Consider the following 569,098-nt stretch of genomic DNA (forward strand, 5'->3'; position numbering starts at 1 on the left):
AGGGGCTGGAGATGGGTGGTATAGGCCTGGCCTTACCTGGGTCACACAGGACAGCCGTGGGCCATCTTCCCGAGTCTCAATTCTCAAAGCTAAGTCATTTGGCTGGTGAAAATTTCAAAGCAGTTCCTCTTAAACAGTATTTGATAAAATAGAAAGCAAAACCCATAGAAAATTTCCAGTCTCCCACCCAGAGAGTTACTATTTTGCTATGTTGGCGGCTCCAAGCTTGACCCCAGGGCCCTGGAAATCCAAGGGTGCCTGTCTGTTAGGACTGGCCCCTCCCCCTGCGCGCGGTCGGGACGTGGCAGATGCAAAGATACAGAGGGGCTGGGCGTCACAACTGCGGCCGGGCTGCGGGAGCACAAGGAGAAATGAGAACCCATATGTGGCAGGGAGGGAGCACACTAGATGCAGATCTTCTGATGACAAGGACAGGACCAATTAACAGACAGAAGCTGGAATGAGCCTGTTCTCTGGGAGGAAGCCACCGCCCCTCGCCACTCAACATCTCTCCAGCAGTCCCTGTGCTGTCTGGAATGCAGTCCCTCTGTCACTCACTGCCGGCATCCCACACTGAGGTCCCCACCTGGCAGCCACCAAGGACATTTCAGGCAGATTACAGACATTTTTTTTTTTTTGAGACTCAAATTAAGTAGACTGTGGGAGCTCCCCAAAAGCTTCTTTTTAAATTCTTTTTTAAAATTTTTAGCACACTACCTGGAACACACTGCCAGGTAGGCATGACAAAAATTATTTTTAAGTTGATTTTTTCTTTGAGACAGAGAGTGGGAGTGTGAGCAGGGGAGGGCTGGCGGGGGGTGGGGGAGAGAGAGAATCCCAAGTGGGGCTTGATCTCACGAACCTGTGGGCATCAAGAGTCGGACACTTAACTGAGCCGTGCAGGCGCCGCCCCCCCCCCCCAATTTTTTTTAAATAGGCAATTTATTTTAGTGTTTCAGAAGACATGATTATTCTTGGAAAGGGTTTATTCTTCTATAACTCTGGATAACAAAGATTATACCCTAATTTTGATAAGCCACCTCAGGCAGACAGTGGAACACCTCAGGTTAACGCTGAAGTGCTTGGGAAGGGCAGTAAAAAAAAAAAAACTCAACAAATTCAAGAGTTGTCATCATTTCAGGGAAGACGGTGGCTTCTGTAGCCTAAGGTGGCTTCAGAGAATGCAGGAGACCTGGAAAATGTCTTCTGTGTCCCTCCCCGACCACGGACGTTGTTTCCCCTGGTTGTTTCCTGCAAGTCTTCTGACAGAAGGCAGACCCGACAACAGAAAGGGACCGTGAACTTCTCCAACTGGCCCAGGCCTCACGCAGCAGCATGGCCAAACCAGGACTAGTGGTTTAGCTACTGAGCACATCATCCTGGAAGTGCCCCCGACATCTGTCCTACCAAACGGTAACAAAGAACCAGAATCAGGCATTCAGGACTCTCATCAAAGGAGTGACCTCCATTCTCCTTCCACTTAATTACCTGGTATTCTGTGTGCAGTAGACATGGACAGAGTTTTTACAAATTAAATAACGTTCTTAAAATTCAATAAAACATCATTACATACAAGTCTCTTTGAAAAGTCTTTCCCATTCAATTCTCAAAATTAACTTACAAAAGTTTGTGCAAAAACACTGACCTCAAATAAATAGGTGGGGGGGGGGCAAAGTGGGAAGAGCTAAACTTTTTTTTTTTTTTAAATTAAAAGTTAAAAACACCAGCTGCACTTCAAAGTATTTGCAGGATGAAATGGATCAAGAAGGCTAGGAAAAACAGCCTTCAGAGTCAGAGCTGCATTTTCAAGTGAGGTTTCTCTGTGTTCAGAATTCACAATGGATGCCTCCACTGAGGTCCTTCACCACGCCCTCTTTGACCAGCTTTAGGAGGAACCTGGTCTCTGTTGTCACATTATGCATGGTCTGAAAGTTCATGGCAGCCATGCAGAGATTGTCAAAGTAGTGCAAAGGTGTTTTGGGTTGATTGAGGTCATATCCGAAGCCTGCCAAACTGACTTCATCACACAGATGTGTGGCTAAGACAACAGCAATTACACCCATGGTGGGGACGTTCTGAAAAAAAAGGAAAAGACAAAACAAGGCTTAGGAGCACAATTCATTGATTTCCAAGGGGTATCCATGCTCTGCAGAGTAACACAGGCTGCTCTGGGGGCCACAAGTTTAGACATGACATGGTTTTACAGATCCCAGAATCCTGAAGTCGGACTTCCTGCCCAAGTCAGGGATTTACACTCTAAAACATGGTCTGTGATGTGGACACTTTTCACACACCACCAAGAGGTGGCTTGGCAGTTACTGTACCAAGCTAAACAGTGTTCCTTCTAAGCCTTCTTCCTACTGGTCCTACATGTACTGACCGGAACTGCAAAAACAAGTTCATTTCTTTTCTTACACGACACGCATCTAGAAGGTCTAGGTATCTAGAAGGTCTGTCCGTTCTGGAATCAGTGGTCACAGGACCTTCCACAGTCTTTCTTGGGACCTGTTTCTGGAGTTGGGCCCTTCCCTGCGGGCTCCTGTGGACAGTCTCTGCCAGAGAACACAGCAGCCTCAGTTCTTGCCAGTGAAGACTGAGTTCACGGCTTATCTGAAGCTACCTCCCACCCAAGGCCAACACTCCTGGCAAATAAAACACTTCCAGGTCATTTTTCACATGTATAGCTGCTAAGCCAGGTTCTGCCCACCCTCGATTTGGGCAATTTTTAGGCCCCAGTTAAGGGTCTCCACATTTGTTCCTCCCAAAACATTATCCTATGGACTTTGGCCTAGTGCGCCAAATGTCTGAACCATTCTGGATTCTGACTGAATCGCCAGTCTGCCACCCTCCTGTCCACCATCTTTCCACTTGCAAATCGGGAATCGTGCTTTCTGTATCTCTGTCCCAGTTTTGGGTGAAGACAGTACACAGGGCAGAGAGAAATACAGAAAGCCTTAAGCTGTCTAAGCACCAGCCGAAGGCCACTGCTGACCTGCAAATGACATTCTGTTGTATGGTTTTTCATGTAAATAAATATACCTACTTTGTTCATCCTACTTGGGTCTGTGGCTTCCAGAAACAACTCTCCTTTTCCGTAAACTGGAACAACAGCGAACCCTTCAAAGTTCATAGTTTAATCAGGATTAAGGAGCTTCTACTAAGCTCATCATTTGTCAAAAGCCACCTCTTGCTCCTTGGTGTGTTGCATCTACGTCACTCATTAAAAAGAAACTCAACAGTCACTGAATTCAAGAGAAATTAACCCAAAGGAAGACTTTCTGCTGTTTAGCCATAAGACCCTACGGTAGTGTCCTGTCTTACCCTGTGGCCAGCGTGGCACCTAGCAGGTCGGGAAAACTCAATCAGGGTTTACAGAAGGAGTGTATGAAGTCAACTGCTCATAGGGGCAAGTATATGGAGAGAAACTCAGAAACTATCAAAAACCACTCAGAGGGGTAGAGCGTTTGACTGCAAAAACCACTCAGAGCATGTTACCTACAGAACATATCCCCTAAGATCATACCTCTTAATCCAGCAGACTTCCCTGTCTGCTGGAAGGGCCTATGCGTGAGGAAGTTCCTGACAATGCAGTTTGTTGTCCATTTTCAAGCTTTTCCCTATGTATCTCTGTACACACATTGTTATTTTTATTTTTTAAAGTTTTTATTTATTTATTTTGAGAGTGAGAGTGCATGCATGATCGAGCAGAGGGACAGAGAGAGAGAGGGAGAGAGAGAATCCTAAGCAAGCTCCATGCTGCCAGTGCAGAACCCCATGCAGGGCTCAATCCCACAAACCATGAGATCATGACCTGAGCCAAAATCAAGAGTCAGATGCTCAACTGACAGAGCCAGCCACGTAACCCTCTAATTTTCTTATAATAAAATTTTTTAGAGTAAAATTGCTGGGTCAAGACTATTCACATTTAAAGCTGATATCTACTGCCAAAATACCATCCAGAAAAAGTACCAACTTATAATTCTATCTGTATTCCTGCCAAACAAGGACATTATCAAGCTTTTAAATCTTTGCTAAGAAAATAGGAAAAAAAATGTCATTGTGGCTCTAATGTACTTTTATTTGATTACTGGTGAAATTGAACATTTTATCATGTACTCCTTGGCAGTATAAATTTCTTCCTTTGTGAAATGTCTGTTCATATCTTTCCCTCATTTTTTAAATTGGCCCATCTTTTCTTTTTGCTGTAATAAGATCATTCTGTACTTTGAGAGTATTTACTATCATACATATGATAAAATTTCCCCCACTTATTCTATGTTCTAACTTTGTTTCTGATACCATTTGCTGTTCAGTAATTTCATATTTTATTGGAAGTAAATCTGCTCATTTTTGAAAGGTTACTTCTTCAATAAAAATCTACACAAACCACAAATGAGCATTTGCCTATGTCTAAAAAATATGATGGAATTTAATAAAGAAACAGGGCAGTTGAGAAGATAGAGAAATCGAAAGGTATTGAAAGATACTTGAATATATTTATAGTAAAACCTCTTCATAACTTAAGAATCTCGCCAAAGTCTATGTAAGTCTTTTTTTTTTTTTTAACTGCTTTGTTAAAATTGATGCTAACAGGGGCACCTGGGTGGCTCAGTCGGTTGAGCATCCGACTTCAGCTCAGGTCATGATCTCTCGGTCTGTGAGTTTGAGCCCCACGTCAGGCTCTGTGCTGACAGCTCAGAGCCTGGAGCCTGCTTCGGATTCTGTGTCTCCCTCTCTCTCTCTGCCCCTCCCCCACTCATGTTCTGTCTCTGTCAAAAAATAAATAAACGTTAAAAAAATTAAAAAAAAATTGATGCTAACAGGCTAAAAGTTTTAAGTCCACGTTCTGGGGGAACGAATGTGCTCCCAGGTGGGCAAGAGCAGCTAAAGCAACCTATTCTATAGTGAACCGGATCATGGACCCTGATAGCTGCTGCCAGGGGGCAGGGCCACTATCCTCTGCGAGGGAAAAAGGAACCATTTTCTGACCAGAAAGACTGGTCCTGGCCATGCTCCTGCAGTGGGCAGAAACTACGTGGCCCTCCCCAGGGATGGGAGAGCAGGAAAGCACCCGAGAGGGCAGACGCCTGAGAAAAATGGCAGCCTGCCAAGGGAAGAGCTTCAGCTGTGTTCATGGCTCAAGCCTGGGGCTGGAGCCAGAGTTGGGGTTAGCGGTTACCGATCACAGTAAAGAACTGGGTTTTTGTTTGAAGGAGCCTATTTAGGTATTTGTTTTTCCTATGAAACACAGAATTCTTCCTTTAGAGTTTACATAGGTGTTTTAAAGAACATTTTTAATTAGAATTTGATTCATAGGGCAAACAGAAGAGTCTGCTCATCTGTCTATTGGTTGACCACATCTAAGAGCCTAGCTCAATGTTTGCAAACTGTGACCCTGACCAGCCCCAGGTATCTCCTGGGCAATATCTCAGGCTCTCAGTGTGAGCAGCAGCACTGGCCCCCATTTCCAAATTCCTTGCTTTCCTTCATACGGGGAGATTTTGCTTGGAAGTTTGTTTAAGGAAGGGGTGCCTGGGTGGCTCAGTCGGATGAGTGTCTGACTCTTGATTTTTGGCTCCAGTCATGGTCCCAGGGTCGTGGGATCAAGCCCTGATTCAGGCTCTGTGCTGAATGTGGAGCCTGCTTGAGATTCTCTCTCTCTCTCTCTCTCTCTCTCTCTCTCTGCCCCTCTCCCCTACTTGCACTCTTTCTCACTCTCAAAAAAACAATTTTAATTTTTTAAAATTAAAAAAAAAATTTTTTTTTTAATTAAAACGATTTTTAAAGCTGTGATTTCCAGCTTTTAAAAAAGTGTTTTAAAGACACAGGCTTAGCTATTCGGATCATAAAGAAATAGGTGATAAAGCCATTGCCACCTCCCTGGTGGCAGCACAGGCTAAATGCGGGTAAAGAATCCCTACTGCAGTGAACAGCCAATATAGTGCAAAGGTTCTCAAATTGGGCTGCAAAATAATATCACCCAGGGGGCTTTGACAGTCCCAATGTACAGACCACCACACAGAATAATTAAGCAGAAAGTGTGGGATGAGACCCACGCATCAACTGAAAAGCACTGCTCTGGGGGGCGAACTTTATTTACCATCACCTGTAAAGTGAAGATAAATGTCAATTTTCGCTTAAGCAGCGCACAGAGTTAAAAATGTAAAGAACTTTTCAGACCACCAAAGTGTCTTTCAGTGTCCTCCAGCAGTTAGTTATATGGAGTCACCGACTAGGAATACCTTAAATAACATCTCAGGGACCTAAGTGTTAACGTGTTGACTGTACTGAAGACAGGAGTCACCAGGGGAAAGGCCAGGTAAACAATGAGGAGCCCTGAAGTCAAGATGCAGAATAGCAAACACACACGGAGCATCTATCTGCTCAGTGACTACATTTCTACACTGGATGACTCTTCTGGGTATACAGCTGAGCCCAAGTGAAAGTTGTACAGCTGTCTCCCTTCCAACACAGAGAAGAACAGTTAACTTTCAGTTGCAACAATACCTTATCTCGGCCCCAGAACCTTGACTGGGGCTCTGAGTACTGAAGGATGTCAAAGGCAGTCTCTTTGATAATAACTGGATTCAAAATCCTGAAATGTTTTGGCTGTAGTGGGATTTTTTCCGCCACCTGCTTCCAAAAGAAGAGTCGCACCCAAAATGGCTAAGGAAAGAAGGCAGGCAATCATTAGGGGTATTTAATAAGGTTATCCCACCAGCAGCAGGTGAGAACACACCCCTGCTAATCAGCCCAGAGTTATGGCGTGACCCCATGTGGGCTTGTCTGCTGCATTTGACAGCAAAGTCACCGAGATCTATGCAAATCCAAGAACTCAACTCAAAGTAGCCACCCCGAAGGACCCGATTTACGAACGTGGTGTTGGACAAGAGGACGAAGGGCAGCGTCGGCTCTGGTTTCCATGGGGAGGAAATTCCCCAGGGAATGACCTGAGATGGTAAGCCTTTTTAGGATTGAAAGGCATCGTTTGTCCCTGGGGAGACCAGGTGAACAGATCCTATTTAAGGGTATTAAGTGTACGAGTGACCCACTCCGACCAGGCCCTCACCCTGCGTCCTCTCCATGGCTTTGCTCTATCTGTCTAGTCCTGTGAAGTCTTCTGGAAACTGAAAGTTATTTCATAGGTGCTTCATCTTCCAACGACTTCTACACAACAGAAAGTCCACATCATAACCTATGCAAAATCAGGCTTTGCAGATACAAATTCTCCATCACATGGAGCTTATGTGAAAAGTGTAATATATCCTATTAATTTTGCAGACGGCTAGTTTGTGTGTATATAGATAGTTGGCTCCTGGAATCTATTTCAGCATCATGGGTAGGACCATAAAGTAATGTGATCAATTATTACAACAAACAAAAGGGCATATGACCAAGTGAGGGCCATTTCCTCAACATCTGCCCCTTTGGAATTCTGTGAATTTCCTCCAACAAGGGGACCACCTATCAGAGCATTTTTAGAGAATCTCTTTGGGAATATTCCTCAAACGTTTTGTATATATTCTTTTGAAAATCCTCCACAGTGGTTTATACTCATCCAAGTAAGTCTAATTTCTCGATTAGCCAAAAGGCATGTAAACTCAAGTCTGGTGAGTAAGGTAGGTGATCACTAGTAACAATTTTGGTTCAAAACTTGATTTTCCCATTTAAGTAATGATCACAGTTTCGACATGTGACGTAACCTTAAATTCTGAAAGTAATTCTTAACAAGTAATTCTCAACAAGAAGCTGCGCTTCTACAAAGGGAGTAGTTATTTTAGAGACACCACAAAAGTACAGTTGATCCTTGAATGATGTGGGGGTTAGGGCACCACCACCCTATCCCCGCATAGTTGAAATCCACATATAACTTTTTTTTTTAAGTAGGCTCCATGCCCAGCATGGAGCCCAATGGGGGCCTTGAACTCACAACCCTGAGATCAAGACCTGAGCTGAGATCAAGAGTCGGACGCTTAACCGACTGAGCCACCCAGGTGCCCCCACAGATAACTTTGGACTCTCCGAAAGCTTAACTGAGAGCTTACTGTTGACCAGAAGCTTTACTGATAATATAAACAGTCGATTAACACATCTTTTGTATGTTATATGTGTTATATATTATATTATATTATTACAGTAAAGTAAGCTAGAGAAAAGGAAATGTTATTAAGAAAATCTTAAGGAAGACAAAGTATATTTACAATACTATACTGTATTTACTGAAAACAATCTGTGCATAAGTGCACCCACGCGGTTCGAACCCACACTGTTCAGGGGTCAACTGTATGTATGCCACTGTGTTTGCTTAAAAAATAAAAGTCTGTAATTACACTTAGAGACCCCTCCACTTCTTATGAAAGAATACTAGATGGCTGAGTTTCTAGTGCTTACCAGGGTTTCATTTTTCACCATTGCTTGAAGCCAGTTGAAGTCAACACTCTTAAATAAAACAGCAACAAACAAGTCATGGGAATAATAGTCAAGGTCAGACAGTGGCGCACCCTCTGGGTAAGTCATCCTTATGGTAGTTTTATTACCAACATGCTCTGAATATCCCTCAACTGGTGCACTGTTTAACCTATTTAAATAAAAAGGAAAAGATAAATTGACAAAGCAAGCCATCAACCCTCTTATCATATCATACAAAGTCCCTGCACTGCGTCCCCAGCATTTTTAGGACTGGGAGTGGCTGTGGGTCCGGAGGAAGGCATCCCTCCCAGCAGCCTTGCGTCCCTGAGGGACACCCATACCTCAACTCTGAATGTCAAGCAATCCCATGTAGTCCTGCCATTTCAAGCTAATCCAACATATTATATTTTAGGCTTTCTCTGGGCACCAGTGATGTTGCCTTGAAGGCTTCCCACTGTGTTCAGATATGAGGGGTTCTTGCCAGGAATTCAAAAAGATAAGCAGAAAGGAAACCTAGAAACCAGGGCAAGGCAGACACAAACCACACTTAGACCGACAGGGTCAGGACCAAGGAGGGCAATAGGCCCAGGTGCATCCTTAAAGCAAGGATTTGCGATACTTACAACTGTCAGATCAACAAAGGCTCTTACCAGGCTCGTTGTTTGGGGGCAAATTGTAAGAATTCTTCTGAAAGCAAACTGACCCAGTTAAAGAGTTTCGTAATCTCAAAAAATGTCTGTCTGGTTCTTCCCCTGTATTATCACACCTGTATCCCAACTTCCTTCTCTATTCCGCTGCCACTTCTTCTAGATCTGATACCTACCTCTGGATTATCATATTATTAGACACGATGACTAAATGCAAGGCATGCCCCTGAGGTGGTTATTTTTTCCCATTTCTTATTTTAAAATAAAGGACATTATCAGTGTGGCTGGTGAAATCTGATAAGGATGTAGACAGCGTCTAAATTTTATCGATGTTAATTTCCTGATTCTCAACATTGTTCCGTGGTTCTGCAGTTCTATAATAGAATGAATGCCCTTGTTCTTGGGAAATGCACACTGACTTGTTTAGGGGTAAAGGGGCTTGATATTTGCAACTATCAAAGGGTTCGGAAGAGTAACGGGAGAGAGAGAGAGAGAGAGAGAATTATAAAGCAATGTGATAAAGCATTACAGGTTGGAGAATCTGGGGGGAAGGGTGAATGCGAGTTCTCTGTACTATTTCTGCAACTTTTCTGTTAAATTTGAAATTGTTTCAAACCGAAAAGTTAACCTGCAAAGGCTTCTTCACTGATATTCTCCCTCATCATCAGGCTAAGCAACCCTTTCTCTATCCCCAGCACTCAGTGGCCTCCCAATGCCCACACATGAAGTCCCTGTTCCCCAGTCTGGTGATGTGTGGGCCACCACTGGGCATTGGGCCACCTTCCAGCCCCTTTCCCACTCTCCCAGCCTCTCCCTCCTCCTGCCAGGGTGGGGGGCTCCACACCTAAGATCTCCCCACCTACCTCCTCCCTGAAGAGCCAAATCCCACTGCTCTGCAAGGCCAGCCCAGGGCCACCCTTCACTCCCGCCACACTTCTCCTCTGGCCCAGAGTGTGCACTGCCTGCAACTCCTGGCTTCTCTCTTTTTCTCTTCCTGTATCCCAGTCACGGACCAGTAGATGGGCATGGGGTCCCGTCTGCCTCCCCAGTGCTGCCTGTGCACGCATCTTTCAGCTGATCACACAGGACCAGGGATTAGGTTCTGGAAGCCTCATACCCTGCATGTGGACTGTTTGTGTCCGGCCCGGACCCTGGGCCCTGCAGTGCCTCAAGGTGCTCATCTATGATGCCCACAGTGATGGCTCCACTGAGGAACAAGAACATCTAAAGCAGACAAGGTAGTGTCTGGCACACAGAAACATTCAATGAAAGGCAGGGGCTATATCCTTCTTCACCCCAACATTTATAACCCTGGAGGCCCCACTCCTACCCCCCCACCTCGCATCATTCCTGCTCTCTGGCCGCTGGGGCCCATGGCACCTCTTCTGCCTTAAAACTATGTTCTTGAGGGGCGCCTGGGTGGCCCAGTTGGTTAAGCGTCCGACTTCAGCTTAGGTCATGATCTCGCGGTTCATGAGTTCAAGCCCCGCGACAGGCATCTGTGCTGATGGCTCAGAGCCTGGAGCCTGTTTCAGATTCTGTGTCTCCCTCTCTCTCTGACCCTCCCCGGTTCATACTCTGTCTCTCTCTGTCTCAAAAATAAATAAACCTTAAAAAAAAAACAAAAACAAACTATGTTCTTGGGGCTCCTGGGTGGCTCAGTCGGTTAAGCGTCCAACTTCAGCTCAGGTCATAATCTCACGGCTCATGAGTTCAAGTCCGTGTCCAGCTCTGTGCTGACAGCTCAGAGCCTGGAGCCTGCTTCGGATTCTGTGTCTTCCTCTCTCTATGCCCCTCCCCTGCTTATGCTCAGTCTCTCAAAAATAAATAAAACATTAAGAAAAAAAAAATCTAGATTCTTAACTATTTCTTCTATCTTGGCTCTTACAAAAGTCTGATTCATTCCCACAAACACTTTACACCCCCTGTCCTCTCCTCCAGAGCCCCCGTCTATCCTACAAATTCTCCAAACAGAGCTGGTAACATCCATTGAGCCTTTACCCCAAGCCCGACACTAAATGCTTTACCCTAAGTTCTAAGTGCTTTACATCTGTGAACTCATTTTGTCTTTATGTAAGCCTATGAGGTACATACTATTATTTCCTCCATCTATAGATGAGGAAACAGAGGCACAGGACAGTTAGGAAACTTGCCTGAGATCACAGCTACTGGGGACAAAGGCATTATGTGAACATATCACTTTTAGACTCAGAATATTTGAAATGGATCTTGTTATACTCCCTCACTAACCAGAGATTTTTTCCTCCAACTACTCCGCTTCTGACAGCAGTTCTGCTAACACCTGAGACCCCAGACTAGAAATCCTGGCATCCCTTACCATTAACTGTCAAGCTGTCAGGAAGTCCCCCAATTTACTTTCTCAATATATCTCCCGGATTTGACCCTTCAGTCTCCATTTCCACTTTTTCTGCCTCACACCAGGCCCGCACACTGCGTGCACGGACTACAAACTCGACACCCAGTCCCCAGCCCTCGCCTGCCCTGCCTTTGGTCAAATCCACACGCTCCTGCTGAGCAAATCTGATGAAGGCCCAGCATGCCTTCATCATGCTCCTGGTTCTACACATCCTTCAGATGGGGAGAATTTATCAAAATGTATCAAGAGCCTTAAAAATATTCGAGTATCTTTAAGCCAACAATTCTGAGAATTCTTGGAAAGGAAATAATCAGAGATAAAGACTTAAGTATGAGAATGTGCAAGGCATTTTCACAATAACAAAGAAACTGAAAAATTCTACATGTCCACAACAGAACAGCTAAATAACTTCTGATACTCTCATTTAGAGGAACGGTAAGTACTTGGAAGAGTTAATTTTCTAAGAAATATTTAATGACCTCAGAAACTGTTCATAATATTAGATTAAAAAAGCAAAATACTTTATAAGAATATAAATGCACTCATTAGTATGTGTATAGAACAAAAGTGGAAAAAACACAGCAAATTAATAGTGGTTGGTTATTTGTGCTATGAGTGGTTATTTTCTTTCTTACATTTTCCTGTATTTTTTTTTTTAATCTTCAAGAATGAGCACATTTTACTTTTACGATCAGGAAAACAATTTTCAGCTGGCTAAACCAGAGAGAATCTAGGATGAACGGAGTTCAGACTGTGTGCTCCCCACGATCCCTCCAGCACTGCTCGTGGGGTGCACCTACACCGAGCCCTGCTCCCCGAAGCCAGGCATCTCACTAGCTCACCCCCCAACACCACATCCACTTCCTGGCTCTGCCTCACCCAGGCTTCCTCCTGAATCTACCCAGTCTTCCAAACCTCACCTCCTCTGTAAAGGTTCTGCCATATTAGGGTCGATACGGCGCAGTTTGGGGGCATCCAATCATTTCACGTTTGTGTCTCAACTCCTCAAGCAGTAAATCCCCTGCAGGCAGGGGCCTGCAGCACTTCCTGCACCCCTCACTGTCGCTGGCACTACACCAACAGCAGTGAACTGAACTTTAGAGGTGAACCCATGTACCTTATCACAACATCAAACTGGTTCAGGGCATGGCCCAGTGCTAGTCCGTGCAGTATCCCGCCGCTTCCGATAACCACACAACGCCTACAGCTCTTTGCTTTTAAGTGTTCAGGCATGTCGTGCTCAGGCAATATCTCCAAGAGGCTCTGGACTTGGCTGGAGAACCTCCGGAATCCAAAAGGAGGATCGTACTTGTACTCGGCTTCATTCACTTTGGGGGCCTCCTTCACGAAAGGCGGTAAGTCCATGCTGTACCTGTGCTCAAACAACTGCGCCATGGACTTCTTCGCAAACTTTGGTCGGCATTCCTTTTGCAAGACTTGCTGAGCATATTTCTGAGCTCTCTGGAATGAAATCACACCAGGCTGAGTTTAAAAAAATAACCTCTCAGGCATCAGAAATACCCTCTTACAGATGACACTGTGTCCTGGGATGTCTGATAAAGCTCCCTGTAGATTACTGTCTTTCAGCACAAAACATCTCCCTTTTAGAGTTAATTTGTGGTCAGAAACTTAAAGAAAAAAACCTGAGAGAATCACATAACAAGGAGATAAACTCAACAATATCTACTTCATTATACAAGGAAAGCATGTCCTCATACCCCCACCTCCTATCTCTAGCCTGCCCTTGTTCCTAAAATAAATGTGGGGTGAAATACATACTCTGATGTATTTCATGTTTTATAAAAGCCCGACACAGGCTACAACATGGATGAACCTTGAGAACATTATACAAAGTGAAATAAGCCAGTCACAAAAGGACAAATACTGTTTGATTCCACTTCCATAAGATCTCTATAGTACTAAAATTCATAGAAACAGGAAGTAGAATGCTGGTTATTGGAGGCTGAGAGAGGGGCAGGTGGGAAGCTATTGTTTAATGGGTACAGAGTTTAGGTTTTGCAAGATGTAAAAGTTCTAGAAATCTGTTTCATAGCAGTGTGAATATAACATATCACACTTAACAGCACCATATTGCACATTTAAAAATGGCTGAGATGGTAAATTTTATGTGATTTTTACCACATTTTAAAAAAATCTCATGTATTTTAGGTTCCTGTCTAGCGGGATGAGACACAGGCTTATTTACCTACCAGTTGGGGCAATGAGCTTCATACAGTCTGAAATGCAAGTTATTCTACATGTAACCAGGGAATAATGTCACGTCAACATAGAAGTAGCTGGCCTTGGTTTTGTATACAATTTTCCTTGCACATTAATGCTTTGCCTCAATAAGGAACGACTGTTGGGGCACCTGGGTGGCTCAGTTGGTTGAGCGTCCGACTTCGGCTCAGGTCATGATCTCGCGGTTTGTGAGTTAGAGCCTGGCGTCGGGCTCTGTGCTGACAGGTCAGAGCCTGGAGCCTGCTTCGGATTCTGTGTCCCCCTCTCTGTCTGCCCCTCCCTTACTCATGCTCTGTCTCTGTCTCAGAAATAAACATTAAAAAATTTTTTTAAAATAATGAACGACTGTTGAATGCCAAATACTCTAGCCCAGATGAATGCAGCAACCCACGGAAGGACATGGGACAAAGGGCCATTCGTCCCAGTCTTTCCTCTTGGCTCAGTCTGGCCAAATTCTGCCTCCAAACTGTTTGGCAGGAAGTTCTCCCTCATCGCTGTACTTTTTGTCCTTATCTCCACATTCAGCAGCCTTGGCTCTGCCTTACCCCTCCTCCCACCAAGCTATCTTCTCACTCACACGCACATACAAACGCCTATGTGCATGAATGTATGGTGTCCTAGATTTGCTGGGATATTTATTTTTAGGACTGAACATGTCTTTTGAACTGCGTCCATACTATTATGAGGATCATTGTTGTATATAATTTTATTTTTTAAACTTTTTAATGTTTATTTATTTTTGAGAGAGCGAGCGAGCAAGAGAGAGCATGAGAGGAGGAGGGGCAGAATCTGAATCAGGCTCCAGGCTCTGAGCTGTCAGCACAGAGCCCAACATGGGGCTCGAACTCAGAGAGTACAAGATCATGACCTGAGCCGAAGTCAGAGACCCAGCTGACTGAGCCACCCAGGCGCCCCTGTTGTATATAACTTTAAATGTTTGCCTCAACTATGTTCTTCCTCAGAGGCTTGTTATTTTTATTGTCTAATTTTTGTATAATAATTTTTTGTAGGAAAACTTCTATCTTACTACAGCAAAAGCCCCCACCCTCCCTTTTTAAATTACAGCTTCAAAAAGTTATTAGCATCTGGGAAGAGTACACTGTCTACATCTTGAGGATGCGGCCCTGTTTCTGAAAAGGTGAACTGACACTCTCTGAGCACAGATGCTGCTGCATACATTATGCCAGCCACTGCCTCGGCCTGTCGCTAGATCTCCAACACCTCACAAAATGGCCGTCAGTACCTTCACTGTGTGGGCTCAAGGAGGCATGGCCGGTAAGAGGGCTGGGCTGGTGTGCTAACCTGGTCCGATTACTTCCCAAATTCCTAAAACCACAGCCTCTGTCCACACAGAGCAGCACACAAACACCACCACTGAGAACAAGAGTTTAAAGACAAATTGGCACCTTCGTGAGGAATCGGCAGGAAAGCCAGGCAAGGACCAGTCGTGACCCCCAGTAGCACCGGAAGGAAGGCCTGCCAAGCCCATGTCACTGTGCACCCAGCATGGACTTAACACCCCACCAGCAGGGGCAGGGCAAACAGAGAAGCCACACAGACCACACACATCTGACTCTAGACCCCAGGCCTGAGGGTTGTGAACAGCAAGTTTTAGAGGACAAAAGGCCAAAATGACATGTCAAGCATCTGGTTTTGCAGATCTCCTAGGATAGAAATGAACCTCTGAGAAGTGCCCAAAGAAACCCCGAGCAGACGAGTGATGGGCTCATGACTGGAAAGAGAAGTAGGTGATCAAGCCAGAAACCTGGGCTCGGCTCTCCTGAGCTGCCAAATTTTCTCTTTAAAAGTTTCATTTGGAAGGAGTGAAACTTCGTTCCATTTCCATTCTGGCAAAGAGCTCCACTTGAGGCTTCAGACTTAATTGTCTAGACTGGGGGCAGAGGACAAGGCCTAGTCATCACCTTGTGACGGGGACTGCGCCTGCCCTCACTCACCGCGGGTGCGATTACATCCGTCCCGGGTGAGCACATGCTCTGAACGCCACCAGAAATGTCTACAGCGACAGCAGTTCCTCTGCTCCTTTCATTTCACCTCATTTAGAGGTGTGGACAGGCCCCGAGAAAGCCCCTGGGACCATTTCTTCTAACCAGAAGTTGTTCCAGCCTCTCCCCCACCTCCTCCACAGCTCGAATGAGAAAAGCCCGGGGAGGAGAACCTCACCTCCCAGAGCCGTGATGAAAGAAGGGGCTGTGACCCTCCCCTGCCCTGCTGCAGAAAGCTCCAGAGCTGGAAGCCAGAGCAGGCAAGGACAGACGGACACAGAGGGGTCTGGCTGGCATTCATCCACTGGGAAGGATCACTGGGAGGATCACTGGGAAGCAGAGAACTGGCGACTGTTGAAAATATACAGAAACTCCCGCTTCTCTCAAATCAAGGCGTGGAAATGAGGGCTTCGGTGTTTTAACCGTCTTCCAGGCTGAGCTTGCCGGCTGCCCACAGCTAAGAATAAACAGACATCTGGTAGTTCCGACTGTCAGGGAGGTGGCGACTTGCCATGGAAAACCACAATGTGAAAATTCACTGAAGGGTATTTAAAAAATCAAAGTGATTTTCCTCGGCAGTCTCTGCTTTCATTTCTACTGCAGAATTTTTAGGATAATGGTCCTCCAAATAGAAGTAAATGGCATAATTCTTAGTAAAAGGCAATGTTCTCTTTTAGTCCTTTACGTCGAGGACAGGGCACGGCACTGAGGTTGGAGGAGGGTTTCGGGGCTAGAGCTCACCAAACCTGGGTAGGAGCCCAATGCAGCCACAGACCACGTGAGCTGAGGGCATGGGCTACCTTATGACGCTTTCAATGCCAGATGTGTACCAGGCTGGTGCTGGCCTCTTCCTCCCAGGGGCTGCTCTGACGCCCACAGCATTACGCACTCTGCCTGAAACATGTGAGAACAGCCGTAGGAGAACCGTGAGCAAAGCTACTGCCACATGTAACTCACACTGAAGTCAACCATCTGTAACTCCTACCCAGCTAAAAAAGTAGGGCAAAATCTGAATAACTGAGTCACAGAAAGAGTACCACAGTAAAAACTCAGACAGTCAGTGGCAGCCTGGGACTGGTGGCTGAGGGTGGGGACAGACTACAACAGGTGAGGTAACTTACCCGTTGGGTGATGGAAGGAATGTTCTAAAATTGGACTGGTGTGATGGTGGTGTAACTGTGTAAGTGCACGGACACTACAAAATTGCATGCTTGAAAGGAGTAAATTTTATGGTGTGTGTATTTTGGCACAGTAAACCATTAAGAAAAACCAATCAGAAGATCTGGATGCTGGACCTGGTTCTAGATCTGTCAACCAGCAGTGTAACCTTGACTAAAGATCTAACCCTCGGTCAAGGCTTCAGTTTCCTCATCTCTGATATCTGAGGATGATCTGGGGCAAGGAGGCAGCGCTAAGAGGGGAAAAGAATCGGTCTAGAGGTGCAGACACCTGGACTAATACCTCGGCCCAGGTTATACTGCTTACCTTAGCTATGTGAGCGCAGGTCTGCAGAGTCAGAGAGAAGCACATTTGGCCATAATGAACTACACAGCACAAAATGCAGTCCTCAGGGTGATATGTGGTTTTTAGCTGAGAAGAGAGAGGGCCAAGTTCAAACTGCTGCTACCACGCAGCCCAAACCTGATTGTGACCTGACATGAATGTGCCCTTGTCTCTCCTTAAACATTTTTAAGTGCAATTTCACATCTGAAATGCACTTTCAAAGTGTCCGGGTCCCACAGAGACCACTGTGAATCTTTTTAAAGAAACTGTACGTTAAGGGGCATCCTTAAATAGAAAGGACAAAAGCCACAGGCACACTTCTGCAGCTGTGTTAACACAGGCCAGGCCCAGCACAACTAGGCAATGCTCAGAGTCCAACAGGGTCAGCAGGGTCCCACTAACGTTGCTAGCTGCTGAATATCATCAACAGAGCTAACAGGGCCTCATGGCTTTGAGACCACCTTCTGCTAACATACATCTACAACAATTCAAATTTGCCCCAGTGCTCTTGGTGGTAAGGACCAATGTCCAGCAACAGTCTGGAGACAGGGTTCTCTTTGCAGAGAGCTCATACTGCACACCGCCTCACAGCCATTGAGAACACCAGGACCACACCGGCCAGCTTCCCTGGCCATTTCCTGCATTCCGGGGACTTGAGAAAGGATTTCTGGTTTTGCCTTAATGAAACGTGACCAGCTATCAAATTGGGGACCTGCTCAGTGTGGCATTCAAGGGCTTTCCCTCTTTGGTCCCGGCTCATTTTCAGTCTTCTCTCCTGCTATTCCCCACCCAAATCCTCACTGATCTCCAACTCTTGCTGTCTAATGTGGCAAGCTCTCAGAGGCACATGCAGAGGACAAGCTGTCAGGACCACTGTGAAAAGTGGGGCATTCTGACAGCGTCGACAATGTTAAAAAGCTATTAAAAAGTCTCAAGTAATGAAATAAAAAATATCCCTAATTCCACCATGGTTGTAGCAAGCTTTCACTTTCTACTTTATTAATTTCTGAATTGACCGAGATTTTCACAAACAAGTTTGACTTATAAAACCATCAGCTGATTCCCCCCTCTTTCACCACAAACTGCAAGGGACTTTCTACTTTATTCATTTCTGTATTATTTGAATTTTTGGTGTTATTTTTATCATTGGAAAAAATAATGATCTTTTAGAATCTTTTAGAACTGGTTCGATGTGGTGGTCACTGTGGACTGCTACTGGGTCTCCATTTCCTGTTCCTTCTTCTTAGGGAGACGTAATTCTGTTCAGGCAGTTATCACCCCTTCTCTAGGCAGGCAGTGGGGCTTGGGAAGCTGACCTCGCCCATTAGATACTCCCATCCCCTTTGCCAGGGATTGGTCAGGAATCCTCATTGGAGCCAATCAGGGCAGGGCACTGGCAGCCCTGAGAGGCTGTTATTGGTCCTGCAGTGAACTTAGATTTTAAAACTTGGCCCCATCAGCCTAAATGGAGAACTCATATTCCATGGTTTAGAGGGAAGGGGATGGCAAGATGGTTTTTGTTTGTTTGTTTGTTTGTTTTCTGTCTACTGTCTACTGGTGGATATGAGGAGGTATCTCACCTATTCCTTAAAGGGACATTAAACTTAATGGATGTTACTGAAAAATACTTGAAGAGTTGCCTGTTACTTAACTGTGGATGTTCTATACAATCTGGAGTTTAGAGATGAGACACCACACCATGGTTCGGTAATATCTCCCCTCTCCCTGGACTTTAATATACCTAAGGATATATTCATTAATAGAAAATGTTAGCACACAATCCCCATTTCCCAAGGGCTTGCTTAAAGGACAAGTGGAAAGACAGTTAAAATACTACAGTGTAAATGTTAGGATTAAGGTATGAAGAGGCTTCTAGAAGACAGAGAGAAGGATGATCAGAGAAGGCATCTGAGAAAACCTAACCCCTGAGCTGAGATTTGATGTAAAAGATGAGTAGCAGAGGGGCAAAGGGAGGGAGGGGCTCCAGCCAGAGAAGTTAGAAAGATTGTAGCAAACATAGGGAAAAATCGTTTCAACAAATGGTGCCGGGAAAACTGGATATCCGCATGCAAAAGAAAAAGGTTGGCCCCCAGCCTCACATCATATACAAAAACTAACTCAAAACAGATTAAAGATCTACATTTAAGAGCTAAAACTATAAAACTCTTAGAAGAAAACACAGGATTAGGCAGTGATTTCAGAGGTCTGGCATCAAAAGCACAAAGAACAAAAGAAAAAATAGATTAACTGGACTTAATCAAAATTAGAAACTTTTCGTGCTGAAAATGACACCATGAAGAAAGTGGAAAGACAATCCACAAGATGGGAGAAAATACTTGTAAACCATGTATCTGATAAGGGACTGGTCTCCAGAATATATAGAAAACTCTTACAACTCAATAATAGACAAATAGAAAGACAAATAACCCAATGAAAAATTGGGCAAAGAATTTGAACAGATATTTCTCCTTAGAAGATATATAAATGGCCAATGAACATGCAAGGAGATGTTCGTCATTAGTTACCAGGGAAGTGCACAACAAAACCAAAATGAGGAAGAAAGAAAGCAGCTCAGCCAAGGAGTAGTGAAAACATTTAAGATTTAGGCCCCGGTTCAGGCAGTGCTGGAACATGGGGTGGCTAAAGGAGGCTGAAGGGATTGGCAGGAACCAAGCCACCAAGAGCCCTACAGGCCAGACTAAGGAGTCTGGACATTCTAAAGGTAATGGGAACAAATCACAGTTTGCAACAGGGAAACAATATATCAGATTCAATTTTCAGAAATACTACTCCAGCCACAGTGGGGCATGCCTGGCTATAGAAAGGCAGGTAAGGAGGGGCACCTGGGTGGCCCTGGCTGTGCTTAAAGAGTTTTAGAGATTTGCCACAAAGGCACCCATTTATCCCAACTGTAGATGCCTCCGACCATCAAACGCTTCTCCTCTCAGCCTGGCTGCCATCCCCTGATCTGCACCTCTGCCATTAAGGCCACCTGGGCAGAGCGGACCCTTCCATAGGCCAGGCCTCTGGCTTGCTGACAGTAGCTGCCACATGCCCTCCACCAGTCCTTCTCTCCTTCGGGCCACACAAATGTTCCCATTGCTTCAAAGGTTCCTCAGGGACATGGTCTCGAGTCTCTTCTCTGGTCATCCTCCGGAGTCACTAGGACTCCTTGGGGAACTTTACAGAGTAATAGCCATAATGATCAGAGCACTTGTCTGAGCTCTGCAGGGACAAGCAGAGCATCCCTGGTCTATTAATGTAGCTAAGGACAAGCTGTACGCAGCCACGGCACAGGCCAACACCGATGGTGCTGGCCAGGCACGAAAACTGCCAAGTTAATTTTACCCCAGGTATACTAAAGCACATCTTCCCCACCTTGTACTTGTGAAATGGTGTGCTGGACCCTTGTATGCGAGAGCTCCCATCTCTCCTCAATTAAACGAGACTCGAGAGTGATTATCTTTGCAGTTGGTCAGACGGTTAACGGCATGATTGACGAAATGGACAGGAGAAAGAGAATGTGGATAAGCATGGCAGAGAAGCAAAGGGAAGAGCGCACAGATACCGGGGCGACCGCAAGGCCAGCCAGACGGGGAGGCGGAAAGCCTGAGCAGAGGCGCTAGACACATCCTGCTCCACCACGGCAGACGTGCTGATGCTGGAAAAATCAGCAGAGTCAGCGAACCTCTGGGGACAGATACAGCACAAAAAGGCAGGCTCTGTGAGACACAATGGTTCTGCATCGGCCAAGCTGTGCCGTTTATTTTTTTATTTATTTTAGAATATTTCATAAAAATAATATTTTATAATAAAGTGTAATTATTAAGTATTAATTTTCATTTCCTTGTTTATACCCACCTGTCCCACATAGTGTGTGAGGCACTTCGAAGGACATACAGATTGAGGTAAAAACACGTGAACAAATACCCTGACTAGAAAAGGAGTTCTGCGTATATTATCTTATTCAACCTTGAGGACTACCCTATTATACAGATATTGTTGTCTACACTTCACAGCTGAGAAAACTGGGACTCAAAACAATTAAGTAACTTGCCCAAGGTCTCATTTTTGACTAAGTGGCATTTAGACTTGAATCTAGGTCAGAAATGTAAGCTCCCTCCTACTCTCTGCATCACCCTCCCTATAACTTCTGGCTCCTTTCTGGGGACATCCCCTACCCAGGTAGACAGCAGTCACGTGGAGCTAGGACCACACAGCCGAGTCCAAGCCCCAACTCCACCACTTACTAGTGAAGGTAACCTTAAACTGGTTACTTACTCTCTGCGCCCCTCCTCTCAGCTGTGAGATGGAGGTAATGACAGTTCCTACTATGAAGGTAAAATGAGTTTATATTGCTGAAGCACTTTGAGAATAGTTACACAGTATACACTAAACCAGATTAACTAAACTGGTTAACTAAACTACATGTAAACTTGGGCAAGCAGCTTAACCTCCCAGCCATCGTCTTTAAGAGGGAGAGAACACTGGAGTAGCTCCCAGCCGTGATGGTAATTAAATAATGTATGTAAAGCACCTATACATGTTGGTTATCATTACTGCCATGCTACCTTACTTAAAATCATCTCTTCTTTCGTCCAGGACAGAACATTACTGGATCATTTAACTACTCAACTAAGCAGTGAAATTAGCATTTAATAGGTCAATTGATTTAGAAAAATGAATATAAACTGAAGGGAAAAAATCTTGAAATACAGTGTGAAATCATTAAAATGAAAAATAAAACACAGCAATGACAGGTGATACCCAAAGAACTTCCCCCTGTTCTAAGAACATGTATACTGGCAACATCACAGCAAAGTAACTCCACGACAGGTGCCCTGGGGTGTGTCAAATGCAACCCACCTCCTGCCACGACTTCGGTAAACGAAGGAACAATACTGTGGGGTAGGTGTGGGGGTAGGTGGGGGAGTAGGTGGGTGGGTTGGGTTTTTTTTTTTTTTTTTTTTTTTTTGGTGGTGGGGGAGAGGGTCATCCCTGATTTTGGAGTGCTAAGATGAAGTATTTTCCCTCCGTTTATAACTTTCATGACCACTTATTTATAACCCTTTAGAGATGACATTTCTGTTTAAGTATAAGCCTGGAACTTTTTTAATTTAAATCACACCAATGGAATATCTAACCTTTACACGGTCCGGGTCTACGTAATGCCTTCTTTTCATGTCACATTCTTCGGTAGTATAATTTAACTTGAGGATATAAAGGATCCACACGCCAAACACAAGCAATATACACCTGGAAAAAAAATCAATTAGGCATCATGACATGGTTATGTGATAATCAAGAGAAATCATGAGAAATAAGTGAAAACCTACCCCACATTGAGTCTGTCTGCCATGCAGCATGAAAGTAGTCTTTAAGGTGACCTTAGTGGTCAACTTAGGGCACCATTTCTTATTTTCCTGACAAGATAGTCATTTATGACTCTCTGTTATAAGTGAAAGTAGAGAAAACTTGTTTCTGCAAAGATGTCATAATAAAATATGAATCACGATGCAGACCACTGGTCTTAAAAAAACAAGTAACATCTTCTGAGCTATAGAATCTCAGCTTCAATATTTAGCCATTTTAAAATACTGTCAGTCTTCCAAATGCTGTATGATTCCACTTATATAAAGTACACAGAGTAGTCAAAAATCACAGAGAATGAAAGAGTGGTGGCGGCCGGGTCGGGGGAAGGGAGGAAGGGGGGGGCGGTTAGTGTTTAATGGGTAGAGAGTGTCAGTTTTACAAGATGCAAAGGGTTCTGCAGTGGATGGTGTGATGGCTGCACAACAGTGTGAAGGTATTTACCATCACTGAACTGTATACTTAGAAATGGTTAAGACAGTAAGTTCTATGTTATGTGTATTTTACCACAATAAAAAATGGGCGGAAAATATTGGGAGCCCTTAAAAGAATACGAAAGCAAAATGAACAATCTCCTCATTATTGCTTCGAAGATTCTACCCCCAGAGATAAGCTGACTGAGGGGAGACAGAACCACCAGCTACCCTTAAGACCATCTACAAAAAACTGCTTTTAAAGATCTGATAAACTTACATTATTGTATAGTTTAAAATACACACATGCACATACATACACACACAGGACTAGGATAAAAGATTTAAGGCTAGTCCTGGTTCTAGAGACCTCTTTTTTTTTTTTTTAAGTTTATTTTCTGAGAGAGAGAGAGAGAGAGAGAGAGAAGGGCTGAGGGGAGGAGGGGCTGAGACAGAGTAGGGGTGCGAGAGAAGGAGAGAGAGAGAATGAATCCCAAGCAGGCTCTGCACTAACAGTGGGGCTGGATCTCACAAACTGTGAGATCATGACCTGAGCTGAAATCAAGAGTCAGACGCTTAACTGACTAAGCCACACAGGCACCCCCAAAACCTCATTTTTAATAAGCTCCCCAAGTGATACTGATAAACTAACAGTAAAAAAAAAAAAGTTTAAACCAAAGTTTAAGAACCACTGTTTTACATAATTTGTGTTACTGAAAAAACAAAGTTAAAGAATAACCTTAAGGGGAAAATGATCTCTTGTCTAAAGAAAGGGGCAGTTTTAAAAAATACAGCATCTAGCACAGTATACTATATACACCAGATGCTAAATATTTCTTAATATTTGACGAGGATAATGCAGGACAGTATTGCTAGGAAGTGTGTTCAAGACTTCTTGATTCTTATTTCAACAGGATCCCCCAAGAAAACCTGGACAAGCATCCTAATTTCTCCCTGGAATCGAGGACAATGTTACATGAATAGGATGTTACCATCTGTGTAAAAATGGGGGGTGGGTCACACACACATACACACACACACACAATATTTCTTATATATACAAAATAATATTGGTTATCTTTAAGTGGGGAGCAGGAATGAGAAGATATTTTACTGAGCACTTTTAATACCTTTTGAATTTTAAATCTTGTGAATGCAGTATTACCTACCTATTCCTCTCCCCAGCCCTCCAAAAAGGAATTACATTCAATGCATGTAGTAATCCCTTTTCTTGATTACCAAAAAAAAAAAAAAAAAAAAAAAAAAAAAAAAAAAAAAAAGGAAAAAGGGAAGGGAAAAGAATAGTGCGTTAAAAGCAGGCCCATGGGCACCTGGGTGGCTCCAGTTGGTTAAGCGTCCAACTTGGGCTCAGGTCATGATCTCACAGTTCGTGAGTTTGAGTCCTGCGCTGGACTCTGTGCTGACAGCTTGGAGCCTGGAGCCTGCTTCGGATTCTGTGTCTCCCTCTTTCTCTGCCCCTCCCCTGCTTGCACACTCTCTCAATAAATAAACAAATATTAAAAAACAAAAAAGCAGGCCCAATGCCTACAGACCTGAGGACACTGCATGGTACTTCCCCATCGTGACTCTCTCGCCCACACTGTGAACAGCCATTGGCCCAGGTGTACCTCATTCGCAGCCACAGGCCGGCACCCAACACAGTGCCAGGCATGTCAGACCTCAGTAAATATCGGTTGGTGTCAAAAGTAGCTGGAAGATATTAATGTACATTTCCCTTTCCTACCTTCCTCCTTCTACACCTCCTAAATTAGTGGTATTTTCAAAAGGGTGATTTTCAACTTGGTTTGGCTGCTTACCAAATGCAACTGCCAGGTCCCTCCTTTAACAATTATACCATATATTAGGATATAAGGGTGACCTGGCTGAAACACTGGTCATCTTTTTTAGTATTCAATATTTAAGGCTCTTCAGAAGCTTGTAGAGGACTTTAATTAGCCATATTTTTAGATTAACTTAAAATAGCTAAGAGGAAAAGCCCTGTTTGGTCATGTAATGGCAGGGAGAGCTGTGCACTTAAGAGCTGCTCTCTCGGGATGGTGCCTCCCTGGCTGGCACTGTCCTATCATTAAGTAAAGCCTGATGCATAAATCCAGACATCTGTGCACTGAATCCTTACTCAAATGTGCCTTTGTATGATCTTCTGACCAAGTACGAGAGCCATCCTTCAGGGCCTGTTGCATTTTTCTCCCAGCTCCCCACAGCTGACCTAGTCAGGGCAATCGTAAGGTCCGAGGGCTCATACTTACTTGAGGATGTCTTTTAACAACAAGTTGGGTCTTCTCATCTTGTTTTGAGCTCGGGTGTACCATTGCAGAGAGGGTCTTGAGCAATCACTTCTCAGTTTCACACAGTTATACTCACTGGGCATTGCTGTGAAGAGAGAAGCAGCCAGGAGGAGGGAAAAGAGGGAGAGTGAGGCAAACTGTGTTTACAAAGACCTTTAGGGGGTACATCTATAGCATGGAATACCCTCAGCAATAAAAAAGAATGAGTTAATGATACACCCAACAACTTGAATGAATCTAGAAGTAACTATGCTGAGCTAATACTAAAAGTTTACATATTGTATGATTCCAGGTATATAACATTCTTGAAAGGTCACAATTACAGAAATGAAGAACAGATTGGTAGTTGTCAGGAGTTATGGAAAAGGGGTTGTGGGTGTGGTTGGATCCTTGTGTTGATGTAAATATTCTGTGTCTTGACTATATCCCTATCAATATCATAGCTGTGATATTATACTATGGTTTTGCGAGAGGCTACTGGTGGGGGAAACTGGGTAAGCGGTACATGGGATCTCTCTGTATTATTATTATTTTTTTATAATTTTTTTAACGTTTATTTATTTTTGAGACAGAGAGAGACAGAGTATGAACAGGGGAGGGGCAGAGAGAGAGGGAGACACAGAATCTGAAACAGGCTCCAGGCTCTGAGCTGTCAGCACAGAGCCCGACGTGGGGCTCGAACTCACGGACCGTGAGATCATGACCTGAGCCGAAGTCAGATGCTTAACCGACCAAGCCACCCAGGCGCCCCTCTGTATTATTTTTTTACAACTGCACACGAATCTACAATTATCCCCAAATAAAAAGTCTAATTAGTTTTTAAAGAGCCTTTACCTTTTAAAGGTGCATACAGAACTGTTTACAGATGAAACAGGAAAAATGAGATCTGCTTCAAAAAAATCAGGAAGGGGATAGGCGTGGAGGTCGGGGATAGATAAGGCAACTCTAGCTTTAAACTGATTAAGTATTGGGGCGTGTGGATGGCTCAATTGGTTGACAACCGACTCTTGATTTTGGCTCAAGTCACAATTCCAGGGTCATGAGATTCAGCCCTGCTTTGGGGTTAAGCAGGTGTGGAGCCTGCTTAAGATTCTCTCTCCCTCCCTCCCTATCTCTCGCTCTCGCTCTCCCTCTCCCTCTCTCTCCCTCTCCCGCTCACTCGTCACACTCTCTTTCTCCCTCAAAAAAAAATTTTTTTAGTTAATTAATTAAACGGATTAAGTGTCAAAGCTGGGCACTAGACACATGGGGCTCATTAAACCATTCTCAATACTCTAATGCTTTTGTACATCTGAAGTTTTCTATAATAAAAGTTCAAAGAGGAAGTGTTTTATATATATATATAAATATATATATGTAAAAAGAGGAAATGTTATATTTAAATTTTTTTTTAATGTTTATTTATTTTTGGGACAGAGACAGAGCATGAACGGGGGAGGGGCAGAGAGAGAGGGAGACACAGAATCGGAAGCAGGCTCCAGGCTCTGAGCCATCAGCCCAGAGCCTGACGCGGGGCTCGAACTCACGGACCGTGAGATCGTGACCTGAGCTGAAGTCAGATGCTTAACCGACTGAGCCACCCAGGCGCCCCGGGAATGTTATATTTAAAACAACAAAAGCGTTACACTAACAAAAAAAAGAAAATATGGCTATTTTAAAAGACACTTTTCTTAAAAAGTTATATGTTCTTGGGTATGCTTGCCTACTTATTCTTTTGAATTAATTTTATTCTCAAATTTTCAATTTCTAAATAATATTCCAAGGGGTACTATAGTAGAAATCAATACATTCTCCTCCCTCCCCCTCCCATATCAGTTTTCCCCTTCCTGACAACTCGGTAGAACTCTGGATTTTTAGCTAGGGTGCATGGCCTCCCAACACGAAGACTACATTTCCCAGCCTCCCTTGGAATTAGGTATGGCCTTGTGACTAAGTTCTAGCCAATGAGATATGAGCAAAAGTGACTTGTATAACTTCCAGGGTGTATTCCTTGGCATACACCTTTATCTCTTTTCCTGCTGACTGAAATACTGACACAAGATGAGCCACTCTGGACCACACAGAGAGCACGTCACCAAGGGATGGTGAAGCAACAACAGAGAAGGGGCCTGGGTTCCTGGACAGCCCCATGGGCATTCTACCTGGGACTGCCTGCCTCTGGGCTGTTATAAGGTGGAGAACTAAACTTCTGTCTTGCTTAAGATATTGTTAATTAAAAGTGAAGTCATATCTCAACTAATATAGGCACCTATTATATTATGCTATTATGATAAATTTATATATTAATTTAAGAAATAATATCTTTATTATAGTCATTTGGCCAAGAGACAGTTATATCTCATTATACACTTCATTTCCATTCAAGTTGTGTCATTTCCTCTGAACAAAATCTTTTATCAAACTGACATTCAAGTATTTAATCTTTCTGCCACTAGAAACAATCTCTCCATCAGTTCTAATTTTAACTGTGTAGCACTACAGTGCAGGATTTTTGTAGACAAGTATCTTTCTGAAGAGTTTCAAAAAACAGTGCCAAGGACCTCACTAGTAAACCCTTCCTGAAGAACAACTGAGACCCTGGAACATTTTTAAACACCACAACTTGAGGTTACTCAAATGCATGGCCAGCCAAGTGGTGGGAACCAGCAGGCTACCTGGAACCTATATGTATATAAAACAGACATTCTAAGATGTCTCTGTTTTTACAACCAGAATGACACATGATTTGCATCAAGGTGGACCTCCAGCAAACCCAGAGACCGCAGTGTCAGAGAGAAGCGGGTCTCCACCTCTGCCTGTCACTGGTGTGCTGGACAGCACTGCCCCGCAGGCTGTAAGCCTGTGAATTTCCTTCCTCAGACTGTGGCCAGCCGGCTTCCTGCTGAGCTGTGATTGGGGGATGTCCTGGTAGAAGACTGGAAGACAAGAGGAGGAAGCAACCTTTCCGGTCCCCTGACACAGTGCAGGTTCTGACAGGGGTGGTGACAGTCACAGGCAAGGGAGGGCGACTACATGTGACTCCACAGCATCAGTGGGCATCCAGTGTCTGCGGTTTCTATTTGAGAGAAGTGATGGCATCTCCAGAAGCTTTGTGACAAGTACAAGCCTCAGCCCCGGGTGACAGAAGCTTCCTGATCTCTGGCTGACACTTCTCTCGCACTTTGCTATCTCCAGGCCTGCCGATGTCTTTGTGATCAATCCCCTGCATGAAAACCCTCCCTGCCAGAAGCATCAACATCGTTTCTGGCTTCCTGCTGGACAGTGACTAGTATATCAGATGATGCTCTCGTGCCACTTTCAGGAAAGTGGGATTGTTCAAGGAAAGGAGGGACTCTGGGGGTGACAGCAGGTCTAGTCCTGCTCGTATGCTCAAAAAAAAAAAAAAAAAAAGCTGTTTTGTTTTTTTCTAATCATACTGGAGAGGACCTCATGAGAAGGAGTATGAGAACATAATATTTACAGCCTGACACCTGGGCTCAGCTCCTCCACCTACCAGTGGGGAAACTTTGGGCAAATCACAGTAACTCCTGCAGCTCCGTTTCCTCATCTGTAAAATCGGTGTAGCAATATTACCGACTTCATAGAATTCACATGGAGAAAGTGATTGCACATCATAAGCACCATGTACTTGCTGGCTGTTGCTACTATTATCCCACAGAAAGGGAACTTACAGGCACCCAGTCTCATCTGATATGCTTCATCTGTTGGGGCTTTAAGGCTCTTGTGCCTTTTGGTCACCCTCACTTCCAGCCACAGTTTTGGCTCCAGCCCTATCATGGAGTCGATTCCATTCCCCTTCCTGGTATCTCTGGAGAAACAACATCCTCTTGAAGCCCCTCACATACTCCTCCAAACCCTTTCTCAACCTGCAGAACCTCTCAATGCTCAGTGCTCACTGGTCACTGGCCCCTCGCTGTCACTGCTCCCTGCGACGGCCAAGCTGTTTCCAGCCCGTCTACCTCCCTTCAACCAGTCTACACACCATGCCTCGGATACCTTGGAAACACACCTCCTTTAACACTTCTTAAATCTTCCCTTCAACTCCCACATGCACATCTTATGGCTCCAGGGTCCTGGTCTCCACCAACAGCACAATCTCCTCTCTGAACACCACCAGATTCCACCACCAGCCTTTAACCCATGTCCTCAAGGGAGTAACCCCTAGACCCAACTCCCTGTGCAGACCTGTCACCCAAGCTCAGACTATGTGTCCAACAACCTGCCTACGGTCTTCATCTCAGACAACAGTACAGAGCAGAACCTGGCATTGCCTCTATTCTTCACATTATTTTGAAGATGCACCATCCACTCAACCACCCAAGCTGCAAACCTTCCCCTTAGGCTTCTCTCTTTCATTCCCAGCCCCGACCGATCTCCAGGGCTTCTCGATCATAATCAACAATTGTGGATAAGTTTATTTTTCATTTTGCATTCTGTGCATTACCGTTTTAATCTCTGCAAACTTAAAGACATTTTCATGGCGGGAGGAAGGGTCCTTCCCCTAGGATGAAAAGAAATTTGAAAACCACTCAAATGAAAAATATTTTTAGGAACCCTGAAGCATCTCTTAGTGTGTTGGAGACACTATATCATAAATGAAGCACTTAAAGGCAAAAAAAAAAAAAAAGTAGTAGGAACTGTAAGTTTCTAAGTTACTATATTTTGTGGGGGGGGGTCTGCTGAGTTGGGAAAAATATATATTTATGCAGAAGCAAAATGAAGAACATTGACACTCAGCAAGTCCTGGTGGTCTGAGCTCTCCCACCACCGTGTGGAAGCCGCATGCCTGGCTCTACTTGAGCATCAAGGGTCTTCAAAAAACTGGTGAGTGAAATCAACAGATGAATGAAGGATGACTGCAGTATTCCTAGAGCTTCTGAGGGCTCGCACTCGCCAGCATCAGCTGGAGAAGCAGAGTGTCACGAACACTGCCCCACACGAAAGCCACCCCTGCTAACCTGTGCACGTGCACACACAGACTGAACTCACTTTGGTGATCGGAACCCTCCGCTCGAGTCAATTCATTTACGTAACATGAAGACTGCTTAGTCTAGAATAATGAAACTACTACAGATATGCCCTACTTACCAAAACTGCCTATGTTGATTCCTATGTGCATGCTTTATTTGGTCTTTGGAACACTTACTATCAGGAGACATGTTATTTATACATTTTTTTCCCTTTTAACATACATTTGTCTCCTGTCTCCCCCACCAGAGTACAGACTGCAAGGAAGCAGGGGTCTTCACTTTGCTCACCACTGAATTCACAGTGCCTAGAATGGTAAGAGGCACACAATAGGCACCTAATACGTACTTATTGAACAAATACTTGGTTTCTTATGAGAGTTTCAGAGGTGATGGTGGTTTCAGGCACTCGCCCAAGGACTTCTGTTGGCAGGCCACCACCAACGGATTGCCTGTCTTCTGTCCCTCCTGTTCTCCTTCCCCGCCCCCTTCGTGGGCAGCTCTTCCCCTACTGCCTCCTCCTAAGTGCTAGGGTCCAGGGCTCATAAGTCTGGCCCTCTTCCCACCCAAACTGCTGGGATAAGAGCCTCCATATCATGGCTTTGCTAAGCATCTTTATGCAGAAAAGTCTTGGCTTTCAAAATTATGTATTTCTACTCACACATAAAAACATAACATATCCTTCTCAAATGTTTACATGCCTGGTGAAGAAATAATTCTTATTAAGGCCCTGATGGATAAAGGGCCAGGCCCAGATGGATAAAGGGCCAGGCCCAGGTTTTCGGTCTATTTGTAGAAATGGCACTAACATTTTCAGAATGAAAAATTAACCATTCAAGACAAGATTAGAACAGACACCACAAAGCAGGACACGAGGAACTGCCAAATTACCAATATAGACAACTACTGGTACAAGAGTGGACAGGGCATTCATATTTATTGGGAGGTAAAGCCTACACACAATATCACCAAATCCTAAAAACACCCCCTTCATTGGACTGCGATGCATTTAACCTGCCAAAGGTCATACGTGGATAAGGGGCCAAGAATTCCAACCTACATCTATCCACCTCCAAGTCCATGCCCTTCCACCTGGGGTGCTTTAGGAAGGGAACGTATGTGAATATGTGAAGTGTTTTTCATTTTAATAATGAAGGCATGCCAAGGCACAGACTGTTATAAACAAATATGTGAATTTGAGGTGAGTAAGCCAACATGGCTGGAGTGCACTGCCTGGAAAGGAGAACAGGTACAGCTTAGATGTTAATATGGCAGCAGCTGAAAGAACATGCCTTTTAAGGTGGGAGGATTCTGGGAGCAGAGGACTTCACAGCTGCATGCTAGGTTGCCCACCGAGGGACAGCGAGGCAGGATACTGAGTGCTCACTGCTGTCCAGATGAAAGGGGAGCCTGAGGCCTGCCCTGGTGAGGAGCAGGAAGAAGGGACAGGACAGAGATCTACTGAGAAATGATAAAAGGAAGGCAATCAGCCGTGATAAGTGAGCAAGCATAAAGCTGCATCCCAGTTATGGAAAGACAGGGATGGGAGTCAATTTTTGTAGTTTTGTGATGATGTGGTGAATTTGAGATGATAAACAACTAGACAAAGATGACCTGGAGACAGGTGGAAATTTGGCTGGAGGCTCAACACAACATCCACCCTGGCAGCCAGCCCTCCCCACTGGGTCCGAGACGGTTAAACCCTCAGGCATCCACAGTATGGAATAAATTAACTTCTCTCCTTTAACAAGACTGGTATAAGGTATGTACCATCCAGGGAAAGTTGAGAAAATAGTCACTTAGATCGTGTTTGGGTTTTGTGTTTGAGATGAAGGCTTCTACTTGATAAAGGAGAACAGAAGACGAGGCAGGAAGCCTGTCCTTGGGGAAAAGACAGCTTTGGGGTGCCCAGGAGAATGCACAGCACGAGCAGGGGGCGCAGCAGAGGGGCTGGGCAGGGAGGGAAGAGGCACTCTATGGGCAGAAGGATTGGAATGAGCAAAGGGCAGAGGCCTGGTTAGTTTGGGGAACAGCAAATGACTGGCATGGGGTGGGGGTGGGGTGCAGGCAGGAGTTAAGGCAATATTGTGGTCCTGTTGGACACCCAAGGGCTGGGGCCACAGATCAGCTGTGAATGCCCGCTGCCAACAGCACGCATCTGCCCCCACTTAGCAGATGTGTCCTACAGCCCCACCCAATTGATTGAGGAGGTACAAAAGACCAGCCCTCGTGCCTCCGGGAGAACGCCTGGAATCAGCTGGGACCACAGCTGTGCTCAGCTCCTTTCCCTGTCTCTCCCCCCACCCCAACCTCACCCCTTTCTCCTGGCAGCCCCCTCAATGAACCAGGGGCCCCTGAGTCCTGTTTCAGGCTCTGCTTCTATGGAACCCAACCTAAGACACGCCATGAGGTCATATGGAAGACTGCAGAAGGTCATGGACAATCACAAGAAGCCCTTGAGGACTTTATTCAAGAAGCGTCATGAAACGTGGAGGAAAATCAATGGGGAAGCAGCAAGGATAGCAGGGGAAGGGGTGGAGAGCCTGAGACCAGAGGCTGGTGGGGAGCCAGCCCAGCATTCCCAGCCGCAGATCCTGGGTGCCTCAGCAAAGATGGCAGCAGCAATGGGGAGAAGAAGGGCTTCAGCTGCAGCACCGACAAGGCTTGGGATAGACCAGATGTGCTTAGCAGGCAGGAGGGAAGACAGCTCAAGTGATGGGGAGGATGGTGGAGCTCTCTGTAGAGAAAGGTCACAAGGATGGAAGCTATGGGGACACAAAGGTCAGTTTGGCCCTGCTGAGTCTCAGACGCCTGTGGGCCACCAGGCTGATATGTCTTGTTACAACTGAGAACCCAGGCTTGGGGCCCTGGAATATCAGTCAGGGGGTGCCCTTGGCTGCATGTAACAGAATCCTGGGTATCATGGCTTTTAGCCAAGTCAGGTTTCGTTCTCTCACAGAACCAGAAATCTAGGGGCAAGCAGGCCAGGCTGATGCAATGCCACCCCCCCCCCCCCCAAGCTTCTGTTCCTCCAGCATTCATATGTGGCCAACCTCCATTCCACAGTCCAGGCAGGAAGGAGAAGAGGGATGAGATGCAAAGGAAGGGGAAGCACCTATATCAGGCGAGGGAAACCTTCCCCGGAAACTAGAAACCGACAGGCTTCCATTTACATCTGTTTGTCTCTCATTTATATCTCTTTGGCCAGAACGGGAAGGGCATCACGTGGCTACCCCCGGCTGCGAAGTTAGCCAGGAACTTTACAAGCTGGGCCAGAGGCTTCCCCAAACAAAATTAGGGTTCTGTCAGTAAGGAAGGAAACAGGGGATCTGTAACCATCAATAGTAGGATGTGCCACAACAGATAAGATCCGGGGACATTTCGATAAAGGTAGCAGTTAAGACTGCTCTAAAGAGATAAGATCCCGGAGGGGAAGAACACAGTGCAGAGCCTTCTTAACCTTGGTAAGCCCACCTTCAAGGGGTCAGGGAGGAAGGGAAGGAACACAGGAAATACTGCTGGAAATCACAAAAGGAAATATTGAGCAAAATCAGTAACCCTGACATGACAATTCCAAGCCTGGGTTCAAAGCACTCTGAAGTCCAATTATTTAAGAAAGCAGCCTGAGAGGTCCTGAACAAAATGCACTTTATATTGCTTTATCCTAAACAAGTAATAATGGGTGCCCACACACAAAAGGGGTGATTTCTAAACGTTCATTTCATCGATTCTGTGGGCATGCAGAGACGACATGACAGATGGAGTCTGGAATGAGTCCCCACTTTCTAGAAACCCAAGGTGGAGGGAAGTGATGACAAGACTGTATCCATAGTGGTGTGGGGAGGGCCGTGGGAGCAAGGAGGCTGTTTAGAAGCACGGCACCTGCCACTCAGCACACACACAGACAGGGTCGAGTCACAGAGCTGACTCCTGGGCTGTCTCGCCAAAGCCCAAACGTGGGCACAGGGCAAAAGCGGCAGGGCTGGGGGCCCAGGGCAGCAGCAGGGACCAGTGAAGTTCTACACTAAACTCGCTCCACCCCCACCCCACAGGGAGAGGCAGCTGCAGGTAGGGGAACGGCGGTTTTGTCAGAAAAGCTCAAGAGTACTCTAGTCCAGGGCCTTATCTATGGCTTCCAGAGCGCTGCGTGACATGTTACTTTTCTCCTACTGATTCCAGAAGTCAACCTGTCCTCCTGTCCACCCAGGCAGACAATCTACGTAATTCCAAACCAGTTTTAGCTGTGGAACTTTCTGTTTGTATGAAAGCTCACTTGGAATCCTAAGACATGGGGTGCATGGGTGGCACAGTCGGTTAAGCATCTGTCTCTTGGTCTTGGCTCAGGTATGAGCTCATGGTTACTGAGTTCAAGCCCCACATCAGGCTCTGTGCTGATGTCCCAGAGCTTACTTGGCATTCTGTCTCTCCCTCTCTCTGCCCGCCCCCTCCCGCCCCACTTGTTGAGTGTTCTCTCTCTCTCTCTCTCTCTCTCTCTCACACACACACACACACACACACTAAATAAACTTAAAAAAAAAAAGTATCCTAAGACACAACACAGATAAGAGGCATGCAACTGATCTTTTGCGGGGTTTCTTCAGCTCAGCACTACTGACATTTGGGGCTGGGTGATTCTTTGTTGTGGGAGGCTGTCTTGTGTAGGATGTGTAGCAGCGTCCCTGGCCTCTGCTCCCCAGATGCCACTAGCATCTCTGGTCCTGCTCATCTCTCCCAGCTGTGACAATCAAAACTGTCTCCAGACATTGCCAAATGTCCCCTGGGGGGCAAAACTCTATCCATTGGGATAAAATCACTGTCTGTATGAACATTCCAACACTGCCATATTCCTAAAGTATTGAGGGTAACTAAACTCACCGCAAAAACGGAAAACCAAAGACTGTGGACTAAAAGTCGAAGATACTTGAGTTTCAGGATCTAATATTTTTAATATTTGGTTCGCATTGCATGGTCTCAAGAAACTGGATTCATCAAGATAAGTGATCGTGTTCTCACCTGTGCAATGTGTAAGCCAACAGACAGGCACAGGCCTGCATTCACGCAGCAGCCAGGGCAGAGCACCAGCCTGCAGGGTATGCGAGTTCCAGGTGTACATGGGGATGGAAGGGCCACACTCATTCCTGGATCCATATGATCAAAGCAAAGCACCTTTATCCCATTCCACTCCCTCCACCCAAGGGGGAAAACTCCCTCTACACCGTCCTGCCCTGTTTCTACTGGGTAGGTAGTGTCTTACTTGTCTTTTAGGAATGTGAAATTTCACCCACAATATCAAGACCACAAAGGAAGTGCTGGAAGAGCTCTGGTGCTGAGACCACACCCAATCATCTCCTGTCTTCTACGATTCATTCAACTGAAATGACCAGTGCCTTCCACCAGGTGAGGATATGGAAAGATGGTTATCTGTGAACCAGGAAAGGGCTCTCACCAGACACAGGATCTGTCAGTGTTTTGATCTTGGGTTTCCAGCCTCCAGAACTGTTAGTAATGAACATCTATTGTGTAAGTAAATAAGAAGAAGAAGAAATAAATAATCAATGCCTCCACCACTGTCTTGGCCAATGGTTCTCCAACCTGAGCATGCACAAGAACCACTGAAAAAGGCTGTAAAGTATGGAGATTCCCAGACCTCATCTCCAGAATTTCCCACCTGCTAGGAACAGGCAAGGACACCAAATGTGCATTTTAAGCAAGTTCCCCTGAGTTATGTGGGTGTGGTACTTTGAGAAACTCTGCTCTCTGGTAAGCTGTAATTAACAACAGATTTCAGCCTAAAGATTTTCAGGTCCTCCTACAAACCGTGCAGTTACGAGGACCTGTCTACTGAAATGAAAAATAAAAGTGTTGCTCCATGAATGCATCCGCACTCTACTAGTTTTGCCCACCAACCAAAATGCAAGCACTTCAGGGGTGCCTGGGTGGCTCAGTTAAGCATCCGACTTCGGCTCAGGTCATGATCTCGCAGTCTGTGAGTTTGAGCCCTGCATCGGGCTCTGTGATGACAGCTCAGAGCCTGGAGCCTGTTTCAGATTCTGTGTCTCCTTGTCTCTCTGACCCTCCCCCGTTCATGCTCTCTGTCTCAAAAATAAACGTTAAAAAAAATTTTTTTTTTAAATGCAAGCACAATGATTCCGAGGTGTGCTTTTTAATCTGCTAATCAACCAGCATTCCTCTAAGGCTGAGAATACACCATTACTTTCACTTAGTTGCTGGCTTTTTACATGTTTAAAGGTGCTAAGGCAATTAATTGAGTCCTTGGAATACATAAACATTCTCCAAAACTCGAACATGCCCAGAAACTACACATGGTGTTTCTCCAAGATTTTACTAACATGACAAAGATGTCAAGAGAGCAGCACCTCTTGCAGGGTCAAATCCAGAACCTTCTTCCCCTCCCTACCTCTCTCTTATACTCCCCTCCCTCCTCACTCCCCTTCAGCCTAGAGGTCTCTTGTTTCCACCCCCACCCCACCTCAGGGTCTTCATTTGTCTCTGCCAGGCCTCCAGATGGCTCTCTCCCTCACCATCTTTATTCTGTTCTTTATTCAAAAGTCACCTTCCTTGTAAAAGAGCATCCCCACCCCTAAGCCCTGTTATTCACCCCTGCTTTACTTTACAGTACTCTTTAGGACTCAGACATATTTGCCTGTTGTCTGCTCTCCCCACTAAAACATAAGCTTCCTAGAAAAGAGGTTCTGGTAATTGTGTTCTCTGCTATAACCTCAGAACCTAAAACAGTGCCTAGCATGTAAGAAGTACTTAACTACTTGCTGAAGGAATGAACCAACAAATGAATGAACGCACTCATCAGAGGCCCGTACCCAGATTCCTGCAGAATAGCTAACCCAGAGTTAGCATGGTCCTAACGTGCAGACGTGAGGACCAGATCCTTCCCTGTGTCCAGATGTCACAACTACTGGGCATTTGTGAACTGTCCAGAGCATGCCTACAACATGGAGAACAGGGATGGGATTTTTCAAATGAGAATCAGTGTGTGTGTGTGTGTGTGTGTGTGTGTGTGTGCATGCGCACGTGTGCGCGCACGTGCAGGTCTCTGGGGAAAGGCGACAAACAAAGTCAAATGATTGCCCCCCCCCACCACCACCATGGGAAATAGAAGAGAAGCTGGTTCTGTTTTGTTTTGTTTCTTAAGAGGAAAAGAGATAAAACAGTCTCACTGTTTGGCTGTTTGATAATGGCCAAGTCATTCTTTAGGATGTTTGCTAAGATGTAAAAAGCAGAATTGGATGAGAACATTTCCACTGCCTCTTCTTCCACTAAAATTTATGAGTCTCACCTACTTTTCAAAGTAAGAACAGGAAACATAAATCTTAGCTGATTCAATGGACACTCATACATTATGGCCATTTAGGAGAGAGAAATAGGAAGCTGGAATAAGTGGAGGGAGATGGGTTTAAAAAAATTAAAGTGGGGGGCACCTGGGTGGCTCAGTCGGTTAAGCGTCTGACTTCGGCTCAGGTCATGATCTCACGGTCTGTGAGTTCGAGCCCCGCGTCAGGCTCTGTGCCGACAGCTCAGAGCCTGGAGCCTGTTTCAGATTCTGTGTCTCCCTCTCTCTCTGCCCCTCCCCTGTTCACGCTCTGTCTCTCTCTGTCTTGAAAATAAATAAACGTTAAAAAAAAAAATAAAAAATAAAATAAAAAAATTAAAGGGGAAATAGAGGAGTGGGGGACACAGAGTGGAGAAAATGGAGTGGAGGCTGAGGGTTAGGAAATTCTGTGAAAGGAGAGCTGGAAGGGAAAGACAGGAAGGAGGTATAGAGGCTTCACTGTTCTTATCATATTCTGTTCCCTAGGGCTGAACAGTTTCAGAGGAACTCCTCTCTGCAAATTCTGATAAGCAGATCCACCCACACACCCACCTCAGGCCCTAGCGTAGAGCTCCCCTTCTGAATCCAAGAACAGCCCCTGTCACCCCACCCCACAGGAGAGGCTCCAGCCAAAACACAGAACGTTGTCCTAAACTGTATGAAATGCAGTGGGGGCTGGACAAGACCCCACCCCTGCTTATGCGGAACGCAAAAGACTCAGGATTTCTGCCAAAACATACAATCTGAGGTTCCATCAAGCAGGAGGGCGGACCATCTTTAACTGACTGATGCCAAAGCTTTAAGCAAAGCATACCCTCTGTGGGCCCTGTGCCTTACTTATTGGCAAGCGCTCAACCAAAGCATCTTGGTGAAGTGCACTGATCTCATGCATCAACACTCTCAACTGTGTTTAAATATATTTCCAAAGTTACATTCTGCCTGGGAAGCCTCTGTTACAGGACAGTGGTAGGTCTAGTCTAAACCAGGTAAATGTGTGGATCAGAGCTGGCTGACCAGGCTACCTGAAGACAGCCAGTAGGAGTCAAGTCTCTGGAAAGGGAGCAGCACACAGCGGAAGAAAGAAACCTTCCTGTCAGGTGAAGCTGCACTTTTGGTGATCTTGCACCCTGTCTTCTGCTGACGCCCGGGGGAACAGAGCCAATGCTGAAGAGAGCTCAGTGTTGTGGGTAATGACTTCATTAATGACCACGGAAAGGGGAGACCCTGAAAAGCCCCATGTGGCTTCTGATGCTAGACTGGCCACAGCACCATGACCTGCAGACTTCCGAGTTTTTAAACTCTATTAACTCTATTTTTTGACATAATCCCAAACTTACAGAAAGATTGCATGAACAGTACAAAAAAAATTCCTGGATACCTTTCACCCAGACTCCCCAACTGGCACATTCTACCACATTTGCTCTGTCTTGCTACATAATACAATATAATATGCATATTACTTTTTTACCCGTTTGAAAGTAGTTGAAAACATGATGATATTCCCCCCGTAAATATTTTAACATTTTAGTATTTCCTAAAGATAAAGATATTCCCTTACACAACCACAACATAATGATAAAAATCAAGCAGCTTTTGTTGTTTCAATACCATCTAATCTAAAGAACTTATACGAATTTCTCTAGTAGTTCCAATAATGGCCCTAGAGCAAAAAGGAGCACATGTGGCATTCAGCTGTCATATCTTTTCAACCTCCTTCAAGCTGAAACAGTTCCTTTATCTTTAATGACCTTGGCATTTTTTGACGAGCACAGGCCAGTTATTTTATAGAATGTCCCTCATTTGCGGTTTGTCAATTTCTTCATGATTATATTCAAGTTATACATTTTTGGCAGAAACATCACAGACTGATGCTGTGTTCTTCTCGATGCATTTTGTCAGGAGCCACACGATGCTGACTGTCCCACTCCTGGTGATGTTCAATTTGATCAACTGGTTAAAGTAGCGTGAGGTAGGTTTCCCTGCTGTCAAGTTACTATTTTTCCTTTGTAATTAATAAGTAACTTGATGGAAGATACTTAGGCACTAAATAAATACCCTGTTCTCATTAAATACTTATTTCAGCAGCCACTGGTGGATTCTTGCCGGAATAAGAATGAAATCCTGTATGAGGACAAACAAGGTCAAACTTCAGGGGAAAAAATAGGGCTGGTTGAAGCAGTAAGTCATGAGCAAGAATTAGCATGTGAGACTTAATTCAAATAACACTGGGTTACATTCACTCTGAGCAATCAAGGGGGAAAAATACCTCTATATTTACCTTTTTTTTAAATGTTTATTTTTGAGAGAGAGAAAGAGACAGAGAGTTAGTAGGGGAGGGGCAGAGAAAGAGGGAGACACAGAATCCAAAGCAGGCTCCAGGCTCTGAGCTGCCAGCACAGAGCCCGATGTGGGGCTCGAACTCAACAAACTGTGAGATCAGGACCTGAGCCAAAGTGGGATGCTTAACCAACTGAGCCTCCCAGGCGCCCCTAGATTTACTTTTGAGAGTATATGTGAGTATCCATGTGCATGCTAGTTCCTCTCATGGTGAGCATGCCTGCTAGAAACTCATCCCTTCAATTCGAAGGTGTCCAGTGCCAGCAAAAAGAGACACCCATGTCCAGAGAGCTGACAGCCAGAGTCATCCTCACACCTGAGGCCCGATTCTCCAGCAGCAATGCTGAGGGGCTCAGCTCCACGATTCCTGGTCTTGGTGCGGCATGTTGTTACATTTAAAAACAAAAACCCCAACTCACTACTGCCTTAGATGAGGTGGTCAGCTTTAAGAACTCTGGCTTGGCTTATTCAAAAAGTATTTTTTACAAGTCTATTATCAAAAAGTTAGAAACTTCAGAAATTATACAAGAGTGGAAAGAACATTTTGAAATCACATACTGCTCGTCATACTACGACCCAGTAATAGCCACTGTTAACATTCTGGTCTACAATTCCATCAGTCTTTACTCTTTGTATATGTATATTTTATCAGGATTGGGATCAAAGAGTCTATACCAGGCTTCTTCAAGCTGGGTTTGGCTAAAGAATTGAGCCCAAAAGGATCTGAATACCTATTTTCCCAATTCTCCCAAGGATGGTCTATAACTAGAATCATTCCGGAAGCATGGGAGAGAAATTTAGTCATAACTTACAATGGTTGCCCTAGAGTAGCAGGGCTTAATTCTCTTGTAAACCCCCAGTTGCAGAGGGCTGGTCCATATTGTTGTATAATTTGCTTTGTTCCCCCTAACAATCCTTTAAATAAACATTTTTTTCTTCCAAATTTTCATTTAAGTTCTAGTTAGTTAGCATATAGTGTAATATTGGTTTCAGTAGAATTTAGTGACCGTAACTTACATATAACACCCAATGCTCATCATAATAAGTGCCCTCCTTAACACCCATCACCCATTCAGCCCATCCCCCACCCACCTCCCTCCATCAACCCTCAGTTTGTTCTTTATCGTTAAGAGTTTCTTATAGTTTGCTTCCCTCTCTTTTTCTGCCCCCCTTCCCAAATGTTTGTTGGTTTTGTTTCCTAAACTCCACATATGAATGAAATCATATGGTACTTGTCTTTCTCTGGCTGACTTATTTTGCTTAGCATAATACACTCTAGCTCCATCCACGTCGCTGCAAATGGCAAGGTTTCATTGTTTCTGACGGCTGAGTAATATTCCATTGTATATAGATACCACATCTTCTTTATGCATTCATAGTTGATGGATATTTGGGCTCTTTCCATAGTTTGGCTATTGTTGATAATGCTGCTATAAACATCAAAGGAAACAATCAACAAAATTAAAAGGCAGCCTATGGAATGGGAGAAGATATTTGCAAATGACATATCTGATAAAGGGTTAGTATCTAAAATCTACAAAGAACTTATCAAACTCAACACCCAAAAAATAAATAATCCAGTGAAGAAATGGGAGGAAGACATGAATAGACATTTTTAAAAGGAAGACATCCAGATGGCTAACAGACACATGAAAAGATGCTCAACATCACTCATCATCATGGAAATACAAATCAAAAAAACCATGATGGGGGCACCTGGGTGGCTCAGTCAGTTAAGCGTCCGACTTTGGCTCAGGTCCTGATCTCATGGTTTGTGAGTTTGAGCCCCACATTGGGCTCTGTGCTGACAGCTTGGAGCCTGGAGCCTGCTTCGGATTCTGTGTTCCCCACCCGACCTCTGCCCCTCCCCTGTTCATGCTCTGTCTCTCTCTGTCTCAAAAATAAATAAACATTTAAAAAAAAATTTTTGGGGGCGCCTGGGTGGCTCAGTCGGTAAAGCGGCCGACTTCGGCTCAGGTCATGATCTCGCGGTCCGTGAGTTGGAGCCCCGCGTCGGGCTCTGTGCTGACAGCTCAGAGCCTGGAGCCTGTTTCAGATGCTGTGTCTCCCTCTCTCTGACCCTCCCCCGTTCATGCTCTGTCTCTCTCTGTCTCAAAAATAAATAAACGTTAAAAAAAAAATTAAAAATTTTTTTTGTAATAAAAAAATAATAAAAAAAAGCAAAACCATGATGAGATACCATCTCACACCTGTCAGAATGGCTAACATTAACAACTCAGGGAACAACAGAAGTTGGCAAGGATGCACAGAAAGGGACTCTCCTGCACTGTTGGTGGGAATGCAAACTGGTGCAGCCACTCTGGAAAACAGTACGGAGATTCCTCAAAAAGTTAAAAATAGAACAACCCTGCGACCCAGCAACTGCACTACTAGGTCTTTATCCAAAGGACACACAAATACAGATTCAAACGGGTACATGCACCCTGATGTTTACAGCAGCACTATCAACAACAACCAAACTAAGGAAAGAGCCTAAATAAACATTTAATAAGCACTTTCCATATACCAGGCGCTGGGAATATAAAGATAAAAAGACACAGCTCTGTTCTTCTTTAAATGAATAATCCAGCCAGGGAAGGCCAAAATACCTTCATACCCAAAATACCAAATAACGCCACGGTAGAGGGGAAGCAATACACCTGGAGCACCCCGAGCAAGGAACCGTCATCTCCGTCACAGGACATCAGGGAGGCTTCCCTGAGGAGATAATGTGTAAATGAGTCCCTAAAGGATGGGCAAGACTTCAGAGACAGAAGACAGGAACAGGCATCCAGATAGAAGAAATACCATGTGAAAATACCCACAGAGGCATGCTCTGGCCCGATCACAGGGGACCTGGCGAGAGCGGCAGATGTGCCTAAGACAGAACCACAACCTCCACACTGGCCTCAAAGGAGGGGGTGCCAGGCAGCCCTACTTGGCTCTGGAGCAGGCTGGCCAGCTCATGATGGGAAGTGGGCTGAAGGCAGCTAAGGAGAGGTCACGGAGGTCACTGCAACCGAGCCAGAGCAGACCCCGTGAGGAGGGGGATGATTAAGAGACGTGAAGAAAGATGCCACACGGAATGTGGTGACTGAGCTGGCAGGGGCTGTTATTCTAGCACCCTGCCAGTTGAGGTCTGGCCTGCATAACAAATCCAGGCCAGTAATAGGAAGGAAAAAGAGCACGCAAGAGGGCTCTACGCAGTGCCACCACTCCACCATTCTCTGAGGGGACTTAATGGCAGAGGTGGGGGTACCCCTCAGAGAAGGAGACCAGAGGGAATAAGACAGACACTGGAATAAATGGGGGAAAACTGCTTAGAGAACTGCCCCTCCTCTTTGGGTCCGTCTAAGCTCTAAGAAAACACCTTACATAAGAGCTCTCCAGTGGGGGGCCCCTGTGATTGCAAATTAGATGTGTAGAATATGTAAAGGAGAACAAGTCAGTGGCAATCCCATGAATACTACAAATAGCGCAAAATCTAGAAGGTACCTTTAAAAAAATTTTTTAATTTTTATTTATTTTTAAGAGAGAGAGACAGAGCATGAGCAGGGGATGGGCAGAGAGAGAGGGAAACAGAATCTGAAGCAGGCTCCAGGCTCTGAGCTGTCAGCACAGAGCTCATAGAAGGTACCTTTTTAATGGAAGATTTCCCTCTTGATCTAAAGGATATAAGTAGTAGGGATGAAGAAATAATATTTAACAGAACGGGAAAGTCAGTAGAAATAACAGTTAACAAAATCAACTCTGGGACCCAATGTAAATAGGCGCCAACATGAGGACCTTCCCTCAAGCCCTAGTGAAATGGGAAACGTAGGGGATGAGACGATGTGAAAGTGTGTGTGCAAATTCTGAAATTACCAAGATCCCACCCCCAAAAAGAAAGGGTTGGGATATGGGTTCCTAAGTCTTGAAATTATGAAGTGACATCATCAAACAAGACCTCAGCAATATTTCTCAGGGAGCAGCTGTCCAGGTGGATAGGGAAACAGAGGTCAAGGATTTGCTAGGTAGTTTATGTCATAATCCAGTATTCAGTAAGCCACGTCGTCCTAGAAGCAGCAAACTAGTCACATAAAACTCAAATCAGAAAGTGACCCCAGGGGCGCCTGTGTGACTCAGTAGGTTAAGCATCTGACGCTTGATTTCAGCTCAGGTCATGATCTCACAGTTCATAAAATCAAGCCCGGCTTCAGGGCTGTCAGTGCAGAGCCTGCTTGGGATTCTCTTTCTCCCTCTCTCTCTGCCCCTCCCTCACGAGCATGCAAGTTCTCTCTCTGTTTTTTTCTCCCCCTCTCAAAATAAATAAATAAACATATGAAAGAAAAGAAAAGAAAAGAAAAGAAAAGCCTAAAATGGCCCTAGAAAAGGAACTGGAGGGACCACAATTGGGACCTGAAGTTTGACAGGCCCCGGCTGTTTTGAGACTGAAGGAGTGGGAACAGTCTTAGAGAAGAAAAAAGGAAAGTTTTGTTTGGGGCACTTTAAGCTCACAGAAAGTTACATATGTTTGAACTCTTAAAACCAACAACAGGTATTTAGGTCTATAAGAGGCATGGCAAAAACACAGAATTTCCTTTTATAACCCAATCACATATCCCTTTTCCTCTTTGCTCCAAATATTTGGGAAATCATTATTTGGGCAAGCCCCAAAGAAGCATGCTGCCAATCATATAAGCAGCGTTTTTTTTTTTTTTTTTAATGTTTATTCATTTTTTTGAGAGAGGGAGAGAGACAGGGCATGAATGGGGAAGAGGCAGAGAGATAGGGAGACACAGAATCCAAAGCAGGCTCCAGGCTCCAAGCTGTCAGCACAGCGCCCGACGTGGGGCTCAAACCATGAGATCATGACCTGAGCCGAAGCTGGATACTTAACTGACTGAGCCACCCAGGCAATCCTCATATAAGCAGGTTTTTAGGTTTTTTTTAATGTTTTATTTATTTTTTAGAGAGAGAAAGCATGAGCGGGGGAGGAGCAGAAAGAGAAGGGGACAGAGGATCCTAAGCAGGCTCCCTGCTGACAGCAGCAGCAGGCCGATATGGGGCTCGAACTCACATTTGATCATGTGAGATCATGACTTGAGCCAAAGTCAGAGGCTCAACCGACTGAGCCACCAGGCGCCCCTCATATAAGCAGTTTTAATCAAGCATGGAGTACGCGCCTGGGGCTACAGCAATGGCCAGACGGACACGGTCTCTTTTTCAAAAGGCTCTCATGATCTTATTTTAAAAATCAGACAAGTAGATCTATCACAAATGTAATTATTTTCATAGTATTTCTTTTAAATTTATTCTACATTGGACATGAGGGCTGTGTTACAAGATGTTTTAGATTTGAAAGTGTGCGAGTGTGCGTGTGTGCGTGTGTGTGTGTGTGTGTGTGTGTGTGTGTGTCTGGGAAGGGGTTAGGAAAGGTCCTCCCAGGAAGGAATGAGTAGAACTCGGTGGGCAGGCAGGTGTCACCTGAGCAGCAACAGCAGGCACAGAGGGGAAAATTTCGCATGGAGTGCCTGAAGGTCCAGCCCAGGAGGGAATAAGGTACCAAAAGAAGCTAGAGAAAAGAAGCAGACCATGCCATGGCCTGCTGGAAATGGGAAATTTTTTATCCTGAGATAAAAGGAGCAACTGGGTGGGAAGCTAATTGGAACTGGATTTTGGAGAGACCTCTCTTGAGCCACACTGGAGATGGGGAAGTCCTCTTGTGCCCTGAGACCAGTTAGGAGCCTGCTCTGAAGACCCAGGGGAGTGACGATGGCCTGCAGGGGAACACGCCAACCTGGACAGGGAACACGGCCATCTCAGCCACCTCGGATGACCTTTCCAAGAATTTCCACAGGAGTTGTTCTCAAGCATGCGGCAGGAACACACTATGTGCTGCAAAGGGAGGGATGCATTTGCCTCCTTGCCACCTCCAGGTCAGACTGCCTGAGTCAGAATGTCCCCTAGACACTTTCCCCAGACTCTGTCCCCTACACTTTATTAGTTTCTTAACCCCCCTGAGCCTCAACATCCTCATTTGTAAAATGGGGACAATAACAATACCAAACTCACATGGCTTTTGTGAAAATTAAATGAGCTGTACATATAATGACATATACATAAAAAAATGACTATATATATATATATATATATATATATATGCATGCTATACTGACTCACTTTATTGTCACCTGCTCTAGTCCAGTCTAGTCTAGAGCAGGTGACAATAAAGTGAGTCAGTATAGCATTTATCTTTTCTTCTGACCTATCTATGTGTTGTAGCATGTGGGTTTGTTAGGAGGGGAGTGGGTTTACCAAGCTTTTCACAAAAAGCCCACTCCTCCTTTGCCAGCCACTGAACACTGCCAGATTCCTACAATCCTAGATTTCCTTGGCAGAAAACTGAACCCCACCACCACAGTTAGCCCTGACTGTCCCCTTTATCAAGACAAATCAGCTCAATGTTTAAAACAGGCTAAGATCCAGAGCTGTGCTGTCCAGTACAGTTGCCACTAGCCACATGTGGCTGTTAAGTACTTCAAATGTGGCCAAACCAAATTGAGATGTGCTCTATATAAGTAAGATACACACCAGGCTTTAAAGACCGAGTATGAACACAAAAATTTAAATTGCTCATTAACAATTTTTAGATTAATTTCAGAATATACTGGACATACTGGGTTAACTAAAATATATTATTAAAATTAATTTCACCTTTTTTTTAAAGTTTCCTTCCTTCTAATTTGTTGGATTCATTTTAATTGCTATGTTCCTAATGTCTTAATTTAGCTAATTAAATCATTAATTTTTGCTATTTTTCTTGTCAATATGAGCAATTAAGACTGTACCTAATAGTTAGTTTAAGTGTATAAGTCATCCTACAACTTTTGACATATATGTTTATTATTATCACTTATCTCTCAAGCCTAAATATTTTTAAATTCAAATTTTCACTTTTTTTCCAAAATAGCATTTAAAACTGATATAATTTAGTTGCACTGTGGCCAGAGAACTTGTTCTGTATGACACTGGTTATTTTAAACATGTTAGAACTTATTTCATCACCAGGTGTATACTCAATTTTTGTAAAAGTACAATCTTCATTTGTGGGACCATGTTTTCTATATAAACAGTTGGATCAAGCTTATTGTTTGCTGGAATAACCCTTTAGTGGTTTTCAGTCAGCTTGTTCTATCAGTTACTGAAAGATGTATGCTAAAATCTCTCTCACTTTGGTGGCAGATTTGTCAACTTTTTTTTTTTATTCTTCTGTCACTTTTTACTTTACATTGTTTGAAGCTGTGTTATTAGGTGCATAACAGTTTAGAAGTTCTTATATTCCTCAGAAATTGCAACTTTGATACAACTGTTTCTTTTCAACTTTTTAAATGTAGCTACTATAAAATTTTAAATTATGTGTGGCTTGAGTTACAGTTCCACTAGACTAGAGAAAGGATAAGCAAGAAGCCTACACCAACCACCAAGTCCTGGAAAACTAAGGACTTAACTGCAGAAAATAACAAGCGAAGGGAGGAGAGTATTGGGAGCCCTGTTAAAGGACCATACTCTCTTCCTCTCTTGCCACTAGAGTCTAAAGAGGAAATGAGACCAAGATGTTTGTCAGAAGCAGAAAGGAGGTGAAGAACAAGATAGAAGAGGATAAAAAAGCAGAAGCTGAGGGGCGCCTGGGTGGCTCAGTCAGTTTAATGTCCAACTCTTGATTTCTTCAGCTCAGGTCATGATCTCATGATTCCTGAGACTGAGCCCTGCGGCAGGCCCTGTGTTGCCACGATGAATGGAGCCTGCTTGGGACTCTCTGCCCCTCCCCAGCTCATGCTCTCTTTCTCACTCTCAAAAACAAACAAATAAATACACATAAAAAAAAAAAAAAGGCAGAAGCTGAGAAAAGCTCTCAGGCCAGGGAAGAAGGAACTCTATACATATCATAGAACAACGACTTCTGTGAACTCAATATATTTAAGCCTTTAATCATGAAAATGACACTTGGTATTAAAAATAGCCTTAATGTCCAAAAGATAGAACCACTATTCCATTAAAGCAGACCTTTTTTATTTATTTTTATCAATTTTCCCTCTTTGAATTAATCAAATCATACCGTATGATACTTAACTATTATGATTTTAGATACTTAACTTAATCCTGGATGTTTTTTCCATGCCAGAGGAAGAGAACAAAAATATCTTGTACGGCCTTAGAGGACTAACCTAGACTTGTGCTTTTCCTCAATGACATGAGAGAATTCTTAACAGAAATGCAGAAGCACAGAGAAGGTAGATCAGAGAAGTAGAAACAAGTATAGAAAGTACAAGGCACCTGGGTGGCTCAGTCAGTTAAGCATATGACCTCAGCTCAGGTCATTATCTCACGGTTGGTGGGTTCAAGCCCCGTGTCTGGCTCTGTGCTGACAGCTCAGAGCCTGAAGCTGGCTTCAGATTCTGTCTCCCTCTCTCTCTCTGCCCCTCCCATGCTCACTCTCTTTCTCTCTCTCTCTCAAAAACAAATGAACATTAAAAAAAAAAAGGAGCTAAAAAAATATAGAAAGTATAATGTTTAGAAAGCAAAAGGGAGGAGAGGTTCCCAGAAGTGCTTGCAGGGAACTAGGAGCTGAGATAAGTTAAAGCAGTTTGGCCAGAGAAACTCTTCCCTGACAACAGAACTCTTGGGTTGCCCACAGCTCGGCCTGTGCTGCTCCGTGACTTGGGAGACCGGGGCATGGAGCTGACTGCACTTGCCAAGAGAATATGGGGCATGGGGCACAGCCAGATAGAAACTGATCATGACTCCTGGTAAGACTCCTGCCTGTCTCCTTGGTGAAAACTTGGTGTTGCCCTCATCAGCTAGTAGTAAGGAGGTACTATTATAAAACTAATACTACACTAATAAAAATTAACTACTAATTACCATATAATAACCATATGATGACCACACTAATAACAACGTAGTTATTAAAAAATTGGAATAACATGGCTTTGCCTGCAGCTCCCAAAGCTGAGTATACACATGCCCATTACCCAGCAATCACACACCTACCATACCACCATCAGAAATGCATACGTACGTATACCAAAGACGGGTACGAGCACAGTCACAGCAACATTATGTGCAATAGCCAAATGCTGGAAACTGCCCAAATGTCCATCAACAGTGCACAAATATGTGATATATTAATCACCCAAAGGCCAAATCAGCACTGAGAGGAAGCACACTACAGCAAGAGGCAGCGTCACGAGTGAATCTCAGAAACCTAACTCATTAGGAAAGATGTCGGATACTGCAGGATCCATTTATACACGCATGGAACTGTCAGGTGTGGTGGGTTGCCCCCAGGGAGGTAGGGACTGGAAGGGAGCACATGGGGAGCTCCTGCTTCTTGATCTGAGTGCGTGGGTGTGTTCAGTTTGGAAAACTTGTGAACAGTACACTTACAGCGTGTCTACTTTTCTAGTATATGTGCTATACTTTAAAAAGAAAGAAGGAAAGAAAAAGCTGTCCAGGTAAGACAAGCCTGGAAGTGTCTTTGTACCCTCTAACCTCATTGTTCCCCCACTCCCTTACACTTCTTCCTTGCTCCCCCTCTGCAGGTGTGCTTAAGCTGGTTCTCTCTCCCTGAGGAGCCCCACAGTCGCTATCCACTATCCATATTTAAGGCTTCTTCTCACACCAGGCTGGTGATTTGCAACCCCTCCCCATTTTGGATGCCTTTGCTAATTTAGGCCTTTCACACTGATTCAGCCCTTGCTTCTCCTTTCTCTGCAGTTAGGAAGTTTGTACCATCACTGTATATCTTCCCAGCTGTTTTATTTCTGCCAAGGCTGCCCAGCTAGACTTAAAATCATGGAGCATGCCCTCTGGGAATGATCTCAACCCTCCACAGGCAGTTCAGATTAATTTGTTCCTCATGAACCAGAAGGGTGTGGAAGGTAAGTTTTAATCCTCCCAGGAACTCCTGGCTCCCAGACATGCCCCTTCGGCCCCCAGCACCTGGATGGACTCCCACAGAGAGCTCTAAACCTTTTTTATTATAGTCTGTTCACCTCCCAAGAGCCAACTTGCTAGATAAACTCCCCTCACTGCTGCCAAACAGCATGGGACTAACTTGGCCATCTGGGCCAAAATTATAAACATTTTCAAAATAGGTAACCATAAAATGACTTTTTAGAATATACGCCTGTTGGCCCTCTCACACTTCCATTAACTCCCTCATACCTTCCCATCTCACTCATTTCTTTTCTGGCTTAGAGGAAGAAATGGCTGCTAATCACAAATAAGGTCCATTTCATCTTACAGAAACAGCAGCACTCACATAATGGACAGACATGGAACAAGAACCATGACATCTTGGTTATAGTGCTCTGGCAGTTCACAGCACTCTCTCCTGTCTAAGCATGTGTTGGAATTTAGGTGATCCTGGCTCTAAGACTAGAAATGTAAGACATTCTTCTAAACTGTCCAGCTTTCCGGATTACACAAGTGAAACCACAACCCATCATGTTTTTGAGTCTGTGCCCCTTCACTCAACAGACATGAATTCCTCTTCCTCACAGTTTCAGGACACGCATCCCTCTATGGAAGAGGATTAGCAGTTATAAAACAAGAGGAGACTGAGGCTAAACACCAGAGGGCAGGAGATGAGTCTTCTTCCTCTTTGTAACCCCAGTACTGAGCTGGGTGCTTGGCACCACAAGCAGGCAAGTCAAGGATGAGAAACGCAGCACATAAAACTATTTTCTCTTTTAAAAGAGCGATCCATAATTAAGCAAAGGCCACCTACACGAATTAAGACATGAGAACATAAAATTCATCTTTCAAGTCAGCTGATTTGTAGGACCCCTTTAACGGGTAAACACATTATTCGGTCGGAACCACTGAACCAGAGGCCTGAAAGGGACCACAGCCATCAGCAGCAGCTCAAGCCTCCCAGTAGCGACCAGGAAACAGAGCCCCACAAGGGGATATGTATTGGCCAAGGTCACCCAGCTGGTGTGGGGTGGGGACAAGACCCCGCCTCTCCCTATTAGCCCGGCACCTCTGAGAGATGCTCTCCAAAATCCTTGAGTTATTTACACACTAAAGGCGTATAATGAATGCATGCCTATGTCAAGTCACTGCTTACAATTCAGAGGAAAGCAAACGGTCACCAAAACGTGTCTCTTTCGTAGGGCTGGCTGCAGAGGGGGGCAAGGAAGGTCACTGGCGAATTTCTACGTACAGACGCCACACATCCCGCCTTATGGAAGGATGCAAAGGGCAGTTTTGGGAGCTGCTAGTTACACTGCAGAGGGTCCCCCAATCCCGTCCCAGGGAAATGAGTTAACTCGGCTCTGCTGGCTCGGAAGCTTCCAGCAATGAATTAAACCCCGAGCCGCTGCGGAACACCGGGGGAGAAAGGGCCACTGCGGCTGGACTCGACAACCTGGCGGTTCACCCCTGAGCCTCCACACTTGCGTGGGCCGCGGCGCCCCCTGCCCGGTCGACGCGGCCCGGAGCCACGACTCCCAGCCCGCGCCCCCGCGAGACGCGTCCAGGGGCGCCGTGCCCTGGGAGCCGCCCGCGGGGCCGGGGAGGAGCCGCCAAGCCCCAGCCAGGCAGGGTTAGGGACTGATGGCCACCGCCGCCCCCAGCCCGCGGGCCCCGCTACGCCGAGAAGGGGGCTGCGCCACTTACCTCGGCCGACAGGTGCCGCCGCCGCCGCCGCCTCCGTTCGCAGCTGCAGGGGACGCCGCTCCGCGCCGCCGGCCGCCTTCGTCCGCATGCTAGGGAGGGGGCGCCGGCCGGCCTCCAGTCCAGGGCCCCGCGCCCCCGCCCGCCCCCGGCGCAGCGCTCGCGCCCATTCAGCACCAGACTGTCCGCTCCCCCGCGCGGATGCGGAGGAGGGACGCGGGCGGGGCCGAGCATCACGAGGACAAGAGAGACCAATCGGAGCTCGCGGGGGGGGGGGGGGGTCCCGCGGCGGCCCCGCCCCCGGGACGCGCAACGCCTCCACCCACTGTGGTTCGGGGAGCCGGGCGCCTTCGGCAGGACGTACCGGGGACAGTGGGCCCCCACAGCCCTCTTGAACTCTACGTGCAGTTAGGCGGTGGAGGGAACAAAAGGTGCATTTGGACTTGTTACAGGCTTTTACTGCGCAGAGGACTGGTAGATGCGGAGTCGGTGAATGAAGGGGCTTTTCGTAGTCACGTGCTTTACTTGCCTGCACAACCCCCCGCAGGGCGACCACTGTTCAGAGTTCCTTGGGTCGTGAGACCTTGAGAGCTGCAGGAGGGCAGCCTGGGCGTGGGGGAGCGGGGAGGACTTGCAGAACATCTTTATTTTTGTTACACGTGTCCGAGAAAAGGTTAGTAGTGCTGATTACCTATTGGTATCAATGGGTAATTGAGGCCCGGAAAGCATAAGTGAGGTACCTAATTCATTGGGACATCTGGTGGCAGAGCAGGGATCAGAACCTGCGCTTGGAGTCCCCCTTTCCATATCTCAGGAGTTATCTCAGGAGTCTTCCTTGAATCTGGAAAAGAAATGTCATACAGACTTTTAAAGCATAAATATTCGTGAATCCCCAAATTCAAGAATTAAAAGGAGTTTAAAGCGCTGATATGTTATTTCTTTAGAACACCCAAGGGTGTATAATGCGTCTGCAACATTTCTGTGCCTTGGGACTTGTTGACTCCTCAGTGAACTCATTGGTCTGCTTTCAGAATTTCCTTTTAGGTTACAGATACAGTGCATTGCAGTCATGTGCCTGTGATACCGGTTCTGGTTTAAAACGGAAGATCCTAGAAACTAAGCCAAATATATTTGTGAAAACTTAGAATTTTGTCGATCTTTTTTGCAACAGTTTGTACAGGGGTTGCGAAGCACCAGAGTTTGGCAGTGTCTGTGTTCTTTCCCCAGTGGGGGCAGGGGGTGCTGGAAAAAAATGTTGTATCTGGGTAACAAAGGTCAGGAGGGAAATCTTGGAAAGGAAGGGGGGGGGGGGGACTCTGTTGTCATACTTTCCAAAGGGATTTTGCCATAAAAATGTTCCCAAGTTATTCTAAGGTGAGAATACTGGAGCATTTTGAAAATATTAGAGGAAAAGCTGTCACTGGGAGATCTAAATCCAGTGGAGTGGCCAAGGCTGGCCAGGCAGAGCAGCTGATGGGGTCAGGGACAGCTGCAGGGAGAATGCTGAGCACCTCACCACTTCTCTCTTGGAGACCTGCCCAAGGCCAGCCTGCTTGGTCAGACACTTTACCTCTCTTTGCCTTAACTGCTCTTTCCCTTTCTCCCAGATACTCCTTGTCTGAAAAATGCTGTGAGAGCATTAAGGTTGGACATAAGGATCAGCCTTCCGGCTTGGAGGACTGGGTGCAAGGTGGGTGTGACAAAGAAAAGGAGCTCAAAACTGCCTCCTGTTCCAGCCTAACCGGACCACTGGTAAGCTTACCCTGCACCCGCTGCCTCATTCACCCCATTCACATTTGGTGGGAAGAGAAGCTGACTTGTGGGACAAGACAAGCCCTGACCTAAAACACCCTTTTTACTAGCTGCAGAGCCTCCGCTACTGTTCTGGATAGAGACAGAGATCCTCAAACCGTAAATTAGGATCAGCCCCTCGACCTCAAAGCCTTACCTGGAATCTCTTCAAGTCAGAGGCTGGTCTCAGAAAAGCTCAGGACCCTGACTAGCACAGTGGCCAAACTGTTGGTAAATCTGGGACAGCTACCACGATTTTACAATTCTTTAGTTCCTTATGTTCATTACTTAGGTCATTCTAATAGCAGGCATTGTGGTTACCCCAACATTCATTCCACCCTTCCCTTCTGTGATGCAACATGTGGTTTAGGTAAGATTGCCCCACTCTTAGCTCTGTGAGCGGGCTCTGATTGGTCTAGGTGAGCAGTTCTCAAACTATTAAAAAATAATTATGTTTTAAAAAGTACTAATAGCCCCCAGAGACCCTCAAACTTAGGTCTCAAACTATGGACCCCCTAGGGGTCCCTGAGGACCTTTCAGGGAATCTCTGAAGTCAAAGTTATTTCATAATTATCTAATAGTTTGCCTTTCGCATTGATGGTGCAAAGGCAAAGGTGTGCAAAACTACTGGTGCCTTCACAAATCAGGGTAGTGGCACCGAACTGTACTAATAGCCTTCATTACCGCACTAATGGTAAAAAAACAAAAACAAAAACACAAAAACTTTTAATTAAAAAAAATGCAGTGTCATTTAAGAATGGTCTTGATGGAGCAATACATATTACTAAATTTATTAAAATCTCAACCCTTGAGCACATATCTTTTTAATATTTTATATAACAAAATGGGAAAGGCACATAAAACCCTTCCACTGCAAACCAGAGCCTGGTGGTTGTCTAAGGGAGAGCACGTGTGCAGCCACAAGCTGAACTGGCTGGTTTGGGTTTTTTGGGGTTTTTTTTGTTTTTTGGTTTTTTTCATGCAACACTATTTTCACTTGAGAAAGCAACTGACAAATTATGGTTATTTCAACTTGATTATTTGGTAGACATTTCCTTGACAATCAGTTAAGTGAGCCTGTCTCTTCAAGGAAAACAATGGACTATTTGTTGGGCCAATGATGAAAAAATTCCAGCTTTCAAAAGAAATTTAGAATTTTGGAAAACTTATTATCACCCTGAAACAGGTTCACAATATTTAAGGACTTTTCTGATGTGACGAATGGTGATGTTAACAAATGTGACTTGGGGATATTGGGTCATGTATAATGTGCCAACATTTACAAGACCTGCATTTACTCAGTGAATCAGTGTTTTCCAAATCGCTAATGCATGATGTTACAAAATCACACGTGGGTAAAAAATGAATTCTAAATGCAAGGCAGACAATGGATTTTAATTTGACAGTATGAAAAGTTTATAGATAAGGTTTTCAATTTCACAATGCAACAAACCTTTAAGGAATTACCTCTTGTAGAATTTTGGTATAGTACCAAAAAAGATACCCTTTAAAAGCTATCGGGGCACCTGGGTGGCTCAGTTAAGTGTCCAACCTCAGTTAAGTGTGAAACCTCTTGGTTTCGGCTCAGGTCATGATCTCACAGTTGGTAAGACTGAGCCCTGTGTGGGGCTCTGCACTGACAGCATGGAACCTGCTTGGGATTCTCACTCTTCTTCTCTCTCTGCCCCTCCCCCATGCGTGCTCTCTCTCTCGCTCTCAAAATAAATAAAATAAACTTCAAAAAAGATCTATCAAAATACTCCTCCCTTTTCTAATTACATATTGATGTGAAGCAGATTTTCTTCATGTACTTTAACCAGAACAATTTGCAACAGATTGAATACAGAAGCAGATATGAAAATCCAGCTGTCTTCTATTAAACCAGACGTAAGGGGACTTGCAAATTAAAAATAAAGGGGGAAAAAAGCCATTTTTCTCACCATCTTTTTGTTTTGGAAAACATAGTTGTGTTGTTTTGTTTTTTTTGGGGGGGGCTATTAGTACTTTTTAAAACATAATTATTTTTTAACTTGTTAAAACATGTAATTTATTTTTATGATTTATTTTATTAATTTAAATTAAATTACATTTAATTTCTAATTTGTCAAATATCAATAGATTAAACCTCCATTAAAAAGATTCTTTAGGATCCTCAGTAATTTTTAGGAGTGTAAAGGGTCCTAAGACCAGAGTTTGAGACCTGCTGGTCCAAACCACCCAGAGAGATCCCATCCTCCTTGCCCCTAAGATTGATTCATGGGCGGCCATCAGAACAGACTGATCCAGTCAGAGAAAACCTTAGGTATTTGTTGGATGGTGGGAGAGAGATGCTCTCATCTCCTGCTAGACAGGAGTCAGGCAATAAGTAGCCTTAGTAGCCACTGATAAGGCAGCCATTTTAGGCAACAAGAAGAATTTACCTTAGAAGAGAATCATGCTGAGGGAAGCAAAGACAGAGGTTAGAAAGAAACCATTGCCTTTATGACATTTTTGAGCTACTAGATCAAACCAGCCCTGCAGCCCATCCTACCTGTATATACTCCAGTTTAATGAGCCAGTGAAGTCTCCAGTGGGTTAAACTAGCCAGCCTCAGGTGCCCCCTTGATGCATTGTATATCTGTTTATGAATATTTTTACCTAAATAGGTGCCCAGGGCCTCAAGGTAGCATACTTTCTAGGGTTTATTCATTCATGAATAAACTTTTTCATCATGTCATCAGTACAGGTTAGTGAAGGCAGAGCAGGGTCTGGGGGAAAAGGGACCTGACACAGACAAGTGGGGTCAAAAGTGCCAACAATACTTTGGAGAGCAATGAGGAACAGAGGCATCTGATCTTGAACAGCAAAGTGGTAGCAGATTTTAACTTTCTTTTGCTTTTATGCATTTCTCAAATTGGACAACACAAGCATGTATTGCTCTTCTTTGAGGAAAAAATAGAACGATATTATTTTTAATAGCCCTTGAATAGGGGCACAGGCTCAGAGAGCAGGTTGGCACCAGGATATGGCAAGAGAAGTCTTGGGCTAAAATTGGGCTAGCAGGGAAGGAAGATCAGGGAGGCAGACGGGCCCGGAAAACAAACTTCCTTTCATTTACAGTTTTGCCAACAGCCAACCTCAAAGATTCAAGGGGATGAGCAAGAATCTCCAAGGGTTAAGGAATCATTAATTATGCCTCCGTCAAAGCCGTTGGAATATATGCAGCTCAGAGAGAGAGATTGAGAGAGACCAACACTAGATTTAGGTCAATACTAGAAAAGGCTTGAGAGATATCACATTAAGTGAAAACAAAAAAGGGGACACAGATTGCATGCAAACTTCTATTATGTGGCCAAAAAAAAAAAAAAGGTGAGAAGAGCGCTTGGAAAAAGAAAACAGTTGTGGCATTAGAGTAGCAGGATCATGAGTAATCTTTTTTTCCTTTGTAAGAGATGTCCTTTCATGTTGTTATAATGTTGTTTTTTACAATAAATAAAACTGAAGGGAGTCATTGGTTCAAATTACTGAGGTCTCCGAGGCTTTTCCAGATGGCCTGTTTCTTTTCGCCTGCCAAATGGCTCTCATCTGACACCAAGACAGGAGCTGTGCCTTCCCTAGGGCCTGGCATCTTCGAAGCTGTTAGGGGTGATGCCGATGTGACTATTTTGTAGGTGGCCAGAAGGAAAGGAGAGAGGGCAGTTGTAGCAGCCAAGACTGAGGCTGTGTGTGAGGCAGGGGCCAGGGGGGTGGGGGTCAGGGATCCCTACTCCTCTACCATCGGCTGGTTTGGGGGGGTTCCCTCCCAAGTATTGTCTTTGTATTTTTCTCTTGGTGAACTTCACCTGCTGTTTGGCTCCCATCCTCATCCTTCTGAGACGTTGTCCCTCCCTCAGTCCCCAGGGGCTGGAGCGCAGCTGCGGCCAACAGAATGCAGACCGGCTGCTGCCCTAAAGCACAAAGGAAGTCAATCCCTTGAGGTTTTTCTAGGAATGTTTCCTGTGAGCAATCACGGGAAAAGCAGGAGTAAAACAAACAAGGGAAACATCAGGGGAAGGCTGTCTGTTGACAGGGTGGCTTAGGTTGAGGAAACAGTTCCACACGGACACATATTCAGGCACATGTGCAGGCTCTCATTCCATCCTTCCTTCACCCATATATTCATTGCACAAACATGTGCCAAGGGCCTATTATGTGCCAGGTATTGTGTGAAGTGCTGTACAAAAATGATTTCATTTTATCTTCATAACAGCCCTTTGAAGTAGGGTCTTCTTACCCCCATATCTTACATAAGGAAGTTGAGGCTTATAGAAACTTAGGGAAATGAAAAAGTCAAAGTTCACATGGCTAAGAAGTAGCAAAGCTGGGATTGAACCCTGGCCATCAGACGCTGGAGTTGACCTAAGAAACGGTCCTTTCTCTGAAGGTCAAATGGTCTAACTGGAGAGAAAGACACTTTAAAACAGATGAAAAAGCAAAACCAGTAACACAAGGAGATATAACAGAAGGACTATTAAGAGTCCTGAGAGCATGGCGGGCGGGGGTGAGGAGGAGGGCCACTGGCTGGACCGGCCTCAGAGCTCAAGGACACATCTTGAAGGGGTGAAAATTGAATTTGGCTTTGAAGTATAAGGTGGGTATATTAGTTTAGGGCTGTGTTCATTTTCTACTGCTGTGTAAAAACTTGCCACAAATTTAGCAGATTAAAACAACTCAAACTGTCTCACAGTTTAAGTCCAGTTACTGTGTAACTGAATTCTCTGCTCAGGGTCTCACGTGACGGAAATCAAGGTGTGGGCCAGGGCTGTGGTTCTCAAGTGGGCTCAGAGTGTTCACTCAAGCTCACCGGTTTGTGGCAGAATTTCTTCCCTTGCAGTTACCGGATTGAGGTCCTTGGGTTTTTTTACAAGCTGTTGGCCCCAAATCACCACCCTCAGCTCCTTGGGGCTGCCCATGGTTTCTTGCCATGTGGCCCCATAGAAAGTTCTTAACACAGATATTTGCTTTCTTCCAGGCCAGCCAGAGCACAGCTGTATGACTTTCTCTTCTACTACCAATAGACGAAACTTTCTGCTTTCCAAAACCTCATGTGATTAAGTCAGACCCAGATAATTTCCTTATTTTAAGATCAACTGGCTTAGGACATTAATTACATCTGAAAAATGTCTTCGCAGCAACATTAGCTTAGTGTTCAATTGAATATAGTGTTCAAGTAGCATCCATCAGAGGCTAGTGATTTGGGGAACCATCTTGGAATTCTGCCTACCATAATAAGATTTAGCAAATGGGGAAGGTGAGGAAGATCAGTCTAGAAAGAGGTAACAGGATGAGTGAGGATTCTGGGAGACTGTTGGAAAATGATAGGAAAGTGAGCGCCATGTTTGCAACAACATGGAAGGGTGGATTCTGGCAAAATCTGCCAAGTCAAAAATCCCTGAGACGCTGGGGAAACTATTAAAAGCATGTTTTACATCAAGGCTGAGATGGCAGGAATGGGAGGACATCCCTCAGAGGCAGAAGCAATGAGAGAGTGGGAATCCAGAGAAGTGAGTCAGAGCCAGACTTTACCTTGGAGTCCCCATTAATTCTGGCCAAATGGACCACAGAGATAGTAGACAAAGTTAGACTGAAGCAAAACGTCAGAGTACATTGGAAATCCTTATGAATACCCAGAACCTTCAAGTGATGGAAACTTTAGTGGATGTTGTCAGATCTTGCTCCCCAAGGGAAAGAGTGGCATATGTGCCATAGACTATTACTTGCCTGAAGATATCTGATTTTAGTTCAGGGTGAAGCCGAAAAAAAAACAAAAGTTCCCCCTGAGAATTTCTGACCAAAAACCTGTCCTTATGCCAATTTGGGGCTAGAATTCATACCACCTTTGTGACCAAAATCCTTTTAAAAGGGTCTTGGGTTGGTATTTCTCTTAGGCACCTATAAGCAGCAGATCACTTCCAGCTTAGACCTGAATCTAAGCCTAAGACAGTTCCCACAAAGTTCCAAGGAGTTTGAGTTTGTAATTTTTTTTTTTTTTTTTTTTTTTTTTTTGAGAGAGCGAGCAAGCAAGTGCCCGAGCGGGGGAGAGGGGCACAAAGAGAGAGAGAATCTTAAGCAGGCTCCATGCTCAGCACGGAGCCCAACATAAGGCTCGATCCCACAACACTGGGGTCCTCGTGACCTGAGCTGAAATCAAGAGTCAGATGCTCAACCGACTGAGCCGCTCAGGCACCCCTGAGTTTGCAATTTACATCTGCTTTCTAAGGCCTTCTTCATCTCTTTTGTTGAGTTCTTCAGCTCTAGAACTTCTGCGTAGTTCTTTTTTTTTTTTATATAATCTCAAACTATTTGGTAAAGAATTCCTTCTGTTTATTCATTGTATCTCTGAGTTCCCTGAAATACCTTTCTGAGTTTTCTTGTATTCATCGATTTTCTTCATAATAGATGTTTTGAGTTCTTTCTCAGTTTGCAATATCCCATGCCGTTGAGTTCAGTTGCTGGAGAATTATCATTTTCTTTGCATGATGCCATATTATTGTGATTTTTCAGCATTTGATGAAATGAGTTTGCAACTTAAAATACCACATATGGAAACAAGCCACTATTCATAAGTCAGCAGAAAAAAATGAAATAAGGACTCAGACCCATCACACTGGCAAAGTAGAATTTGAAGATTCAAAATACCAAATAAGTTTGTTCAGTGTTTACAGAAATAAAAGGAGGTATTGAAAGTGAAAGTACTAGGAGCTAAAAGAAGTAGATTATTGATAATAATAACTCAGAAACAGGTAACACAATAAGAGAGAAGTAAAGATATAATGAGCATCAATTAAAAGATCGATACGAAGAAATTAGTCAAAATACAGCACCAAGATAAAAAAGTTCTATCTAGAAAAACTAAATAAGATTAAGAGACTGGTGGACAGAATGGTAAATCAAAGGTCTGGCACATGCCTAGTCAGATTTCCAGAAAGAAAGAAAAAATTGGGGAGATGATATAGGGGCAATCACTGAAGAGATAATGGCTAAAAAAATGTTCAGAATTGATGAAAAACATAGTCCCACAATTCAGGAACCCCAACATACGATAAGCAGGAACATTAACAGAAATCCGAGATGCATTACAGTGAAGCTGCAGAATGCTAGAGACAAAAAGAAAATCTCCTAAGCAGTCAGAGAGAAAAGACAGATTCTTTATAGAGAGACAGCAATGACACTGAAAGTCGCCAGAAGACAGGGGAAGCATATCTGCAAAGTTCTGGGGGAAAATAACTGTTCACCTAGAAGTGTATAATCTTACAAGAACAGAGGCACAATAAAAGCATTTTCTGACAACAGAAATTGATGGATATCCCCTACATAATGGAATTCCTGAGGGATGTACATTGAAGAGAAGGCAAATGATCTTGGAAGATCTCAGATGCTGGAAGGAGAGTAGGAATCAAAGACACGAGTGAAAGAGTTAAAAGTGAAACTTGATTCTGAGAAAACAACCACCTGAATGCATAAAACCATGAGAATCATTCATGTGTACCCTACCATTGGGAGAAAAATGTGTGTAGAGGAGCAATGGGAGATTAGATTGGGACCAGAGTTTGTAAGATTTGCCAGCCAAAAGTGTTTGGACTTTATTCTTCTAGCAGAAGGAAGATATGAAGGGTTTTGTTTTGTTTTTTTTTAATTAAAAAAGGGATAAGATGGGATGCCTGGGGGCAGGACCAAGCAGGTGAGACAGATGTGTGAGGGAGGCTGGGTGTGAGACATAAGAAGTCTATGGGGACTATGCAGCTGGAAAGTCCTATCTAAAGGGGACAGTCACTGCTCCGCTCTTTCCCACTGCTGCCATGTGGGAATCGAGCAGCCTGTGTTGCTAGATCGTTAGAGTCTTCCAGAGCAGCTAGAAATCTGGGGGTTGGGTTAGTTTTGTATTTCTAAGTTTTAAAAATTTAGCTACAAATTCATTTTTTTTTTCTTCAGAAAATTGCATCACAAAATGTATGGTGACACAAAACTTCCACATGGAGGGCCTGAGGGTTTGTGACGTCTGGACTGATAAAAGTGATGATGTGGAAACACTAATACCGAAGCATGTGCAAGGTCAACTTGAGAAGTTGGTCCCAGCTCTGCTGCCTCTTCAAAAGTTATCCTGTCCTGTCAGGTTTGGTTTTGTTTCTTTACTCAGGGATGCTCTCATATTACCAATGAGGCTGTGAAGTTTTTACAGGTGGGGACCTTATCTTCTCTGAACATGCCACAAGATAGAGCACATGGCCTGGCTTTCAGAGGGTAGGATAAACAACGTGGTAAGAAATTAGCGTCCTTCTTCCCGCTCCCCCAAATCTCATTCTCAAAAGAATCGGAAGTATCATTCCTCCCTGCACGCCCTCAGGATTGCTGTACCCTAGGGATTTGGGTTTCCCTTGCCCAACCTGGAGTGGATGGCCTCCTAGAGAAGCTGAGACCTTTACCCAGTTCCCCTAAAATGCCCTAGGAGGTAAAGAACCTTCTAAAGAAATGCCTGAAGATGGCCATGTACTGACCACTAAATGCCACAGCTGGGCAGGAAACTAGAGGTCCTGTGGTCAAGCCCATGGCTGGCCTGTATGTGATGAGGGCATCTCTGTGAGCCCTGGAGTCTAGAACCAGACATAAAGGTAAATGGTAACAACAGCACCAACATGGGCAGAGGAGGAGGCCCTTGACCTATTTTCCTGTACCATATAAGGTCTAGAGTTCTTCTACTATCACCTGGAAGGAGGAGGGAAATTCCAACAGTGGCTAATGTCAACCATAGCCAATCATAGAGCAATCATGCTCTAAATGAACATACCATGTCAAAAACGGGTCAAGAAATGGAACATTGCTGACCTTCCCGAAGCCTGCCTTGTGGTTCCTTCTGGTCACTACCCTCACCTTCCTTCTGTGATGGTAGCCACTCTTCTGACCTCCACCCCTTAGATTTGTTTAGCTAGTCTTGGAACTTTACATAAAAGAAATCTACAGTACGGATTCTTTGTATCTGGTTTCCTTCACTCACGTTGGGTTTGGGAACTTCATCTATCTTGCTGCATGAGACTTAGATGTGTTCATTTTCATTGCTGCATAGTATGGAAATATCACAGTTTTTAAAATCCCCTTGATGGAGGGGTGCCTGGGTGGCTCAGTGGGTTGAGCATCTGACCCATGGTTTCAGCTCAGGTCATGATCCCAGAGTGGTGAGAATCAGAATTTCCTGGAGTTCAGTTTCACGAATGCCATCTTTGTGATTTTTGCCATATTCCTGCACCACCCGTACTACCACTTAATATTTTTCTTTCAACTGTCTAACTTTTAACATTTAAAGATCCGCTTTAGCCTTACCCTAAAAAAATGACAGCTGTGAACTCACAGCTTTGATGTGTGGCTACCTTGCTTTTGTTACGCATTAAAATATGCATATAACTCTTCAAATAAATTGGTCAGTTGGCTACCTATGTGAGATATTCTCTGTTGCCTCCTCCTGCTCCTTTCCCAGCCCTGCTCTGTGTGGGAAGCTGACCTCCACAGACTGCCTCAGCCGGCTCTCTTGCCCTCTGCCTTTGCGTGTGTCTGGCTGATAGGCACTGGAGGGTGGCTAGAGGACAGGGTATTTCTCCCTATCCCAGCTGGCAGTTGGCTCCATTCTCTATCGAAGGCTACAGGTCTGGTCAGGCAGCCCTCTCTCACAGCCAATAGTTTTATCTCCTTGCCTCTCCAGATGTTTCAAATCCCTGGCATTTTACCAATCCTTGGTTCCTTTCCTTGTGCCTATCCCTTTATAAATGATCCCTTACTAAGCCTCCTTCAACTCCCCCCCCCCCCCCCATCATGGGACAATCTGTTTCCTGCTAGGAGGGATGTGGTGTCAAATACCACCAATGGCAAGCATCCACTCCTGTTCTATACAGGTATTAGCTGAGACCCAGGAAGGGACTCACTTATCCAAGGTCCCCCCTACTGTGAGTGCCAGAGCTAGGAATGGTCTCCCTGGTTCAATGCATTTCTCACCGTGGATGCTACTCCTAGGGAAGAAACTAGTCAGGTCTAACAGTGTCCAAGTGTTCAATATTGTAAGTCCTCTTTCTAAGCCTCTCTCTCTTCCCTTCCCTGTCCTAATCCTTTTTTTTTTTTTAATGGGCCCCGGATCTAACTAGATCACAGCTGGCTTATTTCCTGACATATGCCATGCATCAGCCCTCCCAGAGCCCGCATCTTTATTCAAACACACCTGCATTTCACTTCTCTCCTTTAGTCATGAATCCTTCCCAGGAGAGGCCCAAAGGCCTGACCCACACATCTCTTCCTCTATGAGCCTGCTGTGTAAACTTTTCCCCTCTGTCCAGAAATGATCATGCTTCCCTTACTCTCCCCTAGCTCTACCTTAGCACTGGCCCAAGTGGTAACAAGTTGTGTGTGTGTTTCTTTGACCACACTGTGACCGCTTCTCTGAATGATCACGTGGAACCCCTTTGTATCATCAGCACCCACCCCTGAGCCTGACTCGGATCAGCCCCTCACAGCGCTGTGTTGAATTAAATTGCATTCACTAGGCCATCAAGAACATTAAAGCATGAAAGATGTTCCAATGGGTCACAGACGAATTCCTGTCTCACTGATTTTTAATGGTTATTTATTTTAAAATTATATGCTGGAGATGTGGTCTGAGTTGAGGGTGGGGTCAGGGGTGGCTCTTCGCAGTCTCTTATTCTTCCCCTCTGAGGCATGTTGGAAAGGGATGAAGAAGTGGCCATCCAGTTTCATTATGGGTCATGGTTCTCCAGCGAAGGTCCTTAGGTAAGAGGCATTGGGCCTATATCCTGCTGAGTGGGTATGCATACGCTGTGTGCATGAGAGAGAATGGAAGGGGGCCCTCAGAGTGCTCTTTGAATCCCCAAAGGGGCCCAGCTCCAAAGAGCACTTTGGCCTTGAATGTAAAGGAGGTCTTGCTGATGTCCACGCCCGAGGTCAGGTTAAAGCCCCTATTAATTATAAATTGTCCCTTCTCCTGGGTCTTTCCTCTCTGCGTGGATCTCCCATGGAGGCTTTAGGGAGGGTAGCTTTGGCCTCAAGAGGCAGCTTATCTGGGATCTGGGAGTTCAAATCCAGAGTTTGGCCACGTCCTTGTTTCTTTCAGACATAGTTCCTATGAGCATCTGCCCAGGGCCTGAGCTTGCAAGGCAGGTCTATTGTGGAGACAATCCAGCTCCTATACCAAGAAGGGCCTCCGTGTTTACCACTGACCATGGGCTCACCAATAAGTGAGTCAACTCCCAGCTTTGAGCACCTCAGCAACCTTGAACCATGAGCTAGGGTGGGCACATGTTGTCAGGACAGACTTCCTCAAAGGGGCCAAGCTCTTACACAGCGATCTTCCCTCTTGCAGGGAAATCTGGAGGTTGTACTTATCATAGAGCTGGTTCTCCAGGGGAGCAAAGAATCAGGACAGAGGGCTGGGTTTGGGATTGATGGGTAGTAGCCTGGTGTTTGCTGCACACTATTCTCTTCTCCTCTTTATTCTGCCTCACACGGAGCTGAGGGAAGAGGCCTTGACAATGGGTAGAAGTTAGGGAATCCTGACTGTGGCTTCAACCCTAGCCAGTGGTTGTATACCCAAAGGAGCTTCCTGGTTCTTGTTCTCTCAGGCCGTCTGGATACCCTCCCCTCTGCACATTACCCTGGCATACTGCCCACACCTGGGCTGTCACAGCCCCCACCCCACCATGCACACCCAGGAAGGGGCCCCAAACTGGACGTTGGGAGCCCTGAGTGCAACTTTCACTTCTGCCAACGACAAGCACCCATGTATTCTTGGGCAAGTCCCTTCACCTCTCTGTAAGAGAGTGATATAATAATCCTGTAAGGCCCTCAAGTGTTAACTTGGAGGATTAAGATAATGGGTAAGAAGGTCTTCAACGGATTCTGAAGTGCGATTAGCATTTATTATTATTTATTATTATTAACCTGTTCCTTCCTTGGAGCCCTGCTAAGTGAACCAAAGTATGAATGGTTAGTAATGAACTTTTAGTTTCTCTTTCCAGACAATTATTTGCACTTGTAACCAAGATGCTGCATGCCTACATTCAGAGAAAAGAGTAGGGAATAAATCCCAAGTTCGCAGGCATGCAGGAGAAGAGCACCCTCTGAGCAGGATGTCCTGCTTCCTTTACCAGATACTTTACTGGCATCACCAACTCCCCTCATGAGAGGTTGGACATTGTCATCTACGTCAGGGAAGTCTTTGTGCAGAAGGCTGAAGGGAGAAGAATTTCCAAAGACAAACACTTGCTGGGAAAACCAACTTCCCAAACTTCCTTCGTTTGTCAGTCGCTTGGTACCCAGTTGATGCGTCCATGAGACTGTTTTCAGCTGAAAACACCACAGCATTGGGAAAGGGAAAGAAATCTTTGCCAAATTCCCATGTTATGCTGGTTAAGGAGGAGAAACCTGCCAAAAAGTTTCCTAACGTTTGAAGGCCCCTGTCCTGTTGAAGGTGTTTGTTTTCATCCAGATAGGTTGGTGGCTGCTTTCTTTCTCTCTTGCTCAACTCTTCCTCCTGCGTTCCATCAGAGTTCTTGTTTCCCATCCAAAGGGCTCCACCCCTTTTCCAGCAATTTCCGTTTTCTAACCCTCCATCTCCTCCTCCTCCTGTGCATACGGACACGGGTTCATCTGAGAGTTTCCCAGTTGGTCTTGGTGCGACCTTCCATCACCTCTCACAGTGTCTGGCTCCTGAACGAATTCTTCCTTCGGTCTAACTCAGTTCTAGACGTCACTCTCCTGTTTCCAGACTCTCCTCAGACTCCTCATCATCTACCAAATTAACTTCCATCCCCTACAGCTGGCCTTGGTTAGCTCCGTCCTTCCCATTCTCCTCAGTGCCTTTCTCAAACACCTGTTGGGCCCAGACAGCCTTTATGAGCCTCCTCTATTTTTCCCTTATCTCTGCCTGCCCTACTCCCTGGCCCCGTGCCCTACTCACACCACTCTTCAAAACCTCTCCACAGCCTGTCTCTGCACATTTGTTATACCATTCCTTCCACCCAGAGTTCTTTAATTTACTCTTCACAGGCACCGCCCCTAACAGCCCATCTCAGTGGCACTTCCTCATTAGCCAAGCAAGCATGTGCTCATATGGTAGGGGTTCTGGGCAGGCTGTTTACCAAGGGGCCCTCAAGCTGCTGGCCATGTCTTTAGATTTTTCCTCTTGGGCTACTCAGACTCCCCAGAGAGGAATCTTCCAGGCTCTTGCCTGGAGGGTGGGGTCAGGCTGCTAGTGTGTTTAAGCCCCAAGTGGCAAAAGGTGCTAGGAGTCCTTAAGTTTAAAAAATGAATGGCATCTGGGCACCTGGGTGGTTCAGTCAGTTAAGCATCCACATCCACGTGGAGCCTGCTTGGGATTCTCTCCCCCCCCCCCCCCCCCCTTTCCTGCTAGTGTGCGTACTGTCTCTCAAAAATAAATAAACTTTAAAAGTTTTAAAGAAGCCTTTAAAAAATTAAAAAAAATAAAAATCAATGGCATCAGTCCTTGATCCTTCTGTTTTCCATGCTGCATCCCACACTCCACTGTTATGGAGCCCCCCCAGTCCAGAAACCCACTCTGTGACCCTCTCATGAGACTAAAGCTGCAGACTTCTGCTGGGGCAAGAGGGGCAGGCGCCCAACAGAATGGAGTCAGGGCAGACCTCAAGGGACCCAGAAAGTGCCAATGACTGCAGACACTCATAGATTGCTTACCAAGCACAAGCACTGCTTGCTGTGTGTTCAAAGTAGTTTACATATGTTTATGTATTCACATATTTACATTTACCCCTCAAACCCTGCTTCTCCTAGTTCTCTGCACTTAACCCCGGCCCCTGACTGCTGGTCCTAAGCTCCTGGGGCTCCAGCTTCCTCCCTTTGAGGAACCTGTGGTATGAAACATTCATTTTAGCTTTCTCCAAGTCAGGCTTAGGGTTGGGCTCAAATGTCTGCCTGGTCAGTTATTCCTCATCTGTTTGCCTTCCTGCTTCCAAAATGTTAATGCTATTATTTCCTCATAACATCCTTTCCTAGGAAACATCCCTGCAACTGTGTTAGTGTGCTAACAGATGTTGATGCATATGGAGATAGTTGTCCACCCACCTGGCCCGGTACAGCCACCTCCCCGTCCTGAGTCTGGGACCCTCCCAGACTTTTCCCTAGGGGCCTCTTCACTCGGCTAGTCCTGATCTGGAACCTTTGTAAGAAAACCGAAATTCTAACTATAGCACTTCTCTGAATTCTGTACATCATGCTGGTAAACATGCTAAGGGGGTAGTGGGAACTCCCAGGTCTGTAGCCAGTTGGTCAGAAGCCTAAGTCCTAGGCCCGGAGACCCCCGAACTTGGGTCTGGCATGCGAAGTGAGGACAGTCTTGTCGGAGACTGTGTCCTTAAGCTGAGGAGTCTGCGCTAACCCAGGGTAGTTAGTATCAGAACTGCGTTGCTGTATTGCAGATACAAAAGGCGCGAGGAAGCCCCACTCCCCTGGGGCTGCCGTGGTAGCAGGAGTGCTGGAGATGAAGAGATCACAGAGAGGGCAAAGTGAAGCTTTCTGGACCTCACCTGCCCTTATAACCAGGGCCTTCTTCCTCCACTGCCAACCCCAGAGTGATGAAGTCTGCAAGTTTCCCCAGGCCTCATAGGTACAAATGAGGTTGTATTCGTGACCTTACTTCTCAGTTTCTTCCCCACATCCACCCCTGCAAAGTGCCTGTGTCCATGAGAATTTCTGGGAGTTCCCCGGGTGGCTAAGGTTTGCTCATGAACAAAGATAGTCATCTCTTTCTGAGGTCGCCTGGACACTGCTGCTTCCATGGGATAATACCATTTGAGCTATATTCTGCTTGCCTGTCCAGATTCTCTCCCCACCCTCCTCGGCCACGCTCGGTGTCCTGCAGCACTGATCTTTATGAATTGTATCATCCGGCCTATTTTGTCCTGACTTCTGGTCGGGTTCAGCCAGTGGAAGGCACTGGAGGCAGGGGTGGGAGGAGAGGGAGGTCAGTATTTATTCCCTGCTCCCTCCCTGTCCTGAGTTGGCTGATTCCCCTAAGAAAGGCTACAGCTCTTACCAGGTGACCCATATTGTGACCACTCCCACAAGAGTCCCCTGAGGGGGAGGAGGGTGGGCTTCCTGCAGCTGCTAGCCCTGTGATGCTTCACCACCCCTCGTGGCCTTCCCCTGGCACTGCCCACAGCGTCGTTCTTCGAACTCTCCTCAGATGGCCACGTTGAGATGCCCCTTGAGACCCCGACCACACAGACATCACTGCTGTTTCCACTGGACGCACATCCTCAGGCCACCCTACCTCCCCCTGGACATCACCAATAATTCTACTGTGTCCTATTGAAGCGCAGCTGCCATAACGCCAGTGCTACGCGGGCGGGGACACCTCTCCCTGCTCGGTTTCACTCTGCGAGAGGGGCTCAGAGATGTATCCGCTTGTGCCCACAGTGTCTTCTGGAATTTTGAGTAAAATAGTGCCTCTGTTTTACCATGCATGAGGCTGAAGGAGGAGTCCCAAGAGTATGAGGTGTTGAGCTGGAAAGAGCCAAGGAGCCACGCTCTCGCTTTAGGGCTGGGGGCTGGAGCTGGGAGTTGGCTCTGCCACTAAAAGGCTGTGTGACCTTGGACAAGTCGCTTTCAGGGCTACTTCCCCTCCTGCGTCACCAGGGTTGGACTTGGTGATTCTCGAACTGCTCTGGGGCCCCAGCTTCACTTTGGCCAGAACAGCTCCTGTTTGATCTATTTTTAGAAATTGGGCTTTTGTGAAGACTTCCTTTAAAGTATGATTCCACCACTTTAAAAGTGTTTGCAAACAGCTGGGCTAGGCGATTCTAAGATCCCTTCCAGTCTCAACATTTTTGAACATAAATCACCCTTGTCTTCCTCAGCGTTGTGCCAGAGAGGGTCTCGTTCCAAGAATTAATGGAAAACTAATGATGAAAGACCCATCTTCTGGAGCGCCTGGGTGGCTCAGTTGGTTAAGTGTCTGACTCTTGACTTAGCTCAGGTCATGCTCTTACAGTTTGTGGGTTCCAGCCCTGTGTCAGGCTTCATGCTGACAGAGCAGAGCCTGCTTGGGATTCTCTCTTTCTCCTCCTCCCCCTGCCCCCTCCAGAATAGATAAACTTAAAAAGAAGAAAGAAAGAAAGTCCCATCTCCTGCCAGGTCTCTGCCACAGCAAATCTACCACGACTGGGTGAATGGTTTTGCTCCCCCCGCCCCCCACCCCCCCACCCCCGCCCATCCTCACTTCTCATTTACTTCTGCCACGATTCCCAGGCGAGGATAACAAAGGCACATTTTAAATCAGTTGCATCAAATGCAAACCAGCCCAGCAAACAAAAATGTGAAAAACATGGGAATTTTTAACAAACTGAATTTGGGAGCTTTTGCAAAGGCTTGGCCGGTGGCCGTGGAAACTGGCAGCCCCTGAGTAGTTTGTCCCAGACATTTGGTGCTGGAGAGGATTGTGGAGAAGCGATTGATAGTTTGGGCTCTGGGGTCAAAAGGATATGATCAAATCCCAGTGCCGTCATTAACTAACTGATCGATCTTGGCCAAGTTACTTAACCATGCTGAACCTTTTTTCATAATCTGTAAAATCAGAATAATAATAATGCCTCCTTTATAGAGTTGTTGGGAGGATTAAGTGTGAGATACTACATGTGGGATGTTTAGCACAGTTCCTGGTACATGGAAAGTATCCAGTAAATCAGCTCTTTATGGTTATTGTTATTAGAACTATTCTTCTTGGCTTTCAGGAAGCTCAGAGATCAGAGCTCAGTTAAGAGCTTAGCTGAGAAACCCTCCCAAGTAATACCCCCTCCCCCTCTGCTCCGTTTCATAGCTTCTTAACATAGTTATCACTTATCGAATTCTTAGTATGTGCCAGGACTTAGAGACACTACCCAACACCTACCACAGTGCTGGGAATATTACAGATAACTCAATATATGATGGCAGAATAATCGAATGATCTTATTCAATGCTCCGAGCAACCCTGAGAAGCAGGTATCATTGTCTCAATTATAGTAGACATATTTGTGTCATAATTGTATAGCATCTGAGCCTGCTTCCTGATCTTGAGGAGTCTGCTTTTGCAAGAGGGTCCCACTCTGGATGCTGAGAAGGTGAAAAGCTCCCCTTGACCTCTGGCAGCAGGAGCAGGGACATGTGAACTGAAGACAGCCAATCGGATCCTCACCTGAGACTTTTCAATCCAGACTGAACAATGTAGTTGGAATTCCTTCTGGTGGGGCTGACAGGGCATCCAGTGTCCTGTGGACCTGGTGGCACTGGGGCCAGCAGTGACCACGGTGCCGGCAGAGGGCCCAGTACCCAGCCGCCTACCATCCATTTTAAAAGGGGGAAAGTATTGTACATGACATTATGTGATGTTAGTTTTGCAAGGAAGTTTCTACATCTTGCCAGCCTTTCCAGAATTCTCTTTCCTTCTGGAGTCTGTGAGTTTCCTTAACACTCAATCTACTTCAGGCACCCCCAAGGGATTCCTCCCTCAGGATGCCTGCCCTCCATCTCCTCAGCAAATGTTTAGGCAGCTCTTGTTGCCTTCAAGAAGATGAAGCCACACCTCTTCAGATTTTCTACCCCCCACCCCCGCATCCCCTGTCTGCCCATTTTATGCCCAAACTATGCCAATTCAGGGCCATTGGTACTCTTTTCCTCTTGCAAATGAAAACCCCAGAATTGGTCTTTCTGTTGCACACAGATATGCTGGGGGTGAGGGCTGATTCATACATTTTTCTTAAGGAAAAAAGGCCTTTGGGCCAGCTGGCAAAGGTTGGTTTTCATTGATTTCTTTTTCATTCCCTTCTTGGACTCCTCCTTTGCTCCAGGCCTGTGGTAGATCCCATGGGGAATACTGGGGGACAAATACATGTACATAAATGTAAAAAAAGAGTACTGGACTTGGAGTAGGAGAGCTGGGATGGAACCCTGGCATGGTCACTCACTGTCTGCCAGAAGTTGGGTGGGTTCCCTAACCTCTCCAAGCTTCAGTCTCATGATCTGTAAAATGACCTCATCAGTGCAGATATTCTGTGGGTTGCTGGAAGATTAAGAATGCATTTAAGAACTCATCAAAATCGCTGGTTCATGGGAGACATCCCATAGATGTGTGTGTCTGTCAGTCGAAAGTCCCCCCGATGATGAAGCCCAAAAGGAAGATGCCCCACACCTCCAGCCACTTAAAGTCAGTGGGGGGAGGGCAGGAGCATTTGAGAGTTAGGGCACCTAGAAATGTGGTAAAACCTACTTGCAATTGTGTTAAATCCCTGAACCACCAGCATCGTCAGCAGATGAGGGAGGGTGAGTGGAGGGAGAAGGGTGCCAGAAGAGAAGGTGCTGGAAAGAAGAGCTGAAAACAAGCATGACCCTTAACTGAGTGTTGTCTAAATAGTCCTCGAGCCCAGTTTCCCCGTGGCCCTAAGGTGGGGCGGCAAACACACTGGAAGGACCATGTGGACCCAGTGGGTGCTGGTGTTGGGACCTGGGTCCCAGTCTTGTCTCAAACATTTATGTGGTGAATGAACTGGGAGGGCCACCGAAGCTCTCTGAGCCTTATTTTCATGCCTGTGATGTAGGGGGAAATACTAGTACTTGCCTCACTATTGTAGAAACAATGAACAGGCGAATGATTTTCTAAACAATCTATTAAGATATACTTCACATACCACAGAATTCACATCAACCTGGCTCCCTATTTTCTTTGGACCAGTAGTACTAGGGCATGTTCTTTTCACATCAAATGGCTGGAGCTTAGGAAGTTGAACAGAGACACCACATGATGCCTCTTGAGCCTCTTAAGTCACTCCTGCCACACTCCACTGACCAAAGCAAGTCACGTGGCCATGTCAACATCAGTGGTGAGACGTATGATGCTCAGGCTAATGGGCAAGGCTACAAAGTCACATGGCAAAGGGTGTGAGTGTAGAATTCTATGGGAAGAATCTGAAGACTGGTGAACAGTGACACATCCTAGGACAGGGGACGACAAATGTGCCTAGGAATGCAGTATGGGTGGTTTTGGTCTCCCAGGACCTCCCAAGAGCCTACCAATGCTGCTTTGCTTATAAGTGGCCAGCTTCTGCTCTAGCTTCCTGCTTCTGAGGGCCCCATGTTCCAGGTGGGGGACTGTGCTAGTCCAGCCTGTCACATAAGCTTTCTAGGCCACAATTCCTAGTTCCTGGCTTCCCAGCTATCCTGCCACTGTTTCCTCTGAGGTCCTGCCAAGAGAAGCAATCCTTCTTGCAAGGGGTTCAGATCTCCTTCATGTGCAACAGGCTGGGGTCAGACCCCTTTGCTCCTGTTCCCAGGGGCCCAGCCAAGTTCAGACCCTTTTCTCCTGTTCAGTCTCCCAAACACAGCTTTCTCACACTGCTTTCCTGTCCAATATGGCCTGATGATACTATCTAGCAGACAGCAAAGACCCATATAGCCAGGCCCTCAATTCACAGAAAGGCCTGTTTATCTTTCCTGGGGTAAGACAGAGTCTCCAACAGTGAATGTTCAGAACTCAGATTAGCTTTTCAAAGGTGACCTTTCCATAGTTTACATTCTTAATAAATTACTCTGCTTAATTATAATGGATGGAGCTTAAAGCAAATTTCTGAAAGGTTTGGTCAACATTCTGGTGTAAATAACCTTCTGGGTATTTCAGTATTGCCAGTCTGCTTAGTCTGCTTCCATTAGTAATGTGAATAAGCATTTCCTTGGGTTCAGCCCAAAGTTAGCAGCAATTATGAAAACTATGCAGAAGCTGGTTAATTCAGGAGCTGGTTAGCATGGCTTTCTTCAATGAGACCTGCCGCCTCTCTGTCACCACCTTCTCCCTATGGAGGTTGTTTTAGTGTAGTCTTTGCAGGCTGATTTCTAAACATCCTTTCAAGAAGGTGACATAGAAAACAAGCCACAAATTCCTCATAAAGTTAAACATACACCTATCTTATAACCCAGGAATTCCAGTCCTGGGTATTTTTACTCCAGACAAATGAAACTTCTACCTGCCCTACACAAAGACTTGTACATCAATATTCATAGCAGCTTTATTCTTAACAGGAAAAAACTGGGAGAACCCAAATGTCCATCAACAGATGAATGGACAAACACACTGTGGAATATACATACAATGGAAAACTCTGTTGCAATAAAAAGGCAGGACAGCCAAAATATGTGACGACAGATGAATCTCACAGATATTATGCCGCATGAAGGAAACCAGGCACAAAAGACTATCTACCGTGTGATTCCTTTATTATGATACTGTTTTAGTTCGGGCTACTATAGCAGAATACTACAGACTGGGTGACTTACAGACAACAGAAATTTCTTTCTCCCAGCTCTGGAGGCTGGGAAGTCTAAGACCAAAGCGCCAGCAGGTTTGGTGACTGGTGAGAGCCTTTATCTGATTCAGAGACGGTCATCTTCTCGCTGCATCCTTACATAGTGGAAGGAGTCTGGATTCCTCTAGGATTCATTTTATAGGGACGCTGATCCCACTCATGAAGCCTGTGCCCTCCTGACCCAATCATTTCCCAAAGGCCCCGTCTCCTAATACCCTGACATTTGGGTTAAAATTTTAACATATGAATTTTGGAGGGACACAAACATTGAGTCTTCAAAGACACTCCAGAAAAGAGAAAAATAGTCAATGATAGAAGTCAGAGCAGTTGGAATTTATTGGGAAAGGGCAAGAAGGAACTTTCTAAGTGATAGAAATGTTTTATATCTTCATCGGTGTGGTAGTTCTGTGTATATATTTGTTAAAACCCATCAAATTCTATAGGTTAGACCTGAGCATTTTGCTGTATGTAAATTATACCTCAATATAAGATATTTCTTAAAAAATCAGGCTATTTCCTCAAGTGTTCCCAGAGAAAACTTAGGAGATCCATGTCCTAAATGTTATTTTTTTATTTTTTAGTGTTTATTTATTTTTGAGAGAGAGAGAGAGAGACAGAGTGCAAACTGGGGAGGGGCAGAGAGAGAGGGAGACACAGAATCCGAAGCAGGCTCCAGGCTCTGAGCTGTCAGCACAGAGCCCAATATAGGGTTTGAACTCACAAACTGCGAGATCATGACCTGAGCCAAAGTCGGATGCTTAACCCTCTGAGCCACCCAGGTGCTCCGTGTCCTAAATGCTAATGGGGACACTGGTGACCTTAGAGCTGAAAAGGTAGTTGGTAACATGTAGTCAGCAGCCAAGTGGCAACGTTTTCATTTTGTATCATCATTTAATCATTTATGAAAAATAATTTCTGAAAATGGATTATGAGGCCCATCGAATTAAGTTCTTAAAATAATTTTGAGAATGGATCCCAGGTTCTGCTTAGTGAACTCCAAATGTCACGATGGGCAGCTTTTATGTCAATGTCCTATGATGCTCTCTTGCTGAGGAGCAGGGCTTGTTCAGACCTTGGGTCTGAAGAGCCTGTGACATAAGGGTCAGACAGAGCACCTCTCCGGCCCAAGGTGAAACATGATTTTCTGAAGATGCGTCAGAGTTGGAGGATCCTATTAGCTGGGGTGGTAGGAGCTCTGGATTGGGGGCCAGCAGGCCTGGAGTGAGACTTTGCCCTTCCAGTAACCTGCCCTGAGCAGTAAATCCATGTGGGAACCTGCTGACATTCAACCAGAGAGAGAGTGCTATGACCTTGGGCGAGGCATTTGTTGCTTCTCCTCTAATCTATCCAGGGCCTCGGGACTCCTAGAACAGGATGTTCATTATGATTCTCCCTTGACCAAAATCCTTTATAATCCCCATGCTGCCGTCCCTGCCAGGAAAGGCAAAAACCTCCCTTGTGCTGAAGCTCTTGCTTTGTTTGATGTGGCCTGGGACTGAATCAGGCCATGAGTTTCCCCCCACTTGCTCAATTAGACAAGCTTTTTAAACACAGAGCTGTAACACACACCCAAACAGAAAACAATGCAAAGGAAAGAGCCCCTTCTCTCCTATTTGTCAAATTGTCTTTGGAATGTGCTTCTCTCCCACTCTTCAGAGGCAGGGAGCCCTCCCACACAGGGGCATCCAGGATGCTGCCGGCTTCTCCGGGTGGTCCCAGCCAGTCTCCTGTTCACTCCCCCCCCCACCCCGGGAAAATCATGTACAGTGCATTTCAGGGGATTGGCTGAGGGAGGGTCGCCTTCATTCTTTTCTCCTGGTCACTGTCTTCTCGATCTCATCCAGCATGCTTGCCTCAGGGTCTTCATAACACGTGCACTCAGACAGATATGAATGTACACACAGCCACACAGCATTGAGCAGTCATTCATTCATTTCTTCTCCAACAAGGACATATGGAGCCCCATGTGCCTGACACTGTGCCAACCATCAGGATGCAGCAGGGTGCAAGATTAACACCTGGGGGAAATGTACACAGTGCTCACTGCTAACACAGTGTTCATGGGCAGACACAGATGTCAAAAGGCAATTCCAGTACAGAGGAGGAAGTGCTGAAAGAGGACAGAGTGGGGACGCTAATTCAGACTCAAAGGACTCAGGAAATGCTTTCCCAGGGGGCATGTGCTCTAAGCTGAGACTAACAATAAGTTAGTTGTTCGAGTGATGAAGGATGGGAGGAAAGTATTTTAGAAAAAGGAATAGCATGTGAAGACCCAGGGGCAAGAGAGAAATCGGTTCAAAGAGTGAAAAGGGATTTCTCATATCTGGATGCTTAGAGCAGAAGAGGGAAGGGTGAACCATGAGAGTGGCATGGATCAGGGAGGGAAGTACCTCAGCAGGCAGGGTTCCAAAAGCAGCACAGTGGGTAAGTCGAGAGCAAGGGCTGTGGGATAAGGTTGCCTGGGGTGAATCTTGGCTCCACCATTCCTAGCTATGTGACCTTGGGAAAGTCATTTAGCCTCTCTGCCTTGGTAGAATCACTGTAGTGCTCATGTCTGAAGGAGGATGGAGACAGATATTGCATGTACCCGAGAACTGGCTGCCATGTGATGTGTTCATTCACATTAGCCATTATCGAGTTCCTAAACCCCTCCAGCAAGTCAGGAGCCATCCCAGAATAGGGGGCAGGCTGTAACTACAGTGGGTCAACCAGCTGTTACCCTTAAAAGAAATGCCCAGTATCAAATAAACACTACATCCAGCATTCTAATCACCAGGATAACCGCAGTTCTCTTTCAAATAGCATTTTAAAAGTTGCAATGCATGGGGCGCCTGGCTGGCTCGGTCGGTGGAGTGTGTGACTCTTGATCTAGGGGTTGTGAGTTCATAGCCCCATGTTCGGTGTAGGGTTTGCTTAAAATTTTTTTTAATCTTTAAAAAAATAGATAGATAGATAGATAGATAGATAGATAGATAGATAGATAAATGTTTCAATGTAAATTCCATACATTTGCTTTGTTGAACTCTTAAAACTTATACTGTGGGGCACCTGGGTGGTTCAGTCGGTTAAGCGTCTGACTTTCTGTTTCAGCTTAGGTCACGATCTCATGGTTTCGTGGGTTTGAACCCTGCACTGGGCTGTGCACTGACAGTGTGGAGTCTTCTTGAGATTCTCTCTCTCTACCCCTCCTCTAATCACTCTCTCTCTCAAAATAAATAAACTTAAAAAAACAAAAACAAAAAACAAAACTTACCCTGTGAAGGAAACAGAATGCCCTCCTTTTTACAGAAAATGAAACAGGTTTTTTTGCCTGGAGAGTCTGGGGCCCGGAGTGGACCAGCTCCTCTCCGTCTCCATCCTACACAGCCTGGGAACCCCACTCCTTCCACCTGCCCCCATCCCCCTGTGGCAAGCTTAGTAGGATGGCACCTCCCCACTTCCAGAGGACAGCTTCCCGGGCATGCTCACATCACCATGCACACACACACACTGGCCCTCAGGGCTCATCAGCCACCTGGGAGGTACCCAAGTTGCTGTGTGGGGTGGATGTGTGACAGCTACAACCAATGTCTTCTCTGACTTAAGGGTGTCCCTGACACAACAGCTGCCCCTGGTGCTTTCCAGCACTCCCCCCACCTATATCTGTGGCATGTCACTCTCTGATCTCAGCAGCCTTCTCAAGGAACAATATTCTTGGCTCAGCTCTTATCATGCTGGCCTGATAAATGGGTGTGTAATTCTTTCGTATATTAGTTTTATCTCCCACCTTAGGCTCCTGGGGGTGAGGAGTTATGTCTATTTTTCTGTCAGATACAAGGGCTCCCTCATAGCCTCAGATGCATAATGGTTACTCAATAACTACCTGCTAATCACACATTTATAATAGGTAAATACACACTTACGGGTAGGGTATGTGTCCTTATAATATGATGTCAAGGGAATTTGGTTAATCATCAGAAGGTTGTTTGGGAACTGTGAAAAATTAACAAAAAGAGGTGAGTTTGAGCAAGTATTTCATAGTCTCGATCAAAGATGAGTTAGTAAAAGGAGAATTTATCCTAAGGATATAAAGCAACCTCTAGGGACACCCACCAGAGCCAGGACTCACAGGACCTGGTGGAAGAATCAGGCTTTCCCCCACTCACTTCTTTCAATCCCTTCCTCCCATATTTCTTCACCTTCGCTTCTCTTAGCTCTTCCTGCAGGCTTTTGAGATTTCCTGCTTCGAAATAACTCATTGTTTCGGGTTACCATGCTACCAAAAAGAGCTCCAATTCTCCAAGATCTTACAACTCCAGTGGCCAGCAATACCACAGTGGTTTCTGTGTCTCTTACTTTGAATGCCTGAGAGAGAATCTAATTGGCTCAGCTTGGATCAGTTCTTCCTTCTGCTCCAATCAGTTGTGTCCAAGGGGCAGGTCCTCCTCAGAAACACGGCCACTCAGGCTGCCCCTTCTTCTGGAGGGGTTCAGAGCACTTCCCAAGTAAAGGGTCTGAGTTATGCCTTCCAAAGCTGCTGAACACACTCCATTTCCAACTATACAGGGACTATCAATCCACTCTTCTTTCACAGAGACATTGACCAAGAGCCATTTATTTCAGTAAGCACTCTTGGGCTGTCCTGTACCATTTCAGAATACTTTAGGCCCTGGAAAGGGAAAGGAAAATTTGAAATACAAGGATTCTGACCTCCATGATGTGTTTCTCATGGTAGGGGCTTAACCATTGGGACCAAGGGCTAGGCAGAAATTAGAATATGGAATAGGTACAATAATTTTGTGGGTAGGAATGTGGGAACATAAGCTTCAAAGATGGGCCAACAAGAGAGGATCCATATCAGCCACTATCTTCAACTATCAGATTGACAAATATTAAAAAGAATGACAACGCCCAGACTGGACATGAGGAAACAGGCACCGTTATCGACTGCTGATGGTAGCAAAGAAATGGAACAGTACTGCTATAGAGTATCTGACGATGTCTGCCAAGATGGTAAATGTGTATCTCTTGTAACCACCAATTCTAGGCTCAGGAATTTATCTTATGTCAATAATTGGACAAGAGTTCAAGCATGTTTGCATGTGGTGTTGCTGTCAGGTGTTCTGAGGAGGAAACAAAGGGGGAAAAAACAAATTTAAATGGTACACATTGCTTAGGTAACTTATAGCATAATAGGATACCATTAAAACAATTAAAACAATGGTATATAGCTCTGTGTTAGCATGGAATGATATCCCGGATGTACTGTTGTAGGGGGAGAAAGGCACATGGTAAAAATAGCCATTCACATAGGAGCTGATTTATGTAAAATATATAAAACTCTCTGGACATTAAGCACAGTCCGAAAGGAATTACCAATGTATTAAGGGAAGGCTGAGAGTTAAGGTGATTGTTACTTTTGTCTTTTGTATATGTATCATATATCATATATCATATATATTATATATCAAGCATTGATTGAATCTACATTATCTGTTTTCATAATGAGAAATTCAATAAAGCTAGGCTTTTTGTCTTTTTTTATGACAATCTTTTAATTTTAGAATAGTTTTACAGAAACCTGAGAAGTTAGTACAGTGTTCCCATACACCCCGCACCCAGTATCCCCTATTATGGACATTTTACATTAGCATGGTACATTTGTCAGCATCCCTGAACCAATACTGACACATTACGTTACATAAAATCCATGCTTTATGCAGATTCCCTTAGTTTTTACCAATGCTCCACCTCCTTGAGGGTAAACTGTCTGCATAAATGTAGGACTCTCCTGCATGAGAGATTTGTCTCTTGTCCTCCATTTGTTTATTTATTCAATCATCTAGTTTCATCAGTATGGACTCCTAAATAGTCCTTGCATACTTTGAGTTAGAATCCCATATTACTTTAATTATTTGTTATTCAAAATAATTTGTTCCAGTTTCGACCATTGGGAGTCTTTGAGTTGGCTCCAGAGCCTCTTTGACATATTCCTATCAATGTGGGTTTGTATTATGCATGTGTGGCTTTCTTTTTAAAGCACTTGCTTACTTTCTGGCACTACAAGATGTTCCAGGTTCATCTTGTGTATCGCCTGCTCCAATCCTGCAGTCAGTCTTTCCTCCAAGGAGCCATATTGCTTTCATTGGAGAACAGTATCAGAAACCAAGATCTATGCACTAAGTGCACAGATGAAGTGTACACATGGTGAGGTGAAGTAAAGGTGAGGTCTGAGCTAAGTAAGCAGACAATGAAGCCCAGTGGCCGAATGCGGGTCCCTATGAGAAGGGTGGGCAGGGCTAGGGACTGTCCCTCCGAGAAGGGCTCACTGGGGCTCAGTCACAGGCAACTTACAGAACAAGGACAGTCAGCCTGGCCCTGCTCTGACCCCATCTCAAGGTTCCTTCTGAGTGGCCAGTGAGCTAGGGGAGGAGGAAGGATCTGTCTCCTTCCCTCTAGACTCCAGTGCCACTGTAAGTGATCATGTTCAGGCCCTGACAACCCCCATGGTCCTGCTCATTCTGATGTCCCAGGTCAGATCTTGTTTGGCAACACCTTTGGGGTGATGTCCAGGCCTGTGTACATGGTGGCTACTGGTGACCCTCTGGCTGCCAGGCAGCACTTTCAGACCTGTCCAGACTTGGGGAAATTCTGCCCCAGGAGCCTTGGAGAAGCTTCCAGCACAGACACCTGGGCGGTTTGCTTGCATGCGCATCCTGGCCAGGTGGGGATCGGGTCTGGGGGCTGTGCAGAGGAAGGGTGCAAGCTGAGGCCTGCTGAGCTCTGCCTACCTGCGTGTCGTTCACAGATCTGGCTTGGGGACTCAGTGCTGCCGCACTCAGAAATAGGATACTTAGGTGGGACATGATTGTACTTGAAAAAAATTATTCCTAGTTTATCTGAAATTAAACCTTAACTAGGTATCTTGTATTTTATCTGACAGCCTTAGGGAAGAAACCTGCCTAAGGAGTGTCTCAAGACAGAGCAAGGTTAGTGGGGGATTGTGCCCCCAAGTATCCTTTCCTAAGTCACCGATCATGTCATCTCTTAACTAGATTTTTTGCCCAAAGTCTTAAAAATAAACAACATAAACTTCTCCAGCTGACAAAAGACAGTCAGAAGTGCCAGCATTTGATTTGCTCCGAGGCAGGATTAGGGACACTGACTGTGTCATGTACCCTCAGTCCCAAGCACAGGACCGGAAGCTCACTGCCAGGGGGGACATCCAAAGGGCTATGTCCAAGTTGCTGAGGCATGCACACCAAAGAATATGGAAAAGCCAAAGAGGGAACTAGAAGAGAGAATCAGGAGCTGATCTACCACACTGACCAGAATGGTAGAACCAGGGAAGATGAGAAAATTACAAATGGTCATGGGACAATGGGGAAGTATGGGTGACTTCGATGACACGGGCCAACACTCAGCTGGATTTGTACCCTTCCTACAGTATGTGCTGCTCAGTGGTAGGATGACCCCTCTCCTAGCCCCCTATAAATGACATTATTGATAAGTTTTCCTGATTAATCCTACCTTTCTCAAATGAAAGCAAGACATTAGAGCAGACATAGCAAATGTGGCCTATGCCAGTTACCACTGGTTGATAACCGCACTCTTTCCCATTGGCTTAGGACACTGCGTCAGAATCATTGCTGACATCCTACTCTGTGCGTACTAATCCAGATAAAAACCCCTGTTCCATCTCTGCTTTATAGCTGTTTCTCCCATTCCTGTCTGCCGCCCTGATCCCTGAACAGTCTTGTGGGATTCCTCAAGTCAAACGGCCCTGTTTGTGAGGACTTTTATTATCTGGTTTTGTTTTTTTTTCTTTCTAACGAGTCAAGTGGACTGGATGCTGCCGAGCAAGTTTTCAAGTTGTGTGATGCTATTCTCTCTTCACTGCAGAGAAGACATCACAGGCTGAGACAGGTAATGGAAACCCCAGGAGTGATCCTAGGAGTATTTCTCACCTGCAGCCTGAGTCACAATGCTGGAGGGTGAATGACAGGCTTGTGTCTGCATGTCCAGCTTTTTGGAAAGTCAGAGGAAATGCTACTGTGGTCCCATTAATCACACTGTGATATGTTGATCTGACTAAAATCCAACTTTGAAATGTTACGTATTGTCATGCCTAGAAACTCAATCTAAATTGTTTCTGCTTTGGGATGCCCAGGTGGCTCAGTTGGTTAAGCGTCCGACTTCAGCTCAGGTCGTGATCTCACAGTTCATGAGTTCGAGCCCCGCCTTGGGCTCTGTGCTGACAACTCGGAGCCTGGAGCCTGCTTTGGATTCTGTGTCTCCCTCTGTCTCTGTCCCTCCCCCACTCACACTCTCTCTTTCTCAAAAATAAGTAAATGTTAAAAAAATTAAAAATAAATAGTTTCTGCTTTATATTAGATAATTTATTTGCAGCATACCCATCATTTGCTCTGAAAGCTTTATGTCAACCTTTGACCCGAAGCACTACAGTTCTGGAGAAAATGATAAAATGAATGTTACTGTCTTCATTAACACATTTAGCGCTGTGCCTGGAGCAGAAAAAGTATTCAATAGATTGTAGCAATGTTCACTCTCCTTCACTAATTTTTGACAAATAAACATTTTCAAATTTTGCAGCTAAACCAAAAGCGTTAGAAAAAAAAAATGAGTAGTGGTCATACTTGCTACACACACTCGAGACTCCTAGAGGAAGATTTTTAAAATAAATAATAATTATTGTCCAGGGATTCTCTACCTTGGCACTTTTGACATTTTAGACTGGATAATTCTGTGGCATGGGGATGGGGGTGCTGTCCTTTGCATTGTAGGATGTTTGACAGCATCCCTGGCCTCCACCCACCAGATGCCTATTAGCACCCCCTTCTCAATTATGACAACCAAAAATGTCCTCGGATATTGCCAAATGTCCCCTGGGGGGAAAGAAGGTGCAAAACTTCCTACAGCTGATACCAAGTGATCATTTTCAAATCCTCTGTATGAACTGTAACAGAGAATAAATTTAGTGGTTAACCACAACTGTCTTATAAGGGAGGAAATCTGTTATGAAATAGGCCTGTTTGTTCAGCTCTGGTCACCTGATAGGTTTGGGTATTTCGGGTCAGCCTGGAGCTGAATTTGTCAGCAGGCAGTCATCCAGAAGTGATCATTCCCAACAGAGATGCCAGAGAAGCCCTGCCAATGCAGAATACTCAGAAATGCTTGATGTAATATTTTTAAAAACATCTTTTTAAATGTAGGGTTAAAGTAGTGGAAAAGTAAGAGAAATCTTCAGAGGCCCAAGATGAAAAAAGCCCAAATACAGAGAAGCAAATGCTGAAATCAGGATTTACCATGAAGATATCTGCCAATCCCTGGGGGCCTGGAGCTGGGTTTTGATAGGTTTTGTGTACTGGGAACATGAGCCAAACTCTGGGACTAATGTCCCAGTCTGGGACTGGGAGGTAGGATTAGAGACACCTTCATCAAGCTCCAAAAAGTAACTCTGTTTTACTAAGAAAAGTAACACTCTTGGTGGGTGAACTAGAAAAAAAGCCCCAACCCTCAAAGTTCTAAGACTTGACTCTAAATGGAATGGAAAAAAAGATCTCCTTTGCTAATTCTTAATCATAAATAAGCCTGCTTACACTTATTTTAGGGGCTGAAATTTATACTTCTTATGTAACTCCAAACTCAAAGCTAAAGATTTAGTGTAAATTTTGTACCAATTTGGTAGTACCTCATAGGCACCTGGCAGAAGAAATGCAAATTCTCCTAAGAACAAAAACTAACCCCACATCTCAAAACATCCCCAAAGATAAAGCATCAAGAAATATGAGATAATAATAAGTAAATCATAGCATACTTTAGGGATATGCTCACCATCAGTTAGAGTCAGAAGAAACAACAAACTGCAGAATTAGACCCCCAAAGACAACAAATACAGAATGACTGGATGTATAACATAAAATAAATATGTTTACTATGTTTAAAGAAGTAAAAAGAGAAACTAGGAAATGTCACAAAGAAGTAAGAATCTATCAAAATTGACCAAGCAGAAAGAAAGAAAGTGCTATTATTTGTAGGTGACATATTTATGTACATAGAAAATCCAAAAGGATTTTCAATCAGAATTAAATAAATTTATCAAACATGAGTGATACAAAGGTAATATACCAAAATCAATTGTACCCAGAATAGCCAAAATAATCTTGAAAAAGAACAAAGTTGGAAGGCTCACACTTCTCAATTTAATAGCCAAAATAATCTTGAAAAAGAACAAAGTTGGAAGGCTCACACTTCTCAATTTAATAGCCAAAATAATCTTGAAAAAGAACAAAGTTGGAAGGCTCACACTTCTCAATTTAAAAACTTACTACAGGGGCACCTGGGTGGCTCAGTCGGTTGAGCGTCTGACTTTGGCTCATGCTCTCACGGTTCGTGAGTTTGAGCCCGTCAGTCTCTGTGCTGACAGCTCTGAGCCTGGAGTCTGCTTCAGATTCTGTGTCTCATCTCTCTCTGCTCCTCCCCCACTTGTGCTCTGTCTCTCTCTGTCTCTCAAAAATAAATAAATGTAAAAAAAAATTTTTTTTTGTAATAAATAAATAAAAACTCACCACAAAGCTACAGTAGTCAAGTCAGTTGTGCTATTGACACAAGGACGGACATATAGATCAATGGAATAGAATGAAGAGTCCTGAAATAAATTCTCACATTTAGTGTCAATTGATTTTCAACAAGGGTACCAAAACAATTCAATGGGGGAAACAATAATCCTTTCAGATAATTGCATTGGGACACCTGGATAAGAATGGAAAAGAATCAAGTTGGACCATATACACCATGTACAAAAGATAACTCAAAATGGAGCAAATACCTAAATATTGGAGCTAACACTAGAAGCCTCTTAGAAGAAAACATAGGTGTAAATCTTTCTGACCTTGATTTAGATATGACATTAAAAACAAGTGAAAAAGAAAAAATATACAAATTATACTTCATCAAAATTTCAATTTTTTGTGTCTCAAAGAACATAAGAAAGTAAAAAGACAATGATAGAATCAGAGAAAATTTTTGCAAATAATATGTTTGATAAAGGACTTGTATCTAGGATATGTAAAGAGTTTCTACAACTCAATAATATGATATGTGACCCAAGTTTTTTAAATGAGCAAATAATCTGAATACACATTTCTCCAGAGAAGATATACAAATGGCCAATAAGCACATAAAAGATACTCTACGCCCATCTGGGAAATGTAAATCAAAGCAGGTATGTTCACCTAACTCATGATAAAGGTGACACCTGCAATCCAGTGGGGGAAGGAAAAGATATTCTTTTCTAGGGCAATTGAATAGCCAAAGGGACAAAATAAATCTTGACCCCCACCTCACATCATTCACAAATCAATTCCATGTGGACTGTAGGTGTTAATGGAAAAGATTTTTAAAAATCTTTTAGAATTAGAACTTGGGGTAGACAAATGTTTCTTACCGTGACATCAAAATAGCTATTCACAAAGGGGAAAATTATAAGCTGGACTACATGAACATCAAAAACTTCTGTTCATAGAAAGGCACCATTAAAAGTGTGAAAGGCAAGCGCAAACTAGAAGGTATTTAAAATATAGGACTCACATGGCATATATACCATTCAGAGCCCCCTTCAAGAAAGGACCCAATGTACAGCTGTGAGAAGTGTCCCAATGCTTATAACCTCCTGCTCTTAACCCCTGTAGGGACACACCAACTTTATGTTTCTTTTAATGTTTATTTGAATTTTTTTTTTAACGTTTATTTATTTTTGAGACAGAGAGAGACAGAGCATGAACGGGGGAGGGGCAGAGAGAGAGGGAGACACAGAATCGGAAGCAGGCTCCAGGTTCTGAGCCATCAGCCCAGAGCCTGACGCGGGGCTCGAACTCACGGACCGCGAGATCGTGACCTGAGCCGAAGTCGGACGCTTAACCGACTGAGCCACCCAGGCACCACTAATGTTTATTTGAGAGACAGAGAGCATGTGCACATGAACAGGGGAGGGGCAGAGTGAAAGGGGGACAGAGGATCCCAAGCAGGCTACATGCTGACAGCAGAGAGCCCGATGTGGAGCTTGAACTCCCGAACCGTGAGATCATGACCTGAGCCAAAGGCAGACACTTAACCAACTGAGCCACCCAGGCACTGCTAGGTCCACACCAACTTTCAAGAAAAGGTCATGCTCTTCTTAGAGTGGTTCTTGATCAATAATTAAGAAAAGCAATAATGACCAAGCATGTTCTTTGCGGAGTGTTCCCCAGCCAATGATAAGCAAGGTATTGGTACAAGTGCCTAGCTATTTCCACCCCTACTCCCTGTGGGACTCCTATAATGGGTAACTTTTGTTTCAGACTCCCTGTTGGGGTGTCAGAGACCTTCAGGTCTGCACTGTAGTCTAATGTTTTCCCTACCCAGTCTTGCTTTCTTTCCTTTTCTTTCATGGGTGTTGTTCCACAATAAGCCTTTTGCGCTTCTAATTCTACCTCAGTCTCTACTTCCCAGAGAACTCAAATCAGTTCACCTTATATCTGGAAAGAACCACTATAATTAATAAACAAAATGGCAGACAACCCAGTAGAAAAACAGGCAATATACTAAAATAGGCATTTCACAAAAGAGAATATCCAAATGGCCAATAAATGAAAATGTTCTTTATTAGTTTCCTGGGGCTGCTATAACAAATTCCCACAACCCCTGTGGCTTAAAAAACACAAATTTATTTTCTTACAGTTCTGAAGGCTAGAAGTCTGAAATTAAGGTACTGGTGAGGTCACCCTCCTTCTTGAGGTTCTGGGGAAATATCTATTCCTTGCCTTTTCTGGTTTCTGGTGGCTGCTGGCATTCCTTGGCTGGTGGCTACATCATTCCAATCTCTGCTTCCATTTTCCCTTTACCTTCTCCTCTGTTGTGTCTAATCTTTCTCTGTCTCTTTCTTATAAGGACACTTGTTATGGCATTTAGGGCCCACCAGATAATACAAAATAATCCCCTTATCCCAAAATCCTTAATCACAACTGTAAAAGTTTACTATGTGAGGAAATATTCACAGCTTCCAGGAATTAGGACCTGATATCTTTGGGGGGCTCACTGAAAGACTTAGACCTAATCTTAGGACTATAGAAGGCTTCCCCTCCCCCTATTCTCATTAGCACGTCACTAAAGGCCTATTTACAACAGATCCTTTTATGCAGTACATCATATCCAGCTATCAAGAAGAAATTACAAGGCACACTAAAAGGAAAAAAAAAACAGCTTGAAGAGAAAAAGCAAGCATTAGAACCAGACATTGGATATTGGAATTATCAGACAGGGAACTTGAAATATCTGTGATTAATATGCTAAGGTCTCTAATGGATAAAAGAGACAGCAGGCAAGAACAGATGAGCAGTATAATAAGAAAGATGGAAATCCAAGAAAGAACCAAAAAGAGACACTAGAGATTAAAAACACTGTAACATAAATAAAGAATGTCTTTGATGAGCTTATTAGTAGATTAGATATATAGCTGAGGAAAGAATCTCTGAGCTTGAGGATATATCAATAGATATCACCAAAAATGAAAATCAAAGAGAATAACAACAACAGCAACAAACCAGAACAGAATATCCAAGAATTGTGGGATGCCTACAAAGAGTGTAACACATATAAGGGAATACCCAAAGGAGAATAAAGAGAGAAAGGAATAGAAGAAATATTTGAAACATTAATGACCAAGAGTTTCTCCCAAATTGATGTCAGACACCAACCACAGATCCAGGAAGTTCAGAGAACACTAAGCAAGAAAATGCCCCCCTACCCCCAAAACCACATATAGGCATTTCATTTTTCAAACTATAGAGAATCAAAGATAAAATGTTCTTAAAGAAGCCAGAAGAAAAAAAAGAACACCTTAATTATAGAGAAGTAAAGATAAGAATTACACCTGACTTCTCCTCAGAAACAATGCAAGTAAGAGAGTGGAGTGAAGTATAGTTGGCCCTTGAACAACAAAGGGGTGAGGGGCATGGACATTCTGTACAGTCAAAAATCTGAGTATCTGGGGCACTTGGGTGGGACAGTCGGTTAAGCCTCCTACTCCTGATTTTGGCTCAGGTCATGATCTCATGGTTCGTGGTTTCAAGTCCCACATCAGGCTCCATGCTGACAGTGTGGAGCCTGCTTGGGATTCTCTCCTGCCCTCTCCCTCTGTCTCTCCCCTGCTTGCTTTCTCTGTCTCTCAAAATAAACTTTAAAAAGAATCTGTGTATCAATTTTGACTACCCCAAAACTAAACTGCTAATAGCCAATTGTTGACAAGAAGACTTACCAATAACTTAAATAGTTAACATATATTTTGTATGTTATATGTATTACATACTATATTCTTACAATAAAGTAACTAGAAAAAAATGTTATTAAGAAAATTATAAGGAAGAAAAATACATTTACAGTACTGTGCTGCATTTATATATATATATATAAAAACCACGTATAAGTAGACTCACATAGTTCAAATCTGGGGTGTTCAAGGGTCAACTGTATTTAAAGTGTTGAGAGGAAAGAAAACCACCAACCTAGAATTCTGTACCCTGCAAAATTATCCTTCAAAAGTGAAGGAAAAATACTTTCTCAGGCAAATAAAATTGAGGGAATTTATAACCAGTAGATTTATCTTGCAAGAAATGTTAAAAGTATTTCTTTAGAGAGAACAAAAATAATATAAGTCAGAAACTTGGATCTACAAAAATGATATTGAAGAAAGAATAAGTGAAGGTAAAATAAAAACTTTTATTTTTTATTTTTAATTGATCTTACAGATAGCTGTTCAAAATAATAGCAACAATGCACTTGATTATATGTATATATATATATATATATATATATATATATATTTATATATATGAAATGACAGCAATGATACAGAGATGGAAAGGAAGAGCTAGTGTTATTTTATTATTATAAGGTACTTACATTGTATGTGAAGTATAGTGTTATTTTAAAGTGGGCTTGGGTTAGTTGTAAACGTATATTGCAATCTCTAAGGCAACCACTAAAAAAAGTTTAGGGGTGCCTGTGTGACTCAGTTGGTTGGATGTCCGACTTCCACTCAGGTCATGATCTCTCAGCCCATGAGTTCAAGCCCCACATCCGGCTCTGTGCCGACAGCTCAGAGCCTGGAGTCTGCTTCAGATTCTGTCTCCCCCCTCTCTCTGCCCCTACCCCACTCATGCTCTGTCTCTGTCTCTGAAAAATGAATAAACCTTAAAAAAATTTTTTAAATAAATAAAATGTATGGTTTAAAAATATATAACTGATATTTTAAGAAATGAGAGAAAATGGAGTCATATAAAATGTATAATTAAAACCACGAAAGACAGGAAAAAAATGAAAGACAAAAAAGAGCAAAGAACAAGGACAGCAAACAGAAAACAATAGCAAATATGGCAAATATTGATCTGACTATATCAATAATCACTTTGGATGTCAATGGTCTAAATGAACCAATTAAAAGAGAAAAATTCATAGGGGCATGTGCACTCCAATGTTTATAGCAGCACTTTCAACAATAGCCAAATTATGGAAAGAGCCTAAATGTCCATCAACAGATGAATGGATAAAGAAGATGTGGTTTATACATACAATGGAATACTACTTGGCAATTAGAAAGAATGAAATCATACTATTTGTAGCAACATGGATGGAACTGGAGGGTATCATGCTAAGTGAAGTCAGCCAGAGGAAGACAGATACATGTTTTCACTCATATGTGGAACTTGAGAAGCTTAACAGAAGACCATGGGGTAAGGAGGGGAAAAAACTGTTACAAACAGAGAGGGAGGGAGGCAAACCATAAGAGACTCTTAAATACAGAGAACAAACTGAGGGTTGATGGGGGGTGGGAGAGAGGGGAAAATGGGTGATGGGCACTGAGGAGGGCACTTGTTGGGATGAGCACTGGGTGTTGTATGTAAGTGATGAATCACAGGAATCTACCCCCAAAACCAAAAGCACACTGTATGCACTGTATGTTAGCCAAATTGACAACAAATTATATTAAAAACATAAATAAATAAAATGAAGTTTAAGACCCAGAAAACAAACAAACAAAAACAGGCAATTTGAAAATGTTTTTTTCTTTTACATGGTAATTCAGGCACATTTACAGTAACTGATATGATCAATGTGTTTGATCATTCGTGTTCAATTCTGTCACATTGTTTATAAACTTATGAAATGACATATTCTTACACTAAAAAAATGTGTAAATTACACATTTACAGTAACTGATATGATCAATGTGTTTGATCATTCGTGTTCAATTCTGTCACATTGTTTATAAACTTATGAAATGACATATTCTTACAAAAAAAAATTCTTACACTAAAAAAATTTTTAAAATTAAAAATTAAAAAATAAAAGAGAACATCAGACTGTATCAAAAAAGACCCAACAAATGTTATCTACAAGAAATCCACTTTAACTATAAAGATATATAAATTACAAGTGAATGCATGGAGAAAAATATACCATGCTAACACTAATCAAAAGCAAGATAGAGTAGCCATATTAATTTCAGTGCACACTTCAGAGAAAGCAAAGTTATTAGAGATATATGGCCATTACATAATGACAAAACAGTCAATTCCCCCAAAAGATATAACAATCGTTAATGGTCATACACCTAACAACAGAGTGTCAAAATATGTGAGGCAACAAATGCTAGAACTGCAAGGAGAAATAGATGAATCCACTATAGTTGGAGACTTAAACGTCCATCTATCAGAAGTGGACCAGTAGGCAGAAAATCAATAAGGACATAGTTGAATTCAACAACACTATCAATCAACTGGATAGAATTGACATCTATAGACTACTTCATTCAATAACAGCCGAATGCACATTCTTTTAAAGCCCACATGGAACATTCACTGAGATAGACCACATTCTGGGCCACAAAACACACCTTAACGAATTTAAAAGAATAGAAATTATATAAAGTCTGCTCTTGGACCATCATGGAATTAAACTAGAAATCAAGAACAAAAAGATAATTGGAGAATCCCCAAAGACATGAAGACTAAACAACACACTTCTAAATAACAATGGGTCAAAAAAGAAATCTTAAGAGAAATTAAAATTATTTTGAACTAAGCAAAAATGAAGACACAGCTTATCAAAATTTGTGGGATGCAGCAAAAGCTGAGGGAAATTTATAATGTTGAATACATACATGAGAAAAGAAGAAAGATCTAAAATCAATAATCTAATCTTCCACCTTAGGACACTGGAAGAAAAAGCAAATTGCATCCAAATAAGCAGAAGAAAAGAAATAAGCAATAGAGAAAAACAATCAATAAAATTGAAAACAGGAGATCAGTAGAGAAAAATCAATGAAACCAAAGCTGGTTTTTTGAAAAGATCAATACAATTGATAAGCCTTTAACCAGACTAACAAAGGTAAAAAGAGAAAAGATGCAAATTACTAACATTATAAATGAAAGAGTTGAGGGGTGCCTTGGTGGCTCAGTCAGTTAAACGTCCAACTTCAGCTCAGATCATGATCTCATGGTTCTTGGGTTTGAGCCCCACGTCCGGCTCTGTGCTGACAGCTTGGAGACTGGAGCCTGCTTCAGATTCTGTGTCTCCCTCTCTCTCTGCCCCTCCCCTGCTCTCTCGCTCTCTCTCTCAAAAGTACATTTAAAAATTAAAAAAAAAAGAAATGAAAAAGTTGACATTACCACAGATCATTCAGACATTAAAAGGATAATAAAGGAATACTGTGAACAACTCTATGCTTACAAATTTGGAAACCTAAATGAAATATCTTTCCTTGAAAGATACAATATGTCAATATCCATATCGGTGTTGTAGTATACTGTGGTATAAAAATAGTCTGAATAGGCCTATATACAGTAAATAAATTAAATCAATAATTAATAGAATAATTAACAGAAGGTACCAGGTTCAGATGGATTCACTGGTGAATTCTACCAAACATTTAAGGAAAAACATATCAATTCTATACAGTCTCTTTCAGATTATAGAAGCAGAGGGAATACTTCCTTAACTCATTCTGTGAGACCAGGATCACCCCAATACCAAAACCAGACAAAGACATTATAAGAAGAGAAGACTACAGGCCTATATCTCTCATGAATACAAATGTAAAAATCCTCAACAAAATATTAGCAAATTGACCTTAACAATGTGTAAAAAGAATTATAGAACACAACGAAGTGGGATTTATCTCAGGTATGAAAGAAAGGCTGGTTCAACATTTGAAAATCAATGTAATCCACCACATCAACAGACGGAAGAAGAAAAATTATGAGTATATCAATAGATGTAGAAAAAGCATCTGACAAAATCCAACATCCTCTCATGATAAAAACTCTCAGTAAACTAGGAATAGAGGCAAACTTCCTCAACCTAATTTAAAAAATATCTACAAGGAACCTACAGTAATGTCATACTTAATGGTGAGAAACTAGAAGGTTTCCCACTAGAATCAGAAGGAAGGAAGGGTGTCCCTCTCCACTACCCTTTTTCAACATTGTACAGGAAATCCTAACTAGTACAGTAAGACAAGAAAAGGAAATAAAGTTTGAGAAGGAAGAAATAAAACTGTCTTTGTCCACTGATGAGATACTTGTCTATGTAGAAAATCTAAAAGAATAATATTTAGCTGTGAACTTAAAACTCCTCTAAAGCAACTGTTATTTTCTTAAAAAAAAAAAAAAACGGCAGTTTTTTTAAAAAAATTAGAATGACAATGAGAAATTGACTTATCCACCATCATAATAGGAAATTTTAATACATTTTCTGTAATTTACAGACCAAGTAGATTAAAAACAAACAAACAAGATAAAAGTCAGTAAGGATATTGAAGACTTGATCAACACAAATAATGTTTGACTTACACAGAACTCTGCACTAATCAATTTAGGAAAACATTCTTTTCAAGAATCCATGATATGTTTTACAAAAATTGGCCACATACTGGTACATAAAGCAAGTCTAAATTAAGTTCAAAGAATTAGACATACAGATCACATACAGATTCATAGAGATCACATTCTCTAACAAACAATTAGTAACAATAAAAATATATAGATACGGAAACTAAAACATAAAATCTAAATAACTCATGTCATGGGTCAAAGGAAAACTGATGGCCTGAGGCTCCAAACTTCCATAAGGTGAAATGGCTAATTAAAAATATGATGACAGAATGCTTGAAGAACCTTTAAGAAAAGAGAGTCCAATGATGAGTTTAAAGCTGCTTTTACTTATTCATCATTCTCTGTGTTAACAGGACCTCTCTTAGCTAATGCTCATTATGTCAATCATGATTGGCCTTGCTTATTACAGGTCCATAACTGAACTAATCACTATGGGTAGAGGGATGGAATCTTCTGATTGGTCAGCCTGGGCTAGGTTCTACCTTTGTGAAGATGGAAATGAGCAGGGAGGAATGTTTTGACTCCTAGACCCTCTAAGGCCACATGGGCAAGAAAAGAGGTCCCTTCTGGGAAGGCAGCTTGACAAACAAAATCATCCTTCTTGCCATAAATACGATTCTATAAATACTCATGAGTAGAATAATACAATGACTCTATAAACAAAAACTAAAAACCAAAACCATGGCTAGTTACCACACTCAGGCCAAAGTTTAGGATTTCTGGGTGGTGCATTTTCCTCTTTCATGAAGTCCTAAAGCAGCCTCTGTGGATTTAGCACCCTATATCCAAAAGATAAGTTTAACCACCATCACCACCACCCCCAGCATACCCAAGACCCAATGGCAAAGGGACAGCAGAAATACTGCAATAAGTCTCCCATTTGGCAATGAGGAGAAGGAAAAACCATCCAAAGTGTCTCCTAGTATACTCCATGTTCTGTAGGGTAGGAACAGAGACAGCCCCAGGCAGTCTTCTGGGTCAGCCAACCCAATTGCCTTGCCTCAGGATTTCCATGGCCTGAGTAGGGTGTAGGGTAAGACTCCCATTGAGGGACTACTTTAGTGGCCACTTCCTTTCAGCATAATTGCTGGGCCTGGGACTTCCCTAGAGTTTGAGCAATCACACACTGCTGTTTGCCAAGCTTGGGAGTTTTTGGAAATATAAAATGCCTGCAATCATAGTGGGAAGCTGTTCTATTTGAGGACACAAACTCTGTTAACTAGTAACTAGCCCCAGAAGTCTATTCCTGGTTATGGTCCTTGAACTGGACTTGGCCCTTGTGGTTTCTGACTCAAAGGTAAGCACTGCCCTTTGGCCTTGTATTCATATTGAGGGCTCCCTTGTAGACCTGAAGTGGGAAACTGAGCTAATCTGATACTTACCTCCAGTCTGCATCCCAGTGCATGGTGGGAAAAGAGAATTTATTAACTCCAATTATAGGTAGATCTAGGGATGGATCCAGCTACTGGTATAACTAGAACTTGAGGCTCAAATACACTCTCAAGGCACTGTCTCTTCTTCCTTCTCCACTCTACTTGCCTCTGCATGGCCTCATGCTAAATGAGGCTGTGTTTATATAATGGGAAAGATAGCCTCTGGAAGCCTCAGATTCATACCCTTTCAACTTAGCAAATAGCTAAGAGATCATCTCTCTCCCCATATTGATCTCAGGCAATTCTCTGGCCCATTTGAGTTATGTGGCCATCTCTGTAGTCATGTAGGTGGGGCACCTCAGCCAGCTTGAGCCAGGTGGCCACATCATTGTGACGTAAAAGATGTGGCTGGGCACTATGATTGGCAGTTCTATAGGGACTATGTGGAGTGGGATGAAATGTTTCAAAGGAAGGGATACTGGGTAGACAAAGACAAGAAAGGTCCACCATAGAGGGGCAAGAGAAAATGAGGGTCAAATAGTAAAATAAAGCATGGGAAGTAACTCTGCAAGAGTTCCTGAACGTATTATAAGGGACCTCAAATCTGACTCTGAATTTCCTGATGATAAAAGCCAAGAGGGAAACATGGTCAGTGATGCAAACCAGATGCCAGCTGAGGTCTCCAGGCCCTGGGGAGGTCCAAAGCATGCCCCAAATTTCCTCCTTTTTCCCTGCAGGCTTACTTTCTCAGGGTTCTTGATCCCACAAGGGGGATCTGTCCCACACCATATGGCTTCCAGATGTGAGGCTTACCTTTTCTTTGACTTCCACAAAAGATTCCCCTTGCACAAAGTAGCTAGTGAAGGTTTTTACAGGAAAACAAAGTTGGTTGGAGAGTGGCCTTCAAAAGTCCTTTGGCTCCTGTGATGGGCTGAACTGTGCTCCCTTCAAAACTTAAAAGTTGAAGTCCTAACCCCCAGGACCTCAGAATGTGACTGTATTTGGAAACAGGGTCTTTAAAGACAAAGTTAAAATAAAGTCATTCGAGTGGGCCCTAATCCAACATGTCTGGTGTCTTTATGAGAAGAGGAGATTAGGACACAGAAGGAAGACCACATGAAGACAGAGAGAAGACAGCCATCTACAAGCCAACAAGAGAGGCTTTAGAAGAAACCAACCCCACTGACACCTTGATTTTGGACCTCTAGCCTCCAGGACCGCAAGAAAATAAATCTCTGTTGTTGAAGCCGCCCAGTCTATGGACTTAGTTGTGGTGGCCCCAGCAAACTAACATAGCCCCTGTGCCACTGGTGGTCACCTTACTCGCCACCTCACAGACACCTCTTCCCATTCCTCTCCTTCTCAGAAATCAAATTCCCCTCTTTGTTTCAATCTGGGCCTTATCTTGTGTTGCTTGGCCTTTAAAACACCCAGTTCTTGGACTTCTACCCCTATGCCTCACAGCTTATCAAACTATTTTCCCAAACAACGACCACCTCCTAAGAAGAACTCCACTACCAGCAATTAGGATCGAAATAGGTCCCCTCGGGTTGCCTGGATGGCTCAGTGGGTTAAGCATCTGACTTCGAAATAGGTCCCCTCATTTTAGCACCGTGCTTGTGATGAAGATAATCCCTGTGTTATACAAGTGTCCCTATGATCCTCATGTAAAGAAACTGAGTCACGATCAGGGCATCCGCTACAACATGCCCACAATAAACCCAACCATCTCAAATACATGGCCAAGGGCCTAGCACCCAAGGGCAGTGATAATGAAAGCAAGTGGGGTACTTTGAGGGAAAGTCAGTATTCAAAAAAAAGGAGTTCAGGAGCATAGCCTTTGTTAGTCTGGCTCAGTCAAATCTAAAGGAGGAGATATCCTGCATATTCTTCAGTTAATCCTCTATAAACATTACTTCTCAAGGGTTAAGATTAAGGTTGGCAGCAGGGGTTCTAAAAACCTCCCAAGGCCACAGCACACTGGCATTACTATTGTAGATTTTAGCAGCTCTATATAACTTTAAAATCAACCAAACTATTGATAGGGCAAAATGATATTATCATGCCCATTTTACACTGGGGGAAATTGATACTCAGCATGGTTGAGTAAGGTCAAGGTCAGAGTCAAAGTTCATACTCTGGTCTATTTGATGCTGAAGCCTCAAAACCTCTAATCTTTAGTTCTTGATCTCATTCCTACTTAGTTTGAAAAGCATATATAGTGTGGGTAAGAGCAGAGGTTGGCTTCAAATCCTGGCTTTATTATTTATTAGATTTTGTGTTAGTTACTTCACCATTCTGTGCTTTAGTTTCGTCAAATGTAAAGTAAAGATTGTAATAACATTTGTCTCATAGGGTTGCTGTGATATTAACTGAGCTTAGAACGAGGTCTGTCATGTAGTAGGTAATTGATGCACTATTCTTCTTCTCTAGTTAGAGCTTCTTACCTCTGTTTTACCTTCAGCAATAGATATGTAATAAGCACCTCCTCTGATGCGAAAACTCAGCCTCTGCCTTCAAGCTGCCCTAGTGGGGGTGGGGGGACAGCCGAGTCAACACCTGGGGTACTGTAACCCCAATGTGGGAGGTGAGTACTACAATAGAGGCTGTGGCAACAGACTTTAGAGAACAGAACAGCCAACTGCCTAGGGGAGGAGAAGATCACAGAGTAAACACGTTTTCTCCGGCTCTAGAAGAATGAGTAATGATATCCCAGGAGGGGCATCATCGTCAGGAGCTGGTGGTGGGCGGTAGAGCCATTCTGAGCAGTTTATTGAAATGAAGGGTGTTTGGGGCTGGGGTATAATGGCAGAGATCAGAGATGCTTTTCAACTGGAGGGATGGCTCAGACTGGTGTCTGAAATAGTTCCGGCCAGCATAGGTGGGAAGGTGATCAGCAGGATAAGGGAGGCTTGCTAGGCATCTGTTGTCTAGAAAGATTCCATTCAGATCCCAACAAGCTTGAGCTTGAGTTCTCTAGAAACTCAGATAGGCTGAGCGTGCCAAGCTGTGGGGAGGAGCGGGAAGGTTCCACCCTGGGCGGCAAAGGCACAAGCTCCTGGGCTTGTCCCATCTGCCTCAGTTTACCCTGTGAGAGATGTAACGCCTCAAGAGATAGCCTGGAGGCTTATGAGTCCTGAGGCTGGCATAAGTGAGAGAAGGATCAAATCATCTGGCCCTGAGCTTTGGAGCCCAACTCAAGAGAGCTGAATGAAATTTGCAGCTCTTTAGTGAAAAAAATCCACCTAAGAAATGGCTGCCATGTTGCTGATAAGACCAGCGAGTTTCCTACATGGCAGCTGGGATGTGTCCTCTCCAAGTTTCACCGGACCCTCCGGTAGAAGTTAACTAACACGAGACCAACAAGAGCCTCGATGTGCAGGTCCTCCTTTCCCTCGGCAGAAATGTTTTGTGACAACCGAGGAATACAGAAGAGCGAGAACGGTTGGGGGAGCTTTCAGACTTACAGTACACAGTAAAGTAGTAGAGTTTCCAATAAATCCTGCTGTTGGGAAATAATCTGGTAAAAAGTTGCTAAATCAAAGAAAGGAAGAGAAAGAAGGAGGGAAAGACAGAAGCTTCATCCTCAGGAGCCATAAGTGGGCAGCCAGCACCAGTGCCCATCATCCTCAGCACATCCCCAGCCTGACGCCTGGCCTTGGAGTTTCCGGGTCCACTGGGTCTGACCTCTCTGATCCTGAAGGAATCTTTGCCACCTTTTGCTGGCTAGGCTCTTCCTGACACAGCTTTCCTTCTGCTGGATCTGCCCTGCCCCAATCTGGTGTCTTCTCTCCGGCCGAGTAAACTGAGCCGACCTCCAGGGTGCCCCTTTCACTTTGGCCAGCGTCCATACCACACCAGTTAACCTTCTTGTCATTCAGCTCATCCCTCTGGACACTGGGCAGCAGTGACCAGTGAGGGGCCTCAAGGTGGGCCTAGTGGCACCTGTGCTACTTGGTGGCTTACACCTGAGGAAGTCCCTCTCTAGGGCTGGCTCTGCAAATACAGCTGCTTATCATGAGCAGCTTGTGGCAGAGGGTCCTTTCTCTTGTGTCTTTTCTTTCTTTCCAAAGCACCAAGCACAGAGCCAAGCACACAGGACTTGTCTCACCAATACCGTTTGGAATAGAAGTATTGGCCACAGAATACTACCATCTTTTTTTTTTTTTTTTGGTAGAGTCTCTGCTTTACTTGTAGGGGGAGCCCTCTGTTGGGAGTGGGGGGCATTTGGTGGTGGCCGCGCTCTGCTGTGAGGGTTGAGTCCCAGGACGTGTGGTGAGGAGCCAAGGAAGGAAAAGAAAGGTCCTTCCGCATCCTTGTTCCCTTGTTCTATTCTCTTCTATGCTCCTTTTGAGATGCTTCCCTCCTGTTACACAAACACCTCTGAGGTCTCCTGGCCAACGAATCTGTTCTCCCTCTAGACAGAGGCAGTGAACTCCTAGTGTCCATGGCAGATCACTTTGGATCCCAGATGGAAAACACCAAGGGGCTATAAGAAATGACTGCTGATTCTTGGCTTTACTTTCCTGCCTAGTAACCTGAGCCAGGTGGACCGTCCACTTCCCACCCCAGGTCACAGATCACTGCTCCGACATTCTGTAAAACCCCATGGGATGTGGAAGGGTAATAACATGCACCTACAAGTGGGCATGGCTGCTTGGGAGGCTCTGTCATTGCAAGGTTTTCTTGCTGTCATCTGAGGTTATTATTGCCTCCATTTTTAAAAGTGAGGAAAGTGGGCACCTGGGTGGCTCAGTTGGTTAAGCATCTGACTCTTGATTTCAGCTCAGGTCATGATCTCAAGAATCATAGGATCGAGCCCCACATGGGGCTCCGCACTGACAATGCAAAGCCTGCTTGGGAGTCTCTGTCTCTGTCTCTGTCTCTCTCTCTCTCTCTCTGCCCCTCCCCTGCTCATGCTCTCTCTCAAAATAAAAAAAAAATAAATTTGAAAATATAAATAAATAAATAAATAAATAAATAAATGTGAGGAGAGCAACCTGGAGAGGCCAGGGGCTTGCCCAACGCCACACAAAACAGAGAAGCCTTTGTGCTTCTGGGTCAATGCTCTTTCCACATAGACTGCACCATGTGAGTGTCAGGAGGGGTGGGACTGTCTCATGCTCTCTGAACACACAGGCCTTCCCAGTGGCGTCTCTTTCTCTCCTTCCCTCCTGGACAGAGCAACTGTCCTGGACAGTCCTGCTCCTGGACAGAGCCTGCTGTCCTGTTGGCATAAGGCTCACTGTGCTTGAGTTTGAGGTGAGGAGATTCAAGGTAGCCGTTATAAGTGTCATCCATCCTTGGTCTTGAAGAAGGCACCCAAAACCTGTGGTATTCTTGGCACAGGGCAAAGTGGAGTACAGGAGGCAGGTGTGGGGGGAGCTGTGGGGGAGCCCTATCCTTGCCTTGGGTAGTTTAATTAGCTCCTGTTCCGAAGTGTGCTGGTAAAAGTGCGCATGGAGAATAAAAGCCTATAAGTAAACAGTGGTTCCATTTGTACAGCTAAGAACTTGCAGAGGGGCAAGTTCTGGTTTTTCAACATAGTTTCAGGTCAAGTGCAATTGTAACTCTCATCACTGCCGCCAGGTAAATTCCATGGCTTCTTTAGCCCTGGAACAAAGTTCTGGCTTTCAGACTTCCAGAGGCCACCATAATTAATGTCTTCTGTCTGCATTTTTCCCCCTTCTATCTAAATTTGAGGGCTACTTCTGGTATGTCCTTCTCCTTAACTTAGATTCAACTCACATTCACTGGCACGGTGTTAGGGGTTTTCACCTACATGGTCTCATGAAATTATTCCAGCTAGCTCATAAGATTGGTTTCTTCTCTCAATTTCAGTGATGAGGCACCTGAGTTTTCAAGTGGTTAGGTCATTTGTCCCAGGTCACCAGTCAGCAAGTGGTACCCAAAGTGCTAGCCATGTGCTGACATGTATGGACAGGATGTATGGACCCATCCAGGGTCAGAAGCTTTCCAAACCCACTCAAAGCACTAATTGTCTTGTTTATGTTTTTCTTGCAACTACCCCACAGCCTCAATCACACCTTTAAAGTTACTCAATTATCCATACAGCTGGGTTTACCAGTCTGGGTCTCCTTTTTAAGGGCTGACCTTCCCCAATGTCCCTCCTGAACCTCTGGGACAAGGAGTTTCACTGCAGACTATAAAGGCCCTGTGAGGCTCTGTGAAAAGTCTATTCTCTCTGCCTCAAACATTCCTCCCTCTATACCAGCTATCCCTACTCTAGTAGATGGAAGTAGCTATAGATTTTATTTACTTAATAGGTTTTCTCATCCCCAATTTTCTGGTAGCAGTGTTTGTTCTTCCTTCCCCCCCCCCCCCCCTTTGGGGAACTTCCTGTCCCCTAGTCGTAATCCTCAACTGTCCATCTGGTTCTCCTCCATCCCCTGGCAACCGAGGAGAGATGTGTGACTGAAATTTGGCCCATCAGAGGACCCAATCCCTCTGACCACCGTGATTGGTTCAAGGATGAGTGTGTGACCTGGTCCAACGATTACAAGTTTTTCTTCTTTAAGCAATGATGCAATGAATCAATCCCAGTGTATTGGGACTGACATCTTCTTTCATTTGTCCAATTATTCCCATGGGATAAGTGCCTGGCTTGAAATTGCCACGTCATATATATGTGCATTTTCAGTGTTGGCATGTTTCATGAGGTTGCCCTCCAGAAAAGCTGTCCCAAATTTATACCATCCCAGCAACATGTGAGAGTTGGTTCTGCACATCCCAGGAACACCTGGTGTTGTCAATCTTTAAATATTTGCTGGTCTGAAAAGTAAAGACAGCTGTTGAAATCTATTCCCAGTTTTGGTTCTCTTTTTGGGTCATGCTTCCACATGCCTGTCCTAAAGTTACCTACCCCTGGCCTTGCTTCTAAACCTCTTGCCTGGTGCTTCATCCAACTTTATTGGTCTTCTTGTATCCTGTCCTCACTGTACTAGACTGGAAAAAGGGTTTTTACCTTATACATCTCCCTTTTTCCCCTAGCTTCTTGCAGCTGCTAAGAACAGTTTGGAACCCAATAATTATGTTTTGAATGAATGAATGAATGAATGAAAACCCTTCTATGACCCTCCCATTTCCTGTTCAGTTCTGAGTGGTGCCATGTAGTTGGGTGAGTGTTAACCTGAATAAAGAAATGCCCAAGAACATCAGATTTCAGGAATCCACCCACAAACGCACACACTGAGTTCCATCCCTGAACTGTAATGACTTATTTTCCTGTGAGCGCTTATGTCCAGTCAGATCCCTTCATCTCTAAGCAACATATTTGTTCAAGGAGATGTCATACTCTCCCTAGAGCATTTCTGCCATCCCAATCAATCCACCAACACTGCAGGATCAAGTTCAATTTTCCATTCCTGTGACCCTGAGTTGGGACTGCACGTGGAATCTGGAAAAATAATTAACGTTTGTTGAGTGGTCACTATTTGCCAGACTTTGTGCTAGGCATTTTAAATACTTCATTAGTCGCATTCTTCATGGTCCCTTTGATGTCACAGGCTCTTCTACAGGGAATTTCCACCCTGGCTATTCCCAAAGGAGATGTAGGGTTCAGGAACTAGTTGGCTGCTGTGCCTTATACCTCGACTTTTATTTATCAGTCAAATATTGCCTTTAAAATTTAAGTCTTCCACATTTCTTATGGGGTCTATCCTTGGCTGTTTCATCTTTCTGTGTGGAATAAATGGGATTCTTTTTCTGTGATGCTGGGAAGTTGGCTGTTGTTTGTTTACAAGAACGTGAGTTTTGTGTATTGATTTTGTATTTGGCCATTTTTCCAAACTTTCTCACATTTTTTATTTTAAAAATTTTTAACTTTCATTTTTAAAATTTTGGTTAGCTTTAAATTTTCTACGTAGACAATATCTTTAAGTAGTAAGTCTTGTAACAGACAAGATGATGATATTTTAACAATTTTTAGAGAGAAAATTCACATACTATACAACTTACCCATTTAAAGGCTACAATTCAATTTTTCTTAGCATATTCACAGAATTATGCAACCATCATCACGATTAATTTTAAAACAATAAAAGGAAATTTTAAATTTCTTTTTTTTTCTTCCTGATTGAATTGATTAGGATCACCAGTAGACTGATTAATAGTAATGGTGATGATGGACAACTTTGTCTTGTTCCTGATGTTTCTGGAATGTCTGATTTTTCACCACTGAATAAGATGTTTACTAACAGTTTTTTGATAGTTAGACTTGATCAAGGTAAGAAAGTTTCCTTCCACTTTTAGCTGCAAGAATTTTATCTTCGTATTTAGAAATAGGCACACATTTTATCCAATCCATTTATCAAGGCATTTATTGTGATGGGAATAATCTTTTCTTCCTTTAAATCTATTACTGTAGTACATTAACAGATTCTCTGCTTAAAACCATCTCTGCAGGGACACCTAAGTTGGTTGAGCATTCCAACTCTTGATTTCGGCTCAGCTCATGATCCCAGGGCTGTGAGATCGAGCCCTGCTTCAGGTTCCATGCTGAGAGGGGAACCTGCCTGAGATTCTCTCTCTCTCTCTCTCTCTCTCTCTCTCCTCTGCTCCTCTCCCCAGCTTACACAGGCTCATTCTCTCTCTCTCTCTAAAAGGAAAAAAGAAAAACAAAACAAAACAAAAAACCATCTCTGTCGTCTCTATGCATAATCCTTTAAAAACACCATTGGATTCAATTTGCTGATAGTCTATTTAGAATGTTGGGCCTTTAACTTTTTAGTGTAATTATCTCATAGTTTTCCTTCCTTCTTTTTTGGTTTCTTTCTTTTTTTTTTTTTTTTACTGTGTGGTGATGAACCAGGGTCATGCTTTTCTCAAGTTGTTTCCAAGTACTGAGGAAAGTACAAAGCCCTGCGATTTGTGCTCAATGTGGGACTCCTCTAATAGGCCGTCACTGTTCTGGAACTTCTCACTGGGCTGGCAAAGATTTGAGCAGATCTGCATCCTGGTCTGACAGCTTCCTCTGCCCAACCTGGATGCCAACCTTTGTTTCTCTTTCACAAGTGTTTTCACCCAAAAACCTGTGCGCTCCTAATTCTAGTTGGCTTCCCAGAGCCCCCATTTGACACAGGTGTTATCTTTCCAGCTCGGCCTCTAGAGCTGGGGTGCCTGGGTGGCTCAGTCGGTCAAGTGTCCAACTTCGGCTCAGGTCATGATCTTGTGGTTGGGGGTTCGAGCCCCGCGATGGGCTCTGCACTGATGGCTCAGAGCCTGGAGCCTGCTTCAGATTCTGTGTCTCCCTCTCTCTCTGCCCCTCTCCTGCTTGCGCTCTGTCTCTCTCTGTCCCTCTCTCAAAAATAAGTAACAGACGTTAAAAAAAATTAAACTTGTAGACTTAGGTTTCCTACACTCTGGAAGGATTTATGTACTATGCCCACAATCAGATCCTTGAAAGTCAGACGTAATTCACCAACAAAACCATCTGAGCCTGGTTTTGGTTTTTTGTTAAAGGGAAAGAACTTTGACAACAGTTTGAATTTCTTCCGTGTTTATTGGCCCATTCAGGTTTTCTGTCTCCTCTTAGACAAATTTTGGTAATTTGCATCTTCCTAGAAAATTCTGCATTTTAACCTAGATTAAAAAAATTTTTTTATTAACATTAATTTCTTTTTAGTAATTTTTGAATGCTTTAAAATCTCAATAGGTGTGTTTCCTGCTTCATTTTTTAAATGTTTATTTATTTATTTTGAGAAAGAGAGAGAGAGAGACTGTGAGCCTGTGTGAGCGGGGGAGGGGCAGAGAGAGAGAGAGAGAGAGAGAGAGAGAGAGAATTCCAAGCAGGCTTCACACTCAGCACTGAGCCTGACATGGGGCTTGATCTCACAACTGTGAGATCATGACCTGAGCCGAAATCGAAGAGTCTGACACTCAATCGACTGAGCCACCCAGGTACCCTTCCTTTTTCATTTCAAATGTTAATTATTCCTTAAATTTTTATTCATATATCTTATTTATATCATGTAATTAGGTTTGTCTATAGTAATGGTCCTTTCAAAGATCAAGATGGTGTTTTATTAATCAAGGTTATTTTTGTATGTGAGTATTCCACCTCATTAAATTCTGCTAACTTTTATACTCCATCCATTTAATATCTTTGGATTTATTTTGTTGATCTTTCATTCTAGCTTCTTGATTTTAATGTTTCCTTCATTTATTCTGAATTCTTCTTGTTTCTAATAAATTTCCCCTGACTCCACTTGGATCAGGTCCCAGTAGTCCCTGAAAACAAAGTCCCAGGGCGCCTGGGTGGCTCAGTCAGTTAAGTGTCTGACTTCTGCTCAGGTCATGATCTCGCGGCTCCTGAGTTCGAGCCCTGCATTGGGCTATGTGCTAACAGCTCAGAGCCTGGAGCCTACTTCAGATTCTGTGTCTCCCCGTCTCTCTCTACCCCCTTCTCTGCTCATGCTCTGTCTCTGGCTCAAAAATAAACAAACATTTTTAAAAAATTTTTTTAATTAAAAATTAAAAAAATTAAAAAAATAAAACAAAGTCTCATTTTGGCTTATTTCAACTTTATAATTTCCTTTTTAACACAGGAGTTACTTTAAAAGAGGCTTTAAATTTTCCAGTGAGAAGATTTTTATTTTGCTACTTCTTGTGTTTTGTTTTGCATCTTAATTTCTAATTTTATTGCAGAGTAACAAAATAATCAGATTTTTGTGCTTTTTGGAATTTGCTGGGATTCCCTTTGTGGTCAGATACATGACTAATTTGTAAAAGGGCCATGGGTGTCTGGAAGAAATGAGTCCTCGCTCCACTGGGGACAATGTGTTATTTATACATATTAGGTACATTTCAGAACTCTATTGTGCCTTGCACTGAAGCAAACGACTGTATATCTTTTCAGTGGACTGTAGCTTTTATCAGTATGAACTAATCCATGTTTACTGTAATGCTTTCTATTTTATTTTTTTTTTAATTTTGGTAAAATACACATAACATAAAGTTTGCCACTTTAACCATTTTTAAGTGTACAGTTCTATGGCCTTAAGTACATCACACTGTTGTGCAACCATCACTGCCTTCCGCCCACAGAACTCTTCTCTGTAAAACTGAAACTCTACACATTAAGTAACAACTCGCCATTCCTCTTTCCTCCCTGCCCGCCCCAGCAATTGCCCCTCAGCTTTCTGTCTCTGTGAACCCGATTATTCTACGATCCTCATGTAAGTGAAATCATACAATATTCATCCTTTTGTGACTGGTTTATTTCACCCACATAATGTCCTCAAGTTTCATCTGTGTTGCTGCAGGTGACAGAATTTCCTTCCTTTTCAAGGCTTAATCATGTTCCGCTGTGTGTACAGACTACCTTGTGTTGTTTATCTTATATCTGCTGATAGGCATTTGAGCTGCTTTCCTTTGAGCTATTTCCTATTGCCGTGAATAATGCTGCTATGAACGTGGGTGTACAAATATCTCCTTGAGTCCCTGCTTTCAATTCTTTGGGGTGTGTACCTAGAGGTGGAATTGCCAGATCATATGGTAATTCTGTTTTTAGTTCTTTGAGAAAGCATCATCCTATTTTCCATAGTGGCTACACCATTTTCCATTCCCACTAACAGTGCACATGAGCTCCAATTTCTCCCCATCCTTGCTGACACTTGCTGGTTTCTATTTTGTGTGTTTTGTTTATAGTTGCCATCCTAATGGGTGTGATGTTTTTTAAATTATTGTTTTGGATTTTATAGCTATTATGTAACATATGATACCTATTTAGGAGGTGTCTATTTCCCTCTACCTTTGTTTTCAAACTTTCTGCATGATTTTCTTTAGATATACTTTTTGGAAATAAGATATAACATAATTTTTTTCTTTTTATTAACTTAAACTGAAAATATAGGTCTTGTAATGGCCTAATTTAACCTATTCGTGGGTACTCTGATTACTTATAAAACCAGACTTATCCTTGTCCTGCTGTTTTTATGTTCTCTATCATACTTTCTTCTCTTTTTTGTTTCCATCTTTTCTTCAGTTGATCAGTTTTTCTGTATTCTATTGTTTTTCCTTATTTGTATTTGTATTTTTAAATAATTTTTTATTATTCATTTTGAGAGAGAGAGAGAGGAGGGGAGGAGCAGAGAGAGAAGGAGAGAGAGAGGGAATCCCGAGCAGGCTCTGCACCATCAGCATGGAGACCAAAACGGGACTCGAACCCACAAACCATGAGATCATGACCTGAGCTGAAACCACGAATAGGACGTTTCACCGACTGAGCCACCCAGGCGCCCCTCCATTGTTTTTTGTATTGTGGGTTAGAAATTATACATTTTATTTCTACTTTTTTGGTGGTTACCATTAAATTTTTAAGACATACTTAAACATAATTTTCTAAAGTATTTTGAATAAATTCAGATCAGAAGTTCACAAACTATGGCCTGTGTGCCAAATCCAACCCACCATCCACCTTTGTACCTCCTGCAGGCTAAGAATAATTTTTATGTTTTTAAGTAGCTGAAAAAAAATCAAAAGAAGAAAAATGTTTTGTGACACATGGAACTTCTATAATTCAAATTTCAGCATCCTTAAGTGAAGTTTTATTGGAACACAGCCACATTTTTTTGCTTACATATTGTCTATAGCTACAATGGCAAAGCCTAAAATATTTGCAGTTGGCCCTTTATTGAATACATTTGCTGATCTGTGGTGTAGATATATGTCTTCCCCCCAAAAAAGATAAGGATTAATACAGAGATTAGTGCTTCCTTCAAGCCTCCAAATCTTACTCCATGCCACCCCTATGTTGCATTTGGGATTTCAGTTCTAGAAACTGGAAACAACCCAAATGTCCATCAGTAGGTGAGTGGATAAGCAGATTGTGGTATACCAATACAATGGAATGCTACTCAGCAATAAAAGAAAAAAAGAATGAACTACTGAAACATACACATCTGAAAGTGTGATGCTAAGTGTAAGTAAGAAACTAAATGCAAAGGCTACATACTGTATGATAATATTTATGTGACATTCTAGAGAAGGCAAAACTATAATGATAGAAAGCAGATCTGTGCTTTCCAGGGGCCAAAAGTAGGGGAATGGTGATTGGTTCCAAAGAAGCATAAAGAACATTTTGGGGTGATAGAAATATGTTTTATCATGATTGTGGTGGTGGTTACACAACTGTATACATTTGTCAAAATTCACCCAATTATATACTTTAAATTGGTGAGTTTTATTGCCTATAAATTATACCTCAACAAAGCTAATATAAAAAGCCTGTTCTGCCCTTATTACCAGGGAAATACAAATCAAAACCACAAGAAGATACCTACCACCTCACATCTGTCAGAGTGGCTAAAATGAACAACTCCGGAAACAACAGATGTTGGCAAGGATATGGAGAAACGAGAACCCTCTTGCACTCCTGGTGGGAATGCAAACTGGTGCAGCCACTCTGGAAAATAGTGTGGAGGTTCCTAAAAAAATTAAAAATAGAATTACCCTATGACCCAGCAATAGCACTACTAGGAATGTATCCGAAGGATATAGGAATGCTGATTCATAGGGCACATGTACCCCAAAATTTATAGCAGCTCTATCAACAATAGCCAAATTATGAAAAGAGCCCAAATGTCCATCAACTGATGAATGGATAAAGAAGATGTAGTGCTCGCTTCGGCAGCACATATACTAAAAAAAGAAGATGTAGTAATGTATATATAATGGAATACTACTCAGCGATGAAAAAAGAATGAAATCTTGCTATTTGCAACAATGTGGATGGAACTGGAGGGTATTATGCTAAGTGAGATAAGTCAGTCAGAGAAAGACAGATATCATATGTTTTCGCTCATATGTGGAATTTGAGAAACTTAACAGAAGACCATGGGGGAAGAGAAGGGGAAATAAGTTACAACCAGAAAGGGAGGCAAACCATAACAGACTCTTAAATACACAGAACAAATTGAGGGTTGATGGGGGTTGAGGGTTGGGAGGGACAGGGAAAATGGGAGATAGGCATTAGGAGGGCAGTTGTTGGGATGAGCACTGGGTGTTTTGTGTAAGGGATGAATCATGCGAATCTACTCCCGAAGCCAAGACTACACTGTATACACTGTATGTTAGCTAACTTGACAATAAATTATTTTAATTAATTAATTAATTAACTTTATTTTTAAAAATTGGAAAAATAAATAAATAAAAAATAAAAAGCCTGTTCTGGGCAAAACTACCCTTTGATGGGGGAAAAAAAACAATCTATGATGAGAAGGAGCATGTGGGAACTTTTTGAGGTGAGAGTAATATTCTGTATCTTGATGGGGAGGGTTACATTACACAATTTAATGCATTTGCCAAAAATCAGTTATTGTATGCTTGAGATTTATGCATTTCATTATATGTAAATTCTACATCAAAGTAAATGTATTAAATATTGAACTGTAGTTAACAATATGCATGCTTGAACACCTAAGGGGAAGTATACAGATGTCTGTAAACTTACTTCGAAATATATAAAAAACAAGATGGATAAATGAATGGCTATATGGATAGACACATAGTAAAGTATAATAAAGTATTAATGGTAGAATATAGATGGTGAGTGTTCTTGATAAAATATATGTACCTATTCTGCCTTTTAAGACATTTGTGTTGACACAGAGTGGTTGCATGTACAAGACATCTGGACCCAGTCTTAAATTATCTCGTGTATAAAGAAATAGTTTTAAAATATTTTCATCTAGAGCACTAACTGTGCTCATCTTTCCTTCTTCAAAAGCCAGGGAAAAGACATGGTGGGACTTGTGGACCTGCCTAGTTTGAGCCAGCAGCTTACCTGGTCCCTCCTATTTTTGAGGCCCTGCCGTCCCTGTTGATATTCTGTAGGGTCCCTTCCTTTCTAAGCTTGAGAGGATTATAGGAGTCTAAGTAGTCTCCTGGGATCTGGTTTATTGCTGGAACCCTGGCAGTGTGAGAAACTTCTGGAACCTCACTGGGTGCCAAAGCCCTAATGGAAAAGTAGTAGAGTTCTGATATGTTAGCCCTGGAAGGGCCTTAGTCACCACTTCACAGTTATCTTTTCACTCATATGAGAAACTTAACAGAAGACCATGGAGGAAAGGAAGGGGAAAAAAATAGTTACAGAGAGGGAGGGAGGCAAACCATAAGAGACTCTTAAATACAGAGAACAAACTGAGGGTTGATGGGGATTTGGGGGAGAGGGTAAAATGGGTGATGGGCACTGAGGAGGGCACTTGTTGGGATGAGCACTGGGTGTTGTATGTAAGCGACGAATCACGGGAATCTACCCCCAAAACCAAGAGCACATTTTACACACTGTATGTTAGCCAATTTGACAATAAATTATATTAAAAGAAAGAAAGAAAGAAAGAAAGAAAGAAAGAAAGAAAGAGAGAAAGAAAGAGAGAGAGAAAGAAAAGAAAAGAAACAAGTGCAGAGAGGGGAAGTGACTTGCTTAAGCCCACACAGGGCTGTGGTAGCAGATGCCCCAAGCCTCCTTGCTCCCAGCCGTATTGGGGCCGCAGCCAATCTGATGGTTTCCTGAGAGGCACTGATGGGAGGAGGCCCATGATTTATGAGGTGGTAGCAGCCTTGCTGTGAGGAGGCCTGGGTTCAACCCCGGCTCTGCGAGCTGGGGCAGGTTACTTCATCTCTTAGCTCGACTTTCCTCATGGGTACCATAAGAATAATAGTATCTTCCTTCTGGAGTGTTGGAGGTTTAAATGGAACATTGTCTTTAGAGCAGTTAGCACAATGCCTGGACCCAGTAAGCGCTCATTCCACTGGAAGCAGTGTTAGTACTGTTACTAGTAAGTGCGCCGTTATGTGAGTCTGTGAAACCAGATTTTGGCTCCAGTGCTACACTTACTAGCTGTGACTGTAATCCTCACAACAATCCCCAAGGGAGTGGTCTTTTCCATATTTTACAAATAAGGAAGTTGACATGCATGTCCAACCTCAGGTCTTCGGATCTGGATCAAACACAAATATTGTGTTCTAATAATCCTCTTGGCAGATATGTTCTCAGCAAAATGACCATTCAGCCATGCATCTGTCATTTTCTCAAACTCCTTCAGCTTAAGATGTTCAGGGTGCCAGGGGGCCATGTTCAGGGTAGCATGTCCTGAACCCCATCATATGCATCATCTGGGAGCTTGTCAGAAATGATGATTTTGCCCCCACCCCTACCCAGAGCTACTGAAACAGTGTCTGGAGGTGGGGACCTAGGATCTGTTCCAGCAAGCTCTAGGAAGTAGAGAAGTGCTATTCTAAGGAACCAATAAGAGGAGGATTAGTGGAGAGAGTGAACGATCAGGTTCAGGGGGGCGCATCTACAGCATGGAATGTTCGACCTACGAAGAGTAAACCTCCTACTAGCAATTCTGCTTTGTCTTTTTTATGCTAACATTATGCTTGTCTCTTTCCTAGCCTTGAGCTGCATTGCAAAGGTCTCCATAGTTCCTCCTACTAGCAATTCTGCTTTGTCTTTTTTATGCTAACATTATGCTTGTCTCTTTCCTAGCCTTGAGCTGCATTGCAAAGGTCTCCATAGTTCCCAGGCCCCAGGAAAGGGAGCACAAAGGCAGAAGAACATTTACCTCTCCACGCTGTCACTGACTGATGTCTCATCTAGGACCTCCTCAAAGGTGCTTGCAGAGTCTCGCCCTGGGAGGTTTTCCTTTTCATTTCACTGGAGCTCATAAGGATTGAGTCATTTATGAGGATTCTGTCATACACTCAAAAGCCAGAGGGATGGTTTGTGAGGGTTTATCTCCAACCATAGCCGTGAGCCACCGTGGCTGAGACTGTGCTTGGAGGAACGAAATAAAGCTCCCTCACCCCACAGGAAACTGCAAAATCAACCACGCATTTCCTCAACAACAACCACCTCCATATGCTGTGGTCTAAAAACTCACCGTGTATTATCAAAACGTACACCGGTAGAACTCTCAAAGCCAAGTCTAGTCCAGACAATGGCTTGCTGGAGGGAGGTGGGCTTAAGGGTGGGAAAGAGGCTTGGAGAGGCTTCTGACAACACATGCTCCTGGCCAGACCCAGCTCCCCTCACTGCCCTCATCTCTGTTTTATTTACACCTTGTTATTACATCTCCTGCTTCTTATCATTCCCAGTTCAGATGGCCTCCAACCTCCACCACTGGAGGCAGAAACTACCCTCAGTCCTAAATGCAGCTGAAAAACCGCTTTTGGAGTTTGTGTATCTGGCAGTGAATATCTCACCTCTTAACCAGACTTGAGCCCTGGCAGGGAAAAGCCCTCCCAATCTGGCCCCTTGCCCAGCAGGGTCCAGTGCCAGGGTGTGGTTGGCACTAGATTAAGTTATGTAATAGATCAGCAATAGAGTTGCACTTCATAATTGCCAAGGAGTTTCTGAACACACAGGTTGCAGGAGAAAAGAAGCAAGGTAGAGTTCTGTAGCTGAGCAGAGACAGAGCATGGGCTGGATATGGGGGCTGATGTTTCTCTGAGGACCAGATGCCCAAAGTCCTAAGGGCCGGAGGAATCTTTGCTGGGGGTCAGCAACAACAGCCACCAGCACATTCATTCCACCAGTGATGACTGGCACTGTTCCAGATGCTGGGGCTATAAAGATGAGCACCAGAGATGGTGGAATACAAGGTGCAGGGAGGGGGGCAGGAAAATTATCCTTCATAAAAGATTACTTCCAAGTATTCTTATACTGGAATTCTTAGCCTTCTCATTTGCATGCTTGTTTCCTTCTTTCCTCCCCATCCCTTCCTTTGTCCCTCCCACCCACCCTTCCTTCCTTTCTTTCTTTCTTTCTCTTTCTTTCTTTCTTTCTTTCTTTCTTCTTTCTTTCTTTCTTTCTTTCTCTTTCTTTCTTCTTTCTTTCTTTCTTTCTTTCTTTCTTTCTTTCTTTCTTTCTCCTTCTTTTCTTCCTTCCTTCCTTTCCTTCCTTCCACCTTCCCTCCCTTCTTCTTCTTTCCTTCCTTCCTTCCTCTTCTTAAGCAATGGCAGCTGTCTGGGGAAGATGTCTTAGCCTGAATTGACCTCAATCAGTGCTAACTTGTATGTTTATAAAGGTCACCTGATGACACTGGTGGAAAAAATAGGCAAAGAAATTTAAACACAGAGTTAGTAAGTCTCCCTAGGGATATGACCTCACAACGAAAAGAATTGCATGTTTTTGTAAACAAGGACTTTAAAGGTCAGTTTAAAACACAAGCTCTGGAGATGACAAATATATACCTACTGGGTAAATGGAGGAGAAAGACTGGCCCAGTATTTTGTGGATGGGTAATTGTGGTTTGGGGTAAAATTTCCAAGGTCAGCATCACATGTGGGTTCAGAAAGTATTGTATCTTGAACCTCTTAGGTGAAGTGACAATGATGTGGGAAGCTAAATTAGAGGGCTTACTTCCCCTGTAGCCTCTGAAGCGAGGCTGCCTTCTTCCTAGCTCATACTCAGGCCCTGGGGAGGGTCAGGATCGCATTTGCTCTTCATTGCTGCTTCTAAACCATTCTCCCTCCTTCCCTCCTAAAACACCAGTCGGCTGGCTTACTCTCCCTTGGAATCTCCTCAAACTATCCATGGATGCCCTCCTTGTTGCACCTGTTGACCCTTGGGCACTTCCTTTTGTGCTTTTTAAGGACTTTGATTCACGCTCACACTCCCCAGCACTGTTTTATCTCCAGCTTTATCTCACGGTGATTTCAATATCCACATAGAAGATCCTCCCCAAGTCCCAGTGTCAGTCCGCTTGGATTGCTATAACAGATTACCAGAGACTGGGCAGTTTATAAACAACAGAAATTTATTTCTCACAGTTCTAGAGGCTGGGAGGTCCAAGATCAAGGCAGATTGGGTGTCTAGTAATGACCTACTTCCTGGTTCATACATTGCTTTCTTCTCACCGTGTCCTTGCATGGCAGAGAGGGCAAGAGTCTCTCTGGAGTTTCTTTCATAAGGGCACTGATCCCACTCATGGGTGCCCCACTGTCATCTAATCGCCTCCCAAAGGCCCCACTTCCAAACACCATCACATCAGGGAGTAGGATTCAACATACGGATTTGGAGGGGACACAAACATGTAGTGTGTAGCACCCAGCCTCCAATTCTACGACTTACACATGGAAACCAGTGACCTTGTCACCTCCACCTCAACCACTCACTTCCACAGACATACCCTGGAACCCATTACTACCACTGACTAGAGAGCCCTCCAGTGTCTCAGTTTCTAGTAACCCATGCTGCAGCCACTATGCCCTGTTTCTCCAGCTCACTCCTTCTCTTACACAGACTCCAATAATTCTTCTTCCAATTGAGATGTGCAATCTCTGCTCCAACCATGTTTTCACTAATAATTAGCCCCTTAAGTGCCTCATTGCCATCCTTTCCCAGCTTATATTTCACAGTTTACACTGTTATAGTTTACAGTTGCATACACCCCAACTCCCTCCATTGCATTTGCCTGAGAGAACTTCATCCATGGCTGACCTGTAAGGCCTAACCAATAACAAGATGGAGAAGCAAACAACAAATGTCTCTTCCTTTATCTCTCATCCAGCTTCTGACCCCACTCCACTTCTCTGCTGCCCCTTAAGAGCTGTCCAGCTACTGTCATAATTCCTTTCTTCCCCTTCTCACTGCAACTCCCTCCCATTGACTTTTGTGACCTCTCTCCACTGAAATAGCTTGTGTCAAGACTCCTGAGGTCCTCTCGTTGCCAAATCTAATGGGCAAGTCTCAAACCTCATCTTACTAAACTCATCAGTAGCGTCTTTGATGGAGCAGAACACTCTGTCTTCCTGACACATTCCTGGTTTGGATATGCACTCCCCTTGGATCTCCTCCTACCTCACTGGCCTCCTCTTCTCACATCCCTCTGACATTGATCATTGGGAGTTTCCCAAGGTTCAGGCTTTGCACCTTTCTTCTATCACTCTTTACTGACCTCACCCAGTCTCTAGGACTGAATGACTCCCAAAGTTAGATCTTCAGCCCAGATCTTGAACCTGAACTCCAAATTTCTATCTTTAACTTACAATATGACCTTTCTACCTGGATGTCTAATGGGCATCCTAAACTTAACTTCTATCCCTTCGTTGTGTTCCTCCTGATCGTCATCTCAGAAAAGGACAACTTCTTCAACTGTTCAGGCAAAATAACCTGGGTGTCATCTTTGATTCCTTCCTTCCTTCCTCTAATGTCCTGTATACAATCAATTGATAGATCATGTTGGCTTACATTCAAAATACATCCAGGGTGGCTCAGTCGGTTGAGCGACCAACTTCAGCTCAGGTCATGATCTCACAGTTCGTGGGTTCATGCCCCATGTCAGCCTCTGTGCTGACAGCTTGGAGCCTGGAGCCTGCCTCAGATTCTGTGTCTCCCCCTCTCTCTCTCTGCCCCTTCTCTGCTTGTGCACGTGCTCCTCTCTCCTCTCTCTCTCTCTCTTTCTCTCTCTCTCTCAAAAATAAATTAATAAAACACTTTTTAAAAAAGTAAAAACAAAAACAAAAAACCCAAAATACATCCAGAACCCTGTGTTTCTTACCACTGCTGCTAATATGGACCAAGCCACTATCATCTCTCACCTGGATTATTCCAGTAGCCCCCTAACTGGTCTCTCTGCCTCTGCCCTCATCATCCTTGACATCTGTTCTCCATAAAGCAACCTGAGCAAACTTTCTAAAATTGAAGTAAAATAGATTTCAACCAACTTGTCAACTCTAAATGATTGCTAACAGTTGCCTGAGGTGCCCTGTGGAGAACTCTTGGCTTATAGTAAAGAATGCCATGACTGTTTGGCAATGTGTGCCAAGGCCTAGGCAGAGGGAGCAGGATGTGAGGGCCACAGAGTAACATGGCCTGAGACAAGATTCCTCTCCCCAGTGGGCCTGCTTAGACTGGGTTCCCCAGAGACAAGGATCTGTGGGCAGGCACTTTATTCAAGAAGTGATCCCAGGAGTGGGGAGTGAGACAGAGAAAGGATAGAAAAGGGAAGGGAAGAAAGCCAAAGCAGAATATCTTAATAAGTAGGTCACCTCTAAGAGTACCTGAGGCTCAGGTGCGGCACCTCTGGGAGAAGGTGGAGAACACATCTCAGAGTAGTCCGACCTGAAGGGAGAATTTGTTCTCCCCTCAGCTTCCAGTACACCCAAGGATGAAGCCCTGAGGTGGAGGTCACACTGTAGGCAGATGCCCTTGGCCCTTGTGGACAGGGTGCTGACAGAGTCTGCCCCAGTGCCCCATTCTGGGATGACTAGCCCTGCTCTGACAATGGAGCTCAACCCCAACAGCTTGCTCCTCCAGAAAAACAGGCCAGACCCAAAGTTAACTAGAGAGGCAGTGTGGCCCAGTGGGACAGATATAGGATCTGGAGTCAGCCAAACGTGGGTCCAAATCCTGGCACAAGCTGTGACCTCAGATGAGTTACAGGACTTCTCAGCATTCTCATAATAACCTAGAAGTAACAGCTCCTGCCCATGGGGTGTTGTGAGGATCCCCTGAGGCTCCCCTCCCATATACTCCCCTGACACACAAGTCAGCATTTGCTACCCCCATTCCCAACTTGCCCCACAGCTGCCTCCACACACATAGAAAGCACAAACTGCCCAGAAGCTCGGCCCCTGTCTGGGCGTAAGATTAGGTTCCAGATATCAAACATCACAAGATGGCAGCCCACTGGGAGGGTAGGAAGAAGTTATTACAACTTTCTTTTATCCTCATTTTTAGTTATCCTTTTAAAAGTTCTGGTTTGGCTTTTGTTCTAGAACAGCCATAATAGAATTGTGTAAGTACATGATTTATGCGTAAATGAAGGTACAAATATTAGGGTGTGTGCTCAAAAATATCTCATGGGTATATAATCCAAATAGTTTGGAGATGACTACCATGGATCCTTCTTTCTTGTCCTGGATAACACAGGTCTGGTCTCTGTCCTGCTCAGGCCTCTTCCCACAGCCTGCCCTGCCTTTAGTCTGACTCTTTCCTCCTAGAATTACATCTTGCAGTCAAACAGCCCCTGGTCTCATAAGGTTCATAAAGGAAAGTGTCTCTTGTTACTTGTATGATCACCACAAGAGGCCCAACCTAACCCCTTTCCTAGACCTCTCACCACACCACCACCACTGTCCCTCACAGCTGTTGTTTCCCTAGTCAGGAGCAATCAGTCTTCCTGTGGGCCGCAGACCATGATCAGTTTCTGTGTCAGTTGCCCTCAACGTGCCCACTTCCTGGGCCATCTCCCAGGGTTCCTGGTCCCCCACCCGTGCTCCATGCCTTTGCAGTCCCTGGGCAGACCCTAAGTTCCCACCTCAGCTCCTTTCCTCAAGGTGTGCCTCTCCCCAGCCCCACAGATCTAAATTCCATCCAACTCCCAGGCCCAATGCAGCAGGCGTATGGCGCACTGGACCACCAGGTGACGTCTTCCAGTGCCTCCTAGAAACTGTACCTGCCTGGTCCCAGTGACACTTCTCAGGTGCTGCTTCGGGTCAGGGTCGGCTACATAATTTGTGTGCTCACTGCAAAACAAAAATACAAGGCCCCTTGTTCAAAAAAGAAGAAAACTTGGGGCCCTTGGGTGGTTCATTCAGTTAATCATCTGACTCTTGGTTTTGGCTCAGGTTATGATCTCATGGTTCGTGAATTTGAACCCCACATGAGGCCCTCAGCTCTCAGCGCAGAGCCCGCTTCAGATACTCTGTCTCTCTCTCTCTCTGCCCCTCCCCAGCTCACGCACTCTCTCTCTGTCAAAAATAAATAAAAATTTAAAAATTAAAAAAAAAGAAAAGCTGCCATTAAATGTATGAAAATATAAAGCTTTTTCCTTTCTTCCGAAATCTCTCTCTTGACCTGTCATGGTATTGTTTTTTTGTTTCTATTTAGTGTTGTGCTCCCTCAGGCAAGGGGATGCGATGGCAGACCCTCAAAGGCACCAGGCCACCCTTTGCCCTCCACAACTCAGCGCTGACACGTCATTGGCTGCTGGACTGGCATGGTGAGTCGGGCATCTCTGCCTCCTGAGGGGATTGCAAGCTGCACACTGGGATGCTCTAGGTACCTGGAGCAGGGCAGGGCAAGAGGTTTGTCTCTGCTGAATGGGCCACACTGCCAGCCCAGCACAGAGACAGCTGCCATCATGCCTTACCACGAGAGACAGCAGGGCCCACATGCCCAGACCCCTCCAGCCAGAGCAGGGAATGGCGGTGCCTGCTGGACACGGGCAGGGAGGGGAAACTGGGAGAGACTAGGACACTAGGAGTGAGGGGACTGGGCAGCTAAGGCCACATCCCAAAGAGATGGCAGAAGATAGGATAGTGCATGGACCGAGGCCCCTGGCTACCAGCACATGCTTCATTGTCTTATTGGCCTTTACTTACATAATACAGACTCGAAGATAAATTGGTTAAAAACCTCATGCACTGCCACGTTCATTACAGCATTATTTACAATAGCCAAAATATGGAAAGAAGCTAAGTATTCATCAATGGATGAAAGGATCAAGAACATGTGGTATATATATATACATACACAATAGAATATCATCCAGCTATAAAAAAGAAAGAATTCTTGCCATTTGTGACAACATGGATGGGTCTGGAGGCCATTATGCTAAGATAAATAATTCAGAGAAAGACAAATACCGTATGATCTCATTTATCTGTGGAATCGAAAAATAACAACAGGGGCACCTGGGTGACTCAGTCAGTTAAGCTCCCAACTGTTGATTTTGGTTCAGGTCATGATCTCATGTTTTGTGAATTCAAGCCCTGCCTCACGCTTCGTGCTGACAGGGCAGAGCCTGCTTGGGATTTTCTCTCTCACTCTCTCTCTGCCCCTCCCCAGCTCACACGTGCTCTCTCTTTCCAAAATAAATGAAAACATTAAAAAAAAAAAAAAAAAAAAAAACAGGGACGTCTGGGTGGTGCAGTGGGTAAAGCGTCTGACTCTTGATCTCGGCCCGGATCATGATCTCACAGTTAGTGAGTTCGAGTCCCACATGGGGCTCTGCGCTGATGGTGCAGTCTGCTTGGGATTCTGTCTCTCCCTCTCTCTGCCCCTCTCCTTCTTGTGCTCTCTCTGTGTCTCTCAAAATAGATAAATAAACTTAATTTAAAAAATTAAAAAACAAAAAACAAAACTAAATGAAAATAAACTTAAAACAAACAAACTTCAAGACAATGTACACAGAGCATGAAGCCCACAGGGCCAATGGGACTGCACTGATCTCATGCCCAAGGATACAGCCCTGCTGGTATACGAGATGCCTTGAGGTGACAGGTGGATGGGCCTTTAAAACATTTTAATAGTTTATTTTAATGTGTATTAGAAAAAAATCAGGACTATCACAATCTATAATTTCACAGCGATCCTGTCTTAGTTTGAGCTGTTATAACAAAACATTGTAAACTGGATGGCTTATTAACAACATAAATTTATCTCTCACAGTTCTGGAGGCTAGAAGTCTGAGGTCAAGGTGCCAGCATGGCCAGGCTGTGGTGAGAAACCACTTCCTGGGTGCAGACTGCCCACTTCTCATTGTACGCTCTTTTTTTTTTTTAATGTTTATGTATTTTTGAGAGGGAGAGAGAGAGAGAGAGAGAGAAAGAGAGAGAGCATTAGCAGGGGAGGGGCAGAGAAAGGGAGACACAGAATCTGAAGCAGGCTCCAGGCTCTGCACTGTCAGCACAGAGCCCGATGCAGGGCTCCAACCCACGAACCCATGAGATCATGACATGAGCCAAATTTGGACACTTAACTGACTGAGCCACCCAGGTGTCTCTCATGGTATGCTCTTGTGGTGAAAAGAGAGAAGAGAGCTCCCTGGGAATCCCTTTTACGGGATCACTAATCCCATTCATGAGAGGTCCACTCTCATGACCTGATCACCTCCCAAAGGCCCCACCTCCTCATACCATCACTTGGGGGTCAGGTTTCAACCTAGGAATTTTGGAGGGACACACGCACTCAGTCCATAATAGATACATAGACTCTCTTAGAAACAAATTTATGGAAGGAAAAAAATCAGTTGGTCTAAAGAAAAAAAAATATTTTAAAATATTTATTTTTGAGAGAGAGAGAGAGCACACGTGCACAAATGGGGGAGGGGCAGAGAGAGAGGAAGGCATAGAATCTGAAACAGGCTCCAGGCTCCGAGCTGGCAGCACAGAGCCCGATGCGGGGCTCAAATCCACGAACTGTGAGATCATGATCTGAGCCTAAACGGGACACTTAACCAACTGAGCCACCCAGGAGCCCCTAAAGAAAAATGTTAAGTGAACAATCACACAAATGGTACTCAGATATGGCAAAAAAGAAGACATTCCTCCAAATTTGAGAAATACCACACCAGACTGTGAGTTCGTTACAGTCACCTATAGCTTGTCTACGTATCCCTCTACTTGCTCCTTGGCCTCCCCTCACCCCTCCTTGAGGGGGGCAGCCAATGCTGACTGAGTGAATAAGCAAATCGACCAATGAAAACCTGGGACACCTGGAACCTGAGACTCTCTTTTGCAAATTTCATTTGCAGGACTTTTTCTGATTAATCGACTCATTCAGGATTCATTTCTACACATTTCAGAAGAAAACTGCTAAAGAGATCAATTCCTTTAAAATATACAGAGCTTATTTTGGAATAAACTGCCTGACCCTCTTTTTCAGGGCCTCTCCCTGACCACCAAGTTCAGAAACTCACCAGGTGATGCTCACAGCAGGATGCAAAGTGTCCTCCCATCCAGCGTGGCTCCCAGTTAGCCTGGAGGCTGTGTCCTGCAGGTGGTCTGAGATGACACTTTGTGACATGTATTTCCCCAATGGTTCACCTTGTAGGGAGATCATGACTCGAAGAGACTAGCTGATACTCTTGGAGGGTCCTGGACGAACAAGCGACCACAGGTTTTTCATCAAAAAGTAGCCAGCCCCTTAGAGAAATGGTTTCCAGTTTCATCTTTCCATCACATTTCACCTTATTAAACAACAGAGCGACACAATTTTGAAAAGGACAAAGAATGTAATGTTACCCATGACAAACATGTTGGAAGCAAGTTTCACTAAAATGGAGGAAAAGGAGAAACTCAGATTTGATGGTCATAGGCCAAAACCACCACCTGGAGTCTCACTGGTGTGTTTGTCAGGTGGCCTTTGTTTCTCAAATAACCATTCACATACATTTATACGGGTTGTTCACAATCAGTATATTTTTTTAAGTTTTTCATTATTTATTTTGAGAGAGATAGAAGGAGGGGCAGAGAGAGAGGGAGAGAGACAGAATCCCAAGCAAGCTCCTTACTGCCAGCGCAGAGCCCAGTGTAGGGCTCGAACCCACAAACCATGAGATCGTGACCTGAGCCAAAACCAAGATTCAGACGCCCCACCGGCTGAGCCACTCAGGTGACCCAGCTGTTGATATTTAATGAATGACAAAAAAGAAGGTTCGTGGCATGATACTTTTCTACCTACTAGAACCTATCACCAGTGTTTTCTTTCGTTATTTATGAGCCACTTTATTTTGAAGTTTTGAGGTAAGTATTTTGAATGAGCTCACACACTTCAGGACTTACCCATCACATAAATTGAGGATTTATATGAGGGTGTACATGCTCACTGAACAAACTCAAGCATTACAGATATGGGTGACTTAGAAAGTGAGAGTTCCCCTATAGTTATGCTTTCTGTATATAATCAGTGTTTCTAGTCCTTGGTGCACTCCTCCGGATTTTGTCTGTGCTTGTGTGTATACACACACCCATACCCACACCCCCCCCCCCACACACACACACAATGCAGGATGCTATTACTTTTTGTGCTGTCTAAAAGTTCCTCTTTCACTTGACTCTGCCTTAGACATCTTTTCACATCAGTTCATCAAGATCTGCCACGTGCAATCATGACTCATCAGACGTGTATTTACGGTCAGACTCAATAGAGCACCATGATTCCTAAGATCTGCTGAACTTGACTTTCTCCCCATCACCACAGGCCAGAAGGGATGACATTCACCAACTCTTGGGAAATGTCTGACTCTTTTCTGAGACCGTCTTGTGCTCACCGCTCTCAACCCACAACTTGTCTTGCACAGCAGAGCCGTTGGGGAACCCCACCATCCTGGCCAGGCCCACCCACTTGGCCCAGAAGGTGACCCTCAGGGAGAAATAGTTTATTATCAACTGAACACTCAGAGGAAAAGTCTGAGTTCTAGGGAAGAAATTCATTTACTGCAAAGCATGCAAAGAAAAACTGCATAATCAAAATGAATACATGTTTAATTAAATGCCTTCAAAGCGACCCATTATGTCAACTTCATTAATTGGTAAATTTAGTATTTATAATAATTTCATTACATTTGAAAAATGAATTGGAAGTAACATTTGCCCATTTGCAATAATTCTTGAGGAAAGCATGGAGACTGCTAAGAAATAACATGTGTTCCTCATATCCTTATTTTGAAAAGCGATATTATCAAAGGGGGGCCTGGCTGGCTCAGTCGATAGAGATGCAACTCTTGATCTTGGGGTTGTGAGTTTAAGCCCCATGCTGGGTATACAGATTACTTAAAAAAAAAAAAAAGACCTGATTAAAAGCAAAATTGTTAAAACCATCCAAAAATATTTTGTAATAAAAATATATATGCACGAATATACGTGAGTATGTATCTATGTGTTTGCATATATACATAAATATATAACAGCCACTGAGGGCTGTGCTTAACGTTTCTGATGCACTGTTAGGCCAGATTCTTTAAGAGTAAGAAGGTCCAGCACTGCACAAGACCCCAAGTAGCTGTGCCCTCAGCCAGGACCCCCTTCTGTAAGCATGAGATAGGAGTCATGCTGAGCCAAAAGGAAGTTCTTCTTGAAGAATAATTTCTAAAATTAGTCCCTAGCATGAGGGCAGGATATTAGTGGTCTGGGAACTGGGAGAATCAGAGGCAGAATTTAGAGAGCTGACAAGGGGAAACCCACCGCCTAACAGGTGTCTTCAAGGCTCCCCTGGCTTTCTAGAAAAACATAAAATTCTATCATTAGAGCCATTGCCTTTATTGGCCTAGATCCCCTACTGAAGTGCTTTTTCTCTTCCTTAAAAACAAAGAGAATAACAAAAGTGTAACATATATGATAAAGAGCACACATCTTAAGAGTATGGCCTAGGGCGCCTGGTGGCTCAGTAGATTAAGCTTCTGACTCTTGATTTCAGCTCAGGTCATGATGTTGCAGTTTGTGGGTTTGAGCCCCACATTGGTCTCCAAGCTGACAGTGCAGAGCCTGTTTGGGATTCTCTCTCTACCCCCCGCCCCTGTCTCTGCCCCTCCCTTGTGCTCTCTCTCCCTCAAAATAAATAAATATTCTTTAAAAATATATTTAAAAAAAAGAGTATGGCCTAATGATTTTTTACATATATAACCTCCAGGTTAGCACCATTCAGATCAGTGCATGGAATATTTCCATCACCCCCGAAGGCTCCCTCTGCTTCCTCCCAGGTAAAATCCTCCTCTGAGGCAACCACCATTCAGATTTTGGTCACCATACATTAGTTTTGCCTGTTTTTGAACTTCATATAAATGGAATCATACAGGATGTACTCTTTTGTGTCTAGTGTCTTTTTTAATATTGCATCTGTGAGATTTATCCCTGTTGCTAAGAGTAAAAATAGCTCTTTAGGGTGTTAGTAACGATGGATTTGCATATGGCCAAAGATGTCTATTATTGCTGGTCCCACAGTCCTTTTCTGTACCAGGCAATCACCATCTCTCACCTCTTCCCTCACAACACACAGCTGTATAAATGGACAAATAAACGTCATAATTTTTTACCAGTTGAATGTGATTCCCCCCACCCCAGGTATAAAAGTATATAAACAAGAAGGAGAAGAAAGAAGAAGAGGGGAAGGGGGAGGAGAAGGAGAAGGAGAAGGAGAAGGAGAGGAGGGGAAGGAGAAGGGGAAGGAGGAAAAAGAGAAGGAAAAGAAGGAGAAGGAGAAGGAGGAGGAAAAGGAGGAGAAGGAGAAGGAGAAGGAGGGGGAGGAGGAAGGGGAGGGGGAAAAGGGGGAGAGGAAGGGAGACAGGGAGGGGGAAGGGGAGAAGGAGAAGAAGAAGAAGAAGAAGAAGAAGAAGAAGAAGAAGAAGAAAAGGAGGAGGAGGAGGGAGAGGTGAAGGGGGAGACAGAGGGAGAAGGACAGAAGGAAGGAAGAAGGAAGGAAGGAAGGGAGGCATGGAGGAAGAAATTCTAGCTTTGAGAATGTTGCTTGACTCACCCAGACACAGCCAGTCCCTGAGCTGGTCAGTGGCCTTTGATCCGTGTAGCCTGGCTGAGAAAAATGAATTGGCTCAGACACGTTCTCCCTCTCAGTGTTGGAACTCAGAGGGAAGTTGCCTTTGGTAGAGACATTGGTCCCACTTGGACTGTGGGTGGTGCCGCCGCGACTCTCCTCTGGGACTGCAGGGCCTACTCCCCAGCTCCACCCTTCTCATCCCACCTAAGGACAACTCCGAGGCCAGCACAGCTCCAGAGCTCCGCATGAGGTCGTTTGACTGACCGCCCAGTTGAGGCTGCGCCGCCGGCCAGTTGCTCCCACTGTCCACTCCCCCTTGTCTCTTCACCGCCACACCCCATGGACATTCACCCCAGGGCACATCATAAACTTTCTGCTCACTAATCACCTCAGAGTCTGTGTCCCGGGGGACCAACCCGCCACAAGGTAGACAGAAGGGATGATGCGTGGAATCAGGCGTGTCTGGCACGGGTCCTTCTCTCCTGCCCTGGCTGGATCCTGCGTCTTCACATCCACATGGCCGGATTTCTGTCCTCCTGGAGAATTGTTCACCTGGCACTTCGTGTCTCCAAAGGAAAAAAGGTAAGTTTTGCAGAAAGGAAAGGCCAGATCTAGTATCGCCTAGCTGAGCCTTAGTTTCTTTGTCTGTAAAATGGGCCTTTGCCAGGGCCACTCCAGCCCCTGTGTCTTTCTGCCAGCCTCCATTTCCCTCCACAGCCCCCACTTCCACCACCCCTTCATGGGTCTTCTCCCCCGCCCCCAGTCCAACTTCCACACTTCACCCAGAGCATTCGCCAGTGCCCTGGGGGTGATACAGCAGGGCACGGACTTCATATAGGGTTGACGTTTTACTGAGGAAAACAGGATCAACAACAGGTTTCACAATTAACCATTTTGTGAGTGTGAGATCATCGTTGCTGTTTGGAGCACTTTAGCAGTGTGGGCTTTCTGAAGCCCCATTTTTATGTTTTAAGTTCATTTATTTTTGAAAGAGAGAGAGTGTGAGCAAGGGAGGGGCAGAGAGAAAGAGGGAGAGAGAGAATCCTAAGTGGGTCCCATGCTGTCAATACACAGAGCCTGATGCAGGGCTCGATCTTGTGAACCGTGAGATCACGACCTGAGCCGAAACCAAGAGTTGGACGCCTACCCGACTGAGCCACTACAGGTGCCCCTCTGAAGCCCCACTTTAATTAAATAGTGCTCCCTTTGCCCCAATAAAACCTCAAGAGGTCTACACCACTAGACTCTAGATCTGTAAGCCTCATCCAGGGTCTTGTCATCCGTCAGAACCTCATCTCCTATTACATGGTAACAGGCCCCCAGCCCCACGACTCCCTAGACATTCCTACCTCTGTGCCTTTGCCCGTGCTGACCCTGCCTGCTGAGGCGTGGCTCATACAGCAGCTCTTCTACAAAGCCTTCCGAGAACCCCCAGGTCAGAAGCATTTTGTTGGTACACGGATGGTAACGTTTGCCATTAGTTTACTTGTGTTAAGGGTTAACTAGGTTAACTAGCCACAACGCTCGTTAAAAAACAAAAACAAAAGAGTTGCATGTCCTCATGACTTGATAATTTATAAAGTGGCTCCCATTTTTCCAAACTTAGCACTAAAACTCACCATTCCTACAGATGAGTCAGGGAAGGGGAGAGTTCATTTATTGGCTTAGGTTTGGGAAAATGCACAAAAGGGGTATGTCCCCTGCCTGTCCCCGTGCCCTAGATGAACAAGTCCTGAAGAATGAAGGTCTAAGTGGGGACCTCATATGAGGTCCAGCCAGAAAAGCCCCAAGTCTCTACCCTTTCCTGGAGGGGAGGAGGAGGGCGAGTGGGCTTGCGAGGTCCCTGGAGACTGTCCCATAGCACAGTGATAGTGGGTATTGGCAGGGCCAGAGGGGATGGTTCCCCCACCCCCTGTGGGGGAGGCTGGGACTCAAGGACTCCCACACACTGTCTTAACTGACACTTGTAGCCAAGTCAGGGTCTGGGTGCCATGGAAACCTCTCTTGAGAGCAGAGACCGAAGCAACAGTGCAGGCCACCCACACTAAGCCCATTGTCCCCTGAGCCAGTCCCTTCATGAGAGACCCCTTATCAGCCCTTCCTAGGCCTGCAGCTCCCTGGCTCTCCACCCACCCGCTGCACCAGCTTTCCACTCTTGCTGGCCCAGCCTGGGGAACCATTGGGGGGGGTGGTGCTCACCTGCTTCAGGACCCACAACCCTCCCTGTCCGCCCCACTCCCGGGGAAATCAAAGGCAGCCCAGTAGTGAGGCCAGAGAGCTCAGTTTTCAGCCACCTTGAGTCCTGGGAACAGAGGACTCCAGGCAGAGAGAAGCCCCGGAGGCAGTCAGCTCACAGGACCACGGCCGCTTCTCTTTAGAAGTTAAAATCTGTTGTCTGGTTGGCGCGGCCTTATGCCCATGCCATCTGCCATGTCTCCTGGCCCAGAGGAGAAGGCCAGGTTCTGGGAAATGGCTCTGGAACTGGCCTTAGGGCCCTAGAATAAACCCATCTGGGCCACCCAGTCCCTGGTTTTGCTGCAGGCCCCACCCATTCTTTTCTCCTCTTCCAAGTCCTGGAAGCTTCCCCGGAAGCCAAGCCACTCTCCAGTGTCCCCCCTCCCGCAACCTCCCTCTCATGTCTCCTGGAGCCAAGGCCTCGCTGCACAAATCCTGTTGCCAAGTAACATCAGAACACGAAAGGGACCGAAGGGGTAGAGGAATCTGAGCCTGGTGCCCCTCCCCATCCCCGTCTCCATTTACAATTTCACAGAGCAGGAGCTGAGGCTGAGGCAGGGAAGGGCTGCCGGAGGTCACAGGCTCAGCCCAGAGCTGGGAGCCTGCCTCTTCACATGGGCTGCTTCACCCTGCTTTGAGCCCAGACTTGATAATCACAGGCCAGGAGTCCCACAGATCCCAGGAGCAGCAACTCACAGGGATTGGAAACCCCCAGCCCAACCCAAAGCAAAGGAGAGGTGCCAACTACTGGAAGGAAGGACTTGTGATCACAGCGCTGCCTCCCACAAGCAGTCACCTGCGTGTCCCCAGAGCACTCCGTGTAGAGACACCAGTGTGTCTAACAAGCACACCTGCCTTGAAGCAAAGCACCCGGAGCCCCTCAGGCTCCCTCAGGGAGGGACAGGTCTGGACAGGCGCCTGAGAGGAGCCTGGGCTTTGGACCCAGAGCTGTAGGGGAGGGCTCCAATCCCAGCTGGGGGATTTGGGACGAGTTATATAACCTCTTTTAGCCTCGGCTTCACCATCTGTAAAAAGCGCAATAGAAATTTCTACACACCTTACTGGGATGTTGTAAGGACTCGACAAGACAACAACTAGAAAGTATTTAGCAGAACGCTTAGAGATCACTCAATAAACAGATCATGTTGACAGATGATAGATCATGTTGCTATTTTTATGACAACCTTTTATCCCCAGAATTCTGGATACCACATGAGGTGCAGGGGGTAAAGAAGTTATAGGGGGAGAAAGGGAGAGAGCTCCTCTCTGCAGTAGGACGTGCCCCTCCCCGCCCCCCCCCCCCCCCCCACTACTAAGGGAGTCTCAGAGGCAGGAAAAGGGCAGAACTGCAGGCAGCATGTGCCCCCAGCAAGGGCCCCCACCCCTAACATTCCTGTTGGGACTTAACAGGGGGTGGCCAGTTAGTTCCTGGAATGTCCAAGAAAAACAAACTGGTTATTCTGAGTGAAATTGCAGCCTGGCTAAGGCAGGCTCGGTCTGCTTTAAATTAAACACAGCATTTCTGAGATTCTTTTCATCTCCTGGCCACTGTCGGTTAGTGGAGACATTACCTCACCTCACCTTCCTGCTCTGAGGTAGGGAAGCTAACAGGGTGTGCACCTGGGGATGGGATGAGATGGGCTCCTGGGGGTGGCCAGAGGTGAGCAGGCCCTCCTCCTCTGAAAACTCAGTCTACCTCTGGGGCTGGGGTACTGGGTATTTGGGGATACAGGGTGGAGGGTTGTTCCCATGTGCAGTCAACTCTGTCCTTGGTATTTAGCTAAGGAATTCCAGCTTTTGCAAATACATTGCTCTTCTAGGAGTTCTTGGAAAAAACACAAAACAAAACAAAACTTGGCTGTAGTTTTACAAATCCAGAGTTGGTCCCTTCCTTGACCCTGTCAAACATTTCTGTGCTGGGTGGCCATGCCTGCCAGCTCCTCAGCAGGACCCCAAAGAGCCTTAGCTAGCAAGCTGAGACAGCAAGTCGTTTCCCCACAGGGGTGACCTGGTCAAGGGTGGGGTTCTCTTCTGGTTTTGGAAATTGCTTTCAGCCAGCTTTGTCAGCTTGTGGAGTCCTAGAAAATTCTGAAGTGTTCGAGTCAGGCCAAGCCAAGAGTGAGTGAGTCCCAGCTTCCTCAGCGAAGATTATCTAATCTTACCGGGACCTTCAATATCCTCATCTTTAAAATGGGGGTGAAGGTGCCCACCTTTCAGGGTTGTTATGGGGATTAAATGAAATTCGGTGTGCTCAAGGTTCTTTTGTTTCAAATGAAGTATACCCAAAGTTCTTTGGTTGTCAAACTGAAAATTTCCTCATGCTGTCTTACGTAAAAGGGTAATGTTTTGTGTGGAATCAAGGGCCTTTCACAAAAACAGGTCACCAGGCCTTTCCAGAGAACTGGAACCAGGAACCTGAAGGGGGATTTGCAGTTTCTCTCCTGCTCTGTCTCCACTGGCCCTGGGCTTCCTGCTTCTTTCCGGACCTGGAGGCCAGCCTCCTGTCCCTGTGGACCAGCTTTCTCTTTCCCGTTTACTCAAAGCCCTGCCTTAGCTTGACATCATTTCCTCATGCTAGGTCCACAGTTGGCGCCATTTTCTAGTGTGTGGCTTTATCCTGTGTATGAAATACTTGCGTGCTGGATGTTCTGTTTGTCTGTCCAGTTCTGCTCCTCTTTCTCCTCCACCATGCCCTGTCCCTGGGGTCAAGCTGTATAAACTGTGTCAATGGAGCTTCCTCGCCTTCTCAGTTCTGGTCGACCTGAGGCCACAGTGGACGCCAGCAGGAAACGGGAGGGCAGGAGGAAAGAGTGGCAGGGTGTTTATTATTCTAGTTCCTTGCCCGTGGGGGATGGGTGGGCCGTGGTGTGGCTGGTTGTTTCCTGCAGGAAGGCCACAGCAACCCCCTCCTTCATCTATAGCCCTCGTTGGGTTCTTATAATCACTTCTTCTCTTGTGTTTTCAAGCTGCCTGAGCTGATGGCACTGCACAGTTAGGTCCTGGAGGTGCTGCACCATTCCCTTGCCTGATGCCTTCCATCCTGCCCACATCTTTATAAATAGTCCATTCATTATATTTTCTCCAGTAACAGAGCAGTAAGGTAACACTGAAATGCCATCTCTCTCCTGCTGGGACTCATGATACAGTAAGATCAAGGGGGAAAAGATAGCTTTGTCTCCTTGTCCCCACCCCCCACTCTGGCTCCTGCAGAAAACAGTTGAAGAGCTAGAAGCTCTTTGAGATAAGCATTATAAATTTGAGGCCCAGAACTGAGAAGACCGCCAGAATTCTGCTAGAAATAAAAAGGAATGCATGTGCAATGAGAAGAGATACTTCTCTTGCAAGAGACTCTCCATTTTCCTGGGAGGATGGGACCCACATAAAAGTGTTAGTTAGAAATTTGCTGCCAAATCAGTTAGGGCCTCTCTCTTTCCTAGGACACAAACGCCTAAAAGTAAGCTTCACACAGGTTGTGGACACAGCATATTTTTATATTGTCAACTTCTCTGTATTTTTCACTCCCAAATTTGTCGGATTGGTCACGAGAATCTGTCTTTTCCTTTCCTTTTCCAGTTTGGCTTATGCACATCCCACTTTGGGCTTTGACCATGAGGTCTTAGCCTAGGACAGACTTCCCAGTCTCTGGTCTCTCTAGTCTAGTCTGTTCTGCAGCTCACTATCAAATTTCCGGGAAGCTTTCCCTGAAAGAGAGTATTTTATGCAAAGACCTGAGAAATGAGCAGAAATCACTCAGGTGAAGAGCTGGGGAAAAGGAAATTACACTGGCCAAGCCTAGAGGTAAGAAAGAGGTTGGAACTACAGGCACAATGAAGTTAGTATGGCCAAAGGAGGGCACAGTGAGGACTATGATATGAATCAGGTCAGAGTGGGAGAGTCGTAGAGGTCAGATCGTGCAGAGAGCCCACTGTGGACGGCACATAATGGGCAGCAGTGGAGATACAAAGACTCAATTTTACCATGCAATAAATATTCAACAACTTTGCTGGAGAGGAAGGAGCCTCGTAGAGAGTGAACCACCTAGGATTCTTCTCATGGAACTAGGGCTGGTCAAAGTGTGGGAGTAGAGACTGGCTACTTCCCAGGGTACTTCAGAGAGCACTGGGCTCAGAGCATAGGCAGAGCCAGGGACACCCTCACCTCTCTGTGACTCCACTCCCAGGGCTCAATGGCCTTTTTGGCTGGACTAGTGGGGTCTCCAGGAAGACAGAGAGGAAATGGAAAGGCCAGTGCCCTTCAGATGGTTCTCCTGGGAAGGCTTGCCAGAGTCCTGGGAAATGATCACAGGCATTATCCAACCTTGGGAAACTCTGTGGAGGTGAGGCCAGGTTGAGTGCTGAGCCCTAGGCCCCTTGGGTCCTTTCTCTCTCAGCAGTTACTACGTGAGACAGTGTCCACGGCTGAGGAGACAGAACACCAAGTGAACCAGCGGCAGGAAGTCCTTGCTCTGTTCTCCAGGTTGCAAGCCCCAGAGTGCAGGCTCTTGGTGCCATCTCTGCTGTCCTGTGTAACCCAAACGACCCCTCCCAGGCTGGTCTCCTTCCCTCTGCCCCCTGCTCCCTCCCTCCACTGCAGGCGAACAGGGGGATACCCAGCCACAGGGCCCTAGGCCTGCTCACCTACCCTCCCTGTCCAGCAGACTGGACATGGCCTCCACTCCTCCCAACACACAGCTGGTCCCAAGCGTCCTGCCACTGATATGGGCCACGAGCTCCTTAAAGCAGGATCACATCTCACACAGGTAGGCACTGCGCTGGCTGAGAATGAGTGCCCGGTGGGGGAGGCTACAGCAGGCCCAGAGCAGGAGGGGGGCCGGGGCAGGATGTCCATCTACAGTGCTCTACAAGAGGTTCGGCCACAGGGCACATGGCCGGGTTGGCAGAGACAGACCCAATGGCTGGTCGAGGCAGTGTGGCTGAGCGCGAGAGCAGGGGAAGAAGCAGGCCCAGGCATATACATTTAGACACACACTCGTCTTCATGAGCTGCATTCCAACAGGAGCACTTGAGACGTGAGTACATTTCCCCTTTAATCATGGCACCTCTCTCCCCATCACACACACCCGCGCCTGCTCATGACTCCTGCATCACAGCACCAGTTAACATGTGTCCCATAGGAAGGCAGGCGAGGAGGCCCTCCCTTGCTACCAGGCTGAGTGACCACAGAATCAATTTGCTTCTCAAAGGCCAAAGGGTGGGGGTGCAGCACTGGGGTGAATGGGGGTGCAGGGGCAGAATGAAGTGAGAAGGGCAAAGGTCTCAGTGGCTCTGGGAGACAGTGTCAGCAAAAGTCACCTGTGATCCTGACAGACATCCGTCGAGGCATCCGTGCAGTCGCTAAGACAATTGCAGCATCTCCAGCCCAGGGTGAGGGGAGAGAAGGGCGAACACCTTAAAGATTTCCAACCACCTGCCCGTTTGGCTTTACCTCACAGCCTTTGTGAAGCTTCAGTGAAACCGTCCATTTGCAATGTGCTTTGAGACAATTACTCAATTGTTGATTCATTCATTGAAAATGTGTCAGGGGCCTGGTATGTGTCAGAGATTGTGCTGGGGCCAAGAGAGAGGCTAGCAAAGATGAGCACATAAAACAAGAGAAGAAAACATATGGTATGTAAGCCACCCCAATATCTCCTGCCAAGTCCAAGGCAGACATCATGAATCAAGCATAGTGGTTTTTTTTATCATGGAGTCCAGGAAGGGCCTCAGACTTCTTATCAACACCTTTCTCCAGGCAGCCACTCCTAGTTGGATCCTATGGACCAAATGTTTGTGTTCCCCCCCACCCACAAAATTCATATATTAAAGCCCTAACCTCCAAATGTGGTTGTATTTGAAGATGGGCCTCTAACAAAGGAACTGGTGGGACCCTGATCAAATGGGATTAGGTCCTTCCGAGTATGGACCTCAGAGAGCTGGCCCTCTGGTTCCTCAGGCACACACATCATGTAAGCACATGGCAAGGTGGCAGCCACCTACAAGCCAAGATAAGAAGTCTCAGAATGAAACCTCCCTTGCCAGCACCTTGATCTTGGACTTCTGGCCTTCAGACTGTGAGAAAGAAATTGGTATTTAAACCATCTGGTCTGTGGGATTCTGTTAGAGTAGCCGAAGCAGACTAAGACTTTGAATTAACATGAAGGATGAAGTTTGTCAGCCCTGGGGCAAAGGCACGGAGGTGTTAACAGGCATAGCTTGCATCAGAAACAGGGAGCAGCATGATATGTCCAGGGCCCTGGTATTTAGAGAGGGGAGTGGACAGAGATGGGATTAGAGAGTAAGGCAGCCACTGTATCACGTATGGATGTGTAGGCCATGTCAGGGCCTTGTGAGTTACTCTAACAGCACTGGGGAATGCCCTTCAGATCTGTGTTTAGAAAGATTGATCTGACAGCTACAGTCAGGCTTGTGTGGGGCAGGCACGGTGGTGAGGTAGGAGATCAGTGGGTGTCTTCTCCATACATCAATCCTGGGGTGGATGTGTGCCCTGTGAGGGGAATGGCCTGGTTGCAGATAAGAGGAAGAGGTGAGGTGATTTCCTGATTTCTGGCCTGGACAGTGGGATGGATGGTCCTCGCTTTGACAGGAAGGTGATCTCCTGTAGGGAGAGCAATTTCTCAGCCTGTACAGACGTTAGGTTCCAAGCCGAGCAGAAGTCCTGAAGCTCAAGTCAGCCCCATTCTATTGGTCAGAGTGAGGCACCAGCTAGGCCAGATTCCATGTGGCTGGGGACTACATGAATATAGGGAAGCATGAGTCACTGGGACCACTTTGTCATGCAAGTAATAGGCAAGAAACAAGGGGAAGAGCAAGGCCCAAAGCCAGATAGATGCACTTGCCACTTGAGCCTTTCACCTCTGATGAGTTTCTCTGCAGCCCGGGGAATTCCTCTGAGCCAGAGATAGAACTGGGTCATGTGACTCCCCTTAGCTCCAAGGAATTCTGGGAACCTGAATATTTTAACGAGCACATTGCAATCTCCTACAAAACCTGATAAGGAAGAAGGGGAGAATGGCACTTGAGGGTGGTAACAGGCAGAATGTTCTGTAGAAGCTTTGGAGGGGTAGGGAGGAAATAATGGCTGCTGAGTCCCTTTATGGCAGAGAAACCACACTTAGCACCTTTGACATGTTGCCTCAGAAGAAAATGGAGAATCTGGTTTTGTAGGTCAGGGGCGAGGCCTGAATGTGCATCTCTAACAAGTGTTCTGGGGATGCTGAGACTGCGGAAGGAAAACCACAGTTTGAGCAGCCCAGAACCGGGGTACACCGAGGAAACAAGCAACCCCCAAATCTCAGAGGGTTAAATGGCAAAGGCTTGTTTCGTACTCATGCCGCATGTTCACTGTGTTTCTGGGGGCTTTGCTGCGCTGGTGACCGGTTTGGAGGGAAAGAAGTCGTGGCAAAGCACCACCTGGCTCTTATAGGCATTCCAGTTGAATGGCCATGACCAACATCAGGCGGGGAGAAGCTGTACTGGGAGAATAATACTGAAGATTACCACAGCCTTCACCAAAGCAGTGGGATTTGACCTGATGGGGCTTTGAGGGATGAACAAGGGCTTATCCTATAGAGCAGGTGGGGAGAACATTCCAGACTGAGGGAACACCATAAATAATTACCACTGACTGAACACCTGTTATGTGCCAGCTTTCAGATTGTTTCCTAATTGGCCCTCACAAGAACCTGAGATATTTTTAGTCATTTTTATAAAAGAGGAGACTGAGGGTCCGACATCAGCTAAGTTGCTTGCTGATGGTCACAGGGCCAGAAAACAGGAGTCCAGGAAATCAAACCCAATGTCTGGGACTTTCCCTCCCATGCCACAGTGGACAAGTGGAGGCATGTGGCTGCGTAGGGTGTTTGCAGAATGGTTTGTATGCTGCTGTTTCCCTGGAAATGGTCCCAGCATCTAGAGGATGTTTTTATTTTTAATTAAATAATTTTTTTTAATGTTTATTTTTGAGAGAAAGAGAGACAGAGTGTGAGCAGGGGAGGGGCAGAGAAAGAGGGGGACAAACAGCCCAAAGCAGGCTCCAGGCTCTGAGCTGTCAGCACAAAGCCCACTGCAGGGCTTGAACTCACAAACCTCCAAGACCATGACCTGAGCTGAAGTCGGACGCTTAACCAACTGAACCACCCAGGCACCCCTAGAAGATTTTTAAAAAACTTTTTCTTTTATTTGAGAGAGAGAGAGAGAGAGAGAGAGAGAGAAGCCGGGGGGGGGGGGGTGAAGTGAGAGAGAGAATCCCAAGCAGGCTCCATACCCAGTGTAGAGCTCGATGTGGGGCTCGATCCCACGACCCTGGTATCATGAACCTGAGCTGAAATCAAGTGTCAGACACTCAACCAGCTGAACCACCCAGCCACCTCAAGGATTTTGTTTCTGTTTTTTGAGGAGGGATCAGATTGTAATTTTTATTATGGTAAAATATACATAAAACTTACCATGTTAACCATTTGTAAGTCTACAGTTCAGTAGCATTAAGTACATTCCCATTGTCGTGCAATGACCGCCACTGTCCATCTGCAGAACTTTTTAATCTTGCAAAGTTGAAATTGTGCCCATTGAGCACTAACGTCCATCCTAGCCCCTGGCAACCAACCACCATTCTACTTTGTCTCTATGAATTTGAGGACTTTAAGAACTTGTTCTTGTGTGTACAGCTTATCTCACTTAGCATAGTGCTACACTGTTCACCTTGTGGCAGTACTATTGAAACCTTATTCCTTTATATGGCTGAATAATATTCCATTTTATGTAGGTACCCCATTTTTATCCGTTCACCTGCTGATGGATGTTTGGGTTGTTTCCACCTTTTTTTTGGGTATCGTGACAAATGCTGCTATACATATGGGTGTGCAAATATCTCCAAGTCCCTGCTTTTGAATTCTTTTATGTACCCAGAAGTGGGGCAGTTGGATCCAGAGGAATTTTTAACATAAAGGACTCTATATGGGTCAGAGGTGCTGGCAGGCTTTGTTGGGGTCCAGAGAAAATGCAACACACCAGCACCGTAGAGGATGCCAAGCCTCACCAGGCAACCTCAGCCCACTCACTGCACCCCCACGGGTGGGAGAGCCCCCTACTACCACACCACCCAGGCACAGGAAGGCTGCCTTGTTATTTAACTGTCTTGCAGGCATAGAAGTGATCTTGCCCCCAAGTTGGGAGTCGGGATGTTCTGGAGGGAAAACAGCCACCAGCCCCTCTGAGACTCCCTTTCCCTCATCCATCAAACCAAGGCAGTGGTATTCTCTTGCCTACCTTGCAGATTGTCGGGAGGTTCCAAGGAACACAAGAACGTGAGAGACAGGGAGGGCCCACAGCCTGCTCTAGACCCACCACCCTTGTCCGGGCTGCCCTCCAGGCTCTGCTAGTGCTGGGTCAAACAGGGGCACTGCAGGAGTGGTGTCTGGGAAGGCAGAGGGGCCTCTGGGGCTGTTTCAATAAGGTCAGGAGAGCCCTACGGCTGAGATAGCTAAAAAGAGGACAGCAGAGGCAATACGCTCCCTGGCGACAGTTCCAGGGCAGTGGTTCTCAAACTGGGGCAGGTCGGAGAAGCCCCAGAGGGCTCATTAACACACCCCAAGATTCTGATTCAGGAAGTCTAGGGTGGAGTCCAAGAATCTGCATCTCTACAAGTTCTCGGGGATGCTGATACTGTTGGTCTGGGACTGCTCTAGAAAATGGAAGAGAAAAAGCTGCTCATTTGGAGGACCATGGACACATAAGTCCCTCCACCCTTCCCAGCCTCTTCCCTCCCTTTCTCGTTTCCTTCCTTCCTGGTCCAACATTTAATATTAGAGTGCAGAGTCTGGGTTGGGCTGACCAGATGGCTGTTGGCTGCTGAGGGCCCCAGGCTGTGGTGTGACCGGATGTGGAGGAGTCAGAGTGAGTCAGATCGCCAGCAGAGGGAAAATACCGTGTTCCAGGCGAGGGGCCAGGGCGACCTTCCAGGCTCTGTAAGAGCTCAGGGCATTGTGCAAAGCCCAGACAGCCTTCCCCTGGGGTCGGGTGGTCCCCAGGCAGCAGGACACTGGGACAGGCAGCTGCTATAGTGCTGTGCCAGGCCCACGAGCTCGACCCCAAGGCGCTTACCCAGGCTAGGCCTTCAGAGGCAGGACTGGAAAGCAGGCTGGGAAGCCCAGTGAGTAGGGGGCAGAAGTCCTGTGGGCATTGGGAGCAGCCAGCCCTCAGCCCTTAGATGGCCAAGCCGTTAAATTTGCCCCTTTGAATGCTCCAAAGTCCATGTGTCCCACCCGTGATCCCTGGTGAACCCTGCAGTCCACCTTCCCATGGGCTCATCCACCAGACTTGTGTGGACCTTTCCCTCCCCTCCCTAACCTGGGTCTCATTTCTCAGGGGCCCCATTTCTATTTTCAGGGAGGTCACTAACCTACCTGATCAATGGAATCTAAGACTTGCTACCCCGTGCCATCAGAACCTGATGAAAATGCCAGGAGGTGCACTGTGCAAAGGCACAGCTCCAAGAAGGACATCAGTCCCGGGAGCTTCATCAAGACTGGATCTGGCTCTGGGGCATCGCTTTCACGTTCTCTAGGTCTACTTCTTCAACCATGAAATGGGGCCAAAGGGACACCCACCGCAGGAAATTAGAGGAGATAACATCACAGAAGTCCTTTGTAACTGGTGCCGGCGAGGTTCCGAGAGTCCTTCTGGTAATGCATACTAGGTCGGGCCCTCACAATGTTTTCTCAAACTCTTCAAAATTTACTTCTACTTTTATTTAGGCCATAGATTGGGGTTCTTAGTTCTTGAAGGTGAGGGAGATGTCCACACCTGTAACAGGGCTGGAGATGCTATGCAGAAGCCCAGGGCTCTCTGTGCACTGCTCCCGACTTCTGGTAACTTTGTTACTGCTGTCCCTTCAGTACCGTGGAGACACGGTCATGGGTGTAAGTCTTCTTGTTAGTCCCCCTTTCAATCTATGTACCTCAGAAGATGCCCCAGCTGCCCGAACTAAAATCTAGGGGTGAGCATGGCCCAGTGTGGCCTGTAGCCAACCTGCTTAACCACAGTGTGGGTTCTGCACTAAACTCTGGGCCTACAGTATCCTGTTGATTTCATTTTGGGGAGAAAGTATTTAATGCAGATAACAAGACTATCTATATCTAGGCTTGGGGAGGAAAAGGAAGGGCATGGTCAGGATATTTATGTTGGCACATGTCTTCCAGGCCTTCATGCCTAGACTTGCTCAAGTGGAATCACCTGAGCAGCCAGCATGAGCTGAGGAGCTCAGCCCTGTTCCGTCACAGGGTTCTGGCCTTTCACCAGGCCTGGGAACAAACCAGAGCTGTATGGCATCCTGAACTGAATGGAGCTCCCCGATTACCATCATGGAGTGAGGAGGGTGCGCTGCTTAGAGCTTGGGGTACAGTTCTCACTGAAGGCCTTGACTTCTACGTGGCAACTTCTCACAGAGTTTCTTCTAGGAAATACTTGCTGGGCAATTGTCCCCTCTTCCTGCCCCTGTAGGTGCACTGTGGGCAGGAACTTCTAAGTTGAATAAGCAGCCTCCCTAATATGCTGGGCTGGGAGGGAGCTGTGGGCCTCTTGCTTTCTGCCTAGAAACATCATGCCTTTTCTGTGCTGAACCACAGGTAGAGCAGAGTGAGGCACCTTTGGCCTCCATTTTATCGTTGCAGACATCTACCATGGCTCCATGACAGCTTTATCTCTCTCTCTTTCTCTCTCTCTCTCTCTCTCTCTCACACACACACACACACACACACACACACACACACACACACACACACTCACACTCCTACTTTTTGAGGGCAGGAATTAGATCTTAAGATCTAAGTAGTGAAACCTGGTATCAGTGATTCACTCCTTGAGAAGTCATGACACAGAAAGTGAATGACTGTGACTTGCACAATATAGGGCTTATTCTAAGTCAGTTGTTCTCAACCTGCTGCAGAGGACTCTCCTGGAGATCTTTCAATATGCAGGCCACCCTCTGGGACTCATTAAACCAGAATCTCTGACAGGGTGCCCTGGAATTAGTTTTTACAAAGCTTCCCAGGTGTTCTACTCCTGATACTACACTATCTGTTGGCTAACTTGAATTTAAGTAAAATATTGGAAGAAGAAGAAGAAGAAAAAAGCTTCCCACATGGTCTGAATGTGCAGAATTGAGAACCTCTGCTCTAAATGGACCCTGGCAAAAAGGCGTACTCGATGGTGTAGAAATTAAAAATTTTTGACTACAGCTATTCTGGTGGTTGTGATTGAAGAACCCTGTGTAAACAGAGCAGGGGAGAGAAAACTGCCCCAGGGCTGGGAGACCTTGTGGAAGGCCCATCAATTCCATCACCTGAACTGTGTGACCTCAAGCACAAGCGGTGACTGCCTTACCCACCCTGTCCCACTCAGAAGTCTGGAGGACAACTTGTTACCTAACTGGCCTGAAGGACCGGTCTTTTCTATTTCAGGAGTATTTTCTAGACTCGTACAGCCCCCATTTAATCGTAAACTAAAATTTTAAGACTGGCAAGCAATGGAGAAAGACTTAAGTGTTAACCTAAGTCTGTGTAGATGCAGACCACCTAAGGGCCCCAACATCAGATCCATTGATTTAGAGAGCGCGCGCACACATACACATGCACAGGCAGGGGAGGGGCAGAGGAAGAGGGAGAGAGAGAATCCCAAGCATGCTGCATGCTGAGTGCAGAGCCCTATGCAGGGCTGGATGCCATGACTGTGAGATCATGACCTGAGCCAAAATCAAGAGTTGGACACCTAACATACTGAGGCACCCAGGCATCCTGCAACATCTGACTAAATCAGTTCACAACAACTACCATATATAACAAAAGAGGAAAGAACAAACATCAACAGGGCTGTGGAGAAGTCAGAACCCTTGTGAGCTGTTGGTGGGAATGTAGAATGGTAGAGATGCTGTGGAAAATGGGACGGCAGCTTCTTAAAACCTTAAAAACAGAACTGCCATCTGATCCGACAATTCCACTTCTGGGTCTAAACCCTCAAACTAGAAGCAGGAACTCTAGGAGACATGTACATCTATGTTCATAGCAGCATTATTTACAAGAGCCAAAAGGTAGAAGCAATCTAAGTGTCCGCTGACGGATGAACGGATAAACAAAATATACATACAGTGGAGTATTGTCATTCAGCCTTGAAAAGGAAGGAAATTCTGACACGTGCTACAACACTGATGACATTATGGTAAGTCAAATAAGCCAACCACAAAAGGGCAAATACTGTATCATGCACTTATATGAGGTAGTAGTCAAACACGACAGCAAACAGAATGGTGGCTGTGAGGGGCAAGTGGTCACCAAAGGAATAGGGAGTTCATGTTTAATGGTGACAGAGTTTCAGTTTTGCAAGAGGGAAGCCCTGTGTGGATGGAGGATGGTCCTGGTAACTTAACAATGTTAACTCCTTAATGCCATTGAATTACATGCTTAAACATGGTTAAGAGGGTGAATTTTATGTTATTTTTCCCAGATTAAAACAAAACAACACAGAGCCTTGTCTGGGAGGGGCGCACATGAAGGAGACAACCTTTCTCGGAGTGGTTTATCAGAGTTACGGGCTGGAAGAGCCCTGACAGGGACCAGTGAGGCCTGGAAGGAGCCTACCTATGTTTTGTACATATATTTTGGGACGAGGACCATGGAGAGAAAGGACAGTTAAGATCCAGGCTGGGAATGGGATTAGGTGCTTCACCCACACGTTTTCTTCCTGACTCAGACACATAATTCTCTCTCTCTCTGCCCCTTGCTCATTTGCGCCCTCTCTCCTCCAGCCCAAAAGAATATGCCATCTTAAACAGCAACGGAGCCCCCCGCAAGGAGGCTTCTAACAGAACCAGTGAGTGTGTGATGCCATAAGGGGAGCCAGAGGATTCCTGGCCCACCATGATGTGCAAACTCTGGAATGTCTGCTTACAAAGCAGGTGTATCCTGGGAAAGAAACACATGGAAAACACAGGTGTCCAGGAATTGGATGGATGGATGGGGCAGGAAGGGCAGGGGGCCATCACCTCACCTCCCAACACAAGCCAAGAGTCTAACTTCAGTGTGCATGGTCTATGCCCTGTCTATATTCTGGGCTTGCTCCTTCACTTTTGTACCTTCAGCACCTGGGTGGGGCTGAGCCACGGAACCTACCGGCTTAAGCTGAGCCGTGGGGCCATGCAACATGTGCTCATTTGTCCAACGGGTTATCTTGAGCCCTGAGGACCCTCTCCCACAATTGTAGTATGAGTGGAAATCACCAAGTAGTGAATTGACCCACAATGCCAAGAACACATGCCGTAACCTGTGGCACAGGATTCCACTGTGGCCGTTTTTCCTGTGTCCCTCAGAAGCTGTGCTTATTCCTCTGTACCCAAGCCCTAGTAAACTGCTTCTGCCATTTTCCCTAGTGTGGGCGCAGGAGGCAAAGGGTGGGCCTGTCACGTGTCTGAAGGGGCGGCATGGTCATGCTCCCCGAGCAAGGCCTCCTTTCCCACCTGCCACACAAAGGTCCTTCTCACTGGCTTCCACTCTTCTGGTTGCAGGGCCAGAAGCTGGCTCCGGAAAGGGGGACAGAGCAGGGGCTGGCTGGGGTCAGAGTGGAAGGGTGCAGGGGCTGAGCTCTCCCCCACATCCTCTGACAAGAACAGAAGGGACCAAGATGTGACTGTGCTGAGAAATCCCAGTCCTGGGCTCTCAAATCACAAATGTAGAAACCACAAACCAAGGGGAAAAAAAAAAAAAACAAGTCTTTTTAATTTTTTCCCCTCCCAATAGCTAGTTCCAGTGATGTTTATTACTCAGCCTGAGTTGGAATAACATTAGACAAAAATAGAAATAGCCTCTGGATTTACAAAGCCTTTGTACAAGTCCTCTGACTTTTCTGTTCATGCCAGGGCCCCTTGCTGTGGTGCCAGAGGTCAGGGGAGGCTGGACGGCCCAGATGAAGCAGAGCCCGCAGAGAGGGATGCAGGCCTTAACGATGGGCCGAGAGCAGAGCCAGGAAAGATAAGCCAGGCAACTTGTCCAAACAGCTTGGCTGGTGACTTGGGGCTCTACGTGTGGGGCTGAGCTGTTGGGGCCCTGCCCCGGGTACAGAAGTTGGGTGGGCAGAGGTGTGGGTTTGGCCCAGGCAAAAGGTCTTGGGTGGACACTCTACGGGAACCGTGCCCCTAGGAACCGGTGCAGCTGGGAGGGGCAGGCCATAGGGTGGCAGGCTCCCAGTTCCTGGTCCTCCAGAGCCCTCAGAAGTCCTGCCTGCAGTTAGGTGAGCTCCCAGCAACAGGACTTCACCTCCCTGCTCTGGAGATGCCACGCAGGGGAAGGCCGGGCCACCTCGGAAGGATTGAGGGGACTCGGTGAACCTTATTCATGGTGTGAGATGGGGAAGGGCAAGGACAAGGAAGGCTGCCACTTTCCAGGTGAAGCTGGTCGAGCGGAGGCCAGCTGCTTTTTGCACCCCCTACATCTCTGCTGTGCCCTACATGGTCACTTTGAACCACCTTGGACTCTGTTCTCCCAGGCCTCTCAAGTGAAGGGCAGGCCAGGCCCTCACCTGGGTCCTCTGGGCCATCCTGTAGGCCGGGCAGATGGTGCTGCAGTGGCTACTATCTCAGGGGCTGCTTGAGCTCGAATAGGCCTGTCCCGCCTCTGACAACTTTCCCAACCACGATGCAGGCTGAAGGGGACCTCAGGTCATCATGCGATCCTGGGAGACACAAGAGATCTTGTTAGGTGGTTGAGAGGGAAGCTGGGGGTGATATAAGGGGTCTGGGGGTGGGGGGCGATCAACATGGAGGCTGGGCAGATGAGCCACCTCAGAGGCCAGCAGGAAGCCGAGTTCTGGAAGCTGATGAGGTTACGTGAGGGAGCACTTCTTACAGAAAGAGAGGCAGAGCCTTCTCCCTTTCCTTCAAAAGGCAGAGGCAGCATCCCCATCTGCTGCCCACCCTCCCCAGTTGCTTCCTCAGTGAGATTCCAACATCTCACTTGTGTGGGAGGCATGTGGAAAGGTGCCCAGGGAGCAAGCCTTTTTGCCCAGAGCAGATTTAGGAGAGGGAAGACCAAGGGCACCTGCCCATGCACTGACCCATCATGGTGGCCTGCTTCAGAAACTGGAAGCTGGTTTCAAATGTCATTTGCTGCAGAGGGGAGGAGTTTGACCGGATCCCAAAGCGATTCAATGGCTTGTACACGCCCTCGAAGCACATATAGTCAGCAACCAGGGAGAGATGGCGGGGATCAACCTCAATGCCTGTCACATTGGCAGTAACATCAGGAAAGATTACACAATGACAAGAGGACAGTTGCAGCAGCATCACCTGACACGAGCCAGCACATAGGCTCAGATGTAGACCCCAGGGCTCCATTTCAAGCTCGGTCATCTACTCACTCAGCCCCCCATCCCCATCCCAGACCACAATCAGTCCAGCCCACTCTCCACGTCTGTCCAGTAGCCCAGGAAACAGACTCCAGACTTGCAGGACATGAGAACCTCACAGCACTATTTCACTTGGGACCTAAAACCCCGAAGGCAGGCAGGCTGGGGTCCATTCATCAGACAGGAGTTTCCTCAGAGGCCAGAGGAGAAACAGGTAGAGCGGCCCCAATGACAGTACTGAAACCTGTCCTCCCTGGTCACTCTCGGGGTCTCCCACAGGCCACATGCTCACTGCACCCATGTGTTGGTCTCCTACAGAGCAGGCCCGACATGCTGGGATCTTCTGAGTGTTGTCCGTGGCTCCTCTTACCATACACAGCAAACACGTCCTTGATTTCCTTCTCAATCACCCGCAGCGCGGCCTCGATGCCATACGTGTTGGCCATGGCGTGGATGTCGTTGGAATAGAGGCGGCTTAAGTCCAGAACCTAGAAAGGGGGTAGAGACTGAGTGCGGGGGCCTGGCTTTCTGCTCCCTTCTGCAGGCAAGACCCACACTGGCCGAGCTCGCTCCTTGTCTGGCAGTCAAGCAGAGCCGATGACGAAGTGATTGAAAGGTGGCCCAGGAGTAGCAAAAGGACAGAGTGTAAGCAGAGGTGCAGGTTGGCCAGAAGAAGCTATTTTCTTATTTGTTTATTTAACAGATAGACTTGCCTCCTAGGATGGAGGCTTCCCTTGGTAGGCGAGGGACGTTCTCCAGCAGTGACACTTAAACTTGTCTCCAGGGCACATGGGGCAGCGACAGGGCAGCTCCACGGGGGCCCAGCTCGTCAGGGGCCCAAGGTGGCTCTGCACTATGGCAGCTCGTCCTCACAGGAGATGGTGGAGACTTTGGCCTTGTTTAAACAACCCTCCCAGGCATGACAGAGTCTGCCCTGTTGGTGGCTGGCTCTCAGGAGGTACGAGCCCACCCTGCCCTGTCTTGGGGAGGCACCCAGTGAAAGGCTCCAGGAGGCAGGGGCCTCTCCAAGGCAGCTGCTGTAGGAGAAGTGTTCCAGGTAGGGAGAGATTTGTGAGCTGGGTGCACACTGGGGAGGGTGGTGGGCTATAGGGGTCCCGACACCTCAGTATTCTTTGGGGAAACACTTGTGCCCAGGGGTTGAGAGCACCTCAGAAGGTTCTCGGACACACAATGAAGCAGAAGAATGAAGAAACAGCCCAGAAGGATGACAGACGTGCTGGTGGAGCAGGTGGGGCACAGCACACAGGCGTGTTTGCCAGCACCAGGCACCGGCAGGCTGGTCTGAGCCACCTCTGCTCCCAGGGCCACCTTCCCCAGATAAAATGAGCAGCTCTCAGGCCAGCGACTCCACAAACTACATCTTACAAATCTACTTTGGAGACATATTAATTTCAAGGAAAAAAAAATTCTAGCCAAACTACTCCAAGAAAGTGTGGGTGAGATAAAGTTACCGGAAGTCTTAACTAGGCTAATATGCACAGTGCATCCCAAGAAGAGGCCCCGGGTAACATGGTTGGAGCCTCGCCTCCCTGTGGCCAGCCCCTGAGTCAGTGTGAGGACCTTGTCCCGGCTAGCAGACAACCTGGGGAGGGCGCACACCTCGGCATACTTGAACAGCTCTGGCAAGTTGATTCCTTCTGTGTTTAAGACCAGCTCCTTCTCGTTCTTCTTATTGGTGGTTTCATTCAGGAGGCACCTCGTGATGCCCTTTGTCGCGTAGACGACAGCGCCCTGGGCCAAGGACACTACCAGGGAGCTCATGTCAAAGTTGATCTTCATCAGAGGGAGCTTCACTGTCACCTGTAAGAGGAAGGAGGGTTGCATCAGGGAAGGGGCTGCCTCCGGCCCCGAGAAGGAGGCAGAGGGCCCCCAACTGGCTCCCTGGGTGAGGCCTTCAAAGCCTGTGTAGTAAACACCTTGGCTGGGGACAGGCGGTCCTGCTGGGGCAGGCTGGGTGGGTCTGCACAGGCGAACACTGGGTGCCTTAACCGACCACACAGAGCAGCCATCTCCAGTCACCCAGGCGAAGGTGACAGCAGTGGAGTGACACCTTCACAGATGCTGGTAAAAATCGTGTCTGCTCAACAGTGCCCTTGATAGCCTTTCGATCACCATAAAGTGTCACACTCATCACTTCGTGTGTAACCTGCTCAATGACTCTTATCTACATTGCCGTTTGGGAGCCACTGGACTGGGTCAAAGTGAAGGTCAAAAACGTCAGCCCATGTGTGGGAGTGTAGGCCTCCTGACCACCCAGCCTTGGAGGGAACGGTGCACCCTGCCGTTGCAGACCACAGGCCACGGGGGTGGGGAAGCGGCGTGCTCCTGCTTGCCTCTGCAACTGTGACATCCGTCCACTCGGTAGGACTGAAGACGGAATGGGGGGATGCTTAGAAGTGCCTCCACTCCAGGGCCTGGCCCATCAGACCCGCAGACACACACTGTTCTTGACGAGTCCGAAAGTACTGGCCCGCTAGGGGTTTGAGTCAAATGTGTGGGGCAGTGATTTGAGGCAGTGGGGCCACGGTGGTCACCAGATTCTTTAAGGGATCTGAGATCATAAGGAGATTGCAACCGACTGCCACAGGCCCCGCACGCCACCGGGCCCATGTGGGGAGGAGCTGGGCAGCGGGCACTGACCTGGCACCACAAGCTCTCCTCGGTGTCGTACTGGTAGTCCTCTATGAACGGGTGGGACTCGCGCACGGCCTGCGCACGGCGCTCCACGGCCTCGGCTCCCTGGGGCTCCCTGACGCGGGTGGATTTCCGGGGCTGTGTGAGGGGGGCGGCAGGGGCCGAGTCCTCCTCGGGGCCTGAGCCCACCTCTTCATCCTGCTCCTGGGCCTTCTTGGCACCTTCCCCGGGGCCATGCCCTTCCTCCTGCACGTCCTCGTCGTCGTTCTCCTCCCCAACCTCCTCCTCCTCGCTCTCATAATCGACCTGGCAGGGGATAGAGTGCAGTCTGTGTCACCTGGCCCCTCCCTCCCATCTGTCTGGATTGTGCCTGCAGAACAAGCACCCCTGTAGAGGCCCACCAGGCCTGCCCCGGGCTGCCTCCTCCTCTCTCCCGTTGGCCCTTCCCCTGGGAATGGCGGCCTCTCAGTCCCAACTCCCAACACTCTTCCACCCTCCTTGGGCTCTCTCTTGCCCGTCAATTTCCTCAGCCCCTCTAATCTGCCCTTTGTCCCAGCAGCAGTCATGGCAAGACTGGTTTTGGTGTATTTTCACTGTAAAAAACAAGAGGCAGCCTGACTTCGGCTCCTTGCAAAAGCCTCTGGGTCCCTGAATCTGATTCCATCCAGAGCCGAAGGACAGTCCTGGGATGGCCCCTGCCCAATCCTGCCCTGTGAACTTCATCTTCTTCATCGACAAGTGTGCTGGGCAGGCCAGACTTGTCCCAGGGTTCCTAATGGGTTCCAGCAGGATAGCAAAGGTGTGGCCATATGTGGTGAGCAATAATCCTGCAGGTGTGACACAGGACGGATGTGACCATAGCCCCTTCACCTTGGCCAGTCCCCTCACCTCCTCCTCTTGTTTCTTCTTGCGCTTGGCATCAGAGGCATCAGCATCTCCCTCCTCGGCTTCAGCATCCACAATGTGCCCTTCCTCTTCCTCATCACCCTCCTGCTCTCCCTGTGGTTTGGGGACAAGGAGGAAAAAAGACTGGCTCCAAAACCGAGTGCTTGGTGAATCCATCTATCTACCCACCCATCCTCCTTTTCAGCTCACTCACCCACCCAGCTACCCACCTGCCTATCTATGCATCCATTCATTATACCTCCACCTGGCACCCTCCCAACCACCCATCTACCTACCTACCCTTCCACCTGGCCACCCTGTCCATCCAGTCCCTGCTCTGGGACAGCCCTGCACTCACTGTCTCCTTCTCTTCAAGCTTCATTGTCACATGTACCACCTGCAAAACCTTGCATTTAAAAAAATTTCAGAAAAGGGGGGCGCCTGGGTGGCTCAGTCAGTTGAGCTTCCGACTTCAGCTCAGGTCATGATCTCACGGTTTGCGAGTTCAAGCCCCACGTCGGGCTCTGTGCTGACAGCTCAGAGCTTGGAGCCTGCTTCAGATTCTGTGTCTCCTTCTCTGCCCTTTCCCTGTATGCTCTCTCTCTCTCTCAAAAATAAATAAAAACATTAAAAAAAAAAAATTAAAAAAAAAAAAGAAAGAAAGAAAGAAAAAATTTCAGAAAAGGGACCAGGCTTTCCAAGTCATTAAAAGAAAATGGTATAAAATATTGTTCCAAATATTTTTGTTCTAGATGGAGATGAAGAGAAAGGATTATCTTGGTGGGCTATTAAGCATTTTAAAAACCAAATATTTGTATCTTTCTCTACTGACCCTGGCTCCTAGTTTCTTATAGTCTTCTTCTGGGTGACTTAAGGATAAACGGAGTAACCTTTCAAAGACCACCTATACCCATCTGTGCTTGAGTTAGCCAACTGGTAGACTTCCCGGGCCAGAGACCTAGCATTCTCTCTGGTCTACCTTAAGGCCGTACTAAGTCTTTACTGCGACCCTCTGCCGCCAGCGCCCCCACAGGCTGGCTGCATTGGCATAGCTATTGCTATATAGCCCTACAAGCTGCTGTTGGCTCAGATGACAGTAGGGGACCTGTCCCCACACTATCCCTGGGTCTCCTTGCAGATGAGGTTATCACCATTCCTGGACTATTTTGCCCCTAGTAGCTTTTCCCTGACTCCTTCCTTTTTTTATTACAGCAGCCCAACTTTTCTGCTTCAAAATGCCTCTTCTAATTCCTGCCAGTGCTCTGTGGGCCTCGGTTCATCTGGCCCAGGGAAGTCAAAGGCAGAGCAACATGAAACCAGAAAAAGAATTCCAAAGCCCAGCAGGTACCAATACTTTCAGCCTGTCCTCAGGATAAAAATCACTCACAGAGTGGTCCTTGAGAGGAGACAGATAGATGATCATGTGCCTTCACCCAGTGCCAGCCAGACTTGCTGTCTGGCAGCACCCCCGTGACCCTATCGGCACAGCAGGTAAATGGAGAGGTACAGGGAGATATGGGCCAAATCCAGGAAGAGGCTTGAGGAGTGCTGAAAACAACCCCAGAGCCTTTCCAGGGGAGAAGATTAAGCCAACAGCCACCCTATGGGCTTCTCGGCCTGGGACCCTCCCTGTGCTGGTCCTAGAGGGGCCCCTGGGGGACTCACTCACCCGGTTCCTCTCTGAGTCCCCAGTGTTGTCTAGATCCCGCTGGGTAGCTCTCCGAGTGTTTACGCTTCTGAAAGCTGAGGCTTTATTGTTCTTCTTTCTGATGGATTCCATCAGAATTTTAAAGAATCTAAAATGAGAAGAAAGCCACACAGCCCCATTCAATACGAGCATCTCTACTCTCCCCTCCTTGCAGGTGTAGGATGTTCTGCCCAAGGATCTCACAGCCATCTAAGGGGGCGTCGGGGATTTACACATGAGACAGAGGTACAGCATCTCCTATCCCCCTCTTGCGGTTTCTAAAGGGCACAGACAGAGCACTGCTCCACAGCCCACCAGGCCTGTCTGCACACATGTCCTGCCACTCCTCAGGTGCGTGACTTTAAGCATGACAGTCTCTGGAGCCTTAACTCCCTTATCTGCAAAATGTGGGTATGAATATGCATCGTGCAGTCTTGTTTTAAGGATTAGAATCAACCCCCTGTCCAATAACTGTCATGAGGCCTGGCAGAGCGGGTGTTCCGTGAGTCAAAGTTGCTAGCGCTGCTGTGGCCAGAGTCTGACAAGGACAGCAGACTCTCCGGCAGGAGGGGAGTCCAGGCCAGGACTAGGACCATCCTCTGCCTGCCCCTGCAGCATCTCCAGAAAGTGGTGCAGCGCAGGCCTGACAGCTCCTGTCTCCTTGGGGTATGAGCCCCAACAATTTGATGGAAGAACTAAGATGTGCAAGAGTAAGATGTGCAAGAGTTCATCAGTTTTAAAGGCACTGATAACTTACTTTGTGGCAATAAATCATGTTGACAAGTTGGAACCAGACCAATTTAAAAGAATCAACTTGAAGCAGAGCCTGGGGGCCTTTCTTGGCCCTTTGCCTCTTCCTCCTGAGTTTTCTATTTTTAAGCTCCCTTAAGGCCTTGCCCTGCCTCCCTGCACCCCTCCCTCCCCCAACCCTGCTCTTTTTTTCACATTATCTCCTTCTTGCCTTTCTTCTTCTTCAGGCCAGAACAGCATGCCAAAATGGACTGCTTTTAATTATATTAAGGATCAGGTCCCTCAGCCAGCCAGCCAGCATCCTGTACTGTCTCAGCACCTATAATGTGCGTATCATGTGCCCTGGGAGCAAAGCAAGGGTGAAAATACAGGAGTGTGGTCTTAACAAGCAGGCAAATATTTACTACTCTTCTTTTTTTTTTAACTTTTTTTTTTTAATCTTTATTTATTTTTGAGAGAGAGTGAGAGAGAGTGTGAGCAGGGGAGGAACAGAGAGAGGGAGACACAACCCAAAGCAGGCTCCAGGTTCCGAGCTGTCAGCACACAGCCTGATGTGGGGCTCGAACTCACAAACTGTGAGATCATGACCTGAGCTGAAGTTGGACGCTTAACCGACTGAGTCACCCAGGTGCCCCTTTACTATTTTTCTTATTAAGAGCAAAAGACTATTGTTCTCCCTCCTTTTTTTTTTTTTTTTTTTAACTTTTCAAAGTTTATGGTTTTGCTGAGGTATCTGCCCTTGGCAGAAAAAAGGCTCCTCACCCACTAATCCAGGGAAGAACCTGGTTGCCAGGTGCTGGGGATGGGGACCAGGGCCTGATGAGGGAAGGCCAGGCTTGACTTGAGAAGATATAATCTAACTGAGAAGAGGGGGCAAAAGAGAAGTTTCTGGAATGCCAGGCTCTGGTTCAAATCTGGATCCAGCCAGAGACCCAGGAGGAAGGCCTTGATCTTGTCTGCATGGTGGGACATGTCCGCTGCGACCTGAGCCCACTGCAGAGAGAAGAGGAAACGAGATGGGATGCGGGTGTGGAAAGAGCTATGACCACTGCTCGTCGCCTCCCGCTGCTTCAGGGCTGCTGCTCTGACTCCTCAGACTCTCTAGACCAGTGGCTTTGCGGCCATGTCGCCCCTCCGAGGCTCCTCCCTCCAGTCCTCCATAATTGGCCCCAACCCCAACTACCCATCTGCTCCCACCCACCCTGGTGCATCCTCTGCGCTCGCTCTGCCAGCAATTTCTCCAACCCCTTTGCTACTTGCTGGAGTTGCATCCACCCCTCAAGGCTGGGTCTAAGTGCAGATGAAAGTCCCCACGGAGACCTTCCTTAATCCCCGCTTGCTGGGCATCCCTTCTGCCTAAACTGCCTCTTCCAGTGGACAAGACTGCGGGAGAACAGGTGAGAAATCGAGAAAGCTGAATGCACCCTGACAAGTGGTAGACATGTTACCAATACGCCAGAGTTCTCCTGTGGGTGCAAACAAGTTTGCCCCTCTGTGATTTTGCCACAATCTAGGGAACTGAAGGCGCACAATGACTGTCCTGTGAAGGTTTTGCTATTTGTCAGAATGTGGCAACCAAAAGGGAACAGGATGGGTAGGCTGCAGAGACACCGCCCATCCCACATAAATAATTGCAAACAGAGAATATGACCCTTGGCTGTTTCCAGGAGTGCCTGGCAACTGCTCCGCCACCTGCTGCTTGCAAAGTCTGACTCCCAGAAGCTGTAATTGCACACTCTAGCTTGGTCGTTTCATGGCTGGGGACAGGAGGCCAGAACTTCCACCCGACTCCACGCTTGGTGCTCTTGTGACTTCACCGCCCCCGGCCGACCGCCCAGATAGCTCATACAAACATCCAAAGTGACAGGTGTCAGTAAAAATATTTACAGAACCTTCAATGCTTACACACTGCCATCTAGACAAATGCCTCTGTGTCTTTCTCTTCTCCAATCTATTGTCAAATAGTCTCACGAGCCAGTAGTTGGGAGAAGAGATGGGATGGGAGGGAGGGTAGGGGAGAAGAGAGAGAAACAGAGATGGAGGAGGTGGGGGAGGGAAGGGAGAAAGGAAGGAGAAAGGTTTCCTGCAGGGGCGGGGGTGTCACTCTTTGAGAGCACACACTCACATTGCCTCGTGGTCCGTAAGAGGTCTTATTGTGCTTGCTACGCTGCCCAAGCCTGTCAAGCACTGTCCAAACCACACCCCAGTTCACACATTGCTCCTTCTCTTATTTTTGGCCCAATGTGCTCGAGTCAGAGTAGCTCCACAAAGAGCTACTGCACATGGCTTTGTTTATCACAGCTTTTCAAGTGCACAAGCAAAATACAAACTAGGAGCTGAAAAAGTACTTGGCTACTGGTAAGAAGCCAGGGCTGGCCCTCATCAAGAAAAAAATTGTTTAAAGGTGATGAATTTTTCAATTCTCCAAGATAACAGAAGTAGAAAGAACTCTAAGCACAGCCTGGTACATGCCTCATGCTGACCTACCTGCTCAGCAGGCAAAGCCCTAGGTGAATAGAAACAGGGCACACTATCCAGCTTCGCCTGCTCTTGACAAGTCTCAAGAGGCCATGTGATCCTAATTCCCATTTCTCAGAAAAGGGCTGCCTGGCCAGCACAAACATGCGGCGCACTTGGGAGTTCTGTTCCTCCCTGTTAATTAATGAGCCGGCAGGCTGGAGACACGTCTCTTGTGACATGGCCCAGCGTCTTGAGAGCACTGGGTCTGCCTGGTAAAAGGAACCTTCTCCACCCACGTGGATGGTGACGCACGTATTCCCCAAGGCCCAGCCAGCGACAACTTCACTCAGGCTCATGTAAATTGTGACAACTTCACCCGGGCTCATGTAAATTGCAACAATTTCATCCGGGCTCATGTAAATTGGGGCAGGATTTGCCCAGTGGTGGCCCCTTTCCAAGGGGATGACTTCACATCCAAGCCCATGTACCACGATACCCACTGTCCTGAACACCACATGTTTAGAGGGCTGGCCTGAGGCCAGCTCACATCTTCAGGTCAGAGAGAAGAGGGCCAGTGGCAGAACAGCCGCTCTCTCCTGGCCACACTACATCCAGTGTGGGCGTTGCTCAGTAAAGGTTGGTGGGATGACTGAAAGCAGTGAACTCTGCCTCCACTCTGCCCCATTGATTCTCCATTTTGGGGAGGCTCCGGGAAGATCTGAGAACTGGTCTAGATTAGAGGCAGTGGTTGGTGGTCTGTGACCAAATCCTGCTGACAGATGGGATCTATTTGGGCGTCACCAAGCTTTTGAAAATGTATGAATTAGTTGCTGATATTTAAAAACTAACAGGCTTATTTATAAAAGCATCAACAAGCAACTAAACAGCCAAAGACAGAAAAAAAAACAGGGAAAGAGGCTTTCTGTTTTTTTGAATTAGGAGATCGGGCCACTGTGGCCCACATGCCTGTCCTGAGGCAGGTTCTGTACTCTCCAGCCTGCCAGAGACCTCCCGGCCTTCTTCACTGGCCCGTTTCCTGCTGGGCCCTGCAACCATTTGAGTCTGCACGGCATGATCTAGGGTTCGCTGGTGAGTCAAAAGTGCTTCGCTGGCTCTTCCTGGCCTACCCCAGCCCCAATGTGTACTCAGTGTGGTAGCCTGTGCTTTTCAAGTGTCCGGCACTAACTTGCACTTGAGAAAAAAAGAATGTTCATTCTCCCTACCAGAAGGGAACCAGAATTTCTCTGTAAGAAGCTGCAGGTAACCCCAGCTTAGAATTGGGGTTTAAAAGCAGCATGCTAAAAAAAATAAATAAATAAAAGCAGCATGCTATCAGTATACTGCTCATTATTACACAGACTAGAAATGTATTAGGAACAACATTATGCTGCCTGGAACATCATGTCAAAAACCAACACCATGTGCTAGTCTGACCTTACAGTGGTACCCTGTGATGGGGCTCCCTCCTCCTTCCGGTACCTATACTTCCACGTCTTAAAGCCTCCAAACCCAAGACGACAAGACTCATCAACCAGAGAGAAGGCAAGTTTTCACGGACTGGTGCGTGGTTAATGCAATCACACCCACAGACCAGATTAGCAGTGAGGTTTCCAAATTAGGCTACAGGGCCTGCTGTTTTCCCAAACATTGCCCTTGAAGGATCCATTTAGAGAAATGCAGCCAATCTCCAGGAGTCCTACAGCCTGGAGCACTCAAGGGCAATGACAAAGTCAAACAACAAATGCGGCCTGAGTGCTAACCTCGTTTCCATGAAGTGCAGGATGTCCTCAGGTCTTAGGCACTTCTCCTGCTGGTAATGTGCACGTGGCAGGAACTGAAACCGCAACTGATACACCTGAAACTTGTCCCGTTTTTCTCCAATACAGAAGGATTCCTGGACATCAATTTTCTCCAACACCTTGAACCAGAGGGACAGAGAGAACCCAACTTGCCTGAGTCCCAGGGGACTGTGCATGACAGTCATGGTTTTGGGAAATCCAAGGGTTTAGGGGGAGAGGGGGAGGGACCACAGGCCCAAACCCCAAAGGAACCCCACTGAGTTCTGCCAGTGTGAATCTTCGGGGGACAAGTACCAACAGCTGGTGGGTCACCTCCAGAGGATGGCCCAAGGCTGCAGGGAGCAGACTCCAGCGGGGCTAGTAAGTTACTGCAGAAAGCATTTTTATTTTTAAGGCATGCGAAAAAGCTATAAACTGATGGATTACTTCTAAAGCTTACTGGTTCATCCCTCCCTGCTCAGCACCTGGCAGAGAAAGCTTCTCCCTCATTCATGGGAGTCTGAACCCAGGATCTCAATGGTCAGCAAATCTGTTCTTCAGAGATGGAAGATGCAGGAAAATGCCTCCACCCACTCTTAGCCAGGTCCAAGAGACCATTACCTCCCCTAAGCACACTCTGGTGAGCTGCTTCTTCAGGCTTTTCACTCTCTTCAGTGCTTTCTTGGTGTTGAACACGGGCACGCTCATCATGGGCGTCTTGATGTTGGCACTGGCCACCATGAGAATCTCCCTCAACCTGTCACAGAACATGGGCACATCTAATCGTAAGAGGTACCCAGATTCCCTATTTTTGCGAGGCCTTTCTTATCAAGATATTACGGCTCTTCTGGGATCTGAGAAGCCTTGGGATATTGCAAGGAAGTATGCTGGATCAGAAAGTCCTAGCTCTGGCCCAGTGAGTGACAGCAAGTGACCCTCCTATCAATTTTCTCCATAGGAGCACGGGCTCCTCAAGGACAGGCTAGTATTATTCTTGTTTCCTATCACCTGTGCCTTACATACAGTGGGCGCTTACTAAGAGCTTATGGAACAAATGAGAGATGCAAGGATGATAAAGTTATCACCTATAGTGCTCCTACTGGATGCAGGCACCATGATGCTCCTGGCCTTGCCCCTGAGTTGTCAGCCCACATGGTCCAACTGCATGGTGGGCCCTGGCCTCCGCCCTTCTACAGGTCGAGGATCCTGAGGTTAGGGAAGTTGAGGAACCCCAGTCTCTCTGCTAAAAAGTGTCAAGGTCAGGCATTCAATGCAAGTGAGTCTCCCACTCTTTCCTCTTGTCCAGTGGCCATTACCCTATAGATGTGTACATGTACCAGAAGGGCCACTGTGGGTCACATTCTAGGTGATTGGTGCCCCCAGAGTTAGGCAGCCAAGTGCATGTGGCTTGTTAACAACCTCTGCTCCTGAGTCCCGACCCCAGGAGTGTAGCTTCACAAGTGTCCCAGGTCACGGATGCAGGAGTTGGCAGAGGGATAAAGAGAGATTCCAAGAAGCTTGGGCACTGATCCAACCATAGAAACCAGTTGGGCTCCAGAAAGTCCAACTCTAATCACCATTTTGGATAAGACGCCCCCCCCCCCCTCACCCCCCACTGAATGACTTCCTCCCCAGGAGTGGGCTTAGGAAAGATCCCACGCTATGCACCCATGTAGCCCCGTACCTCGGAATGCCCAGAGTGACATTCATCTCGCCTCTGCCAGCAAAGTGGAAAGTGTTCAGGGTCATCTGTGTGGAGGGCTCCCCAATGCTCTGGGCAGCCAGTAGGCCCACGGCCTCACCCGGATCACATAGTGAGCGCTGCCACTTGAGCTGCAGCAGGGTCCTCAGCCTGGAATGGGGTAGAGAGGGGGGCACGGCTAGGAGCACAGACACCACCTGTCTGTCTGTTAGCAGCTGTCAACACCACCCAAAGCCAGGGTGCATGGAGTATTAGCTCTCCCTCTTTCTGGGCTTGTTTTCCCTAGGCAAATGATCCTCCTAATCCTTCAAATCCTGCTAGTGACCCTGGGATGTCCTAAATTATGCAGTACAGATCTCAGCTGGGTGGCTGAAGTGCTAGACATCCATGCTCGGACCGTTCGTGTTTGCTCCGAGAACACCAAGTTCCCACTCTGCACCAGTTACCGTGAGTCCCCAAAGCAGTGAGTATTTCTGAGCTCGCTCTTCACGTTTTCCTTCCATTCTTTTCTCCCCACCCCCCTGTATGAACTAGGAAGGGGTTCACTGAACTATTATGGCTGTATGGGGTGGGGGAAGAAGGGGGGGATTGCTATCTTATTCGGTGCAAACGACTCCAGGCCACATGGGAAGTGCGCACGCTATACAGTTTTGTGATGTATTAACCATTCTTCCTTTTAGAACAGTCATAGGGACACTGTATTTCCCCAGCACATGGAACCAGGAAGGGGCTTGACACAGGAAGACTAACTGGACGTACATGTGAACGCAGAAAAAGTAGTAACACTACATTTCAAAGCAAGTTCCTTTTAAAAATGAGACTTCCCTCTAACCCGCCATGTCGTCTCTCCCAGTTACTTCAAACCAGTGAGGTCTGAGTACCTATCAGTCTTCCTGACAGAAAAGAACCTTCAAATACCTCCAGAACTTTAGAGATTCACCCAGAGCTTAATGCCTGCTAACAGGTCCCCTGTGAATGCCACTGAGGCAGAATCACCTCCCCATCTTGGTCCTACAAACCCAAATGATGCCCCCCCCCCCCCGCCCAGGGTTCATCTCTCCCCACTCCCAATACGGCACTGCCCATCCTTCTGAAGGTACAGAGCCAGTGTCCTGAGCTGCAGGGAGAAGGGTGAAGGGGACAAGGGCATCAGGGTCTCACTCTTTCAGGGAAAGCCCTGCCGGCAGCTGTGATAACCCAGCATAATTTATTCTGACCGGGCCTCTCTGAGGCCTGACTAGAGAAGTCACATTAAAGGGCAGAGAGAGAGCCCTGCTCCTCCCCTCTGGTTCCTCCACTCATGCATTTGCCTTTGCTCATTTGCCTTTACCGATTCCCAACTTCCGTCTGCAGCCACACTCCTGGACTCGGCTAGTCTCCCCAAGCAGCCGGGCCAGGGCCTACACCTTGGAGGGCTTCCAGCTTTGCCGGCCAGGCTCGGCGAGCTGAGTGCAAAGGATCCCCTGACAACCGCTCCAATACCAACCTTGCAGCAGGCCTCCCTGGGGGTGCTTCTGATGTTGTAACCTGATGTGGCTCGGTGCTGGTACCTGCCTAGCTTCCCACCTGCCTAGACCACAGGGTTGGTTTGTTTGTCTATTTATTTATTTATTGGTGAACGAGTCTAAGCTGAGGAGTGCACATGCTCCTTCTTTCTTAAGACTTCAGAATCCAAGGCTCAAAGGAGTATTAGAGTAAATCAGATCCAACCCCTCATGAAAGGCTGAGCCATAGGGTCACAGGGCAGAGAATGATTTGCCTTGGGTCAGAGTTAGAAGCCGCTGAATGGCGAGCAGATTCCCTGACTCTCAATTAGCCATGGCCACCACACCAAACTCAAGAGAGAGTCATTTCTGCAAGCTTCCACCCAGGAGAGCATTTTTCTCTGTCCTGGGCCAGGCAGGGGTGTCCATTCCTGCCTATTTGCCCTTGCCTGTCTTGGAGCCCTCTGGGCCTGCAAGGTGTCCTTTCTATTTTACTTCCCTCCCTCCTCCTGGAGGCTCGAACTCAGGAGGCTGCCCTCCCTTCCAGAGTAGGTAAGGAAGGGGCCCGAGACGTAGACTCTCCCTCTGCACGTGCCCTGTGACAAATCAATGCCATTACCTGTCAAGAGAAAGCTCTGATTTCTCATAACTCTTCTCTGCTTGAGATGCCCACTCGAGACTATAGTCATCCACCTTTTTTTCAAATGTTTCCGACACTGATGCAAAGTAGATGTCTGGGCGCCAGACGGACAGACTGGGGTCTGGACAAGGAGCCGCCTTCTTCTGGTATTTCCTTCGACTCTGCTCATCTAACTCACCCCACATTCTCAATATCTGAAAGGAAGGAAAGGCTTCAGCCACGTGGGGGGAAACGAGGAATGGGCCTGTCTTTCCTGGGACATCCAGTGGGGTAAGGAGGATCAAAGGCACTGGCTCCAAATGAGAGTAGGGGAAGGAGACAGAACCAGACGACAATGAGAAATCCACCCCAACATTTAGGACAGGGATAAAACAGAATCCATCCTGGCATGCACGAGCCCGACCATGACTCTCCGAGGTCTTCATCCCAGCCCACTGGAACACAGGCAGGGTGACCAGGAAAGTTACTGTCCAAACCGGAATGTTTTTAGAATAGAATGGGGAACTATCATTAATAACGCTAGGTTGAAAGGCAAAGCCAGGACCATCCTAGGGCAAACCAGGACACGGCTGTCCCTCTTCCAGGCTTTCACACACTTGATGCCCCAAAGCTACCCCACAGCAACTGCTTCAAAGTGTTCCCCTGCCTCCTGGCTCCCAGCTGTGTTTGCCTAACGGGAGGCTCCAGCAGCAGAGGGGAATGTGGGAGGAGAGCAATGCTGGGCATTTATCCCCCACCCTCTCTAAGGGGCCTCTGAGTAGGCCATGCCTTCCCACAGCTACCCTCTCCACTCCTGGTGGCTACTCTCCCTGTTCCTGCCCACCTGGGGTGGTGAGCACCCAAGTTACCAGCCCCAATCGGTTTCCCCAAACCCGGCCCACACCCTTGTGAAGAGTACCCTCCTTCAGTTCCTATTTGAGGGCCATTTGTTTCCTAACAGTGAAGAAAGCCATATTACACAATTATACCTTCTATTAAGAAAACAACCCATTTCTTCAATCCCTGAGGCCTATATGCTCCAGGCACCGGGGACACAGTCACCCCCCCCAAGTCACCTGGTGAGTCCCAGGGCTGCGGCCATTCTGGTTCCCACCCTCAAGGTTCAAGGCTTTCACGGCTGCCTGAATCTTCTGTGAGTAATTCAAGAAGGCGCCATTTCTCAGCATGGTGTTGGGATGCCTGCTTTGCCATTTTTTGATGGCTCTGAAGTGGCGGAGAGCTTTTTGGGGATCTGCTCTGGATAAAACTTCATGGAGATGTTTCGATTTCATTATCACCTAAACAGACAGACAAACAAACTACAGACATAAGACCAAAGAGATAAGGGCATGACACAGGGCCAGGTCATACAACTTCACAGGCCCAAGACGTGTGGAGGTTTCACAACGCCTTAATAGGTGCTGAGCACCCGCTGCTAAACAGGGCCCTCACTGTGTATCCTGGACTTGGGAGCTGGTGGTTCAGGAGCTGCAGGGATAACAGGGTACATCCCAGCATGTTCAGAGCCCCTGCAGAACCCAGGGGAGTTTCTAGGGAGAAAGGAGGAGAGAAAGTGATAGCCAAAGCTGTGGGACAGGCACCAGAAGAGAAAGGAGCTGGCACCGGAGTGCAACCTTCAACACTGCCATCTGCTGCATGACCATGTGCAGGTCCCGGTGGTTTCAGTATCGGACTGCAAAATAGGTGACGACTCAGTTAATGGTGATGGTCATTCTTGGGAGTGGCAAGGCATGGTATGAAGATCACCAGCCTGTGTGTCAGACACGCCTGGGTCCAGACACTGGCCCTGCCACACAGCAGCTATTCACTTCAGCTCCGATACTCATGGTCTCGGCTGTAAAACGGACAAGAATACCTACTTCCCCAGGTTGTGGTGAGGATAAAAGCACACGCTGCCCACAGTGCACTTTAGCTTAGGGCCCAGCACGTGGCAAATGCCCCCAGATGGTAGCTGTTGTTCCAGAGGTGCACGTGTTTCTGCTATCTCATGTGATGAAAGTCCCCTGAGGGGCTATGAAAATGTCAAATGTTTTAAGGCATCAACCGGTGCTTTATAAACCTTTTCCCACTCTGCTTTTCAACAGCCACCTCACTGCATGGCAAAGCTCAGGGTGCAAGGCCCACATGCAGCTGCGGGCCCCACCACCTCCAGGCACCAGGTCTGATCAGGCCAACTACCTCATAGTTGCTGGCGAGGAAGGGGAACTGCTTGGGCTGCAGGAACTGTGTCTTGGGGATGTCCAGGCCGTCCTCCCCATACAGGAACTGTACCACGCTGCCGTCACTGTCGCGGACTGTCAGATCATACTGGACGACCAGCCCCTCCAAGTGCTTGATGATGCACCTGCAAGGAGAGCAGGGCAGCGGACGGTGGAAAGGGCAGCTGGGCAAGGCTCCGATGGCCCAGGCTCTGTGCTACAGCAGCTCCTGACCAGGGAGCTTCCTGATAGTTTTCTGGGAGGAGGAAGTTGCAGCCGCGTGCGCGAGAGGCTAGCTGCCATTGCTTGGCCCTGGCTCCCATATCCAGCCCCAGCAGCCGGGACTGCTGCCTGCCTTTCACTCCCCTGCACTGAAGAGCTCCCCAAGGACCAGCATCAGTAGGTCCATAAGGCAGGTAAGGCAGGAGGGCTTGCTACCCACCCAGTGCTTCTCCAGTGTGGTTAGTCCAGATATTTGCCAGGGAAACTAAGGACACATTAGGAACTAAATGCTGATGTGCTAACCCTAACCTGGTGCCTTTTTTCCTCAGTGCTCCCAGTAGTCAGCTGTCTCCCTCAATCTCTCTTCCTACCACCTGGTACTGGCTCCTTAGCTTACCTCTGGCCACTCTGCCCCTGTCTCTTCCTGCCACCTTAACAGGAGGTTTTCTAGGAGCCACTGTTCCCTTAAGCTCCAAGGACAGAATTCAGTGTCAGTCACCACTGTCTTCTTGGCATCCAGCCCAGGGCCTGGTGAGGTTGGTGCTGAGCACCACTTCCCCTCTGCTGCAAATGCTGCAGGTGCTGTCTGGAGCCCTCTGCTCTGCTCTCCTTGCCCGCAGGGCCCCGCTCTCAGCACCAGCAACGGCCCCACAAGGCTGTGCGTCCAGGCCTCTTCTGACCATCAGGCCTTGTCTTTAAAGGTCCACGGGACATGGCTGCTTGAATAACCTCCTGCTGACTCCTCACGCCACACATACTTTCTTTCTCTTCTCTGTCAACTGTGTCTCTGAGCTGCCACTCAGGCCTGAAAACTCAACTAGGTTTATCTGCTGCCTCTCTGCTTCTTCCTCCTGCGTTTCAGCCAGCTGCTCTACGTCTTCACAACGGCTTCTTCCTTTCCATGGCCACTCTTGGGGTGCAGCCTTCCGACGTCCGGCTAGAACTCCACCACAGCCAGGCTGGCCTCCTCCGATCCATCCTTTCTGAAGCCCTGCACGGGACCTCCCCACCACAACCCTCCACTGGCAGATGGAGCTCGCGGAGGCTTATGTACTTTACTCCGATGGTGGCTGCTCCTCTGTTCCAACAAAGACCCTTCACATCTTCCCCCCCAGTGTTATCTAATTGGCCTCAGGGACTCCCACCCCACACAAGGATCCCCTCACCCCAGACTTATTTGATCATTTGTTTTCTAGCTTTTTCTATGTTATACACGTATTGTTGAACGATTTAAGAAATGGGAAGTGGGGCGTAACCCCTGCTCAGGGAAGGAAACGGCTGTGTGATCCATGCCCGAGAGGGGAACTCGCCCAGCGGTGCTGAATGCTGGCTCTCCACATGGTGCCGCCAGCTCGGCAGATGGCTTCCTTGCTGCCCCACCACCCAGGGTTGTCCACCCCAAACCCACCCTTCCCTTTCCTGGCCCAACCCCATGGGCTGCAGCCTTGGCAGTCAAGGGGGAGGGGACCATAGCAAGGAGTGCCGCTTTGGGGAATCTGGAACATAGCAGCAGGAGAGAGGACAAGGCTGGAGCAGAGACAGGAAAACCTCTGAGGGCAGGATAAAGGAGTTCTGCCTCCCTGTGGGGTAGTCACCCGAGTTCCCAGAGAACAGGACTTAGAGCCAGGCCTGAGGGGGTGGGGGGGAATGGTGTGCGTCCACAGAACACAGGGGCCCTCCGTATAAACCTCTGAGCTCACTCTCTACCAATCTTTTAGAAGGGGAAGCTTATCTGCATTTTCTGTCCCAGGCCACCCATGGCCATTTTTAAAAAGTTTTTTCACCCAAAGGGACTATAAGTGAACCATCACCGACAATGTGAAAGATGACAACATGGAGGTGACTAGTCCTGGGACACAGACCCCGTCTAATAGGGGCAGAGCAGGTGCTTTTTACCTTTGGAGATAGCCGGAGCGGCTGGTTTTCACGGCGGTGTCCACCAGACCCTCTCGCCCTGCCATGCAGTGAAAGAAGAACTCCTGTGGGAGATGCGGGGCCGGGCCCCAGAGGTGGCCGTGAGGAAGGGTGCTTCCTGAAGGGTGGTGCAGGCCAACAGCACCACCGGCAGCCTAGTCGGATCTCCTGTGGCTCTCAGCCCAGACAGGTCCGATGGCCCCAGTGGCTTCTGCCCTCCCCTGTGGCTTACCTTTTGCCCTACCTTGCCAGGAGCTCCACCTGCACCCATGCATTCCACCCTCAGTATTTTATCCCACACCGCACACCCCACTTTCCAAATGGAAATGGCACTTGGGCTTTATCACTCTTCCATTCGGTCCACATCCCTGAATTCTGCTTCCAACAGTGTTATCAGAGGTACACAGTCTTTTCCAAACGTTTTAACTAACTCACCACAAGAAATACACTTATGATAGTAATCAGCAAACATGGACATACAGATAGAAAACTCAAAGGAAAACTTTAGGAAACTGTCCTATCCCTTACTTGAATGTTTTCTTCACTACCCTGTTCTGTTTTATTACAAAGAAATGACAGTCACTATCTATTACAGTGATTTCATGATTCACTAAGGGGTCACAACCAGAGTTTAAAAAGTTCTGGTCCGTATCATCTCTCCTCCATCCTTTGTCAGAGGCCATGGATGGTCACTGGAGAACCCATGTGGGACTGATGAGCCCTTGGAGCAGTTGGTGGCCTTGAAACGAAAGGCCGGTCCTCTTCACGACCTGGATTTAGTTGTCTGATCTTGCAGAGATGCACTAACCAAGGAACAAAAGGTACTAACATTCAAAAAGCCATTTCTGACAAGTGTGAGGAGAAAACCTTTTCTTAGGGGAGAAGTCTGTTGCTGACCAAGAACTAGACATTTGCCACAGCTAGTCAATTTTCCCACCGTGAAGGAGGAGCCATGGGAGGTACTCTTGGTGGGGGTGGAGTGTGAAATAAATCTCTATGATGTTCCTTTTGGCAACAGAGGGCACCCTGGTGAGGGGCATCCCCTCTCTAACTGCCTTCAAAGTGGGGAAGACAGCATAGAGAGGGCATATGGCAGGAAAAGGCAGACCTAGGATCGGTCTTACCCATCTTTTCATTTTTCAGCAAACACTTAGCACTCATGATGTTCCAGGTGCTGTGAAAGCTCTGGTGTTATAATGCTGAACATGACAGGGTGGTATCCATACTGTCCCTGTGGGCCACAGGGTCTAGTGAGAAAGCAACAAATGGCTTGGCATTTATTACTCGATTGTCCTTGTTCCAAGTTGTTGGTAGAGGTCACAAGCCTCCTACCACTGAGCCTAGCAATGAGAAGAGGCAAGAGGAAAAACCAAAATACATACAGGAGGCTTGATACCAGTTAGGAATCTGCCAGTGACGAAGCCGCCAGCCCTGGGGGTGAATTCATAAGGCTCAAAGCAGGGCAGTGACTTGCCAGATGCCATCAGGGGGGGTCTCCGACCTTCCAATTCAATCTGGCCCAGCAGGCATGAGATCTGGAGGAAAGGAAACCCAAAGGAGAGATCCACACATGTGTTAATGCTGCTTCCTAGCAGAGGGAGGGAGGGCTTGCTCTCGAAAAAAAGCTGCGTGAAAACTGGATTTTGAAGGCCAAACTAGATTTTCCAACTAACCAAAGGCGCTCATGTTTCAAGAAGAGAACTACGCATTCCTATTGCTGACTGATCAAGATTTTAGTATTTGGGGTCAGTTGTAAATGGGCGATGTTTGCAAAAGAAGACATGTCTCAGAACCATTTGGTGTTATACCCAGAAGGGACCTAAGGGCCTTAATGGAGAAACTGAGGCCCACGAGAAAAAGTAACTTATTGTAATCCTTAGACTCTAAGGACAAAAGAAAATAAAACCACCTATTAATATTCTTGGTGGGGGGTGGGGAGGAGGGCAATGTGTCTGGATTTCACTCTAGTCAAGGGACTTGCTGAGGCCTTCAGCCTTTTAAACCCATTCCTACACTGCTCTACACTGTCATCAAGACTTTGAAAAGAAATGTTAACATTTGCAAACATGCTACAAAAGTACTGCAGGACCCCGAGGAGGTAACGGGCCTCAAATTAAGGGTAAAGAAACCTCTAGGACAGTGCTTACAATATACTAAAAAATGAAGAAAGCAGACCATGACAGGACCTCAGATAAGACTGATTACACACACGCACACATTTATATCTGTGTTTGTTTCTAACACTGATGTGCTAACGGTACTAATTTCTATATGCTTTTATATTTTTTAGTACTTGCCACGTTTTATATGGCAACATGGACCCTTTTAAAATCAGAAAGAAATCTGAAAATTGCCTCCTGCAATCATCCCATCCCTCTGGCAAACCAGCCAGTCCGCCTTTGCTCACACCTGCATGGTGTTTACAGTTGAACCTTTGGCTCCAGATTGCACCATCATCTGCAAGTTGTTCTCTGGGAACTGTCTGTGCAGGCCAAATGGCATGCATGCCTGCAGATTAAATAAAGACATCAAGTCAGTGACTTCACTCCCATCTGAAATCCCAAATCACAAGGTAAACCTGGGATACGGAAGCAATAAATTCAGACTATTTATCTAGAGATAAGGGCCAAATCCCACTCAAGGTAAGAAATCTCATTTGGCAACCATCCTTTTTGCTAGAACTCCTAGATACATGTCTAACGATGAGGGCCCCCACGTGCTGCACCCTCCTGACACCCTCTGCCAAGAAGCTCAAGGCTCTTGCCACTGGCAAATGGGAATAAAAAGGGAGAACTAGAGGGGCCAGCATATCCAGTTGGTGAGTCTAAAAAGGAACTGGCTAAAAAGAAAATTTGAGGTGATACCCTTGTGGATCTGCCCAGCAGAGCACAGCCTCAGTTCCTGCACACTTGGCAGTGAGGACCAATGCCCGTGACACACTCACATTTACCAACATGCTGCCCTAGTACCACGTGGGAGTCTGGCCTTGCCTCCAGGGCCAGCAGACATGAGCAAAACCCTCTAGGTGGAGCCTGAGGAGGCGCTGGGAGGGGCTCAGAGTCTATTTAAGCTTCTACTAGGATTGCAGAGACCCAGACCCACGTAGGAGAGATGGGGCGGGGGGAGTGGGGGGTGTGCAGTGGGAAGAGAGTTGCTGGTGGGACAAGAAGCGATTCTGAGGTGCTTCTGAGACCACACCCCAGCATTCTTAGTCAAGCCTGGAAGCTGGGCCTCCAGATTCTCGGAGCAGTGCTGGGAAGGCTCCTCCGAAGAAAACTTCTCAGGGACAGCACTTGTACCGAGAGGTCTGCATTCCTGGCAGGCTAAGGGATCCTGGAAGCCAGTTCAGAGGGCACCAGGCAAACACCGACTGTTGTTGAGCAATGGCCTTGCTTCTCCCTCTCCCCCTCAGGCTGGGCCTTGTGGTCCAGAAGGCAGGGTGAGGGCCAGGCTGGCTCCTTCAAGCTGCAGGACTGGAAGCCCCAGCTCTGAGGCAAGATGGTGGAGAGCCCCGGCCGCGGTCTTGGCCTGTGCAGGGACTTCCCTCTCCTTTCTCCGATGTAGAAGAACTGGCTTGGTGGAAAAGCAGACAGGGGCTCTGGAGAATTTCCAGAGTGCTCCCACCGTGTCAAGAGCATAGTGTAGATTAGCTCCTTAATCCTCTCAGCAATGCTGTGAGGTAAGTGTTCCTCATATCCCTCCTTCCAGGCTAGTAAACCGAGACACAGATTGCTTACATCACTTGCCTTTAAGTCACACACCAAGCACATGGCAGACAGGATTTGAACGCAGGCTTTCACCCCCAGCCTCCATGTTAAGTGGCAATAGTATTTTTGGTCCTTCATTCTGCTCCTCCACCACAGTGGCCCCAGAGGAATTCTTCAGTCCCCATGGATGCAGTCACCCCAAAACACAAACATTTAAAACGAAAAAGAAGTGCAAAGCATGCCCTCTCAGCATTAACCGAGTAAGAGCACAAAGCCCTTGGCTCTTCAAAATGATGAATTCTATACATCCCACCTCACATCTCACCCAGTCAGCTGTTAAAGAGCCAAAGTGCTCCACAGGGCCCTAAGTGAGAAGCAAAATGTAATTTTTTTAAAAACCAGCATTCAAAATGGTGGTGATAAGTGCACACGCTGCTGGACTAACCTTGTTAATCTCATTGTTGTAATGGTTCACTTCCTCCTTGAACTTCAGATCAATCATGTTAAAATCCCTCTGGTCTTTGCCCAGATGGGCATCCTGCCATTTCCCTCGGACCTCGTCACATGACGCAGCTTCTGGCAGGTTTAATGCAGCCCTGACAGCCTAGGATGAGAAAAGGAACACGTCACAGGCAGCAGCCAAGGGATGAAGGTGTGGCTTTTGTTCCATGGGAGACCCGACCCTCTGCAGTAGGCTGTAGCCTCCCAGGCCCTCCTCACCCGTGGCCCGCAGTGGGTGGACTCTTCAATGACTCTGTGTCTCTTAACATCCGCCTTCGGCTTAACCAGAATGTCTTCCACGCCTGTGAAGTGAGACAGACAAACTCTCGGGGGACCGGGCCTAACTTCTCACCAGGCTGTAAGCTTGGGGAGGTCAGGGCACGGCACACGGTTCCATAAACACAGGAAGCACAAGAATAACGATGACAATATTGACATAGTTATTAAGAAGAGATTGCCACCATCTCCTAAGTGCTTCCCAGAGGCTAAGCATTCGAAGCCCTATTTTACAAATAGTCAAACTAAGGCTCAAACCTGAGCTACCTGCCCAATGTTCCATAGGCAGAAAAGTAAACCCAGGGCCAAGTCAAACTTGTGCTCTTAGCCACCAGCTAGACTGCACTCCACTCAATACATACATGTTGAATGAATGAATGGGCTGGGGTGAAGACGAGGTTTTGGATGAAAACTGAGGAAGAAGACAGGGAGGGAAAGAACATCCTGGTTTTGATTCCCAGCAGGCACACATCACAGGGCCCACCCTGCATGGTTGTGTGTGTGTGCAGGCACACACCTGAGCCCGGGTGACAGGGCCCATCACTGCAGGCTGCTCCCCGGGACGGGAGCCTGGGGGACGGGAGCCTGGGTCGCTTCGGTAAACCTGTCATTCTGGCCCCAAAGGGCTGAGGAATTCCTCACCTTAGGCGGGACCTCCCCCTACTTCATCTTTTAACCACTTGCTGCCTGTTATCTGTCGAGCGCTACTGGGCTCAAAAGTCCCTCAGCCAAGGTCTGAATGGGAAGACAAACAATGGCTACACTGTTCAGAAGCTGAGCTAAAACAGCTGGAATTTCCAATGCAACATTCTGGAAGCTTGAGGGGCTCAGAAGAACACATACAAGTAAGGGAGGAAAGAAAGTCCCTCTGTGAGGAAGCCGTAACCACAAAAGCGGGTCTTTCATGGGGTCAGCTCCGGGCCACTTTGCTGTCCCTTCACTGACCTCTGGCTACGAAGGCGGGAGCGGAAGGCAATGTCTCTAGCTCGCCCTTCCCTCAGAGCTGGACCCAGCTTGGCCCTGTTCCCTTTCTGTCTCGTGGTCTCTGGGAGGCTTTTGTATCTGGGGGCTGAATTCTCTTTGTGCCATGTGCTACGCAGTGCTGCGGGCACGGCTTGTTAGGTGTGGTCCTCATCGTGAGCTGGGTGTGGCATCTTCCGCTACTTTTCATTTTTAAAGACGGGATTCCCGGCAATAAAGTGAAAACCAGGAAAAGAGCCTAAATGTCTAATTACAGGACTGGTTAAATAAACTATGGTACATCTACACAACTAGAATAATCTGTAGCCACAGACCTGAGGATGTAGGACCTGTCCAAAAGAACGTATATAAATACATTCCAAAATGGGGAGTAAAAGGTTACAAAAACTGTGTAGTGTAGGATCCCATTTTTCTCTGAATGCGTTTATATTGGAAAGTCTAGAAAGACGCACATAAAATCAATATTAGTGGTTATTGCTTATGGCTTGAATGCTGGGTGACTTTCGGTCACTATCATGTCTGTATTTATTTCTACTCTGCCACAATGAACATCTATCATATAACCACGCGAGCCCCACTGCAGGCAAGTGAATAGGCTCCAGCTGAGGTGGCCCATGGGCCCCACAATGGGATTCCCACCATGTCTGCACACAAGGAAGTCTGCAAAGCACAGAGTCTTACTTTAATCACCAACTAGACAGTGCTAACACTCACTGTGGCTCAGGCTCAACACACAGCATGTCACGTATTCCTCACAGGAACAAAGCAGAAGGGCTCAGACTCCACTCTGTGTCCTTGGGAGACGCACCACCCTGAGTAAGCCCAAGGCATAGACAATAACAGCACGCTTGCTGTCTTTATCAGAGCCAACTTCCTCAAACGGTGTGTGCTCATTTCCAGGGAGGAGACAAGGGAGTTCTTCTTCCTATCTTAGGATCACCCCAGCAGGTCTGCCCCAACATGGTGTTTCCAACAGCACCGATGCCTCAGCTGTGTTGGGAAGTGTGGGCAGTTCTGACAGTAGGGAAGAAGGTGGTCTCTGGAACATGGAGTGCCCAAGGAATTCTGGAAGGACGCTTACAGGAAAGAATGGAGGTGGGTTCGAGTGTGAAAAATCAGTGTCAGGGATAGACAACCATGAAGGCTGGGTGGAGAAAAGGACAGAATGGAAATAAGGACCAAGGAGGGTGAAGAAATGCTGGCCATCAGGGAGTGGTGGAAAGCACCGAGAAGGAACATGTCTGTGTCATGCTGCTGGCAGTCAAGTGAAGACATAGTTGTAGAAGGAGACTGGCCATTCCCTTGGAGGCTGCTAATAGAGTCAGGGAGACATCCCGATGGGCGTGCTGGTTAGGAGAGAGGGAGCCGCGGGGCCAAACGCCCAGCACTCACCCAAGGTGAAACCTCTGTAGAGCTGCAGGTAGGCGGTGAAGAGGCGGGCCAGGCAGGTGAGAACCTTGCCGCTGGTCTCCCCACCATAGATCTCGTAGCAGCAGTGGACCAGGCCATAGGCAGAGCTCCCATAGTGTGCCTTGTCCAGCACCCCACAGAGCAGCTCCCCTTCTCTGATGATCACCTGTGCAGGGGACAACACCAACGCTGGAGTGGAGGTGACACCTCCTGTGTAAGCCACCCCCTCCCTTCTCTGTGTTTTATTAACCTTATTGTGTATGTACCTCCACTGTAACCTGCCTCAAGTCCTTGATGGAAAGATGTAGGGTATAAACGGAACTAATATATTTTTTCTTTTAATTTAGTTTTTACTTTTGAGAGAGAGAGAGAGAGAGAGAGAGAAACCGACTGTGAGTGGGGAGGAGGCAGAGAGAGAGGGGAGACACAGAATCTGAAGCAGGCTCCAGGCTCTGAGCTGTCAGCACAGAGCCTGATGTGGGGCTCAAACCCACAAACTGTGAGATCATGACCTGAGCCAAAGTCAGATGTTTAACTGACTGAGCCACCCAGGTGTCCCTAACGTATTTTTTCCAAATAAAGGAGATGAGGACATATAGACCAATATTTTTAAATTACTTTTTTCCAGAGACTATACTATATACACACACACGTGCAGACATTTCAGTGTTTACATGTCCTCTTACACCACAACCCTGCCCATACTGACTTGAGGTCAAGTACCCTTGTGACTACAAATGAGAGCATCCAGAGCGTAAACTTCATAACCATGACCTTGGCCTAGGTACTCCCTCCCTTGGACCCTAGAAGTAAGAACAACATAACCTTTCTAACATCTTTTAAGACTTCTGTACTTCTATAAAGTTGGGATAAAGCATTAGAAGCTAATTAAAGGAAGGACTGCTAGGTACATAATGGAGTATGCATTAAGCATATGATCTATAAAAGGAAAGCAAAGTGGCAGCTTCACTTTGAAATGGAATGTCTGCTAGACCCTGTGACAAAGCACTTGTGAGCCGGGGACTTAAGGCTTGGAACTCTTTAGTGTGGGGCCACTATTGCTTGTTGCAGGAGCACTGTGCCCAGGTTCCACTGCCCTGGGCCTCCTCCCCAAGGCCTGGCTCCTTAGCCACGGAACTGGCAAGTGTGCAACCTCACAGCTGGTCGGTCTGTGATCTCGAGCCACTCAGGAGCCTCAAGGGAAAGCTCAGGCTCTGCAATTCCAAGTTTTGCAGAGTTGAGTCTGGAGGCCTTCTACTCCTCAAGTGGGTTGTGAGGTTTATACTGAGGGTCAAATGCTAGTGATGAACTCTGACCCTTTCTTTCTAAAACTAAAAACTGACACCAACTCGGACACAAGGCCCTCTCTTATGAACCATGACGCCCACTTCTATGGGCTTGTCCCCTTTCTCTGTCTCCATTTTAAATCAATTTGCCTAAAACTGGGACTAGATGTCTCCAACCCACACAGCTAGGCAGCCAGACCTGGGACTCGCACATTGAGTCAGGGTTAAAGCCGGGAACAGGCCTAGGAGACTCCTGCACCCAGGCTTTGCCACTGATCTTCGCCTTTCCCGATAAGCTCAGTGGGATGTGGTCCTCTGGGATTATGTTTATGAGCAGCGTTGACACAACCTGGAGAGAAAAAGAAGATAATGCTGATTGTGGGGAGAAAAGGTGAGGAGCTCCCTTTTAGGACCTCCTGTCCCTATGCACCTTGAAAAGCCAGACAACTCCATTCTGATGATCTGTAGGCGGAGCAAGAAAAACAGACACTTCCACTTCTGTAGGACAAATTGATCTCAGTTCTTTTTCACTCACATGGCTTAGGAGGGGGCTTAGGAACAGGAACAAACATACACCATTAAGAACGCCAATGGGATTATTTCCTAAAATGATTCTTGAAGTGAACAATCTTCTAGACCTGAGGATTAAGTCCCTGAATAGACCAAAGGAAGGAGAAGAAACAAATTTCTGTGGGGTCATAGCAGAGAAAGATTTGAGTATATGGTTTAAAAAAAAAAAAAAAAAAAGGTAAAAAAAATAAACACAACAACAGCAGTGGAGGTGCAGCTGCCATCTCCCAGAGGACAGGCCCAGGACTGAGGCAAAGGTCAAAGAACGCTCTTCAAAGGCATCCTTCTCTCATCTTCAGGCCACATCAAAATAGACGATTATTACGTGCAGTCATTACATATAGTCAATAACATCCTCCCACAGAACAGCTTTGACTTTCTGGCGGGTGCCAAGGAAGGAAAGGATACAGAGAAAGAATGGAGAGCTCTCCTTCCGAAGAGATTCACACAGGAGGCTGAGGCATCTGACTGAGAAGCTTTAGGGATGAGTGCTCCAGTGTCTGGTCCACCACTGACTGGTCATGTACTGTGGGGCAAAATGACTATGCTCTTAGGTTGAGCACTGGTCATTTGCAGAATGGATAAAATCCACCCATTCACACAGCAATTATATATTGAGTGGGCCAGGTGCTGGGAAAAGTCATGTATAAATCAGTCTGTCTTTGGTGGAACCTTCATTCCCAAAGGGGATTATCCCTGGAGGAAAATAAAACAGGGAAGGACCCCGGGTAGAGCGGGGGGAGGAGGGAGGGAATATTTAGGATTTTAAATAAGACGGGAAGGGAAGGCCTCACTAACGAGGTAGTGAGGAAAGGAGCCATGCAGACATCAGACCATGCATTTCAGGCAGAAGGCTTTTAGTGTGAGTGTGAAGGAAACCTACTTGGGGGTTTTGACCACAGGAGTGACATGTTCTGATTTTACTTTTAACAGGCTCACTCGTTCCAAATACATTCCTGGTCTAGACAACTGAGGCTACATAAATGCCTTAGAGAATAAGCCCCGTAAGTGGTGCTGACAAGAAGGACAAGTACTTTAGAAACGGTCATTAAAGTTGAGTGAGGCACATCACCAGACCCACTGGTTATGTGACTAGCAACCTGATGGCTCCCGCCCAATAAGCTTTTACTGGCTAACACCAGAAATAAATTCATTTGCCTGGAATTAATTACGGCTACTGAGAGGCTAGGGCACCCTTCCTTTGCCCAGTTGGGTGCATCCCAGTGGCCATCCGCTCAACAAGTGGCTGCTAACTGCAGGCTAGGAGAGGCAATTTCTCAAGCAGCTGCTCTACTGAGAACCCAAGGGAGGGCAGCAGCACCTGGGGGATAACCATGACTCCAGAGGGGCCAAAAGCACGCATTCCCAAAGATGCAGCAGGCCAGGAGCAAACAGGCCAGTGCAACAGGCATGACGGCTAAGGAGGGGCTGGAAGCCATCAGCTGGCATCAACAGCTCTCTCTACGCCTGTACCAGGCCCCACAAAGTAGTGTCTTTATATGTGCACAATGGGGCCACAGTGGTTGCCTTTTAATGCATGTGCATCAGAAGTGGGAGGACAACTGGCAAGTGTGCCTTTAAAGAAGCAGACAACACGTGATCTCAGCAGAAGACGACCAGCAGGGTCATGACACACTCTCCACAAGGCTGGCACTGCCAGGAGAGGGTGAGGAAGTTAAGGCAGGAGCGTGAGGCTTCCTTGTCATGCCAACCACTAGCTGCACTAGCTGCACTTCAATCAAATCACCGTATGGAGAGCAGGGACTGCCAGGCTGGGCACAGTCAGGAAAGCAAGTCTCTGCGCAAGGTAATAGAAGCACGCACATCCAACCAACTGAGGACAGGGAAACAGGACCTACCATCTCATCTATAAAGTCAAGAGGGCAGAACAAGCAAAGCATTTGACAAACTCCAACACCCTTTCATGCTAAAAACACTTAACAGAAAAGGAATAGAAGGGAATGGCACTGACCTAACAAAGGGGAGGCATTTGGGGCACCTGGGTGGCTGTCAGTTAAGCATCTGACTCTTGATTTCGGCTCACGTCGTGATCTCACGATTTGTGAGTTTGAGGCCCGCACTGGACTCTGAGCTGACGGTGCAGGTCCTGTTTGGGACTCTCTCTCTCTCCCTCTCTCTCTGTTCCTCCCCTCTGCTTGTGTTCTCTCTCAAAATAAATAGACTTAAAAAAAATAGTAAAAGGGGAGGCATTATGAAAAACCCACAGCTAATATACTCAATAATCCAAGACTAGACACTTCCTGCTTAAGATCGAGAATAAGAAAAGATGCCTGCTCTCACCACTTCTATTCAACAATGTACTAGAGCATTGGACCTGTCTGGTACTGGCCAGGGCAACTGGGCAAGAAAAGAAATAAAAGGCATCCAGATTGGAGAGGAAGAAGCCAAACCACCTCTGTTTGCAGATGATGTGATATATATGGAAAATGCTAAATCCACAAAAAAATTATCAGAGCTAGTAAATGACTTCAAACAAAGCTGAAGGACACAAGACCAACATAGAAAAACTGACAACTGCTGACAGTAACAATAACAATAACACAGTAACACAGTAACACTAACACTAACAATTTGAAAATGAATTTAATAAAGCAATTCTATTTATAAAGGCACCAAAAAATAAAATACTCAGGAATAAATTTAACCAAAGAAGTGTAATAAAAGTCATATGCTGAAAACTATAACATAATGTTGAAAGAAATTAAAGGAAATCTAAATAAATGGAAAGACATCATGGATCAGAAGACTGTTAACATGGCAAGAGTCCCCAAATTGATCTACAGGTTTAAGGCAATCCTTACTGAAATTCCAAGTGCCAGTTTCGCATAAATGAACAAGTTAATCCTAAAATTCACAAGGAAACGCAACAGACCCTGAATAGTCAAAACAATCTTGAAAAAAAACAAAGCTAAAAGACTCACACTTCCGGATTTTAATACAACAAAACTACAATTATTAGGACATAATAGTGGCATAAAGATAGATATGTGGATCAATGGAAGAGTCCATAAATAAACCTATACATCTACAGTTAATTAATTTTTGACAAGGGTGCTAAGAATGCTCAACAAATGGTGTCAAGACAACTGCATATCCACATGTAAAAAAAATGAAGCTGAACTCTTACCTCACACCATATACAAAAATTCAAATGAATCTAAGACCTAAACATAAGGGTTAAAGCCCTGAAATTTTTAGATGGAAAAATAGCTGTAAATCTGTGTGACCTGAGATTGGGCAACAGTTCCTTAGATGTGACACCAAAAGCACAAGCAACAGAAGAAAAAGTAGATAAATTTCTCAAAATTAAAATCTTTGTATGTCAAAGGACACATTAAGAAAGTGAAAAGACAACCCACAGAATGAAAAAAAATATTTGCAACATATATATCTAATATAGATCTAACAGCTAGGATATATAAAGAACTCTTAGAATTCAACGATAAAAAGACAAACAGGTCAATCACCAAATGGGCAAAGGGCTTGAATAAACACTTCTCCAAAGATACTACAAATGGCCAGTAAGCACATGAAAAGATGTTCAGTATCATTAGTCATTAGGTAAATACAAATCAAAACCACAGCGAGATACCACTTCATACCCACTAAGATGAAACAAAGAAAGAGGAAGTAAGTGTTGGTATGAATGTGGAGCAGTGAGAATGCTCATGCATTGCTGACAGAAATGTAAAATGGTACAGGTGTTTTGGAGAACAGTTTGGTAGTTCCTGAAAAAAGTTAAAAATAGCATTACCATATGATCCAGCAATTCCACTCTTAGCTATACAGCCAAGAGAACTAAAAATACATATTCACACAAAAACTGGCACATGAATACACCCTGTGGCTCTATTTATAACAGTCACAGAGGTGAATGAGCCAAAATATCCATTTATCAACTGACAGATAAACAAAATGAGGTATATCCATACAATGGAATATTATCCAGTCATAAAAAAGAACGGAGTACTGTTTATGCTACAATGTGAATGAATCTTGAAAATATTATATTAAGTAAAAGAAGCAAGTCACAAAAGACCCCACGTTGTATAACACCTTTTACATGAAATGTCTGACATAGGCAAATCCATAGAGACAGAAGTGATGGTTGGGAATGAAGGAGGAATTGCCAATGATGATAATAGGTACAGGGTTTCTTTTGGTGATGATGAAAATGTTCTGGAATTAGCTAGTGGTAATTGCTGTACAATACAGCAGACAAACTAAAAGTCATTGAATTAAACTGTTTTTAACAATGGTAAATTTTGTGTTAAATATGAATTATATCTCAATAAGAAAAACAAGGGAGTCAGACAAGATGATTTTAAGCTTCCTTCTGCAATAACATCCCAGCAGTGTTTCATTTACTTTCTGGTCATAAACTATGATGCTAAGGAGAAAAGACTATCCGCAACATTCTTTTAAACTGTGAGAAGTAGCAGTATCTATGAGAATAATAATGACATTTTTTTAGACTAAGACTGTTATTAAACTTTAAAACGTGTTTTAAAAGTTAAAAAGATTTCTTTAAAAAAGAAGTTTGTAATGTGTATTTACATTTGACACCCTTTGACTCAGCAATCACATCGCTGGGAACTCATCTAAAATACATACCAACGGGGGCCCCTGGGTGGCTCAGTCGGTTAAGCATCCGACCTCAGCTCAGGTCATGATCTCACGGCTTGTGAGTTCAAGCCCTGCGTCGGGCTCTGTGCTGACAGCTCAGAGCTTGGAGCCTGCTTTGGATTCTGTGTCTGCCTCTCTCTCTCTCTCTACCCCTCCCTCCCCAGTCTCTCAAAACTAAACATTAAAAAAATAAATAAAATACATACCAATGCAAGTCCACTAGTATAAACAGAAGTGGTGCTCACCACAGCACTAGATAAAATCGTAAAAAACCAGATAACAATCTATGTCTGCCAACAGAGAGCCAGTTAAATCAACTATGGTATCTGTATCGTTGGATACAACACAGAATGGGTTAAAAGGAATGAGATAGATCTACATGTACGAACACAGAATGAGACCTACAATATATCATTAAGTGAACTAAATATATCCCAAAGCAATCACAAGAAAGGTTCACATGAAAACAGTGAAATGAATTTCTTGCCACATTCAGAGTTTGTTAGGGTGGTCCAAATTAAAAATACAGACTGCTTGAAATAATGGAATTCCCTCTGGAAGCCCTGGCGGCTCAATCAAAGTAAGCCAGCTTACAAATCAGTCAAAAAAGTTCCAGGTGCCTGCCTGGTGGTCAGGAAAACTCATACCTCAGGACCAGGATGTCATGGATAAAGAAATTTAAAATATAAGCTCAAAACTGAATGCCAGATTTAATCATGATTCATGGTTCCTCTGAGCAAGTATAATATCTCATTCTTAATTATTTTTTATGAGAGTATGTGTGGACATAGAGAATGGGGTTGGGGAGGGAGGGAATTTTTCCTTTCTCCTTTCACATTACTGATTTTTGTTTAACAACAAACTTCAGTTACTTCTATAGTTAAAAAGAATTTGAAGGACAGAGATCGAATAACTGAACTCAGCAAGGTTGCTGAATACAGGAATAATATACATAAATTAATGGCATTTCTACATTGCAATCATAAACAATTAAATTTAATAAACAATAGCATCTATAATAGCAATTCCAGGAAATGGGTCTAATGATAGATATATAAGACTTACATTAATTGAAGAACATACTAGGTTCATAACTTGAAAAATTCAATACTGTAAATATGTTGATTCCCCCTTAAGTGATCCAGAGGAACAATGTAAACCCAATAAAAATCCTAGCAGGTATTTTTTTTGTAGAAATTTATAAGCTGACTTTAAAATTTATATGGAAATACACAGGACCAAGTATATTCAAGACAGTCTTGAAGAAGAACAAAGCTGAAGACTTTTACTATCAGAAGTCAGTAGGATAAAGCTACAATAACTAAGATAGTGTGGTACTGGTACAATGGACTCAAACAAATTAATGAAACTGAACAGAGTCCAGGAACAGACCCACATGTATATGACTAGTTGATTTATGACAGGAGATACTAACGAGCAGTGGGAAAATGTTGGTCTTTACAACAAATGACGTTGTATCAACTGGACAGCCATATGGGGAAAAAAGGAAACCACTACCTTATATCACACACACCCATAAATATCAACTTCATGCAGACAATTAAACCTAAGACCTAGTGTGAAGGTAAAACAATAAACACTAGACAATAACACAGGAGAATACCATTGTACCTTCAGGGCAAGCATACTTATACAGGACTAGCCATAAAAGGCAAATGCTGGTGAGTTATATTAATGAAACAGCTCCAATCATTAGAAAACAGCATTAGGTTAAAAGATAAAGGTTTGGCAACGGACTAACACAAGAATATATACAAAAAACTTTTAACTACTAATAAGAAAATGGCATAGAATATAAAACAAGCAAAAGACTTGAACAGGCACTTCACAAAAGATGATACCCTAATAGCCAATAAGCATATGAAGAGGTGCCCAAGCTCACTTGTCATTAAGAAAATGTAAATTAAAACCACAATAAGGTGCCACTACAAACCCATCTGAATGGCTAAAATTAAATAGAAATAAACAAAATGGGACAATAATACCAAGTTCTGCTGAGGCTAAGGAGCAACCAGAATTCTCATGCCCTGTGCTGTTCTTCCAGGTTGCTGTTTATTAATAAATCTATTAATGCTGAACATAGATCTTATGACTCAGCAGTTTGATTCCTTGGTATTTAGTCACCAAAATACACACACACACACACACACACACACACACACACACACACACACACACACATATATATATGTTCAACAAAAAATATATACAAGAATGTTATAGTAGCCCTTTTTATAATAGCCAAATGAAGACAAGCCACATGTCCATCAACAGTAAAATGGATAAACATATGATGGTGTAATCACATAATGGAATACCATAACAACACTGAAAATGAACTAACTATTGCTATATGTGATACCATGAGTGACTTACACAGAGATATGATCTACCAAAGGATGCTACTTACATAAAGTTCAAGAAAAGACAAAACTTACCTTTAGTGTTAGAAGTAGGTCAGTGGCTATCTTTGGGGAGGGGTAAAAACTGACAGGGGTCTGGAAGGGAGTGCTGGCTGAGAGTCTACTTTCTGATCTGGGTGACACTTTACAAAGTTATATTCACTTTGCAAACACTCACTGAGCTATATACACTTGAGATCTGCAATGACAGTCAAATCCTTTTTCTTCATATGTCCTTTCAACAAATGTTGACAGACCTCAGATTCTTAAACAGAAAGAGAAGCACTTAAGAGGCTGCATGAAATGCCCTGGAGAAAGAGCCTAAGACTTCATTTTCTGAGGCAGTACAAATAAACTGCCTAAGCTAAGCTCCTTATCTCCTGATTCTGAACATGACTTTTCTCTGCAGAATCAGACTGAGCCACTAACAAATTCTGGTGCAGGGTAGTCACTCTCCTCTTTTACACCTATTTGCAAAGAAATAACAGCCCACTGGAACCTCACAAGAAACACTGAAAAATCTCAACTGCGACACAAATAAAACCGGGGCCTACTTTCTAGTTTTCTTTAGTTAAAAGGTAATAATCTTAGCTCAGAAACATTATAAAATGAAAAAGAAATTATTCCTAACATGAACCAAATTATTCTATCATTTTGATCTTTTTATGCAACACGTTTTCTCATACACATGCTTAATACAGTTGCAAATGTGACTGCATAGAATCCTGTAGTCTACTTTTCCCAACATCGTGTCAGAAAACTACCCAGCCTGCTACACGGTCTTTTAAAACCACTCTTTTAAACAACTACATAATATCTTAACAAATGGATGTTCCACAATTTACTGAGCGCCAATGTTAAGTATCCAGGTTTTTCTAATTTTTCACCATGGCACACCATGGTGTATAATGGACTATTTTTTTCAAGTAGCTTTTTCTACATTTCAGATTATTTCCTTTGGCTGGCTTCCCAGATTGAAGGGAATCAACGTATTTATGGCTCTAGATATATATTCTTTGTGTACTATTTAGTTCTATTTTGAAACTGCTTATGTTTACACAAAATTCTAATGAATTCTGGACACTTAATGACTTAAAATATAATCCCTCACTTCCAAGATAACTTGAGATGGCTTACAAAAGAAAGACATATAAATAAAAATAATAAAAATAATATCAATGTAAATAATAAAGTAGATAAATACATATAGCAACTATACCAAGGGTCAGCAAACTATAGCCTATAGGTCTAATCTGGTCTACTACCTGTCTTTGTAAATAAAGTTAATCAGATCACAGCCATGCTCATTCATTTACGTGTTGTGTATGGCTGCTTTCAAGTTACCATGGCAGAGCTGAGCTGTTGCCCTACTTGCAACAGAGACTGTATGACCTGCAAAGCCTAAAATATTCACTATCTGGCTTTCATAGAAAAAGCATACCGCTCCTTGAACTACACTATCCATACTTATGGATTTTAATCTTAAATTGCAAAATTCCCCATCCATTCTGTTAAACCGACTTCCATTTCTGGCCAGGATAGGGCAACAGTGACCTGAGGACTCTTCCACTAAAAACAACAATAAAAGCAGACATGAATATGAAACAGTGGTTTTCAAGACAATGGACACCAGGCAATGAAGGACAGTGATCAGGAAAGCTACAGCAGACTTGAACTATGTACTAACTGAACCTAACTGACATTTTTGGAGCACACAATTCAAGAGCAGATCATAGATGATTATTTTTTTTAATGTTTATTTATTTATTTTGAGAGACAGCAGAGAAGGAGCAGAGAGAGGTGAGAGAGAGAATCCAAAACAGGCTCCATGCTGTCAGCATAGAGCCTGATACAGGGTCTGAATCCACAAACCATGAGATCATGACCTGGGTGAAACCAAGATTTGGACGCTTAACCAACTAGCTACCCAGGTGTCCCAGATTATACATTATTTTTAAGGGTACACAGAATATTTACCAAGATACACCATAGTAAACATAATCTCATACACAAATGTCAATAAATTTAAAAGGATTCCAGTCACCCAATGTATGTTTCTCTTGCCACAGTGGAATCAGATTGGAAATACATAACAGATTATCTGGAAAATCTCTAAATATGTGGACACTAAATAATGGACTTCTAATTAACTCATGAGTCAAAAAGAAGCCAAAAGGAAAATTAGAAACTATTTTGAAATGAAAGAAAATACAACATAGTAACTTATATGATGCTACTTAAGCAGAATTTAAGGGGAAAATTTATATCTAAATGCCTACACACACAAAAAAAGGAAAAAAGGCCCCCATCAAATGATTTCACCTTTAACCTCAAATGATGAGAAAAGAGCAAATCAAACCCAAAGTAAACAGAAGAAAGGGAATAATATAGATCAAAGTGAAATCAATGAAATAGCAAACAAAAATACAGAAAGTCAATGAAAACTGGTTCTTGGACAGCAAAACGAATAAACCTCTAAGCAAACTGATCAGGAAAAAAGAAAGATGACACAAATTAGGGCGCCTGGCTGGTTCAGTTTGTAGAGCATGAAACTTTTTTTTTTTTTTTTTTTTAATGTTTTTACTTATTTTTGAGAGAGAGACAGAGCATGAGTGAGGGAAGGGGCAGAGAGAGAGGGAGATACAGAATCCAAAGCAGTCTCCAGGCACTGAGCTGTCAGCATAGAGGCTGACGGGGGGCTTGAACTCATGAACTGTGAGATAATGACCTGAGCCAAAGTCGGATGCTTAACTGAGCCACCCAGGCGCCCCTGGGGTTTTTATTTTTAAATATAACTCTTGACCTCAGGATCAAGTTCAGTGAGTTTGAGTCCCACACTGGGGGTAGAGTTTATTTGAAAAAAAAAAAAAAAAAAAAAAAAGATACAAATCACCAGTATCAGAAATGAGTGAAGTGACCCACCTACTGATTCTATAAATAGAATAGTAAACAAATATTATGAATTGATTTATGCTTGTAATAAATTCAGCAACTTATGACAAATTCCTTAAATAAACACAGTACTGAAGCTCATTCAAGAACAGATAACTTGAAGAGCCCTACATGTAATAGAAATTTTAGTTAAAAAACCTTCCTACAAAGAATCAGTTCAAGATGGAGTCATTGTTAATTCTGCCAAACATTTAAGAAAAAATAATACCAGTACTACACAAACTTAGAGAAAACTGGAGAAAATATTTCTGAACTCATTCTATGAAGACTGCATTACCCTGACACCAAAAACAGGGAAAGATATTACAAGAACCCTACACATCAATACAGACACATCTTTGGGATTGTGGGTTGAATTACAGACCACCACAATGAAGCAAATATAACAATAAAGTGAGTCAAATGAGTTTCTGGTTTCCCAGTGCATACAGAAGTTACATTTACACTATCTCGTAGTTTAAAGTGTGCAATAGCATCATGTCTAAAAAGCCAATTCACATACCTTAATTAAAAAGTACTTTATTGCTTAAAATGCTGACCATCACCTGAACTTTAAGTTATAATCACTAATCACTGATCACCATAACAAATATAAATAATGGACCAGTTTGAAATATTGTGAGAATTACCAAAATGTGACACAGAGACATGGAGTATAATAAGCAAATGCTGTTGGAAAAATGACACCAATAAATGAAGTGGAAAATAGCATACAAAATTGCTTGAATATAGCGTTGCCACAAACCTCCAATTAGTAAAAAACACAGTATCTGCCAAGTATAATGAAACAACACGCAATAAAATAAGGTTATGTCTGTATCCCTCACAAACACAAATGTAAAAAACTGCTAAACAAAATTTTAGCAAACTTAATTAAAAATATATAGAGACAGGGGAATACCTCATGATAAACAAGGGTTACCCCTGAATGCAAGGTTGGTTTAACAACCAAAAACCAGCCGGGTCGTAGGTCCACAGACTTAAAAGAATTGCTGAGCTAGAAGAGACCTTAGAGATCACCAACCTGAACCCTTTGTATTATAGATGAAGAAAGGAGGCCCACAAAGCCAACATCACACAGCTGATTAGGAGTCAGGCCTCAAGGTTGAACCTGGGGACCCAGCACATAGTAGAAACACAAACTTGGCTGTACTTCATTATTTGATTAGCACATATACCATTATTTTATTACTTTGACAGTAAGCATGGTGTGATGTCTTCGGGGTTAGGAAGTGCTGGGTTTGAATTCCAACTCTGTCTCCTATAGACCTGGGCATGTAATTGAAGTTCTCTAAGCCTCAGTATCCTCATCTGATAAATGGTGATAATAACAGTCTCTGTATCACAGGTTGGTTGTAAGGATTACAACCCAGGAACCCCACCAAAGAGAAAATCATACAGATCACACAGGCATACCTTGAAGATACTGCATGTTCAGTCCCAGACCGATTTTTTTTTAATGTTCATTTATTTTTGAGAAAGAGTGAGAGAGCGTGCGCGCATGAGCGGGAGAGGGGCAGAAAGGGAGACACAGAACGCGGAGCAGGCTCCAGGCTCCACACTGTCAGCACAGAGCCCAAGGTGGGGCTCGAACTCACAAACCGTGAGATCATGACCCGAGCTGAAGTCAGGAGCTTAACCAACTGAGACGCCCAGATGCCTCAAGTCCCATACCATTTGATTTGTCATTTCTCTACTTCTGGCCTGGGCTCTACCAAGAATGAAATCTTTTATTTGAGTGGCCTGTTTCCTTTTTTTGATTTTCTCCCAATTACCTGCTTTCCCGTCCACAGTGGAAAGGGCTTCAGGATGGCAGGAGGAAAGAGCTTCACACGCCCCACTTTGTCTGTGAGTCCTCGGTACAGCAACTCCATATATTGCTCCCGAGTGAAAAAGCAACCTCGAGTGGTCATGTTTGCACCTGAAACCATGTGATCTTGAATCAACCCCGCCAAGGGCTGGCCATCCTACAAACCAAAACAGTAAGAAGACAAATAGGAAGTCACATTCTAATTCCTAATCATCTGCTTGGAAGCCATGTACTAGCAACAGCCCTCCCTTATACCCCTGTACTGTCCTGCCCCACAGCCTTCCTAGGCTGGTGCTTGGGCCTCCCATCTGGAGAGCAAACTGCCTCCCAAAGCACATGACCAGGCCTTCCCGACCGGCTTCCACCGTGACCATTTGCCGACTGTTCTAGAGCAAAACAGCTCCAAACTCGTCCAGCTCCCCACACCTTCTGTCCATAATCCCATCTGGTTCTAGTTACTCAGGCAAAGTTTTGGCATCTCTGCATAAATTTGGTCTAGCTTGCACTTTGCTGTGTTGTTGCTTTTATATTTTGGTTTTATGCTTTAGTATTTTTTCACACATTTCTGGCCTGGCTCTCCTCTAAATCAGCGATCCATTCAACAAATATTTATTGAGAGCCTACTATATGCCCAGGCAGTGGGTTAGCCCTCCAATCCACTCTAGTGGGCCAAACAGACATGATCCTTTACGGTGAGGAAGAACTACATAGTAAACGAATGATTGGATAAATACGTTACCACAAAGGGTTTTAAATAACATGGAGAAAAATAACAGATGGGTCATCATTTAGATTAGAAGTAGGGGGATGGTCAGAAACGATCTCTCAGGGGCACTATTACAGAGCCCTGAGCATTACTGACTTAAGAGTCAGCTCTCTCTAAGGGGTAGGGGTTCAAGAGAGTTGAGAGGGCCTTGATGTGCATGACTGTAAAAGAAAAGAATGTACGTTTACAAGTGTCTCTTCACAATGTAGCACATGTTCATGGTGGGCCTTTAATAAAGGCTGTTGTCTACCAGATGCCCAAACAAGGGCTATTATGTAAGCCCCAGTACATTCATCTCATTTGAAATCTTTCAGACTTTCTGATCCCTAGTCTCCTGCAACTTATCTGTAGGTCTGTGTTCATGGCAACATAAGACACACTAAAGTAAAAATAGCTGTGCCCACTGACATTTTTTAAGAGGTGGTTTTTGCAAACTTTTTAATGTTTATGGGAACTTGAGAAAAATCTGTGCCTTGGATCTAAAGATTGTTATCATTTGATTGCTTGTTAAACACTATCCAATATTATGGCAAGGTTTCATAACTAAGGCCAAAGGAACTCACGAATGCAGCCATGGAGAAGGGCCTGGAATTTAACCACATGTACTAATTCAAAGGATAAAAAGGATGCTTGTCAAATAGCCTAAATACTGTGGCAATGGGCTCTACATAAACTCAAAGACAATTATTATAGATGGCTGAATAGCTGCTGTAGATAGAAGGCAAGGTCAGATGGTGCACACGGCCCTTCTTACGAAGGCTCTGGGTTAAGAACATGAATAAAAACTTATACTCTGCATCTTGTTCCAAAGACAAGATCTTATTTTGCTTGGGGGAAAAACCCAAACCAGTATTACGCAATTTGCCTCATCCCGCAAGTCTTTGGGGAAGATATAGAGTTTTCCTTTTGTTTTCTTCCTTTAAAGAACATAATTACAAGTTATGTGATCTATTCAGTGCCTTCTCCTCTCTCCATCCAGATTTTTCCATGACTAGAAAATTGCCTTAATGGCTAAATTGCTTTCAATGCAATAATCATGAATTGTAGGGAGAAATGCTGATTAAAGCAACTTACTGAGGGCCTACTTATAATTCTAGATTTCCCAAATCCTGCTTAGGATCAGAAAGACCATCTCTAAATCAGAAACCCAGATAATTGTCAGCTATCCTATTCCATCTAATATCACAGCAAAATGACATTACAATTAATGCCTTTGGTCAGGATGCTTGGAGAATTAGGGTATTCTGTGACCTAAATTTTCTGGCTAAGTTGACAGAGTCGGGGAAACGCTCAATCCTTGTTAAAAAAACTTTCCACAAGGCACTGGCCCTCAAAAAATACAACAAGGAGAAGAAAAACAAAACTCCACAAAGAAACACATCAATCAAAAGTTCAGCTGTTTTCTTAGGAGAGAAACAGCTGAAGTTCCATTCACCTCCTATCTTAAGTAAGAAACACAACTCCATTAAATACATTCAAGCAACAATGAAATGTACTTTAATCAGGTCCTATGATTAATCAAGGAAGAGAACCTGAAACAAAGACATGGAATAATGAACAAAGGGAAATGGAAGCAAGGGAAATAAAGACACACCAAGCAAAATTAGCCCTCTCACTGCCCCCCCTTCCCCCAAAAAGGCCTTTTCTGGTTTAACAAAACTAGCTCCTGCTCTCCTAGGACTCTGCCACCAAAGTAGTTCAAGACATGCTGCATTTTTGTAACCGCTAGCAAAATAAGGATTCCATTTCTTGGCATTTACACTACAGATTAACTGAAATTTATCAAGAATCACAACCTCTGTACTCTGTTCTGCCTGTCTCCTGACCTGCAACTCGTGGGCATGCGAGCACGTGATGAGGCACATCTGGATTTAAACAGGTCAGTCCTTTGAAGGACGCAGTGTAAGCATGAAGCTTCTGTATAATCTTACTCAATGAAAATGAAGTATAGACCATTCAAGTTCGTTGGCCTGAGAACTTCAAAGCACCCCCTATTCCAACTCCTCTAATGTCCAGAGGTCACTGGACATGTACAGAGAACCGTCTGGCTGCTCCCTGGTAGTGTCCCCTGTGGTAAAATGTGACCCTGCCTCCAGAGTCAGAGAACCACTTTAGTCCTGGGATCCACTTACTGCCATAGTACCTCTTCCATCCCCAGCCTTGCCTGTAAAGGGAGGCTAATAACACATGGTGCCGAGCACCTGAGCTTGGGAGTCAACGGTGCTGGGTTCGAGTCTTGGCATCGTCACTGGCTGGCGAGCTGCTCACTTGTGTTTCCTCATCTGAAAATCACTACTTCTTAAGCTTGTTTTGAGGACTAAACAAGAGAATGTTTGCAGGTCACTCAGAGCAGTGCCTGAGGCACAGGGAGTGCTCAATAGGTGGTGGCTTTTGTTGTCACACAATGACAGTCACAACTGTTATTTAAGTGAAAAGACAAAAAGCCAAATTTCAAGTTAGTCAACTTATTATTCTAACTTCTGAGGGACCCCAGTGGGCCTTTAGCTCCTCTTTTCCACTTTTAGCCTCTTTACTAATCAACAGCTGGCTGCAGCAGGCAGAGAAGGGAAAGAGAGTGAAACTCAAACAGCTGGGTCCAGCACGGAGCCATCCCAGCGTGTCTGATGGCCAGGAGGCTGGGATGCTGGGCCCCTGGCCACTGCCAGATTCTCTGGGTGGCAGATGACTGCTGAGAAGAGATGTTCCCAGGTGGAGAAAGCACTGACCAATGCTGGACGTCTCCGAACAGCCTCCCGTGCTCCTCTGGCTGCAGACGTCTTCTCCTGCAGAAGGTTGGCAAGACCCCCAGAGGGGGAAAGAAGCAAAGCCCCGAGGACCCGGGAGCTCCCTGTAACTTCCTCCGCCTTCTCAGCGGTGTGCTGGTCCAAGCACTTCATGTAAACGTGTACACTAACAGCACCTATTCTAAGGGCTGTGCCAAGGGTGAAAGGGGAAGCCTCTGAAGTGCTTTGCACAGTGTCTACCATTGAAAAAGGGCTTGGCAAATGGTAGCCATAATTCCATGTTACTATTACTACTGATTCTTTCATACTCCACCACAATCCAACTGAACGACGTAGAATTGTGAATCACTGTGACACAAACTGCTGATAATTTAAAAGGCGTCAGGCCCCAGGATGGGTGGTGAGGGGTAAATGGAGTCTGGAACATACTCTGCTCTCTTTCCTTCAGCCTGGCTCTTTCCCCACCCTCTTGCTCTCATGAACACTCACTGACTCAGGCCCCTGCCACTTAATGGAATGGGTCAGCTGGCCGGGCAAGGAGGAAGGAAACTGAATCCTTCTCTTGTACCCCACTGGACAGCCATGACCACATGGCGCTGCTTTAAAAATGTTTTTAAATGTTCGTTTATTTATTTTGAGAGAGAGTACTAGTCGGGGAGAGGGGCCGAGAAAGAGGGAGAGAATCGCAAGCAGGCTCCATGCTCAGCGTGGAGCCCGATGCGGGGCTCGATCCCACGACTATGAGATCATGACGTGAGCCAAAATCAAGAGTTGGACGCTCAACTGACTGAGCCACCCAGGTGCCCCTACGTGGCTCTGCTTTTAAGGACCAACCTCAGTGATAGAAGTCAGGGATTCAAAGGGGAGACACCTTCATGGGCTAGAGGGATCTCATCTGGGCCCTTGGGTTAAGCTGTCTCTAAAAACTCATGCTTGTCAGAACTCAAAGGATCAAAGTCATCTGGGGATCATAAGGACCATCATAGTTAGGATGCTAATGCTTGCTGAAGGCTAATAACTTGTACAATGCAAACATAAGTCTGGAAGAAAAGACCTCTTACAGAGCTAATAGTTAATACCCTCTAAGCAACTACAGGGTTGAAAACCCCACCTGGAAGAAGCCAGGACCCTCTATTCCATAGGCCTCTGCCCTAGAGCTACCCACTGACACCAGAAGACAAAGAGCCCAGACCTGAAATGCCAAGTTGTGTCAGCGATGACCATGGAACCGCCTCAAGGTCAGACCTACCTTGGGAACAAGGTACTGCTGATCTGTACAGGCCAGGACGTAGGCCTCAGCCCGGCCCAGTTCACTCTGGGGGAAGTGGGCATTCATCTCGTCTCCATCAAAGTCGGCGTTATACGCCTTGCAGTTGGCATAATGGAGCCGCAGGACTTTCTCTTCGGGCAGGATGCGGGCGTGGTGTGCCTGGATGGAGGGTCTGTGCAGGGTGGGCTGTCGGTTCAGCAGGAGGATGTCCCCATTCTTCACATGCCGGCACACCTGGGGGCAGAGCAGAGCAAAGGGGGGAGGTCGGTGACAACTTCAGCATCATCACTACTGTTCCCAGGGCTCTCCTCAGCCTGGTCTGCATATGGGTTCCGTCCATCTCCTGTTTTATTCAACCAAATGAAAGGGGAATTGGTCCCTTTTTTTAAGAAAGAAACTTAAAAAAAAATTTTTTTTAATGTTTATTTATTCTTGAAGGAGAGAGGGAGACAGAGCATGAGTGGGGAGGAGCAGAGAGAGGGAGACACAGAACTCAAAGCAGACTCCAGGCTCTATGCTGTCAGCACAGAGCCTGACACAGGGCTCGAACTCATGAACCACGAGATCATGACCTGAGCTGAAGTCAGACGCTCAACCGACTGAGCCACCCAGGCACCCCTGAAACTCTAGAAATCTTTGAGAAATAGCTACTAGCCCAGTGTGGCCCTGATCCCCGCTCTGGGCTCAGAGATGCAAGTGACAGATGAGGTCCCAGGCCCCTGTTCAGTAACCTTTGTCTTCTTCAGAGAGGTATGGCCTTTCCAGAGTCTTGAAGTCCTCTGAAAAATGGTCTAGGGAAAGAAATGAACACATCTGATGACAGCATGTCTGCATGGAGCTGTGAAACCCCTGGCTTGAAAGGACCTAGCAGACCTCTGGGATTCCCCGCACTGCCCCCTGCCCCAGGCACATGAGAATAGGTTGTTTTAAACATCAATCCTAGGTTTTAGAACTATCTCACCCAATCTCTGGAACACAGAGTTTTGAGTCCCAGTTCAATGCCTTCTGAAAACATTCTGTTGCACTTAAAACATTAAAAAGAAATTTAAATTGCCATAGTCTTTTGGGAAAGCAATCTGACAACAGATTTAAGAACGTTTAAAACTCCTTTCCTTTTGGCATTTCAGAAGGAAAAAAGTGCCAATGTCAGGTTATATAAACACGTATGTTTAAGCAGCAGTGCTCACAGCGGACAAACATGAAATAACTTGGGCTGCTCCACAGAAGCGGCATGGGTATGTAAACCATGATATACACTATGGAATACTATGCAGTGATGAAAAAAACGGAGTTAAATACTCATCCTTAATATTCAAGTAAAAAAAAAAAAAAAAAAGGAGAAGAAAAAGAAAATCCAGGTGCCAAATAAGGTGACAGGATGAGGCGGTTTAAAACCCAACACAATTCTTTATGTATTTATACGTACAAGGGAAAGGTTTCTTGGATCCCTACCCAGCTGTCCCTATGGACTCCGCAGGTACAGGGCACATGGGAAAAGTAAGGCACAGAGTACATCTTTACCTCTACACATCTTAGTCCTGTTCCTGCAACAATGCGTGTGTATTACTCCTATTCTTTTTTTTTTTTTTTTAAGATCTCCAACTATTTTTAAGAAAAGCAACAAGTACTGCCCAAGTGATATGCTCATTGTGGGGCAGAAAACTCAGAGAACAGAATAAAGACCACAAGTAATCTTACTCCTTAAAAGATAGCCACCATCCACACTTTTTTCCCCCTTACCAATACGCCACTGGTCATGTCCTCCTGACAGAACACCACTTCCCACAAAGCTGACTCTAGTGGAGGGCTCACTGAGCTTTATACTGCCCTTTATCTTACCTTATGTTAACTACTGGGCTTCCTAAATGATGAACCCAAAAGCTATTTTAAAAGAGAAATGTATGAAGGCAGCTGCCCCAGCCATTCTGCAGGCCCCCTGAGCAGCCCAAATCAGTCTTGGTCAGACCCTTCCCACCCAAATGGACTTGGTCCCAAATGGACTTGGTCAGACCCGTCCCACCCAAGTTTCCCTCAATTATAGCAGGTAACAGCTTGGGGGTAACAAATTCCTCCAAGTCTAGTCTCTTTATGTTGCCCACATTTATGAAGCTGAACCAGAAAGGTGGCTCCAGAGAGTCTAGAAGTAGACAAAAGATCCTGTCCCCATCCACCCCACCTCACCCCAAATTTTCAGCTAAGCTGAAAGTTTCCTCCAGGTCAGGGAAGCAAGGAGCAAAACCCTGAAATTCTAAATGGCAGTCCTAAAAGCACTTAGCAAGGAGGCAGTCTTTCTGCGCTCCAAGGAGTTCAAACATTCCCCTCTCTGCCCCCACATCCATGTTTCCAAGGAGACCTGAACTCTGAGAATTCTCATGAGGGTCTGTCCAGGGCACGTCATAGAGACTGAGCTGACTTTCAAGGTCTTATTTCTTTAGCTTCTCCAGGGAGAAACTGCCCAGACCTGTGGGCAAAACCCCAGGATGGGCCTCAGATTTGAGTCTCGTAAATTTGAGACATCCTCTAGCATAAGCAAACCCCACAGCTGGGAAGGCAAGCAGGCCAGTCTGGCAGGCACCAGCCAATCCAAACAGAAGCCCTGGAGCAAAGGGAGCTCCCCTCGCCAACCCAAACCTGAGGCCCTTCCTTTCTCTTGTATCTAAATAAATACTGCAGTGAAAATTAGCATGCCCCAGTGCCCGGGTCAGAGTTTTCAGAAGCAGACCCAGAGCCAAAGAGCGGCTTCTGGCAGGCTGCTGGGCTGGGAAATGAGCCTCAGCCGTCCTGGCCACCTCCTCCCAACTTACAAGGCCCAGAGGAAGGGACAGAGATTTCACACCTCCCAAGGGAAATGGGTCCTGTCAGTCACCCTTTTCCTTCTCACCTAACCTGCGGTCCGTCCTTCCCTGGACCAGGCTCCCTGCTTCCCAGTCATGACCCCAGCTCTTTAGTCTAGTCCTGATCTACGTGCAATGCGTTAACCAAAATCTGCAAAACATTACAAATAAAGTACACGTGTACGTAATTATACAAGTTAGCATCGTTTATAATGTTATTGAGATTTTGGAAAAGAGGGATGCCTGGGTGGCTAAGTGGTTGAGTGTCTGACTTCGGCTCGGGTCGTGATCTCATGGTTCGTGGGTTTGAGCCCCGTATCGGGCTCTGTGTTGACAGCTCAGTGCCTGGAGCCTGCTTACGCTTCTGTGTCTCCCTCTCTCTCTGCCCCTCCCCTGCTGCTGTCGCTATCTCTCAAAAATAAAGATCTAAAAAAAGAGAGATTTTGGAAAATAAAAATAATCATCCTTCATCCCCACGTCCTGATGTTAAGAGCCACTTTTCCCTCATAAAGTCCCTTCCTGTCTTCGCCCCTGGTTACAGGTCCAACGTGGCCCTCCCACCTCAGTGCCTCCCTCATCTCAGCCTGGGTCCGTCTACTCCGCAGGGGTTTCCTGAGCACCTCTTGCATGCTGGGTGCTGAGAACACCCTACCCGCGTCCTCACGGAATTTAGGCATTGGAGGGAGGATGAATGTGAATGGGTGCCCGCATGGTGACAACATCACACAATGAGAACAAGGGGTGGGGTGGGGGTGATGAGTGTGTGGTGGGAACACCATGGGGCGCACCTCCTACAGTTTTGAGAGTGTCAAACTACAGAACACAAGCAGGAGCAGGACACCTGCTTTTGTAAACAGAGTCTTCCAGGCACGTGGCCAGGCCCATTCATTTATGTGCTGCCCGCGCTGGCTCTGACACTCCCAAGGCAGGGTTGATTAGCTGCACCAGAGACCATGTGGTCCCCAGAGCCTAATATATTTACAACCGGACCCTTGGCTGGAAAAGTTTGCAGACCCCTGCCCCAGAGGATGAGGGCTTTGCTGAGACCCGAAGGACTAGCAGGAATTGGCCCGGGAGCGTGGGGGAGGGCAGTGATCCAGGCGGGGACACAAATACATGAGGGCAAGGCCTGAAGGGAAGGGACTCTGCAACGGTGGGGGCCAGCTGGAACATGGAGGCAAGCTGAGAGGTGAGGCTGGAGGGGAAAACAGGGACAGTGTGCCCAGGACTGGAACTGAAGTCAGAAGACCAGCGAACGGGCCCGCCCATTCAACCTCGCCACTGCTCGGAACGCACTTCAGTCACTTCCCAGGAACTGACCGGCCTGTGGCAGCAGGCCAACCTTCCCTCTCTGAAGCTCTGGATACCGCTCACCTCCGACCCCACAGACGTAACCAAGGCCGTGTCAAGTTCTCTGTGCAACTGCCTCATCCTTGCATCCCAATCACGTCAGAAACCCTGTACCCTTCTGCTGGTCTTTCAGATGCCCTTAGCTACTGGCCCCGCTGCCTCATGAGAGCTCTGAAACCTGACTGCTCCCACTCTTTGAACTGCTCTCCTGCGTCACAAATGACCTTCATTTGGACAAATCGGATGCGCCCTCTCTGTTTCTGCACTCTTCTCAGACTTCACATGGAACTTCATGAGCATCTAACAGGTATCCCTGGGAGATATGAAGATACCCAGGGCTGCTCTTTCCCACAACCACATGTGGGAAACAGATGCAGATGCCAAATGAGGAGGCCCAGCCCCCCCCACTCCCCAACCACTCTCCCTCAGCTTCCCCGGTCCTCCCTGCCTTCCTCCGGCTTCCACATTTCAGCCCGTGAGTCCCCCATTTTCTCTCTCCACTGTACTTTGTGCTCGGAGTTCACACTCTGAAAATTAACTCTTATGGCCCTTAATTTAAGTCCCACACACCCACCTCTCACAGGAGATGGGCCTTTAGATTCCCCACCATCACCTCACTTTACAGGGGCCCGATGTACCTCCTGTCAGGGCACTGCCACTCTCCTGTGCTGGGAACCACAACTTGGTTCTCACCTCCTGTCTCTTCCACAGCCTTGACCCCCACGCTATCCAAGTCACCCCCTCCCCCCAAACATCCCTGCCATAACCTTCACTTTCCTGCAGCCTTCAGGCTGGCCCTCACCTGCCTCCTGATGACTGAATCCTCCGTGCCCTCCCACCCTCAGGAGCCCTTTTGTTGTTGTTGTTGTTGAATTTGCATCACATTATTTCTAATAAGAACTGCATCTCAGTCACCATCGAGATACAAAGATAAATACCGATAAAGCACATAAGTGCATCATGCATATTCAAGCCAAAACCAAGAGTATGTTTCCGTCCTTACTGGGCATCTTAATCTACACACCTGAAAACCAAGTATAACTTTTTTGATCAAATACACATAATTTCTTTTTTATCTTTAAAGTTCTTTGACTTCCATGTGCCTTTCTTGCTGAGCATCAAGTACTAAAGCCAGAAGTCTCTGTTGCTAGTCCCTGTTGTGTCTGCCACACCACCGAGCAGTGATGCCACACATTCCCTTGTGATGCCCCCACCACGCTGTAAACTCCAGAGTAGCGGGGCCTTGTCTACAGTGACTGGCAAAGCGCGGCACAGAGAGCAGTGGGTCCTCTGTACCGCCGACCCCCACTCCACTCTCCATTTTTCTCCCCAATTTTCCAACCATGAGACTCTTTCACGTGTTTGGCTTGAGTTAACTGGAAGACTACCTCATGTTTGTCTTGCTTCACCCACAAGTTACGTGAAGTACACCTCGAGATCTCCTGCATCCCTTACACAGCTCCTACCAAAACACCAGGCGCTTCAGAAAGGCAGAATAATCCCATGAGCCTCAACATAAACCTTACGTCATGCACTAGAAAAGAACAAAACAGGTGACTTGATCTGTGTCTGCCTGTGTCCCCTACGGCCAAAGCAGAAAATGGGTAGCATGCTACTGCTGTACCTTGGCAAAGCAGTGAGACAGGAAGTGAGAGGAGAGGCTGCAGTGAAGAACCAACAGTCACCACAACAAGGCCACAGCGCTTCCCTAATCCTTTTTGTTCCTCCTCCAAAGTTCCCTCAAGGCCAAAGGAAACTTTGTAGAGCTCCACCTCATTACTAAAGACTTGGGTCAGCCACTAGGTCTGTACATGTCAGAGAACCACGCAGACGAACACTCACTCTATCAGTCCCCTAAGTTAAACCCAAATAAAGATCCATTTCACCTCAACAACTTCTGCCACTACTGCCTGGCTAGGGGTCATCTGTTATGCTCCCCCCAGCATAAATGGCTACTATTTAGCAGGACACAAATGATGTCACTCACCAATTTCATACCCCCAGCTAATCAATTACGTACTCTTTCCAGTGGAGCCCAGGTAAGCTTTGGGATCCCTTAACACAGAACTACAAGCAGCCATCAGCAACTGCCAGGAAATGAGGCATCAGATGAAACCTGTGGGTTACCAGTTATCACGGACACAATACATTTCCTTCCTTTAGGTCAGTTCTCAAACATTAGCATGCAGAGGAACCCTCCAGAGCACTTGCTAAAACACAGATTCCTGGGCCCCATTCCCAGAGATTCTAATTCATTTTGCGGGGGTTTGGGGAGAAGAGGGTGAATGTGCATTTCTCACAAGCCCTAGGGATGCTGCTGCTGCTAACCTCAGAACCACCCTTTGAGGAGCCCTGCTTAAGGACAGCAAACTCTCCTGCTCCAGGATCACAACTGAGTTATCATTAGAGAGTACTTCTCGAGTCTTTGATGTGTGCCCAGCACCGTGCTGCATGTCATGGGACAGCCAAATGAAGCTTGAATCATGGTGTCAAGATCCTAGGAATGCCAGCTCGAGCTGGGAAGATAAAGTAAGCCCCATGAAACCCCTAAGTAACACCCACATGCAGGGGAAGCTTCATCTTGTGAAGGCAGAACAGCTCATGGATTCCTGTGTCAGCACTCATGGCTGGCAGTCACAGGGGAGCCAGACAAGAGCTGGCCGAGCCCCTGAGCAAATCTGTCCACTACTCACAATTTTTGTCCCCTGGGGCTTAGGTGCCCCCGTGGCTGGTGTCAGGAGCTGTTTGGCTACGGCTTCCCGCTGTGTCAGGTCCACAGCACTCAGGGCCGTGCGACTGCCATCCTCGTTGATGACCATGGAGGCTCCCGGGTGCACATTGGGGCCATTGATGACTGCTTGCCTCAGTTCCTGAACATTCCAGGGGGTGACTGGCTGAGGGTAGGTCAGTTTTGTGGCAAACACCTGGAAACAGGGAGTGGATATGAAAATTCGGGGTAGGCAGAAAAGACTGTATAGAGATTCAAAATCTGACTCAACAGGCTGTGAGACTTCTTCCCCATGACGTGGAGGTGCTATCTTAGCCACAAAAGCCTTCAGGGAGTACGCAACATCCTGTCTGTCTTCTCCACAAAGCCATTTATCTAGACTTGAGGCCCGAAGGGAATAGAGATTAGGCCTCCTTTCCTAGCAGTCTGTCTGGAGAGAATAATTTGAGTGTTGCAGTTTACACATTAAAATTTTTTTTCACCCATTCTAAAACTTCATCATTTCCTCACCCACCAATCAATTCACAGTCCCCAAAGGCAACACAGAATGGGACACTAACTTGAGAGAGGCGGCAAATACCCGCCCTCAAGTACCACCACAGCCCCCTCCACTCCAGTAGACATCACTAACCCAGACATGGCGTTGGAGCCTCTACCCAGCACTTTTGGCTGCCCCTGCAATCAAGGTGGCACTTGAGATGAAACCAATTCAGTCTCCTGATATATGAGAAAGTGCAGCGTTACCACTTAACGCTTAACCTGCAATATACTCGAAGAGGAGTTATGTGGTTAAGTAAGTTTCTAAGTTGCTGAATGTTATAGACACTCTGATGCTCCTACATGCACACAACTGTATCAGAGACTATGCAGAGTCCTTCATAAAGAACCTGGTTGAACTCTGTCCAGGTTCTTTGTTCAGGTCTCTGCTTAAACAACACTTTGCGAAAAGCCTTACCTGCCACCCCAGCCAGCGCTCCCTTTCCCACGGTCAATTCTGTTTTTGCCAATGCACTGACCACCACCTGACAGTGTTTATGCTCCTATATATTCCTTTATTTGTCTCCACCACTGGAATGTAAGCCTCTCAGGGGACACTCTAGTCGGTCTGGTTCACTGCTCATCTCTAGCTCATTCCCCAAACTTATTTCAGTTCCTCTGCTCCCATTAACACCTCTCCACGGTGCTTTACGGGAAGGGTGTGCCACAAGGGACCAAGAGGCAATCTCGCACAGTCAGCTCCTCACAGCCATCCTGTGAGTAACACCCCCAGGCTACCATGGCCCTGAGACCTGAACAGGCTGGAGGTAGGCAGAGGGGGAGTCCCTCCTTAGGACAAGCCATTATGAAATGAACCCACATCCTAGAAAGGGAGGCTCGGCACCTCTGAAGGTAGAAACAAGAGGCAGCACTACAGGTCTCTCCTAAAGCTGGGATGCTCTATGCATTGTGAGGCCAAAGGCTATGGAGGTAGTCCATGCCTTCTGTCCAAAGAAAGCAACAAATAGCAACGAAATGGGCCTCAGACTCAGGAAGGTCACAACTGGGCTTCATAATACCTTTCTCTGCCACCTGACCCAGCTTCCAGACATAAAGATCTATGGCTCTAGGAGGCAGTGGGCCCAGGACTAAGCTTTCTCTGACTCCTGGCCTCTCTTAGGTGTGCCTTTGCCCAGGAAGCCGAGTGTACCCCAGAGAGACGAGGCAGCGGGCATACAGGGGACCATCAGAACACTTGAGCTCTGCTCATTACCAGCGCTCCCCAGAGAGCAGCAGAGGGGGCAGTGTGTGGAAATGAGACTCTCCACAACGGGAAATAAACCACCTTCATATTACTGACCTCAAGGCCCATTAAGGAGGAAGCCAATTAAAGTGCTACTGCTAATGCGCACCACAGCCCGAATGGGTGGGGAAGTGAGAAAAGGAGGCTGGCTCCCTGAGGAAACACTAATGGGTGGATGGGGCACACTGCTCACCCCCAAGGACCTGGGAGGATGGATGACACACACACAGAGCCCTCTCTGGAGGTTTTCTCCCTTCCTGAGCCTGGCAACTAAGTGTACACATTCCTGACTCCTAATGCCTGGCAAGTGCCTGGGACGGAAACCCCCCTTTCCCTTTTCCGCGTCTCTGTCCTGCATTCAATCTGAGTAGGAAGGTTTAGAGACTAGGCTTTGAGAGGCACGAGGAAGATACACAGGCGGGGATGTGGCAGTTAGCTCCCTGCTTGCCCAGGAAGGGTCTTCCTTGTAGGTACAAGGTGTTTGGAGACCTGGTAAAGAGTGAAAGCAATACCATCACACAGCCTCACGTCCCTGCCAAATGGCTTGTTCAGGAAGAAGCAAAAGCTGTCCCCACCCAAGCCACAACCAGCGTGCTGCACACCTTCCCCCCCAGCCCTCAGCACTCCCACGTACCACACCCAACAGTAGCCAGAGAGGCCCCACCACACACACCATAGGAATTCCAATTTCGTTGGTGTTAATGTACATGTCTGGGCAGATGACAGAGCGGGCCGCATAGTCCACTCGCTTTCCCATCATGTGCTTTCGGAATAAGCCATCCTTCTTCTCCAGGATCTTTACGCAGGAAAAAAGTCCACAGAAAGCATGTTTAAAGAAAAAAAAAAAGTATACTTATTATTTTCTTGTTTCAAAACAAATACAGTTATTATTTAACCCCTTCGGTTAGCAATGGGGATCCAACTTCCTGCTCACCTGTCTAATGCCAGGGTACTTTTCCATCATTAATTTATCCATTTCACTATCAAACACGATATTGACGTGGCTCTGAAGACGAATCCAAATGTTGTAAAGTTTGTCTGTGAGGGACTGGCCAGGAAGCGTACTCAAAAAGGATCGGTCCAGAGCAATCGAAGAGTCTTTTTCCTGGCAAGACACAATCAAGAAAAGAGGCATGATGGAAAAACCTCACAAAGGCCAGGCTTTGTTTTGTTTTTCTTTCTTCCTCTAGCTCTGACAAATGATGAGCTCTGGAGTTTGCCTTTATGTCTTTTGTCTTATGCCTATGTCTTTTTTGCCGCTGATGGATCAGTGGCAAAGTCCTGATAAATCTATCTTGTCAGTTTGTATCAACATAACATCAGCCCCATCGTATACATCGATACTATCGTTTTTCTGATAGTAAAATGAACTCAAGTTTACATGCGAGCTTTCTCTCTCTCTTTTTTTTTTAAACTAACACATATTTATTATCTCACAGTTTCTGTAAGTCAGGAATCTGGGCACAGCCCAACTAGCTTCTCTGCTTCAGAGGCTCCCCTAGGCTGCAATAAAGGAGTCAGCCAGAGCCATGGTCTCATCTGAAGGTTCATCTGGGGAAGGATCCATCTCTAAGCTGACATGGCTGTTGGCAGGATGCAGTTCCCAGAGGGTGGCTGGACTGGGGGCCTCAGTTCCTAGTTGGCTATTGGCCAGAGACCACTTACAATTATGTGCCTTGTAGGCTTCTCCAACACAATAGGTTGTTTCACTGAACTGTGAAACCCAAGAAAGTAATGGAGGGGTCTGCTAGCAGCAGCTGCTGTAATCCCTTACTATCTAATTCTTCAGACCACCGTACAAATTCTTGCCCCTTCAATACTCTTCATGAAACTCTGTTATCCTGACAGATAACTGATTCTCACATGGAATTTCACCTTTGTTTATGGTTTTGGAAAAACTTGATTTGAAGCACTTATGAAAATATAAGTGGAAGAATTTCTTAAAAGTAAAAATGTTTGCTATATTATTTTCTATTTTATCAATTAAAATGTGGGTCCCCAACTGAGCTAAGTCAAGTGACTGGCTGATCTCCAAGTATCACTGGAATATGTGAACCAATCCTTTTTAATATTTCTGTCCCTGGGTCTGCCTCCTTCTCTTCTCTCCCTACCTGCCCAGGAGACAGGCCCTTAAGCTGCCTGACAGCACCACCTACTGACACTGTCTGGCCACCTACTAGCCCCAACTGGCTGGGTATGACACTGGAGACAGATGTCCCCCAGTGTGAGTGAGATGGTGAGAAGAAATCTGTTAGTGTATTGGGAGAGGTATGAGGGGAGGGGCGAAGCTCTAGTAAATAAGACTGCCAAGAAAACCATTACTGAAGTGGGTTTGTCCTCCACCCTGAGAAATAAAGGCATCTTCTTTAGATATAGGGAGGACAGATGTATTTTCTGCTCTGAGGAAGCCTCACAGGGAGAGATGGTCACCTGTATGATGACAGGGGCCATGTCAGCCTAACTTACTGCTTATGATATTACCTGATTCAGGGCTATGTGATGACTCATGCAAGGAGACCCTGTCTCACTAGCATATACTCAATGCCAGGTGTAGCCCCTGGCCCCCATCAGGCATTCATAATTCGGGAGAGGGCTGCCATAGAAAAGGAATGCAGGGAGCAAATAGGGAAAGAAATAAGAACATGTCCTGTTAATCACACAGAAAGGAGGCACTGCGACTTCAGGTAGCAAGGACCTTAAGAATCAGAAAGGATGTTTATTTCTGTAGACAGTTGGCCTTTTTGTTCCTATTTTCTTTTTTTTGACAAAGCGCTGCTCTAATTTCAAGGGACACTGAAGTAGAAGTTCTTAGCCCTGGTCTTGGCTATCTTAATGGCCTTCCCCCTAAGCTGGACTAGGGCCTGCAGATGGCATGTTCCTCTTAGACTGAAGGTTTTTGAAAGCACACCTATGCTGACGGGTCAGAAAACTTAAAACCAAAGACAGTCCAGAGGAGAGTATGGATAACCCACAGCACAAGTGTCCAGGCAGACAGTGGCGCCACCTGGTGATGGGCCTGGCTCACAGCGAACTGTTGCCGGCAGCTGGAAGCAGCCTGAGACAGCCTTCCTGCTTCCGTCCAGACAGCATCTCGGAACGGGGAAGGATCTCCATGATCTCAGCAAGCTTTCTGAGTGCCTGATTCATCTTTATACCCATGGAAGACCTGGCATACTGAAGTAGGCTCAGAAAGTCGGCTGAAATGGGAAAACTGAATCCAGCTCTACTGTTTACGGAGAACAAAGCTGAAGCCTCAAACCTGACAGTCCTATTCTGGGAAATTCCTAGAATCAACAACACTGCCCTCCTGAACCCAATGCTAGAGGTCTTCATGAGCCAAAAACAGAGCTGGATGACTCAGGCTCTGGCACCATAACCCAAAAGAAACATTCTTAGAGCCGACAGACTCTTCTTTCTTGAGCTGCCAATCACTGCTAGTGAGGCTAGGTGGCCCAGAACAGCCTCTATATAAACTCTTACCACAAACCATACACATTTTATAGTGGAAATGGGCCCAGGAAATTAAAGCAACTCAACAAAGGTTATTGGGGCAGAACCTAGATCTTTCCATGCTCATATCATGCTTTCCCCCTGACATTACCTAGGTACCCCAAATGAGAGCTCACACACAGCTGTACAGAATTCCCAACCAGCATCTCCCCGCACCCCCAGCGTTCTGCATCTGCACCGTGGGCATTAGAACTAAACATATATGCTTATGACGTCAGTTCCAAAGCAGCCCTGACCTCATCCTTGGCAGGTGCTGCCACCTCACATGGCAGCTCCTGTTCTTGGGCCATCAACGCCAGAAGTTTTCGGATCAGGACCATGTCCTTCATGACAGCCTGCAAGTTCACCGTCTGGCCATTAGTAAACATCTGGTCCCCTAGCCGATTGACAGGGCGATACCTGTAGGGGGACACATGGAACTGTTTAGTGTGAGGGAAGGGTCACGTTCTTCAGACTCTTGCCTGTCCCTGCTATGAGCAACTCACAACCCACCACACTCAGAAACCAACCAGCATTTCTATTACATTCAAGACAATACTCCCAACTACCCGCAACTTGGGTGTGGAACTGCTGATTTACTTCTCAGTGCCCTGGCCCTTCAAGCCTCTCCCAGAGGTCATTATTCAATGAATCGCTCAAGAAACCTTTTCCAGGTGAAATAAAGTCAATTAAAGGGCATTACCTTGAGGGGGGCACCACCAGGAAATCCAAAAAGAACATACTGGGATTGAATCTGGACTCCATGCCAACGTCTTCCAGTCCCAAAAAAAGGTAATTCAGAAAGAATCCTGTATTTGAAATAAACCAAAATGATCATTTAAATCTATGTGTAAGGGCAGGGATGGGTGACCACAAAATTCTACTGGGTGAAAAAAAACCGAGAATATGAGACAACATGTGGAGCTAAATCACATTTTTCTTTCTAAAAACAAGCAAAAAATAGTGCCTGCATGTTGAGAACGTGCACGCAGGTGAGATGGTAGCTTGAGGACAGGCACTGCGGGGACCCCAGTGCTCAGCCCGGGGACTGAGACGGACAAGGATGGTAAACATCTTTACCTTGTTTCTCACTACCTTCCTGGACTATCAGACTTAACCCCCCTCCCCGCCCCCACACACACACACACGGTTTTGGCTTTTATAAAAACTATATCTAAAAAACGGGGGGGAAACAAATTAAAAAAGTTAGCCTTCTCAAAAACAAAGCAAAACAAAACAATACAAAACAAATCAAAACACCATTCGTATGCTACCAAGAGGGGATCATTTTTGTGGATCAAAGCTATATTTTAAGTTTCCAGTAAACTTAAAAAAAAACTTAAAAAAAAAAAAAAAAAAAGGCTACATCAGAGTGCCTGGGTGGCCCTGTTGGTTACGTGACTTTGGCTCAGACCTTGATCTCAAAGCTTGTGTTGGGGTCCATGCTAGGCATGAAGCTTACTTTAAAAAAACAACAACAACAACAAAAAACTGTGGGGCACCCGAGTGGCTCAGTTGTTGGAGCATCTGACTTTGGCTCAGGTCATGATCTCACGGTTTGTGGGTTCAAGCCCCACATCGGGCTCTGTGCTGACAGCTCAGAGCCTAGAACCTGCTTTGGATTCTGTCTCCCTCTCTCTCTGCCCCTTCCCTGCTCATGCTCTGTCTCTCTCTCCCTCAAAAATAAATATTAAAAAAAGATAAAAAAAAAAAAAAAGCAAAATTCAGAGTGAATAAAAGTGTCAGGGCCTACCTCAGAAATGATCATAGTAACTAAAGGAGTGCTCTTTTTTCCCTGACATCACTTATCCTTTCAGCAACATTTTCGTTTTTAAGTGTTTACCATTACACAGCAGTTTGCATTCAGTGTTCCAAAACAAGAGCACTCTCAGAGGGTGGTGACACAACGGCTTGAATATACTACCTAGCTTTTGTTGTACACGCAAAAGGAAGGGAAGACTTTCCTTTTTGTAGGAAATTAAAATGTTGAAAAATCCTAAGAAAAGACATGTTAGGATTCACTTTTTGAATCACAGGAAGAATTCCCTCAGAATTCTTTTTTTGAAAAGTTATTTACAGGCTTTTAAAATAAAGTGAATTATGCTGTACCTCCCAGAAATCTGTCAAACTGTATTAAGCAAGGCCTACCCACAGCTGTTATTTAATGACCAGGTTCAGGTATGGTAATTGTCAAGTTCATGATTCTTGCTTAGTCTCTAATGCATCAACGACAATGTACCCTGAAGCCAGCTCCAAACCTATAAATTCAGGAGAGATTACAGTGACCACAACATGGAAAAAATAAAGGCTGGATAAATGAGCCCAAAGACTTATTTCTATTTCTTTAGGTTGGTACAGCACCTTCATTCTTCCAAAGGGCAATAAGATGTTCTCGGGCGCTGGTCGGTGTCAGGTACCCTCGTTTTCCCATCTGAGCATCCTCAATTCCTGGAGCCAGGAGGGGAAATCAAAGCACAATAAATCAATAACAGGCACTCCTTCTATAATGGGATTTATCAATGCTTTTTCCCCACCCTGCCAAGCCTGCAATTTGACCACAGAAATCAATCAAGCTGAGCTTACTCTCAGCTCTGGATATTTTCCCCCTTAACCTAATTTCTAAAGTAATAGAAAAAATGTAATATTGCATAAAAACAATAAAGGAAAAGAAAAATAAACCACATACCACTCCATCACATTATCACTACTATATATTTTTTCCAGTCCTTTGGTTTACATAGTGTCTAAGGTAACTATAATCTTAAGTGTGAACTTACTCTCTACCCTGCTTTGCTCAGTTACTGCCATCTTGTGAGCATTTCTGCATGTTGTCACATATTGTTTTTAATGACTGCATGATATTCCACTGAAAGGATGCTTCCGAATGACCCAACCATACTCTTACAGTTAGACATCTGAGTTGATCCCAGTTTTGTACTATTGTAAGTTATACTATGCTAAAGAACTTTATGCACATGGCTTTACCAGAAAGATTCACAGAAGTAAAATTAGAGATAAGTTAGTATCATCATTTTTATGGGTAAAAGTATATTCAATTCCTTCCTACGAATATGTAGGTACATGGAGTAGATTGATTTGGGTTTCTCAGATTACACAAGAGTAGCCTGGGATACTGTCTATCAGCTAGACTCAGAGTAAGTCAGAAAATCAAACATGAGGCAGCCATTCAGGAACTAGGGCTCTAGGCACTTAGATAATTAACAGAGAAAAGCAACGTGACCCTTTAGTTTCAAAACTATCAACCTCTTCTGGGATACAATGACCGAAATTAGGCATTATTCAATTTTCCCTCTTTATGTACTTATCAGCACAGACACTGTGTCTTGTCTGTGTTCCTAGCATCTGACACAATTATCTAGCATACAGCAGATACTAAATAGTCACTGGCTCAAATATACATATTCGAAACATCCTACAATAATCTATACTTATAAACCCCACTCTTTTGCCTTTTCTACACTTTTAAGATCCAGCTTCATTCCACCTCCAATTCCCCAATTAAGTTTATGATCTGCAGAGGATATGTCATCGCAAGTTTTTAGAGCAATATGAAACTTGGATAACAATTAGTAGACGCAGCATAATTTAACTAGTCTCTCTTAATAGGCATTTAAGCCATTTCCTATTTTAAACTATTTAATACTGTGGGTATGTCTAATTCTTAAAAGAAAGTCGTGAAAGTGGAACTGCTAGGTCGAGGAGTCCACACATTTAAAATTTTCATTCCTATAACAGCAAAACATTTCAATCAATTAATGCAACTGAAGGGAAGTGTGGGTGTGCAATGAAGAGAGCTTTTGACCTTCAGGGGTAACCACAGCATTAGAAAGCTATGTATATTCAGTGGGAAAACACAGATTCTATTAAGCTAAACAATTTGTGGGCATTTCTGAAAATGACTATCTGAACTTCCTCTCCTACTAAACAGGTTTGAAGGGCTGAGGAAGATCAGTTGAACTTGGCAGTACTCCCCAGCTCCTGTCCCAGTAGCTACCAGTACATGACACACTCCACTGCAGTTTCATTGCTGGGAAGGCTGACTAGAACTAGGGTTGCTCGTTCAGAGGATCTTAGAGTCAGAAGAAATCTGTGGGATCTTATCTCCTCACATGGGCTGGACCATCCTAACATGACACTTGTACAAAATGATTTCTGCCTGGATGGGGTTTCAGAACATCCCTACCATGGGTTTCCCTCAGCTGTAAGGGCTGCTATGTGACAAAGGGGTTGGAAGGTCAAGTAACTCGGGGAAGACTGGATCATGGTGGAATGTCTTGGCTGTAAGGATTCTCATTTTAAAATGCTAATGTGCATCGTGGGGCTTGAGGAGCATTCAGGAGCATAAGCAGAATTTTACAAGCTTATGGTGCTCCTCATGGGATCACTACTACATAGCAACCATAGAGGCACAGGTCTCACAGGATGGTTCCCTTTGGCCAGGAACCCTTGTTCGGAATGCTCACCTGCTTCCGTATCACCTGCTCCCTGGAAGTTACTGACCTGTGTCACCTGCAGCCTTCTCTGAGAGCAGAGGGTACGTGGTCTCCACCTTGGCACTGTGCTCAGCCATAGGCATGGTCTTTGGCATGAGGCTGTGTGCCCAACAAGTAAATGTTTGCTACGTACTGAAATCCCAATCCTGGAACCACTGAAAACTACAGTCAACTTGTTTCTAATGCATAGAATTTTAGGAGGCACCACCATATTCTCATAGCCGCAGTGAAAGATTACTTCAGAAGAATGCATTTGGTAACGGCAGTGGAAGGCTCCTTAACTGCTAGACATTTGCTCCCAAGAAACAGTTATCTTCTGGAATGCCGACTATTTTCATTTTTAATCTATGAACATTTTCTAACGCGTCCTAAGGGCTAGAACAGCAATTCCCAAACTTAAAAATGGTTTCAAGGGCTGTTTATAGAAAAGATAGGAAAATCCACCTTTGTGGTTAACTGTTAACCATTAAACAAAATTAAACAGGCTTTCTAAATGCAGTGTGGTACCTTGGATTTGATCCTGGAACATAAAAAGGACGTTACTGGAAAAACTGGAGACATGCAAATTAAGTCTGTAGTTCAGTTAATAGTAGTGTACCAATGTTAATTTCTTGGTTTGGACAAGTATACCCTGGTGATCTGAGATGTTACATTAGGGCACACTGAATAAAGAGTACACAGGAGGGGCACCTAGGTGGCTCAGTCGGCTGGGCAGACGACTTCGGCTCAGATCATGATCTCACAGCTCGTGAGTTCGAGCCCTATATTGGGCTCTGTGCTGATAGGTCAGAGCCTGGATCCTGCTTCAGATTCTGTGTTTCCGTCTCTCTGCCCCTCCCCCGCTCACACTCTGTCTCTCTCTCAAAAATAAATAAACATTAAAAAAAATTTTTTTTTTAAAAAAGAGTACACAGGAACTCTCTATACTATCTTTGCAACTCTTCCTTAAGCCTAAAATTAGCCTAAAATAAAAGGACACAGATAAAAACCTGTGTCCTCTCAAGTCTCATGTGTTAAAATCCTAATTGCTCCCATATGATGGTATTGGAGATGGAGCTTTTGGGAGGTGATTAGGTCATGAAACCAGAATTCTCATGATTGGGATTGGTGCCATTTTTTTTTTTTTTTAGAGAGAGAGAGGGCGTAAGTGAGGGCAGAGAGACAGTGAGAATCCCACAAGGGAGGTGGGGAGAGACAGAGAGAGAGAGAGAGAGAGAGAGAGAGAGAAGTGGGGCTCACCTGGGGCTTGTCCTCACCCAAAGCAGGGCCCGAGCTCACCCCATGTGGGACTTGAACTCATGACCTGAGTTGAAGTCAGATGCTTAACGACAGCCACCCAGGCGCCTGGGATTGGTGACCTTATGAAAAGACCCCAGAAAGCTCCCTTGGCCCTTTCTGCCATGTAAGGCTACAGAGAGAAGGCAGCTGTCAATGAGGAAACAGGCCCTCACCAGTCACCAAATTTGCCAGCACCAAAATCTTGGACTTCCTAGCCTCAAAACCCGTGAAAAATAAACGTTTATTGTTTATACGCCACCCAGTCTATGATATTTTTGTTATGGCAGCCAAATGGACAAGATAGTTATTTACTCCAAGCCTTGCCAGAGAGTCCTCAATGTAAAAGATTATGCATCTCTAAGAACAGAACTTATTCCCCTGCCTATTCCATGTTCTTGAGCTCTGGAATAAGGTTTAGTAACAATATACTATGGACTTTCGCTCATGAAATCTCAACTGTGGGCAAGAAGTTTTGTTACTGCCATGTATAGAGTTGAAAACAAAGCTCCAGGAAGTGACCTTCTCTAAGCCACTCAGCATAAATAGCAGAGTATCAGTCACAGGTTATGCTTTTTCCATCCAGGCACACTGATTGCATCACAAAAATGGCAGTTAACATCTATAAAGCACAAACTATAGGACTACAGGGGCAAGCACTGGTCTTGGTTCTTAAAATGGAAGATCTTATCTAATCTTCACCACCTCAAAAGATAAAACAAAAAACACATTTAAACAATCCTGTGGCTACAAAAAACCCCAGAAGACATACAGATACCACAGATACATAAAAGATGCTTAACATCACTCATCAGGGAAATGCAAATTGAAAGCACAAATGAGGTATCACCTCACATCTGTCAGAATGGCTAAAACAAAAAGACAAGAAATAACAAGTATTGGCAAGGATGTAGAGAAAAAAGAACCCTTGTACGCTGGTGGTGGAAATGTAAATTGTTATAATCACTGTGGTAAAGAGCATGGAGATTCCTTTAAAAATTAAAAATAAAAATATCAGGCTCTTCGGTGGTTCAGTTGGTTGACTTTTGATTTCGGCTCAGGTCACGACTGCACGGTTGTGAGATTGAGCCCCGTGTCAGGCTCTGTGCTGAGCGTGGAGCTTGCTTAAGACTCTCTCCCTCCCTCTTCCTCTGTCCCTCCCTTGCTTGCAAGCAGGCAGACTTGTGTGCACTCTCTCCCTCTCTCAAAAAATAAAAAATAAAAACAAAAATACCATGTGACTCAGTAATTCCACTATCAGGTATTTAACCAAAAAAAAGAAAAGAAAATTTGAAAAGATGTATTCACCCCCATGTTTACTACATCATTTACAATAGCCAAGATACAACAGTAACCGAAGTATCCATCTATACATGAATGGATAAGGAAGATGGGATGAAGACATATACAATGGAATATCATGCAGCCATAAAAAGGACGAGATCGAACCATTTGCAACAACATGAACAGACCGAGAGGGTATTAGGCTAAGTGAAATAAGTCAGATTGAGGAAGGTAAATACCATATGTTTCTACTTATAGGTGGCATCTAGACAAAAATGAACAGGAAGTACCAGAACTGTAAATATGGAGAACTGATGGTTGCCAAAAGGGAGGGGCGGGTTGAGCAAAATAGGTGAAGAGGATACAGGTTTCTAATTACGGAATGAGTTTAGTCACAGTAATAAAAGGGACAGCACACATAGGGAATACAGCCAATGATACTGTAACAGCGTTGTATAGGGACAGACGGTAGCTATACTTGCCATGAACATGGCATAATGTATAAATTTATCAAAGCACTAGTTAACATTTGAAAGTAATGCAACATTGCGTCAACTATGCTCAAGTAAGATTTTTCTATATAAACAACGTTAACAGTAGAAGTACTAGTCTCTCAAATGTTTTCCCAAGTACCCCAATGGCAGATCAGAGCTGAATAGGAGACACTCTACTCCAAGAATCTGAGTACACAGCCAGAAGCAGCCTGTAGGAGGCATTAATGTTCTGTGAATGCTCAGTTTTCCTGTAAAACTCACCTACATTTTTTACACTTTACTTCAAAATAAATCCACACTTCTTTGACAATAAAATGATTCTAAATATCTGCCAAGTGGATTCCTTCTTCCTCAAAAATCTTCCAGAAAAATGACTGCCCAAGGCAAGACAACCTCATTCAGCCCATGGGGCACTGGCTCATAATGTAGGTCAGCCTGTCAGTTCTGCATGAGAGGCGAGGGATGAGCACTAACCAGGGTCCCCTCCAACCATTAAGAGGCCTGGACAGCACCTCTGCTGGCCCGCCACAAACACGCAGGTGAGAAACACGTGGTAACGAGCAGGTATTCCCAAAGTTTGAGACACACCTGATGGCCACATGTGAAACGTGTCCAAGGACCTCCCAGGGCCCAGCCTGCTTACCCAGGGGCTCTGTGTCCTTCTGGTCAGCTTTCCTGTGCACCATGGCTGGATATGTGATGGTCAGTTTGCTGTTGTGCTCCTTTCGGACAACTGACCGTCCAGTCCTATGTATGAGAACGGTTGTGATTGAGGAGAGAAAAACCTCAACAAGACACTGAGTAACAGCTGTGAGTGACTGGCCAGAGGCTTCTGGGGAAAGGGAGAGACAAGAGCCCAGTACTCACTTGCAGTGGGGACATCGCTTAGCACTCATGTGTGCCTTCCAGAAGGAAGCAATGAGTTTGCTCCTGCTCTCACAAACATTTTTCACCTGTTGAGAAAGGGCAAAAAACGTTGCAGTACGATTTCATTTTACTACATTCATTCATTCATTCATTCATTTACTAGATTCATTTTACTATTTCATTTCACTACAGCACATACTCATTTTATGATTCTTACCTTTTTTTAAAAAAGGAGTAAGCTACCCTCTTAAACATTTTCCACAGAACCCTAATATAGCCAAACTCTACCAATTACTGAGTGACTTCTTTAAGGCTTAAATGTCCTCATCCATACGTGGGATTAAGACTGACTACCTTACCAAGCTGTTACTAAGAGATCATGAAGAGGGGGGGAGGAGCCGTGGAATACAGTAAGTCCTCAATAAATGACAGTTAATTTAAAACAAACCTCTCTGCATGCAGCTAGTATACCACCCCTGCTGCCTCCCTCAGATGGACATCAGGGCCCTAAGAAAGGCACATCCACAGTTAAGCTACATAAAGGGGACTGAGCCTGGCTGCAAATGAAACTTTTTCCTGGGAGCTTCTGTAACTTCGCTAGGATTCTGCCCCAGACCAATTATTCAGAATCTCAGGTGTGAAATTTGGGCATAAGGTGAGCTAGATTCTAAGATTAGTACTTCAAAGATTAGTACAGGTTGATTACCTATGCCATTCGTTCAACTGTTGAACAAATTAATACTTACCCAGGTCCTGTAGGGGCAGGGGGTGGGTGAGGAGGTAGCAACAGTTTAGTGTTTGAGAGAGAGAAAGAAGAACACAGACACCACTCTCAAAATGAGACAGTATTTCACAACCTTGCTGGACATTGTACCTAAATCACCTAATTTCATCTAATCCTCTCATTACTCCTGCAGGCAGGCATTAAACAAGAGTACACAGAGGCTCAGGGACAGCAATGTAACTTACAATGTCACAGGCCTCTAAGAGGCAGAGCTGGGATTCAAATCCAGGTCTGCTCTGAGAAGCAAAAAGTATATACAAATTACAGCGCAGAGGGAACTATGATAATTATACCAAAGACCAAGTGTTATAGGAAAAGAGAGAGATAGGTAACTCACATGTGCACCATGGGATCCCAACAGATTGTTCTGTACAATATGGGTTGTATATTGTTCTAACTCTTCTTGAATTTCGAAGGCAGTAGGATCAGCGTTTTCTTCTAGAAACTGAAAAACAAAGCAGAAAACCATACTATTGAAATAAGCAAGCGTCTGACTGCAGCATCATGGGGCCAGCCTCTCCCAGGGTGGGAGAGTTTAGCTGAAGAGAAGGGAAGGAAATTTCACACCGTGTTGTATTTACAAAACAGTAAGGCAACACTGCTGTTAAAATAAGTAAATAATAAAAAAATCAAAGAATATCCGGCTCTGAGAATGTAGGCTAGGTTATTCAGACAAACCGAAAACTGAAAAGAACCAAGATAGGACACGATACTCCAAAAAAATTTAAAGCTCTGAAAACCTGAGAGGACAGTGAGGAACCTGCCAGACTGAAGCAAAGCCAGGAATCTAACAGGTCGCACAGCACAGGGCCATGTTTGCTCTGGTGCAGGGCTGCGGCACTGCCCAGCTCCAGGGTGGCCCTCAGTGCAGTTGTGTCCCCCTGTGGAAGACAATGACACACTTCTGTGATGCTCCCTGGAGCTGTACAACACGGCAGTCCTAACCTTGGGAACATTTTCCAACTCACTCATTTTGAACTTCTTATTCTGAAGGCCTCAAAGGATGAAGAGGACAGAAATCAAAGCCTGGAGTTAGTTCAAGGACAGAATTCCACCACACAAACACAGGAAGCTGGGAACCCAAAGGGTTACACCCTTAGGAACCAGACTGGGCCTGATATAATACTGCAGCCTGGATTCCAAATGTCTGGGCAGCCTAGGGAGCCTTCAGCTTTGAGGCCTATGATGGTCCCAGGCCACTGTGCACATGGCAGAAGCAATAGGCATCCTCTCTGGAGAAAGGCAGTCCTAGCCTAGGCTTCAAATTATTCCCACCAATAATTTTCTAATTACTAAAAAAAAAAGAAAAGAAAAAAAAGACGAAGAAAAAGAAAAACCTTTCAAAAACAAGCACACAAGGACAGAGGAAAGAGATGAGGTTTCTGGGGACTTGGACAGTAACTTGACAATGAAGGTGACTATATGGGTGATGGTACTTTGTAACTATTTGTTAGACTGTGTGATTAATGCATTTCTGTGTGTATAGTTTACTAAAGAAAAAATTTTAAGATAGTAATCATCATGAATAATTTTATGCCAACAGATCTGAAATTTTCGATGAAATGGACAAATATCTAGAAAAAATAGCACTCTGAGTAAAGTTTTAGGAAAATCCTCTCTCTAGGACATATGTGACTTTGGATTAACTTTTTTGGCTTTGTTCCCTGGAAGTCATGTGTGCTTACGTGTACACATGTATGCGTTATGTACTGAATCAAATCAAACTTCCAATTCCAGTCCAATACCACAGGATTAATTCTGGGCTTTTTCTCTTTCATGTATCTGTAACTCCCTTCTCTAATAGTATGAAGTCTGGCCTACCTTATCCTTAAAATATGTACTTACTGGATCAATCTCCCTCCCTGTATGTAAACCCTCCCAACAAGGCTGCCACCCCTCCCATGTATGGCTCTCACTCGACTTGGGGTTGCACCCCGCACCCCACTCTAAGCCCCCCTCCTTGTGGAACCCTCCTCATCCTATGTAGGTGCTCACATCCCTCACTGGGCCATCCAGGATGGGTACCTTCTGACTTGACTTGCACACTTGCATACTATGCTGAGCTTTTATCCTTAAATAGACATCTTCCTCACCCTATGTGACCTCTGATATTCCATGTCGGGCGGCCCACACATGCAGGTATGTTCTCCCCTTGAATGCCTGTCTCATCAAGCTTGGGCTCTGACATAAGGCCACAGCTCTGTGTAGAAGCTCTGCCCACCTAACGTCTTTAAGACTGAATTATTCAGGAAAGGGAAGTGGAAAGGAAAGGTAAAAGGTTTCCCTTGTGACAAGAAACAAGACAAGGATGGCTGCTATCCCTTCAACACAGCAGTGTGGCTCCTAGCCACCAAAATAAAGAAAAAGAAATAGAACATGTAAGGACTAGAAAGAAACAAAACTGCCAAGATTCCCACATGATAGGCTTATGTTGAAAACCAACAAGAATTTATAGGTAAATCATTAAGAATGATACACTTCTGCCAGGTGGTTTCATAAAAAAAAAAAAAAAATCAGTAATATTTTGATCTAGAGACAGAAAATGAATTTTACATAAGATACTTATAATAGCATCAGAAAATCTGAAGGATGTTTTTCTAATGAAGAGAAAAATGTCTCTGTGATAGATTTGGTGGTCCCCCTGTTATCCAAGTAATCAAACTCAGCATTACCAATAATAAAACAACCTGACAGTATGTGCCTCCTGAAATGACACGAAGCATCCCCATATGGTATAGGTTGTATTCTCACCAAAATGTGAATCTAGTAAGGAAAAAGTCAGACAAATCCAGAGAGTAAGAAATCCTACAAGACAATGGGTCTGAAGTCTTCAAAAAAAGTCAATACCATGAAAAACAATTTTCCACATTAAAACATCCTACATTAAAACAGACCAAAGAAACATAATAATCCAAAGCAATGCATAAGCCTCCACTGGCTCCAAGGTCCAGAAATGAAACTCACTGATGGCTAAAGTGGTATTAAGATGTTGTTTTCATGAACATTTCATCAATTTCTCTCACGGCTTCATGTTTTCACGCTGAGCTGTTGGTATCTAGTGAGAAGACGTAAAGATCAAACGTTCTGGTGACTTATGATGACGAATCTCAGGGACAACACACAAACAGCTATGCTCTGAACTGCTTCGGCTTGCCTGACTGCCACCACCCCACCTACCCTGTTCAGAATTCTCTCAAGCTCGTAGACTGCTTGTAGGGCCCCGACTTCCAGAACTCGCAGCTGGCAGACTAAGAGGTGAATCACAGCCCGGGGGCAGGTCAGCATGTGACAGTTTAAACAGGAGCCCCGGAGCAGCAGGTAGAGTTTCTGAAGAGAGGGAATAAGAAGAAGCAGGATAATTAGAGACACAGTTCGTCAAGGTAATATTCAACGTACTTAAAGTTTTTGTTAGGTAGCCAGTTTACTCCTTTGAGAATTCCACTTCACCTAATGTACCTGGAAAGGCCTCTGTGGCCCTATGAACTACATAAATATTCCCCTCTATTTCTTGTTTCATGGTTTCATTTTAATTCCTTAAAAGTTGAAATTTAGTTTGGGTCTGAGTTAGAGAGCTACCTTCATATTATTTAACTAAGTACCAAATTCTAATTTCAGTATTTAAATATTTAACTTAAAATATTTAATATTTGCAGGATGCCTTGCTGGCTCAGTATGTGGAGCATGCGACTCTCAATCTTGGGGATGAGAGTTCAAGCCCCATGTTGGGTGTAGAGATTACTTAAAAATAAAATCTTTAAAAAAATAAATAAAATATTTAATAGTTTAGTTAATAGAAGTTTAGTTAAATATTTGGCATTTAACTAAATACTGCATTTAACTAAGACGATTCTCTTTCCTCAATACAACTAACAGACCAAAAAAAAAAACCACGTATACTGTCATCTGTAGAGTTTGAAACAAATCCTGGAGGCTAGGCTAACTGACATAAAAAAGCTGAAAATACACAAATAGGACTCTAGACAAGAGCTTCATTCTTAACTCACTGTCTGGTCTTCTGGGCTTTGCTCATCTTGCAACCAAGCAAGAGCTTACAAATCCATCAGAAGAGCTCAGGGAGGCCTGGAGAACTCCAAAGTTTTCCTACTGCCAGGGAGATTCTGCCTGGATTTCTGAAGGGCATGAAGCCCCTGAAACAAAGTGTAGGGGATGAATTCAAATGCTTTCTCCTCCTATGTGAACAGAGCCAGGCTATGGCTCTTTTCAACTGGAATCAAACTGAAATTCATTTAGTTAGGGCTACAAGCCAAGTTGAATTTACTGGATTTGGCACCTTAAGGTTTTAAATCTCATGGTAAAAAGCACTTTAACTCTGTGTCTGGAGCTGACCTCTTTAGGCACCTCTTGTGAGGCCAGGAGTGCCACTCACAAATCCCACCAGCAGCTCTGAGACCCACGTGTACAGGGCAGCCCAGGGCAGAACGTACATCAAAGAGGAGAGGGTTATACACTGTAAGCGGAAGCTCAATGTGGCCCAGGTGGCCAGGGCAGCTGTTGAAGTCCTGCACACAGGTGGAGCACACCTCTTTGGAATCCGCAGGGCCCAAAGCTAAATCGTACAGGCCGTTCACTGATGGGTTTCCCAGGCTGTCCAGGTAACGAGGGTTCGTAATGGACTTAACGCTTAATTTCCTAAGGAAATAAAAAAGACCAAGGGAAAATGAAGGTTACCCAACTTCTCAAATGTTTTTTTTTTTTTTTGGCACTTCACAGCTAAATGATGATTCCACATTTATTTCCTCAGACATGCTGACAGCTTCAGAGGGCAGAATCTGTGTATGCCTTGCTCACCACTGTAGCTCAGCACTTAGCACAGAGCCTGCACGCTGCATGTGCTCAATAACTACGTGCTGAATAGGTAAGAGTGGTAAAATATGTAAAAAACAGATTTAGTGCAAATCTTGCACTGAGTACAATGGGGAGTATTTACAGAAAGTAGTTAAGTGCCTACCACATGCTAAATGCTTTACAAGGAGCATTTAGTCTGACTTCACCCCTGTGAGATGAGCATCGCTATATGCATTTTTCAGAGGAGGAAACTGCAGCTCAGAACAGTTAGGTGATTTAATCCAGGTGACACAGCCAGGATGGGGGGGGGGGGGGGCACGGAGGAAAGAGGCAGGATATTGACCACAACTAACTCCAAAGCCCACATAGTTCAGTAAAGAGAAGATAACCCCATAATTCCCATATGCAGAAGGAGTAAATTGAAATTAAACACAAATATGCAGACCCTTGAGAAGTATAACCTAAGTTATACTAAAAGTTCACTTAACTCAGCCTAAAAGTTATACTAAGTTCACTAAAAGTTTCATCACCGTATTTTGTGTTTGGTTTAAAGGGGGCTCCCACAGAACTCTTAACTACTTTTACCAAAGTACATTCATGCCAAGTTTGCTTTACAAATTTTTTTTGACTTTGGAAATAAAGACAGTTATCCAAATCTCACAACCTAAAAAAACAAAAAACACTGTTATTATTTAGCATTAAATGAGTATTTTTTAGGTCAATAAAATTCTTTGGAAACATAATTCTTAAGGGCTATAAAATCTTTCATTATGTAGCAATTAATAATTCATTTAACCAAGCTCTATCGTAAGTAGGCTTACAAAACCTATCTGCATAAAGATTTACACAGGATACTTCAAACTTCTAATCATGCCCTAGGAATATAATTATTTTCTCAGTGAACTGGAATCCCTGAATCAAAGGGTACAAAATGTTTGAAACTACTGATATATTCTGCTACCTTGCATTCTAGAAAAGGTGGGTTAATCGTAGATTGCCAGTCTTAACTAGCACTGAATCTTAGCACTTAATCTTTCCAGGAGCACTTGGCTGGCTCAGTCAGCAGACCATGAACTCCTGATCGCAGGGTCCTGAATTCGAGGCCCACATTGGGCGTGGAATCTACTTAAAAAAAAAAAAAAAAAAAAACAAAAACAAAAAACTTTCCAAATTTCAGGTGAAAAAATGCTACTCCACCATACATTAAAGTTTATATATTTACTTTGAGACAGAGAGAGCACGAGCAGGGGATGGGCATAGAGGGAGAGAGAATCCCAAACAGGATCCACACTGTGGAGCCCAACTCAGGGCTTGAACCCATGAACCATGAGATCATGACCTGAGCAGAAACCAAGAGTCAGATGCTTAACCAGCCGAGCCACCCAGGTGCTCCATTTTAATTTTTTATTACAATATTTCTTTTAAACTGCTTTAGTCCTTTACTTTTAATTAAAATCTTAATGGTTTCATTATTGTCACGAGCTCCTTACACATGAGGACCTTAATCTTTTACTATAATGGTGGCAAATATTTTTCTCAGTTTATAATTTGCTTTTTGTCATTTTTCACATTAAAGCTTTTTTTTAAATTAAAAAAAAATTTTTTTTTTGAAAGAGAGAGAGAGACACAGCGTGAGCAGGGGACGGTCAGAGAGAGAGAGGGACACACAGAATTCAAAGAAGACTCCAGGCTCCCAGCTGTCAGCACAAAGCCCAACAGTGGGCCGAACTCAAGAACTGAGAGATCATGACCCAAGCCAAAATTGGAGGCTCAACCAATTGAACCACCCTGGCGCCCCTCACATTAAAGTTTGAAAAATTCTTTAACAGTTTCCTCGAGATATAGCTCACATACTACACAACTCTTAAACTGTACGCTCAGTGGTTTTTAGCTTATCTACAGAGTTGTACAATCATCACCATTAGTCTATTTAGAACATTTTCATCCGTAGTAAAACAAACCCTGTATCCATTAGAAGTCATTCTCCTTGTCACATAAATAAAAGAACCTAAAAACAATAAGGTCCTGCAAATAAAGTTTCGAGGGTGTGGCCAACAAATGCTACCGTGATCAAAATGAGGACTTAAGAGAGTCCCTTGATTCAGCAACTGGGCAGACAATATAGGGGGTCCTAGCAAAGAGAATATGTCACTTAAACTGAGTCTTGAAGGATAATCATTTTGACAAATTGCGTTCTTAACCACGTCAGGGACATTACAGCAACTGTGCAAACGCTAATTACCAAGGAAACTGATGGATGGGAACATTGCAATGTGGGAACCTTCATCCCCCCAGCGCAAACTCTAACCTAGCCCCACCGGGTTCTAAGAGGCAGTCCACGCCAATCCACGACGTTCCCGGAACTACGGGTCCCAAAAGGCCAAGCGCCACACAACCACTGACTCGGAGGATAAACTGGGCGCAAGACCTTTTGGGAACAGTAGTTCATGGCGCCAACCTCAACAAGCAGGCTCTGCATGCTTCCTCCCCACCATCCCCTTACTTGAGCTCGTCGGCCGAATACATCCCGAAGGAAATGCCCTGCAGCCTCCGCCAGGGCATGGTCTTCGAGCCCAACATCCTTCACGTAAGCTGCGAGTTCTGACACCTAGAGAGAGATTCCAATGACCACGGGCAACTTAACTCAGCCTAAAGCCCGCAGCCACCATGTGATTTACATTCCGCTTACGCGCGAGAAAAGCTCGCTGGAATGAGATTTACGTGGACGAGACCACTTTCACGGTAGGGGGGGAAGTAATTTGACGACTTTCGCTCATTTACTCACCCTCTTATTTTGAAAATAGCGAAGAAATAGGTCACTAAAATAATCGTTTTGGAAAATTTCTCCGAGGAAAGCGAGGCATTTTGATCTTTTAACTTCCGTACCAAAGTCTTTCAAACTACGAAATTTTAACCTATTTCTTGATTCATTTTGTCTTGTTCCGTCTCAGCCAATAGCCGAGCTATTCCCCGCCCCCGCCATGGGGTGATCCTGAAGGTCACGCTTTCCCAGAATGCTACGCGAAAAAAGAATCTAAAGATGGCGGCGGTAGCGTCGGGTCTCTATGTCGGTGTCCGCTGCAGGCTTTGCCTGACGCTGACGGGCCAGTGGACGGGTCTGTGTGGAAAGGCCCCCAGCAGGTAAGAGACGCTTGGGAAACCCAATAGAAAGACCCTCCCCCCTCCCCAGCCAACCTCGTCCTGTGTATCAGCTTTTCCCTAAGAGCTGTGGAGCTAGGGACGATGGAGTGGGTTGCGCATGCGCGGTTTCGCGGCCATGTGCTTAACCAGGTGCGCGTAGCTGGAGTCCTGGAAAAGGGCCCCAGAGTACTTTGGTACGATGTTACTTCTTGGTTGGTTGGCTTACCCTGTTGTCGTGGAGCTTACGTTTGAATGTGCTATAGCAACCCCTCCCAAGTTTTAAAAATAGGAAATTATGCGTCCTTCTTTATTTTCACCAAATAGGGGAACTCTGAAGATTTTTCCCAAATTAAAGCAGTTTATGAGGGCCACTGTGTGCTGGATGTTGTGGGGATGATTGGCCTAAGAAATTATCCAGGTCTTCAAAAATGCAGGGAAATCTAAAAGATTTGAGCACAGCCTTTGGGTTGCTGTGATTGTTACACCTTGGAATACGTATTTAATACTTTTCACTAAATACAAATAGTGGTGTAGTGGAAATACAGTAACTTGTAATGGAAAGTTGGGAAAAGCCCAATTTTGGATTCAATGTTTGCCATTTCTTGAGTGGGATAATAGACAAGTTTTTTGTAGAGTGGACCTCGTAATAACTGAAAAACGGTGAGAGATAAGTGAGATGTGTAACTTATAGTGTATGTTTTATATGCGATACCTTCACTCAACTCTGCTCAAAAAAGAAAAGACACCCCACCTGATACTGTGGAAGCCTTCGTACTCAATCGCAGTCCTTTTCTTCATAGTGCCACTGTTGACATTTTTCTACTCATTTCCTTTGCCTGACAGCAGCATCTCTCCCTCTGTATTCACCCACAAGACAACAGTGGTCTTAGATCCTAATTTCATGAAAAAGCAATTGCCAACTCTCTCTGAGAGTTGATCCCTTTGAAGTTGATCCCCAGCAGAGAAGTATTGTTTTCGAATGATGCCTGAGACCAGATTCCAGTAGAGGAAGTAGCTTTGTTTTTAATCACATTTTGTCAATTTTGTGAATGGTACCAATCCAATGTAGGAAGGGAATACACAATAATAGCGCCCATTACTGTGTGATATTTGACTATTTCTTACTGTGATCAGAACTTTTTCTTTTTCGTTTTTATTTTATTTTTGAGACAGGGAGAGACAGAGCATGAACGGGGGAGGGTCAGAGAGAGGGAGACACAGAATCTGAAACAGGCTCCAGGCTCTGAGCTGTCAGCACAGAGCCCGACGCGGGGCTCAAACTCACGGACCGCGAGATCACGACCTGAGCCGAAGTCGGCCGCTTAACTGACTGAGCCACCCAGGCGCCCCCAGAACATTTTAAAACTCATGGGTCATGGGTCAGTAATTCTAAATTTTGTGTAAAAAATAATAGCAGTTTCAAGTTTAATTTAGGACATACATATTTGGCAAATTCTTGATTGTTGGATGAAGTAGGATGAAAGGCTATGGTGATCTTAGTTTAATAGTTTATCATAACTGCTTCAAGTGGGATAGTCTTATTATTAGGGTGTTATTCGTATAAAATCAGGGACTCGTTAAATTGTTCCTCTTAACCTCAGTGTTTCAGATTCCCAAAGTTGAAAGTCCCTTATATTTCAGGGGCGCCTGGGTGGCTAAGTTGGTTAAGCGTTCAACCCTTGATTTTGGCTCAGGTCATGATCTCACAGTTTGTGGCATCCAGCCCCACATCAGACTCTGTGCTATTAGCACAGAGCCTCCTTGGGATTCTCTCTCTGCCTCTCCCCAGCTTGAGCATGTGCTCTCGCTCGCTCTTTCTCTCAAAATAAAATAAATGTTTTTTTAAAAAGTCCCTTATATTTCACATTTGCTGCTTCAGTTCAGGTGTTACTGAGATTTTTTTTTCCTGATTCTATTTAATAAGATTGCCTGATTTAAAACTGTTGACCATTATTGTATCCATATGTCTATTTTGTAATGGTTTTGAACATGTTCTTCAGGCCGTGTCTTCTCAGTGTGCATTGACATGAATTATCCAGTCATTTTGACCCATGACAATTGGAAAATTTGGGTTCAAAATGCACATTGGTGGAGGGAGGTGGGAACTTCATTAATGAGTACCAGTTACAGGGCTTTTATTTTTTGCAGATTTTATTCTGGAAGTGCAACCCTCCCAAAGATTGAAGGAGCTAATGTAACAGGTATACAAAAATATATTGAAATAATTTCATTTGCATGTTAAATCATTGCACTAATTTGTAGTAGTAGTAGTATTGGGAAATTGATATATTTTGTTTTATTTTTCAAATTAAGGGATCGAAGAAGTGGTCATTCCAAAAAAGAAAACTTGGTGAGTATTCAGTCAGTGTTCATTCAGCAAGGAGTTGAGTGCAAAACATTTGAAGGTAAGGAGCCAATGACAAAGAGTAGAGAGAGCATTTTGGGGGACAGAACAGCTGATGGGAGGAAAACTTGGGAGTTGGAAAGAACTTAAAGAGGAAGGTGGAGGGTAGTGAATGAATGGGGCGTGAAATTTAAATAGGGTTAAAAGACCTGAACTAAGTTGGGTTAATAGTTACATAATAGTTAATTATGAGCATCGTTATTAGAATAATTTCTTTCCTTTTTTTTTTTTCTCTTTTACGAAAGTTTTACATGTTTGGGAGACTGGACAGAAGTATTATTCTTGCGGTCTTTAAGGAAGGAAAATAAAATAGTGTGGACTGCAGAATTTAGCTTTTCTTTTTTTACCTCACTAGAAATATCCTTGATCTCAGGCTCGTAAGTTCGAGCTCCACATTGGGTGTAGAGATTTCTTAAAAATAAAATCTTATAAAAAAACAAAAAACAAGTACCAGACTCACAGTGGAGTAAGAGGGAGTCACAAGTTGATATCGTAATCTATAATGTTTTAATTTATTTTTTAGGGATAATGTATTCATTAAGGTTGCTTTTTTATTTATTTATTTATTTTTATTATTTTTTTTTAATGTTTATTTATTTTTGAGACAGAGAGAGACAGAGCATGAATGGGGGAGGGGCAGAGAGAGAGGGAGACACAGGATCGGAAGCAGGCTCCAGGCTCTGAGCCATCAGCCCAGAGCCCGACGCGGGGCCCGAACTCACGAACTGTGAGATCGTGACCTGAGCTGAAGTCGGACGCTCAACTGACTGAGCCACCCGGGCGCCCCAAGTTTGCTTTTTTAAATAACCCTTTTTTGAAAAGAGAACTAATGAGTAATCTGAATGTTTTTTTTTTTTTTTTTTTTTTTTTTTTTAACTGTTGTTCAGTATGCTATGACGATGTATTCACTTGGTAAACCATATAGTCTAATGGAAGCTTTAGTTAGGGAATGCTAAGACATGAGAGAATGTCTTTGTCTCCATGAGATTACATAAATGTGATGTTAAAAAATGGTTAGAAACCCAGTGATATCGTATATGTCAAGGAATTATTCAGTCTTGATGTAATATAAAATTTCCTGTATGTTGTTTTATAGCTAACTTGTAATAAATGTTATGTTAAACTTTGTTTTGAAAGGTAACTTTTGGTTTACTAAATTTACTCTTCCTTTTTGGAAATAAAACATATAAAATGTAACAGGAGTAAAAATAAATTTGAAATTAAATTATCTAGGTTTGTCTATTCCACTGAAATCTCTTCCAGTAGTTAGGGTCTCTACCCATAGAACAGCAGACAGCTGGCCTGAAATTTTTATAAAGGCTGTATAGTTGAGAGTTTCTAAATCAGAAGAGTACATCAGAAACATCTGGGAATTCAGCAAGACTGCATGTGATAGTTCGCCATGGAACTTGGAGAATTTGGTTTAGGAAGTCCAGAGTATAGTTTGTGATTTATTCTCGTATATACTTGAGTTAAGAGCCACCAATTGAGATAAAAGAGGCAAGAGTAGCCCAGAAAACTGCAATAAGAATGCATAGGAAAATGGGGCTCCTGGCTCACTCAGTCAGTAGAGCATTTGACCCTATCTTGGGATTGTGAGTTTGAGCCCCACATTGGGTGTAGAGATTACTTTAAAATCTTTAAAAACACACACAGACAGGGGCACCTGGGTGGCTCATTCGGTTGAGCGTCCGACTTTGGCTCAGGTCATGATCTCACGGTCCGTGAGTTCGAGCCCCGCGTCGGGCTCTGTGCCAACGGCTCAGAGCCTGGAGCCTGTTTCAGATTCTGTGTCTCCCTCTCTCTCACCCTCCCCCGTTCATGCTCTGTCTCTCTCTGTCCCAAAAATAAATAAACTTTAAAAAACACACACACACACATACATAGGAGAACGGATAGCAGGAGGCACGGTTCAGGATAGATATAATTTTGAGCCACACATTGGGTGTAGAGATAACTTAAAAATAAAATCCAAAAAAAAAAAAAAAGAAAGAAAGAAAGAAAATGGATAGGAGGCAAGGTTCACGATAGATATAGAGAATTTTTTGAGATGAGGGTAGAAATTGCTAGCCCTTGGTGATGGTAGGGGGGACCATGCCAGAGTGGGTAGGCAAAGTACAGTAGGAACATGTACTAATCACCTTTAGACGAAAGAACTAGGCAGTTTTCTTTTTTTTTTTTTCATGTTTATTTATTTTGAGAGAGAGATGGACTGCGAGTGGGCAGAGAGAGAGGGAGACACAGAATGTGAAGCAGGCTCCAGGCTCTGAGCTGTCAGCACGGAGCTCTACCTGGGGCTCGAACTCATGAACCGTGAGATCATGACCTGAGCCGAAGTCTGACGCTTAACCAACTGAGCCACCCAGGCACTCCGGTTTTCTAACTTGTTATTCTAATGATCTTAAGAAATAAGAACTGGCTTTAGTTGAGACCTGAACTTTTTTACTGGCCAATCCATTCTGAGAATTGACTCACTTGTTCACTTTGTAGATGTGAAAATCCTGACATGGGTTAACTTGTGATTCTTGTTCTTAGGGATAAAGTGGCTGTTCTTCAAGCACTTGCATCCACAGTGAATAGGGTAAGTAGGAGTTTTAGGTTTTTGTACCCAACTCAGTTAATTATACATTTAGTATTCATACTTCTTCATTATTCATGATTAAACTGTTGTGAATCTTGAAAGTTTATTGGAAATAATCTAATCCACTCCCTTCATGTGACAGGTGTGGAAACTAAAGGTTTGGGATGGTTTTGTTTTGTTTGTTTTTTTGTGTGTTTTTAAGTTTATTTAGAGAGAAAGAGCACGTGTGCGGGAGAGGCAGAGAAAGGAGAGGGAATCCCAAGCAGACTCCATGCTGTCAGTGTAGAGCCTGATGAGGGGCTAAATCCCGTGAACCATGAGATATGACCTGAGCTGAGATTAAGAATTGGACACTTAACTGATTGAGCCACCTAGTCACCCCAAAACTAAAGGTCTTAAAGGGACTGGCTACACATTGGTTAGGAAGTTAAGTACTTGACCTAGTTCCATGTCTTTTATCTCCAAATTCCGTGTTTTTATCTTAGACCAATAATGTTTAAACTGAATCCCCTGAAGAGTTTGCTATAATGCATGGTCCTGGGGGATGGTTTGGGTGGGATACTGTAATGCAAGTGATCTGGCGACCAGCTTTGAGCAGTAGTGTATCTACTATGCTAGAAATAATGCAGGGATTGACCGTGTGCGTCCTGGAGTTTCAGAGCTGAGCAGTTAGCTTTGTGATCTGCACTAAAAAGTTACTTTATCTCTTGATGTTTCCACATGCATATCTATAAAATGGGGATTAATGATAGCATCAAACCTCAAGGTTTTAGTGAGAAATAAGCTAGTACATGTGACAGGATTTAGAACAGTGCCTAGCACAAAGGAGTACTCAGTAAATGCTAGCTGTTATTAGTGAAATATTTTTCAATAACTTTCTCTTGACAATTCAAGAATAGAGTTTGTAGTCTGATAGATAAACTGAAACCTTGGTAAATGCCTCAGAACATAATCTGTGTACCCAACTTGGGACTCAAATTGCCAACCCTGAGAAACTTTCTGATTGTATTTTTCATTAGCAGGAAACTATACTTTTAATTTCAACTATGGGGACAATGTCTAAAATAATTAATAACTACCATGATACCTGTGAGGATACTGATCCTCTTTAAGGCCGTTATCACAGACTTCCGGGATTGTTTTCCATTGTAGATGTTAAACTTAAGGAGTATTGGGCTGAATATGCACTAATATATCCTAGCAGTTTCTCAGAAGGGATTCTTAAAATACTGCATCTCCAGGGGTGTCTGAGTGGCTCAGTTGGTTAAGCATCCAACTTAGGCTCAGGTCATGATCTCACAGTTCATGAGTTTAAGCTCCCATTGGGCTCTGTGCTGATAGCTCAGAGCCTGGAGCCTATTTCAGATTCTGTGTCTACCTCTCTCTCTCTTCCCTTCCCTCGCTTGTGCTCTGTGTCTCTCTCTCAAAAATAAACATTAAAAAATTTTTAAAATACTACTGTATCTCGACACTAGCATCATTTATCCCTAAGTAGGCACTTGAAATGTGAACTAGAGAAATGGTCCTTTGAGACTGTTCTCAATTTTGTTTTTTTGGTTTTTTTGTAATTATGTGTATTTTTTTCTTTTTTTTATTTAATTTTTTAATTTTTTAAATTTACATCCAAACTAGTTAGCATATAGTGGAACAATGATTTCAGGAATAGATTCCTTAGTGCCCCTTACCCATTTAGCCCATTCCCCTTCCCACAACCCTCCAGCAACCCTGTTTGTTCTCCATATCTATGAGTCTCTTCTGTTTTGTCCCCTTCCCTGTTTTTATTTTTGTTTCCCTTATGTTCATCTGTTTTGTCTCTTAAAGTCCTCATATGAGTGAAGTCATGATTTTTGTCTTTCTCTGACTAATTTCACTTAGCATAATATCCTCCCGTTCTATCCACGTAGTTGCAAATGGCAAGATTTCATTCTTTTTGATTGCCGAGTAATACTCCATTGTATATATGTACCACATCTTCTTTATTGATTCATCCCTCAATGGACATTTGGGCTCTTTCCATACTTTGGTTATTGTCAATAGCACTGCTGTAAACATTGGGGTGCATGTGCCCCTTCAAAACAGCACACCTGTATCCTTTGGGTAAATACCTAGCAGTGCAGTTGCTGGGTTGTAGGGTAGTTATAGTTTTAATTTTTTGAGGAACCTCCATACTGTTCTCCAGAGTGGCTGCACCAGCTTGCATTCCCAACTGTTCTCAGTTTTTTAATGAAAATGGCCTTTAAGTCAAAGAAGTTGTAGAATTATGTGTGTGGCTTTCTGATTTGTCTGCATTTGGGCCCTTGAAGTCCAAGGTATTCATTCAGTAACCACCTGTTCTACCCTTGTGATGCTGACCAGGTGCTGTGCCAGGTGAAGAATAGAGACCCTTTCCTCGCACAGCTCCTAGAGACAGAGAGTGTGAGAGCACAGAACTGTCGCCATGACAGTTGGGATAAGGGACAGTTAAAGGGGATGATAAGGGGATGTTAAAGATGATAAAGGGACAGGTGAGGGGATGTTAAAGAACTAGCGTTGGTTGGATCTGATGATAGGTTAATTGAATGGAAGTAATGGGACAGGATCTACAGGTTGAACTGCAGCATGGTCAGTACTGTTCACTGAGATAGAGGTGACAGGAGAGGGTGTAGCTTCAGGCAAGTATAGTGTGGGGTTAAATTTGGTTCCAGTCATCTGAACTACAAGGCCAGAGTGCAGTTTTTCACGGATTGTGAAGGACTTGGAAATTGTTGAGGGAGGAAAATTGGGAAGTAAATAGGAAGGATAAGTCTAGTAAAAGTTAGAAGAACTAGAGCGTGTCACCAAAACTAGAGGCCCTAAATAGGAATCTAAGAAGGGTGGTGTGGAGAATCAGAACCAGAGCTAGGCACCAGTTTGAGTATAATCAGGGAGTACATACGTAGTCCGGGGCAGCTAACCTAGAACTGCTACCGCTGGTTTACCCTCACGTGACTGCCTCATGTTAGTAGAGTGGTGTAACCAGATGAAATGAGCGTCTAATGAGTATGAAGCGATATGGGTTTTGAAAGGGGCAGCGGGAAGCTGAGACGCCAAAAAGATCTAGCCTCCGTGCCTTAGCTATGAGCAGCCTTGCCCCGAGAGCTGCAGGGAGGGTCACCCTTGGAGAGGCCAAGTCAGTAAGACAGTACCTCAAGGGCACCGTGAGGAGAGATTCTGGATGTAGGGTTTTCCTGTGGAACAGAGGTCCCAGAAGGCCCAGGAAAGGAGACTCCAGGGGAGAAGAGAGAATAGAGAAAGTACTTTGGAGGCAGTTTTCAGTGAGTGGTACTGAAGAGATTATTTTGCTTCAGGTTCTACCTAGAGCAGTTTAAAGTAGCATACAGAGCTTGGACGGCAGCGCACAGAAGCTGCACCAAGAGGGCGCGGAGGCGTCTTCTGTGTGGAGGGCAGACTCTGTGATGGGCAGTGGCCGTGCTTGGAAGGAAACTGGTGCCTGACTCTGGTGCCCGGACTAGTTAATTCAGAGGACCTGTAGTTTACAACAGCAGTAGTTCTTGGGACCACCCTCAGATCTTAAGGGGTCATGGGGGGCTGGGGGGCTGAGCCATTGTTTGCTTCAAGTTGTATGTAATTATAACCGAGTCTTAGAGAGCTGGGAGTACAGTATAGGTGTTAGTGTTTCTCTCACTGTATACACACAGGTAAACTTCTGCATGTGTTATATATGTATAATTAAAACTTGTTTTTTACAGAGTTTGTGGTCATCAAACCTCCAGATCTTTATGAAAGTCTAGCTAAAGAGACTTCTGTGTCTTCACAGGATTCCACAGCTGCCCCTTATGCATTTCAGGATGATCCTTATCTCATACCAACGTCCTCCGTGGAATCTGTGAGTAATTCCATGTAGCTTTTCTAGCATTATGTTTTATCTTGCTTGTTTGGGTTGAAGCACGCGTGTGTAATTTACCTTATTTGTAAAAATTTTTGGGAAGTTAACAGATGCTGATAGGTAATTCAATAGACTTTCTGAATCCCTTACTACTTTTTTAAAAAGTTTTAGAGATGGGCTGTGGAAAGGTTTTGGGTTTTAATAATCAGGGCTCTTTTGCATTGGAACAGTCCACTTGGTTTCAGTGCACTGGTTTTATGTTCCGCAAGCTGTATATAAGATGTGACCTAAAATGTCACACTCAGTAGCAGAGAAATAGTACGTGATTTAACTTGTATTTGGGTTTCTTTGTATTGTTGCATTCTTTTTTCAGGGGGTAGATAATTCTTCCTGAGGGTGTAATTTTGATCTTGAGTCTAAGTTACATGTAAATGCCAATTTCTATCTGATTCTTTTTTTTTTTTTCTTCATAGCGTTCATTTTTATTGGCAAAGAAATCTGGAGAGAATGCAGCAAAGTTTATTATTAATTCACATCCCAAATATTTTCAGAAGGACACAGCTGAACCTCATATACCGGTAAGGAGAGGTAATTGTGATTTTTCAGTTAATACTTATGTAGATATAAGTTAAACCAAGTTTTCATAGCTGCTTTTGAGTAGCCATTTGAATGTCCTCAGTATTCAGGTGAAGTATTTAGTTAGTTAATTATGTTTTTATGTATTTTGAAAGAGAGAGAGGCAGGGGAGGGGCAGAGAGAGAAGTAAAGAACCCTAAGCAGGCTCGACATTGTTAGTGCAGAGCCCGACAGGGAGTTTGAACTCACAAACGGTGAGGTTGTGACCTGAGCCGAAACCAAGAGTTGGACTCAACAGACTGAGACACCCAGGTGCCCCTGGGTGAAGTCTTTTGAGGAGTACAGTTATCTTTGCTCACAATAATCTTTTTTTTTTTTTTAAGCTCCTGTGTGTGTTTGTTCCCCATCCTGTTTTCCGTTTGGCTACTGTGACACCAGAATCTTAGATCTTTATCTCTGTGACTGTTCCTTTTCAGTTTCCTTCAGTAGCTTTTCTATGCCACCCCCCCCCCCTTAAGTGCTGACGTCGTCTTCGGTTTCCATGCTCAGCCATTTTCTTATTCCTGTCTGCAGTCTTCCTGCTTCAGTGGCCCTTACATCCCATTCTTGTGTATCTGGCCCAGATCCCTCCACTTTGATACTGTAGTGTCCTGGTTTCTCTTCAGAGTAAACCTTCTGCCTTTTTCTTTGAACTCCGAATTGTATTTCCAACTACCTCTTTGTTCTGTAGTCCTAAAGAGTGAGCATCGTGGAGGGTGTGTTGTGTGCTATTGTCACAGTGGTGAGGGGAGCAGATGTGCCTCTGCCCTCCTGGGTTTACTAGTGGAAATAGTAACCTCAGACTCCTGTCCCAAACAGCTTTCTTCCCTAAACACATGCACCCACACACAGCCCTCCTGCTTCTCCAGCAGCAACTCCTAGTGACAAATTAGGAGGTCATTGCGATTGTATAGGTAAAAATGCTGAAATCCTGGCCCAACCTTTCCCCTGTGTGTTTAACTAGCAGTTAACGTTTCTGTGCTTATTAGCTCACTTTGACTTGAAGCCTTCCATGGGTCCCTGCCTCCCTGGCAGGCAGCACTCTCATACCTCTGAGATCTCCCATCATTTACCATCACATTGCACTGTAATTATTTCTTTCTTCATCAGATTGGGAGAACCTTAAAGGCAGAGAATTACTTTCATCTCTGTGTCTCCAATGCCTAGCTTCATGCCTGGCATGAAATCGTCAGCATTCAAGAAGTATTAAAATAAACTAGTGAGTGAGGTACAACCAACATACTTTGGTGATAGTGAATGTTTATAGAGTAGAAGAAGCATCAGGGATGAAAGATTTCTGCCTCTGCAAACCAGGTGTACTGTGACACTTTTTTAGAGAGAGACCGCGAGTGGGGTAGAGGGGGAAAGAGAATCTTAAGCAGACCTGTTGCTCAGCATGGAGTCCAACACGGGGCTCGATCCCATGACCCTGAGATCATGACCTGAACCAAAATCAGAGTTGGGCACTCAACTGACTGAGCGACCCAGGCACCTCAGTACTCTGACACTTTTAAACAAGGTCGGGAAGAAAGAAGAAAGGGTGATTTTAGTAGAGGACAGAGGTTCAACTTGAAGTTGGGGAAGTTGGAAACAGGATTCTTCAGATATGGATTAAATATTTATTTTGGGGTGCTTTTAAAAATTTTCCTTGAGCTGGAAGATAGCTAAATGATCTTGTTTTATGTATTGGAGGGCTTTGATATTTTTTTGCAGTTATATTCCCTACGAGGTGTACACGTGTACCCGGTCCATGAAACATGAATTGGGATGGTGAAGTTTTATTTTGGTGTTTTGGTGATAAAAGTTCAGTCCTGCTCAGTTCTTTCCCCTTTAGCTGTTTGTGCTAACATTAGCCATCTTCTTTTCCTAGTGTTTAATGCCTGAGTACTTTGAACCTCAGATTGAAGGTATAAGTGAAGCTGCCTTAAAGGAAAGAATCAAGCTCAAAAAAGTCAGAGCTTCGGTGGACATGTTCGATCAGCTGTTGCAAGCAGGTGACTTGGTTCATTTAAAACACCTCTAGGAACATGGGCTTGAAAGTGGGCTGTGGTTTATGTGATCGTGCTGGTTTTGAGTACAAGTTACACGTATGTCTGCTTGATGATGTGTTTATGTTTTTAAGAGTTTAATAATATTTCCAGTTCTGCTTTAGCTTTATTTTTTGAATTATAAGTGAGATGGAGCTGTAACTTAGTTTATTTGTGCTCTTCGGCTATATTGTGTTGGCAAGTAGGGAAATTGTATAGCCATTCTTCCTTGGCTTCTGTTTTTAACTTCTGGCATGTACATATTGTATTCAGGTTTCTTGTACTCTTTAAGTATGTATGGAGGCATAAAACAGACAAGGAAGGAGTATTTAAAAAGGAAGCGCTAAATTGGGATATTGATTCTAGTTCTGACACTAATTAGCCCTGTGGCTTTGGAAAAGTCACTTAGTTCCTCAGAACTTCTGTCTCTAAAATTTTGGCTCTCTGAATTTGATCTGGATGAACCTCTGGTGGTATAGATCCAGAATGCATGACTTGTAAACTACCAGGAGAATGTACCTATAATAGCATCAAAGGCAGCAGCATTGTAAGTTTATGGGCTTCAGGATGTTGTTCAGTGATTGAGGATAAAAATCAACCAGACATAGAAGAGATCGAAACTGAGTTGAATTGCTCAGTATATTCTTGAACACAACAAGAAACATTTGCAGAAAGCTGTGTTTGATTTGAGAGTTCTGGTGTGTAGCCTGCTGTGGCATTGGATGTACGGATGAATTGCTGATGCACGTTATAATTTAGGGAGCCTTTTCCCTCTGCTTGTTGAATATGATAAATGTCTGGTAAGTGAGTTCTTAGTGCTCAGGTCTGTTTTCCTCTAGTTTTATACACTGTGGAATGGGCACATGCAGACATTCAGTAAAGACAGTGTGTCAGACCCACAGCTCGGAGTAACAGAACAAGCCAATATGCCATGGGATGGATTAGATGAAGTTTTACTATCAAGCCCCTAATAAGTACCAAACACTTTGCTGGGCATTTCACATGCTTAATTTAATTCTATAACATCTTAGGAGTTGCTGTGTTTTATAATAATTCTATAAAGGAAACGTTATTAGGTAATTTCTCAGGGATATACAGTTCTGAGATAGTAAAATCCAATCCATTTACCCTTCATAGCCTCGGTTCTCTCCACTCTGCTCTTTTCTACACTTTTAAATTCCTAATGGGCATTTTTTATCAGTATATTTTTTTTAGGAAAATGAGGGTACTTCTAAAATACTCCATTTCATACTTTTTCCTTTTTTTTCTTAATGTCAAGATGAAAGCATGTTTTCGGGTAACAGTTTTTTTAAAAGCTACTATTATTGGACATTTAGGCTAGTATTTCTAGGCAGGTATTCCAGTGAGGGCCTGGATCGAAGCGGAATAGTTTTGCTTGCATTTGTAAAAATGGAACTGAACCAGGGGAACTAAGTGGCAGTAATTTGCAGAGTGTTCAGTTTGGAGACCGTAGTTAAAACCATGAGCTAGTTTCTCTGAAGAGACAAGTATGTAAAATAAGTGAGCACACACAAAGGTCAGGCTTTGTCTTGTGTTTTAGTCTCTCATGTCAGATCACACAGTAGGGATGGTGTCCCTGTCTGCATCACTCCAGGTGTTTGAGTTGATGTGGAGTGCATACTCATGCATTCTTAGGATGGTGGTTGCCACTATATACATAGGCAAGAAAGTCACAGGTTATGGAAAGTGAAGAATTTTAATCCAGTGAGCTTTAGTTCTTTGATGTTTTAAAGTTTTTTCCCCCTTTTTTCTTCTACCCACAGGAACTACTGTATCTCTGGAAACAAGTAATAGTCTCTTGGATTTGTTGTGTTATTATGGTGACCAAGAGCCTTCAGCTGATAATCATTTTCAGCAAAGTGAAAAATCAGAAGAATTGGTAATGGCTTTTGGCAGTGATTCTTAAAATTTTTTTGGTAGTAATTTCATGTCAAAGTGAGGCAAGTTCTTATGCCTTATGTGTTAGGATAGTAGAGATTTGTTCTGAGATGTGATGTGGTATACTAGCTTTGATAAAAAGTGGTATGGAGGAAGAAATATTTAATCAATTATTTTAATTTCGGTTCCCTTCTTAAAAATATTTTGACCTTGCCTTCCGCGTGCAGCTAAAGCTTTGACCAGAAATGTTTAGGAAGCCCCTCTTTTACTGTTACGTACAGTGACCACATGATGTGTAAGGAACAGGGAAAGACCCCCTGATCCCAGTCCCCTCAAAAATGCAAACATATGTGGGCATATAGTGAGCGTATGTGCTGGGGGTATATAGAACAGGATTGTGCCAAGGGCTGGCCTGTTGATAGTGAGTCCTATCTGACTTCTCAACCCAAGAGTTTTACTTCTGGAAAAAGATCCCAAGGGCACCCCTGGGTCCTGTGCACAGAGATTATATACCTCATTTTTATAATGTATTCATACTTAAAATTGCAAAAATGTGGAACACAGGCTGGATGTCCAGTAGCATGTGACTGAACTGTGGTATTGTTTGGTGTTGGAGAAGACTAGGTCTGTTCGGCTGTGGAAAGATGGATCTTACATTAATAAGTGAGAAAATAGGCTAGACAACATTCCATTTTTATAAAAGTATTTCCGTATGCATGAGGGGAAAATGAAAAGTGCTTTTCTTTCCATAAATGTCTAGTTTTCCTCCACCAGATGTGCATTATTTACATAAAAAAAAAAAAAGTCTTTTAAAACATGTAGGCAGGGGGTTGCTGTCAGACACTTCCAGAGTCTCTTCTCCTAGGCTCCCTGGTCTGGCTGGCCCTCTGCCCCCGTTGCCCCAGCTGTAGAGGCAGTGTGGACCTGCGCAGGGCCAGCCCAGCCTGCCTCACAATATAGCAGCATCACCAAGAGTGAGGTTTATAAATCAAGGACGTGACGTTACTAGTCTTTAAAAAGAATCTTAGCTTGCGTTGGATTAGTGTTAGACATTAGATCCCATACCCGGACATGTCCTTTCTTGCTTTTACCTAATGAACAATATTTCTATGTGGGCCAAGCCAGATACAGCCAGATCAAGCCAGGCTCTGTTGTTTGGCTTTCCAGTTTCTCTCTCTGGGCTAGGCTGTACAGGGTAATGACTTTATCTCTTCTCCAGGCTGTCATTTCTTGCTTTAAGGGCCAGCTTTACTTTGCATCTCTAAGTGAACTGATTTACACTTTAGGAATTATCGGTTTTTTGAATGAACATTTACTGGAGTTTTCCTTCACCTTCTGTTGGATCTGTATTTCTTTTATTTTTCTAAAGTTTCGTTCACCTTTCTGTTTTTAAGTATTCTAGGCTAGGAGAATGCATTCTGCTGTCATGTTTTGTTTTATTTCTGTTGATAATGGTTCATTTCAGGAAGAGGCCATAGAGGAAAATAATGAAAAATCTAAGAAGGCTGGCCATCAATTTGGAGTTACGTGGAGGTATGTTACCCATCGTTAAACCTTGTAGTGGGGTTTCCATTTGTGCATGGAATGTTTCTTGTCACCCCCTCAAGATATGCTCCTATGGTTTTCTAAGATATAATTTGTTTTTAGCATACAATATAAATATCACAATTGGTACTCCTGTGTATTTAGACCTCATTTCATAAGATCTTTACTTCTAACCAGCAGTATGATATTGACACTTCATTCTCCACCCCACCCATTTAACTTCATGTCCCCTTTACATGGTATTGGTTCCTTGGGTAGTTTCATCAGTGTCCTTCTGTGCAATATATACCTGTCACTCTGAAAGATTGGATAATTTGTTAACATAAGAATACACATAACACAACAGTGTAGTTCTAAACGAAGATTGCTGGTCAGCAAGCAGAAATACTCAACATTTCCAAACAAAAGTTGAGTAACATTTAACATTTGAGAAATTTAAGTGAGTAGGAATGTTTGAGTAAAAGAAAAGTATTTCACAGGGACATCTGGAGGAGGAAAGTTACTATTAATATCAAAAGTCTTTTTGGAAGTGTTAAATAGAATCCGGTATTTAATAATTTTCTATAGTAGTTAAGAACATGGACCTTGGTATATCATCCTGGCCCAAATCCTGGTTCTGATTTCCAGGACCTATTTGTAAGAGACAGAATCAAGGTACAGCATAGTCTGTATAACATGGATTATCTTTATTCATTTATTTGTTTTTAAAAAAAAATTTTTTTTAACATTTATTTATTTTTGAGACAGAGAGAGACAGAGCGTGAACGGGGGAGGGTCAGAGAGAGAGGGAGACACAGAATCTGAAACAGGCTCTAGGCTCTGAGCGGTCAGCACAGAGCCCGACGCGGGGCTCAAACTCACAGACTGCGAGATCATGACCTAAGCCGAAGTCGGACGCTTAACCGACTGAGCCACCCAGGCGCCCCTATTTGTTTTTTTAAAGGAAGAAGGAGAGTAGATACGCCAGAGTGTGACATGTACACATGCTAGAATACAATAGATTCTGGAGAAACTACTTGCCTGTGGTTGCCTCTGGGGAATTGTATATGGTTGAAGGAGTGTGGGGAAACTTCGCTGTGTACTCTTTGCACAGTTGGCTTTTTTGTTTAGTGTTGTGAGTATATATTACTTTTTTGTAAAAGTTCTGGTTCTGTCACTTAACCTGCCAAGCCATGGACAACTTGAGGTTTTGGAGCCTCAGTTTTTCCCATTTTTCAGAATGATAACCATGTCTTTCATGCACATGGTGGTAAGAATTTTTTGTGTATAAAGTGCTTGACACAGTGCTTGGAACATTGTAAACTCAGTAAATTGTGGTAGCTGTTGGTTTTTCCAGTTTCCCTGGTTGACTATTCTTCCTGTGTCTAGGGCAAAAAACAATGCTGAGAGAATCTTTGCTCTAATGCCAGAGAAAAACTCACATTCCTACTGCACAATGATCCGAGGAATGGTGAAGGTAACATGTATTTATTTCTGTACTATTGTCTTTAATTTCTACTAAGTCAGGAATTTTTACTCTCAGAACTATTGTTCACTGGGCCAGAAAATTTGTTGTCTTGGGGGCTCTCCTGTGCATTGTAGAATGTTTAATACCTCCCTGTTCTCTACCCAGTTCATGTCAGTACTTCATCCTCCCCAGCCCCCAGTTGTGACAACTAGAAATATCTCCAAGAATTACCAAATGTCACCTGGGAAGCAAAATTGCCATGCAGTACAGTATGAACTTCATGAGAACTGAGACTTTGTTTGTTTTATTACTGTATCCCAAGCCCTAAAACAGTAGACATTGCAACTGTTTCTTAAGTAAACAAGTTGGATGATATTTAAGCTTTATCCTGTCTTCCAGCACCGAGCTCTTGTGCAGGCATTAAACTTGTACACTGAATTACTAAACAACAGACTGCATGGTAAGTGTGTTTGGAGAATTTCCCTCCCTCCTTCCTTTTCTTCCCTTAAGAGTCTGTAAATCTTTGAATCCATGAAATTTTTGCATCTTGCCTCAATCATGGGCTCACTTTTAACCTTGTGGTATTGGTGGTAAAAGCAGGAGGAGAGTTCCAGAGAAGGGAGAGAGTGTCTCGTTTTGTGAGCACATGGTAACGAGCCAGGAGCCATATGTGCATTACTGCTTTGCCTTAAACTAAGCTATTTAGGGATAAGTCTTGAACCCAAATTTTGTTAAGGTGGTTTTCCTGTTTTACAGCTGATGTGTACACCTTCAATGCATTGATTGAGGCAACAGCATTGAGCATGAATGAGAAATTGGAGGACAAATGGAATAAGATACTGGTAAGGGGAAACCGTCATTTTGTCTCCTAATACGCCTAAAGTATCCTTTCCTAGAAATACAGGGGGTAGAGATTGAGCATTTTCATGGCAGATACTGCTCTGCTGGGTACTCAGCGGTTACTTGTTTATGCCCTCCTAGCAACCCTGTAGTTTAAATAACTGTGTCTTGTATGTGAGAAGAAAAAGTTATTTGACGCAGAGTCGATGGCTAGAATTCACAAACACCTCTGTTGCTTTATTTCTCGTAGTATGTAGTTTTTTTTTTTATTATTACAAACATAATGCATATTTCCTGAAACATTTGTATCTGGTAAGTTTGAAAAAACTTACTTGGGTTGTATTAGGGATAGAAATGTTTTTGTTTTTATACCATACTGCTCATTTAAAAAAGGAAAACAGCCCGGTTCATTCTAGTCTACGCTTTTGCTTTATGAGGCAGGGGGCGAAGACAGTTGGACATCTTGATCAAGCGAGGTGCGGTGACTGAATAGAGTGAGTTCTCTAAAAGGCAAAGTCACTGGCCCTGCTAACTAATAGATAATTCTTAAATTAGGAATATATTTATTAAATTACTTTAGATCTAGCCAGAGAATCAAATTATTTTTTAGTGTGTAATATTGGTTTATTGGACAAATTACCTACCCAGGCATAAACAAGACTTAACACTTGGATTTATCTAGGAGCTGCTGAAAGAAATGGCTGCCCAGAAGGTGAAACCAAATCTACAGACATTTAATACCATTCTGAAATGCCTCCGAAGATTTTATTCATTTGGAAGATTGCCGGCCTTACAGACCTTTCGTGAAATGAAAGCCATCGGAATAGGTGAGTATGTGCCCTCATGTCCTCCTCTGGAGACTGGGACGATGCTGACCAGAGATCTTAGGATCCAAACAAGCAAAAATAGACACTAAACTCTTTATGCTGTGTGCATAATATGTTGAGAATTTCCGTTCCCCCATTTGGTACATTAATTACATGTATTTATTAACGGCGGGAGCTCTGTTATCTTCATGTTCTTTATAGCAAACTACAGTATTCTTTTAATATTTTAGGTAGTTTTCTGTGGATTTCTTTACTCTGGGGAGAATTGTTCGCTTGAGTTAACTAGTTTTAAATCCCATGACACTTGCTAGCATAATTAGGTATTTGAACCCAAATGTGCTATTGTATTATGTAGTTTTCAATAAAAAATTTTTAATTAATTTATTTATTTTGAGAATGGGAGAGCAGAGAGAGAGAATCCCAAGCAGCCTCCATGCTTGCATGCTCCATGCTGTCATCATGGAGCCCAATGCAGGTTTTGATCTCACAACCTTGATATCATGACCTGAGCTGGAATCAAGAGTCAAGACTCTTAACCGACTGAGCCACCTAGGCAACCCTAGTTTTCAGTAATTATGAAAGGTTGCTGGGGACCTGTTCACTTTAGTATGCTTTAGTGCTCTTGAATAAAGAATCCTAGTACAAAGTACATTAGCTATAACATTTTAGTTAATATGTGTCAAGACTTTCTAAAAGTATTTCTCACTTTAATCAAATGATGCTAATCAAACGTTAACGTTAATCAAATGAGCTAGGAAATATCTTCAGAGGAATAGAAATGCATCTTTTTGTTTGTTTGAAATGCATCACCTTTTATTTAAATACCAAAATCAGTGTGTTTTTAGTTAACTGTGCCTCAGGAAGCTGTATTTTGGATATTTGTGTTTGACTTATTTCTTACTTTTTTCTGTCCACCTGGTAATTTGAGAACCCTCACTTGCAACATACCACTATATTATTCAGCTGTTTTATCAACATGGTATGTATGACGTTATACATGGTACGTATTATATTAACTTTTGTAGAAAGTTGACCCAGCTCCTTTATGTTTATGTGATTAATTGTTGTGGGCTACCTTCACTGCATATGATTTAAGAATAGAGAACTCACAAATTACAGTATCCTATAGCCTGAGCAAAAAGTTATTCTTAAAGGAAGTAACCTTGTTTGTTACTTAAAACTTGAGCTGGAGGGGAAATGTTATTAGTACATTAAATGTACTAACAGTGTTGATGTGCAATTAAAAATGGTCAGAAGGTGTGTTAGTCTGGACTTCTTTTGCCTCTGTAGAGCTGTGCTTTCCAGTAAAATAGCCAGTAGCCACACTTGTTTATTTCATTAAAATTAAGATTCCTTTCTTGCATTAGTACTAGGTAGCCCCATGTGACTGCTGGCTCCTGTATTCAATGATGCAGCAAGAGAACATGTCTGTTTTTACGGGGAGTTGTTGGCCATTGCTGTTCCATACCTGAGTTGAAATTTTAGCTCTGTCGTCTCCCAGCTATGCCAGAAGGGCCTGGATATCTATCCTGATAAATGCCATCAGGCTGTGATGATTAAGTAAACTGTGCACAGGGTCTTGTACTGGAAGGCACATAGTAGGCCATCACAGGCTGTGGGTTCTCGTTTGCCCCGCCCCAACTTGAGAAAGAACGCCTGGGTTCAGAAATGACCATTCCAGTCTTTCTCTCCTGAGATGGACTTTATAAAACAACAGAGAAAAACTTGATTGTGTTTTGGTGGGCTAATTTTACAAGATCCACACCACCTGTAGGGAAGATTTTTATCTTTTAGGGTGAGAGGAAGAGTAATTGACTTTATCTTGGACATAGGTAGTTTCCACAATAATCGTATCTTCTAAAATTTTACTCAACCTTGGCGACACTGTAGTGAAACTAGTATTTCTGACCCCAGACCCTGTCGGATTTGTCTGTACCATCACACATCACTTGGGGTTCAGTTGCTAACCAGAGTCTGTGGTGGAGCACCTGGGAACAGAGGGGCAGACACAGGGGAAGGGGGCCAGCTTGTCTTACATGTATGTAAACTGGCTACTTGCAGGAATATTTTTCGATGTTTGTTCAAAGGAGAAAGCCTAAAAAATTAAAGGATACATATAAAATTATTATGTAACCAATAAAATGATTAGGAATGCTAGCAAATGGAAACATGCTCGAGGAAATTGTAGAAATACACCTGTACCACCATTAAAACTACATATTCACTTGTGTGTGGATAAGGTAGGGAACAGATTTGGATGAATAGTGGGATACGTTTGGGAATTGTGTAGATGCGTTTTCTGACCTATTAGTACCACTCAGTTCATGTGATTGTAAAAGGATTGCCTATGTCCGTTATTTCTACTGTTTTTTCTTGGCTTTTTCATCCTGATTATACTTAAAAGCACAAATGATTACTGGCAAAAAAAACATGTTTGTTTTTCTAAGTAGGCGGTCTTGGTGAGGTTGTGTGTTTCCCATTTCAGTGAAAGTGAAGTTTGAGACAAGACTGAGGAGGAAGGGAAAGTCTCCGCTGGGAGCACATAGACAAAGACCTGTGACTGTCCCAGATCGGAGAGTTGCACCCTGTACTGTGAACCTCTCCTTTAGCAAGCACGTGCCCCTGCCAGCTGTACACCGTGCCGTGTGCTGGGGCAGAGGAGCAAGTGTGGCCCTTTGTGCCAGGTGCTGTGTGGTTGATAGTGGTACAGAAGGAGAGTCCTAATAAGACCTGTGTGCTTTTGTATTCTGCAGAAAACCCTTCAAAAGGATCATCCCTCATAATCTACGATATTATGAATGAATTAAAAGGAAAGAAATTTTCCCCGAAGGACCCAGATGACGGTATGCACAGAATCGCTTGTGTGAGACAAAGAGCCTATTTTCTTGTCAGTGATTAGAGGCCTTGTGATGAGGACAGGGTTTAATTTAAAGTGTGTTGGTTTATTTTGGGGGGGAGGCAGAGAGAGAGAGAGAGAGAGAGAGAGAGAGAGAGACTCCCAAGTAGGCTTCGTACTGTCATTGAGGAGCCCAGTGCTGGGCTCAGACTCAGTATCATGACTGAGCCAGTCTGACACTTAACCATCTGAGCCCCCCATGCGTCCCAGAGGACAGGTTTAACTTAGCTTAGTTACCTTACGGGTGGTTATTCTGAGGAAGCCAAAACGTGTGGCACGTTGCTGTATACTTCCCCCTGTGGTTTTTATTCCTTCAGGTTTAACTTACACATTGACAGTTGGGTCGCTAGGGTTTTTATTAATGCTGCTCACTTAAAAATATATTTTATCCATTGTAACCAAGACTTTGTGAACTTTGATTTTCAGATATGTTTTTTCAGTCAGCCATGAGAGTTGTAAGTACCGCTTCTTCTTTTTTGCTTTCCTTTTATCCACTTCTTAAATTCATCTGTAACTGGGGTTGGAAGGTGAGGGGAAGGGGCTTTTCCCTGATTATTTTTTCACTTCCTGAGTTTTCTGTTTATGTCTTTGATTCTAATTTTTTTTCTTCTTAAATTCTATACTAACTCATATAGCACCTCTACCCTTTGTTGTATACATTGTTTTTTTTTTTCACACCTCTGTTCGGATAAGGTTTCAGGGTATTTCATATTTTCCTATTGATGACCTTTTAAATTGATGACGGTTGTTTCGAATTCTGGTTTTTCATTTTATGCTAATCAGTGGACGTGGATTAGCACATCCTGTTCCCTAAGGATAATGCTTTCCAAAAGTTTAGTGTGTATCCTTGCAGGTTTTTTCGTTAGGTGTTCAGACATACACAGCCAGATACATTTCCGTGGTATTTTGTTTGCTGATAGCAACATAGTATTTCGTAGGCGGGAGGACTACAGTTTACTTAACTCTTCTCCTATGAGTGGGTTTTGGAGTTAACTTCATGGGTTTTTTGCAAATACAGTGATGCTGGAGTGAGCACTCCATCTGTTTTTATGCACATGATCAAGTGTTTTCATAGGACTGATTTCTAAAGGTGTAATCACTAGATCAAAATCATTTTGTGGGGCGCCTGGGTAGCTCCTTCAGTTAAGCATCTGACTCCTGGTTTTGACTCAGGTCATGATCTCACAGTTTGTGAGAACGAGCCCCATGTCGGGCTCTACACTGATAGCTCAGAGCCTGCTTGGGATTCTTTCTCTCCCTCTCTCTGCCTCTTCCCTTTTTGCATAATAATATTGTATGTATATGTGTATATGCTATATAATATAGCATTATATGAACATTAAAAAATTTTTTAACTTTCATGGAATTGGGGAGTTTGCTTTCATTTTTTCCCTTCAATCTTACAACTCATTTGCTGTCAACCAGTAATAAATTGAATCAGCATAAATATTTCCATAAGTAACTATACTTTTTAATGTAATGAGCCACTATTTGGTTGATAAATCTCAGAGTGATGCTTACTGCTTGCAAATTTTCAGTGCTCAGTTCTCAGAGATCTAGAACTTGCTTACCAAGTACATGGCCTTTTAAACACCGGAGACAACTGGAAATTCATTGGACCAGATCACCGGCGTAATTTCTATTAGTAAGTGTGTTAGAAATGTATCCCTTTGCATTATTGGAGCCTCTTTAAAAAGCAACCGTCAGTCATTTCTGCAAGTAGGAGACTGTTGGTAGCCCTCCTATGTCATGTCTGCAGGCAGCATGCCCCTAACTTGATGGTACATGTTAATTGAGCACTTGGAAATTGAAGCAGTGGTAAAACTGATTTGCCAGACTGAGATGTCTGGTGTGGATCTTTTAGGATATTTTTCTTTGTAACGCTTCAAACCCACGTGCCTTTTTCCTCCATGGCCTGTTTTATGTTTTTGAATATCTGGCAGGGTAGGTCCCTAAACATTTCAGCACAGCCTCTTGTTTAAAGACGAAGATACAGAGATGAAGCCCAAAGAGACTCCTTAAAGGAGCTTGACTTCAGGTAGATAAAAACAAGAACTGAAGGAGGCAGCCTGTTAATAGGTGTGTGGTGATTGTCTTCTGTGTGTCCATCTCCTTGCTTCACACTGCATGCTTTGAAAGTGAATGTGGCAGACCACTCCCTGGGAGCTGAGCACACCAAGGAGGCAGTCATGAATGGCTAGTTGTGCAGAAGAAGGTGTCAATCAGGAAGTCCAGAAAGCATAGTTGGCACCCCCTGGCTCAAGTATTGTCCCATGTAACTTGAAATTGTTTGTTACTTACAAGTGGATTTTAAATTCTGTGTAAGATGTCATCACGTAACAATGCTGTAATTTAATCTTCTGTTGTTAACGCTCTGAGACTAAAACACACCTTTTCTCACCATTACAGTTCCAAGTTCTTCAGTTTGCTTTGTCTAATGGAACAAATTGATGTCACTTTGAAGTGGTATAAGGACCTGATACCTTCAGTAAGATGATTCATTACTTATCACTGTGGATGTGCTTATGGGTATCTTTGCTGGTTAATACTTTAAAAATACATTTGTATTTCTCTTAATCAGGTATTCTTTCCCCGTTCCCAAACGTTGATAGATCTTCTCCAAGCACTGGATGTGGCCAACCGGCTAGAAGTGATTCCTGAGATTTGGAAAGGTTTGTTTCGGCTTGTATGCCCAAGCCCATCTCATTTCATCGTCCTACATTTTGATTAACAAACATGTTAATATTGTTAGGGATGGAAACTTCCATTTGTCACTAAATTGAATATATATGTAAGTTGAAGTCTGCTTCATGGTCCACTGGCTCATGTTGCACTGCACGAGTAAAAATGTACTGAAAGTGACTTAAATCCATTCCTTCGTGACAGGAATGGTAGAGCTGTGCATTTGTCGTGTGACATGACAGAAGATCATCGCTGATTACATGGCACGCCCTAGATTTAAATTCAGGTCCACAAACGTAATCCCCAAAGCCTAGGTTCTGTGTTATTCCTCTGTATCATGCTGCATCGTTGTGACTCAGTTGTTAAGAAGCCACTTGAATTTCTAAGAAGTAGGCATGGTTGTGGGTTTCTGTGTATAAATTGGCTGCAGAAGATGCTGTGTGTCCTCTATTAGGGGACTGTGATTGCAGCATGAGTTCCTGTCAGCTTCAAGTTTCCATGTCCGAACACTGAGACTAGAGCCCTGCCCTACTTCACAGGATTGCTTAAGTGGTTGTTACCTGTTATAAAATATCACTGATCACCAAGTGCTGTAAAAAAAAGTGTCTTATATCACACGGAGTTGGTAGCTGCTCAAGAGTAGTGCATATGCTGTGGTTCACACTTGACTTGGGAGCAGGTTACTGGCTTCCACTGCTCCTTCTGTTCTTACCATGAATTATCCTAGTGGTGTCCTGGAGGAAAGAGTGTCAGCAACTTTTTTTTACCCACCAAAAACTACAACGGTGGACAGAGGTCTGCCAAAGAGTTTTGGTATTATATGACAGTGATCACTTCTCATTATGTTCCTTTCTGTTTCCAGACAGTAAAGAATATGGTCACGGTTTTCGCGATGCCCTGAAAGAAGAGATTCTGATGCTCATGGCAAGGGATCGGCACCCACCAGAGGTAGGGTATGTCCAAATTCAAGTTAGTTTACAGTAATCAGATGTGTACTGACCGGTATATTCTCAGAGGACTCTGTAAAGGTAATTTCCTTGGTCTCATCTAGGGAAACCTGGAGAGTTCTGCCACCTAAACCCAGATTTAAAGTCTACATCTAAATATACCCAACCATTAGCAGAATCTCTTCTAAAGTCATCTCATTTCTCTGGTCCAAAGTAAACAACATGAAAATAGTTTCTTTCTGCCCTGACAATAGCTTTTTTTTTTTTTTTTTTTTTTAAGTTTCTCTCTGAAAAGAAAACACATGTTCTTTTTGAAAGATGTGGCCAATTTGCAAATTATTTACCCCAGAGCAGGGCAGGGTGCGTTCTTTTTTCTTCACTTTGTTACTTGTGTACCATACATGTGATGTGGTCCAGTGGTAAAATGGATTGCTCAAAAATGTTAACGCTTCAGTGGAGTCTCCTGAACTTAAGATTCTCATAAAACCAGTTAGGCAATTCTGCTGATTCTTAGAGCCTCTCAGCTTCAGGTGGCGTTTGCTGACTGTGCTGCCGATATCAGATCTACTTATGAGAGCCAAGATGCCAGACAGACTGCTCCTGATTGGCCAGCCAACGCTCTGAACTATATAGCTGTCCTTTTTTTAAGGGGAGGGAGGATCCAGGAAGCCTGGTGAGTACAAAACCAAAAGCATAAGAAGCCATTTGTACTTGGATCTCAGAGAACATTTGCCCTGGCCACTAGAGTTTTCTCATCTGTATGATGTATAATCAGAAGACAAATGAGTTTTCTACATACTGTGTTTTCTCTGGGAACTACAAATACCAGCTGAAAAGGGAACTTTAGGAAGAAGACCAGTATAAGTGTATACAGTGTATTTAAGAAAGGACATGGTTTAATGGGCTAATTTTCTCTTTCTGACCTGTTTTCTATATCCACGGGCAAGTAAGTCACTTGTCTGTTCACTTAAATAGAGTGATCAAAGAATATTTTTGGAAACGTTTTAGGCATTTAGTTTATCCAAGTGTTTCACTTGGGTATAGTGGCCCTACCTCCCTGCTTAAAATGCAGGTTGTGCATTTGGACTTCAGGAAACTGGCATTTATAAACATGGCCTTAACTAGAACCATCTTTGGTCTGTGTCACTTCTGTGTGTTCATCAGCACTTCATTCACATACTCATTTTTAGTATTTGTGGATGGAAACTTTACATGCGTTCCTTTTTCCAAAAGCAGAGAAGTCAACAAAAGAATACTTTGTAGGAGTGGTCATAGTTAGGTGGTGTTGCTACATTTTGTTCTGGAGAGAAATGTGTATTCTAACAGTAAGTAGAGTACATGTGTATGGCTTTTTCAACACGGGAGAGTAACTTAATTTGAACATAGGATTGCCAGCCCAAAATGTGGCCGTTCACTGTGTTCAGGAAAAGCTGGTGAAGGAAGGCTTTACTGCCTACACTGGTCTTGGGAGTGTGAATCACACACATGGCCTACTACACTGCTAGTGACCAAAACATTTGGTGGTCAAGTTTGTTAACTCAGGTTGACACTTGTTACGAATCAGGCTATGATGATTGGCGCAGGGGTACGGACCTCAGCTGAGTCATGGGAGCTGAATGTATGTGTTTCTCCTTTGTCCTGCATGTGGCAGGATGCTGGTGAGCACTTACAGGAGACTGATGCCTCAATCTGAGCCTGCTCTTCGCAACATAATTCTAGGACACTGACCTCATTCTGGATTTTAAGAGAGGAAAGAGATCATTCTCTCTTGCATCCCTCTCTTCCAGCTGCCCACGGGATGTATTCCTTCCCTGGGTGGACTGGAGTGATCCTCTAGAAGAGGATAGACCCCAGCAATTCTGAACACTGGCAGATCACATTTGCCTGGGAAACTTGACATGTACATATGTGAAGTTTGGAGGAGGGAGTTGAAGCACCCAAGGTGATTTTGATGTGAAGACAGGGCTGGGAGCGAGCAGAACTCACAGACATATGTCTTCAAGGGCTAGTACTGGGAGGAGAAGAGCTATGGTCATCGGATCGCCATGTGTTCTACTTGCATTTATAATCTTGCTCCTGTCTCCTCTTGAATAGGAAAATGTTGGGGCTTTTCAGGAAGCATAATAAGATCCCTGGGTAAGTTGAAGTTAACAGACCTGCCTGGGTACGTCCTAGAATTAACTGCACGGTCTTCACTCTTACCATGGGGTAATTGGAATTTTTTCACCTGCCTCAGCATTCTGATAGACAAGAAAATGCACAATTGCTCCCACCATCTAGGGCATCCTGAAACAAGCACTGTTTTTAATCTGTACTCAGTGATTATAACACACTGGCAAGACACCGAATAGATCCTCAGTGATGGCATACTGGACCAATGTTCATGATCCCTTTGGCTCTTTAAAGTTAGGCTTCATGTAACTTTACCTCCAGAACTACTGTTGAGGATTTCATGACTCAACTTTATAAAATGGTAGATTTTGCACATAAATCTTTGAGGGGTTTCGTTGGGGAGTGTTGACATTTTGCCTTTCTTTTACAGAAATGAGTTGCTGGATGAGTTTATGGACAGTGCAAAAGCATCCAACAACCCTGCCCAGGCCATTGAGATAGTGAAGCTGGCCAGTGCCTTCAGCTTGCCTGTCTGTGAAGGCCTCGCCCAGAGAGTGATGGCTGACTTTGCAATCAGCCAGGAACAAAAGTAAGTTCTGCACCAATACCATAAAGGAAAGTGATACAGACCAGACTGTCCATCTACCCGTTCACTGCTTATAGCTTTCTGCCTCCTGAATTTTCTTCTTTGCAAAGTCAGTGTGTGTTAAATTTAGCTGCTATTTTATTTGTCATAGGAGTCAGAGGCCTATAGATGTGGCTCTTGGAACCTTTTCCCTTGTCCTTATAGTTGAATGCAGCTGCAGAGTCCCTCTCCCCCAAGACTGAATTGCAGTTGTAACCTTCCAGTTTATTTTCCTCACAGAGAAGCCCTGAGAGACCTAACTTCACTGACCAGTGACAGTGACAGCGACAGTGACATCGGTGAAGGCAAATGAAAGTGGGCAAATCTGCAGCTGTGACCTAGCATAGCTGAACTGACCATATTGTAAAGAGAGTACGGATGGTGAACTTTGAATAACAGTCAATACAACATGGATGGCCTGATTTAAATTCCTAATTTGATACTTACTATACCACCCATTCAAGGTTTACTACCACTTAAATGAAAGCATCACTACCATTTTCGTTTCTTCGGACACATTGTGAGGACACAGTTCCTGGTTTCAGCACAAGCTCTGTGTTCCTGCAGTGTTTGTCAGCCAACTTGACACTGTTCTCCAGTGTGGTTCGCCCTCCCCAGGTGTGGACTTGGCCTCCGTTGGCTGATGCTGTGATGCTGGTGCTTCCTCAGTCTTAGAGGACGTGTCTGAAGGTGGTTTGCGTACGTATTACCATTGATACTGGGTCAGTATCCCAATATCAGGGATACAAAGAGGTGCAAAATCGTGCATCTTCGAAACGATTAAACAATGGCAAAGGGCTGCACAAATGGGGAAATGAAGGCTGTAAATAAACTCCAGTAATGTATTTGCACGTATTTCCATTACTTTACATGGCTTTTGTTTTCCCCCAGCCATAGGACTTGCACAAGAGTGCTTCATCTCCCTTTCTTCCCTGTGTGCTGGCACCTTTAGTTGGGCTCTACTCAAAGTCATTGAAAGTGAGGACTTGTGATGAAAAAGGACTGAAATGAAGGTTTTCTTGATGTGATTGTATTGCTGGTGATCATTGCTGGTCAAAAACCTCTACTTCTAGCATTTGTCTCACCACTGGGACTTTGAAACAGTATCAGAAGCAGCCAGGACCCTGGTTTGCAAGAGCAAACCTTATCTTCACCAGGGCTGCTTCCACAGGCTGCTTTGCTCATACCTGGTCCCAGATTTACTGAGGGACCCCATGAGTTCCCCACTGATGAACAGCCTCATCCTTACCCTGCCAGAGTTGGCACTGATGGGCTACAATATTGTGTGTGTATAGGTCTGTTCCCAGCTCCATTCTGCATCCTCTCTAGCCTGGACCTACTCCTGCATTCTCAGAAACCTAAGCATGGTTTCATGTGTTCTCTTAGAATGTTCAGTTTAAGACATCTAATCGAGGGACAATGAAGGCAGGGGAATGACACGAATTAGCTACTTAAGCATTCATGTGTATTGTCCCATTAGACTCTTGATAAACCAAGGCAAATGAACAAAAGGACAATTAAAGCAGATTAGCCTTTGATCTTGGTTTACAACTTCGAGGGAGACCTGGCTTCCTGGAAGCTTCTGTTAACTCCTTCCCATCTCACCTACAGATGCCTGGCTCTCTGCATGGCCAAATGCTCATCGCAATCCTTATAAATGTGGTACTTCTCCCCTTGCCAGGCCCCAACTGAATCCTCAGCATAGTGCTTGGCAACTAGAGTTGGTGGGACAGAGTCCCATCTGGACTGATGTCATCTGAATTTGTAATGGATTTCAGTGTACTTCAGTGGTTTTAATTGCTTCAAACTTTCAGAAAATTAGGCCTATAGGATTGGTATCCATTTTTTTTTTATTTTTTTTTTTTTAATGTTTATTTTTGAAAGAGAGCATGAGCAGAGAAGGGGCAGAGAAAGACGGAGACACAGAATTTGAAGTAGGCTCCAGGCTCTGAGCTGTCAGCACAGAGCCCAATGTGAGACTCAAACTCATGAGCTATGAGATTATACCCTGAGCCAAAGTCAGACGCTTATCCAACTGAGCCACTCAGGTGCCCCTCCATTCTCTCATTTTTAGATGTTTATTCACACACTAGTGAAATATTAGCCTCTAATAGTAAAAGATGTTTCCCCATGCTGAAGTAAATAACCTAGCAATTTTTGCTTTTGGTCTGGCTCTCCATTTCAACTTGTAGTCTGTTCTTATGATTGTCTCTAAACTTGTAATACAACTCAAGTACTGCATTCCTAAAAGGCATTGAGTAAAATGAGTAGTGTCTTGGTCACATGCTACAACTCATTTTTAAGACCACTCTTCTAGGTCTTAACATTTCCCTGATGTTGACATTTTATATAGGAAAAATTATAACTTAAAATTCAATTCAACATTTTAAACAAAATGGTATGAGATGTAAGATTTGGGTTATAAACCAATCCAGTGAAGACCAGAACCAAGTTTTAAAAAGCGCTGGAGCATTAGTGGCATATAAAGCAACCAAGTTGGTCAGAAAACAGGCTTTTGGAAATTGGGAACTGAGGACAGTTTAACTATTTTTCAGTAACCTAACAAAAAAAAAAAAAAAAACAGGAGAAACCAAAACATCAGAAGAACTAGGATCAAGACCCATGGAATGGCAAGGGTCAAAGGAGGAGTCCTGTTACCTCTGAATAAACTTGTCCACTTTGCCTCGTATCACCAATGTGTGCAGACTAGAAATGCAGATTAGGGGTTCAAAACCTCTGAAGACTAGCGATAAGATGTACTCTTATGTTGGTTTTAAAACTGCAGGGTTTGATTTTGTGGGTGATTAGAATGCTGAAATGGATTAGAAAATCAAAGTACATCACTGCAGTAGAGTTGTTTTGTGATAAATTTTACAGTGCAGTAGAAATGTGTAGATACACATGTAGAAGTCTATCTGGTCATGATGTAAATTATTTTCCTGCTGGTAATAAAGTTTAAAAACATTGAAATAGGATATTTCTGAGATAGCCGTCAGTAGGAGCAAGGAAGTTCAGGGCAAGTTTATAGACTCCTTTAGATCAGGTCTTTAGAGGCAGAGTGGCAATTTACCAAAGGAAAGCTTTTGATTTGGTTGATGAGAGGCAATGTGTTAATAGAATGGCCAAAATAGGAGGTGCACAGGGTCTGGGTAGTGAAGGAATGTCCAGCCAGGCCCACGAAGCAGCCTAACTGTAAAAACACTGTCCATCTGATCCACACAGCTATGGACTTAGACAATTTGGGACTACTACAGATCAAGCCCAAGAATTTACACAGCTCAGCAGGATTTCAACCTCTTAAACCAAGAATGTCCAAGAGGAATCAAGGTCTTGATAGAATTTATTCCCAGGGAAACCTAAACTTTGCCACCAGTGACAGTGGGATTTGTTCTTACAACAATGGCACTTCTCCGCTGGCTCTTGCCTCATAACCCCTCCAGAACTCCTTCCTCTTCCTAAAGATCCGGGGCAGTGTCCATACAGCTAGCTTGAACTTAGAAGGCAGTGAAACCACATCACTTACCCATACGCAATGGTAGAGTGGCCAAGTAAACCCTCTTTCTCTCCATCCCCCATCCATTCTTAGGTTCTCCTGCTGACCTCAGGACCCCTAAATGCATCAGGGGGGCCAAACCAGGGAAGCTGAGCTTTGGTTCGGGGAAATGGTGACCACTGGACCTGATGAAGAGTGATTTGCCTGATAATCCTTTTTATTTCCCATTTATGTATAACTCAAATTATCTGTTCTTCTGCACTGAGTTCAAGCAAGTTACTTTAAAACTGATGGGACAACTCATTTGGGACTTGGAGGCTGCTTTTTTCCAGAACCTGTTAAGAGAGCAAAGGATTTATATTAATGCTAAGCAATAGACCATGTGCCTTAAAAAGATGGTCTAAAACTGCATTTTAATTTGTTACATTATTTTGAAACTAAAAAACAATTTTAAAGCAAAGACCAGAGTGTTAATGTACCTGGAGAAAGTTTAAAATGCTGAGGGATGCTATCCTATCACACTCAAGAGTGAGGCAATAAGGTAACCCAATATAAGGCTAAAAATTGATAATGGAAGACAAATAATGATTTGCTTCACATGATCAAGTCCAAAGTGGCAGAGATTTAGAGTTTAAATGAAACATGCTAAAGTGAGTGGCCCTGCCCTCTGCCCAGGGCTATATCCACCTCCCAATCTTGTTCCTTTGGATTCTACCTCCTTGAAGAACTGAGAACCCAAGTAAAGGCCCTTTTCACTTGAAGCATTGCCGTGTCTTACTAGGCACAAGAAGAAAATCCAGGCCAGGTCAAGAGTCCCCTTTCAACATACTGTTTTCCAATATGCAGTGGAGGTAAGGAGGTTTGCTAATGGAACTACTAAAATTTGAAAGCCAGTGGTCTTATTTTGATTTGCAGACCTAAAATGAACCAATCAGTATTCCCAGGAGTTCAGATAATCCCATCTGATGAGAGTTATTTCTGGGCTCCTACAGAAATTTAGATTTCCTTATAATTGGTAGTATTTTACCTACTGTATAAATTACAAACACCTTTACTATGACAAACAGGTAAGTCAGCTTTACAAGTTAATGTATTTTGCAATTTCATGCCATTCCAAAGGGGAAGGAAGGCTGAATTTAAGAACAGCCTCATTATCCTCTGGTAAAAATCAGCTCACCGTAACTGCAGAAATTAAGAATCTACTTAGGAGGAACATAATGAATAGCATTATCAACCGAGGCCAAAATGGGACCAAAATATCCGCAAACCAAAGGGCAAGTGCCATGCAAAGTTAATGTAACAATCCAAATTCAGGGTCTGGCATTTACCCGCAGAAATATAAAAATTCATCTCTCCTTCCTCCTCTATGATCTGCAGATACTTTGCTCAGATAAAAGTGCCTCCTCAGTCTGTGAACACATAAACCCCAACAAAAAATAATTACGAAAAAAATTTTGACAGTGTTGTCAAGGAATAAAAAATCAAAAGTTAGGGATTTGTTAATGTTTACCCCGTATGGCAGTCGTCCTAAGCTTCAGAGATGTGAACTAAAAGTTCTTTGGGTTTTTATGGCAATCCAGTTTAAGTATACCACAAAATTATTCAATCCCTTTTAAGATTCCAGACTCACCACCCCCACTTCAAAGAAGACATATTCAGTCCAAGTACCAGAAAGGAACAAGGTCAATTACCAGTGTTTCAGAACTGAGAGCTGTGACCTGTTTTGAGGACTGCTGAAATTAATTTGTGAGTAGAAAAGAAACTTATTAATAGGAAACAGATCAGAAAACAGTACATCACCTGTAGAAAGGGGCTAATAAGCAGTGGTTTGAAAAGTGTTTAATGTACACACACGGGTGTGTATATATTCGTTCCCAAGAGAAAAGACAACTTTTTCTTGTAGCACCTTAAAAGTTTCAGATACATACTACTTCTGGTGCCTTGTAATCACCAGAATGCCATGTCTCCCATTGTAAATATATTGGTATTTTGGCTTGTACGTCAGTCTTGAGTTTGAGTAGGACTCAGTTCACCAGAACCTTCAAAGCCAAAAAGAGACCTTGCACTTTTGGAACCCAATTCACGGCCTGGAAACTGAGTGCCCAGGACTTCCTACTTCTGCTGTTGCCGCTTCTCAAAGTTTTCCGCACATACAGCAAACTAGAAATGGCACTTCTTGAAAAGGGATATGCTACTCAGTTTTCATCTTTTTGTTTTATTCAGTTTGCTCCAAGGGCAAAATCAATAGTAATAGGGATCACAAACATTATTTTTGAATGGCTCACGAGCCTAATCAGTAAAACCTGAAAAACGGAAAATGTTACACAAGTTGCAAAGAAATTACTCCTGGAGTTCACTGACATGATAGCAAGTGGAAATAATATAAATGCAACAGGTGTTAACATTTAGAACAGTACTTATAACCTGCTCCTTTCTAGACAATTCTGGGACCCTGTTGCAAACCCTTCATATATCGCTGATTCCCATTCACGTAAAATAAGACTTTACAAAACTCTTCCTAGACCTTACTCTTGCTGCACTTGAGTGGTTCCTATTCCTACGGCGCTGGCGTATGCTGTCAGGATTTCCACTATCTGTTTGGTTTCTAGGGTCATTCGGGCCTCCTTCAGCCAGTCCTGGGCCACTCGTCGGGACTCCCCTTTCAGCTGGTTGACAAACTTTGCTGCCAGCTCCAGATCACCATGCTCAATGCAATAGGAGGCATAGGACAGTAATTTAAACGTGTTTATGTCCTCAGGGCAGAGCTCCGCTGGTGGCTTCAGTTGCTGAGGTGGGAATAAGAGCAAGGACTGCAAGTAGGAGAGGAAGTACTGGTATAAGCTATTTCTGGTTTCATCAATCATTGCTACCCTTCGGGCCAGTTTTTGAACAGCATAGAAACGGACTCTAAGGGTCTCTTCGCTGTACACCCCACGGGTCAGGGACTCTGGAGGGATAGCTGCAGTTAAAGCTTGGGCAAATTCACTATCAGAACAGTTGACTCTGATGGCCTCAACTGCACTACCCAGTGGAACAGTGGGCAGGTCTGCAGACGCGGTCTTCATGCTGTACTTTAATGCCTCCACCGAGAGCCACAGTTGGTGGGCTTTTCTGGCCTCCTCCTCAGCAACTGCATGACCTACAAAGAAAAAACAGGCAAAGAAATACATTTTTCTCTCCATCTGACTAAATGTCCTTCCCATACCTGCAGAGAACTGATGTAGATGTACCTGCACCCTCAACAGGCTAAATCCACACGGTAAATGATAGGGCCAGAGAGAGCCTCTTCCAACCCCACCTGACACTTATTTCTGGCATGTTCTTTCCGAGGAAGTCGGCCTCTTCATGAGGCAACACGGTAAACCTAACTTTTTAGTCAAGCCATGGAGAAAACTGGAAGGATGTATGTGCACAAGCACAAGAGAGTCTCTCCCCTCTTACCACACAGTATCTGATTCAAGGATAATTATTTTAGAATGTTTGAGGAAAAAAACATTTAAATTAGGCTAAGACTTATTTATGCTAAGGCCATCAGAAACTTCCTGCAAAGAATGGAAGACTTCGAGTAAACTTAATGGACTACGTGATCTTGAATCTTGCAACTTCCTAGGTATTTATTTTTATACTTATCTGACAAAGATGGCTCTATAACACCCCCCCAAAAAACCCATTTTATCAACATTCTGTCAGAACATTTCCCTTTCAGTGTGCCACGCTGAAGCCTCAGAATAACTACTGTCCGTTTGGTGGGTGGAATCAGCAAATAACCACTTCCAAACAGGGCTGGACAGCAAGCGTGGGGATACGCTGACCTTTTGCTCCACTCAGGGCACATAAGACATAACCAAAGTGTGCTGGGTAACCTGCCTCGTAAACGGCGATCTCCAGTCTGACACACAGTAAATCTTCAAGTATTTAGATTTAATTTTTAGATTCTTTTTAATTTCCTCTCATAAACACCCTATGTTCCAAACTTACTAAACCTGGACTAATTTTCTCAGAAATGAATAAAATTTAATAGAATGACTTCACAGCATCTTTATGTCCTAATGCTGACGCATGTAACCCACTGTCCTAACAAAGAAGTTGGACTGAATAAAATATAAGAGGCCCATGTGCTCACTCTGAACAGCCTGTTCGATTCCTCTTAGTCTAGCATAGGCAGTGTTTATATCCAGAGTAAAGTTGTCAATTTGCTCTTGACTGAGGCGACGAAACTGTAATTCCTGTTCGGCGAGTTTCTCAGACAGGTCCTGAAATAAAACATAAACAGTGTACAGAAGAAAGTGATGCTACTTCAATGCATGTCAGTCACTGGGACCCTAAAGTCTACCACCAAATGCTACCTCCAAAAGCAAAGAGGGCCTTTAAAAATCTCAAAACATTTCTCATGAAACTCCTATATTATGTGTAAGATTTCAAAAATTTCCTAAAACTCATAGTTGATGTATGTAATTCCCTACAAATTTACTGACAGAACTTTGTATCAGAGGAAGTAGACCAGGAGAAGAAAGCAATTAAAAACTGAGAAAATACTAACTTTAGAAAGTAAAGTAACTGCACTGCCCCCCAATGTAATAGATTTGCTGTGATTTCCAAACTTAACCTCTCTGGGAAGTTTCCTCAGAAATAAACATCTGAGTGCTGCTACATAACCCACAGGAGATTGTGGAAATAAAGCAGGAGATCTGTGTGTCAAGTATTATCTGCATTTTTGAAACTCACTGTACCAACGCTCCCTAAAACTTGAAGGCTCCAAATGACTAGGACATAGATACAAAACACATCTGATCAATTACACACAGGTACATCTTTATGTAAAAAGGAGCAGTGTTGCAAAATACAAAAGCCCCACTGCACCAAGGCTGGGTACCATTCGCATTCTTTCCCCATTCTTCCATACCCTCAGAGGGAAGGACACACAGAGGACATGAAGAGGAGAGGAGGCTGAAGGGAGCTGATGCGCTGTAACAGGTCCCCACCTGTTCATATTCATATTTGAGTTCCTGTTCTTGTACCCTAAGGACATCGCGTAAGTGATCAGTGTGGGCAGCAGCCTGTCGGCGAAGCTGGGTTCTCATTTCATTCTCCATGGCATCTCTGACTTCCTCTACCTGTGAAACCACAAGAATGATTACTTCTCATTTCTCCACATTTGCTCTTAGAAAAAAAGACTAGTAGCAATGATGATGGCAGCTTCCATGTCCTGAACCTCTACAATGTACCAAGCATGCGGCTAACATCCCTGACTTCTCTGACATCGATCAGAGCTGAATGCTGGAAGGGGACTCACTCAGCTATGGCAAAAATCAGATTCCAAACAGGTGTCTTTCTGCCCCAAAATCTGTTTCTCCCAAATGATCAAGCTGCCTCTTATGCAAGGTAAACACTGTCATTTCCTGAATCACACACTCCTTTGAGGATTAACAAATCCTCAAAGTTATTTTGGAAAAAATAACTACAAAGACTTGGGATCAAACACAGCTTCATCACAATAATTGGGGAATTCATCTTCTCAAGTGTCCATTTTTTCATCTAGGAATAATGCCTAGAGTGAAGTATTAAGAAAATTAATAAATTGATTAATATCTGGTACTTACTCTACAATTTCTCCTAAACAAAGAACACTGCTCTGAAACTGCTTACTTTACTATGAATTTAGATTCACAAGAGAGCCCAGATCAAAACAAAAATATGAAAAGCCTATCATGTCTTGCCTAACAATTGGCCGTATTACAAATTATTTAGTACTGATTACCTGGAATTCATAACTTACTTTTTTCCTAGACACAACATTAAGTAAATCCAATCAGTGCATAGATATTTATAAAGTGCCAACCCTGTGCCAGGCAGTGCCTACTATATCCTTGGATACGATGGTGCTCAAGACACACAAACTTTTAGTTCTCATACAATGTACATTTCAATGAAGCAATCAGACAGTAAGAAGTAAACAAAATGGGCATCTCAGACTGTGATACTTCTTTTTTAAAAATAAGGCAGTATGAGAAAAAGTAATACAGAGACTCTACATTGAAGAAATAGGAGAAGCCTTGCTGACAGCATGACATCCAAGCTTAGAACTAAGTGACAGGATTTAAACTTCCAAGTCACAGGACTAGATAAGAGCACTTGGAGATAGTTTAGACAGATAAAAGGTTTCAGAACCAAGGCCAGCACATGCCAATATTGGGGAATCTGAGCAAAGAAGGGGTCCAAGGAATGGCCAGCAAGGTGGGACAAAGGCCAGGAGCTTGTGGTATCCTAACAGACTAGGGAAGAAAGCACTTCACAGAGGAAGCAGTGCTCAACTGTGCAGCTGAGAGGACAGGAAGGGAGGATGGGTACCTAGGTTCCCGAATCAACTCGCAGACACCTATCTAACACATGATGTACCCAGACAGAAAACTAGAGGAGCTGTTGCATCCATTCTTAACCAAAACACTGGCGGGGAAAAAATACCTTCAGAACCCAACAGAGAGTCTTTCCGTGGTGCTTTAGGGGACAGGCTCCACAGGGGGAAAGATAAAGTAGATAATCCTGGATACCAAGGGCTTGTTACTTTCTTACACTTCTGCATCTGCTCAACATAAAGGAACGTTGCTCCAACAATCCTTCCCTAGAAGTTCAGGCTAGAACAAGGGCCAAAGCTCCATTCAAGAGGCGGCTGGCATGACTTACATCTAATATTTTAAAGTCGGGACTGTTGGTATTATCTCTAGAAGCAGATAATCAAGTAGATTCACTTTAAATTTCTCATTTCCTCTACCTTTCTGTCCTGTTCAGCCTGTATCTCACTTCTGTGATGTTCTAACGCTTTTGCCACCGCAGAGTCAAATGCCCGCTTTTCTTCCAGCTTTTGTTTTTCCAGGGCTAATGCAATGTGCTGCTTCTCTGTGGCCTTCTGTTCTGCTAGCTCTCTGTTTAGTTGGTCAATGCGGCGATGTGCATGAGCAATCAGGGAGTTCAGATCATCGGTAGACAGCTTGTCGGCTAAATAGAAAACAACATTAAAATGTTAATGATTTCACCAAAATTACACATCTACAAGGTAACTTGCTTCAACTGATAACAATTTAACAGCTGTAAAGAAACCAAAGGGTAGCTAACATTTGAAGACAGATTTAGATTCTCCACTGCCATCAGAAATTCATAGCTTGTGTCCAACTAAGGCATCTTCAATCCCAAGCAAAGTAATTTAGTTGAGCCTTCATGTATATAATCTTTTCCAGGAACCCAAATTAATTGAACTAATTATAAATAGGCTTTATAATTCATTATAATTTTGCCTCTAAAGACAGTTTACATATATAATCAGTTCTATACTTTCATTCATGCATAACTATGATCAGTCATAATAGGCATCCTAATATTCTTTTCTGCTAAAATTCAGATTCGAATTCTGACTCTTCCCTAGTAAGAGTTTTTGTGCCTCTTCCTAAACAGAGGTATTACCTAGGACAATGATCAGCAGCCAGACTGTCCACCAGAATCCCTTGTAGAGCTTTCTCAAAAGAACACACGCCCAGAGATCCTCATTTAGGCTTAAGCATGTGTTTTGTTTTCAAATCTCACCTTCCACAAGTATTCTGATATGTTACTATGGGTTCAGAGTTACAACTTTGACAGCAAAATACAGAATGAGGGAAATACTACATAATAAATGACTCCACAACAAGAGCAACAGAGAGGCAAAAAACAAAGGGTTCAGAGATTTATTGACTAAATTCAACATGTATAGCTCCTTTGGGTACGGATTCAAATAAAACAGCTACAAAAATTCATTCTACAAAATGGGATATTTGAACACTAAATATTTGATGATATTAAGGAATTATTGTTTTAGGTGTGATAATGGTACAGTGATTGTTTTTTTTAAAACATACAGAAAGTATTTACAACTGAAAAGGATATATTTGGGATCTGCTTCAACATAAGCTGGGGAAATAAATGACAAAAACTAGCCAAGTGCTGATAATTACTGAAGGTGGATCTATTGGGAGTTTATCATAGCTTTCTTCCTACTTTTTAATGTTTGAAATTTTACAAAATGAAAACTTAAAAAAAAAATACACACATATATACACACACATACATACAACAGGTTTCCAATTGGTGAAACATTTTCGTTCCTGAGAGCACACGGATGCCAAAAATATATCCAAATCAGATTTATCACTTGCAACGTAATTCTACATTATAAATTTAGATGCTTTAGTATAAAGAATCATAAGCAAACAAAAAAAACTTCAGTATTTTAAGAGTCAAAAGACTTTAAACATAAAACACGCATAGTTACTCACCTAGGTCAGAAATACCTACAAAGGAAAAGAAGAACAGTTTGAAAAAAGAATGTACATGTTTCAGCTATTAAGTAGGAAGCTGCAAAAAAGAAACAAGGAACCAGGAACTAGTAGTACAAAAAGTCTATTTTATTTTTATTCTATTCTAAGAAAGATTCCCATCAAACCTACCATGCAACATTAAAGTGTAGGGATAGGCATCTTTTTATTTACTTATTTTGAGAGAGAAAGAGGGCACGAGTGGGGGAAGGGCAGAGAGAGAAGGAGAGAGAGAGAATCCTAAGCAGGCTCCACACTCACAGTGCGGAGCCCAAGACAGGGCTCGAACTCACGAACCATGAGATCATGACCTGAGCTACATCAACAGATGCTTAACCGACTGAGCCACCCAGGCGTCCCAAAAAAAGCGTATTTTAATATTAGAAAGCAAAACAATAGAGTTTATTTCCTAAAACCTAAAAGGATATAGAACAATATAAATCAAGGTAAATTCTAACATTTTATAAAATAGGAGTCATTCATATTAAAAGTAGCTTTGGTTTTCAGGGTCATCTCTAGTTTTGCTAGAGCAATCTAAAACTTAGTTTTTACACAGAGACTACAATTCTTATTTATTCTCCTCATTTACACTAGTTCATAGAGTATTTCACTATGTCCCAGGCCAGACTCTGTTCTCAATACCAGGCCTCCCCTAACATTTCAAATACTTACGAAGCTACTGTTTCTTCTTTGGAAGCTTAAAAACAGTGAATTCACATTAAATATGCATTTAGCCTGTGCAAATTAAGCTAAGAACTATGACTGACTGATTTGATGGTAAGGAAGAAAAAGATAACATTCTAAATAATTTGGATGATGCTCCCCACCAGGATCACAGGCCCCACCTTGAGGACACGTGACAGGAAAGGGGAGCTGCAGCCAGTCTCCTGCTTCTCAGCATGAGCTTCTTAACATCATGGGTATGACCCCTGGATTCAAAAAGTTCAAAAACAGGTATTTTTTCATCCAAAATGGCTCTAAAAGGCAACTACTTAGTCTGGTATTAAACCAAAACCAATCTGTCCCAATGCTGTAGGAGGAAAAACTGGCAAGGATGGAAAAAGCTGTCAGTCCCAAGAAGGCACATGAGTATGACAATATATACTAGTCCTCAGCAATAAAGGAAATGTCCCTGGGATATAATCTACAACCTGCACTCAATCTTCCCATCCTGACAACACCCACCCACCCTCCTCCTAAGGGCTCCTCCTCCCTCCCCGCACCGTGGTATCCACTAACTGAATATGATGTGTATCGTTCATTTTGTCATACTTCACGGATGTATGCATCCTAAAACAATGAGTAGTGTTGTTTTGCATGTTCTCAAGCTTCATGTAAGTGGTGTCCTACTCTACATATTCTTCTGAAACTTGTTTTCTTAACGTTTATGTGTGAGAGAGTTTTGGTTTATTCATTTATACTGCCACATGGAAGGCACATTTAGCAGTTTCTGATTTTTCTGCTCTTACAAACAGGGCTCCTATGAAAATTTTTATGAGTCTCCTTATGCACCCGTGTGTCTTCCCGAGCACATACCTAGGAGTTGACCAGCTGGATCAGGGAGAATATACATTCTGAATTTCACTAGATACTGTAAATTATGGTTCAACAAATCAAATGCTATGTGGTGACTTCTAAGTTTCTTCCTATTCTTCATCTTCAGTGCCCCTGGTACACACAACAGGCAACCCCTATCACTCTGCCCTTAAGATAACTGTAGCAGTTTTTAATTAGTTTCCTTGCCCTTAGACGTCCCTTCCTACACCCTCAATCTCATACAAGTTAATTTTCTTCATTACAATCAGATCATTTCTCTTCTCAAAAGCCTAAAAGGGGGTCCTATACTACCAGTACAAATCAGTCAGGCAGAGAACAGGGAGGCTAATGGTAAGAGTGAAATCTTGGCTCTATTCCCAACCTTGGGCAAATTACTTTAACCTGTGTCTTGGCTTTCCCATCTATAAATATGGCATAGCAACACAACTTTACCTCATAGGGGTGTTATAAGTTTTACTTTTTTTTACTTTTTATTTTTAGAGAGAGCACACACAAGATACAGGAGAGGGGCAGAGGAGGAGAGAATCTCAAGCAGGCTTCATGCTCAGCCAGACATGGGGCTTGATCCCACAACACTGGGATCCTGACCTGAGCCAAAATCAATAGTTGGATGCTTAACCAACTGAGCCACCCAGGCACCCCAGGGCTGTTACGAATTTTAAATACATGTGAAGCACTTAGAACACAGTGCTATATATAAAATAATGCTCAATAATGTTAGTTATTTTATGTTTAACACTGTGCTCAGCTACAGAGAAGAAAAAAAATAAATAAAGGAGTATCAACAGGACATTTATAACTTAGTGAAATAACACAAATTAAGAGCAAAATAAGTGACAACATAAACCATTACTAAGGAGCCTGGTGTATAAGTCTTAAATGAATTCAGATTTCAGAGGTGAGGATATTTATTAATAGCTGGGGTAACTGTGAAATAATAAACTATCTCCAGGACTACACAAGAAATCAGTTACACTGGGAAGAAAACTGTGGCTATGGGAATGGGGGGTAAGGGAAATGTCACCAGATGCCATTTGTACTTTTCAAATTTTGTATCATGTGAATGTGTAATCTATTTTTAAGATTAGTAAAAGAACGAGATTGAGATTACGTGCGCACGCACACGGTCGGAAACTGCACTGCAGGGGTCTTTCACTTTTTATAGGATACGTTTTCTTTAATGCCAAGTTTCTCAACTTTGGTACTACTGACATTCCAGACCAAACGACTGTTTGTTTCGAGGGGCTATTCTGTGCATTGCAGGATGATCCGCAGCATCTCTGCCCTCTACCTACTGGATGTCAGTAGCACCTCCCTAATATTACAAACAAAAATGTCTTCCGACACTGCCAAATGTCCTATGGCAGGCAAAAATGCCCCGGGTTGAGAACGACTGCTTTACTATTTTCATGGTTTATAATGGGCATTTTCAAAATCAGCAAAAGAATTTTTATAGTTAGCAACTCTAGAGGTTATCATGGAAAAATCAGTAGCCTTTAACCTAGTGGGAAGTGCACAGACAAGTAGTTTAGATGAGAGAATGCATTCACTACTAACTCTCCACAGGCAGACCCTGTCCCGCCTTCCAACCTGATTTCATCTGCTGCAGCCCACCGAGGCTCCCCAACTAGCCACCAATGTCCCATTTTTTGCCAAGCAGCTCACACCTCATGGACAGAGATATGCAACAAACACCAAAAACAATGAAAAGAATTTCAAAAGGATAATTGGGGTGTCTGGCTGGCTCAGTCCATGGAGTATGTGACTCTTCATCTTCGAACTGTGAGTCTGAACCCCATATTGGGCATGGAGAGTACTTAAAAATAAAATCTTAAAAAAAAGCTAAAATAAGGTGATGTGGTAGGGTGACTTCTGGAGGAAGATGGTCAGGAAAGGTCTCTGGGGTGGTGACAACTATTTCAGCTGTAACCTCAATAAAGCACAGCCCTTGGGAAATTCCGATGAAGGAAATGGTGCAGACGTGGCTTAACCGAGCCTGCTCAAGGACAGACTGCCCACACTGCCCATTTTGCCAGCTGCTACTCAGATTAAACAACCATGTACAAATAAGATTCACTGTCCCCAGAATGAACTGTGTTTCTCCATTTCATCCTCTTACAAATCTTTTTTGATTTTCTTTGACAAGAGTCTGAATCTCCCTCTTAAATGTGTCAACTGCATTCAAAACACTTAACTGTCTGAGTTATTTGTTAACAGCTTTGACTCTGCTTCTTGCCCTTACATCTCCCTGGCTGGGCGTTACGCAGCTGAAACTCCCACAACGGTCTTGATTACCTTAGCTCCACAGACCAGCTGATGCAAACTGGTCACCTTCAGCCCCAAGAGGCCTACATACCAGTTCAGTTCCTACCGGATGTTTAGCTTCTAACAGATGCTAGCATTTAAAGAGTATTTTGATCTGGTTGAGACTGCTAAATTCTGTGATTAGTACTCTTAGAGCACTTCAGGGACACCTGACTATTCTTTGCAGTCACTCTGTATAACTGCTTAACCATCACACTTCCCTGCAGTCTATTTGTAAGTGGACAGTCATAGAGATGATTTCCTTTCACCATGTGAACTTTCAACCATAACGTTGTCACACAAGCAGTCATACGGAGTGCCATGAGTTATTCATTACTAATATCTGTAAAGTACCAAAGGCTTTGAATAATTTTACATATATATAATATTCTAACAGATTTAAGGTTATAATGCCACTCTCACTTACTTGGATCCTAAACTTTTTTTCCTTTTTCCTGAGTAACAGAATCATGGGTTATAGAATTACACGCTGGCTGGAACTTGTGTCTACCATGACTAAAACCATGGGAATACTGTCACAAGTGTGTCACCTACCACGGCTCTGAATGAAATAAAATGTGGCAAACACCATACTGTACACCGCACAAGATAGGCATACCACAGGGGTTTGGATTAGACGAATGGGGCTGAAGCAAGTTTAGTCAAACAGCTATTAAAAAACAAAAACAGTGAGGCACATGAATGGCTCAGTCGGTTGAACATCCAACACTTGGTTTTGGCTCGAGTCATGATCTCACGGTTTATGAGTTTGAGCCCTGCATTGGGCTCCGTGCAACAGTGTGGGGCCTGCTTGAGATTCCCTCTCTCTCTACCCCTCCCCTGCTCACTCTCAAAATGAATAAACTTTTAAAAAAACTATAAAAAAATAAAACAAACACAGAAAAGTATCAACAACAGTTCAGTTGTACTTACTCATCCCTTTCCACCCTGGCAAGACTTCTGGAGTAATACTGTCCAGTTCTCGTTTAAAGTCATCCCGGGCTTGGACCACGAGCTCATGATACTGAGACACAACCTTAGCCTCAGACTGAGCTGCTTGGACCTAAATAAATACAAGATGTATGTGGTTAAAGTGAAGACAAAATACCATAAGCATCCAAAGAAAGATAAAGTATATTTACATTATTTACACAATGGCCGGGAATATGTAAATAACAGAGAGAACACTAAAGCTCAAAGGAACATAAGCCTTGTAATTCTATTCAAATACTATGGACAGGCGCCTTTCCAACTTACTATCCCCCTGTCCCTCCTTCTCTGGGTCACAGGAAACTACCCATATAGACTACATAAATGAAGGCAGAAGATCTGAAAATTTTCATTTAATAATCATGACCAAAAATGCTGCCTATTATAAAAAATATCACTATAATGGACATTCCAAGTAAGTTTTTAAAACCAGTAACAATATTCTTCACAGGGGAAAAGGGAGAGAGATAGGAATCTTATTATTTTCCTGAATTCTTCAAATCCTTTGACTAAAGGATTATATTTAAAAATGTTGAAATGCTGTGAAAGACCGAAGAAACCCACCTTTTGGACCACATTATCCAGATCAACTATCATGTTGTGAAGTTTCCCCTCTGCAGCAGTGATATGAGATTTGGCCCCAGCAACCTCTTCTTTCTTTGCATTTTCAATTGCACCTTTCATCTTCTCTAGCTCTTCTCTGGAAATCAATAAAGCATAACAAAGATCTAGTATTATTTCTTACCAACTTTATCAAAGACTGTGATGTCAATATAACATAACTGTTAAAAAGTCTATGAAAAAAATACAATTTGAAAGAAATTACCGAATGCGTTTTCATAACAAATATACGCAAAGAAGCTTTCCTTACAAAACAACTGAAAACAGCTTGGTCAGAAGCCAGATTTACTAAGGTGAACCAGAGAAGCAGCGTGGTATAGAGGGAAACACACAGGCTTCAGAACCAGACAAACCTGGATTCCACTCCAGATCAGCCTCTCCTCTGTTGCTCACCTTTCTGAGGGAATTAAAACTAACTGATGAGAAGAACCTGGCACAGGTGCACTCAATAAACAGCAGCTTTTCCAGGGATTAGGCTGATTCCCCTGCCAGTGAGAGCTTAAGGAAGACAGCAGCAAGGGAGGAGGCCAAAGAGCTCACTGAGCAAAAGCTGGGTCTCAGGGAGCTATCATGATTCAAAATGTTCCACAAACTGGATGAACTGTGGCCTACCCACCACAAAACACAGAACTCAAGAGCCCCGACTCATGGTCGAGTGATATGAGCATAATGTCTTAAGTCTCCTAAAAGATATTCTGGCTTTACTAGAAGGCTTCTCTTTCTCCATCGATAATATTTTGTTAAAAATGACAGCATCATTTTGAATGACCACGATCCCAAAATGTTGTTAAGAACTTTTTGTCAAATGTAAGTTTCCATAATGAGAGGTGGATCGTATACTTGGAATGCTTGACCTAGTTTTAGCCAACTTCCAGGAATCAAGCCCAAGGTGGCATAAAACTAGACCTATTATAGACCTACTGCTTCCTACTTTAGTTAAGGCAAAGAGATTGTAACATACTGTCAAGATTCTGATAAAACCGTCCAAACCACCCCTGAAAAATCTTGAAATTATGGTAGGCTCTCAGGAAATCTGTAGAGCTACATCACCCAAGCAATAATCTAAAGAAAAACTGCTTTTTATACAAGATCCTTTATATAGGTCATGGCTAAATTTACTTTGGCCTAATTATATTTTATTCCCTCTTTCCTTTTTCAGGCTCTGTGTTCCTGATAACCAATACAGATCAAGGACAGGTGAAGGGAGGGAAGGGTCTCTCTGCCTTCTCTTTCTATACAGACAGTACAAAGAAAACCCAGCCCAAAGAAAGCCACCAGGAGGCCCTAATTACTTGTTAAAGTCCATGAGTAATTACTTGGCTTTGAGAAGGGCATCAGCAGCCTCGTTGACTGCCTTTCTGCGCTCTTTCAATGCACCCTCCACCGTGCGCCACTGAGCCGCCTTCTTCTCACCTGCAACCTAAACAAAACGTATAAAATGTGAATAACTGCTTTTACTGACCTAGGATAGGCCAATGTGGCTAAATTTAGAAACAAGGATATTAAATTCAATGGTAAAAACCTATATATAATATTTCATCAGAGCAGGATCTCTTAATCTAAAGTTCATGGTTAGGATCAAAGAAGTCCAAGACCCTCATCAACAGCAACCACCAAAACTGTAAGACTGTGTTCTCGTGCATATAAGCATTTTCTAAGCAGAGATGATATTTTTATTAGATTCTCCAAAGGAGAAATGAAGCAGAAAAGGTTAATAAGAACAGTAACTTCATAAATTATTTGCTGATTAAATTATTCTGCAACGAAGCACCAATACTTAAAATTTCCTTCACTGCAGGTCTACCAAAATCACAGTTTAAGTAGAAAGTTGACACACTTGTAGAGTCCCTTATTCCTCCAAAACATTATCCTAAATACCCTCTGTAATTTGTAAAGTGAAAATTATTGTCAAACCCACTCCCCCTTAGGCTGAATTTCATAAAATGTTAATTACATATATATAATGTAATTATGTATATAATGTAATTACATATGTATATGTAATTAACATTTTATGAAATTAAATAGATATAAGTGTATATATATACACACACATACACACACACACACACAAAAATCTTAAAAACCCGTCTAGAGGTCCAAGCATAAGCTGCTCTGTAGAATAGATACCAGACTCCCCCACCATCAAGCCAAGTCCAACGGTTTCCAAACACTGCTTTAAGAAAGCAATTCAGTAAGAGTCCTTGTGCACTTGCAGGTTTTTTATTGGACGAAACAGAAGTTGGAATCTATTAACATTTCAAAACTTGCGTTCATACATGTTTCTGATTATTTTGTTAACACCAGCTAATACTCCCTAATCTAGTTAACCACTAATATAAAATGCCCTTTAGTTGTAAAATCTTGATTTCAATAGATTTCATATTATCTAATTCACATGCACTATATATTATGTGTTCACTGGGAGGAGGAAATACTCTCTTATGTAGCCTTCCACCAAAGTAAATACCATGGGCATTTAAAACTTCCAATAAGTGTCCTTCTGAAAGATACCAGTACACTTGGGCTCAAACCCAACTTCCTGATTATCATACAACATCCAGCCTTCCCACACCTGTATAACCAAAATATTAGGCATTCTCTGTGTGGTTTCCACTTTCCTGATTGAATTCGGACTGAAATTTACATTTTTTTTCTTGGACTTTGAATAAACCAGAATTTTCTTTTAAGTTTTAAAGGTTGTAATTTCTGGCTGTTTACATCAGAGCTCTAATTTAACTTTTTGTTATGTATGTACATAGGAATAAAATAACACGAAGTCTGTTTAAATTTTTTAAGCACACAGTTCTAGTGGCAAAGAAACTTCACTGATCGTACATGATCCTGATCCCTGAGATTCATAGCTTACATATTTATTTTTACTCTTTAAATAACCTGGTGTCAGGATATGTTTTTTATATACCGAATAACTGAATATAATTATAAAAGAAATTTATTAAGTCCCAGTATTATATTTTTAAATTAATGTAATTATTCTCTGAAGTGTTCAGTGTAAATTAAATAATCAGCATAAGCATTTAAAATAGCTGATATAGGGGCGCCTCGGTGGCACAGTCGGTTAAATGTCCGACTCTTGATCTCGGCTCAGGTCATGATCTCACAGTTCGTGGGTTCAGGCCCCGCATCGGGCTCTGTGCTGATGGTGCGGAGTCTGCTTTAGATTCTGTCTCTCCCTCAGCCCCTCCCCTGCTTGTGCTCTGTCTCTCAAAATAAATAAACTTAAAAAAAAATTTTTTTTTAATAAAAAAAATTAAAGAAAATAAAAAGATAAAATAGCTGGTATTTTGGGGTACATGGGATCTCTGTACTATTTCTTACAACTATGCATCCATCTAAAAGTATCTCAAAATAAAAAGTTTATTTTAAAAAGTGGTTGGCAACTTTAAAGCAAAAAAACACAACAAATTCAAGCACTGTTAATGTATGAAAGCAAAAAATCTGACCTAATTCTTGTACCATATCACTGTCGTGATGTAAAGCTTTATATAAAATTCATTAAAAACAACACTTAAAGGTTTTTTCCTGCCTTGTTTATTTAAATTTTTTTTTTTAACATTTATTTATTTTTGAGACAGAGAGAGACAGAGCATGAATGGGGGAGGGGCAGAGAGAGGGAGACACAGAATCAGAAGCAGGCTCCAGGCTCTGAGCCATCAGCCCAAAGCCTGACGCGGGGCTCGAACTCACAGACCGCAAGATCGTGACCTGAGCTGAAGTCGGATGCTCAACCGACTGAGCCACCCAGGCGCCCCCTGCCTTGTTTATTTAAAAATAACAATTACCCTAGACAGTCTTCACTTAGTGAGAGAAAGCCCATGGTAGAAAAATCAGTCTTAAATACCACAAGTCTACTCATTCTCTGGCTCACCTCAGAATTGTCCATGGCTGCCTTCAATATGCTGGCGTGTGCGCTGACGGCCTGCACCGCGGCATTCTGGGCTATGATGGCCTGTTGAGTGATGCGAGCAGTTTGGCTCAGAGCATCTTCTAAGCTCTTAGCTACCGCTGAAATACAAAAACCGTTAGAAAACAAATCCCTCCTTCCTAAATAACTTTAAACTTCCCTGCCAATCCTACTGAGCCTTCCATTGCTTTCCCCAAAAATGTAAAAAACAAAAATAACATACAGACTGAGAGAATCAGTTTCATTTGAAAGTATGGTAAAATATTAGTAATTACCAAATCTGGTGGAAACACCTATGGGGGTTCATTATACTATTTTTACTTTTATGTAGAACTGAATTTTTTCAAAATAAAAAGTGGGGATTTTTTAAGAAAAAAAAAATGCTTAAAGGCAGCTAGCATATACTTCAAAAAGGAGGAACAAAGTTTAGGACACTATAGCCCCTTTTAGCTATCAGAGGCTATAAATTTAGTATAACCACCAGCATTTTTAAGTTTAAATAATGATCTTATAAAAAAAAATAAAGTAAATAATGATCTTATAGAACCACAGGGAAAAAGACGTACCCACTTCATCTACTCAGGAGGAAAGGATACTCCTAGCAAGTTATGTATATATACACACACGTACACACATACACATGACAGACACACAAGAAAAAGAAAAAGACAAGAAAACATGCAAATAAAAAAGAAAAGTTGGTTTGGGAATGGAAAGTGTTTTGCTACAAAAGAACTCAGGAAACAGCCAGACACTGGTGTTCAAGAGGCTACGACCTATTAAGATCATATTTCTATTTGCTGCTTCAGGAATCAAAAAGAAACCTAATTTAAAAAAATAAATAAATAAAGCAAGGGATATTAGATACAATGCTAAAATGGCAAAATGATTCATTTGAAGAAAGAAAGCCAGTGAGAACAGTAATTTAAATCAGATAACAGATGATTTTTAAAAAAGGCAAAAATATTTGGCAGTTGAGACAAAAACAGAAGGTGATTCTAGGCAAAAGCAGCGTAAACTAGAACAAACGGAACCTAGGAACCACTTGTGGTACCTCTGCAACAAAGACAGAAGGAGCAAGGTGCTGACAAGAAAATACAAAGCTACGGATGTGAAGTTGAGGTTCTGAAGACACGGGATATGAAGAGAGGGATATAAAGAGGAAAAGAGGCAGGGAGAGAACATGCATGAATTAATGGGGTCACATCGAAGCAGTGTGACAAATAACAGTATACTACTTCACAGCGGCCCACAGGCTCGAAGACTTCTTTAAGAGTCTATTCACTGTATTTGATTCCTTGTTATTGTTGTTGTTATTTTGTGGGGGTTTTTTTGCTATTGAGTTGTAGGAGTTCCATATATATTTTGTGTATCAACTTTTTTCCTATTCCATAGGTTGCCTTTTCATTTTGTTAGTTGTTTCTTCTGCCATACAAAAGCTTTTTTATTTTTAGTTCGATGTAGTTCCACTTGATTTTGTGTGCTTGGATTCTTGATAAAAATTACAAACGCATACATTCTTAAAGGAAAGCTTGGGAGAAAACTAAGAGGTGATAGACAGAATCCTTAAAATTTCCACTTTGCCCAAAATGAAATATAAGAACTGAACAACAACAAAGAGCACAATGAAACAGACATCGCCATCTTGGATTTACAACTTACTCCAAGGTGTCCATTTAATAAAAGGGGAAAAGTGAAAAGTATAAAATATGAATAAAAGAAAAAAATAATCTTGACTTGAATTCAGGAAAAATTCTCCCAGGAAGTGGGAGTACAGAAATATTTCACTTATTTACAAGTCTTTATTCAACATTCTCAATTATTTGTAACCATGGCCAAGAACTCAGAAGAACACAAAAACACGACCAAAATCCAAGCAGCCAAACTGAAGCCCTACATCTATGCTCCTTCTGTCCCTTCCACTCTTGACACAATTCTAACAAACCTGCCTCCTCAGCATAGGTCAGAACCAATGCATTAGAAGGGAAACAGGAACCACTCAGGACAGACAAGCAGAAATACGTGATGGAGAGAGACAAATAAAAACTATAAACAGCTGCCATAAGACTTTAAAACAAACCTCTCTCAATCCGGCAACAACTACATATCCCCTACCTACAGAGATCACTGTATTACAGCACAGTGCAATAAATTATGTTACCTATGCCTTCTTTAAGAGAGGAAAATATGTTTTTAGGTATCTAACATCTTTTTCTAGAACCATCAAAAAGTTTACCATAAAGTCGAAACTTAAAAAGGAATATGCTTCAGTTAGCTGGAAACCAGCCATATATACAATATTCCATCCTCCACCAATGTCAGATAAGGGGGCTACTACAGAGAGAGTCCAGAGATTGGTAATAAAGCAGAGCAGGAGCCATTCTGACCTGCACAAATACTGGAGTTAAACAACTGAAAGACTCTTCAGCAAGTTGCTAAAACATAAACAATTTCTATTCCCCAGAACACAGACTCTTTAGCACTAACCCTAATAAACACAAATGGAGAAAGTTATTATTTGGAATTTTCTCCAGATGTACACTAAGAATGCCTTTGCCACCTGGGTAAAGAAGTTTAAATGGAAAGAATACAAATGATGAAATAAAGGTGGTGCACGGAGAAATGCCACTAAAGAACCCAAACTAGCTGACAGAGGAAATGTGTGCCAATGACTGGAGAAGACAGCAACTGATGGAGATGACCCAAAGTACTTAAGAAGCCATCTGGTTTACATACACTCAATCTTAACTTGTTCTTGCTTTTCCTGTTGTGCAAGGCGAGCTGCAACTTCTTCGGGTGGTCGCTCCCGTACAGAAGTTGAGGATGCTTCCTCTTGCAGCAAAAGTAAATAAGAGGAAATCAAATTTCAGCACAGAATTTCTTTTTTTTTTTTTTTTTTTAAACGTTTATTTATTATTGAGAGACAGAGAGACAAAGAGCGTGAGCAGGGGAGGTATAGAGAGAGGGGGAGACACAGAATCTGAAGCAGGCTCCAGGCTCTGAGCTGTCAGCACAGACCCCGACGCGGGGCTCGAACTCACAAACTGCGAGATCATGACCTGAGCCGAAGTTGGTCGCTTAACCAACTGAGCCACCCAGGCACCCCCAGCACAGAATTTCAATAGCTCACAGGGGCATAAAAACACCACTGTACCTGCCAGCTCTATCAACTGAGGGCATTTTTGTCATCAGGATTCTAAAACCACATCATCAATGATTCCAACATGAAGAAACAGGGCGTCAGCTCTAAACCTTTTGCTTTAAAAGATTTACACAGACTCCGAAATTTAAAAAATTCTCTAAGCAAGACTGTAAATAAAACCAGTATATATGGGTACATACATACTGTCTAGAGGTTGCCTAGGCATTAAATAGTTCTGATGAGCAAATCGTTATAAAACCACAAATATAAATAAACTACCTGAAGCTGTAGGCTTGGATTTTCCTTCAGTTCCAGGGTGATCAGTTTTTACAGATTCCTCGTGTTGAACTGCAGGGGCTGGGACTGACGGTGTATCACCTGCTGCAGAAATAATTTGAGCTGCCGCTGTAGGTCCTACAAATATACGTTACTCATGGTATTTATAGTTTCCTGGGTTAACAAAGAAGCATATAGGAATCTACTACTACTAGCACCAGGCAAGGCTTCCGGTAACAGTATTAAATGGCATTAAATCTTAAAATATAAGACACGCGCATTAAGATTTACATAACACGGAAAAGTAGTAACAAAGCAGATGACCAAAAAATATTTTTTAAGAGTGGTAGAGAAGAGAGAAGAGGTGTGAGCAAGAACAGGATGACAGTTCTAAACACAAAAAGAAGAAAGGAAGGCTGAAGAAATTCAAGAGCTTATAAACAAGCGTGGGAAGAGAAAATGAGTAATTCTAGGGGTGAAAGGCAGGGGGAAAAAAGAGCAACAGAATAGAGAGAAAAAAAAATTAAACCGAAAGCCTCATTTAAGAGATAAAGCTGGATTATCACAAAGCCTATTAACTGGTCTCTCTGCTCTGCTCTTGATCCCTTTATCTATTCTCCACCAAAGCCACTGATCTTATTAAAAGTCAGGTATCAATCAATACCCTGGCTCAGAACCCCCCTAACACCCTCCCATCACACTCAGAATATGAAGCAAAATTCTTATAACGGCCTCCAAAGAGTACCACAATAGGCTTTCTGCTTCCTCTCGACCTCATTTGCTACTGTTCTCTTCTCCACTCCAGCTTCATATGCTCCTTACTAGGTAAATATACCAAGCCTTTGCGCTAGCTAATCCCTCTGTGTGGGATGCTTTTCTCCCACCAGCCTTTTATACATGTCTTATTCCCTTATCTCTTTCTAGTCTTTGCCCACTCCATTTTAAATTGCAATATTCCCCCCAACACATCACTTCTGACATCCTATACGCTTCACATGTTATTTATGTGATTTTCTTCTCCTCATCCCACTAAGGAATATTTGCAGAGTTTGTGTTTGTTTTTATTGTTTTGTTCATTGCTACAGCCCCAGCGCCTAAAAGCATATTTGGCATATAGTAGACAATTAGTGAATATGTGAATAAAACAAAGAGGTTTAATCAAGGACAAAAGTGACTAAGGAGGAACACAGAAGTTCAAATGTATACTGAGCAGGTTAGTTAGGTAAGTGCCATAAATTATTGGTAACTCATGAAAGAAAAAAAAATCCCCAGACCACAGCTAGACCAAGACACTTTCATCACTGAGAGGAGAAAGAAACGGTAAAGAGGTAAGAAAAGAGAATAAATCTTAAAATTCAAAGAGGAGAAAAGACTAGGAGTCAGAGGGGAAAAACATAAAAGGAAAAATGTTGGGGCACCTGGGTGGTGCAGGTGGTTAAGCACCTGACTCTTGATTTTGGCTCAAGTCATGATCTCACAGTCGTGAGATTGAGCCCTTCATTGGGCTCCATGCTGAACATGGAACCTGCATAGGATTCTCTCTTTCTCTCTCTCTCTCTCAAAATAAATATTAAGAAGAAAGAAAGAGAAAGTGTTGCAGGCAAGACAATTCTTGCTGTTATCCTCACTCAGTAGCTATTCAGAATGAGGTCCAATTCCACATCCCACTCAACTCCTATAAAATGAGTGCCAAAATGACAGGTGTGAATGAACACTCCTTTCCCAGGGTAAGAACTAGGGACCCGAAGAGTTAACGTGGGGTGGGGGCCCCCTCTTGACTCTGAGTACAAATACATTAAAACAGTTCATTTACCTATAATTTAAAAAAAAGGATTCTAAATGTAAGTACCTGTTGTTGAAGCTGGAATGTCTCCCTTCTGTTTTTGTACTTGAGAGGCAGGCTGTTTAGACTCTTTCATTACCTCTGATACACTAGAGATTTTTAGTGGACCAGACTCACTCTTGGAAATAAAACACAGGTAACATTTCAGATACAATATTATTTTTTTTTTTAAGGCAGCATACTGTAACTTGTATTATTACAAAAGTCTTTCAGGCTTTTCATACAAAGTTAACACTTTACAATATAATGTATTTTATTAACCACAGTAAGGGAAGAGAAGTCATCATCCTAGAAGAATGCAGTCCCAAAACTTCATTCCAAATGACTGGCCCACATTTTAGTAGTAACAAAGGCTTTTCTTAGGGCAACCAATAAAGTACATGATGTAGAACCTTCCCTTTAAACACCATTTCTTTTCCACATACAACGCTGAGAAGACCATTTCCATCTGCTTTCTAAATCAAATTTTGTTGCGTTGTGTATACATTCAGTTAGAAACAAGTAATTTTCAGAGGGTCTGAGTAAAACTGAAAGTTTGTTTCTTTAATCTCCCAGATTCATGCAATTGCACACTAAAATACACAACCCAATTTTAATATCCACTTTTTCTCAGTTACCATCTGCCTCAAATTTAAGGCCTTATTCATTAACAAGACTGCCAGATGATATACTGGCAAAAGTTACTGAGTACCAAAATATTTTGCCAGAACTTGACAAGGGGACTCATATCTCTAACAGGACTACCCAAATATAATAAAAATAGTTCTGATCTCTGTCACTACCGGAAATTGGAAATATATGCATTTTCTTTTATTAATTTTTTATCATTTAAATCATGAAATACATGATCACTATAACAAGCAAACTAATACCGAGACATGCCTTTACTGCTCCCTTCCCTTCCAGCACTCTCAGGTAGCCATTGCCAATAGCCTGAAATCTATCTTTCCACCCCTGAGCATAAGCTCAGGTATGTATACACATATACAATTTGTCATTTTTTAAACAAACTAAAGTAGGGTTATATTATACAAATTACCACGTAACTCAGTTCTTGTTTTTGTTCTCATTTAATAATGTACCGTGGACAGTCTCTTCCAGGTCAAGAAATTATTTTTAGTTGCATAATATTCTAATTTAATTGCATATCTTAATGTAGTTGTAAACCCCACAATTTGGTCAACCATTCTATTTTGGAACATTCAAGTTGTTTTCTGCTTTTTTTGTTGTTGTGAAACATCCATGTCCATGTAACTGAAGAGTACTATAGTGTGGTCTCTGCGGGACAGTTTGCCAAAAAAGAGGAAGTGCTGGGTCAAAAAGGTTGTATATTTTTAGAAGATATTAACAGATCACTTTCACAGAAGGATCTAGCAATTCACACTTTCACAATAAACGTGTATGTACATGTATCTGTGTATAAATAAGATCTATTTCCACGTTAAGTTGTTCCATTCCTCTTATTTCCAATCCTGTGTCAAAACCTTACTGTTGTATTAAAGTAGGATTATAACAAAGTCCAATTACCTGGAAAAGCAAGTGTCCTCTGACCCCTCCCCACCCCAACACTGTTCTGAAATGTTCTTAGCTAGTTTTGTACATTACTTAATCCTTTCATGTGAACGTTAAAATCATCTTATCTGATTCTTCACCATGTAGAAAAATTCATTAGAATTCTTATTAGATGTATGTGTATATGGTATGTATATACAGCTATACAAACATCATTTCTCTCAAAATTAAATCATTTCTCTCTCTCTTAAATTTCTAATCAAATTTAAGGGAAACTTGAGAAAAATGCATATATTAGAGAAAAATGACATTTTTTTATGGTATTAAGTCCCATCCAGGAAAGTAACATTTGTCTCCATTTAGGCAGATCTTATTCCATGTCCATCAAAAAGATTTGAAGTTTATCTTCTCTCAATATTTATGATCTATACATAAATAATCACTTCGGCACAAAAAGGATTATCATGAAATAAAATGTAAAATGCAGTTTCTAAAAGCAACAAGTTGGTAATAATATGTGAGTAGAGAATGAATAAATAGTAAAAATTAAAAAATAAAAACACTACCTGCTACTGTACTTCAGAGGTGAGAAAATACACTTTGGTGTATGCAGTGAAGGATGCAGGTCTTAAAGAGAATATTAGTAGGCAAAAGAAAGGAAGTCACTATGGGTACAAGACCACTAACAGAAAAACTGTGCAAATGGAAAGCAGCTTTGTTCTCTGCTTTAACACAGGCCCTTGAAACACTGCCTGGTACATAATAATCACTTGATGGACATTTGCTGAATAAATGAATGGAAAGCACAAGGCATATTTATAACGTAAACTGGCACAAAGCCAAGGATTTATGTGCAGGATGATTTGGAGATAAGGCTGGAAAGGTAAGTAAGAGCCAGACTGCTAAGTGTGTTAAATAGCAACCTGAACACCATCAAAAACCATAAACTACAGAAAATAAAGGAACAAATAGGCAGCTCCTAGGCTCACTTTTAACCACTCCTGGTTCTACTCTCCTTAGTCAGAACATGAAACAATCTCTACATTCTACAGTCTGTGTCTTTCAAACGATAAGAAATGTATAAAACTTGCTGATTAAGTGATATCATGAAAATATCATGAAAATGTAATAGCACTTATTTTAGAAGATTCTCTGATACTGGTCAAGAGGATGGCCTAGGCTATGATGGGGGTGGGGAGAGATCTCAGGGGTGGAGACTGGAAAGAAAGGGTTGGGGCCACAAAGAAACAGGTCTAGCTTGGAGATGATAAAGGTCAGAAATGGGATAAGGACAGTAGTAATGCAAGAAAAAAATTAATATCAGAGATTAAACAAGATAGGATAGCTAACAAAATATAGGCAACTATGAAGATGAATCCAAGAATCCTAACCTAACTATGTGACAGCATGGCACTATCTTTAACACAAAAAAAGCAAATCAGGAAGAGTGTAACTCTTGAGGTAGTACAGTATGGACCTGCCAAGTAATCCAAGTGGAAATGTTCAGCAAGATAGTTAGAGTGGAATAAGGGGAGGCCATGACGAGACGGACAGACAAATCATCTACAAAAAATGACACTTGAAGTCATGTCAAGCAAGAAAAGAACACTACTCTGAACTGTTCAGCCTGTCTCCATGCTCCTAGAATTATGCCCAACCATTTCTCCTGGGTCATGTAAGCTCAAATAGACCCAACATTTTAGAATGAATCCACAGAATTCTGTTCCTTGACTACTAAAGCTGCAAAACTGTCTCTCTTGGCCAGCAAACACAGCAGTTTTAAAGTTCATATGGAAGAATAAATGATGTGGAAGACTGTTTTGAAAAAGCATGATAGGGCTGGGGGAGGGTGTGAGAGGACATTTGCTTTTCCAAATATTAACCTTGTTACAGGAATGGTCTGTAGACTACACTAGAGAAAAGAAATCCACCCAATTTCTAAGGAAGGAGTCAGCTATGTCCAGCCTCACAGCATAAACACCCAAGGCTAAATCAGCAAAAATTCACAATCTCCTTTGTAAATTTTTATTCAAAGCAGTTGTTTGAATGAAGAATATTTAAGATGTTTAAAAAAATTTTAGGCCTGATTTGGGGCGGGCGGGGGGAGTGATACTCTGAATATGCACCAAGTCCCAGAAATACCAGAAGATATTCCTATCAACCAATCAGTAAGTAGCTCAAAATTCTGTGACTCTTGTTTTGTGGTCTAAAAAGGCCAGTACTAACTAGAACCACTTGGGTTCTGTGTCATGACCATTCTATGTTTATGTTTTTAGTGTTCTAAGTCACAGCTTGATAGCTGCAACAGTGAAGGCTGTCAGAGAACACTCTCCGTCCACAGGGCAGACACAGTTACCTCTGCCCAATCGGCCTCTTCCATTTACCCTCGTGTGCCATGCAATTATTTTCTATGTGGTGGGTACTTAATGAGAACCCTCAACTCCAAAGGGATAAAAATCCAACTCTACAGATTAATGTTAAAGAAAACTAACAAACACACATCTGGAAAATTCTACTTAATTATACATATATTTTCAAGATGAAAACAACATGCTTTTACAAGTACTCCGTAGGATAAACTGAAATATTTTTATGACTCTTACCGGCTTCTTTGGCAATGGAACAGGATAAGGTGGGGAACCAAGAACCATCTCAAAGAGTTTGTCTGAGTAAGGTATGGTTTTCTCTACACTTTCCCGAAAATGGGAATCCCATTTTGCATACAGGATAGTGCCACCAATACCTCCACCAACAAACAAAAGGCCAGCTCCCGCAATTTTGCCAGGAGACAACCTAAGTGAGAGAAATAGGAAACACATTTATATTCCTTGGCTCTCCCACACCAACTTCCTTAGACCAATGGTAAGGGTCTTAAAGACCCCTAACCTCTACCTCTCCACTGCTGATTCAGATTTCAGCAGCCAAGTTTATTTCTATAGCTGCACATCATCTTTCACTGATTTGCTTTAAAACATATCTGCAATAGAAAATAACATTTATGGATAACTACATTTTTTAAGTACAGTAATATCTAGAGTAGGCAGAATTAAGTAACCTTAAAATTCAAGACGTTAAAAAATTTTCAAGATGTCCACAATCACAAGATTTCCTCTGAACCCAGAAAAGAAATACTAACTTTCAAAGCTCCTCTCTCCTTAATAACATTTCTGTAAATACAGTAAAATAAACCCTTTACAAAAGAAAGACAATATAAATATCAAATAAAACAAACACTTTTGAAGTTACAATGTGCTAAGTACTAAATAGACATCTATTTGCCACAGAATGGAAGACAGCACATGAGGGAGGGAGGCTGTCTACCTTGGATGTCACCTAACTACAAAAGAACTAAAAGGAGGATCATAACAAATTTTCACCTACAAATAAATAATGCTCCAAAAATATTACAGCAAACCTCCAGTGTCTGTACCCCTTAACAAAAAAATTTTAAGCAGCTATTCCCATATTCATGGAAAACACATACGCACACACATCTGTCATCAACAGCTAAAAGTCTGTTGACAGGGAGACCACATACCTAGAACTGCCTGAAGTAGAGTATCTACGGCATGGTCGTAATGGACGTAGGACAAACTTCCCACAGAGACAGCTCTAGAGAGGAAAGAGAAAACGTCACAACCAATGCACAAGGAATCTGGGATGCTTTTAGGGTGGTAACTCAGATGAAGAATTTTTATTACAAATGTCTTTGTTAAACAAAAAATTATTTTACTTTGAGAAATTAACTTATAGACCCTTAACAAGAGTGATGCTTCCAGTACCCCAAGGTTCAGGTTAGATAATTTTTAAGATTAAAAAAATTATCAGATTATGATCAATTAGCACTTTCAAGTGTTATGTATGCTAATTATTTCTTGGACACAACTGGAATTTGCCATATGCTTTTCTAGTTGGCAAGAAAAAGTAAAACAATAGCATAAAATATCTATTTTTACTTTGTAAGCTTTAGACATCTGAAAAATCACCCATACAAAACACCACATTGTAGGATGTATACAAATCCATTCAGGGGAGAGATCCAATCTTAGGTTAATTTATCTAGAAAAATTTATCTTATCCCGTCTATACGATAACTATGGGGCCAGTCAATTCCCAAAGACACTCATTTAAATCTAAAAGTACATCTTGGTTTTTGCATAGTGTATAATTAAACTAAAAGCCAATAATTTTAAGAAAAAAATGTCAATGTTGTAAATGCTCAGTAATTACCTCCATGTAACTACTAATCTATTTTTACCTGAAAGCAAATGATCAGACCAACACTTTGAAATTTGTTTTAATCAAAGTAAAGCACATAAATGCAAATGTTTCTTAACAATATGCAGATCCCTTAAATAAAACAAATGAACACGTAGCTAAATACCATTGGGGAAGGTTTTGATAAATTTAAAGCTATTCATAGCAATCAATCTGAAATTTCAAATTTATTGCATCAACAAAATCTTTCTTTATACCAAGTAGAAAATCAAACTGCAACAAGTCAAAGGGGAAAAATGTGTTCTCCAGGTTTCTTGATGAAATTGCATTCAAAGAATGTCAGAAAAACACAAACTTTCTTTTAGAAGTATTGATCAAAGGACACATAAAATTACTCTAGAATTACAGTTGCAATTTACACTCTATTTGCCAAAGCCTAAAGGTAAACATTAATGTCACAACACGTTTAGGAAAAAAAACAAAACAAGCAGCTAGATGTTTTACAACATGTAAAGCAGTTATAGTCGGTATTTTAAAAGTATTTCAATTGCTACCTAACATCGAGAATTCTCAACATCTTTCTACTGCATTTAATAGAAAGGCATGTTTTCCTACTATTGTATAAAGTGGGTTATGTAGAGGCGCCTGGATGGCTCAGGTCATGATCTTGCAGTGTGAGTTCAAGCCCCACATCGTCGGGCTCTGTGCTGACAACTCAGAGCCTGGAGCCTGCTTCGGATTCTGTGTCTCCCTCTCTCTCCGCCCCTCCCCCGCTCATGCTCGCGCTCTCTCTCTCTCTCTCTCTCTCTCTGTCAAAAATAAAAATAAACATTAAAAAAAAATTTTTAAAAAGTGTGTTATGTGGAAGTTTAAACAGAACTGCATCTACTTTGATAGGTCAACAACTCCATCTTGTTGACTTAGAAAAGAAATATTAGGAAACCACTAAAGTTGTATTTATTTAAGGTTCTATTCTTTACTTTCAGAGGTACAAAAAAGTATTCGAGTCAAAAGTTAAGATACTTTTTTTTTTTTTTTAATTTTTTGAGAGAGAGAGCGCGTAAGCAGGGAAGGAGCAGAAAGAGGGAGACAGAATCTGAAGCAGGCTCCAGGCTCTGAGCTGTCAGCACAGAGCCCGACATGGGGCTCAAACCCATGAACCGAACAGTGAGATCATGACCTGAGCCGAAGTCGGCCGCTCAACCAACTGAGCCACCCAAGCACCCCTCATTTGTTTAGATTCCACACACAAGTGAAATAATGGTATCTGTCTTTCTCTGTTTTGACCACTTTTAAATAAGACTGAACTTCTTCATATTCTTTTCTCTTTATATATAAAGAGAAATTAGCCATGTGTCTGCTAATTCCAAATGTTTTTATCCAGTTTGTGATCTGATTTTTTCTTTGTTCATGGTAGTTTATGCCATGCAAAAAACTACTTTCATGTAGGCAAAACTATCAATCTTTTCTTATATGGCTTCTAGGTTTTCTCATATTCTTAGAAAGCCACCCTCAGATTATAAAGTAATTCTTCAATATTTCTTCTACTCTCATAGTTTCATTTTTTAAAATATATACATCTTTGAAATTAGTGTAAAATATGGATTCAAGTTTATTTTTTCCAAATGTCTATTCAGTCATCCCTAAATCATAGACTGAACAATCAGTTTTTTTCCAATAATTTGAAATGCCACCTTTAAAACACACCAAATGCCTTACTGCATTTAGATTTCTTATTTTGTTCCATTGATCTATACTAATTCTACAATGTTTTAACTACTGCATCTTAGAATTAGCTTTTGGGGCACCTGGGGAGCTCAGTCAGTTGAGCATCCAACTTCAGCTCAAGTCATGATCTCTCAGTTGTGGCTTTGAACCCCACGTCGGACTCTGTGCTGACAGCTCAGAGCCTGCAGCCTGCTTCGGATTCTGTGTCTCCCTTTCTCTCTGCCCCTCCCCAGTTCGCGCTCGGGCTTGTTCGCTCTCTCTCAAAAAAAAATAAACATTAAAAAAAATTTTAAAAAAAGAAAGAATTAGCTTTTAATCTGGTAGGGCTTGTCCTCTCTTAAGTACTATTATTTTTCAGAATTTTTCTGGATATTCCTTTTTTTTTTTTTTTTGAAAGCTGAGCTATCAAAATGCTTTCAATTAAACATACCATTATAAAATGAACCCTGACTTAAGAGTGTATTAAATGTGAAAAAAAAATTATCTTTTATGGCCAAAAATTGATACCAATAAAGTTTCCTACTTCTGTATGAGAAAAAAGTAGAAATGATGACTGTATCATGACTCAAATTTATAGGGTGTTTATCTAAACCAGTGGCTCTTGATTTTAAAAAATTTAAGTATCCTACTCATTAGCCAACAATATGTAGCATGTAATATCCTAAAGCAGTTGTAGAAGTCAGAAATTTATGGTTTTACCACCCAAGTATGAGTATGAGCCCATATACCATACGCAGTTTTAGCTATATTTAAAAAAAAAAATCTCTTCTAAGTCTCTTTTAATCTATGAGTTTTCCCTCCAATAATTAATTTATTGAAGAACCTGGGTTACTTGATCTGTAGAATTTTCCACAGACTAGATTTTGCTTAAGATACGATTTAACATGATCCTGTCTTCTGTATTTCCCGCAAACCAGAGTTAGAGCCAGACACCTGCTCAGACTCGGGTTTATTCTCTCTGGCAAAACTTTAGGTGGTGTCGTGTTCTCTCATCAGGAGGCACTCAAAGGCTGGTTATCTCTCTTTTTATGACGTTATCAACTGTGTTGATGTACAATGTCTAGATCCATTAATTTACTGGAAGTTGCAAAATGTGGTAATTCTACTATTTTTCATTTATTATTTGACATATTTTTCAAAGAGATATTTTTCCTCATCTACAGTTTGGTTACCCAAAGTACAGTTCATAAGGCAGGATAAATGCTTCTTTTTATCTTTTTATCTATTTTTATCCATTTTTATCCACTTATACTCTGATAATCACCACTTGTGGGTTTTAGGGGTTTTTGTTCATTTATTCATTATGACAAATTGTATTTTCCAAAAATTATTACACTTCCCATCTGACCTGGCTTTCCAGAACCTTGCCATTTTCCCCGGAACCTTGCAACTTCATGAGACCTCAAAAATCTCCTAACACAGCCCAGAAATCTTCAGAACTAAAATGTAATATGTTATTTATATAATCAATGTTTTCATTTGTATAATTTTTACCTATATAATACATATTATTTATTATTATAAGATAATAAATGATGTTATTTAATACCACTAAGTTTGGGGTAATCTGTTATATAACCATAACCAAATGGATACTTGTACCTAGAAGCAACGGGCTGCTGCAGTAAAACATCAAGCATGTGGGGTGGATGGAGGGTGAGAGTTGGAAGGACCTTGAAGAGACTTAGCAGAAGCCTAATGGTCTTCATGGAAACCACTGGTGAGGGCTTCAGAAAAGTGAGAAAAATGTTTTGGAAACCTGGAGGAAAAAGGATCTCTGTGTGTGGTGTCTGAAGTTTGTCAAAGTTGTCACCTGTGGTAAGGCATGACAAACAGAAAATTAGGAGCCATACCTAATGAACTGATAAGATTTAGCTAGAGAGTTTCAAGCAGAATGCTCAAGAGTACCAACTAGTTTCTTTCAGCAGAGTATAAGGATAAAAATGAGCTTCAAACAAGCCACAAAACCTGTCTAGTTTTCAAGTACAATTTAAAGGAAATATTAAGGAGCTAGGACTTGATAAGTTCAAAAATAAAACTGTTTCTCATTCTCAGCCTTTCCAGTCTGCAAAAATACTTGAAGACCTCAAAGTTCTAAGGAGGTGCTCTTCACACAATCTTTTCACACACAGAAAAGGCCCCTTGGGAATCCTAAGGGGATACTTCCACAGTCTTTTTGTTAAACAACAGGGCTACAGAGAATCTTAAGGGTTTTACTCCATAGCGGCCTCACATGGAGTCCAAAACGGCGAAGGGCTTAATCTTAATATTTGTGGGTGTAGCTTTTGTCTCATGGAGAAAACCCCAAAAAGACCCACAGGAAACCCAAAGTTAAGATAATAATATTTTCTGGAAAAGGAAGGATAATTCAAGGGATGAAACCAAGAGCCCAGAGTAGAACCAAGGGCTACGAAGGATCATTACCAACAAGTACAAATTAAGAAATCAGCCAACACGTGCTGTATGTAAATACCGCTATATTCCTCTGAAAGTTAGTTTGAACACCTGTTTTCAATTTTTTGTTGAGGTGGAATTGCAGGGTCATATGGTAATTCTATGTCTAACTCTGCATCATTTTACATTTCCAACAGCAATGTAGGAGGGTTCAATTTCTCTACATCCTGACACCTGTTATTTTCTGTTTTTATTATAGGCATTCTAGAGAGCATGAAATGGCTACTTCATTGTGGACCTGATTTGCATTTCCCTAACGTCAACAGATTTTTAACATCTTTTCATGTGTTTTTAATGTTTATTTTTGAGAGAGAGAACTCACACAGGGGAGGGGCAGAGAGCGGGGGGGGGGACAGAGGATCCAAAGTGGGCTCTGTGCTGACAGTATCAAGCCTGATGTGGCGCTTGAACTCACAAACCGTGAGATATGACCTGAGCCGCGGTCAAACGCTTAACCGACTGAGCCACCCAGGCGCCCCTCCTGTGCTTCTTAATTATTTATATATCTTGTTTGGATTAATGTCTATTCAAGTCCCTTGCCCCATGTTTTATTTGGGTTCTCTTTTAGTTGTTGACCTGTAGGAGTTCTTTACATATTCTGGATATTAGATCCTTATCAGATACATGGTTTGAAAATATTTTCTCCCACTCTTTTCACTCCTTTGATGAATAAAAATTTTTAATTCTGATGAAATCCAATTTATCTTTTGGAGTCATATCTAAGAAACCATTGCCACATCCACTTTGACCTCTATAGCTCTCTTTCTTAAGCAGCAAGTTAATCTCTCTATATAAACTAAATATCCTACTTTAACACACTTCTGAGTTCTGGAATTCCTTTTACTAATAATACTACATGATAATAACATCTAAACTTATGATGTAGAAAAACCTATACTGTTTCAAAGCAATCTGCCTTGACACGTAACTTTGTAATAAATATTATAAGGTTAGCATTGCTATTTCTAACCTATAGAAACATGATTTTTAAAAACTGATATGATAAAACATACAACTCCCATATTATGTTCTTGCACAAACCCTCTATTCCTTAGCTCCAAACTAACACGAACATACAAAAAGAAACCACAACCTGGAAACAAGTAACTATAATAAATAATCCCCTCACATGAACCCTATCTGGAGGTTCCAGGTATTCCCTCTAGATATTGCTGGTTGCTATAACTGATGATGTTTTGGTGGGTTTTGTCATAAGGATTCCTCCCACACAAACAAGACATCCAGAAGTTAATGCCCAGTTCTACATTTGAAATGCAGATTAGTATGTGACAACTTAAGTTTTTCTACAGTTAACTTAAAATATTTTATAAGAATCATGAAGGGGTGCCTGGGTGTCGGTTAAGCCCCGACTTCGGCTCAGGTCATGATCTCACAGTTCGTGAGTTCAAGCCCCGCATCGGGTTCTGTGCTGACATCTCAGAACCTGGAGCCTGCTTCAGATTCTGTGTCTCCCCCCCTCTCTCTCTGCTCCTTCCCCAGTAGTGCTCTGTCTCTGTCTCTCAAAAATAAACAAACATTACAAAAAAAATTTTTTCTTAAAGAATCATGAATTAAGGTTAAAAATATATCACACCAAAAAAATGCAGTAAGTTTGGCACTGAAGCAGCATTATCTCTCAGCATAGACACATTCTGTATCTAAGTACCCTTCAGTTACAACAAGGAAATGGCAGATATTAATCAATATGGCAAAAGAATTAACTTATCACTTTAATTTTCCCTGCATATATGTATGTATATGATTCATATATTCTCACTCGCATGTCTTAAGTTACAGTGTAAAATTTATTCCAAAATGGTTTGAAAGCCACTGGCCTAAAGAAATGAAAATAAGGAAAAATAAAAACGACTCTAGTATGGGTAAAAGCAAACAGCAAGCTTCATGATATATTAAACTACTTTCTACCGTGTGTGCTTGGCAGACATTACTACTAACATATTGTTTCACAGTCCTAATAAAAAAAAAAGAATTCTAGAAGATGACAGCTAAAAATGTCCACACACAAATTCAATCTGAAACTAGTCCTGCTATCAAACTGGTCATAAACAAACTGGCTTTGTCAACCCTCAAGAACAATGTTTCTTTCTCTTAAGTGATACACAGATAAGATTCTGTATATGCAGATGACCACTACCAAATGGATAGTTTGGGAGAGGGCTAGGCTAGGCTGAAAACCCAGGTCCTCCAAACACCCCCAACTCAACAAAGGTTGGGCCTGGTGATGCAGTCAGTACTGGGATTAAGATGACAAATGGTGTTAAGTCTGAGAAATAAACTGAGGAAAAACTAGAGCTCTGAAGCACATTTCTGGAAAGAAAGAGGACACAAAACAGAATAATTCATTTCTACTGAATATCTACACGTAAGGAATTTAGGGATAATAAGTCCAGACACAAATAATAAGACAGATGCCATGTGATGGTTAATTTTATGTCAACTTAGAGGGTGTTTTTGGAGGAGACTAACATTTAAATCAGTGAATTATGCCGTAAAGCAGATTGCCTTCAACAATGTAGGTGGGCCTCATCCAATCAGTTGAAGGCCTAACCAGAACAAAAAGACCAGCCTCCCCCAAAAGAGGGAGAATTCTCCAGCAGACTGCTTTCATTCTGGAACTGCACATCAGCTCCCCAGGTCACTGGCCTTCAGACTAAAACTGCACCACAGGCTCGCCTGGGTCTCTGCATACCAAGCCTGCTAGCTCCATTGCAGATGTTGGACTTGCCAGCTTCCAAAACTGCGTAAGCCAATTCCACACAATAAATCCTTTTATTTATATACGTATCCTATTGGTTCTGTTACTCTGGAGAACCCTAACACATGATCAGAGATTCTAAAACCTATGGGGCTTTAAGTGGGGTCACATGTACTCATGGAGATTAAAAAAAATTAACAGAAAATAATTTATTTTTTAATTCAAACATGTCATAAATATTTACTGAGCATCTATTAGGAGCTAAGGACTAGGGTCAGTACCAGAAATAGAGCAGTAAAGGACACAATCATGTTGTGGAGCTTACATTTTAATGTGGCAAACATGCGATAAATATACATTATGTCAGCTTTTGGTAAGAGCTATAAAGTAAATGTAGGGTAGGGGTAAGTTCAGAGGCATGCAAGGAAGGAGAGAGTGGTCAAAGTTCTATATTAGATAGGAGAGGCCTCTCTGAAGGGAAGGTGGTATTTGAGAAAATATCAAAATGAAAGAAGCTAAGCAAAAATGTGCGGGAAGACTTCAGGGCAAAAGAAACAGCAAATGAAAAGGCAATGAGACTAAAATAAAATAGGAGCAAAAGGTAATGAGGTATGCGCTAGAGATATCAAGACGGAACAAGGCAGAGTAGGAAAATGAAATAGGCAAAGAGTAGATCATGAAGGGCCCAGTGGGTGTGGTAAAGAGTTTATATTTTATTCTCAATGTGATAGGATGTGAATGAAGGGCATGCCATGATCCGTATGCTTTTAAAAAAAGACTTCATTAACTACTACATAAAGAATTGACTCTAGAAGGGCAACGGTAAAAGCAGGAAAACATTAAAGAAGATGAAGTTTGATGGAGTGGAAAGGACTGTGACAAATAGAATATTCTGGATAAAGTTGACACATCAAACAAGGAAAAGAAAATCTGAGTACAAAGCTCAAAAGAAGCTAGTTAGTCATCTGCTTCGGAATTAAAATTCTCAGAATTGATATAATCCCAAGTAAGAGTATATAGAGAGATGGAACAATGAGATCTCACTACACATGTATTAGAATGGCCCAAGTCCCTAACACTGACAATACCAAATGCTGATGAGGATGTGGAACACAAACTCCCATTCAACACTCCTGGGAATGCAAAAACGGTTCAGCCACTTTGAAAGATAGTTTGGCAGTTTCTTACAAAACTAAACATATAATACAGCAATCATGCACCTTGGTATTTACTGAAAAAAAGCTGAAAACTTCTGTCCACACAAAACCCTGCACATGAATGTTTAGAGCAGGTTTATTCGTAATTGCTAAAACTTGGAAGCAACCAAGATATCCTTCAGCAGGTGAATGGATAAATAAACCGTGGTACATTATTATTCAGTGCTTAAAAAATTAAAAAAAAAAAAACAAAACTATCAAGCCCTGAAAAGACATGGAAGAAAGTTAAATGCATACTACTAAGTGAAAGAAGCCAATGTGAAAAGGCTACATAGTGTATGATTCCATCTATAGGACATTCTGGAAAGGCAAAACTATGGATAATAAAAAGATCAGTGGTTGCCAGGAGGTGAGGAAAGAAAGTGATAAGTGGAGAATAGAAAATTTTTAAGACCGTGAAAATGTTCTGTACAATACCATAATGACTGATACATGTCATCATATATCTGTCCAAACCCAGACAATGTACAACACCAAAAGTGAAACCCAATGTAAACTATGCACTTTGGGTGATTATAATATGCCCATGTTAAGTTCATCGATTGTAATAAACGTTCTACTCTGATGGGGGATACTGACGATGGAAGAAGCTATGCATGTGTAAAGCTAAAACCGCTCTTAATAAAGTTAAGTACTGGGGCACCTGGGTGGCTCAGTTGGTTAAGCATCTGACTTCGGCTCAGGTCATGATCTCGCAGTTCATGGGTTCAATCCCCATGTCAGGCTCTGTGCTGACAGCTCAGAGCCTGAAGCCTGCTTTGGATTCTATGTCTCCCTCTCTCTGCACCTCCCTCATTCCCACTCTGTCTCTCTCTCAAAAATAAATAATAAAACACTAATTTTTTTTTTTAAGTCTTAATTAAAATAAAAAGGAAGAGAGATGGGAAAAGAGGGCCTTGGGGATATATTCAGAGGTACAAGGAAGACAGATTCGAGAGGAAAAAGGAAAGAAATGAAGGGTAAAATGAGCCCCAAGATACATGAGAAAAGCCAAAAGAGTAAAAAAAAAAAAGTTTCACAAAGCAACAATATCAAATGCTACAGAACAATTGAGGAGATAGTTAAGAATAAACTAATGGAGGTGCCTGGGTGGCTCAGTCGGTTAAGCCTCCAACTCTTGATTTTGGTTCAGGTCATGATCTCACGGTTGGGGAGATCAAGCTGTGCAGGGGGCTCCACACTGACAGCACGGAGCCTGCTTAGGATTCTCTCTCTCCCCCCTCTACTCCTGTTCGCAAACATGCTCTCCCTCTACAAATAAAGTTAAAAACAAAACAAAACAAAAAGAATAAACCAGTGAATTTTACAAAATACCAATTTTAAGACCATAAGAAAATGTGAATGTTGGGGCGCCTGGGTGGTTCAGTCAGTTAAGCGTCTGACTTCAGCTTAGGTCATGATCTCACAGCTTGTGAGTTTGAGCCCCACGTAGGGCTCCGTGCTGACAGCTCAGAGCCTGGAGCCTGTTTCAGATTCTGTGTCTCCCTCTCTTCTGCCCCTCCCCTGCTCACACTCTATCTCTCCTTCAAAAATAAACATTTAAAAAAAAAAAAAGAAAATGTGAATGCAAGCCAGAAAAGGGTTCATATTTTAGTATGAAGCTTTAGTCTGTTTTCTTCTAACTTCCTAATTGGGAGCCCAGTAAGTGGAAAATGTTTTGATGAAGGCAAGGAAGAAAAAATAATTTTGGACTTTATGCAGAAATAGGAGACAGAGCCTATGAGATCTGGGGGAGAGCTCTGTGTGCCTTCCCAGGCTGGAGTGTTGCATGGTCACTCAGCAATTCAGCAAGGGTCTGATAGGGGAGCTGGGTAGCTTCCCAGGGTCCTGGGTGACAGGTATCAGCTGTGTAACTTGGTCGTTTGAAGGGAATGCCCAGAACACAGACATGTCAGTGATTTTCATGCATTTTCCCCCATTACTACAGCCTCCCTGTATAAGCTCATAATTACATCTTCAGCCCTGGAGTATGTAAAGAGATTAGTATAGGGGCGCCTGGGTGGCTCAGTCAGTTAAGTATCCGACTCCGTTTCAGCTCTGGTCATGGTCTTGCAGTTTGGTGGGTTTAAGCCCCACATCAGGCTCTGTGCTGACAGCACGGAGACTGCTTGGGATTCTCTCTCTCTGCCCCTCCCCCACTCACACTCCCTCTCAAAATAAATAAATAAACTTAAAAAATTTTTAAAAGAAACTAATGGGCCTAGTGTATACTAGCCTATAGACCATATATGCATATACAGAATAGGCTGTTCTAGAATAGTCTATACTCCTGCCTCCTTAGTCTCTTAGATCTGTCTTTTGTGCTTGGATCAATTTCCTAAAACATTTTTATGTTACTTCCTTCCTCTGAAAACCTTCATTGACTCCCTGTAGCTTGAGAAGAAACCCAAAGTCCTTGACTGGCATCCACATTCAAGGCCTTCACAATTTGAGCCAAGGTAGCTTCCCATTCTCATTATCTGTGGGCCCTTGACAAGAAGTGTGTACTGTGGCCAGGCTCATCTGGTCACTGTCCCCGCAACAGGACTTGTGTTTCTCCTCCTTCATGATCCTATTGCTATCATTCTCTTTCGAGTGTGTCTGCACACCATCATCTCTAAATCCCCTCCATCCTGGCTCCCATCTCCACTGCTTTTGCTGATGGTGACATCTACCTATACTGTCATTGTGGCAATGAGATGATTGCTTTGTAAGTGTCTCAGGCTGTGCCATGAGCTCATGACAACCATGACACAACCTGAGGGCAGAATAATAAGATTGTGCCAGGAAAGGAGAGCTCCAAAGACAAACCAACAGTTCTGCCCTGAAAGGCAGCTCAACTTCCTCCATTCTTCTAGTCTCATTTGGGTACTGCATTAGGAGAGACACTAAGATGGTCCCCCAAATCCTCACCCCCTGTTAAGCCATGATCATTAGGGTTGTATGGCAAAAGGGATTTTGCAGGTGTAATTCAGGTTACTAATCAGTTGACTGAGTTCATCAGAAGGGAGGTTTTTCTGGTGGGCCTAGCCTAATCATATAAGCCCTTTACACGTTGGTCTAGAGATAAGAAGCAGGAAAGTTAAGGGAGACTTTTGAAGTCAAAGAGACAAGCTCCTCGTAGCCTGCAAGAAAGCAAACATCCATGTTATAAATTGGCGCTGAGGACCTTGTGGCAAGACACTTCTAACAGCCTCTAAGAGAGCTAGGTGAGAGCAGGCAAGAAAAGAGGAACTTCAGTCCTTCAACTGCAAGGGCCTGAATTCTGCCAATAAAATGAACTTGGAAGAGGACCCTGAGCTCCAGATGAGAACCATAGCAGCATCAACACCTTGATTGCAACCTTGTGTAGCAATGAACAAAGAACCCGGACCATCCATGACTGGAAACTGTAAAATAATAAATGGGTGTTTTTAACCTGCCAAATTTGTGGTATTTGTTATGCATCAATAAAGAACTAATACAGACCCTACTTTCCTAAAGAAGAAGCTGCTTCTATCCCGGCAACAAGTGGGGATACAAGCAAACTTAAAGGAAAAAAAAAAAAAAAAGCTGACTTTTACTATTTCTAACTCACTATGACCAGGGATTTTGTTCAATTACTGCCTGAGTAACAGTACCTGTTTTGCAATAATTTTTACAAAATATCAATGTTCTGCAAATTGTGAGCAATGTTAACAGGTTTACTTTTTTATTTCCAATTTTAGAAAATTACTTTGATAACCATGCAGGAATAAAAGTCACTGGGTGTCTAGGCTTCTTGGATGTCTGCCAAAGTTGTGCCAGCACCTGGAAAGATATATTCCTAGGCTAATCTCAGAAATGAGCCAAGGTCATGGCTCCTGTCCTTCCTTAGTACCAACAGTTTTTACTCCATAAACCACAACCTTTCATTTTTGTTTAGAGTAAGAATAGCTCAGAGAGCTCTCAGCTACAAAAAAGAAAGTCCCTCCCTAATAATTACAACCTTGACCCCTAAAGCGCGGACTCTAACAGTCTAAACATCTTATTTAAGATTCAAAAAGCCAAGGCTATGCATTTCCTGCTGGGAACTGTAGTTCTCCCCTCGACCTTCAACCACTGGCTGCGCGAAACCTATCACGAGCCCAACCGGCGACCCGAGAGCCGGCAGCCACGATTGGTCCCTGACTGGGGCAGCGCGGGGCTGATTGGATGACAGGTCCCCGAAGCCGTGCCTACCTTCCTGCGCCCGCCTACCCGCCACCGACTCCTTTCTACACCCCATCCCGCTTCAGCAATAACCCTCAAGTCATCCTGTTGGGCTAAATCCCCAACTAACTGCCTCACGGGTCCGCCCGGGACTCTCGCGGATGAGGGCGACCCTGACACACGCCTCTCTCCTGGGGCCTAGACAGAGAGAAAGCCTCCCCCATTTTCCGTTGGTTGCACGAAGTCAGCCTGACCACGCGCTCTCTCTCCTCGCGCCCCCGCGCTCACCTGGGCGGCGGCAGTCACACCCGATAACTGACAGACCCGCAGCATCTCGGCCGGGGGGACCGCACTGCTGGCGTACGCGGGAGCTACCGCGGCAGCGCTAGTAAGGGAGAGCGTGCGTGAGTGCGTGCCTGCGTCCGTGCCTCCTCTCCGCGCCGGGCGGGCGTACCGGAAGGGCAACCAACGTCGCTGCGCACGCGCAGCTCCCTCTCTCGACTCCGCCTAGGCGGCTCGGAGAGGGTGGGCCCTCCTCTGGCGGAAAAGGCGATTTCTCCTTCCGGGTCTCTCTCGGAATTCTTTGTAGCCCCAAGAAGGAGTTAGCTGGGGAATCAGGAGGGTGAAAGGGAGTCGAAAACATCAGTGCGGAAAACAGCTGTGATTCTTCGAACAATTCAAGCCAGAAAATATCTCAGCCGCCTCTTTCACCTGGATACTTAGTAGAAAGCAGTCGATCTGGCGAAAGTTAACGTAAACAATGGTGTTGTCTTGGTTTGCGTGTTCGCTTCATTTGGTAGCCTTTCTTGAGGAAGTCATCCTGATTACGGGACACTGAAGGAACAGTGGAGAGACCTTTGTGCGGCGTGTGTTTGTTGTTCACGTATCTAATAAGTGGTAGCGCAGAGATAGAAACCCAGATTCTTCGGGTTCCATCGCTTCTACTCCTAGATTAAACCACACTGATTTTTCCACCACGTTTTCATTTTACAAAAATAATTTTGGCCGCTTCTGTGGAATGGGTTGGAAGTTAAGGAGGTCAGTGCAGAAGAACTGTTCAAAGTGTTCCACTAAGTCTATACCCAAGGTTTGGCATGTTAAATACTGAACATAGTATTCTATACTATTAGCATTAATAATGATCTTATCATCAGCACAGTATCAAAGAAACTAACTTGCATAAATATTGTATTTACAAAGTACTTTCGGGTCTTAACTAGGTAATTTATTACAGTATGGTGTTGTTAGAGTTAGGGTTTATTACAGTATGGTACTGACCCCACTTGTAAAATGGAGAAGTAATTTGAAAATTACCTAAAATAATCATGTTTGTGTATGTTCGATGCTTTTCAGAGTACTTTAGTAATCACATTACACTATTTTGTATCACCATCACCTAACGGCCTACAGGGTAGTCGCCCGTTTTCTAAAAGTAATTTTAGCAATTAAATTGCAATCTGCCCATCCTATCCCTGCCCACTGCTGTCATGCTGGGTGATGCCAGTGTGATGACTTTTCTAACACCTTGGCCATAAACCTGTCAATTCCAAACAGCAATTTCTGTTCGAACCATTTGTGGCCCAGCTACATCTTGGACCTGAACATCCCTACCAACTTTTCCAGCTTCAAGATCTCAAGCTTCAAAATTAGTTTCCTGATGTCTCATTTAACCAAATCCTTAATCTTCATAACCTCTACATGCAATTTATGAAAACTTTTTTGCTTTAAAAGACTCCCCTAAAGTAATACACAACTTTTAAGTCACTTCTCTGCTCAAAAATGTGCAATAACTCCCATCGCCAGTTCAAAGAACATTTATGAAATGTCTCCGTACTTTTCCAGCATAGGGGAATGTTTTTAAGGCTCAACATGGCCATCTTAGGTGGGAGAGTAATATAGCAATGATAGTGGTCAAAGCTGATCACCCATTTACATACTCTAAAACCCAGAAGAACTAAAGGATAACCATCTCAATGGTTCTCAAAGTGTGAACTAGGGAGTTTGAGACCTTTTCAGAAGACGCATAAAATCAACACTACCTTCATAACATTAAGATAGTTGCTGTTTTCACTCATCTCGTAATTTTAAAGTAGATTTTTTCCAGAAGCTAGGTGACAAGTGATATCACAATAGATTGAATGCATAAGCAAATTTCAGAATCCAGCTTTCTATTAAACCAGATCTTAAAAGAGATTTGCAAAAGAGGTTAAACAATGCCAATCTTCTCACTAATTTTTTTTATCTTGAAATAGTTATTTTTCCTGAGTATATTTTGTTATAAAAATAATTGTTTTAAAATTAATTACTCAGTATGATAGGATAATTATTCCCAAATATATGTACATTTTCCTAATTCCTGGAACCTATGAATACGTTCGTTTACACGGCAAAAAAGATCTGCAGGTGTGATTAAATGAAAACTCTTGAGATGGGGAGACTATCCTGAATTATCTGCATAGGCCCAATGTAATGACAAGGGCCTTTATGAGTAACAGATGGGGAGAGGAGGGCCAGAGTCTGAAAAGGAGATGTGACAATGGAAGCAGAAGTCAGAGAGATGTGATTACTGGCTTTGAAGATGGAAGGAGGCACAAGGCGGGGAAGGCAGGCAGCTTCTAGAAGTTGGAAAAGGCAAGGAAACATATTATCCCCTAGAGAATATGCCTCCCCTTCTGGAGGCAGAAGGAACATAGCCCTAGATGTTTTGATATTAGCCTTGTGAAACCCATTTTAGACTTATGACCTACAGGGGTGCCTGGGTGGCTCAGCCGGTTAAGCATCCAACTTTGGCTCAGGTCATGATCTCACGGTTTGTGAGTTTGAGCCCTACATCGGACTCTGTGCTGACAGCTCGGAGCCTGGAGCCTGCTTCGGATTCTGCATCTCCTTCTATCTCTGCTTCTCCCCCACTTGCACTCTGTGTCTCTCAAAAATAAATAAATGTGAAAAAAAAATTTAGACTTATGACCTACAGAATTACAAGATAATTTGTATTGTGTTAAGCCACTAAGTTTGAGGTAATTCATTTCAGCAGCAATTGGAAATATAATTAAAAGCTCTCTGGGGTCCTCAACTTTTAAGCATGTAAGGAAGTTCTAAGACCTAAAAGTTTGAGAACCACTGCTGTCAATAAATCCTGTCTTTCTCTCTGGCTCCCTCTTGTCTCATCTTACCTCTTTGTGTTTGTATTGCCACGAATGATCTTCCTCTTGTTAAAATCTTCACCTTTCTTTAAGACTCATGTTATATTCTACCTACCACATCCTCTATCATTTGCCTTGTATTGATGGTCTATGCTTGTCTCCTTATCAAATGTGAACTCATTGAGACCTGTGTTTGATCCTTACCCATTTCAACTAGTATATGGTGTCATGGATTGTATATGCATGGAATATCCTAGCCAACAAGGATGGGAGAGAGATTTGTTGTTTTGTGTTTGAATGACATTAGAAAAAGTGTATGATCACTAATTATGAAGAATAAAGTAAGGAATGTAGAATTGTTTAGGTAAGAAGAGTAGAGATGCTATTCTACCAAATAACAATCAGTGCTAATGATTAGAAAAGTGTGTGGTGTGTGTGTGTGTGTGTGTGTGTGTGTGTGTGTGTGTGAGAGAGAGAGAGAGAGAGAGAGAGAGAGCGCGAGAGAGAGATCCTTAGGATATTTACATTCATTTAATTATGTTTGGCATTTAATTAAAAAAACAATTTTAATAACATTGATATTTCCCAGTCATTTAGCCTGACATTCACCAGCTTTGACTGGAAAATAGGTTCTTTTCTGAAATTGAATAAAATTGAGCATAAAGAAATTGTGTTTCAAATTGTGTGCTTTAAATAGATCTGTCAATCAAATGCTCCGTAAAAATTTGAGAGCTTACTATATGCCAGACACTCTTTATAGGCACTTCTTTTCCAGCGGTGAAGAGCAGCCTGGCGTATAGAAGACATTCAATACAGGGAATGTTCCCTTGACCGTTCCTTTATTCATTTTTTTCTCCTTCCTCGACTCCACCCAAGTTTTGTTTTTTCTTTAAATTCCCTTTTGACCTGGAGCTTTTAGACCCAATGCGACTGCCGTAGGGCGGGATGGCAAGATGGCGGCCCCTGCCTTTGCCCGTGCCTTCAGAGCTGCATCAGGTCAGTGGAAAGCGACGCGCTCGATTTATCCCTTCCCAGAAAGTGGGAATGGCGCGGGATGGAGTAGGCATTTAGCATGGAGGTGAACAGGAAAAAAAAGGCCAGAGGATTGTTCCAAATTTTCTCCGGGGCTGCCTGTGTTCGGTTCCTCGCATTGGATAGTTCCGACACTCTTGGATCCTCGCGGACCTGGGTGTCCCCGGTTTCTGCTTCCTTACCGGCTCCTGGTCGTTCCGCCTTACTTTGAAAACAGACTAAAAGGACGGGACGGAAGGGGGACAGAGGAGGCAGCGAAGTCCCCGCTAACCTTCTGATTTAGAGGCTAGGATTCGCCACTCGTGACCGTTGGGCTTGAAAAAGTAATTTCTCTGAACCTCAGATTCTACAGCTCTCAAACGAGGATTGACACCATCTACCTGAGGATTGAATGACCTCGTGCACGTAAAGCGCCCTGCGTAGTGCCTGGCTCACAGTAAGCTTGTATGTATGAGATTCCCACAACGTGCAGGGAATCTGACTCTTTTGCACACTTAGTCCCGGGCACAGGGGCAGTCCTAAGGATTTCTTGACCGAGAGAGATGACAGGAGTGAAGGCAATTAAGTTAAGCTGCCTTCACTCGAAGGACTTTTGCAAAAATATTTAAATGATAAAATTATGAGTAAATTAGTTAAGCACAAAATACATTAGGATAAAACTCTGTGGAAACAATAGAAATTTAAAAAAAAAAACTACAGTGTAAATTTTCCAACTATTACAGAAGAGCGTTTTTACGTGGAGTAATTTTTGATTGTGAAAATACAACATGTAAAGAAAAATATGTAACACGTGAATGGCTTAACAAATAAGTCTAAAGCAAACGCCATGTAATACCCAAGGCAGGACTTAGAACACTACCAGGAGCCTCTTCTCTGTGTGTTTCTCCCAGTCAAAAGTCCCTCTTTCTGCCAAATATAAACACTATCCTCATTTTTATTGTTACCTTGCTTTTATTTCTGTACTAGCTTTAATATCTATGTATGCATCTCTCAGTAATATAACATATTGTTTAGTTTTGCCTGTTTTTCTACTTTACGTGAATGGAATTACACAGGTAACCCTATGTCTTTTAATTTGTGAAATTCATTCATTTTGGGTGTGGCTGTAGTGCTTTCTTGTTGCTATATAATAGTCTCTTATGTGACCACTCCACAGTTCTCCATTTTAGGATACTGGGCATTTGAGTGTTTCCAGTTTGGGGCAATTAGGTCGAAAGCTGATTGACCTTGTGTCCTGGTACCTGAGTGCAAGTTTCTCTAAGATGTGCATGTGTGTATACTTGTAAAACTGGCCGTGGAAATTGCTGAATCAGAATGTGTGTGTGTGTGTGTGTGTGTGTGTGTGTGTGTGTGTATTGCATTGCCTGATACTGTAAAAGCGATGTGCTTCTTCAAAGTCACCCCAGCACTGTATGTGCCACATCCTCACCAACAGTTGGTATTGTTAGACCAGCAAATTTCTGTGAGTCTTATGGGTATTTAGTGGCATCTCATTGTGGTTTAAATATCATTCCCCTGCTTACTAATGAGTTTGAATACCTTTACACATGTATATTGGCGACTTGAATTTTTGATGAAATGTCTACTTAAATATTGTGCCCATTTTTCTATTGAGTTGTCTTATGGGTTCATAGTAGTTCTTTATATATTACGAATGTGCATCCTTTCTCATTTAAGTGTGTTCCCAGGATCTTCTCCCATTCTGGCTAGCCCTTTTAGTTTATTTAAAGTATCTTTTGATGAAAAGAAGTTCTTATTTTCATTGACTTGAATTTATTTTCCTTGCTTTTTTTTTTTTTTTTTTTAATTTATTTTGAGAGAGAGAGAGCTCAGGGAGGAGCAGAGGGAGAGAGAGAGAGAAAGAATCCCAAGCAAGCTCCGTGCTCTAAGCTAGGAGCCCAAGGCAGGGCTCATAGTTTGTGAGCTCATGACCTGAGCCGAAATCAATAGGCAGCCATTTAACTGACTGAGCCACTCAGGTGCCCCTGTTGTTCTTGCATTTTTTTAAATAGATGATGTAGGTGGGTATCAACTCACTATGATAGTTAGATTTCATTGTAAGCATTTGAAAGAGTGATGTGACAGCTTATTTTTAAATGTATTTTAAATATACTGGACATTTTAGATGTTACTTAAAATTTTGTGAAAGGGTAAATAATTTTTCAGAATTCTTTTAGAGGGTATGGGATCAAAGAAGCTTGAAGAGCACTGCTTTAGACAGTCATACTCACTTCGCTTCCCACTCCCTACCATTCTTTCGATTCCTGCCACATGGGACTGTTTGTAATTCCCCAAACATACTATGCGATTTTTGCCTCTTCACCTGTGCACTCCGTTCTCTCTGCCTCCTCATTCCTTCAAAATTCTGGTTCTGTGTCACCTTCTTTGTTAAGATATCCGTGTTCTCCATACAAGAATGTGTTTAGAGAAAGCTAGTATGTATTGAAATGCCCAAACAGGGCAGAAGACCGAAGGAGCAGTTAAATTACTGCCCTTGATTTGTGTGCTACCCTTTTGTTAACACATTCCGAGTTAGACTGTGTTCAGTTTTTACAAGGTAAATCGTGTGGTTGGTCCACCTGAGAGTATGGTGGACAAGGGCCTCCAAGTCATTTTCCCAGGAACTGCTCTCAAGTAAGGTTCATCCTTCATTTAATGTATTTATCCCAAATTACGTCTTAATTAATTTTGATCCATTTTACCAAGATCACTTTCAGTGCAGATAGTCTTTGGACTTTGCTTTTATGCAGATGTGACAAACATGCTTTACGCAGCTTCAGGACCTTCATAAAAATTGGGGAAAATAGTCAATTAGGGAGCCAGGAAAAGACTTTCATCAGGAGAATGGCAGTCAACTAATTTGGGGATAGTTTCTAGTCACCTTGGGATTTACCTAACTATCCTGTTATCCTGTCCACATTTATCTCTTTAGAATATAAAGAAATCTTTTCACATGCCTTTCTAAAATCAGGATAGGCTGTGTCTAGACATTTCCATGATTTCCCAGGCTAGGAACTGCAATAAAAAATGAAATGAGGTACTTTTTAAGGAACAATTCACTCCCAATTGATGATGTAGATTTTTCTCCTGTGGTGAATTCTCTGTATCCATTCTAACATTTTGTTTTGTTTTGTTTCGACAGATGAGCCTGTAGTTTACCTATTTATATATTCTAGACCCTTACCTGCTCACTTCCTTCAGGAGTGGTTTCTAAGAATTTCTGAGGGTTTTTTTTGTTTTGTTTTAACCAAAACACCAAGTTTGGATGACCTTGTGAAAATTGGGACATTTTCTTGTCTACAGTCCTCCTCTTCAATTCACTTAATCTTTCAAAAATTATTTCCTAGCTTATCATGTCTGCAAATATTTTCAGTTCTTTGAAATACAGTTATTTATACCTGGAGACTTGAATGCCTTGTACTGAGTAGAGAATTTCACTTCTAAGTTCCCCCCAAACGGGCTCTCTCAAATGTCTCCTGAATCATGGATTTCAGCTAACTTATTAATGTTTATGCTACCCTTTTTAGTTTGAAAATTGTTATCTTAGATGGAGAACAGAAAAGCAAAAATATGGGTTTTAAGTATTCAATCTTTCTCCTGCCCCCAGGTAACATTATAACATTTTTACTAAGCATTTCTCTGCTCTTTATTATCTGCCATTAGCATTCATTAAATGTTTTCCCTGTGCCAACCCTTCTTCCTAGCACTTTTCATGTTGTCTCATTTAATTCTTGTTACCTCCTCATGATTAACCTTATTTAAATTTGAGGAAACTGGGGCAGAAAAGGGTTAAGTAACGTGCCCGTGGTCACACAGCTAGTGAGTAGTAGAGCTAGATTATGAACCTAGACAGTCTGACTCAAATACCAGTTCTTCCGTTCTACACCACACTGCCTCTCATTTGTGATGTGAAATCAGTGCAGTGGACAATAAGGCAGTGGTTCTAAGCCCTGGCTGAACATCAGACTCCCTGTGGAGTTGTTTTTTGTTTTTTTTTTTTTAAGTTTATTTTGAGAAAGAGAGTGTAGGGGAGGGGCAGAGAGAGGGAGAGAGAGAATCCCAAGCCAGTTCCATGTTATCAGCTCAGAGCCCCATGGGGGCTCGAACTCACAAACTGAGATCATGACCTGAGCCGAAATCGAAATCAAGAGTCAGATGTTCAGCTGACTGAGCCACCCAGGTGCCCCAGAGCTTTTTTTTTTTTTTAAACCAACTATTGAGGTGTAATTTACATACCATAAAATTCCTGTCTTATGTGTACAATTTGATGATTTTTAGTAAATTTAATGGGTTGTGCAACCATAAGTACAATCCAGTTTGGGGGCATTTCCATCATCCTGTGGAGCTTTTTCAGTGTGCACATTCTTGAGTCCCACACTAGACTCACAGCCTGAGTGGAGTCAGTGCTCCACTGGCTTTGCAGCCCTGGACTCTTACTTTGGCAGTAATGTGAAGATTATGCATTCAGTCCATGCATCTAGGGCCCCTCCACCCCCACTCTGTGATGCACCTTCTGATCTGTCCCCAGGCATCTCCACACATAACTTCAGGCAGGCAGTGCTCAGCCTTGCGCAGGTCCAGTCCCGGCTCCAGGTGTATGTTTGCTTCAGCCCCCTTGCCTTCATGTATGTTTATCCTATCCGGACTCTCCACCTCCTCTTGTGGCCTGTTCATTTTCTAGAGGAGAGCTCAAGTACCTGTTTTGTTCTTTAGGAAACCTTTTCTTGCTACTCTGTTGCATCTGCAGGGAATGGCCAGGCTTTTGCATCTCTGCCCTGCCTTTGCCCTATGTGCTATGGAGCCCTACTTCATCACATTGTAAGATCTGGTGGGTGGGACTTAATGTTACAACTGTTTTGTTCCCTACTGTTGAACACAGAACTAGGACACATCAGAGTGGATTGTGGTGATGGTTGTACAGCTTTCTATGTTTATTTAAAAAGTATTGAATTCACACACAGTTGGGTAGTTTTATGGTATTTATGTTCTACCTCAATAAAGTTGGTAAAGGGGCACCTGGGTGTCTCAGTCAGTTAAGTGTCTGACTTCGGCTCAGGTCATGATCTCACGGTTTGTGAGTTTGAGCCCCACGTTGGGCTCTGTGCTGACAGTTCAGAGCCTGAAGCCTGCTTTAGATTCTGTGCCTCCCTCTCTCTCTGCCCCACTCCTGTTTGCACTGTGTCTCTCAAAAACGAATACACATTTAAAAAAAAATTTTTTTTTTAAATAAAGTTGGTAAAAAGCTCCACAGGTGAGTCTGATACTCACCTTGCTTTGATACATTACTTAATTTTGAACATCTGGATGCAGAATTTGGCTTATCATATTAAATATGTTTCTCTCTCTTTACAGGAGTCTTACAGCCCCTGAATATTTTGGTGTCTTCAGCCTGTCAAAACGGTGTCAAGAATGCCTGTCTTAGTTCTGCACTGTCCACCCGGCATTTTCGTTCTCTGCAGACACCAGTTGTTTCCTCTGCTCCCAGACTTGCCACGTCTGTCAGAAACCTGATGTGTGGACATACTGCAGCAATCCTCAATAGGTAGAGTATATTTCAGTAAACATGATGCTGAGACAAAAATTCTAAAATACTCATGCCTGCAAAGATGTTTTAGAAGCAGACTTCTAATATCTAGAAACAGACTTATTATATAGACTTTGCCTGGTGGAGGGGAGAATATGATTGATAGCCATGTGCCTACCTGCCCGACAGAGCACACTTCTGATGTTCTAGATGTGGTTTCCTGGATGGAAGCTGTCAGCCAAAGCGGAGGGTGAACGAGATGCTCAGCGGGCAAGACTGCTATCCATTTAGTCAACAAATACTTAGTTAAGGACTCCTGGGTACTCAGTACTTGGCAGAAAGGATGCGAAGATAAAGTGAAGTCCTCAAGGAGTTAGAGATAACTCTGAATAGATAAGAAGTCAGATGATTGGGGCGCCTGGGTGGCTCAGTCGGTTAAGCGTCCGACTTCGGCTCAGGTCATGATCTCACGGTCCGTGGGTTCGAGCCCCGCGTCAGGCTCTGTGCTGACAGCTCAGAGCCTGGAGCCTGTTTCGGATTCTGTGTCTCCTTCTCTCTGTGACCCTCCCCCATTCATGCTCTGTCTCTCTCTGTCTCAAAAATAAATAAACGTTAAAAAAAAAAAAAATTAAAAAAAAAAAGAAGTCAGATGATTAAAATACAATAGGATAAATTCTCTCATGGGGATTGAGGGGGCAGATTATGGAAGGCTTACATGTTGGCGATGGTTGTTATTCTTATTTATGCTTAGTGTCCAGGATCATTTGAAGTAACAACGTATATTAAAGTCAGCTGTATTCCAGTGGAGCTGCTCCACTCATTTTTTTTTTTAAGTTTATTTACTTTGAACTAAAAAAAAATTTTTTTAGTGTTTATTTTGACAGAGAGACAGCGAGCAGGGGAGGGACAGGGAGAGAGGGAGACACAGAATCCGAAGCAGGCTCCAGGCTCTGAGCTGTCAGCACAGAGCCAGACACGGGACTCGAACTCATGAACTATAAGATCATGACCTGAGCTGAAGTCAGATGCTTAACTGACTGAGCCACCCAGGCACACCTTTAAGTTTATTTATTTTGGGATAGAGAGAGGGAGAGAGAGCAAGAGAGAGAGAGAGAGAGAGAGAGAGAGAGTGAGTCCCAAGCAGGCTCCACACTGTCAGTGCAGAGTCTGATGAGGGGCTTGAATCATGAACTGTGAGATCATGGCCTGAGCCGAAATCAAGAGTCAGATGCTTAACCGACTGAGCCACCCAAGCGCCCCCACTCATTTCTAAGTATAGAAATGGATTTTATCCTTTAATGAGTCTTATTGCTGAGTTATATTTTTAAAAATATATTTTAGAGCAGCCCCCTTGCTTCCAAATGTCCTGAAGCTACCAGTCAGAACCGTAACATACTTCAGTTCACGGAAAGGGAAGAGAAAGACTGTGAAAGCTGTCATCTACAGGTTTCTTCGACTTCATTCTGGCCTGTGGCTAAGGAGGAAGGTGAGTCTTCACACTATTAGATTGAAAAAGGATTGGGAGGAGATTAAAAAGAAGCAGAATTCAGTGAGCCTATTCACTGATGTACCTTCCTTTCATTTACCAGCAGCTTTTACAGTGCTGTGCTTAAGTACCAATTTGGCAGGCATCTCTTAATGTAAATGAATTCATGTGAAGAAAACACATTTAAGCATGCATAAAACAAAACACTCTTCACAATAGCTAACGTCTTCACTGTAGGATGGGTCTATCTCAGGTCTTTTATATGTCTGTGCATCTAATGATCACCAGAAGCCCTTTGAAACCCCCAATGTGTAATAACCTGTGGGGAAGCTCTGTTTAAGCCTAGAGTGTTAGAGCAACAGAGTTGCCTTCAACAAGGACTTAGTCTCGTGGCTCAGATTGGGGACTGAAGAGCTTTCAACCAATTTTGGATTGGATTCTCTGTGGCTTAGTCTTTATGACAGAACATTGACCCTACATGAACTTTTCTTAACTTTTTGTTTTTCTGTCTGTTGGTATGTATGATTGGGCTCCATATCAGACAGAACCCTAACACTTACTCTGACCTGGGACCATAGCCTGTGAGGGGGAATTCTGACAAATTATTACTGCTCTGTCCTCTCTCACAGCATGTCATAAGCATGAATGTGGGCTTTTTCGTTCACGTCTTTATTCATGGAAACAGAGTAGCTGATGATTAGAAAGCAGTTGAAGACTAGAGCTTTGTAAAACTACCTTTGAGTTTTAATAACTATTCAAATTCTAATTCCTTTTCACTACTTGGAAGTTAATGAATGATTCTTAAAGATCGAAATTTGTTTCTCCATAAAAATAAAATACTTAATTGGTGGGACTTTCACTAGTTGAAAGGTTGAAAGGATTATCTCCTATTACATAAATAATCCTAAATTTATAGGTAAATATGTTGATTGGAACTCTCCGCTCATTCCTCCTTTGGAACAATACTGTGGTAGTTCCTTTGCTACACTTGTAATTAGAAGCTCATGTAATCTGTAAATAGCCAAACTAAATAAATTTAGTTCAGTTAATAGTTCTGAATTTTGTGAATTTTGGACCATTGGAAAATTTCCTCCCCTTTGTTGTCATATTGATTATAACCAGGTCTTCATCTAGCCCTAGATAAAATAAGATGGGTGGTTTTCTTTGCCTTCCTTTCTATGCCCCTTTTATTGGGCTCTGAAACCATCATGTTATTGTAAAGGACCTGGTCACATTCTCTAATCATAATGCCTCGTCCCCACTCAAGGTCCCAAAAGTTATTCTGTATGCAGAATGGCCTGCTTCACCAAAATGCAATTTTTAGGGGAAAACAAAAAAGCTGGATGGGTTAATTTATATTCATGTTTAAAAACTGAAAATACTTTCTGCAGCACAGTTTTATTCTCTCTCATTTCTGAACCTAGACATTGTCTGAAAAGTTTCAAGCACTTTCACAGTGGTTGCATTCCATAGAATAATGATCAAAGATACTCGTGGCAATAGGACAAAAAATTAACTGTCTGTAAGTCAGAAATCCACAGGGACCCAGCTTGGCTTACAAACTAGAAAATTATTACACAAATAGGGGGATTGGATTTGAATCTTTCCATTGAAATTGTAAGCACTGAGTAGTAAAAATCTAATCTCTGGCATTTTAAAATCAGAACTCTTAAATACTGTTTTCTTATTTCTGAGTATTAACTGTACTGTAGAAGTTGCTGGTCAGAGTGATGATATCAAGACATGTCAGAAACCCAAGATGATTTCTCAGCCCAGGGCTAAGGTTTTGTTCAGTTAGTGTAGTGCCCTAAAGAGTAAAGAGCCCTTGGCCTGAAAGGACTCAAGGGCTCTTAGCAAAAGCTTGAGTTCTAGTCTCCCGTCCCCACTAACTTTCTGTGTGGTTTTAGCCACGTATTAACCTGGGTGGCACCAAAGTCTCTTCTGGTCTAAACAGACTATCCTTGTAGTTTTTACATTCAATCGAATCTAATTTTTCTACAAAAATTAATTATTTTCTTTCAAAATTAATAATGCTTGGATGCTGTATCTGGCAGTTCTGAGTTAAACATACAGGCTAACACCACTCCCAATAGCAATTTTATTGTATTCGGTATTCCTTAGAAAAGTACTTACACTACAGAAATCAGTCCCTACTGTGAAAGGAGGAAATGAAGCTATAAATTTAGGTGCTGTGCTCATCGACCCTTGTAATACCTAGTCCCCTTAAATGAACATAAATCTTATCAGCCTAGCCAGTGATGTCCTTCCTCAGCCTTACACTGGGAAAAATAGTAGAGTAGTGGTTAAGAACTCTTACTAGTTCCGTGACCTCAGTTGGCTACTTTACTTCTATAACCAGTGGTGGTTTTTCTTGAATCTGTAAAATGAGAATAATGGTATGTTGTTGAAGATTGTTGAAGAGATCATAAGGTAATGCATATAAAGTTAGCGATTATAATTATACACCATTACCCTGTACTTTCCCCACCACAAAGATTCATCAAAGTATTAAATTACTAATATTTCTTTTTCAAACTGCATATACTTTTTCTGTATCTCCCCCTCATTGAGAATCACATCTTTCTGAAAAACATTACCAGCCCCAAGGAAAGTCTCATCCTTGTTCTCATTGGACCTATAAACCATGAATAGTGAAGATATCTGTTGTTTCCTACATAACGTCTTGTTTTAAATGTCTTTATAATATTATCCCACAGGCTGGTTATAAGAAAAAATTATGGAAAAAGACGACTGCAAGAAAAAGGCGCTTGAGGGAATTCGTGTTCTGCAATAAAACCCAGAGCAAGCTCTTAGATAAAATGACAACGTCTTTTTGGAAGAGGCGAAACTGGTATGCTGACGATCCTTATCAGAAGTATCATGATCGGACAAACCTGAAAGTCTAGATCAGAAGTTTTAGGACTTCCCAGTTACTGAATATGTATCTTTGTGTAAATGATGTCTTTGCAAAAATGAATAAGTGTAAAACTCGATGTAAATTGTGCCAATTGGTATGGAAACATACAGTTCCAACATTAAACTTATTAAAGTTTTAAAACTTAATGGATTAAACATTTCAAAATTTGTTCAGGGAAATGAGAGTTTAAAATTGTTGATTATTTTTAACAAATGGTAATGGCTTAACTATTTCCACTTAGGCTTATCTAGTTGCAAGGAATTTGAAGTTAGAGCAGGCATAAGAAGACTGAAAGCCAACAAGTTACCTCAAGCAGTGTGACATTATTTGAAGTATGTGTGCCTGGGAACTCAGGAACCACCTCACCAGCTCCATCCCCCTCCCAGAAATAACCCCCAGGTCTCAGGAACGAACAGAAATTGTAGGGTGTTCCAAGATCCAAGGCACCTCGAAGGGCCTCAGGAGCAAAAGATGCTAGATTTTTAGTGTTGGGGGGTCTGCCATGCATGTGACTCAGTTTCTGCCCCCGTCATAATCTTAGCTCGTACCTTTCGGGTTGTTTTCTGCGTCCTAACCCTCAGCTCCCATCTCCAGGCTCCAGTTGCCAAGAGTCTCTAACTGGGCCAGCTTATGTCTTTACACCAGGTCTTCTCAGGGGTCATTGACTGGTGTCAGGAGCCCACCCTGCCTCAGTTGGTTGTGTTAGCAGGTTCACATGGAGCAGTTTCACTTAGAGGTGAGCTTGGGGTTGTAGCACACATCTAGTATGCTAGGCTTATTGGTTCATAACAGTTCTCAGTTTATTGGAACAGGATTTTTATAGGGAGAAGAGTAAATCAAACAGCTGTTCTGTATGCCCATTCATGAAACAGAACAGGCTTTACACGTGAGGACAAAAACTTCTTATTCAAGAGTTGAAAGGTACTGTATTTTCTAAAAGATGATTTATCTACCAGAGATTTCATGTTTTTAATTGTGAGGATAAACATTTTCCAAAGGCACATTGTAGACACTAAGCAAGAGTTAAGCATTGTTCATTTGAAGAGGGCTGGGTAAGAGGCATTAAGGAAAATTCTTTTCACCGTGTGGTTAAAGCTAGGGCAGTGGTTCTGAGCTGTCCCATCAGAGTCATCTGGGAAGCATTTTCCAACAAGAGAGCACTTGGCCTGGTTGAAAAACCACTGTAGATCTTAACCAACTTACGATGGGGTTACACCCCAGTAAACCTATTGTAAATTGGAAATATTGTTAAGTCAAAAATGCATTTAATACACCTAAGCTACCAAACATCGTAGCTTGGCCTAACCTACCTTACATGTGCTCAGAATACTTGCATTAGCTTACAGTTGAGCAAAATCATCTAACACAAAGCCTATTTTATACTGAAGTGTTGACTGTCTTGTGTTTATTGAATACTGTACCAAAAGTGAAAAACAGAAAGGTTGTGTGTGGGTGAGGATGGTTGTAAGTCTATCCGTTGTTTACCCTTCTGATCACGTGGCTGACTGGGAGCCTCGGCTCGTTCCCACTGCCCAGCATCACGAGAGAATATCTTACCACATATCACTAAGCCAGGAAAAGATCAAAATCAGAATTTTTAAAAGTACGGTTTCTACTGAATGTGTGTTGTTTCACACCATCATAAAGTCGAAAAATCTAAGACCATCGTGAGTCACGGACTGTGTCTATTAATTAGAATTCTGCCTCAATTACTACTTCAAATCCTTTAATAGTTGATGATAAGATGAAGTTTCTCTATTGTTAATAGAATAAGGTTAAAGATAACCAAGTTGAAATTCTGTGGCAAGTCAGGCTAGGATTATGAGAGGAACGTCTTGAAACCAGTGCATGTTCCTTAAAAGGAAAAGGGGTGACAATAGAGTGTTCCAAAACTAGAAGGCCACCTGTATGTCTGTTTATGTGACCAATTAATAAAGAGCAGACATTTGATTGGAGATGAGGTAAGACTGCAGCGTGCAGTGGCATTCTGTTTTGATGGGTTTTCATTTTCTTGTAGCTTCTGACATGGCAGAATCTAAGCACTTACAAGGTTTCCACATCACTTCTCACCCACCCAGCTCCCGCCTCCACTCACCCCTGGTAGGAGGATGGAACTGGTACCTGAAGAAGTTGAGGAGGAGGCCACTTTCCCACTGCCTCTGTGACTTCGTTAGTGCAAATACAGACAACAAAGCTCTCAGTTATAGGGGCCTCAGAGCACCTTGGTTTTTCCCGTAGACCCAGGGTAGGAGGGGTAGAGACCAGGACCGGCAACCAGACCTCAGCATCCAGACACGGACTGAGGTGTAAGGGCTGCCACACATGTGATTTCGGAGAAAGGGACTTTTCGTGTATATGACTTTTGTTTTATGGGTAGCAGGGCTTATCATCGACACTGATTTTATCATCGACACTGATTTTATACTCTGACAACCAAACATCTTTCATTAAAGAGCCTACTGAAATGGCACCGAACTTTATGTGAAGGTATAATTTATTGAATACCAACTGCGTTCCAGCATAGGGATGGGCATATAAATACAAAACTGAATCCTCATTCCAACTTTGCAGGGGAGGTTTTTTCTTTAAGTTTATTTATTTTTTTAGTAATCTCTGCACCTGTTGTGGGACTAGAACCCACGACCATCAGATCAAGAGTCTCACACTCTTCCAACTGAGCCAGCCAGGTGACCAAGGGAAATACTTTTTAATCCCTGGTTTAGATTTGACGAAACTCCAGTTTATAGAAGGTTAAATAAATTACCCAAAATACAGCTAATAAGTCACAGAACCTAGGTCTAACTTCTTGGAATCCTATGCATTTCCTGGAGTCTTTTAACATGAAAATTTGTATCTAAATTAAGTGACTATGACCTAGCACTAGAAATACTAAATACTTATTCATGACACTGTACCAAGTCAGCCTTTGCTTTTCTGTTATTTGTCAGTTCTTCACCTGGTTAATCTCAGTTCTGTTGCCATTGGACTTGGCTCAATAAATGAATAAATGAATGGAGTTTTAGCCTTTCTTCCCACCTCTTTGTCTTCCTTTCAGCCTTCTGAATGTGGTCCTTTATCTGCTGCTGCTTTCTTTTATAGCCTTCATGCCAACCATACAGAATATAAGACTATAAATGCAAAGAAAATGAGTGTTGCATTTTGATGTTTCAAATTTTAAGTGTTCAAGTCTTTGTGACCACCCAGTAAAGCTTATATGTGCCCGTTCACATTTTTTTTAAATGTTTATTTTGAGAGAGAGAAAACGTGTGCACGTGCCTATGTGAGCAGGGGAGGGGGAGAGGGAGAGACGGGGAGAGAGAATCCCAAGCAGGCTCTATGCTGTCATCACAGAGCCTGATGTGGGGCTCGAACCCATGAACTGTGAGATCATGATCTGAGCCGAAATCAAGAGTTGAACGCTTAACCAACTGAGCCATCCAGGCACCCCGTTCATATTTTTAAGTAAACTTTGCACCCAGCATGGGGCCCAAACTCAGGACCCCAGGATCAAGAGTCATATGTTCTACCGACTGAGCCAGCCAGGTACTCCGCCTGTTCCTTTTTTTTTTTTTTTTTTTTTTTAAGATTTTTAAAAATTGTTTGTTTTTGAGAGAGGGAGAATACAAGTTGGGGAAGGGCAGAGAGAGGGAGACAGAGGATCCAAAGTGGGCTCTGCACTGACAGTGGAGAGCCTAATGTGGGGCTCAAACTCGTGAACTGTGAGATCATGACCTGGGCTGAAATCAAGAGTTGGATGCTTAACCAACTGAGCCCCCCAGCTGTCCCAGCCTATTCATATTTTAAAGACAAGGGCTGCAGCAGTATTAAGAGCACCCATGTCACTCAGTGCTCCTCTGCACATTCTACCCTCTTCTGACCTGCACATGTACTCCCTCACTTGCAGGCGAGGGAACAGGTACCAAGAAGGAAAACGATAGACCAAATTTCTGCTTGTACAATTAAAACTGCTTACCAGATGAGCTGCTCTATTTTCATAGCCACACAGATTCCACTAGTGACTTTTAAAAATGTAAAACATACTACCAGGTTTCTATTTACATGATCAACTATTTTTCAAAACACCCATTTTAATTTTTTTCCCACAACAATTCTATGCAGTAGGCATGGGGCCAAGGCACCGGGCCAGTTAATGACTGAGCACTCAGCTTCTAAATCCTTGCTACCTTCCATATTTTAAAAAAGTATTTTCCCTTTCTGGGGCTCCTGGGTGCCTCTGTTGGTTAAGCGTGCCAACTCTTGATTTTGGCTCAGGCCATGATCTCATGATGATGGGATCAAGCCCCATGTTGGGCTCTGCGCTGAGCATGGAAACTGCTTGAGATTCTCTCTCTCCCTCTCTCCCTGCCCCTCCCCCCACTCAAGCTTTCTCTCTTTCAAAAATAAAAATAAAAATAAACATTCTAAAGTATTTTCTCTTTCCTCATAAGCTCGACATTACAAAGATGTTTTTTAAAAGAAAAACGTTAAGACTTTATTCAAGGTATATATCAGGCATTGTAACAAAACAGAACTTCAACCTTTGGAATACTGTAATTTTACATCCCTTTGATGCACAGTCCAGTATACTATTTTATCACAGATCATTCTATAGGGACTACAGGAATAAACTAGGGAAACTGCACAGTCACAACCGAGAACGTCAGCTCTTTGAGTGTGTGCCGTTTGAGAATGAAGCACATCCTTTGCCGTTTCAAATACTGTGCAAGGCGAGGACTAGGAAGATACTCAGCTGTGGTCATGGTGGACAAGCACTGTTATCACAAACACACGGACAGTTTACACACATTTCAGAGGCCAGTGAAGTGAGCAAGCTATTCACACAAAGCCAGGAGGGATTATGACTCCATTTTCTAGTGTATAAGTACACCACCCCATCTTACCTCCTCAGAAACAGAACAGGTGCTCAACGGCAAATAACTAAAAGTTATTACATGAAAATTACAGACTTTCAAGCTAGCATTTTGTAAACAGCCTATGTCTGTAAATCAGGAAATTAAAAACGTTCAGTTATATCCTCTAGACAGAACACCACAGCACTACATGTACACTTGGAGGCATTCACATTTTATGTCAGTCCATACACAAATATACAGCTTGTTGGATAAGTAAACACATTTTGCCAGAAATATGACAGCTGCTCTCATTTGTACAGTGAGTGTTTTTAAGAGAGAAACCAACTCCCTAATCAACACTTGAAGGAAAAATAGTTACATTTACATTAAGACAGCAGTTTGGATACCTTTAAATTTTTTAAATCTTGAATGAGCAGTAATACAGCATGTCTGAGAGTAGAGTGCTTCAAACTTGTTTTTGGCATAGTTGAGTGCAAACTTGATAGCTTGTACTTGTTAAAACTTTACATTGTAAAATGGTGAAAATATAGTTTGTTCACGAAGGATCTCTGCTGCTAAAGGCATTTATTATTTTGGCAAAGAAAAGAAAAAAACACTGCTAAAAAGCTGCTTAAGCTGTTTCTGGTAATTCTGGGTACTCCCAACTAACAGGTAAATACATTTAAAGCATATATTTTTCCTCTGAAACTATTCAGTGAGCTTTAAGAAATTAGATTTTCTGTCTTCCCTAGTGGGTTTAGGGATTGGTGGGTGTGGGGGAAAGATCATAAAGAGCCTACGTTTGCCCTCTGAACCACAAATTTGCTTTTAGGTTTGTTTTCCTAAATCCCATTGTAAATTACAAACTCACCTTCAGAGGAATTGTGGGAAGAAGGGATTTAAATGTGCATATCTGGCAACAATCAACTTCAGGTAAAACCCTTTCTCGGGTGGCTAAGATCCAGCCAGTGTGCCATCAGCAAAGACTACTGATATATGTTGGTGTATGTAGCTCAGTAATGAGACGGTCTTTAACTGGGCCTGTTTATAGCCGGTTGACAGCAAGTTCTATGTGGTACATAACACTAATTCTCTAGTCTTCAGGGCATATCTATGAACAAACACAATCCAAGTATTATAAGTGACTGGTTTGTGACCACTGCATGCATTACACTGAAAGAAAACACCAACTCTAAGCACAAATATACAAGTCCTACATTTTAGGCTCAGCTCTCCAAGGGGGTGGGGAGCAGCTACCTCGGACTGAAATGCTATGTAAACCAGATTCTTCTTTTCAGATAAAGTTCTCAGTCTAAGTAGAGAGTCCCCTTAGCTAGTGCTCTATTATACTAAGCGATCTCGGCTTGCATAAGACGTCTGGTAAGACGCGGAGTGCCCATGAGTGCGACTTCTCTCGTTCACATTCTGCACAAGCCAGGAAGGGTGTGAGCCACAGCTGCCCAGGGAGCTGAGCAGCAAGTCAGTCCATAAAGATCTCAACCTCTGAAACCTTTCTAGAACCCAGCATTTTGACAGGTGTCTCAGACGTATTTGACAGCATATCTGAAACATAGTTTTAGGTTTGTTTTGGGTTGATTGCTCGGTTTTTGCTTACTGTTCTCTTGATCAAGTGCTCAGATTATAGGCTCCTCTACCTGGGGAAATAAGTCACAGAACTGGTTACTATGAAGGAGAAACAATCATTTGTCAAGCACTGATGGAACACTCAAAATGATTCCTCACAACAGCCCTGTGAGTTCACATCCCCAGGAGGTTTTACCAAAGGTGAGCCACCTGCCTAAGCCATTGGTACATCCCTCGACAAAATTCAGAAGCTCTTAACCCAGAATCCAGGGGGAGACAAGCTTCTTGTGACCTCTCTTATTCTGGGCTGTTCCCCTGGCCTCATTACACTCGTGTCTGTCATTACAATATTGTCTCTTCATTCTAAACGTCTCTGGTCTACTGACTTAACATCTATCTGAAGAATATGGACCATCGTCCTACAGGAAAAGGGCTGTTTTACTGGAGTTGTATTTGGAAGCTTTATAAGCACATCTGAGACATTCTCTAGAATCAAAATAATTTTTTACATATCTCGTAGTTTTCTTACATATCAGAACCTCTGGCAGCCCTTGCGAGTCCATTACATTAAGCCAAAAGCCATAAATATGTACACCGTAGTCCAAAGTATTAGTACCAAGAACAAAAAAAGTTTAAAAAAATTGCTTTGTTTGCATTTACAGGACTAAAAACGAAGTATGCAACAAATAAATTACAAATGTACATCTCAGCAGTGTGAGGGTGATCTCTTATATTTCTAAAACCACACTGCTGACAATCCAATTGCAGAAAACTACTAACCTCAAGACTTAAAGGTCACACCCCACCCCCACACACAAGCTACCTTTCCCTTTAGCCTCTCCCCAGCAAAATAAAGAAAAGGAAAATAAAAATCTTAAAAGTGTAAGAGGAGAGAGAGAAAAGGCTGTGTCTGTGAGGCTGCACACTCAAAGCACGCCAGCTTGCGGATTTCTATGTTATTAGTGACTAGCTCTTTAAGGCAGAGAAGAAACATTCTGTGGGTCCGGTGCTGTTGGCTCATCTCACTCACGTGGTTTCAGTGGCTGAGGATGAGGTACTTTTCTTCCTAAAGCGGGATCGAAGGACTCTAGGCGGTGCCTGGCAGAGAAAACACAAAAAGGCATCCCTCAATTTGGTGTATGCATTGAACCTTTAAAAAAAAATTTTTTTTTGAACATTTATTTTTGGGAGACAGAGCACAAGTGGATGAGGGGCAGAGAGAGGGAGACACAGAATCTGAAGCAGGCTTCAGGCTCTGAGCTGTCAGCACAGAGCCTGACGCGGGGCTCAAACTCACAAGCCGTGAGATCATGACCTGAGCCAAAGTCGGACACTTAACCGACTGAGCCACCCAGGTGCCCCTGCATGGAACCTTTTGAGGTGAGCACCTGTGTGCGTTTTGTGTTGAGACACACAACTCCTTTGGTACACAAACACTTGTGTGACACAGTTGGCTGGGTGGAGGGCTCACTCCTAAGCAGGAATCAGGGTCACACCCCAGCATCCTGAAGCTGAGCACCTCCCTCCCTCTTCATGCTCCCTAAGTCCCTGAGTCTTGGGAGCAAAATGACCCTAACAAGTGACTCAGCACAGAGAAACGCCTCCCTAACTCTTCCCTTGTCTTTGTTATTTCCTTTGGGAACCAGCCTCATATTTCTAGGTACGTGCTAAAAATTTCCATCACCAAGTTTCCCGTGTTCTTTCTGGATGTGAAATCTTTTAATGCACAGCAAGCCACACAGCAAAAGGAAACACTGTCCTTAAGTATAAAGGTGTCCACCTCATCTCCCCCACAAATGACTATCAAGGGAGCCCTCCTACCATGGGACACACAGATCACAGAAATTCCTTCTACAATGAAAGAAAAAGAAATTTTTCTCCTGACATAGCACTCAAGGCCGGGGGGGGGGGGGGGGGGGGGGGGGTTGGGGAGGGGAGGAGGAGGGAGGAGGGAGTGCAGTCACACAACTGGCTCCAAGCTACCCTCAACCCTTGTCTCTGTCCACTTCTCTCTACTAACTTTTGCTGTGGCATCCTTCCACACCTCTGTTCCTTCTGACCTGAAGCCCTTCCCTTCCTTCTCTGTCTTGCTGTTTATTGTCCTCTCTAGCACCCAGCTCAAAAGTCACTCCTGAGCCCCTCTCCTCACAGCCCAGTGACACACAACCAGGGCCACCTTTGTTCTCCTAGTGTTTTGCACACAAGAGGACATCAGGGGACTTTGCATCCTTGGCAGAGTGTGTTTGCTCTGGTCCCTGTCTCCCCCTCCACACTGTGAACTTCTGGAGGGCAGGTCCACATTCGCCATTTCCCAGTAAGTAGCTCAGTGCCTGGAAGGCACACAGAAGAGAAGGAGGGAGAAAGGGAGAGAACAAAACAGGAAATAGGAAGGTCTGGTCTTCCACATCCCCAGTCCCTCACATCACCATTTTGACTAGGAAATGTTGACCGGCCACCTCTGGACTCAGAGTAAAAGAGGAATCAGGGAAACCTACCTTTAGAAACCTGCCTTAGGCTGTTTAAAGTAAACAGTAAAGCAGCTTGTGCCGTTTTAACACAACAAAACCAAAATGGCAAAACCCTTAGACCCTATGATGTTTTGGGCACCTTCCATGTGAGAGCTGAGCCCCTCCCCCTATCATGGGTTGGCTCAGGCTGTGTTGGAGCGAGAACATCTTTTACCAAAACCTCTAACTTCAAGATTGATCCGTATGTGCCCCACCCTTGGAAAGGAATCTGATGAATTCTGTGTACACTCAGTGGTAATAACCATGGTCCTAGTCTGAATGGGATCGATAGGTCATGGTGCTTGAGTAGGAGAACATTTCAATGCATCCCCTCAACTAAGTCTCATGGGGTCCCTACGCTGAGGACAGGGGGACTCCCAACTTGCCTCAGATGGACTTTCAGGCCACAGTATTTAGCAGATGGGGCATGGGAGAGGAGATGTGAGGGGCAGAGAGGAAGGCTAGGGGGTCCCCAATTCTGCCAGCTCCACACCTGAGTCTAAGACTGGTGACTCCCTACCCACATCACAAAGCAAGGCCCCAAGGCTCTAGGCTTAGCCCTCCTGGTGCCAAAACTCCATCCACACCTACAACTGGCCACAGTACATCTATTAAGTATATTTGATTTAGGTCGCTTTAGAGGGCTGTGCCCTTTCAATAACATTTTATCGATATTGGCTTTATACTAGGCACTATTGCTGTGTCTTGAAGATACGATGACGAACATGATTTATTTACAAAAACTTGTCAAATAACATATTTTCTTCCCCTAAAACACACATTGGGGTTGCTTTTCATTTCCACATCATCTTATGTTAGTAGTTGTAAATTTTTGATTTCTTAAAATTTTTATTAAAAAGTTTTTTAATGTTTATTTATTTTCAAGAAAGAGAGAGACACACACACACACACAGTAGGAGCCGGGCAGGGAGAGAGATTGGGAATCTGAAGCAGGCTCCAGGATCTGAGCTGTCAGCACGGAGCCCAACACGGGGCTCGAACCCACGAACTGCGAGATCATGACCTGAGCCGAAGTGGGATGCCCAACCGACTGAGCCACCCAGGAGTCCCAGTAGTTGTAAATTTTTAAATTTTATTCTAAATGCTAGATCACCTCTCCTATTTCTAAATAAAATGAGCAGAGTCTTTTTCACCCCTCGGCCAGTCTCTGGATGCTACCTAGTGGTCTGTCCTGTTTGATGGGGAGAGATCTTCCTACCCCAGGCGCTTGGGAGGTGCTGGGTGCCCCAAGGGATGCCACTCCTGGGCCCCCCAGGTCTCCAGGGCAAGGCCCTTGTGCAAACACATGCTCCACCACACAGCCCCAGACACCGTGTACCTCCAGGGGGAACTCCGTCTTTCGAGGCGCCTTATACTTGTACATGAAATCCAGCAGATCTTCCTCCTCCTCGTCCGAAAATGCCAACGGGTTTTGGACCTCGTGGGGCTCCCAGGCCTTCACACCACCCTCATTCACATCTCCCTCAACCACTTAATGTCCATTTACAATCTATACAAAGGAGACAAAGTACAGCAGGGAGGGATCAGCGGAGAAAGGAGCCAGGAAGGGCAGGCAAGGGCAAGGTTAGGCACACAGCATGACGAGCCATGCCTGTTAGGACAGCCGAGGTCCCCGTGTCTGAAGAAGCAGCCAGTATCCCCCAGGCCTCCCTGCAGGCCGGTCCACGACTGTGAGGTTCCAACTGGAGACTGGCAGGCACTGTGCACAGGAACAAGCACAGGCTCCGGAACCTGATAAGCTGGTGAGCAGAACCGATAAGCTGCCAAGGGAGGTGGGGGCACCGCTGCCCCGGGACAAGGAAGATGCTACCTTAACTGAGAGGTGTCAAACCCTGCAGCTTGGACATGTGACGCCACACCAAAGAGTGCTCAGGGGAAGAATCCCCTCTAGAACGGATCAGTGCGGTGATCTGAAGAGGGGACTAGAGCTCCCTCTCTTACACAGACGAGCCCTGTTGACAGTGCATTATAACTGCATACTCAGCTCACGTGTTCTTCAAGACAGGATGTCAAATGCCAGGAAGCCTTAAGAGAGAACCTTAAGTGAAGTTATGTAGATGGTTCATTTCAAAGGACAAGTCCTAAAGAAACAAAGAAGCCTAGTGGAAAGAGAATCTAGGAATACCCTTCCCTCCAGAATGACAGCAAGATTCCTGTTTTAATCTGCCTTGGCTAAATCCACAGGAAAAACTCCAGAATTAATTCATGTCATGGAATGCACAGGTTTTTTTTTAAATGTTCAATCCTTAAGCATATTCAATGTCCTATTTCCTGCCCATACCTGGCTTATCTGACACTCAAAGACATATCCTTCTAGGTTTCATATATTGTTTTTACCTAGAATCACAGACTGCAGATGTATGGGGCCCTCAGATCATCCGATCAACAGCCCTAAGGCCTGCAGGAAAAAAAAAAAAAAAAAAAAAAGGACCTCTTTCTGGAACACCCTGCTCCTACTCCTAAAAACATAGCCATCAATGTGTTCTCTCCATCAACACAGAACTCACTCGACTATATGAGCACCAGGTGTGGGTGAAGCAAAACTCACAACAGACCTTAATCTCGGGCAGCTTTTCCAGGTACTGCTGCTGTATTCCCAACAGCCAGCAGGAGGCAGCATGAGAGCTCGGTTGCTCGTTTGTCTTCACCACAAATTGCAAAGCAGAATTGTAGGCTGGGAATGCCCTGCTCTGACAGCTCCTTGGTAAGGGCCAAGATGGAGGTTGTTAACCTTCCTTTGATTCTTTTGCTCTCTGCATCCCCCAGCTTGGGGGGTGGGGTGGGGTCAGGTTGTCCTCTGGGCCCTTCTTCCCTTGCCCAAATCAGCTGCACCCTCAGGACTCTGTTGAACATGAAGGCTGGCAACTCCAGGGAGCCCTCCCTGGCCTCCTCACCCTACGACCACAACTGCACGTGGCATCTGTACCACATGACTTGCGGTGCGTGCCCGGGTTCTCGTATCGGCCTCATTCTGTCTGCCTCAGCCTGACAGAAAGCATCTTGAGCTTTGGGGACCGTGGCTGATCCTCGGTGCCTCTGAACACTGATGCAGGGCTGGGCACCCAGTGGCTGCCCATCCACTAAAGCAGGTGGAATACAGGCATCATCTGAGAGCTTAGGTCTCATCCCCAGTCAGACCTTGACACCCATCCACAGAGAAATTCCTTCAGGACACAGATACCTCTTGCCTGACAGGAGGAAAAAGAAACAGTCCTGCCCAGGGCCAAAAGGCCTCAGACCAGGACAGAAACCGCAGAAGCAGCCTGGCCAGGTCTGCCTCAACACAAAACTGCATCCTGGGTGTGGGCCTGGGGACTGGTTGGAGTCTGTGCCTCTGCACATGGGGTTCCCTCCAAATTTTGGTCCAGGGCTTTCCCTGTGCTGTTGCTATCCACTCCTTAAGACCCAGAGACAACCTGTGTGGGGAGTGACTCTCACTGAAGTTCATGGCCACAGCAACCACCTCTAAACCTTAGGTGATGGCAGCCAAGACCTTGAGCCTGCAAAGCTGCCACCCTGGTGCCCAAGGCTGGGCAGCCTCTAGGAAAGGACAGGAGTCCCTGCTGCCTTCCGCGGCCTTGCCTGACGTTCGATAAGAGTGAACGTGTCAGCAGAACCACAGCGGGCTGGCACGCAGCTCTCTGCCGGGGCGGGGGGGGGGGGGGCAGGGGGTGAGGAAGAAACTGGCTGAGTCTCAGAGCCCTTGGAGGCCTGAGTAGATGTGTATGCACGGAGCCCAAGGCTTCCCCACCCCCATAGTGCCAAAACACCCCCAGATTGTTAACCACCAGATTAGCAAACACATCCCACACAGCACACGTTAGTGGGAGCCATTAATGGAAGTCAGCAAACGTGTTGAAGGAGGGCACACCCGTCTGGAACACTTACATCCGCATCCCCGACAGCCACCGAGGAGAAAGAAAACAATATTCTGTTAGGGAAGGGTCTCTGGGGAGGATACTCACACACACGTGCAAGCGTGCGTGCATACGCACAGATCCACGCACAGACATACACTCACTCGTTTCCCACACTCTAAACCTCACACAGCCACTGCTGCTGTCTGAGGAAACGCGCTGCCTGGGGCCACTCTGGGAAAATGCAATTCTCTCTCTCTTTCAGTAGGAGGAATACAAGGCATGACTTTGCTTTTTTAAAATGAGGCCCCACACACTTGATTTTTCTATTTTAAAGGGGAAAAAATCCATCTTTACGACTAACTCCAAGCAGTAATACAAACTTCAGTTCTACATTACATCAGGGCAGGTAGGGAGAAAAGGGACAGGAAAGAGCTGTCGGGCGGGAAGGAGAGAGATTAATAGAAAGAGACCCGTGCAGGAAACAACAGGGAAATGGCTGACAGAAGGGCGGGAATGGAGCTGAAGTGGGGAGAGAATATTCTTGTGGGCTCTGAGATGCACAGATGAAAATCATCTCAAGGGACCAGGAGGGGCTCTGTGACCAAAGTGTCTGTGACCCCCTGAAACCCTCTCCCACGGCATCATTGCCGGAGAGCTGGCCTCCAGTCCCCCAACACCATTTGCTGACACCTCACACCGGGCACCCATCACTTGCAGAGATGGCCACACTTTATGGAGGAGGGGGCCGAGCCCTGAAGAGCTGAGGGACTTTCCCACTCTCACAGACGGACGGAGCTCATCTTGCAAGCAGACCTTAGGGAGACTGGGAAGTGGGGGACAACTCCGGGGCACTGGGTGTTAAGAGGGCCTGAGAAAGGGAGGGCTGGGGCAAAGGCTCCCAGATCACAGCTCTGAGCAGGGCCACCCCAGCCCAAGGCCCCCACCCAGCCCCGCCTGCTGCCCACTCCCCAACACCCCCATCCTCACAGCTCCTGGGGAGAGCAAACTCAAATGCCTACAGTCAACTGCAATTCTATTTAAATGCACTGGAAACTCAGCCTCTGATTTGGAAACCGTCAGGGGTCACAAGAGGTGAGGGCTTCCCAGGGAACAGCGCAGAGTAGTCCCATGAGGAAAGAGTGGAGGGGAAGGCAGCTGTAGTCTCCCTGGTCCTCCAGGTGGTAATATCCCAGAACTAGAGGCTTTCAGAATGGCTCAAGGAATTTACAAACTCAAAATTGGTCAATAGTTAGAAATAACCACAGTCGCCTGAGGCCTCTGGGACCCCGCTCGGGGTTGTTCCCCAACAACCAGTAGGTCCCCCAGGTCCAAGCATTAGCCTCTAGCACTGGAATGCAGCCCCTCCGTTTGTTTCTTCCTTTTGAAAACTGAGATATAACATGACATCATGTTAGGTTTAGGTGTACGACATAATCATTTGAGCCATATACATATGTATATATACATATACATATACATATACATATACATATACATATACATCCCTCTGTATCTGATGTGGACCAGGAGGCCCCTGAGGGACACAGCTGGTCTGAGTTAGAGCCAGGTTAGCACACTGGGCTCCACTGTCGCCCTGCTCAGAACTCCTTTGACAGTCGGTTCACATTGGGTTTATGGTCTCCAAAACCCCCAGGTCTTATATAGACTTTTAAAAGCCTTAGTGTCGAGAAGCCTTACAAATGAAGAAATGAAGGGGAAAGAGGACACTTCTTAAATGCAGCTCATGTCCTCTACTCCCACCACTACAGGAGGGACGGCCACGCCTCTGCAGGCCCAGTGCTAGTTGCACAGGCAGTGGTGGGTGCCGTGCCTGCCTCCTCCCGCCTACCGCCCCCCCCCCCCATGCCAGCCAGCAGCTGCAGATGGGGTGGCCTTTTTACCTTCAGAGCCAAAGGCAGATTCTCCTTGGAGGGGCGCCCTCCATGGCAGGTGAAGGGGGAGCTGGGTCTGTCCAGCACCATCCCCAGTCCCTCATGTGTCTAGTCAAGGTTAGGGAAGCAGCAGGAGCAGGGCAGGAGAGAACATGGCCAACCGCGGGCGGGCGGCCATGGCTGCACCAAGCCATCGTTCGCTCACAGGGAGGGCAGCCGCACTGGGAGACCCCAGGCTCATCCCCTCTCCCGGAGGCTTTCTGGCTGCTCCCGGCTATAATAAAAAGCCTTTTTCACAGACATTTTCACAACCACGCAGTCAGGTGGGGAAGCAGGACCTTTATCTCTACTTTAAGTTGTGGAAACCGAGGCTCAGGTTGGTTAGGTGGTTCACGCACAGTTACAGAGCTAGTAAGTGGCAAAGCAGGACCAGGGCTCCCTTGGCTGCACCTGGACCAAAACCCCTGGGACTACAAGGCTTCATCGCTTCAGAGGACCTGGGTAAGTTCCTGTGTCCTCATCACCCACAGCACAAGGAAATATGACTCTGTGGCAGTTTTAAAATATCTCCACACATTTTTTGATACTCCTCCCTTCATGAGGTGGAGATTAATTCCCCTCCCTTTGAGCATGGGCTGGACCTAATGACTCACTTCCAACAAACAGAAGAAGGCAGAGGTGACTTCAAAGACTAGGTCGTAAAAGATACTGTGGCTTCCTGCATGCCCTCTCTCTGTTGGATCACTCACTCTGGGTGAAGCCAGCTGCCATGTCGTAAGGACACTCAAGCAGCCCCAGAGAGACCCATGTGGTAAGAGGATCTGAGTCTGCAGCCAGTAGCCACAAGAGAGCTATCTTAGAAGTGGATCCTCCGGGCTCAGTCAAGCCTTTATGTGACTGCAGCTCCGGCCGACATCTTGACTACGCCTGTTCACAGGCCCTGAGCCAAACCACCAGGTTAAGAGGCTCCTGAATTCCTAGCCTGCAGACACTGTAAGATAACACAGGTTTGTCATTTCAGGGGGTCGACCTCCTGACTCCTGCCCCCCCCCGCCCCCCGCTGCCGCCCAAGACTATGCAGCTGAAAGGGAGCCCCACGGTCAGGCGCCAGCTTATGGTTAGAACCTCCTCCTGAGGCGAGAGTCCAGCACGCTGCACAGAGGCTGGCTGCTTACTCACCTTTCCGGGTCCTGCAGGTAGAGCAGCAGGTACACACTGTGGGGATGGGGGACATCATCAGTGACACCCCTTACTCAATGGGAACCAGCCCCAGCAAACAGGGAGGCCCCAGTGAGGTGTGGGGATTCCAGTATGTTCAATATAAGGGCCCTGGGAATGCGGGTCTCTGTAGAGACACCAAAGTGGGGGAGGAGGTCATTCTAGACTCAGCTTCCCCTCAGGTGCTAGAAAATGCCCTTGCCCGGCCCACACAGGTCAGTCCTTATATCCTCTGAGAAATAATTCTAACCGCACCTGCTCACACACCCCTCCACTCTATGCCTTCCAGTTCAGAAGGATTTCCAGAAACCCTTCTCAGACTGACCTCTGACTCCCCAGATTGCTTGGTATCAGTCATTCGGTCAAAGGCCTAAGTGACTGTTGCCTTGTACACTCCACTGGTCTTGGTGCACATGTGGGCCTTGGTATACAGTAGGTGCTTACTAAATACAAGTTGACTGAGTGTCTCCAAGTTCATGGGAAGCATGGATCATTCTTTTAACACCACCTCCACTCTTCCTGGGGTTCAATGCCAGACTTCCAATAAATGGTGTCTAAGATTCTGTAGGGAGGGCGATATGTTTCTGCAAATTCCATATTGTTATTTTACACCATGGGCATGTATTTTTATTTTACATATATTGTTACATTATATCTCACTGTTTTGTACATTTTTCCACTGGCATCATGGTTTCAAGAATGTATTGTACATTGTATGTACATTTTAACCACTGCTGCCATACAGCTCCCTGGGGTCCAGCCACCACCTCTGACCTGTCCACCCCCAGACTGCCTTCAACAACTGCCACCTGTCCAGGGTTTGCAAATTCTCGTTTGCTCTCCTCACAAGCCCAAGACACAGGCTGAGTAGGGACTACGGTACCCATTTTCCAGAGGAGAAAGCTGAAGGGAACAGGGCTCATCTTCCATGCCAAGGTCAAATTCCCCGGTAGTGACCACCTGGGGTGTCATTCTGAGAAAGGTTCGGAGGCCGAACATAGGTTAGTGGGGACAAACGTGGTAGCTGCTTGGCAACATGTGCCTCACTTGCACTGCTCTGCACAGGCCTGCTGTCGCCCTGCCAGGACGGAAGCCCAGACTCAGGCCCTACCTCACCATGCCCAGTGTCCAAGGCCCACATAGCGGATAGGGAGGGCATACAAACCCTTGCAGCTGGGTCTCCTTTGTCAGACTTTCTGCCAGGCACATGGACCCCCAACTGCCGAAGAGCCTCTGATCTGGGTGCTTTTGCCCCACCCATGCCCAGGTCCTGGGTCATCTTTCACCCGTCTTTCGTTCTGAGAGGACTTTTATTTTAGGTCCCAGAACAGCTGGAGTGAGCGCCACATGGTTCCCGCCCTCCCTGCTGGGTCAGCACCTCCCTTCTCTGCCCCCTGGAATCACAGGAGCTGTGGCCCAGGGTGAGCAGGGGGCAGCGCAGGGTCATGTTGCAGCACAGCAGGTTCTCTGGTTCTCCATGAACTCTACCTGCTCACCTGCATCCAGGGTGACCCCACAGGCTCGCTGTTCCACCGGCAGAGGGCATCACTGCCAATGGAAGGCTGCAGGGCCAGCGCCAAAACAAAGCATCCCAAACCGTTTCTACTTAGTGCCGGTCTGGGAAAATGTTCAAAGCCCAGGAGACACTTCCCATCGCCTTCAGACCTCACCAGACTTCTCACTTTCCCAGTTCTGAGGCTGCCCTAAATAATCTACCAGGAGGAGGTCTGGGCAGGAGGCCTGGATTCTGGGCCTGTGTGGCCTTGGCACAGTGCATGACCTCTCTGAGCCTACTTCTTCCACTTGGTTCACTTTATGATAACACAGAATCTCAGAGGGAAAGGGACTGTGGAGCCACCTAGGCCCCACTTGCTGGCCAAAGCAGGAAGACCTCCCTAGAGCCCCGGTGCATGACCATTCAACTTTGGTTCGGGCCCTCCCAATGTCAGGGACCTTACTACCTCACAAGGCAGCCTACTTCTCTCCTGGACACTTTCATATGAGAAAGTGCTTTCATAGGTGAGTTAGATAACAACAGGAACAACAGTACCAGCTACTATGTAGACTGCGGGCATGATCCTAAGCACATTTATGTGGATTATTTTATTCAAATCCTCACAACAGTCCTCCAAGTAGGTATTGTCATTCCTTGTGAACAGATAAGGAATCTGAGGTTCAGAGAGGGCAAGAGCTTGCCCAGGTCACACAGCTAGTAAGCAGCTACCCTCTTAGAACTTTACCCAATTTTATCTCATTGGTTCTTGCTCTACCCTTTAAGCCTCACAGAATTGGGGCCTGCTTTTCTTCCAAATAACAGTTTTCACTTGAGGCTCTGTGGCCAAGGAGCTGACCAAAGGTGGAGGTGATACCTAATTCCATTTCACATTTCTATTCCTGAAACAGTGCCCAACAGATCAGAAGTTGTAGATGCTCAAGGAAACCTAGATGGTCAAGGGGTGTGCAAACAGAGAGCACCATCCCAGGAGTAAGGAGGCCACAGGAGAATGCCAGTCCATGGGTGACCCTGGTGACAGTTCCCTTCCCTGGGCCTTGGTCTCTTTATTGGTAACATCTGAGGATTAGACTGAATGATCCCTGAGGTCTCTTCCTGCCTGGACTTTTGGGATTGCATTCTAAATTCTCCTGAGGGAGAGTTCACTCAGGAGACAGCCCCTCCGTGAGGTGATCCTCACCCTTACAGCCAAGCGTCTACCTTTCCAACCTTGCCAGAGTTAAAACATCTCCCCTCAGAGAGAAGCCACAATGTTCAAACCTGGGGCCAGGGTGAAGTGGGGTGTTCTGATGAGCGGGAACACCCAGGAGGAAACTGATGGACACCTGGCCTGCCTCTAAGCTGGTCTCCCTTCCCTGGCAGGGAATATGAGCCATTATTCCCAGGGCGGCCACGGGACTCCTTCTTTCCCATCCCTGTCCAAGACCCCTAAAAGCCAGGTGGGGTCTTCGAGGCTCAGGGTCAAGATGCCCCCTGCAGGGTGCACCTCACAGCCTGTTTAAGAGCAGGGCAGCCACCAGGCACATGTCACAGCCAGAGACTCCAAAAGGGTGGTCCAGTTCCCATCCTCGAGGCTCAATGTTCCGCCAAGGGTGAGGAGTAGAGGTGGCGATCCAGAACTGTGCCCTATACCCCTTTTCACCGTTAACCCTCTGCTGGCAGCAGCAGTGCTCAGCTCCTGAGAGCCAAGGTCCCTGGAATCTCTCCAAGGAATGGCCTGGGAAAATATGAGTCCTGGCCCAGCTCCCTAGCCCCTAATCCATGCCCCTACCCTCCATAAGCCTGAAACCCACTAATGGATCAGACATCAGTGGGTCCCAAAGGGGGCTGCACCTCAACACCACCATATATGGGTCTCATCCCAGATTTATTGAATCCTCTGGGGATGGGCCCAGGACTCTGCATGTCTAACAAGGTCCCCAGGTCAAGCCTAATACAGGGAACCTGATGCCAGGCACTTGACAACCAGAGGTAGACATCGGGAACAGATGTGGTTTCCATAAAGCTGTGGCCTCTGCAGGAGTTAGATCTCAGAGCTAGTGTGGTCTTTGGCATGTAGGGACTGAGGGTGTGCATGGTGAATGGGGGCACAGGGATGGGAGCCGATGGTAGAGTGACAGGAAACATTCATGCAGGGAAAAGGAACCACAGGAGCCACAAGCCCTGGGTGGGCAGGAGGAGACACTCAGGTAGTCAAGACAGGTAAGCCCTCCTAGGAGTATAAGGTCGGAGAGGAAGAGAACAGAGAAAGCTGTCTTGACCCACGTCCAGCTGTGCCTGTTGCCTCCAGGCTTGGTTCACGCACTGTTCTCCACCCACCCCCAGCCCTTCGATAATCAGATGGAAGAGGCAGAACCCTTTGATGCAGGAGGCCTAACCCTGGCCCCTGTCAGAGTCCCCAGGCCAGCCTCGCATCCTGGCCAGAATGGTGCTCTGCCTCTTGGCTGTCCTGGCACGATCTGATGGACATCTGTGTTGATGGCTACTCCGGGTTATGTGCCACATGGTGGACGGGGCCTCTCTCCGTGAAAGCAAGGCCTGTGAACTGGAAAAGATGAAAAGTGAAATGATACCTACCTGAGCTGCCGGCGCTCTCAGAAGCACTCCTGGACATCTTAGGCTGGCCATGTTTGCCGCTGGCTCGCCCAGACCCCTGTGGGGGGGGGCTGGAGGGGGCAGGGGCACCGTCACCCCGGATGGTGGTGAGGTCCTGCATGCTGAAGCTCCGGAGTCTCTCCGATAAGGCACCCTGTCCCTGGATACAACACAGGAAGGGGGCACACGTCAGAGGCCTGCCCCACAGACCACAGGCAGTAGTGGGGGTGGGGGGAGTGCAGACACAACAGAGGCCAAGAGGAAGTTCTGACAGTCGGCAAGGTGAAACTCAAGACCTGGAAGGACTCTGCAGAGGGGCAGGTGCCTGGTGTACTGGCTGGAAACACTGAGAGGAGCAAGGCCTGGAATATTCCAGGGCCTCCTGTGGGTCTCAGCCATCGTGCCTCTGGCTCCTGGCTCCTTCTCCTTCATTTTAAAATTTTTTTTAATGTTTATTTTTGAAGGAGAGAGAGACAGAGCGTGGCGAGGGGTGGGGGTGGGGGGGCGAGGGGAGAAGGGCAGAGAGTGGGAGACACAGAAGCCAAAGCAGGCTCCAGGCTCTGAGCTGTCAGCACAGAGCTCGATGGGGGGCTCGAACTCATGGACCACGGAATCATGGCCTGAGCAGAAGTCAGACGCTTAACTGACTGAGACACCCAGGCGCCCCTCCTTCTCCTTCAGATGCCCACATCGCATGATGAGCTAGAGCCACAAACAGACCCAGGGCGGAGGAAATGACTGCGACCTACAGTTCCTACTCTTGAGGGGCTGTCTGCTGCTTCTCTGGCTTTACATAAATAAAAGTCCCTACATAGCCACATTTTTGCTCAGTTTCCAGTACACAAGAATCTGGTCAGAAAAATCAAAACCTAATAATCGATGTGCTCAGTCCTTACACTTTTCAAAGGAAATAAAAATCAGCTGGTATTTTTTTAAAAATGTATGACAACAGCAACTTCTTTTATCTGTTCATGTTACTGTTTATGAGGCACATTTGTTTCCACTCTTGCATTTGAGCTTCATAAAATACCCAAAAGGTAATGAATCAGGAAAGAAAAAACATGACATTAAAAAAAAAAAAAAAAACCTGCTGACTGTAACCATTTCATATTCTGAGAGAGTCACAGAATTCATCTCAGGGGAAAACTGTTCTTTTGTTTAGGAAAGCGGGAGATCAATCCATTATACTTATGAAAGGGAAGGTCCTTGCTGTCTGGATGAGAGAATCTGTGTCACAGTGAAAAGGATCATAATGAAGGCTCCGGGAGGGGGCATTGCCTTAGGGGTGCCTCGGGGGCTGGAGAGGGACCTTGTGTTTGGAGGAGAAGGAACTTGAGAGGGGGCTGGGGGCTGGTAGGAGACTGGGGTTAATTGAGAATTGGGTTGGGATTTGAGCAAAAGGTGACAGGCAAGTAACCACCAAGCAAATCAATGAAGTTGGGCATCTTCAGAAATACTGGAGGGCGTGCAGACTTCCCACAGGTACACGGGACAGCAGAGGACAGCAGAGGAGGTATTTTATTAGGATAATGAAGGGAAAGTGGTCCTAGAGGGCTGGACTACTTGGGAACAGTAAGACACAACAGATATAATAGAACCAACAAATCAGCGCAAAATAGGTGGGAACAGCCAACAAGAGGGCTCTGGGTTGGGGGTGGGTTTAATAAAACAAACAAGGGCCACAACATGGCAAAGGGGTTGGAGGACTTTTTTCATTTTACTTAAGGAAAAAAAAAAAAAAAAAAAAAAACAATGAAAATGGCCAGCAAAGCACCGCAGTTCATAGAAGTGACTAGTCAAAGGGCCAGTTAGATAAAGGAGCAAATGCAAATGCAGAATGAGTTAGTTAGAGGGAAGGGGGAAAACAAAAGGAGCTTGCAGACAGGTCTAGAAGAAATGTCAGAATAAAACAAAGATGCATTAAAATATGAAAAAGATAAGTTCTCAACATACCAAAGATCTAAAAACGTCTCTAGGAAACTAAGAGCAAAAAGAAAACTATTTAAATAATCAGATATATACGATCAGAATTATAAATCCAGACAAAGGAGTGTTTTATGTTAAAAAAAAAAAGAGAGGAAATCACCCCCAGACACCCCTCTGATGTCTGATGGTGGCCAAGGGGTCTGAGGCCTCACCTTCTAGACATTAACAGCTGGGTTGTCTGTGCCATGAAAATGAGGTGAGACTAGCTGCCCAGTATAATCCCCTCCAAAGCTATCAGCCAATGATCTATGATTATTTAACTCAGAAGCACTTAAGGTGACATCTAGAATTTAGAGGGGCGCCTGGGTGGCTCAGATGGTTAAAGTGTCTGACTTCAGCTCAGGTCGTGATTTCGTGATCCATGAGTTCAAGCCCCACGTTGGGCTCTGGGCTGACAGCTCAGAGCCTGGAGCCTGCTTCAAATTCTGTGTCTCCTGCTCTGTCTGCCCCTTCCCCCAATCTAAAAAATAAATAAACATTAAAAAATTTTTTTTAGAAATGAGAGGGCTAAGGAACAAAAATGAGTTCTGAAAAGAGGCAGGAAATATTGACAATGACAATGGAGTAATTCAGTGTCAGGTTCACATTCAGAAAGGCTACCCAGTGGTTCACTTTCAGTCGTCCTCCCATTCAGTCACTTTTGTTCAACAATTATTTATCAAGGATGTTCTCTGGGCAAGACACTATGCTAGGTGTTATTAGGAAATACCAAAAATAGAGTTCGATTTCTGACAAAATGTAAAAAGGCAAATGTACAAATAACCACACAGCTTGTGCCACACCAGAAGCTCCACAAAGTGACAATTAAGAGCAATGGTTCTGGAGTCAGACCTAGAGTCAAATTACAGTCCTATCACTAAGAGCTGGGTGACCTTAACCTCTCTCCACCTCAATATTCTCCTCTGCTAAGGAGCATCCACATGGCGAGATATAGTGAGGATTACATGAGATTATGTCCATACGATAGTATAATGCCCAATGCATGGTAAGCGTTCAAAAAATGCCAACTATGATGATGGTGATGATGGTGGTGACGATGAGCATGAGGATGATATGCTGCCTGAGACACACGAGTTGCTGTTGAAATAAAAAATAAAAAGATGACATCCGGCCAAAAGGACAAGGAGGGGCTTCATGAGCCCAAGCCCAAAAAATGGTCAGGGACTAAGTCCATCAATGTGCCTGCCAGCTCCTGCCAATGTTCAGCAATGTATCCGAGAGCAAGCAGCAACAGGCACCATACATGTCCTTTTCAGCAAAGCACTCAAGTCCACTCCCAGAAGCCAAGCCAGCCTAGCTCCAATATCACTAACATCATGAAGACTGGAAGTGGCAGAGGTTAGCAAAGAAAAGGGGATAATAATAGCTCTGTATCAACACAGTCCTGACTCAGACGAAATCATAGCAGCATGGGCACAAGGATCTTGAAAACAAATTAGCCTTTATCTGTCAAAACATTCTGAGGTGGTTAGAATTAATATGGCTCTCTCATTTGTAAACCTCTCAGCCCGTCTCCATCTCCTCTCAAAACCTCATTTCCATTCATTTTCCACAAACCCCAATCTACCCTGCCACTTTGGCTCTGCTCTGGAGAACGTCCATTTTATTATTCTGGGAACAATCAAGAATTGTTCACTGGTACTCTGCAAAATTGGGTTCCTTATTTGGGAATATAAATTTGGATCCCCTAAGTTTGTTAAAGCTTAAAACCACATTCTTCATAATTCAATGAGCCACATCACCACATTAAAGCCTTTAAAGAGTCCTATACTGTTTCAGGTTAACTCACTGTATCTCCAATGAATTTGACCACACTGGGATATACTGTTAGTTGACCATCCAAAAGTCACTCCCAACCCATTCTTGACACGATGAAAAAAAGAAAAAAAAAACCAGATTTCCCAATCTCCCTTGTAGCTATGGATGGCTATGTGGTTCAATTCTGACCAATGGGAGGTAAGGGAAATTTGCTAAGGGATTTCTGGGAAAGGCATTTCTTTCCCCAAAATGCAGGAGAAAGGCCTGAACCTGCTCCCTGTCTCCTACCTTTGACTGTGGTGGAACTGCCATCTTGTGACTAGGTGACTCACAGAGACATCCATTTAGAGCCCTGACATCTCTGACTCACCGGAATAATGACAGTACCCGCTTACTCCCAGACTTCTTGTGAATGATCTTCATCTATTTCAAGACATATATTTTTTCATCTCTGAAATTGAGGTGGGTCTTAAAATTGTTGTTGCCTTGACATCATTGTCATTGCCTACACATGAATGCATTTGGTTGTCATCCCCATGGCATGAATGGACAACTGAACTGAATTGAAACCATTCAGAACCACCCACAGAAGAAATATGAGTCCAGGTTGTCTAAAACACACTCCATTGACACCTCTGGTAAGATCAAGAAAGTGGCAGCATCCACACTGGCAGAATGGTTATCAGCGGCATGGATGAAAATCCCAGAGACAGCAGCCAGCTGTGTATTACCAACGCTCTGGAAGGTGGAGCGTGATACAGCATGGTCATAAACAGACACTGACGAGCTCAGTTGAAAAGTGATTCAGAAGAGTGAGACTCAGAAACTGAAGAACCGAGGTTAGGAAGAAATTCAATCAATTTATTGTGCTTATGTGTTCCTTTTAATGTATGTGCAAAGTGATACACACAAAAAATCTATGTCTAAAGTCTAAAAGGGTCCTTTTGATAAGTAGAAGTAAAAATTCTAAGTGGAAAAGGATTAAGCCCTAATTTGATTGGCAATATTTTCCTCCTTTAGGGGTAGATAACAATGTTATCTTAGATAGTCTTAGAAACTATCCCATTCTTTTTTAAAATAGGCTTCATGCCCAATGCAGAGCCCAACATGGGGTCTAACGTGGGTCCTGAACGGACAACCCCAAGATCAAGACCTGAGCTGAGACCAAGAGTCAGACACTTAGCCAACTGAGTCACCCAGGTGCCCCCAAACCACTGCGTTTTAGATTCAATACAATATGGTTGCACTTCTCAGAGAAGTTTTGTCTGACCATCTCCGCTCCCTGTTGTATGCTTTCAGTGAAGTCTGTACTTCTTTGTAGCACCTCACACAATTACATTTAACTATTGGTATTGTTTGTTGGTTTGTCTTCCCCTCCAGATTGTTTCATTTATCAGTGTCTGCCATGTTACCTGACATACATTAGGGCTCAAGGAGTTGAATGAATGAACATACAGCCATTTATTGATCAATTTCCTCAGTAAAGAGCAGTAACAGGAAATCCCCACCCCTACCCCAGTGCATCGGCCAGGGTCCCATACCTCAAGGAGCATTCTGTTGAATAGGGACATGTGTTCTGTCCACAAGGAGTATATGAGAAAGGCCAGAGGGCTGGAGGGTGCAAAGGACAGAGAGCATGCATTGGAGCAGCCAGACATGCCAGAGGAGACTACGCTTGACCTGGCCTTAGAGGACTTGGGTAGGTGAAGATGGGGACCAGGTGGAAAGAGAAGTATATTTCTTGGTCATCCAGCACTCAGAGCTGCCCATTCAATGACAGATGAGGTCTTTGCAGTTTTGTCTGCTAAGGGGATGGGGATCCAGTTATACTGTGTTAATGGCCAAATGAATGCATTTGTGAAAGTGCCTGCTGAAAGGTCACAGGGTTTCTTTTAAAACAGCTGGACCAGTGGGGGGCGGGGGCAGGAGTGACACATACTCTTCACTGCATGCCCTCTTTTGTGCTTTTGGAATTTTATACCATAAACATATATTACCTTTAAGAATCATTACCACTTCATTTTTAGAAACACTCAGAGCACTTTCCCAAGATCACCTTGAGGATCCTATTTTGTAAATATAGGGCTTGCATGATGCTGACAAGTGCCATCTAGACCAAAACAGAATGACATGAGACTACTTAAAAAAAAAAAAAAAAAAAACCCAAAAAAACAAAAAACAAGATTAGAACAGAGAAGGAAGAAGTGGTGCCTCCAGAAACTGCAATATATTAGCTGTCCAGCCCCAAGAGCCTTGTCTCAACTCTGTTATGAGGGGCCTTCACCAAGTCACCTTGGTCTTTGTCAGCTTTGCAACCTCATTGGGAAATTAAAGCATTGAACAAGATTCCCTTCCAACTGGAAAATTCTAAGTTCAAGAATCTGTGACCCTCTTTGGTGGCTCATTATCTGGCTCTGATTGCAATTCCAAAATAAGGGTTTTTAGAATTAGTTGAAAATCTCTAGAATAATTGTTGGGTCTCCCACAGTAACTCTGTGTGTTTAACATGTGTGTGTGTTTAAAATTTTTTTTAATGTTTATTTGTTTTGAAAGATTGAGAGAGAGGGCAGGAGGGGCACAGAGAGACAGTGGTAGAGAGAGAGAATCCCAAGCAGGCTCCACACTGCCAGCACAGAGCCCAACGTGGGGCTCGAACTTACAAACTGTGAGATCTTGACCTGAACCGAAAGCAAGAGTCAGATGCTCAACTGACTGAGCCACCTAGGCACCCCATGTGTCTGTGTTTTGAAAGTTCTATATCAATTTCCTCCCCAGCCAACACTCAGTTTAGAATATGAGCCATAGGAAAAGCTAAGGATGTGGGGGCCCTTTCATGAACCAAGGTCAGCCTACTTCAAGTACATCTGAGTACTCAAGTACATCTGAGTCTGCCCCTAGGGCTGTCATGTCACAAGTCAGCACTGTCCTTACCAGCCCACCTCTCAGCCTACCACCATATAATCTGTTGTACTCTTGACCTCTTCATTCCCTAGATGTTATAAGCATGTCTACCCAGTTTTGTTATTGTTGCTTATTTACATGTTGTTTTAACAGACCCACCTTGCTGCTTTCTGGGCAGGTCAACACAGGGCCTGGTGATTCTTTCAGGGTGCTCCTAGAATCCCCAGAAATCCCACAGAAGTGCCTTGAGGCAAGGGAGGGTAATCCATTCCTGATTGTTCAATCTTTTTTTTTTTTTTTTTCTGGCTAAAACTCTTAGAAAATTAGACTTCAAGAGGTAAACTGTGTCACTGAACTTTCTGAGATCTTTAATTTCTAATCTTTCCCCCAGTTGGTAAGGGATGAGGAAGCCACTTAGCTAACACACTGCCGAATTCTGTATGTTTTGATGTTTTTCTTCTTTTTTAAAAAAGAAGTGTGTGTGTGTGTGTGTGTGTGTGTGTGTGTGTGTGTGTGTTTTAAGTAAACTCTACCCCCAACGTGGGGCTCAAACTCACAACTCTGAGACCAAGAATTACATGCTCTACCAACGGAGCCAGCCAAGTGCCCATTTTGATGTTTTTCTTAGTAAGGGGAACGGGTGTGTTCCTGGGAAAACCCAGACCTTTACTAATCTGGTATTCCGAGTAAAATAATTTACCACTAATAGGATGCCTGCCATGAGGGCCCACAGAGCCCAGATGCAACACAGCAACTAAGCTTGGCTGCAAGCCCCTGATGAGGTCCTCTTTTCCCGGGGGACACACCAAGTCACAGGGGAAGGCTCTAGCAGAGCCTTCATGGATATCGAATGCCTGTAACTAATGACAACAAGAATAAAGACAACAGGTTTTAGTGAGTCAGGCAATGGACAACAAAGCCACCAGCATAACCACATTCCCCACTGGTAATTCAGAAAGAGTTAGTATTTCCTTCTCCGTACCCACCTCGCTGACAGTTAACCTCTATAGCCACACATGCTCTACATCAATGCCAAGCAGACTCCTTATCAACATGCTGATGAAAATGGGCCGCCTTGATTGTGACATCAAATTAGATTAACAAACAAAGGAGAAAGAAAGAAAGAGGATTTCTCCCCCAATAGCATCAGTCATCAAATTCAACTCGTTCTCCAGGCATTAAGCAAAGAAAAAAAAAAAATCCAAGTAAGTTAATCACAGGTTAGATGCTACCAAACTGACACGAAAAAGAGGCTCTGGAAGGATGCCGAAGTGGGACTGGTTCTGGATTAACACACACAAACACACGCAGGTGTCGGTAGGAGAAACACCTGGTTCCGATCCAGACCATGTGCTGGTGGGCAGAGGTCGCTGCTGGCCTCTCTACCCGACTGGATCAGTTTGGAGTTAGTCACACCTCTCAACGGGGTTACCTGCCCTTCTCTGAGGTCCAAAGAGGAGACAAAATGAAAGAGTCGAGCCACCTGACAAATGGGAAAAGAAAAAAAGCCATGGGCACCAAGCCTACAAAACAGGATTGAAGGGAGCCATGCTGTCTTCACCACCTCACTCACTCACTCACTCACTCACTCACTCACTCACTTCCTCCTTCCCTCATTTGAGCGAATGCAGAGGGAGTGTTCACAAAGCTCTGTGTGAAGCCCCACAGAGGAACAAAGATGAACGTGAAACATGATGCGATCCCTACTCCCAAGGAGCTCACAGTCTAGCGAGGGCATCAAGACACAAATGCACACAAGGCAGCAAATGACAAAAATGACAAAACGCGAGGCAGAAGTTCCAGGGAGGGAGACAGCGCAGCTGGCTGACACCGGTGGAGGTCTCACACGAGAGCTCACACTCGAGTGGAGCCAGGGCTGTGGCACCGGAACAAAAGGGGAAAAATACCGCAGCCTGGTCATCTGATCCAGGCCTGCACTCTGGTGATAGGGCTTCGGGGTCCCTAGGAAGGACTCTCCACACACAGCTGATGTCCCTGTCCTCGCACATAGACGTCCACCACTGAGTCTCAGCTAGAAGCTTTGCCTTGTCCAAGCTTCCTCCTTGGAAAGGCAAAGGCCCTGAGGGGAGGTTGATGTGGTAGCGATCCCACTTCCTGGGCAGGGTTGGGGGTGTGGTGCAGGCGGAAGACAGGAGAGATGTTGCTAAAGGACAATGAGGGGGAGAAAGGACTGAAAGGACTGGAGCGGGGGGGTGGGGGGGGGCGCATCCACAAGACAAATTTGTTCAGCTGTTGGTGAAAAGAGGAGCTATGGTTGTGTTTGCACATGTGCCCATATTATCATAAAAATGATGAAGCTCTAAAGAAACTCTATCTTACGGTAACATGTATTTGTAACCCAAATTCCTTCACCTAGAATGTACTATATCCTGCATTTGAGTGTTGCCCCAGCCCTGCCTCAGGGCAAAGAGGGAGCCTGCTTTGGTGGCATTTGTTGGCCGCCTCTTGTATATTAATGCACCTTCTTAATTCCCAGGGATGTTTGATATAAAATGGTCACGAGAGGAGACAGACAACCTTGACTGTCTCCAGGGCTGTGACCAATTCTAAAATTCTCAGTGGCAAGACAGTCATCTCTCAGGTACTCAGCCATGTGTTCTCAGAGGCTGGTGACGTAACGCAAGTAAATAAAGGTCAGGAAACATTAGCCCAATGTGTTGGGGGGGGGTGGGGCTGGGAGGGGGCCTGGGGGTGCTTGGAGAGATTCAGGGAAAATGGGACTGGGAACTAGAAAGTCTCACTCTGAGCCCAGCTTGACCACTAACAGCTGTATGACCCTGAGTGAGCCACTCAACATCCGGGTCTCAGTGTCCACCCCTGAGAAGTGGTGGTGGTGGGGTTACAAAGACGGCATCTAAGGCTCCTGCCTGCTCTAGCAACCTATGGGTTTGACATTCCTTGTCTCTTGGGGGAGGGCAGATGCTCACTGTTGTAAGCTGGCCCCAGGGACCCACTCACCACGAGGCTGAAGAGGAGGAGGAAACAACTGTATGGAAAATGGGGCCGAGAGCCACGAGGGACCTGAAGCCCAGGGCTGGAGGGTGGCTTGCCCAGGGAGACACAGCACCAGCAAGGCGGGCCGGGGACAAGAGTGCAAGTAACACCAGATCCTGTGCTCACGCTACCGCACCAGAGAAAAGACGGGAAGAGAGCCTAGATCCACAGGACAGGGAAATTCAGTTTCCTCTCCAGAAGAGTCTGAACTGTAAAGAGCTTCCCAACACCAGCATCTGACTTGTTCCTTTTATTCTGCTCAACAGAATAATGATCAACCTCAGAGATCAAACCAGCATACAGAAGTGAGTAACAGACAACCTTTATTAAGCATTTAGTATGAGCTCTGCATTCTTTGAAATCTTTATCTCCATCATCTCATGAGTGTTTTGTGGCATCATGCCTATTTTTCAGGTGAAAAGGCTGAGGCTCAGAGAGGTGCAGCAGTAATGTGGGAGCTGGGGTGTTTAATCGGGCCCTGCTTACCCCCAAAGTCCACGCGTGATGCGGAGTACTGCTCTATAAGCTGTGACAGCTAAAAATATGTACGACAGTCCTTCATTCCTTTAACATTTACTGAGCACCTACTAGGGATGCAGATAAGATATGAATTCTAGGGGCACCTGAATGGCTCAGTCCAACTTCAGCTCAGGTCACGATATCGCGGTTCATGGGTTCAAGCCCCGCATCAGGCTCTGTGCTGACAGCTCAGAGCCTGTAGCCTGCTTTGGATTCTGTGTCTCCCTCTCTCTCTGCCCCTCCCTTGCTCATGCTCTCTCTCTCTCTCTCTCTCTCTCTCATACATAAACATAAAAAAAACGATATGAATTCTAATGATGACAACAGAGTGCCATGTGGGGACCAAGAAGCAAGAGAACAGTTCCACCTGGAATCAGAACAGGTTTCCATGGAGACAGTGGCATTTGACCTTGAAGGGTGGAAAGGATTTCAAACAGGGGGTGACAGGGGCAGATGAAGGACCAACAAGAGCAGAGGCAGGAAAGAGAAAAGTCTAGAAATAGCAACTCTGTGTGCTATTTCTAGAACAGCACAGAAGGTGGTGCTGTAAGTGCAGTACAAGAGGAGCCAGAAAGGTAAGGAGGGACAAGACAGAAAGGCTAGGATCAGAGCTCAAATGGCAAAGAAGAGCAGCAGTGACTATCTGGGTGGCTACTGCAATAGTCCAAGCCAAAAGGAAGGGTGTGGGGAAGGCCTAGAGAAAGGGAAGAGATGTAAAATGGGCAGGACTTGAAGAGTAAGTAGGAAGAAGGAAGACCATCAAAGATGACTGAGATCTGGAGCCTGGAGGTGTGGAGGGGGTGGTGATTTCATTGTCATCAGAAAGATGGGACACAAGAGGAGGGGTGGATTCAGAGTTAGGAAAATACTAAGTAAAGATACCAAGGAGACAAGGTGAGGAGAAGTTCAGCAGAGAATCAGAAATGCAATACTGGAGTCCCAGGCAGAGAAGCTAATCTGGGAACCAGGCATCAGGGGACAGCTGAAGGTGAGATGGTCCTGGGAGGGAGAAGAGAGCGAGGTGAGGCCCTGGAGAAATCCCACTCAACACTGCTGAGCGAGGGGAGGAGGAAGGGAGCTAGCAGGAGAGAAGAGTCTGGAAGAAGGAGGTGACTAAGAAGGCGCCACATCACCACAGCCAAGAAGAAGCTCTTCCTGCTCACAAGTGATCTTGAAAACGCTTTCTCAGACCTCATAGGTTCAACCAGGCTCCTCTCCAAGACCAGGTAAGCAGGGAGGCTTCTCTCTTCCCACCTGGACCCTTGATGCATCCAGCTATACACAACCTCCACAGGTAAACTTGGAACAGAGAGGGGGCAAGAGACATCCGTGTGAGTTCCTGGCCCTTCCTCTTTAGCTGACTGGTGGCACTGTGTCTTCTTTTGTTTTCCTCTCCCTAGCCATCTACCAGGTGGAGTGAGGTGCCATAGTCGTCCCAGCAGAAACACGGGAGAGGAGGGATCCAGGATGATGATGGGGTGTTGAATAATGAAGGCGAACATGGTAGAACCACACTGGCAAGAAGTCTTGTTTGGTTCTGATTCAACAAGTTGCAGAGAGCTTAGCTCGGGTGCAAGCTGATTTGTTTGAGAGACTTAGACGGCAGGCAATACTTCCAAACTTTTTCGGCAGGTTGTTCAGCAGTTTAGATAATCTTGGGGTTTAAAACTGGTTGCCATGGTGAAGTGTAAATATTAATTTTATGTCACACTGTCCTTAGCTAAAACAGAAGAGAGAAGGCCAACTTGATGTACCCAGCACAGTGGCTTGAAAGTGTTCCTCAGCTACTGGATGGAGCAGACATGAGGGTGTGACAGTGAGGTGAGACACAGAGACATGGAGGGGATGGCAGTCTTCTTTCTTGGAAATGCTTTCTGAGAATGAGCTGACACAGGGAAGTTTTATAGAAGGAAAATCAATACTTGTCCTCTGATTAACTGTAAACAGGTGGTTTGCACCTAATTAATATTCAATAGATAGCCAGAAACAAAAAACAAAAAACAAAAAACAAAGGCAAGGAAAAACGACTCCAGTCTGGCCAGAAGCTGCAAATCACTGGTTTTATGAGCCTCTGGGAATGAGCTTCTGGTTCCAAAAATAAAGTTTCATGGTGGTTTGAAAGCAGTATTTTTTTCAAGCAAGAAGTTTAGATAAGGCAGTGATGGATAAAAGGTAAGGATAATAGGGAGGGGACTTTTTTTGTTTAACTATGCCAAAAACTATCTCGTAGAGTTTGTTTTATTCTTAAGGCAAAATTGAGTGGGACTTTAAAAATGAGCGGGGAAACACCACAAGTTGTCTCTCTGTGGCTCTAGTACCCATGTTCAGGTGCCATCCTGTAACCGGGGCTTGGCTATCCCTTGGCGGCTGTTGACCATAACTGCAGGCAAAGTGCCTGAGTTTTGGCTGGCAGATTGGGGAAATGGAGGTCATGGCGTGAAAGCAGCACTGGGCCAAGGAAGAAGAAATAAAAGCAACACCATGGGTGATGCTATAGGTTGAGTTTCCATCTCCCTGTTTTGCTGCTGAACCTCATTTAAGGAGGCCCCACAGTGCTGAGTGGGTAAGAGAGGGGTCCTGTCAAAGCCAGGGCACTGCAGGTGAAGGGGGGAAATAAAGGCAAAGAGAACCCAAGACGTTTCATAGAGGGCTTGGGGCAGTGCTGCCCAAGAGAACCTTCCGTGATGTTGGAAACCGTCTATATCTGTGCCAGCCACCTGCTACCACAGCTGCTGAGGATTGGAAATGGGACTAGTACAACTGAGAAATTGAATTTTAAATTTACGTAATTGTAATTAATTCAAATGTAAGTAGCCGCACTGGACAGAGCGGGACTAGAGAATCAAAAACGTTTATTCTTCAGATCAACAAGGTTTGATGAGTAGCTATGAATGCAGAATGCTAAACAAGTAGGCACTGGTTCTTTATTTTGTTTTTTTCTAGGCAAGAGACAAAGGAAAAGAATCTAGAGTCCCTCATCTCCAGACGCTAACAATATAATAGGAAATATTAGATTCTAGGGAGAAAAACCCACACACAATCTGGGGAAGCAGAACCCCGAATCCACAGCACCCAGAATCCATTGCACTACTTGCAGCAGTGTCTTAACGGGCGACTTTAACAACAGAATTGGTACTGGAGGAGCTGTTCTAAGGATCGGATCTCCAGGGGGAGTAAAAAACATTATTTTTCAAGTTATGGGACAAGTAAAAAGCAAGGTTTGTTTACTAGGTCTAAGAACGGGGCAGATGGAAGAGACCTACTATGTGCTTCCTAGTTCAAGAGCGATAAGGTGGCCTTGGACACCTCACAGTTTTAAAACTTTTTATCAATTGGTTTTTCTCCTCATGGTTTCTCTTTCTTGTGAGAATGTGTTTTGTTTATTTTAGAGAATTATTTTTACTTTTCTTAGGTTTATTTATTTTGACAGAGAGGGAGAGCATGAGAAAGGGAGGGTGAGAGAGAGGGAGAGGAGAATCCCAAGCAGGCTTCATGCTGTCAACGCCGAGCCCCACGCAGGGCTCATACCCACGGACCTTGTGATCATGACCGGAGCCAAAAACAAAACTCAGACGCTTAACCGACTGAGCCACCCAGGCGCCCCTCTAGGGCATTATTTTTAAAAAGAGAGAAAGATTTCCAATTCTAGTCTTTAAAAAACCTGGGGCTCAATTTTCCCTCTGGGTGAAATTACTGGCTGGGAAACACCCAGCTTTGAGGCTCAGAGCCCACTCAGAGACAAGGGACGTTTAGACCGATGGTCCTAGAGAAGGGTGTCCTCAGGAAGGAGACAGAGCAGTTTCATAGAAAGAAAAGATGCATCGACATTTCCCAGGGACAGAAACCCTGGGGAAAACTGGGGGTGGGAGGGGGGATTAGTAGTCCTGGAGGAGAAACTTCCCATGTGTAATTGTGTTGTTTTCGTTTTTCCAGTTCTAAAATAAAATATCAACGTTAATAACAACTCATATTTGTACAATACTGTTTACAAAGTTTCTTCACTCCTGATGATGCAAAAACCCTGTAAACATCTGTTTCTTTTCTTTTCTTTTTTTTTTTTTTTTTAAGGAAAGGGCTCAAATACAAGAAAAATTACAAGAAAAGAAGTATTAACTAAGAGTGTGGCCACATGTTGTACACCTTAAGCTAATATAATCTTACATGTCAATTATACTTTAATTAGAAAGAAAGAAGGAAAGAAAGAAAGAAAGAAAGAAAGAGTAACCAAAAGATCTTTTAAGCTCCACACTTTCCTCCTGGGGAGCCCTCAAAGGATGGGGAAAAAAAAGCAGAAGACAGAGGAGAAATGACCCTTCATCTAGTCACCTGATCCCAGCCTCCTTTTATTCTGAAGTAAGAGACAGTCTTTCGGTTACCTCACACTCTCTTGCATGTCCATCTGGCTAAACGCAGTAGATGTTTAGAGTGAGAACTGATTTGTGAGTTGAGGGTGTTTTCTGGGAGGAGAAAGGTAGGGCCCAGGAGTCGTAAAATGGAGCCATAAGTAGGGTGACCATGGGTCCCTGTTTGCTTGGGATTGGGTTTGTGTATGTGGGTTCCTGGTGTAATTATTCCAGAAAGGCGTACTGGACTGGTCTGGACATTAAAATTTATGGTCACCCTAGTCATGGGTGACTTGGCAAAGTATCTTTTTTTCATAAAATTGCTCTGACTATTCCCGTTATCACCAAGGTAGTTCAGGGCTCAGCTGGGTGCAATGCACTGTGCTGGGCTCTTTTTAGCATTACAAAGAGGGAGAAGAATTTGTATTCCCACCATAATATTTCTCAAGTGGCATGAAGTCTTGAGGAAATGAAACATTCACACACACACACACACACACACACACACCTGCCTCACTTTCTCATTCGCAAGGTTAATGCTTCTAAGAAGCCAAATCTGCATCCCAGGAATGTTAAAGAAGTTAAGTGTTTTAACCCTAATCACCTGTGCGTTTCTGGTTCTGGATGGGGCCTCAGGCAGTGACCTGTTCAGAACTGGCTGTTTAACAATCATCCGGGCAACTTGTTAAAAATACAGATTGAGCCTACTGCCTGAGATGCTGAATCAGCACATCTGAGAATCTATTAAAAAAAATAAAAACAAAGCTTCCCAGGTGGTTTGGACATGAAAGCCAGATTTGGACTCACTGGTGAGTCATCATCCTTTGACCCCTGCCTAGAGCGATCCATTGTTGCTGTGGAAACCACTGATTTACTCCTCAGCCAGACTGGATTCCACATCTGTTTCAAAAATAGAGGGCATTATTTTTAGAAGACAAGATGTGTTTTCTCCCTTAAGATATTTATATTTGGAGAGGAAAAGCAAAGCCCCCAAAAGGCAGAAAACTTTCTCATCTGAAACAAACTCAACAGGAAGCGGGCATCCTCACGACTTGAGCACAACTAGAAAGAACTAGTGAGCAGTTATTTCCTGAGGCAAGTTTCAGATTGTCTGGAGCTTCCTTCACGTTTAGTTGTTGTAAGGTGCCCGGCTGGAGGCTTGGGCTCATGGGGTTCCCCGCATGGTCTGAGCGGCTGGTGGCGGCTCGCCAACATGGTATCAAGACTCTGGAGGCTCCAGCTTGAGGCAGACCTGGAAAAGGACGGCCCTACAGAATTACCATCGGAGTAAAATTTACCCACACGCAGCTGTATGGCCAGGAGGCCACACTGAGCCAACCCGATAAATATACCGCACTTATGCTCTATGACTGAGCTGAGGAAACAGCAGCACCCATCTTTCTTCAGGCTTCAGAAGCAGAGGAGATGGGGTGGAGAGAGGAACTGACAGAAGGTTTCTGGAGCTTTATGTCGCAAAGTTGCCCTGATGACTTAAGAATTTAGCAAGTCAGGGGCGCCTGGGTGGCGCAGTCGGTTAAGCGTCCGACTTCAGCCAGGTCACGATCTCGCGGTCTGTGAGTTCGAGCCCCGCGTCCGGCTCTGGGCTGATGGCTCGGAGCCTGGAGCCTGTTTCCGATTCTGTGTATCCCTCTCTCTCTGCCCCTCCCCCGTTCATGCTCTGTCTCTCTCTGTCCCAAAAATAAAAAAAAATAAAAAATAAAAAAAAAAAAAGAATTTAGCAAGTCAGAGTTCTCTTATCTTTCAGCTTAAAAAAGGAAAGCACAAAATGGTTACATCTCAAATAGAAGGATCTTGGCATTCGCTGCTCTTTGTAAATCCTGACACATCTCCTTGGGATACCACAGCAGAATGTCCCCTCCAAAGATACTCACTGGGATCCATCACCTTGCCAGCAACGATTGTACTAAGAGGGACACCTCACTACAGTTCTGTGTTATAGAAGGAGCTGGTCCTTCTCTGAATAGGAATCATTCCGTTTGGGTGTCCCTTCTCTTTCTCCCAGCCTTTGTCTGTAGAACTCCCTGACTTCAGGTAGACAGTACTTTTCAAACAAATGCTCAGCCCCAGTGGGTAAATCTTTCTTCCTACTGTGCTTCTCTTGGGTCAGGACATAGAAAACCCAGCTCGGGCTCCTGATCCTGGCTGTCAACATGCTCCATCCCACCATCCACTCAGAGCCCATGGAGCACCAAGGTCGGTATCAACTGACTTCTTCCAAAGCCTTTCACAAGTCTGCCCCCTTGCCTACAACCCTCACGCCACCACCTAGGACATACAGCTTCCCTTTGCTCATACAACTCACTTCCCAGTCAGTGTGTCTGCCCAAACATTAGCATAACTGCCTCTCCTCCATCCCCAGCCGACTGTAGACCCCTACTCCACATTTGGACTGGGGGTAAGGGACTGTCACCAGGAAACACAAGGCCATCTCCTGAATTTACTCTGAGGGAAGATGTCTACCAATCGAATTTTTCAGGGCTGAGCACACAATGAGAAATGGACATAATGACAAGGAGAACGTGACGTGAGAAGAAGCTAGGAAGGAACACAGAGGACGTGAATGGGGCTGGATGGAAAAGAGAAGTGATGCTTACATCACAGACCAGAGTTTACTTTGAACCTCCTTCAGTGTTAATTGCGGCTGCTACAGGCATCCTCCTCCTCCATGTCTGTACCACTCACCTCCTCTGGGACCTTGGTTCCTTCCCTCAGGTCAGGTGGGCCACATGAGCTTGGAGCCCACCCACTCACTCAGGTAGTCTCCCCACCTGGCTATTTTGAGTGTAGGTGACTCTCCCAGTGCACCCTGGGAAATTGTAGAGAAGAACTCACTCCCTCCCTTTTCATTTTCTCTTTCTCCCAGGCTTTAGCTCCAACTCAGTCAGAGGTTCTTAATCTGGGACCCACAATGAGTTTCAGGAGCTCTGGGAAACTCTTAATATCGCATACATCATTTGTGCGTGTGTGTGCACACACACAATTTTCTGGGGGTGAGATTCACTATTTTTTCCATCAGATTTTCAAAGGGACCCCCCGAAAAGATGAGGAATCCCTGATTGGTCCTGAGCCTGCCCTGTCCCATTTGTGTGGGTGAAGCAGGGCATGCTGACAGGGTCGAGATCCTCCCATGGTTGTAGTGCTCAGGGCCCCACACAGTACCTTGGAAGCAGCCATCACGGCTGCTGTGGCCGCCACATTCAAGCCCCGCTTCCCAAAGTGCACAAGGGCATCATAACTTCGGTCTTTTGCTTGGACCAGGCAATCATCGATTTCCTGTTGAAGGAAAAACGGAGGCACACTGAGTTGGAAGGTTCAAACAAATCTCTGTTCTTTCTCCCTTCTCCTGAACACTGGGCTTGGCAGCTTGCCCAATCACGGATTCTCACTGGAACTGAAAAGTCACTGGCACTTTGGGGTGTGCGTTCAGAGAGGGGAAGGTAGACGGGAGAAAGGAAGGAAACGAAAGAGATACAGGGAAGTAAAAAAGGAATTTTGAAAAAACAGCCATTTACCGACCCAGGAAGGTTTCCTTCTAGCAACACCCTACGATTGTTCCTGAAGTCCTCTAACCTCCCAGGGAGGCTCCAGGGGTCCTGGATGTAGACAGGCGTGCCATTCCACACACAGCCATCCTATATGACACTGAAGGAACTGAGGGTGGAGAAAATGCCAAGAGTGAAGCCTCTAACCTGAGACTTGCCACTAACTGGTTGTCAGGCTCGGCAAGTGTTTATTTAGCCTTCTGAAAAATGAGGACAGTGATAGTACCTAATTGGTGGAGCACAGGGAGGATCACATGAGATCATTCCAGTAAAGTATCTAACACAGTGGCTGGTTTCAATGGAGTGAGAACCACTGTCATCTTTCTATCTCAAGGGGATCAGGCCCTTGCAGTTCTAAAATTCTACAATTCTTAAGAAGTGCCTGGGTACTTCAGTCAGTCTGACTCTTTGATTTCGGCTCAGGTCATGATCTCATGGTTTGTGAGATCGAGCCCCGCATTGGGCTGTGCACTGCCAGCATGGAACCTGCTTGGGATTCTCTCTCTCCCTCTCTCTCTCTGCCCCTCCCCTGCACGTGTTCTCTCTCTCTCTCAAAATAAATAAACTTTAATAAAATAAAATTCTACTATTCTGTAACTATTAAATACTCTATCCAAATACCTCTCCATGTAAGATATTGAGGGGAGATATTAGGACACAGAAAGAGATACTAGTGCTATTTTTGTTGATAAGGGAGATCATTTTACAGATAATGAAATAAAAGCAGAGATGAGAAGTCATCCAGCATCATCCCCAGGGTAAGAGGGAGGTTGGAAAAAGGATTGAAGTCTCTCTCCTTCAGGGGCAAAAATAATGGTTTACTTCAGATCTGCTTCAACGCTGGCTTTTTCTTTCTGTTTGTTACGTTTGGGTTGTTATCACTGTTGTAGGAGAACAGCTGTTTCGTAACTTACAGTAGCTCATTTCGGAATTCAGTAACACAACGACACCTGGCCTCAGGCTCATTTGAAGTTCAGCACATTAGTGCATTTCCTTTGCTTTGAGGCATATCGTGGGTGAGTCAACCCCTGTGCATTCCTGGTTTAAGGCTTCCCCAGGAAGTCACCACACTAAGTTTTCATTGTGACCCCTGACTGACTCTGGTAGGGATTCTTGGCAGCTCTGAAGTCAGCCACCTTCACTTCAATGGAAATTAGATTGGTGGCTTCAGGGTGAGCCCAGCATCTGGGGAAAGGGAAACGGAAAGAGTAGGGATTTGACAACCAGGGGAAGAGGGAGATCCTATTCCTCAAAACCCACCCTTCTGAGACAGGCAGTGCTGTATCCTAGTTCCTAAAAGGGTTCTCAGAAATGTCTATAGTAGTCTGCTCATGCAATTAACATATTCCCTCAAAGCTTCCCTGAGAAGTCCAAAGTACTCAACTTTCAGAGACAACAGAAATTGATATACAAAGCCACCTACAGTGCTCCTATTTTATGTTAAGAATCATATCCCAATCAGTTTAGAAGGTCATGTAATATAATTAATGAATGATACAATATTGGGCTCAATAATCCCACCCTTGGCAATTTATTCTAAGACAAGAAGTCAAAAGAAGAAATCCATCTCTATGTATTGTGGTGTTCATGAATCATGAATCAAGATCAAGTACAAACGGCTTATGTGCAAACATGTTTAAGATCTCAGACACAAATATTATATGTATATTAAGTGTTTTTGTTGTTTTTAGGTATTTGGGTTTGTTTGTTTTTGTTTTTTTTTGGTTCACTTAAAATTTTATTTTAAAGAAAGGTTTAATAGACTGCTATCCATAAAAAAGAAGTTACCAAAACAAATTAGTGAGGCAGAGGTAATGGATAATGGACTTTGCATTCATTATTGTATGAAACCTTAAAAAAAAAACAACAAAAAAACTATAGAACAAGTCACTGAAAGCAAATCCAGCAAATTAAGTTCAGCGGAGATGTTAAACAAAAAAATCATTTTACAGACAGTGACATTGTCTTATAAGAAGCTTAGGATTAAGTTTCTTTTCAAGAGATAGAAGTTGTAATTCTTACTTGAATTCTTACTTATTACTGACCCTTTCCTGCAATTTCCCCTGTCTTATTTTTTCCATCTCTGACATTAGACAAATCTATATTTTCATTGCCAAGATGTTTGTGAAGTACTTTGATGCAAAATAAACACAAAAGGTAAACAGCATGAACAAATTATTATGACTGTTCTCATTAGTACTTACCAACCGATAATTACAAAAACAGCAGGGATTCCACTGGTAACACATATTGTATCACTGAACAATAAAGCAACCCTGCACAAGAAATTTATTATCTTCTAGTCTCTGTTGGTAGCTGCCTGGGTACACGCTCAAGGCATTTAATCTCTTTATGCCTCCACTTTTCTATGTTAAGTTTTAAAAGTGATTTTTAATAGTCTATGTAAAAATCAGATCTATAGAAGGACAGGAGCTGAGCATGATAAAAGGAAGGAAATTCAGTTTAGGGAGTTGAATTATGAGCAAATCTTTTGTTGTTTTTTGTTGCAAGGTACGCAAATGTTTTTTAGCAAGTAATGATAAATAACATCTTTTTGAGGATTTCACCACTATTTCTAAACATGTCAAAAAATAGATTAAAAAGAAGATTAGAAGGAACAAATTGTTGGGGGCAAATACGGGACAATCTAGGGTCCCCTACAATAAAACACTCTGTCCTTTTTACTTATCACTTTTAAATTTTTTACTCGCTGGAAGGAGTGACAAAGGCTTAGCAGCATAAATTACCTTTTCTTTTGAAGACAGCGTGGGATGTACAAACTTCCTGTATAGGAGGCTGGAGCCTTTTGTGTAGGGAGACAGCAGCCAGGCGACAAATGCTATTTTTAGTTCATAATAGAATGGAAACCTGGAGAGAGATGAGAAAATACACGTTCTGTTAGGTTCTCAGCAACACTGCCTGGGCCTATGAAGGACGAGCCCAGCACCTCTCGTGCCTGCCCAAGGCTGCAAGGCTCCCAGATTCCTCCTTTCTCTACCCATGAAGCTATACGCATACACTTGCAAACACAGAGCAAAAGCCCAAGGCCTCTATTTTTTTTTTTAAGATTTTATTTTTATTTATTTTTAATTTTTTTAACGTCTATTTATTTTTGAAGGAGAAAGAGAGACAGAATGTGAGCAGGGGAGGGGAGAGAGAGAGAGAGAGAGAGACACAGAATCCGAAGCAGGCTCCAGGCTCTGAGCTGTCAGCACAGAGCCCGACACAGGGCTCGAACTCACATACTGTGAGATCATGACCTGAGCTGAAGCTGGACACTTAACTGACCAAGCCACCCAGGCGCCCCTAAAGATTTAATTTTTTTAAGTACTCTCTATACCCAACATGGGACTCAAACTCACAACCCCAAGGTCAAGAGCCACATGTTCTACTGACTGAGGCAGCCAGGTGCCCCCCAAGGCTTCTTTGGAAAGTCTGTTCTTGTTTTCATTTTTTGTCAAAGCCAGCCAGGGATCCAGGCTGTCTCCAGCCATCACCCTGCGGGCTATGCCTGGCAACTGCTCGTGTTTCTTGCAGGGTTCTGCTTGTTTAGGTTGGAGCTGGGGCTCCAGCCACAGCCTGTAGGTTCGGAAGGCCATGTTCCTCTGTGCCCTACATCCAGTCACTCACTCTTCACTTGTGACCAAGAAAGCACAAGCACCTGAAGGCTTTATAACAGGGAGGAGCTGACAAAGAATCTTCAGACTGAGAATAAAAGCCTCCCCTTCTTGGCTGGGACAGGAGCCAAATTCTTGACAGCAAAAAGGATGCTACTCACCCTACGTAAGTCGACGGCAGGCAAAAAGAGCTTGATCTTTTTGGTGCCAAAAGAAAGAAGGGTTCAGGGTGCAGGTAACATACAACTCCAGAGTCTGAAGTCCTGTACACTATTCATTTATGCATCACAGAAACACTGACCAGCACCAACATTTGTCAGCTTGTGCTGAGCACTGTGTAGACAATGGTGAATAAAGAAGACCTGATCCCTGCTCTCTTGGAGCTTTTAGTCTAGCGGGAAACAGATAAGACTTTCTTGCACCCTTGGAACTGATAGTCCAGTCGGGAAAACAGTTTGATCAAATAATCACAAATAATATAGAATAGCAACCTGAGACAAATGCTATAATGGGTCTCTGCCAGCTCACATGGTGCCTTCGTATATATAAGAAAAAGCCACCCCTCAACTGGATGCAGACCTGTGAGCACATGACTAGTGAACGAGCCTTCATTTGAACTTTAGCCCCACTTGCCACATTGGCCAGGTATCTTGCTCTATGAACAACCTGTGCAACAACACTTGGCTGTCCTGATGTGTACTGATACCATGTCTTTTTTATTTTCTATATTCTGATGCTTTGACATCTTGGGTCCTTGCTGACTCTGGAGAGGGTACCCCTCCTGGGATTAACCAATTCCCAAAGATAGGAAACAACTCGCCCACAAGCAAGCCTTTCATATGCAAACTGACCAATCCAGAGCCCTTACCCCTACCACCTCTTTTGTGAGCTCACACTCTGGGCCACTCTCCAGCTGCCCTCACCATCCCAGGGCCAGGTCCCAGCCACCAAAGGACAGCCCCTTCACCCCAGAGCCCACTGAAATTATTCAGTCCAGCTAATCCTAAACATGTTTACTCTGCCTTGCGTGCTCCTTCCATGGAAACCACAATAAAGGTTCTTGCCCACACTTCCTACTTCTGCCTCTTGACTGACCTCAGGGTGTGCTGTGCCTCCAGTTTCTAGGGATCTGTGATTTTTTTTTTTTTTTTAATTCTGGGGAATTTTTTTTTTTAATTTTTTTTTTAATGTTTTTATTTATTTTTGCGACAGAGAGAGACAGAACATGAGCAGGAGAGGGCCAGAGAGAGAGAGAGGGAGACACAGAATCGGAAGCAGGCTCCAGGCTCTGAGCTGTCAGCACAGAGCTGGATGCGGGGCTCGAACCCACAGACTGGGTGATCATGACCTGAGCCGAAGGCGGACGCTTAACCGACGAGCCACCCAGGTGCCCCTAGGGATCTGTGATTTTAACAAACTTCTTCCTTCATGACAGTCATTTCTGCATCTATGTGTTTTACCATACCTGATTAAAACAAATCCTGGGTACCCTTAAAACATGATACTCTGAGGGAAAAGGACACCTGTGCTATTCTGAAGAATCAGAGAAGTAAGTTCCTCCCATGTACCTTCTTTCCCAGCCTCCCTTCCCCCACCAAGGGAGCTGAAAATAAAGAGCAATTTCTGGCAAGTCAGTTCAGAGCCTTCAAGTCTCACACAGGACCCCCAAATCAGCAGCTCCACCCACTCTACTTTCTTCATCCAGGTCTCTGGTCTGTCTTCTTCTGCCTCTGGCAGGCTCTTCCTGGATATTCCCTCAGCAACTCAAGAACACTGTCATGTCGAGATTGTTTAATGTTTCACAGCCATCACAGACAAGAGGCTGAAGGAACAGAGGCATGATTCTCCCACACTCGAACACTCTAGTGATTAATAATGGAGGAAATTTTGTCTTGGAAACAAGTATTTGCCAACCCCAAGGGGAAAGCAAATGAATCTAGCAAGCTCAGGCATCAACACAAGATACACACATAATCCTAAAGGATTTGTCACACGGCAGTGCTTTTGTTGTTTATGTAAAAGATGTGTTTTTTTCAAAACAGGTAATGCATGCATATATAGTTTTAAAAATCCAAATATCCAGAAGAGTATACAACAAAGAATCTCCTTCCCATCCCAGACCCTTAGTCCCTTTTCCAAAAGCAAAATCATTATCAGTAGTAAACTTCAGATGCCTAAGATATAAAATCATGTGGGTATACATGGCTCCTTTATCACGCCCCCCAAATATACACATTAACATTCTATAACCCCTTCCCCCCCACCCCCCACCCCAACACGCAATTAACAGTATACTTTGGGGATTATCTCAAACTGCCTCTGGAATTATCGCACCAGGCCCTCATCAGGTATCATAAGGGGCTCCCAGTTGAGCCACTCAGACCCTGTGTTTCGCAGACACCTTGGGCCCACTTGGTTCCACCAATGCAATCACCACCAACCAGGTCACTTTCCAACTGATCTACCACAGTCCCAGCCTTCACCAAGAAGTGGAGAAGGACCCTGATCATTCCTTAATGATTAACCCTTGAACTGTCCAGAACTCTAGGATGTATTGTTTCCCCTAGGTGCAGGTGCATAGCTCTTGGGTGTATGTGGGAGGTACAGACTTCCACCCTTCTGATGTTACACTTTCACACTCCTGAGGGCTAACTATTTTTTTTCAATTTTATTTTATTTTATTTTATCGCTGTTATTTTTTCCAACCTTTTATCCTTAATATACAGAAAGTTGCACATATTTAATGTATACATTTTGATGAGTTTGGACATAGGCATATACCCATGATACCATCACCACAGGAAGTACATATGTCCATCACCTCCAAAAGATTTCTGTCCCTTTGCTTTTTTTTTAATTTTATTTTTTATTTTTTAAAATTTACATCCAAATTAGTTAGCATATAGTGAAACAATGATTTCAGGAGTAGATTCCTTAATGCCTCTTACCCATTTACCCATAGTGAAACAATGATTTCAGGAGTAGATTCCTTAATGCCTCTTACCCATTTAGCCCTCTTACCTCTTACCCCCCTCCCACAACCCCTCCAGTAACCCTCAGTTTGTTCTCCATATCTATGAGTCTCTTCTGTTTTGTCCCCCTCCCTGTTTTTATATTATTTTTGTTTTCCTTCCCTTATGTTCATCTGTTTTGTTTCTTAAAGCCCTCATATGAGTGAAGTCATATGATTTTTGTCTTTCTCTGAATAATTTCACTTAGCATAATACCCTCCAGTTCCATCCACGTAGTTGTAAATGGCAAGATTTCATTCTTTTTGATTGCCAAGTAATACTCCATTGTATATATATACCACATCTTCTTTATCCATTCATCCATCGATGGACATTTGGGCTCTTTCCATACTTTGGCTATTGTTGATAGTGCTGCTATAAACATAGGGGTGCACGTGTCCCTTTGAAACAGCACACCTGTATCCCGTGGATAAATGCCTGGTAGTGCAATTGCTGGGTTGTAGGGTAGTTCCATTTTTAGTTTTTTGAGGAACCTCCATACTGTTTTCCAGAGTGGCTGCACCAGCTTCCATTCCCATAACTATTTTCTAAGAGGGTTGGACAAGTGATGGAATTGTCAAATTACATGCAATTAATGGGTATAGAAAATTTCTGGAAGAGAACACAAGTAACTTTTAACAGGGGTGCCCCTGGGGAGACAGACTGAAGGCCTGGAGAGAGGAGGGACTTACTTTTTGGTGTACTGTTTCAATTTCATTTTGCCATGTGATATAGTATTTTATAATTGTTAAAAAAAAAAAACTAAATTAAATCACCTGTAGAAATTAGGAAGCAAGCCACCGTCTATCTGTCCTGTGACCATATACAATTGCTGTTTACATCAAGATAGAAAGTCTTAACTATGAAGAGAAAACTGCCCCAGGGGAGGGGCGGAGAGAGAGGAGTGAGGATGAGTGAGGAGTGAGGGGCCATCTCCAATCTTGGAAGTGAACCAAAGTTAACGATGCTCCCCAGGAAGCCAGAAGGTGCTTCCAGGAAAAACAGCAATCTCTCTCTTTCTCTCTCATTATAAAGAGAGGTCAGAGCTGCTGAGCTGGTGTCCATATCCCTGAAAGGGAAATAGGGGCTCTGTCTGTGTGATCAGCCTGTTCTGCGCCATTCCCAGAGCAAGAAGGAGGAAGGATTAGGAAGATTCTGCCGGAGGACAACTATGACCTATAATGGCTGGAGGTTGGCAGAAAAAGAGAAAGCAGTCTGAGGGCATGACCAGGCTGTAGGATAAAGCCGGCAGGGAAGGTTCCCAACCTCTTCCCTGCAGAAGCAGCACTAGGGGGGCCAGGAGATGGGCAACACCTTCACTTCCCACCCATAAGCCACCTGGGCAGCTACCACTAAGATGGGCCAGATGAGGCCTCCACGTGGATCAGGAAGAGAGGGATTCTACCCATACCTGTGCACACATGCCCAATACACCAGGTATCAGAGGCCCTCCTGTGGTAGGCAGAATTTTGGTCCTATGACTTTCTCATTCTGATGTTACTCCCAGACTTTGTTCCCTTAACATGGTAAAAGGGATTCTGAAGAAGTAACTGAGATTATTAGTCAGCTGACTTTAAGATAGGGAAATTATATTGGGTTATTGGGGTAGGCCTAATCTAATAACATGATCCCTTAAAAGCAAAAGCAGAGACCTTCCTCTGGCTGGTAGCAGAAGGCGGAGATTTGAAGCATGAAAAGGATTTGACACACCATTGTTGGCTTGAAGACGAAAGGAGGCACGCCAAGGAAATGGGGACCTCAGTCTTACAGCCACAAGGAACTGAATTCCGCCAACAATCAAAATGAGCCTGAAGTAGACTCTACCCCCCAAGTCTCCAGATAAGAGCCCAGACTGGCCCACACCGATTTTGGCCTTGTGAGTCCCTAAGCAGAGGACTTAGTTGATTCTACCTGGACTTCTGACTCATAGAAACTGAAATGATACATTTCTGTTGCTTTAAGCTCCTAAATTTGTGACAGTTTGTTACAGCAGCAATGGAAATCTAATATACTTCCCAAAATCAAAATCAAATCAACTCCAGAAATAGTTGCTAAGCATTTATTAGGTATGAAACTCTAAAGTTCTGGGGCCATGGGTAAAAACATAGTCCAGCTACCAGGGAGGGGCACATCCATCATTAGACTGGATTTTCACTTAGTCAAAAGCAGTGAGACTGAAATGCCAATGTCCCTGAGAAAGAGCTCGTAAGACTAACACTATCCCCCTTGAAGTTCATGAGGAGGGATAGGAGGACAGGAGGCCACTCAGCACCAGGCACAGGACATTGTTAAGAGGGAAGACTTAGCCATGAGGTGCTAGCCATGATGCTTAAATGACTATACAGTCCTTCACTGGGCCTAGCCTGTTGCTCTCATCTCCATGGGACACAGGAGCCTCCCCAATGCAGCTCTGAACAATATGGGGTCTGACTCGTACTGCCAGCCCCTGGACCTGGGGAAGATGAAAAATAGCTCAGCAGAGCTCTTTCTTCACTCCCAGAGACTCAGCCCCATCCTGAGTCTGTTATTTATCTGGGGGCAGGGCAGTGCAGGATGGCACAAACTTGTTAAATTAGGTAATCCACATTTCTTCCCTACAGCTTGAGGCCACAATGGTTAAGACATCTATTTCTCCCAGTGGAAGTGAAAGCTGGGATCCCTCAGGGAAGAAACTATATACTAAGGTCATTAAGACCACTGATTCAAAATAGGATTCACAGGGGACGCCTGGGTGGCTTAGTTGGTTAAGCATCTGACTCTCGGTTTTGGCTCAGGTTGTGTTGGAGAATAAATAAATAAACTTAAAAAAACAAAACCAAATAGGATTCACAGAAACAGTGTTCAGGTCTGGCCCTTGGCCTGTGACATCCTGGAGAATAAATTCATACTGCTCCTTTTTGGGTATGGACTTTCTCCAAAATGGAAATATTTTTACTATCTTCTCCGATGATAACTGATCATGGTATAACATTTATGCAAAACAGCAAATACAAAACTAACCCCATGATTCCAAGTTGCAAAAATACCTCTGGTTAACTGATAGGTATTTCCAAACTCCTTTAATATATATTCACATATGTACAGAGAAACCCAGGCCCTTTCAATGTAAGTAAGATACTATATATTATTCATAGTCTCTCTCACCTAAGAAGATACAGTATATCAGTACACAGACCTAGCTTACAATTTTTACTTGCTCCATTGCTGTAATAGCTGCATTGTTTATAATGGGAAATTTTTTTTCATCCAAAGGGGATTGATTAAATAAATTATGGTCCATCTATACCATGAAATTCCATGTGGCCATTGAAAAAATATGTAGATCTATTTATGCTTATATGAAAGTGTTTAAAAAATAAATTTAATAAGCAAAGTGAGAACCGTTACATATACTATAATATCATTGTTTAAAAAAGAAAGAAATATTTAAATAAATATTTAAAAAGTATATACAGCTGTAAATAGTAGTTATGGTGAGAGTGAATGGTGTTTGAGAGAAACCCAGTTTTATTAGGTAAGGAGAAACTTTTGTATACTGCTTTCTTTGCCTTTTTTTGACATCTGAATGCTTCTTTACTAACTCCATTAACTGAGGAACTCCTTATTCTGTCCATCATTATATCATTGTATTTTAAGAAAAATACCTGCTCTTATAAAGTCACTGAATAAATATTTACTTGAAGACTTTATAGACTAATTTATTAAAAATATCCCAGTTAACATCCTGCACTTGCTTTTCTATTCTGAAGTAAGGTTTGAGACTGCTTTCAGACCTTTCCCATCTCTCCACTGACACAAGGCAACATCTTCCCTTGAAAAGTCCCAGTTCCTGGAGTAACTTACCAACAAAGGAAGATGTCGGTAAATGTCTCTGCTGTGGTGAAAAGTGCAAATATAATCCAGTACATCATCCATTTGACCTGTTGAAAGAGAAAGCAACAAAGCTAGTAGAAAATGTCAGGGCTAAATAGCCAGCTGCCCAACATCAAGAAGAAGAGGAAAAAGTGGACAATGAGGTATGTTCCGGTAGTATATCCAGCATTTGTAACCCCTTCTCCCTATTCTTCCATAGCCCGTGTCCAGTTCCACTCCAGGCCTTGGGTCTGGAGGCAAACACACTTTTTCCACAAGTGATCCAGGCTCCAGGTCCAAGTAGTCTCTGGGTGACCTTCAGTAGCCCTCAGGTAAGCTAGGGGGACCTGCAGACCAGGAGTGACTCAGGATTCAGTTAGGCCATTTTTTCCAAGACTAACACCAGGTTAGTAAACTCTCCAGAGTTTACACTGGAGAGACACACTTTGGAAAGAACTTTAACCAGATGAGACTTTCTGGAATGTAATGGTGGTCACTTAAGAGAGCTTTCCTGTGGAAAAGTCTCACAACTCCTCACAGAAACTGGATCGTTTTTAAAAAGTCTCTCCCACGTGAACATCTCTATCCATTTCAACTGCCTCTCTCCCCCAGTAAAGTCTTTGTCACCTATCTCCTGAACTACTGCAAGAGTCTTCCGACTGCTTCCTTTGTCTTAGGGTTTCCCCCCGCTCCCACCAACCCATCCTATAAACAACCTCTATACTAATCTCCCAAAACCAAAAACTTATCAGACTACTCCCTAACATAAAATCTTCCAGACTGCAGAATTAAGTCCAAATTCCTTAGTCTTCTCCTTCTAGTTTCTGGTCATGGTGGAGTGAGGTATTTGACTAGCTTTCCTGCCAACAATGATAACAAACTCTAAACAAAATATTTAATTTTTTTAATGTTTGCTTATTTTTGAAAGAGAGAGAGAGAGCACAAGTGTAGGAGGGGCAGAGAATGAAGGGAACAGAGGATCTGAAGCAGGCTCTGCGCTGATACCAGTGAGCCCGATGTGGGGCTCAAACTCATGAACTGTGAGATCATGACCTGAACCAAAGTCGGGTATTTAACTGAATGAGTCACCCAGGCACCCCTAAACAAAATATTTAAAAACAACTGTTTGAAGGTACTAGGAAACTATCAAAAGCTGGCAGAAACTGGAAGGGATTTAACTCTTAAAATAAGGAAACCACACCAGGATAGATCCATGTTAATGTGGCTGGGAACAATCCCCAGCTGGCAAATCATGGGGCAGATAGAACTCAAGAAGAAACCCATAGTCCTTTTCTTTTTCTTTTCTTTTCTTTTTTTTTTTTTTTTTAAAGAGAGTGACATGCACATGTGCATGAACAGGGGAGGGGCAAAAGGAGAGGAAGAGAGAGAATGTTAAGCAGGCTCCATACCCAGTGCAGAGCTGAACACAGGGCTAGTTCCCATGACCATGAAATCATCAGCTGAGCCAAAATCAAGAGGTGGATGCTTAACTGACTGAGTCATCCAGGTGCCCCAGGAAGAAACTCATTATCTTTTTGCCTGAGGAACTGCAGAATGAAATTTGAGACCCTAGAAATGTTGGAAATTAAGAGGGAAAAATCACATACAGGGATGCTATAAGGGGGCAGGACACAAATTCCACATATAAATTCCCTTTAAATATTTGCCTGGCCCCTGAATTGCACAGAATCAGGTAATACTCCAAGGTTTCTGAGAAAAAACAAAGATGGAAAGCTGAAAAAGTTGAGCAGAAATTTAATTTCACCCCACTGTAGTAGAAACAGAGTTTGGAGTTCAAGTCCTGCCAAGTTAGAGGAACTTCGTAAACATTTGAGAATTTCCACTGAAACATCTAAAAGGCCATACCTTAGGAAGAAACATTACATCCCAGGACTAAGAGATCAGCTCTAAGACTACGGACAAAACTGAAATACCCTTGCCCCAATAAAATGTAAAATTTAGCTGCCATAAGATCAAGATGAGTTTAACTACCTACTAGAACAAAACTCAACATTCTTTACAAGAATGTAACATAACCTTATAGCAAGATTACAGGATATAAGGTTAATATATAAAAGTCAATTGCATTCCTAAACATCTGGACAAATGGAACTTGAAAGTTAAAAAAACAGTATCATTTACATTAGCAGCAAAAAAATGAATTTCTCGGGAATATATCTAACAAAATGTATAAAAGATCTATATGAAGAAAACTACAAACTCTGAAGAAAGAAATCAAAGAAGAGCTAAATAAATGGAGACATATTCTATGTTCAGGGACAGGAAGACTCAATATTATCAAAATGTCAGTTCCTCCCCAATTAATCTATAGATTGAATGAATCTAAATCAAAATGCCAGCAAATACTTTTGTGGATGTGAACAAACTGATTCTAAAGTTTATCTGGAAAGGTGAAAGACCAAGAATAGCCAACATAATACTGAAGAAGAACAAAGTTGTAGGCCTGACACTATCTGACTTCACGACTTACTGTAAAGCTACAATGATCAAGACAGTGTTATTGCTAAAGGAATAGATAAATAGATCTATTTTTAGAATAGAGAAATATAATAGAGAGCCCAGAAATAGACCCTATAAGTATAGCTAATCGATCTTTGACATAGCAGCACAGGCAATTCAATGGAGAAAGAATAGTGTTTTTTTTCTCCCCCAAATGGTGCTAGAGCAACTGGACATCACACGAAATAAAAAGATAAGTAAGTTAGTAAGTGAATAAGAAAATGAGTGAATAAATAAATGAATGAATCTAGGCACTGGTCTTACAACTTTCACAAAAATTAACTCCAAATGTATCATAGGCCTAAAGGAAGATGCAAAACTATAAAACTTCTAGAAGATAACACAGAAGAAAACCTAGGTGACCTTGGGCTTGGCAATGAGGTTTCAAATACAACAGCAATAGCATGAACCATGGAAGAAAAAAATTCATAATTTGGACTTCATTAAAATTAAAAACTTCTGCTCTGCAAGACACTGTTAAGATAAAAGATAAGCCACAAAATGGGAGAAAATATTTTCAATACATATATCTGATAAAGAACCCATATCCAAAAATACAAAGAACTCTTAAATTCATAAAAATCTCATAAAAAATAAACAACCCAATTAAAAACTGGGCAAAACATCTGAACACCTCACCAAAAAAGATATACAAATACATAACGACTTATTAACAAATCTTTTTTTATGAAACCTAAATTTTTCTTCTGTCACCACTTAACAAGACACTTATCCTAGGAGGACAAGGTAGGATTCAATATTATTTTTCTTGAAAAATATAAATATGTTAAACAATCTATAGGAAAAAGTAGATATAATGAGTGAAGAGATGAGGAATTTCAAGAGAAAGAAGGAAACTCTTTAAAAAGAACCAAATGATACCCTAAAACTGAAAAACAGAATATTTGAAATTTTTAAAATTACTGAACAGAATCAAGAGCAGGCTGGATGCAACAAAAGAAAGGATCTGTGAACTTGAGTACAAGACAATAAGTCAATAAGACAAAAATATAGATTGGAAAAAACAGAGAGGCTCAATACCTATGGAACAGCATCAAGAACTAACATATATGGGATAGGAATTTTCAGAGGAAAAAGAGAATAGGACATAAGAATTATTTTAAGAAATAATGACTGAATTCTCCAGAATCAATCAAAAATAGCAAATCCAAAGAACCAGGGAGTTCAGAAAACCTCAAACAAGATAAATACAAAGAAAACCACACCCAGGCACATCACAGTAAAATTGCTGAAAAAGAAAGAAAATCTTAAGAGGTGGGGGGAAAGACATACTACCTACAGGGGAACAACAATAGATGACTTTTCATAGGAAATGATGAATACCAGAAGAAATAAAATATTTAAAGTGCTGAAAGAAAATAAATCAACCTAGAATTCTATACCCAGCAAAAATATCTTTCAAAAATAAAGGCAGTTCTGGTGAATGCACATTGTCATTGTGATTCTGAAACATGTGGCTCAAGAGATTATTTAGAGGTCTTCTTTATTCAGAAAAATGACTGTCCCCTGGTAACCACCCTGGTTTAATCCATCAAAAGTAACTACTGTCTCAGAGACTACATGTTATCGAGAGTACCTGCAGCAGAACAGAACTGTCAGTAGGGGGCAAAGAAGGTCTTTCCAACTGTACATTTCAAGGCATGCTAGGGCCCTGGATCCAGGAATTCCCAACAATGGTATCCAGATACACAACCAGGAGCCTGATTTCCCACTCTATTGTCTTTTTCTTCTTAGCACTCAAACCATGCTTTAATATCTTCAATTAAACACAAAGGACAATGAGGGGCACCTGGGTGGCTCAGTTGATTAAGCATCCAACTCTTTATTTCAGCCCAAGTCATGATCTCACCACTTGTGAGTTCAAGCCCTGGATCTGTGCCCTGGCAGTACAGAGCCTGCTTGGGATTGTCTCTCCCCATCTCTCTCTGCCCAGCCCCCACTTTCTCTTTTTCTCTCAAAACAAATAAACTTTAAAAAAAAGGACAATGATAACAACAATAAAAAATCCCTTTCCTTGAAACAACCCTTAGCTATAAACTTCTCTAGTGAGTCATCTATACTCGCAGTGTCTACTTCCTCATCCTCCACTTAGTGCACTACATTCATTAAATTAATACTGCTCTCACTGGGGTTCCCACTTTATAACATACTTCAAGGGAGTATAGCTGACCCTTTTTCAGTTTGTTTACTAAATTTGCTTGACTTCCAGATGGATACAAAGCTATCATTTCCTGAAAAGCTCCCCCAACACCACAACTGTCCTGGTTTCCCTCTTGACTTTCTGGCTACTTCTCAGGTTCACCAGTTCGCCCACAAGGCTTTGTCCTAGACATTCTCTTCTAACTCTAAATAAGACAATCTCCCTGGGAAAACTCTGCATTCCTCACCTAATACAGACAATCAGTCATCAAGTTCTGTCACTTCCTGTCTTTTATTTCTGTTGAATCTATCTTCTCTCCATCCCCTTTGCCATTTGCTTACTTCAGACCACCAATATCTCCTATCTAGAATAGAACTACAGCCTTTTTCTTGGTCTCTAAACCCCTGACCTAATCTGACCTTTAATCAAATCTACTAATCTATCCTCCATATTCCAGTGAGAATGATCTTCTTAAATCCAAATGAGATTCTCCTTCCTACTTTAAAGTCTTCAACAGTGCCATACTGTTGTTAAGACTACTGTTGTTGTTCTTAAATTGGTTTACAAGTTCTTGCATAAATGAAACCCTCATTATTTCCATAAAAAGCTCCCTTCCACCCCAATACTTTCTTGAAATTTTCACTCCAATTATAATGAACCTCTTTCAGTTCTCTGAACAGTGCACCTTCTTTTGCCTACAGATTTCAGCCCTCAGATCTCAGCCTAAATATCATTTTCTCAAGGAAGTGTCCAAAGTTTGAGTAAGTACCCCCTCCTTTCTTCCTCCCACGCTGTCATACATGCTCCCTGTCATACACTTACCAGTCTGCTTTGAAAGTACCTATTTATTTCTATGATTTTATTACTAAATTGTAAGCTCCCTAAGAGTGGAGACAAGTTATTCTTGTACATCAGTATATCTCTAGTACTTAAAACCATTATTGGCACATAGTAGATACTACAGGGATATGTTTTGAATGACTCGATTAGAATGTTCGCTTTGTGAATGGGAAAGAAACGATGGGTTTTGTTGGTTTGTTTGTTTCGAGAGAGAGAGAGGGTACAAGTGATTGAGGGGCAGAGGTAGAGGGAGAGAGAGAATCCTATTAGGGGCAGAGAGAGAGGAGGGATACAGAGAGAAGTGGGCGTCACCTGAAACAGGGCTTGTGCTCACTGGAAGCAGGACTCAAGCTCACCCAATATGGGGCTCGAACTCAAGAACTGTGAGATCATGACCTGAGCCAAAGTCAGATGCTTAACTGACTAAGCCACCCAGATGCCCCAAGAAAGGATGGTTTTTATATGTTGAGAAAGAATATACTTTGGTAAATACTGGTTTAGGTGGCTTTTTGAGGAGAAGAGACAAAATTAGACAGCTTGCAAGGCAATAGATGTTCCCCATGAGTGCCTGTTGAATGGATGGCTGGGTATACATAGGGGGAAAGGGGCTTGCTGAAGCTAAGGCATAGTGTGATATGGAGCCACTCACACCAGCAAGAAAGTAAAGAAAAAGGCAATTTAGGGAGGAAGTTGAGCTGCACAATGTTGAGGAGAGTCTGAGAGGACATTCAAGAAGAATGCCTAACAGGCTCCTGATAAAGGATAAGACCAAATCTCAGAAGGGAGGTTGAAACTATGGACAAAGATGAGGGAGCCATGGCAAAGAGGAGGCTTGAAGTGTTAACCTAAAGAAGTTTCCATCATGCACTCCTTCACTTTAAATATTGTCATGCAGAAAGAAGGGTCTGAGAATGATTTGCTGAGTGAGACTAACAGGGTAAATGGAATATGTGACTCAGAGATGGAAACCATAAATAAATTACCAGGAAATGGTTTTCCCCATCATGCCACGGAGAAACCAAGTAATGGCTGTTTTTCCCCAAGGTTTGAAATAGAACTTGCCAAGTTTGAGGGATTCTATGTAATACTTACTATAAGATGAGGGGAAGCCTGAGTGGGCCAGCATCCAGAATAGAGAGCACCAGAATAGAGAGAGGAAGCTAGGCTGATTTGAGAAGGAATGTCCAGAAGCAACTCAGGAATAGATCGTTGACAGCATGACTGGGAAGTCCCTCTCAACTGGTCAGGGGCAGGATTCAGGAGTGAGGAGATAGGTGAGGAGCTGAGACTCTAGACCATAGCAAGAGGGTAGGAAGCAGAGCCTAGACACTTTTCATGAACCACAAAGGCAGGCTGAGATCGCACAGCTCATCAGACCCTACCTCCCAGGACTCCGGGCAGCCTTCAAAAGGCCTCCCCCATGGGCTGGGGAGGTAGTAGGCTTAGTCACCACTTTTGCCTCACCTCATCTTTGGACCTTCCCCTACACCAGCCACACTAATATTTCTTGAGCCTTTCACACGCTCTTTCATATCCGAGCCTTGCTTCAGCCCCACAGAGAATTACCTATGCCTGTGACTGAGAAAGAAAAAATATGAGCCTGGTTTACAGATCACTCTGCACCATCTGTTAGCATGAGCTCACGGCAGACAGCTGTACAGTCAGGGGTGACCTGGAGAGAGTAGCAAAAGTGACAGTCCCCTGCAGGCAGAACTTTGAACAGTGCACTTAGCCTGGAAGGAGAAATGTCCTGAGGTGATGCCTTTACTCTGCCACCAGGTATATTAACTGTATTTTCTTATTTTCTGTATTCCTGATTCTCTGGCATCTGAAGTTTCACCGGCTGGGGAAGGACCGCCCCTCCCAGGACTAGCCAAGACTTAGAGATAGCAAAGGACTTGCCCTGGAGCACATCTTTCATATGCAAACTGACCAGTCCAGACCCCATACTCCATACTCCCTCTTTCACAGAGCTCTCACAGATTGAGCCAATATTCCCCAGCCCTAATCACTCCAGAACCCACTGAAATTACTCAAACTAGCCAATCCTAAACCTGCTTACACTGCTTAGCCTTGGCTTTCCCAAAGACACCAAAATAAAGAGTGTGGCTCCCTCTGACTCCTGACAGACCCTGGTGTTCCCCCATGTGGCCCTCCATGGCACGCTGGGCCTCCTACTTCCGGGAAATGGTAAGAACTTCTTCCTTCATGACAGTCACTTCTATGTCTGCATGCCTTACCTAACCCGATGAAAACAAATCCCAGGTACATTTTATTTTTTTATTATTTTTTAAATTTTTTAAAAAATCTTTATTTATTTTTGAGACAGAGAGAGACAGAGCATGAGCAGGGGAGGGGCAGAGAGAGAAGGAGTCACAGAATTCGCTGTTAGCTGTTAGCAGGCTGTTAGCAGAGCCTGACATGGGGCTCGAACTCACAGACCTCAAGATCATGACCTGAGCCGAAGTCGGATGCTTATCCGACTGAGCCATCCAGGTGCCCCAACAAATCCCAGGTACATTTTAAAACACCAGATAAGGATCGACTAAATAGTAAGGTACCCGGAAGGAACAAGATTGAGCGATTGGTGTCGAAGTGGTTTAGGAATGATGTGAATCGACCCACGGAATTTAGATATTTGTGGTTCTTGCTCATGCTCACCAAAAGGTCCCCATGGCAGAGGATGCTTTTGGTAATCAAGAGGATAGATGACAAGCCCTGTGGATGTCAGCAAGACACTTTCCTCAGGGTGATAGGGCATGTTCAATGTGCTCATAAACCAGTGGCCATGGGGAAGTGACAGAGGTAACAGATGGGCTTAGCGATGTGGAATCCCTCTCACCAAGGCCGACCTGACCACAACCACTGCTCAGAGACCAAGCTGCCAGCAGCAGCAAAAACCTCTATGATGGTACCCTATCTCATGGCCTCAGCCAGACTCCTGGGAGCAGGCTCATCGTACCAGACATCTTCCCTCACAGAAAAAGTAGAGTCTTTTCTGGAACATTCATTTATTCTGCATGTGGACTTGCTTCCCCCCTACCCCCCCGCCATGTTTCTGGCAGCCACAGAGTAAGCTGTGGACTCAGTGTCCTTTTCATTTTGATGCGTGCCACCCCACACTCTTTCTAACCAAGAACCTTCTTTTATAGCAAAAGAAAGCCAAGACTGTTAATAGGATGATCCTTTTGGAAGTCTCTGATCTTACCATGCCCCCTCTCCCCCCCACCCCTCTGCCTCCATTGCCCTGAGGCAGCTGGCCTTAAATTGTGTTGCAACAGCTTTGGGAGAGTTCAGGAAGAGAACCAGGTGGGAACAGTGAGCATTCTGTGTGGTTGATGCACTGCCCGGGAAGATGCAGTTTCTTCCATGAACCGGTAACCAACACAGGCTTCCCCAGCTGAGCCAGAATCTAAAGGTTCAGGGACCAAGGAAATGAGAGTGGTGTTTCTTATGATTGGGCCTTTTGCTAGCTCCTTGCAACTCAATTTGTGGCTCATGGACCAGGACCACTGGAACTACCTAGGAACTTATTAGAGATGCAGAATCTCAGGACACACCCCAGACCTAATGGATCAGCGTCTGCATTTTAGTAAAACCCTCTGTTCGTTCCATATGCACACTGAAGTTTGAGAATCACTGGTCTAATGGATTCACATTTTTCTTTTTGCCCTCAAACCTCTGAGTTCTGCTTTTCTTTTAAATTTTTTTTTAATGTTTATTTATTTTTGAGACAGAGAGAGACAGAGCATGAACGGGGGAGGGTCAGAGAGAGAGGGAGACACAGAATCTGAAGCAGGCTCCAGGCTCTGAGCATAGGCTCTGAGCCTCAGCACAGAGCCCGATGCGGGGCTCGAACTCACGGACTGAGAGATCATGACCTGAGCTGAAGTCAGACGCTCAACCGACTGAGCCACCCAGGCGCCCCTGAGTTCTGCTTTTTAATACTTAACGGTACCTGAGGGATGAATGCTTTCATTGGGGATACCAAATGCTTCCAATGAAGTGAAAGCAGAAACTATACTGTTACCTGGCCATTTCAGGACTGCGATGTCCCTAGGAAATAGACAGTAAAGCGACTCATGGGCTTTCATGGGTGACTGATTCTGATTATCAAGGGGAACCAGAGTTGCCGCTAAACAACATGGCAGGAAGGAGGGTGCATGGAAGTTAAGGAACCTTGGGGGGGAATCTGAGTGTGATCATTCATATAAGCGAGTACAGCCTTGTTCAGAGGTAAAAGTCAGTGGATCATTACCACAGCCTTACAGAGGCAAGATTACTAAGGCCTCAGATTCCCTAAGAATGAAGATTTAGGCCACACCCTGGATAAGGAACCCCACTCACTAATGCTCTAACTGAAGACAAAGGGAACATGGATTAAATGGTAGAAAAAGGAAGTAATAGGAAAAATGGTGAAAGATTTTGGAATGGGTACCCTGTAGAATGCTAGATGCTGTCCACAGCCCCCTTCTGAATTATGTTGATTCTACATGTCTTGTTTTTCAGTATCTTTGAGCTATTTTTAAATGTTGTAGGGGCGCCTGGGTGCCTCAGTCTGTTAAGTGTCTGACTTCAGCTCAGGTCATGATCTCACAGTTAGCGGGTTTGAGCCCTGTGTCGGGCTCTGTGCTGACAGCTCAGAGCCTGGAACCTGTTTCAGATTCTGTGTCTCCCTCTCTCTGCCCCTCCCCCGCTCATGCCCTGTCTCTCTCTCAAAAATAAATAAACATAAAAATTATTTTTTAATTTAAAACATTGTAAGAGGGGCGCCTGGGTGGCGCAGTCGGTTGAGCGTCCGACTTCAGCCAGGTCACGATCTCGCGGTCCGTGAGTTCGAGCCCCGCATCAGGCTCTGGGCTGATGGCTCGGAGCCTGGAGCCTGTTTCCGATTCTGTGTCTCCCTCTCTCTCTGCCCCTCCCCTGTTCATGCTCTGTCTCTCTCTGTCCCAAAAATAAATAAAAAACGTTGAAAAAAAAATTAAAAAAAAAAAATAAAAAATAAAACATTGTAAGTTATAGAAAACTGACTACAACGCAAATGATTTTGTCCATAGAGGTACAACTGATCTCCCCACACTCCCCCAAAGTCAGCTGAATATCTATTAACAAATTCATTTAATCATTCCTGCCTGCTTATATAACGTCTGTTCTTTGGCATCTCCTTTGAATTGTTTTTATTTTTGTAACACCTTACTGGTTCCCTTATTAATTAATAAGTTAAGTAAAACTTTCAATGTGTGTCAACTTTATTTTTGTACAAGAGTCATGAGTTTGCCTTTAAAAAATTATCTTTTAGCAGAATACATAATATCACCTATGAACTCATGACTACTTACATGACTAAGGACGATAGCCTCTATCCATATTTTCTTCCTTTCTGTGTTATGTATAGACTTAAATATTTTAACTAGTTTTATTCTTATGCATTCTCTTTCTCTCCCTCATATAGTATATGGGGTACGTCAATGATGGTTCACTTGCTAATTTAATTTTTAGAGTTCTGCACATTAAGGTCAGAGTCTGAGGAGAAGGCTTTGCCAGAAATACTGGATCTGGTGCTGGACTCAGGTAAAAAAAAAAAATAAAATCTGGATTTGCCAAGGACATAAATTATATAGCATTCTTGTTGGAAAGTTTTTTTTAAAGCCAAAATATGGGCAAGGAGTGAATGTGGGTGTTGATCAGCCAAAGAGGTAACTGACATGGAGATGTATATTTGTTTTTTTCTACCAACATCCAATGCCTTCGAATTTGGTGAAAGTCTCCCAGTACGAGGATGTTTGTGGGAGGCAAGGCCTGTTATATAGGCTTAGGAAAAAAAATCAAACACTTGCATTTAGGATTTTTGAATCTTCAGGGAATGTTCCCAAGGCACAGATAGCTGGCAGCCAGTGTCCCTGGTGGTGACATTGGCAGCAGATTCCTCACCAGAGCCTTCCTGTGACGTGAGCTTGGCTGTCATCTCAGTGAGATGTGACTATGGAAGAATGGTCAGAGATGCTACTCGCTGGCTCTGAAGATGGAGGAAGGGGCACGAGCCAAGGGACACGGCTGGCCTCTAGGAACTGGGACAGACGAGGAAATGGACTCTCCCCTAAAGTCTCCTGCGGCGCCTGGGTGGCTCAGTCGGTTAAGCGGCCGACTTCGGCTCAGGTCATGATCTCGCGGTCCGTGAGTTCGAGCCCCGCGTCGGGCTCTGTGCTGACAGCTCAGAGCCTGAAGCCTGTTTCGGATTCTGTGTCTCCCTCTCTCTCTCTGACCCTCCCCTGTTCATGCTCTGTCTCTCCCTGTCTCAAAAATAAAAATAAAAATGTTAAAAAAAAAAAGTCTCCAGAGGGAAGATAGCCCTGCTTGATTTGAACACAGTGAGACCCATGACACTTCAGACTTCTAGCACTGGGAGACAATACCTTTGTGTTGTTCTAGGGCCCTGCATTCCGGTAATTTGTTACAGTGGCAATAAAAAACTAATACAGTGGGCTACTGTAACACGCCAGGGAAAACACGAAGAGAAGTGCATTTAAGAGAGTGGCAGCACAGGAGGAGAGGCCTGGTTGAAGGATCATTAGGGGGGCAGGGACGAGGGATGCTGTCTCGAACCAGGTGTGTGTACAGGGCTGGGTGGTGAGGGGGAGGGGGAAGTTGGAAGCAATTCCAGGTTTCTTTCTTGGATAAATGGGCTTAGTGGTCAAAAGGAGGAAAAGAGGTGAGTGTAATGGTGAGTGTGAATGTGTGTGAGAGTGCATGTGAGAGTGTGGGGTGTGAGGGGTGTGTGTGGGTGTGTGAGAGTGAGAGAACATGTGTGAGAGCACATGAGTGTATGTGAGAGCACATGAGAACGCGAGAACATGTTGGGGAGCATGTAAGTGTGTGTGAGTGTGAGAGTGAGAGCACATGTGAGAGCAAGTGAGGGGGAGTGAGAGTGTGAGTGCGTGTGAACGAGTGCAGGGAAAGCAGACGGGTCTCTCCTAATACCACGCGGCTCCTCTGTCTCGATGCCATTTTTACCAAGAAACTTTCTAATCTTAACTCTCAGGTTTTCCCTCCTGGGAAAAGCTCGTGCTCGCCAGCCAACGCAAACAGCTGCTCAGCTCGTCAGTGATATTTTTCACTCCAAATTAATGAATTGCCATTTTAGTCATAAACCAGGCTCCTGTGAGTTTGGTCAGAGCAAAACAATTTACCGGCGTCTGAGCTTCCCCCAGATGAGTTGACAGAATTGAGTTTCTGCCCCTGCAAAGTAGAGGATCAGACCCCGCACCACGGTGGCCCCGATTACGCCTCCTTACCGGGCTCAGCTTTCCCGCACCCCAGGCTGAAAGGAAGACAGAGACAAGGCTCTCTCTTGGAAAGGCTGCCTTGTGTTTTACCCCTGTGCCAAGCCAATCTCGAATCATGAGGTTCTGTGCTTGCAACCTGACACCTATTTATAGTTCACACTCCGAGATTCCCTCGAATATACCAGGGACCCAGTCTCCAGAGAACACACCCCTATCTAGACCCCCTGCTTCATAGCAGATGCAAGCCCAGGCCAGCAGTTCTGGGAAACTGAGGGAACGGGGCGGGGGTGGGGGGGAAGTTCTGGTAGCAGTTGATCTGGAGGTGGCTGATTTCATCATAAAGGCACCCTGGAAAATCTGAGAAAGAAAGTGACTTTCAAATATGCTTTATTTCTTTACCTGTGCCAAACTTCTAAAATGACAGCTGAGTAAAAGAGGGAGAACAAAGACCCTTTGTCCCTCGCAATGCTAGGGGCCGGGATTGTTGATATCCACCCCTCAGATTAGGATCCAAGGCTCTTGGAAGTTAGGTTTCCTGTCCAGCATTGCATCAATCAAATGACAGAGCCAGAACTTGACTTCAGACTCCTGATGCCCAAATCCACATGCTTTGTACTTTGACCTGGGTTTCTGTGCTACCATGGGATAGGGTACCCTTTCCTCATCACCCACCCCATGTAGGTCTTTGTCGAGCAGGGGCAGTCTGATGATTCTCCTGCCTAGAGGTGCCCCGCACATCTAGAGCTGTGATGGTGCCACCCAGCAATAATATGGTCCTCCAACCTCTAAGTATTCTGGATTCTCTTCTCAGTGCCTGCACCAAGGAGGGCATAGGGCATCCTGCTTCTCTCAACACTTCACATCCAGCTTCCCCGCAACCATCAGGCCCCCACCAATAAGAGCTACTTACGTATTCTTTAATGTCCTTTGATTTCACAGCCTTGTAGGAATAATACGCAGGGTAAAGGGTGCCAAATATAAGCCTGGAGGGAAGACAGAGAGAGAGAGAGAGAGAGAAAAGAGAAATGTCATTTTCATTCATCCTATTTGATGGAAAAGGTCTGTCTACAATGCCAAAAACACTTCTCCATGCTCCAGAAAATGCTGCTGAGAGGCTTGATCTAGTTTTATGAATGCCCTACAGGTTTCCTCCCCTAGCTGGGATGTGCTTGGAACCTCTGTCTTCTACTTCAGTGGCACATCCACCTTCCTTCAGTCTGTGATTTGGCAACATGAAAGAGTGATCCAGGGTCATGGAAGCCAAAACCGGGGGTGAGAGTGGGTGTGGGAAGCCAAGTTGAGCAGCCATGACCCCTGAAATTAAAGGTCAAACTCTCCTCTCCTGCTAATCCCCACTGCTGCTCTATAAAGCCCACCCATACCTTGGGCTTCCTCCTCTAAAATAAACTTTTCACTTAAAGTTCCTTCAAATTTCACTCCCCTCACGCTTGATTCCCACATCCTGCAGCCAGAATCAGCTTTTCAAATCGTAAATCCAATCAAGCCAACCCCTCTTTCCCAATACACACATCCCCACCCTGCATTAACCTGCTTCTCACTGCTCTTAATAAGAGGAAGGAAAAGTGAGACCAGCACAACCGCTTGGGTATCAGCTCCCACTGATCCCTGCCCAGGGCTGCAGGGGGTCATTGAATAATTTGACTCTCACCCTCTCACCCCTGCCCCTAAGGACCTGCATGGCATAGCTCCACCACCTAGCAGCATCCCCTCTCAAAGCCTCTGCCTGTGCTGTTCTCGCTTTCTGGAATCTTCCCTTTCCCTTCTTTGCTTGTTAATGCCTGTTCATCTATCAGATCCTGGCTCTATCATGACTTCCTCACGGAAGATATCCCCAACTTTACCGACTAGGTCAAATCTCCTACTACATGAGGTACACAACATCAAAATGCTCTTTTACTACTATCTGTGACACTTTGATGGACAACATCTCCCGAACTCTAAGTGCCTGCAGACCACAGAATGAATCTGTTTCATTCCACAATGTGTTCTCAGCACCTCAATGGCTCTCAATGGATATTGAGACACCTCCAAGTGTCAATTCAGGTGTAAGCTGATTGGGAACAGAGGCACTCTGGTCCCAGACCCCACATGAGCCAACATCTCCTCTAACAACCCCACAGATAGAGAGCCTCTAGGGTCCCTGCAAGGAGACACCACACTCAGGAAGCCCAAAGCCATGGCTTCCTCATCAGGTATTTAGAGGCCATACAGAGAAATTCCAGTCCAGATTCAATGTACCAAGCAGGGGTCAATTTTACTAAAAGCTCTGTGGCCAGGTAACACCTTCACATTTCACATTCATCAGGTTTCCGGGGAAAAACGGAAAGTGAGTGGAACGGAGTCCATTTCTGATGCTGAAAGAGAAAGGGCTTTGTAATCTTGACTCATATAGGCCTTGCACTAAGTGCTTTATACGCATTACCTCAGGCCTCAGACTGCCTTGATTAAAAAACAAAAAACAAAAAACAAAACCTCTTTTACAGACAGGATACCAACACATGGAGTAGGCAGTCACTTGCTTCTCTAAGGTTGTGGGACCATAAGAAGTAAATCAGGGGCTAGGACCCAGCCAGGTTGGCCTCCTCCAAGCCTGGCTTCTAACCACCACTGCCTACTGCTTTGGAGAGCCAGGCCATCCTTTGGGAAGGCCAGAATTATGTGTAGGGAGCAAGAGAAGCCAGCAAAGGGGACAACAGAGTAGTCTGAAAGGAAGGGGAGAATGAAGGACTGGGGGAGGCAGGAAAGGAATTTTAAGAAAGAGAAAGAAGGCAACAGTTTCAAAGGCACTGGGCAGGCCAAGGGGGATATCTCTTGTGGGAGTCCACTGGGCTGAATAACGAGCCAGCTTGGTGAGGGAGGTCTCCCCACCCACTCCTCCCAAGCATCCTCAGATGTCAGGGAGTCTTAGTTTCTTGTGAGGCCTTTCCCCTTATCCAAACCACCCGTAATGGTTTCTTCAATGTCTGTCTCTCCTAGAAGACTATATGTTTTCCAAAGCCCAGGATGGTATCTGTCTCATTCATAATGCACCCCCCCCCCCAACCCGGGGCCTGGCAGGTGCTCAATAAGTACCCATTCACTGTGTGAAGTTTCAAGAGTGGGGAAGTGAAAGCCAGAGCCATCCAGGGCACAATTGTGACCTTGGGACTGAGGTCTCAGCATCCAGCGGGGAAGCCAGACGGCACCAGGCTGATTCAGCAAAGCCTCAGGCACAGTGCCACAGGTTCCGGAGAAATAAACACACCGCTCCTTTGGCACAGATGCCCTGGTTATTAGCCACGTCTGCCAGGATGGCTTCCAGCCCCTGCCTTGAGGCAGCATGTGAGCTTCAGAAATAAGAGAGGTGGAAAACACATCATGACCCAGGGCCAGCTTATTGATTTGTTCCTCTGTGAACCCCAGCAAGTAGAGTGGAGACACTGACACCATCTGAGTGGTCACAAAACTGGAAAGCCTCAAGGGCACCCAGACAAGAGAGGCTGTGCTCCATCTGCTGGACCCCTGCTGTGACATGGTGGCCAGTGTTCCCCTGCGTGCTACCCCACCCCATGTTTGACGGCACAGGGACCACAAGACAAATTTGTTTTCCAGCCTCCAAAGCTTCAATTATGCCAGCAGGTAGTGGGAAACACCTAGCTCTTCACTGCTCAGGAAAGAAGAATGAGATTAAAACGGCAAGTTCTGGGGTGCCTGGGTGGCTCAGTCAGTTAAGCATCTAACTCTGAATTGTAGCTGAGGTCATGATGTCATGGTTCGTGAGTTCGAGCCCTGCGTTGGGCTCTGCGCTGACAGTGCTTGGGATTCTCTCTCCCTCTCTCTCTCTGCCTGTCCCCCCACTTGTCCCCCACCCCAAAATAAATAAATTTTTAAAAATTATTTAAAAAATGGCAACTTCTCCCAAATCTCTTCTGGAGAAAAGAAATAACAAATGAAGCAGATCCAAGCCAAAGGGTTTTGGCACTTAATGTCCATTCAGATCAAGTCCCTTCTCCAGCGCAACACTCCCCCCGCCCCCCACCTTCCTTCCCAGCCTCAGCCTCCGGATGTCACAGCCAGCAGCTCTACCCTATAAGCCATGCTCACTTGCTCCCAATCTGTGACTTCCTGCCCGCATCTCAGTGCGTGACCTTTCCACAACTCCCCAACTTCTTTTTTCCTGATAAAGTCCGACTAATCCTTTAAGACCCATCTCAAAAAAGCCACTTCTGTGTACCTTTGGTCACTTGCCTCTCAGAACGTTCTTGGCACTCTATTACAGCCTTTTATGCTGTAGTATAATAATAACAATAACAAATCAATATAATAAATAATAATAAACATAGTAAATCAATGTTGATAATGATATTAATATTGCTGAGTGCTCACTAATGCCAGGCACTGCTCTACAGGCTGTACACATTCTCTCACTTCATCCTCTGAACACCCATTCGGGTCAAGAATTCTCCATTTTACAGACAAGGACACTGAGACCTAAGGAGACAGAACAGCCAGGAGCAGAGGTGGGATGTGGACCTGGGAAGCCTGACTATGGGGCCCGCCTTATTTCTTCTCCCCGGGTTGCCTGTCCTGGCTGAGTTGTCTCCCCAACCAGAATATGCAGGTCTGGTCTGATTAGTTGGGTTCCTATTGCCTGGCGCAGCCCCTGCCCAAGTGGGTGCTTGATAAATGTCTGTTAAGTGAATAAAGATAAAAGAATTGCGATCTTGCTCCAAGGAGCTTAACCCACTTGACAGATTCATGTTACTCTCCCCACAAGGTCAGGAGGAAAGCAGTAAAATACTTAGGAGGATTTAAAGTGCTCCAGGTATTCAAGGCTGGCCCCAGCAGAGGGAAGGTGGGGGGCTTCAGCGCCTCCCTCTGGAGAGGAGACCAGGTTCTGGCTAACACCTTCGTTCCTGTTGTTACTGAACAGAACCTCACGCCACACCCCACAGCCTCAGGGCCCTGCACCTACCCTCTCTTTTTGCTGCTGTCATTTACTGCTACCCTGAAGCCCTTACCCCTAACTTAATGGCTCTATTTATTTATCTGCTTGACTCATTTCTCCTATCTTGGCCTTGCATTCTTTCTCTTGCTCCAAGTTAAGGGCCTTCATCCAAGGGCTGCCTCTCCCACCACTTCCACAGCTGTAGTATCTAGAAGGGACCATGAGCCTCATCTTCCAAGGCAGTGGTTCCCCACCAGAGGTGATTTAGTTTCCTCAGACATCTGGACAATGTCTGGAAATACTCTGGTTGTCACACTGAGAGAGTGCTACTGGCATCTAGCAGGTGGAGGCCAGGGATGCTGCGAAATATCTTCCAATGCAAAGGACACCCCTCCCCCCAACAAATAATGATCCAGCTCAAAGAGTCCAAAGTGCCAAAGTGGAGAAACCCTGGTCTAGAGTGCTGTTTCCCAGTCCTTGGCCATGGATTCTTCACTCAGTCATCAAGGACAATCTGCCCGAGTTTGATTTTTGTTTTGTCGTTTGTTTTTGTGTGTGTGTGTGTGCCAAGATTGGGGGGTAAGGGGGGAAGCCCAGCATCCCAGGCAAGACAGCAGATGCTCAGATAGGAAGGGGCTACCCGAAATGGCAAAGACCACATACCTATCCCATCGGTCAGTGTCAGGGAAAACACAACTCTGAAGCTACTTATCAACTTCCTGGAGCTCTGGCCAGGAGAACAGAGGTATTGCTCACATGCATAAACTGTAACTATGATGCCAGTTACAGTTACCAAGGAGGAGTGCTTACCATTCCGGGAGCTTGCAGGGGAGCAATTGCTGGCCTGGAGCTCAAGTACAAGCTGTGGGACAGGCCGTTGCTAACCTTGGCCAAGACTTCTGCAAACCACGAAACAGTATTTTCTACAGTCTTCTCAGACATCCTAGTGTTGGACTGACATTTCCCAATGCCAAATTATGTTGAAAATTTAAAAATCAATGTTAAGGACATTTTTTTCTAAAATTAATTTCTCAATATAAGAAACATAACAGGCCTAGTGTATGGTTGTTCATATTATGATAAAACAAATTGAATTTAAGGAATAGTACACCACACACAGGCTTCTGGAATGCTGAATTTCTAGACCTGCACAGTAGTTATGCAGAGTTCTGCTTTGTAATTACAAATGTATATGAAAATGTACACATATATTCTATGCACTTTTTATATGTGGATATTTTATAATTTTTAAAAGCAGTGTCCCATATCCAAAAAAATGAATTTGCACAAAAGGTCTTCCAAATCATGAAGGTACACTGTTTCTTTTGGACATCAAAAGGCTATTAAATTTTTTTTTTTAATCTTTTTAATGTTTATTCAGCTTTTGAGAGAGAGACACACACACAGAATCCGAAGCAGGTTCCAGGCTCTGAGCTGTCAGCAGAGAGCCCAATGCGGGGCTTAAACTCACTGACTGTGTGATCATGACCTGAGCCAAAGTCCACAGCTTAATGGACTGAGCCACCCAGGCACCCTGCTATTAAATTTTACATTGATTACATTTTGTGCTTTCTGTTCTTAATAAAATAAAAAAATAAATAATTTCTAATAGTTTTACTCAGAAGGTTTTTTCCTAAAAGCTTATGAATCAATTTTTATTACTCTCTATGAGAATTAATCCCCAAGACCACTTTGCTGTCTATGCTAATAGAAGGATACTCCTTGGTTTTTGAGTTCCTATTGGCATTCGAGTAAGTATACCATAATTCTTAATACGAAAAAACTTTAAGACATGGCATATATTTGAAGTTTCCTATATATTCTTTCCTGATGCATTCCATTCCCTCCCTCCCCAAAATAACCACGATCTTGAATTTGGTGTTTATCATTCTCACTATGTTTTTATTAACTACATAAGCCATGCAAAAAAAAAATTATAACTGCTTAAACATTATATATATGGAATTACACCCCATGTATCCCACTGAAATACGTTATTTATTTATTTTTGAGAAAGAGAAAGACAGCACAAGCAGGGGATAGGGGCAGAAGGAGAGAGAGAGAATCTCAAGCATGGTCCATGCTCAGCAAGGGGCTCAATCCCACAACTCTGGGATCATGACCTGAGCAGAAATCAAGAGTCAGATGCTCAACTTACTGAGCCACCCAGGTGCCCGTGACATAAGTTTTTAAATTCAACTTTGTGTTTTTGAAATTTGATCTATGTTGATACATGTCTTTCTAGACCATTTGAAACCACCAAATGGTATTTCACCATGTGAATATATCACAATTTGTTTATCTCTATATAAATATGCATTTATTTATGCATATTTAGGTTCTTTCCAATTTTTTACTATTTCAAACAGGGCTGTAATGACCATTCGAATACACATCTCCTGTGCAGTGTGAGTCATGGGGTACAGCACCTTCTACCATACAATGCAAATCCACTCAACCAGAGAGGTTCTGCCAGTTTCAACTCCTCCCTGCAGTGGAGAAGACTTCCCATGCTAGCCATTCTTGCCAAACTGATATAGATTTACAACTTTTTGCCAGTCTGGGGGTGCCTGGGTGGCTCAGTCGATTAAGTGCCTGACTCTTGGTTTCAGCTCAGGTCATGATCTCGCGGTTTGTGGGTTTGAGCCCCATGTTGGTCTCTGCACTGACAGTGTGGAGCCTGCTTGAGATTCCCTCTCTCTCCCTCTCTCTCGGCCCCTTCCCTGCACCTGCTCTCTCTCTCAAAATAAACAAACAAACAAACTTAAAAAAATTGTTTGCCAGTCTGCTAGATGTGAAATGGTATCTCATGCTTGTTTTAATTTGTATTTCCCCAATTACAAGTGAGGGTGAGCAGCCTCTTATGCCTATTGGCCATTTGGCCTGCTTAACTGGCCTATTTACATCCTCATTAGGTTATGTTTTTCTTACTGATATTTAGGACTTCTTTGTGAATTCTGAGTATAAATCCTTCCTTGAACATGTTCATTACAAACACCTTCCTCCAATAAAAAACTATTTTAACTTTGTTTGTAGTACCTTCTGTTGTAGAAGTTTTAAATTTTACATAGACAGGGATGCCTGGGTGGCTCAGCCGGTTAAGCATCAGACTCTTGATTTCAGCTTAGGTCATGATCTCACAGTCATGGGACTGAGCAGGCTCAGTGTGGAGCCTGCTTGGGGTTCTCTCTCCCCCCCTTCTCTCTTTCCTCCCCCACTCCTGCTCTCTCTCTCTCTATCTCTCTCAAAAATAAGCATTTTTTTAAAAGTCTCTTTAAAAAAATAAGTACATTTTACATGGACAAATATATCAATCTTTTATAGTTTGTTTTTGTATCTTGCTAAGGAAATCCTGGTCACATATTTTTTCCCAAAATATGTTTAACTTTTGCCTCCTCACTATAGGTTTGAATTCATGTGGATTTATCTTTATGTATGCTGCAAGTTCAGGATCCAATTTTATTCTTTTCTGTATGGATTCCAATTGTCCCAGTAATATTTACTGAATCCCTTCCCATTGGTTTTGAGTTTTATCCATCACATATAAAGTCTTCCAATGTGTAGAGGTATTATTTCAGCTCTCTATTCCATTCTACTGGTTTACCATCTAACCATATACCTATACCACAGTATCTTAATTCTCATAGCTTTATAATAAATTCTGATATTATTAAAATGGTCTTGCCTATTCTCAGCTTTTTTCTATAAGAATTTCCTGACAGCTTGTCAAGTTCCATGAAAAACTTAATTTGGATTTTGGTTGGAATTGCACTGAACTTGTAGGTTTACTCAGGAAGAAACACCATCTTTATGTTAACTGGGTATCTCCTTTTGAACATTATCCTTTCCATCTACTCATGCTTTCTTCAACGTCTTTTCATGATACGTTATAAATTTTTCCATAAATATCTTGGACATGTTTTGTTTTATTTACTGCTAAGTACTTCAGGGATTTTAGGTGGTATTGTGAATTTTTAAGTTAGATTTTCTTTTGGTTACTAATGGCATACAGGAATGTTATTGATTTTCCACACTGATCTCAGAACTGCTAATCCTTCTGCAATCAAAAGCACTTGGAGTCTCAAATGCATTACATTATATGAAAAGGCCAGACTAAAGAGTCAACATGCTGTATGATTCCATTTACATGCTATTCTGAAAAAGGGAAATTTATAGGGACAAAAAAAAAAATAGATCAGTGGTTGTTGGGGCTAAGGGTGGGAGGGACTGACTACAAAGGAGAGTGAAAGAATTTGGGGAAATGATGAAACCATCCTGCATGTTGATTGTGGTGGCGGTTACAAACTGCATTTATCTAAACTTGGAATTCAAACTCAAGATTAAAAGAAAAATCACACTAAAAAGAGTGACCTTTACTAATTATAGCTCAATAAACACGACCTTTAAAAAAAAGCATTTGAAAAAAAAAAATAATAATAAAAAAAAATAAAAATAAAAATAAAAAAAAGCACTTGGAGGAATCCACACTCTTAAGTGTGAGTGTAAGTGTATGTGTGTGTCTCCAAAAATGGATAAAACCAACTGATGCCTCCAAGCTCTGAGACAACTTCCTGACAGCAGAGGGTCCATATGTAATGAAACAAGGACTCGCAAAAACCATAATGCACCTCCAGGGCCTGTTAATACTCTAGTCCTGAAAGATGCGCCATGGACCTGGGTTCTAAATACAGCTGAGCCAGCCTGATCTTTACCATGCTGCTGCAGGGAACATCCTCACAGCAGTAATCCAGAAGCTTACCTGGGCAGAGTTGCTCAGGCTGGGCACACAGCTCTGGGTTCCCAACGGCACAGTGAACCACCTGGGAAATGGTTGCCATGAATCCTAACCCTTGGGCCTCTACTTCTGCTTACCCACTGTGACCTTCTAAAAGGATAGAGGAGAAACAATGAAAACAGCAGAACCGGCCCATTTGCATTTTGGCTCCTTGACAGTTATATGATTAAGATGTATAAACAACTATTTATTTATTAAATGCCCATTATGTGCCAAGAACTGTGCAAACCTCATTATAAGCATTATTACTTTAATTTTATATAGCCCTGTGAGACAACTATTATCATTGTCCTTGTATTGCAGATGGGGAATCTGAGGTTTAGGGAAATTAAGTAACTGAGTTTAACATTAGTTAGGGGAGGAGGCCAGACTCGAACCCAGGTCTATCTGACTCCACTGCCCAAGATTTGTTGCTTTATTAACTTGACTGCAATGCATGGCTCAGAGTCTGCCATGATCCCTGAATGAATGAATGAATGAATGAGGATCAGAGAGAGAGAGAAAGAGGGAGAGAATATCGCCTGATTTCTTGCCCAAGACAATTCGACCCTGGCACTGTATTATATATTTATTGACACAGGTGACAGTATAACTTACAGGGTTCCAAATGCACAAACTTTTCACACAAATGAGGTTCTCTCCCTCAACCTCTGCCAAGATCAGAACACAAACAAGCCACATCTTTTGGACCACAGCATGTGATTCTGCTGACCTCTCTCTGCAGTCTTTCTTTCCCAGTGTGTTCCACCCCCCTCCTCCTCTCCAGATTTGGAACTAACACACACAAAACTCCTCCTGGGGTTATGCCCCTCACAAATATCTCATTTGCTTATTTGCTCACTTGATCCACACCACAAGTGTCTGAGGTCACTGGGGTTACTTTCCCGGTGTGCATGAAAATCAAACAAGGAAAACCACAGAACAATGAAAACCTGAGGCTTAGAGTGGTTCAGGGGTCTGCCAAAGGCTCTCCCCATCCAACCAGATGCAAACTCAGACCTCCTGCCTCCAAGTCCACAACCATTGTCCAGCCCACACTGCCTCTCTTAGTGCAGAGAGGGGGGCTTTTATTGCTTACTTAGAGCTGTCTGTAATTGGTGCGATAAAAAGCATGATTCAGATTGGATTACAGAAATACTCCCAAACCCAATTTAGAAAAGCACAAAACGGAACAAACATTCTGCAAATTTTCAATTCATGCTGTTAAGCTTGAAACTCTGCAATCCAACCCACTCAAATCCTGCTCAAGTATCAGTCTGGATATTTTTTAAGTCTAACTTGTAGAGATTTTTTTTTTAATTTTTTTTAAACGTTTATTCATTCTCGAGAGACAGAGAGAGACACAGCATGAGCAGCGAAGGGGCAGAAAGAGGGAGACACAGAATCTGAAGCAGGCTCCAGGCTCCGAGCTGTCAGCACAGAGCCTGACGCAAGAGCTCGAACTCACGAACCGAGAGATCATGACCTGAGTGGAAGTCGGACACTCAACCGACTGAGCCACCCAGGTGCCCCTAAATTGTAGAGATTTCTATTCTTAAGAAATCTAGAGGCTGAGTTTTGGCATCAGACCGGAGACTGAATCCAGCTCCCATCACTGACTACCTATGGGACTGTGGGCACATTTCTTAACTCTCAGCCAGTGTCTTTGATTGTACAAACCAAAATACTTTCAACAGCTGCTATGCAGATTAAATGAGACTGGAGGTAAAGATTTAACATACCAGAAACCCCATAGATGAATGACAAATATTAATTCCCTTCCTTTCTGTAGAAATAATAACTTCAAATGCCAATTATTAAACACAAAATATTTTTCGTTCAATATTAAATATGTGTTGAGCACTTAGTATGTGCCCTGTGTCCTCTGGTAGGGAAGGCAGCCAGCACACAGGTAATTATACAAATGATGATTAATAACAATCCTGTGTTGAGTGTTGCTGAGTATTTTTTTTAATGTTTATTTGTTTATTTTGAGAGAGAGTGTGTGTGCCTGTGAGCAGGGGGAAGGGCAGAGAGAGAAGGAGAGAGAGAATCTCAAGCAGGCTCTGCATTATCATCACAGAGCCTGATGCGGGGCTCGAACTCACAAACTGTAAGATAATGACAGGAGCCCAAATAGTGTTGGACTCCTTAACCAGCTAAGCCACTCAGGCACCCTGCTGAGTGTGTTTTGAAGGGAAGAACAGATTTCTTTACAATGACCATCTCCCAGCTCATGCTCCTCCCCCCTCCCTGGGTCTGAGAGCCTGAGACCTGACACTCAGCCAGAGGGTCCCCTGGTAAAGGGGTTATGGTTTTCTCCTCCCAGTGAACTTCCCGTGAAGCCCCCTACAAGGAATGTATTTCGTGAAAGGAATGGACTGACAGAGTCTGAGAATTAGTGGGAGGGGCTCTTTGAGCTGTACTTGTGGGCGGGTACCTGGGGGGTTTCCTGGGGACGTGTCTGCTCAGCTCATGCCCTTCCTGCCTCCCATACAGCAAGTGCTGGTATCATCCTGCCTAGCCCACTTGGAGGTCTGCACAGCGTGAATGTGCCTGTCTGGGGGAGGGTATCACAGGGCTCTCGGGAAGGAGAGGGGAACAAACCTTTACCGATACCCACCAGGCACTGTATCCCCCCAGCAGTCAGGTGAAGGTGCGACTATTATTCCCTTTTTACACAGGAGGGACCTGGGACTTAAGGAGGCTTCCTTCATTCATTTATTCAACAGATATTTACTCAATACATTCTGTGCCAAATTTTGAGTCCAACACAAGGTCACGGAACTACTAAGTGGGTGAGGTGGATTTGGAAGACTCCGAATGGGGTCTGGTTTCAAACCCCTTACTCTTCCCCATCCAATATGATGCCTCAAGAAGGTCAGAGATTTTATCCTCAGGGTGATCACAAAGTGGCAGGGGTGCCAGTATATCAGAACAAGATAGGTAGTAGAACAAAGCTGTGCATACTAAGTATCAAAGGAAAACTCTACGATGATGGGGCCAAGTGCCTCCTCCATAAGACTGTGAGCTCTCTGAGGGCAAGGACTGGGCCTTCTCCATCTCAGCATCTCCAAGGTTGAGCACAGAGTAAGTAATGCATACAATGACGGTGATGAAATTCAAATGCACTAGCCTAAGTGAAAGAAGTCAAGTTCAAAAGGCTATATGCTACATGACTCCAATTATGCCACTCTGGAAACAATAAAACTATGAAGATAGAAAACAGGTGAGTTGCCAGAGGCTGGGGTGGGAGGAGAAGATGACTACAAAAGATAACCTTTTCCAAAAAGGAAAATTTTGGAGGTAATGGAACTGTTCTATATATTTTGACAGTGGTTACACAACTATAAGCATTTGTCAAAGCTTGTAGCAATACACAATAGAAATAGTGAATTTCACTGTATGCAAATTATGCCTTAATTTTTTTTAAGTTTATTTACTTAAGCAATCTCTACCCCAAAGTGGGGCTCAAACTCACAACCCTGAGATCAAGAGCCACATGGTCCACCCGCTGAGCTGGCCAGATGTCTCCTCTAATTTTTAAAATGGGGGGAAAAAAAGAGAGGGGGAGTGAGAAAAAGAATGAATACAAGCAGAAGTAGATTTACAGTGAAGCTAATGAAGTTAAAGCTTCAGGGCTCCTCAACTGCATGGGTCCTGGGAGGGGTCCCAGCTATGTGTTCATCAAATTTTGTATGATTTTTTCTGAAAAAGCTCCTTCTCTCCACCCTAAAAGCTTCAGGCCCCAGGAAAAGTAGGTCCATCCCTGAAACAAGTACAAGAGAGTAAGAATGGCAGGCTCCCAAGGAGTTGTGGACTCAAGTGGAACCCTAGAGAAAGGGAAGACCTGGTTCTCACAGACAGAGGTACAAAAGACAATCCACAGAGAGGAACCAGCATGGACCAAAGTGCAGAAGCCTTCCAGGATTTCCAGTGATGGAACGAGCACCAGGAATTTAGTGGTTCTACACTACAGGTTCCCTACCCCAGACCGGTTGTCATGGCGTGATCTCCGAAGCCACACCAAGCCCTATTCTAGGCAAGTAGGAAAGCTGTGACCTAATGTGATGTGAAAATTCTAGATGCCGCTAAGCTGGTCTAACAAGCATTTATCATCCTTCTGGTTCCCTGAATAGCAAAGACACACCCCACCCCGACAACCGCCCTGTGCAGGGAGGTTTTCACCTTACATACCTGAAGCTGAGAATGGTCAATGCTCCAGCTTCCCTGGCAGCAGGGATGTGGGCTTGTGGCAGACACACCTGCCCACGTATGAACCCAGGTCCTTCCAACCTCTCACTCAGCCATAAGGAGGCTACACTCCTCAGGCTTACAATCCCATGATGCCACATGAACACACATTGCCAAAGAGGCTGGTGTTGAATGTCAAGTCACCGAGTTCTTGATGGTTAAAATAAGCCAAGTTAATATATATATTTTATATATATAAAATGGGTGAGATAAGTTATAAATATAAATATAAATATAAATAAATATAATGGAATACTATTCAGCCTTAAAAATAAAGAAATCCTGACACCTGCTATAACACAAATACACTTTGTGGACATTATGCTAAGTGAAATAAGCCAGACACAAAAAAGACAAATATTGTATGATTCCATTTACATGAATAGACAACCTCAGATAAATCTACTACTCATGTAGATACTACTCTAGATAGGCCAAATTCATAGGAACAGAATATAAATGATAGTTGCCAGGGGCTGGTGGGGGGAGAAGAAATAGGGAGTTGTTGTTTAACAGGCATAGAGCTTCAATTTTTAATTTTGCAAGATGAAAAATTCCCAGAGATTGGTTGTACAATAACACAAATATACTTAAACTACTGAACTGTACATTTAAGAGTGGTTAAGATGGTAAATTTTGTTATATCTTTTTTTTTGACACAATTAAAGTAAAATAAAATAAATGTATGATGTTTATGAACCAAAAACAAAATTTTTGACATGGAGCACCTGGGCGGCTCAGTCGGTTAAGCATCTGACTCCTGGGTTTGGCTCAGGTCATGATCTCACGGTTTATCAGTTCGAGCCCCGCATTGGGCTCTGTGCTGACAGCCTGCTTGGGATCTTCTCTCTCCCTCTCTCACTGCCCCTTCTCTGCTCACTCTCTCTCTTTCAAAAAAAAAAAAAAATCTTGACATGAATATTTGTTAAAATCATCCATATTTGAAAACTTAAAAGAACACAATTTACTTCATATAAGCCATCAGCTGATTTAATCCACAAATGGTTCATCCTCACAAATTCTAACAAAAATTCTAACAAATTCTAGCAAATTTTAAAAAAGTGGAACATATAATTGTTCAAGTTACACCTGTTCTGTTTCATGGTACAATGCTATTTATTTAATTTACTGAAATTTTCAAACAAAAGAAAATTTACCAACTTTAGAAGGCACGGTCATCTCAATTCATTACAGAGGATATCATGACATAAAATGAGTGAAAATTAACAAGTGATGCAAATATCCATTTTTTAAATGGTTTTGGTTGTAGAGAAAGAAAGAAAATGCTGTATGTTATGTTCTATCCAGAAGTCACACTACTAAATATGTTCCCTCTATTGATATTTTAAATATTTTTTTACACCTTGATTTGTTCCAGAAAGGATCTGAGGGGGCTCGGTTATAAATAGTCGTGTGATTCATAAGAAACTACCATGATTCCAGGCCACTGGGCTTGTCCGCAGAAAGGCTCGGGGCAGCTAACACAATCGCTGCTGTCATCCCACTCGAAGGGGAGGAAGGAGCTAGAGGAAGGCAAACCTTGTCTACACCTGACCCACGTGCTCATGGAAGAACAAAGATGGTCTGAAACGGGGATGTCTGGCTCATGCCCAGAATGCCTCCCTGATTAGACCATAAGAGCTGGAGAAAAGAAAGCAAGCTGGCCAACAGCCACGTTTCCTTTGGAGAGAGAAGTTTAAGTTTTGAGAGAAGAATCTCCAGCACATGTCTTCATTATGAGGGAGTTACGCTAATTATGAGAGGGAAGGCACAAACACAGCTGATGGCTGCGTAAGAACGGTCCTGCTGGGTGTTCTCCTGAGGCAGCTCCAGGGCTGGCCAGCCTGTACCCCCCACAGGGAACACCTGCCCTGCAGATGATGTAAAGCAAGTCCACTGCTTCCCTGGGAGGTGGCCAGCAAGTGTGGACCTCTCCACTTTCCTAGCTGCACCGCTCCAGGGGCTCTGGACACCAATGCAAACAGGCCTTGAGTAAGGAAGGTGAGGCCCCAGGCTGGGTAATAATGTTTGTTTTTGATGCTTATAAAGGTAATCCTTGGTACTGCTCTAAAAGGTATGGGGGAATACTGCTTCATAGTTAAGAAGGAGGAATATAACACAGTTTGCTTTGTTTAGAAAATAAAGATATTCCTCCCAATCACAGAATGGGAATTACTTTTTTTTTTTTTAAAGTATGATCCATGCTCAATGTGGGGCCCAAACCCACAACACTGAGATCAAGAGGCGCATGATCCACTAACTGAGCCAGCCAGGTGCCCCAAGAACCACTCTTTAACAAGTATGCCATTTGTTTCTGCAGATTTGAAAAGAATGGATAAAACTAGATCACTGAGAAGGAGAGAAAAATTCCAAGACAGAAAGAATCGGTTTTGAGGCTGGAGATATAAGAAATTTGGTTTGCTTCAGGATGAAAACAATATGCATTCTTTCCATCTGTGAGTCCCCAGTGGCCACGATTACAGGGAGGGCATAAGGGAGTGTCTAGTGAGGGAAATTCTATTATCCAGAGAACCAACACCAAGAAGGAAAGCTTCACAGTTAGAAGAAAGAAGTTAGGGGCACCTGGGTGGCTCAGTCGGTTAAACGTCCAGCTTTGGCCAAGGTCATGATCTTGAGGTTCAGGAGTTTGAGCCCCGAATCGGGCTCTGTGCTGACAGCTGGGAGCCTGGAGCCTGCTTTGGATTGTGTCTCCTCTCTCTGCCCCTCCCCCTCCCCTGCTCATGCTCTGTCTCTCTCAAAAAGAAAAGAAAACAAAACAAAACAAAATAGAAGAAAAAAGTTAACATCACATAATAACCAGTGGCTGTACTGAATGCTTGCTGGGCATGGTTTTAAGCACTCACTGTACATGCATTTGCATGTACAAAAACTGTGCGAAGGAGGCATGTTTACAATCTCCATGGACTAGAAATAAGAATCAGAGAAGTTAAATAATTGGGCTACAATCACACAACGAGTCTGTGGCAGGGCTGGAACTAGAATGTGAGATTTCAAACCCTGGGTGCTAAAACCACTGATGTCCCCACTTTTTTTTTTTTTTTTTTTTTTTTTAAGAGAGAGAGAGAGCACAAGCATAAGCCGGGGAGAGGGGCAGTGGCAGATACATATATATAGAGAGAGACAGAGAGACAGAGAGAGAGACAGAGAGAGAGAGAGAGGGAGAGAGACAGAGAGAGACAGAGAGAGAGAGAGGGAGAGAATCCTAAGCAGAGTTCATGCTCAGCACAGAGCCCGACTCATGGCTGGATCCCATGATCACAGTCTGAGCAGAAATCAAAAGTCAGATACTCTATCTACTGAGCCACCAAGGCACCCTCCCACCCCCGCACTTTTTCGATAGCACAAAAGCCAGTAAAATATTTAGGTCACACATTCCTTGTATCATCACATTATTTGTGGGCTTTGCTGAGGAAATCCTTTTAAGTTATCATCAGGGTTATTAATTAATTTTTTAAATGTGTATTTATTTTTGAGAGAGAGAGAGAGACAGAGCGCGAGTGGGGGAGAGGTAGAGAGAGAGAAGGGACACAGAATCCGAAGCAGGCACCAGACTCTGAGTTGTCAGCACAGAGCCCAATGCGGGGCTCAAACACGTGAACTGTGAGAACATGGCCTGAGCCAAAGTCAGATGCTTAACCGACGAAGCCATCCAGGCGCCCCTTATCAGGGTTATTAATTTAAAATGATGGGCGCCTGGGTGGCTTGGTCGGTTAAGCGTCCGACTTCGGCTCAGGTCATGATCTCACAGTTAGTGGGTTTGAGCCCTGTGTCGGGCTCTGTGCGGACAGCTCAGAGCCTGGAGCCTGTTTCAGATTCTGTGTCTCCCTCTCTCTCTGCTCCTCCCCTGTTCATGCTCTGTCTCTCTCTGTCTCAAAAATAAATAAACGTTAAAAAAAAAATTTTTTTAATGAGATTGTCCAATACAGATGCCCACACACCCAAGGCTCATGCCATCTGTAACACAACTTGGTTTCTGCCGAAGGCAAACAAGAGTGAGGGACTGTGTTAGGGACGGCCACTTCTTCCTCACTCCCATGGGAGTATGTGCCACAAGTTCGGTGCACATGCAGACCCAGGACCCACTCTGGGCTGTGCACTGTGCTACAAACCACCCACTTGATCTTCCATACTCACAGAGCCTAGTGGCTTTCCCTGACCCCAGAGCTGGTCAGCATCTGTGAATGGGGGCTGTGCCTGGCTGTAAATCTGCCCACACCCTAAGCTGCCCACAGACGCAGGAACAACCTCAGAGGCTGGGGGACCTAGGCGCTGATGCACTGCATGCCTGCCAGATAAGGGTCCTTGGACAAGTTCCCCGGGGAACCTCACTTGTTTTATCTCCTTTGCATGATGGTGTATCCTCGAAGGTGCTGGTGGGAGGGTCAAATGGGATGATACACATAAAAATACTTTGAAAACAGAAATGCTGCACAGATCTGCAAAATTATTTTCCCTATGAGGGAAGCTCTGAGCAGAGGACCATGGACTGTAGTGTCCCCCCACCAAGAGGGGTGATGTGGGAGACCTCATGGGAGTTATTTAACCAGTCCAAGAGTGACGCTGGGTCAAGCCTTTAGGCCTATAAGACCCGGGAAGGTTCTGCATCTGGGAGACCAAGGGTAGCCATTGCCCACAAGGCAGATTCTCCCTGGGGGTTGGCGTGGGGAAGAGAACACTGACATTTCAACGCAGATATTTTTTGGAGGTATGAGGAAAGGTCCCACTGTCTCAGTAGAATCATCAAAGTGCCTGATTGCTTGGTTCTAGGTGGGTGACATCAGGGAAATGCCTCTTCCCAAAAGGTTCTGGGGGATCTCAGAGGACCCCCAGTCTGGGTCCCTCCCAGAATAAAAAGAGAAAAAAACGGACAAGTTCACACGATTCCCTTTACCAGGGGAGACCCATTTACTATAAATGGTATAGATGGCCACAACTTCAGCACTTACTGGTTATTTCCTCCCACCCCACCCCAACTGGTCTGCTAAGAAATGCCTGGGCTGAGGCATCCCTGGAGATACCCCTGAGGTGTATAAGGAAGTAACTGGCAGTCTCTGACATTTCACTATAGGTGGAGTAGCTCTCCAGCTCATTTGCCATGGCAGCTGGTAGAGAAAGCAAGTTGTTTCTTAGGGTGGGTTGGTTAGTTAGTTGGTTGGTTTAGGGAGCTGCAGAAATCAAGGACCAGGAGGGCTTTGGAACATACACCGCTGGGTAAAGGTGCCTGGTCTGGGGGAAGATCCATGTCCACTAGGCCTCAGGATGACATCTCTGGGACCCTGGGCTCAGAAGGGGGGAAGTGGCATAGGAGAGGGGCTCCCAACTGAGGGTCAGGTTCAGCTCTGAGCCCAACTGGCAGGGTGATCCTGAGCTCTTGCAACTCCACACTCCTTCCTCCCAGACCTCGGTCTCCTCATTCTTGCACTCAGAAAACCCTGACCTACTGCCCTGGTACATATTGTACTGACCTAGCACAGTAGGTGTCCAGCACTGTTCTATTGCTGGCTAGCCAGCAGTGAACAGATGGGGTGAGCACACTGTTGAGTCCTGGGGCACCCCGCCCCACATCAGCTCAGGCATTCTTTCCTGCAATGACTGCAGTCCTACCCAGGCCCAGCCCTGGTGTCTGCTCGGCTGCTTGCACAGTACGGACACCACTGAGCATGAACTATCCCCCACCCCCAGCTCTGCACCCTGAGATAGTGTGAGGATGTTAGCAAAAACCCGAATCATGGTGATAAGCCAAAAACCAAAGCTGCTACAAGGCCATCAGGGCAGACCTGGACAGTCATCTGCCACTGTAGTACTGTGGTATATTCCTGGCAGCAAGAAGTAGTGTCATCAAAGGGAGATTTTTTTTTTTTTTCTGTATCCCTTTGTCACCAGCAGATGGGAATCATGGTCAGAAAGGCAGAGTGCTGACAGAGCTTTCCTTCAGATTGAGGAAAACAACAAAGAATGGATGGACTGGGGTGGAAAACAGGAAAATACAGGTGTGTTTTAGTTTCCGTGGATGTGCAGATGAGGAAGCAATGAAGCAAAGTGGGGGTGCCAAGAAATGACACCATTCTTGATGAAGCAATTCCACTACTCAAAAACATTCCATGGCTCCCTGCTGCCTTCAGGAAAACATCCACACTGCTTGCCTTGGGATTGAGGGCTTCCACCATCTAGCCACGGCCCACCCCACCAGTGTCATGCGCCCTCCACCAATTCCTGTGTGCACCCCATGCACTTCTTGCCACTGTGCTCCGCCATCATTCTCTTTGCCTGGAATGTTCTTCCCCTATCTCTGTCGGCCAAGATCCTATGTTTCTAGTGCACTGGACAAGAAGCCTTAGAACTACCGACCTTGGGGGCCAGATACTTCTTTGTTGGGTGGGGGGCTGTCCTGAGCAATGTGAAGCGTTCAGCAATATCCCCAGGCTCTGAATGCCAGGAACTCCAGATGTCAGTAACATTCCCTCCATCCCAGGTGTGACAGCCAGAAATGTCTCTAGGGGGACAAAATATATAAACCTGGGTGGCTCAGTTGGTTGAGCATCTGACTTCGGCTCAGCTCATGATCTCGCGGTTTATGGGTTCGAGCCCCGCATCTGGCTCTCTGCTGTCCGTGCAGAACCTGCTTCGGATCCTCTGTCCCCCTCACTCTGCTCCTCCCTTGCTTGAGCTCTCTCAAAAATAACCATGAAAAAAAAAGTATTTCGGGGCGCCTGCCTGGGTTCCTCAGTTGGTTGAGCATCTGACCCTTAGTTTCAGCTCAGATCACGATCTCTCAGTTCATGGGTTTGGGCCCCATGTCAGGCTCTGCGCTAACAGCACAGAGACTGTTTGGGATTCTCTCTTTCTGTGTCCCTCCCCTGCTCATGCTCTCTCATTCTCTCTCTCAAAAGAATAAATAAACTTAAAAAAAAAATGTTTCTAGATACTTCCAAATGTCTCCTGGGGGCAAAATAGCCTCTGTTTGAGAACCATTGTTCTACACCCAGACCCAGTGATACTCTTTTCAAGAAACCCTTCTCTGAGCTTCTTAGAAGGAGAGTTATATCATCAGGGCACCTGGGCGGTTCAGTTGGTTAAGCATCTGACTCTTGATTTCAGCTTAGTCATGGTCTTACGGTGAGATCGAGCCTTGCGTTGGGCTCTGTGCTGAGAGCTCAGAGCCTGCTGGGGATTCTCTCTCTCTCTCTCTCTGTCCCTCCCCCACTGTGTGCACTCTCTCTCTTTCTCTCTCTCCAAATATATAAACTTTTTTTTAAAAAGAAGGAAGGTTATATCATATATATGTGCCTTCCACACACTTTGTAATATTCTACTAGCACTTAACGTGGTCTCCTTTCACTTTGATTTATGTGTGGTTATATCACCCCCTCCCAAGTTTCTTGAGGGCAAAGACCACATTTTGTTCATCTTACACAAGCCAGAACACCATCCAGAGTAGATAATACCTACTGGTCTAGTGAAATTCGATTGTTGGGTTTCACATGCTTACTGTTAACATAAACATAACTTGTTCATGCAACTTGTCTATGTCTACTGCAGAAAAAGATTAATTACAGAAAAGAATAAAACAACAATCAAAACCACCCACAAACCTACCACTAGCAATAACAGTAGCCAAAATACTGCTATAATAGCTATATCCCCCCAATGCTGGCATATGGATAAAATACTTGTATATGTCCCTCTAAACTTTTCCATGCACAGAGTCCAGGAGAAGTACCTGCAGCAGAGGTGGCAGCTCACGGCCAGACTGTCATGGCCCCGGGGGACCTTGAGAGCCATCTGGCCCAACCCTAGTACATGCCTGGATCCCCTTCAGGAGGCTACTCCTGACTCTGAACCACTGCACATGCAGGAACTTGCTATCACCCAAACAAAGCAGCTTGGCCCCCCCTGGACCGTTCTAGAGCTCTTGCATCTACTGACCTGAAATCTGTTATTCGGGGAGCTTCCGTTCCTTGGTCCAATTCAAATTCTACCTCGTTAGCCAAACTGGTCCACTCAGTCTATCTCCCACTGACAGGGTGTCAATCCAGCCCTCCTTCTCCCCCTCTGAGAACTCCCCCCACCCAACCAGTGGGGTGGGCTTCAGCAGCCACGTTTACACTACAGGGCCTCCCCCTGATCCTGAGCAGTAAGGTCTCATCTCTCAGGGGTTGGTATTAGAGTTGAGAAACTGGAGTTCATAGTTGCTGGATGCTTGGAGGCAGAACTGCCATGGCAGGTGTCCATGAAAAAATAGAAGTCTGGAGAGGGAGATGAAGTCAGAGAAAGCAACAGATACACACACACACACACACACACACACACACACACACACACAGGCACACGTGCACAGAAAAATAAAGCAGATGTGGCTAGAGAGGCAGAGCGGTGAGGCCAGGGGGTGGGAGAAGTTTCCCAATAGCTTCCAAGCCTGGGGTCTAGTACACCACAGAGTCCAGCTGCAACTCTCTGATTCTTCATAATGAGTCCCTTAGTCCAGCTGGTTTTATCTACCCTGGTTCATGCAACAAAAACAGAAAGAAAAAGAGGTCTTGACTAAGACACAGCCCCTTGGACCTCTGACAACTGACACCTGAAAGCTCAGGCCCCCCCTCAGTCATCTCCTTTCCAATCTGAACGCACAACCGCCTCTCTGACAGTAGATTATGCATCTAATCTACTTCAACCTCAGTACCACCAATGAACCCGACTTATACAACAGTACCAAAAGGTGAGGATCTCATTCCTGAGTTGAGGGGGCTGGAAATCCAGGCCAACAGTACCCAGGATTGAATAAAGTGGCCACCAAAAGTGTATGTTTGTGCAAAAACTCTCATTAGCCTCAGTAAACACAAACAGCCAGAGAAGCACCTCTCAGAGCTCAGCCCGGCCCCAGCAGAGGCCACACAGACTTTCCCAGGGGTGCACAGCCCTATCCTCCTGAGCTGCAAATAACAGTAGCTGGCTTACACCGCCCTCTCCTCCAGCTCCTGCCACAGGCAGGCGTAAAAGAACCCCCCCGAAATACTGAGAAGGGCAGGGGTTCTGGAACAGACAGATATAGATTCTCGTCTCATTTCTACCACTTACTGACTTTATGGCTTTGATCAAGTTACTTCTCTAAGTTTTCAGTTTCCTCGTCTACAAAAATAAGAAACAACAACCATTCCCATTTTAAGGATTAAATGAACAAGAGAGTTTTAAAGGGACCAGAGTATTAACGCAAGAGAGTTTTACACTCACCAGGTACTAGTTTATTGTCTATCCTGTTCATATTAAATATCTTCATTCATATTTTTCAATTTACTAAGTGACAATATAACATCACTTAGTTTTACAACATATAATTGCAAGACATAACTTAAGAGAGATGGTCCTCATTATATACAATCAGCTGGAAAATAAAAACTTGATTAGGGTTCGTTTGACTTTATTTTCTAGGTGTCCCTTAAATGGCACTAATGCCAGAATTATGTCAGCAAAAATAAGCAATACCAACAGAGCATATGTAACACTTTCACAGATGTACAAGGGGCAGCAAGTTCACTTTCCAGGCAGGTCCAATTCCTATCAAGCAAATAACCTCTTAAAACCAGTATTTGCTCCCGAGCTTAGCTGGCCAGGGGGCCCCTGCAGATGAATGCACTATAGTGACCTCCCTCCCTGCACTATGACAGCAATAAATGCTTCATCCACGCTCCATTTTCCTTTAATTCCTGATAGGCTTTTTAAAACGAGACATGCTCCCCAAACCTTGAGTTCTTCATTAATGGATGTGTGGCTAATGGAGTGCTGCCTGGAACCTCATGCCCAAAGGTCAGCAAGCAGCTTCTTCCCCCCTGCTGCTTCAGAGACCTGTGCAGTCCCTCCAGGGGGCTCCTGAGTCCCAGCATCCTGCCTGGAAAGGAGCCGCTGTGCTGACAGCATTGGCCCTTGTCATTAACAGCCAAGCTCCCAGCCAAGGGCTGCAGAGCAACAGGCCTTTCTCCACCCGCATGGCTCCTGACACAGGAAAAGCTGCCACATCCTCCAAATTGAAGCCATAGTCAATTACGAGGCCATTGGTGCTTCGTTTTTTGCCTCCATCTTCTTTAAGAATTTAAAGCCTAGCCATCAAAAAACTGGATGGGAGCAGAGATTGCTACAATCTTTCTGGGAGGCAAGTTGCCATTATTTCTCAAATTGTAACAGCTGTTGCTACCCTCTGACCTAGTAATCGTACTCCTGGGAATCCATCCAAAAGAAATCATCAGAGGCAAACAAAGATTAAGGCACAAATACCTTATTACATGGCTTTTTTATTATGTCAAAGAAAATGAAAATAATATAAACATCTAACAATTAAAAAAAAAGGAATTGATTATAAGATTTTAAAAGATCACTAAAATCCTGTTTAGAAATCTTCTGGACACAAAGACAATATTAATTTATTAATGATTAATAAGCAAGAGACACAGTAACCTCATATAAAATTCTTGTGTTCAAAAAATCTTAAGGATCCCTCCAGAATGTATCTCTGGGTGCAGAGAATTATGAGCAGTTTTTATTTTCTTCTTTACACTTTCCTTTTCTCCCTGATCCTGCTGCCCACAGTAGCGTTTGATCCCTTATCCATCAGTGTCATGAGATAAAGATGACAGTCCTAAACATCACTAAGTTCAAGTCTAGCTGGATGACACTCAAGCAGACCATCATATCCATAATTATGCTCTGTGAGCCAAGGCTAAGCTTCTAAATCAGCAGCATCCCCAGGCAGGGGATGTTCCAGCAGATCCCGAAAAGTAAGCTGGCCGGGGGCAGTGAATCAGCCCTCTGGTAGACTGGGAAGGCAGGTGGGGGTGGGGAAGCATTCCAGAAATGGGAGAACAGCATGAGCAAACCCAAAAACAGGAGACAGCATCGTGGATTGGGGGCTATAAATGTCTCAGTGCAGCTGAGGGGAGCCATCTCTTCCCAGAGCACATTCTGCCGGCATCCATCTAAAGGCTATGGGTTGGTGGGGGAGGGAAAACTAAAGAGGGCAGAGGCAAGCCCAAGTGACTGATGTGAAGTAGGAAGAACTCCACCTCCTAGCACAGTGCTTGGCACGTAGTGCACATGCACTAAATATGAATGAGTGAATGAATGGTTGAATGGCTCAGGAGCAGAGAGGTTAGAGAAGCAGTTTATAAGACTGAAGGAAACCAGTGAGTTGAAGTTCCCCTTCTAAGGAAGGTGGGTAAAGATCCATTCACACATACGCCCTGTGGTGTAAATATACCAATAGATTCCAATATAACAAAGAAATGATTCCTGTAAAACCATTAGCAATCAAGCCCTAGATTTTACAGCAAAGAAAGATGAATGCATCCAAACTCACCACAGGTAGCACTAACTGGATGAAAGATAACGTCTACTCTAGCCAAGAGGAAGGCACACGGAAGCCGCTGTGATGCCCTTCTCTCCTCTCTGAGCCAAAAACCCGTCCTTCAGGCTTGCACTCCCAAACTCTGTTGTTTCATTTGTCATCACAGACCTCAGGGTCGGGGAGCAACTGAAGGCTATATACCCACCCCCACAGCAGTTCCATTCCTAAGCATGTAGCCAAGAGAAGCAAAGACATAAGTGTACACAGACTCTACTTGAACATTCATAGCAGCTTTATTCTCAACAGCCAGAGGGTACGAGCAGGAGAGCGCGTGAGGAGAACTGGGCCCCCGGCAGATGAGTCTGGATGTGATGTGCAAGGTGGGCCACGTTTGGCCAGAGCAAAGGGAGGGAGAGACGGTTGGAAGGTTCTCGAAGTCCCCCAGACATGATGAGAAGAGTCAGGGTGGTCAGAGGAATAAGAAAGGACTGAGCAGGACAGTCCCCACAGAGAAGGCCACAACTTGGAGCCTGCTCAGTGTAGGTGCCGAGAGAGAAATCTGAACGGGTGGCAGATGGTGGTGTCGCGGATGGAAACAGGGCAGTGGTCTTCAGAGCACGGTGCCTGGGCCAGCAGCAACAACAGCGCCATCTGAGGAATTGTTAGAAATGCAGGCTCCCAGGCCCTACTTCAGACCTACTGAGTCAGACACTGACTATCTACCCACTCCCAGAAGAAAAAAAGCAATGCATCAATGTCCTCTGTACCAACAAGCTCCTTCCCAACAAAGGTTTCTGATAATTAGTGCAAACAAATCCGCAGTGGGCCTTCCCATCCCCGCCCCCCCTCCCCCCCCCCCCCCCTCCAGAAGCAGCCACATCATTGCTGGAGTACTCTGTTAAGAAGTTCATTATGAAAGAAAAACAAAAACCATTTCTCCCCCACAGGTCACATTAGTAAAGAGGAAAACAGTGTGCTGTGGAATAGATACTGTTTGGCACAGCCGTGCCGCTCGGTTCCCCTCTTATAAGGACCCCCACCCCCACCCCCAGGTCATGTACCAAGGACCCTGCCTCCAGCCAGAGCTGATTCAACCTACACTGGGCCTAAACTGTGCCTCTCAGATTTTCTCCCCCGAGGATTTAGAACTGGGGCTGAGAGGTCTGCAGGCTACCTAAAAGGAAGACTGTAAACTAGCAGTTTACGGTGGCCACACCTAAGCATTTTGCTCACCAAAGCAAAAATGGACGTCTCCAGAGACAGAAAGAAGAACAGAGAAGCAGAGACAACATTTCATGCTAAGAGAGACAGACAGACATGCCCTAGGAGGGCATGAGCTGAGTCTTTGTTTTTTTGTTTGTTTTCTTTTTAGCTCGTCACTGTTACCTAAAACTGTCACACAGGAGTTGAATAGATCCTGGTTCCATGAATTAAAAGAGGGAGAGAGACAGGAGCTGTCTGCATTCTCACTATTGTTCCCACGTTTCAGTCCTTCATGAGGTCCTAATGGACTCTACCCTCATATTCCAGAAGCTGCCCCAGCATCCTTCCTGTAAATGTTCTCTCTTGCGGAAGCTGATCTGAAGCGGATTTCTGTTACTGGCAACCAGAGGAGTCTCACCGAGACACTCCCAAGATTGCCTTTCCAGGAGTCCTACCTGGTTATACGTGATTCCCCTTTATGAAATCTAGCATAGGGAAAACATCTGAAAAACAAAAGCAAAGACTGTACTATTACCTGTAGTCACACACATACACAAAACCAGAAATGAACAAAATGTCTCGCAAAGAGGCATCTCACATTTATCGTCCGTTCATGCCAAAAAGGACTCACTATACACTTTATTGTGCTCAATGTATTAGAATGCATACAGCCCTAAAAATGACACTTACGAAATGTGTGGAACGGAACAAAACTGTTTATATCATCATGTTTAGGGGGAAAGTGGAACTCAAAGTTGTTAATATCTACAGTTACAGCTACACAGTTTTATGAATTAAGTTCACAAGTAGAAAACTACTAGTTATTGGCAGTTGTGCTGAAATGGTGGAGATAGTAATAACTTTTCCTTTCTATGTTATATATTTTCCAATTAATGATGAACTCATTTTAAAGCTATATCATAAAAATGAGGCACCTGGGTGGCTTTGTCGGTTGAGAGTCTGACTCTTGATTTCAGCTCAGGTCACAGTCCCAAGGTTGTGTCTGGCTCTGTGAAGCCTGCTTGGGATTCTTTCTCTCTATCTCAACCCCTCTCCTGTCCTCTCTTTGTCTCTAAAATTAAAATAAAAATATGGGGCACCTGGGTGGCCCAGTCGGTTAAGCGGCTGACTTTGGCGCAGGTCATGATCTCACAGTTCATGAGTTCAAGCCCCGCGTCGGGCTCTGTGCTGTCAGCTGCTTTGGATTCTGTGTCTCCCTCTCTTTCTGCCCCTCTCCTGCTCACATTCTGTGTGTGTGTGTCTCTCTCTTTCAAAAATGAATAAACATTAAAATAGTAATAATAATAATAAACCATTTAAATAAAAATAGGGGCGCCTGGGTGGCTCAGTTGATTAAGCGTCTAACTTCGGCTCAGGTTGTGATCTCACAGTCCATGAGTTCGAGCCCCACGTCGGGCTCTGTGCTGACAGCTCAGCGCCTGGAGCCTGCTTCGGATTCTGTGTCTCCCTCTCCCTCTGCCCCACCCCTGCTCATGCTCTCTCTCTCTCTCTCTCAAAAATAAATAAATAAACATTACAAACATTTAAAATAAAAATAAACTATATCATAAAACAAATATGAAAACCTAACAGGGCACAGGTGCCAGGCATGCCCTGTCATATAGCTCAGAGAAGATCCCTGGCTCGTGATAGAAATGTGTATCAGATTACAAGAACAAAGGAAGACAAATGCAAAGAAAATATGAAGGTCTAGGAAGACCTTGGCTGTCAGCCAGTGTGCAGTGCTAAGAATCTCCTAGATGCAAAGTTCAAAGGCAAGGATGCAAGTGGTGACAGCCCTGCGGGATTACAGAAGAAAGGGGCCAACACATGTGATGTTGGAAAGACATGTTCCAGTACGACAGAACACAGGTCTTGTTTTAAAAGGTTTGTAGCAGAGGAATAACAGCATCTCTCTCCTCATAGTTTCAGAACCTCCCCGGGTCTGTTTAACAAGTTCACTGTGATAACCTGGAGGGCAAGAAAGGGAGACTGCTGGTCTAAAGACCTGAACTGCAGCCTGAACTCTGTCACTCACCACGGTAGCCCTGGGCCTCTCAGCTCCTGTTTCCCTCATCTGTAAAATGGGAGGGCAGACGTTCTTTTGGTTGTAACTAACAGGAACTGACTCGAGCTGGCATAAGCAATAATGGGAATTTGTGGGGAGGACTCGGGGGTAGTGCAAGACCCCCCAGGGCAGCTGGGCCTTGCGAGTGTCTGGAACCAGGGACTGACGAGTCCTGGGGAAACCATGCAGCATCTCAGCCACCTCAGTTCTCTGAACATCTCTGTCTTCTTCCTGCTCTGCTGGCCCACCTTCTACATGCTCTTCGTGGCAGAACACAGCCTCCACACCTCCTCACTCTTACACTTGCTGTTCCTGCCTCTTGATAAACTGGTGTCTTAGCTCAGGCAACCATAACCAAATACCACAGATTGGGTGACTTAAACAACAGAAATTTATTCTTTTTTTTTTTTTTAATTTGAGAGAGAGAGAGAGAGAGAGAGAGAGAGAGCACATGTAAGCAGGGGAGAGGGGCAGAGGGAGACAGAGAAAATCCCAAGCAGGCTCCATTCTCAACACAGATATGGGGCTCAATCCCACAACCCTGGGACCACAAGCAGAGCCAAAATCAAGAGTCAGACAATCAACTGACTGAGCCACCCAGGTGCCCCAGAAATGTATTCTCCCACAATTCTAGAGCTGGAAGTCAAGAATGGCCCAGTTCTGCTGAGGACTTACTAACATCCTCCTTCTCCCTGTGTCCTCACATGACAGAAAGAGAGCTCTCTGGTGTCTCTTCTTATAAGCGCACCTCCCATCATGGGAGGCTCTACCCTCATGACCTCATCTGAACCTAATTACCTCCCAAGGGCCCCACGTCCAAATATCATCACACTGGGTTAGTGCTTCAACATATGAATTTGGGGAGAGCACAACTCAGTCCACAGCAACTGGCTACTTCAAAATCTCACTTCCGTGGTGCCTGGAGAGGAGAAATGTAACTGGCTCAGTGTGAGTCAGATGCACATTTTGATCCAGTCAGTCATAGTCGAGTAGAGAAGGCAGGTCATGCAGTACAAACATGGCTGCCAGAGCCTAGTATGACCTCCAGGCCTAACTGTACCTTGTCACCTGAATGAAAAGCCATTGGCAGCAGGTCAAGAAGTATTCATTTCCTTTTTGCCAGTATTCCCACAAAACTAAACACTCATTGAGGATAAAGCTTATATCTGTCTTATTCTCTACCACCTTCCCATGGCCCATCACAGACCCAGGCACACAGGAGATGTTCAATGACTGCGTTGTTGTTTTCTGGATATATGAGGTTGGGCTTGCTGAGAGAAGGATAAAGAATTTGTGCCCCAAGGATATATACACACATATCATCACCTTGTAGGAGCCAGACTATGCTTTCTACCCTAAAGGTCAAGAAGATGTCTCTTCAAGTCAAACTTTCTTCTTTTTAATCTTTCCCAAACAAATAAAAATTGTCATCTATCATTGTTTAGAAACTCCTCTATATGTATGTCGAGTTTTTAAAAAATGTACAAAGTGTATAGAGGAGAAAAGGAAGCAAAAGACAGGCTGTCTACCTTTAAGCGACTAAGACCTGAGACTAAGACACAAGCCATCGATACCAGTGAAGTTAAAAAACAAAAAACAAAAAACAAATTTATGAGTTAATAAATACAAAAACATGGGAGATGCCTCAGGACAGCTGGGTAGGATATTGCCCAATGATTGGTGATAGCTAGCAGTGTGTGCTTTGAGCTTATAGGACCAAACATCCAATTTAGAATGGTCTAGGAAGAAAAAATGGGCCTTAAACATGGAAGGATATAGTTGGGGGCTGGGAGGGATGCCATTCTAGAAGAGAGGTAGTAATGACTCAAGTTGGAGCATGGAAAGCTCATGGCATATGTAGGGATGGTCATGGGGAACAGTGAAAAATAAGGTCATTTAGAAGTATATTATGGAGGGCCTGAACATCAGAGCAAAATTCTACACTAGATTATTAAAATGTGAGTACTACAAACAAGAGACAAGAAACTGGGGACTGCATGGGTTCTCTAAGGACAAGTCATGCCAGGTAGCCATTGTTTCCTCTTATGATAGGGAGGCCAGCAAGGGACTATGGGTTCTCCAAGGTAATGGCCACTACATTCATTTCCTAGAGCTGTTGTAACAAAGCGCCCCAAACTTGGTGGCTTACAACAACAGAAATTTATTCTCTCAAAGTTCTGGAGGCTAGAAGTCTAAAACCAAGGTGTTGGTACAGCCACATTCCCCCCAAGGGCTCTGAGGGACAGTCTTCCCTTGCCTTCTCCTAATTTCTAGCGACTGCCTGCAGTCCTTTGTGTTCCTCAGCCTGTGGAGGCATCACTCCAAAATGCTTCAATTGTCACATGGTATTCTGCCTGCGTGTCTCAGTCTGCGTCCAAATTTCCTTCTCCTTATAAGGACACCAGTCATTGGATTAGAGCCAACCCTAACCCAGTATGAACTCATCCGAACTTGATTACATTGGCAAAGACCCTATTCCCAAATAAAGTCATATTCTGAGGTCTCAGGTGGACATGAATTTGGGGAGGGACACTATCTACCCCAGGGCAGACATGAGTAACTCTCACCCTTATGTGCTAGCTTTAGAAGCTAACAGCCATGTAAGAAACTGTTCCACTATCTATCCCTGGGCACCAGCTGAGTGACTGACAGCTCCAGGGCTCCTAAGTCTAAACGGGGACATAGACATAGAGCCAAAGGAAGGGAATGGCCATAAGGAGGGCCACTGGAAGTGACTTGCTGCCCAGCTGTCACAGATGTCACCAAAGTGGTCCTTATGCCAGAACAAAATAGGACTAACTGACTTCCAAAACCCCTTCTGATTCTACACATGTGTGGTTCAAGGTCCTGTCAATTACTTCTTTTCTGCTGAGTCACCGATTCAGCCCTCTTCTTTCCTTTCCAACTGCCAAGACTCTGGTTCAACCCTGATTGCTTCAATTTGACATCAATACACTGCTCTCACGTCACTCCCCCTCACAAAATCCTTCCCTGGCTCACCCCTGCCTAAAAGCAAAGTTCTGTATTTTGACCTCAAATCTACCTTTCCCATCTGAACTCTCAAGATGTCACTACACTAATTCTCATCTCAAGCCAGCACCACTGGCACATTCTCACCACTACACCTAACCTCATAGCAACTGGAACATGCCTCCTACCCTGCAGAAGGATACCCAAAGTGCGTTTGGACGATCACTTACCCCTCTTTCGTGCAGCCTCCCCAGACCAGCCAGTCCAGCCCACAGCACCTCAGAATTTCCCTGAGTCTCACTGCTTGGACTCTCACTCTCACCGTCTTCTACTATTAATGCTCCTTTCACACACACAGGTGATGCGGCAACACTCAGGCAAAGACAAAGCGAAGGCTGTGATATAGGACAGATCCAAGGCTCTAACATTCAAGAGCCAGGCAAATTCCTTAGCCTTTCAAAACCTCAGATGGGTTATCTGGAAAATGGAAATACTACTACCTACCCCGTAGAACCTCTGTCGGGATTCAGTGAAACAATGCGTGCACACTGCAAAGCCGACATCTGCCACAGAGTATAGACATGTGTCAGTAAAAGCACATATTTGTATTTTGGTAGAACGGATCTAAGTTTTGCTTGTAGGTTAGGATAACAAGGCACAGATCTGTGTCAGGCTGGTGCTGCAAATGACAGGTGTAAGATGAGAAATGGTAACCACCAGCAGCCCGCAGTACCTGGGCCAGGCGGAAGCTGAGCAGGTCTGGGAGCATGCACCCCGTGGGCAACCACGGCTCCACTCAGCTGCTGCCTCTCTGGAATCCTCCTGCGGTGCCAGATGTTCTGATTCTTCATCAGAAGACAGAAATCTGCATTTAAGGGCCACATCTCTCAAATGTTAGACGTTGGTGACAGACCCAAATCTGTTAAGCACCACTTCCAGGCTGTTCTCAGCCTGGAAGCCACCACATTTGTGACCCTGTATCCAATAACAGACATGAAAGCAGTCTGAAAACCATCAGAGGCAGCAGGGTGGCTCAGTCGGTTAAGTGTCTCTTAACTCTTGGTTTCGGTTCAGGTCATGATCTCAGGGTTTTGTGAGTTTGAGCCCCACACTGGGCTCTGCGCTGTCAGTGGGGAGCCTGCTTGGGATTCTCCATCTCTCTCTGCTCCTTCCCTGCTCATGCTCTCTTTCTCTCAAAATAAATAAACTTTTTTTAAAAAGCCTATGAAAACCATCAAGGTGCACACTCATGTAAAGGAAGGGCTGACCTTCAGTGACTAGTGTAGCTCATCTACCCAGGAAGCTGTCTTCACATTCTCCCCCCGAGATCAGAGCTCCCACTCCGAGTGACTTCAGCCAGCCCCAGAGCCCCTTGCCTGGTGCCAGGCATATGGCAACCACAGCTGACCTCATCCTGCTGCTAGCCTGCCAGCCCAGCGGCGGCAGCTCGGCTACCTAGGCATCCGTGACAGCCAGGGGATCTGCCCACGTCCTGCAGGGAAACCACCTCCCCGCCCAGAGCCTCATTAAGCTGGATAAGCTGCCTCCGGGGAAGCGCTGAGCTCCAGTCACGCCTGAGAGGACACTGCGGGGCTGGACGGGCCCAGGCTGACCTCAGAGTTTGGATCCCAGCCTGTCCTGAGATGAGGCAGGCACAGGTGCGGTGAGGTGGCGGGCGGGGCTGAGCCAGCCAGGACAGGAAACCCAGCAAGTCGGCTAACCTGCTACCAAAGAAGGATAAAAGCATATCCAGCAGCTCCTTAAACTGATTCTCTTGGGTCTGGGTGGGCAGAAGCCACACCAACAACTCACCAGCCACTCCAGTGCTCCTCACCTCCACTTTATTCCCCCCACAGGAGTGGAAGGAGGCAGTTCCTGAAGGCCCTGCCTCTTTCCTCCTTACACCACTTGTTCTCAACAACTTCTCATCATAACATCAAAGACCCTGCAGGACTCCTGAGACTCTGGGGCGAGGCTCAGTGGGTGAGATCCTAGGGTGCCCGGAGCAGTCAACACTTCTAGGAGATACAGATGGCGGGGTGGTGTGAACCAGAGAACCTGCATGGCCAGAGGTTCAGCCCAACTCCACAAAGAGGAAGGGATGCCCAAGATCATACAGCCCACCCAGGTAGAGCTGGGACCAGAATCTAAACCCCGAGTCCCACCCAGCCCTGGGCCAGGCGGTGCTGCTGGCCACGTTATGTTTCTCTGGACGCGGCTCCACCACTAACTTGCTGGGGAACCTGGGGCTAGCGACTTAGCTCTCTGGGCTCCAGTTTTATCATTTAGGAAAGAGGTAGTAATGCCCACCTTGTATGACTGCTGTATTCATGATATCACAGAGCCTTACACGAAAACTGCTATGATGGCAGTTGATGGAGATGGACTCCATTCTCCCTCGTGGTGGCCCAGCCCTCAGCCCACAGTAGCACCTCACTAAATACCAGATGCCTCAGCGCACTTGCTGAGGGAATAAAGAATGGCTTGGCAGGTACTCAGTAAAGTCTTTGACATTACTATGGAAACTAAACCTTGGTGGATATTTGCCTGTGTCTTAGTAACAGGATGCGGATGTTTTCTGGGTCCTTCCCCCAGCCCCATGCAGCCCCTGTAATTTGGAGAAGCTGATCATGGCCCCAGATCTTGGGTGGGTCTTGGTGGGTTTATGTAAGTCAGAACATACCATCCTCCTGACACAAGGATTGGCTCTGGGACAGATGTGTGGCCAAAATCAGGAGACCAAGATGCTTGATAGGAGTTTTTGAGGGAAGAAACCTCCTTGGGTCCCACAGAAGATGCTCTCCTCTGCTGGACATCAGTGAGAAACTCAAACCCCTGAAAGCTTCTGGCAACCACCTTGGGTCTACAAGGGGAGCCAACCTTAACCACGGGTGCAGGGGAGAGACCAAGAGAATCTTGTGCTACTGAATGAGGCCTCGCTTGAAGTCAGTGCCATTCTAGAACTTAAGTGCTGTAAGCCAGCATGAACTGGAGACGGGTGGAGAGAACTGTTCCAGATTGGTCAAAAGACATATAGCCAAGTTCAAAGAGTGAACTTTAACTGGATCCAAATACAAGCAAGAAAAAAATAAAGGACTTTTAAAAATTGGAATTAATTTGAGTAAACTGACCACATGTTAGATGCTGCTGCACAATTAGAGTTGATTTTCTTAGGTATGGTAATGGTTTTTGGTTATACAGAAGAGTGAGTGGTACTCCAAGTGCGATCCAGACTCCTAGGAGACCTCAGAACCCTTTGAGGGGGTTCCCAGGGCCCTTTCAGAGGGTTCATGGGGTCAGAGCAGTTTTAACAATAATACTAACACATTTGCCTTTTTTACTGTGTTGAACTTACAGTGACGGTACAGAAACAGTGAAGGTTAAAACTGCTGTGGGATCTTTGCATGAGTCCAGGCAGTGACACTAATCTCTGCCAGCAGTTACCATATTCTCTACCATGACACACAGTAGAGGGGGAAATGCTCGTTTCATTTAGGAATGTCATGAAAATCGTCAATTTTATTAAATTTTGACTCTTGAATACAGGCATTTTTAATATTCTACAATAAAACGATAAGTACACATGAAGTCCCGCTGCATACCAAAGTATGACAACTGCCTTGAGGAAAAGCACCCTCATCACTGAGTTGTATGCTGATTGTCCCCTTTTGTTCATGGAACACCACTGTTATATGAATGACTAACAAACTATGGTTATTCAGACTTGGGTATCTGGCAAGTGTTTTCTAGAAAATGAACAACATGAGCCCATTTTTTCAAGAAAAACAAACAGTATTTGTTGCCAATGAAAAAGTTTGAAATTTCAAGCTAAAATTTGAATTTTGGAAAATTTGCATTCACTACCATGAGCATCCCAACACTTAAAGACTCTTCTAATGAGCTTGATGGTGTTACTAGTTAATGTGATTTTTGAATACTGTATAAATGCAATGTGTCATCATTTAGAAGATATGCATTTAATTTGGTAAACCAATAGTTTCCAAATGACAAATGCATGATGTTACAAATCATGCATGGATAAAATCTCTTCAAAGTGTAAGACAGATCAGGGGTGCCTGGATGTCTCAGTAGGTTAAGCTTCTGACTCAGTATGGGCTCAGGTCATGACCTCCAGGTCATAGGATCAAGCCCCACATCAGGCTCTGCGCTGGCAGTGTGGAGCCTGCTTGGAATTCTCTCTCTCCCTATCTCTCTGCCCCTCCCCTGCTCATGTACTTGCACACTCTCTCTCAAAATAAATAAACTTTAAAAACAAAAAACAAAGTGTAAGTCAGATCAACCTTTATAATAAGGCTTCAACTTCCAGATTGTGATTAAGTTTGACATGAAAGAGACTTACAAAAATGTACAATTCCCTCTTCTCACCATTTGTTTTTGTTCTGGAAAATGTAGTTATTTTTGGTAGAAAAAAATGTTATTTAACATTAAAAAGCCATGTAATGGCTTTTTATTTTAAAATTAATTGATAAATACGTATTTCAAAATGTCTCTATTTTAATTTTTAACATGGTAAGTATTGAAAAATATAAGCCACAGAAAAATTTTTTGGGATCCCCAGTTTTAAGAGTATAAAGGGTGAGGGGTGCCTGGGTGGCTCAGTCGATTGAGCATTTGACTTTGGCTCAGGTCATGATCTTGCAGCTTGTGAGATGGAGCCCAGCATCAGTCTCTGTATTGACAGCTCAGTGCCTGGAGCCTTCTTCAGGTTCTGTGTCTCCCTGTCTTTCTGCCCCTTCCCCGCTTATGCTCTGTCTCTCTCTCTCTCTCTCTCTCAAAAATGAATAAACATTAAAAAAAAAAAAAGAGTATAGGGGCGCCTGGGTGGCTCAGTCGGTTGGGCGACCGACTTCGGCTCAAATCATGATCTCACAGTCCGTGAGTTCGAGCCCCGCATCGGGCTCTGTGCTGACAGCTCGGAGCCTGGAGCCTGTTTCAGATTCTGTGTCTCCCTCTCTCTCTGACCCTCCCCCGTTCATGCTCTGTCTATGTCTCAAAAATAAATAAATGTCAAAAAAAAAAAATTAAAAAAAAAAGAGTATAAAGGGTGAAACCAACAAGTTTGAGAACCACTAGTGTAGGAGAATAATCTAGTCCTTGAGTGACACACTGAGGTATTAGGGAGCAAAGAGGGGTGATATCTGCAGCCTACTTTCAGATGGTTAAGCAGGAGGGAAATGTGGGTATTTATGGAGAACGAGATGGAGTGGGTATATCCAGGTTAAAGTAACACACATATTTGGGGCACCTGGGTGGCTCAGTTGGTTAAGCACCTGACTCTTGATTTTAGCTCGGGTCACGATCTCACAGTTCATGGGCTGACAGTGCGGAGCCTGCTCGGGATTCTCTGTCTCCCTCTCTCTCTGCCTCTCCCCTGTTCTCTCACTCTCTCTCTGTCCAAAATAAACATTTTTTTTAAAAAAAGTAACAGGTATTCACTGCGTTGTTCTTTCAACTTTTCTGTGGTTTAGAGTTTTTGAAATAAAAAAGTAATAAATTTAAAGAATCTTCCTAAGTTTATTTATTTTGAAAGAGACAGCATGGTGTGCAGGGGCAAGGGAAGGGGGGCGGGGAGGAGGGGCAGAGAGAGAGGGAGAGGCAGAATCCCAAGCAGGCTCCACACTGTCAGCTTGGAGCCCATGAACCATGAAATCATGACCTGAGCCAAAATCAAGATGCTTAACTGACTGAGCCACCCAGGTATCACAATTTAAAGAATCTTTTAAGACATATGGACATACTGTATCAATGTATGGATGTCTTACAGGCCAAACACCAAGTGAAATGAGTGCCCCAGAAAGGTAAATTAAGGGCACTTGCTGAACTGAGGCACTGAACTTTAGATTTTAAGGCTTGGCCAGATGTCAACTACAGAAGACAAACTCTAGGGCAGTGCTTGTGAAAATCCAGCCTGCATAAGAAAGTTTGGGGAGCTTATTAATACACAGATTCCCAGGCCCCACCCTCAGGCATTCTCATTCAGTAGGTCTGGGGCGGGGGCCCAAAAATGTATATAGTTCTAATAAATTCCCAGATGAGGTGATGCTCGGATCCTCAGAGAGCACTTGGAGTAACGCTACCCCAGGGCACCCTGCTATAAAGTTTGGACTCTGTTATGAACTGAACTGTGTCCCTGAAGAAGATATAAAGAAGCTCTAACCCCAGTACCTGTGTATGTGACCTTACTTGGAAATAGCCTTTGCAGATGAAATCAAGTTAAGATGAGATCATCAGGGTGGGCCCTATGCAATGACTAGTGTCCTTATAAGAAAAGAAGACACACAAAGAGAAAGAAAATCATGTGACAGCTGATGCAGAGGAAGGCCAAGGACTGCTAACAACCACCAACGCCGAGAAAGGCATGGAACAGATTCTCCTGTGGAGCCTTCAGTGACAACATGGCCCTGACATTGCACTGATGTCAGACTTCTAGCCTCCACTACTATGAAAGAATAAATTGCTGGTGTTTTAAGCTATCCAGTTTGTGGTACTTTGGTACAGCAGCCCTGGGAAATAAAAAGAGACCCCAGGGGTGCCTGGGTGGCTCAGTCAGTTAAACTTCCGACTTTGGGTCAGGTCTTGATCTCATGGTTTGTGAGTTCGAGTCCCGCATCAGGCTCTGTGCTAACAGCTCAGAGCCTGGAGCCTACTTCGGATTCTGTGTCTCCCTCTCTCTCTCTGCCCCTTCCCCACTCACACTCTGTTTCTCTCTCAAAAATAAATGGCTATTAAAAAAATTTAAAAAAAAAAGAGACCCCAAAAAAGTAAAAGGGTGAACCAGAGACAGCCTGCTACCATGCCTGAGGGTACACACAAGGAAAATGCCCATTGTTTAGCCATGATAGTAGGTGGACAAAAAACAGTATTTCCCACCGGGAATCTGTAATCACAGCCTGCCCTCACCCATTTGCGGCTCAAATTTATACCAACCAAGTGGACAAATAAAAAATCTCAATAATTTATTTTCTATGGGTCTAATATTGGTGCTGTCCCTAGACCCCCAAAAGAAGCAAATGCAAACTTGGAGGAAACTACCTTTAACCCAGGCCTCAAAGTATTCCTACAGATAAAGTCCCAGAGAATATAAGCTTTAGACAGACAGACAGACAGAAAAGCAAGCAAGCAAGCAAGCAAGCAGGAGGGAGGGAGGGAGGAAGGAAGGGAGGAAGGAAGAAATAAAGAAACATTTAAAAAAAATTTTTTTTAACATTTATTCATTTTTGAGAGTGAGAAAGACAGAGTGTGAGTAGGGGAGGGGCAGAGAGAGTGAGAGATACAGAATCAGAAGCAGGCTGCAGGCTCTGAGCTGTCAGCACAGAGCTGACGCTGGGCCCGACCTCAAGGACTGCGAGATCATGACCTGAGCTGAAGTCAGATGCTTAACCAACTGAGCCACCCAGGCGCCCCAAGAAGCATTTTTGATTGGAAAACACACAATGTACCTTACACAATGTAGCCAACAGAAACAAAAGATAGTTGAGTTAGACCTTCGAAAATAATTTAGATGTTAGAATTATCAGACTCAGAATATAAAATATGTTTAATGTGTTTAAAGGAATAAACTTGATTTTAAAATATGTGGAAGGAGGGGCACCTGGGGGGCTCAGTCGGTTAAGCGTCCGACTTCAGCTCAGGTCACGATCTCACGGTCCGTGAGTTCGAGCCCCGCGTCGGGCTCTGGGCTGATGGCTCAGAGCCTGGAGCCTGCTTCCGATTCTGTGTCTCCCTCTCTCTCTGCCCCTCCCCCGTTCGTGCTCTGTCTCTGTCTCAAAAATAAATAAAACGTTAAAAAAATTTTTTTTAATATGTGGAAGGAAAAGAGACCACGAAACATGTCCAAACAGTTCTGAAACAACTAAATAAAATTTTGGAGATACAATAAATGAAATTTAACAATTACTGAGTATGTTCAGCAGCTGAGTAGAAATGCCTGAGGAGATCAATGTGAAGGAAATTATTCCTTCAAAGACAGAAAAAGGAATCAGAAAAAAGAGATGAAGAGTTATGGGGATCAAGTAACAGTATCTAACATATTGAATGCGTGTGCTAGAAGGAGAGGGAAAAAATAATGGGATGGGGGCACCTGGGTGGCTCAGTTAAGCATTTGACTCTTGATATCAGCTCAGGTCTTGATCTCATGGTTCATGGGTTCAAGCCCCGCGTTGGACTCTGTGCTGACAGCATGGGCCCTGCTTGGGGTTCTCTCTCCCTCTGCCACTCCCCTACTTGCATTCTCTCTCTCTCCCTCTCTCTCAAAATAAATAAACTTAAGCAATGTTAACTATCGATAACATGGAAAAAATTTTAAATGAATGAAATCGTCAACTAAAATTGATTCAAGAAAATAGAGAAAATCTATAATCATGAAAGAAATGGAATAACTAGTTTAAGATCTTCCTACATAAAAGCATCTGGCCCTGATGATTTCACTGGCAGTTTTCACTGATCATTCCAGAAAGAAATCCAATCTTACAGAAACTAGTCCAGAGCATAGAAAAAGAGGATACACTCTCAACTTCATTTATGAGGTTAGCATAATCTTTTTTTTTTTTTTTTAAGTTTATTTGAGAGAGAGAGCGTGCACATGTGTGCATGTGTGTGTGAGCAGGGGAGGGGCAGAGAGAGAAAGAATCTCAAACAGGCTCCACGCTGTCAGGTGTGGAGCCCAATATGGGGCTTAAATTCTGAACCATGAGATCATGACCTGAGTCGAAATCAGGAGTCAGGTGCTTAACTGACTGAGCCACCCAGGTTAGCATAATCTTAATAGCAAGACCAGACAAGGACAATATAGCCCATACATAACTTAAAAAAAAAAAAAGCTAAACTAAATATTAACAAATTGAATCAAGGATTGTTCTAACAACACAAAAAAGAAAAGTTGTGTGACTAAATTCAGTTTATTTGGAAGGCAAGGTTAGCTTAATGGCAAAAATAATTAATACAACTTGCCATTTAACAGATAAAGGGCCAGAAAAAATACATTGTCATCTTAAAGGGAGCATTAGAGAAAATACAGTATCACTCATTATAAAAAGTCTTAGCAAACTAAGAACACAAAGAAACTTAGAGTGATAAAGTTTATTTCTGAAAACCCTATAGCAAGCACAATAATTTATGGGAAAATGTTGAAGCATTCCTTTTAAGATCAGGAACAAAGAAAGCATGCTTGCCTTCACAACTTTAAGTCTCCTTGCATTAGCGATCACCTTGCAGTAAAAGGGTAAAAAAAGGAATAATTTTCTGGAAAGACACAACATTGTGCTATGGTCTCAGATGACACAACTATTTATCTGGAAACCCCAAAAGAATGTACAGTTTAGCAAGCTTTCATTCTTCTAACAAAGAGCTGGAAGATGAAAATTTTATTAGTATACTAAATATACTGGCATCAAAAAATACCAAGTACCTGGGAATAAATTTAACAAATGACATGCAAGACACAGCAAAAATCACAACATTTTATTGAAAATCATTAAAGACCTAAATAAATAAAGAGATAGATAACCATGTTTATGGATTAGAACACTCATTATCCTTAAGGACATCAACTTTCCATTGGCCCATACATTCAACGCTGTTCCAATCAAACTCCCAACAGATTTTGCAGTGAGTGCGAGCATGTGTGTGTTGTAAAACATAATTCTAAGATAATTCTAGGGGCGCCTGGATGGTTCAGTTGCTTAAGTGTCTGAATTCAGCTCAGGTCATGATCTCGCATTTCATGAGTTCAAGCCCCACATCGGGCTCTATACTGACAGCTCAAAGCCTGGAGCCTGCTTCAGATTCTGTGTCTCCCTCTCTCTCTGCCCCTCCCCCCGCTTGTGCTCTGTCTCTCTCTCTCTCTCTCTCTCTCTCTGTCTCTCTGTCTCTCTCTCTCTCAAAAAATGAATAAACATTTAAAAAAAATAATTCTAAACATATATACGAAAGAGGAGAGTGCTAAGGCACTCTTGAAGGTGGGGAACTTGCCCCTCCAGACATCAAGACTTTTCACAAAGCTATGGTCATTAAGACAGTGTTACTGCTGCAGAGCCAAACTGTTCAACAGAATAAACAGCCCAGAAACAAACACACATCTATGGAAACTTAATTTACGATAGGGCTAAGCATTGCAGATCTGAAGAGAAGGAATGAGCTTTATAATAAATGGTGCTAGGGCAATGTTTTCCCTATAAAAAAAAAAAAAAGAAAAAATTCTGGAGTCCTATTTCACATCATATATAAAAATCATCTCCAGATGGAGAAAGAAATTAAATGTGAATGGCAAAACAATGAAACTGTGAGGAGCACTGTAGGAGAATATCTTCATTATTTCAGGTAGGTAAGGTTTTCCGGGGACACAGGAAGTATAAACTATAAAATGAAAAAATTGACAAATCCATTGCATTAATATTAAGAACTTCTGTTCATCAAAATACACCATAAAGGAAAATGGAAAAATAAACCACAGACTTGGAGAAGACATTTGTAACACATAAGTGACAGAGGATTAGAGTCCAGAATATTTAAAGAACTCCTTCTAACTAATAAGGTAAGGACAAGAGAAAATTTGGCAAGACTTGAAGGGGCCCTTCACAGAAGAGAGAACATGAATGGGCAATAAACATATGAAAAGATGTTCAATCTCATTAGTATTCAGGGAAATGCAAATTAAAACCATAATGAGATTCCATTTTGTACCCACCAGACTGGCAAAAATTCTAAACTGTGACAATATCAAGTGACGGTAAAGCCATGGTGCAACTGAAGTTATTTATATGCGTCGCTGAAGGAAAACCATTTTGGAAAATAATTTATAAAGAGTAAGATATGGATGAGCCTTGCCATGCCAGAGAGCAAGAATTCTCAAAAAGTTATTATAATTAATACAGTGAGGTCCTAATGCAGGGTCAGACAAACTGATTAACTGAACATAACAAAGAGCCCAGAAATGGACCTACACATCTATGAACATTTAATTTATGTTATTTAGGCAAGTGAAAAAAGCATAGACCCTATGTCTCAGCTATTCCATTCCTAAAGAAATTTGTGCACAGGTGTACCCAGAAACACGTACAAGAAAGTTCATTGCAGAGCTCTTTCCAAGAATAAAAGAAAAACAAAAACCTAGAAAAAATCCAAATGTTCATTAACAGTGGTGATATACTGCTACAATGAAGGTAATATTCTACTTTTTTTTTTAATGTTTTTATTTAGTTTTGAGAGAGAGAGAGAGAGGGAGACAGAGCTCAAGCAGGGGAGGCGCAGAGAGACAGGGAGACACAGAATCTGAAGCAGGCTCCGAGCTATCATATCAGCCCTGACGGGGGGCTCGAACTCACAAACCGCGAGATCATGACCTGAGCCAAAGTTGGACACTCAACCGACTGAGCCACCCACACACCCTGGTAATGTTCTACTTCTTAAGCAGGCACTGAGTAAAGGAGTGTTCATTGTATTGTTATCCATTATACCCTCGCCATTTGCAGTCTTTTCTGTTGATTTCTACAAATCAAGGAAAGTCTGGAAATGGAGACAAGAGATGTTAGAACATCAGAGTCTTCACCTTTCTTAAGTCTGTTTTTAGATGAACTTTCTTCAGCTTAATGGCAGCAGAACCGGCAGCCATGGGTATGGGAGGCTGAACAGTGATCCCCCCAAATAGCTGGGGCCTAGTCCCTAGAACCTATGAATGTTACCCTATATAGCAAAAGAGACATTATAGGTGTGGTAACCTTAAGGATTTTGAGCTGGGGAGTGTATCCAGGATTACCCAGGTGGGCCCTAAATGTAATCACAAGAGTGACTGAAGACAGATACGAAGACAGAAGAGAAGAAAAAGTGACTACAGCAGTAGGGACTGAAGGGATGTGGTCACGAGGAATGCCAACAGCCACCAGAAGCTGGAAGAAGCAAGGAATGGATTTTCCCCTGGAGCTTCCAGAAGTCCTAATGGCATCTGGATTTCAGCCCCAAAAGACTGACTTCAGACTTCGGGCCTCCAAAACCCTAAGAGACTAATTTCTGTTGTGTTAAGCCACGATGTTTGTGGCTCTTACAGCTGCAATTATAGACTAATACAGTGGGTGAGAATGCTCAACCTCACCCCTCTGTCAGTCCCAGACTGTTTTCACTCAGTACACCCTCTCCTCTGCCTCTTCCCTCCCAACACTGGATGCCCCAGGGTTCCCCAGGCAGAGAGATGCGGCAGCGGTTACACGCATTCATATGTGAGATGCACCACTTCCCCTGCTGAAAGGGCTCCTCCCTACAATTTCCAACCAAAGCCAGAAAAGTCATTTACACATACCCACTCAATGGAAAGAGCACTGGCTGGGCAGGAGGGACATTTGAATCCAAGTCCGAGTTTCCCACTGACTGGCGGTGTGACCTTATCAGCTTCTCAAAGATGGAACTGAAATGCATTCATCTTTACGTTCCTGGTGCCCAGAGCAGTGTGTGGTCCAAAACAAATGGTCAATAAGCAGGCAGTGAGTCAATGAATGAATCAATCAGTCAATCTTGCACAACAATGGAAAGCCTACCCACTGAAAAAGAGAATCTTTCCAATAACTCTTACCTCTCTTCCTCTACCACTATAAGGGAAAATATTAAAATCATAGTTTTAGAGCTGGAAGGTCTTAGGGCTAGAAGCCAAGAACTCATTGCCTCACATTAGCACCAATTACTAGAAATCCTGCCCTTCTATCAAGCCAAAAGTTTGTCTTCTAGTCACCACCAGTCCTAGTCCAACCCCAGTTAACAACATAAAATTAAGCATCTTCAGAAACTAAGACCTGGCCTCAAATCTTGGCCTAGCCAATCAGGCTACTGACCTTGATGAATGACCTCAGCCCTCCGGTCCTATCTTCTTTCTAGTGTCAAACAAAAACCTGAGATCACTAAAATGCCTTCTAGCTCCAAGATAAGTAGTGTTGAAAACACTCCTCCCTTGGTATTCAATCGCTCATCATTTAAACAATCCACTGAGTTTTTATTTCAATTCATTATTTTTTATGTTTAGAATTGCTTCTTTTCCAATGGGCCCATTCCTCTCCCTACTCTGCCCCAGGATCTGTTGTTTTCTTGTATTTTCAATTCTTGATTTATTTTTTCACTTAGGAAGGCTTATTCTAAAGTCTCTAAGTAGTGGCAATTGTAGATAAATAATATATATAATTAATTTATGTGTGTTATTCATTTATTTATGTCTGTGGGGCTAACCCTGCTGCTGGTAGTGTTTAACTCCAGGTTAGGGGTGGTCAGTACTTCAGGTGTTTTGTAATTTGGGGGTGTGAATTCATGTTCTTTGAGCTAATTCTGTACAATGCGTATTGAAGGTTCTTAGAGAGACTTGATTAATTCTTACAAGGTACCCCAGGGGCAACACTGGCCCAGGACCAATTATTTCTCAGATATGGGTATTCAGACCATGCAGGATGCAATCATTTAGACTCCAAACCCATATGAGGACAGATCCATGGGTGGTTTCAAAGTCCCAAGGGAGATTTCACCCCCACCAAGAACACAGAGCAAGACAGACAAGCTTCACTGTCATCTCCCTGTGCTCATGGGTCTACCCTTCTATTCAGGACTACACTGTACCCTAATGCTTCAAGTGTCAGCTATATGTAAATGTTCAGCCTCCACAGACCCAGGCCCCTGTTTTCTCTATATAGACATTAAAACCATGCTGGCCAATTCTCTGAGTTGATATGTTAAAAATGGCTGTAAATTATTTGATACCCCGCCACTGAGAGATGGAGTCTAATCTGCCCCCCTTCAAATCTATTATGGCCTTAGTATTTGCTTGGCCAATAGAATGTAGTAGAAGTGTCATCCTAGGACCTGTGTTATAAGGTCATAAGAAGTCCTACAGTTTCTACTGATGCTTCTTGGACATTAAATCTTGGAGCCCTGAGCCACTACATAAGAAATATGACTGTCTTCAGGTCTCCATGCTGGAGAAATCACATAGGAAGACCACATGCAGAGGCCTTGGAACAAATGTCTAGTCTGTCACTGACAATTATACCGTCCCAGCTAAAGATCCAGACGTCATGGAGTGGAGATGAGTTTTGTGTCCTGTGCCTTGTCCAAATTCGTGAACCACAGAGCCAGGAGAGATGATAACAAAATGACTGTTGATTTAAACTAAATTTCAGGGTGATCCATTAGGTCCCTGCTGCAGTACTAGTTTATACCCTCGCAAAATGCTTCCCTTTCTCTTCTGTCTCCTGGCAAGGATCCTTACTTAAAAGCTCAGCTATGCTTTTGAGGGGATCAGTTATATCTTATCCAAATTTTGTAGAAATTTGAAAATTCAGCTTTATTATGGGAAGACTTCCAGACTATTTAGTTTTTCATATCTCCAGAAAGAGAGAAACCACATCTTTTATTTTATAGATGAGAAACTTGAGGCTTGAGTCAAGTCACTTGCCATGGTCACAAATCAAGGTTCTATAAACGCAGGTTTAAAAAGGATCCTCTAAACTCAAAGGGAATACTAAGTCATCACTCATTCAACAAATATTTTTTAAACACCTAGTATGAGCGTAGTACTACTTTAGGTACTGGGAGAATAGCTATGAACAAGATCAAAGTCTCAAAAGTCATGGAGATCAAACTCTATGTGAAGAGACAGACCATAAGCCAGTAAATAAATGAATTAAAAGCATAATTTCAGGGGATAGAGCAATATGTGGGGTGTCTTTTGGAGAAGATGGTCAGAAAAGGCCTCTCCTGGATAGGTGACATATGAGCAGAGATCTAAATGGAAAGAGAGTGAGGACCATGGACCACTTAGGGGAGTGCATCCTGGACAGAGGGCAAAGTGCCAGTATAAAGGCCCTTGAGTGACACAAGCTTGCTGCCTTCCAGGGACAGTCAGGAAGCTGGAGCTGAGTGTGGAGAGAGCAGTACAAGGTGAAGTCAGGGCAGTGAGCAGGGGCCAGGCCTTGCTGCATCTCATTAAGAATGGTAAGGAATCTGAATTTTATTCTTATTTATTTATTTTTATTTTTTAGAGAAAGAGAAAGCACAAGCAGGGTAGAGGGGCAGAGGGGGAGGGACGGAGGGAGGGAGGGAGGGAGAGAGAGAGAAAGGGAATCTTAAGCAGACACCATGCTCAGCACAGAGCCTGCCTGATGCGGGACATGATCCCATGACCCTAGGACTGTGACTTGAGCCAAAATCAATAGTCTGATGCTCAACCAACTGAGGGTGCCACCCAGGCACCCCTGAATTATATTCTTAATATCACGGGAGTTCTTTGGACAATTTTTAAACAGCAGGGGAAAGCTATGATCTATCTTATATTTTAAACAAATCATTGGAGGCATATGAATAGAAGCAAGAAAACAATTAGGAGGCTTTTGAATGGTCCAGGAGAGAAATAATTGGGGACTGGAACATGGAACATGATGGTGGCAGCAGAGACAGAAGTCAGTTGAATGGGGAAATGTTCTGAAGACAGAGCGAAGAGGTCTCCCTCATAAAACTGTGGTATATGAGCACACAGAGCCTGGCCTGAAGAGGTTATAGATCCTACTGGATCCTGCAACTTCCTCAGTAGGGACACATAGGGACAAGTGGTTCTCAGCCTGTTGTGCTCATGAGAAAAGGTCTCTGCATGTTCCTGAAAATCAACTGTAAGCCGTCAGCATCAGCTGGCTGTGTTTTATCATGCCTTTCTCAAGGTGGGCTGTATCCCACTCTCTTTCGAGTAGTGTGATCCGCTCAGCATATTATGTCTGACAGGCATTGTCTTGGCAGTCTAAACCCCAAGTTGGGCAAAACTAAATTCTACACAGATCACAATTAGGCAGCCCATCTGTGAAAGGTTCGTGGTTGGGCACTGGGTTAGGGAAGTCCAAGGATGCCATTCAGAACTCATGAAAAGTCATGGCTGTGATCTCTCAGAACCAGGAAGGATGGGTCACAGTCCAGCACAAATGGTTCATTGGGGGTTGAATCCTGGTTCTGTAGCCAATAATGAGAATCTTAGACAAGTTCCCATTGGACCTGAGCTGAGATCGAGAGTCGGAAATAGGATGGCCGGGAAAGATGTTGCCAGATGGGAAGAGGAAATTCATTCTGAAGCCCAGAGTTTCATACATAGACCCTAAAAGGAGGCAGAAAGGATGTGAACGCATAAGTACACAAGAGAAGACCAAGGTAGAATTTAACTGAGCTGTGATTGGTGAAAGGAAAAGAGAAAAAAAGAGGGGAATGTAGTATATGAGTGATTGTCCTAAGAGGAATAAGGCAGACCAGAGAGCCACTAGGCTGGACAGCCCCTATACTGGCAAGAAGGAGGTGCCACTGCCCTAGAGCTGCCTGGTGGCTGACAAGGCCTACTAGAGGTGGGATGCTGCAGGGAAGGGGGGGATGTTAACTTAGGTAGGGAAGTGTATACAATTCTGACACTGGGATTCTCCCATTTGATCAGGAATGGGCTAAATCTGGGAGAGCAAATGCTGTACCATTAGGTGTGCCCCCATTATCATCTTCCCTGAATGAAACATTCACAGGACTCCTTCCCCATGGAGCCCAAACCAGATTCATACTTCTCAAGATAGTGTTCCAGGAAACCTCCTATCAGTCATGAGATCCCACTCATTTGCAATCCCTGGTCTAGGTACACATGTCATTTTTGAAAGCCTAAACCAGATTACCTGTCAAGATTCCTTCAGATTGTGTCCTAAACACTTGGTCCTTTATATTTCCTTTAAAAAAACAAAAAACAAAAAACAAAACAAACAAACAAAAAAAACCCTGTAATCCCAGAAAAGCTTCTGGGTGCAACTAAAAACAAACAAACAAAAAACCTAAAAGGAAAACAATGTGCTTCTTTGTGGAGATGGATGGATTTGAAAGTTCAAAACAAATATAATAGAACTATCCATCTTCCAATCCATCAGGGCCAATCCACCCAAGTCCCAGGAGTGAGAGGAAAATGTCCTCATAGCCGAAATGCAAACCCCTTAAGTTCTTGTTGGTTCTTGGAAAAATTCTCAGAGACACCAACTGGGCATGTGTGCGGCTCATCCCTGACAATAAAAATCCAAATGTGCCATATGCTGTGACTATTGTCTTCCCATACCCCCCACCCCCAGACTCTTGAACCTCCTTGGAAAACACACACACACACACACACACACACTACAAAATGGCAGTCTCACTAGGTGGCCACTGAGGGCCTGACTCTCTCTTCTGTCATTCTTCCCGGAGCTCTTGCTCCCTCAAAGAATACACACTCCAAAGAAGATAGCTCACTTCAGAAGGGAAGGGGAAACTGACCCAGTAATAACTAGGTAAGACTCTCACTTGTCAGCCACCCTTCAAATAAGACACAGTGCGGGGAAAGTGCACAAAAGCTACTTCCCAGCAGGCAGACAGGATTAATAAACAACAAGGCAGCAGAAAAGCAATGATACCTAAGCTGGTATTTTTCACTTCCTTGAGGATGTTCTTCTTGTTTATAAATAAATATGGTGCATGTTGACTAGCTGGGGGAGGAGGGGAATGGGAGGAGGCCTAGAACAATTAGGACCTCCAAGGTGATGCTGGCCAACACCCGTGTCTCACAGACCAGAAGCAGGGCCCCAGCGTAGGTGCAAGTTGGCCTTAGGACTGTAACAGTGAGTCGGTCCAGTGCTGGGACTAGAACCCAAATCCTTCAACTTCCAGCTCAACATTTTCCCTCTCACAATCCAACTGAAATATTTCCCCAGATCCTACCCTATACCATACCAGGGTGCCAGGAAATAAATCCTCAACCAACCTGAACCCATAATTAATAGGATCATTTTTCTGCATTCCACTTTTTAAAGGAAGCCCCAGAGAAAGCCAAGCCCATGTTTAAGGACTTATGGCCTTTTTTCTTGATTTCCATTTGTTTTGCAACAGTTGGGGAATATCTTGAGGGCAACTCACATTCCTTCCAGTCTTCTCTGCTTGTATATCCCTGACCAGGACAACTAGACTTCATGCTCCAAATCACAGTCCTGGGACAGAGCCAGATCTGCAGCCATTAAACTAAGACTCGTGTCTTAAACATCAGATGGTACCTTCTAAAAACTAGTTTTTGTTTTTTGGGTTTTTTTTTTTGTTTTTTTTTTCTTTTTAAGATGTGCAATGTGGAAATAAAGGTTTCTTCTGCATAGCTTTCAGTTACCTCGAGAATTTTTAAAATTAGAACTCTCTTTTCCCCACACAGTGAATTGGACTTTTGGTCTCATAACCAAAGGGGAACCTCTGGATTCATTTAGCCAACATTTTGGGCCTTAGTCAAAATTCTATCCAAAGACAATGAGGCAACACCCTCTCCTTGGAATAAATGCTTCAAGATAGTGCATTCTCCCAAGAAGGCAGAGAGCAACCTCTGTGTGAATCCCCCAGTGCACATAAACATACTCTCCCCAGTTTGAATTTCATTGGTGCCCAAGACTTCAGTTCTCTTTCAGTTCTTTCAGTTCAGAAAACAAAGTATTTTAAAGGAGGCAAGCAGACCAGTCATAAATGAGCCCCTGTGTTCCATCCAGATATCAACCAGGTTTTAACAGGGCCAACCTTGCTACTACATTGAATATTCTTTAATTTTTCCTAGGCCCAGCCAATGGAGTTAGGAGGAAGAGAACTCGCAAAACAGCAGCTTCTCAAACTGGTCCTCACTTCAAGAGCTTTGCCCAGTGGGTACAAGCAAGTCCCGATACCCACTAACCTCCATCTCCAGGGGATAACATTTGCTGGCTCTCCTGCTTACCCCAGGGACTCTGATCTCCTTCAACATAACCAGCCTTTACTGAGTGCATACAAGTGCCAGGTACTTCAAAAAAAGAGGCTTGGGAGGGGGCAAGGGGTCAGAGAGGGAAATAAACCATGGTTACAGTCCTAAAACCCCTCATAGCCAAAGGCAAGACAGATATCTAAAGGCACGGTCTGGCTGTGCCTAGATGCCACCCTCTTGTCCTGAGGCCTCTGGTTGGAAGGAAGATACTCCCTCTCCATCCTCAGAACACAGTCATAGGTCTTCCTTAAATGTTCTCTGATGTCACAGAAGTTTACAATGCCTTGAAAAAGTTTCTTACAGGAAATGGGACTGATGGATAAAATCACAGGATGCCATAGAAGAGGTCTTGGGAGCTTGAAAGAGATCAATTTTGGACAACTGTCAAGGACAGGCAGAGGTGGAAAGGGCATTGGACCAAAATTCTGGAGCCTGTTTTCTTTACCAGCTTACCTGGTGTCCTTGGGCAAGGCACATTCCCTCTGCAGTTTTAGAAATGATAGGGGAGAACTGATGTGTGGCTTTTTATTAACACTAAAACCCATATATTTTCCAAGTTATTTTTTATTTAGAACCCAAATATACAAACCAAACAAAAAGGGAGTTATTCCCATTGATCAGGGCTGGGAGCCCAGAGCCCACCCACTCAGGCTGGGTGGCCCTCAGGGAAGCCAGTTTGAAAAACACAGGAGTAGGGGTACCTGGGTTGCTCAGTCATTTAAGTGTCTGATTCCTGATTTCAACTCAGGTCATGATTTTGCAGTTTGTGAGATCGAGCCCCATGTCAGGGCTTGGGATTCTCTCTCCTCTCTCTGCCTCTTCCCCCCATGTTCTCTTTCTCTCTCAAATTAACTACGAAGGAAGGAAGGAAGGAAGGAAGGAAGGAAGGAAGGAGGGAGAGAGGAAGGAAGGAAGGGAAAGAGGGAGGGGGAGGGAGGAAGGAAGGTAGGAAGGAAGAAAGGAAGGAAGAGAAGGAGGGAGGGGGGACGGAGGAAGGAAAGAAAAGAAAAACACAGGAGGAGATTAAGTCTGTACGCATAGGGGAAAACATCTAGAAGAATATACCTCTCAAAATTACCATTAGCTATCTCTATGTGGTAATAATGTGATTTTCAATCTATTTATCTATACTTTCTAATTTCCCTATAATGAACAGGTATTATTTATGTGGAATAGGTACTGCTTATTAAATTGGTTTTAATAATTCACAACGGACACTTCCACATTGGGTTTCTATAAAGATGGTGACTGGGGGGATAGGTGGTATCTCTGACCCTCTGGAGTTGACATGGGAATAACATCCCCAAATCCCACAAATTCTTCCTTGGGGCAGAGGGTCCTGGGCTGACCTGAGGGGCAGCGCTCATGGTCACTGAAGTTCTCTGAAGCTTCTGGGGAGTGTGGTTTTAGAATGTAACAGCAACCCTGAGCCCCCTCCCAAATATATGCCTCTCTTCTCCACCCGCCTCAGCTCCCTTGGGTAGCAGAAGAGGGGGAATGCTAATGAAATTAAAGATGGTCACACAGACCCCAACTAGAAGCCCTTACTCTCCAGTGGGCCAGCCCCAGCCCAGTAGGACCTATAGAAAATGAGCCCTCCAGTCAGGCCAAGGAAAGTCTCCGGCCACACCCTGACATCCCTCCAGAAGCCACTGCCAAATATGAAGATCACACACTAGTTCAGGAGAGAAAATACCACCCTGGAGGCAAGATAGGCCTTGGTCAGGCATGAGGTGGGACAAGGCGTTCCAGCCACTTCCCTGTATTATTCATGCCAACTCTGCCTTCAGAAATCTTCTAAATATTTAACATGCCACCTCGAGGTACAGCACAAACCCTCGGCAGTCCGCAACAGCTGTGGAGAGGCCTGCATGGAATGAATGACTTGGGGGCCAAGAGGCACATACACTCTGGCTTTGGGAAGAAAGCCCAGAATGGTGGCGGGGATACAATGCTGAGAATGACTTCAGAAAGCTGCTCCTGGCTGCTTCTTTGAAAATCAGTGAAGAAGGGTAGGAGATGGGAGAGGTTTCACAACGCTGGGAGTGATAGCGCACAATCAGAGTCTGGAGTCTCTTTTTCCCAGACAAAGAAAAAGACTGAGGTGCACCTCCGGCCCTCACTGTGCAGGCCAATTTCAGCCCCCTGGTCCCCTGAGCAGGTGGCAAATCTGTCCTGACTCAGGCAAAAATAGTTAGGGAAGGAAAGGAATAGGAACAGCCATGTATATCTCCAAAGGGAAACGAATCCACGAGGGAAGGAGCTCTTCAAATGTCTACTCAGCTCTGGGGCTGGAGGGAGAAAAACGCCCCCCACGCCCACCCTCCCAATGACTTCACACAGGCCTCACCCCAGATGACTCTGCGCTCTCCTACAAGGCCTGGGAGGTGTCACCGCCACCACCCAAGTAGCTGTCTGTCACTTAGAAATTTCCCGTGAATTCCTGGAGATGCCTGCCTCTCTCTCTCCCACAAAACCCCGCCAAAGGAATCAGACATAGGGGACGCGAGGCGTCTACCCCAAGATTCATACACGTCCTGCTCTGTCCCACTTGCCTTGGCCGCTGTCAATTTGAGAAACCTAAAAAGGAGTATTCTTTCAATCCCATTAGGAGCCCCGCCTTCATCTCTCCACCCTTCCGCACGCTGACCCCTCCAGGCAGCGCCCCAGGCTCATCTGGGCTCTGTCATTTTCACCTGACAAAAGCGTGGCGGCGGGGCGCGGCGAAGGGAGACCCCGCCAGCATCTCTCCCAAAGGAGACAGACGCGTGTCCCCGCGGCGCGCCCATTCGGGGCCTCTGCAAATCCCACCCACCCGAGAAACAAAGCGGTCGGGGCGCGCGGCGGGACGCAGCCCCCAGCGCAGCCCCTGTGCGCCCCGGCCCTCGCCGCCCCGCCCGCCGGTCCCCCGCGCCCGGGCCTGGCCCCGCTGGGCAGCAGCCGCGTCCTGTGTCGCCCGCTTGCAGGCGTCCTCGGCAGCTACTGTACCTGCTAAATTTAGCGGCCGCCGGGTATTAATAGCCGGAGCGAACCGGGCCGGGTGCTGCAGGGGCGCGCGCAGCCCGGGGGTCGGGGGCGGAGAAGGAGGGAAAGGAAGGGGCGCGGGGAAGGCCACTTACACCACCAGCCTGGAGATGATCCATGACACCATGGCGGGCGGGCGGGCGGGCGCGGCCGGGGCAGCGCGGCGCGGCGCGGCGCGGCTCGGCTGCGGGCGGCGCGGACGGCTGCGACGCTCCGGGCACGTCTGTCCGCGCACGGCAGCCGCCGCCACCAGACTGAGCGCTCCCGCCGCCCTGCCCGGCGCTCGCGCGTCAGCGCAGCCGCGGCACGTTCCGGCGGCGGCGGCGGCGGCGGCGGCGGCGGCGGCGGCGGCGGCGGCGGCGGCGGCGGCGGCGGCGGCGGCGGCGGCGGCCCCAGCCCCCCGGGGCTCGGCGGGTCCGCGGCGATTGGGCGGTGAGCCGGTCGGGCACACGCGGGACCCGCCCCGTTCCTATTGCCGCGGCCCGCGGCTGAATTGGGGCGGTTCCTCTGCGCGCCCTGGTGCACCGGCCGCTCAAATGGAACCCCGAGGTGGCTCAGTTGGCAGGGCCGAAAGAGACCCGCGTGCCGCCCCACCCTCAGTGTGATGGTGGGGAAACCGAGGCCTGGAGCGGGACTTTGGGAGTATCTCTACACCTGTTCTGATTGGGGATCTGGTCATCCCTCACTTGGACACTCCGCTAGCCTCCTAAGGGACTTACTGTATCCGGACCTGACCCCTCCAGTCTGTCCCCAACAAGGCATTATCTGCATAAGAAACAAATCTGGGCATGTATCTCTCCTAGTTAAAATACTCAAGTTTCTACATCATCTGGTCCCTGCCTGCAAACTCATTGCCACCACCATTCCCCAAATAGCCCTCTAGCTCTTTCCAACTCAGGCATTTTGGATTTACATGTGTTTTGTTCCCTGTCTCCCGTTCATACACTCCAAGCCTCACCTTCCTCCAGGCTCAGATAAAAGGTTATTTCCTGAGGAAGGCCTTTCCTAGGGGACTGCTCCAGCATTTCAGTGTGGAATTGGCTCAGGGGTACAATCTGACCTGGAAGAAGCTGGAAGCTGCTACGGAGCAGGACCAGTGCCCTGCTGAGCCATTTTTGAGCCTTACGCAAAAGGGAAAATGTATACACTATATACAGGTCCTTATGTATTTTTTAATTTGCATTAAATATTATTTATCTTCGTAACTGCATTTTATGGCACCCCCTTAAATTTTGCCCCTGAGGCAAATGCCTCACTTTCTTCACCCTAGTCCTGGCCCTCATTATATCAGTTCTAGTACATTATTCCCTTATGCTTGGAAAACCTTTGTCCACTGTTCCTCTGCTCTGCTGCTGCCTTCCTCCCCCCCACCCCCACCCATGGTGCTCTTCTAGAGCACTCTTCTCCTTTACTGGTGCTCATGTCATGTATAATTCAGTGTCAGATGTGAGAGGCACCAGAGAGAGCTAGCTTGAAGCTTTCTTTAAAGGAACCCTGCCCAACACAGCTTCCTAGCAGAGGCAAGGAGACCTCTGACCTTGACAGAAAGAGACTGGAAATATTCCAGCAGTGTGTGTGTGTGTGTGTGTGTGTGTGTGTGTGTGTGAGAGAGAGAGAGAGAGAGAGAGAGAGAGAGAGAGAGAAGGGGGGTGGAGGGAGAAAGAGATATAGAGAGACAGAGATAGAGATAGAGATAGGGCAGAAGAAAGACCTTGCCCACAATAAGAGCAAGATGAGGTGAGACATTATAACAAGGGTCTTCAAAGGACCCATAAAATACCTGTAATTTAGTTTAGTTTTGTTGTTGTTGTTTAATGCTGTCTTGACCCAGTTTTGAGGCCCTACCTAGAAGCCAGTCATTTCTCTTTCTTGGGCAGCCAATTAAGTCCACACCCCCAACCACCTCCCTTATCAAGTTCTTACACTTCAGGCTGCTGTACACCTGCCCTAATCACTGCAGGGTCAGGTACCATACAACCAGAGACAGCTCCTATGCCCTAGAGCCCCCTGAAATTATACAAACGAGCCAGTCCTAACTCTTTTTCTGCCTTGCCCTTTCCTTCCTGCAGAAACCACAGTGCCCCTGTCTCTCTCTGCATTGTACCCTATATCGGTGTTTACCCTGAGTGACCATGCATGGCATGCTGTGCTCTGTCCAGGGAACTGTTAGTGTAACAAAACTGTAAAACTTTCTCTCTCCTGATCTGTGTCTAGCTTCACCATACCCTCCTTACCCAGGGTAACATAGTTAAAACAACACCCCACAAGAAAAACCTTGGAATACCTACTAGGTAGATCAGGACAGTACCAAACAAATAGGCCCTCCTGAGACTTCCCCTTCCCTCCCTCCATGCCCTTCTGCCCCTTACCCCCACTCCCTGGAGAGGTCAGAATATGCTGTTAGCAATCTTGGGGAGTAGAATATTATGGTTCAAATATATCTTTTTGGTGAAAAAACAGAAGAATCTCAACACATGCTGTTTCTCTCTCGGATCATGTCCCCTGTTGCAATAAATGGAATTCTCCTATAAATGGAATTTTACTATTATGTAGAACTGGACAGTTTAATTAATGAAATGAGATGATCCATGGCATTAAAATATCTGGAGGTTTCTCTGGCGTCTGAAGAAGACCAGAAATCTAACTGGATGAACCCCAGATTTCAGTGGAGGGTTGGGAAAAAAACATGTTCCACACAGAAAATGTCAACAGGCAGAGGAGGGGAAAGATTAGAGAGAGAAGAAAGTTTCATCTTTACTCCATTCTATCTCAGTGCAACTGTTACACATATTACATCTCTCTACCCTGGGCCCCTTCCAGTTTGTCCCTGACCCTGGAGAACATGAGGCCAGGGGATGGACACAGTCTTCTTGACAATGGAACTCTTACAACCTTATCAGTTGGTTGGCTTTAAGTTCTTTCTCACATGAACTGCTATTATAAGACATGATTATTCTGTTTTTGCCCTACATCCTTCCCCTTTCATCTGAGAAGACCTCCCCATTTTGTATTGAAGAATGGTTCTTCCCACACTCCAGTCTTAAAAAGTGTCATTTTCTCACATGTCCTTACCACTTTGGTTCAAGGGTGATCACTGGACATAAGCTGGATCAAAGTTCTCCCCCAGGATTATTAAAGTTGTAAATAGGAAAAAGAGACTTTCGCTCTCATCCATGAAGCATTAACTGCCATGGGAATGGTCCTCATACTGTAAGTAGCTAGAAAACTAGAAAAATACATACCAAGCACCTGTTTGTAAGCATTGGACAACAGGCAGCCCCGGACTGTGATAGCTATGAAAAGGGAATGAGTCCTGTAATTGCCAAAGGTGCTTGCTGTCTCAAGGAAATTTTCAGGTATTACTGCAGAAGGGGGAACCCAAACAGAGCCCAGCAATCTCAAAGAGTTCAGGAGACAGAGATCTGAGTTCAGGAAGACTGCAGCAGCTGGAATTTGTGGAGCAGAGGTTCAGAGAGGAGGGAGCTGCATAAAGAGAGAGAGAGAGAGAGAGAGAGAGAGAGAGAGAGAGATCTGCAGAAGGAGCCCCCCAAGTCTTCAGCTGAGTACTGTTCAGAGCATGCATGGGTGAAATTGCAGGAGACCAGGGGAAGAAACACCAGAAAACAGTGTGCCCAACAATTGCTAGAGCTCACATGGAGCTGGGAATATTGTGTCTTCACACAGACAAAATGGAGAGACCTCTCAATATATGACGCACTGGCTAGAGTTCTCAAGAGGGTACTTAGTATTGGAGAAAAATTAGTTCTAGGCTGAACCTTCCTTAAAACAGCTTAAAAGGAAGACTGCAAAAGATCAAATTTATCCCAAGTAACTTAACTGTGCTCCAGAAAAACAAATAAACAGTTCAATATTATTTTTAAAGAAAAACAGGAAAATGAGGCACCTGGGTGGCCCAGTCAGTTAAGTGTCTGACTCTTGATTTTGGCTCGGGTCATAATCTCATGGTTTGTGAGTTCAAGCCCCACATGGGGCTCTATGCTGACAGTGCACAGCCTGCTTGGGACTCTCTCTCTCTCTCTCTCTCTCTCTCTGCCCTTCCCCAACTTGCGTGCTCACCCACTCTCTCTCGCTCAAAACTAAATAAATCAATAAACTTAAAAAAAAAACAGGAAAATCCAATACTCAATAAGGTAAATTTTATAATGCCCAACATCCAAACAAAAATTATCAGGCATGAAAAAGAACATGACTCATAAGTGGGAGAAAGAAAAATGATTGATAGAAACAGACCAAGAAATGAAAGAAATGATGGAATTAGCCAAGATCTTAAAATATATAATATTCAAACAGACATTTCGCTAAAGAAAATATAGAAATGACAGAAAAAGAAAAAAAAAGTACATGAAAAGATGCTCAACATCATGAGGGAAGTATAACTTGATGCCACAATGAGATACCACTGCATGTCTATAAAAATGGCTAAAATTAAAGACTGACCATACCCAGTCCTGACAAGGATGTGAAGCATCTAGAACTCCCATACACTGCCGGTGAGAATGTAAAATGATTTCTCCAAAAATGGTTTGGCATTTTCTTTTAAAGTTAAATATATACTTATACACGATTTAGAAATTCCACTTTTTATTCAGCCAAGAGTAGTGAATACGCCTGTCCTTATAAAGAATTGTCCACTGTAGCTTTATTTATAATTCACATACATAATTTTGCATGTATGGTTTTGAGGACCAAGCTCCCCAATTCTTTAAGTTTCAGGCCTGCCTATGCCCCTGCATGTTTTATTGTATTTAATTTGCATTCCCTACCGTGGTCAGTGAGGTTGAATTTTATCTGTTAGTTAGCTATTTATGTTTCTTCTTTTGAGAACTGCCTTTTCTTATTCCTTACCATTTCTCTATTGGAGTGCTTTTGCCATTTTCTTACTGGTTGGCAAAAGTTCTTTGTATAAGGATACCAACCTCTTGTCTGTTATATATGCTAGAATTTTCCCACTCTGCCAGTTGCCTTTTAAATTTGTCTATTATATTTTTGACAGACATAATTTTTAATATCTATATTCATTTATATTTTATGCCAATACAGAAATTAATCTTTATCTCTACTGCAGAAACTTTATATTCATCTCTGTTCTATTTTGTCTTTTTTATTTAGGGCTAGTGTTCCAGTTGAATCAAATTATATTTAATCCTGTTACCAGTGGTATTAACTATTATACCCAGTGTATCTGTTAGATTGTTTTCAGCTGCAAGTAGGACACCCAACCAAACAACAGGAGTTTATTTTTCTCACGTAACAAGAAGCACAGCAGAGGTTGGGGGGTTGACAGCTCATTGGCATTAGGGACTTGGGTCAGCCCCTCTGCAATACACTTGGTCTTTCTCTCATGGCTAGAAGGCTGCAGCCATATCAAGCAATATGCCCTCACACAACCGTGTCCAAAGGCAGGAAGGAAAGTGCAGAAGACTCTCTCATTTATAATAAAGAGGAGATATTTCCCAGAAGGAGCCCTCCACCAGCCCTGAATTCTCCTTACATTTCAGAGACCAGAACAGGGCCAAAAGGTCACTCCATCTAATCCCCAGTAAAAAGGGAATGAATGTTTTCTGGTTTGACTCATTTAATTTTTTTTCCTCAAGAGCTCTGCCATCTTCCCTGAGCACGTTGCTGTCTGATATTGAACAAAATTGGGGTTGGGAGAGTCAGAAAGAATGGTGAACAGCAGTCGGGTGGGCAACCGACAGTGTCTTATTGACAAGATTGATGAGGTCACTGTATTAGTTTGTTTGAGCTGCCACAACAAATTACCATAAGCTAGATGGCTTAAAACAGCAAAAATTCACTCTCTCATAGTTATGGAAGCTGGAAGTCCAAAACCAGGGTATTTGCAAGGCCATACACCTTCTGAAGTCTCCAGGGAAGAATCCTTTCTTACCTCTTCCTAGCTCCTGATGGTTGCTGTCAGTTCTTGGTGTTCCTTTTTGTAGCTGGATCACTCCAATTTCTGCTTCTATCTTCATATGACCAACTTCCTTTCATGTCTGTCTGTGTATCTTCATATGGCCTTCTCATAAGGATACCAGTCATTGAATTTAGGGCCCACCCTAATCCAATATGACCTCATTTTAACTTAACTAATTGTATCTGCAAAGACTCTATTTTCAAATTAGGTCACATTCATAGGAACTGAGGGTTAGAACTTTAACACATCTTTTGGGGAACACAATTCAACCCCCAACAATCACCATCTATACCTACATCCAAATCTCTGATGCAATGTTGAGAGAATAGAGCCTAAGATAGACCTCAGCACACACTGCCAGTGACCTCAGCTGTAACAGTCAGGTGCCACATTATGGCAGCCTTGATAATTCATGTTCTAAAAACTCTCCCTGCTTTCCTGAAACAAGTTCTGTTATTGCCAGTCTCCCAGCCTGCAGCATCTCCTAGAGTCCACTCTAGAGCATTTATTTGACTCATCATGTGTTACATGGCTTAGCTCCTGTCAACTTCCTTATCCAATGGCAATTCTGAACCTTCCTTCAAATAACCCCACTCTATTACCAAATCTTGCCTCCAGGTTCAGAACACCTACTACATCAAAGTAACTTCTTTAAGGCTACTATCATCTTTAGACAGGAGAAAGGAAGAAGGGAGGTTAGGAGGGAAAGGAGGAAGAGACAACAAGGAAAATTAAATGGTCTGGGTGAACATACAAAAGCAAGAAGGAAAGAAAGAAAGAAAGAAAGAAAGAAAGAAAGAAAGAAAGAAAGAAAAAGAGAATTAGAGAAAGGAATGGAAGAAATATATAATAGAAAGGAAGTGGTGCTGAGGGAGATGGTCAATGGTCTCCAACAATGGTCTCAGCTACTCATTGGATTCTTGGCTATACTTAGAAAGACCCACACCAAGGCACTGACCACAAGGGCAATTCTGGGGCTGTGGTGGGGAAAGGAAAGATGTAACAAACTTAATCCTGAGCCCTACCCCTGGCTGAAACATCTCTGAAATCCACCTGGCCTGCTTGACCCACATCTCATCTTCCCAGTATACTGAGCATGTAAAGAGCTCAGTCATCTACTTGAATGTGCCCTCAGTACCCCCAGAGTCAACACTGGCCTTTGTCCCCAGGCTCTAACAGGGCAACTCTGCATCCACTTGAGCTTAAAGACTGTGGCAAGTTCAGCACCATCTTCCACATGACCTTCCTTGATACTGAGCTCAGAGAATGAGGTAGCCACAACAACAAAACAGTTGCTCACAGGTCACCCTTGTGACTATGGGCAGCAAGTTCCTCTCTGCACTTTGGAACTAAGTGAGCAGACAATTTGGAGTATCTGCCTAATTGGTTAGAAAGTGGGAATATCTCAAAGCAGTCAATAGATGGGGCTATCTGTACCAGATCAAACTAAATGTGGGACTTTCTCTCCTCATTCTGTTAATGGATTCCTGCTGAAATTACTGAATAGAACAGAAGTCCATGTAAGGTGTAGACTGTAGGGACACTAACTCCATTCACATCCTATTCACACTGTTCTGAGGTTTATCCAGGAGCCTGGACACCAAGAAGATGACTGTAGTATAAATTGATAAATGGTCAACATTTCTCTAATGCTCAGTCTGATATTCTAAGGCAAGGCCAGCGGTCTCTGCCTGGCACCCATAGATTTTGGTCATGTCATATTGAAGTACACAATACCTGGGGTGGCTACCTGACTCATATGGAAATACTCAGATATGGGAGGGTAGAGTCCAAGAAGTCAACTCTGGGCTGTTGACACCTCCTCCCTGGTTATAGTTGATTGGTCCAAAGGTAGATACCTGACTCAAGCCAGGCCAATCAGAACACTTACTTCAGATTTTTCAAGCTAGAATTAGGGAAATGTAATAATCCCACTCTGATGAAGGATGCATCAGAAGCTGTTCTCCTCATTTTTCTCTTCGTATGGAAAAAGACCACCAGAATTATGAGGAATTTAAACTGACATACAGATACAAGAGCAAGGAAGAAATGTCAGCAGCATTCAAAACCTTGGTTTTAGGGGCACCTGGGTGACTCATTCAGTTAAGTGTCTGGCTCTTGGTTTTAGCTCAGGTCATGATCTCACAGTTCATGAGATCTAGTCCCACGTTGGGTTCTGAGCTGACAACTAGGAGCCTGCTTGAGATTCTCTCTCTCTCTCTCTCTCTCTCTCTCTGACCTTCTCCCTGTTTGCACTAGTGCGCTTGCTCTGTCTCTCTGTCTCTCTGTCTCTGTCTCTGTCTCTCTCTCTCTCTCTCAAAACAAATAAACTTATAAAAGAAAAAAAACTTGGCTCTAGAGCTCTGAGCCCAGCTTTATCCCTACCTTTCACATATTATACAAGTATCCATACCACACATCTTACCTTGGGCATAGGGTGGCTTCTGGCACTTGCAAACAAGAGTCCTGAGATATAATTGTATTACCTTGACTATAAGGCCCTGGGCCCCTCGCCAGCCCACCTCCTCAGGGACCTCAGTGATGAATGGACCAGCAGTCACTGCTAACTCTTATACCTGTGTCATTACTGTTGAATGTTTCAAGTTATTCAAATCTCCTGGCCATATGCCAGGCCAGCATAGATCCAGGTGCCAGCCAAGTGGGTCAATCCCATGCATCAACCTGCTGAAGGCAGAGGGACAAGTCAGGGCAAAGTCCTTGAAGGCAAACGGATAGTTAAAACTCAGATAAGCAAAACCCAACATGAAGTCCGAAGGGAAGCATTAGAGCCCAAGAATGGGAGGCAGAGCTGGTAACATGGAAAGCCAATTTATGGGAGTAGATCAGCCAAGGTGGAAGTTGGGTACCTGGTCTTCCTTCAAGCCGTATTAGACACCTGTAGCTCCTTCACCCACTAGGTAAGAGGGTGTGGTCTGTTGGTTTAACAGCTCGGGTTGAGAGGCCATGAGCATAAGAAAGATCCGGGAGTCAGATATTGTCTCAGTACTTTACTAGTTTGTGGTGAGTTTCTTGGCCCTTATGATCCTCGTTTCTTCACTTATAAAATGGGGATAATGATACATAACTAGTTTTGTTGTGAAAATTAAACACAACAACCTCCATAAGGTGGCTTCAAAAAATGGTTACAAATTCTTTGGCATGTCTACCACCAAGAGGTGGGGTCCATGTCCCATCCTGTTGGATCTGGGTGAGGATGTGAATGATTTGTCCAATATTTTACAGAGGAAGTGACACCATATGACTTCCAAGGCCAGGTCATAAAAGTCCATGTAGTTTCTGCCATGCTATGAGGAAGCCCAAGTCACGTGAAGAGGCTACATGTGGGCACTCCCATTGGCAGTCCCAGCCCAGTCACCAGAGATGTGAGGGAAGAAACCCCCAGATGATTCTAGCCCTTAGTCATTAGAGTCACCCCAGCTATTTGAGTCATCCCAGCTGAGTTTCCATATATACTGGAGCAGATAAGCCATCCTGTGCCGTGTCTAAATTCCTGACCCACAGAATATATAAGTGTAATAAAATGTGGTTGCTTTTGCCACTAAGTTTTGGGGTATTTTGTTACACAGCAATAGATAGCTAGCCAGAATGCCATGTAAAGGGGTAGAGTAACAGAGTTTGATTTGAAGGTATCTCTCTGATTTCTTCAGACCATGAACTTTCTACTTCACTAGTAGATTCTGAGAACAAAAACCTGGCAATGATAGTGTTTTCACTAAGAAAAATCAGGATAATGTAGTGAATTTTTCATAAAGCTACTGTACCCCATTTAAAAGACCATCTCTTATGCTAAGATCCTCATTTCTACCTTTGGGGTTATTAATATGTCCTTTCTTTTATGACATAATGGTGATAGTGATTAGTGATTGTTGCTTTATTAATGTCCTTCTTGGCAAAGTAAAAAGCTACTAAACTTACGTCACTCTTTTCAGTTTGTTTGTCTGTTTGTTTGTTCATTTGTTTGTTTGTTTTAAGTCTTATTGGTGTTTGAAATCCAAATGTCCAGGAGCTACTGCTCTGTCCTATTCTTTGAGTGTCACAGAATCAGAATGGATACACTGGAAACTTGACATCGTTGTAGAATTTCGTATTTTCTTTGGCTCTTCCCTATTCCCTTATAGGACTAGCACACTTAGTGCTTAGTGTTCACTTATAATTTATACCCCCACCTGTTTCCAAAAAGGATTCAAAGCAGTAGGATAGTCTTTCCCCTGTCACACCCCAGATTCCTCTAATAGTTACTGAGTCAGACAGCGCCCTTCCCCAGGCGCCAACAGGATTCAAACAGCAGAAGGGGGTGGATGGGGGACAACACTGCACTATCTGTTGAAAGCAGAGCTCCCATGTTGCCCTGTGGCAGGGCTCAGCAGGGAAAAACAGAGATGGAGACTGGGGGCCCTTGACCCTCATCCTGGCCAAACCCCACATGTGGGCTGGTAGGGGCAGCTTCTTCTGTTTCCTGGTGTGTGGCTCTTCAGACATCTATCTTTTACCCTGTAAAGCTTTATCTTAGGCAACACTTCTTTTCTTCAGGTGACTGGCTGCTGTTTCCAACCCTCCTTATAAAGAGGTAGAAACCAAGAACTTCTTGGGGAGGTTAGTGCAGCAGAGAGGTTAAGAATTTGACTTCTGGAACCAGAATGCCTAGATTGAACCCTGGCTCTTCCACTTACTAGGTATGTCATGACCTTGGGCAAACTATTTCACCTTTCTGTGCCTCTGTCTCTGCATATGTAAAATGGGGATAGTAATAATAATAGCACATATTTCATAAGATTATTGTGATAAGTAAGTTAATGAAGCACTTAAAACAGTGCCTGGGAAAGCCAATTAAAAACCATGATGAGATGTAATCCCTATCAAAATAACACCAGCATTCTTCACAAAACTAGAACAAACAATCCTAAAATTTTTATGGAACCAGAAAAGACCCCGAATAGCCAAAACAATCCTGAAAAAGAAAACCAAAGCTGGAGGCATCACAATTCCAGACTTCAAGCTGTATTATAAAGCTGTAATCATCAAGACAGTACATGCACAAAAACAGACACACAGATCAATGGAACAGAATAGAGAACCAGAAATGGACCCACAAATGTATGGCCAACTAATCTTTGACAAAGCAGAAAAAAATATCCAGTGGAAAAAAAGACAGTCTCTTCAGCTGGACAGCAACATGCAGATGAATGCACCTGGACCACTTTCCCACACCATACACAAAAATAAATTCAAAATGAATAAAAGACCTAAATGTAAGAAAGGAAGCCATCAAAATCCTAGAGGAGAAAACAGGCAACAACCTCTTTGACCTTAGCCACAGCAACTTCTTACTTGACATGTCTCCGGAGGCAAGGGAAAGAAAAGCAAAAATGAACTACTGGGACCTCATCAAGATGAAAAGATTCTGCACAGCAAAGGAAAATAATCAGCAAAACTAAAAGGCAACTGACAGAATGGCAGAAGATATTTGCAAATGACATATTAGATAAAGGGTTAGTATACAAAATCTATAAGGAAGTTTTCAAACTCAACACCCAAAAAACAAATATAAGACATGAATAGACACTTCTCCAAAGAAGACATCCAGGTGGCTAACAGATACATGAAAAAATGCTCAACATCACTCATCATCAAGGAAATACAAATCAAAACCACAAGGAGATACCACCTCACACCTGTCAGAATGGCTAAAATGAACAACTCAGGCAACAACAGATGTTGGTGAGGATGTGGAGAAAGAAGGAACCCTTTTGCACTGTTGGCAGGAATGCAAAATGGTGCAGCCACTCTGGAAACAGTATGGAGGTTCCTCAAAAAAATTAAAGATAGAACTACCTTCAGACCGAGCAATTGCACTACTGGGTATTCATGCAAAGGATACAGGAGTGCTGATTCGAAGGGGCACATGCACCCCAATGTTTATAGTGACATTATTGACAATAGCCAAAGTATGGAAAGAGCCCAAATGTCCATCAACTGAAGAATGGATAAAGAAGATGTGTTTTACACACACACACACACACACACACACACACACACTGGAATATTACTAGGCAGTCAAAAAGAACTAAATCTTGGGGCACCTGGGTTGGCTCAGTTGGTTAAGCAGCCGACTTCAGCTCAGGTCATGATGTCATGGTTCATGAGTTCGAGCCCTACATCAGGCTCTTTGCTGATAACTTGGAGCCTGCTAAGGATTCGGTGTCTCCCTCTCTCTCTGCCCCTCCCCCACTTGCTCTCTCTCTCTCTCTCTCTCTCTCTCTCTTTCTCTCAAAAATAAACTTTAAAAATTAAAAAAAAAAGAATAAAATCTTGCCATTTCCAACAATGTGGCTGGAACTACAGTGTATTATGCTAAGCAAAATTAGTCAGTCAGAGAAAGACAAACATCATATGATTTCACTTATGTGGAATTTCAGATACAAAACAGATGAACATAAGAGAAGGGAAGCTAAAATAATATAGAAACAGAGAGGGAGCAAACCATAGGAGATTCTTAAATACAGAGAACAAACTGAAGGTTGCTGGCAGGGTGTTGGGTAGGGGAAAGGGCTCAAAGGGTGAGGGGCATTAAGGAGGACACTTGTTGGGATGAGCACTGGGTATTATATATAAGTGATGAATCACTAAATTCTATTCCTGAAATTAATATTACACTATATATTAACTAACTTAGATTTAAATTTTAAAAAAGAATTAAAAAATAAAACCACAATGAGATAGGGGTGCCTGGGTGATTCAGTTTGTTAAGTGTCCAACTTTGGCTCAGGTTATGGTCTGGTGGTTCATGAGTTTGAGCCCTAGGTTGGGTTCTATGCTGACAGCTCAGAGCCCAGCGCCTGCTTCAGATTCTGTATCTCCCTGTCTCTCTGCCCCTCCCCTGCTCGCTCTGTCTCTCTCTCAAAAATAAACATTAAAAAATTTTTTAAAATAAAAAATAAATAAAACCATGATGAGATATTCCCAGCCATGAGGATGGCTAAATTTTAGAAGACTGACCCTACCGAGGAAGACAAGCATGAGGAACAAGTGGAACTCTTCTACATTGTTGATGGGAATGTAGAATGATATAACCACTTGGGAAAATAGGTTGGCAGTTTCTTACAGAATGAAATATATATACAAAAAGTATAAATATGAAAATGTATGTCTTTACAAAAAAAGAAATGTATATTTACTGCATAGTCCAACAACCTTATTACCTAAGAGTAATAAAAATAGATCATCACAAAAGACTGGTACACAAATGTTTATAATAGTATTATTTGTAACAGCTAAAAAGTAAACAACTCAAATAGCCATCAACAGGTGAACGGATAAGCAAAATGTGGTAGATCCATGCAATGGAATACTGCTCAGCAGTAAGAAGGACTGAATTACTGATACATGCAACAACATGCATGAATCTCAAAAAACTCTATGCTAAAAAATATCTTTGGAATTCTGAAGGGAAAACACAAATGTAGATGGAAAAACAAACTACCACTTAACATTTGCAAGAAGTTGTCTGTCTCTAGAGCTCTGTTCTGGAATGGAAACCACACAAGGGCAGGGCTCCCGGTTGGTTTTTCTCTGCGATGGATCCCAAACACCCACCAATTAGTACCTGAAACTTGGTTGGGACTCTATTAGCATGTATTGAGTGAATGTACCTTTGGGGGCATACTGTTTCTTTGACTTGATGAAAGACTGGGCCAGGCTTTTACATTTCCTATTGTAAAATGTACATTTCTTGGGGAAGATGCAGGCATTACTGTCATATGGATCCAGGCTTTGAGATTGCTGGTCGGGAATGTGAAACTGTATTCTCTTGTACCCTGTAACCTGTCTCTCTGTATATCTTTTATTTTAAGGCGTGGGTGTGAGCGAATGTTATTTGACTGTGAATGAATGTCTTTGAGAGGGTTGCCTCTGGCTGTGGTGATGAGGGTGGAGTCCAGTTTTGGTTTTGTGAGGGGAAAGGTGTTGCTTGCAGGATCTGAGAGGTGGGTGGGACAAGAGGAAGGGCCTGATTTAATAAGAGACTATGTGGGACCCCAGACACAAGCTGGGCTGTTTGGGACAGAAGTAAAGATGTGTGGTGTTAGGAGGGAGGAAAAGACGTCCTTGACCTCTTCAGACAGAACCCAAATCTGCTTTGGCATGTGGACGAATAGGCAGGGAGCCAGGGAGGCAGCTTATTTTGGTAGGATGCTCATGGTCTCTCAGGGCACTATTTGCAGCACCCATGGGGATACTCCCTCAGGTGTTTGGAATAGGAAGTGAAGGACATGGCAGGTACTATATGGAAACCTTTGTGATCTGAGAAACTTGTGAGCTCATATGAAGTGCCCTGTTGGGGACCCGATAGACAATGGGGAGACACTTGATGGGGTGAAGAGAATCAGAATCGAAAATCAAATCAGCAGAGGGCTTGAACTCTTGTTTATTCAGTACTAAAGTTAATGAGAATCTAACAACCAATACTGTGTAGTATTTATAAACACTCACATATAAAGTAAAAATAGAAATGAAAAAATACTGGGGCGCCTGGGTGGCTCAGTCGGGTAAGCATCCAACCTTGGCTCAGGTCATGATCTCATGGTTGGTGAGTTCGAACCCTGCATCAGGTTCTGTGCTGACAGCTCAGAGCCTGGAGCCTGCTTCAGAATCTGTGTCTCCTCTCTCTCTGCCCCTCCCCTACATGCTCTCTCTCTCTCTCTCTCTCTGTGTCTCTCTCTCTCTTTCTCTCTCTCTCAAAAATAAACATTAAACATTTTCAAATATTACACATTTAAAAAAAGAAATGAAAAATACTAAATTTGAAATCCTGATTCTTTCTGGGCAGAGGATGGCAGGGGATGTAATCAGGTAGAAGTACATAAGGTATATCCATCAGAGAGGCAAAATTTCAAGAAGATATCTACCCATCCCTAACTATCCACCTGTCTACTTACACCTATCTCTATATGTTCTTTGTTACAGGATTTAAACTTATACAATTGTGGGGGCAGGTTAAATAGTTTCTGAAGGCTATTTCTTCTCTGATGCTGCAGCTAGAAGTCCACAGTTCAGGGGGTCAGGAGGAGAAAATTGAGGTAAAGCAGAGAAGAATGAGAAAAAGGTGAAACCCACAAGCATGGACTGAAACCCACAAGAATGGACAGGAAGTTTTGTCAGTCACTCACCACCGCCAGCCTTGGTGAAGAGTTCCTGCAGGAGAAGGTGGCATCCTTTGTTGTGGAACGAAACACACACCTGGCTCAGCAGCCAGAGAAAGAAACCAAAGAGAGAGGGGGGCAAGATGGAGCATTACAAGGCTGGATGCCGCCCCTGCTAACAAGGTGAGCAGAGAAGAAGCAATGTGCAATAAAACACCTGCTCTGACCTTCTGTGTGTAAAGAATAATACAACTCCTGCTTCAGCTCTGTCCTCTGATCTCAGAAAAAGTCTCTTGTGGCCTACCTTAAGCAAAAAGATATAGGAAAGGGAGTTTCAGGAAATGAAATTCAGCCCAGCCAAGACACAATACAAAGCAACCTTGAATTTGAAGTTTCATGTCTTAAAGCTGGTAGGTAGGTACTTTAATATTCATTATGTTGTTCTCTGTATTTTTCGTACCTCTGAAATGCTTGATAATATTTAACAATGTACCTCACAGCTGGGGAATTATAAAGAGGTGGATTACACTTGTCCCTGATCTGTATGGCCTGTACACATTTATTTTACTTTATTTTCTAAAATAATTGATCATTTATTTTTTTAATATTTGTGAAAGAAAATTTGATAATCCATGCTATGGAAAAGATTAATTTAGGGGCTCCTGGGTGGCTCAGTCAGTGAAGCATCCGACTTCGGCTCAGGTCATGATCTCACAGTTCGTGGGTTTGAACCCCGCGTTGGGCTCTGTGCTGACAGCTCAGAGCCTGGGGCCTGCTTTGGATTCTGTGTCTCATTCTCTTTCTGACCTTTCCCTGCTTGTGCTCTGTCTCTGTCTCTGTCTCTCTCTCTCAAAAATAAATAAATAAACATTAAAATTTAAAAAAAGATTAATATATGTCTGTTTTTGTATCATTTTTAAAATGAAAAAATTAGATTTCATCTATAATTCATTTCATTCTTTTTTTTAATTTTACTTCTGAGTTCTTTTTTTTTTTTTTAATTGTCTGGTTAGCTCACATACAGTGTAGTCTTGGCTTCAGGAGTAGATTCCCGTAATTCATCGCTAACATACAACACCCAGTGCTCATCCCAACAAGTGCCTTCCTCAGTGTCCATCACCCATTTTTCCCCACCCCCATCAACCCTCCGTTTGTTCTCTGTATTTAAGAGTCTCTCATGGTTTGCCTTCCTCTCTGTTTGTATCTTATTCTTCCTTCCCTTCCTCTATGGTCATCTGTTAAGTTTCTCAACTTCCACATGAGTGAATTCATATGATACCTGTCTTTCTCTGCCTGACTTATTTTGCTTAGCATAATACCCTCCATTTCCATCCACGTTGTTGCAAATGGAATGATTTTATTCTTTCTCATCACCAAGTAGTATTCCATTGTATATATAAACCACATCTTCTTTGTCCATTCATCAGTTGATGGACATTTGGGCTTTTCCCACAATTTGGCTATTGTTGATAGTGCTGCTATAAACATTGGGGTGCATGTGCCCCTTTGAATCAGCACTCTGGTATCCTTTGGATAAATTCTTAGTAGTGCAATTGCTGGGTCATAGGGTAATTCTATTTTTAATTTTTTGAGGGACCTCCATACTGTTTTCCAGAGTGGCTGCGCCAGTTTGCATTCCCACCAACAGTGCAAGAGGGTTCTTCTTTCTCCACATCCTCACCAACATCTGTTGTTGCCTGAGTTGTTCATTTTAGCCACTCTGACAGGTGTGAGATGGTATCTCCCTGTGGTTTTGATTTGTATTTTCCTGATGATGAGTGATGTTGAGCATCTTTTCATGTGTCTATTTGCCATCTGGAGGTCTTCTTTGGGAAAGTGTTTATTTATGTCTTCTGCCCATTTCTTCACTGGATTATTTGTTTTTTGGGTGTTTGGTAAATTCTTTATAGATTGTGTATACTAACCCTTTATCTGATGTGTCATTTGCAAATATCTTCTCCCATTCCATCCATTGTCTTTTAGTTTTGTTGATTGTTTCCTTTGCTGTGCAGAATCTTTTTATCTTGATGAGGTCTCAGTCCATTTTTGCTTTTATGTCCCTTGGCTTTGGACACGTGTCAAGTAAGTTGCTGCTGCTGAAGTCAAAGAGGGTGCTGCCTGTTTTCTCCTGTAGGATGTTTATGACTTCCTGTCTCATATTTAGGTCTTTCATCCATTTTGAATTTACTTTTGTATATGGTGTAAGAAAGTGGTCCAGGTTCATTCTTCTGCATGTTGCTGTCCAGTTCTCCCAGCACCATTTGCTAAAGAGGCTGTCTTTTTTCCATTGGATACTCTTTCCTGCTTTGTCAAAGATTAGTTGGCCATATATCTGTGGGTCCATTTCTGGGTTATCTAGTCTATTCCATTCATCTATGTGTCTGTTTTTGTGACAACACCATACTGTCTTGATGATTACAGCTTTGTAATACAGCTTGAAGTCTGGAATTGTGATGCTTCCAGCTTTGGTTTTCTTTTACAGGATTGCTTTGGCTATTCAGGGTATTTTCTGGTTCCATACAAATTTTAGGATTGTTTGTTCTAGCTTTGTGAAGAATGCTGGTGTTATTTTGATTGGGATTGCATTGAATGTGTAGATCGCCTTGAGTAGTATCAACATTTTAACAATATTTGTTCTTTCAATCCATGAGCATGGAATGTTTTTCCATTTCTTTGTGCCTTCTTCAATATTTTTCATAAGCTTTCTATAGTTTTGGGCATACAGATCTTTTACCTCTTTGGTTAGGTTTATTCCTAGGTATTTTATAGTTCCTGATGCAATTGTAAGTAGGATTGATTCCTTGATCTCTTTCTGTTGTTTCATTATTTGTGTGTAGAAAAGCAGCTGATTTCTGTACATTGATTTTATATCCTGTGACTTTGCTGAATTCATGTATCAGGCTCTAGCAGTTTTTTGGTGGAGTCTTTGGGTCTTCCATGTACAGTATCCTGTTATCTGTGAAGAGTGGAAGTGTGACTTTTTCTTTGCCAATTTGGATGCTTTTTATTTGGTTTTGTTGTTTGAGTGTTGAGGCTAAGACTTCCAACACTATGTCAAACATGTGGTGAGAGTGGACATCCCTGTCGTGTTCCTGACCTTAGGGGGAAAGCTCTCAGTTTTTTCCCCCATTGAGGGTGATATTAGCTGTTGGCTTTTCATATATGGCTTTTATGACATTAAGGTATGTTCCTTCAATCCCAACTTTCTTGAGGGTTTTTATTAAGAATGGATGCTGTATTTTGTCAAGTGCCTCTCTGCATCTATTTACAGGATCATGTGGTTCCTATCCTTTCTTCTATTAATGTGATGTATCACACTGATTGATTTGCAAATATTGAACCAGCCCTGCAGCCCAGGAATGAATCCCCCTTGATCATGGTGAATAATTCTTTTAATATACTGCTGAATTTGATTTGCTAGTAACTTGTTGAGAATTTTTGCATCCGTGTTCATCAGGGAAATTGGCCTATAATTCTCCTTTTTAGTGGGGTCTTTGTCTGGTTTGGGAATAAAGGTAATGCTGGCTTCATAGAATGAGTCCAGAAGATTTCCTTCCATTTCTGTTTTTTGAAACAGAAGAGAAGAATGAATGAACAGTTGAGAAGAATAGGTATTAACTCTGCTAGCAAAATGTCTAGTAGAATTTCCCTGGGAAGCCATCTGGCCTCGGACTCTTATTTGTTGCAAGATTTTTGTAACTGATTCAATTTCTTCACTGGTTATAGGTCTGTTCAAAATTGTTATTTCTTCCCTTTTGAGTTTTGGTAGTGTGTGAGTGTCTAGGAATTTTTCCATTTCTTCCAGATTGTCCTGTTTGTTGGCATATAATTTTTCATAGTATTATCTAATAATTGTTTGTATTTCTGGGGTGTTGGTTATGATCTCTCCTCTTTCATTCGTGATTTTATCTATTGGGGTCCTCTCTCTTTTATTTTTGAAAGTCTGTCTAGGGATTTGTCAACTTTGCTTATTCTTTCAAAAAACCAGCTCCTAAAAAAACAAAAAAAAAAAAAACAAAAAAACAGCTCTTAGATTCATTGATTCTATTCTACTGGGTTGTGTTTTTTGTTTGTTTGTTTTTTGTTTTTTTTTTTGTTTTTTTTTTTTTTTGGATTCTATACTGTTTATCTCTGCTCTAATATTTATTATTTCTCTTCATCTTCTGGCTTTGGGCTTTCTTTGCTGCTGCCTTTCTAGTTCCTTTAGGTGTGAGGTTAGATTATGCATTTAGGACCGTCCTTGCTTCTTTACATAGGCCTGAATTGCAGTGTATTTTCCTCTTAGGATTGCCTTTGCTGCATCCCAAAGGGTTTGGACTATTGTGTTCTCATTCTCGTTTGCTTCCATATATTTTTAAATTTCCTCTTTAATTTCCTGGTTGACCCATTCATTCTTTAGTAGGATGTTCTTTAACCTCCATGTATTTGGGGGCTTTCCAATTTTTTGTGTGTAGTTGATTTCATATTTCATAGTGTTGTGATCTGAAAATATGCATGGTATGATCTCAGTTCTTTTATATTTGTTGAGGGATGTTTTGTGACCCAGTATGTGATCTATTTTGGAGAATGTTCCATGTGCACTAAAGAAGAATGTGTATTCTGCTGCTTTTGAATGAAAAGTTCTGAATATATCTGTTAAGTCCATCTGGTCCAGTGTGTCATTCAAAGCCATTGTTTCCTTATTGATTTTCTGCCTAGATGATCTGTACATTGTTGTAAGTGGAGTATTAAAGTCCCCTACAATCATGGCATTATTATCTATACATTTATTTATGTTTGTGATCAACTGATTTACATATTTGGGAATATAGGAATATTGGGGGCATAAACATTTACAATTGTTAGCTCTTTTTGATGGATAGACCCCTTAATTATGATATAATGCCCTTCTTCATCTCTTGTTACAACAAGAGATGTTTTAAAATCTAGTTTTAAAATCTAATTTATCTGATATAAGTATGGCTACTATGGCTTCCTTTTGCCGTCCAGCAGCATGAGAGATGGTTCTCCAATCTCTCACTTGCAATTTGCAGTGTCCCCGGGTCTAAAATGAGTAGGCAGTATATAGATGGGTCTTGTTTTTTTAATCCATTCTGATACCCTATGTCTTTTGATTGTGGCATTTAGTCCATTTACATTCAGAGTAATTACTGAAAGATTGATTTAGTGTCATTGTGTTATCTGTAGGTTTTGTGCTTGTGGTTATGTCTCTGGTCCTTTGTCGTCTTTGCTGCTTTCCACTCATAGAGTCTCCCTTAGAATCTCCTGCAGGGCTGGTTTAGTGGTCATCAACTCCTTTAGGTTTTGTTTGTCTGGGAAAGCCTTTATCTCTCCTTCTGTTCTGAATGACAGCCTTGCTGGATAAAGAATTCTTGGCTGCATATTTTTCCTATTCAGCACATTGAATATTTCCTGCCACTCCCTTCTTGTATGGCCTATACACATTTAGAATCATAGCTGGGGCAACTGGGACTCAAGGCCACTCAGCCAGCAGAGGGCAGCACTGAGGCCAGGACAACTTTCCATGCTCTTCTTCTATTCTAGGCTACCTACAACAAACTTGAGTTAGAGGTGATCTAAAGAGGCAGCTGCTAATGCATACTGTCTTTTTAATTTAATTTTCTTGTTTCTCATTTGTCTTGTAACCAAAATGCAAGCTCCATGAAAACAAGGATATTTGTTCATTTGTTCATTGTGGTGTCCTCAGAACCTAGAACAGCGACTGGCACACAGCAGATATACAGTCATTATTTGTTGAATGAATGAATAAATGTTCCAAGAGGAATCAGAAAAGGATTATATTCCTTACATCACATGAGAGCTTTGGATACACGCTTGTTTAACCTAACAAGACATTGCAGGGAGTCTGAAGTGGGACATGTTTCACATTCTGCCTCTAGCCTAAAGCTTCTAAATACCAGCCAATGTTCCAGAGACATTATGATTATCACATAGCATTGAATTGTGGTCTATAATCATAAGAGAAGAACAGATCCTAAGGAATTCGCTAGCATTGTTGAGAAGGGCCCTACATCCTGAAGACCGAGTCAGTGGGACTGAGTTGTGTGCCTGAATGGTGTGATTCCAACGGTGCTCAACTACTGAGCATGAAGATACAGCCCCTATTACCTCCTTGCACCAGGATGCCTAGGGCAGTCTCTACTGTTTTATGGGTTCAGGTGTATCAATCAAGAGAGGCCAGATTTTGCCACAGTAACAAACAACCCCAAACTCCCCAAGGTTGTTACGCAAATTTACTTCTCAGTTGTCACTATGTGACAATTACAGTTTGACTGGGGGCTCTACTCCATGTCTCTTCACTCGGGGACTGAGGCTGACAGAACAGCCACTACTGGAATACTGTTCAGGAAAGAGTACTCTGGAGAGTCTCACACTGGTGACCATTGAGTTCATACCCCATTAACCAGACCCCCTCATATAGTTCTACCTTACCACAAAGAAGCTAAGAAGTGCAATCCTATCATATGGCCCAAAGCAAGAAGCTAGACATAACAATCACTACCATATCAGGACTCTCCACCTGCGATAACCTACTGTATTTCCCCTTCCCTGATGATGCCCAGGCTTCTCCTACTCTCTTATCTATTAAAAGGCAAAACTGACCTGTCTAGTCCCCATTCTTTCAGGATCCTGTGCTCTACTCTCCATGGTGACATCTGGCTAAATTGATCCGCTAACTCAGATTGTGTGAATAGTGCTAATATTTCACAGATTAGGTTGCTGTGGACTGAACTGTGCTCCCCCAAAATTAATATGTTGAAGTCCTAACCCCCAATGTGATGGTATTTGGAGATGGAGTATCTAGGACATAATTAGGTTTAGACAAGGTCCTCATATGGGATTAGTAAGAAGAGACACCAGAGAGCTTGCTCCCTTTTTCTCTCCACATTGTGAGGACACAATGAAAAGGTGGCCAGTGCAAACCAAGAAAAGAGTCCTCACTGGGAACCAAATGGGCCAGCACCTCAATTTTGGACTTCCCAGCCCAGAACTGTGGGAAATAAATTCTTGTTGTTTAAGCCCCTGGTCTATGGTACTTTTATTATAGCAGCCCAAGCTTTAGGGTCTGCAAGGTAGGAACCCTGCATTTAAAGAAGGGCTATCTGGAGACAAAAATCTTCAACTCAGGCATGGAGGGAAGCTCTTTGGGGATAGCAGTTCAGGATCTATGGGTCCTCTGGGGCCTCTGAACTCATCACTCACAAGGTTAGCTACTAAACATGCATGAGAAGGTATACACCAAAGAAACAATATGGATTGAGCAATAGAGACTGTCTTGGGAATCAGAATTTCCAGATTTCTGCCTCTGCCACAAATGAGCTGTTGACCTGGGAGCAAATCACAACCTGTCTGAGCTTCAGGTTTTTATTTCCTGTAGCAGGGAAAATTACTTTTGCCCTGCCTACCTGTGAGGCTGTTGTGAGGCTCAAATGAGATGCTCAAAAGTCCATAATACAACCCCATTATTCTTATGAGATGCGTAACATTCTGGGAGTGGAAAGGTAGACATAAACAGGATCACAGGTAGACGTGTAAAGGGCCAACTATTCCCGTCAAAGGATTTCTGACCATTGGGGACCCCTGGAGGCTAAGGGATATTCACCAACAGCCAACAACAAGCATAGCAAGCCCATAGTACCAGCTCTCTGAGGGTGGGAACCCTAATGCCCCCACCCACAGCCCAAACCCTTCAAGCCACCCCCCCCCCCAGCTCAGACAGGTCCTTAAGAGAGCTTTATTTACCTTTATAATTTATCATCTTTTGGTATACTACACATTGTTCATTCTCATTGTTTTATTCCGTATTTGTGAATTCACCTAATTGCTAAAATTTATCTGTAACCTCCAATCAATACATGCAGCACTTTCACGGTCACTTGTGGACATGCCCAGAGTTCTGAAAAATTGAGTCACCCAGAACACACATTCCCAATTGAGGTCAAACAAAGCAATGCTTTGCCTTCCTGTTTTCATTCTCCTATAGACAAGTGTCCTTTCTGTGATCTCTTTAGTGCTATTTTACTTACCCAGAGTTTGTGCTTTTTGTGGCGATTTCATTGTTTAAAGTGGTCCCAAGAGCAGTGTTGAAGGGTTGACTGGTGTTCCTAAGTGCAAGAGATGTGATGAGCCTTACACAGAAAATATGTGTGTTGGATAAGCTCCATTCAGGCATAAAACATAATGCTGTTGGCCATGAGCTCAATGTCAATGAATCAGTGGTATATATTAAATAGGGTGTCTTTCAACATAAAAACACATAAAACAGGGTTAATGTTGATTGGGTGATGGAAATGTTGTGACAGGGCTCCCAAGAACCTAACCCTAGATTTCCCATAGAAACAGCTGTTCAGTGTTTGCTAATTCAGTGCTAGTGGAGATTTTATAGAACTACCATGAACAAAGAAAATAGACTATACTTTTTTTAATGCTTATTTATTTATTTTGAGAGGAGAGAGGCAGAAAGAGAGTGTGAGAGAGGATCCCAAGCAGGCTCCATCCTCTGGGTGGAGCCTGACATGGAGCTTGGTCTCACTACCATGAGATCACGACCTGAACCGAAATCGAGAGTCAGACGCTTAACCAACTGAGCCACGCAGGCACCCTGAAAATAGACTATACTTTGTTAATTTATCTTATTTGCTGTCTGTCTCCCCCACTAAGTGTAAGCTCATGAGGACAGAGATTTTTGTCTTTTTTTTTTTTTTTTTTTATTCAATCTGCTGTGTTCCTTGCTGCTTCCGTGGTACCTGTGCCAAGCACAGAGCAAGCACTCGGTGAATGAAGTGCAAACCTGTCATATGGCCTATCATATGGAATGAGTGGGTGGGAAGGGAGGAATGGGGCTCAAGTCCACAGCACAGGCCCTCCTATAAGTAGATTTTGTTACCACTTCCCCTATTACTGGCTTTCTCCCATGACACACAGAACAGCAGCATCGGCCTCGTACTTATCCTGGCTGCACTCAGTGTCAGCAAGACCCTTCCCTGATCTCTCTGTTCTCTTGTACATCTTGTACGATCTGGTGTGGAGCAAATCTAATTACTCTCTACTTTGCACACCTAACAGGTGGTGGTGAAATGGCTTGTATTTGATTATGTATCATTCAAACCCAGTAGACTGGGAGATCCAGGAGAGCATGGGCCTGGCTTATTCATCTATAATTTCTGGCTCTTTGGCTCATGGACTTAAGGTAAACATGTGGCAGTTGTTACGTATAAATTTGTTGAATGAATTAATTAATGAATAAATGAAAAATACAAACTCCCAAACTGCCTACTTTACTCGTATCGCCCCCATTGAGCTCTGTCTCACTCTGCCTTGCTGATATTTGTGTCTGAATGGAAGGGGTGGCCACAAAGACAGCCAAAGACAGATGGCCCAGTGGCCCCAGACTTTTATCCCCCGCGGTAGACAGACCCAGAAGAATGAGCCTCTAAGGGGCGCCTGGGTGGCTCAGTCTGTTAAGCATCTGACTCTGGATTTCGGTTCAGGTCACGATCCCACATTTCATGAGACTAAGCTCCACGTCTGGCTCTGGGCTGACAGCATGGAGCTTGCTTGGGATTCTCTCTCTCTCTCCCTCTCTCTCTGTCCCTCACCCCCTAGTGCGCTCTCTCTCTCTCTCTCTCTCTCTCTCTCTCTCTCTTTCTCTTCCAAAATAAATGATAACTAAACTTTAAAAAAAACACTTAAAAAAAAAAAAAAAGAAGCTCAATTCCCCCAGGTACACATATCAAACCCAGAGAAGAAGCTGATTGGTCCTCTCTCTCCATCCCCACTTTCTACCCAACCTCTTTTAACTTACCGATGGATGTCTTCTCATTGGTGATCACCTATAAGGGGTTCATTTATTACTCCACAGAGCTGATGCTATAGACTGAATGTGTTCCCCCTGACCCCCCCCCCTCCCGATTCATGTTGAAACCTAATCCCTGATGTGACAGTAGTAATGGGATCTTTGGGAGGTAACTAGGTCAAGAGAGAGGAGCCCTCATGAATAGGATTATCGCCCTTATAAATGAGACCCCAGAGAGATCCTCCACCCCATCTGCCACGTGAGGGCACAGCAAAGAAGACAGCTTACTGTGAACCAGGAAGTGAGTTCCTACTAGACGTGGAATCTGCCAGCCTCTTGATCTTGGACTTCCCAGCCTCCAGAACGGTGAGAAATAAAGTTTTGTTTTTTAAGCCATTCAGTCTATGATATTTTGTTATGGCAGCTGGAGCAGACTAAGACAGCTGGGCTGCACAAATGCTGAGCAGAGCTGACTGCACACACTTCCTTTCCCATAGGTCCGGGGTCCTCTGGGTGAGGGCCTAGAGAGAGCTGGTTAGATTTCAGGATAACATCCCACTGAGAAATGTGAAGGAAGTTCATGCTTCCCTGCAATGCCATTGTTCTAGAAGACCTGGCTGACCAGTCTGGAAAAACAAGTAGCTCTCCCTCCAAATGGGAGAATTAACGTGGATTGTACAAGTAGAAAATTGCTAGAGCAAAATAAACCTGGCTCATGTCCCATCTTCAGGAAACAGTACAGTTTAGGCTATGCAAGAAACAAGGGTCTCAGTAGAAATCAGAATCATAACCATCGTCATTATCATCATAATAAACCACAGCTCTCAGAACCTTAGTTTCTTACCCACAAGTAAGTATCTCCCACAGGGTTGTTTACAAAATAAAATTAAATTAAATAATACATACAAAGCAGGTAGCAAGTATCAGGGTGACACAAAAGAAGCACTCCCTAAATTTCAGCTACTTCTCTGCCACAATCGGCCTCTATCCCACCGCAGTTGGGAATAAAAATTCATGAACAATAGCTTAAATGAATATACACACACATTTATTCTGGATATTTATATTCTTTTCATTCAATGATCAGGTACTATTATTTTAACATAATAATCTTTTGCTTCTATATTTTAATTGATTTAGTTAAAAATGAGATCAACATTAATCATTTAAGTCTGCTGAGTGTGTAAAACTTGAAATTCTGACGTCTACAGCTAGCTTAAATTTCAGTTTGCTTACTCTGATTGGTAGCCTGGAGAGATTTTTTTTTTTTCTAGTTATTTTAATTCAGAATTAATTAAAGCCATTTCTTTTTCTCTCTAGGCAGAAGCAGGTTCTCTGGAAGCTGGGTGAATTACTAACCATAAACTCTAATTAATCCACCCGGAGTCCAGTTATTGTGACGAGCGCTGGCTAGCCATGGCACAGGAGAGCAATGCTTGCAGAACACTCGGATTTGGAGGTGGGAAGCATTGCAACTCAGAGCCAGGGCCACAGAAAAGGCCCAGAAAAGGCTGCTTTGTCTCTCCTTACTGTTGAGCTCATTAAAGTGGATTACCATCAGGACAACCAACCCCCAAATCACAAACTCTGTTGTGCTGCAAGAGCCCTTTAGAGTCTGTTGTGGAAGCAAGCTTGCATTTCCCCTTGGAAACTGTGTTGCCCAGTAAGCGGTTAGGTCCGGATCAGCACTGCTTTCTGATTAATGCACAAAGCTGCTGCGTGTTTCCAGCCTGAATGCCAGGAGCAAGGGAGTCTATGGTGTGGGAGGGAGATGGTCCTGGGGCACTGCTGTTCTTTTCCAGAGTATATGTTGTCACTCTGGAACAGAGGGTGTTAACCTGGGGCCCACAGGCCCTTTGTTGACCCCAAAAAGTTTGTGTAAACATTGGTTTATGTGTGTATATGGGCACTGTTCCAGGGAATGGATTCAAAGTTTACTTGTGACTCAGAGATGTCATTGACAACTCCATCTGCCCTATCTCCCCCACTCCCACCCCCATCATGGAATGTTAGAGTTAACTGTGCCACACTCCAAAATGAGCCGCAGTCTGGTCATATCTGTCTGTCCAGATTCCCCTCTAATACCTCATCCCTCTCAGATCCCCATTCTGCTCCCCCCAGCCACTGCCACCTGAACTAGGGTGGCAAAACTGTGGTTCATTGGTGGAACATAATCCTTTGGCAGGGCTGGTTAGAATGCAGATTTTGGGGGGGGGTGCCTGGGTGGCTCAGCTGGTTAAGTGTCCGACTCTTGAATTTGTGAGTTTGAGCCCCACATTGGGCTCCCCACTGACAGTGCTGAGCCTGCTTGAGATTTTCTCTCTCTCTCCCTCTTTCTCTGCCCTTCCTCTGCTCACACCCTCTGTCTCCCCCCCTCCCCCCCCACACACACAAAAGAACGCAGATTTTGGGCCCTACTCTTTGGATAGAAGTGGGGGGTAGGGGTAGGGTTGGGGGATGCATGTGACAAAGCCAGGCCTCCTGGGCCTGGAAGCCAGCCAACCTGTTGTCTTGGCCCCCAAACCTCACCCATGGCCCTGCCTGAAAACTTGGTTCTTGGTTTCCCTACCACTGGAAGGGGTGGGGTGGGGGTGGCAGTGGGGGATGTTCAGCCTTAGATTCTGCTGCAAGTTAGCCATGGTTAACCTGGAGTCAGCACTGCCTCACCCCTGCCAGCTCTGTGTTAGTCTGAGAGACTATGCACATACCACGTCCATTCATGCTTCTTCTTCCTGGACAGAACATTCTCTCTTAAGGAAAGCTTCTCCTGACCTCCAGATGGGAGCAGTGCTCCTGTCGCTCATACACCCTCTGAATTCCCAGAAGGCTCCTTCATTGCCTAGTACCCTCACTGATGATTATGCTTTGTGATATTGATGAGCAACCTGGGATAGGAACAGTATGTATTCCAAACAGCCCCATTGGCGCCCTGGTACCTGCACATAGTAGGTGCCCGGTTGTTGAATGAAAGACTGACTATGGGGGAACTGGGGTGGTTCAGTTGGTTGAGCGTCAACTCTTAATTTCAGCTCAGGTCATGATCCCAGGATCCCATGATCCCATGGCGCTCCGCACTGAGGAGTGTGGAGGCTGCTTAAGATCCTGTCTCTTCCTCTCTGCCCCTCTCCCCTGCTTGTGTACTCTCTCTCTCTCTCAAAAAAAAATTATTTCTTAAAAAAATACTATGTGTTAAGGACTGGGTAAAGTTTTTTTTTGTTTTTTTTGTTTTTTTTTTTTTGCCCCCAAATTGGGACAGCAGTCTGACAAGTGTGTGTGTGTGTGTGTGTGTGTGTGTAGCTTTGGATAACAGGAAGAATATTTAAAAGGGGGATTGTTTCTGAGAATACAGAAGGCAGAGAGGCCTTAGCTATAAACCTCAAACATTTAGGCTGCATCTCAAACACCCAGTATTTAAAAATTTTTCAAGCCAAGACAGCTCTCTTTACACCTTATCCAAATTCCCTCAATCTCTGGCTTTGGTGAACTTCTACAAATATCCATAAACACTATCTGGCATTTTCTCAAAGATCATTAGAAGGCCTTCCTCTCAGCACTGTGAGATTTGTGCAGAAATACTTGAAGTGAGGGTCAAATTTGTCACACTGTACTGTTTTTTTTTTTCTATTTCATCCCTAACACCACTCTCCCATCCATCAGTGAATGATAGAGTTAGAGCAATTCAAACATGATATTCAAGCTAGCAAAGATTCCTCAATTAAAAGAGAATGATAGAGTTAGAGCAATTCAAACATGATATTCAAGCTAGCAAAGATTCCTCAATTAAAAGAGCATCTATGTGTGTTTCTTTGAACCTAAGCATAGTCTCACCTTGGTAGACCATGTATCTCTCTCTCTGTGAGGGACCAGGACCACCTTCTAGGAGCAGTAACAACCCCACCGGTGGGATGGGAGGTGAGGGAGTGTAGTGGCATGAACAATGTCCCCCAGAATTCCTATCTATCCAGACCTCAGAATGAGACCTTATTTGGACACAGAGTCTTGTAGATATAAGTAGCTAAGATGAGGTCATACGAGATTAGGCCAGTCCTAGGACTTAGGACCAATGACTGCTGTCCTTAGAAGAAGAGGACAGGATACACAGAGTCACACAGGAAGGTCATGTGATCGTGGAGACAGGAATTGGAGTGAGGCATCCAGAAGCCAAGGAAGACCAAGGGCAGCCGACCGCCACCAGAAGCTAGGAAAGAGGCACAGGACAGATTCTCCTCAGAGTCTCCAGAAGGAACCAGCTCGACCAACACCTTGGTTTCGGACTTCCGGTCTCCAGAACTGTGAGAGAATAAGTGTCCGTTGTTTTAAGCTACCCAGTTTGTGCTAATTTGTTATAGCAGCTCGAGGAAACTAATACGAGTGGCTGCCTTCAGAATCCTCAGGGACCTGCCTTTGTGTCTCCATGTTCTCTGTGGTCTGGGCTCTTTCTGCATCACCTGCAGGGCCCAAGGTGGGAATCACAGTCATATTAGGCAAGCATACAAGGCCATGGGTTTGTGACAGCCAGCCACAGGGCAACCTCCTTGAAAATAACTCTGCAAAGTCCAATCATGGGTCTGGGGACAGGATGCACTGCTCACCTCAGTTGCCCCCTGTCTACAGTAGAGATGATAATATGGCCCCAGTGTGCAGGTAGTGTTAGTGAATGAGAAGAATTTTGCTAAAAATAGACAAGGCTGGTGCTCGGGAAAGAACAAGGAGTCAAAAGCATTTGGAGGTTATGATGCAGTTCTTATTAATTATGTAATGATAAGACCTACCATTTATTGGGCACTTAGCATGCCAGGCACCCATGCTAAGACTATACAAGCGTTGTCTCAGTTTAGCCTCCCATCGGGCCTGTTGACATAAATAACATGTCCAAGGTCAAAAAGCTAGGCAGTAACAGAGAAGGGCAGATAAGACACGTGTACATTAAAAGAAAGAAGAAACAACAGAGCCGAAGATAGGATGTGCTTAGGATACGACTTAGCACCAGAAACAGCATGCGGTGTAGAAAAATCTGTAAAATAGAGACAAAAATAATTCCAACCTCATAGGGTTGTCCCGAAGCCTAAATGAGCTAATGTTTCAAAGGATTTTTTTCTAAAGTGTCTAGCAGAGAGTAAGCCTCACAATATTAGGAAATCTAATTATTAGTCAAATGGGTGGGGCAGACAGCCAGAGCCTTCCAGAGGGAAAGACTATCTCAAGAAAAGTAGAGATTCTGGAGTGGGTATTCCGTCCTGGAGGCAGATGTCTACAATGAGCATGGAGATGAGGAAGGCACACATGTGTGGCTAATAAAATAACAGGCAGTGGGAAAGTGATCGGTGATCTCCTGAGCCAGAGGGCCCACAGAGTTGCTGTGGGAGGAGTGAGCAGGAGGCAGATGTTCTAGGCCCTTCCCTACCTCTCCCACCCTGAGCCAAACTGCACTGAGCTGCTTCACCCACAGGACTTCATTATGGGATTACGTCTGAAAAAAGGGATTCTGATTCCCAGCTTTGCCCCTCCTAGCTCCATGATGTTGGGCACATCGCTGCACCTCTCTGAGCCTCAGTGTCCCCATTGTGATAATATTAGCCCTTCTCTCCCAGGGTGGTCATGAGCAGTGCTTGATTCAACATGTCAAGAAGGTAGAACACTACCTTACAGAGGAGGAAACGACTGCCACCACCTCATAGAGGAGGAAACTGCTGATCAGAGACAGGAGATGACTCCTTGAGTTGCCAGGCTGACTAGTAGCAAAGCCAAGCCAAATCAATCTTTGACAAGTCAGATCCACTCCATAACCCCGACCCGTGCCACCTCTATGCCAGACACGGTGCTAAGGACCTCACAAATATAACCCACTTAAGCTCCTGACAGCCGTGGGAGGCAAGTATTATTATTCTCCCATTTTACAGATAAGGGCACTGAGGCCCAGAACAGTTGAGTCACTTGCCTGAGGCGTCAGAGCTGGTCAGTGGCTGGGCTGGGATGCAAACCAAGGCAGGCTGGTACCAGACTTAAATTTTGCCTCGAATGACTTAACTGTTTGTAATTAGGAGGGCTGAAATACAAATTCAGGGGCAGAGTACAAGTGGCTTGCTGGGCTGATTGTGGGACAGGCCAACTCGGGCTGCCTTTGGGAAGCAGCCCTCTGGGGACCGGGTCTTCCAGGACCCAAGTGCTCTTGCTGAGTCTCCTTTGCCCTTCCCCAGGTGCCCTGGCTTCCACTGGATAAAGAAAAGCTTTTCAACTCCGGGGTTCAAACCCCAGCTCTTTGTCGTGCTAACTGTGGGCAGGTTATGTAACCTGCCTACACCCCACTCACTATCTCTACAGTAGGGATGGTTTTCTTGTATTTTCTTTGCTTTACTGGGAGAATTACATTAACAGCGTCTATAAAGCAAGTGGCATATAGTATTCCCAGAATTCTTCTTGCTTCCTCCCTCACCCCCACCCTGCTAAGCCCCTCCTCATCTACCCACACCTTCCCTCTAATTGCAGAATCCTGTGCCCTGGCTCTTTCCTGCAAACATCCCTCCATCAGATGAGAAAATACTCAACTCAGATGGAAATTAATGGATCCAAACTTAATAATAGCAACTTCCATTTAGAACACTGTTATGCACCAAGCTGGTGGTAAGTGCTTTAAATGCAGCTTCTTGTTAAATCGTCACACTAATCCTGCAATTTCCTGAGGTTTTAGGGACGGTGAGTACCTTGCCCGAGGTCGCGCAGGAATTTAGCGTCTGAGCGGGACCCAGCAATCCGACCCCCAGCCCAGGCAGAGGCCCCGCCCCCAGTGCCTGCGCCCCACGATCCGTCCCACTGAGAAGCAAGCCTGGGCGACCCAATTTCTCTCCCAGCTAGGGCGGTCCAGGCGAGAAGAGGCTTGCGGTGCGCGGCCCAAGGAAGGGGACTCCCCCGGGATCGGCCTGGGGCGGGTGCGCCCCCTGGGGGAGCGGGCGGAGAGAGCCCGAGGAAAGCCACAGCTGCAGGTGGGGAGGAAGCAGGAGGTTTGGAAGCCCCCTCTGCCTTCAGTAGGTTTTGGCTCTTTGCTAGGGATGAGAATTAAGTGAGGTCCCCAAGTTAAACCCAAGTTCAAACTCGGACTGTTCGAATGCTTAGGACCTATGAAGGGGGTGGGGTAGCATGAATCAGGAACAGGTGGGTGAGAATTTTCAAAACAAGAGAGGTTCCCAGAAGAGCCCCCTTCACAGGCGACAGTCCCTGGTGCCGGCCAGCGGACATCATCTTCGGTCCTGGGCTGGTCAGAGGCAGCCGGGGGAGGTGAAAGCTGTTCATGTCCAACTCAGAGGTAGTCAATGAGGGGACTAGGACAGTGGACTATTACAGAGGGAGAAGTTTCAAGTGCAAAGGACCACTTGGATGGGGAAGAGGATTCCTGTTTGGGACACAAAGTTGGAATTAAGAGAAAACTCTGAAGTTTCTCTGATTAAAGCTTCTGTGTCAAGAATCCGTGGTTCTGTGACAGGTACCTCCCTAGGGAAAAGTGCACCTTGGAAGTCTTCCCACACCTGGGGCTAATCTGAGCATTACAGAAGCACATTTGGAGGGAATAGTGTGAAAGATGGGTGTGAACTAGCTTAGTGGTTCTCAAAATGTGGTCCCTGACCAGCTGCTGTAACATCACCTGGAAACGTGTTATAAATGCAGATTTAGGATCCCCCCCCCCCCCCAGACCCATGGCATTAGAAAGTCTATGGGTGGGGCCCAGGAATCTGCATTTTAACAAGCCCTTCTCTCCCAGCACCCCTTACCTCCACCCTCTCTACCCCCACCTTGGGATTCCGATGTAACCTTAAGTTTGAGAACCACTTGTCTGAGTTCATCTTTTTCTGGTTGTTTTTGTCCTCTGCCTGTTTATCGCTTAGTATCAGTTCTGTTACTGGCACTGTAACAATACAGCATTGGTTAATGAGGCACTAGTGATTTAACACAAAAATGAAGAAAACATGGTACCTTCTTAGTAGAATGCACAATCTAATGGGAAACTTGACTGTAGCCCAGACAAACTGTGATCTGCTCTGCAGCCAAGGGATAAACACGATAGGGGCACAGAGGAGAGAGGGGATTCATTCCTACCGATAAGTTCAGAGAAAGCATTACTGAGACATGTGATTTGGATCTTGAAGGATGTGTGTGATTTCCAGGAAGCAGAGGAAGAGGAATTTCTTATGACTCAATAGCAGTTCAGATACCCTTCAACTGAGTTTTTGTTTTGTTTTTAATGCTCAACAGAGCAGAATAGCTATTATCCTTGATGTCTCTTGTATACCCAACAAGTCAGGGAGCCTCATTTGCTGGTAGCTCTGCATACGAACAGGAAAGGGAAAATAAATGATCTTCATTAGTTTACAAGGTTAGTAATCACGTAGGGTCATGGCTGGGGACTGTTAACCCAGATGCCACTGGTTTTGTGTAGAGAAGCAATATGCAGAGATAATTACCTGGTGACAGCCAGAATGCATCGTTGTGCAAAGAGGATTAGATGCCTGAAATGGAGAGAGGGGAACGGAGAGACATCAACAAAGAGAAGGAGAGAAGAAATGGAGAAGTAATTGACTGAACTGGTGGCTGCTGCATAGACGCCATCAGAAAAGATAAGCAATAGTTCAGTAGTGGCTGCACTGAATTCAATGTCAATAAGGCTTTCAACCTGAAAGCTCCAAAGGAAATTTAAGTCAGAGTTTCAATTATTTAATACTGCAACATAGGCTATTTGGGGCTGGCAGAGCTGAGATCCGAGTTGGCTTGAGGGATTAGGCTGCATTACCCATGAGAGAGATGAGGACAGTCTCACCCCTGGATCAGTCAGGGTCCAATCAGAAAAGAGAAACCACACAGCAAGTTGAACAGGGAAGGTTTAATATAACGAATTATTAACTGCAATAGTGGATTGGAGTAACAAGGGGTTGGCTGGAGGGAAGCAAAGGAACTCTAAAGAATGTGGAAACAGTGGATACAGGGAGCAGCTGCTGGCCCTAGGGCTGCCTGGTGCACAGGATGGCAGGGTTGCTGAGATGCTGCAGCAGCAGAACTTGCCAGGAATCAACCCCCTAGGGTGCTGGGGAAAGCTGCACATGGGGAGGTGTCACCAGAGGTGCTCTGCTACAAAACTGCCAGTGGTGTGGGGCCAGCAGAAGGTGCCAGGCTCTGGGTGCTGCAGGAGCCTGGGGCTGGAGAGGCTGTTCTGCTGCGGGAACCTGTCGAACAAGAACACAGGACCCAGAAGCAAAATTCTTTCCTTCTGCGATGTCTCTCTAGAGCCCTCTACTGATCAAGCTTTAATGCCAGTTGGGAAGGGAAAAATGTTTCAAAGTCTCACCCTCATTTTCACAGAGCAGTCAAAAAGGGTGAATCTGGAGCTGAAAAGCAAGAAATCGATAACCAGCACACTCTAGAACTATTTCAGAATATTCAAGATACTGAAAAAATGGCATCCTTTGATTTGAGTGGGGCTCACGTTACATGTAGGAAACAATCTAAACTGTCTACAGTTGGAATTATGGCGAGTGGAGACTTGCCTGATGGGCCCCTGGCCACGCGTGCATCAAAAACTGTTTAGAAAGTCCTGCTCTTTGAGGTAGGATTTCTACTCCTAAAGACCCATGATAAGTGGATGCAAACAAATTATCATTGCTGTGCTGTTTATAACAGGAGAAAAAAGTGCTTAAAAGTCCGACAAGAGGATGTTTAAATAAATTATGGTGACTTTACAAGATGGAATATCATATGGTCATGAAAAATGCTATTTTAAAGCAATTAACAGGGTGCCTGTTTTGCTCAGTCAGTTCAGCCTCTGACTCTTGATTTTGGCTTAGGTCATAGTCCCAAGGTTGTGGGATCTAGCCCTGTGTTGGGCTCTGCGCTGAGCGTGGAACCTGCTTGGGATTCTCTCTCTCCTTCTGCCCCTCCCCACTCATGAACGTGTTCTCTCTCTCTCTCTCTCTCTCTCAAGTCAAAACAAAACAAAACAAGGAATTGTAAAATTCTCAGGATATAAAGTACAAAGGGGAAAAGACCAAAATAATGTATCTATAGAATATTCTCAATTATGTTAAGATAAAAAGAGTGTGTGTATATGTAATGAAACAGAAGGAAATTATAATAGTGTTTATCTCTGAATAGTTATTAATTTTTCTTTTCTTCTTCATATTTATCTATACTTTCCATGTTTCCTAGACTGAACATGTGTCACTTTTATAATTAAAATAAAATATATGGAGGCACCTGGGTGGCTCAATTGGTTAAGCGTCCGACTCTTGATTTCAGCTCAGGTCATCATCTCATGGTTCGTGAGTTCAAGCCCCGAGTCTGACTCTGTGCTGACAATGTGGAGCCTGCTTGGGATTCTCTCCCTCCCTCCCTCTCTGCCCCTCATCAGCTCGCTCTTGCTCTCTCTCTCTCTCTCTCTCTTAAAATAAATAAATAAGCTTAAAAAAAAGAAAGCATGAAAATAAAATGTATGATAAATTTTGAGGAATATACATCTCTCCAGCTTTCGGTAGCTGGAGGGAAGCTTCACAATTCCTTCTGGGAGCTTAACTTCAAGATCTGATTCCTCTCCAGGAGCACAGACATTTAACTGCCTATTTACAGCTCCAGTGGGGATGCAGCTAGGGGTCCACTACCGCCTTTCTCATTTCCTCTTTGTCTCTCTCTTGAATATTTCCTCTCTTTGTGCAAGAGGAGAGAGAGAACAAAAACATGCAGCAGTGTGATAACATGGTCTTAGTAAACTCTGCCTCTGACAGCAGGCAGCAGGGCATCCCACAGTTTGTTTACAGACTGTAGAACCCCCTTCTGTCCTCCCCCCAAACCCCTCTTTCTCTCCTGGTTATGTACCAGTTCACTTGTCTCTATGTTTCCTCTGAAGCAATCACTGGAATAAGATGAAATGACTTTTTCTTAGATTTTCACTTGCCAGATCCACATTCCAGAATCCTGAGTGTTGTTGTAATTGTTTTTTAAATAGAACTCAGTTATGGTAAAGAAATGCATGCTACGTAACAATAAAATCTAATGTTCATTTCAAATAAAAAGGTATATTAATCAATATCCATTTGCATAGCTTCCTGTATAATAAAAGGAATTGCATTTTCATAGGATGCTTCAATAAATCACTGTGTGGCCAGCGCCTTCCTCTTCTTGTGAGTCTGAAGAAAGTCCAGCAATTTAATGACCGATACCACTTAGGAAATAATGGGAAAGCCATGGAGAGAGGTGTTTTAAACTATTAACCAATAGGCCTCCCACCCCCGCACACACTCAACTGGAGATGGAGATTCCCTTTGGCCTATGGAACAGAGGCACTGGGAGAGAAGCAAGAGAACTGAGACTGGTGGGAGTCTCAGAGGAGAGGGTATCATTTCCCACCAAGGTTAGATCCAAATGAGTGGAAAATAATAGTCTAACTGTCCAGGGGAGATCTGAGAGCAGAGGAGCTCTGTTCTACCTTTCCCTCCAAAACTCTGGTACCTCACAGGAATTTCTCATGCCCTCATGCAGTGGGAGCCATAGAGTAAAAATGGGGCATTGGGATGCCAGGGACATAGAGGTCCTGGGACAACCTCACCTAACTTCCCATGGTTCAAAGGGGTATGGGGGAACAGTCAGCCACATCTTCCTGAGCCCCTCTCCTCCAGAGAGTACAGAAGTTAAATAAAAAGAGAGAAATGCTAACCTGCATGGTCTTTTGGTCATAAGAAGGGAATGTTGCTGTAGAAAGTGATGTGAGCTCTATGGCTACAGCCATATGAAGACCGGGCCAAGAGCCTGGCTTTAGTGGATACTGTGGTGCTCCCCCATATTTCCTCTCGACGGGATGCACCTCCCTCCCAAATGCTGGGGATACTGGTGGCTGGTCATTCTGCAATGGGAATTTCCCTGGCTGTGGGAAACTGCCCTCTGTGCGGGAGCAGCCCGTAGCTAGAGACCGGCTGATGCAGGAATCCAAAGGTCAGACTCCCTTGCTTCAATTTGGAATAATTCCGAAGGATCATTCCAGCTCCAGAGCCCCTCCTAGGATGTGCTAAGGCCTCAGCTGCAACCACATTACAGGCTGGCTTCTTTGTCTGTCTGTCCTACCTTCCCCATTCCTTTACAGATGCACTTCCCACAAATACTTTCCAAAAAACCCTTTGTGTGGGTAGACAGTTGCAGCTCTCCATGTCAGAATGGGAATTTATTCTAGGGTAATTGGTGCTGGGGGTGGTCCTAGGAAGCTAACTCTAAAAAGGAATCTGGCAGGGGTGGGTGCCTGGATGGCTCCATTGGTTAAGCATCCGACTTCAGCTCAGGTCATGATCTCTCAGTTTGAGGGTTCAAGCCCTACATCGGGCCCTGCACTGACAACTCAGAGCCTGGAGCCTGCTTTGAATTCTGTGTCTCCCTCTCTCTCTCTCCCCCTCCCCTGCTCATGCGTTTGTGCACGCTCTCGCTCTCAAAAATAAACATTTAAAAAAAATAAAAAGGAATCTGGGAAGTGAATCATTTGTTGGCTAGCTGGCAGCGAGGACCTCAGTACTAGTGGTTGGTGGAATACAGATAGTCCCTGGCATGCTGTAGCCACGCAACTGTTAAAATTTTCACCAGTGGTGATCTGGGATGCAATGCCAGTAGAAGGGAACACACCAGCAGATCCAATGAACCCAGCACTGGAGGGAGAGGGTGACTGGAAGGACTATGGAATTGGATGACTGTTGCCGAGAGCATTGAAGTTATTGAAGAGAGAAAATGGCCAGCACAGGGGGTCACTCACCAACTCAAGGTGAAATGTGAAAGCCAGGGGGCCTCCTTGGCAGTATTTAAGGAGACTCTAATCTCCTGCAGCCAGAGGGCAGACAGAACAGAAGACCAGACTCCAGCTGTGGACTTAATTGTAATCACGGAGCATCAGAGGATACTGGATTCTCAGCCCCAATGGCCTTCTCTGTGGCCTCCCACAGTGAGGGGCCTGCCAGGGCAGTATCGGATTCTGAGACTCACCATGGGGATATCTGGGTAGATGCAGCTGAGAACTTCGAATGCTCGAATGCTCGGATTCCCCCAAATGCTTTGCAGAAGTAGCAGTGAACTTTGGCTTAGCCCTTTAGAGTTCAGTTGAGCAAGAATTTTCACGAACAACATCCCGATGCTACTTGTCCCTGAAAATACCCAATGAGATGGGCAAGGCTGGTATTATTTCTCCCATCCTTCAAAGGAGGGGATCGAGGTTCGGAGTAAGAGATTGAAAGAATGACTCTAACCTGGGACTCTGACACCTACTCTAGTGTTTTTCTCGTGAGGAAGGCAGAGTCAGGCTAAGTGGCCATCAATACAGTTGCTTCTGCAACGACACTACATTTCCCAGGCCGTTTGCCCTTGGGTTGGCGCCTTGTGACTGAGTTCTCGACAGTGGACTATAGACTATTGCCACTTTCAGAGCTGCCTGCCCGGCCTAAAATACCACCTCTGTGCCATCTCAACTTTCTCTTCTCTACCCTTGGTGACTTTGGCTGCTGGATACCTATGTATTTATTTGTACAGCTCCTCTGTTTGTGATAGGTAACAAGAAATAAAAGTCAGACGTGGTCAGGAAAAATTAGCACATCATAGGAAGGCACGTATGGGAAAAATCACTGCAGTGGTGCAAGCGTGAGAAACACTGCGTTGTAACCTTCCACGTTTTGATTTCAAACACACGCGTAATCACTGGGGACAAGCGAAAGAGCAAAGAGATAAAGGAGCAGGTGAATCTGGGGACTCGTGGTGGGAGAACTGCCCTGGAGCATCCTGTTGGAGGCTATAAGGGTGCGTTGGGTGGATGGAAGGAGCAGGTCAGGCTGGTCCCACCGACCCAGGAATTAACAACCCATGCAGGTAATGTGTCTGTAACTGTTTCCCATCAGGCCTGGCCCCCAGAATCTGAGTGAAGTCTCCCTGAGGGCAGAACACATACCTCTCTCTGTCTATGTCTCCTTGGCTGCGGGCCTGGAGCCACACACTCAGGAGGCCTTCAGGAATACCAGGTGCAGGAATTCTGCAGAAGAGCAGGTAAGGTCTCAGGTATCATCACTCCCTGAGCGCTGATGGGACCACATGTGGCTGGCAACCCCAGGTAGGCCATCTGCAGAAGTGCATCTGCAGGTAGGTATGGCCGCAGAAAGCTCTGGGAGGCTGGAGTTTCAGTAGCCTGAGGACACCTCTTTCTCTGCAGCCCATGGCTCCTGCTGCTCTTGGTGTGTGGGGGAGGGGTGGGGATAGGGAATTTCACAGAGTGGGTCTAGTGGGGAGAGGCTGGCAGGGCGGCAGTGGCAGGGGAACCACTCATCTCTGCTCTCGGCGCCCAGGGCCTCCTGGGCAGCTGCAAGGTGAGGAAATTTGAGAAGAGAAGATTGGGTTTGCTCCCCCCTCCGCTCTCTCGTGGCAGAGCTGGGCAAAAAGAGGCAGGATGCCCTCCCCACACACTGTTACATCATCCTCTACATGCAGGCTACCAGACTTGGCTCCCTGGCTCCCTGAGATGCCCATAGGAGTGTGCGATCTAGATCTAGCGGTGGAGACAGCAGATGAGTCACAATTACACCTTAAGGCAAAGGAAGAAGAACAGAGGCCCCGGGGCAGGGGGAAGGACCAGACACAAGTGCCATCGTTGGGAGGCAGGCCTGTGAGGTGAGGGCCTTGCCAGAATTGACACAGCGAGATCCAGAGAGCAGCGGGAGGAGGGGCTAAAGGAACTCAGCAGCACCTGCAGGACCAACCTGGCTCTCCTCTGGCCTGTTGTCTACTGCAAAAGTGGAAGCAATTGTTTCCTTCTTCCCCTTCGACCACACCCCTTTCCATCTTGTCTCTTCCTGGTTTGCCCAGGCGGCCAGGCTGAGGGGTCCTGCCCTACTTGGCTGTTCTTGAGGCAGAGACAGTCTTAAGAGAGGCCTATTTGCTGTCACAGCAGAGGTCACCAAGGGACTATGATGAGGATGCATGAGGGGCAGGGCCTCTGGGAATCAGGCAGGGGACCCCTCCTCAACCCCCCAAACTGAACAGGAAGGAAGAGGTCTGGGAGCCTTGAGCTTTGGTCACTCTCTCTCTGCTCCACGTTCCATGAGATGGTAGCCAGGCCTCAGGAGGATGACTGAGTATGGAAAAGAGGGAGGCTGAGATTCCAGTAGGGCATTCCCAACCTCAGAAAAGATCCCACAAGTGACCTTCAAACCAAAAGGTACCATATCTGGAAACACTGCAGGCCTGAACAATGAGGATAGTGGCAACTGTTCTAAACTGGAGAGTAAGGACCCTTCTCTGATTCTCAGGGCTCCGTACCAGCATTCTGGAGTGCCAGAACACCCCTGTGCGGGGAGCTCAACAGTGCCCAGAGGGATCTTGTAGAAAGGACTAGGTCTTGGAGCCAGAATTAAATTGATTTAAAGAAAATAAATTTAGGGGCACCTGGGTGACTCAGTTGGCCGAGCATCTGACTCTTGATTTCAGCTCAGGTCATGATCTCATGGTTTGTGAGCTCAAGCCCTGCCTCAGGGCTCTGTGCTGACAGTGCAGAGCCTGCTTGGGATTCTCTCCAACTCTTTCTGCCCCTTCCCAGCTCGCTCTTTCTCTCTCTCTCTTGAAATAATAAATAAATAAATAAATAAATAAACAAACAAACATTAAAAGAAAAAAACCTAGGCCTTTAAAAAAAAAAAAAAAGAAATTTAGCCAGCTGAGACTTATACACACCATTACATTTGTTTGATTATGTAGCTTCCTCTTTCCTACCTCAGCCCTCTTAAAAGTGGATTATCATTTGCATAAGCTAATGTATGTGTAAACACACACACACACACACACACACACACACACACACACACAAAGTTTCCATATAAACCCATCCCCACACACCCACAGCACCCTCTACTCTCCGTATCCTGCACCAGAGTGGTACATTTGTAGCAATTAAAGAAACTATATTGACTCATTATTATCACCCAAAGTCCATAGCTTACATCAGGATTCACCCTTGATGTTTTCCATTCTATAGGTTTTGACAAATGTATAGTGACATTTATCCACTGTTGTAGTATCATACAGAATAGCCTCATTGCCCTAAAAGTCCTCTGTCCTCTGCCTGCTCATCTCTCTCACACTGCTCCCCTGCATCGCATTGCAACCACTGATCTTTTTACTCTTCCCCTAATTTGGCCTTGCCTGGAACATCATATACTTGGAACTGTACAGAATGCAGCCTTCTCAGACTGACTTCCTTCACTTAGTAATCTGCATTTAAGGTTCTTCCATATCTTTTCACTGTTTGATAGCTCATCTATTTTTAGTGCTAAATAATTTCATTGTCTGAATGAACCACACTTTATCCATTTACCACTGAAAGACATCTCGGTTGCTTCCAGGTTTTGGCAACTGTGTATAAAGCTGTTATACACATCTAAATGCAGGGTTTTGTGTGAATGTAAGTTTTCAGTTCCTTTGGGTAGAAACCTAGGGGTGCTATTGCTGGATTGTATGGTAAGAGTAGGTTTAGTTTTGTAAGAAGCTTCCAAACTGTCTTCCAAAGTGGCTGTACCAGTTTGCATTCCCACCAGCAATGAATGAGAGTTCTGGCTACTCCACATCCTTGTCAACATTTGGCATTGTCAGTGTTCTGGATTTTGTTCATTCTGATAGGTGCATAGTGGTATCTCACTGTTGTTTTAATTTGCAATTCTCTCATGACATGATGTTGAACCTTTCATATGCTTATTTGTCATCTGTATTTCATTGATGATGTGTCTATTCAGGTCTTTGGCTCATTTTTTAATTGGGTTCATTTTCTTAATGTTGAATTTTTAAGAGTTCTTTGTATATTTATTTACCTGAAATATCTTTTGCAAATATTTTCTTCAGTCTAACTGTCTTCTCATCCCTTGACATTGTCTTTCACAGAACATAAGAACAGAACATTTTCAATTTTGATGAAGTCCAGCTTATTATTTCAATTAGTTCAAATTAGTTTTAATGTATCTTGAGAGTCCTTTTTTGACCTATGTGTTACTTTTTCTTTATTTTTTTAAATGTAACTTATTGTCAAGTTAGCTAACATACAGTGTATACAGTGTGCTCTTGACTTCAGAAGTAGATTCCCATATTCATCGCTTACATACAATACCTAGTGTTCATCCCAGCAAGTGCCCTCTTCAATGCCCATCAGTTGATCCATGTGTTATTTAGAAGTGTGTTGTTTAATCTCCAAGTATTTTGTGATTTTCCAGCTATCTTTCTGTTACTGATTTCTAATTCAATTCCATTGTGATCTGAGAGCATTGTATAGATTCTATTTTTTAAACTTGTTAAGGAGTGTTTTGGCCCAGAATGTCTATCTTGGTAACTTTAGCACACTTTTTACTTTTTATTATGTGGCGAACATAGTATAATAAGTTATATTTTCATCACTCAACTTCAACAATTATCAACACATGGCCAATCCTATTACGTTACTGATTTCTCACTTTCTGGCCGTTTGATTTGATTTGATTTGATTTGATTTGATTTGATCTAAGTGTTTAATTTAATTTTTAAAGTAGGCTCCACGCTCAACATGGGACTTGAATTCATGACCAAGATCAAGAGTTGCATGCTCTACAAACTGAGCCAGTCAGGTGCACCCCTCACCCCCACCCGGCCATTTTAAAGCAAATTTTAGACATGATGTAAGTTTATCCATATATACTTCCATATATATCATAATGTGGTCATCACCTTTGTGAATGTGATCCTTTGGAGTTCAACAAAATCAGCCCATACTGAGACCTATTGGTATCCTGCTTTTACCCACCCCACTCCATGCCCTTACCCTTGGCCAAAGCTAGATAAATCTAATTTGGCTCCGTGCATTGAGAAGATGCCAGAGGCTGGTGATGTAAACATGCCTTTAGGTAGCTATTTTGGGTGGGTGAGGGACAGTGTTGCAGTTGGGAGTCTGAGTCCAGCTGTCACCACCTGTGAGCCATGTAAACCAGAGCAAGGCATTTAACTTTAGAACAGTGTCTTAGTTTTCCTCTCTGATTAAATGGAGATCATAAGACCTACTTCACCAAACTGTCGTGAAGCTTAACTGAGATAGTAGAAGTGAAAACCATGTTAGTCGTTATTATCCATTGGCACAAAACCATGTTAGGGAAGATTTTCAATTAGCCTTTGGTACAAGAACCTCTTTTGTACACAGGAAAGCCTGTGCCTCTTTAGAGAAGAAAGTTCAAAACACACCCACCCCCACCCTCCATGAAACCACAAGCTCCCAGGACACTAATTCTCAGAACAAGGCTGAATTTAGACCCTGGTAGAGACTGAGTCTTAAACACGAGATACTAGGCAACCCAAACTATCTATCATGAATTGAGGTATTATCTGATCCACTGAGTCATAAAGTTGGCTTTGTGAAGATATCCAGATGGCAAACAGACACATGAAAAGATGTTCAATGTCACTCATCATCAGGGAAATACAAATCAAAACCACAATGAGATATCACCTCACACCTGTCAGAATGGCTAAAATGAACAACTCAAGAAACAACAGATGTTGGCGAGGATGTGGAAAAAGAGGAACTCTTTTGCACTGTTGGTGAGAATGCAAACTGTTTTCCACTCTGGAAAACAGTATGGAGGTTCCTCAAATAATTAAAAATAGAACTACTCATTGACCCAGAAATACACTACTAGGAATTTATCCAAAGAATACAAAAAGACTAATTCTAAGGGGCACATGCACCCCAATGTTCATAGCTGTGATATCAACAATAGTCAAATTGTGGAAAAAGCCCAATGTCCATCAACTGATGAATGGATAAAGAAGATGTGGTATATATATACAATGGAATACTACTCAGTGATGAAAAAAAAATGAAATTTGTTTTTTCAACAACATGGATGGAACTGGAGAGAATTATGCTAAGCTAAATAAGTCAGAGAAAGACAGATTCATGATTTCACTCATATGTGGAATTTGGGAAACTCAGATGAACATAGGGGAAGGCAAGGAAAAAATAAGATACCATCAGAGAGGAAGGCAAACTGTAAGAGACTCTTAAATACAGAGAACAAACTGAGCATTGCTGGAAGGGGGGTGGTGGGGTTTAAATGGGTGACAGGCATTAAGGACAGCACTTTTCAGGATAAGCACTGGGTATCATATGTAAAAGATGAATCACTGGGTTCCACTCCTGAAGCCAAGACTACACTGTATGTTAACTAACTTGAAAATACATTAATTAAAAAAGGGTGTAACTGACATACAATAAACTACATATATTTTAAGCAAAATAATAATAATAATAATTAAGTTGGCTTTGTTCTCTTGGACTGGCTGCTCATTGGTTGAGGGGATGTAACTGTGGGCAGTCCCAGCTTTACATCTTGGGAGAATGCAACCAGAGAGGAAATAGGGCTGTTTTCCAAGTTCTAATGAGAAAAATCCCACAGAAAAACTCTGTCCAGATCATATGCCCATTGCTGGCCCAATCACAATGCCTTAGAAATCAATTCCCAACTTGTGCCACCTACCCTCATTAGTGGCCAGAAGCAGACTCATGGCTGGGTGCAAGGATAGTTTCCTAGATGAAGGAGGTTGCTGTTATGGGCAGATGATATAAATAATCATATACCACACAGATACATACTAAATTTTGCTATGGAGGAAATACATGCTTGTGAAATAATTAGTATTTTTTAAATTCTATTTTCATATATTGTCTTTTACTCAGAACAAGGTATTTGCCTTTTAATATAAATTAGCAAATAACTTAATTCAAAGTTTCAGAAAAAAAATATTTGATCCTGTTATTTTCAGCAAATTACTGTGATTTTACAACTCAATTCATGTCCATGAGATGAATATTTGTCATTTACTTTATAGTAACCTTTATAAAGGGACTTATTAAGCCCTGGCTTAGGGTGAACAAGATTTACATTGCCCTTCTTGCCTACTCTATGGTACATAGGGCTTCTTTCTTTCTGTGGCCACAAATGCCTATAATTCCCAATATTATGTGAGATTGTCAAGTGAAAAAGTATAGATGGAAGAGAAGACAAAGGAACTCTGCAGGACATTCCCTTCATGGGTGGAGCAAGCAATTGAAGCTAGAGAAAGAAGCAAAGAGGGAGTTAGAGAAGAAGCAGAAACTGGAGAAACCATGACATAGGCATTAAAGAAGAGTTGTGGGAAGGAGAGTAACCTGGAGGCTAGGAAGTCTAAGATCAAGGTAATGGGAGGATTCAGTGTCTGGTGAGAACCTCTTCCTGGCTCATAGATGGCCTTATTCTCCTTATAACCTTACATTGCAGGAAGGTAGAGGGAGCTCCCTGGGGCCTTTTCTTATACGAGCACTACTCTCGTTCATGAGGGTTCACTCTCAGGACCTAATTGCCTCCCAAAGGCCTCACTTCCAAATACTATCACAATGGGGATTAGGCTTAAATGTATGAATTGGGGATGGGGTAGGTGCATACCAACATTCAATCTATAGCACACATCATGGCAATGGGCTCCATTATTAGTGATGTTGAGTTATTTGAGTGTGAGGGAGGTCTTTTTGGAAAACACACTGTGCAACTCACCTTGAGATCAGACAGAACGCCCCTCCCCCTGAGTCTAGACCCTGGAGAGACTTTCAAATTGAGCATGTGGCTGACAGGCAATTTTTGAGATCCCCTAACTTAGAACAGCATTTCCCTGCTGAGGGGTTAAAGGTTGAATTAGTTTGCAACTTTTTCAGAGTCCTGCAGCAGCTGTGACTGTGGCCCAGAGGCTGGGGTATTAGGAGTAGGAGACAATGACAGCTATAGTTTGCTGCTAAAAAAGATGTTAGACTAGTCAAAGGCAGCCAACATGAGTAGGAGTGTCTGGGATAGCCTGGCTCTTCTTTCCCTACCCATAAGGGTCCGGTTCTCCTGGAAAAGAGTTTTCTGGTCTATGGGACAACTGAGGTTTGGAATCCCTGTCCAAGAAAGCTACACTATGAGCTGGGGCCAGGCTCACAATGGGGTCTGGAGGTAAATGCATGCTGTGCTTTGCAAGTGTTGTGGCCCTCCAGCCACATGGGCACATGCTGCCCCCATGAAGTCCAGCTATGTGTTCAAAAGGCAGTGAACAAAGCAGAGAAGAGAACATCACCTTGAGGAATCCTCCTTCCTGGCTGAAGAAGCAGTAGCATCTTGACCTGCCAGCAACATGACACAGGGACAGCAGGTCCTCCATCCTGTTCAGATCATGTGGCAAACCCTACCCCCACCTCCATAGTGTCTGGCAAAGTGTTCACGGAAAGGTCAGAAGATTTCTGTGACATGCTTGGCCCATGAGCAATACTAACTCTGAGACAATAGAAAATATGTGTATTAGTCTCTGCCCCTGCTTTCTGGCACAGGGCTCCTAAAACCCTTTTAATTGCCTAAGTGATAAGAACACTAGGAGCATCATTTGTTCCAATATTTGGTCTTCGACCCTGGTTTCTCCAAAATTTCTTGGGATTCCTGGGTGATAGGAATGTCTTTTGTTCTAATGCGATGACTCTTGATGGACTCCTTGTTAGGGACTTGTTAGGGTCACCAGAAAGACCAAGCCACAGTTAGAAGCTTGGAATTTTGGGGGCACCTGGGTGGCTCATTCGGTTGAGCCTGTTATGATCTCATGGTTTGTGGGTTTGAGCCCCACTTCAGGCTCTGTGCTGACAGCTCAGAGCCTGGATCCTGCTTCAGATTCTGTGTCTCCCTCTTTCTCTGCCCCTCTCCTGCTCATGTTCTGTCTCTCTCTGTCTCAAAAATAAAATAAACATTTTTTAAAAATGTAAAAAAAGAAGTTTGGAATTTTCAGCCCCATTCTCCATCTTCCAGAGAGGAGAGAGGGGCTGGAAATGGAGGTAATGATTGATCATGCCTATGTGATTAAGCCCCCATAAAATCTCAAAAATACAGCATTCAGGTTGCTTCCAGATTGGTGAACACATGGAGGTGACAGGAGAATAGTGTGCCTGGAGAGGGCATGGGAGCTCCGCACTCCTTTCCTGGCCCTATGCATCTGTCCCATCTGGACGTTCTTCTGTATCCTTTATCATACCCTTTTATAATAAGCTGGTAAACAGTAAGTAAACTATTTCCCTGGTTCTGTGAGCTGCTCTAACAGACTAATGGATCCCCAAAAGGGGGTCATGGGAACCTCTGATTTATAGCCCATTGGTGAGAAGCACAGGTGAGAACTTGGACTAGAGATTGGCATCTGAAGTGGGGTGGGGGCAGTTTTGTGGGACTGAGCCCTCGACCTGTGGACTCAATACTATCTCCAGGCAGATAGTGTCAGAATGGAGTTAAATTAAAGGACACAGCTGGTGTCACAGAGTACTGCTTGGAGGGGACAAACTTTTACACACGTCCAGTGTCAGAAGTGCTGTGAGTATGGTAGTTGTGTGAGAGCAAAGGAGACACACAGGAGGAAGAGTGAGATTTTTCTACACACTAACAAACTACAGTGTGTATGGCCCAGTGTGTATTCCAAAACACTTTCCTAGGTTTTCTAACTCAATGCCCATGACAACCTTATAATATCAATGTTATTATTACTACTATATGGATGGAGAAAAGGAGGCTTTTATAGGTCAAGTGACTTGCCCATCTCCAAAAAGCTAAAAATTATCAGAGCTAAAATGCAGACCCTGGTTCCCCTGCCCTATGAAGCTTAGTTAAAATGAGGGGCTTGGGTGAGATCTGGGGGTACGTGTGCGAGGCTGAGTTCCAAGAGCAATCTTTAATTTGATGCTTTTCTTTTTGATGACAATCTCAAAAAAAAATTCCTAAACCATGTCTAATGACAAATTCTCCCTATTTTCTGTGAAAAATCACTGAAGTGTTCATAGAGTAAGACTTTTTATGTGTTTTTCTCAAACTGGAACAAGGAATCTGTGGGTCCACAAAAATAGTGTCAGGGGTTTCATGAGATATTTTTTGTGTTTAAAGCAGTTGTAAATAGTATTCAAGTTTGAGAAATACTGGACCAGATGCTTTCAAAGGGAGACTCTGGCTCTAACATCTATTTTATAGATTTACTGTGAAGTAGGAGTTGAGTGACTGGTTAGATTCACTCACCATCTATTCACTCAGTCTTTTGTTTCATTACCCAACGTTAATTGAGTGCCTAGTATGGCTTGAGGCTACAGATGCCAGCAAATAATAGACTCTATTCTTGACTTTGTGGAGCAATGGTCTGTTAAGTGAGCAAGATGTGAGGAAAAAAGGTACCATAAAAATAAAACGATACAGTGACCTGTGCGCCGCAACATTTACAGTGTTTAGTGATGCACAGAAGGTGAGGAATTGCTTGTGTTTTAAGAAGAAGTCATTGTTGGGATGAAAGTCACAGGTAGGTCTACCAGGGGGAGCAAAGGATGAGTGGTGTCAGGGTCACTAGGATGAGGCACTCAGGGGACAAGACTTAAGGCTCCCATGCTCAGGTGTTGAGTCTACGTTTGCACAATGACCCTGAGAGGGGGTGCCTCTTTGAATTTTGCATCCTAGTTGCTTCAGTCACCTCACCCTAGGTCTGGCCCAAGTTACATGATGGAATTCTTTGTGGCCTCCCCAGATCCCCTTTGCTTGAGCAGGACATCCATCCCCTAGCTGCTGTGGAGTCAGCAACTAACAGCTCACGGCAGACCCTCCCTCCAGAGAATTACCTTCAGCCAAATGGAAGTTATAGCACTTGTGATATTATGCCTCTTTCCCACTCCTCACCCACGGGCCCCCCACAATTAACACTTACTGGCTTGGAGATACAAAAGGAGAGAACCTGAAAGAGGGACTTCTGGAGGGGACCCATTTCCAACTGAAGTGGTGAAAATTATTTAAAAAAACCCAAAAACCATGGAAAGCCTCTGGAAATGGTCCCAAGGGCAGATAGCAACTGAAGAAATGTTTATGCAAGAAAACCTACTAGAATTCAGTATGAATAGCAAGAGTCCGTAGTATTCGAACCTAGGTGCGCTCCCTGCCTCCACCTTCCCAAGTCAGGGAGGTGGAAACCCCACTCCAGACTGGTTTAGCCAAGAACACTGGCTCCTACCCCTCTTTTCCAGCTCCTGGGTAGAGAGCTGCCTTCCTGAGAGAGCTCAGAATTTGTCATCTGGCCCCCAGCTATTTGTCGCAGGTAAGTGTGGCTATCTGGTGGGGGTTACCATCTTCCACCCAGCCTGCACTCCTGAGGAGGAAGTTTTGCTTTGGGTGGGAGAGCCCAATTGCTCTTGTCCCTGCTTGTAAGCAAGACAGTGATTTCTTGCCGGGAGAGGTAAGTCAAGGAGAATGAAACCTGGCCATGGAGGACATGCTCTGTCCCTTCCACTGAGTTCAAAGCATTCAAAGTCTAAACGAGTCACAGAGCCAGAGAAGTGCTTTCCCTTCTGGGTACATATTCCAGCAGCTCAAGCTCTTCCTGGGCTCTGGAAGCATCCAGTCATCCTGACACCAGCATAAGGTGCAGGTTGAGACGCTAGAACCCAATCCCTCTCTTATTCTCAACTCTTAGGAGGCACTGAGAATTATGAGAGGGAGCCAATTCTCTAATACTTTTTTTTTGTTTTTGTTTTTGTTTTGCTTATCAGCATGGCTGGGAAGGCTACTGGCATTTAATGGGCAGGAATAGTCCTATGCATCAAAGAATTATCCCACTCAAAGAGTCAGTTGTATTGAGGAAAACAATACTAAATCTCCTGAATGCATATTTCTGACCTTGCTTTAATATGTAGCTAAAGATGGATTTGGCAGCACAGTTAGCCCCATATCTTTTTTTGGTGCCTCAAACCAGGTACTGGATAACATGCTGAGCCAATATTCCTGGACCCCCAGCATGGGTGGGTACGGGTAGGTGTTATGTTTCTGTCTCCTCCGTTCTCAGAATTTGTTTCATGGTCTGGCACTGGAATGGAATGTGTGCTCCCGATCACCCTCTCCGACCCAGACCCCACAGAAAGGAGGACCTTTGGGTCTAGCTCCTGTCACTGACATGAGGTAAGCTTCATCCGACCTGCCCCAAGATAGTCCTTCTCTGGCCTCAGTCTATGCAGAGGTCAGCAAGTAATTTCTATAAAAAGCCAGCTGGTAAATCTTCAGGCTTTGTGACCCACACCCCCTCTGTCACAACGACTCAACTCTGCCAGTGTAGTACAATGGCAGCAACAGATAGTTCATAAGCAAATGCACATGACCATATTCCAGTAAAACTTTACTTATGGACACTGAAATTTGAATTTCATGTCATTTTCATGTGTCATAAAAGGTTATCCTTCTTTTGATTTGTTCCAACCGTTTAAAAATGTACAAGCCACTCTTAGCTCGTGGGCCACGTGCTTACTGCACGTGTAACCAGGCACTGTCTTTGCACTTCATGTTTGTTCTCGCAACAATGCTTTCAGATAGACACCATTGCTATTCTTGTTCTACAAATGAGAAAACTTAGGCATAGAGATATTGAATCACTCACTTCCTTGTCTTGTTCTGGAGTAGAACCAGAATTATCCCACAAGTCTGCCATGGATTCTAACAGGAAGGAGAAATTCACAGGCATAAACATGGGGCCTTGAAGAAATTTCAAATGACGGAAGGATCATCCCTAAGCCCAAAAAGCCTGCGGGAGAGGAAGCAGAGGAAAGGGAAGAAATGGCCAGGAAGGGAGTCAATCTTTAGGTCTTGAAGGAATAGGTACCCTTGTCTTCTTGTCAGCCTCAAAAAGATGCCCGTGTCTTTAGCAGGCACAGAGCAGGAGCATAGCAGAGCCCCGGCTCAGATGACCGATGACCAGATAGTCACCCTGCACAGCCATCTCTTGGACACAACTTATGGGTGGGGACCCCAGCCACGACTCCAGTTAGAGTCTTTTGCGAGGCCAGAGACGGAATTTAAGGTAAGCTAGAGGAAGTGAACAGACTTAGGTTTCTCACATACCTGTGTTTGTGGATTGAACGTCACAGCTCTTTGCTTGCTGAAGACATGTTTCTCAGGAGGATGGGGCCCAGGAGTGAATATCAGCACAGAATGATCCCTGGTGCACTCCCACCATCAGCCTCAATGTGTGGTTCTGGCACTGCCTCCCTGGCTTCATCCTGACACGCTGCTCCCCAAACTCAGTGACAGGGTCTGTTAAATCCGTGCCCCCCAGCAAGCTGTCCATGGCAGAAAGGCATTTGGAGGGGTGATTTGTTTCTCTGATTGCTATTTTTTAAGTCTCTAGACCAGTGTCAAAGGGCATGTGAAATCTATTAAGAGAAACCAGAGAGACAGCTGTAGCCATGGCCAAAAAAGAAGTCTTCCCAGTTTATGTTAAGAGTTTTTGCTGTAGTCTTCAACTCCTCACCAGTTTCCTAATTATGAAAACAGTGAAAAGTAGAGGTTAAGAATAAGTAGGTAAAGCTATTAAGATGAAGTCATCTTTTCAAGCAGGTAAAGGAATCAAATGAAAGGGGAGGAAAAGAGTTATGGTTCAAATGCCTGAAACAAACTCAAACCAGACAAAACCAGAGCTTAAGAACTCATGTGGTAAATGTAATGGCATGATTTAAATATAAAATTATTTTTAAGGAATTTAAAGTAATGTAAATATGAGAATGAATATCGACAAAAAAGGACCAAATGACTTTGGGGGCCCCTGGGTGTCTCAGTCAGTTAAACGTCGGACTCTCGATTTCAGCTCAGGTCGTGATCTCATAGTTTGTGGGATCGAGCCCCGAGTCTGGCTCTGCACTGACAGTGTGAAACCTGCTTTGGATTCTCTGTCTCCCTCTCTCTCCGCCACTCCCCCACTCGTGCTCTCTCTCTCTCTCAAAAATAAACATTAAAAAAATTTCTTAGAGGACAAAATGACCTTTAAGATTGAAGAAATAAATCCTAAGCCAATATAGTGTGTTCAGATAGCAAAAGAGACTAAAAGAATAGAAATCATGAAATAAAAATAAGGAAGCTAATTTATAAATTAAGTTTTTATTGAACTATAGTTGATATACAATGTCATATCAGTTTCAGGTGTTCAACATAGTGATTCAACATTTATCTACATTACACTATGCTCACCACTGTAAGTGTTGTTACTGTCACCATGCAACGTTATTACAATATTATTGACTGTATTTCCTACGTTGCGCTTTTCATCCCTGTGACTTAGTTATTTTATACGCCTAAATTTGTAGCTCTTAATCCATTACCTTTCCCTATGTCACTCATTCTCTCACTGCCCTCCCCTCTGGCAAACACTAGCACTAATTCTATATTTATGGGTCTATTTCTGTTTTTTTTTTGTTTGTTTTGTTTTTTAGATTCCACATAGAAGTCAAATCATATGGTATTTACCTTTCTCTACCTGACTTCTTTCATTTAGGGTCTATCCATGTGTCACAAATGGCAAGAATTCCTTCCTTTTTTATGGCTGAGTAATATTCAATTACATATTACCACATCTTCTTTATCTGTTCTATTGATGGGCACTTGGGTTGCTTTTTTATCTTACCTATTGTAAATAATGCTGCAATAAACATAGGAGTGCGTATATCTTCTCAAATTAGTGTTTTTGTATTCTTTGGGTAAATACCCAGAAGTGGAATTTCTGGGTTGTATGGTAGTTCTATTTTTACATTTTTGAGGAACCTCCATACTCTTCTCCACAGTGGCTGCACCAATTTGGATTCCCACCAACAGTGCACAAGGGTTCCCTTTTCTCCACATCCTCTCTAACACTTGTTATTTCTTATCTTTTTGATACTAGCCATTTTGATTGGTGTGAGGTGTTATCTCATCGTGGTTTTGATTTGCATTTCCCTGATGATGAGTGATGCTTAGCATCTTTTCATGTGTCTGCTGTCCATCTGAATGTCTTCTTTGGAAAAATGCCTATTCAGGTCCTTGCCCATTTTTTTCAATTGAATTGTTTTGGTTTTTAGTGTTGAGTTTTATACTTTTTTAAGATATATTTTGAATATTAGCTCCTTCTCAGATATATGAAAGCTGATTAATTTGAAATGTAAAGAATTTTTTAAAGAACATTGAAATAAGTAAAACCAAAAGATCAAAAATGTTGAAGATAAAATAGTAACTGCTAAAGCATAGCAGGATTAAAAAAAGAAAAATATTAAAGGGAAAAAACCAGTAATAAAAAGATTAAAAATCAAACACCATGTTAGAAAAATAAAATATTATTTAAAATGCCTACAAAATAAAAGTCTAAAAAGTTTAAAAAGATTAAAAGCAAACAAATATGAAAAGATTAGAAAGATAAAACTAGAAAACTGATAAAGACTTTAAAAGGTGAAAAAATAACACCATTTGAAATAATTCAAAGCATCCTAAATTAGAACAAAAACCAGAGAATTCTAAAGTACAAAGATAAAATTATTTCAGACTAAATCCTTATTAAGGAAAAATATACTCATGACAAATGGTCAAAGGTGAGTGTCTAAGCATGAATTTTGGGCTGAAGCAGCCCTACAGGGAGGTGAAAGGGGGTCCAGGGTGGGAGCAGTGAAAGCGGGCAGGACTCGTGCCCTTGTGGAAGCCCGTTGAAGGATGCTGCAGGAGAAGCCACATTGCAGGAATAAGCAGCTGACAGCCAAATCTGTCAAGCCAACTGGGCTTCCAGGAGGCCCCTTCTCCCCCTTATATGTGCCAGTCACAGCTGCAGCAGTCGATAACGGTCTGTGGTGGCGTTGGGCACCTTTTTACACTCAGGGTCACAGACAGCATAGGACAGGAGTAAATGAACACACCAGTTTTGAATACAAATTAACTCACCCTTCTTAGCTACATGTTCTTAGGTAAATTTCCTAAGTTCTCTAAGGCTCAGGCTTCTCATGAGAAAAGTGCGAATAGTATACCTACCTTATGATGCCTTTTGGAAGATTCTACAGCTAAAGCTTACAAATTCTGTTACAAGTAATCAACAAAGGATAGTATTTATCCTTAATTCACTAGGAGGAAGAAAGTCCAATTGCCTTGCAGCTATACAGGAAAAAAATTTTTTTAAGGTGTTAAGATTTTTTGAAGAACCAGAAAAGGTTGAACCATGCCATCTTTTTTTTTTTTTTACTTAAAATAACACAAATTTATTATCTTACATTTCTGGAGCTCAAAAGTCCTAAAATCAAGTTATCAGCAGAGCTAAATTCTTTCTGCAGATGTAAAGAATCTATTTCCTTGCCCTTTCTAGCCTCTAGAGGCATGTGTGTGATGTGTGTGCTCTCTCTTTCTCTCTTTCCCCCTCCCTCCCCCTCTTCCCCCCCCCCCCCCCCCCATCTATCACTCATTTCTATAGTCATGATCTCCTTCTCTGACTCTCCTGGACCTCCCCTTCCCCCTTTCCCACCACCAAGGAATCCTGATTACATCATGGCCACCTGGGCAATCTAGGCTATTCTCTCCATCTCAAGATCCTTAACTTAATCATATTTACAAAGTCCTCTTGCCATGTAAAATGATATATTTACAGGTTATGGGGATTAAGACATGGATGTCTTTAGGGGACCATTATTCTGTCTACCATATCCCCTATGAGGATTAACCTAGTATCCATCTTAAGGTGCCCTAACTCTTTAAGCCCTAGCTCGTATTAGGGGAGGATTATTCACATCTACCTCAGAGGAACTTCTGCCATATCAGACCTCTGCAGTTGAGAATATTCCCCTGACTTTTTACGTATGCAAATGGGGCCCAGTGCTCAGTCCAGGGGCAAACAGAGAGCCCTTCCCAAAAAGGGTATGGAGGAGTGGAGCCCAGCGGTTTGTGGTGAAAGTCAAGGGAACACTGTACTCTGGGCATGTTACTGTCCTAGCTATCTAGGAATTCATAAGAAAGGTAAAACAGTGAGAACTTATTGGAAGGAGGAAGGAAACTCAACCAGCTTCCTCAACTTTCTTAGCTGCACTTATACAGACTTGTGTGTGTGTGTGTGTGTGTGTGTGTGATAAAATTCACCATCTCAACCATCTTAAAGTGTACAGTTCAGTGGCATTAGTACATTTATAATGTTATTTAACCATCACCACTATCTAGTTAGAGAACGTTTTCATCACTGCAAAAGGAAACCCTGTACCCACTAAATAGTCACTCCCCATTTCCCTCGTCTCCAACCTTTGGCAACCACTCATCTACTTCTGCCCATGTAGAATGTCATATTCAGATAGTTCATACAAATGGAGACATACAAAATGTGGTCTTTTGCATCTGGCTTCTTTCACCTAGAACAATGTTTTCAAAGTCTATCCATATTGTAGTATGTATCAGTAGTTCATTATTTTTTGTGGCCAAATAATATTCTGTTTTATAGATATACCACCTTTGTTTATCTGTTCATCAGTTGATGGACATTTGGATTGTTTCCAACTTTTGGCTCTTGTGAGTAATGCTGCTATAAGCATTCATCTATGAGGTTTGTTTTTTTTAACATCCGTTTTCAGTTTGGGGTACACACCTAAGAGTGGGATTGGAGGGTCATATGATAATTATGTGTTTAATGGGCCATCTTTTATTTAAAAATTTTTTTTAATGGGCCATCTTTTAAAAATACAACATAAATAAAACTTAAGTAAATTCAGCAAAAAAAAAAAACATTACCATATTCCAGTAGGGAATAAACGTTCTCAAGGAAAAGATGGCAAAAGAGAGAGGGACAAAAGAGGAGAGAAGGAGGGGAAGATGAAAGGAAAGAGAAAAAAAATTAAAGAAAAAACCATGAATTAGTTGGGGTATAGATTCAGTCCTGTAAAAGAAACCAAAATGACAGTAGCCTGGACAAAATAAGTGTATTTTTTAATGATGTTAGAGTCATGGGGCCAGGGTTGCAACAGTTTCCCAAATGGCAACTCCAATCTCTACCATCACATCTGCACTTAAGGTGGCCAACTTGTCCCAGTTTGCCAGAGACCTTTCCAGTTTTAGCTCAGAAGGTCCTGAGTCTCAGAAACCTGTACAAACCGGGATTGTTGGTCACCCTATAATATTCCATCCAGTAGGAGGCATAGGGGAGGAAGCGCAGGTCATGCCTTCCCTTTAAAGGTATGACCTGGAGGTACACTTATTGTTTTTGTTCATATTCTACTAGCCAACAATTAGTCACATGGCCACATCTAGTTATAGGGAAGGCTCAGAAATTTGACCTTGGTCTGGACAGCTACGGACCCAGCTAAAACTTAGGGATTCATTTGTAAAATAGAATAATGGGTATACAGAGACAACCAGCTGTCTCTGCCAATATACATGACAAAGAGAGGTACGGGACACAATGGAAGCAGAGAGAACTGTGCAAGGAAGACAGGGAGATATGTCATTAGGTTTGTCACTGCTGAGGTTTGTAAGTCTAATTGTTAAGAGATTATTTCCTCTTTGAATACTTAGCGATTCCACCAACTGGTTAGTAGTACAACCAACAGGTGATTATTAAATGTGTCCTTTTCCCTCCTTCCTTCCTTCCTTCCTTCTTTCTTCCTTTTTTTTTTTTTTTTTGTTTATTGATTTATTTTGACAGAGAGAGTGGAGGAGGGTCAGAGAGAGAGGAAGAGAGAGAATCCCAAGCTGGCTCCATGCTGTCAGCATGGAGCCTCATGGGGGGGTTCAATCTCACGAACCATGAGATCATGACCTGAGCCTAAATCAAGCATCAGACACTTAACTGACTGAGCCACTCAGGAGCCCTCTTCCTTCTTTTTAATAAGGAACATCCTTTATCAGTCAAGCTCCTGGCAGCAAATGGCAGGTTCAAGTGAGACAACTGAGGAGAATGTAATGAAGGGATTGTCTAGGGGGTGAGGATAATCACAAGGATGGTGCAGTACTCTAAGGCTAGCAACTATGTAAAGCCATCATGCTCCTCCTCTCAAGGGCAAGAGGAAGAAGGGGTTACTGGGGCCTGGAAGAGCAGCTGTGGTTGTAGGAGACTGCCACCCAGCAGGAGTCATGACTTCCCCTGAAGGAATGTAGTTAACTCAGGGTCCAGTAGGGAAAGAAGAGCCTGGGGAATAAACACTCCAACCATTCTCTCCTCTTACCCTCCAATCTCCTCCCCAATACAAGGGTCAGCATCCTGGGGCGCAGAAATAGGAGGAGGCAAATCCAGAGGGGCAGATACAAAATACCAAACAAATCCACTTTTCATTAAAACAGCTCAAGTGTACAGAGTTAAGTGAATTAATAAATAATAAAAAGAAGTAATAGTTACTTTACCTTTTAAATTAGCCTTACTGTTATTAATTGTAACTTCATCTAATGCTAGTCTCATATAGAGACCTTGATTTGCAATTCCCTTTGGAACTCATCTTCAATCTTATTTTGAAGACTATTCTAAGACTTGTGCTTACCCACCAGACTCACTTTGTAGATTCCTGTCTCTGTTTTCAACAGGGTATTTTACCATGTTATGAAAAGTATTTTATTTACACCTGTAATTATCCCCTTGACATGGCTTATTAACTATGGATGCATGACTATGAATGCATCCCCCATAATAAAAACAAACAAACCAAACCATCTTTGTGGGCATGTGTTCATCCTGGGATTCCAGTGATATGTTTTAAAAGAGATTGAAGCTTCTGGAAAGTCAGTGATCTTTAAAATTCTACCTTCCGTTATAAAGAAAACATGTAAATGAGTACAACAAGCACTAATTCGCTAATAAGCAACAGACAAAGGATATGAGTAAACAATTTTTAGAAAGAGGATAAGAAATATTCAGTTTTACTAGTGATCAAAGAAAAGCAGATTTTAAATAACCAGATTCAAATTTGGTTACCAGCAAATAAGCAAAATCAGAATTTGTAAATCTTACCTAGTACTATCACGGGTGCAGAGAAACAATGTCACTTGTCCAATTTTTTGGAAAGCATTTTGACAATATGCATCAAGACTCTTTACAATATTAATAATATTTCCAAAACTGAGCATTTGCCATGTGCCAGGCCCTTTTCTTGCAGCGTTTTCACCAAGTTTTCTATAGTTAACAAAATACACATTTCTTCTCTGTCTGGTGTGTGAAGGGGCGTGGCAATGGATAATAAACAAGTAAATAAACAACAGGATAAATTCGGGTAATGATAAATTCCACAAATAAAATAAACGTGTTCGTGGGAGGCGGGGGAAAGCGGGTCTTGTTAGGGAAGTTCGTGGGAGGCAGTACAGAGAGGGGGTTGTCAGGGAAGTCACTTTTCAAGAAATAAATGCTAAGTTGAGACCTACATGAGTAGGAGAAGCCAGTCGTGGGAAGATCTGGGAGAACAGAGTCCCAGATTCAACTGCAGGTGGCACCATTCTGCTTGGGAGCCAGCCTATGAGTCTAGGAAGTAGCTGAAGGCCTGTGTGGATGGCTGCAGCGGGGAGAAGAAACCAGATGAATGGTCCCCATTCATAATGGTTGGGTTTTACTCTGAATATGATGGAAGTCACTGGAGAAGTCTAAACTGGGGAGCGGTGGGAATCAGGAAGATCACTCTGTAAATCTGTATCTACTAACTTAGAAGTATGTCCAGGATGTAATATTTTAGATCCAACCCTGCCCTGGAGTTTATAGCACCCTGATGGAGTACAGGCTTGCAACAGAAATGAGGTCAAGTTATCAAAAAAGTTGTCTATGTTGCATGTCTGAGTTGCAGTGTGCTATGACTTCTGTGTTTATATAAAGAGGCAGTGTGACTCTTCGGGCCTCTTTGTCTCAGCTCCAGAAGCAAGGTGATGAAGAGAAGGTGATCAGTGGGAAAGCATGGCCATAAGATGCACATGCAAGTTGTGCTGCTGCTGTGTCATTAAGGCCTACCATCTTCAGAAGTTGACCTGTGGCAAGTGTGGCTTCCCTGCCAAATAGAAGAGAAAGTATAATGGCAATTCGAAGGTTGAAAGATGAAACACCACTGGGGCCAGTCAAATGAGGCGCCTAAAGATTGTATGCTGCGGATTTAGGCATGGATTCCATGGAGGAATAAGATCTAAACCCAAGAGAGCAGGTGTTGCAACATTCAGTTCATCTTAAGGATTTCAATGATTAGTCACAATACCTATTTTGGTTTAAGATGATGATGATGATGATGATGATGATGATGATAAATAAAGAGGAAGTGTTACATATTGCTATGGGTCCAATAACTGCAGCCGGAATGCCCAGGCTTGAGCCCCAGAATCTCAGCAACCCTACTTAGTGGCTAGATATGTATCACTAAGAAGTTAGTGTATCAGTCCGGATAGGCTAGATTATACTACAGTAACAAATGACTCCCAAGTCTTGATAGCTATAGCAGCAAAGGGTATTTCTCTCTTGTGCTATGTGTTTGTTTGTTTGTTTGTTTGTTTTAATTTTTAAGTAGGTTCCATGCCCAGCGTGGAACCCAATGTGGGGCTTGAACTCACGACCCTGAGTTCAAGACCTGAGCTGAGATCAAGACCTGAGCTGAGATCAGGAGTTAGATGCTTAACTGACTGAACCACTCAGGTGCCCCACATGCTACATGTTTTTTGAGGACTAGGCTATGTCTCTACTCCATGTTGTTTTCACTTCAGGACCCATGCTGATGGAGCAGACTGTATATGGGGTATTGTAGGCCACTGTGGCAGAGGGGAAGGAAATGTGGAGAATCATGGGCTAGTTCTTAAAGCTTCTACTTCAAAGCGATCCACTTCACTTCTGCCAACATGATGTTACTGCTGAGTTTAACAGTGTGGGATTGGGGACTTTCATAGAAGAAAGAGAAAGGGGAAAGTGCAGGGAGAATAAAGGGTTTAAGTATTTCAAGATATTATGCAGCACCTAAGAACAGAAATTACCTGCTTCTTGAGGGTCATGTTAAGGGGATACAGAACATGGATGAATTATTTCATGGTGATATTAAAATAGGCTTTGTGGTGAACCACAAAAGTGAGTACAGCCATGAAGGGAATGCCATTCATGAAGAGCATCTGTGAGTAAGGCCACTGTGTGAAAATGGGGCAGGATGTTGGCCTGGATTGTGTCTGTGACTCTACTCTTTCTCTTTCTCTCATGCTTCACATCCACTCTGTCAGTAAAGACTTCAAAATGTATGTATCATCTGACTGCCTCCCGCCAGCTCCACTGCTACCCTCATCTCCCACCTGGACCATAGCAATAGCCTCCTAATTGGACTCCAAACTTCTGCTCTTGCCCCAAGGAGCATCCTGACCAAACATATGTCAGGTCATCTCTCTCTGAGTCTGAAAATCTTCCAGTGGCTTTCCATTTCACTCAGACGAAAATCCAAAGTGCTTGTAGCACCAGTAAGGACTAACACTGGCCTTCTGTTACCTGTTAGACCTTACCCCTCTTCACTCACTCTGCTGCAGTCACTCAGACCTTCCTGGGACATGACAGGTACACCCTGCCTCATGGCACTTGTTGATCCCTCTGCTGGGAACACTCTTTCCCCAGGTACCCACATGCATGTTCCCACACATCCTCAGGTCTTTGTCCAGATGTCGCCTTTTCACTTAGACCCCCATTCATAGCACTTATTGTCTTCTGATATTCCATGTAATACCCAAATTTATTTTTCCCTATCTCCCCACTGGCATGTGAGCTCCAGGGGGTCAAGAATTTTTTCTGCATTGTTTATTGCTGTACCCCAGTGCCGAGAATAGAGCCTGGCACATAGCAGATGCTCAGTTAATCTTTGTTAGATATTAAATGACTCCACTGTAGCTGAGAAATAAAAAATTAAGCTGTAAGTGTCCTTAGATCAATTCACATCTGCAGTAGACCAGGTTTCCTACCTGTCTCCCGTTTCATGGCTAAGGTCACCATCCACCCATGGTTCAAGCCAGAAAACCTGGAAATATCCTGGATTCCTCCTATACTTTTAGCCCCTTTTAAGCATCACCAAGTCCTACTGTGTATTCCTTATTGTTTCCCAAACCCTTCCACTTCCTCCATCTCTTCTGTCACTAATCTGGACCAAGCCACTATCTTCTCTCCTCTTGATTAAGAGAACAGTCTCCGGACTCATCTCCCTCGTCTGCTCTCATCTCCTCCTAATTCATGATTTGCTTAAGCTTGCTTCAACCAGTCAATGGCTGGTGTATGCTCTCAGGAGAAAATCCAAACTCCCTGATAGGGCTTAAAAGCTCCTTTTCATCTGGCCCAGTATAACTCTTTAGACTTATTTCTCTGGGCCTTTACACTTACTCTTCCCTTGGCATAAAACTGTCTCTCTATCCCCTCGTTGCTTGGCTAACAGCTGCAGTGTCACTTCTTCCACAAACCTGCAGCTCAGACAGAACCCTGTACTTCCTATCATGGCATTCATCACCTTCTCTGCTGACTAACCTCCCACCTCACACACCCACCCTAATCTCCGAGCCCCAAGAGCAGGAGAATGAAGGTTTGATGCTCAGCCTACCCTGGAAGCATCAGAGAAGTGGCACTGGAGCTGTGTTTCAAACGTGAGCAGGAATTATTATCCGCCTTTACCAACATTCCCCACCACAGTGGTACATTTGTTACAACTGACTAGTCTACATTGACACATCGTAATCACCCAAAGTCCATAACTTACATTACATTCACTATTGGTGTTGTACATTTTATGTATAATGTGTAGGATACTGTAAAATGACATGTATCCATCATTATAGTATCACACAGAGTAATTTCACTGCCTTAAAAATCCTATGTGCTCTGCCCATTCATCCCTCTCCCTGAGCTCCCAGTCCCCAGCAGCCACTGATCTTTTTACTGTCTCCATAGTTTTGCCTTTTCCAGAATGTCATACAAATGGAATCATACAGTATGTAACTTTTTTGGATCAGCATTTTTTACTTAGTAGTATGCACTTAAGTAGTATGCATCTAGGGGCACCTGGGTGGCTCCGTTGGTTAACCATCTGACTTTGGCTCAGGTCATGATCTTGTGGTCTGTGAATTCAAGCCCTGTGTCAGCTCTGTGCTGACAGCTCAGAGCCTGGAGCCTATTTTAGATTCTGTGTCTCCCTCTCTCTCTCTGTCCCTCCCCCACTCACACTCTGTCTCTCTCTCTCTCTCTCTCTCTCAAAAATAAATAAATATTAAAACAATTTTTTTAATAAATAAAATTTTAAAAATAAAATAAAAAAAGAATCTTCCCTGTCTTTTCATGGCTTGAGAGCTCATTCCTTTTTAAGTACTGATTGTCTAGATGTATTACAGTTTATTTATCCATTTATCTGCTAAAGAACATCTTGGTGGCTTTCAAGTTTGGGCAACTGCTGATATAATAAAGCAATAAAGCTAATATATTTGTGTGCAGGTTTCTGAGTGAACATAAGTTTTCAACTCCTTTGGGAAGTATCAAGGAGCACGATTGCTGGATCCCATGGTAAGAATATGCTTAGTTTTTTAAGAAATTGTCAAACTGTCTTCTGACGTGGCCATACCATTTTTCATTCCCACTAGCAATGAATGAGAGTTCCTATTGTTTCACATCCTCACCAGCATTTGGTGTTGTCAGTGTTTTGGATTTTGGCCATTCTGGCAGGTATACAGTGATGTGAAAAATGGTTTTGAGGATGCCACATGGCAAGTAAATGGACCAATGAGAGGATTTTACTTTTCTAAAGCCTCTCATCACATCAACTATGTCCTCAGTTATACTTTATTACTGGTTCTAATAGCCAAGTTCAGTTAAATCAAATAAGTCAAGATATGCTTTCTTTTGGAAGTAAGAAGACATTTAAACAGAAAAAATATTTAAGGTGGTCTATTCAATAGTTTGCTTTTTTCATGAATACTTCTTCAACTTTCCAATGTTACGTATCACTTCTCTATGGCTCTTGTTAAACCAGGAACTGCAAGGATTAAACCTGTGTTTCTCCAAATATGGAAGAGATAAACCAGTTTTACTTTCCAGGGCTTTTGTGTTATGGGGGGAATGCCTCTCTCACTTTAGGCAAATAAAATGGAGTTCTGAAAGGCTATCACTCTTAAAAATCACTGACAGTGAAAACCTTATACCATCTTAATTTTCTTAACCTCTTGATCTCATCAGTTCACCTGTGAGCCCTGGAGAGTTTAAAATGTATGACTCTTTGTGCTTTATATAAATGTTTCCTTTCTCACAATGCAAACTCTGTCTTCCTTGACATATTAGAAGGATAATTTTCTTCATTTCCAAAGGAAAGTGCTATGATAATTTGCTATTTCAAAATTAATTTTATAAATACTGTTGTGGCATATGTATGCTTTAAAATATGTATAGCTAAACATCTCTTCTTTTATGAAAATAGTATTTATCATGTTATTTTCATTAATAATGAATGATGAATAATAATGAATAATGTAATGTTCATTAATTAATGAAAATAACATATATGTGAATATGTTATTAATTATTTTATCTATCTATCCATCTATCAATCGATTGATCTATCTATAAAACTGTGTGATAAGTATTACTGGGGCTATGTTATCTGTGAGTAAACTGAGACCCATAGAGATTAGATAATGTGCCAAATCAAACAGTAAATGATGGAGCCAGGGCATGACTCAGGACCCATACGTGACTCCAAGCCCTTGTTCTTTCCACTGTTCAAGTACCTCTCCTTGTGTCTGTTGTTTCACAATGCAATTAAGAGCTTTCAGCAACACTGTTAATAATACCACAAGAAAGACGGCTTCACCCCCAGAAAGCTCTTAGAGGCTAAAAGGGCTCTGTGGGAGATGTGCATGATGACAAAAGTAGAGACCTGAGGGGGTAGGACCTAGAAACACAGTTGATTGGTTGTGGATACTTTGTCATACAGATGGGAAAGTTTTGTAGGGTCTTTGGTACTCTACTTTGTAGAGTACCTCCCAGATGCTATTCATACAGCTTACTCCTAAGGCAGAGCCATTTGGTTGGATTTATGTTCATTTTATAGGCCATCAGCATTTCATTGGTCTATTTTAATGTTTTATTTTTTTTAATATTTTTCATTTTTTTTTTTGAGATAGAAAGGGAGAGCACGTGCACTTGCATGAGTGGGGGAGGGGCAGAGACAAGGAGACACAGAATCTGAAGCAGGCTCCAGGCTCTGAGCTGTCAGCACAGAGCCTGACACCAGGCTCGAACCCATGAACCGCAAGATCATGACCTGAGCTGAAGCTGGACGCTTAACCGACTGAGCAACCCAGGTGCCCCTAATGTTGTTTATTTTAAATCTGTAAACTCTTAGATAGTTGATTAGAAGATACAGATGCAAAAAAAAATAATTATTTAAAAGTTTTCTTAGTTTTCTTTTAGCACTGTTACAGTTTTATTTTTTCCTGCTTGAATCTTTGAACTTCAGGTGTAAAGTATGATGTCGAAATTCAATTTTACCTTTTTTTCAGATGACTATCCAATTTTTGCTGTGGGATCATTTGTCATATTTGTAACCACCCAGTGTCATTTGATAAAACACCATAACAAAGCTTAGTACTATTTATAGGAATACAAAAAGTATCTGGCATCTAGGAAAGCAAAATTCACAATGTCTGGCATCTGATCAAAAAACCACCAGGAGAGAGAGAGAAAGAGAGAGAGAGAGACATACCATCCACGATGAGAAGAAAAATCAATCCATTGAAACAGACCCACACGTCATGGATAATAGAATCAGGAGAAAAGAACACTAAAGCAATTATTATTAATATATCCCATATGATCAAGAAGGTGAAAAATGGGAGAGATTAGCAGCAGATTAGATACTGCAGAAGGAAAATTAGTAAGCTTGAGATCATAGCAATAAAAATGATCTAAAATAAAACCTAACAGGGCATCAGCTGTAGGACAACTTCAGGTTGGCCCAAAATACGTACAACTGGAGTAGGAGAAAGAAGATAGAGAGGAAAACAAAACAAAACAAAAATATCTGAAGTAATAGCCAGTTTTTTCAAATTATTTGAAAATTTGTAAATCTACAGATCCAAGACTCTCAACACCTTCAAGCATAAGAACATGAAGAAAATTATCTCAAGTCACATGATAATCAAATGAAACTCACCAGCATAGCTACAATACAAGCAATGTTAAAGGAAGTTCTACAGATTAAAAAAAAAAAAAAAGATATCAAATGGAAACCTGTATCTACATCAAGGAGTGAAAACCCCCAGAAATGGCAACTGCATGGGTAAACAATTAAGATTTTTCTTATTATCTCTTTAATAGAAAATTGAAAACAGAATAGTAAAAATGCATTTTGGGCCTTGTGACATATGTAAAGGTAAAATGCATGAAAATCAAAAATCATAAAGGACTGAAAATGGCAGAGTAGGGAGGTTTAAAACTCTGTTCCTCTTTTATTTTTTTGATGTTTATTTCTGAGAGAAAGAGAACAGGGGAGGGGTAGAAGACCTTAGGTTCCCATCTCCACACTGACAGCAGAGAGCCCTGTGTGGGGCTTGAACTCATGAACCATGAGATCATGACCTGAGCCAGAGTCAGGGGCTTAACCAACTGAGCCACCCAGGCACCCCAAACTCTGCTCCTCTTTTAAAGCAATGATTAAGTTTGTAAAAGCCATCTGAATGAACTTTATAGAACCTTAGAACATAATAAAAACTTATAACAACCAGGGAATGCTAAATGCAGAAAGAAGCTGCCAAACTTTTTTAATAGAGCATTGTTTGGCATTTTTCCTTACCTGCCTACCATCCTCAACCTCTCAGATCAGCAGCAGCCACAAAATAAGTCTCAATAAATTTAGAAGAATTGAAATCATACAAAGCATATTCTTTGACAACAACAGAATAAAATTATAAATCATTAACGAAAGAAAAACAAGAAAATGGATGAAGTAGAAACTGAATAACACTCTTAAATGATCACTGGGTCAAAGAAGAATCATAAGAGAAATTAGAAAATATCTTGAGACAAGTAAAAACAAGAACACAACACACCAAAACTTAGGGCATGCAGCAAAAACCGTGCACAGAGGGAAATAGAAGATCTCAAGTCAATTACTGTACACTTTAAGAAACTAGGAAGAGGAGAAAAAACTAAATCCCAAGCTAGCAGAAGAAAGAAAATAATAAAGATTTGAAATCGTTGAAATAAAGGTTAGAAAACAATAGGGAGAATTAATGACACCAAATGTTGTTTCTTTGAAAAACAGCAACAAATATGACAAACCTTTAGCTATACTAACCAAAAAAAAAAAAAAAAAGGACTCAATAGAATTAGAAGTGAAAGTGGGGATATTATCGACCTTATAAAAATAAAAAGAATTATGAGAAAATACTATGAACAATTATACACCAACAAATTGGATAACACATATGAAATGGACAAGTTCCCAGAAACACACAAAGCACCAAAATTGACTGAAGAAGAAATATACAACCTGAACATACCTATAATAAGAGATCAAATCAGTAATCGAAAACCTCCCAGTAAAGAAAACCCCAGGACTAGATGACTTCACTGGTAAATTCTACCTGGTTCATTTAGGCATATCGTCCTGCCTTTTCCCTTTTTTCTTTCCAGGTGTTTGTGCCCTGTCTTTGAATGCCAAGCCTTTCTGGTTTTTCCAGCTGTGTGTATGTGCCCAGACTTTTCTGTGGTAATGCTGTGTTTACCAGAGAAATCTGCCTGGCGCATCTGTTGATCTCACGGATCTGCCTGGTATCTCTGGTTCCTTTCAGCCATGCCTGGTCATGTCCAGTAAGCTGAAAATGGATCCTGGGCATAACAGAGACAAAGGCAAGGATACAGATAATTTGGAGAGAACTGTGTAAAGAAGGAAGTTGGTTCAGAATATACATGAAAGGGGAATCAGCAAGGAACATGGGAGCAATAGATTCAAACTGTCAAGGGTCAGTTCAATATTTATTGAGGAACTGCTATTAACTAGTGCTACTAAGAATAGATTCAAAGAAAATAAGACAGGATAGAAAAATCCCAGGCAGAAGCTTTGAATGAGAAGGTAGGCAAGCCTAGTTTAGATGCAGGGAATGCATAAACGTTGGGGTTAAGACTGAGTCAAAGGCAAGTGTATCCAGGATCATGGTCATCTAAGGGTCAAAAGTTTCAAACAGTACATCAGAGTCAGACCAGTTTTTATCAAAAGAGTAATATAAGCAAACAAAATTGCCTTTTGCCTTCTACTTTGGATGTAGAAAACTTCAAGAGAATTTTGTTCTCACTGTAATGATGAAAATGAGCTGAGTAATCTACAGAATCATGGTTAAGTCCATTAGAAGCTCCAAAGAAATCTAATAAATGAAAAGCCATGAAGTGGAAAACCTTCTTAGGAGAAAAGGAACCCATGGCTGATTTCATTCATGGTAGAGCAGCAGAAACAGCAGAAGGAAGAATCTGTGGATGCAGGCAAGAAGAAAACAGCTGAATTTTATATGAATTTCTAAAGGCAGGATGTGGTCTATGACAGTTTAGAATTCCTGGAATGTGAAGAAACAGGTGAGTCTGAACCAAACTGTCAACTCTTTTCCATAGACCTTTTCACTGACTTCTCAGAAGAAAGGTTAAGACGGGCCATTTGAGAGACACCTTCTGAGGCACAGAAGTGTTAGGCCTGTTGATGTCTGAGGGTGAAACGAGCATGGAGAATCACTCTGGGTCTTACACTGAATGTGAGGGAGCAGTTGCCTACCACTGGGGAGGGACAGGTAAGCTGAGAGCCCCCCTGGAGAAACTCCCCCAAGCACTCCAGGCCTTACACTGAGAATCGGGCAGTATTTGCTGCTTGGAGGAGATAGAAAAGCTCAGCAAGACCCCTGAAATACAGTCACATGGGATCTGCTGACATCTGTGGGTAGAGGAAGAAAAGGAAGACAAATCTTCCAGATATTCAGATACCAAGTCCTGCTAAAAGAAATGTTCTGATACTGTAGGATCAGGGCTAGTGTGAGGCAAATGTAGCAAATGAGGAACTTGCCCATGGCACAAAAAAAGGGTACTCCCCCCAAACACAGCACTTACGATAAATAATATTTTAATGCAATATTTACAAAAACTCAAAGTTATGCAAAAACATCTATATGAGCAAAATCTAAAAATTTTAAATACAGAAATGGCATTACTGATTTATCCTTCTGCCTCAGGCTCCAAAATAGCTCAGCGTAGCTTTTATGGACCCTGTCTCATTTTTCACCTCAGCAAATGCCTCACTTACCTTACCTTAGTCCTGGCCTTGACTTTCTCTCACATAATTCAAAGTACAATAAGCTGAATCCAATTAATAAACATAAAACCCAGTGCCAGATAATTTGGGACCAACTAGATTGTCCCAATACCACACACTACAGCTTGACAGAAGAGATATGCCTTTTTCCGAGCATGAATATTATGTATCCCAGGATCTTCTGTTATTTGACATATAATATCTGTTATTTAATTTAAAAAAAAATTTTTAAAGAGAAATAAAAACAAATCCATTGTCAAGTGATAAAGTACACAGTAGAACCAAACACAGAGCTGTCCTGTATGTTGGCATAATCATCTCCATGTTTTAAAATAACTGTGATAAATATGTAAAATATTTAGTGGTAAAAGTAGACAACATATATTAACATATGGGGACTTTTCCCTAGAGAGAGGAAAACTATTAAGAAAAAAGAAGTGGAGGGGCACCTGAGTGGCTTAGTCTGTTAAGCCTCTGACTTGGGCTCAGGTCATGATCTCACGGTTCGTGAGTTTGAACCCTGCATCAGGCTCTGTGCTGACAGCTCAGAGCCCAGAGCCTGCTTTGGATTCTGTTTCTTCCTCTCTCTCTCTGCCCCTCCCCTGCTCATGCTCTCTCTCTCTCTCTCTCTCTCTCTCTCTCTCTCTCTCTCTCAAAAATAAATAAACATTAAAAAAAAAGATGAAGAACCAAGTGGAAATGCAAGAAATGAAAAGTATAAGAGATAATTCTTTTAAAGGGCAGGTTAGACATACGTATCAGCCAACTTGAAGAAAGTCCTTAGAAATTATCTGAAATAAAATACAAAAAGGAGAAAGAGTAAAAAAAATAAGAAGCATCTGAGCTGTGTAGAGCAATATTGAATAGTTTAATACATGTGTGTGGGGAGTCCCACAGAGAAGAGAGAGATAGAGTGGACAGAAAACATTTGAAGAGATAATGACTGAGAATTTTTCTAAAATTAATTAAAGACATTAGCTCACAGATCTAAGAAGCTCAGTAAATCTACAGTGAGTTATTTACAAAGAAACCTGCACCTAGGCACCTCAGAGTTAAACTGCTAAAATCCAAAGGTGAACAGAATGTTTTGAGAGCAGAGACCAAAAGACACATTGCATAGTGGGAAACAATGATAAGAATAATGTCTGGCTTCTCATCGGGAATAATAGAGACCAAGAGATAATATATTGCCATCTTCAAAGGTGAAAGAAAAAAAATCCTGTCAATCCTGAATTCTATATCTAGCAAAAACATCCCTCAAAAATGAAGGTGACATTAAGAGTTTTTGAACAAAAGCTGAGATAATTTATCTATAGCAGATCTGTACTACGAGATCTACTAAAAGAAGTTCATTAGTATAAAAGAAGTGCCAGACTCTACCTGAAGACTTCAAAATTAATGGTTTGGATATATTTATGATAAACTGAATTAAGTTTTCTCTGTAAGAAGAAAAATTAAGATCACTTATTTGAAAACAAACATGAAGCCTCACCTTCCAATTTGCTTTATTAGTAAGTCCTTCCAAAGTAAGATCTTAAAGCTATGAGTGACATTTTTCTCATAATGAATCCTCACAGAACATTGCTTAGCTTGTAGGAAGCACAAAGGGAGAGGAAGACATATTTAAGAGCTTTACTATCAGCTTTACTATTAGTTGAATGTTGTTCTCCTCTTGTTCCTTTAAGTCAAAATACAAACCAAGACTGATACTCAGTTTCCAGTATTTTAAAATGTATCGAATACTGATGAAAAGTATTTCTCATACAATTGTGTATGTATTGCTTACATACCTCAAGTTAAGCTGATGGCTTTAACTATGCTCTAAAGCAAAGTGAATAATGCAAAAATTAATAGTACTAATTATAACCATGAGATGAGTCCTGACATCAGTGCTAAGTACCTTTTTGTACTTTCCCCCTTATGTTCTCTATAATGTACATATTCCCCAAATCACTGAGCTGTTCTTAAAAACAAAAAAAACAGCTTGACATTGTGTATGTATTTTCTTTTTGTTGATCAAATCACACACATGGAAACGTGTAATAAAGCTAAGTGGAGTATATATTATCAGTCTTGACTTAATATTATAGGTGCAGAATTGCACAGTGAGCTTTATTAGATAATCTCTTTGATTGGTCCTTATGCTACCTAAATTCCCAAATAAATTGTTAATCCATTTTAAAAGTTCATTAGACTGAAGGGAAATTATATTGGATGGAAAGCTGGCTTTGAAGAAGGAATGAGGAATAGCAGAGTTAAAATATTAGAAAATAAAAAGGCAGATCAGATAAGATAAATAAAAATAAAACTTAGTAGCCTTAAAGTCAAACATATTTATAATCATATTATTCATAATGGCCAAGAACTGAAAACTGTTCAGGTGTCCATCAACAGGGTATGGATATAGAAACTACGGCATGTTCAGACAATGGAATAGTAACTAGCAATGAAAGGGAATAAACATGTTGTAGATGTAATCACATGGATGGATCTCAAAAAACATGTTGAGTAAAGGAAGCTAGGCACAAGAGTACATACTGTTTGTGTCACTTAAATAAAATTCAAGGACAGGCGAATTCAATTTATATTGACAGAAATTGGAACAAAGTTTACTATAGGCAGTAGTATTGACCAGAAAAAAAGCACTTAGAAACATTCAGGGGTGATGGAATATTCTCTGTCAGGGGGTGTAAGGAGATGGAGAGTAAATACTTTAGGCTTTGAGGCACATAGGGTCTCTAGTGACTCTGTTCAACTTTACCATTGAAATTAGCCATAGATAAAACATAATCAAATGGGTATGGTTGTATTATAATTTTATTTATAGACCTAAAACTTGAATTCTGCATAATTTTTATGGTCATAAAATACTATTATTGTTCTTGAATTTTTTCCAAACATTGAAAAAAATGTTAAAAACCATTTTTCAAAGGCTGTAGAAAATTAGGTGGTGGGCCAGATTTAGCCGATGGGCTGTAGTTGTCTGACCCCTATTCTATATCTTGATAGGGTGTGGGTTATATGTATGTAGGCCTTTGTAAAACTGATGAAACTGTTCACTTAAGATCTGTGCATTTCTCTAGATGTAAGTTAACAGAAAAAGCCCTTAAAAAATAGCAAGGAGCTTACTTAGTACTGATGCTCTGCTTGCTTCACTAATTGTTACAGGTGCACTGCATTAACAGAAATAGCATAAGATATTTACATCTTCACACAAAGACACCATTCTTGTGCTATTTAAGGAAAGGAGATTTAGACAGAAAAGACTGTATTCTAATTGTCTTGCAGTTGAGAAACCAAGGTCCAAACAAATTCCAAATTACTAGTTGTTAACTTTCCTAAAGTCTTTTAGAAACTTCTGATGTCCTTTGGGGTAAAAGTCAACTCAACTGATTAGTTAGTGGCAGGATTTTGACGGGAATGCATATGCTGGAGCTTATTAACCAGTAGAAGTGATGTCTAACAATACTTTCAAGCTAAAATATATTTGTTGGAAGTGTCAATAACCTGATGCTCAGTTCTTTATCTGCCTTGACCTCAGCATACCTTGATCTCTCTGAATGGTTCTCCAAATTGGAATTCTCCCCTGCCTTCTTTCCAGAATGCACCTCTCTCCTGGTTCTCCTCCTGCTTGAAACATCTCTCTTGGCCTTTTCAGTGTCCTTTGCAGGTCACCTTCCTTACGTTCTAATACCCTGTGCCAGGCTTCCCCCAAATGAGCAGTCTCTTCACCTTGTTGGACTTTTAACATACCACACTAGGTAACTCCCATTCATGGATGCCCTTCTCACCTCACTTGGGCTCTAGATATTCCTTGTTGGGTTCATCTTCTGTGTGTCTACCCTTCTCACCCCACTTGGGCTCTCCCTCCCCGTGCCAGGCTACTACTCCTTACTTTTTCTAGTTCAATCATTCCATGCCAGGCAGCCTATCCTTTGCTCTGCATTCCTACTGCCTTCAGGACTAAAATGTTCAGGAAGAGGAAGGGAAAGAGAAGGAGAAAGAAAAGGGAAAGGAATCTTAATTAGTAGATTTTTGTTTAGCTCTTTGATCCATACAAACAAAAGACCATAAAGTATATATTGAATAGTTTATTATTTACACTCACTTGAAATGCTGTTAATTATAAACTATTTTTTTCATATATACATGGATTTGTTTCTGTATTCTCAACAATTTTATATTCCTATTTTGATTCTTTCATTCATTGATGTTATAGTTTAAGAAGAAACATTTTTATCATGTCATATAAGGAGACAGAACTTTTCAAATCTTCTTTTATTCCTGTCAGCAAAGTCTCAGAGTTTTCTTCACATACATTTTGTTGATTTCACATTATGCTCTTTTCTTAGGATTCTGAGTTTTTAGGATCCCAGACGGTTTCTTTTTTTCTATTGTATGTTCTAACTGATGCTTGTTAAGGAATAGGAATTCTTTTGATTTTCATTTGATCTTTTATTTCACCACCTTTTTGACACATATTAGCTCTAACAATTTGTCACAAATGCTCTTGGGTGTTAATGTAGTAGATTCCATTCATAGGATTTTAAAATTAACTTTCAGTAACATAAGAATACATTTGCCTTATAAAAACGAGAGAATTACAAATGATGCAAAATCACCTTTGACCAATACCCCCAGTTCTATTGTGCACACCCCCAAACCAGTCACTATAATTATGAGTTTAAGTATATATGTTTCATAGAACATATAAGGTGTTATTTGTGTGTATTTTCAAATACTACCAACTGCAACTATCTTTTTCATCCAAAATGTGTTTTGCTAAAATACCCTTATTGGTACATTTAAATATATCTCATTTATTTTCAAATGATTTACAGCATTCTATTAGATGTATCACATTCCATTTATTAATTTTATTTATTCATTTCCCAACTGAAATGCATTTAGATTATTATGAAATTTTCAAAACCACAAACAATGCTGAAATGAACAAATTTGTTGATGTCTCCTAGTTCAATATGTGGGTGTTATATTCAAAGGTTCCTAGGAAGTTTAACTTTAAAAAACAAAACAAAACAAAACAAAACATGAGTATCAGTGTATCTTTACATTCCTAACATTCTAGGTGGTTCAGCGTTCAGTGTGAATGCACAGTCTTTTTAGCCTCTACTTAAATTAACATACGATTTTTCTCTCTTAACCTGTTTTGGTGAATTATGGTAATTTTCTGACATTGAAATATCCTTGTATTTATATGATAATCTAATTAATCCTGGTGATTATTTTCTATAGATACTAACTTTAATTTGTTGATATTTTATATAGGAATTTTCCATCTATGTTCATGAGCCTCATTTATGTATACTTTCCCTTTCTTGTATTCTCTTGGTTCAGATATGATAATAGGTTTTTGCAAGTTTTATAAAATGCTTCAGATATTTTTCCATTTTTCCTGAGTTCTGGAACCATGAATATAACATAGGAATTATATGTTCTCTGAAAATTGGTACAACTAAGTTATCCGTAGGGATTGTTTTCCAGATTAATAGTTAACTGTGTAATAAAGGTCCTCTACACCCCCACTTACTTTAAAAATCTGAGATGCCTATTTCTAGGGTAGATATATTTGTATCTTCTGCTTCTATTACAGATTGTCAAAATTTTCCCATAGTTCTGATATTTAGTCTTACCAATGTTCTCAGAGTGATACTAGTTCAAGAGTGTTTATTATCTTTGTGGACTTTATCCTTTATTAATATAAAATCCTTTTCTCTTTTGAAGCTTTTGTTTCCAATTACATTAACATTTCTATATTGTTTTCCTTCTATCACTATTTGATTTGTAAACCTTTTCACTTTATATTTTCAAGCTTTTTGCGTCATTATTGAGTCTGCTTGAGGTGAAGTTATAGCTGGATTTTGTTTTTAATCCAGTGTTTCTTTTAAAAATTAGCCCATTTATATTTATTGTAAATACTGATGTTGGGTTTACTTCTCTCGTCTTATTTTTTCTATTTACTATACTTTCATCTTGCTTCCTTTTCTTTTCTTGTTCTCATTTCTGACTTTTGTTGGACTGGATAAGTTTTCTTTGTTCCATTTCCCCCCTTTTTAATGGTCTGCAAATTACAAACCCAATTTAATTCTTCAGTGTTTATACTTAAATTTAAAAACTTAATGTCATATATTCAGAACATCTATATTAAAAATTAACATCTGGAATTAACCTGTATCTATACTTCTTTGAATACATTTCTGAACTTTTTCTGATTTTCAGTTTTCACACTTGTAAAATTGGGAGTTTGAGTTCTTCACTTAATCTTCATTTAAAGATTAAATGTGATGCCATGTCAAGCACCATCCTTTATTAAGTAAGAGGTCTTCAATTCCTTCATTCATTTCTTTTCATTCAACCAAAAAACTTCAGGTCCAAAAGACACAATCACCTTTCATCTCCTTTGTCCTTCAAAGTCACCTCTTCATATTTCTTGCACCATTATGGCCTTCCTCTAGTCTTTCAATTGCTTTATAAGACTCAGAATATCATCTCACCCTCCCTCTACATAAAAAAAAAATCCCATTCTGCATTGTACTGAATGGACTCTTTTGCTCTAGTTTAACGAACGTCATTTCCCAATGATTCCATGCCTTTCTTCATTTTTCCTTCAAAATGGCGGACTTTAGACGTTCCACGAATAGCACCACGTGCGCCTGCGCCTCCCGCGGCCATTTCGCCCAGCAGCCCAAACTCCAGCCCCCTGCTCCACGAAGCGCCTGCGCAAGAGCCTTCAGAGCACAGTGGCTCCTCCCTCTAGCTGAGTACGCTTGAAACCGCACGTTCCCGTCCCTTCCCTCCCCCGCTGACTCTGCACCGCCCTCACCCCTTTCCTGTGAGATTCTTCCGCCAAGTGGAAAGTCCACCTTCCGTCGACAGCCTACGCAATTGAAGAGCAATCCAATAGGCACCTACGGCCCTGGGGCTTGTCATTCAGTCTTATCAATGCACCACTGCAATTTTTCTCTGGCCCCTAAAGTTGATAAGCGATTTCGCGGGACTTTTTTGCATCCCGTGGGCAACAAATGGAAAGAATGGCTGTGGCGGAGGGATCTCTCGCTTACGCTCTGTGTACTTTAACCTAATGGGGGTCGTCCGGGAGTCGGAAGGGGGAGGGGAGAGGGAGGAGGCAGCCAAGGAATTGTTTTTTTCTCTCGCCCCGCCTGCGCCAGGCCGGCCAATGGCGGCGGGCTGTTTACCCACGAGCCTCGCCCAGCTCCTCGAACTAGGCCAATGAGCGGCGGCAGCGGCTCCGAGGGGGCGGCTCCGAGAGGCTGTGCGTGTCTTGTGAGAGCTCTTGAACCAAGTCAGAGCTAGAGCTGGGCGGCTGGAAACGGCGGCCGCCGCTGGTGACTCAGGGAGGCAGGAGGCGGGGTAAGAGCGCCGCGGCCTCGGCTGAGGGGAGAGGAGGAAGAAAGATGAAGGCGCGGAGCCCGCGGCCCTGCCGCCCCCGCGCCGCGGCGCACGCCGGGACAACGGACGCCCGGGGGTCCGCGGCCGGGGAAAGCGCGGTGTCGGGGCGGGGCGGCGGGGCAAGTGCGGAACCGCGGGCTCGCCCCTCCCGCGGGGCCGCCCGGGGCGGGGACACGGCCGCCCGGGACGGGCTCTTGCTTCGGGCCTTTTCTTTCCCGGGGTGGGGGGGCGAACACTTTAAAATCCGCGTAAGCTGCAAATAATTCTCCCCTCACTCTGTCTGCGTTTAGGTTTAAGGTTTTGGAAAAGCGAAACTTGGGAGAATGAGGGTCACGCGGCGCTTGGGCCCGTGTTTGCGGTGGGGGAGGGATCCGGGGGGCGGGGGAGGACGCGGGTGTAGAGACAGGGTGTTGGGGTCTTGCCTGGTACCGGCCGCCGCCGTCTGGGGTCTCGTCTTTTCGAGCGCGGTTAGGCTCCCTCCCTCCGCCCTCGCTTCCCCCGCGTCCTCTCTTCCCGGCCCCCTCCCACCGACAGCCCCCGTTGCATTTTGTTTTTGTATTTTTGCAGGGAGGAGCCCTTCCTGCAGGCGTGGAAACCATGGTGCTCACGCTCGGAGAAAGTTGGCCAGTATTGGTGGGGAAGCGATTCCTCAGTCTGTCCGCCGCCGACGGCAGCGACGGCGGCCACGACAGCTGGGACGTGGAGCGCGTCGCCGAGTGGCCCTGGCTCTCTGGGACCATTCGAGCCGTCTCCCACACCGACGTTACCAAGAAGGATCTGAAGGTAAAACCAGCTCCCGGGCCTCAGCTGTCGGACGTTTCGTAGTTACCTTGGTAACGAGACAGCCAGCGGCCCCACTCCCCTTTTCAGAAAAGGGCGACCAGAAAGTTGGCATCTGATCTGAAGGTGCAGAAGACTAGACCTTGAAAGTCTTTGAAATGGTCGTGTAGAGCCGAGGTGTGTTTGGCCTCCAGTTGCCCGTGTTTAATGACGGCCTTGGGGTTGCTCAGACATGCTTCGTTATTGCCCGCGCCGTGCCCTACTAGGACCGTAGCAGTGTTTCTCCGAAGGGGGAGCATGGTTAATATTGGATTCGTCAGGTAGGTGATGTTAGGAATCATTAGGAATTGAGGGCTAGTGTTTTCGGGTGGATTTTTTGGTCTGCTCCTCTTAATTTCTTCACCCAACTTGTTAAACTTTTAGCCGTGTTGGAAATGAAGTGTGAGTGAAGAGGGAGGAGCTTAGTTCTGTTTGGCATATTAGGGTGGGTGCTTGTCCGTATATGGCGGGTCAGAGTGGAAGTGGGTTCCTGGTCCTCTGATGAGTTTGTAGGTAGGTGTGGGCTATGACCATATATGGAGGGCGGGGGTGGAGCCACCCCTTATTTGGTGTGTTAGAGGAATGGCTTTGAAGCACACTTTGGTGTTCGCGGGGAGGGAGAGAAATGAGAACAAGTGTGGACAGTGACTTTTCATCAGAACGACGCTCAGAATCTTTTTCAGTTAGATCATTTCAAAAAGAGGTGAATTTTGATTATACTCCCTTGTAGAAGTATTGGTGGCAAAGGATTGTCTGGGAACAACCAGTAAAGAAGCCATTCCACCAACAAAGACTCCTTTGTGCAAAAATAACTGGAGAAAGGTCCCTAACAAAGACTCCAAAGTGGTGGCAACTTGAAGGAAGCTTGTTAGAAGAGGAGAGATTTCCACCCTGGGTAGTGGATATGTTTCAGTATCTTCACTTGGTCATCACTGCTTTTTCTTGAGAACGATGTTCAAATTGGGAAGCAAGTTTTAGCATCAGCAGCTGAATACACGTTGATTTCGGACACACCGTTCATTTGAACACTTTAAGGCGACCGTACATGTGCAAGCCAGTTTTAGTCTGCAGAGGGTTGTTGGATGTGTGGTTCTGTATTTTTAAAGCTTCCAGGGTGCCTTGGCTTCATGTTGAAATGGATGACTGTTGAGCACTTAGCCACGTGCCAGGCATCATGCTGAACACTTCATAGCCGTGATCTGATTAATCCTTACAGCAGCTCTGTGGGAGTAGGTACTAATATTGCCCCATTTTACAGACAAAAATATCAGGGCTGGGGAAGATTAAGTCACAAAGGTCACATAGAAATTGGCATAGCCTGTGTTCTAACCCAGGAAGTTTGACACCTGAGCCCACCCTCTTTACCATTATGTTCCCTGTGCCACCAAAGGACTCCTTCAGACACTGTGGAGTTTGTTTTTTCTCCTCCTTTTCATTACTCCTACCAAACTGGGTGTTGCTGTTTATAGAAAGAAAGTAGAGTGGCACAAGGATGGCCAATCTATTTGTTTTAGGCTAATAACCTTTTTCCATAAAGTGGGCTTTGTGTACCAGATTTCAGTCATAGTTGTTGTGGTTTATTTCACTTGCCAAGTAAAATGTTCTCTAGTGCATTTGTTTTTATCTGATTTGAATGGAAACAAGATTTAAGTCCTTATTTTTTTGGCAGATGATGACAGACTAGGTGTTCCCTTCCCCCACAGGACCCAATTATAGACCTGTTGGATTAAGAAGGCAATCTAGGAGGTCATTTTTATGTGTTCTTTTTAATCTCCCACCTTCCTGCCACCCCAAATCTTTGAGGTGGTGGTAATATCTTCATTTTCAGAATGAGGAAGTAGATTGGGGAAAGGAGTCTTGTCCAGATTTGCATAGTTAGCTACTAAATGATAGAGGGAGGATTTGAATCTAGGTTTGGCTGTGTCTTTTCCATTGCACTAAAGTGCCTCACCTGAGGATAAACAGGGATTTTAATTTCAATCCCTTTAATACAGTTTTAACTATATTTGATTTTTGCTTTACCTGCAGACTTCGTAATTCAGCTTTAATGTAAGGTACAAATTCTGTGATTTTTTTTTGTATCTAGTCATAATTCATCATTATGTTCCTTAATTGAGTAGCAGATGGCTTAAGTTTAAGGGCATATTGTATTAGCAAACACAGAATTTCAGAACACTGGAACCAAATTGTGCTGGGGAAATACAGGCAGGAACTAGTAAGTAGCTATGACCATGCTTACACTTGGGCTTAAGGATCCTGGGTTTTGCGGGGGGGGGGGGGGGGGGGTGTGGAATGGGACTTGGGGCTAAAATGTATATAAATGAATAAGATTCAAGTAGTATGCAACTGTTTTGGCATCGGTAGAAATAAAGTTTGTCTAGACTGATTTGCTGTTAGTTGAGGATGATGATAAAGCCAAGGCTTGTTAACTTTGTTTCACCTAGAGAGAGACTTTATAACAAAGTCACTTGGGTACATTATGTCTAGTTGTTGATTATATAGAGTCAAAGTGAAGACATAACAAGGAGTAAATATTTAGTATGTGGCACCTAATTGAATCCTCACAAATATCCTAGATGGTAAACCACATTTTTTAGTGTTAGAAATTGAGGCTTGAAGAAGTTAAATAACTTGACCAAGTTTGTCTCTAGATCTTAAGCACTAGGCAGTTAATAGAGTGAGATTAAAGCACTTTATTTTGCTATCCTTAGCACTTAGATCGCTTGGCATGTAATATTTGCTGAAATATTTGAATAAATGGAAGGAATCAAAATTATTCTACACTGAAAAGCAGCTTTAGAAGTGTACTAATGGAGCAGTGGCATTCTCTTTCTCTGGAATAACAACAAATCTTTATTAGGTGTGGTTATAAGAACCTCTTTTTATACTACTCTTCCTACAGGTGGCTTTGGGTTTGTTCATTATGCATGTTGGGAATGGCCTCCTTCCCCAACTTGTCTGTCTAGGTCTTTTCCTTCCTTTGAAGTTACCTTATCCTTGAGTCTTCTGCTCTTAGTCCTTCGGGATATCCTTAGCAGATGAGTAGTACTTGCCATCTCCGTATACTATTTCCTGCTGTTAAACCTTTTTGGCAGTTGGGTGCTTTGACCAGTGCCTAGCCTTTTCATCCTTACATACAGTTGGAATTTGCATGTTGATAGATTCTGCTGCCAGTCAAACCATGTAAAATGAGAAAGTCCTAACAGTGTAATAAAATCTGTTTATCCCCCATAATTGAGCGCTAGACTGGGATTTTAAACGCTTATTTATTTATTTTTGAGAGAGAACTCCAGCAGGGGAGGAGCAGAGAGAGAAGAAGACACTGAATCTGAAGCAGGCTCCAGGCTCTGAGCTGTCAGTGCAGAGCTGGACACAGGGCTCAAACTCATGAACTGTGAGATCGTGACCTGAGCCGAAGTCAGACGCTTAACCGACTGAACCACCGAGGCGCCCCTAGACTCTGAGATTTTAGACAAGTATTATATTTAGGTGTAAGAAGACCTAATCAGAAGCGTAATGAAATAATTTTCTAATTTGTGGAGTAGTGAAATAAGTGGTATTCTACATTGTAGTGCTGGGCATAGAATAGATATGTCAAAACTTGCCTATAAACCATGCCATTCTGTAAGTACCTACCGTTAACTTAGAAATATTTCACTTGGCCTTTCTGATGGTTTTCTTAATCATATACTCAGGTGATATTAGCTTGATTAGATATAAAGAGATTTTCTGTTGGGGAAAAATTAACTTGAAATAATTAGTTTGAAATAGTCCAGTTTCTGGTCCAGATATTTAATAGACGAATAAGGTACACATTTATAAAATGTCGTAATTAAAAGAAGAACAAATTTGTTAATGATTTGTAGTGAGTACTGATAGGACTCTTTTTGGCTTTTGGAATCAGATAGCATAAATAACATCTCCTTTGTGGACCAAAAGAACATGGGGGAATAACAGTATAAATGAGAACTAGTTTTATCGATAAGTTTGCAGAAGCTTGGTCAAGTCACTTTAGTTCCCCCGAATTTGAATTTTTATTGGTGTGTCTTTTTATATAAATTTTTGCTTAGGAGGCTTTGGTGGTAGAAGGTCCCTTATGTAGAGAACCTCAAGCTTCAAGGCACAAATGAAAGGTATATGTGGTTATGAGAAGAAACTTTTGAAAAAATGTTGAAAAGAGCTCACAACTTATTGGTTTCATTATATTTTAAGTCACCTTTTAAACTAAAGTTAATATGAATTTTTGACCATGTAAGCTAACACTCCAAAATCACAAAGTAAGTTATTTTTTAAGGAGCTAAACTTAATTTTTTAATTACTCAAAAATTAGGATATAAAGAGGGAGGGGCCCTGTCTAAATTTTGGGTTAAGGTTGATTGTAAGCTTTATAGGTGGTGGTTGGATAAGAATTGTGATGTTGCTTAAGTTTTGGGAAGCCACTGAATATCTTAATCCTTTACTTTTTTTTGTCTTTGTTTCTTAGTTTTTTGCTGAATAGATACTGGATAATCATATTTAAGATCTTTCCACCACTACTAAGTGAACTGATACCTTGATAAATTAAGATTTGAATTCCCATGGAGCTTTTAAGGCTACCTAGTCTCCGTGGCAGATGCTTTACATACATTGTCTTAAAAATCTATATTAAAGTTCAGTGATGGGTAGATGTTAGTACTTTCATTTTGAAGCTAGCAAAACCAGTTTCAAAGAGCTTAGATTTTAGTAGGGGTTCTTAACCTGCCAGGCAGGTTAATTGGTTTTCTTTGTAATACTATGTATCTTATTTTATGCAAGTAAAATCATTCTAAGAAAGCTTCAGCATAGCTGGGATTCAAACCCAGATTTCTCTGGTGCTGTAGTTTATATATGCTCATTCCTCTTACACATTGATGGGAAAACTCTGCCATCTAAAGCTAGTTTGGGTTTGGAGTTGATGTGATGTGGGGCAGAAAGATTATCCAATTTAGGGGAGCTATCAGAGGACCTGGATTCTGGTGGCTGGGGAGGCAGGAAGATGAGCAGTCTCTGAACAGCTCTGTGAAGGACCATTTGATTAGGTATAGTGATGGATGGGGTGGGTAGAACCAAAGAGAGAGTACACACACAGGGCCTTGGCACATAGTAGGTGTTCACACATTTGGATGTATTCTGTGATAACTGCAAGATTAAAAGTCTGCCATGCCAAGAAGATATGCATCTTCTCAGGAGAAGTTGCCCGGGAAGTTAAGGATGTAGATTTTACTGTTGGGGGAGGAGGATAGGATGGATTTTAAATTTCATTGATTTTTAAAGATTGATATTCTAAGGCCATGAAACTGGAGAAGGTTTAGGATTGGGGCTATAGTGGTACACCAGTTGGGAATGTCCTGCCTGCTAAGTGGTTTAGAGTAAACAGAAGGTAAGAGCCCAATTCAGAGAGACATTTATTCATTCAACAAGTATTTGAGTACTGACTGGGGACTGGATGCCAGTGAAATACAACAGTTAAGTAAAAACAGATGCAGACTTTGACATATTAGAATTTATGTCGATCAGTCAGCCACAAGTAAATAATTCAAAGTGTGGGTCAGTGTTAGGAAGGAAAAGTATAGGGCTTTGAGTGCAATGAACAAGGGAACTCTCTTCTGAGGGGTGGAGGAGGCTCTTTGAAGGTAAGGTAAAGCTTCTTGGAGGAAAGGATTTTTTTAATCGGGTTCTGACAGATGAATGGAAGTTAACTAAATTTTTTTTTTTAATTAAAAGTTGAAAAGGGAGATATGATTATCTGTGAACTTATGAACAGAGTTGGCATGTTTATTAACTAGTTCTTTGAAACCAAAAACGAGAGGCTGCTTTAGTAGGAGAGGGGATTTTAAATCAAATTTAAAAAAGTGATTTTTTACACCACGTATTGAGGAAGTTTAACTCTGGGGTCAATTTATCAACTATTTGCTTCTGTATTTAGCAAAGTAGTCTTTGACTCCAAACTCCCAGTTTATTCAACTGAAAGGGATATTGAGGATATGCTCTCTACTAGGCCTAGTGTTAAGTCCTGTGAATACCAAAGGGATTGAAAAGCAAGTTGTGGATTATGGTGAATGGGTGGGGGTGCTCATCTTAGGCCCACAAGCAGCGTCAATTTAGAATTACAATGACCTGCAGTAAGTACTTTTTTTAGGGTTTCAAATTTCTTTCTTTTGGTTCTTAAAGTTCTGATGTCTAACATATGTAAAAACTTTCCACAGGGGGGGTTCTTGTTGTATGTATGGGCTTCCTAGAAGTTATTTTGGGGGGCAGAGATTGGCCTCCAAAACCCTTGGCTGCTGCTTCCCAAAGTGATTTGGGAGCCAGAGCTTGATGGTTAGATTAACATGTCAGACTGGTTTATGTGGACTGTGAAGGGAAGTAAGAGTGGGAAAGAGGGACAGCAAACACTCAGATATTCAGATTAAAGATTCAAGTAGAATAATGGCATAATTCAAAGTTGGCATTTTTCGTGTTTATTTTGTTAATCAAATCTGATTTTTTTTTTTTTTTTTTTTTTACTTCTGTTTGTCTAGGTGTGCGTAGAGTTTGACGGGGAATCTTGGAGGAAGAGAAGATGGATAGAAGTCTACAGCCTTCTAAGGAGAGCATTTTTAGTAGAACATAACTTGGTTTTGGCTGAACGAAAGTCTCCTGAAATTTCTGAACGAGTTGTTCAGTGGCCTGCAATAGTGAGTAGAACTTGGGCTTATGAGAAGAGGGTATTTAATTGGTTATGTGTGAAACAAGGGAAATGGATATGTAGTGCCTATATTTGGCATCTGGAGAATAATAGTACAGAAACATGACAGTGTAGGGGAGTTAGAAGAGCATCTGGGATCTCCTGTCAGCCCCCCTGCGAGGAATTCTGGAAGTCTAGGCCCTTGACTTTCTCAGCTCTATTTCTTCACTTGAAAAATGGGGATGGTCATATGGGTAATGTCTAGGTCAGAAGTCAGAAATCAGCAGTTGTATATGGACATACAGATCTGTTTGGCTTGACCCTCATAGTGTTTTAAGAAAATTTGAATTAGTTGTCTGCTTATGAAACGGGGAGAGTATACCTTAAAATCTGGCTGTTGCCTGGCTCCTGTAGAGAGTTGCCAGTCTTGGCCTCATGATCCCTAAGGTTCTCTCTGAGTCATAATATTCTTTGGCTCTGAAGGTACTGGTAGTCAGTACCATTTCCATATCATAAGTCTGGTGTAGTTGGAATACGAGAGTGATCACAGGGTCTGGAGAAGACAGTTCAGGTTTTGTGAGACATAGGGCTTAATGGTGGAAGGGTCAGATTTAGACAGTTGGAAAGGCCAGGAAGGTGACTGAAAGGCTGACCAGATTGTGAAGAACCAAGTCTGCTGTGTTAGCAAAGTTAAGATTTTGTCTGTAGGTGAGAACAGCTACTGGAGGTTTTTGAGTAATGTAGGGTTTTGGTTAAAGTTATATTTTGTCTTTGTTAAGCTAAAAACATGGTTCTGTATCCTCAGAAAAATGTATATACACAATTTTTTGCATAAATTTTAGAGAAGCTGTATATCTTTGGGCCCAGACTTCTATGTTAATGAGTCCCAAATGTGTATCTGGTTTAAATGATTGACTTTTGGATAAAAATTGTGTGATATTATGGTTGCATAAATAGTCGTTATTGGGATACTGGCAGTAAATAAAAAAAACTTAATGGTTTTATCTCTTTCTATATGTGTGGAGAATTGCTAGTCCCCATTTTCAGAGTTATGCTGACAGCAGTTGTGATGCCAAAACATTTTCTTTTGTTTTGCTATAGGTGTACAAGTCTCTGTTGGACAAAGCTGGTTTGGGATCCATAACGTCTATTCGCTTTCTGGGAGATCAGCAAAGAGTATTTCTTTCTAAAGACCTCCTGAAGCCTATACAGGTAAAACATAAAAACAATATTAAACTCTAAAGATAGAAATACAGAGTCTTTTAAGACAAGAACTAAAATACTGATGTTGATTGCTCTAATTCGAACAGCTATCTAACAGAAAAGGACCCATCCCAGCAGTTAGTTGTTAGGCATCATCCCTCAGTGTTAGCCATTCGGTTGGTGCTATCCATTTGGTCTTGGAAGGACAGAGAAACTATGGTTGGGGTGTGTGTGTGTGTGTGTGTGTGTGTGTGTGTGTGCGCGTGCGCATGTGCGCATATGTATGAAACACCTAGGTGATACAAAAATAATTTTAAAAAGATTGGTTCTCATTCATATATATATATATATATATATATATATATATATATATACACACACACACACACACACACACACACGAGTATATATCCATATATGGCAGTTGTTATTTTATGTATCCTGTATTATTTGGGAAGTTGCCTATCTGCTAAAATATATTTGTAACGTTCAGATCAGTACTTCGGCACTTTCATGGTCATCAGACATTGGCAGGGTGGCAAAAAATTTGAGTTGCCTGACAAATGTTCCCAACTGAGGTTGAATAAAGTGATGTTCTGCCTTCTTGTTTCATCTCTTATACTGTAACAAGTATCCTTTCTGAGGTCTAATTAGTGCTGAATTTTTATGGTTTTTTTTTTGTTTGTTTTTTTTTTTTTGTGGTTTTACTACACCAACTATAGTGCTGAAGTACTGTCTAGTCTTCCTAAGTGCAAGAAGGCTGTGATGTGTCTTAGGGAAGAAATACATTTGTTAGAGAAGTTTTATTCAGCCATGAGTTATAATGCTGTTGGCTGTGATTTCTAAGTTAATAATGCAGTAACGTATATTAAATGTGTTTTCTAGCACGCGCATGTGAGCACACATACACGCATACACACACATAAAACAAGGTTATATATAGGTCGGTTGATGAAATTGTGACCCAGAGGCTCAAAGGAACCTAACCTTATCTTTCCACTAGGAGCAGTGGTTCACTATTCACTATTCCAGTGTTTGTGTGGACTTAATAAACATAATTACAATGAATAATGAGAATTGAGAGCACATGCATGTGTGTTCTTTCCAATTAGCTTGCAAAACCCCCACCCTTTTCTTCACAACATTTAGGCTCTTGGGTCTTGCTTATATGTGATTATTTTCCTCATGAAAATGTTCGCAGAGAGGGGGAAAGAACATATAGATTATTTCCAGATTACTACCTTGGGAATAGAGTTGGTCATGTCATATCATTTGTCTTTTAGAGGTCATTTATGAAACTTAATCCCCTTTATCCACATCCATTTGGTGACCTGACTTGTTTCTGTGAACTGTTGTTAAAAGACAGTTTAGGGTCAATGGTCATTGCCATTGATGTGCCTGTGTTGGAAAACCCAAAGCACGGGCTTTCTCACTAACGTCTCATTTCTGTATCCTGAAGGTGAGTGAAAACAAGGTCCACATTCTGAACCTTATTTTACAACGATTAAACAGAACAAAAAAAGGTGCTTTTGCTTAAGTTAATTTCAGATGCAGGTTACCTTCGTGATGTTCAGATAGCCATGTTGATGTTTTATTTGCCTTAAAAGGAAGAATGCCTTGCTCTTAAGGACCAAGGAACATACAGGAGGGGCTTTGGGTATCTTGCTTTACTTAGTGATAGAGTAGTTTTTACTTCTCAGCATTGTTTTCTGGACAGTTGTGTTTTGCATCTTTTGTATATCCAAGCTTTTTAGTCAAAGCAGAACTCATAATTTTGTTTCTTAAGATGGAAAAAGCAAAATCTAGATCAGTAAGTTTTTATTCTCAGGAAGGTGCACCATGGCTATCATTGTGAATATTGCTAGTAATATTAATTGAGGTAGATTATGATGTGTGCTCTTGACTTTTACTGGTGATAATAGTGGCCCAAGCTTAGTGCTTCAGGACATTCTCTTGTAGATGTGGGTAGTTACATCCAGTTGCTACTGTATGAAACTGTGTTGGGAGATGTTATTAGTGCAGTAGAATGCTTGCCCTATATAATACACAGAGAACCTGAAAATCATTTGGCATATATAGAAGTTGGAATTGAAACTTAAGGTCTGTTTTTTGGATTGAATTTGACTTATTTATCTGTGGGTAAGAAGACAAAATACCCAGGTCAGTCATCTGGCACTAAAACTTTCCTGGGCAGAGTAGAATTATTCTACCTTGTTTAAGAGCCATTTGTGACTGTCCCTAGTAATGTGCATATTATCTCTTAATAAGAATTGGAGCACACATTTACATTTTTTTTTTTTTTTTTTTGAAATTGCAGCAGCATGAGGGGAAAAAAAAAACAACCGTAAATGGTTCATTCTGATAATTAATGTTGAGCTCTTCTGAAGACCCTAGGTTAAGTCTAATGTTATTTGGCTTAAGAAATGCATTTTTCCAGCATGCCTCTCTAAAAGACTAGTTTTCCCAGTGGGAGGAATGGATGAACTAATTTTGGCCACTGTGTATCCATTTCAGTGTCAGAAAAGTGTGAAGCCCTGATATTAGAAGAGCTTCTGTGCTGTATAGTTTGTGTTCAGCAGGTTATTTGTATTGACATTTTCTGTATACATTTATCATAACTTAGTGTGCACAGAAAGCCAGAAGACTGTGGAATAGCGCCCAAAATGGAGCTGCTGCCAAGAATTGAGTGTTTCAAAACTGGCTTGCTGAAAACTTAATGCTATTCATTTAGATTTTGTCTCTCCCATACCTCCCTTTACCATTTGTAAACAAAAATGCATTTGGAATTTTAGTTGGGTTAAATCAATCTGTGTGGTGATTTGTTAAAAACAATTTCAGCAAATTGACTCTACATATCCGTGTGTTTCTATGTGTGTGTCTTTTGCCCCTGGGAAATCCTTGGATTGACCATCTAGTTTATTATATTTTCCGTAGTCAAAGTTGTGTCATACTTAAAATTATGCTTTGAGCCACTCCTTAGTATTTGTCATGCTCTTAGCTTGGGGTGACTTCACTTTAGTCTCCCTATACCTGTGATCATTTGATGGATTCCTACTATTTGACCTTTTCAGTTCATTGGAGTTGCAGTGGTTTGGTGCCATCAAATGGCTACTGAAAGTACTTAAACATTAAGCTGATTGAAATATCCACTGGAGTTTAACGCTTCTTATTTGTTACCTTAAAATCTTCCATTTTTCAGGATGTAAACAATCTTCGACTTTCCCTTATGGATAATCAGAATGTCAGTAAAGAATTTCAAGCTTTGATTGTGAAACATTTGGATGAAAGCCATCTTTTACAAGGTATATAGATTATCTGTTGATGATAGTTCATGAGTTGACAAATAGTTTGTAAGAAACTACATTTTAGTCCTCATTCATTGAAATTTCTGATTTTTTAGTAATTGCTTTCTTCATGCAACTAGATGATTGAAGGACTTTATATATTCAAAAGCCTCTGAAATTTGGAAAGCTCAGGGCTTATGTGAAAACTAGTAAAGTAGGTATTAAAAAAGCTCAGATGTATTTTGACATGGAATTTGATATGTTTGAAATTTCAGTGTTATAAAATTAATGAAACATGAATGTGGTAATCCTGATCTTCCCATATACTGTTACTGAGTTTCCTGGTCAATTTTACAGTTTTTTAAGTTCTGTTTAGGCAGTTCTGTTGGGGTTTCTGAATTTGGATCCCCTAAAACTCTGCACAGGAAAGTAAGTTTGGGTTCAGTGAGCTACCTGGATTCTGCTTGGTCTCCTACAAATGGTAGAATAAATATATTGCCACTTTTAGGTAAATTAATAGGAAAGTGGAATAAAAAGTTTAAAATAAAATTAAAAATTTCTCCTAGCTTTTCTGAAATGTCTGTCTTCTCGTGTTTATAGCAGTATCTTTTACTGTTTATTTTTGTCTACTGATTTTTTTAAAGACTTGAGAAAAGATTATCCTGGATGTTGGTGTGTTGGGAGATAATGCAGATTGCTCTAAGGATTTTTTTTTTTTTCAGGTGACAAAAACTTAGTTGGTTCAGAAGTAAAAATTTATAGCTTGGACCCATCGACTCAGTGGTTTTCTGCAACAATTGTAAACGGAAACCCAGCATCAAAAACTCTGCAAGTCAACTGTGAGGAGGTAAAATAGGATGCTAATTGCATGTAAGATAACCTGACAGAGAAAGATAATTCTAAAAAAGAATTATAATATCTTATAGGAGTTAAATAGTTTTATTATCTTTGTATTAAAAGAGTAGAAAGAGAAATATCATGATTGTTTTTAAAAGAAATTATTTGTAAGAAGCTCTCCTTGTATGTTAACAGAACTAATTTCTGGTATGTTTCTGAGCGTTTTTAAGTTTCCCAGTATCTTTGTTTTATTTATTTTTAAGATTCCAGCACTGAAAATTGTTGATCCATCACTGATTCATGTTGAAGTTGTACATGATAATTTTGGGACATGTGGTAAGATACTGTTTGATTAAAGCCTTTGTTCTCCTTCTGACCTTTCCTCTTTCTCCTTTGCATGTTAAGAGAAACAGGGAAGCCAACTTACTTATTTTTAAATATTTTAGGTAATTCCACAAAAATTGGAGCCGTAAAACGCAAGTCTTCTGAGAATAATGGAAGCCTAGTTTCCAAACAAGCAAAATCTTGCTCTGAGGTAACCTTATGTTTGTCACTTGTGTCAGAGTTTCCTGAACTCTAATGGTGCGTGTCCAGTTTGTTTGGTGGTTATAAAGCTTTCTTCTGTGCTGTTCTACGCTGTGTTGTCTGCTCTTCTTTGCTAGTTCCAGATCTTGGCCATAATTTCTACACTCAAGCAGATGGAGATAATATAAGTTTCTGGTTAACTATTTTTTGTGTAAAACGTGTATTATTTTTTGATATTTGCTGAAAATGCTCAATAGATTTGACAGTTTTCATCCATAAGGAGTGTTTTTGAGGGTAAGCTGAGTTGTGTGTATCAAATTGGAAGAAGGCCTGGCACGAGAGAAGGGGAGGAACCTTAGAATTCTGAGTAGGTGTTGAAATAGGACTCCTCCCTCCTTGGTAATAGGTTTGATTGGTAATTTATGATTGGTTAAACAGACATGCTAGATTTTTAAAGGAAGTGTTGGTTTGCCATGACAAATTTCTGCCCAGAAAAGTATAGGCTTGTATGAATGCCACTGTGAGTTCAAGTACTGGATTTAATTCTATTCTGAAATAGTAAGGATTTAGATCAAGAAACTTAAGCCTGTTTGTCTTTGAGGTGAGTTGAATCCTTAGGACCTATTACAATACACATAACTTTTTTACAGCTTAGGTAAAAGCTCACACAGCTGTGTATCCAAATGCACTCATGTTACAGGGACAAAAACACCTTTGTGATGCTCTGCTCCAGGCTGGAGCTTAGATTTTGAAAATGGACCAAGTTGGTATTAAGATTGTTGGCAGCACTTTAGAGGGAACTTTGGGGTCTGCAGGAGTAAGGCAAGTAAGGCATGGTAGTGGGCCAGAGTCAGTTAATGCATCCAGGGTTCTGTATCGGGGCCCAGTGGACTACAACAACATCAAGTAGAACCAAAGCAAGTGCTGTGCTACACAAAAAAAATTTAAGAATCTGCGTGGCTAGGATGATTGCCTTTCCTGAGTCTTAAGCCTGTGAACAGGCAATAGGAACTTTGACACTTGACCAAAAACTTTGTAAACCAAGGTATATAATATTGTCTTCCTTCCAAGTGTGTAGGCCTGACTTTAGGTTGTCCAGGAAACAATGAAGAGGTAATTATTGGAAATTAGTATTACTACTTTCATTTTTGCTTTTAAGTTTACAAGGGGGAAGTAATGTAGTAGGGAGTGATTATTGTATCTTAGAGTTAAGCTCACAGAGGATATTGTCGAGTAATCCACAGTATCAGCAGCTGAGAGAGAAACAGAGTAGAACCTGTGAGGTTATTAGCAGTCTTGGGTCCCAGAGGTAATAAAGGCCAGTTTGGAGAAGTTGATTGGGTGTAGCCTGACATGGAGAATACATCAGTATAAATAGTTGGTGAGATGAAAAGGAGAACCACATGATGTTGTGTTGAGGAGAGGCCAGAGAATAGGAAATGGCATCCTGACAGATCATTGAAGAATCAGCCTGGGGTGCAGGCAGAGGACTGGGGTCAGTAGGGAACTCCTGTGGAAGAAGGTGCCACAGGAGTGGCACATGTTCCTTACCACATGTCCCAACCTGATAAATGTCAGGTTTATCAGTGATGGGACAGATAGGTGAGCAAGTAGATGTATAGCCTTCAAGGAGACACCTGTAAAATGTGGTAACATATATGTCTATAAGTGATCCTGTCTGCCTGACTCCTACTGTTCAAGGGCAGGAAGCATGTCTTTTTGATCTCTGATAGCATTTTGTCCAGCTCAGTAGGTTTGTGTGCTGCTGAACTGATTGTTGGGCACAGTACAGGCTATTTTTGAAAAAAGCCTGAACGTTGGCTAGGAGATAAGTTCCCATAACCTATTTGAGCTTAATTTCTGCATCTAAATTGAGAAACTAAATTTGATGTTTTAAAAATGTCTGTTTCAGCTCTTAAACTTTGTACTAGTCAAATTCTCATTTTAAAGGAAATTGGGATGATAGATTTGGCTGGAGATGGGTATTGGCTTTTTATTATTTTTATTGTAACACTTTTTCTCCTTTATACTGCATTTATTTGTCAAATGAAGATTCTCACATTAAAAAAAAAGTTGTTTAAAAATATTTAGTTAGCCCAGAAAAACGCTAAAGAAGTGTCACTTATTCACATTTTGGAATACCTGTCCTTCTACTGTTTTTTGTTTTTCATTTTTTCCTGTATAATCATGGAGGCCTTTAAACAAAACAAAACAAACTAAAAACCATAGCGTTTTGTAGCCTCCTTGATTCCTTTCCAGTGTGTTGGGAATATTTTTCCGTATGTGTAAATATTCTTTTTTGTTCTGGGTGGTTCTTGTAATCAGGCAAATTTTGGAAACAGTGGCTGGGGCTAGATTTTAAGAGAGCTAGAGAGGTATAGGAAGAAGTGAGGAAAGAAAGAGTTCACTTAAATGTGGGAGTGAAAGGTGAGTATAGTAACATACTTGGCACACATCTCACCGTGTTTGCACTTTCCAGATGTGTTGGACTGGCACAGAGTTTACTTTTAGGGTGGTCTTTGGAAAACAGGAGTTTGGGATTAGGTAGACGAGACTCTGGATTGCATTGGTGAATACTTTTGGACAGAATAAACCTGTTTGCCAGTAACAGCTGGCTCCTTGAAGGTCTTCTCTGCCTAGCAGACTATTCCTCAGAGTTAGGACATTGCTTGGTTAATTGAGAGAGTCTGCTGAGTAGTGTGAGCCAGCAGTGTCCTTTTTAGAATACCATCATACACTCAATTATATTATCTCCGTCTGCTGGCAGGGAGGAACTATTGCCATGACTGGTATAGAAGACCTTCAGGGAAAACTCTTCAGGTAAGAAGAAACCTTGACCCTTGTCAAGTCAGAGGCCAGTGCAGTGATGTGCACGTGAAGATGGGTTTTGAAATTGGAGCCCTATCCCTGTTGAGCGTATTTCAGTTTCTAAAAGGCAAAGCTTCCTAAGTTATGTATTTGTTATACATGGTGACTGCCCTGAGAAAATTTTCGTCTTTCTGCTTTCAGTCAGCTAATCTGTGTGCCAGGCATCATGGTGAAGGACAGCCCTGTAAAATAGGCGTCATTATTCTCATTTACAGTTGAGGAAACTGAACTCGGAGAGGTTAAATAATGTGCTAGGAAGTGTCAGAGACCAGATTCAGACCAAGGTCTGCCACCAAAGCCCAGTACCCTTAGGCACTGTGCTGGTGTTGCCGTTCCTCTCCAAATCTTTTCCTTGGTATGGTGAGTCACCACTGTAAAACAGCAGATTCCTGCTTCATTCCCTCTGTCCTTCCATCCGTCTTTCCAACAGATATTTACTGAATACTAAATATCTGCTAGACATTGGTGAGTATTACTGTCAGTCATAGGACTGACCTAGCTGTTTTGAAATATTAAGTCCTAACGGCATCATTCATTCATGCATTCCACCAGTCTTATTTGAGCATCTGCTGTGTGCCTTGTTTTATAAGGTTTAACAGTGGACACAAGATCAGGGTCTGCCTGTAGGTGTGTATGATTCCTTGTGAGGAGACTGACAATAAAAAAGTATCTTAAATAAAGGAACTTTGACAGTGCAGTGTCCTAAAGCAATGGCGGGTACAAACAAACATAGAAATATGATGAAGCATAGTGGGATGCTTTTTGGGGCACTGCTTTGGAAAGAGTAATCAGAGGTTCTGAGGAGGTGACAGTAGAACAGATTTGAGAGTGAAGGGATGGAACCAGTCAGCCACATGAAAACTATGCAGAGGGAATGAATGGCAAGTAAGAAGGTGCAGGCAAGAAAGAGTTTAGACCGGAAATGAAGCCAATGTATTTGGAACACTGTGAACAAGTAGAATGAGAGGATCGGGAAGGTTGGTAGAGACCAGACCACACAGAACTCTTCCAGGCAATGGAGTGCCATGATCTGATTGCTTTATATGTTACAGATTGGTCTGTGGTAGGATACATTTTGGGTAGGAGGCAGACCATTTGGACAAACGTGGAGGGAAGTCAGGCCAGTTAGAAGACCCATTGTAATCCCATGTGGGGGGAAAATGGTGGTAGTGGTGGAATGTAAAGAAATTGGTTAGATTCTGTAAATATTTTGGAAATAGAGGCAGGACTTACTGGTCCATTGATTGGATTTAGGAAATGAGATGGAGGGTTTTTGTTTTTGTTTTTGTTTTACTTAAGCAGCTCAATGGCTATTGTACAGAATAAAAGTTTATGCAATCTAAATTTCTTCAGTGTGTTACTCTAGGTTTGCAATCAAAATTGCTCTCAAGAAAGTAGTTTAAAAAAAGGTATGTATTAGCATATCAACTCTAAACATAATTCAGAACAAGGAAGGCGGTATGAGGGAAGATCCTTGGTAAAAGTGAGCCTCAAGTAAGCATTTTGAAATGACTTGGCAATTAAACTTTGGGAGGGTAATCGTTTTATAGGCGATTACTAGAGAATTACGAAACTGAGTCAAAAAGGACTTTCAGGACTTCTCTAACTTCCTCAGCTTAATGATTAGGAAACTGAGGCTCAGAGAACCGAAGTTGACCATCCCAAGAATATTCTTAGAATAGCCAAAGCCTCCCCACCTCCAAAGAAATTTTTCTGGGGAACACTAAGTTAATACTTAACCAAAATTGAGTTGACTGAAGTAGTATAATATACGAGCAGATAATTTTATATTTTCATATAGTTTGAAACTGTGCCAAAACTTTGACAGTGATTCAGTAGATTTTTATTTTTCAGATATTTCTGTTTAGCATATATTAGACAGTTTTTTCGAGGCTGCCAGAGTTAAATGTCTGAGAAAGATTCATGAGTAGACTGAATGTAAATCAATATATTCAGAATGGTGAAGTTTTAAAAACTAAGGGAGGTTGTACCTCAAATTTTAGAAGCTAATCTCTAGAAGATGAAGAAACTTTGAAGATTCCTGCGGTTTAGATTTGGTGGTAAGATAAATGTAGAAGTCATTGTGGAAGGGGAAGGGCACAGGACTTAAAGTTTAAAGCCCATGCAAAGAGGCTGGTGATCAAGCGGAATAATTTCCTCTGGTTTCGTTGAAGACTGGTCACGGGGAGTTGAGTTTAATCCCTTCCTTTTTCCCTGGTGGGAAGTTGACGTGTGTGGATAGTAGAAACTGGAAAGAAGAGGGTCCGTTATTATATTTTTGTGAAGATAAAACTTCTTGAAAAGAGAAGGTGTCCCAACTTTGTCCCACAGGCTTGTCACGACTTGATATTTTTTGCAGCTTACGGTTGCCTTTGTGACTTGAAGAGCCACATAAGAGCAAGAACCATGTTCTCAACTTTATTGCGTTGTAGAGGCTTACCCTGGTACCCAGTAGGCACCACTGCCTACAGGAGTCCTAGTGGTCTGGTCCCCTGCCAGCCTGTGCAGTAAGTGCACTTCACATGCGAAACTGAGTGCATGTGAAGCTGCCACCGTTTAAAGACTGTCACTTGAAAGCTCACTTTTGTGCATCACATTTTTAAAGTAATTGCCACATGGCTGCATTTTCCTGACATAATGATTCAGAGGTCTGTAAAAGATCAGCCGGTGATCTTTTATAGGAAGACTCTAGCTTTATGAAAAGCTGGGATGATTTAACAGCCTTCAGATACAAGTCCTTAATTTTGTGACTTTTCAGTTGTTTTACTGTTTTGTGCTTTTTGTTTGGAAATGGTGTTGTGCTTGTTTAGTATTAAACCAGGCAAATAAATGTGAATCTTGCTAGGACTTCACAATTCTCCAACTAGTTACTTTCCTTTTAATATCTGTTGGTTTGCTATCTTTTTAGGCCTCTCCTAGTATGTGTCCTGTACAGTCTGTGCCCACAACGGTTTTTAAGGAGATCCTGCTTGGCTGTACGGCAGCAACCCCACCTAGTAAGGACCCGAGGCAGCAGAGCACTCCTCAGGCTGCCAACTCGCCACCCAATCTTGGAGCAAAAATTCCTCAAGGGTAAGTAGGGATATTTGTTAAAGATGTTTAGTCATAGTAGGAGAAAAATGATTTCAGCCGTAGTCGCTGTGTCTGAGCTTAACCATTGCTCTGGTGGCAAGACTTAACCTGCATTCCGTGGTTCATAGGGTGTTAGTACAGCTACGTTCGGCATCATGACCTGCCATTCCTCACATCTCAGGTTATCCACAGAGTTTTTCATTAGAGTTTTCAAATCGGTCAGGTGCCTTTTTGGAGGTGAAAAGGGAAATAGGCATATAGAACAATGTGGAAAACGTTTTTAAAAAGTGAAGATGTGAGGAAAGGGCAACTTTCTCCACTTGATGCAGTGAGAACGGTCAGTTGAAATACTGTAGACAGTTGCAGAATAAACGTCTGCTGTGACGAAAAGGGAGCGGAGTGGTTGTATGTGGAAGACTGAGGTCAGTGGGAGTGTGCAGAACACGGAGACATGGTGATAAGAGAGTAGTTCTTACTAGTCCAGACCTCAAGTATAGGCGGCGGCAGATAAAATATTAAGTCATAGAAATGAGGATGCGGTAGCTGTAGGAGGAATAGGTAACTAGTTTATAGGTGAAAAAAATGAATAAGAAATGTAAAGTGTAATCAGAGAGTTGAAGTGGCTACAAGGTTACAGAGAGAAGAGTTTTAAAGGAAAACTCTTAGAAGGGGTGGCGGCCTGTGCAGGCAGCTGATAAAGACCTAAGATACAGGTCAGAGAGACAACGATGTAGAAAGGTGGGTTTGGAAGACTGTTGCAATAAGGTGGAAGACTGGTTGAGCACATTGCTTCCTTGGGAGGAAAGTGGGCTGCCTGGGATGAGCTTGGAAGGTGGCCACAGAGCAGTCAGATGGAAGGAGGAACAGTCTTTGGGTAGAAAAAGGGAACAGTAAGAAGTTTGGTGCTACCCAAGCAAAATGTCTCATGTGAGTACTTAAATGAAGAAGTTCTTGGGGCACCTGGCTGGCTCAGTCAGTAGTGCCTGTGGCTCTTGATCTCAGGATCGTGAGTTCAATCCCCACGTTGGGCGTAAAGCTTACTTAAAGAAAAGAAAATCTTCTCAAGGAGGAAATCCTGTGTTAGAGACAGAGAAAAAAAAGTATAATAGGAAAAAAAGGAAAAAGTATAATAGGAAAAAAAAGGAAAAGGAAAAAGTATAATAGGAAAAAAAAACTTTATGTTTTGCTGGGGAAAAAACTTTAAGATGAATTTCAGAGAAACAAAAGTTCTTTAAGGATGCTTCCTATTAAGGTAGGGGATAGGAGAAATACCCCATCATTTTGTGAGCAAGCACGTAATTAGTTGAATTTTCAGTTGCTTTGGGTCTTGATCACTAACCAAACAGGAATGGAATTATCCAGTGTCAGAGTCAGTGACATGTTTTTTGTAGCTGGACTGGGTTTTGTGCTGCTGGTGGTTTTGGTTGCATGAGCTACTGTGTGCTTTAAGGGAAAGCTAAGTTTCGTTATACTGTGATAAATAGAACTAACCTGAAGTAGTTAGAGATTTATGAGCATATATATAGATAGGATTTAGGATTGTATTTTTCTAAGTGTTTAGGATATTTTTGCAGAGCCATTGACTGATTATCTTTAACTCCAGCTCACAGAAACCTATCCTTCATTCTCTAAAATAAGCAGTTTGTTTTCTCTCTCAATAGTGGTTGCCTTAAGGTACCAAACAATTGTTTTTGGGCAGTAGAGGAGTGATAAAAGAGACCTAGATGCTAGTTTTTTGTATTCTCTTTTTCAGATGTCATAAACAGATTTTACCAGAAGAACTTTCTTCCTGTCTAAATACAAAGCCTGAAATACTGAGAACAAAACCAGATGTTGTCTGCAAAGTAGGATTGCTGTCTTCAAAGTTCTCTCAGATTGGAACTGGAGACTTAAAACCCCTTAGTGAACCAAAAGGTAGCTGTACCCAGCTGAAGACTAGCACTGATCAGGAAAACCAGTCGGAATCGGTTTCTCAATCATCGACTGGCCTTCCTAAGGAGTGCTCACCTACAAAGCCTTCTTCTACGGCAGAATTAGAAATTGCCAGTACTCCTGAACTGCAGAAGCACCTAGAATATACGCCTTCCACATCTGATGTCCTTTCAGATAAGCCAGAGGAGAAAGCAGGTGTCAATAGTAATAGCTTTAATAGTTGTGTGGAAAAAAAGATAGAATCTTCAACTTTAGGATGCCGGTCACAGAATTTGAAGGAATCTTCAGTAAAAATAGATAATGAAAGCTGTTGTACAAGAAACAACAGTAAAATCCAGAATGGTGAGTGTTTCTACAAGTCTTTATTGGTAGAAGCTGAGAGATGGTAGTGGGTACATATATGTCTCCTTACTTTATGAGAAGATAATATGAAAGTGACTATAGCAAAAGTTCACATAATTGGGAAAGTTAAAGGAGAAAAGTAGCATCCTAAAATCTTCTTAGAAATGATTACTATGAATATTTTAGTGTACCTGGTTCCATGTGTATTAGAAGTACAGATAAACTATAACACAAATGGGTTTATACCAACAATTTTATCCTGTGAATTAGTGTAAGTGTCTATCAACCTTTCAGAGGCTGTACGGATTCCATTATATATGCATTTATTAGATGACTTAACTGGTTCCTACTAGATGGGTAATTAGGCGGTTCCCAATTTCTGGTTGTAAGAAAATAATTTTGAAACACAACCCAAAGTAATCTGATGATTATTTTATCTTAAGCTTATCACTGATTTTTTGGTAGCATCCAGATGGAGTGTTAGAGATGATCGACACTTTATGCTCATGCAGGTAATTCAGATCTGCAATGTATTTTTAAAGACAGAATTTATACTAGCACCTCTAGAAAAGGGACTTTTGGTTAAAGATTTTAAGGACAGGGCTGTAACACCGGGCAGTCTCCTTGCCTAAGGGGAAATCCTGCTGCACCTACAATTTAAAACTATGTGCTAGCATACCTTATTTTTTATTATTATTTTTTTTTGTACTTTGCTTTATTGCACTTTGCAGATACTGCAGTTTTAACTTATTGAAGGTTTGTGGCAACGCTTTGTCAAGAAATCTGTTGGCACCATTTTCCCAACAATATTTGCTCACTTCTAGTCTATATGTCACGTTTTGGTAATTCTTGTGGTATTTCCGACTTTTTCATTATTACCATATTTGTTATGATTGTGATGAGTAATCTTTATGTTGCTGTTGTAATTGTTTGGGGGCACCTCAAACTGCACCCATATGAGATGGCGAACTTAGTTGACAGCATGTTGCGTTTGTTCTGACTGCTCCACCAGCCAACCATTTCCTCATCTCTCTTCCTCTCTTCAGGCCTGCATATTCTTTGAGACACAAAATTAGTGAAATGAGGCCCAATAATAACCCTACAGCGGCCTCTTCAGTGTTAAAGGGAAAGGAAGAGTCACACGTCTCTCACTTAAATCAAAAGCTAGAAATGGTTAGGCTTAGTGAGGAAGGCACGCTCAAAGCCAAGATAAAGCTAGGCCTGTTGTGCCAGACAGGCAAGCTGCGGAATGCAAAGTAAAAATTCTTGAAGGCGATGAAAAGTACTACTACAGTGAACACAAATGATAAGAAAGTAAAACAACCTTATTGCTGACTTGGAGACTGTTTTAGTGGTCTGGATGGAAGAGCAAACCAACCACAACATTCCTTTAAGTCCAGAGCAAGGTCATTATTCTCTTCAATTCTCTGAAGGCTAAGAGGTGTGAGGAAGCTGCAGAAAAGTTTGAAGCTATCATAGGTTGGTTTGTGGGGCTTAAGGAAAGAAGTCATTTCCATAACATAAAAGTGCAAAATGAAGCAGCAAATGCTGATGTAGAAGCTGCAGCAAGTTAGCCAAAAAATCTAGCTAAGATAATTAATGAAGGTGGCTAGACTAAACAGATTGGAAGAAGATGCCATCTAGGACTTCGAGAGCTAGGGAGGAGAAATCAATGCCTGATTTGAAAGCTTTAAAGGACAGGCGGACTCCTTTGTTAGGGGCTAATGTAGCTGATGACTTCAAGTTGAAGCCAGTGCTCATTTACCATTCTGAAAATCCTGGGGCCCTTAGATTATGCTAAATCTAGTCTGTGCTCTATAAATGGAACAACAAAGCCTGGATGACAGCACATTTGTTTACAACATGGTTTACTGAATATTTTAAGCCCATTGTTGAGACCTACGGCTCCGAAAAAAAAGATTCCTTTCAAAATATTACTGCTCATGGACAATGCACCTGTTCACCCAAGAGCTCTGATGGGAGATGTATGAGATTAATGTTGTTTTCATGCCTGCTAACACAGCATCCATTCTGCAGCCCATGGATCAAGGAATAATTTTGACTTGCAAGTCTTACTTAAGTAATATATTTTGTAAGGCTATAGCTGCCATAGATAATGTTTGTTTTGTTTTTTTTTTTAATGGATCCAGGCTGTTGCACGCTTAGTAGACTACGGTATAGTGTAAATATAACTTTCATGTGCACTGGGTAAACAAAATTCATTTGATTTGCTTTGCTGCAATAATTTGCTTTATTGAGGTAGTCTGGAACCACACCCACTGTGTCTCCAAGGTATGCCTATACTCTTTAGAGAAAATGGTACACTGTATTTCATACAGCTTCTGTTAAGTTGGAGGATGCATTCCACTGACGGTAGTTAGCAGAAGTTCCCTTATTAGAATTAGTAGAACTAAATGGCTTCAGTATGTCAGAAAGTTCAGAGCTATTACAATTTAAAAATACCTTTGATAATTGTCAGCTGTGTGGGAAAATGAGCATGAATTTTTGATAGCTTTAAAAAAACTTAATGAGAAACACTATTCACTTGGATAAGTAAGACATGAATATATCCACAATTTAGCTTTTACTTCAGGTCTGTGAAGCTAGAGAGAAAATGGGTGGATTTGACTTGGTCTTTGGATGCAGAGTTGGAGGAGTGGGAAAACCTGTCTTTGACTAATGATACTTCTAGCCCGGCTTCCACGTTCTTGAGGTTTAAGTTGATAGAACTGTTGATTTGCATAAAATTAATTGCATAATATTATACTTTTCCTCTTGAGTTATGTAACTCCCCAAAGAAAGTAAATATTCATAACCATATTTCTGTTCTATTTTTTTATTCTTTTTGAGTCATCAGGCCTTACATTCAGCTAGTTTTTGAGGCAAATTATTTTAATATTATGTGAAGAAATAGTAACAATTCTAGACTGATAAGCACATTGTAAGTATATTAATGAGTTATGGAGTCTCACTTTGTCTTAATGTTGTACAACTGTGCACCAGCTAAAGTGATTTTAAGAGAAATGAAAAACCTAGTTAAGTGTCCCGGTGCATACTGTCTACTGGAACTCTTGGTTGAAGAATGAGAGGCTGTGATCAGGATCTCTCCACTGTGTCCACTGATACTGCTTGTGGGTATGGAAAAACTTGACTGGAAGTTCTTCTGTCCCCTGCGTTCCTTCTCTGCTTAGGGACTAGAAAACAAAAGCAAGCTGAGTGCAAGAACAGCTCCCTTTTTTCCGTTAGGTAGATATATGCCTCCTCAGAAGTTGGCATTGCCTTTTTCCCTTGGCTCTGCTCTGAATTGAGGGAATCAGTTATTGGGTCAACTATTATTGCTCTCCTCACTAAAGAGCTAGATATAGATAGTTCAGCTTGCTTATTTCTACGTATTTCCTCTCATAAGCCGGCGAAGAACAGATAACCTTTGGACTCTTTGCCCATGATCTGTGAAAAACTGGCCCAATTTAAAGGATGATGTTTTTTCAGTATCTGAGTAATTAAAACTCCATCCTTGAACTATTGATCTCTTTATTTTCTGTCCTTCCTTGCTGTACCTTCTCTTTACTATAACTGAATAAGAATGCTTAAGGGATCATGGCTTGACAGCATCCATTTAGCGTTTTACAGTGTGCTTTGGTTCGGCTTTAGGAGAAGTAAGATTGGAACACCTCTATGATCGTTATTAGAGATGCTTATTTTATTTAAAGCCATCTTTGCTTTGAGATCTTATAGTTTGTTCCCACAACTACTAACTTCTCCCAGCTGTCTCTCAACTGGCTCCCCAAAAGTTGTTTCTTGGTTTTTGTTTTTTGTTTGTTTGCCAAAGAATCTACTTCCCTGCTCCCTTGGATCCTGAGGAAAGGTCTTTTTTTTTTTCTTTCTTTCTTTCTTTCTTTCTTTCTTTTTTTTTTATTTTATTTTAATTTTTTAGAGTGTGAGCAGGGGAGGGGCAGAGAGAGGGAGACAAAATCTGAAGCAGACTCCAGGCTCTGAGCTGTCAGCACAGAGACCGACGAGGGCCTCGAACCCACAAACCTTGAAATCATGACTTGAGCTGAAGTCGGATGCTTACTTAACTGACTGAGCTACCCAGGCACCCTCAGAAAGGTCATGTCTGTCAGTTTCATATAAAATACTCCTCAAGGCTCTTGATTTATAAATAGGTTCATTTCTGTGCTGTTTGGGCTGATGCAGTGGACACAAAGATCACTCTTTCCTGTCAAATCTCTACTTTTTCTCCCTTTTTTCTTTATGGTGGTTATTTATTTAAGTAACCTTTATATCCAACACAGGGCTTGAGCTCACAACCCCAAGATCAAGAGTTGCATGCTCTATTGAGTGAGCCAGCCAAGTGCCCCTCTCCCCTTTTCTTTAGAAACTGTGTTAACATTTCCTTTAAGTTATCCTGCCCATTGCAAGTTAAAATTTAAAAAATGCTTTTACTTAAAATCATCATCCTGTCTGTAGTCACTGCTCTTAATCCTGAGTGGAACATACACGTGAAGGAAATTGAAGACCTATCAAAGGTCAAGTGACACCCCTTGGAAGCATTTAGAAGATAGCTCCTATTTTATAGACCCAGGGACCTGTGTGGGAAAGCTGTTTGGTTATTATATTTAGAATGGTTAGCTTTTGCAGGGTGCTTTGGAAAACACACTTAAACCAGTCTTTGAGTGTGAAAAGTGACAAAATTGACTTGCACACAGAACCCTCTGTTGAGGTGAACCTGTCTCTGTGCATTGCTAATGGAATGAATTTAAGTATCTGATTTGGAAGAGTCTTCCTAAAATAGTTTTCTTATCTAGGGTTGTGAATAGAAGTACACACTAACTTGGAATTATGAGTCTAGTTGGTGAATTTGGGGTTTTAAGTTGCCTTGCCAAATTGATTTACCAAATGAGAATTATTTCATTTGAGAGAATGAGAGTGTAAGTGGGGGAGGGACAGAGGGAGAGAGAGAATCCCAAACAGGCTCCACACTCAGCGTGGAGCCCATTGTGGGGCTTGATTTCACAACTGTGAGATCATGACTTGAGCTGAAACCAAGATTTGGAGGCTTAACTGACTGAGCCATCCTGGAGCCCTGAGGATTATTTTATAAAGATAGTAAAACTTTCCAGTTATTCTGATAGTTATCTTATGTTAAGCCATCTTTAGAAATTACAGTTGAACCAGAACTTAAGGAGTTCTCCATTTGGGGAAACTGGTCTTTGGAATAGATTTCAGTCAAATGTTGGTGACTTAAAACTTTGAGGTCTCATTTTTTTAATCTTGCGTTTTCCTAGCCCCATCCCGAAAGTCGGTTTTGACAGACCCAGCCAAAGTCAAGAAGCTGCAGCAGAGTGGTGAGGCCTTTGTACAGGATGACTCCTGCGTGAACATCGTTGCACAACTGCCTAAGTGCCGGGAGTGTCGCTTGGACAGTCTCCGCAAGGATAAGGAGCAACAGAAAGACTCACCTGTGTTTTGTCGCTTCTTTCACTTCAGGAGGTGAGGCATTTGGAGAAAAGCTCAGATAATCTGGGCCTGATAGCATACAGTAAATCTAGAACTAAAAAGAGTGCAGATTGTATTTTTAGTCTTTGGGTTTGAGCATCTAGATCTTACTGAACGTTATTTCCTTCTCAATCTCCCTTTCCATTTTTTTTAAAGTAGAGAAACTTAAAAAAAAATTCTTATTCTAACACTGACATTATAGAAAAGTGCTGAAGTTTTTAAAAAAAACCAGTACAAGTAACCACTGTTACTTTCCAGTGCAATTTAGTATTTGATGTGGTCATAAAATATGTTTGAGCTTATCTACTTGGGTATATTGCAGATACTGTTTTGAATCTTAGTTTTCCAGCATGTAGTAGGAACCACTTGATCGAGTTAGCTTTTTTTTTTTTTTTTACAAAATCTTTGAAAAAATAGGTGGGCGTGACAGTGTTTGAAAATTCACTTAACCAGTTTTCTTATTGGCATTAAGATCATTTTGTGGTTTTGCCACTGAAAATAATACAGTAACAATCATCTCCTTGGCCCCATTTCTCACTGTTTACTTTGGAAGGATTACTGGAAGTGGCATTACTGGGTCAGAAGCAGTATGTGTTTTAAGACTTTGATACGTATGTTCTGCCAAATTCCCCTACAAGAGGGCTGCACCTGTGTCCATGCCCCGTGGCAGTAGTTGAGATTTCCTATCTCTGCAGTTTTGCCAGCAGGAAGAGGTGTATCTTTTTAAAAAATCTTTTCTAATTGTATAGGCAAAATCTTTTATTTTGACATTGTATTTTTAAGTCAAATTAATTTTCTCTAAATTTTTCTATCCTTAGTGAAGAAAAAGGCTGCTTCTTCTTGATATATCAGTGAGCAGTGTTGTTCTGGATGTAGATTCACTTTAGGTAGGATTCACTTTCTCAGAAATGTAGACGCTCTTAGGCTCAACTAGTTCTGATCCTAAACAGGTGTTGACTTGTATTTCTTCCTATTCACCCCCTCCTCTTTAGTTTTATCAAGATTAAAGAGTGATGAATAACTGAATTAAATGCACAGATATTTCAGGTCATTGACTATATCTGTTCTGGTAACTTTCAGATTCAGTCTTATTTAATGAACTCTAGCATTTTTTAGGTGGTAGTTTGCCCCATTTGTTCCTGACTAAATTGCAAAAGCACCATGATAAAGTGTGTGTCTAGTATTTAGGACTGTAATAACTGTTAGCATGTTACCATACCCATATATTAGTGTATATCTTAAATAACACCTGGCCCAGAATATGTTCTTAATACAGATTAGCTCTATTCTACTTCCTCTCTGGAGAGTTTTTTTATACAAGTAAGTGTGTGAAGATGCATATGCAGTGGGTTCTGATATATGTTTTTTAGAGAACACAAAATATTATGTGTTGTACAGATCTTTGTATTTCCTTTTTTTTTTTTTAATGTTTACTTTTAAGAGAGAGACAGAGTGTGAGCAGGGGAGGGGCAGAGGGAGAGAGGGAGACACAGAGTCTGAAGCAGGCTCCAGGCTGTGAGCTGTCAGCACAGAGCCCCAAGCAGGGCTCGAACTCACAAACCATGAGATCATGACCGTGCCAAAGTTGGACACTTAACCGACTGAGCCACCCAGGCTCCCCAGGTTTTGGTATAAGTTGCAGAGGCCTTATAGGGAGGGGATAGTTTTTTCTTTTGAATATTACTGGAGCTTTTTTTTTTTTTTTTTTTTCAATGTTTGTTTATTTTTTGAGAGAGAGAGACAGAATGCGAGCAGGGGAGGGGCAAGAGAGAGAGGGAGACACAGAATCTGAAGCAGGCTCCAGGCTGTGAGCTGTCAGCACAGAGCCCGATGCGGAGCTTGAACCCACAAACTGTGAGATCATGTCCTGAGCCAAAGTCGGATGTTTAACCGACTGATCCACTCAGGTGCCCCTGGAGCTTTTTTGTAACCACTGTTTTGTAACCATCTAGAAATCACTCATTTTATGACCTAGCTGTTTTCCTGTTTTTGACCTCTTTGAAGGAGAAAGTGCCTTTGCTTAATGTTGCATGGTAGAAGCCAGTCTAGTAGAAATTAGAACAAATCCACCTCTTTGCTAGAAAGAATATCATACTTTAAAGAACAGAGTCTTTTCCCCCCTGATGTTTAGAGAGAAGTTAAGGCTGTCATTAGCTTCCTCATCAAGTTTGTTTCTCATTAAATTTTCCTGCAGATAAAATAGGAGGGTTAGAGTTACAGTAGTAAGGCCCAGTTGCCAAATCCTGTTTGCCATCTCCCCCTTTGAAGAGCTTTTCAGATTCATTTTTTAGTATTATGACTATCTGTAATTTGGGCGATCAATTAAAAATTTGCATCTCTCCTTTGGACTGCTTGAAATAAATTTGCCTCTGTTAAGCGACTCTCAGTGTCCTTTCAGTTCATTCTACACTCTTCTGGACAAATGGTTTTTCTAAAATACAACATTAGGTATGTATCATGGACTCAGAGATTTTTGATAGGTGCCCAGTGATCAGTGGAGAAATCAAGATCTTTCATTTTTTTTTTCTTTTGTATGAAATATAGTTTCTTTGACATGCTTTCTCTTACCTAATATCCACCTGTTCTTAAAGGCCAATGTTAATCACTATCCCTACCACAAAGTCTTAATATTAGCCCCACAAAACTCCCAGTCAGTACTTCCTTCTCTGGCTCCTATAAGATTTAATGATTGTTATGATACCTAACATATCCTACTTCTGTGTATATTATGTCTACTTCTGTGTCTCCAACTCGATTGACATAGAATGTCATTTTGAATAAATTTTGAAAAAATTCAAAACTAACACTTAGGAAACACACTTGGGTGTTAAAGATATTGAAAGAAAATCCTGAGAATGTATTCTGCCTTTTGCTTCACCTTCAGGTACTTAGGTCTGTCTTAACACTGCCTCTCATTCCAGAAGCTTACATAATAATTTGTAGCTGGTATTCAAATGGGTGCTGAATTCCTCAAGGATCTATGTGGACATGGCTTCAGTGACTGTCTAGAGTTAGCCTTCCTTGGCTGAGCATTATTCTTGAAGCAGTGTTTGTATTCAAATCTGATCAGATTATCTATCACCTGCTGTTTGGTTTCCGTTTTCTTCTGTGGTGACTTGTGATGGTCCTTGCTATAAAGTCCCAAGTCTGGAAGGTTCAACACCTGCCTCTGGAGGCAGTATGATTATATCTTGGTTGAAGTAAATAGCACTTCTCCCCCACCTCCCTCTCTGCATCTTCTGAGGGAAAACTTAGAAATTTAAAAATTTTTTAAATCTTTCCACTGATGTTGCTAAGTAACAATTGGCTGTAATTAGCCATGGAGATTATAGAAAACTGGGAAGGAATTTGATTTAAATAGTAACTATAAGGCGTAAATCATTTCTTTGTATGTGTGTAACATGCTTTTCCCCCCTCCACTTCCTCTAGGTTACAATTCAACAAACATGGTGTATTGCGGGTGGAAGGGTTCTTAACACCAAACAAGTACGACAGTGAAGCAATTGGCTTGTGGTTGCCTTTAACCAAAAACGTTGTGGGGACTGATTTGGACACTGCAAAGTATATCCTGGCCAACATTGGAGACCACTTCTGTCAAATGGTGATTTCTGAAAAGGAAGCTATGTCAACTATTGAGCCACACAGTAAGAGCATCTCTTAGGGGGTAGGATTTTTGAGTCCAACTTGATTTGTTCCTAAATGACACCTAAGTTCTAATTTGCATGGGTTTCATTTTCATCCAGAGGTTTAGATGACTTTGGTATAGTGAGGTTGCATTTTCCCTTTTATAATTTTTATAAGGTTCTGCCTGTTGGTCAGAGTCAGTCACTTGTCGTTGGGGTTGGTTTTGGAGTAGTTACCAAAGGAGTGGAACTCTTTGTTAAGGAAGGTGAAGTAGTGGTGGAATTTGCACAGCCTTATCAGCAGTGTGGGCTCCTCAAAAGGTGATGAGGCCTCTCTGGTTGGGTTATTTTTCAGATGAAGGCTCTTCTTTGTTTCTAAGTTTATTTTGAGATGGAGTGCACGTGCACAAGCAGGGAGGGGTAGAGGATGAGAGAGAGCGAGAATTCCAAGCGGGATCCACACAGTAAATGCAGAGCCCAACATGAGGCTCGATCTTAACTGTGGGATCATGACCTGAGCTGAAATCGAGTCGAGCACTTAACCGACTGAGCCGCCCAAGCGTCCCTGAGACAAAGGTTCTTAATCAGGAATTCATTTCAAAGAAAATAGACTTGAATGAAAAATCAGTCTGAGGAGCTGGGTCCCAGGCATGAGAATGGGAACAAGTTCAGATGAAAAGGATTCTGTTAGAGTCAGGGTTTTAACAGAATATATGGAGGTTCCAGCTGGATGAGTGCCAGTGTCTTCCACTCTCTGAGAGCACTCTCACACTGATCTGGCGGCCCAGTAAATCACAGGGATCAGTGTGGGTGACATGAGAGCCAGACCTCCCTCATGATGTCTCAAAATCTGGTGTCTGGGAGAACAGCAGCACATCCTCCCTTTTTTATGCCTCTGTAGAAGTGAGACATCCCGCCAGAAACACCAAGGAGCAGCTATTTTATTTAAGTCTCACACTTTCCTCCATCATTTTGTCTTCCCCAAATGGTTGCAGTTTAAAAGTGAAGCCTTTCTGTTTCTCTGTAGATATCTTTTCAAACTTTGCATAACCAAATATGTTTCAGTACTGGCATCCACACATACCAGCCTTAAGAATTTTGGTTCTAGCTACCAGAAACTAAAGCTACTGGTTTCAGCACCAAAGTAGTTTGTTGGATAGGTACAGATACTGTTAAATTGCCAAGTCCAAGGAATGGAACTGAGGCATTCCAAGAAGCAGGAGGAATTCAGAGCTAGAAGGAGAATAGGATTGTGGGTTCCAGGAGGAAGCCAAAGTCACACTAAAGAGAGCTGTAGACTCTGTTCTGTTGAAATAATAGAGACTCTTATGAGTCAAGGATCTTATTAAAGTTGTTTTTCCTATAATCTTCTATTTAGGACAAGTGACACTGGTTTCCATTTTTAGTAGAGATAACAGAGTTTCCTTATTAAATACATTTAAGTAAAAGTGGGGTTAAAGAAAAAGTCTTTTTTTTTTTTTTAAATGTTTTATTTTAAAATGTTTATTTTGAGAGAGAGAGTGTGCATGCACGGGGACAGGTAGAGAGAGAGAGAGGGTGAGAGCAAATCCAAAGCAGGGTCCGGGCTGTCAACACAGAGCCTGAAATGGGGCTCTAATCCCACAAATTGTGAGATCATGACCTGAGCCGAAATCAAGAGTCAGTCACTTAACCGACTGAGCCACCCAGGTGCCCCAAGAAAAATTGTTAGTAGTCTAGAAGTATTATATAAACGACTGGAATATAGAAACACTTTTTTGGAATATATTAGTAGCTTCACTCATGAATTAGCAGGACTGTTATAAGCAACTGATGTTTTTTTCTTTGCTCAAGAGAAGTCATTTGAACAATGTATAGAAAAAGGTACCGATAGTTTTCTTTTAAGAGCATAACTAAGAATCTCTGTCCTTGAAGATTTAAATATGATTAACCTTTCCTCCTTGCCTTTTTGATCATCCTGTTCTCTGTTTCCTCTGTGACAAGTTGGTCAGTTGGAGAGAGGAGCTCACTGTGAGTGATACTGACAGATGCACCACAAGGTGTTCCAAAAAGGGTTACCCTCTGATCCTGAGATTGGGAAGCAGGTCTCAACCTTTATACATTTAGTCCTGTCTCTTCAATGACAAATAATCATTAAATGGGTGGCTGAGAAATGTAAGAATACTCTGTAATAAAACAGTCTACCTGAATGACCAAGGTGAAGTTCATAAAACCTCATTTGTAAAACACCTAAGGCTCTGTGTATCGTGCACTGAACTATTACATTATAATGAAATGGCAGAACTTCACTTAGCAATTGGATTAATTTGGTAAAAGCTGAAATTGATCATTTATGTTTTGGCCCATCAGAAGCAAGAATGAATAAACCACAGATTGGATTAGGAAAAAGATATTTTCCATATAATAAGAACATGGCAGTATTGATCCAGTCTTATTCAGAAGAGAGAGACAGACAGAAAAGTTTTCTGATTAACAGACATTGGGCTTTTGTGTGATCCAGGAAAATGTCCTCCTTTTGCATATAATCCTGAAGCTTTCTGATACCTGATTTGGCACTCCTCCTTACTAGGGGAGGGGAATGATGGTCTGCTCAGTCCTGTAAGGCTGCCCCATCCAGTTATCAGGGCTTGGCCACTGCAACAGAAAATACTAGTTTGTAGAATCTTGGATTATGCTTCAACCTGTTGGATATTTGGTTAGTGTGAGTCAGACCTGGATGCCTGCATCACTACTGGCACTAAAAAAATCAAGTTTCTGATTCTGGCCAATGAAGGAACCCAGCTGTGTACTGTTGTGCCCCCTTCAAGTTAATGTTCCCTAAGGGACAGGTTCCCTAAGACCTTGGGGCTTTTTCTAGGCTGTATGAGTGGATTCAGGGCCTGTGTGAATAACCTGACAATCTATGTTGGGCTGGCAGATCTGAGTCATTCTTGTTTCCTTTGGAGAAAGTATTGTCCACGCTGTCTTCAGATTCGGAAAGGGGCTCATGATCCAAACAAAAGGTGAAAGAACCACTGCTGTGTAATACCTGTGTCTTATTGCAGCTTCTGTAATTACTCATGCTTTTTCCATTGATTTATTCAGCAGTACTTATGTGCTAGTGGTATGCAGAGTGGGTTTGGTATAAGGCACAGTCCGAGCAGGGATTCTGCATGGACAGAGTTTAGTCTCCTAGGAGGAGGTAAAACTACACCTGACTGTATACAGTGTGAAGAAGCTTGAGTCTGAAATACCAATACAAGTTGATGGGAGTGCTGAAGGAATCCAGGAGAGCGTCATGGTGGAGGGTGGAGAGGTTGGGGGGGCATTTAAGATGGTCTTTGAAGGCTAAACAAAGTTGATGAGAACTCCAGTGAGAGGGAGGAATGATGTCAACTTCTCTCCCCTTTCATGTTTTACTTCAGAAGCACTCTCCTCCCCAGAACTAAGTGATTTATTGATTTTTGTAGGACAGGTTGCTTGGAAGCGAGCTGTCAAAGGTGTTCGGGAAATGTGTGATGTATGTGACACCACCATCTTCAACCTGCACTGGGTGTGTCCTAGGTGTGGGTTTGGAGTGTGTGTGGATTGCTACCGGATGAAGAGGAAGAATTGCCAACAAGGTTAGAAATGACTTGATTCTCTCCTTCAAGCCCCCTTACACAAATTAAGCCGTTTATTGATTTGTGATTGATGGATTTCTGAAGCATTTAGGGCCAGAGTCCATGGGGAGCAATTACTACAAATCATTTCTTTGTAGGTGCTGCCTACAAGACTTTCTCTTGGCTAAGATGTGTGAAGAGTCAGATACATGAACCAGAGAACCTGATGCCTACACAGATCATTCCTGGAAAAGGTATTTCATGCAGTGCAGTGGTTTTCTTTTCCCCTTGTTCTGGTTAACTCAGGGGCTGGTGATTGGTTTTACTTTCTGTAGTATAATTACCTGCTAACTCACTTTAGTGTGTATCGTAAATTGTCCAAAAATGTGTTAAGTAATGCCCCCAAAACATTTTGATTAAGGTCTTGTGAATCGTTTTGTAGAAGGAAAATAATGCTTTTGTGGGGGAAGGCATACTTAGGATGAAAAGGAGGAAATAAAAGCACCATGCTGCTAAAAAAAAAAAAAAAAAAAAAAAAAAGAAAGAAAGGAAAAAGTAATTCTGTTGGAAGTACCAGTTTCTACTTTGTAATATTGAGGTTGATAGTACCTAATACCCTTGTTCAGATGTTTGTCTCTGCCCCCCCCCCCCCCCCCCCCCCGCTTTTTTTGTAGCCCTCTATGATGTTGGAGACATTGTTCATTCAGTGAGAGCAAAATGGGGAATAAAAGCAAATTGTCCCTGTTCAAACAGGCAATTCAAACTCTTTTCAAAGCCAGCCTCAAAGGAAGACATAAAACAGGTATTACTGTTTATGCTAGATTCACCAACCTTGAGATTGTTGTCTGTCTTTTCAAATAACCCAAGGATTCCTATAGTGTATTTGAAAGGAACATAGGGACAGTGGTCCGTGGAAAGAGGCAAGTCATGTATTTCATGTGACACTTCATAGACCCATTCTCCCTTTCCACATTATTTTTGTGGACCTCATCTGTAGTCTCTTTTAGTAGGTTTTAATTTTTGTTCCTTGAAAGAGCAAAAACGTCTGTCTGTTGTAGTCTACTTAATGAGTTGCTATTGAATTTTATGTGGGTTTTTTAAAAAACTTTGTGCTTTATAGAGTTAAGATTATTTAGATATTCTTTACAATCTTTTAAAATTACTGAATATGTTTTACCTATATATTTGAGGGGTTGAAGGAAATAATATTGAAATGAACCTTTATATCCCCATTTCTCACCTCAAAAAATGTACATTTCTGTGGTGCCCATGTGACTTTTCCTGGTAGCATCCCTTTCATCTCCACCATCACCTCTACCCCACTCTCTCTTCTTCCCCTTTACCCCAGTGTATCATTCTCTCACATTGTGTTTGATAATCAGAAGTTCTTTCACATTTTCATAAAGCTTTGGCGTCAGAGGCAGTATAGCTAGAAGAGCTGTGCCCCTTAGATTCAGAACTGAATTTGAAATCTTTTTCTGCCACTTTCTAGTTGCATGACTTTGGCTCACATGGACGGTTTCACATGAGGAGTTCCACTTTCTTATCAATAGCAGAAGAAGAATAATACTGATAATTGGGTATCACAGAAATCCATCACACATAAAAGAAAGATCAGGACCACAGCAGGAATTTGTTGTTTCTTTCCTTATGTTTGTATAAACTCATTAGCTGAGTCAAGGCAGTTTTTAAGTAACAGAAAAATAAGTGGTGTGCTCTGTCCAGTTTTTTAAATGTTTGAGTTCTTTTAAGAGCTGTTGATCACATTTTAAAGCCTACTATGCTATGCTAAAACAAAAGAGCATTTTGTATTCTGCATCCCATTTCCTTCTGAAATCACAGCTGTACCTTTCCTACCCTGCTTCATTCATTCATTTATTCATTCATTCATTCATTCATCAGCCATGCTGTGAGTGCCTATTCAAGATATTATGAGCTCACAGGGAAGATAGACACAAACTAGTCATTTTAAAGCAGCGTGGTAAGGGGAGTGATAAGGGTTTGTATGAGCAAGAGATGGGTGGTAAAGGGGTAGAGAGGGAAACATGTCTTTTGTTTTCACCAGCAATACTTAGAAGCTATAAGAAAATTAAAATCTCTTTTATCTTGTATAGTTCTGCCCTGTTATTGCAAGGTTACTGCAGCTGTGGTGATGTCCAGGACTATTAGGTGGTTTTGTTTGGGGTATTTATGTCTTACTGGTGAGCTGTTAGGGAAGAGGATAAGAAAAAGGAAATGTAATGTTTTAGCTTGTGGAAAATTCTCCTTTTATACTCAACACAGACTTCCTTTGCTGGAGAAAAACCTACTCTTGGTGCCGGGTTCCAGCAGAATCCCTTGGTGTTGGAGCCAGTGCCTGTGGCTGGGGAAGCTGCTTCCAAGCCAGCCAGCAGCATGAAGCCCACCTGTCCAGCCAGCACATCTCCTTTAAACTGGCTGGCAGACCTGACCAGCGGGAATGTCAACAAGGAAAACAAGGGTGAGTGTTTTCTGCTTTCCTGTGGGTTCCTGAGAACTTTAGTCCATTCACGGGAGGAATTGGCAACCTCAGTTGTTGTGAGAACAGAGTAATTAGAAGTGTGTGGAATGGAAAGTATTGGTTCCCTGTAGTTCTCCTGAGTCCTGGTACAAATGCAAGTATTTTTAAAATGCAACCCCAAAGGGGAGAACTTTTGCTGACTGTAGAACTCTAGGTTGAGATTGTGTTTGGCAAGAAAGGAGGGGGCTGAGACTTGTTTTAATAGGCGATTTTCCATCTTTCTGTCCTTACCCTGTTTGTTTTTTCTGTTTTGTCTAATTAGAATGTTCTGGCTTCAGTTTTATTTTTCTCATCTGTGCTTTGTCTCAGGATGCTTGACGACAGTATAAAGAACATGGGCTTTGGATTCAGGTAGTTCGTTAGGTTTAGGCGATTATGCTTTTTAGCCATGTTTTAAGAAAGAAAAATTGCAGGTTAATTTCTTTTGTGCAAAGATCCTAATCAAAATTTCAGTGAATAGAATTCAACACTGGGGCGCCTGGGTGGCTCAGTTGGTTAAGTGTCTGATTCTTGATTTCGGCTCAGGTCATTATCTCATGGTTCGTGGGTTCAAGCCCCACATTGGGCTCTGTGCTCACAATGCAGAGCCTGCTTGGGATTCTCTGTGTCTCTCTCTCTCTCTCTCTCTCTCTCTCTCTCTGCCCTTCCCCTGCTTGCTATCTCTCTATCTCTTGCAAAAATAAGTAAATAAATATTAAAAAAAAATTCAACACTATGAATGAAGGAATTCTATAGCATGACCAAGTAGGGCTTCAGAAATGCAGCTGTAGTTTAACATTGAAAATGTGGGAGAAAAGTCATGTGACAAGACACAAAGTAGTATAATTCAATAGCTATTCATGATTAAAACAACTCTTAAATAGGAACAAAGGGAATATCCTCAATCTAATGAGTTTCTATAATAAAACTGACAGCAAATATAATGGTTGGTTTTTTTAATTGATATTTTTTTAACAGTTTTCCTCTGCTCAGGAATAAGAGAATACCTGCCATCACTATTTTATTAAACATTGTACTGGAAGTCCTGGCTGTTGCAAAGGCAGACAAAAAGATAAGGATTGGAAAAAAAGATAAAGCTGTCGATATATATTTTTTTAAAGTTGTCGATATTTTAGACAATCTGATTATATGTGTGAAAAATCTAAAAGTATCCATATTTAATAAACATATCTACCAAGATTGCTAGTTACAGTGTTAATTTACATAAATCCATTATATTTTGTATATCAGGAGCACACAAATAGAAGAGGGAAGTCTAAAAAATACCATTTGCACCATGTGAGTTCACTCATGTGGAATCTAAGTGTTTTTTTTTACATTTATTTATTTTTGAGACACAGAGTATGAGCGGTGGGGTTGGGGGGGTGGGTGCAGAGAGAGAGGGAGACACAGAATCCAAAGCAGGCTCTAGGCTTTGAGCTGCCAGCACAGAGCCCGATGTAGGACTCGAACCCACGCACCATGAGATCATGACCTGAGCTGAAGTCATACGCTCAACCGACTGAGCCACCCAGGTGCCCCTCACTCCCCTCACTCATGTGGAATCTAAAAAAACAAATGAATAAACAAAAAGTAGAATCAGATCTATAATTGCAAGAGGGGAGAGGGGGTGGGCAAAATGGGTGAAGGGGAGTAGGAGATACAGGCTTCCAGTTATGGAATGGATAAGTCACAGGAATAAAAGGCACAGCAATAGGGAATATAGTCATTGATGTTGTAATACTGTTGTATGGTGACAGATGGTAGCTACATCTGAAACTAAAGTAATACTGTGTGTCAACTATACTCAAAAAAAAGTTTTTTTAACATAATATCACCTTGAATGTTGGATATTTATTATTTTAATACAAGTTGGAAATCCTTGTCTAAATCAGTAATTTCATTAGTATTTATCCTCTTAAGTTTTTTGGTTCTAAAGTAAATGAAAGCCAAGTTCGAAAGTAATTCTAATAGAAGACAAATAAGGGATTTGCCTTTTGGAATGCTTTTCCATATGGATGTTTTTCGTTTTGTTTCTAGAAAAACAACCAACAATGCCAATTCTAAAGAACGAAATCAAATGCCTTCCACCCCTCCCCCCTTTGAGCAAATCCAGCACAGTCCTCCACACCTTTAACAGCACAATTTTAACACCTGTAAGCAACAACAATTCTGGTTTCCTCCGAAATCTCTTGAATTCCTCTACAGGAAAGGTAAGCATTTGTTTTATTGTTTGTATTCCATCTTACAAAGATGAATACAGTCAGAGCAGGAAGAGACTAGAGAAATTGAAACAGAAAGTAGAAAGAAGGATTTGAATCTTAGGCTTTCCTTCATGGGTGCAGGTTTTATTGGCAGGCAGGCTTCACAGGGTTGTAGTACTGGGCTGGGCCATTTTCTCCTAGTAAACTTTTTTCTATACCTGCTTCCTGTGAGTTGTAATGTCAAGTGACGGAAGGGGACTTACCTGTTTGTCTTAGGGTCCTGACTTGGAATCTTTTCTGGATATGTAATGGCCATCCTACTATTATAGGAATGGGTCTTTTGATGGTAGGGAATATTTAAGACTTGTGTTCTTTCTCAAATTCAGACAGAAAATGGACTCAAGAATACACCAAAAATCCTTGATGACATCTTTGCCTCTTTGGTGCAAAATAAGACTGCCACTGATTTATCTAAGAGGCCTCAAGGACTGACTATTAAGCCTAGCATTCTGGGCTTTGACACTCCTCACTATTGGCTGTGTGATAATCGCTTGCTATGCCTCCAGGATCCCAACAACAAGAGCAACTGGAATGTGTTTAGGGAGTGCTGGAAACAAGGACAGGTAAGAGGGGCCTCTGCTCCTCCAACCCAGTTCAGACCCCCTTTTGGAGGTCTTTTGGCAGGCTTCTGACAGCCCTGCTCCCCGCCCCCGCCTCTACCTCTCAATTGTGAGTGGTATATACTTTATCTGCTACTTTTTTACTTTATTGTTTGGGGTGAATATAATTAGGGCACTGTAGCTGTGAGTCTTATTTTTTGGAGTGGACATTCCTGAGCTCTCTACTAGTGAGGTTTTGATTGCTTCCAAACCAGTTATCACTGGGTTTTTGATGAGTGCTTTCTGGGCTCAGTGATTCTTGGGTATTGATTCTCAACAGAAGAAGTGAAAGCATGACTAAGAGGCTGATGGGGTTTAGGAGATTAGACAAAATACTATCCAAATCATGTGTCCCTCTTCCCAGAGTTAAAACCCTTATGCTGAAGGCAATTTTAGGTGGGCCAGAGCCATGTGGTATCATCTTGGAATTGGTGTGTAGTCTCTCAGGGGCCTGTTTTTAAAGGGCAGCCTTGTTCAATCTTAGGTTTTGGTTGATGGTTTAGGAGATACATGGCTTTGTAGACCTACTCCTCAGTGTTTTTGTTTTGGTTTTTGTATTTGGGATCTTTGGCTTCTCTTCTGGGCCAAATGGAGTCCTCACTACAGGAACGCTATGTTCTTGGACAAGTACAGGACTTGGGGAATTGGCAAATAGAGTTATGTATTTAACAAAAAAAAAATTTAAGAATTTTTTAATTCAGCCCCATATACTAACTAATAAGATTTGTTCATGATGGCAGTGACAGGCTGAATACGATCCACCACCCCATGTTTTGTTTAGATTACATAATTTTTTTAAAAAAAATTGAACTCCCCAGTATTTTAGTCAGACTGTTTCACATAAAGATCGGGATTCCTGGGGGTGCCTGGGTGGCTCAGTCCATTAGGTGACGGATTCTTCAGCTCAGGTCATGATCTCGCAGTTCGTGAGTTCAAGCCCCGCATCAGGTTTTGTGCTGACTGCTTGGGATTCTCTCTCCTCTCTCTGCCCCTCCCCCCCCTTCACTCTCTCACTCTGTCTCTTGCTATCAAAAAAAAAAAAAAAACATTAAAAAAATTGGGCTTGTCTTGGCCTTTTCGGGTGCCTGTTCCTGCCTGGTAGCAAGCATATTCTGTGAGTAATGGATCTGAGTCGAAGATGTGATTCTTGCTCGTAGACACTTACTAATGTAGTTAGAGCAAGGACTGTGTGAAGACAAATGCTGTGGGAGCTGAGAGCACTAAGCTGTCACTTTGGGATCTAACACTGAGGACCAGCCACAGAGAAACAAGGGGCTGTTTGAAAAGGGGCTGCCACTGGTTTGGGGACAGAGCTGGGGGAGTTCAAACTAAAGTCTTTGTTCTCTTTTAGCCAGTGATGGTGTCAGGAGTGCATCATAAGTTGAACAGTGACCTCTGGAAACCTGAATCCTTCAGGAAAGAGTTTGGGAATCAGGAAGTCGACCTAGTTAACTGTAGGACCAATGAAATCATCACGGGAGCCACAGTAGGAGACTTCTGGGATGGATTTGAAGATGTTCCAAGTATGTATTAAAGACCTTTTAAGGGGGTTAGAATGTGAAGGGAGAGCACAGGAGTAGCAGGAGTCTGAAGCCCTTCAGCAGCAATGACAGCATTGTCTGTGATCTTAGAGTTTAAAATTAGTGTGTTCTCTCTTCCTCCCCTTTCATTTTGCAAAGGTTATGCTTTCGACCTGAGGCCCATTCACTTTGTAGTTCCTTAAAGAGGTGAGGTTTTAGTTACCTGTACTTACGGTGGCTCCATGTCTGTCCTGTAACTGACATTCTGTGCCTCCACCTGTGCCTGGCGGGAGGGGAGCACAAAGCCAGGGCGTGGGACTCAAGGCTGGTGGTGTTATGTGTATCTCACTTTTATACATCCTTTTTACGTTTAAAAATTTTAATTATTGATTAATAAAATAAGACCTGAAGATGCCAGGGAATGTGAATTCATTTAACACCGGGTATCCTGGTCACTGCCTACTGCAACTGGGCTAGAGGGGCATTGAGGCAGTAAGGCAGCTTGTGTGTCTGGTGCTAAGGCTTGGCCCTTTCTATGTATTGGCCAATCAGTAGTAAACTGTTTCCAAGAACATCAAGTTCATCTTTGACCCTGGGGATTCACATCACAGGCATCTGTCACCAGGCCTCCATCCCTGCTGGAGGGTTTGACCAGTTCATTCTTTAGACTCTCAGTAGCTCAAGGTCACTCATTCATCACCCTCACTTTTTTAGACACACTTCCATCTTTGAATCTGCTTCCTTATTTCCTTTTGTCCGTATTTATAGATTATGGCTCATACTTTATTTGTAACAAAGTATTTAATACAAGGCATGATGGGGTTTTCTACAAGTACATACTAAGATGGAGTTTCAGACATAAGATGGTTACTTAGGGATCAACATCTGCAAAATAAAGGAAGAGGAAGCAGGACTGAGCAGGCAAAGGAGTCAGTTGCAATGCAGACTCAACAAAGCCTCAGCGAATCTTGCAGGGAGTTCTGAAGCAAGTATTGCCCTCCATTGTCTCTGATTAGGCTGCAGTTGGAAATTGCCAGGGTCTTTATTCCCCTGCCTCCCTTATTCTCTAAATGCTGGTGTCCCAGGACGGACATGATCTGGCAAGGCAGCCCTGTGCAGCTGGGGCAGACCTTATGAAGCTTTCCAGTTAGGCCTGAGTTCAAAGCCTGACTCTTGATATGTACTTGTGCATATGAGCTTGGTAACTTCATTTTTCTGGGACTCAAAACTTCCTCATGCCGGCAGATGGTAAAAACAGCTAAGAGTCAACTATAGCTTGCCTTTTCTTTACTGACGATTCTGCTGCACACACCCCCAGCTCACCACCCACACTGACATACTGCTGGTATTCTGAACATACGCGGTACCCTGTGTTTTTCTTTGTTTCCTCCTGTAGTGTGCACTTAGCTAGGTTATGGGACAGTACTTGGTTGACTACAAAACATTATTACAAATGTTAGTCCTCAAGAGTACAGGGTCTGAAGTCAAACCTGGGCTCCAGTTCCAGTTCTGCCACTTAGTAACAGGTTGATCTTGGGCATCTGCCAGTTTCCTCATCCCAAAATGGGAATATTAAATAGTGCCTAAACTCACTGGGATGTTGGCTTTAGTTGTAAGGATTAAATGGTTAAAACACTTAGCAGAGACTAGAACACAGCAAGAAATGACATAATAGTTGTCATTGCTGTTAATCGTAATTATCAGTATCTTTTTCAAGTAGAGCTTGGTTCTTGGTTCCTTGGCATTACAATGGGTAATAGTGCTGACTAAACCCTGTGGTGCTGTTGACCCTAGTTATCCCTGGACAGAACATCAGGTAGTTTCAGTCTTGCTGGGCAAAACAAGTCATTTATATTTCATGGTGGCCTCAGAAAATCTGGTGTACTAAACATCTGTGGCCTCTGATTTTTAAAGTGCAGTACTGTTTATTAGTTGGAGAGCTACTCACTTCTTCCAGAACACTGTATAGGAGGAAGAGACTGGATCTGAAACAGACAGCTGTCAAAACCAACTATGTGTAAAGGGCAAAAGGGGGTGGCTGAAGTCTGTAAGTGTGCAGCAGTTTAATAAGCATCTAGAAAAGCTTAGTTCGTAATTTTTATTTTGCTACTCCTGTGTTACCTCCTGGGTACGAATGCATTTCTTGGCCCTACGGAAATAAAATAGGCAATTTTATTGCAATTGGCAGGAGGGGAATATTAAAGAAAAATATTTGTGTACTGAACGTATCGGATTGTGAAGATTTTGCAGAGGTAAATTTTATTGAATTGTTAAGCATAAAATGCTAATTTGCCATTTATTTTGGTCTGTTTCTGAGTTATGAATAATAACAATTCAGTAATTCTGGCTACTTTTCAGACCGTTTGAAGAATGAAAAAGAACCAATGGTGTTGAAACTTAAGGACTGGCCACCAGGAGAAGATTTTAGAGATATGATGCCTTCTAGGTATGATTATTGGTGGGGTGAGGGATGAATCTGTCCTTGACTTGATAGGCTAAATTCTTTTTGAGGTGGTGAGAAAACAGTTTTCAGAAGAGAAAGATGAAATATGGAATAGTTCCACTGGTGCTGATATTTCATTTCTAGTCTTGGAGAAGTATGTTTTAAATGAGATGAAGTTCCTGACTCTGAGATCTGGCTGACTAATGAAAGGTCCACTAGTTTCAACTGTAGTGCCCTGCTAGAAAGAGGCCGGCTGAGGTGTGCAGCCTCTGGGCTGGAGGCAGTGCTGGGATCAGACACATCAGGTTCAGTGCAATGATACCGTTGAATTAGACAGCAAGACTGCTGAATTGGTAGATCCATTTTCCTGATTGGAGCTTGGACTTTGAAAAGAATGCTTAGAACTAATAATACATCCCTGAGTGTCACTTCTTACCATCAGAAAGTTATCACTCAAATCATTTGTCTGAAATATTCCAGATCATTTTGTTAAAGATGTGTGCTGTAGGAGAGGAAGAAGACATTTTTGTTCCTAACTACTATAAGTCTCATCTTAAATATTGTAAGGAAAGCTATCTCCATCTTTATCTTCCTATTGGTAAGAAGGAACAAAAAAATGTTGGATTAGGAAGGCAGACTTATTTTGCTAACGCTTGGTTGTCTTGTCCTAGGTTTGATGATCTGATGGCCAATATCCCACTGCCCGAGTACACAAGGAGAGATGGCAAACTAAACTTGGCTTCCAGGCTGCCAAACTACTTTGTTAGGCCAGATCTTGGTCCCAAGATGTATAACGCCTACGGTAAGGAAGAAACAGCTAAGTTGAAAACCTTATAATGGAAATAGAGTTAAGTCAGAATGTTTGGAAAATTGCTTTTGGGGGAGATGGAGATGGACAACATTCATAATCCTAATAAGAACACTGCATTTGGCTTCATTTTTGTGTATTTCCTTTCATTCCTTTCCGTGTGTGTGTATTTCCTTTTCGTAGTTACAGTTGTAAGACATATGCAGTTTTTACTTTTTCTTTTTTTTACATCTAATATTATATCTTAAAATCTTTGTGGTGCTTAATTGTTTTTAGTGTGATATTTTTTAAATGATTGTATGGTATATCATCAAATCAATTCTGTTATTCATCTTAAAATCAGTCTGCTAGCATTGCAGCTGTTTTAAAACCAGCTGTACTTAAATGCAAGTAATCCATGTTGGTGAGTAGTAGTTTGTTCCTTAAGTTAGTATTGGAAGCACACTTTGTTTGTTGTTTTATGTTTATTTTTGAGAGAGAGAGAGAGGAGTGCAAGTGAGGGAGGAGCAGAGAGAGAGATAGACACACACAGAACCTGAAGCAGGCTCCAGGCTCTGAGCTGTCAGCCCAGAGCCTGATGCAGGGCTCAAACCCACGAACTGTGAGATCATGACCTGAGCCGAAGTCGCTGCTCAACTGACTGAGCCACCCAGGCCCCCTGGAAGCACCTTTTGAATTGGATAGTTTATGGAGTCATGTCTAAACAATGAAAATCCAACGAGGAAGACTGTACAAGATAGAGATTGATTTCCTTGGTCACCAACTAGTTTGGTTTTTTTTTTAATTTTTTAATGTTTTATTTTTGAGAGAGACACACACAGAATGCGAGCGGGGGAAGACCAGAGAGAGAGGGAGACATAGGATCTGAAGCAGGCTTCGGGCTCTGCATGGAGCCCAATATGGGGCTTGAACCCACAAACCGTGAGATCATGACCTGAGCTGAAGTCGGATGCTTAACCAGCCTAGCCACCCATGTGCCCCTGATCTTGAATAGTTTTATGTTGGGTCTTTATTTAGGTCTTGGTGATAGTTGGCTGTTTTGAAGGAATTATTTACCCATTGATTGTTGAATGAAGTTTCAGTTTTTTGGATCATTTATTGAATTTGCTTTAGTCTTTTATACTATTTGGATCCCATTTTTCCTTCTAGAAATTACTTCTTTGATTTTATTCTTTCCTTCTATTTTTTTTTTTTAAACGTTTATTTATTTTTGAGACAGAGAGAGACAGAGCATGAACAGGGGAGGGGCAGAGAGAGAGGGAGTCACAGAATCTGAAACAGGCTCCAGGCTCTGAGCTATCAGCACAGAGCCCGACGCGGGGCTCGAACTCACGGACCATGAGATCATGACCTGAGCCGAAGTCGGACGCTTACCCGACCAAGCTACCCAGGTGCCCCTATTCTTTCCTTCTATAATTACTCTCAACTCCAGTCTCTCGGGCCTGAGGGTGACAGCCCTCCTGAAGATGAGACAGAGTCCTTTAGCACCTTTGCTGTGTTTTCCCGAGACTGTCAGGGGAGGAGAAGAGCAGGGGCTTGGATCTCAGCCCCACAGTTCTTCCATTAGGATGGAGTCAGCTCAGGGATCCACCTGGACTGGAGTCAGGGAACATTTCGAGAAGGAAGTTCATGTTGGGAAGCTCCCACGGTCTAGATGCCCGGGATGGTGAGAAATGGTCTGTGGGAGAGAGGACACAGCAGGCAGGGGTCCCCTGGCCTATTCCCTTTGCTTTCCAAATCTCAGTTTAGAGAACCCTGCATGTGCTGTGGGGCTGTTGCATGTTCCCTAGTTGAGTTGCCTTTCTGCAAGCCCATCGGAGCAGTTAGTTGGTTGGAGCATACTCTGTTTACAGTGGGGGTTTACAGTGAACTTACATGAATGAAAGTATTTTTCCACAAAAGGAAATGGTGGAAGTGGTATAATGTCGCATAGTGATTATCCTTGCTTTGTAGACATCCTGAAGCTTTATGGGGTAGAAGTGGTTATCTGAGAAGTTTTCAGAATAAATTGTCTGCTTGGTTTGAATGGCTTGGCAGCATGGACACCCATAGATAGATGGCAGTGTTGTTACTCTTTAAAAGCTTTACCTGTGACAAAATAAGCAGTGAGGGATTGAAAATAATGAAAATGTGTTCGTTTTCAAACACCTTGTACTTTCTCACAAAATTAAAGAGCGGTCATTTTCAAACGTCCAGTGATCGAGCTGTGACTCCTCAGTCAGAGTAGAGTGAAAAGGTTCTTTGGAGAGAGAGAGAGAGTCAGTATCTCTCCAGCTCCAGTACCACCAGCAGTTTTACAGATGTCCAGGTCTTCAGGACAGTAGCAGGGACAGTGACCTTCTCGGGTCTGAGCCTAGGACGTCAAGTCTCCTAATTTCCAGGCTAGAGCCATTCTACTCTGCCCCCAACCCCCAGCAGCCCGGATTGTGTCCACTTACATGCTTTTCGTAACAGTCCATGGTGCTGTGTTTCAGGATTTTCTATTTTCTGGGAATCCTTTCCCTGGGACCTTTATGTTTTTGTGATCTTAGTCTGTTGGAGTTCAGGCTCCTTTTAGAGACTGTTTTATCAGTGTGCAGTCGCCGTGGCCACATTTGGATGGGCTTTGTGCTGATGGCTGGGTAGGTGTCACCTCCTTCCTCGTTGGCACAGCTGTTTTCCCCTATTTGGCACTGATCCAAGAGCAAGCAGCCTGACGAAGCTCTGAGACCTACCTGTTCACGCTTCCTTCCACAGTGTTAACTGTCGCCCTGCAATTTGTGTTTGTCGTTCCCGCATATTTGTGATGCTACCATATATATTTGTATTCCCGCGGAATATTCTTTGAGATTTAACCTGTGTTTGAGCTTCATCGAAATAGAATCAGGCTTTTGGATATTCATCCATGCTATCATTTATTACTGTCCATTTCATTCATTTTTCTTGTGTCCTATTAATTGCTTTTTCTTCTTAAATTTTAATTTTACTCTTTATTATAGAAAAATGTCCCAAATGCACTCAGAACTTCAGAGTCTAATACAGTGACTGCCCATATACTTACTACCCAGTCACAGTAGCTATCAGTTTTTTACCATGAGTGTTTCATTATTCAATCCCGTTATATTTGTCCCTTACCATGTTAAAACAAATCTTTTATGTATCGCCTTTAAAGCACATCCTTTGATTTTGCCCTAATACCTAATGTTCTCTCCCCACTCTTGGGGCTCATAGGTCAACTGAATGGAAAGAAAGGAAGGCACAGCAGGGCTTTAGGGCCACAGTCCCAGGTGGACGTTATGGGGTGCCCTCTGCTGTGGAGAGTAGCTCCTAGAACCGTAGGGTCTCACAAATCAGAGGGAAGTCCTTGGCCTCCTCCAGACAAAACAGGGCTGTTTCGGGGCTGGCAGGTTAGAAAATGACTTCCGCTTGCCCAGTTCAAGCCAGGCTTCCCTTCACTGCCCATTCAAGAAGCAGAGTCCACATGTCAGGGTGGGCTGTCCAGGGTGACCACAGGGCTTGGTGAGCCTCAGGGTGAGTGCTGAGCAAAGTACATCTTTTCCAGGGGGTAGGAGATTAAAGTCTCAGACTATGAGCTTGTGCTGTGGCTCACCCTACCCTCCCTATTTGTTTTTGTTTTTACAGTTGAAGGAACCAAGGCAGTGTTTTCTTTCGTTCTGAGTGTATAGTCATTTGAGGTCCCAGCTTTATGTGTATGTGAAGGGGATTTCTGTTAGACTCTCCATCCTGAGTGGACCCTGGGCCTTAGGTTTTACCCCACAGTGCTCTAGGCTGTGACAACCTGGGCTTGGATTCACCTGGTCAAGCACATGTCCTTTTGGAGGAGCCACTTTACCATTCCTGAGTCCTGCTTTCTGATTTCTTGGCTTATGAGTGTTTCTTTCTTTCTTTTTTTTTTTTTTGCCAGCACACTGATTCATTAGAAGAAAATTTTCTTCAATAATTTCATCCAGTAGTTTTGGTTCTTACAGGAGGGTGTGTCAAGGACCTACTTTGCCTGTCATCAGAAACAGAAGTCCTACTGTTAGAACTTGTTTTTGTTGTTGTTGTTGTTGTTGTTGTTTTGTTTTGTTTTGTTTTGTTTTAACGATTAAATATTTGATGAGATTGCTTTCTTTCAAAGTTGAAAGGATAATTTAATATTAAATACTGTTGTCTTGTACATGATTTAGAGAGGCAGGTTTTAAGTTTGTGACCAAGTATCTCCCAGAGAGTGAGAAAGAGAATGGCAGCCTTCACATCTCAGTAAATTTAAGGTGTTTTCTGTTGGCAGGATTGATTACTCCGGAAGACAGGAAATATGGAACAACAAATCTTCACTTAGACGTATCTGATGCAGCCAATGTCATGGTGTATGTGGGAATTCCCAAAGGACAGTGTGACCAAGAAGAAGGTAGGGTGCTGCTGAGCATAAAAGTGGGGCTTACTCTCTGAGCTGGAGACTTTGGTGTGATATTTGCTTTCTCTTGCTCCAGAAGTCCTTAAAACCATCCAAGATGGAGATTCTGATGAACTCACAATAAAGCGATTTATCGAGGGAAAAGAGAAGCCGGGAGCCCTCTGGCATATATACGCTGCAAAGGACACAGAGAAAATACGAGAATTCCTTAAAAAGGTGTGCCCTTTATCCTATGGCATGTGAGGAGAGAGGCGTGGAGAATAGCAGTATTATAAATTACCACATGTTGAGACTAGCTGGTTACCAGGAACTCATCACGGCCTCAAAAGTTAGACCTGTGCCTGTCAGACTGATGTGGCTGAAGCTGGTTGCTGAGGAACAGACTTCAAAGTGATTAGGTTCACACCTTTGAAAAGAGGAGAGGGGCCTTGCCTTTTTCCTTATGACTGTGTTTTACATTATAGTGGATTTGGAGATTTTTGTGCTCTACCTTCAGGTTAGTTCCTCTGATCATCTGTTAGTACCGGTTTGTTCTTAATTTTTTTTTTTTAACGTTTATTTGTTTTTGAGACAGAGACAGAGCATGAACGGGGGAGGGTCAGAGAGAGAGGGAGACACAGAATCTGAAACAGGCTCCAGGCTCTGAGCAGTCAGCACAGAGCCCGACGTGGGGCTCGAACTCACGGACCGCGAGATCATGATCTGAGCCGAAGTCGGACGCTTAACCGACTGAGCCACCCAGGCGCCCCAGTACCGGTTTGTTTTTATTGCCTTGAAAATCTAAGTACTGTACTTTAGAGGTTCACATAAAATTCCTTGGCCCTTGATATCTTTGCTCAGAGTGAGTTACTTAGGTCCCTGTAGGTTTTGTCTACCCTCACTAGTAGTAGGTCAGGAAAGCCTCAGGCATTGCTTGTGGCCATTAGCTTGTGAAGGGTCATTGGAAAGGGATGCAGGGGTTTTTAAGATTTCAGGTTTCTAGTAGTAGGCAGATTGTTCAGCAAGGGCTGTGTCTGGAAAGTTCTAGGCGAAATGGACACACTCAGTTTTTAAACCTGTTTGCCACTGAGGCTACTGATTGCAGCCCAAGCATCTGTGACTGACATTCTTCAGTTCATGAGGAATGAATGTGAATACTCCTAGCCTGTTGCCTGGTACCAGGTAGGTCCTTAACCAGCATTGGTTTGAGTCAAAGCTGTTTCTTACTTGGGATCATTGGACTCTTTCAAAACCTGCTGGTCACCATATTGTTCCTTTGATTGTGTCAACCTGAGTCTGGGCTGCCAAATAACTGTGTCTAGAATAAACAGATTTATTCTATGGCTATCTTTGGGACTCGTCTGTAACACTGTATTTCAGATTGTTAAATGAGTATAGATTTTTAATAACTGCAATACAGCAAGTCTGTTTCTAAGGAACTTGAGCCTGTTTATGTTCAAAAGTTTAGACCAGGGACACCTGGTGGCTCAGTTAAGCATCCGACTTTGGCTTAGGTCATGATCTCGCACTGTGTAGGTTCAAGCCCCGTGTTGGGCTCTGTGCTTACAGTTCAGACCCTAGATCCTGCTTCAGATTCTGTGTCTCCCTCTCTCTCTGCCCCTCCTCCTCTTGCACTCTGTGTCTCTCTCTCTCAAAAAATAAACGTTAAAAAAAAAAAACGTCTAGACCAAAATATTGTCCAAATATAGCATTTCCAAATATATGCAGACTGCCAGTCAGAGATTATTGGAAATAACAGAAGGAAAACCACATTTTCTTTCAGTTTTCTCTTGGTTCGTTCAATTAATGTCTTTGAGTATTACTTGTCTCTTTCTGCCAACAGAGTATCTGTTAAGGAAGGCCTGACATCTGTTGACTGCCCACACTATTCAGAGGGGGAAAGTGCCCTCGCTGGGCCTCAATACATTGCTCAGTTTCATATTACTTCAAATGTATTCTAGGTATCAGAAGAGCAAGGTCAAGAAAACCCAGCAGACCATGATCCCATTCATGATCAGAGCTGGTATTTAGACCGATCACTAAGAAAGCGTCTTCACCAAGAGTATGGAGTTCAAGGCTGGGCTATTGTACAGTTTCTTGGGGATGTGGTATTTATCCCAGCAGGAGCTCCACATCAGGCAAGAAACATTACTTTATTCTTTATTCTCCTTACACTAAGAACTTTTGCATATGTGTTACTGATGCAGCTTGTGTTTTCCAGGTTCATAACTTATATAGCTGTATCAAAGTGGCCGAAGATTTTGTTTCTCCAGAGCATGTTAAACACTGTTTCTGGCTTACTCAGGAATTCCGTTATCTGTCACAGACTCACACCAATCATGAAGATAAATTACAGGTAAAAATATTACTGATTCCTGGTGTTCTCTGACTCTGGCTTCATGACCCATTATTGACCTTATAAAGAGAGTCTGTGAACTTGGCCATATCACCCTTGGCACATGAGTTGATGAACTGGCTTATGTCTAGTTCCACTGTCTACATAGGCCAAGGAGGAACAAACATAGAAGAAATCTTACCTTGGTTTGCTGTTGTTTAGACTGTAAATACTGTGCCCCAAGAGAAAGGCTTTAGTATTGAAAATGAATAGATCTGATATCTAATCCTGGCTCAACTGCCAGACATTGGTCTTGAACAAAGACTCTTAATGCTGTGTTGTTATCCTTGAATAGAGCAGAATCTTGAGTATCCAAAGAGGATCCAGAGAGTGGGTTCAAAGATGCTTTTAATAGTGAATTATGTAAAATATAATTTCATACTTGGAAAACTAGGGGAACATACAGGTTTTGAAAAATTGTACCTTGGGACTTGCCTCTCCCTGTATTCACCAGGCTCAGTGCCACGTGGCATCAAAACCTGCATGAGGGGGAAAAGGCATGGGTTTAAAATAGGTGTGAAATACTGGCCTAATGGAGTCTAGGGGCCTTTCCAGTATTGACACGTTGAATACTGAGTTTTAAATTTGGAGAGAGGGGCTTCCTGAGCAGCTCAGTTGGTTGAGCGTCCAACTCTTGATTTCGGCCCAGGTCATGATCTCACGGTTCATGGGATCAAGCCCCATGTCAGGCTCTGTGCTGAGCATGGAGCCTGCTTGAGATTCTCTTTCTCCTTCTGCCCCTCCTCCCTGCTCATGTGTTCTCTCTCTCCCTCTCTCTCTGTCTCTCTGACTCTAAATTTAAAAAAATATTAAAAATTAAAAAATTTTTAATTTAGAGAGAATGGTGGTAAAATTGGTAAGGGAAAAGTTTACTCTTAAGGACAGATTTTAGATTTATTGGTGAACTGACCATGTTTTCTCCTGTCCTTTTAGGTGAAGAATGTTATCTACCATGCAGTGAAAGATGCAATTGCTATGCTGAAAGCCAGCGAATCCAGTTTCAGCAAACCGTAGGGGTCCAAGGGACGCCTTAACCCCTGTACATTGGACGTGAATTACTGGCAGCTGTTCAAATTCTTCAGGCAGGATTCCTGTGGACTTTGAGATTCATGTTACCTCATCTTCTTTTTTAAACTGTACCCAACTGGTAAGGGTACTCTGTCTAATGTATATTTCTAGTGTTTACACACACTAAATGTGTATATGTAGGAACTATTTACAGAACATGCATCCTTAAACTGTGACTTTTCACCTAGTGCAGACCTTCTACCATGCTGTAAAAACAAAACCTCTTACCAGCTCTGGAACAATACCTGCAGTTATTCCCAGCTGTTTGGTTGGACAGCTTAGTCAAATGGATTTATAACTCTTAGGAATCACTGCACGGTTTATTTGGCTGTATTTTGTTTTGTGTCTGTCTGAGTATCCTCTCCCCTACCCCTTAGGGTTCAGATGAGCGATGGAGGAAATGACAGCTAACGATGCAGTTCCTACTGTATTGCATTAGGACTGGCATTATATAGCAGAAATCAACTACTGTACAATTCTTGGGTTTAACCATCTTTAGTTAAATGGAGTTTTAATTTAAATGAAGCTTTGCTAATTTTAAGTGTTAAGCATTTTGCATTAAAGTATTCATATAATATTTTGACTCCACTCATTGGCATTATTATCCTCTGGTTATAGATTCAGCACACTTTTCTGCAATGTTCTAGGTATAAGAGGTTGCTCCGGGAATGCCTCTTAAAAGCAAAGAAATTAGATGCTATAGTGATTTGTGAGTGATAATTTATAATGCTAACATGGAAATAAGTTTCTTCTTAGCCAAATGGAAGCCTTGTCACACTTTTGCAAAGAAATACCGCCAATTAACTAAATTTGGAAGTGGAAGTTAACCAAGAAATCAAATAGTGACTGGTTAAATGGTTCTAAAAAAATATTTCAAAGAGATTGAAATACTTTGTCTTGTCTTTCATAATATAAGAGTTTACGAAGGAAAAGGAAATTATTAGAAATTTTAGAACAGTAGGATCTTAAAACAATCCTTTCTGAAGGAAGAGAATTCATCAGGAAGCCACCTTTCTGTATTTCCCTGGGCTTCTCTCCAAGCCAGGCCTCAAAGGAGTCCCACCGATAGTTACACCACTGTTATTCATAATCAAATAGATTGTAACAAGTGTGAAAACAGAAAGCCACCATGAACAAGAGTCGATAAGAACTTTCAAATTGCCGTATTAAACCTGCAAAGGTTTACAGACTGGAATGATCCAGTATTATTTTATATTCTGAACTGTTTAATACATTAAAAGAAATAAGAGTATTGGAATATGATGAAAGAATGAGATTTCCAGAAATGACCAAATATGGAAAGAAGCTAAATAGCATTTATAGAAATGAGACATGATGGTTAAAATTAGAAATTCAGCAGATGAGTTAAACAGAAAAAATTCTTTTATGAACTGGGAGATTGGTAAAAATATAGAATACGGCATTGAATAACAGGAAACTATAAAGAAGTGTTAACTGATAAGCAGGACACTGAAAAATACATGTTTGATAGTGAGTGAAAGCCAAGAGAATCGGGGGGGGGGGGGGGGGAGAAAGATGCTGTTCAAAGATAATTTTCCAGTATTAATGACCTCATCAGATTAGAGAAGCCCACCTAAATCAAGCAAGATAAGTTAAAAGTCCACCTGTATGTTAATAAATTAAAAGACTACTCAAACAAGTAGGTTTTATATTAAAAGCAGCCAGAGTGGGGAAAACATGATCTTCAGGGAAGTGACAGATGAACAGTTGACTTCGTAACAGCAACGGTGGAGGTCAGAAGAAAATAGATTCCATTCTTCCGGTGCTGAAGAACATAGCCAAAAACAGAAATACAGACACAGCAAAATTCTTCCTCTGTTCTTTATGGAAAATTTCAGATGAAAACCAGAGTTTATTTTCAGGCCCTCGCTGAAGGAACTTTTAAGGATATCCTTAGGAAAGAAAACCCAGAGCATGCAAGAAAAAAATGGAGTACAAGGGAAATTATAAACTTCTGGATGAATTTAAACAATAATAGTGTTAACCAATATTTTTTAAGGTATGGATAAATTTCCTTAAAAAGTTAAACAGAACTAACATATGTGATCCAGCAGTTCCACTCCTAGGCTTACTTAAAAGAATTGAAAGCAAGGATTCAGATACCCATACACTTGTGTTCTTAGCATCATCATTCACAAGAGCCAAAAGGTGGAAACAGCCCAGGTGTTCATCAACAAATGAGTGAATAAACAAGATGTGGCATAATACATACGATGGAATATTTTTTGGTCTTAAAAATGAAGGAAATTCTGGCACATGCTATAACATGGATGAATCTGGAAAGCATGCTAAGTGAGACAAGCCAGACACAGAAGGAGAGATACATGATTTCACATCTATGAGAAATAATCAGGGGCACCAGGGTGGCTCATTTGGTTAGGCGTTCGGCTTCGACTCAGGTCATGATCTCGCGGTTCATGAGTTCGAGCTCCCCGTCGGGCTCTGTGCTGACAGCTTGGAGCCTGGAGCCTGCTTCGGATTCTGTGTCTCCCTCCCTGCCCCTCTCTGGCTTGCTCACTCGCTCGCTCTCTCAAAAACAAATATTAAAAACAATAATCATAATCTTCGAGAAGTCAAATTTCATAGAGACAGAGTAGAATGATGCTGGGAATGGAAGGGAGTGGGAGTGGGAGTTACTGTTTGATGGGTAGAGTTTCTCTTTGGGCTGATGAAGTTCTGGGGATGGATGGTGGTGATGGTTGCACAACATTGTAAATGTACTTGCTACCACAGAATTGCACATTTAAAAATGGTTAAAATACTCAATTTTTTCTTATGTATATTTTACCAAGATAAAAAAACAACATTCCTATTTTTAAAAAACCGATTAGAAGGGCAGGAAAGAAGGAACAAATGGGACTTTTCTGAATACTCCAAATGCAAGATACAGATGGTCTGACTGTAATAAAAGACTTGACTATATGCTGCTTATGAAAGAGATGGTTTGTAGATTAAAAGTACAGAAAAGAATTATACCATGTAAACACTACTCATATGAAAGTAGTAAGATTTTAAGATAAAGAGTATTACCGGAGAGAAAAAGCGTTTTTGGTTTTTTTTTTTGGTTTGTTCTAGAAAAAATTTTTTGTTTGCTTATAGTTGACACAATTTTACATTAGTTTCAAGTGTACAGCATAGTGATTGGACAACTCTATACATCATAATACACTCACTACAAGTGTAGCTACTATCTGTCACCATACAACGCTATTACAATATCGTTGGCCATATTTCCTATGCTGTATCATTTATTCCTATGACCTATTCTATAACTGGAAGCATATCTCCCACTCCCCTTCACCCATTTTGCCCATCTTCCACCCCCTTTTCCTCTGGTGATCATCAGTTTATACGTCTAGCTCTGCTTTTTGTGTTTTAATTCATTTGTTTTTTTAGACTTCACATATGAGTGAAATCATGAAGTATTTTTTCTTGCTAAAAAAAACTTAGTGGTCATAAAAGGGTTAACTTGGAAGATATAATAATCTTACTGGCTACATACCTAATTAGGAGAGCTTCAAAATAATATGAAGCAAAATTTGACAGAATTAAAGGGGAAAAGAAATTCACAGTCATAGTTGGTGATTCTACCTCTTTCTGTAATTAATACAATAAACAGACATAAAACCAGTATAAGTACAAAATAATTGAACCTATCAACCAAATCAGCATTTATTAGAACACTAAAGCCAATGACTGTAAAACACACATTCCTTTCAAGTACGTATTGATTGTTCACCCAGAAAGGCCATAGACTGTACATTTCAGTGGATTATGTAAATTGAAATTGTATAAGGTACGTTCTTGATGTGATGACAGTGGAATTTAAACAGTAAAAAGATAACTGCAAAATTCTCAAATGTTGAGAAATTAGGCAGCATACTTCTAAGTAACCTACTGATCAAAGAAAACATCAATTGAAATCAAATTATTGGAACTGAATAATAAAAATACATTTCAAAAATAGATTCAGTTACAATAGTGCTTAGAGAGGAATGTATAATTTTCAATGTATGAGAAAAAGGTTTAAACTGTATGTATATAATATAGAATATGTTTTGGAGATTTTTGCATTTTTGTTAATGAAGGGTATTGATCTAAAAAAAACTTTTTTATATTGATCTAAAATTTTGAAATGTCCTTGTAATGTTGGGTTATGATATTGAAGTTAACCTAAAACAAGTTAGGAAGTATTTTCTCTTCATCTAATTGCTGAAAAAAATATATATATAGATCGATACATATCTATCTATCTATATATATCTATCTATATATATATATAGTTGATCCTTGAACAACACAGGTTGGAACTGCAGAAGTTCATTTATGCATGGGTTTACTTCAATAATTGGAAATATTTTTGGAGATCTGCAACAATTTGAAAACTCACAGATAAACCCTGTAGACTGGAGATACTCAAAATTTGAAAAAGGAACGTCAAAAATGTATAAAATATATGTAGGCGCTAGGCTCTTTTTTCATTTATTACATAAAATGTACTATTATGAAAAGTTAAAACTTAATAAAATTTAGGAACAGAAACACAGACTATATATATACATGGTGCCATTCGCAGTCAAGAAAAGTAAACAAAGATGCAGTATGAAGTAACTGCATAAAATCAGTTGTACATATTGTACCATAATAATTTCATAACCACCTCCTGCTGCTGAAGTGAGCACACGTAAAACACCATGTGACACTAGTCCTCTCTGCATGAGCAGTTCACATCTTCAGTAAATTGCATATTGTATTGCAAACTGCCTTCTTTCAGTTGCCATGTATTTTTGTGTTTAGCGCAGTACCATATACACTACAACAGGGGGCCCACATGAAGTGCCACTAATGGTGCTGGAGGTTCTAAGAAGCAGAGAAAAGTCATGGCATAAGGAAAAGTTGAATTGCTTGGTGAGTACCATTGATGGAGATCTGCTGCTGATGCCTACCATTTCAAGACAAACGAACCCAAGTGTAAGGACTGTTGTTAAAAAGAAAAGGAAATTCATGAAGTCATGGTCGTGGTACACCAGAAGGTGCAAAACATTTTTTGTGAAATCTTTTATCTTCTTGAAAATGCAGCATTTATGTGGGTGCAGGATTGCTATTAGGAAGGCATATCTATAGACTAATATCATTCGACAACAACTTAAAAGGCAAAAAATCTAAAACTGGAGAATGTAACACCAGCAAAGGATAGTTTGGTAATTTTAGAAAGGTTTGGCTTAAGAAATAACAAGATAACAAGAGAAGCCGTTTCTACTGACCCAAAAGCAGTAGACGAGTTCCCAGAAGCCATTAAGAAAATCATTGAGGAGAAAGGGTATCTGCCTGAGCAGATGAAAGAGCACTATTCTGGAAAAGTCTCAAAGGACATTTATTAGGAAGAGAAGCAAGTACCAGGATTTAAGGCGAGAAGGGGATAGATCGGCTAACTTTACTGTTAAGTGCAAATGCAGTCGGGTTGCTGAGGAGGACAGCCCTTATCTTTGAAGCTGCTAACCTCCAAGCTGGAAGGTGAAGGGAAAAGATAAACACCAACTGCCAGACTTTTGGTCTCACAAAGAAGGCCTGGACAATGAGAACCTTTTTCTGGGTTGGTTACATTGATGCCCCCGAAGTCAGGAAGTACCTTGCCAGCAAGGGACTGTGTTTTGAAGTTCTTTTGAAATTGGACAAATACCCCTTGCCACTCAGAACTCTATGAGTGTAACATTGAAGGCACTGGAGTGTCTACATGCCCCCCAAACACAAGGTCTCTAGATCTGGGGTGTCATAAAAACCTTTACGGCTCATTACACCTGGTACTCTATGGAAAGGATTGTAAACGCTATGGAAGAGAGCCCTGATGAAGGGTTAAACTGTTGAAGATCCCTCCATTGTTACAGAAAAAAGCTGTGAAAGCTACCAAGCCCAAAATAATAAATTCTTGCTGGAGAAAACTGTTCAGATACTGTGCATGACTTAATAGGATTTATGACAGCCAGCCAATCAAGGAAATTATGAAAGAGATTGTGAATATGGCAAAAGGGTGGGGGTTGAAGAGTGTTAGGGTATGGATATTGGAGAAATCCAAGAGCTAACAGACACCGCATCAGAGAAATTAAGACTTGATAGGAATTAACGGTGCCTGACAATGAGGAAGAAGATGCAGTCAAAGCAGTGCCAGAAGATAAATTGCCCTTAGACAATCTGGCAGAAGGGTTCCCGATCATTCAAGACTGCTTTTGACTTCTTTTCATAAAAGAAGTAACATGGACCCTTCTATGATACAGGCACTGGAACTAAAGCAAATGGGGGAAGAGGGATTGCTATCATATAGAAACATCTTTAGAGACATAAAAAGACAAGTCAGGTATTATGATGTATTTCCATAAAGTTACACTGAGGCAGGAGGCCTCAGGAGGTGGAAGGCCACCTCCACCTCCATCCCTGAGACAGCAAGACCATCTCCTCCTCTCCCTCCTCTTCCTCAGACAACTCAACATGAAGATGAAAAGGAAGACATTTATGATGATCCACTTTTATCAATAGTAAGTAATCATGCCATACAGTTAATAAGCTGATCTGTTGTGTATGTATGTGTCTATATTTGAAAATATAATTGCATGGCAAGAATGGCAAATAAGAATAGCTATAAGGTGAGTGATCTTTAACATAAAATTAATAAGGGTTAGTTTTCTTACTGTTTCCTGCTTTCAAACAGAAAACAGTTTTTCTTACTGTACAGTATGCCTCTCATAATTTGAGAAACTGCCTATCAGCCCATCATCACAGGTAAGTGGGTTTTTTTAATGTAACATTTCCAGTACTGTAAATATGACTGTAACTCTGTAGGTCATAAAAATTGTATAGAGATTCATTCATTAGTGCATAGGCTAGGGTACTGTGAAGCATTTGGATCAATTGCACTAGGCTACCATAAAGCAATCCTGTTGCTGCTGCTTCATTATCAGTGCATACATCATTATACTAGTAAATATATATGAATTTCTTTCTTACATTCTTTCCATCTTTTATGGCTAGAGTTATGTCTACAGTGTTTGATGTCACATAAGACAATATTGACGTAGGTGCTGACAAGTGACTCATCTTGTAAACAGACGACGTAAATTTAAGGTATTGATAAATACAGTACAGAACTGCTGGTGTATTTTCCCTTATGATTTTTCCTAAGAACATTTTCATTTCTCTGGCTTACTTTACTGTAAGAATATATTATATAAGACATATACAAAATATGTTAATTGACTTTTTACATTATTGTAAGGCTTCCAGTCAACAGTGAGCTATTAAGTTTTGGGGGAGTAAAAGTTTTATGCAGATTTTTTACTTCATAGGCCAGTGCCCTTAACCTCTGTGTTGTGCAAAGATCAGCTCTACTAATATTTCTTTCTTGAATATTTATATAGATGCCCTTCATTAGTGAAAATATAGGCTAGAGAGACTTCTAACTATGGATTCAATTTCTTTAACAGATCTAGGACTATTCAGGTTTCATATTTTATATTTCTAGTTTATTATTTTATTTTATTTATTTTATTATTTTATTTTAGCTATTGGCTTGTCATATATGGCTTTTATTGTGTTGAGGTACATTCCCCCTATATACTTTGTTCAGAGTTTTTATCATAAATAGATGTTGAATGTTGTCACATGCTTTTCCTGCATCTATTGACATGATCATATGTTTTTAAGCTTAAGAGAGAGAGAGTGGGGGAGGGGCAGAGAGAGTGGAAGACAGAGAATCTCTCTGCTGACAGCACAGAGCCTGATTCAGGGCTTGATCCCACAAACCATGAGATCATGACCTGAGCTGGAATCAAAAGTCAGATCTTAACTAACTGAACCACCCAGGTACCCCATGATCATATGATTTTTTTTTTAATTTTTTTTTAACGTTTATTTATTTTTGAGACAGAGAGACAGAGCATGAACGGGGGAGGGTCAGAGAGAGGGAGAGACAGAATCTGATACAGGCTCCAGGCTCCAAGCTGTCAGCACAGAGCCTGACGCAGGGCTCAAACTCACGGACCGTGAGATCATGACGTGAGCCGAAGTCGGCTGCTTAACTGACTGAGTCACCCAGGCGCCCCGATCATATGATTTTTAAGCTTCATTTTGTTAATGTGGTATATCACATTGATCTGCAGAGGCTGAACCATCCTTGTACTCAGGATAAATCCATTTGGTTATGGTGTATGATTCTTTGAATGTATTGTTGAATTCAGTTTGCCAATATTTTATTCAGATTTTTGCATCTGTGTTCATCGGGGATATTGGCTTATAATTTTTTTGTGGTGACTTGTCTGTTGTTGACATCACTGTAATGCTGGCCTTGTGAAATGAATTTGGAAGTGTTCCCGCTTCTATTTTTTGGAAGAGTTTGGAAAGGATAGTTATTAATTCTAATTTGAATATTTGGTAGAATTTATCAGGGAAGTCATCTGGTCCTAGACTTTTTTTTTTTGGGGGGGGGGGGGAGGTTTTTGATTACTAATGCAATCTCCTTACTAATATTCAGTCTGTTTGGATTTCTTCCTGTTTCTTCATGACTCAGTCTTGGTAGGTTGTATGTTTCTAGGGATTTATCCATTTCTTCTAGGTTGTAAAATTTGTTGGTGAATAGTTGTTCATAGCAGTCTCTTATGATCCTCTGTATTTCTGTAGTATCCGTTGTAACATTTTCTCTTTCATTGTGGATTTTTGAGTCTTCTCTTTTTACTTGGTGAGTCTAGCTAAAGGTTTACCAATTTTGCTTGTCTTTTGAAAGAACCAGCTTTCAGTTTCATTGATTTTGTTCTATTGTCTTTTCAGTCTCTATTTCATTGAGTTTCACTCATCATTGTTATTTCCTTCCTTCTGCTAACTTTGGGCTTTATTTGTTCTTTTTCTAGTTCCTTAAGGTGCCATGTCAGGTTGAGATTTTTCTTGTTTCTTGATGTAGGCATTTCTTGCTAGGAATTTCCCTCTTAGAACTGCTATTGCTGGGGCACGTTGGTGACTCAGTCGGTTAAGCACCCGACTTTGGCTCAGGTCATGATCTCGCAGTTCGTGAGTTTGAGCCCCACCTTGGGCTCGGTGCTGACAGCTCAGAGCCTGGAGCCTGCTTCGGATTCTGTGTCTCCCTCTCTCTCTGCCTCTCCCCCGTGTGCACTCTGTCTCTCTCAGGAATGAATAAATGTTAAAAAAAATTTTTTTTTAATAAAAAGAACTGCTGTTGCTGCATCCCACAAGTTCTGGTATGCTTTATTTCCATTTTCATTTGTCCCAAGGTAATTCTTGATTTCTCTTTGATTACTTCTTTGACCCACTGTTTGTTCATAGCATGTTGCTTAATTTCCAAATATTTGTGAATTTTCTAGGTTTTTTCTTGCAATTGATTTCTAGTTTCATAGCATTGTCACTGGAAAAGCAGCTTATGATTTCAGTTACCTTAAATTTATTAAGACTTGTGGCCTGACATATAATCTATTCTAGAGAATGTTCCATGTACACTGAGAAGAATGTATATTCTGTTGCTTTTAGATGGAAAGTTTCTGGTATATGTCTGTTAAGTACATCTTGTCTAATATGGGTCTATCTATTGGTGTAATTTGGGTATTGAGGTCCTACAATTGTAGGACAATTGTATTGCCTACAATTGTATTGCCATCTATTTCTCCCTTTAGGTCTGTTAATATTTGCTTTATATATTTAGCTGCTTTTGTGTTGAGTGCATAAACATTTATCAGTGTATATCCTCTTGTTGGATTGACCCCTTTATCAATATGTAATGTCCTTCTTTGTCTCTTATAATATTTTTATTATATCTTATAAGGTGCTAGTTATATAATTAATCTAACATATTAATTATATCTAATCTATGTGTGTGTTACATATAGATATATATAAAGGACAATATGACCATGATTTATTCCAAGAATGCAAGATTAGTTTAATGTTTGAAAATCAGTCCAAGGGGTGCCTGGGTGGCTCAATTGGGTAAATGTCAGACTTGATTTCAGCTCAGGTCCTGATCTCACAGTTTGTGAGTTTGAACCCTGTGCTGACAGATGGAGCCTGCTTGGGATTCTCTCTCTCTGCCCCTCCCCTGCCAACAATTTTGCTCTCTCTCTCTCTCAAAATAAATAAAACTTAAAACAAGTAAAAGAAATAAGTCCAAGTATTTCAGTGCATTAACAGAATAAAGAGGAAAAACTTAACTGTCAGTAGATCAGAAAAAGCTTTTGATAAAATTCAACAGCCTTTTTTGATAAAAATTCTCAATAAACTAGATACGATAAAGGGCATTTATTAAAAGCTACAGCTAAAATGATATATAATGGTAAAATATTTTGTACTTTCTCCTAAAGGTCAGGAACAAATCAATGATGTTCTCACTCTAACCACATCCACTCAATATCCACTCCTAACCAGTTCAATGAGGGGAGAAAAAGATTTGAAAGTAAGAAGTAAAATTGTCTTTATTCCTGGATGGCATGATTGTGTACATGAAAAGTCCAAAAGAATCTATAAAGTACCAGAATAAATTAATTTAGCAAGGTCACAATAACAATATATAAAAATCAGTTGTATTTCTAAATATTAGCAATAAACAAGTTTAGAATGAAATTTTAAAATAACATTTACAATAGCAAAAAAAGTAAAATTGCTCAGAGGAAATTTAATTGAAAGACATGCAAGACTTTTACATTGAAAACTACAACTGCAAAATGAAAGATGTGTATATAAGGAAAAGTACACCATGCTCCTGGGTTAGAAGGCTCAATATTGTTCAGATAAGTTTCCCCAATGTAGATTTATAGATTGTTAGAAAACAAGTCTTTCTGGTTCTTTCATGTTTTTGCATACACTGTGAGTGAGGCACTGACTACCCTTTGTTTTGGACTATCTTCTCAAAGCTGTTTGATAGTAAACAGTCTTATAAGAGATACTGCATCCCTGTGGAGGAAAACTGCCCATTACAAAACATTTGGGTTCCCTGAGCCCAGTATCCCTCTCCTATAATATAACCTCTGTAGATGGAGGTATTATTTGACCCTCTTGACATCACCGTGGGAATTGGGGCTTGAGGCACTGGCCAAATATGTGAATATTGAGTCTCAAATTCTTCACTAGCATCCATGGAAATGTGGCAGGCTAATTTGTTAGCTTGTACATAGAGTAAGATACTTGTAGAATGCACCTGAAGAATTACACAAAAGAAAAAGTGTAGCTTTAAAAGCATTTATGAGAAAACAAAGACCAGAAAAAAGAAATATTTAACTCAAAAAACTAGAAAAATAAAGTACTCTCACAGTACACAAAAGGAAAAGATTAATAAAAGAAATTTATGAAATGGAAACGATCAACAAAATTAAAGCTGAATCTGAAAAAATCAGTAAAATAGACAAACTTCTGGCAAGACTGATGAAGAAAAAGTACAAATGAATAATATTAAGAATGAAAATGAAAATGTAACTACAAATATGGCAGAGATTTTAAAAATCTTAAATGAATCATTGTTAATTTATTTAAAACATGAAATCTGGACAGTATTCTAGAAAAATTATCAAAATTGACTCTTGAAAATCTGGATAAATAGTATTAAAATAACTAAATCGTTAATTAAAAATTTTGCACAATCCATACCCCCAAAAGGCGGCAGGCATAGACAGTTTTTTAAGTGAGTTTGTATCAAGGTTAGAAAATAATCCTTATTTTATGTAAAATTAGCCAAGAGGATAGATAACAGAGAGAACTATTTAGTGGATTTTATAAGGCTAGTACACTTGATACCAAAATCTGACAAGAAAAGGAAATTACAGGCCAATATTACTTATAAACATACTGGCAAAAATCCTAGATAAATTACTGGCAAGTTCAAATCTAGCATGAATTAAAAATGGTGTGTCACTACCAAGAAAAGATTAAGGAATAAAAATCTGGTTTAATATCAGAATATTTAGACATTAACTCATCACTTTTAACAGAAGGCAAAAAATCCATGTGATCATCTCAAATATACAAAAGAATCATGTAGTAAATTCAACATAGATTTATATTTAAGTGTACAAGTGAGTGGCATTCACAAATCTCTGTAACCAGCACCATTATCCATTTCCAAAATATTTCATCACCCCAAACAGAAACTCTGAACCTATTAAGCAATAACCATTTTCTTCCCTACCTCCAGCCCTTGGTAACCTCTAACCAGTTTCTATCTATGAATTTGTATATTTTAGATATTTCTTATGAATTTGTATATTTTAGATATTTCTTATAAATATCTATGCTTTTGTTTGTAGCTTATTTAACTTGCAGGGTAATGCTTTCAAGGTGCATCCATTTGTAACATGTTTCCAAACTTCATACTTTTTTATGGCTGAATATTTCAGTGTATAACACATTGTGTTAATCCATTCACTTGATGATGGATACTTGAGTTGTTTCCACCTTTTAGCTACTGTGAATAACGCTGCTATGAGCACTTATGTACAAGTATCTGAGTCCCTGTTCTCAATCCTTTGGAGAATATAACCTGAAAGTGTAATTTCTGAGTCAAATGGTAATCATATATTTAACTTTTTGAGGTATCACCAAGCTGTTTTCCACATTCCACAATGGCGGTACCACTTTACATTCCTGCCAGCAATGCTTGGTGTAGTTCCAATTCATCCATGTCATCACCAACGTGTGCTGTTTTCCATTTTTGTCAAAGTGTAGCCATCTTCATGGGTATAAAATGTCATCCCATTGTTTGATTTGCATCTCCCTAATGATGGTATCTTTGGGTATACATATTGGTCACTTGAATATCTTCTTTGGAGAAATGTCTACTTAAGTCCCTTGCCCATTTTTTTTTTAAACTGGGTTGGGTTGTCTTTTTGTGGTTATGAATTCTTTATATATTCTGGATATTAAGCCATTAACAAACATAATATTTGTACATATTTTCTCCCATTCTGTGTGTTTTTTCACTCTCTTGCTAGTGTCCTATGATGTAAAAAAATTCTTAAATTTTTAATTTTAGTAGTCTGAGTTACCTATTTTTTACTTTCTTCGGCTGTGCTTTTGGTGTTATATTTAGGAGAACATTGCCAAATTCAAGGTCTTATGATTTCTTCTAGGAGTTTTATGATTTAACTCTTAGATTTAGGTTTGATCTATTTTGAGTAAAGTAAGCGTCAAAATTCATTCTTTTGAATATGGTATTTCAGTTTTCTAACACCATTTGTTGAAGAGATTGTTCTTTCCCCATTGAAAACAGTTGACTATAGATGTGAGGATTTACTAACTAGGCTTCCAATCTATTAGACTATATATCTGTCCTTATGCCAGGGGTGCACTCTTGATTCTTGTAGCTTTGTGTAGCAAGTTTTAAAATCAAGAACCATAAGCCCTCTTTGTTGTTCTTTGTTAAGATTTTTTTTTTTTTTTTAATACTCAGGGTCCCTTTAAATTCCACATGAGTGTTTTGAGTTGGGTCTGTTTATAAAAAATAAAACCCATCTGGGTTTTGAAAGAGATTATACTGAAACTACCTTTATGGGTTCGAATAGTAGTATCTTCACAGTGTTAAGCCTTGTAATTCATAAACATGAGAAGTCTTTCAATTTATTGGTGTCTTTTTTTCTCCTCCTAGCTTTATTGAGACATAATTGATATATTGTCTAAGTTTAACATGTACAAGGTGTTGACCTGATAAATTTACATATTCCTAAGTGATTACCTAGTGGTGTCTTCAATTTCTTTCAGCACTGTTTTCCAGTTTTCAGTGTACAAGTCTCGTGCCTCCTTCGTTAAATTTATTCCTAAGTATTTTATTCTGTTTGATGTTATTGAAAGGGGAATTGTTTTTGTAATTTTCTTTTTGGATTGTTCCTTGCTGATATATACAAATGCAACTGATTTTTCTTTCAACCAATTTTTGCATGATTCTGTATCCTGCAATTTTGCTGAATTTATCAGTTCTGACAGGTGTGTGTGTGTGTGTGTGTGTGTGTGTGTGTGTGTGTAGAATACTTAGAGTTTTCTACATGAAAGATCATATGAGTAAAGATAATTTTAGATCTTCCTTTTCAATCTGGGTACCTTTACTTTTTTAATCTTACCAGTTGCTCATGTCAGAGCTTCCAGTTCCATGTTGAATAAAAATACCTCAATGCAGGAACCCTTGTCTTGACTGTGATCTTTTTTTGCTTGCCTGCTCATGCTTGTATATTAAAATAAATCCAAACAGCTCTTCCCTTGCTCATTTCCCTGCATTTTCATGACACACTTTCTTATCCATTTCAGACAATTAGGAAGGCTGTTGCCCCTGGAGGATTAATTCTGGACTCCTCTTGCACTTAACTTTGTAATCCGACAGGCTTCTTTTTTACCCCAGACTTACAGTTTCCCTCTTTACCATCTTTTTTTATTTTCAGTGTCTGGTTCAACAATGATTTCTTTTTCTTTCTCTAGGACTTGAGACTGGGATTTTTTTCTCTTTTATTTTCCTTCCTCTAAAGGAAAAACTAGGTTTCATGACTTAAGTGTGAAGATGCAAGGTGAGTAACCTAGTCAAGATGCTAAGATACTAGTTCAGATACTAACTGGGTTGAGTGAAATCAATACCAAGGTTTTTAAAAAGTCCCTCATCACTTGCTTTGTTTATTTTTGCTTTTGTTCCTTTTACTTTTGAGGTCAGTTTCAGAAGAATCCTTGGCAAAATCTAAGCTGAGGTGCTTACTACTTATGTTCTCTTCTAAACATTTTATGGCTTCTGGTCTTATGTTCAAATCTTTAATGCATTTTGAGTTAGGTTTTGTGTCTGGTGTAAGATAGTTGTTCAGTTTCTTTCTTTTGCCTTTTGCCAGTTTCATTCTGTCCAATATTCATAACACCATTTATTAAAGAGACTGTCCTTTCCCCATTGTATATTCTTGGCTTTTTTATGATTTTAAGGGGAAAGCTGTTTTTTACTGTTGGGTACAATGTTAGCTGTACATTTTTCATATATGGTCTTTATGATGTTTCTAGTTCATTGAATGTTTTCTGTTCTGAAAATGTATTCGATTTTGTAAAATGCCTTTTCGGTGTCAATTGAGATGACCACATGGTTTTCTTCCTTCATTCTGTTAATATGGTGTATTATCTTGATTTTCTTATGTTGAACCACCCTTGCATTCCTGGAATAAATCTCTCTTGATCATGGTATAGAATCTTTTTAATATGCCACTGGATTTAGTTTCCCAGTATTTTGTTGAGGATTTTTGCAGCTATATCCATAGAGGATACTTGTAGTCTTCTTATAGTGTCTTTGTCTGGCTTTAGTATTGGGATATTGCTGGCCTTATAGTATGAGTTATGTAGTGTTCTCTCCCGTTCCATTCTTGGGGGAGAGTTTGATGATTGGTGCCCATTCTTTTTTAAATATTTGGTAAAATTCACCAGTGAAGTCATCTGGTCCTGAAGTGTTCTTTGTTGGGGGTTGTTTGTTTTTTGATTCCTGATTGTTCCTTGTTTTACAGGTCTATATACATTTTCAGTTTTTCAGTTCCTCAGTCTTAGTAGTTTCTGTGTTACTGGGGCTTTTCCCATTTTACCTAGGTTTTTCCAATTTTTTAGCATGTAGCTCTTTATGTTATTTTCTCATAAACCTTTTTTGTGTAACGTTGATAGTAATGCACCCTCTGATGTTAGTAATTGGAATCTTCTTGCTGTCCTCTTTCTCCTCCCTCTTACAGTCAGTCTAGATAAAGATCAATTTTGCTGATCTCTTTATAAAACTGTCTTTGGTTTTGTTGATTTTTCTGATTTTTGTTTCCAATTAGATTTCCACTCTAATCTTTTTATTTTCTTCTTTCTGCTATTTTTGGGTTACTTTGCTTTTCTTTCTCTAGTTCCTTAAGGTGACAGTTTATAGATTTGAGGTATTTTTCATTTTTAAATATTTGCACTTACAGTCATAAATCTCCCTCTAAGCACTATTTTTGCAGTAACTCTTGGCATGTTGTCTTTACATTTTCATTCATCTCAAGGTATTTTCTAATTTCCATTGTGATTTTTTTTCCTTGACCCTTTAATGTTGAGATAATTTCCACATATATGTGATTTTCCAGTTTCCCTGTTACTGAGTACTAGTTTCATTTCTTTGTGGTCAGAAAAGATATTTAGTATGGTTTCATTCTTTTTTACATTTCAAGAGACTTTGTGGCCTTACATGCTTTATCCTGGAGAATATTCCATTTAGAATAATGTGTATTTTTACTGTTGTTGGGTGTAGTATTATGTGTATGTCTATTTGGCCTAATTGATATATAGTGTCCATGTCCTCTATTTACGTATTGATTGTATGCTTGGCTGCTTTCTTTATTACTGAAAGTTCTATTATTATAGAACTATTTCTTCAATTCTGGCAACCTTTACTTCATATATCTTGGGGCTCTATTGTTAGGTGCACATATAATTGTTATATCCTTTTTTTTTTTTTAATGTTTATTTTTGAGAGAGAGGGATAGAGCAGGAGCAGGAGAGGGGCAGAGAGGGAGACACAGAATCTGAAGCAGGCCCCAGACTCTGAGCTGTCAGCACAGACCCTGATGTGGGGCTCAAACTCACAAACTGTGAGATCATGGCCTGAGCTGAAGTCAGACATTTAACTGACTGAGCTACCCAGGAGCCCCCTATAATTGTTTTATCTTCTTGATGGCTGACCCTTTTTCTTCAATATTTCATGTCCTTTATCTCTTATAATCTATTTTGACTTAAAATCTATTTTTGATATACTCATTTTTCAAACTCTTCATCACCTGTTAGTATTTTTTTTTATTGTTGTTATTGGATTTTTCTTCTGTAAGATCTATACCCAATGTGGGTCTCAAACTCACAACCCCAAGATAGAGTCGCATGCTCCACTGACTGAGCCAGCTAGGCACCCCAACTTAAAATCTGTTTTAGTCTCATAATAATATAGGTGCCCCATATGTGTGTAACATATGAGTACTATTCACATGCATTATCTTTTTCCATTTTTTTTCCATTTGTACTGTTTAAGTCACTGAGTTTTTTTTTTTAATTCCACTATAGTTAACATACAGTATTATATTAATTTCAGGTGTACATTATAGTGGCTCAGTAATTGCATCCATCACCCAGTGCTCATCATGACAAGTGCAGTTCTTAATCCTCATCACCTCTTTCATCCATCCCCAACCCACTCCCCTCTGGTAACCATCAGTTCTCAATAGCTAAGAATCTGATTCTTGGTTTGTCTCTTTTTTCCTTTGTACACTTTTTTGTTCTTAAATTCTGCATACAGGTGAAATCATATAGTATTTGTCTTCCTCTGACTTATTTCACTTAGCATTATACTCTCTAGCTCCACCCAATGTTGGTACCAATGCCAAGATTTCATTCTTTTTGATAGTGAGTAATATTCCAATGTATATGTATACCACATCCTCTTTATCCATTCATCTATCTCGATGGACACTTGGGCTGCTTCCATAATTTGGCTATTGTAAATAATGCTGCTATAAACATAGGGGTGCATGTATCCTTTTGAATTCGTGTTTTTGTATTTTGGGGGTAAATACCTAGTAGTGCAACTAACCACTGGATAAAGTAGTCCTCTTTTTAACTTTCTGAGGAAAGTCCATGCTGTTTTCCAGAATGGCTGCACTGGTTTGCATTGCCACCAACAGTGCAAGAGGGGTCTTTTTCTCCATATCTTCACCAACACTTGTTGTCTCTCATGTTCTTTTTTATTTTAGCCATCGTGACAGGTATGAGTGATAACTCATAGTTTTGATTTGCATTTCCCTGATGATAAGTGATGTTGAGCATCTTTTCATGTTTTGGTTGGCCATCTGCATGGTTGTCTTCTTTGGAGAAATGTCTGTTCATGTCTTCCCATTCTTTAATTGGATTGTTTTTTGAGTATTGAGTTGTATAAGCTCTTTATATATTTTGGATACTAACCCTTTATTACATATGTCATTTTCAAATATCTTCTCCCATTCAGTAGGTTGCTTTTGGTTCTGTTGATTTGTTTCCTTCACTACGCAGAAGCTTTTTATCTTGATATTATCCCAACAGTTTATTTTTTGCTTTTATTTCCCTTCCCTCAGGAGATACATCTAGAAAAATGTTATGTCTGATGTCAGAGAAATTACTGCCTATGCTCTCTTCTAGGATTTTTATGGTTTCACATTTAGTTCTTTAATCAATTTTGAGTTTATTTTTGTGTATAATGAAAGAAAGTGATCCAGTTTCATTGTTTTGCATGTAGCTGTCCAGTTTTCCCAAAACCATTTGTTGAAGAGATTGTCTTTTCCCCATTGGATATTCTTTCCTCCTTTATTGAAGACTGATCATATAATTGTGGGTTTATTTCTGGGTTTTCTATTCAGTTCCATTGATCTATGTGTCTGTTTTTGTGCCCGCACCATACTGTTCTGATTACCACAGCTTTGTAATATAACTTGAAGTCTGGAATTGTGATACCTCCAGCTTTGCTTTGGCTATTTATGGTCTTTTGTTGTTCCATGTAAATTTTAGGATTTTTTGTTATGGTTCTCTGAAAAATACGGATAGTATTTCTATCTTACTTTTAGAGAGAAAGAGAGAGAGGGAGGGGTGGGGAAGAGGACTGGAGGGAGAGAATCTTAAGCAGTCTCCATGCTCAGCACAGAGCCTGATGCAAAATCAAATCCCATGACCCTGTGATCATGACCTGAGTCAAGAGTCAGATGCACAACTGACTGAGCCACCCCAGTGTCCCACTGTTGGTATTTTGATAGGATTGCATTAAATCTGTAGATTGCTTTCAGTAGTATAGACATTTTAACAATATTTGTTCTTCCAATTCCATAAGCATGGAATGTCTATTTCTTTGTGTCATCTTCAGTTTCTTTCATCAGTGTTTTATTATTTTCAGAGTACAAGTCTTTCACCCATTTGGTGCAATTATAAATGGGATTGTTTTCTCAATTTCTTTTTCTGCTGCCTCATTGTTATAGAAATGCAACAGACTTATGCACATTAATTTTATATTCTGTGACTTTACTAAATTCATTTATCAGTTCTAGTTTTTGTGGAGTCTTTAGGTTTTACTGTATATAGTATCATGTCATTTGCAAATAGTGAAAATTTTACTTTTTCCTTACCACTTAGACACCTTTTATTGCTTTTTGTTGTCTAATTGCTGTGGCTTGGACTTCCAGCACTATCTTCAGTAAAAGTGGTGAGGGTGGACATTCTTGTCTTGTACCTGATCTTAGGGGGAAAGCTCTGTTTGTCCCCATTGAGTATGATGTTTGCTGTGGGTTTTTCATACCCCACTGTGTTGAGGGCTTTTATCATGAATGGATGTTATACTTTGTCAAATTGTTTTTCTCCAACTATTGAAATGATCATACGGTTTTTATCCTCTTAATGACATGATGTATCACATTGATTTGCAAATATTGAACCATTCTTGCATCCCGAGAATAAATCCTACTTGATGGTGGTGAAATGTTTTGCTGGATTTGGTTTGCTAGCATTTTACAGAGAATTTTCACGTTCGTGTTCATAAGGGTTATTGGCCTGTAGTTCTCCCTTTCTGTGGGGTCTTCATCTGGTTTTAGTATCAGGGCAATACTTGCCTCATAGAGTGAGGCAATTTTGGGGAATAGTTTGAGTAGAATAGGTATTAATTCTTCTTTAAATGTTTGGTACTATTCGCCTATGAAGCTGTCTGGTCCTGGCTTTGTTTGTTGGGAGTTTTTTGATTACTGAATCAACTTCATTGTTTGTAACTGATCTGTTTGAATCGTCTATTTCTTCCTGTTTCTGTTTTGGGAGGTTTTATGTTTGTAGAAATTTATCCATTCCTTCAAGGTTGTCTAATTTGTTGGCATATAGGTTTTCATAATATTCTTTTACAATTGTTTGTATTTCTGTAGTGTTGGTTGTTATTTCTCCTCTTTCATTGGTGATTTTGTTCATTCGAGTCTCCTTTCTTTTTGTTTGGATGAATCTGGCTTCAGGTTTATCATTTTTTGTTGATCTTTTCAAATAACCAGCTCCTGGTTTCATTGATCTTGTCTTTTTAGTTTCTGTATCACTTATTTCTGCTCTAATCTTTATTATTTCCTTCTTTCTGCTGATTTGGGGTTTTGTTTATTCTTTGTTCTTGTTTATTCTTTTCTAGCTCCTTTGGGTGCAAGGTAAGGTTGTTTACTTGAGCTTTGTTCCTGCTTTTGAGGTAGTCCTGTATTACTATAAACTTCCCTCTAAAACCACTTTTGCTGCATCCCAAAGGTTTTGGACCATTGTGTTTTCACTTTTGTTTCCATGTACTTTCTGATTTCTTCTTCAATTTCTCAGTTGATCCAGTCATTGTTTAGTAGCATGTTATTCAATATCCATGTATTTGTGGTTTTTCTAGATTCTTTCTTGTGGTGATTTCTAATTTCATAGCATTGTGGTCAGAAAAGATGCATGGTATGACTCCTTGCTGAGCATGGAGCCTGATGTGGGGCTTGATCCCACAACTGTGAGATCATGACCTGAGCCAAAATCTAGAGTCATACACTTAATACACTTAACCAAATGAGTCACCAGGTGCCTTTCATCTTTTTAAAGTCTATTTTGTCAAATATAACACACTCCAAAATCAATATAAAAGAGCTCACTCTTCATTGTGTAACCTATTGCTTCTCTGTTGCCTCTTGTCAGGCTGTTCTGTCTTTAAGGGCTGGGACCCAACTATTATTCGCTCTCCCAGCTTGCCCCAGGCTGAGTTGGCTGACTTTTAAAGTCCCAAGTCACACTCCACAAACGCATGGAATTCAGCCCCTCTGGTTTTCAAGGCCGGATGTTATGGGGATTTGTTTTCCCTGTGTGGGCTCCTTGGTGCTTTCTCCTCTCCATGACTACAGTTCCCTCTGCGCTGGGGGCAACTCCCAACCATTTCTGCCCTTCCTAGCCTAATGCAGCTTCTTCTCTACATTTAGTTATGGAGTTTGTTCTGCCAGTCTTCGAATTGCTGTCTGGTTTACTGACTTGGATAGGTTGCACTTAGAATCCTCCATCTTCTTGGCACCTCCTCCGTTTCTTACTTCCAACCTTTTGTGCCTTTGTATCTAAAACGAGTCAGCATACAGGTGATGTTTTTTATCTGTCCTCCCAATCTCTGCCTTTTAGTTGGAGAATTTACATTTAATTACTCATAATGGACTTCTCCTGTTTATATGTTTTCTATATATGTAGTTCAATTCCTTTTTTCATAACTGAAATTTTGTACTGTACGATTTTTATTTCCTTTATATTTTTCTGTATTAGGTATATTCTTAGTAGTTATTTTTGCAATCACAGTATAACAATTGTGATTAAAACTAGATTGAAAAACTAGATTATAACAATCTAGCTTGAATAATACCTATTACATTTCAATAGTATACAAAAACTGCACTTCTGAATATATTTGTCCCTTTTTATATTGTTATTGTCACAGCTTACATCTCTATACATTGTGTGCCCATTAATATGGATTTATAATTACTTTGTACGTATTTGCCTTTAACTCATGCAAAAAAAAAAAAAAAAGAAGAGTCACAAACCCCAAAGTATAATGCTGGCTTTTATTTTGAATGTGGTCACCTTTACTGGTGTTCTTTATTCATATGGCTTTAAGTTATTGTCTATTGTCCTTTCATTTCAGCCTGAAGGACTCCCATTATCAGGGAATACCTTACTTTCTCTTTCATTCTCAAGGGATAGTTTTGCTGGATATATAATTCTTCATTGAGTTTTTTCTTTCAGTACCTTAAATAGGTCATCCCACTGCCTCTCACTTCCAGGGTTTGTGATGAGAAATTAGCTGTTAATTTTATTGAAGCGCCCCTTTTACATGAGGAGTTGCTTCTCTTCTGCTTTCATTATTATTGTCTCTACTGTTAAACAACTTGACTGTGTGTCTCAGTGTGAATCCCTTTATTGTGTTTGGAATTTGTTGAGCCTCTTGGATGTGTAGATTCATATATTTCAGATATGGAAGGAGTTTAGCCATTATTCCTTAAATATCGATTCTGTTCCTTTCTTTTTCTCTTCTTCTGGAACTCCCATAATCCATATGTTGGTGAGCTTGATGGTCTCACAAGTCCTTTAGGCTGTTCACTTTTCTTTCTGCTCTTCAAACTAGATTTCAACTATTCTATCTTCAAGTTCACCTTTTTTCCCCCTGCCTACTCAAATCTGTTGAATCCCTCTGGTGTATTTTTGCACTTCAGTTACTATAATCTTCAGCTCCAGAATTTTTATGTGGTTCCTTTTTAATAATATCTTCTGATATTTTTGTTTTATTCATTGTCTTACTGGTTTTCTTTACCTCGAGTATATTTAAGGCAGCTGGTTTAGAGTCTCTAAGAAGTGCAGTGTCTGGACTTTCTTGGGATGGTTTCTATAAATTTAACTTTCTTTTGAATGGGCCATACTTTGCACTTTCTTTGTATGCTTTGTGATTTTTGTTGTTGAAAACTAAACATTTGAATATTCCAGCATAAATCTGGAAATCAGAATCTCCCTCTTCCCCAAGGTTTGTACTTCTTAATTATTGAAGACTTTGCTGTTTTCAGCCAGTATTTTAACAAAGATTTCTTTGAATGCCAGGACCTTTAAAAAACAAACAAAAAACACCTGTCCCAGTCTTTACGGACTGGCTCTGTGCTGGGACACTCTTAACACTTAGACTTTGATAATTCTGTCTCAGCCTTCACTTCCTGCTTGCACCCAAGTCTACAGACCAGCGAGTGGTGAAAGTGTGGGGTCTTCTCAGATCTTTTCTGATATTTCCTGTGCTAGGCATGCATGTGGCTTTCCACATGCTTTTGAATGCCCTAATATCCCAAAGAAACCCTCTCCCTCACTTTTCTTCCCAGGTTTTAAGCGATCTATTGTAGGTCTCAAGTGTAATCTGTTCCCCCATGTGGTCTCACTTTTTAAAAATTATCTCCTTAACATGTTTTCAAGCAATGCCTGCTGCTTCTCCACCCTAAGTTACAAAATAGGCAAACCAGAGATAAGCACCTTACATTGGTCCTTCAGGATGGCCCACACACAGGTAAGGGCAGACAGACAAACAGATAATTTGTGACTAAGTCTATTCTGTTCTCTCCCCCTGGAACTAGGGACCAGGGTCACACACAGAATGTGAGCTCCTGTCTTTAAGACTGCTGCCAAGTTAGGAGAAGGATTTTGCAAGGGCAAGTAAAATGCCACAATGTTTTCTTACTGTTTTTACATTTCTTTTTTCTTAATACAGTGTTCACTTGGTTGCTGTAAACTCTCATTTCCCAGTTCTGACAAAGTTAGTTCTGACAGTTTCTGGTACTTCTGAAAATCTGGAGGTGTGAGTGTGTGGAGCTGTCTACTCCACCATTTTCCTGATGTCACTCTACATTTTTTAAAACTATCATTAATTATATGTAGAAGAGGGTTTCCTTAGCTTTAAAAAAAGGCATTTCCATGCTGTGATTTACACCTGCATTTCTGAAAAGATTTCAGTGATAAGGAAATGTTCGTTCTGGCATCTCAAAAGAAAACTGTCTTGGTCAAATAAATTTGGGAAAAGTATACGAAAAGCTCTGAAAAGTTGGAAAGGACCTTGCTTTTTATTTGAACCAAATATTTCCAGTTTTACTTAAGAGCCTTTCTTACTGATACTACAGATTAGCATCTGAAGAGCAGCTGTGTCACTATGGTAGGACAAGAAAAGTGGTCATAGTTCTTCAACTAGGTATTGGGTGTCAGGAAGAGGTGCAGAGAAAGGCATGACTAATACTCTTTGGGAACAAATATGAGTCAAAACCCCTTCTCTCCAGGAGTCCTGAGATAGATGAGGAAATACACGACAAGGAGGCCCCAGGTGATGTGAGCTGTATGAGTGGTAAGTGCTCAGGAAGGCATGAAAGGCAACATGGGGAGTGTGGGGAGGGACAGAGTAAATGAGGTTACAACCTGTCTAGAGTGAAATGCTGGGTGATCACCACAAGCTGGATGGTGGTTTTTAGTGTGAGCTATATTTCCAAACAAAACAAACGGGTCAGTGTTGTGGGATGCTACTCTTGACATTGTTTGTTTGTTTGTTTGTTTAGGGCACCAAGTAGATTCAGTCTATGGTTGGGATGGAGAATGGGAGCTGGTGCTGCTAGTGCTGGACCTAAGCTGACAAACTGAGGAAAGAGGAAAACTTTTATTGCAGGTATTTACACCATCATTTCCCTTCCCAGATTGTGGACCCTTACAGAGCCAGGGTAGTAACTGACTCTCCTTATTTCCAATGATGCCTAGAAGAATACTGAGGGAAAATGGACTATATAACATGATAAGACAACAATGATATTTCCTTAACCTGAAAACAGGAATGGAGAAAAGAGGACCTCTTCAAACAATGAAAACAAACCAACCCTACATTTACATCATTTTATTTGAATGGGTGGAAGAGTGGTTGTAATTATTCTGTCCATCCATCCACCTGGATAAACTCTGATTATCCATATAAGACAAAAATGCTCAGGGATTCTGAGCATCCCTTAATTCCATTATCATTCTGTGAAGAAACTAGCCAGATAAATGCAATCATGAAAATATATCCTGTTAATGTCAGTTCTTCTCAAGTTAATTTATAGATTCAAAGTAATCCCAATCAAAATCACAGCTAGTTTGTAGATATTGACAAATGAGTTCTAAAGTTTATGTGGAGAGGCAAAAGGCCCAGAATAGCCAACACAACAGTGAAGAACAAAGCTTGATGGTATTATCTGACTTCAAGACTTACTATAAAGGTACAGCAATAAGACAGGGTGGTAATTAGTGAAGGAAAAGGCAAATACATCAATATAACATCAGTGAAACAGAACCGAGGGCCTGAAACAGACCCACACAAAAATGGCCAACTGATCTTTGAAAATGGAGTAAGGACAATATAATGCAGCAGAAATTGTCTTTTCAGCAAATTGTGCCAAAACTGGACATCAACATGCAAAAAAATAAATCTAGACACAGACCTTACACACGTCACAAAAATTAAATCAAAATGGATCAAAACCTAAATGTAAAACATTAAATTCCTGGAAGAATTTTGGAGAAAACCTAGGTGATCATGGGTATGATCATGACTTAAAATCTAACACCAAAGGCATGATCATGAAAGAAATCATTGGAAAGCTGGACTTCATTAAGACTGAAAACCACTCCGTGAAAGACAATGTGAAGGAGTGAGAAGACCAGCCTTAGACTGGGAGAAAATATCTATAAAAGACATATCTGAGATAGGACTGTTATGCAAAGAACTCTTCAAACTCAACAATGACAACCCAATTGAAAATGAGCAAAGACCTAAACACCTCACCCAAAAAGATATACAAATGGCAGAAAAGCACATGGAAAAATGTTTAACATCATAAATCACTAGGGAATTGCAAATTAAAACAACAGTGAGATAATACTACATACCTGATAGAATGGTCAAAATCCAAAACACTGACAACATCAACTACTCACGAGGATGTGGAGCACTAGGAACTCTCAGTCATGGCTGGTGGGAATGCAAAATGGTACAGCCAACTTTGGAAGACAGTTTGGCAGTTTCTTACAAAACCAGATATGGTCTTACCAGTGATCCAGCAATTGTGTTCCTTGGTATTTACCCAAATG

General features: G+C 43.1%; 7 protein-coding genes, 3 long non-coding RNA genes and 1 other non-coding gene across 36 annotated transcripts; 6 read left to right on the forward strand and 5 right to left on the reverse strand.

Annotated features, from left to right (window-relative positions):
- Positions 1–968: 968 nt before the first annotated feature.
- ST3GAL5 (ST3 beta-galactoside alpha-2,3-sialyltransferase 5) lies at positions 969–51,752 on the reverse strand. Of its 6 annotated transcripts, none has more exons than XM_042932900.1 (8): positions 51,589–51,752; positions 25,231–25,354; positions 22,325–22,436; positions 17,163–17,267; positions 12,551–12,894; positions 8,392–8,578; positions 6,508–6,666; positions 969–2,075 (listed from the first exon to the last, which is right to left on the reverse strand). In XM_042932900.1, the coding sequence occupies exons 1-8, from the start codon at positions 51,674–51,676 to the stop codon at positions 1,827–1,829; spliced, it is 1,368 nt and encodes a 455-aa protein (XP_042788834.1). In that variant the 5' UTR covers positions 51,677–51,752; the 3' UTR covers positions 969–1,826. The 6 variants fall into 6 exon arrangements, with proteins under 6 accessions (XP_042788834.1, XP_042788835.1, XP_042788836.1 ...); XM_042932901.1 differs by lacking the exon at positions 51,589–51,752 and adding an exon at positions 29,714–29,772; XM_042932904.1 differs by lacking the exon at positions 51,589–51,752 and adding an exon at positions 3,044–3,117 and having other exon boundaries at positions 2,010–2,075.
- Positions 51,753–51,929: 177 nt separating this feature from the next.
- On the forward strand, positions 51,930–62,503 carry LOC122216285. The gene is made up of 3 exons (XR_006200809.1): positions 51,930–52,016; positions 53,193–53,337; positions 61,327–62,503. It is a non-coding gene; the product is annotated as an uncharacterized LOC122216285 (long non-coding RNA).
- A 44,955-nt stretch (positions 62,504–107,458) lies between these two features.
- Positions 107,459–123,899, reverse strand: LOC122216283. Of its 2 annotated transcripts, XR_006200808.1 has the most exons (5): positions 123,687–123,899; positions 123,281–123,334; positions 119,727–119,904; positions 116,481–116,550; positions 107,459–107,501 (listed from the first exon to the last, which is right to left on the reverse strand). It is a non-coding gene; the product is annotated as an uncharacterized LOC122216283 (long non-coding RNA). The 2 variants fall into 2 exon arrangements; XR_006200807.1 differs by having other exon boundaries at positions 123,281–123,899.
- Positions 123,900–138,743: 14,844 nt separating this feature from the next.
- On the reverse strand, positions 138,744–214,925 carry POLR1A (RNA polymerase I subunit A). 3 transcript variants are annotated; one of them, XM_042932907.1, is made up of 35 exons: positions 214,648–214,925; positions 214,366–214,470; positions 211,502–211,706; positions 210,234–210,383; positions 207,394–207,501; positions 206,273–206,358; positions 206,049–206,152; positions 200,200–200,286; positions 198,542–198,647; positions 198,096–198,258; positions 195,284–195,454; positions 195,023–195,145; positions 192,535–192,765; positions 185,637–185,891; positions 180,843–181,034; positions 168,675–168,824; positions 167,172–167,355; positions 164,742–164,824; positions 164,467–164,625; positions 162,724–162,822; positions 161,697–161,849; positions 160,297–160,379; positions 158,159–158,324; positions 157,036–157,257; positions 155,960–156,174; positions 153,839–154,006; positions 152,776–152,911; positions 152,137–152,294; positions 147,149–147,275; positions 145,483–145,593; positions 144,601–144,900; positions 143,560–143,760; positions 142,310–142,427; positions 141,649–141,813; positions 138,744–141,267 (listed from the first exon to the last, which is right to left on the reverse strand). In XM_042932907.1, the coding sequence occupies exons 2-35, from the start codon at positions 214,440–214,442 to the stop codon at positions 141,167–141,169; spliced, it is 5,157 nt and encodes a 1,718-aa protein (XP_042788841.1). In that variant the 5' UTR covers positions 214,443–214,470; positions 214,648–214,925; the 3' UTR covers positions 138,744–141,166. The 3 variants fall into 3 exon arrangements, with proteins under 3 accessions (XP_042788841.1, XP_042788840.1, XP_042788842.1); XM_042932906.1 differs by lacking the exon at positions 214,648–214,925 and having other exon boundaries at positions 214,366–214,534; XM_042932908.1 differs by lacking the exons at positions 138,744–141,267; positions 141,649–141,813; positions 142,310–142,427; ... (2 more) ...; positions 145,483–145,593; positions 214,648–214,925 and adding an exon at positions 145,652–145,876 and having other exon boundaries at positions 214,366–214,534.
- On the forward strand, positions 214,884–244,220 carry PTCD3 (pentatricopeptide repeat domain 3). 4 transcript variants are annotated; one of them, XM_042932910.1, is made up of 24 exons: positions 214,884–215,003; positions 217,152–217,204; positions 217,317–217,353; positions 219,943–219,988; positions 223,785–223,853; positions 224,327–224,431; positions 226,339–226,462; positions 228,280–228,395; positions 229,860–229,927; positions 231,308–231,395; positions 231,786–231,846; positions 232,143–232,228; positions 232,909–233,053; positions 233,982–234,053; positions 235,807–235,896; positions 236,376–236,404; positions 237,488–237,594; positions 238,359–238,437; positions 238,531–238,621; positions 239,494–239,579; positions 240,103–240,251; positions 241,673–241,714; positions 242,121–242,279; positions 242,556–244,220. In XM_042932910.1, the coding sequence occupies exons 1-24, from the start codon at positions 214,903–214,905 to the stop codon at positions 242,626–242,628; spliced, it is 2,076 nt and encodes a 691-aa protein (XP_042788844.1). In that variant the 5' UTR covers positions 214,884–214,902; the 3' UTR covers positions 242,629–244,220. The 4 variants fall into 4 exon arrangements, with proteins under 4 accessions (XP_042788844.1, XP_042788845.1, XP_042788846.1 ...); XM_042932911.1 differs by having other exon boundaries at positions 233,982–234,032; XM_042932912.1 differs by lacking the exons at positions 241,673–241,714; positions 242,556–244,220 and having other exon boundaries at positions 242,121–242,207.
- Positions 241,140–241,276, forward strand: LOC122216768. Its single transcript, XR_006201110.1, has one exon. It is a non-coding gene; the product is annotated as a small nucleolar RNA SNORD94 (small nucleolar RNA).
- A 1,784-nt stretch (positions 244,221–246,004) lies between the features above and the next one.
- IMMT (inner membrane mitochondrial protein) lies at positions 246,005–287,244 on the reverse strand. Of its 10 annotated transcripts, none has more exons than XM_042932916.1 (16): positions 287,091–287,244; positions 273,859–273,932; positions 272,924–273,113; positions 268,815–268,926; positions 266,969–267,067; positions 266,284–266,379; positions 263,512–263,648; positions 260,939–261,042; positions 259,566–259,701; positions 258,945–259,074; positions 254,112–254,126; positions 252,578–252,801; positions 250,791–250,922; positions 249,932–250,061; positions 248,338–248,947; positions 246,005–246,143 (listed from the first exon to the last, which is right to left on the reverse strand). In XM_042932916.1, the coding sequence occupies exons 1-16, from the start codon at positions 287,133–287,135 to the stop codon at positions 246,053–246,055; spliced, it is 2,325 nt and encodes a 774-aa protein (XP_042788850.1). In that variant the 5' UTR covers positions 287,136–287,244; the 3' UTR covers positions 246,005–246,052. The 10 variants fall into 10 exon arrangements, with proteins under 10 accessions (XP_042788850.1, XP_042788849.1, XP_042788858.1 ...); XM_042932915.1 differs by having other exon boundaries at positions 266,969–267,070; XM_042932924.1 differs by having other exon boundaries at positions 248,834–248,947; positions 266,969–267,103.
- A 3,393-nt stretch (positions 287,245–290,637) lies between these two features.
- MRPL35 (mitochondrial ribosomal protein L35) lies at positions 290,638–301,050 on the forward strand. Its single transcript, XM_042932926.1, has 4 exons — positions 290,638–290,941; positions 296,330–296,519; positions 297,843–297,987; positions 300,705–301,050. Exons 1-4 carry the CDS (start codon positions 290,899–290,901, stop codon positions 300,891–300,893), a joined length of 567 nt encoding a protein of 188 aa, XP_042788860.1. The 5' UTR covers positions 290,638–290,898; the 3' UTR covers positions 300,894–301,050.
- Positions 301,051–305,968: 4,918 nt separating this feature from the next.
- Positions 305,969–415,838, reverse strand: REEP1 (receptor accessory protein 1). 5 transcript variants are annotated; one of them, XR_006200810.1, is made up of 9 exons: positions 415,796–415,838; positions 363,227–363,299; positions 349,504–349,580; positions 341,780–341,900; positions 338,650–338,763; positions 320,930–321,107; positions 316,801–316,836; positions 308,372–308,439; positions 305,969–307,412 (listed from the first exon to the last, which is right to left on the reverse strand). XR_006200810.1 is itself a non-coding variant. In XM_042932930.1 (9 exons), the coding sequence occupies exons 1-9, from the start codon at positions 415,825–415,827 to the stop codon at positions 308,368–308,370; spliced, it is 855 nt and encodes a 284-aa protein (XP_042788864.1). In that variant the 5' UTR covers positions 415,828–415,838; the 3' UTR covers positions 305,969–308,367. The 5 variants fall into 5 exon arrangements, 3 of the variants coding, with proteins under 3 accessions (XP_042788864.1, XP_042788861.1, XP_042788862.1); XM_042932930.1 differs by adding an exon at positions 311,188–311,339 and having other exon boundaries at positions 305,969–308,439; XR_006200811.1 differs by lacking the exon at positions 316,801–316,836.
- Positions 331,573–333,208, forward strand: LOC122216291. The gene is made up of 3 exons (XR_006200812.1): positions 331,573–331,701; positions 332,316–332,352; positions 332,847–333,208. It is a non-coding gene; the product is annotated as an uncharacterized LOC122216291 (long non-coding RNA).
- Positions 415,839–490,887: 75,049 nt separating the features above from the next.
- Positions 490,888–543,989, forward strand: KDM3A (lysine demethylase 3A). Of its 2 annotated transcripts, none has more exons than XM_042932932.1 (26): positions 490,888–491,113; positions 491,720–491,935; positions 498,511–498,666; positions 499,758–499,868; positions 503,059–503,161; positions 503,866–503,990; positions 504,244–504,316; positions 504,427–504,515; positions 510,282–510,445; positions 512,199–512,719; positions 518,008–518,212; positions 521,648–521,862; positions 525,291–525,443; positions 525,581–525,676; positions 526,097–526,224; positions 527,706–527,901; positions 529,981–530,153; positions 530,531–530,767; positions 532,155–532,326; positions 534,682–534,769; positions 535,438–535,568; positions 539,845–539,964; positions 540,050–540,186; positions 541,911–542,087; positions 542,171–542,305; positions 543,278–543,989. In XM_042932932.1, exons 2-26 carry the CDS (start codon positions 491,750–491,752, stop codon positions 543,356–543,358), a joined length of 3,972 nt encoding a protein of 1,323 aa, XP_042788866.1. In that variant the 5' UTR covers positions 490,888–491,113; positions 491,720–491,749; the 3' UTR covers positions 543,359–543,989. The 2 variants fall into 2 exon arrangements, with proteins under 2 accessions (XP_042788866.1, XP_042788865.1); XM_042932931.1 differs by having other exon boundaries at positions 490,894–491,113; positions 540,047–540,186.
- The last annotated feature ends 25,109 nt before the right edge of the window (positions 543,990–569,098 follow it).

The sequence above is a fragment of the Panthera leo genome, chromosome A3 (assembly GCF_018350215.1).
Source record: "Panthera leo isolate Ple1 chromosome A3, P.leo_Ple1_pat1.1, whole genome shotgun sequence".
Classification (NCBI taxonomy): domain Eukaryota; kingdom Metazoa; phylum Chordata; class Mammalia; order Carnivora; family Felidae; genus Panthera; species Panthera leo.

What these genes read in the sequence shown, in the direction of transcription:
- ST3GAL5 (XM_042932900.1), bottom strand. Translation starts at nt 51,676, where the DNA reads ATGCGGACGAAGGCGGCCGGCGGCGCGGAGCGGCGTCCCCTGCAGCTG. An exon ending in CCTGCGCTCACATAGCTAAG is followed by an intron (nt 12,895 to 17,162) that starts GTAAGCAGTATA and finishes ATTTCATTCCAG; the next exon opens with AGAGCTCAGAAATATGCTCA. An exon ending in CAGTTTGATGTTGTGATAAG is followed by an intron (nt 8,579 to 12,550) that starts GTACATGGGTTC and finishes TTATTTAAATAG; the next exon opens with GTTAAACAGTGCACCAGTTG.
- POLR1A (XM_042932907.1), bottom strand. Translation starts at nt 214,442, where the DNA reads ATGTTGGGCTCGAAGACCATGCCCTGGCGGAGGCTGCAGGGCATTTCC. An exon ending in TATTCGGCCGACGAGCTCAA is followed by an intron (nt 211,707 to 214,365) that starts GTAAGGGGATGG and finishes TTATTTCCTTAG; the next exon opens with GAAATTAAGCGTTAAGTCCA. An exon ending in AGTACCCTGGCATTAGACAG is followed by an intron (nt 195,146 to 195,283) that starts GTGAGCAGGAAG and finishes TCCTGCGTAAAG; the next exon opens with ATCCTGGAGAAGAAGGATGG.
- PTCD3 (XM_042932910.1), top strand. Translation starts at nt 214,903, where the DNA reads ATGGCGGCGGTAGCGTCGGGTCTCTATGTCGGTGTCCGCTGCAGGCTT. An exon ending in TGTGGAAAGGCCCCCAGCAG is followed by an intron (nt 215,004 to 217,151) that starts GTAAGAGACGCT and finishes TATTTTTTGCAG; the next exon opens with ATTTTATTCTGGAAGTGCAA. An exon ending in CAATTTGGAGTTACGTGGAG is followed by an intron (nt 229,928 to 231,307) that starts GTATGTTACCCA and finishes TCCTGTGTCTAG; the next exon opens with GGCAAAAAACAATGCTGAGA.
- IMMT (XM_042932914.1), bottom strand. Translation starts at nt 287,135, where the DNA reads ATGCTGCGGGTCTGTCAGTTATCGGGTGTGACTGCCGCCGCCCAG. An exon ending in GTGTGACTGCCGCCGCCCAG is followed by an intron (nt 273,933 to 287,090) that starts GTGAGCGCGGGG and finishes TTTCCTCTCTAG; the next exon opens with AGCTGTCTCTGTGGGAAGTT. An exon ending in TCAAATATGAATATGAACAG is followed by an intron (nt 250,062 to 250,790) that starts GTGGGGACCTGT and finishes GTTTTATTTCAG; the next exon opens with GACCTGTCTGAGAAACTCGC.
- MRPL35 (XM_042932926.1), top strand. Translation starts at nt 290,899, where the DNA reads ATGGCGGCCCCTGCCTTTGCCCGTGCCTTCAGAGCTGCATCAG. An exon ending in TGCCTTCAGAGCTGCATCAG is followed by an intron (nt 290,942 to 296,329) that starts GTCAGTGGAAAG and finishes CTCTCTTTACAG; the next exon opens with GAGTCTTACAGCCCCTGAAT. An exon ending in ACTGCAGCAATCCTCAATAG is followed by an intron (nt 296,520 to 297,842) that starts GTAGAGTATATT and finishes AATATATTTTAG; the next exon opens with AGCAGCCCCCTTGCTTCCAA.
- REEP1 (XM_042932930.1), bottom strand. Translation starts at nt 415,827, where the DNA reads ATGGTGTCATGGATCATCTCCAGGCTGGTGGT. An exon ending in TGAGAGCGCCGGCAGCTCAG is followed by an intron (nt 316,837 to 320,929) that starts GTAGGTATCATT and finishes CCATCCCCACAG; the next exon opens with TGTGTACCTGCTGCTCTACC. An exon ending in AGACGGAGTTCCCCCTGGAG is followed by an intron (nt 308,440 to 311,187) that starts GTACACGGTGTC and finishes TTTCTCTGCCAG; the next exon opens with GCACCGCCTAGAGTCCTTCG.
- KDM3A (XM_042932931.1), top strand. Translation starts at nt 491,750, where the DNA reads ATGGTGCTCACGCTCGGAGAAAGTTGGCCAGTATTGGTGGGGAAGCGA. An exon ending in TGAAAGCCATCTTTTACAAG is followed by an intron (nt 503,162 to 503,865) that starts GTATATAGATTA and finishes TTTTTTTTTCAG; the next exon opens with GTGACAAAAACTTAGTTGGT. An exon ending in ATCATGAAGATAAATTACAG is followed by an intron (nt 542,306 to 543,277) that starts GTAAAAATATTA and finishes CTGTCCTTTTAG; the next exon opens with GTGAAGAATGTTATCTACCA.